Consider the following 496,284-nt stretch of genomic DNA (forward strand, 5'->3'; position numbering starts at 1 on the left):
TTGTCTTAATGACCTGTGAATTCATTCAGAGTTAACATGTTCTACATTAATTGAGTACTACTTCTCAATCACACTCACTAAACACTTAAAACACTCAGCCACAGCATCTTTAGTTTAGCGACACACACACATCTTTAGTTTAGGACACCCATACACACACAAACACACTAGCACGCACGCACGAACGAACACACACACACAACCACCATTCCCAGCTCAGTCTCAGTGTTCCAGAGCTAATGTGGTGGAAGGAGCTCAACTCATCTGTCAATTACCATTGGGCCGTTGTCATTGGGACGTTGTCTAAACTGCTTTTCTCTCTGGCTGGTGAATCCAGTGATTTATTGTTAACTGGCCATGGCTTCAATATACAATCAGCAAATACTAAGCTGTGATGTCTGAACACAAACTATGGTGGGAGTATCAGCATAGCTCACATTAACTGCTGTGTGGATTATTCATTGCATCAGGGGCGATGTGAAATCCTCGTTGGGACCCGTTGCCTTGGAAAGAGAGGTGGTCCATCATCTCCTGGATGGATGCAAGGGGAGCTAAAAATGCTAAATATCTTAGCCTGTATTTGTGCTTGGCTCTCCTACTTAACAAATCAGAGGTGTGTCTTATTTGAATAGCCAATCACAATGTCAATGTCTATAGAGGTTGTGTGGTCAAATGAAGTGCTTGAGGTATTATTAATGTCTTGGATTAGAATATGTAGCTTGAGTTAAAGGAGGAATTAGCAGGTCTTTCATAATAACCAATGTCAACATACCTGCTTCACCAGAACGAAGAGAGAGCAAAGTCAGTCCAATGGTACAGCATCCAAAACAACCTTTTAATCTGTCACAACGACTCGCTGACTAAATGGCTTTAAACAAAAGGAACAGGTTTCCCCGTCACTTTAATACGAGCAGACAAGTTATTTTACTGTCATAATTTGATTGGTAGATCGTTTCTGACATGTCATGTGGCTGCGAGATGATTGGGTTGACGTCTGAGTCATTTAGGTCAGATGGTTGAATTTATTTCAGATTGATTTTTAACGAGTGCTTTTCACCTCTGCTAAGGATGCATTTCCTTTTCAAAAACCAAGCCTTCTGATTGACCTCAATGATGTATGAGCCAGTAGACAATACATGATACCTGCATTTAAAGGGACACTTTGTCACTTTTTAACCACCATATTCATGTGTCCACATGTGAAAACAGCTGCATTTGGTGGCTTGGAAATCACAGTGCGGTGAGTCAAGCTACCAGCAATCTTAACCAGTAACTGCTAAAACAAAAAGTGATATATACTGTAACTGAAAGTCAGGAAAATAATAATGACTTTAGGGGTATTATAGGGACTTAAGTATGGAATGATATGAGCACTTCTGAAGGCCTGGATACAATTCACAGGGGGTAGCCTCCTGAGAAAGATCAAAAACCCTCTTTCCACTTGACACCATTAATCCAGTGCTAACTGGCAACCCTCAGGAGCCTGGTTCAGTTGTCTCTCCTCTAGCTACGTCCGAGGACTCCAGGGTGAACCCTGATTCAGGGGTAATCGGATGGCGGTGGAAAAGTGAAAATGGCATGAAATTAGATTAATTGGAGTGAACACGCATGCATGTCTCACTGGGTGGTGGTCTTTTGTTTCCGCACTCTGACCCTGAGATGTGGATGGCTTCAGGATATGACTCTGGGCTGGGCTGGCCTGGCATGTGTATTTAATGCCTTTTGACACTTGTATCGACAGAAAGAAAAATGAACACCACATATTTTTTCATACATAGACTTCCACCAGGTATAAGTTAAATACTATTATCTTGAGCTTTTCAGAGTACTATCAGAAGACATTCACAATATAAAATGATCTATTATGTGTTTTCAGAAAGCGCGATGCGCTGCGTTGGTACTGGAGCGGGCAGGCAGTAGATCTTAATGGAGGCTCTGAGAGGAGGATATGAAGATAACCTTGAGGAGAGAGAACAGAACCTCAAGGCCTTCCCTTACTGCCTGTCACTATCACTAACCCACTGTGACATCTTGGTCCAGAATCTTGGCCCAGGAACTGCTCAAGTCACTGATACACAAACAGCTGATATCCACTGAACTTTAAACAGTACTTTGAGGCAGCGCCCTAGCATTTGTTTCTATCCAGTTTTTGTTTTTTTCTTTCTCAGATAGAGCAGGTCATCCATTGTGTTGTGCTACAGTTATTTTGTTGTTGCTATTAGCTGTTTTGGCTAAGCTGTCTCCAAGCGCCTACAGGATACAAATGAAGCGATCTAAGGTATCAGCGTTGTGATGTGCGCTCGATAATAATTTACTTAATTCATTCCAATGCCCTGAGCTGATATCCATCCCCTACATACCACATACCACATCTGGGGCTTGCTGGTCCAGCCAAGCACACAATATCCTGTGTGCTCTGAAACATGTACCATTACAATTAGCGCTGTCAGGTCCTAGCCCTACAACCCTCATGTAGATAATATGAAAAGATGTCTTCAGAACCACCTTACATGCTCAATATTTCTCCCCTTATGAAGATTACACGTCAATAAAGTCATTGAGTCCCAGGGTGTGTGGCAAGTAAAGATTGTGGTTATTGGACTTATTGGACAGGTGGGCAGTGATGAACCAGGGTTATAATTCTAGCTGTCAGGGGATGTGCAGGGGGCTGGGGACAGTAAGGTAATGTGCAGGGGGCTGAGGACAGTAAGGTAATGTGCAGGGGGCTGAGGACAGTAAGGTAATGTGCAGGGGGCTGAGGACAGTAAGGTAATGTGCAGGGGGCTGGGGACAGTAAGGTAATGTGCAGGGGGCTGAGGACAGTAAGGGGATGTGCAGGGGGCTGGGGACAGTAAGGGGATGTCAGGGGCCGAGGACAGTAAGGGGATGTGCAGGGGGCTGAGGACAGTAAGGTAATGTGCAGGGGGCTGGGGACAGTAAGGTAATGTGCAGTGGGCTGAGGACAGTAAGGTAATGTGCAGGGGGCTGGGGACAGTAAGGTAATGTGCAGGGGGCTGAGGACAGTAAGGGGATGTGCAGGGGCTGGGGACAGTAAGGGGATGTGCAGGGGGCTGGGGACAGTAAGGTAATGTGCAGGGGGCTGAGGACAGTAAGTGGATGTGCAGGGGCTGGGGACAGTAAGGTAATGTGCAGGGGGCTGAGGACAGTAAGGGGATGTGCAGGGGGCTGAGGACTGTAAGGTGATGTCAGGGGCTGAAGACAGTAAGATGATGTCAGGGGCTGAGGACAGTAATGGGATGTGCAGGGGGCTGAGGACAGTAAGGTAATGTGCAGGGGGCTGAGGACAGTAAGGTAATGTGCAGGGGGCTGAGGACAGTAAGGTAATGGGGTAGGGAGAGAGCGAGGATGTCTGGGGTAGGGAGAGAGGGAGGATTTCAGTGGTAGGGAGAAAGGGAGGATTAACGGAGAGAGGGAGAATGTCAAGGGTAGGGAGAGGGAGAATGTCAGGGGTAGGGAGAGAGGGAGGATTTCAGGGGTAGGGAGAGAAGCAGGATGTCAGGCAGGGGTAGGGAGAGAGGGAGGATGTCTGGGGTAGGGAGAGAGGGAGGATGTAAGGAGAGAGGGAGAATGTCAGGGGTAGGGAGAGAGGGAGGATTTCAGGGGTAGGGGGAGAAGGAGGATGTCAGGAGAGAGAGAGAATAAGAGGGGGCGAGACGGAGGGAGGGCAGAATTTTATAGAAAGAGAGAGGGGGAGTAAGGAGAAGAGGAGAGTCACAGTGAGGGACAGATAGACAGTTAATCATACCTCAATCCCTCCATCCTTCTCTTCCCTGCATACGGAGGGGGGATATGTCATGTAAATCAAGAGGAGTAGGGTAACAGTAAAGCTATGTGTGGGTACGGCAAGGCCAGGGGGAGGGAGATACACACCACAACCCTACTAGCACCTGTCCTTCCCATTGGCTGTTTTCCTTCTTTACAATCCCTGTCATAGTGTGGCGTGTGGTTCCCCTTTGATTCCAGACAACATGCAACATCACTTCGTTTCTGCTTACAGTATATAACTAGCTTTTTTCAAAGATGCAGCATCACCAATTAGTTTTGTAAAAGATTTTCAGCAAAGGATTTCTTGTTCAATTACAATTGGAATTTTTGCCATATAAACAAATCAGATGTTTATGATTGTAATATTTTGTTATAAGTCATAATGTGATGTGCTCATATGAAATGCTATGTAGAATACAATTGTCAGTAAATCACCCATCCCTAACACCGTGCTTTGACCATGAATACAAGGGACAGAGGAAATGAGAGGTGAAAATGAGAGAGTGGTCAACAGAGTGGTCTGACAAACAGAGTTACATACCGGTTAACTGACACCAGAGAAAGAGCGACAAAGAGGAGGGCCCATGTTAAAGGATATTTTACCATGTCCTTTTGTATTAGGCCTGGAGATTGATCTCTTCCAGTCAGATGAAGGCCTGATGTGAGTGATCCAAGCCCTCCATCGTTGTGACACACTGCTCTCAGCTAACACTCATCCGTGTTGATGGGCACACCCTGCGCCACAAGGGCCCTGGCTGGCCAACTCCAACCAACCTTCTCCCTCTCTCTCTCTCTTTCTCTTTCTCCATCATCCCTTGTTCTTTTATTTCCCTCTCTCTCCACTGTTGTCTATGCCAACATTCCCTCTCTCTACCTCTCTCCATCTCTCCCTCTCTTTCTTCCTCATCCCTTCTTCTTTTATTTCTAGCCCCCTCTCTCCCCTGTTATCCCCATCTCCCATGGTTTCTGTCACCGTGTCATGTCGGATCAGTGTTTGGCGAGCCAGCCAGGAAGTATTGGGAGCCCCAGGTAGAGAGCTGCCTACCAGGCGTCAGGATCACAGCTGAAATGAGGATAATAATGATAGGGTCCTAGGGTAGTAGCCGTGGCAACAGTGGCACAGACAGGCCAGTAACTTAGCAGCACCAGGAAGTGGATTAATAAGTGTTGTGTTGGGTGTCTGGAGGGCCAGAGGAGAGGATGAAGGAGCTAACTGATGCATGGCCCCTTATGTCCCCATCGGTGAGGCAGGTGCTGCCAGTCGGCGGTCCAGGGCTCGATGTGTCCTTGGGGGACTGTTTCCAGCACCAGCCACACGTCAGATTACTATTGATATATGTCACCGTGGAGGTGGCCAGGCGGTTTCAGGGCAGCAGCTGGTAATTGATGTCTGACCAGCAGAGAGAGAGAGATGTGGTTGTAGGATGAAGTGAGCTGGCTGACAGGCAGGGATCTGAGAGGGAGAAGTCAGACAGAAGCCTTTGAAAGGTGGTTCACTGATCACGTATGATGTTCATACAAAGTGTTTGTTGATTTCGACAACTAGTATTTTTTTTTTTTTTTTTGAATGACCCAAGTAGTATTTTTTGTTTTTGGTCTCAGTATAAAGTAGTAATGGTAACAATTTTTTAATTTTTAACACAATATTTTGTCAATTTTAGTAGTCATTATCACGTTTTCACATTGCATATTTTCTCCATGTGACAATTGGTCACCCTTTTTGTGAACAGCTTCTGTGGTGTTTGCTCTTCCATGTTTGATGGCCATCTTTGATTTGAGGGAAATGCTGAATGACAGCTAGTGTGGTACGTGCCGTTTTGCCCGTTGATGCGTGAAGTCCATAATACAGTTGTCCTCATTGTTTACTTTAAAATAAACATGACATGTAGTAACTGCACTTGTTTCACAATTAAAATAAAATCACATTAGTTGGTAATAGGTCTTACAGTACTTTTGTTAACTTCAGTAATAGCGTTTTTACTTCCTGCTGGAAGCCTCTTAGTTGTCTTTATTTGGTCATGCTAGAAAGGACAGAAACACAGTGGGTTCTCATCACAAATGCTATTAACCAACTACTACAACTCACCTTAAACATCACATAACCGTACCCCTAACTTTAACACTAAGTGAAGAAGAAATAACCCATATACAGCGGTTTTGACGATATTGCCCATGTTGTTCTTTCCAACATGGCTGTGTAGCATGTACTACCCTCTCCTGTTGGAAGAGTATGTTTGACCTGACAATGAGGTTCATTACACACTCTCTTTCATGCTGTTTTGCAGGGTAATTATTATTTCATGTATTCAGATACATTGATTTAATCATCCCTTCCTCCAATGTCAAAGTGATTACTCTCTGGTGATTAATATACACATCTTTTGTTATGGAATCCTGTTCTAAACTTAAAGTGAGTGACTCGCCGACCAACTGACCGTTCTTATTAACGGGTCGATTAGCGAAAGCAGACAAATCACTAATTGCAGTTGTTAGAGAGACTTGATCCACCATATCTAGTTATTTTTTCTTTTAATTAGAAATGTATTGAGGAAAACTATCAATCACTGTCAAACACAGCACCGCCCTAGCCGTGTTGCGTCTGGTGATTAGTAGTCGGCATGTTACCGTGAGAACATTAGTGGACATTAGGACTCTCATTACTGTTTTCATGTGCTTTCAAGGATAGACATTACATTGAAATTGTTGTCATTTATCAGAAACTCTTATCCAGAGCGACTTACAGGAGCAATTAGGGGTTAAGTGCCTTGCTCAAAGGCACATTGACAGTGTTATGTTTGGGGTCAATCCATTATAACCATATTTTCAAGCATAGTGGTGGCTGTATCATGTTATGGGTCTGCTTGTAATCGTTAAGGACTGGAGGATTTCTCAGGATAAAAAGAAAAGGAATGGAGCTAAGCACAGGCAAAATCCTAGAGGAAAACCTGGTTCAGTCTACTTTCCACCAGACACTGGAAGATGTATACTGGAGTTGCTTACCAAGAAGACAGAGAATGTTCCTGAGTGGCCGAGTTACAGTTTTGACTTAAATCTGCTTGACAATTTACGGCAAGACCTGAAAATGGTTGTCTAGCAATAATCAAATACTAATTTATCAGAGATTGAAGAATTTTGGTGTGGAAAGTTCTCAGAGACTTACCCAGAAAGATTCACAGCTGTAATCACTGCCAAAGGTGATTCTAGCACATATTCACTCTAATCAAGATATATTAGTGTTTTATTTTTCATTCATGTTTTTACAAATGTTAGAATTTTTCTTCCACTTTGATGTTTGAATATTTTGTGTACATCATTGATAAAAAAAATACAAATGAATCAATTGTAATACTTCTGAAGGCATTGTATCTACATAGTCTTACATGTTCACTTATTCACTGTGTACCTTAGGCTCATGGTGTACTGTAGGTTCATGGTGTACTGTAGGTGCGCAGTGTTCTGTAGGTTGATGGTGTACTGTACTGTAGGTTCATGGTGTTCTGTAGGTTCATGGTGTACTATAGGTTCATGGTGTACTGTAGGTTCATGGTGTACTGTAGGTTCATGGTGTACTGTACTGTAGGTTCATGGTGTTCTGTAGGTTCATGGTGGTCTGTAGGTTCATGGTGTACTGTACTGTAGGTTCATGGTGTACTGTAGGTTCATGGTGTACTGTAGGTTCATGGTGTACTGTAGGTTCATGGTGTACTATAGGTTCATGGTGTACTGTAGGTTCATGGTGTTCTGTAGGTTAATGGTGTACTGTACTGTAGGTTCATGGTGTACTGAAGGTTTATGGTGTACTGTACTGTAGGTTCATGGTGTACTGTAGGTTCATGGTGTTCTGTAGGTTCATGGTGTACTATAGGTTCATGGTGTACTGTACTGTAGGTTCATGGTGTACTGTTCTGTAGGTTCATGGTGTACTGTAGGTTCATGGTGGTCTGTAGGTTCATGGTGTACTGTAGGTTCATGGTGTTCTGTAGGTTCATGGTGGTCTGTAGGTTCATGGTGTACTGTACTGTAGGTTCATGGTGTACTGTAGGTTCATGGTGTACTGTACTATAGGTTCATGTTGTACTGTTCTGTAGGTTCATGGTGTACTATAGGTTCATGGTGTACTGTAGGTTCATGGTGTACTGTAGGTTCATGGTGGTCTGTAGACTCATGGTGTACTGTACTGTAGGTTCATGGTGTTCTGTAGGTTCATGGTGTACTGCAGGTGCATGGTGTACTGTAGGTTCATTGTGGGTTCATGTACTGTAGAGTCATGGTGTACTGTAGGTTCATGGTGTTCTGTAGGTTCATGGTGTACTGTAGGGTCATGGTGTACTGTAGGATCATGGCGTACTGTACTGTAGGTTCATGGTGTACTGTACTGTAGGTTCATGGTGGGTTCATGTACTGTAGACTCATGGTGTACTGTAGGGGCATGGTGTACTGTAGGTGCATGGTGTACTGTACTGTAGGTTCATGGTGTACTGTAGGTTGATGGTGTACTGTACTGTAGGTTCATGGTGTACTGTAGGTTCATGGTGTTCTGTAGGTTCATGGTGTACTGTACTGTAGGTTCATGGTGTTCTGTAGGTTCATGGTGTACTGTAAACTCAGGGTGTACTGTAGGTTAATGGTGTACTGTAGGTGCATGGTGTACTGTAGGTTCATGGTATTCTGTAGGTTCATGGTATACTGTAGGTTCATGGTGTTCTGTAGGTTCATGGTGTGGTGTACTGTAGGTTCATGGTGTTCTGTAGGTTCATGGTGTAATGCAGGTTCATGGTGTAGTGTAGGTTCATGGTGTATTGTAGGTTCATGGTGTACTGTATTGTAGGTTCATGGTGTACTGTAGGTTCATGGTGTAATGTAGGTTCATGGTGTACTGTAGGTTCATGGTGTATTGTATTGTAGGTTCATGGTGTATTGTAGGTTCATGGTGTACTGTACTGTAGGTTCATGGTGTACTGTAGGTTCATGGTGTAATGTAGGTTAATGGTGTACTGTCCTGTATGTTCATTGTGTTCTGTAGGTTGATGGTGTACTGTACTGTAGGTTCATGGTGTACTGTAGGTTCATAGTGTTCTGTAGGTTCATGGTGGGTTCATGTACAGTAGACTCATGGTGTACTGTAGGTTCATGGTGTACTGTACTGTAGGTTCATGGTGTTCTGTAGGTTCATGGTGTACTGTACTGTAGGTTCATGGTGTTCTATAGGTTCATGGTGTACTGTAGACTCAGGGTGTACTGTAGGTTCATGGTGTACTGTAGGTTCATGGTGTTCTGTAGGTTCATGGTGTACTATAGGTTCATGGTGTACTGTAGGTTCATGGTGGACTGTACTGTAGGTTCATGGTGTACTGTTCTGTAGGTTCATGGTGTACTGTAGGTTCATGGTGGTCTGTAGGTTCATGGTGTACTGTAGGTTCATGGTGTTCTGTAGGTTCATGGTGGTCTGTAGGTTCATGGTGTACTGTACTGTAGGTTCATGGTGTACTGTAGGTTCATGGTGTACTGTACTGTAGGTTCATGGTGTACTTTTCTGTAGGTTCATGGTGTTCTGTAGGTTCATGGTGTACTATAGGTTCATGGTGTACTGTACTGTAGGTTCATGGTGTACTGTTCTGTAGGTTCATGGTGTACTATAGGTTCATGGTGTACTGTAGGTTCATGGTGTACTGTAGGTTCATGGTGGTCTGTAGACTCATGGTGTACTGTACTGTAGGTTCATGGTGTTCTGTAGGTTCATCGTGTACTGTAGGTGCATGGTGTACTGTAGGTTCATGGTGGGTTCATGTACTGTAGAGTCATGGTGTACTGTAGGTTCATGGTGTTCTGTAGGTTCATGGTGTACTGTAGGGTCATGGTGTACTGTAGGATCATGGCGTACTGTACTGTAGGTTCATGGTGTACTGTACTGTAGGTTCATGGTGGGTTCATGTACTGTAGACTCATGGTGTACTGTAGGGGCATGGTGTACTGTAGGTGCATGGTGTACTGTACTGTAGGTTCATGGTGTACTGTAGGTTGATGGTGTACTGTACTGTAGGTTCATGGTGTACTGTAGGTTCATAGTGTACTGTAGGTTCATGGTGTTCTGTAGGTTCATGGTGTATTGTACTGTAAGTTCATGGTGTTCTGTAGGTTCATGGTGTACTGTAAACTCAGGGTGTACTGTAGGTTAATGGTGTACTGTAGGTGCATGGTGTACTGTAGGTGCATGGTGTACTGTACTGTAGGTTCATGGTATTCTGTAGGTTCATGGTATACTGTAGGTTCATGGTGTTCTGTAGGTTCATGGTGTGGTGTACTGTAGGTTCATGGTGTTCTGTAGGTTCATGGTGTACTGTAGGTCCATGGTGTTCTGTAGGTTCATGGTGTATTGTACTGTAGGTTCATGGTGTAATGTAGGTTCATGGTGTACTGTAGGTTCATGGTGTATTGTAGGTTCATGGTGTACTGTACTGTAGGTTCATGGTGTACTGTAGGTTCATGGTGTAATTTAGGTTCATGGTATACTGTAGGTTCATGGTGTTCTGTAGGTTCATGGTGTATTGTATTGTAGGTTCATGGTGTATTGTAGGTTCATGGTGGGTTCGTGTACTGTAGACTCATGGTGTACTGTAGGGGCATGGTGTACTGTAGGTGCATGGTGTACTGTACTGTAGGTTCATGGTGTACTGTAGGTTGATGGTGTACTGTACTGTAGGTTCATGGTGTACTGTAGGTTCATAGTGTACTGTAGGTTCATGGTGTTCTGTAGGTTCATGGTGTATTGTACTGTAGGTTCATGGTGTTCTGTAGGTTCATGGTGTACTGTAAACTCAGGGTGTACTGTAGGTTCATGGTGTACTGTAGGTTCATAGTGTACTGTAGGTTCATGGTGTTCTGTAGGTGCATGGTGTACTGTAGGTGCATGGTGTACTGTACTGTAGGTTCATGGTATTCTGTAGGTTCATGGTATACTGTAGGTTCATGGTGTTCTGTAGGTTCATGGTGTGGTGTACTGTAGGTTCATGGTGTTCTGTAGGTTCATGGTGTTCTGTAGGTTCATGGTGTACTGTAGGTCCATGGTGTTCTGTAGGTTCATGGTGTACTATACTGTAGGTTCATGGTGTAATGTAGGTTCATGGTGTACTGTAGGTTCATGGTGTATTGTAGGTTCATGGTGTACTGTACTGTAGGTTCATGGTGTACTGTAGGTTCATGGTGTAATTTAGGTTCATGGTATACTGTAGGTTCATGGTGTTCTGTAGGTTCATGGTGTATTGTATTGTAGGTTCATGGTGTATTGTAGGTTCATGGTGGGTTCATGTACTGTAGACTCATGGTGTACTGTAGGGGCATGGTGTACTGTAGGTGCATGGTGTACTGTACTGTAGGTTCATGGTGTACTGTAGGTTGATGGTGTACTGTACTGTAGGTTCATGGTGTACTGTAGGTTCATAGTGTAATGTAGGTTCATGGTGTTCTGTAGGTTCATGGTGTATTGTACTGTAGGTTCATGGTGTTCTGTAGGTTCATGGTGTACTGTAAACTCAGGGTGTACTGTAGGTTAATGGTGTACTGTAGGTGCATGGTGTACTGTAGGTGCATGGTGTACTGTACTGTAGGTTCATGGTATTCTGTAGGTTCATGGTATACTGTAGGTTCATGGTGTTCTGTAGGTTCATGGTGTGGTGTACTGTAGGTTCATGGTGTTCTGTAGGTTCATGGTGTACTGTAGGTCCATGGTGTTCTGTAGGTTCATGGTGTACTGTACTGTAGGTTCATGGTGTACTGTAGGTCCATGGTGTTCTGTAGGTTCATGGTGTACTGTAGGTTCATGGTGTACTGTAGGTTCATGGTGTACTGTAGGTTCATGGTGTAATTTAGGTTCATGGTATACTGTAGGTTCATGGTGTACTGTAGGTTCATGGTGTATTGTATTGTAGGTTCATGGTGTATTGTAGGTTCATGGTGTACTGTACTGTAGGTTCATGGTGTACTGTACTGTAGGTTCATGGTGTACTGTAGGTTCATGGTGTACTGTCCTGTAGGTTAATTGTGTTCTGTAGGTTCATGGTGTACTGTACTGTAGGTTCATGGTGTACTGTAGGTTCATGGTGTACTGTCCTGTAGGTTCATGGTGTTCTGTAGGTTGATGGTGTACTGTACTGTAGGTTCTTGGTGTTCTGTAGGTTCACGGTGTACTGTAGACTCAGGGTGTACTGTAGGTTAATGGTGTACTGTAGGTGCATGGTTTACTGTACTGTAGGTTCATGGTGTTCTCTAGGTTCATGGTGTACTGTAGGTTCATGGTGTACTGTAGGTTCAAGGTGTCCTGTGCTGTAGGTTCATGGTGTTCTGTAGGTTCATGTTATACTGTAGGTTCATGGTGTTCTGTAGGATCATGGTGTACTGTAGGTTCATGGTGTTCTGTAGGTTCATGGTGTACTGTAGGTTCATGGTGTTTTGTAGGTTAATGGTGTACTGTACTGTAGGTTCATGGTGTAATGTAGGTTCATGGTGTACTGTAGGTTCATGGTGTATTGTAGGTTCATGGTGTACTGTATGTTCATGGTGTATTGGACTGTAGGTTCATGGTGTAATGTAGGTTCATGGTGTATTGGACTGTAGGTTCATGGTGTAATGTAGGTTCATGGTGTACTGTAGGTTCATGGTGTTCTGTAGGTTCATGGTGTATTGTACTGTAGGTTCATGGTGTTCTGTAGGTTCATGGTGTATTGTACTGTAGGTTCATGGTGTTCTGTAGGTTCATGGTGTACTGTAGGTTAATGGTGTTCTGTAGGTTCATGGTGTACTGTACTGTAGGTTCATGGTGTACTGTAGGTGCATTGTGTACTGTACTGTAGGTTCATGGTGTACTGTAGGTTCATGGTGTACTGTACCGTAGGTTCATGGTGTACTGTAGGTTCATGGTGTACTGTACCGTAGGTTCATGGTGTACTGTAGGTTAATGGTGTACTGTAGTTTAATGGTGTTCTGTAGGTTAATGGTGTTCTGTAGGTTCATGGTGTACTGTACTGTAGGTTCATGGTGTACTGTAGGTTCATGGTGTACTGTAGGTTCATGGTGTACTGTAGGTTCATGGTGTACTGTAGGTTCATGGTGTACTGTACTGTAGGTTCATGGTGTTCTATAGGTTCATGGTGTACTGTACTGTAGGTTCATGGTGTACTGTAGGTTCATGGTGTACTGTACTGTAGGTTCATGTTGTACTGTAGGTTCATGGTGTACTGTACTGTAGGTTCATGGTGTACTGTAGGTGCATTGTGTACTGTACTGTAGGTTCATGGTGTACTGTAGGTTCATGGTGTACTGTACCGTAGGTTCATGGTGTACTGTAGGTTCATGGTGTACTGTAGGTTAATGGTGTACTGTAGTTTAATGGTGTTCTGTAGGTTAATGGTGTTCTGTAGGTTCATGGTGTACTGTACTGTAGGTTCATGGTGTACTGTAGGTTCATGGTGTACTGTAGGTTCATGGTGTACTGTACTGTAGGTTCATGGTGTACTGTACTGTAGGTTCATGGTGTTCTATAGGTTCATGGTGTACTGTACTGTAGGTTCATGGTGTACTGTAGGTTCATGGTGTACTGTACTGTAGGTTCATGTTGTACTGTAGGTTCATGGTGTACTGTACTGTAGGTTCATGGTGTACTGTAGGTTCATGGTGTTCTGTAGGTTCATGGTGTATTGTACTGTAGGTTCATGGTGTTCTGTAGGTTCATGGTGTATTGTACTGTAGGTTCATGGTGTTCTGTAGGTTCATGGTGTTCTGTAGGTTCATGGTGTATTGTAGGTTGATGGTGTACTGTACTGTAGGTTCATTGTGTACTGTACTGTAGGTTCATGGTGTACTGTTCTGTAGGTTCATGGTGTACTGTAGGGTCATGGTGTACTGTAGATTCATGGTGTACTGTATGTCCATGGTGTACTGTACTGTAGGTTCATGGTGTACTGTAGGTTCATGGTGTACTGTAGGTTCATGGTGTACTGTACTGTAGGTTCATAGTGTACTGTAGATTCATGGTGTACTGTACTGTAGGTTCATGGTGTACTGGAGGGTCATGGTGTACTGTAGGTTCATGGTGTTCTGTAGGTTCATGGTGTATTGTACTGTAGGTTTATGGTGTTCTGTAGGTTCATGGTGTTCTGTAGGTTCATGGTGTATTGTAGGTTCATGGTGTACTGTACTGTCGGTTCATTGTGTACTGTACTGTAGGTTCATGGTGTACTGTTCTGTAAGTTCATGGTGTACTGTAGGGTCATGGTGTACTGTAGATTCATGGTGTACTGTATGTCCATGGTGTACTGTACTGTAGGTTCATAGTGTACTGTAGTTTCATGGTGTACTGTAGGTTCATGGTGTACTGTACTGTAGGTTCATAGTGTACTGTAGGTTCATAGTGTACTGTACTGTAGGTTCATGGTGTACTGGAGGGTCATGGTATACTGTACTGTAGGTTCATGGTGTACTGTAGGTTCATGGTGTACTGTACTGTAGGTTCATGTTGTACTGTAGGTTCATGGTGTACTGTACTGTAGGTTCATGGTGTACTGTAGGTTAATGGTGTACTGTAGGTTCATGGTGTACTGTACTGTAGGTTCATGGTGTTCTATAGGTTCATGGTGTACTGTACTGTAGGTTCATGGTGTACTGTAGGTTCATGGTGTACTGTACTGTAGGTTCATGTTGTACTGTAGGTTCATGGTGTACTGTACTGTAGGTTCATGGTGTATTGTACTGTAGGTTCATAGTGTACTGTAGATTCATAGTGTACTGTACTGTAGGTTCATGGTGTACTGTACTGTAGGTTCATAGTGTACTGTAGATTCATAGTGTACTGTACTGTAGGTTCATAGTGTACTGTACTGTAGGTTCATAGTGTACTGTAGGTTCATAGTGTACTGTACTGTAGATTCATAGTGTACTGTACTGTAGGTTCATAGTGTACTGTAGATTCATAGTGTACTGTACTGTAGGTTCATGGTGTACTGTACTGTAGGTTCATAGTGTACTGTAGATTCATAGTGTACTGTACTGTAGGTTCATGGTGTACTGGAGGGTCATGGTATACTGTACTGTAGGTTCATGGTGTACTGTAGGTTCATCGTATACTTTAGGCCTTGTAGAACTCAAGCATTTCCTCTAGGTCTGTTTTGTATGCAGTTTGCCCTGCCTTTCCCCCTCACTCAATCCCTCTCTCACTCCTTCTCCCTCTCTCACTCCCCCCTCTCTCTTCCCTCCCTTCCTCCCTCCCTGCTCCCTAGCCTCTGCCTTGATAAAAACTAGGGTACTTTTCTCTGACATGCCGTGTGAATGTGAAGAGTATTAATGGCTATTGAAAAGCAAACAGATGAACGTTGACGCAAATTCATCTTCCTGATGTCCTTCCCTGGGTTAGATGGCAGCCTTTTAAAAGTTGAATCAATACACTGAAGTTGAGAACACGCAGCTGCTGCAATAAACAAGGATAAAGAGGAGGAGGAGGAGGAGGGAAAGGAATGGGGAAGCATCATGATGACAGGTGTTTATGTTTAATGGACTAAATATTTGTTATTGGAAGAGGACAAATGTCAGTTTAACTGTGTAAGTTAAGGTATATGCTGGGCTTTCCCTCTGAGGCCTGCTGAGAGATGGATCCCACCGTCACTGTTAACGGACCAGTGCAGTCAAAATCATGTTGTACCTTTGTTTTGTATACATTTCCCCTATATGAGGTTGGAATAATACTGTGAAGTTGTGAAAATGATGATAATGGCCTTTTAGTGTTGAGCTGTTTGAAAAGACCACCTGAAATGTCAGCCTGTTTTGGTGGGATGGAGTTTTGGCCTGCCTGGTGACATCACCATGTGGTAAATTAGTTATGAAAGACAGTTCCAAACCTCTCAGCCAATAACAGCTAGTTTTCAGTTTTCCCCTCCCTAGACAGTCCCAGACAGTCCCAAAATTCTTTGCTAATAAGCTTTCTTTTTTTTTACCATTTTGATGTAAAACAATCCCAGTAAGGTACTTAATTGTTGCTCAGAAATGATTTAATATTGAGATAAAAACATCTGCACTGGACTAATAGGCAGGGTTGAGTACAAAATGAAATGTATACTAGTAATATATGCACCTAATATATGCACCTCTATGGGTTAGTTATATTCTTTATTACTTTTCTATGTCTTGTATATTGGTAGGTAAAATCTATATTTATGAGAATGGTTTTAAGGTTTATTCCATTTCAACCAGTGACCCTTCAGCGCATATAATATTCTCTATTAATACGAGAGGTCTGATCATGGAGAGGTCTGATCATGGAGAGGTCTGATCATGGAGAAGTCTGATCGCGGAGAGGTCTGATCGTGGAGAGGTCTGATCGTGGAGAGGTCTGATCATGGAGAGATCTGATCATGGAGTGGTCTGATCATGGAGAGGTCTGATCGCGGAGAGGTCTGATCATGGAGAGGTCTGATTATGGAGAGGTCTGATTATGGAGAGGTCTGATCACGGAGAGGTCTGATCGCGGAGAGGTCTGATCGCGGAGACTATGCCTGGGATCCAACATGTGTTTGTATCAGGAGCTGTAATCAGTTTGTGGTTTGCTTCGGGCTCAATCCAAACAACACTAGACAACACTAGACTAGCACATGGGATCTGGCCAGTTGATCTGTGACCCACTACACTTACGCACACAGCCATGCATACATGCACAGACATACTTCTCTCGTTTGACGGACATAATCCATGGTCGAGGTTTAATAAATTCTCTCTCTCTAGCTGTTTTGTGGATATTTAGCCTTACTTGTTGGCTAAGCTTTTCATTTTAAAATACCTCTATCCGCAGAGTTCCAGACATGCAGAGTATTGCTTTACAGGTAGTAAAGTACACATACTAATCACCTAGTAAATATGGCCTTTACTCTTCTCTTCCTTTCTACCCTTTTTCCTAGTATGCCTATTTTCTAGATGCTACTGTTTAATGTTCTTCCTTTTAAAATGGTTTATGAATTTATATCTAGCAGCTGTTGTCACTATATATATATATATGGACATACACATGATTGGAGATCTACCACCAACGTACACTGATTATATTTGATCATATGTTTTGTACACTGCTGCTACTCACGGTTTATTATCTTTGCATAGTCACACCTACCTACATGTACAAATTACCTCGACCTCGGCGCATGTGACAAATAAAGTTTGATTTGTTTTGATTTTGATGTTACATTCCATTTCCTCATCCATAAAGTAGATGTACTGTATGTGTTAACCAGTCACCACCATGTGGCTAGCTGTCCATTTGGGGGCGGCAGGTAGCCTAGTGAAAAGGTACAAATCAAATCTGTTGTTCTGCCCCTTAACAAGGCAGTTAACCCACTGTTCCTAGGCCATTGTTGTAAATAAGAATTATGTTCTTAACTGACTTGTCTAGTTAAATAAAGGTTCATTAAAACAAATGTAAATACATTTGGTGATGAGTGTATGCAAGTGGCTCAGAGAAAGACTATTGGTCTAGGGTCAGGTTACCCTTGTCCATATAATCTTATTTTTTAAAATTGTTTTATTTATTTATTTTTAACCTTTATTTAACTAGGCAAGTCAGTTAAGAACAAATTATTAATTTCAATGACGGCCTAGGAACAGTGGGTTAACTGCCTGTTCAGGGGCAGAACGACATGACTCTGAGATGCTTGATTCATACAACCCGTAATTAGTGTTTGTGAGACACAGGGGCAAATATTCTCATGAACCTCCATACAGTCTGTCATAGTAGTGACTCCATCACATGATGTTGTGCTGGCCTGGTAAACAGACAGCGGGAGATGGATAGTGTCCACTATAATAGGTGGACGAGGCCGTGCCCAAACCCCATAACTCACTCTCTTACACAGCGTTATGAATGCCTGCCTCCAGACCCTTTGTCTTCTCCCTTCCATATTATTTCAGCCCTTTGAGATAATATGGAGAGTTGAATTGCGTTGTTAATTTATTTTTTCTCAACAGTATTATTATGTCTGATGGATTGTGGCGCTGATGAAAATGTTGGATGGTTGGCTGGAGGGATGGCATGAGAGAGAAAGGGGAGAGAAAGAGAGGAGAAGGAGGAGAGAAAGATAGAAGGGCAGGAGATGAGAAGAGGAGAGGTAGAGAGGAAAATAGAGGGGAGAGGAGAGAGGTGCCTCTTGGACAATAGATAACCTTGATGTTAAGAGCTACAGATACGTCTTTCCTTGACGTATTGATGGCCCTTGAAAAGAGTGGAGCTGATTGTATGCAGGGAGTAATCATTAGACCCACTCCAGCTCTCTCTCTGTCTCTCTCTCTCTGTTGATTAATTTGTTGTTTTTCCTAGAGGTCTTTGTTAAGCAGTAGGTCTCACTAGCTTTGGCTGCAGGGATTCTTGTCCTGTCGTGTCCCTTTATATATCTTTTTACATATTTTTCTTTGCATATCTCTTTAAAATATTTTCCTGGCGCAGTGGTTAAGGGCGCTGTACTGCAGCGCCAGATGTGCCATCAGAGACTCTGGGTTCGCGCCCAGGCTCTGTCGTAACCGGCCGCGACCGGGAGGTCCGTGGGGTGACGCACAATTGGCATAGCGTCGTCCGGGTTAGGGAGGGTTTGGCCGGTAGGGATATCCTTGTCCCATCGAGCACCAACGACTCCTGTGGTGGGCCGGGCGCAGTGCGCGCTAACCATGGTTGCCAGGTGCATGGTGTTTCCTCCGACACATTAGTGTCCAATGTGGCGTGGATCTGCTTTTTTCTGAAGTATTTCTATTGACTTCGCATCTGGAATTCCTCAACTGAAGCTAGCCAGCTAACTACCTACCAGCTATCAGTTAGCAAACCATTGTTTGCGGTCATCAGCTAGCCTTTAGCTCGGAAAGCTCTCGCCAGTTCGAACAACTTGACTCAAACCAGAGCATAACGGACCTATTTCTCTCCATATCCCCAGATTCCTACCGCAAACTCTGAACATTTTCATCTGGATCTTCGCAAGCACCAATTAGCCTGAAGCTAGCCTTGCCAGGGCTCCTGTGCTACCACCGAAGCCCACACCTGGGCTACAATATCCGGACCCCTTCTACTGCCGGTTCTACTGCCAGTACCCCGCGGCTAGAATACCGACATAATCTGTCCGAGGATTCCAACAGGCCCCTCAGGCACAACGCCCGCTGAAGGCCCATTCTGCTAACCTGCTAGGCCTGCTAGCTACCTATAGCTACTTGGAACCCTACTAATTCCACGACTGGTCTATCGAAGTCACCGCACAAAGAGGCAAAAACAGACTTACCCCCATCGCGACATCCCCCGGTCTGCTAAATTGCTAGCCCCGGCCTGCTAACTGCTAGCTTGCCTGCCCCGGTCTGCTAACTGCAAGCCCCTGCTAACTGCTTGCTTGCTACCCCGGTCTGCTAACTGCTAGCTTGTTTAGCCCCGGCCTACTAACTGTTAGCGTGTTAGCATCGGCCTGCTAACTGTCTGAATCGCCGTGTCCCCAGTCAGCCCAACCACTCACTGGACCCATATGTTCACTTGGCTACGCATGCCTCTCTCTAACATCAATATGCCTTGTCCATTACTGTCCTGGTTAGTGATTACTGTCTTATTTCACTGTAGAGCCTCTAGCCCTGCTCAATATGCCTTAACCAACCATGTTGTCCCACCTCCTACATATGCGATGACATCACCTGGTTTAAACGTCTCTAGAGACTATATCTCTCTCATCATTACTCAATGCCTAGGTTTACCTCCAATGTATTCACATCCTACCTGACCTTTGTTTGTACACTATGCCTTGAATCTATGCTATCGTGCCCAGAAACCTGCTCCTTTTACTCTCTGTTCCGAACGTGCTAGACGGCCAGTTCATATAGCATTTATCCGTACCCTTATCCTACTTCTCCTCTGTTCCTTTGGTGATGTAGAGGTTAATCCAGGTCCTGCAGTGCCTAGCTCCACTTCCACTCCCCATGTGCTCTCATTTGTTGACTTCTGTAACCGTAAAAGCCTTGGTTTCATGCCTGTTAACATTAGAAGCCTACACCCTAAGTTTGTTTTACTCACTGCTTTACCACACTCTGCCAACCCGGATGTCTTAGCCATGTCTGAATCCTGGCTTAGGAAAACCACAAAAAACCCTGAAATCTCCAATGCTAACTATAATATTTTCCGACAAGATAGAACTGCCAAAGGGGGCGGTGTTTTAATCTACTGCAAAGATAGCCTGCAGAGTTCTGTATTACTATCCAAGTCTGTCCCCAAACAATTCGAGCTTCTACTTCTAAAAATGAACCTTTCCAGAAACAAGTCTCTCACTGTTGCCGCTTGCTATAGACCTCCCTCTGCCCCCAGCTGTGCCCTCAATATCATATGTGAATTAATTGCCCCCCATCTATCTTCTGAGCTCGTGCTACTAGGTGACCTAAACTGGGACATGCTTAACACCCCGGCCATCCTACAATCCAAGCTCGATGCCCTCAATCTCACACAAATTATCAATGAATCTACCAGGTACAACTCCAAATCCGTAAACACGGGCACCCTCATAGATGTCATCCTAACTAACTCGCCCTCCAAATACACCTCTGCTGTTTTCAATCAAGATCTCAGCGATCACTGCCTCATTGCCTGCATCCGTAATGGGTCTGCGACCAAACGACCACCCCTCATCACTGTCAAACGCTCCCTAAAACACTTCTGCGAGCAGGCCTTTCTTATCGATCTGGCTGGGGTATCCTGGAATGACATTGACCTCATCCCGTCAGTAGATGATGCCTGGCTATTCTTTAAAAGTGCCTTCCTCACCATCTTAAATAAGCATGCCCCGTTCAAAAATTGTAGAACTAGGAATAGATATAGTCCTTGGTTCACTCCAGACCTGTCTGCCCTTGACCAGCACAAAAACATTCTGTGGCGTTCTGCATTAGCATCAAATAGCCCCTGTGATATGCAACTTTTCAGGGAAGTTAGGAACAAATATACACAAGCAGTTAAGGCTAGCTTTTTCAAACATAAATGTGCATCCTGTAGAACTAACTCAAAAACGTTCTGGGACACTGTTAAGTCCATGGAGAACAAGAGCACCTCCTCCCAGCTGCCCACTGCTCTGAGGCTAGGAAACACTGTCACCACCGATAAATCCACTATAATTGAGAATTTCAAGAAACATTTCTCTACGGCTGGCCATGCTTTCCACCTGGCTACCCCTACCCCGGTCAACTGCCCGGCACCCTGCACAGCAACCCGCCAAAGTCCCCACCATTTCTCCTTTACCCAAATCCAGATAGCTGATGTTGTGAAAGTGCTGCAAAATCTGGACCCCTTCAAATCAGCAGGGCTAGAGAATCTGGACCCTCTCTTTCTAAAATTATCTGCCGAAATTGTTGCAACCCCTATTACTAGCCTGTTCAACCTCTCTCTCTCTTTCTGAGATTCTCAAAGATTGGAAAGCTGCCGCGGTCATCCCCCTCTTCAAAGGGGGTGACACTCTAGACCCAAACTGCTGCAGACCTATATCTATCCGACCCTGTTTTTCTAAGGTCTTCGAAAGCCAACTTAACAAATAGATTACCGACCATTTCGAAATCCCACCACACCTTCTCCGCTATGCAATCTGGTTTCAGAGCTGGTCATGGGTGTACCTCAGCCACGCTCAAGGTCCTTAACAACATCATAACCACCATCGATAAGAGACGTTACTGTGCAGCCGTATTCATCGTCCTGGCCAAGGCTTTCGACTCTGTCAATCACCACATTCTTATTGGCAGACTTGACAGCCTTGGTTTCGCAAATGATTGCCTCGCCTGGTTTACCAACTACTTCTCTGATAGAGTTCAGTGTGGCAAATCGGAGGGCCTGTTGTCCGGACCTCTGGCAGTCTCTATGGGGGTGCCACAGGGTTCAGTCCTCGGGCCGACTCTCTTCTCTGTATACATCAATGATGTTGCTCTTGCTGCTGGTGATTCTCTGATCCACCTCTACGCAGACGACACAATTCTGTATACTTCTGGCCCCTCTTTGCACACTGTGTTAACTAATCTCCAGACGAGCTTCAATGCCATACAACTCTCCTTCCGTGGCCTCCAACTGCCCTTAAACGCATATAAAACTAAATGCATGCTATTCAACCGATCACTGCCCGCACCTGCTCGCCCGTCCATCATCACTACTCTGGACAGCTCTGACTTAGAATACGTGGACAACTACAAATACCTAGGTGTCTGGTTAGACTGTAAACTCTCCTTCCAGACACACTTTAAGCATCTCCAATCCAAAATTATATCTAGAATTGACTTCCTATATCGCAACAAAACATCCTTCACTCATGCTGCCATACATACCCTCGTAAAACTGACCATCCTACCGATCCTCGACTTCGGTGATGTCATCTATAAAATAGCCTCAACAAACTAGATGCAGTCTATCACAGTGCCATCCGTTTTGTCACCAAAGCCCCATTCACTACCCACCATTGCGACCTGTACGCTCCCGTTGGTTGGCCCTCGCTTCATACTCGTCGCCAAACCCACTGGCTACAGGTTATCTACAAGTCTCTGCTAAGTAAAGCCCCGCCTTATCTCAGCTCACTGGTCACCATAGCAGCACCCACTCGTAGCACGCGCTCCAGCGGGTATATCTCACTGGTCACCCCCAAAGCCAATTCCTTTCCTTCCAGTTCTCTGCTGCCAATGACTGGAATGAACTGCAAAAATCTCTGAAGCTGGAGAATCATATCTCCATTACTAGCTTTAAGCACCAGCTGTCAGAGCAGCTCACAGATCACTGCACCTGTACATAGCCCATCTGTAAACAGCCCATCTATCTACCTACCTCATCCCCATACTGTATTTATTTATTTATCTTGCTTTTTTGCACCCCAATATCTCTACTTGCACATTCATCCACTGCACATCTACCAATCCAGTGTTTAATTGCTATATTGTAATTACTTCGCCACCATGGCCTATCTATTGCCTTAACTCCCTTATCTTACCTCATTTGCACTCACTGTATATATACTTTTTGTTTTCTTTTGTTCTACTGTATTATTGACTATGTTTTGTTTATTCCATGTGCAACTCTGTGTTGTTGTTTGTGTCGCACTGCTTTGCTTCATCTTGACCAGGTCGCAGTTGTAAATGAGAACTTGTTCTCAATTAGCCTACCTGGTTATATAAAGGTGAAATAAAATGAAAAAAAAGGAGGTTTCATAAGGAGGAAGGCTTTACTTTAAGGTTAAGATCACTTTGTTAGTCAATTATACACAACTTCCAACATCAATTTTACTTCAGCCTTTAACCCCTCTGAAAGACAAACATATACAGGACATACACATTTAGGGTTTTCTGGAGAGGTGTGAGGGCTGCCACACTGGGCGTCAGGAGCTGTTGTTATGGGGGTGAGTGCCTTGGTCAAGGGCACAATGGCAGGCAATGTCATCTAGGATTTGATACCAGCAACCCTCTGGTTGCCAGCTTACTGCCCGCTAGATTATTCCTGTTGAACCTGGGATTCGAACTGGCAATCCTCCAGTTGTTGGCTTGTCTCTCTAACTGCTAGGCTTCCACCTATCGCTGTCTCTCATTCTCTGTCACATTCTCATTTTGTCTCGCTCTCTCTCTGTCTCTCAAGTTATACTGAACACAAACACACACATGTACACACACACACACCCTGCTGCCTCCATTGTCCAGGAAAGCAGACTCTCAGACATCTCTTTGTTTTCTCATCACTCTGTCTATCATCTGTATCCTCTGGCCTGCCCACATGTCTCTGTGTAAAGCACTGGGAGAATCAGACACGTACCTGTGATTGGTGCCAGGGAAACTGGAAACGGGTTATCGTCCAATCATATTGAGCCCCCTAGAGTTTTTCGTTCTGTCATCAGTTTGCGTACTGTTGCACTAATTCAACTCCTAATTTGGGAGTAGCTAATTTGTTTGATCCTGACCTGGTCTAAACTAATATATATATATTTTTCTTAGTGAGCTGTCAGTTCTCTGTAGGTAACCTGTGAAGGGTTACCTGCATCCTATATATCTGAAGGGCCCTAACTCCAACCCTTTGTTTATGTAGGTAACATCTAAAGGTCTGTATCTCTCAGAAGGTAATCTGTGAAGGACTCAGCACTCCTCTGATCACAGTGCTGAGACAGTGTGAATTGTGTGCTGTGGTGCTCAAGTCTCCCGCCATGGCACCTGTATCCCCAGGCAAAGAGTCTGCAGCTGGAATTAATTTCCCCTTGCTGCCAGAGTTATCCCCCCCGGGGAGCAGGCAGGCATGGAGCTCTGGTCTGGGATTTTATCGGAGGTGACAGTTCCTCACACTAAAGTGTTTGGATCACCTCAAGTAGGGGAATGAGAGCGGCTCCGCTACAAAGTCCAGATTTAGATTGACTGAGCTTGTCCCCAGACCGGTGTGCTGCATGGCTCTCTAGCCTGACACAACCCACACTCACTACTGCTGGAAGGGAGACTGCTGCACTGACATCAGGGGAAGGGTGTGTGTGTGTGTGTCTAACTATGTGTGTGCGAGTGTGTGTGTTAGTGGGGCTACTTTGAAGACAGACTTAGACAGTGGTGGTATGTCAGTTTTGGTTAGAATGGAGGCTGATGTTGGAATATGCTTGGCACTAATATGGCACCAGTATCTCTGTCCCCATCTCTGCCATTCTGGTCCCTGTCTCTATCTGGCCCTGACAATGTCTCCTCCTATTAGGTGATTGGCTATATCGCTCGGAGCACCCCTCAACCATTTTCCACATCCTTCCCCGTCACCTCCCCTCTCCTCTCGTCCTCTTCCTTTCCTGCCCTCTCTGGTCAATAATGCTCTTGATGTCTATTTAAGAACTGTGTTGAGATCAGAACGTATCTGTCCAGCTCTCCGAGGGTCGGTGACAGCGCTAATGCCTATTTTCCTCGGCTCATTTGCCGAGCGGTGACACCTAGCCAGCTGAAGCTGCAGCTCTGCAGAATTCTTCAAGTGACAGGCAGAGAAAGAACAGAGTAGACTAGGCTAGAGTATGGTGGTTATAGGTGGCCATGTTGTTTTACAGTTTAACCCTTTGGGGAGTTATTTGTTGTTGTAGTTTTTTAAGCATTCCAACTTAATTTAATTAGTGCCCTAACAAAGCTGCAGATTTAAACCTTGTTTAATTTGATCAATAAAACATAAAATAATGTGATTCATACTACAGTCTTCACCTTGTTTTTAGATTAAGGGAAATGTTCTAAGTGTGATTATAAACATGTGAATCTTTATCGTACTGTAGCTTGTTTGTTGATTGGATCAATTAGCCTTAGATCAGAGATTTACCATTCGCTCAGGGCAACATCAACTAAAAGCATCTGGAATTATGTCTCTAGACATCATTTGTATAATGTGAAGTACTTCAAAGGTATTGTCAAGGTCAAGGGTCATTTTGATATTGATAGAATGCTGAAGTGAATGCTGTGATCAGTTGCCAAATAAAAAAAAGCTAGGATGTTCAGAGCAAGGTTCACATAGTATTGATACATGGTTTGCACGCATTCACACGCACACACACACACACACACACACACACACACACACACATTCACACACACAGAGAGAGAGTCCCTCTGCCCATTGATTGTGGTAATAATTACTCTCTGTCTCTCTCATGGCCCACTCTTCCTGTGTGTGTGGGTGAAGTGGAGGCAGGTGCTGTGAGCTCGTTACTGTCTAGACATCACCCTGAGGCCAATGCTGTTTCCTCGCTGTTCCTCCACTTGAAAAGGATACTCATCCTCTATATTCACACACACACACCTCCGAGACACACACACCTCCGAGACAAACACACACAAAAACACACCTCTGAGACACACACACACACACACACACACACACACACACACACACATAAACTTCACAGCTGGTATAAGGCCGATAATGACAAATAATGAACCATTAGAATACACAGATTTATATTAGCGTTTGTGTATACTGTTGTCAATAGCTGAATACCATATTTGATATTATATCAAAGAAACAGCAATGGGAAATAGACAGAAATCAGTTTGACACTCAATTGAACTTTTCCATGGTTAATACAGAATAGTGAGGACAATACAGTGTAATAACAAATCAAGTCCAAGGGGATTGCTTATACACACCACAGGTAAATCTGAATTTTACCACAGTGTTTTAATATTATTCATCTTCTTCCATATTCAGGTGTGCTCGCCAAGTGCCGTTACATCTACTATGGAAAGCATTCAGAAGGCAACCGGTTCATCCGCAATGACCAACTCTAATGGACCGACGGAGACACACACACACACACACACACACACACACATACACACACACACACACACACGCACACACGCGTACATGCACACATATACACACATATACACACACACACACACACACACACACACGCGCACACACGCGTACATGCACACATATACACACATATACACACATATACACACACACACACACACACACACGCACACACGCGTACATGCACACATATACACACACACACACACACACACACACACACACACACACACACACACACACACACACACACATACACACACACATTGACCTAACCAACCCCAAACCCCTAAATCAAACTCCTAACCCGTAAACCTAATCTCTAATTCTAACCCTAATTCTAACCCTAACCCATAACCCTAAAATAGCTTTTTACTTGTGGTGACCAGCGAAATGTCCCTACTTGTCTGAATTTTCTTTGTTTTACTATCCTTATGAGGATATCTGGTCCCCACAAGGATAGTAAAACCAGGGTGTAGGGAGCTGTCTCTCAGATGGGATGTTAAATGGGTGTCCTGCCTCTCTGTGGTCACTAAAGATCCCATGGCACTTATCGTAAGAGTAGGGTGTCCTGGCTAAATTCCCAATCGGACCCTCATATCATCACGGTCACCTAATCATCCCCAGCTTCCATTTGGCTCATTCATCCTCCCTCCTCTCCCCTGTAACTCCCCTGTAACTATAACTCCCCTGTAACTATTCCCCAGGTCGTTGCTGTAAATGAGAAGGTAAAATAAGGGTTAAATAAAATTTACATAAATAAAATGTATCAAGCTGATCAAGTAGGATTGCTGATCTAGGATCAGTTTAGTTATTTATTTAGATGGTAATATGGACAGAGGGGACCTGATCCTAGATCAGCATGATGAGAGTCTTTATCAATACGGGTCCTGTCGCGAAGTGGCCTGGTCTCCTCCTCCACTGAGTTTAGGCTGCCTCTCCTGTCAGCTCCACTCTCCTGCCCCAGAGTGAACACTGACATGATTGCATCTAAGCACACACAACCATACACTCATGTGCATGCATGCACATACACACACGCAGAGAACCGCACACGCAAATGCACACACACACACACCACCCGTGGCCATGGTGATGGACAGCTCCAGCCAAGCTGCTGCGCTGACAGCCAAGGCAGACATGATGGATCACCAGTCCCCTACCACCACTCACCAGGAGTCAGAGGTCACACCTGACGCCTCACTGGGCCTGTGTGAGAGAAGGCCAGACAGGAGAGAGGGAGGAGGGAAGGCCAGACAAAAGAGGAGGGAAGGCCAGACAGGAGAGAGGGAGGAGAAAAGGCTACACAAGAGAGAGGGAGGAGGGAAGGCCAGACAGGAGAGAGGGAGGAGGGAAGGCAACACAGGAGAGAGGGAGGAGGGAAGGCCAGACAGGAGAGAGGGAGGAGGGAAGGCCAGACAGGAGAGAGGGAGGAGGGAAGGCCAGACAGGAGAGAGGGAGGAGGGAAGGCCAGACAGGAGAGAGGGAGTAGGGAAGGCCAGACAGGAGAGGGGGAGGAGAGAAGGACAGACAAGAGAGGGGGAGGAGGGAAAGCCAGACAGGAGAGAGGAGGAGGGAAAGCCAGACAGGAGAGAGGGAGGAGGGAAGGCCAGACAGGAGAGGGGGAGGAGGGAAGGCCAGACAAGAGAGAGGGAGGAGGGAAAGCCAGACAGGAGAGGGGGAGGAGGGAAAGCCAGACAGGAGAGGGGGAGGAGGGAAAGCCAGACAGGAGAGGGGGAGGAGGGAAGGCCAGACAGGAGAGAGGGAGGAGGGAAGGCCAGACAAGAGAGAGGGAGGAGAAAGGAGAAATATATGAAAAAATAAGAACGCTATGCTAACTTTTCCTCAAGGACACCACCCTTGTGCTTCTGAAGCTGTATTTGTTTAGATTATCTCACAGCATTATTTTTGTGATAAGGTCGTAGTTTTCAGTCTCTCTTCTAAAGGAATGTACTCTGATACAGGGCTTACCTGCAAGCGTAACAACACTTTTAAACTTTCACTTACCAAAAGTGTTTAGAGTTATGCTGTTGTCAGATATGCATCACTATGAATATGTTAATGCAAAATAATCAGTTATTTAGTATTGAATTATTGCAAGATATTGTATCATTTGAAGGGGTATCATATTTTCAATAAACTGGGTGAATCAAACCCTGAATGCTGATTGGCTGATAGCTGTGGTATATCAGACCGTATACCACTTGTATGACAAAACATTTATTTTCACTGCCTAATTACATTGGTAAGCAGTTTATAATAGCAATAAGGCACCTCAGGGTTTGTGGTATATGGCCAATATAACACAGCTATATAGATAGATAGATCGATAGCTAGCTAGCTGCAGGCTAATGTGTAAAAGATGCATCTCACTCAGCACTGGCTTCTTGATCAATGAGACCTGACTGCATTGTGGACATGGCAGCGATGTCGTAGTGAGGATAACTACTGCTCTATAGGGATGTATGGTGGGCTGTTTTTGCACCATAGCAGCAGCAGAGGCATCGCCCAAGTGGGTGATACACGTTAGTGGTGGAGGAGTACTAAGTCCCAGCTACAGAGAGGCTGATCTGAGAACGACATCAGGGCCAGCAAGCCAACTCCATCACCATCACCTGGCATCACAGGAAGGCTACAGAGAGGCTGATCTGGGAACAACATCAGGGCCAGCAAGCCAACTCCATCACCATCACCTGGCATCACAGGAAGGCTACAGAGAGGCTGATCTGAGAACGACATCAGGGCCAGCAAGCCAACTCCATCACCATCACCTGGCATCACAGGAAGGCTACAGAGAGGCTGAGGACAACATCAGGGCCAATTGCATCATCTGGCATCGATCATCTGGCATCACCGTCATCAAGTCAATGAGCCTAACTCCAGTGGGTTATCAGAAGAACCAGACTCATGAGCCGGCACACTCCATTGTGAAGGAACTTTGCGAAGCTAGCTTCATCAACAATTTCTTTGTTTTGTTAATCTACATAATTGTTATGTCAACTTACATTTTTTATAGGCCTACTTACAAATGATCTTTATCAGTAGGTCTATACTTCTGTTCTGCTTATTCTCTGGTGATTCCTGAAATCTTCCAACCAGGATTTGGGGGGAAATTACCAGAATTTAAGCAGATGAATCATGAAATGTTAATATCATATGGAACGAGATTGTAAATTCATTGTGATTTAGGTTACTGAATATGACCTAAATTAGGTTGTGAAGGATTCAGAAGGCATGCTTTTAACATACTGTGTTATAGAAGTTAGGAAATATTTCCACATACTGAATGTACTCAATGTAATCTTATTATCTGCCATTTGGAAATAAACCAATGCTGTTATAGGTGATTGGCAGAAATGGAATGTCCTCAAACACATGGAAACCATGTGTTTGATGTATTTGATACCAGTCCACTTACTCCGCTCCAGTCATTACCACAAGCCTGTCCTCCCCAACCTGTGCCCTGATGAACGCCTTAATTGGAATGTATTGGCTGTACAGTAACATGCTACACTTGACGTCACAGATTCACAATGCTGTGTGGGTTGTTGCCCCCATCTCTCCTGCTAATTGGGCAACTTCTGCAATAGGTTTGTTGTCTGAGTGAGGGAAATGCTGTCAATTTAGAGAACTATATGTATTTTGAAAGATGAGCCGTTGAGGTTTATAATAAATACCGCTATGTCATACAAGCAAGCCAAACATCCATGTGTCCAAATGTGTACTTCACATTTCATATCATAAAACTCATGTGATATACAGTGTCAACGTTTATGATCACTATGTTTGATGTACAGTTACAAGATGACATAGCTTCATACCCTGGGTTTTTCAACAGAATGAGCCTCATTTTCCTTCTTCTCTATTCCAGTCATTACATCTCCTTTTCCTGCTTCTCTTTTCCAGTCATTACCGTCTCCTTCTCCTGCTTCTTTATTCCAGTCATTACAGTCTCCTTCTTTATTCCAGTCATTACCGTCTCCTTCTCCTGCTTCTCTATTTCAGTCATTACCGTCTCCTTCTCCTGCTTCTCTATTCCAATCATTACCATCTCCTTCTCTATTCCAGTCATTACATCTCCTTCTCCCGCTTCTCTATTCCAGTCATTACGTCTCCTTCTCCTGCTTCTCTATTCCAGTCATTACCATCTCCTTCTCCTGCTTCTCTATTCCAGTCATTACCGTCTCCTTCCCCTGCTTCTCTATTCCAGTCATTACCATCTCCTTCTCCTGCTTCTCTATTCCAGTCATAACCATCTCCTTCTCTAATCCAGTCATTACCGTCTCCTTCTCCCGCTTCTCTATTCCAGTCATTACCGTCTCCTTCTCCTGCTTCTCTATTCCAATCATTACCATCTCCTTCTCTATTCCAGTCATTACCTCTCCTTCTCCTGCTTCTCTATTCCAGTCATTACGTCTCCTTCTCCTGCTTCTCTATTCCAATCATTACCATCTCCTTCTCTATTCCAGTCATTACATCTCCTTCTCCCGCTTCTCTATTCCAGTCATTACCATCTCCTTCTCTAATCCAGTCATTACCATCTCCTTCTCTAATCCAGTCATTACCATCTCCTTCTCACGCTTCTCTATTCCAGTCATTACCGTCTCCTTCTCCTGCTTCTCTATTCCAGTCATTATCATCTCCTTCTCTATTCCAATCATTACATCTCCTTCTCCCGCTTCTCTATTCCAGTCATTACCATCTCCTTCTCCTGCTTCTCTATTCCAGTCATTACGTCTCCTTCTCCTGCTTCTCTATTTCAGTCATTACCATCTCCTTCTCTAATCCAGTCATTACGTTTCCTTTTCCTGCTTCTCTATTCCAGTCATTACCGTCTCCTTCTCCTGCTTCTCTATTCCAGTCATTACCGTCTCCTTCTCCTCTATTCCAGTCATTACCGTCTCCTTCTCCTGCTTCTCTATTCCAGTCATTACCGTCTCCTTCTCCTCTATTCCAGTCATTACCGTCTCCTTCTCCTGCTTCTCTATTCCAGTCATTACCGTCTCCTTCTCCTCTATTCCAGTCATTACCGTCTCCTTCTCCTGCTTCTCTATTCCAGTCATTACCGTCTCCTTCTCCTCTATTCCAGTCATTACCGTCTCCTTCTCCTGCTTCTCTATTCCAGTCATTACAGTCTCCTTCTCTATTCCAGTCATTACCGTCTCCTTCTCCTGCTTCTCTATTCCAGTCATTACCGTCTCCTTCTCCTCTATTCCAGTCATTACCGTCTCCTTCTCCTGCTTCTCTATTCCAGTCATTACAGTCTCCTTCTCTATTCCAGTCATTACATCTCCTTTTCCTGCTTCTCTACTCCAGTCATTACTGTCTCCTCCTGCTTCTCTATTCTAGTCATTACGGTAAAAGGTACCGTCTTCTACATTAGCCCAAACAGATCAGGGAGATGTGAGCGGGACCATGTGGAGCTTCAGTCCTGCTCATCAATCTAACAGACAGACAGATGACAGAAAGGTCAGCGATAGCCTCACACTATCTTTGATCTCTCTGTGTGTGTGTGTGTGTGTGTGTGTGTGTGTGTGTGTGTGTGTGTGTGTGTGTGTGTGTGTGTGTGTGTGTGTGTGTGTGTGTGTGTGTGTGTGTGTGTGTTCTCGTTCCTGCACCCGGAACGTTGGGGAGGCTGGTCACGAGTGGCAACGTTTCAGCATGACCAGGTTTATTTGTGTTGTGTTCAGAGGGAACCGGCCCTGACAGCTGGCGCAGGCAGGAAGAGTGGAGCCACAACAAGTCCCCCACCCGACAACAAAATGTCATCCTTCCCCTGGCTGCCTCCCTCCTCACCCTCGCCAATCCAGCCGTCCTGCTGAAAAGAGCAGACATTTAAAACTTCGTGACATGTGTCAAAGGCACTGCCATTGAGCCAGTGCTGCTGACGGAGCTGGGATTGACAGGCCGGGAGCCACCGGAGCTGGCTGGAGGACACACCGAGTTTGGTTTGTGTCACTTCCCATCCTCGTCAGCGCACAGCCGCATCCCCAGCACACAAACTACTGCATTATGGGATGGGCAGGGCGGCAGGGCGTAGACATCTGTCTTACTGACACGTGCTAGTGAGAGAGAGTGTGTGTGTACGTGTGTGTGTGCACTCTGGCAACCAGGGGAATGAATTCCAGCTGCAGACTCTTTGACTGAGCTCCACACCACACAACTCACACTGTCTCAGTACTGTGATCAGAGGAGTGCTGAGTCCTTCACAGATTACCTTGTGAGAGATACAGACCTTTAGATGTTACCTACATAGACACATGGTTGAAGCTATGGCCCTTCAGAGATATAGGATGGAGTCTAGTGCCCTTAACAGCTTACCTTCTGAGGGATAGGGCCCTTTACATACAGGTGTGTGTTAGAGAATAGTTAGGGGATAATTATTTGAATGGCTCTATCACATGATTTCTAGTTACACGCTTGTTATACAACTTCACCCTTGAACCTATAATGCACAGCTGTATTGGGCAATGTAAGCAACATACGGTCCAATAACTTGCCTTTGCTACTGTCTGTGTTGAGCGTTAGTCATGTACAGTGGGGAGAACAAGTATTTGATACACTGCCGATTTGGCAGGTTTTCCTACTTACAAAGCATGTAGAGGTCTGTAATTTTTATCATAGGTACACTTCAACTGTGAGAGACGGAATATAAAACAAAAATCCAGAAAATCACATTGCATGATTTTTAAGTAATTAATGTGCATTTTATTGCATGACATAAGTATTTGATACATCAGAAAAGCAGAACTTAATATTTGATACAGAAACCTTTGTTTGCAATTACAGAGATCATACGTTTCCTGTAGTTCTTGACCAAGTTTGCACACACTGCAGCAGGGATTTTGGCCCACTCCTCCATACAGACCTTCTCCAGATCTTTCAGGTTTCGGGGCTGTCGCTGGGCAATACGGACTTTCAGCTCCCTCCAAAGATGTTCTATTGGGTTCAGGTCTGGAGACTGGCTAGGCCATCCAGGACCTTGAGATGCTTCTTACGGAGCCACTCCTTAGTTGCCATGGCTGTGTGTTTCGGGTCGTTATCATGCTGGAAGACCCAGCCACGACCCATCTTCAATGCTCTTACTGAGGGAAGGAGGTTGTTGGCCAAGCTCTTGCGATACATGGCCCCATCCATCCTCCCCTCAATACGGTGCAGTCGTACTGTCCCCTTTGCAGAAAAGCACCCCCAAAGAATGTTTCCACCTCCATGCTTCATGGTTGTGATGGTGTTCTTGGGGTTGTACCTTCTTCCTCCAAACACGACGAGTGGAGTTTAGACCAAAAAGCTTTATTTTTGTCTCATCAGCCCACATGACCTCCTCCCATTCCTCCTCTGGATCATCCTGATGGTCATTGGCAAACTTCAGATGGGCCTGGACATGCGCTGGCTTGAGCAGGGGGACCTTGCGTGCGCTGCAGGATTTTAATCCATGACGGTGTAGTGTGTTACTAATGGTTTTCTTTGAGACTGTGGTCCCAGCTCTCTTCAGGTCATTGACCAGGTCCTGCCGTGTAGTTCTGGGCTGATCCCTAACCTTCCCCATGATCATTGATGCCCCACGAGATGAGATCTTGCATGGAGCCCCAGACTGAGGGTGATTGACCGTCATCTTGAACTTCTTCCATTTTTTTTGTTTTTTGTTTTTACCCCAGTTTTCTCCCCAAATTCGTGGTATCCAATTGTTTAGTAGCTACTATCTTGTCTCATCGCTACAACTCCCGTACGGGCTCGGGAGAGACGAAGGTTGAACGTCATGCGTCCTCCGATACACAACCCAACCAAGCCGCACTGCTTCTTAACACAGCGCCATCCATCCCGGAAGCCAGCCGCACCTATGTGTCGGAGGAAACACCGTGCACCTGGCAACCTTGGTTAGCGCACACTGTGCCCGGCCCGCCACAGGAGTCGCTGGTGCGCGATGAGACAAGGATTTCCCTACCGGCCAAACCCTCCCTAACCCGGATGACGCTAGGTCAATTGTGCATCGCCCCACAGACCTCCTGGTCGCGTCCGGTTACAACAGAGCCTGGGCGCGAACCCAGGGTCTCTGGTGGCACAGCTGGCGCTGCAGTACAGCACCCTTAACCACTGCACCACCCGGGAGGCCGAACTTCTTCCATTTTTAATAATTGCGCCAACAGTTGTTGCCTTCTCACCAAGCTGCTTGCCTATTGTCCTGTAGCCCATCCCAGCCTTGTGCAGGTCTACAATTTTATCCCTGAAGTCCTTACACCCTCTCTGGTCTTGGCTATTGTGGAGAGGTTGGAGTCTGCTTGATTGAGTGTGTGGACAGGTGTCTTTTATACAGGTAACGAGTTCAAACAGGTGCAGTTAATACAGGTAATGAGTGGAGAACAGGAGGGCTTCTTAAAGACAAACTAACAGGTCTGTGAGAGCCGGAATTCTTACTGGTTGGTAGGTGATCAAATACTTATGTCATGCAATAAAATGCAAATGAATTACTTAAAAATCATACAATGTGATTTTCTGGATTTTTGTTTTAGATTCTGTCTCTCACAGTTGAAGTGTACCTATGATAAAAATTACATGCTTTGTAAGTAGGAAAACCTGCAAATTGGCAGTGTATCAAATACTTCTTCTCCCCACTGTAACTCAGGAGCATAAAGTGCTGTGAAACGTATCACAGAGATACAGCGTTCTTCACCCCTAGTATCCCCAAAAGGCACAGCGCAGACTGACTGGCTGTCACAGAAAGTAAGTCCACATCATCTCAGATAGTCATCATACATCAGTCCTCAGCTAGTCATCAGTCCTCAGCTAGTCATCAGACATCAGTCCTCAGCTAGTCATCATACATCAGTCCTCAGCTAGTCATCAGACATCAGTCCTCAGCTAGTCATCAGACATCAGTCCTCAGCTAGTTATCAAACATCAGTCCTCAGCTAGTCATCATACATCAGTCCTCAGCTAGTCATCAGACATGAGTCCTCAGCTAGTCATCAGACATCAGTCCTCTGCTAGTCATCATACATCAGTCCTCAGCTAGTCATCAGTCCTCAGCTAGTCATCATACATCAGTCCTCAGCTAGTCATCAGACATCAGTCCTCAGCTAGTCATCAGACATCAGTCCTCAGCTAGTCATCAGACATCAGTCCTCAGCTAGTTATCAAACATCAGTCCTCAGCTAGTCATCAGACATCAGTCCTCTGCTAGTCATAATACATCAGTCCTCAGCTAGTCGTCAGACATCAGTCCTCAGTTAGTCATCAGACATCAGTCCTCAGCTAGTCATCAGACATCAGTCCTCAGCTAGTCATCATACATCAGTCCTCAGCTAGTCATCAGACATCAGTCCTCAGCTAGTCATAATACATCAGTCCTCAGCTAGTCATCATACATCAGTCCTCAGCTAGTCATCATACATCAGTCATCAGCTAGTCATCATACATCAGTCCTCAGCTAGTCATCAGTCCTCAGCTAGTCATCAGACATCAGTCATCAGCTAGTCATCATACATCAGTCATCAGCTAGTCATCAGACATCAGTCCTCAGCTAGTCATCAGACATCAGTCCTCAGCTAGTCATCAAATATCAGTCCTCAGCTAGTCATCAGACATCAGTCCTCAGCTAGTCATCAGACATCAGTCCTCAGCTTGTCACCATACATCAGTCCTCAGCTAGTCATCAAACATCAGTCCTCAGCTAGTCATCAGACATCAGTCCTCAGCTAGTCATCATACATCAGTCCTCAGCTAGTCATCATACATCAGTCCTCAGCTAGTCATCAGACATCAGTCCTCAGCTAGTCATCAGACCTCAGATAGTCATCAGACATCAGTCCTCAGCTAGTCATCAGACATCAGTCCTCAGCTAGTCATCAGTCCTCAGCTAGTCATCATACATCAGTCCTCAGCTAGTCATCAGACATGAGTCCTCAGCTAGTCATCATATATCAGTCCTCAGCTAGTCATCATACATCAGTCCTCAGCTAGTCATCAGTCCCCAGCTAGTCATCAGACATCAGTCCTCAGCTAGTCATCAGACATCAGTCCTCAGCTAGTCATCAGACGTCAGTCCTCAGCTAGTCATCAGACATCAGTCCTCAGCTAGTCATCATACATCAGTCCTCAGCTAGTCATCAGACATGAGTCCTCAGCTAGTCATCAGACATCAGTCCTCAGCTAGTCATCATACCTCAGTCCTCAGCTAGTCATCAGTCCCCAGCTAGTCATCAGACATCAGTCCTCAGCTAGTTATCAGACATCAGTCCTCAGCTAGTCATCAGACGTCAGTCCTCAGCTAGTCATCAGACATCAGTCCTCAGCTAGTCATCAGACCTCAGCTAGTCATCAGACATCAGTCCTCAGGCTGCTGAGTGATTGACACGAGCAAATGCAAATTCACAGAGAGGAAGGAAAAAATAACAACAGCGGTGTGGGGAGTGACAGTTGCCTCTGATAGCACACAAGCTACTGTAACAGGGTTGTGGATGGATGGGGCAAGATTTGGAGCTAGGTGTCTAGCTAGCTATTAAAACATCAGCCCTTGCTCTCTTTCTCCCCTCTCTCTTTCCCCCTCTCTGTCTCTCTCCATCTCTTTCTCCCCCGTCTTCTTCGGTACCCTCTCTAACGCTGTGCACCTGAAGACTTCTGTCCATCTGCCAAATCTTCCTTCATCCAGTGCCGTCCAGAGGTGAGAAAATGCCTTGTTTCTGGGCAGGGTTTCGGATAAGGAGTGTTTTTCATTGAGGGGAAGGAAGACTATGTAATTAGCTTGTCAGTCTGCTTAAGGCTCAGCTTGCTCCCCCCCCTCGCTCTTATCTCTGCTCAGGGAGATGGACAGAGTGACAACAGAGCTGCCATCCTGTCAATAATGTGGCAATTACTGTCATAAATAATTCCAGTAGTCCATAATCATTTCCTGTAACAACCACCATCTTTATGAGCCGTTTATACGTGCCGATATGACCTCGCAATATGGTAGACATACTTTTAGGGCACAGGATTAGAACGGATATAACACCAAGACACAATGACAATGCATGATAATGGGTGTGCATTTTGTCGTTTTTAAACTGGTGCACATCATGAGCACATTGGGCTAGAATAGGGACCATTTCTGTACAATACTTGTCAATGGAGAAATATATCTGCATAAGAAAAGTAATCTAATTTGGAAATACAGACAATTATGTGAGAGAACTCGATGTGGAGTGATATTTGAAAGGTTGCTAAAGCTTAACCAAGACGGGGAATATTGATCAAGCACACATGTCTGTGTGGGAAAATCCTTTCTCAGCCTGAATCTTCAGGAAACAGGTCAATCGATCCAGTCAGGTGAGTATAGGGTGGCAGGTAGCCTAGCGGTTAGAGCATTGGGTCAGTAACTGAAAGGTTGCTGGTTTGAATCCCAGAGCCAATAAGGTGAGAAAATCTGTCTGTGTGCCTTTGAGCAAGGCACTTAGCCCTAATTGCGCCTGTAAGTTGCTTTGGATAAGAGTGTTTGCTAAATGACTTAAATGTTATAGGCAGATCTAAAGTAGGCACTGTCGTCATAGTGAGGAGACCAAGGCGCAGCGTGATTTGAATACATTCTTCTTTTATTAACGAACTAACCAAAGTGAAGCTATATAACACAAGTGCTGAAACAGGCAACTACACATAGACAATAACCCACAGATAAACCAAGGAATATGGTACCTAAATATGGTTCCCAATCAGAGACAACAATAAACAGCTGCCTCTGATTGAGAACCAATCTAGGCAACCATAGGCATATAAACCCCTAGACCAGGCAACCCTAGACATACAAAAACCCATAGACAATACAAAAACCCCTAGACAATACAAAAACCCCTAGACAATACAAAAACCCCTAGACAATACAAAAACCTCTAGACAATACAAAAACCCCTAGACAATACAAAAACCCCTAGACAATACAAAAACCTCTAGACAATACAAAAACCTCTAGACAATTCAAAAACCCCTAGACAATACAAAAACCTCTAGACAATACAAAAACCCCTAGACAATACAAAAACCTCTAGACAATACAAAAACCTCTAGACAATACAAAAACCCCTAGACAATACAAAAACCTCTAGACAATACAAAAAACCAAGCACACCACCCTTGTCACACCCTGACCAAACCAAATAATAAAGATACAGTGCCTTGCGAAAGTATTCGGCCCCCTTGAACTTTGCGACCTTTTGCCACATTTCAGGCTTCAAACATAAAGATATAAAACTTTATTTTTTTGTGAAGAATCAACAACAAGTGGGACACAATCATGAAGTGGAACGACATTTACTGGATATTTCAAACTTTTTTAACAAATCAAAAACTGAAAAATTGGGCGTGCAAAATTATTCAGCCCCTTTACTTTCAGTGCAGCAAACTCTCTCCAGAAGTTCAGTGAGGATCTCTGAATGATCCAATGTTGACCTAAATGACTAATGATGATAAATACAATCCACCTGTGTGTAATCAAGTCTCCGTATAAATGCACCTGCACTGTGATAGTCTCAGAGGTCCGTTAAAAGCGCAGAGAGCATCATGAAGAACAAGGAACACACCAGGCAGGTCCGAGATACTGTTGTGAAGAAGTTTAAAGCCGGATTTGGATACACAAAGATTTCCCAAGCTTTAAACATCCCAAGGAGCACTGTGCAAGCGATAATATTGAAATGGAAGGAGTATCAGACCACTGCAAATCTACCAAGACCTGGCCGTCCCTCTAAACTTTCAGCTCATACAAGGAGAAGACTGATCAGAGATGCAGCCAAGAGGCCCATGATCACTCTGGATGAACTGCAGAGATCTACAGCTGAGGTGGGAGACTCTGTCCATAGGACAACAATCAGTCATATATTGCACAAATCTGGCCTTTATGGAAGAATGGCAAGAAGAAAGCCATTTCTTAAAGATATCCATAAAAAGTGTTGTTTAAAGTTTGCCACAAGCCACCTGGGAGACACACCAAACATGTGGAAGAAGGTGCTCTGGTCAGATGAAACCAAAATTGAACTTTTTGGCAACAATGCAAAACGTTATGTTTGGCGTAAAAGCAACACAGCTCATCACCCTGAACACACCATCCCCACTGTCAAACATGGTGGTGGCAGCATCATGGTTTGGGCCTGCTTTTCTTCAGCAGGGACAGGGAAGATGGTTAAAATTGATGGGAAGATGGATGGAGCCAAATACAGGACCATTCTGGAAGAAAACCTGATGGAGTCTGCAAAAGACCTGAGACTGGGACGGAGATTTGTCTTCCAACAAGACAATGATCCAAAACATAAAGCAAAATCTACAATGCAATGGTTCAAAAATAAACATATCCAGGTGTTAGAATGGCCAAGTCAAAGTCCAGACCTGAAACTAATCGAGAATCTGTGGAAAGAACTGAAAACTGCTGTTCACAAATGATCTCCATCCAACCTCACTGAGCTCGAGCTGTTTTGCAAGGAGGAATGGGAAAAAATGTCAGTCTCTCGATGTGCAAAACTGATAGAGACATACCCCAAGCGACTTACAGCTGTAATCGCAGCAAAAGGTGGCGCTACAAAGTATTAACTTAAGGGGGCTGAATAATTTCGCACGCCCAATTTTTCAGTTTTTGATTTGTTAAAAAAGTTTGAAATATCCAATAAATGTCGTTCCACTTCATGATTGTGTCCCACTTGTTGTTGATTCTTCACAAAAAAATACAGTTTTATATCTTTATGTTTGAAGCCTGAAATGTGGCAAAAGGTCGCAAAGTTCAAGGGGGCCGAATACTTTCGCAAGGCACTGTAACTAAGGTCAGGGCGCGACATGCACGCGTCTGTATCGGCCAAGTTTGGTGAATAATATTCACTGAATATACAGAGTAACCCTTTACCAAAAGTAAATGTCCAGGAAAAATCTCACTTTTTAAAATGTCATATTCTGTTCACTCATACCCAAATAACTCATCCTGTACTTGTATTTGTGGCAAAAGCATATAAGTAGAGAAAAAAAAACACTTCAAAATTCCAACAAACTTGTATCTCCAACAGACCTTTTCAATAATGCTTGCTATTTCCTCATAGAGGGTAAAGTCATCCTACTGAGGAGGATGAGCTGATCAATCAGCGGTCTACGTGCGTTAATATTTTTAATGACCGGTATACGCCCACACCAGTCTGTTGTTTGGGGTACGCCCACAGCATTCCAACACAGTAAAACTGCTTTTAAACATAATAAATGACCCTGTTTTTGGAAGGAAATCTATTTCACTCATAATGTTATTAATTAAGGTCATATTTCATGGAAATCTGGAAACACTGGACAGTTACTTTAAGTTATCTTCATACCAATGTAACTACTCATACAGGTAATCCAGTTCAGGTAAATATATTCAGGTGAAATGTGTGGCTATAAGGCCATGAGTTTTTACTGACCCCCTGACCTTACTAGGTAAAAACTCTGGGCCCGTATTTATTGTACAAAGGATACAACTAAGGTTTTTCCTTGGTTAGATCACACAGCCCAGTAAAAGCTCAGCGCTATGCTACAGTATGCAACCGCTCTTTATCAGCACCATCTGTGACTGCGTAACCTCATTTGTCTCCCTAAGTCAAGCTATTCTAAATGGCCCACATCTGAGTGGCACTAAATTCCTTCCTCGGAAATGTATGGGCAAAATAAAGGAGCTTAGCACATATAAAGGCCCTGGTAAGGCATTGTAAAACACTGCTAAACACTTCAGATGTATCTTCGGGAGCCGGGAAGGTCGCCGCGGAGGTAATGTTAGTCCGCGTCGTAATGTCTCAAGGTCGTGTCAGTTTTACCTACATAATGCATGAATTTCTGTAACTCACACAGACTCCACAAAGCCTTAGGATGAACCTTTGACTAAGTCAATCAGTCAACATGCTGCCATTTCTATGACCCTCCTATGTGCTACTGACAGAGGGAGATGGATAAACAACAACACATCATAATTACTACTGCTCAGAGTGAGCCAGGTGCTCAGAACACTGCAGTCTGTTAGCTGCTATAGTATGTGTCATCCTGTAAAGTCAATATACAGTTTGTGTGTGTGTGTATGTGTTTGTGTATATGTGTGTGTATATGTATGTGTGTGTGTGTTATAGAAATGTGAGCTTGACGTTGATGCTTAGCTTCGGTGCTCCCTCCCCATTTTGTCTCCATTCTTGTTAGGTTGCGTGTAATTATTGTGCCATTTGTTCCATGAGGATCATTTCCTTTGAATAAAGTATTTAAATGACTGTTAGCATAATGAATGTAGCCATCCCTAGAGGACGCATATAAAACATGCTCATAAATATATTATATTATATTATATTAATGCATGTCAATGGTGAACCTTGTATGGCAACAGTACTGAATGTGTTTTCTTCATTTTAAATGAATTGTGTTGGATTACATTTGAATTATTTGGTGTTATTTTTTATTATGTTTAGTCCCTAAAAAGTTTTATTCTCCTAAATATATCAAATAAAAGGTGTTGTAAAGTTATGGTATGGCTCCTATGTCAAGGGCTGATAACATCAACTGCATGATATCAACATCAACAGCATGATGTCAACATCAACAGCATGATATCAACATCAACTGCATGATATCAACAACAACAGCATGATGACAACATCAACAGCATGATGACAACATCAACAGCATGATATCAACAACAACAGCATGATGACAACATCAACAGCATGATATCAACATCAACAGCATGATATCAACATCAACTGCATGATATCAACAACAACAGCATGATGACAACATCAACAGCATGATATCAACATCAACTGCATGATATCAACAACAACAGCATGATGACAACATCAACAGCATGATATCAACATCAACTGCATGATATCAACAACAACAGCATGATGACAACATCAACAGCATGATATCAACATCAACTGCATGATATCAACAACAACAGCATGATGACAACAGCATGATGTCAACACCAACAGCATGATGACAACATCAACAGCATGAAGACAACATCAATAACATGATGACAACATCAACAGCATGATGACAACATCAACAGCATGATGACAACATCAACAGCATGATGACAACATCAATAACATGATGACAACATCAACAGCATGATGACAACATCAACAGCATGATGACAACATCAACAGCATGATGACAACATCAATAACATGATGACAACATCAACAGCATGATGACAACATCAGCAGCATGATGACAACATCAACAGCATGATGACAACATCAACAGCATGATGACAACATCAACAGCATGATATCAACATCAACTGCATGATATCAACAACAACAGCATGATGACAACATCAACAGCATGATATCAACATCAACAGCATGATATCAACAACAACAGCATGATGACAACATCAACAGCATGATATCAACATCAACTGCATGATGACAACATCAACAGCATGATGACAACATCAACAGCATGATGACAATATCAACTGCATGATGACAACATCAACAGCATGATATCAACATCAACTGCATGATGACAACATCAACAGCATGATGACAACATCAACAGCATGATGACAACTTCAACTGCATGATGACAACATCAACTGCATGATGACAACATCAACAGCATGATTACAACATCAACAGCATGATGATGACATCAATGACAACATGATGACAACATCAACAGCATGATGACAACATCAATGGAAACATGATGACAATATCAACAGCATGATGACAACAACAACAGCATGATGACAACATCAACAGCATGATGACAACATCAATGACAACATGATGACAACATCAACAGCATGATGACAACAACAACAGCATGATGACAACATCAACAGCATGATGACAACATCAACAGCATGATGACAACATCAACAGCATGATGACAACATCAACAGCATGATGATGACATCAATGACAACATGATGACAACATCAACAACATGATGACAACATCAATGACAACATGATGACAACATCAACAGCATGATTACAACATCAATGACAACATGATGACAACATCAACAGCATGATTACAACATCAACAGCATGATCACAACAACAACAGCATGATGACAACATCAGCAGCATGATGACAACATCAATGATAACATAATGACAACATCAACAGCATGATGACAACATCAATGACAACATGATGACAACATCAACAACATGATTACAACATCAATGACAACATGATGACAACATCAACAGCATGATTACAATATCAACAGCATGATGGCAACATCAACAGCATGAAATAAACAACAAACAACAGCACAACATAGTGAGGTATTACTCCAAATGAACAAAAACTGAAATCTTCAACATTTATGCTTCATCCGTGTCATTAAAATAATACATGTTTCTTCTGGCACAGAGAATAAATGTGTAATGTTCAATTTGGCATGGAGAAGAAATGTAAACGTTCATCTGTTTCACCCTCATCTGAACGTTCTTTTCCTCATCTGAACGTTCTCCCCCTCATCCGAACGTTCTTCTCCTCATCTGAACGTTCTCCGCATCATCTGAATGTCCTCACCCTCATCTGAACGTTCTTCTCCTCATCTGAACGTTCTCCCCCTCATCCGAACGTTCTTCTCCTCATCTGAACGTTCTCCGCCTCATCTGAATGTCCTCACCCTCATCTGAACGTTATTCTCCTCATCTGAACGTTCTCACCCTCATCTGAACGTTCTTCTCCTCATCTGAACGTTCTCCCCCTCATCTGAACGTTCTTCTCCTCATCTGAACGTTCTCCGCCTCATCTGAACATTCTCACCCTCATCTGAACGTTCTTCTCCTCATCTGAATGTTCTCTCCTCATCTGAATGTCCTCACCCTCATCTGAACGTTCTTTTCCTCATCTGAAATTTCTCCCCCTCATCCGAACGTTCTTCTCCTCATCTGAACGTTCTCCGCATCATCTGAATGTCCTCACCCTCATCTGAACGTTTTTCTCCTCATCTGAACGTTCTCCCCCTCATCCGAACGTTCTTCTCCTCATCTGAACGTTCTCCGCCTCATCTGAATGTCCTCACCCTCATCTGAACGTTATTCTCCTCATCTGAACGTTCTCACCCTCATCTGAACGTTCTTCTCCTCATCTGAACGTTCTCCCCCTCATCTGAACGTTCTTCTCCTCATCTGAACGTTCTCCGCCTCATCTGAACATTCTCACCCTCATCTGAACGTTCTTCTCCTCATCTGAATGTTCTCTCCTCATCTGAATGTTCTCCCCTCATCTGAATGTTATTCTCCTCATCTGAACGATCTCACCTTCATCTGAACGATCTCACCTTCATCTGAACGTTCTCCTCCTCATCTGAACGTTCTTCTCCTCATCTGAACGTTCTCCGCCTCATCTGAACATTCTCACCCTCATCTGAACGTTCTCACCCTCATCTGAATGTTCTCCCCTCATCGGAATGTTCTCCCCTCATCTGAATGTTCTTCCCCTATGGCCTTGGTTCTTCTCCACGTTGAGAGCAACAAGCCAGAGGCGTTGATTTCACATGCTTGACTTGAACAATCAAACATTTCACAGGAAAATGCAGGAAATATTGGCATTTACTCACATTCTCCAACAGGTCCTGAGGGTAGACTTGTACCTGATGAATGAACATGAGCTAGAACAAGAAATGCTCTCTGGAGAGAGGGTCTATGGGGGTTTTGCTAGTAGGGCAATTCTGTATGAAAGCTTAATGTATAAGAAAAAACCCAGACTGCCAGTTGAACAAATAAATACAAATATAACACTGGAAATAATGAAGCAACCTGTAGAATGTAAAGCACTTTGAATACTGTGCTGTGTTGAAACCGGTGCCTACAGATAGCTATGGATTTGTGGTTCCGAATGATCATATCAGTCATTGTGCGAGGTCTACTGTATGCACATTGACAGTAAAGAGCATATTTCACGTTTCTAAATGTCTGTGGACTGTAAACATTCCGCATATGAATACACACAGCATTGACACTATGGTACTATGGCCTGATGTGGTGTTTGTCTGATTGTCCGTCTGTCTGTCTGTCTGACTGGAGTGGTGTGGAGTTTTGTTGCTTTGGGTTGTGTTGTACTAGGTTGGTTTGGGTTGTGTTGTACTAGGTTGGTTTGGGTTGTGTTGTACTAGGTTGGTTTGGGTTGTGTTGTACTAGGTTGGTTTAGGTTGTGTTGTGTTGTACTAGGTTAGTTTAGGTTGTGTTGTGTTGTACTAGGTTGGTTTGGGTTGTGTTGTACTAGGTTGGTTTAGGTTGTGTTGTACTATGTTGGTTTGGGTTGTGTTGTACTAGGTTGGTTTAGGTTGTGTTGTGTTGTACTAGGTTGGTTTGGGTTGTGTTGTGTTGTACTAGGTTGGTTTGGGTTGTGTTGTACTAGGTTGGTTTGGGTTGTGTTGTACTAGGTTGGTTTAGGTTGTGTTGTACTAGGTTGGTTTGGGTTGTGTTGTACTAGGTTGGTTTGTGTTGTGTTGTACTAGGTTGGTTTAGGTTGTGTTGTGTTGTACTAGGTTGGTTTGGGTTGTTGCTGAAACATGTCCATTGTGACTACTGATAATACATTGAAGTAATACTTTATTTGCTAGTGCTGGCCGTCTTTCTCATGCAAGCCATGTTAAAAGACATGGAGATCTCTGGAAGAGCTGGGAATGATCCCTTGGGGAATTGTTCACCACAAATGAAATCCTTGAATCATGAATACTCTGAAGGTAAACTGCTATTTAAGGTTTCCTATGGCTTCTTAATGTATGTTTTGTCCTACCTCTGTGGATAATGATTGGATGTACCATATTGCCTTTTTATTTATCTTCGACCTGAATGTTTTTCAGGTGGCAATTTAGCTTTTTGTAAATATACTAAATGAATGTGAAGCCAGAGCATTGTGAGAAGACATTACAGATCCGCTCCAGGCTGTATTATATGGGAGGGAAATTGCATTTTCACAGCTCGATATAATGAATGACTTTGTGCAGTTAGGCAGAGAGTCAGAGACACATTTACGTCTCACACATTTTGTCCACAAATTGCATGTTCTGTTTCAATCAAGCTTGCTACATAAGAGAAAAATACCATCACTGGCCAGTATATTAGGTACACCACCCCGTTCACAAAAAAGGATTGCTCCATTCAGACAGTGATTCATGTGTCCGTGGCTTGCTATTCAAAGGCAGACGGGCATCGAGGCATTCAGATACTGTTCGGTTGAACATTAGAATGGGCAAAACAAGTGGCTTTGAGCGTGGTATGATCGTCGGTGCGAGGCGCGCCGGATCCAGTATCTCAGAAATGGCCACCATCCAGGACCTTTCACTCACAACAGGTTTAGGGTTTGCAGGGAATGGTGAGACACAAAAAACACCCAGTCACCGGCAGTCCTGTGGGTGAAAACAACTTGTTGATGAGAGGTCAAAGGAGAATGGCAAGAATTGTTCAAGCTAACGGGTTAATGGTGCAGTTCAACAGTGGTGTGCAGAACGGCATCTCGGAACACACAACTCAACGATTATTGTCACGGACGGGCTATTGCAGCAGACGACCACACCGGGTTCCACACCTGGAACATGTCAGCTAGTTCAGTTGACTTGAGTGGCCTGGTCAGTCCCCAGCCGTCAACCCTATAGAGCATCTTTGGGATGAGACAGAACGGGCTGATCACAGCATGAACATACAACTGTCCAATCTGCAGCAACTGTGCGATGCTATCGCGTCAGCATGGACCAACATCCCTGTGGAACGACACCTTGAAGAATGCCCTGAAGGATTCAAGCTGTTCTGGAGGCAAAAGGGGGTCTGACCAGGTACCCAATGTACCTAATAAACTGGTTTGTGAGTTTATTATTAAATCAAGACACAGGTGCAAATACAGTTTAGAAATAGTGATTGGTTGACCATAATGAGGTTTGTGTGAGCTGGAAATGATTTGCATTCTTTGAAAGAATCACAGGCACTTTAACACTTTCAAGGTCCCTTAACTCTATTTTCTAAACTCAGTTTTTGGGGTATCAAAATTAGTTTTGGGATTTATAAACAAACTTCTTGGCATCTTAAAATCATTTTGGGGATTTAAAAACACAAATTTGGAAAACCACACATACTGTACGTCCCTGCACTAAATACCGCTATTCATTCTCATTTTGTTTTCTACCTTATGCACATTGAGCGTGAGAAATGTGCTCCACAAATTAAATATTATTATTGTTAATATTAATAGCACAAATGATTGATCTGCATTTACAGCAGCTGGTGTGAATGTCATTAAGCTAAATCTTTATTGGTTGTTTAACCGTGAACCATAACATTTGGGTATTACATATTCTGTTTCACAGGCGGGCTGATAAGCCTAACCTCGACCATCTTTTGAAACATATTGATTAGGCAGTGAACACAGATCATGCAGGCAGAGAGAGTGCAGAGGGTAAGTTTGAGACAATTCAGTTCCCACTAATGCACCATTATATGATTAAGAGAAAGTTGTATTCAGGAAGTGAAAGAGTTGTAAAGGTTAGGTATGGTGAATTATGCTGTATAGTCAATAAAACAAGTTTAGGGTTCATGGTGAGGTAAGGGGTGAGGGTTGACACTAGGGTTAGGGTTGACACTAGGGTTAGGGTTGACACTAGGGTGAGGGTTGACACTAGGGTTAGGGTTGACACTAGGGTTCAGGCTGAGGTAAGGGGTGAGGGTTGACACTAGGGTGAGGGTTGACACTAGGGTTAGGGTTGACACTAGGGTGAGGGTTGACACTAGGGTTAGGGTTGACACTAGGGTGAGGGTTGACACTAGGGTGAGGGTTGACACTAGGGTTAGGGTTGACACTAGGGTTAGGGTTGACACTAGGGTTCAGGCTGAGGTAAGGGGTGAGGGTTGACACTAGGGTGAGGGTTGACACTAGGGTTAGGGTTGACACTAGGGTGAGGGTTGACACTAGGGTTAGGGTTGACACTAGGGTGAGGGTTGACACTAGGGTTAAGGTTGACACTAGGGTTCAGGCTGAGGTAAGGGGTGAGGGTTGACACTAGGGTTAGGGTTGACACTAGGGTGAGGGTTGACACTAGGGTTAGGGTTGACACTAGGGTGAGGGTTGACACTAGGGTTAGGGTTGACACTAGGGTTCAGGCTGAGGTAAGGGGTGAGGGTTGACACTAGGGTTAGGGTTGACACTAGGGTTCAGGCTGAGGTAAGGGGTGAGGGTTGACACTAGGGTTAGGGTTGACACTAGGGTGAGGGTTGACACTAGGGTTAGGGTTGACACTAGGGTGAGGGTTGACACTAGGGTTAGGGTTGACACTAGGGTTCAGGCTGAGGTAAGGGGTGAGGGTTGACACTAGGGTTAGGGTTGACACTAGGGTTCAGGCTGAGGTAAGGGGTGAGGGTTGACACTAGGGTTAGGGTTGAGCCAGGATGTCCATTGAACCAGGATTATTTTGAATTGGATACAATTGTTATTTTGAGTCAGATAACGTTCTTATGATTTAGGTAAACTGATTAATTTCAGATGGGTAAACTTGTTATTTTGTTCATTGAGCCAGGATGTGCTATTTTGATTAGGATAAGGTTCTTATTTTAAGTACGGTAAACATATTGATTAAATTAATTTGGGTAAACTTTTCGAGTTAGTAAATGTATTATTTTAAGCATTATTTCGAGTTGTATCAAATTATTTTCAGTTAGGAAAACAGATTGATTAAGTTGTGTAAACATATGCTTTTGAGTTAGATACATGTATTTGAGTTATATCAAATCATTAACACAACCCTAACACTAACCAGAGGGATTTTCCCCAACACTGACGGGCAGAAACAAGAGGGATAAATAGAAAAGTTAGCCAGAGTAACAGCATTATGAAGAAATGAGAGATCCGTTAACTGTCTTCGGGGAACAGGAGGAAAATAACTCAAATTATAAATGGCATTGGAAGAAAGAGAGAACTCCCTGTTCCTTTATTGTTCTCCTTAAATAATTGTAATCAACCCAGGTAAAGATTAGCTGCTCTCACCAATTTAATACAGCCTCAAATGAACCTGAAACAAGGTCCCTTTTTCTTTTCTATCTCTCTCCCTCACGTCTCTGTGTTTCCGTGAGCAGGATTGAGTTGTTATGTATTTGTAATAGACAGCACGGGGAATCATTTGTCCAACCAACCTCCCTGACTGATGGCTATTGCACTCCAATCATCTGAGCTGGTGGGGGGGGGGGGGGGGGGGGGGGGGCGGCACACACCCCCCCCCCCCTCTCTCTCCCTCTCTCCCTCTCTCTCTCTTCTCTCTCTCAACCCCCAACCCCCCCCCTCTCTCTCTGCCTGCCTGGCTGGATGCTATTGACACAGTGTCAGAGTTAAGAGGGGATGGCTTAATCAGTACGGACACTCTCAGCATTGATTTGACAAGGCTCTGTAATGACCTTGTTATTTTGGTAAAGAATCACTGTATAATTATCTGCCATTGCGCTGATGATGCACAGAGTACACCACATCGTCATGGAAACCGCTAACACACGGCTGAGCTTGATCTTCTTTGTATGTCTGTTTCTCTGTCTTCCTCTCTTTATTTACCTTTTCCTCTGATTTACTCTTTCTCTCTCACTCACTCTGGCTCTCTTTCTCTGGGGCCGACACTATGTTACCAGAGGTGTGTGTGTCTCATGTGTACAACACTCCAGCTTGATATCCAGCGAGGTCAAAGAGAATGGCAGTAATTTGTCACAACATGCCTCACATCACTGTCATGGAAATCCTATCATTACAGCCATCCCAATCATTACAGCCATCACAACATGGATAGACTGAACCCAGCTCAATACTCCTAGCTTGCTAGCAGTTCATCTGGAAAATGATTTTAGATTTTACACTGTATTGATTTACCAATGGCCCATAATGACTTCTCAAAAGCTGTTTATTCACGACAGCAGCCAAGAAAAACAGTAAAAAAAAAAAACTAGGGCCTACCTACGCATTGCTTTTTAAGTCTCAGAAGACGGCTGTTTTGAGGGCATTCTCCTTTTGATATCGCTCTCATGCTTGATGTGAGTTCAAAGCGCAACTTACAGGCTCCCCGTGACAGCTTTCTTGGGCGATGCGTGATCTGGCAGCAGATGTGTTGTGTTTAGATCAACAGAACCTTGCTTTGCTTGTATTAGGGCCTACAGACATCCAGCGCTAGCTAGCTAGCTTCATCTCCTGGTTCCTATCTACAGGCCTCAGGCATCCTCCAGAAGACACTCGTCGTTCCTGTGAGGTTGATTTGCCAGGAGCTCGAGGTTCATGGTGCTGTCGAGTCCAGTCAGACCAATCCCAGACGCCCCCTGGTGTCTCCTGGATAGACCATGCCATCCATCAACAAAATGATAGCGCCACGGTGAGCCTATGAATCCCCTCTCCCATCATATGTTAACTAGAGGACTGAGTGACCAAATATACATTATGTTTGTTGCCATATTAAGGTATACTCAAAATACTATAAATGCATCTATAGGGCATTATGGGGGGAATTCCAACCATAGTTAAGCGTAAATGGAATGGAATTCCCTTTTATGCACCTTTCTCTCTACGTGTATTCTGACCTTGAAGTTAAGCATGAGAATAGCCTGCTATTCACCAGCTATTTGTTTGGGGTGGAGATGGAATAAATTAAGGTGTGGAGCAGGTGTGTCTACAGATTCGCCGTATTCTGACCTTGACTTAATTCCCTCATAATTCCATCATCACCTTTACTCGCGAGGAAACCATGAACGCGGAACAGAATGTGGCTGGAGAGGAAGGCTGAACCAACTGATATTTTGTTAGTTTTTTCAAATTGTTTGCAACTTATTTTTGAAACTTATTTTGAACATGCAGTATGTTGCCGCTACCATGTCTTATGGCTGAAAAGGTAGAGTACCTTATGATAAGCTGTAGACCACACTATCTACCAAGAGAGTTTTCACTAAGACCGCACTCAACCAGCTGAATAAGGTCATAAGCAAACAAGAAAATTCTCATCCAGAGGCGGCACTCCTATTGGCCGGGGACTTTAATGCAGGGAAACTTAAATCCGTTTTTACCTCATTTCTACCAACATGTCACATGTGCAACCAGAGGTAAAAACAACTCTAGACCACCTTTACTCCACACATAGAGATGTATACTAAGCTCTCCCCCGCCCTCCATTTGGCAAATCTGACCATAATGCTATCCTCCTGGTTCGTGCTTTCAAGCAAAAACTAAAGCAGGAAGTTCCAGCAACTTGCTCAATTCGGAAGTGGTCAGATGACGTGGATGCTACTCCACAGGACTGTTTTGCTATTACAGACTGGAATGTTCTGGGATTCATCAAATTGCATTGAGGAGTATACCACCTCAGTCATCGGCTTCATCAATAAGTGTATCGACGACGTCGTCCCCACAGTGACCGTACGTACATATCCCAATCAGAAGCCATGGATTACAGGCAAAATCTGCATTGAGCTAAAGGCTAGAGCTGCCGCTTTTAAGGAGTGGGACACTAATCCGGGCACTTATAAGAAATCCCGCTATGCCCTCAGACGAACCATCTAACAGGCAAAGCGTCAATACAGGATTAAGATTGAATCCTACTACACTGGCTCTGACGCTTGTCGGATGTGGCAGGGCTTGAAAACTATTACGGACTACAAATGGAAACCCAGCAGCGAGCTGCCCAGTGACGCAAGCCTATCAGATGAGCTAAATGCCTTTCATGCTCGCTTCGCGGCAAGCAACAATGAAGCATGCATGATAGCAACAGCTGTTCCAGACGACTGTGTGATAAAACTCTCAGTAGCCAATGTGAGCAAGACCTTTAAACAGGTCAACATTCACAAAGCTGCAGGGCCAGATGGATTACCAGGACATGTACTCAAAGCATGCACGGACCAACTGTCAAGTGTCTTTACTGACATTTTCAACATCTCCCTGACCGAGTCTGTAATACCTACATGTTTCAAGCAGACCACCGCAGTCCATGTGACCAAGGAAGCGAATGTAATCTGCCTAAATCATTACTGCCCCGTAGTACTCACGTCGGTAGCCATGAAGTGCTTTGAAAGGCATGGCTCACATCAACAGCATCATCCCCGATGCCCTAGACCCACTCCAATTCACGTACTGTCCCAACAGATCCACAGATGACGAAATCTCAATCTCACTCCACACTGCCCTTTCCCACCAAGACAAATGGAACACCTATGTGAGAATGCTGTTCATTGGCTACAGCTCAGCATTCAACACCATAGTGCCCATAAAGTATTTAGTCAGCCACCAATTGTGTAAGTTCTCCCACTTAAAAAGATGAGAGAGGCCTGTAATTTTCATCATAGGTACACTTCAAGTATGACAGACAAATTGAGAAAAAAAATCCAGAAAATCACATTGTAGGATTTTTAATGAATTTATTTGCAAAATATGGTGGAAAATAAGTATTTGGTCACCTACAAACAAGCAAGATTTCTGGCTCTCACAGACCTGTAACTTCGTCTTTAAGAGGCTCCTCTGTCCTCCACTCGTTACCTGTATTAATGGCACCTGTTTGAACTTGTTATCAGTATAAAAGACACCTGTCCACAACCTCAAACAGTCACACTCCAAACTCCACTATGGCTAAGACCAAAGAGCTGTCAAAGGACACCAGAAACACAATTGTAGACCTGCACCAGGCTGGGAAGACTGAATCTGCAATAGGTAAGCAGCTTGGTTTGAATAAATCAACTGTGGGAGCAATTATTAGGAAATGGAAGACATACAAGACCACTGATAATCTCCCTCGATCTGGGGCTCCACGCAAGATCTAATCCCTGTGGGGTCAAAATGATCACAAGAACGGTGAGCAAAAATCCCAGAACCACACGGGGGGACCTAGTGAATGACCTGCAGAGAGCTGGGACCAAAGTGACAAAGCCTACCATCAGTAACACACTACGCCGCCAGGGACTCAAATCCTGTAGTGCCAGACTTGTCCCCCTGCTTAAAACCTCTTCAGTCTACCCCCTACTTTTTCGAACATTCTGTTAAAAATCGCGCAACATTTCAGCGTCCTGCTACTCATGCCAGGAATATAGTATATGCATATGATTAGTACGTGTGGATGGAAAACACTCTGAAGTTTCTAAAACTGGTTAAATAATGTCTGTGACTATAACAGAACGTGAACAGCAAGCGAAATCCCAAGAAAAACCTGGTCACAAAAACCACAGAAAAGTATTAATCCGCCAGTCTCTGAATTGTTTATTGCAAGCAAAAATATATAGCAGGGAGCTTGCAGTTCCTACAAACGTCATTTTCATTGACAAAAATCCTTTGTGTAATGACAAATAGATCCTTCATTTCGTCCAGCATACAGCAATCGATTTTGGAAGAGAGACAAAGGACATCGTTTTCTTGAGTAGCTGCTATTGAATACAGATCGCCCAGTGATCAATTTGATTGCTTATTAACGTTTACAAATACCTAAAGTTGGGTTACAAAAGTAGGTTGAAGTGTTTTGTCAAAGAATATAGGCAACTTATATAATTTTTAAAAATGACGTTGCGTGTTGGAAGGGAGCTTTTTTCCTGAACCAGACAGGCTATACAAATGGATATTTTGGGCATACATGGACTGATTTAATCGGGAAAAAGTCCCAATTGTGATGTTTATGGAACATATAGGAGTGCCAACAAAGAATATCATCAAAGGTAATGAATGTTTTATATTTTATTTCTGCGTTTTGTGTAGCGCCGGCTACGCTAATTCTTTTGTTTACGTCCCCTTCAGGTATATTGGGGTGTTGCATGCTATCAGATAATAGCTTCTCATGCTTTCGCCGAAAAGCATTTTCAAAATCTGACTTGTTGGCTAGATTCACAACGAGTGTAGCTTTAATTCAATATCCTGCATGTGTGTTTTAATGAACGTTTGAGTTTTAACGAGTACATTTAGCATTTAACGTAGCGCATTTGCATTTCCAGGTGTCTAGATGAGACATCTGCGTCTCAGGTAGGAGCAAGAAGTTATTAAGCCAGTACATGTCCAGGCCCGTCTGAAGTTTGCTAGAGAGCATTTGGATGATCCAGAAGAAGATTGGGAGAATGTCATATGGTCAGATGAAACCAAAATATAACTTTTTGGTAAAAACTCAACTCGTCGTGTTTGGAGGACAAAGAATGCTGAGTTGCATCCAAAGAACACCATACCTACTGTGAAGCATGGTGGTGGAAACATCATGCTTTGGGGCTGTTTTTCTGCAAAGGGACCAGGACGACTGATCCGTGTAAAGGAAAGAATGAATGGGGCCATGTATCGTGAGATTTTGAGTAAAAACCTCCTTCCATCAGCAAAGGCATTGAAGATGAAACTTGGCTGGGTCTTTCAGCATGACAATGATCCCAAATACACCGCCCGGGCAACGAGGGAGTGGCTTCGTAAGAAGCATTTCAAGGCCCTGTAGTGGCCTAGCCAGTCTCCAGATCTCAACCCCATAGAACATCTTTGGAGGGAGTTGAAAGTCTGTGTTGCCCAGCAACAGCCCCAAAATATCACTGCTCTAGAGGAGATCTGCATGGAGGAATGGGCCAAAATACCAGCAATAGTGTGTGAAAACCTTGTGAAGACTTACAGAAAACGTTTGACCTCTGTCATTGCCAACGAAGGGTATATAACAAAGTATTGAGATAAACTTTTGTTATTGACCAAATACGTATTTTCCACCATAATTTGCAAATAAATTCATTGAAAATCCTGCAATGTGATTTTCTGGATTTTTTTTTCTCATTTTGTCTGTCATAGTTGAAGTGTACCTATGATGAAAATGATGACAGGCCTCTCTCATCTTTTTAAGTGGGAGAACTTGCACAATTGGTGGCTGACTAAATACTTTTTTTGCCCCACTGTACCTACTCATTCAAGGGTTTTTCTTTATTTGTACTATTTTCTACATTGTAGAATAACAATGAAGACAACAAAACTATGAAAACCACATATGGAATCATGTAGTAACCAAAAAAGTGTTAATCAAAATATATTTTATATGGGAGATTCTTTAAAGTAGCCACCCTTTGCCTTGATGACAGCCTTGCACACTCTTGGCATTCTCTCAACCAGCTTCACCTGGAATGCTTTTCCAACAGTCTTGAAGGAGTTCCCACATATGCTGAGCACTTGTTGGCTGCTTTTCCTTCACTCTGCGGTCCAACTCATCCCAAACCATCTCAATTGGGGCTCCCAAGTGGCGCAGCGGTCTAAGTCCCTGCATCTCAGTGCAAGAGGCAAATCCAGGCTGAATCACATCCGGCTGTGATTGGGAGTCCCAAAGGGCAGTGCACAGCGTCGTTCGGGTTTGGCCGGGGTAGGCCATCATTGCAAATAAGAATTTGTTCTTAACTGACAAGCCTAGTTAAATAAAATAAAAAATAAATCAAATTGGGTTGAGGTCGGGTGATTCTCCTTCTTGGTCAAATAGCCTTTACACAGCATGGAGATGTGTTGGGTCATTGTCAAGTTGAAAACAAATGATCCCATTAAGTGCAAACCAGATGAGAAGTGATGGTTAAGTGTGCCTTGAAATCTAAATAAATCATCAACAAAGCACCATCCCACCTTCTACTCCATGCTTCATGGTGGGAACCACCATGGGAATCTTAAATTTGAACTCATCAGACCAAAGGACAGATTTCCTCTAGTCTAATGTCCATTGTTCATGTTCCTTGGCCCAAGCAAGTCTCTTCTTCTCATTTGTGTCCTTCAGAAGTGGTTTCTTTGCAGCAATTCGACCAGGAAGACCTGATTCTCACAGTCTCCGTGGTTTAGAAGCCTCTTGGACCTAGACTTACCGCTTCCGGTACCGCTTGCTGTGCGGTAGCAGAGAGAACAGTCTATGACTAGGGTGGCTGGAGTTTTTGACAATGTTTAAATTCTTCCTCTGACACCACCTGGTATAGAGGTTCTGGATGGCAGGACCTGGACCTGGATGGCTATTTCGCAACAAAGCATCCTTCACTCACGCTGCCAAACATACCCTCGTAAAACTGACTATCCTACCAATCCTTGACTTTGGCGATGTCATTTACAAAATAGCCTCCAACACTCTGGATGCAGTCTATCACAGTGCCATCCGTTTTGTCACCAAAGCCCCATATACTACCCACCATTGCGACCTGTATGCTCTTGTTGGCTGGCCCTCGCTTCGTCGCCAAACCCACTGGCTCTAGTTCATCTATAAGTCTTTGCTATGTAAAGCCCACCTTATCTCAGCTCACTGGTCACCATAGCAGCACCCACCCGTAGCACACGCTCCAGCAGGTATATTTCACTGGTCACCCCCAAAGCCAATTCCTCCTTCGGCCGCCTTTCCTTCAAGTTCTCTGCTGCCAATGACTGGAACGAACTGCAAAAATCACTGAAGCTGGAGACTCATATCTCCCTCACTAGCTTTAAGCACCAGCTGTCAGAGCAGCTCATAGATCACTGCACCTGTACATAGTTCATCTGTAATTAGTCCCTCCAACTACCTCATCCCCATACTGTTATCTATTTGATTTATTTAGCTCCTTTGCACCACAGTATCTCTACTTGTACACTCATGTTCTGCACATCTACCATTCCAGTGTTTAATTGCTATATTGTAATTATTTCGCCACTATGGCCTTACCTCCATTATCCTACCTCATTTGCACACACTGTATATAGACTTTTTATATTGTATTATTGACTGTATGTTTGTTTATTCAATGTATAACTCTTTGTTGTTGTTTGTGTTGCACTGCTTTGTTTTATCTTGGCCAGGTCGCAGTCATAAATGAGAACTTGTTCTCAACTAGCCTACCTGGTTAAAGAAAGGTGAAATAAAATGTGTTTTTTTTAAATGGTGTTGATGTGAGTCATGACCAACCTTTCAAAGCACTTCATGGCCACAGACGTGAGTGCTATGGGTCAGTAATTATTTAGGCAGGTTACCTAAGTGTTCTTGGGTACAGGGATTATGGAGGTCTGCTTGAAACATGTTGGTATTACACTCAGACAGGGAGAGGTTGAAAATGTCAGTGAAGACACTTGCCAGTTGGTCAGCGCATGCTCGGAGTACACGTCCTGGTAATCCATCTGGCCCTGCAGCCTTGTGAATATTGACCTGTTTAAAGGTCATACTCACATCGGCAACGAAGAGTGTGATCACACAGTCGTCCAGAATAGCTGATGCTCTCATGCATGTTTCAGTGTTAATTGCCTTGAAGCGAGCATAGAAGTAATTAATCTCATCTAGTAGGCTCGTGTCACTGGGTAGCTCTTGGCTGTGCTTCCCTTTGTAGTCTGTAATAGTTTACAAGCCCTGCCACATCCGACGAGTGTCGGAGCCGGTGTAATACGATTCGATCTTAGTCCTGTATTGACGCTTTGCCTGTTATATAGTTTGTCAGAGGGCATAGCGGGATTTCTTATAAACTTCCGGGTTAGAGTCCCGCTTCTTGAAAGCGGCAGCTTTAGCTTTTAGCTCAGTGTGGATGTTACCTGTAATCCATGGCTTCTGGTTGGGGTATGTATGTACGGTCACTGTGGGGACGACATCATCGATGCACTTATTGATGAAGCCAGTGACTGATGTGGTGTACTCCTCAATGCGATCGGAGGAAACCCGGAACATATTCCAGTCTGTGCTGGCAAAACAGTCCTGTAGCTTAGCATCTGCTTCATCTGACCATCTTTTCTTTACTGACCAAGTCATTATTATTCTACGATGTAGAAAATAGTACAAATAAAGAAAAACCCTGGAATGAGTAGGCGTACATTTCCTAAGTCTAAATTGGCCCCTATCAGAATAAAAGGTTACCAAGAATTCACATAAAAGTCAACCATCACATATGTGAAGATGCCCTTTACTTTGCCCAACATCAATTGCTGTGTTTTTTTCGCAGTATAAACTGACTTACATCAGGACTTGTTATTTACCTCACAAAGAAAGACTCCACTGCAAGACAACGACAGTCAGCATTATTTATATTTTCCTTTCGAGGCGAAGGTACAGTTAGACAGTGTCTTTACCAGCACTGTATCGCTAAGTCACAGAGGGACACGTTGATAACAGAATACAGTACACAGTGAGATAACCTATGGGTTGGACGGTACTTTTCACGTCAATCATATTGAAAAAGCCTATTCTTAAATACTGGAAATCAACCAATCCTCCATCATTAAGACAATGGAAAGGTCAAATGCTTTATTATCGAAATATTGAAAGTATGCGGACGACAGAGAGAAAAAAACGGTGCAGTTTGAGGCCATGTGGCGGAGAGCGATGCAGCCCTGGAGATGGGGGTGATGTTGTGGATGTTTGCATGTGTATGTTTTGTGTTGTAAAAAGTACATGGTCATAAACGTTACACACCAGCTCCTCTTAGTGTATGGTGCTTATTCAGATATTGCCTGGTTCATGTTGTGTTGCTAGCAGACAGGTCCAGAGGTATCTAGTGTTTCTCCCTTTCTCTGTTTTATTAAGAGGTGCTGGAGGGGAAGGGGGAAGGGGGGTTCATTCGGTACACACTGGCAAGCTAAATGGCTGATCAATCAATTTCAGCTTGATCGATCTGCATCAGTTCTGCCTGCGTGCACACCCCAGGAGCCACTTTATTGTAAATCAATCATTTTGAAAACATCTCACAGAGGGGGCCGTCCTCACTAACAAGCCATCAATTCCAGCCGCCTGGGTGCCACCCTTATCAGGCTACAAATCAACACAGCTACTAACATCATCTCCAAGCCATCTCTCTCCTTCTTCCTCTCTTTCCTTGTCAGTCTCTCATTCTCACCCTCACTCTCTTTCTCCCCCTCTCTCTTTCTCTATGCATTTATCTTCCTCTTTCTTTCCCTCTCCCCACTCTCTCGTTCTATATCTCGCTTTCTGTCTCTTGTTTTTCTTTTGCAGCTTGTTGTGTTGTGCTGGTGGGGCTGAGGGAGTGCAGAGGCGGCAGGAAGCCATTGAATCATCGCCACACCACTTTAGATAACCCAAGGGTAATAGTGTTTGCACATTTTAGAGAGAAATGAGGACAAATGCCAAGGAGGGTCATATATTCTGCTGCTTGATGTTGGAGTGTGAAATTGCACACATCTACTGAGAGACGTGAAGGGGGAGAAGGAGCACCAGCCCTACTCACACGCACTTCTTTAGCATCTCTAAATCACAATATTTCTCTATATATATTTCGCTATACCGTAGTATATTGTCACTACGGTGTATTTTCGTCTAACGCTCACATGCATCACTGTAAAGAATATACACATTTTCTAATGCTGGAAGGAAATGAGAGGAGACTTTCCAGTTTTAGAACACAAATACATCCATTTTAATTTGAGAAAATACAAAAAGAAACCATGTACAATTTATGTACAAACTTTTTGTACAAGACAGTATATTTATCAGCGGATTATGTTTGACAGAGTCAGGTAGATCTACCCAGCACCATCAAATCCTCCATGTATCCATCCAAACTAAGTAGACCATGTGCCAAAGAATCAGATATGTGACGTGTGAGAGCAATGTCCTGAATTCCACCCGAACTGATAGGCAGCCCACCCCACAAAATACTGCAAGTTTATTTTTTTCCTAAAAAAATCAACAAAGATTGCCACCTGCAATTTCAATGTGTTGTTAAGACTTAAATCCCCCCATAGTTGTATACATTTTATTACATCTAGTACATTTTCCAGCAAATAAGTTATTTTATCCGTCCTTTACAGTAACAAAATAGATAAACAAAAATATGTCACATACTGTAACAGTGATGTGTGACGTTTCATAGTCCTGACTATCTTAAGCGGACTAAAACACTCCAGAGCCACATGAAACTGGCCTGTGCTCTCTGTGCATCCTTCAGTCATTCAGACCTTCTACCACACAACAAACATGTTTTAACATCTCTCCCTGCAGTCTCCTAACAACAAGATAGGTACCTTCAGCTACAGACAGTACGACCAACACAGATGTATGATACTTTGATGAGCTCCATGTTCCTTCCTTTTCAATGCCACTTTTCGCTATAGTGGGTCTTGAAATGGGCCCTCCTCTTGACCTACAGCACTGCCTGGCACTATACTGGCATGGGGGCATTGATGGCTTGGATGTTCTCCACGCCAGTATAAATCACATACACATACACATTTACTTCCCTTTCTAAGAAGAACTAACTCAATCCCTACTCATTCTGAGTTAGTGAGTCAGTGAATGACTGAATGATGCTTGTTCAACAACACTTTCCATGGCACAAAACACTAACTTTAGAGGCGTACATTGCAAAGACGTGTACAAACATATTATATGGTATACAGCAGTACCATAGATTTGTGGAGTATTTGTGCCAAAAAGAGATCAAGCTTAATGTAAGAACAGGTTTCAATCCAGTGTCTTTTCCAGTTTGAGTCAAAACAGTCACACAAATTGTGGGTACAAGTATTGAAAATAAAAAAACATTCAGATATAATGAAATGCACTGGTAGACTATTCTGTAAGTATGCATCTGTTTGGGTTGTGATTTGTACCATTTGATTTCTGAGTACAGTGATAATTATTTAAGTGCCTCTGAATAAAAAATAAATCTGTAAACAAATAATACAAATTAGTTTCAAACAATCCATGGATATTACTATGGTGACATAAATGACGAGAGCTGACAAAATGGAATGTAAACCCTGATAAAGAAACTATTTCAACAAGAAAACAAATGAAGTATGTTCTCTCTGTACTGTGATAAGCTTTGCTGAACTGGTACCAGCTTATGTCTGCACCTCTGTGATGGTTCATATAACCAGGTCCTGTTAAACCTGCTCAAGTCAAGTTTACATTTTTTTCCATTTATGACAAAACAATAAGTTTGTCCTTCGTCAATAGTATGTGTCAAGTCAAGTCATTGTCAAATATTAATTCCTTGTTTTTCAGTCTAGCGAGTATATTATTAACAACCCAATTATATACACATTTGTACTCACATACTTTCTGAAAATAATTATACTTGCTACAAAGTGTGACAACAATGTAAGCACAAAAGCTTCAGAAGTTCACGTCAGGACAAAATGTTTATGAGCAGTCGCACCACACCCAATAGACAGACAGAAAGCTCAGGACATTTTGCTTCAGAAAAATCTATATAATGGCTGAATATACACAACATATTGAGACACAAATATATGTCCTTTTTTTGTCAAGAATGACAGGTCTTTAGAAAGACATTATCTTAGTCTATAATATCATGGCTATCTGTTCAATGCAAACAACCTGATGATGTTCTAACAATCTGTCACATAGTTAGAAACGCACATTCATGAAGAATGACATTATACACCCACAAAACAATACTTCAATGTATCTCTCCTTACTAAGAGACCTAATTTAGGTCAATCATTGATAGTAGAGGTCACCCAGTTTTACTCTCAGAACAGAACGAATGCCTAAATGCCCCAGATCGGGGCTTCATGCACCTTTCCGATTGGCTCACTGTCTGGGTATTATTTACACCCAGTGATTGTTTACGTCACATTTATGTTTGTCTCAGACAACAACATTTGTATTTGCTTACAGATGAAAATGAGCAGTACAATAAAGTTTATCAATACAGCTACAGAGATCCTTCAACTAAGCCCATTTACGTTTTGAGGAGCACTCAACAGTTGATACAGAAGCTCAGAGTTAGATTTATGTTATCTCCTATACAATATTAACTTAGGGCTCTCATTAAATTTATGTTATCTCCTATACAATATTGACTTAGGGCTCTCATTAGATTTATGTTATCTCCTATACAATATTGACTTAGGGCTCTCATTAGATTTATGTTATCTCCTATACAATATTGACTTAGGGCTCTCAAGATTTATGATATATTTTCTACAATATTGACTTAGGGCTCTCATTGGATTTATGTTATCTCTTCTACAATATTGACTTAAGACTCTCATTAGATTTATGTTATCTGTTATACAATATTGACTTAGGACTCTAGTCAATCTGTATCACTGAAGCGTTACAGATTGTGCGATAGAAATGTAAATGTAATTTCCGATTGAGCCGACATATGCAGTGGTGTAAAGTACTTAAGGACAAATACTTTGAAGTACTACTTAAGTAGTTTTTTGGGATATCTGTATTTTACTATTAATATTTTTGACAATTCACACTCTTATCAAGATAACATCCCTGGTCTTGCCTCTGATTTGGCGGACTCACTAAACACAAACACCTACATACTTAGTTTGTAAATGATGCCTGAGCGTTGGAGTGTGTCACTGGCTTTCCATAAATAAATAAAAAACAAGAAAATGGTGCCTGGTTTGCTTAATATAAGGAATTTGAAATGATTTATACTTTCAAATATATATATTTAAAACCAAATACTTTTAGACTTTTACTAAAGTAGTATTTCACTGGGTGACTCACTTTTACTTGAGTAATTTTCTATTAAGGTATCTATAATTTCACTCAAGTATGACAATAAGTACTTGTTCCACCACTGGACATATGCAGCGTTTATCGTGAATGCAGTCTCTGCTAAACATTGCCTTTAAATTTCAATCAAACTGTAATGTTGAACTTCTGCGATATGGATTGAATAGCGCCCTTAATCACTATACTTTATCAGAGATAAGAGAGGGGACTTCTACTCTTCCTCAATGATGCATTTCTAATTATAAGCATTTCAGAATTGATATGAATAATTTTGGTAGGATTATGTTAAATACAGTGATTAATTTAGAAATAAAATAATCTGATGTAATTATAGGCCTAATAATAATAATGGATTGCTTTCACAAAGTGTTTCTCACTACGTCATGTGTAAAAATAAGTACAACATGATTATGCTCAGATGAATATAAAATAATCATATTTGTATGTATAAAGTATCTAGGTTAAGAATTGAGTTGGTTCATCTGTGGCACCATACCCTCTCCTCCCCAAGGCTGCAGCTCTGTCTGGGTTGCTCTGGATCAAAAACAAAATAGAAACGGTCCATTTTTAACACGGACTGTCTTGTGCCTTGACCAGAATAACATGAAGAACACAAGCAAGTTTTCTCCAGCGTTCTTCATCGTCATCAGTGGCAAAACTATGATTGAGCTTTTCCCTTAATGTTTACCAACAGTGTTTAGAGGTGTCATGATGACATCAGGATTGGCAGCGGAGAACATCCAAGCTCTTTGCTGCCTCTGTTACCAACCCTGTGCCAGGCAGTGGTGGCGCTGGTCAAAGGAGGACCCACTGATGCCCATTTTACGCAATATGTGGCATTGTTTCTCCAAATTTCTCAACAGACAAAAAAATATTGAAATGATATGCTTATTCTTTTGTTATTAAATAGGTTTCGGCTTAAATGCTTCCCTTACATTTTTAGGGCACACAGCTAATGTTTGTTCACATTTATTCAGCTCAATCATAGATGGTGTATTATTGGTGATGTGACTGGGCATGATGGTGAGCATAGAAAAGTGTTTGCTTAGTTCATTAGTTGATTGGCAACCCCCAGACAGAGCTAGTTCATATTCGTTATTCATGTTTGAAGCCTTGATCCCACATGCTGCTCCCTCAGAGGCTGAACCACCATCACATACACACTGATGGAGAGATGACAACACTAACACTAACTCAGATGTTCCACCAATGTTTTTGTTGAGGGGACACATTGCTGCCACGTACAGTATACACATGCCATATGCAAGATGTGTACAAGGCTGTCCTTTCACTCAATTAACGTGTTCACAAGGGACGAGACAAAGTTGTCCATTCACCTCTTTCATGTTTACACATAAGGGATAGGACAAAGTTGTCCTTCGTCCCCTTTCATGTTTACACATAAGGGATAGGACAAGGTTGTCCTTCGTCCCCTTTCATGTTTACACATAAGGGATAGAACAAGGTTGTCCTTCGTCCACTTTCATGTTTACACATAAGGGATAGGACAAGGTTGTCTTTTGTCCCGTTTCATGTTTACACATAAGGGATAGGACAAGGTTGTCCTTCGTCCCCTTTCATGTTTTCATGTTTTCAGGTTAAGTTGATCATCTGCGCTGTATTGTTATAAAAGGGCTCAGGCACCATGCGATGATAGGAGCTTGAAACACGGTCAAAGACATCATTATGATCCATAGCCATTGTGATATCCCCAGAACAGATGTAGGTACAGTGTAGCTATATACGGTCAACCAGCTTATCCCATAACTATCTCTTACAGTACTCTGAGTCTCAAGACAACTGATTTACAATATGATCTACAGGACTCGAATGCATTCATTCAGATGATTACTCAACAGCATGTTGACATACAGTAGCATACCCTAAGCAGTGATGTAATGGATCTGTACACCTCTTCAAATGACAAAGTGAATCGACAACCAAAAAGTTCACATTTCTGTGATGGGTGTTGTTTTGGGGAGATGTCAATGTTTCCCGTCGTCGTGTTGCAAAATAGCGTGATCAGTTTTAGTGCAAATAGAACAGAAACAGACACGGTGTATGAGTGGTCAGCCCCAATGGCGTTTTTGGGAGATGTGGTGAACGATGAGCGAACTGCCGTGACCCTCATCCTCCAACAACAAGTAGTAACCTCAAAATACAGTAGCCATGGAGTCTGGTCACACGAAGAGGTGATGAACGATTGCAAATAATTACAGGAAGTACTTAATCTTCTCTCTTCAACTCTTCAAATCATTTCAAAAAGTGCTAAGGGGGAGGGGGTGTACAATCCTCATTAGATTGTCATTATGTACATCTCTATGGAAGATTGATAAATGAAACATGAAGAGCATGGAAGTAACATTGCAGGTATACACATAGGAGGCCCCTTCCAGTTGTGGTGTTTATGTCAAACTCTTGATCTGTAGAATGAGTGGGGACCAATTAATCATCATTATCCCTGTTCGCCATCTCTTATCTCCTTTCATAAGAGCGTCCAGAATTCTCACGAGTCATCAAGCGGGCCTGGTTTTCAGCATTCATCTTCAACTTCTCTGATTGGTGGTATCAGACTGCTAGTGGATTTGTATTGGTTGACTTGGTTGGCCATGTGAGTGCTCATGGGCTTGATCTGAATGTTCCGTGGGTAGGCATTTTCTGGTTCATCTGTAAACCATTTCCTTTCTGCGGAGGGATGGGGCAGAAACAAAGTGTTAGTGTTGAATAATCCATACGGTGTCATGTTATATATTCCTGTCTCAGTTTAAGTAGCCGCCTTATATAGCATGAGGGATCATAGGTTTCAAGTCAGGTACTTCATTTCCTTCCAGGTAAAGTTATTTCAACGTTGGAGTGTGTGCATGTGGGTCTGTGTGAATGTAAGTGTGTGTGTGTTTCAGTCAACTTAGTGCTCAGGCAAGTGTGTTACAGCACAAGTGTTTGATGTTTTGAAACTATGCCTGAGGTGAAGCAAGATGTCTATCGCCTGAAACCACCGCAGAGTTATGAGTTCGAAACATGTCAATTTGAGGAGGTTTCAAGCGTACTCTACGAGAGGTATGATCTTTAGGTCATCAAATGTCTACAGTTCATGTTTGTATTATATGGTGTGTGATAGGCAACACTCTGTGGCTCCAGTTGATAGCGTTATACAGAATCCGGATTACAACATATTTCTATCACTTGAACAACATCTAATCACATTCAATAGGAAAGAATATGTGCAAACACACAAACCTCTGACAATGCAATTTGTCTCAAGTTGAAATAAAGCAAACAAAAAAAACATGATAAATGATACAAAATAGAGGCTCTGTCAGAAGAAAACAAAGAAAAAGCATAATCAGGTGAATTAGGGTGTGAAGGAGATAAAACAGAAAGGCAGGAGGAGCCAATGCAGAGATGGTCCTGGGCATGACAGGGAGAGGGCAGAGGCAGCGGCAGCCATTTTGCTATCCATTTGTCCAAAAGCAAAACTTAAACTGAGGCATGATGACTTATCCTTACAGGAAAATAACAGAAAGACTATAAAACCTCCCCTTGTCATAACAATTGCCACAGGGACAAAGTTATGATTAGAACCCCACATAAAGGTTGCTATTGTAATAGTAGGACATGCAGAATTGTTAACTTGCATACCTTGGCTCATTCTATTCATCCTTGTTGCACTTCAGAAAGAGAAGTAGGTAATCTAAGTAAGTGAGGTATTACAGTCTATACAAGGCAAATAACACGTCTCAAACACAATCACTGACCTGACTGGATTTCTTGCTGTTCTCTACAGTATGTAAACACTGAAAACTATGGCTATTTTCTAACGTAATCAAGGCCTCATTGACAAAATGTAAAATGCTATTTCAGTTTACGTCCTAAATTGACCCCAACCCTACTTGTCAGATGTTGCCTTAGCCCTGTTTATGTTTCTAGATACTGAACACCTACACTTCGCCTCCCGATGACACCATGTTTGAAAAGCATTGAAGGCAAATGCTAAGGGACATTTAAAATTACACTAAGACATTTCAGTTGGTCTGTTGTCTTTAAGCTTAAGAATGGACATTGATAAATGATCTATCACTGTTTAGGGAGTACTTAGTAGCATGATGTATTTTCTTACCATCAAAATCATATTCTCTGGGTAATTTTACAATTATTACTTCCTTATCATTTAATATAACTTAAATTATATATTATATTATGCAAAACACATCCAAATTTAAAACAGAACTAAAAAGAATCATTTGAGATGTAGAACTAGGACCATGGACATGCCATGTCTCAGAACAGACACAATAACCAGATAGATGTCAACACAGATGGTTTAATGACGTTTATCATGGACAATCATCTGGAACATCAGCTTCTCTGGTCAAAATGTGGTCATGTTGGGTAAAATGTTTAATCTACGTAAATCATGTTACATTCAATCCATAACCATGGCATGCTGTTGGTACGTACACTAACAAATAAGCAGGCTATACCAATATGAGTCAAAGTAAAAACATACTGTACAGTGCATTCAGAAAATATTCAGACCTCTTCACTTTTCCACATTCTGTTATGTTAAAGCCTTACTCTAAAATGGATCAAATCAAATCCTCAATCTACACATAGTACCCCATAATGACAAAGCCAAAACAGGCTTTTTATCATTTTTTGCAAATGTATTAAATATTAATAACAGAAATACCTTATTTACATAAGTATTCAGACCCTTTGCTATGAGACTCGAAGTTGAGCTCAGCTCAGCTGTTTCCATGGCTCATCCGTGAGATGTTTCTAGAACTTGAATGGAGTCCACCTGTGATAAATATAATTGATTGGACATGATTTGGAAAAGAACACACACTGTCCCACAGTTGACAGTGCCTGTCAGAGCAAAAACCAAGGTCGAAGGAATTGTCCGTAGAGCTCAGAGACAGGACTGTGTCGAGGCACAGATCTGGGGAAGGATTCCAAAAAATTTCTACAGCATTGAAGGTCCAAGAACACAGTGCCTCCATCATTCTTAAAAGGAAGAAGTTTGGAACAACCAAGACTCTTCCTGGACAGACGTAAGCCACTCCTCAGTAAACGGCACATGACAGCCCACTTGGAGTTTGCCAAAAGGGCACCTAAAGGACACTCAGACCATCAAAAACAAGATTCTCTGGTCTGATGAAACCAAGATTGAACTCTTTGCCTGAATGCCAAGCATTGTGTCTGGAGGAAACCTGGCACCATCCCTATGGTGAAGCATGGTGGTGACAGCATCATGCTGTTGGGATGTTTTTCAGCAGCACGAACTGGGAGACTAGTCAGGATCGAGGAAAAGATGAACGGAGCAAAGTACAGAGATCCTTGATGAAAACCACCTCCAGAGCACTCAGGACCTCAGACTGGAGCGAAGGTTCACCTTCCAACAGAACAATGACCCTAAGCACACAGCCAAGACAACGCAGGGGTGGCTTCGGGACAAGTCTCTGAATGTCCTTGAGTGGCCCAGCCAGAGCCCGGACTTGAACCCAATCGAACATCTCTAGAGAGACCTGAAAATAGCTGTGCAGCAGCACTCCCCATCCAACCTAACAGAGCTTGATAGGATCTACTGAGAAGAATGGGAGAAACTCCCCAAATACAGGTGTGCCAAGCTTGTAGCGTCATACCCAAGAAGACTCGAAGCTGTAAACACTGCCAAAGGTGCTTCAACAAAGTACTGAGTAAAAGGTCTGAATATGTATGTAAATGTAATATTTCAGGTTTGTGTTTTTTTTAAATGAGCAAAATGTCTAAACAACCCGTTTTTGGTTTGTCATTATGGGGTAGTGTGTGTAGATTGATGAGGGGGAAAAAAACAATTAAATTAATTTTAGAATAAGGCTGTAACGTAACAAAATGTGGAAAAAGTTTAAGGAGTCTGAATACTTTCCCGAGTGCACTGTACCGTGTCTTCTCGAGACAAAATGCCTGCCACGCCCGTCACCCGGCCTGGTACAAAGACAACATATGATTGTTTTAGAAAGACCTTTGTTCCTTGTCATCTTTCGGTGATATTTTGCGTTCTTAAAATAATGCTTAAATAAAGGTTCAATGAGGTCGAAGGAAATTTTTAAGACCGTTTGTCGGTGAAAACAATGCACATCAAAGTTTCCCCTTAGTTCCATTGATTGGATCATGGTACAGTAGCTATGGAGGCAGGCAGAGATGTCAGAGCAAGGACCACATGCTGATGGTTATGGAGCAAACATTGCACAAACATGACGTTGACATTGAGCACAAAATCTCAGAAACAAAACCCAAACCCCAATAAACATACAGACAGAGATAACTGACCAAACAGTGACACACACCTTTTGGCCACAACTCTACATAGACACAACACCCACAGGAAACTTTTGGGAACACAGACACACACACAGACACACAGACACACAGACACACAGACACACACACACAGACACACACAGACACACACACACACACACACACACACACACACACACACACACACACACACACACACACCTCCTCCACCTACTTCTGTTTGTGGCCAGCCTCCCGAGCCTTGCTGCTGCGGTTCTGGCGGTTGGTGGTGGGGATGGAGTGGACAGACGAGCTCTTTTTGCTGGAGGAATGGGAGGAGTGGGAGCTGTGGGAAAGGCTGGTCCGAGACTGGCCCGCATTGTGGTCAAACTGCATCAGACAGAAGATCAGGTCTGTGGGGACCAACTCAAACTCATACGGAGGGTTGGTGATCACATACCTGTATAAAGGAAAGGATAGGAGTTGGTAGAAAACAGAACAATACTGATTAGTCAATGTATAATTAAGCAATAAGGCCAGGGGAGGGGGGGGGGGGTGTATATGGCCAATATACCATGGCTAAGGGCAGTTCTTAGGCTCAACGTAATGTAGAGTGCCTGAATACAGCCCTTGGCCATGGTACAGTGCATTCAGATACCTTCACATGTTGTTACGTTACAGCCTTTTTCTAAAATGTATTAAATCAATCTTTTTCCTCATCAATCTACACACAAATGCCAAAGAAAAAACATCCTGTTCATTTTTTTTGCATATTTAGCGATTACAGCCTTGAGTCTTCTTGGGTATGACACTACAAGCTCGGCACACCTGTATTTGGGGAGTTTCTCCCATTCTTCTCTGGAGATCCTCTCAAACTCCCGTTGGACGGGGAGCGTCGTTGCACAGCTATTTTTAGGTCTCTCCAGAGATGTTTGATCGGGTTCAAGTCCAGGCTCTGGCTAGGCCACTCAAGGACATTCAAAGACTCCTGCCACTCCTACGTTGTCCTTGCTGTGTGCTTAGAGTTGTTTTCCTGTTGGAAGGTGAAAGGTGAACCTTCGCCCCAGTCTGAGGTCCTGAGAACTCTGGAGTAGGTTTTCATCAAGGATCTCTCTGTACTTTGCTCCGTTCATCTTTCCCTCGATCCTGACTAGTCTTCCAGTACCTGTTGATGAAAACATCCCCACAGCAAGAAGCTGCCACCACCATGCTTCACGGTACGGATGGTGCCAGGTTTCCTCCAGACGTGACGCTTGGCATTCAGGCCAAAGAGTTCAATTTTGATTTCATCAGACCAGAGAATCTTGTTTCTCATGGTCTTGAGAGTCCTTTACGTGCCTTTTGGCAAATTCCAAGCAGGCTGTTATGTGCCTTTTACTGAGGAGTGGGTTCTGTCTGGCCACTCTACCATAAAGGCCTGATTGGTGGAATGCTGCAGAGATGGGTGTCCTTCTGGAAGGTTCTCCCATCTCCACAAAGGTACTCTAGAGCTCTGTCAGAGTGACCAATGGGTTCTTATCACCTCCCTGACCAAGGCCCTTCTCCCCCGATTGCTCAGTTTGGCCGGGTGGCCAGCTCTAGGAAGAGTCTTGGTGGTTCCAAACTAACAAAATGTGGAAGAGGTGAAGGGGTCTGAAGACTTTCTGAATGTACTGTACATTGGCCATATACCACAAACCCCGAGGTGCCTTATTGCTATTATAAACTGGTTACCAACGTAATTAGAGCAGTAAAGAAAACCTTTTGTCATACAGCCCAACAAAAAAAAATACATCACAGAAAGCTAATGTGGCGTGGTTGAAAACTAATCAGTTACAAGATTTCAAAGCAGATTTATTTCAAATTAAAAATGTTCTGTGTTAGAGGCATGAAGTCGAAATGCATCTAGTTTGTAGAGTTATCTAATCACATAAGTGTCTACGATAAACAGTATAATATAATCACATAACTGCTAATATTATAATGGGAAACAGCTGATGTTGTTACACCTTGACAAGTGAGATGGGTGGATGTAACACTGACTGTCTCACCGTTTGGTACACTGGCTAGGTGTGGCAAGGTGAGCGTCTCTCAATCTGTAGATTCCGAAGCACAACATGTTGTATGTCTTCAATGCTTTACAGAACAAATCTCCATAGCAACCACCATCCTGGAAAACAACAAACGGCAAATCAAAAACAACATCAGGGTGTGTTGGCTTATAAAGTGCAATCATTTGTCTAAATTACAAAATAATGCAAGTTTTTTTAAATGTCAAACTGCAGTGCCCTGGATACATCCTGCTGTATGTTTTGGGGAAAGAGACCTTCTTCATTCCAGAACACACACACAGCAATGCTGGGACGAAAAACCGAAGCATTTTGCTTACGTTGGTAATTTTAGGTGATTTGGCTACACAACATTCCTGTAGATTGTGAGGTTATTTTCCTGACACCACACTCCGAGGGCCCTCACCTCCTCCCTGTAGGCCGTTTCGTCGTTGTTGGTAATCAAGCCTACCACTTTGCGGACGACACAACAGTGGTAGGCTTGATTACCAACAACGACGAGACGGCCTACAGGGAGGAGGTGAGGGCCCTCGGAGTGTGGTGTCAGGAAAATAACCTCACACTCAACGTCAACAAAACTAAGGAGATGATTGTGGACTTCAGGAAACAGCAGAGGGAACACCCCCCTATCCACATCGATGGAACAGTAGGGGAGAGGGTAGCAAGTTTTAAGTTCCTCGGCATACACATCACAGACAAACTGAATTGGTCCACTCACACAGACAGCATTGTGAAGAAGGCGCAGCAGCGCCTCTTCAACCTCAGGAGGCTGAAGAAATTCGGCTTGTCACCAAAAGCACTCACAAACTTCTACAGATGCACAATCGAGAGCATCCTGGCGGGCTGTATCACCGCCTGGTATGGCAACTGCTCCGCCCTCAACCGTAAGGCTCTCCAGAGGGTAGTGAGGTCTGCACAACGCATCACCGGGGGCAAACTACCTGCCCTCCAGGACACCTACACCACCCGATGTCACAGGAAGGCCATAAAGATCATCAAGGACATCAACCACTCGAGCCACTGCCTGTTCACCCCGCTATCATCCAGAAGGCGAGGTCAGTACAGGTGCATCAAAGCTGAGACCGAGAGACTGAAAAACAGCTTCTATCTCAAGGCCATCAGACTGTTAAACAGCCACCACTAACACTGAGTGGCTGCTGCCAACACACTGACACTGACTCAACTCCAGCCACTTTAATAATGGGAATTGATGGGAAATGATGTAAATATATCACTAGCCACTTTAAACAATGCTACCTTATGTAATGTTACTTACCCTACATTATTCATCTCATATGCATACGTATATACTGTACTCTATATCATCGACTGTATCCTTATGTAATACATGTATCACTAGCCACTTTAACTATGCCACTTTGTTTACATACTCATCTCATATGTATATACTGTACTCGATACCATCTACTGTATCTTGCCTATGCCGCTCTGTACCATCATTCATTCATATATCCTTATGTACATATTCTTTATCCTCTTACACTGTGTATAAGACCGTAGTTTTGGAATTGTTAGTTAGATTACTTGTTGGTTATTACTGCATTGTCGGAACTAGAAGCACAAGCATTTCGCTACACTCGCATTAACATCTGCTAACCATGTGTATGTGACAAATAAAATTAGATTTGATTTGATTTGTTCTAGAACCATTATTTGGTCAACAGTAATAGCCTATGCATTATGGTGATTCCTGCTCTGCAAGTATATGCCTGTCACCGTTTCGCTGTTGACAGCTGACTCTCCCTCCCTCTCCCCACTGTGTGCATGGAGGAGGGAGAGACGCATTCTGACAAGCACAAGCATATGGCCGTTGCTCAAAATCCTATTATAGGAAAAATACAGTTTTCAAAGTAACTACTGTTGTTCTAGTTACTCTTATATTGAGTTCATGGCACCACTTTACACCGGGAGTAGGCTTTAGTGTAGTAAGGTTTTGTTGCATCGCGGGCCGGAGAGCGTCATTTGCAGTGAATAGGCCTGTATCCTAGGGCTGGAAAGTCTTTAAAGGACATGAGCTACATTTAATGACAGATGAATCAATTAGCCTAATAATTCTAGCTAAGGGTTTTGAGTTCCCACTTCCTCGGGTGGTGTATAATACAGCCTATAGGTCAATAAGCATAAAGACGTCGGGAAATTCTCTGAAGAGACTAAATGAAATCTGATCATTCTGGAGGTTGCACATCAAAATATCAATCATGCATTTCCTGGATATGTTAGATGAAATAGCTGACTTTTTGAATCATAGGCTACCATCTCAGCTGTCTTATTTGGACTGGAAAAAAACTATTCTAGAGCCCTGCTGCTTGTAAAGTAACTGTCCATAGAATAAAATAAATGATTGCTGTATTTGTTGTTATCGAGCAAAACAGTTACATTTATCGCGATATTACTTTTTGTCCATATCGCCCAGCTCTAGCACCTCCCTCCAAAATAATTTTTTATTATTTATCGTTATAGCACAAAATGTGTCAATTTACCGCAATATGGATTTTTTTCCATATCACCCAGCTCTAACATACACACACTCCAGAACCCTCCTTCCTCCTCCTTAGCAGAGCACCCTTTGCGTGTTCTCTGTTCTTCACTTTGTATTAAGTGCCGCAAGGAGCCAAGCATGCGGGATGGGTGCTGCTGTCGAGTGCCAAAACCTGTCAGCTCCATTTAAACATTCGCTTACCCCCAAGTCGGCAAAGGGCCCATCGTACAGGGCCAGTTGGGCAACACGACACCTGTCTCGGTTGGCCAGTGTCTGTGGCGTGCTGTAGCCCCCTTGCAGGGCGTTCTCCTCAGCCAGTAGAGCCTCTAGCTCTGGGGTGGCTCCCCCAGTCACCAGCGTCCGGATCAGGGTGAGGATATTATCGTTGAAGTATGTCTGCAGAGATAAAAGGATGTGAGATCCGTAAGTAAGGAGACACCATTAGAGCCACAACGGTAGAGGATATGTGGCGGAGAGGGTTTGAGATGGAGAAGGGGGAGATAAGGGGGAAGGGATGGAGAAGGGGGGATAAGGGGGAAGAGGGGAGAGATGGTGGCGATAAGGGGAGAGATAGAAAAGGGGGAGAGGGGTGAAGAGGGGAGAGATGTGGAGATAAGATGGGGAAGAAGGAAGAGAAGGGGGAGAGGGGAGAAATGGGGTGGGGAAGAGGGGAGAGATTGGATGGGTGAAGGGGGGAGAGATGGAGAAGGGGGAGAGGGGAGAGATGGAGAAGGGGGAGAGGGGAAAGATGGGCTGGGGAGAGGGGAGAGATGGGGTGGGGAAGAGGGGAGAGATGGAGAAGGGAAGAGGGGAGAGATGGGATGGGGAAGAGGGGAGAGATGGGATGGGTGAAGAAGGGAGAGATGGGATGGGTGAAGAGGGGAGAGATGGGATGGGAAAGCGGGGAGAGATGGAGAAGGGGAGAGGGGAGAGATGGGATGGGGAAGAGGGGAGAGATTGGATGGGTGAAGAGGGGAGAGATGGGATGGGTGAAGAGGGGAGAGATGGGATGGGAGAGAGGGGAGAGATGGAGAAGGGGGAGAGGGGAGAGATTGGGTGGGTGAAGAGGGGAGAGATGGGATGGGTGAAGAGGGGAGAGATGGGATGGGTGAAGAGGGGGTAGATGGATAAGGGGGAGAGGAGAGAGATAGAGAAGGGGGAGAGATGGGATGGGGAAGAGGGGAGCGATGGAGAAGGGAAGAGGGGAGAGATGGGATGGGGGAAGAGGGGAGAGATGGGATGGTGAAGAGGGGAGAGATGGGATGGTGAAGAGGGGAGAGATGGGAAGGGGAGAGAGAGGGAAGAGGAAAAGGGGAGAGATGGAGAAGGGGAAAAGGGGAGGGATGGGATGGGTGAAGAGGGGAGAGATGGGGAAGAGGGGAGAGAGAGGGAAAGAGAGAGAGAGAGAGGGTGGAAAGGGAAAGGGGGATACCAAGTCAGCTGTACAACTGAGTGCCTTCAACTGAAATGTGTCTTCCGCATTTAACCCAACCCCTCTGAATCAGAGAGGTGCGGGGGGCTGCCTTAATCGGCAGTGGGTGGGAGAGAGAGAGCGAGAGCGAGAGACATCACAGAACATGTGGTAGTGAGCTCCTCTCTCTCTCATTGTTGAAAGATGAAAGTGTTTTTTTGGACCTTGATGGCCCACCTTTGCATGTCAAATGTGCCATTAGAGGGAACCTCAGCACTTACCTTGTTAAAAGATCTAATAAGCTCCTTGAAAGTTTGTTTCGTGACACTTTATATGAGGAGTGGTGGCAACAACTTCCCTTTTGATGTCATTGGAGCTGGCAGCGCTGTCTGATCAATGTGGCATTTCATTTACTAACTTCTGCCTACTCCGTAATGCTGCTGCGCTGAGCAGAGCATCTTATCTGACACATCCATATCCGTTAAGTCTAACCCTTTCCTTAACTTTGAGAGGCTGTGTCTGTCTGTCTGTGTGTCTGTCTGCATGTCTGTCTGTCTGTCTGTCTGTCTGTCTGTGTGTCTGTCTGTCTGCGTGCGCGTCTGTCTGTCTGTTTGTCTGTGTGTCTGTCTGTGTGTCTGTCTGTCTGCGTGCGCGTCTGCATGTGTGTCTGTCTGTGTGTCTGTCTGTGTGTCTGTCCGTGTGTCTGTGTGTCTGTCTGTGTGTCTGTGTGTCTGTCTGTGTGTCTGTCTGTCTGTCTGTCTGTCTGTCTGCGTGTCTGTCTGTCTGTCTGTCTGTGTGTCTGTCTGTGTGTCTGTCTGTCTGCGTGCGCGTCTGCATGTGTGTCTGTATGTCTGTCTGTCTGTCTGTCTGTCTGTCTGTCTGTCTGTGTGTCTGTCTGTGTGTCTGTCTGTCTGTCTGTCTGTCTGTCTGCGTGTCTGTCTGTCTGTCTGCGTGTCTGTCTGTCTGTCTGTCTGTGTGTCTGTCTGTGTGTCTGTCTGTCTGCGTGCGCGTCTGCATGTGTGTCTGTATGTCTGTCTGTGTGTCTGTGTGTCTGTCTGTCTGTCTGTGTGTCTGTGTGTCTGTCTGTCTGTCTGTCTGTCTGTCTGTCTGTCTGCGTGTCTGTCTGTCTGTCTGTCTGTCTGCGTGTCTGTCTGCGTGTCTGTCTGTCTGTCTGTGTGTCTGTCTGTGTGTCTGTCTGCATGTCTGTCTGTCTGTCTGTCTGTGTGTCTGTCTGTCTGTCTGCGTGCGCGTCTGTCTGTTTGTCTGTGTGTCTGTCTGTCTGCGTGCGCGTCTGCATGTGTGTCTGTCTGTGTGTCTGTCTGTGTGTCTGTCCGTGTGTCTGTGTGTCTGTCTGTGTGTCTGTGTGTCTGTCTGTGTGTCTGTCTGTCTGTCTGTCTGTCTGTCTGCGTGTCTGTCTGTCTGTCTGTCTGTGTGTCTGTCTGTGTGTATGTCTGTCTGCGTGCGCGTCTGCATGTGTGTCTGTATGTCTGTCTGTCTGTCTGTCTGTCTGTGTGTCTGTCTGTCTGTCTGTCTGTCTGTCTGTCTGTCTGCGTGTCTGTCTGTCTGTCTGTCTGTGTGTCTGTCTGTGTGTCTGTCTGTCTGCGTGCGCGTCTGCATGTGTGTCTGTATGTCTGTCTGTGTGTCTGTCTGTCTGTGTGTCTGTGTGTCTGTCTGTCTGTCTGTCTGTCTGTCTGTCTGCGTGTCTGTCTGTCTGTCTGCGTGTCTGTCTGTCTGTCTGTCTGTGTGTCTGTGTGTCTGTCTGTGTGTCTGTCTGTCTGCGTGCGCGTCTGCATGTGTGTCTGTATGTCTGTCTGTCTGTCTGTCTGTCTGTCTGTCTGTCTGTCTGTTTCTGTGTGTGTGTGTGTGTGTGACTTCAAATTTGCTTCCAAAAAGTGCATTAGATCTGCAGTGTTTTGAAATGCATCTTTGCTACGTTTCACACTTATTTAAACCAAAAGCATCTTCAATTCAACAGCCAGCTTTAGAGACAGCAGACATGGGTGCAGGTGAGTAGACACTACCAAGTATACACTACCAATTATACAGTACATAGTATACAGTACTTAGTTACGACCTTTAAACTACTTTGTTTAAAGACCGTATGCACGTCTTACAGTAAACCCACTATCTGTGCCTTGTCTTGTGGTTGCTGACATCTTGTACGCAACACTGGACTGACTCCTAACTGACTGTGTTCAAACCAATCAATTTTAGCCCTTGACTGCTGCATGTTGCAACTGCAACAAGATGCAACTTTTAATCTCTAAAAATGCTGCTTCACCCTACGGTCTTAACAGCCACTAGCCTATGTAAATAAAATAGGGATTAAAATATGGATAGAAAATATTTATAAATATGGATGAAATATAGACTGTTCACAAAAAAGATAATTTTGGTACTGGATTATGCGATAAACTTCTACCTAGTACATGTCAAACTAAAGTAACATGTCAGACTACCTAGTAACATGTCAGACTACCTAGTAACATGTCAGACTACCTAGTAACATGTCGGACTACCTAGTAACATGTCAGACTACCTAGTAACATGTCAGACTACCTAGTAACATGTCAGACTACCTAGTAACATGTCAGACTACCTAGTAACATGTCAGACTACCTAGTAACATGTCGGACTACCTAGTAACATGTCAGACTACCTAGTAACATGTCAGACTACCTAGTAACATGTCGGACTACCTAGTAACATGTCAGACTACCTAGTAACATGTCAGACTACCTAGTAACATGTCGGACTACCTAGTAACATGTCGGACTACCTAGTAACATGTCGGACTACCTAGTAACATGTCAGACTACCTAGTAACATGTCGGACTACCTAGTAACATGTCAGACCACCTAGTAACATGTCAGACTACCTAGTAACATGTCAGACTACCTAGTAACATGTCGGACTACCTAGTAACATGTCGGACTACCTAGTAACATGTCAGACTACCTAGTAACATGTCAGACTACCTAGTAACATGTCGGACTAAATAAAATGAAAAAAAGTGCCAAAAAGGTCAAGTGCATACTAAGAACTGTGTAAATTGAGTAGCGTATACTTAGTAATGTCTACTCACTGCACTCATGAGAGAGTCCAGCACGCTGACAGCGAAGGCGGTTCCACAGGCGAAGGGCTGCGTCAGGTACAGCTCTGTGTCCGGGTCGTCGTCATCATCTTGGTCCAAGAACTGAACGTTGGAGTCGTTCACTGAGAGAAGGGAGACCCAAAACAGAGTCAGAGCGAGACAGAGGCCAAGGAGGGCACAGCACGCCAAACACACACCTGAGGACTTGAGAAGTAGAGAATCGCTGGGTGACATAGCTAGGGCAGGGGTTCCCAAACTTTTTTTGTTGGTGGTTTTGAGTCAACATGAGCCAGTATTCCTTTTTACTTGACTTACGACCCCAAGTCTTAGGCCCTGACCCAAACAGAATCATTCACTTTATTGGCTCCTTCAAAGACTCAATAGCATATATTCTCAACTGTCTCATGTCTTTAGGTATAGAAAAGGTAGTGATGTCTGAACCAAAGCGTTATGGATTTGGCATTCATTGTAGATGCACAGTACAATCCGTCATCAACAAACCATTTCTGCAGTTTTGAATCACATTCAAGACATGGGTTTTACCTAGGTGTGTGAAGCACACCTCATTCCACCATATTGTGGATGTTGAGGTGAGAAGATCATGCATGTAATGTAACATGCATTCTGGAGCTTCGTTGATATCTCAGCTAAGAACTGAAAGTGAAATTATTATTTAAAACAACAATAAAAATATATATAAAGCTGTGTGGTAAATTCACATAGGCACAGTCTGCTTTTAGAGATCAAAGTTATACTACACTCTGAACTGTTAAGGATGAAACAAGTTCAAATCATAAAGGGCCAGGGTTGAAAAGTCTCTATGTTCTGTCTAGAATACTGCTAACCAGAGGACAAGATCAAGAAGAAAAAATGTAAAAACAAACTTCTTTAAAAGCATTTGTAAAGATGCCTTTCCCTAATAGAACAGACTTTAGCCTCAGATGTGAGGATCTGCTTGCTAGTGCCAGTGGACAAGAGCCTGAGATACAACTGTATTTGAAAAGCGCTTGACAACACAAGCCTTTCTTTGACCCCTTCAACATGAAGGCTTGAGGTCTGGTAGAAAGAAAAAAAGACACAAAAACATCAACAACTAAACAGCTTAAAGGGAACATTTGAGCTGTAGTTGTACGTTTTTTTCCAATCTGATTTCTTCCCAGGCTTCCTCTGTGCTGCGGAGGAACAGACATGTCAGTCAACCAGACAAGCGGGCTGATGATGCAAACAGGCCCAGGCTAAGGAGACTGAACCGGGGGGTAGTGGGGTGTAGAGGGGTGGGTGTAGAGTCTGGTGGTCGGGGGTGGTGGGTGTGATATGAAAACAGCCATAAGGACAGACCGAGCAACTATCCAAGTGCAAGAGCGATGCTTTGAGAAAAGAATGCATGGAAAAAAATAAAAACACCACAGAAAAAAAACTTTCTATAAAAAAAGGCCAAAACGAGACAGTAAATGTTCCACCAGAAACAGAGAACAAAAAATGTAATTGTGTTCAAAGTGAAGCCGTGGGAGCAGTCAGCGAGGGCCTCGGCTGTAGCCTGATAGATCAAGACAAGTGGATGAAGAAAGGAGAGACAGTGAGAGGGAGAGAGAATTGCTTTGGCAATGTAAACATATGTTTCCCATGCCAATAAAGCCCCTTAAATTGAAATTGAATTGAGAATGTGAGAGAGTTAGAGAGAAAAAAAGAAAGAGAGTAAGCGAGAGGTGAGAGAGAGTGTGAGCGAGAGAGGTGACAGGCAGACAGGCAGACAGACAGAACTAAAGATCGGACGGCAGCGAGCAGAGGACAAAGGCCTGGCTTACCCAGCTCAGTTATCATTTGTATGTTGATTCCAAGTTTTTTTTCCTGACTGAATGAAACCAAAGGCAGTATTTTGCCAGGTTTAGCTAACGACAGTAAGACAGTGTGGAGCAGAGGGGGGAGAGATAGGGTCATTATTGGAACAGCTTCAAAGAGCAGAGAAAAAGACACGCAGCCTGAGACCAGTCATCAGGATTAGACAGACTGAAGCTGGTGTAGGTAAAGGTAGCCATGACATGCAACTACAGCACAAGAGAGGGACAGATGTGGCTGAACCACTAAAACATTAAAACACAAAGGGGTTACAGATATTGTATACATAAAGTGACTTTAGGTGACGTTGTCCATTTGACTCGACTATGGTAAAGTAAAGTGACAACATTGACACGACAACTACAGTGTATAGTTCCACAGAGACGGATGTTTACTGCTTGACCTCCTCTCTACGCCCAGGGAGGAGGACGACAATGTTAGTGATTGTAATATTATCTACTTAATAGCCAGGGCCTGACTAAATCTGGAGGAGAAATGAATCTAAATCAAACATAGAAGAAATTATATTAAATCAAGCATACTGTAGCTGGGGAATTTATTGAAATCAAATACAGCAAGACAAAAACAAACAGCTACACTTGATTTGTTGATTACATATGTAGTACTCAAGAACATAGAGAGAGAGAGGCAAAACAATGTTGATACAGCTTCCTGTCCCTGTGTCTCTCCCCGTCTCGGTCTGTGTCTCTCCCCGTCTCAGTCTGTCTCTCCCCGTCTCTGTCTCTGTCTCTCCCCGTCTCTGTCTCTGTCTGTGTCTCTCCCCGTCTCTGTCTGTGTCTCTCCCCGTCTCTGTCTGTGTCTCTCCCCGTCTCTGTCTGTGTCTCTCCCCGTCTCAGTCTGTGTCCCTCCCCGTCTATGTCTGTGTCTCTCCCCGTCTCTGTCTGTCTCTCTCTCCGTCTCCCCGTCTCTGTCTGTGTCTCTCCCCGTCTCTCTCCCCGTCTCCACTACTCTGTCTGTGTCTCTCCCCGTCTCTGTCTGTGTCTCTCCCCATCTCTGTCTGTGTCTCTCCCCGTCTCTGTCTGTGTCTCTCCCCGTCTCTGTCTGTGTCTCTCCCCGTCTCTGTCTGTGTCTCTCCCCGTCTCTGTGTCTCTCCCAGTCTCTGTCTGTGTCTCTCACAGTCTATGTCTGTGTCTCTCCCCGTCTCTGTCTGTGTCTCTCCCCGTCTCTGTCTGTGTCTCTCCCCGTCTCTGTCTGTGTCTCTCCCCGTCTCTGTCTGTGTCTCTCCCCGTCTCTGTCTGTGTCCCTCCCCGTCTCTGTCTGTGTCCCTCCCCGTCTCTTTCTGTGTCTCTCCCCGTCTCTGTCTGTGTCTCTCCCCATCTCTGTCTGTGTCAGAGGGGATAGAGTGGTGGGTCTCTAGTGCTTTAGTCAGAGGGGATAGAGTGGTGGGTCTCTAGTGCTTTAGTCAGAGGGGATAGAGTGGTGGGTCTCTAGTGCTTTAGTCAGAGGGGATAGAGTGGTGGGTCTCTAGTGCTTTAGTCAGAGGGGATAGAGTGGTGGGTCTCTAGTGCTTTAGTCAGAGGGGATAGAGTGGTGGGTCTCTAGTGCTTTAGTCAGAGGGGATAGAGTGGTGGGTCTCTAGTGCTTTAGTCAGAGGGGATAGAGTGGTGGGTCTCTGGCGCTGTAGTCAGAAGGGATAGAGTGGTGGGTCTCTAGTGCTTTAGTCAGAGGGGATGGAGTGGTGGGTCTCTAGTGCTTTAGTCAGAGGGGATAGAGTGGTGGGTCTCTAGTGCTTTAGTCAGAGGGGATAGAGTGGTGGGTCTCTAGTGCTTTAGTCAGAGGGGATAGTGGTTCTAGCGAACCTTGTCTCTAGTCATTTAGAATCCCTCAGAGACGTAAAACTTGCATGAGTCCCCTGGACCACAGAGAATATTAGAGAATATAGCCAGCACCATTGTTATTATTAAATGGACCCATTATGCTACTGTGGCACTTTTTTTTAGCTTCCTCTCACTCTCATTTGACTCTCTCCCTCCCTCTCAATCAGGCAGTTAATGGACTAATGGTACATAGACAAAGTGAGTGTTCTGACTTTGTAATGAGACATCTCAGCTAGAGCTTCCACAAAGAGAGGGACATTTGAAATGACCACAATTGCTCAGCTTTGCATTTAGCTCCACACAAATCTCAGGCCAAAGTCGCTAATCATTAGCATCAATATATCGCTAGAATTAGTCATCACAGCCATAGAAAATTAAGAGTTTCGCCAACTACCCTCCACATTGGTCACCAAACGTTCCACAACAACATTCAAACTTGCATTCTAACCAGAATGCAAAAGAATGTCCACCGAACTGTTGAAGGCAACATGGCGATCCTGAAGATGCTAAATCTCTAAATCAGTTGGCCAAACTCTGTGTACAATTTCACAGTATTTCCCCAACAGGCAAAACTGGTATAAATAACATCACAACAACCAGAAAGTGGTTGAAATGACATAATATTGACATCCTATAGAGCTGTTTTGCCCGCTATCGTTAGTGAATGGTCAGCTGGTGTGTGTTTCTCACCTAGTTCAGTGATGATGGGGATGTTGGCGCCAGTGGTGACGGAGGCCTGGCGTGCTAAACCATGTACTGGACTGCTGTCTGGAGAGGACCGGTCCATTCCAGGAGGCGTGAAACCTACACAGAGCACAAAAAGAAAGACACACCAAACCATTGAAATGTACAGACACAGAGATACACACAAAACCATTGCAAACCTATAGACACAGAGATACACACAAAACCATTGAAAACCTATAGACACAGAGATACACACAAAACCATTGAAAACCTATAGACACAGAGATACACACAAAACCATTGAAACGTATAGATACAGAGATACACACAAAACCATTAATACGTACAGAGAGATACACACAAAACCATTAATACGTACAGAGAGATACACACAAAACCATTGAAACGTATAGATACATAGATACACACAAAACCATTGAAACCTACAGACGCAGAGATACACACAAAACCATTGAAAACCTATAGACACAGAGAGATACACACAAAACCATTAATACGTACAGAGAGATACACACAAAACCATTGAAACGTATAGATACAGAGATACACATTAATACCACACTGATCACACATTAATACCACACTAATCTCACATTAATACAACACTGATCTCACATTAATATCGCACATTAATACCACACTGATCACACATTAATACCACACTGATCTCACATTAATACCACACTGATCACACATTAATACAACACTGATCACACATTAATACCACACTGATCACACATCAATACCACACTGATCACGCATTAATACCACACTGATCACACATTAATACAACACTGATCACACATTAATACCACCCTGATCACACATTAATACCACACTGATCACACAATAATACCACACTAATACAACACTGATCACACATTAATACAACACTGATCACACATTAATACCACGCTGATCACACATTAATACAACACTGATCACACAATAATACCACACTGATCACACATTAATACAACACTGATCACACATTAATACCACACTGATCACACATTAATACCACACTGATCACACATTAATACCACACTGATCACACATTAATATCGCACATTAATACCACACTGATCACACATTAATACCACACTGATCACACATTAATACCACACTGATCACACATTAATACCACACTGATCTCACATTAATATCGCACATTAATACCACACTGATCACACATTAATACCACACTGATCTCACATTAATATCGCACATTAATACCACACTGATCACACATTAATACCACACTGATCTCACATTAATACCACACTGATCACACATTAATACCACACTGATCACACATTAATACCACACTGATCACACAATAATACCACACTAATACAACACTGATCACACATTAATACAACACTGATCACACATTAATACCACACTGATCACACATTAATACCACACTGATCACACAATAATACCACACTAATCTCACATTAATACAACACTGATCTCACATTAATATCGCACATTAATACCACACTGATCTCACATTAATACCACCCTGATCTCACATTAATACCACACTGATCACACATTAATACAACACTGATCTCACATTAATACCACACTGATCACACATTAATACAACACTGATCTCACATTAATACCACACTGATCACACATTAACACCACACTAATCTCACATTAATACCACACTGATCACACATTAATACCACACTGATCACACATTAATACCACACTGATCTCACAATAATACCACACTAATCTCACATTAATACAACACTGATCTCACATTAATATCGCACATTAATACCACACTGATCTCACATTAATACCACCCTGATCTCACATTAATACCACACTGATCACACATTAATACAACACTGATCTCACATTAATACCACACTGATCACACATTAACACCACACTAATCTCACATTAATACCACACTGATCACACATTAATACCACACTGATCACACATTAATACCACACTGATCTCACATTAATACCACACTGATCACACATTAATACCACACTGATCACACATTAATACCACACTGATATCACAATAATATAATTTCACAAATCATTTACCACATGTTTGGTGATTGAAAAGGTTATACATAATTTTGAGAAGAGAAAAACTAAACTATAATCGAGAACAACAATAAAACATTAAAATAAGAACACTAAGTTGATCGGACTATGTAATGCACAGTTAGTGTCTGTCACATGCCACTATTAGTTGGTTACACTACACTATTCAGCAAAAGCTGCTGGGCTTACTGAGAATGAAAAGATGTGAAGAGGGGGAGGGAGGGTGATGGTAAAATGATGCAGGCGCTTCCTAAAAATGTCAATATAGATATTGTGCTTTTAGGGGTCATCTGAGAGACATATTTAGCATTCACATCCTTCCATCAACCTGCCTGCCATCCATAAATGTTATATGTGCTTCATGTTGTTACCATAAAATTGGCGAAGTGGATCCTGAAAACCTTTTATCAGGAAAATAGAGGTGCGATTCCCGACCATGAAATACAAAAGGGGCGAGTGACAAGGGCATGAATTCCCATGACTTCACATTTTTGCATTTCCTTAAAGTGACAAGTAAACACCTGAAATCAGTAATGCTAGATGCATAATGCATTACCTGTATTGTGACATCCATCATTTAGTGCCGACTAAAGCAAAACCCACCTTATAGTTTTACAGTACAGCAGTGACAAAACATAATGCATGATGGGAATATATTCAGGTCACAAAGTTTCAGGGGGGGTGGGGGGGGGTCATTTTCTGGCATGGATCTTTTCATCCTCCTCACCATAGAGGACACACCAGTTCTGCATTCATCACAAACTTAAGGCTGAACTGAAAAATCCACACCCTTGTTACGCCAGTTACTGACACTGGGAAGAGGCAAGGTTTGACAATCTGTAGCAGTCAGACTGGAAGCTCACTCAGAGTACGCTTCATATCTATAAAATAGGACATTTATATCTCTAGAGAGTGACAACTGGGTTTTGGATATTGCCTGTAAAAAACATTATTTTTCCACTATCAGTGTAAACAAGCAGTCCAGTATCTAATTGTGAAAGTACTCTGACAATAGATACAGGGAAGTTTTTCAAACGTGTAAAAATCAGTTGGGCTGCAAGCGACAAAGTTAAATGAAGAAAATGGGAGAGTTGTACACAGATCATTGATTATCAGTCAGATAGTATATACTGTATGAGTGGATTCATTATAATGGTTTGAATGCATTTGGTAAAAAATCTTCTAGAACTTACAAACAAGAGGGGAATAGATTTTCTCACAAAATAAAATGTTTTACGGCTCCCTGTCACAGAGAAGCAAATGCAAGGGTGTGTGAATGTGTGTGTGTATATATTTGTGTATGTGTGTGTGTGTGTGTGTATATTTGTGTATGTGTGTGTGTGCGCATCTGATATGGACCCCCACCTCCACCGCTCTCAGGCCCCAGGCACAACTTAGCTCTGCGGTCTACAGACTACATCCTACCGTAGACCTCGGCCATGTGAACGTCTCCCCAGCAATACATCTCCTTACTTATTAATGTGCACCTTGTTTACATTTCACACCCCACATCTGAATAGATTTTCTGAGAGGAAGGAATCCACAGAGCAAAACACTATTAAATAGTACCCCTGTGTGTGTGTGTTTCAAGTTTTATTAGTTGTATCACTTCATATTTGTTGCCAAACCCACTGGCTCCAGGTCATCTATAAGTCTCACTGGTCACCATAGCAGCACCCACCCGTAGCAGGCGCTCCAGCAGGAATATTTCATTTCTTTTATTTCTGCTGCCAATGACTGGAACGAATTGCAAAAATCACTGAAGCTGGAGACTTATATCTCCCTCACTAACTTTAAGCATCAGCTGTCAGAGCAGCTTACCGATCATTGCACCTGTACATAGCCCATCTGTAAATAGCCCCCCCAACTATCTCATCCCCATGTTATTCTTTTCTCCTTTGCACCCCAGTATCTCTACTTGCACATTCATCTTCTGCGAATCTATCACTCTAGTGTTTAATTGCTAAATTTCAACACTATGGACCATTTATTGCCTTCCCTCCCTAATCTTACCTCATCGACACACACTGTATATAGACTTTTCTATTGTGTTATTGACTGTACGTTTGTTTATCCCGTGTGTAACTCTGTGTTGGTTGTCTCGCACTGCTTTGCTCTATCTTGGCCAGGCCACAGTTGGAAATGAGAACTTGTTCTCAACTGGCCTACCTGGTTAAATAAAGGTGTTCTCAACTGGCCTTCCTGGTTAAATAAAGGTGAAATAAAATAAAAATGTAAAAAGTATGTGTGTGTGTGTGTGTGTGTGTGCGTGCGTGCATGTGTGTGTAGATGGGATCTTGAACCTAAATATTTATCAGTGGAATGGGTACAGATGATGTAAGACGCAATCATTGATAACAATAGACTTCAACCAGTATGACAGAGGATATAATGTCTGTGAATACATGGGTAAAGGGGACCTCAGATTCAGTCTATTCATTGTGGAGCTGAGCCAGCCCATCACTCACTCAGACCAGGAGAAATAACTGCATTGACCTTCTCCTAAACCATGGTGCTTGGCATGGTTTCTTAGATGTCGGTTGGTCTATCATAAGATTCAGTTTTTATGGGCACATTTTTTTTTTACAAAATCACTTTTACCTAAAACGGCCCAGTCAAGCCACGCGTCAACAAACCTTTTCCCCCGTCAGCGCATTTGCGTGACAAACTGGACAACATCATTGCAAATGGCCATACAAAATGTCAGAATTGCCACAGCAAAATCAGGCATTTCTGCCCAAAAATATGACAACAAAAAGCACGGGGGTCCTGGAGGGACTGATTAGTAGATGAATGCAGGAGATCCAGAATGGAATGTCATGAACAACAGCTGAAGAAGGATGTCTGGTGATTGGCTGGTTAAATATGACAACAAAAAGCACGGGGGATCCTGGAGGGACTGATTAGTAGATGAATGCAGGAGATCCAGGATGGAATGTCATGAACAACAGCTGAAGAAGGATGTCTGGTGATTGGCTGGTTAAATATGACAAGACTGGATGGGACATGAGGCTTATCTGTTTTTCTGAATGCATCAGCAATCTGTTCCAATCAGACTGCCAGAAACCAGAGGGGTTTAGTATAAACAGGCACCACATCAGGGACAGACACAATCGCAACAGGGGTGGGGAGTCACATCCTTAAAATATATTATTTGGGAGGTTGAACACCACTTTCCATGTTTATTTACCATGATGAAAAAAATCACTGATTTAAGTGGTAGAACACTACATCCTCTCCCCCCCCCCGCAGCCAGAACAGTACAGAACAGTCTATCATCTTGTAGGCCATTCAGTCCTTACCTTGGGAGTTAGCCTGCAAGAGCCCGATGCTGTCGTCAAACTGCATAGACTTTATGTTGAGCGACGCCAGAATGCATTCCTTATCCTGCAGCGAGGCGTCGTCGATATTGTTCTGATTGGCCGACAGTATCACGCACATGTCGCAGAGGTTGATGTTGACAGCCCTTAAATCTGCACGGCTTAATGGCGTACCCTTCAGGCGCGGTGAAGAAAAGAGACGGACAGAGAGAGAGAGAGGAGAGGGAGAAGAGGGGAGAGGAAACAAATGACAGACTAAGTGAGGGGAGCTTTGGGAGATTAGATAACAAGTATTGCAGTTTTGCAGCGGTGACATTCAGCTGATCTAACTGGGCACTGGGGAATCAGAGACGTGGACTAATCTAAAGGGTAGTAGACGCTGAAGGCTAACAGGCCTGGTTTCTTAGGGCTCTCTGCTACTTAGTCAAGCCAGCGTTAACGAGCTCTAAAGTAGGCAGCCATGCCAGAGTTTCACATTTGAGATGACCAGGGAGGGCAACTGCAGTGCATTGTAACTTCATATGAATAGGCAGACTTTGTCACTGGTGTGAATGGATGGAAGATTGAATTCAGGAACCAGTTGTGGAATTGACAGGAACAGCCACAACACCACCAACAACAACCACAACTAATCACAAATAAATCCACTATATCACTAACTAAAGCTATACTTCTATTACTGCTAGGCCATCACTGTAAATAACAAGTTGTTCTTAACTGACTTGTCTAGTTAAGGAGAGCCAAGTCTAGGACAAAAAGGCTTCTCAACAAGCCATAAGCCATAAGACTCCTGAACAGGTAACCAAATGGTTACCCGGACTATTTGCATTAAGAACATACAAGTCACCTGAGATAAGAACATAGAAGTCACCTGAGATAAGAACATAGAAGTCACCTGAGATAAGAACATAGAAGTCACCTGAGATAAGAACATAGAAGTCACCTGAGATAAGAACATAGAAGTCACCTGAGATAAGAACATAGAAGTCAACAGTGTCAAAATTACAACAATGTGTCTTTTTGCCGGATCAAAGGTATTGTACAGCCGGGTTTGGTATTAAAATCTGGAGCGTTGTTACACTGGTCTACTCACAGACAGTATGGATGGTATGATATGATTTTGCATTGTAAGTGCGTGATGTTGTCGGTTGTATAACTTTCACTCGTAACAGTAGGTATTACAGTGGTACTCACAGGTAGTATGGAGACCTTGGGGAAGTTGTGTAGGGTTTCCCACTCTCTCCTCAGGTACTCCAGCGAGCCCACAAAAACTATGGGTTTCAGCTCGTGATAATGGAAGTTGCTGGCTCTCAAAGGCATCACCAAGTTTCGCAGCCCCACTAGAGCGGACGTGACATCTCCAAATATACAGACCACTACATGGCCGCTCAACACCGTCATGGATGCCTCACTCCGGGTCTGAGCAGGGAGAGAGAGAGGGGCGAGAGTGGTGAGAAACATGGAGACAGAAATAGAGAGAACGAATAATGGGGTGAGAGAAAGAAAGAAAGAGAAAGAAAGAAAGAAAGAAAGAAAGAAAGAAAGAAAGAAAGAAAGAAAGAAAGAAAGAAAGAAAGAAAGAAAGAAAGAAAGAAAGAAAGAGGGAACAAACACATAGCACTGTCAGAAAACAGAGAAAGGCAGAGTGCTGATGAGAAACCCTGCAGTCCCACCCTTTGAGGTGTTAGGCTCAAGGTGAACCCGGCACAGGTCAATGCAGTTGAAACTCTAAATGGTTAAGGAGTAAGGTGTATAAAATTGCTTTCAAAGCCATGCTTGTGGTGGTTCTATACTATGACCCAGTACATAGAAAACAGTCGACTCACCTTGGAACAACAGAGGCATTGAGAGAAATGTGGGTATACATTATTAGTATGTGGTTGTTACTGCTATGTGAAGGAAACCGTTTCTTTAGAGCCTACCAAACCTCCACAATAATTTATTCTCGGCCCAATCGGTGCAAATGCTAAATGGCCAACTCCATAATAATATTCCTCAGCCTACACAGCTAAAAACAGTGTGCACATGTACATGATTTAGAAAAGTCTAGTGTCTTTGTTTTATTATGGATCCCCATTAGCTGCTACCATGGCAACAGCTACTCTTCCTGGGTTCCAACAACATTTAGGCAGCTATATTCAATTTAAAATATTACATGACATTACATTTCATAACACTTTTCACAGCACATTAAGTGTGTTCCCTCAGGCCACTACTCTACTACCACATATCTACAATACAAAATCCATGTGTGTGTGTATCATCAAACTGAAAATCCCCTTCGGAGTCACACGTACTGTAGAACAACACCTACCATATCTGTTGATGGATAGGTACTGTATCCCTACACTGGATGTTAATAACCATGGTTCAACTCAGTTAACTCTGTGGGACAACATGTGGCTATTTTCCTCAAGAAATCAAATATGCTTCATGCTTTGTCTGCTTGACATGCTACTTCTGGGTGTGGCAATACTGGTGTCATGACAACCCTACAATACTGGCGTCATGACAACCCTACAATACTGATGTCATGACAACCCTACAATACTGACGTCATGACAACCCTACAATACGGGTGTCATGACAACCCTACAATAGTGATGTCATGACAACCCTACAATACTGATGTCATGACAACCCTACAATACTGATGTCATGACAACCCTACAATACTGATGTCATGACAACCCTACAATACTGATGTCATGACAACCCTACAATACTGGCGTCATGACAACCCTACAATACTGATGTCATGACAACCCTACAATACTGACGTCATGACAACCCTACAATACGGGTGTCATGACAACCCTACAATAGTGACGTCATGACAACCCTACAATACTGATGTCATGACAACCCTACAATACTGGTGTCATGACAACCCTACAGGGAGACGTAGATGACCACTCACCAGGATGACCTTCTCGATCTCTTTAGACGGACACCAGTGGAACATTCCTGTGGAGTCATACTGCTTCAAGTTCATGTCCATGTTCTCCATCTGCTCGTTCCCAGGGATTAGTAGAGGGTCATGCCTGCTGAGGGGACACGACACAACAACCAACAGTATGAGCTGGGGACCACCATGGTCAAGTTGATGCTATTTGGTTTTTATGTCTTTTATTATTACCTAGGTTTGGTTGAAACCGAAAACGAATCACTCAATATCATTTCCTTCTCTAACCCTAGATGCCACAGCTACCCAGTCATCAGAAAGTTGTTGAAGGATATTGGTAGCAGCATTGGGGACAGAGCAAGGCCTGAGTGTCCACTATGTCACCGCTGACAAAGAGAATGTAGCGCCAGTTTACGTGTTTTAGCCCCGCCCCCTCGTTCACGACACTGCCAACAGTAAAAGCTCCAACAGGACTTTAAATATTTCAGGAATTTGAACCAATCCCATTTTGCTTTCCCAACTGATGCCCATGAATGATTTATCATCAGCATGCCACCTGCAAACTGGCTGCAGCACAGCGACGGACCGCTGAGTGTTCTCAGCTGTAATGTTAACACTAACCATGGAAGAGCGGAGTGAAGCTTCTTCTCCTTATCAGACAGGGTGGTCCCATTCTGATTACATGTAAAAAGTAGGATTTGAAATTCTACCACGCAAATGTTTTATACTATCCCATAATTAATACACCTGTTTAGACTAATGTTAGTGCTGGGCCAGAACAAATGTGCACCCCATAGGGCTCCCCCAAGATTGAGAAGCACGGAATCAGAGTGTTTGAGCTGAGAGCCAGGGGCCGGACTACAAAGGTTTCCCTCTGATGTCTACCATGGGTCTACAGGGAATTCGCTCCCTCTGTCGGTATCACCTCAGAAACCCTTAATCTGGGGTCACACGATGCAACTGTCACACAATTTCAGTTGCCAAGTGACATCATTTCATAACTTTTCTGAAATACAAAACAACTCAACACGCAACAGCCAATCAAATTGAAGCTGCTTTAGTCATATCATTCCATATGGGTTGAGAATTCTAAACTCACCTAATGCCTTCTGCTGCATTAAATCGTGATTTCACAAATTATTTATTCATCCAAACATTTGGTTATTGATTGAGGATCGATTTAGACAAAATGTTGGCTGTACAATTTAGCTAGCTAGCCAAAATGAAATTGCCAGCACTGTTCTAATCAAACTAACAAAGAGCTAACCAAGCTAGCAATGAACTAAGCTAACAACGAACTAGCTAGCTAACATCAATGGAGTTCATGTTGAACAATTTCAGTTGAAACTGGTAAGAGAGAGGTCTGGGTTCACTTAAAAAATACATTTATTGACTGCCAAAGCATGTACATTAACCTTTACTAGCCCTGATGCCAATATCTAATTATACAGCACTGACAGCTGTGTTGACATGACAACTGGGCCGGAGTTCAGAACCTTCGAATGGATCATGTGCTAAAAGCATTCATTTTGATTGGCTGTTACTTGCAACTACTTGCACAAAGTTGAAATAAAGTAGCAACTCAGTTGGAAGTTGCATGAATGCTTGCTGTAACACCAGCCTTACATGTTCACAAAGCTATTGTCTGCATCATTGCCCTATGTTATTGAAAGTAAGTAAGAACCCTTAGGATATCCTGAAAACTTGTTTTGTTTTTTACTGTATTTTGTGTTCAAAACATGCACATTTATCGAAGACTTATGACACTAACAAATTAAAGAGCAGGGTAAGAAATGGCTTCATACAGCATCTTTGTGTTTCTTTTTGAGGGTGACATTGGCGTAACGTGTGAGAAAACATCATGGGTGTTTGACATATAGCACATCTCCTTCCATCACGCTCTCTCTGTTCCATCACAAGTGGCACTCTGTGTGACAAGTCTCTCTGATGCTCCTACATTTGGCATTCATTTCATTGCAAGAAATATCACATAAAAAATGTGTAAATTAGTTCCATTCCTCTCTCTCTTTGTGTCTCTCTCTCTGTCTCTCCATCTCTGTCTGTATCTCCCTCTCTCTCTCCCTCCCTCCCTCTCTCCATCCCTCTCTGTCTGTATGGAGATAGATTAAATCAGTTGGTGCAGGTGTTAATAACTCTGACAGCGTTTAGTGCTTTTACACCCTGGCTGAATATCTCATTCTGAGCCGCGTGTTGTGCCACTCTCCCCAAGTTCCTGTCACTTCAATCAGAGCATGCGGGGGCTGACTGGTGCAGGAAGGCAGGCAGGCACCTCCTCCTCCACTGTCAAAGATGGCTATCTTTCACACAACTGTCAGCGGTAACTGTTGTCTTCCTGTTTTCTCTCCTCCCTTCTCCTCTCCTCTCCCCCTCTCTTCTCTCCCTTCTCTCCTCTCCCCCTCTCCTCCTCCCCTATTTCCTCTCCACCTCTCCCCTATTTCCTCTCATCTCCTCCTCTCCCATATTTCCTCTCCACCCCTCCCCTATTTCCTCTCATCTCCTCCTCCCCTATTTCCTCTCCACCCCTCCCCTTTTTCCTCTCATCTCCTCTCTCTCCTCCTCCCCTATTTCCTATCCACCCCTCCCCTATTTCCTCTCATCTCCTCCTCTCCCCTATTTCCTCTCATCTCCTCCTCTCCCCTATTTCCTCTCATCTCCTCCTCTCCCCTATTTCCTCTCATCTCCTCTCTCCTATTTCCTCTCATCTCCTCTCTCTCCTCCTCCCCCCTATTTCCTCTCATCTCCTCTCTCTCCTCCTCTCCCCTATTTCCTCTCATCTCCTCTCTCCCCTATTTCGTCTCCTCTCCTCCTCTCCCCTATTTCCTCTCATCTCCTCCTCTCCCCTATTTCCTCTCATCTCTCCTCCTCTCCCCTATTTCCTCTCTCTCCTCTCTCTCCCCTATTTTGTCTCCTCTCCCTCCCCCTCTCCCCTATTTCCTATCTCTCCTCTCTCTCCCCTATTTCCTCATCTCCTCTCTCTCCCCCTCTCCCCTATTTCCTCTCTCTCCTCTCTCTCCTCTATTTCCTCTCCTCTCTCTCCTCTTCTAATCTCCTCCTCTCCTTTCCATTCCTCACCTCTATTTTTCTCTCCTTTGCTCCTCCCCTCTCCCCTTCTCTCTCTCTTTCCTCTACCCTAGAACCAATCAGGGGAACTGGAGGTTAACAGACGTGACACTTGTGTCCGCCAAATCACGCCCATGGGACATACGTGTGACGTCCTGAGTATAGCACAATTAGTCTCCTTACCCATCAAAAGGGTTAGAATGGTGTTAATTCCCGGACAGGAGCATGCCGTTCACGCGTGGAACAGAACGCTACGATGGTTATGGCGAACACAGCTCGTTCGCTCAATGACATGTCAGATTGGCGGATTGGGAAATTACTTTGTATTTACACAGGCTGAGCCGGCTCCCAGACTAACCGTTTCAGATATCAGATATCTAGCCAGTACAAAAACATATTTTGTAGAATATTAAACAAAACATTTAAATCAGCTAGAAAATCAACATGGTATCAAAAGAGAATTTACTGTGCATTGCAATATATTTGCATTTAATTGCCTTGCCTAAAGAAAAGGCCTATAGTTTCTGCCAAGTGAATTGTGGGTGAACCCAAACTGTACAATAAAGTAACCTAGGCAATAAAAGACAGCCCATAACAAAGGAGAATTTGCCCTCTTTCTCTCCCTCCCCCGTCTCTCCATCTCTATACCCCCACTCCCTCTCTCCCTCCCTCTCCAACCGTCCCTCTCCAACCGTCCCTCTCCAACCGTCCCTCAGTGTATATTTCAAACATAGTTATTCCAGTGCATCGCTCAGCAGTCACTAGCTTGGGATGGGTATGCTCCCCCAATCCCTCTCCAGCAGGCTATGAAGGCAGCCTCTCGCTTTGAAAGTCCTCCCCATCATGCAAACTGACAAAAACATGCTTTTCAAAAACCCACAGCCAATCTGTTGATCATTATTTATTTACAGAGGCCTTCAGGCAGCAAGTCCTGTAAAATCCAGACTTGATATGGTATACACACTCTCTCGCTCTCTGCTGTGTTTTTCCCCCTCCTTCCTTGTAGAGTAAAGTATCCCTACGGCTACCTCAAACAATCACTTTTCATTGTGCATAAAATACACCTTGTAAAGCGTAAGTATTTAATATATATGGTATCATATATTGACAGGGGCTGTGGGGAAAGGAAGGGGCTGTGGTCGGCGCTGGGTAATTTGATGTTTTGCTGAGGGCTATGACTTGAAAAAGCCTACACCTAGAACAGAAGACCTGTCATCCGCAGCCCCAAGAGCCAGCCGAATACACAAGCACCCCTAAAGCAGAGAAACTTTGACACCGCTTTGAAGCATTTTCAAAACCAAGTAAATAACTCCTAAGAATTATTATCACTGTGAGATCAAAGCGGAGATGCAAATATTACACGGCAAATGGGGACCATCTCCTCAGCAGAGGAGAGAATGAGAGAGAGAGAGAAAAAATAAGGTTTTGTTAAGAAACAAAAACTAGCAGCCGTCTAAACTAGCAGCCATCTTAACTAGCAGCCGTCTAAACTAGCAGCCGTCTTAACTAGCAGCCGTCTAAACTAGCAGCCGTCTAAACTAGCAGCCGTCTTAACTAGCAGCCGTCTAAACTAGCAGCCGTCTTAACTAGCAGCCGTCTAAACTAGCAGCCATCTTAACTAGCAGCCATCTAAACTAGCAGCCGCGTAAACTAGCAGCCGTCTAAACTAGCAGCCGTCTAAACTAGCAGCCGTCTTAACTAGGAGCCGTCTAAACTAGCAGCCATCTAAATTAGCAGCCGTCTTAACTAGCAGCCGTCTAAACTAGCAGCCGTCTAAACTAGCAGCCGTCTTAACTAGCAGCCGTCTAAACTAGCAGCCATCTTAACTACCATCCATCTTAACTAGCAGCCGTCTAAACTAGCAGCCATCTAAACTAGCAGCCATCTAAACTAGCAGCCACATCTTAACTAGCATCCATCTTAACTAGCAGCCATCTAAACTAGCAGCCATCTTAACTAGCAGCCATCTAAACTAGCAGCCATCTTAACCAGCAGCCATCTAAACTAGCAGCCATCTTAACTAGCAGCCATCTAAACTAGCAGCCATCTAAACTAGCAGCCGTCTAAACTAGCAGCCATCTTAACTAGCAGCCGTCTTAACTAGCAGTTATCTGGAAGTGTGCCAGTTTTTCTTTCTTTTGTCGAGGTTTGCTCTTTTTAAACAAGGGCATCTCCAACGCTGCTCTCTTTGCAGACGAGACTGAAGGATAAGACTATGTGTTGGGCTAATGGTTGGGCGTGTGTTGGAGGGCTCGTTTAATTGCTTGTTTTGTTGAGAACTGAGGGTTAGCCTAACATGTACAACAGACAAGCAGTACATACAATCATACAGAGCACTTCTGTTGGCTGCTGTTCAAAGATGCCCTAATGGGACCCGAGTAACAACCAGCTCTACCATACAAAGCCCACCAAAGGATTCCATTGAGTTTTGCAGAGAACATACAGTACACAGAAAATTATCCTATAAACCAAAATACAATGTTTAAATGAACAGTACCATCTTTCTAGTCCTTTGTGTATCTGACTCATTGATATTGATTACTGCATCGTTGGGTTTAGAGCTAGCAAGAAAGGCATTTCACTGAACTTGTGCACATGACATTTAAACTTGAAACTATGAGAAAATTAGGTAACCTTGGTTGTGAGAAGAAATTTGCAAACATAATTATAGAATCTTTAATTAATGTGTTGTTTTCGGTTAAGGATTGAATTGAACAACAACCAAATGGATACATTGTCATGCTTGTTTTCTTTTTCATGATAGTTTAAAAATCTCGTTCTGATTTTTTTACAATTTGAAGACAATAGCTTTTTTCTAAATCTAATATTAGTTCATGTGGAAATATATGCTCTTCAGCTCCAAATACTTTGTGACTCACATGACAAAAAGTACACAGCACTATTAGGAGATTGTATATTTATACAGTAAGATACAGGTCTCTAACAATCACTCTCATTTAAAAGGAAGTGGATCTATGCTGTGAGTGACCATGTTTTCACCCATCTTCACCACTGTGCTTCCACCCTGCCACCCAGATCGGACAGCCCCCACCCATCTTCACCACTGTGCTTCCACCCTGCCACCCAGATCGGACAGCCCCCACCCATCTTCACCACTGTGCTTCCACCCTGCCACCCAGATCGGACAGCCCCCACCCATCTTCACCACTGTGCTTCCACCCTGCCACCCAGATCGGACAGCCCCCACCCATCTTCACCACTGTGCTTCCACCCTGCCACCCAGATCGGACAGCCCCCACCCATCTTCACCACTGTGCTTCCACCCTGCCACCCAGATCGGACAGCCCCCCCCCCATCTCTATCTCTGCATTTTTCATGCCGTCATGTTCCTACCAACGTCTCTCTACTTTCGCACAAAAACCTAAACCCTTTCATCTTTCAAAGTCAATTAACGGCAATTTAATTCCAGAGGACAGGAGAAAAGGAAGGTAATATTGCAAATTCATTTTTGATTGTGATAATACATCTCACATATGGCCTTAAGTAGCAGACACAGTAGTCGCAGGGGTCCCACAATAGATCCCACTGCCCCGGGGCAGAGGAACCACAGGGAGGACTCTGATTGGTTGCTGGTGTCGTTAGTGCCAGCGTTGTTTAAGGACTACATGTGGGCGGGAGGGGTCGGAGGGCGGATGAAGGGGGATGAAGGCAGGGTGGTGGGGTGACAGATGATACTTTAAAGCCAGTTTTTCCCCCAAACAGCTACTCCCCCTCACACAGACTGTCTTTCATGACAGGAATATTTCAGCTCTGTCATTACCCAGTGTCTGACAGCATGCCAGCCTAGCCTAAACAGCCCAGCTGTCCTCTCCTCTTCTGACTCTCACTTTGTTCTCCCTCTCCTCTGCTCGGCTCCCTTGCTTCTTCGCTCCCTCCTCCAACAGTCCCACCACCCTTGTCCTTCTCCACCCCTCACTTGAACTTTCTTACACTTATTCGATCGCCCCTTCCCCACTCCCACCAACCATTCATCTCTCTTTCTCTCTCCTACTCCTCCTTCTCACCCTCTCACTTCCTTTCTATCTTTCTGTTTGAAGCATCAAATCAATATCTTACCTCATCATGTTGGGGGAGTTGTTGGGTGAGTTTCGCATGCCTCCGTTCCGCTGCTTTTTTTTGGGCGACAGAGTTGACGGGTGCTCGTCTTCAACTGCAAACACATGCAAAGAGTGTCAGGCTATGGACAGACGGGGAGGTTAATGTGAGCTGGAACTGACACGTCAAAGAACACCAAAGCCAACACTCAATAAATCAGCTGTCGCAAAAAAAACTAAACACAGACAACAACAAAAAACTCATAAAACAACATGTCATAATCAGACAGAAGACTGACAGAAAGAGAACACCTTAGTTATTACGGGGACAAAGGTCCATTTGAGAAAAGAAAAACGACCTAGTAAGACTTGACATCTGCTTACTCCGCCAAAACCCAAACATTTTGGTTCGGTTCCTCTGGACTGGGTTCTATATAGTGGTACTGGATCACTTTAGCTCTGGTATCTCTCTTTAGATCCAGTCAAGACTGCATGTGGTTGGACCTCTAGCAGTCCGCATCAGTGTGCCCATGCTTCCCTAGGTCAGCAAATACGGGCCATGTGACTAGGACGGACTGTCATTGTCAACAGCGTATCGTGGACAGAATCAATGACAGAGATAAGGAGAAAGAGAGAGAGAGAGAGAGAAAGACAGAAAAACAGAGAGAGAGAGAGAGAGAGAGAGAGAGAGAGAGAAAGACAGAGAGAGAGAGAGAGACAGAGAGAGAGAGAGAGAGAGAGAGAGAGAGACAGAGAGAGAGAGAGAGAGAGAGAGAGAGACAGAGAGAGAGTCAGAGAGAGATACAGAGAGAGAGAGAGAGAGGGAGAGAGACAGAGAGAGAGAGAGAGAGAGAGAGAGAGAGAGAGAGAGAGACAGAGAGAGAGGATGGTTCTGTGCAGTTTGGTTGTTTTGAATGGATGACTAATGAGGCAGACACTCACCCCATCATTCCTGCTCTAGCTATGGATAGGGTTTCAAAATTCCAGTAACTTTACCAAAATTCCAAGATTTTCTGGAGGGAATAAGTCAGGAGGGAATAAGAAGGAAATCCGGAATACTCCTACCAATTTTAGGAAAGTTACCGGAATTTTGCAACCCTAGCTACAGAGCACAATGGCTCTTCTACAGGTCTAACTTAAGCTCCATGCCACAAGCACTCAGCCAATCAGGACTGCACGAGCATCCCAGAGTAGCCAATCACATGCACAACCAGTGCTCCAAACAGGAAATTATTGAGTAGCCTAGCATTAGCATTATGGCTAGTTTTCTGCACACACTACCTACCAGTAGCTAGATGAAGCTCAAAATAACCCTTTAAAATAGCTGAAATATACTATATGAAAAAATAATTGGGGTTGATGCATTAATAATCCATATAAGAAGTATTAAATACATTCAAACAATAAACTTGCTGAGCACAGCTTTAAAAGGAACATTACAAAAAAATATACTCCATATTCATGATCTCCAGCACCATCCCAACATCAACATAGGTGAAAATGGAGCGTTTCTATGTTTTGTAGTAAAACAGATAGAGGATGATAAGTGTTTACGATGACATCGGTGTGCATTGTGTGATTTTAACCAATCATGAAAAAGGAAAGGGGATACCTAGTCAGTTGTACAACTGATTGCATTTAACTGAAATGTGTTTTCCGCATTTAATCCAAACTCTCCGAACCAGAGAGGTGTGGGGGGCTGCCTTATTTGATATTAACGTCATCGGTGCCCAGGGAACAGTGGGTTAACTGTCAGGGGCAGAACGACAGATTTGTACCGTGTCAGCTCTGGGATTCGATCCAGCAACCTTTTGGTTACTGGCTCAACGCTCCTATCCGCCATTGCCTACTAATTGGTTGATGATGTCATTGGAAACACTTTTTTACTACAAAACATAGAAACACTTAATTTTCACATTTGCTGATGTTGGGGTGGTGCTGGAGATGATGAATATGAAGTTGAACAATTGTGACATTTCCCATTAAATGAATCTTGCACTACAGTCAGGCAGCACTCTGAAGTTTTAGATTAGCTTGATCTGATAGACGTTCATTTTCCTGTCAGCTACTCCTCACTCTGCAGGAGATTAAAACTTTTCTCTGAACCAGACACAGACAGAAGACTAAGAGAAAAACCCAGCTAGAGATTAGTCCAGGCCCAGTAACCTACTGAAGACTTTCAGTTTAGCTAAGACCAGACTATTCTACTGTCTGTAGAAGGCTTTCAGAGTCAGACAGGGCACCCAGGCACTTTTCTTATTCACTCCACATTCTCCACAGCACACAAATGCCAAAGCCACTTCAAACCCTGTATTAGTGCATTGATTAGAAATCAATACTACAGCATGATATTCATGCAAATCAATGTAGCGTAGCTGCAAGCGCTGACTGCTCCGAGCACCAAGGACATTTCATTACCGTCTGAGCATCCCTTCTAGACTGTCACCTAATTGCACTAATAAAATATAAAAATGCGGCTTTGCCCTCTAATAAAATGCCATTCTCTGACATTTCCGCTCTGCAAATGTGGATGTCCTGAATAGCTAATATCACAAGAAAGCGCTTTCCACTTTACAACCGCATCGCTCTCTAGTCTAATCCACTTTGTGAAAATATCACAGAATAAAATATTATTTCCTGTTGGCTTATTGTTCTATGTTAGTAGAAACATCCAGTCTCATATCTCTGGGCCTAGCCAGTCTCATATCTCTGGGCCTAGCCAGTCTCATATCTCTGGGCCTAGCCAGTCTCATATCTCTGGGCCTAGCCAGTCTCATATCTCTGGGCCTAGCCAGTCTCATATCTCTGGGCCTGGCCAGTCTCATATCTCTGGGCCTAGCCAGTCTCATATCTCTGGGCCTAGCCAGTCTCATATCTCTGGGCCTAGCCAGTCTCATATCTCTGGGCCTAGCCAGTCTCATATCTCTGGGCCTAGCCAGTCTCATATCTCTGGGCCTAGCCAGTCTCATATCTCTGGGCCTAGCCAGTCTCATATCTCTGGGCCTAGCCAGTATCATATCTCTGGGCCTAGCCAGTCTCATATCTCTGGGCCTAGCCAGTCTCATATCTCTGGGCCTAGCCAGTATCATATCTCTGGGCCTAGCCAGTCTCATATCTCTGGGCCTAGCCAGTCTCATATCTCTGGGCCTAGCCAGTCTCATATCTCTGGGCCTAGCCAGTCTCATATCCTTGGCCGTGTGATCAATCAGTTCTGTTAAAAGCTGGTGGGATTTACGCACAACAACGACACTAATTTAGATCACCAACAATGAAAGAACATGTTCTGCACTGCAGCCATGGAGATCACAGCTTGTGTGTGACTGTTACTGTACCAATGACATTACAATACTTTGAAAACTAAACTGATTTCTACACAACAGTCTCTCTGAGATTGATATAGCAGACTGTTGTTGTCAATGATCAGGGCAGCAATATTGTCACATCATCACTCAAATGTAATTTAAATCAAATAAAAACTACTCAAACTTCTCAAGGCATCTATTCAAATGCAATAAAACAGTAAGGACTTCATGGGCTAAGGACTATATGTGATCTATCACTAAGCCAGGTAGTAGAAAGTCACCTACTGGTCCTATTCCATAGCTTGGCAGCCACACACACAGCACTGGGTGTTGCATTGCTGAGCGCATGAGAGCTGCTTCCATGCAAAGCAGTAGCAGTGGTGAATGTGGTATTTACAACTAGCAGCAGTTAGGAGCAGCTCAGTGAAGGCAGGCGACGGACGCAGTGTGACAGGACAGTACAGGGTGTTAGGAACTGACAGGGACTGATGCATCTTGCCAAAGGGGGCAACCTACAGGCCCTGCTGCTGTGGTCGTGCAGTGCTGCGTTACTGGGGTGGTAGCGGTATTTCACCGGCAGGCTGCGGGCCCGGTTCAGCCTGCTCTGTTCGGTCAGGACCCGGCCCGTCCCGTCCCCCCTGCTGGGGCCGGAGATACTGAAGCGGAGCCCCCCGTGGGGCCCAAGACCCAGCCCCACCCTCGGAGGAAGCAGGCTTCCTTTACGGTTATTAACGAGAAGTACGGCGGGGTCCGCGTCCCGGGGGGCCAGGGGGTCCTTGTGGCGGGAGGGGCGAGGCGGTGCTTGGGGGTGAATGGCGTTAGACGTGATGCAGGAGGAGGGCGTGGTGCAGTTGGAGATTTTAATTGATGGGTTTTGTAAAGACGATCTAACTTCATCCTTTACTGTCAAACAATGGAGAATAAACAGAGTGAGGCAGAAAGGCTGGAGAGACGGAGGTTGCTAGATAGATAGAAAGACAATGGTATTTACTTTATAATTTATCTTGTGCTGGGAAATATTAAATTGTGTGTTAAAAAAGCTATTTGTTATTATATTCAGCAGGCCAAACATTTTAGGATAAATGTTACATTTCTGCTTTAAAAAAAAACATGTACAGTAAACATGCTCATCCGTAGTTATAAACACTGAGACAAAATAAATCCTTATTAAAACAATGTTACATAAATTATTAATAATTTCTCCTGCATCACTAAATATTTAAATGAGAAAAATGTATGTGACTTTCATTGTTGGACCATTTCTTTCTTGAAACCAGTCATTTTCTCGGTAATTGACGATGACACCTAATTATGACATTTATTTTTTCATTCCTAATAAACAATAAACATGTGCTTTTCTCTCCCTTGCTCCGTTGTGCTACAGTGGCGTTTTAGAACACAGCAGTAACACAGTCTGTGTGTAAATACCCAGGCAAATCATGTTCAAAACCTCTCCACAATGGAACCTCATCTCTACCACAATGTATGGTATTACAGATTACGGTAAAGTAGGTTGTTTGGTTGCTGTGTGTGTTGTGGTTTGTGTGTGTGTCATGGTTTTGGCCGGTCCCCCCCCCCCCCCGGAGCACTAAACAGAGGTTTATCCCAGCTGTCAGCTGCCTCCTTGATTTACAGAGCATCACCGATAGCTCCTGGATTCATCTGTCCCTTGTCAAACACGCGCAGTGTTCGAGCGCACTCACACACCCTGGCAGGTCCACTGTGCACTCAGAACAGCCCAGACGGCAACTGTCCCTACCAGAAATGCTTATGATTAGATGGGGCCATCACGCATGCAAGCCCCCATCAGGGTCCTATGCAAATCACAGAGAGGACGGGACAGCGGAGAGGATACTGTTGTTTGTTTATTGTATCGGAGTTTGATTTGTGTATTAATATTAGGCCTACCTGTGCTGGGTACTACGTTGGTATCATAGTATGTTTGGGTATTTTTTGCTGTGTAACATTATGTATTATTTTGTAGAACTTGTATTACTAGTATTGGATTATTTTATTAGAATTATTGTGGTTATTTTTATCATTACAGTTATTTTTGTTATGTATCAGACTATGTAGTTATGACAAACACAGAAAGCTGTGTATTATACAGTAAGCATCTGAAATGGTTATTAAACTGTAGGATAATAAAAACTGAAAACAACATTATAACAAACAAAAAGCATTTAACAATTAACATTCACATTATCTATATGACACAAGATAGAAATTAGTACATTTGTTCAACGCTATACTTTATACTGAGAGATTTACCTAAATTGCAATCTGCTTTGAAACGAACGCCGGTCTCTTTTTGACTTCCAGTTTTTCCTGGTGTTGTAGCGCCCTCTGCTGCTCGACGCAGCACAACACAAACACAACCTTACTGAGCTGAACACAACGTCATCAAGAACAGAGCATAGATCTTCAATCATTTGCTACAAATATATGTTAAGTATATGAAAGGATATGTATGTTATACAGTTAGGTACTGAATTAGCTAGGTCACCTAGAAGGTAATGACGTTATCTACAGGGCCTTCGGAATGTATTCAGATCTCTCAACGTTTTACACATTTTGTTGGGTTACAGCCTTATTCTAAAATTTGAGAAATTGTTTTTTTCCCTCATTAATCTACACACAATTCCCCATAACAACAAAGCAAAACCAGGTTTTTCAAAATGTTTGCTAATTTATTAAAAATAAAAAACTGAAACATCACATTTACACAAAGTATTCAGACCCTTTACTCAGTACCTTTGACAGCGTCTTCTTGGGTATGATGCTACAAGCTTGGCACACCTGTATTTGGGGAGTTTCTCCCATTATTCTCTGCAGATCCTCTCAAGCTCAAGTTGGATGGGGAGCGTCGCTGCACAGCTATTTTCAGGTCGCTTCAGAGATGTTCGATCGGGTTCAAGTCTGGGCTCTGGCTGGGCCACTCAAGGACATTCAGAGACTTGTCCCGAAGCCACTCCTGCTTTGTCTTGGCTGTGTGCTTTGGGTCGTTGTCCTGTTGGAAGGTGAACCTTCGCCCCAGTCTGAGTTCCTGAGCGCTCTGGAGTAGGTTTTCATCAAGGATCTCTCTGTACTTTGCTCCGTTCATCTTTCCCTCGATCCTGAGTAGTCTCCAAGTCCCTGCCGCTGAAAAACATCCCCAGAGCATGATGCTGCCACCACCATTCTTCACCGTAGGGATGGTGCCAGGTTTCCTCCAGATGTGACACTTAGCATTCAGGCCAAATAGTTCAATCTTAGATTCATCAGACCAGAGAATCTTGTTTGTCATGGTCTGAGAGTCCTTTAGGTGCCCTTTTGGCAAACTCCAAGTGGGCTGTCATTTGCCTTTTACTGAGGAGTGGCTTCCCACTCTACCATAAAGGCCTGATTGGTGGAGTGCTGCAGAGATGGTTGTCCTTCTGGTTGGTTCTCCCATCTCCACAGAGGACATCTAGAGCTCTGTCAGAGTGACCATCGGTTTCTTGGTCACCTCCCTGACCAAGGCTCTTCTCCCCCGACTGCTCAGTTTGGCCGGGCGGCCAGCTCTAGGAAGAGTTTTGGTGGTTCCAAACTTCTTCCATTTAAGAATGATGGAGGCCACTGTGTTCTTGGGGACCTTCAATGCTGCAGAAATGTTTTGCTATCCTTCCCCAGATCTGTGTCTCGGAGCTGTACGGGCAATTTCTTCGACCTCATGGCTTGGTTTTAGATCTGACATGTACTGTCAACTGTGGGACCTTATATAGACAGGTGTGTGCCTTTTCAAGTCATGTCCAATCAATTGAATTTACCACAGGTAAATGTCCCCATTTACCACAATCAAGTTGTAGAAAGATCTCAAGGATGATCAATGGAAACAGGATGCACCTGAGCTCAGTGTTGAGTCTCATAGCAAAGGGTCTGAATACTTATGTAAATAAGGTATTTCTGTTTTTATTTTTAATACATTCGCATACACTTCAAAAAAACAGTTTTTGCTTTGTCATTATGTGGTATTGTGTGTAGATTGCTGATATAAAAAAAATATTTGTGCATTTTAGAATAAGGATGTAACGTAACAAAATGTGGAAAAAGTCAAAGGGTCTGAATACTTTCCGAATGTACTGTATGTATTTTTTGATGTGAGAATGGAGGGGGGCTTATAACACGCCAGGCAATGAGATTAATTTACACATCATCGTTGTGGACAATCTGTGGATAAACTCTGTTATTATTGTCAAGGGCCTCTGTATCAATTCACATCATGTACAGAAGAGACTTTAAGATGGTAGCTTTGCATTCTACAACTAAAGGGGGACACCAAACCAGAGCATTGTATTAACACTTGGGGGGGGGGGGGGGGAGACTAGTACAGGTTTAAACACAAGGAGGGGGTTGTGTGGGGGGGTTGATCGCAGAAGCAAGGATGGGGAGGGACAGAGAAACACACTTACGTGATCTGACATATCCATTATACTTATATTTGGCTGAGGAAAAGTGCAAGAGACAAATGACAGGTTACATGGAGGAAGAGAGTGGTGATGATCATGATGAGGGAGATGGACAGAGACAGACATCCCAGACAGTTGTAAAAAGAAAATGGTTAGACAGTGAATTAGCACTATTTTAAAGCACATCGGTGGTGGTGCAAAATGTGAGCTGAATGGAGAGAACAGTGCAAAACGGCGATGGATGGGGTGAATGAGAGTGACAGATTGTATGGGCACAGAGAGAGCTAGGTAAAACAAAGGAGGGGATAACGCTGTGCTTCTGGAAAATGGAACAAAACTGTGGGACAATATCAAAAGCCTCTTTCACGGTTAGGAATCCTTTTCAGATGAGCTGAACTGAACTCACTGCTAAGCACCACTTCACAAGTAGCTCAGCAATGTGTTGAAGTTGTTCCCCTTACATTGAAACTAGCCCAAGCATTGATTGATTGATCGATCAGGGTTAGGGTGGGTCTATCAAGAGGGTTTTGTGGAGCTTCATCAAAAGGGTCGGGGCTAAGCTTCCAGGGTAGAGGAGTATTCAATACAGAACGGATGAGCCGAGACTACAGACTGAACAGAACACACACCAAACCCAACCAGAGAGACAGTCACACAAACGTCTACCCATAACTCTCGATAACACATGAGGGAGGGACAAACACACACACCACCGTCTGGACCGGAGCACCCCTAACACACCATAGTTAGTGGCTGTGTCTGAATACCTATACAGTACCTGTGTCCTAAATAGCAGACTGTTTGAGTATGCGAAAAAATTAAGTATGCAACATTTTGAAAAGGGAAATGAACCAATAACGTGAAACAAAGCAATCACGCATGATGCCTTCTCGGGAGTATCTGAATTTTCAAAAAGCAAGTACGGTTTGAATGCCAGGATGTTATACAAATTTCAGCTTCTATATTAGTAGAATTTGATGCGCACTATTCCACAATGCATTGGAAGAGGTGTGAGTGACAGGCCCTAGTTCTCTTCAAGTAACCAAACAACTAATCTAGGTTACTTAATTGAAGATGCCAAGTAGTGAATCATCTGCTGTGGTGTTCAAATGTAGGCTAAGTAGTTTTTGTTCTCCTTAAAACGATCACCAGGCTACATCTTACGCATCGTAGGCTACATCTTTCAAAACATGTAGCCCCCAAAGTGGATTTCTGTTTCCTCATTGAAAAGTGTTTCGTGTTCTCTTGGCCTTTGTCAGAGCTTTTAAACGAAATACGAAACCATCTTTTGATTTGTGAATGTGTCGGCACCGGGACTCGGGATGTGTCGGCACCGGGATTCAGGATGTGGCTGTGTTATTGATGTCATGTTAATCAGGCCTTTTGATTTGTGAATGTGTCGGCACCGGGGACTCGGGATGTGGCTGTGTTATTGATGTCATGTTAATCAGGCCTTTTGATTTGTGAATGTTTCAGCACCGGGATTCGGGATGTGGCTGTGTTATTGATGTCATGTTAATCACGCCTTTTGATTTGTGAATGTGTCGGCACCGGGATTCAGGATGTGGCTGTGTTATTGATGTCATGTTAATCACGCCTTTTGATTTCTGAATGTTTCAGCACCGGGGATTCAGGATGTGGCTGTGTTATTGATGTCATGTTAATCACGCCTTTTGATTTGTGAATGTGTCGGCACCGGGGACTCGGGATGTGGCTGTGTTATTGATGTCATGTTAATCAGGCCTTTTGATTTGTGAATGTGTCGGCACCGGGATTTGGGATGTGGCTGTGTTATTGATGTCATGTTAATCACGCCTTTTGATTTCTGAATGTTTCAGCACCGGGGATTCGGGATGTGGCTGTGTTATTGATGTCATGTTAATCACGCCTTTTGATTTGTGAATGTGTCGGCACCGGGATTCAGGATGTGGCTGTGTTATTGATGTCATGTTAATCACGCCTTTTGATTTCTGAATGTTTCAGCACCGGGGATTCAGGATGTGGCTGTGTTATTGATGTCATGTTAATCACGCCTTTTGATTTGTGAATGTGTCGGCACCGGGGACTCGGGATGTGGCTGTGTTATTGATGTCATGTTAATCAGGCCTTTTGATTTGTGAATGTGTCGGCACCGGGATTTGGGATGTGGCTGTGTTATTGATGTCATGTTAATCACGCCTTTTGATTTCTGAATGTTTCAGCACCGGGGATTCAGGATGTGGCTGTGTTATTGATGTCATGTTAATCACGCCTTTTGATTTGTGAATGTGTCGGCACCGGGGACTCGGGATGTGGCTGTGTTATTGATGTCATGTTAATCAGGCCTTTTGATTTGTGAATGTGTCGGCACCGGGATTCAGGATGTGGCTGTGTTATTGATGTCATGTTAATCACGCCTTTTGATTTGTGAATGTGTCGGCACCGGGATTCAGGATGTGGCTGTGTTATTGATGTCATGTTAATCACGCCTTTTGATTTGTGAATGTGTCGGCACCGGGATTTGGGATGTGGCTGTGTTATTGATGTCATGTTAATCACGCCTTTTGATTTGTGAATGTGTCGGCACCGGGATTCGGGATGTGGCTGTGTTATTGATGTCATGTTAATCAGGCCTTTTGATTTGTGAATGTGTCGGCACCGGGATTCAGGATGTGGCTGTGTTATTGATGTCATGTTAATCACGCCTATTGATTTGTGAATGTGTCGGCACCGGGATTCAGGATGTGGCTGTGTTATTGATGTCATGTTAATCAGGCCTTTTGATTTGTGAATGTGTCGGCACCGGGATTCGGGATGTGGCTGTGTTATTGATGTCATGTTAATCACGCCTATTGATTTGTGAATGTGTCGGCACCGGGATTCGGGATGTGGCTGTGTTATTGATGTCATGTTAATCACGCCTTTTGATTTGAACACATGGATTGTTTTAGTTTTGTAGGCGTGGCTACCTATTTATTATTTAATTGATGGATCAAGCCTGAGCAGTCATTCTGATCTCGTTCCCAATGATCAGTGCTTTAGTTTATTATGTTGCTGACCAGCGGTTCAGAATTTGCAATAACTCCATTAGGTAGAATGTGATAGTCTGACTATAACCAACCTGAGTAGGCCTGTAACTCCATTAGGTAGAATGTGATAGTCTGACTATAACCAACCTGAGTAGATCTATAACTCCATTAGTTAGAATGTGATAGTCTGACTATAACCAACCTGAGTAGGCCTATAACTCCTTTAGGTAGAATGTGATAGTCTGACTATAACCAGCCTGAGTAGACTATAACCAACCTGAGTAGGCCTATAACTCCATTAGGTAGAATGTGATAGTCTGACTATAACCAACCTGAGTAGGCCTGTAACTCCATTAGGTAGAATGTGATAGTCTGACTATAACCAACCTGAGTAGATCTATATCTCCATTAGTTAGAATGTGATAGTCTGACTATAACCAGCCTGAGTAGGCCTGTAACTCCATTAGGTAGAATGTGATAGTCTGACTATAACCAGCCTGAGTAGGCCTAAAACTCCATTAGGTAGAATGTGATAGTCTGACTATAACCAACCTGAGTAGGCCTATAACTCCTTTAGGTAGAATGTGATAGTCTGACTATAACCAGCCTGAGTAGACTATAACCAACCTGAGTAGGCCTATAACTCCATTAGGTAGAATGTGATAGTCTGACTATAACCAACCTGAGTAGGCCTGTAACTCCATTAGGTAGAATGTGATAGTCTGACTATAACCAACCTGAGTAGGCCAGTAACTCCATTAGGTAGAATGTGATAGTCTGACTATAACCAGCCTGAGTACACCTGTAACTCCATTAGGTAGAATGTGATAGTCTGACTATAACCAACCTGAGTAGGCCTATAACTCCTTTAGGTAGAATGTGATAGTCTGACTATAACCAGCCTGAGTAGACCTGTAACTCCATTAGCTAGAATGTGATAGTCTGACTATAACCAACCTGAGTAGGCCTATAACTCCATTAGGTAGAATGTGATAGTCTGACTATAACCAACCTGAGTAGGCCTATAACTCCATTAGGTAGAATGTGATAGTCTGACTATAACCAACCTGAGTAGGCCTGTAACTCCATTAGGTAGAATGTGATAGTCTGACTATAACCAACCTGAGTAGGCCAGTAACTCCATTAGGTAGAATGTGATAGTCTGACTATAACCAGCCTGAGTAGGCCTAAAACTCCATTAGGTAGAATGTGATAGTCTGACTATAACCAACCTGAGTAGGCCTATAACTCCTTTAGGTAGAATGTGATAGTCTGACTATAACCAGCCTGAGTAGACTATAACCAACCTGAGTAGGCCTATAACTCCATTAGGTAGAATGTGATAGTCTGACTATAACCAACCTGAGTAGGCCTGTAACTCCATTAGGTAGAATGTGATAGTCTGACTATAACCAACCTGAGTAGGCCAGTAACTCCATTAGGTAGAATGTGATAGTCTGACTATAACCAGCCTGAGTACACCTGTAACTCCATTAGGTAGAATGTGATAGTCTGACTATAACCAACCTGAGTAGGCCTATAACTCCATTAGGTAGAATGTGATAGTCTGACTATAACCAACCTGAATAGGCCTGTAACTCCATTAGGTAGAATGTGATAGTCTGACTATAACCAACCTGAGTAGGCCTATAACTCCTTTAGGTAGAATGTGATAGTCTGACTATAACCAGCCTGAGTAGACCTGTAACTCCATTAGGTAGAATGTGATAGTCTGACTATAACCAACCTGAGTAGGCCTATAACTCCATTAGGTAGAATGTGATAGTCTGACTATAACCAACCTGAGTAGGCCTATAACTCCATTAGGTAGAATGTGATAGTCTGACTATAACCAACCTGAGTAGGCCTGTAACTCCATTAGGTAGAATGTGATAGTCTGACTATAACCAACCTGAGTAGGCCAGTAACTCCATTAGGTAGAATGTGATAGTCTGACTATAACCAACCTGAATAGGCCTGTAACTCCATTAGGTAGAATGTGATAGTCTGACTATAACCAACCTGAGTAGGCCTATAACTCCTTTAGGTAGAATGTGATAGCCTGACTATAACCAACCTGAGTAGGCCTGTAACTCCATTAGGTAGAATGTGATAGTCTGACTATAACCAACCTGAGTAGATCTATATCTCCATTAGTTAGTATGTGATAGTCTGACTATAACCAGCCTGAGTAGGCCTGTAACTCCATTAGGTAGAATGTGATAGTCTGACTATAACCAGCCTGAGTAGGCCTAAAACTCCATTAGGTAGAATGTGATAGTCTGACTATAACCAACCTGAGTAGGCCTGTAACTCCATTAGGTAGAATGTGATAGTCTGACTATAACCAACCTGAGTAGGCCTATAACTCCATTAGTTAGAATGTGATAGTCTGACTATAACCAGCCTGAGTAGACTATAACCAACCTGAGTAGGCCTAAAACTCCATTAGGTAGAATGTGATAGTCTGACTATAACCAACCTGAGTAGGCCTATTAACTCCATTAGGTAGAATGTGATAGTTTGACTATAACCAACCTGAATAGGCCTGTAACTCCATTAGGTAGAATGTGATAGTCTGACTATAACCAACCTGAGTAGGCCAGTAACTCCATTAGGTAGAATGTGATAGTCTGACTATAACCAACCTGAGTAGGCCTATAACTCCATTAGGTAGAATGTGATAGTCTGACTATAACCTGAGTAGGCCTGTAACTCCAATAGGTAGAATGTGATAGTCTGACTATAACCAACCTGAGTAGACCTGTAACTCCATTAGGTAGAATGTGATAGTCTGACTATAACCTGAGTAGGCCTGTAACTCCATTAGATAGAATGGGCCAATTGTGTGCCACCCTATGTGACTCTGGAATCGAACCAGGGACTGTAGTGACGCCTCTTACACTGAGATGCAGTGCCTTGGACCAGTGCGCCACTCAGGAGCTTAAGGAATAGAGCACTATATAAGGAATAGGGCAGTTTTATATAAGGTATAGGATGCTATTATATAGGGAATAGAGTGCTATTATACAGGGAATAGGGTGCTATTATACAGGGAATAGGGTGCTATTATATAGGGAATAGAGTGCTATTATATAGGGAATAGAGTGCTATTATATAGGGAATATAGTGCTATTATATAGAGAGTAGAGTGCTATTATATAAGGAATAGGGTCCTATTATATAGGGAATAGGGTGCTATTATATAGGGAATAGGGTCCAACTATATAGGGAATAGGGTCCTATTATATAGGGAATAGAGTGCTATTATATAGGGAATAGAGTGCAATTATATAGGGAATAGAGTGCTATTATATAGGGAATAGAGTGCTATTATATAGGGAATAGAGTGCTATTATATAGGGAATAGAGTGCTATTATACAGGGAATAGGGTGCTATTATATAGGGAATAGAGTGTGATTATGTAGGGAATAGAGTGCTATTATATAGGGAATATAGTGCTATTATATAGGGAATATAGTGCTATTATATAGGGAATAGAGTGCTATTATATAGGGAATAGAGTGCTATTATATAGGGAATAGGGTCCAACTATATAGGGAATAGAGTCCTATTATATAGGGAATAGAGTGCTATTATATAGGGAATAGAGTGCTATTATATAGGGAATAGAGTGCTATTATATAGGGAATAGAGTGCTATTATATAGAGAGTAGAGTGCTATTATTTAAGGAATATGGTCCTATTATATAGGGAATAGGGTCCTATTATATAGGGAATAGGATCCAACTATATAGGGAACAGGGTCCTATTATATAGGGAATAGAGTGCTATTATATAGGGAATAGAGTGCTATTATTTAGGGAATAGAGTGCTATTATATAGGAAATACAGTGCTATTATATAGGGAATAGAGTGCTATTATATAGAGAATAGAGTGCTATTATATAGGGAATAGAGTGCAATTATATAGAGAATAGAGTGCTATTATATAGGGAATAGAGTGCTATTATATAGGGAATAGAGTGCTATTATATAGGGAATAGAGTGCTATTATATGGGGAATAGAGTGCTATTATATAAGGAAAATTGTGCTATTATATAGGGAATAGAGTGCTATTATATAGGGAATAGAGTGCTATTATATAGGGAATATAGTGCTATTATTTAAGGAATAGGGTCCTATTATATAGGGAATAGGGTCCTATTATATAGGGAATAGGGTGCTATTATATAGGGAATAGGGTCCAACTATATAGGGAATAGAGTGCTATTATATAGGGAATAGAGTGCTATTATATAGGGAATAGAGTGCTATTATATAGGGAATAGAGTGCTATTATATAGAGAATAGAGTGATATTATATAGGGAATAGAGTGCTATTATATAGAGAATAGAGAGCTATTATATAGAGAATATGGTCCTATTAAATAGGGAATAGAGTGCAATTATATAGAGAATAGAGTGCTATTATATAGGGAATAGAGTGCTATTATATAGAGAATAGAGTGCTATTATATAGGGAATAGAGTGCTATTATATAGGGAATAGAGTGCTATTATGTAGGGAATAGAGTGCTATTATATAGGGAATAGAGTGCTATTATATATGGAATAGAGTGCTATTATATAAGGAAAATGGTGCTATTATATAGGGAATAGAGTGCTATTATATAGGGAATAGAGTGCTATTATATAGGGAATAGAGTGCTATTATATAGGGAATAGGGTGCTACTATATAGAGAATAGGGTGCTATTATATAGAGAATAGGGTCCAACTATATAGGGAATAGAGTGCTATTATATAGGGAATAGAGTGCTATTATATAGAGAATAGAGAGCTATTATATAGAGAATATGGTCCTATTAAATAGGGAATAGAGTGCAATTATATAGAGAATAGAGTGCTATTATATAGGGAATAGAGTGCTATTATATAGGGAATAGAGTGCTATTATATAGGGAATAGAGTGCTATTATATAGGGAATAGAGTGCTATTATATAGAGAATAGAGTGCTATTATATAGGGAATAGAGTGCTATTATATAGGGAATAGAGTGCTATTATATAGGGAATAGAGTGCTATTATATATGGAATAGAGTGCTATTATATAATGAAAATGGTGCTATTATATAGGGAATAGAGTGCTATTATATAGGGAATAGAGTGTTATTATATAGGGAATAGAGTGCTATTATATAGGGAATAGGGTGCTACTATATAGAGAATAGGGTGCTATTATTTAGAGAATAGAGTGCTATTAGATATGGAAAATGGTGCTATTATATACGAAATAGAGTGCTATTATATGGGAAATAGGGTGCTTCTATATAGAGAATAGGGTGCTTCTATATAGAGAATAGGGTGCTTCTATATAAGGAATAGGGTGCTACTATATAGGGAATAGGGTGCTATTATATAGAGAATAGGGTGCTTCTATATAGAGAATAGGGTACTTCTATATAAGGAATAGGGTGCTACTATATAAGGAATAGGGTGCTACTATATAGGGAATAGGGTGCTTCTATATAGAGAATAGGGTGCTTCTATATAAGGAATAGGGTGCTACTATATAAGGAATAGGGTGCTACTATATAGGGAATAGGGTGCTACTATATAGAGAATAGGGTGCTATTATTTAGAGAATAGAGTGCTATTAGATATGGAAAATGGTGCTATTATATACGTAATAGAGTGCTATTATATGGGAAATAGGGTGCTTCTATATAGAGAATAGGGTGCTTCTATATTGAGAATAGGGTGCTTCTATATAAGGAATAGGGTGCTACTATATAAGGAATAGGGTGCTACTATATAGGGAATAGGGTGCTTCTATATAGAGAATAGGGTGCTTCTATATAGAGAATAGGGTGCTTTTATTTAAGGAATAGGGTGCTACTATGTAGGGAATAGGGTGCTATTATATAGAGAATAGGATGTTTCTATATAGAGAATAGGGTGCTTCTATGTAAGGAATAGGGTGCTACTATATAAGGAATAGGGTGCTACTATATAGGGAATAGGGTGCTACTATATAGGGAATAGGGTGCTTCTATATAGAGAATAGGGTGCTTCTATATAGAGAATAGGGTGCTTTTATTTAAGGAATAGGGTGCTACTATGTAGGGAATAGGGTGCTATTATATAGAGAATAGGATGTTTCTATATAGAGAATAGGGTGCTTCTATATAAGGAATAGGGTGCTACTGTATAGGGAATAGGGTTCTATTATATAGGGAATAGGGTGCTATTATATAGGGAATATGGTGCTATTATATAGGGAATAGAGTCCTATTATATTTGGAATAGGGTCCTATTTGGGATGAGTCAGACAGTGAGCTAGCTAGCTATATTATTCTTCCCTGCTCTGTTCTGTCGTCAACAGTAAAGGTCACAGTGAAGGCCCAGGGCTGCCCTGTGACACACACCCTCAAACAGGGACCCTCGCTGGCTCTGGCATCTGTCGCTATCGATCTGCCCGCGTCCGCAGAGGCGGCAGGCTAACCGGCTAGCGTCTGAGGGGTAGTGCGACAGAGGAACACGGTTGGGAGAAGGGGGAACCAAGCTTGCCTGGTGGACAGGAGCTGTCAGAGCAGGTTTCGGTGATGGACCAGCAGGGCCAGAGAAATTAAAATGCAAACATAATTTCCACGTCAGGCTGGATAAGGAACGCCTGCTGCTGACACACACACACATATATACATACATACACACACACACCTCCCTTCCTCCGTAAGTAAGACCCAGACTTGCTCACAGCACACAGACCCAGCTTCAGGTCCAAACCCCTTCTCCCCTAACCCCTGACCCTAACCCCTGCCGGTCCAATCCCAGCAGGTCCAGTCCCAGTAGGTCCAGCCCCAGCAGGCCCCAGCAGGTCCAGCCCCAGCAGGTCCAGTCCCAGCAGGCCCAGCCCCAGCAGGCCCAGCCCCAGCAGGCCCCAGCAGGCCCAGCCCCAGCAGGTCCAGCCCCAGCAGGCCCCAGCAGGTCCAGCCCCAGCAGGACCCAGCCCCAGCAGCCCCAGCCCCCAGGATCGAACCCCAGATGGTCCCCAGAAGAAGTATAAGCTGGGACAAACAATACCCTGAGAGATCAAAAACAGTGTGTCTGTCCCAAAGATGACCTCCACAAGGTTCACTTCCTAGCTGAATCACTGCTCTTACGAAGAAAGAAGCACAACCACTTTAGATTTAGACAGAGCTATGCGTTTCACATGTCTACTATTTCAATTGGCAAACAACTCTGTGATCATGTGATCAAAATGTAACATGTTAATAACATATGACGTGAAGTGCCTCACAGATACATTAAATAAATAAGAAAACACTATCCAAAAATAAACCAGTTATCCAGAGAGGAAAATCCATTTCAGATGTGAATGAAGTTGTGATCTGAGACATCCTATCAGAGACATCCTATCCACCCCGAAAGACAGAAAAAAGACAGAGAGAAAATCCAATGACTGCGATCCCTAACAGACATTGCGACCCTATTCTCTCTCTCCAGAGTAAAATGGGGAAATCCGCAGTTGAAACAATAACAGAGCATTTTCACCCCTTTCGGTAAAAAGCTGAGGGATGGGGCTGGAGAAATGTAACCATTTGCAAATTCATAGATGGAGCTGATGGTGGCCGACAGTTGAACTAAGCTCATGAGGTAAGTTATATTCTTCATGAATCAATGGGTACATATCATTCATTTATAAGTCCAAAACAGGAAGAAATCCAAGGAAGATTCCCTGAAATCCTGGGAGGGGCTGACGGAGGAAAGAGATCAGTAACTTCCAGAATGGCCAGCTATAGGTGCAGACGGAGAGTAGTGGCCCACCAACCTACAAGAGGAAAAACTCAACATCAGCCGGTTGACACTAATCTAGTCTGAGCTCACTCCCAGATGGTGGGAGAATGCTGAGGAGGAAATCAGATGGGGATAGAAGAGCAACAGAGAGCTAAGTTCCCACGCTTTTCAATGCACCGCTCACTGGTTTCATCTGTTTTCACTAGCAATCTGGATGTGGCTAAATAACCAACTAACAAATGTAAAAATGTGGATGAAACAACAACACCCTCTGTAAATGTAAAATAAGCTACAACTTAAAAAAGTGACCTATCCCTTCAAGGAAACAGAGCATGTTTTCCTGGGTTCCTGATTACTGAGGAATCGTGGGGAGTAGCTAGCTCCCTCAATCCCTATCTGTTGGCTGGTTGGGGCTGGATGAGTAACATGGCTGAGGGACACGATCGCAAGGAAACTGGAAAAGTATTTCCAAAGAACTAAACACTCATCATATTCATTGTTTTCTCATAGGGAGATTAACCCATGTCCTATAATAATGAAGAGAGATACACAATCAACAACTACATACCACAATACTCTGACAGACAAGAGTCTTATAATCACGTATAATCATGTAATAAGCCACGGTGAAAACCTTGAAGAGGAACGTGGTGGAAGTCTGGCAATGAGGATGTAAACAGTGAGAACCTTGAAGAGAAACGTGGTGGAAGTCTGGCAATGAGGATGTAAACAGTGAGAACCTTGAAGAGAAACGTGGTGGAAGTCTGGCAATGAGGATGTAAACAGTGAGAACCTTGAAGAGAAACGTGGTGGAAGTCTGGCAATGAGGACGTAAACAGTGAGAAACTTTAAAAGTACAGTCGGCAAAATTACATCATACGCAACAGGGCGTGGACACAAAAGAGGGTGGGATATTGTGAAGAGCCAATAAATCGCTAAGCCCCACCCCCCTGGTTTTCCTGGGAAGTCCAATTTCCCATGGACACCAATGGAGAAAACCCACAAGGATCTCAAACACAAGGATCTTAAACTGTGTTTTTTTAAACACAGACTACCTACCCCTTGCTAATCAGAAATGATGTTGTGGTGGACTGTCATTAGAATTGCTTCACGGGAACATGGTAAAAGTAAGTTTGTACTGTGGCTAGCAACAGGCTCTGAACGAACTGTCAACATGCAGTCAAAGCTACTAAACAATTTTGGAGATAACCAGTACTCAAATCGTATTTGATGTCAAAAGCAGATGTGAGTTATACTCCTAAGCTAGTTAACATGCACTACCAGTCAAAAGTTGTAGAACTCCTACTCATTCAAGGGCTTTTCTTTATTTGTACTATTTTCTACATTGTAGAATAATAGTGAAGACATCAACACTATGAAATAACACATATGGAATCATGTAGTAACCCAAAAAAAGTGTTATATTTGAGATTATTCAAATAGCCCGTTACCTTGACAGCTTTGCACACTCCTGGCATTCTCTCAACCAGCTCCACAAGGTAGTCACCTGGAATACATTTCAATTAACAGGTGTGCCTTGTTAATTGGTCCATTATTTTACCAGGTAAGTTGACTGAGAACATGTTCTCATTTGCAGCAACGACCTGGGGAATAGTTACAGGGGAGAGGAGGGAGGATGAATGAGCCAATTGTAAACTGGGGATTATTAGGTGACCGTGATGGTTTGAGGGCCAGATTGGGAATTTAGCCAGGACACCGGGGTTAACACCCCTACTCTTACGATAAGTGCCATGGGATCTTTAATGACTTCAGAGAGTCAAGACACCCGTTTAACATCCCATCCGATTGACAGCACCCTACACAGGGCACTGCCCTGGGGCATTATCCAGAGAGGAAAATCCATTTCAGATGTGAATGAAGTCGTGATCTGAGACATCCTATCAGAGACATCTGGATATTTTTTTAGACCAGAGGAAAGAGTGCCTCCTACTGGCCCTCCAACACCACTTCCAGCAGCATCTGGTCTCCCATCCAGAAACTGACCAGGACCAACCCTGCTTAGCTTCAGAAGCAAGCCAGCAGTGGTATGCAGGGTGGTATGCTGCTGGCAAATTGTTAAAAATGTATTTGGGGAATTTCTTTCCTTCTTAATGCGTTTGAGCCAATCAGTTGTGTTGTGACAAGGTTGGAAGAAGATGGTCTTTTACCAAATAGTACCAAGTCCATATTATGTCAAGAACAGTTCAATAAGCAAATAGAAATGACAGTCCATCATTACTATAAGACATGAAGGTCAGTCAATCCTGAACATTTCAATAACTTTTTTCAAGTGCAGTCGCAAAAACCAACAAGCGCTATTATGAAACTGTCTCTCATGAGGACCACCTCAGGAATGTAATACCCAGAGTTACCTCTGCTGCAGAGGATAAGTTCATTAGAGTTACCAGCCTCTAATGAACTTATCCTCTGAGTTCAAGTAACAGACACATCTCAACATCAACTGTCCAGAGGAGACCTTCATGGTCGAATTGCTGCATGAAACCACTACTAAAGGACACCAATAAGAAGAAGAGACGTGCTTGGGCCAAGAAACACGAGCAATGGACATTAGACCAGTGGAAATTTGTCCTTTGATCTGGAGCACAAGTTGGTTTTTGGTTGCAACCGCCGTGTCTTCGTGAGATGCGGTATGGATGAACGGATGATCTCCACATGTGTATTTCCCACCGTAAAGCACGGAGGAGGAGATGTGATGGTATGGGAGTGCTTTGCTGGTGACACTGTCTGTGATTTATTTAGAATTCAAGGCACACTTAACCAGAATGGCTACCACAGCATTCTGCAGTGATACGCCATCTCATCTGGTTTGGGCTTACTATAATTTGTTTTTCAACAGGACAATGACCCAACACACCTCCAGGCTGTGTAAGGGTTGTTTTACCAAGAAGGAGAGTGATGGAGTGCTGCATCAGATGACCTGGCCTCCACAATCCCCTAACCTCAACCAAATTGAGATGGTTTGGGATGTGCTCAGCATATGTGGGAACTCCTTCAAGACTGTTGGAAAATAATTCCAGGTGAAGCTGGTTGAGAGAATGCCAAGAGTGTGCAAAGCTGTCGTCAATGCAAAGGGTGGCTACTTTGAAATATCTCAAATATAAATATATTTTTGATTTGTTTAACACTTTTTTGGTTACTACATAATTCCATGTGTTATTCCATAGTTTTGATGTCTTCACTATTATTCTACAATGTGGAAAATAATAAAAAATAAAGAAAAACCCTGGAATGAGTAGGTGTTCTAAGACTTTTTACCGGTAGTGTACATTTGGAGAATACAAGTTATATTAACTGTCTAGCTAGTTAACTGGCTAGCTAGTTATTTGCAATGTTTTCTTTCAATGGTGGTCAATGAGCGTGCGCTAGCTAACCTGCTAGCAAACAATGGAATAAAAATATACTTTCGGATTCTTAAAAATTCAACAGTGACTGTGCTGTTTTTATATTTTTCTGAAAACTCTCCGCTTTTGCCATTGCCCTCAGTGGCTTCCCGTTGTGTATGATGATGTCATCTTGTTTAGTAGTAAGATAAAGCCCACTTGATATGCTACATATCTACATTATATATGAATATCAGTGGATGAACATGGCTCTCGTTCCTGCACAAGTCAGTCCTGTGTGCGTGAAATAAAATTATCAGGAACAGCACAGAAACACAATTAGCAAGGAGGTTCCTCTATAGGCTTGCGATGCCTTCATAAACAAAGTAAGACAAAACAACAACAACAACACAAATAAACAGAAATAAATCATCCCTTCAACGAAGTCATGTTTTTCTTCATCATAATTATAGATAATATACAGTATTTGAAAGAATATAACACACGAAACACCAACTGTCTAATAGCAGTCCCCATCCGAGTGGCTGACGAATGTAGCAGGCGCTAGCCACAGAGCTAACAGCTACAGTGGAGCAGCACCATAAAGCAACACCATCACTGCCACCCAATACAACCTACAGAAAATATAATAATAAATACTACTCAAATTCAAAAACAATATTATCACAAATACATTTAAATAAGCAACAACAGCAACTATGGAAGCACGCCACATGGACAACGTTACGGATAAAGCACAAAGGTACATGGTCCACACACAGAACAGACATGTAACAGCATGTGTTGGGCGGTGTAACTTACAGGCACGTAAAGTGGTTGCGCAATCATGAACAGAGACAGAGGAGAGTGGGTAGGCCCTCTGTAGGGTGTCCATGTTACTATGTACACTGCCTGACATGCAAGAGCAGTCTCGCTCTGAACGGCCGCAATCAAAACAACATGCCAGTTTCATTTGTTTGTAGGCGGACATCTTGGCTACAGTCATGTTTTGGGATGAGAGGAAGAGGAAAAGCAGCAGGTTAATGGCAAAAGGTGAAATAGTCATCCAGGGAAGCCAGAAGGTAACTCCATAAAGATAATAAATGCAAAGCCTTTAGATACCAGCTCACGCAGGCTTGAGCCCCAAAAAAGACCAGTAAAGGGCACCTATAATCAGGGGTTGGAACCGGTTCAGGAAACACAAAAGGAAACCATAAAAGAACAACAATTTTCAAGGAACAGAAACAGAACCGAAAGTCATCTCTAGTATTCCGGAACCGAACCATTATTATTAAATCTTGAGAACAGTTTTTTTGTCCCGAAAATTGTTTTCATGTCTAGTATATAATTATTTTATAAGTGAAGTTCTGATGCTAGTAATAAACTAAACACATTCCAATTCACGTCATGATGTTTAGCGCTTCAAGCCAAGCCCTCTTTATGTCCACCCATCTTTCTCGCTCTCTCCCCACCATTGAAATTTCAGTCGCATCTCGCGCCTGCACTTATACGACCAATGAAACATGTGAACATCTACCCATTCTGTAGCTTCTCTATCCTTGATAATTGGTGGAGTAAATTAATGAGCTATAAATGTAAAAACTATGTTGATTTGACAGGTTAAAAAAAAGTACAAAAAGGGTTCTGTTTCAAACAAAACGATTGGAAAATAATTTTGGATCCAACCCCTGCCTAAAATATTAGGGTGCTTCATATACGGCAAGAGTGCCAAACTGCAGTGACAATTGTGTGCAATATATTGCCATGGTCAAATTAAGCTCTTTCAATTTCATCCCAAAGTCTTGTTTTGATCAATAAAGTTTTTAACAACTTGAAAGTTGTAGTCCAATTTGGCTAGTCAAAAAGGTCTCAGGGTCAAGGGTCAAGCTGTGTCCTAAGGCTGAAAATGCCATAACAGGTATAAAGGCAAATATGACAGTGGGGTAAAGGGGGGAGAGGATAGAGGGGAATGGGAGGGGGGGTCATTCAGGGCCAGAGAGTAGCATGGACAATGTCTTCAGCAGCAAACCTCATACAGACATATAATATAAATATAAACATAACAGATCATAACATCCTCTATCCGTCCGGCTAAAGGTGTGGATCACGTACCTGTATCCCCTCATGCAGCTGCGGCAGCCGTGGTCAAGGATCCATCACACTAATCTACTGGCTAGACTGGCCAGGCCATTCCATGCTAGCAGGACAAGAGTTTCACTACAGCAGCACTCCTCCAGAAAGGCTTGAGAGTGGTGTGTGTGTACAGTGCATTGGGAAAGTATTCAGACGCCTTGACTTTTTACACATTTTGTTACCTTACAGCCTTATTCTAAAATGTCTCAAATTGTTTTACTCCCTCATCAATCTAAACACAATACCCCATAATGACAAAGCAACAAAGGAATGGTCCGTAGAGGGGCGGCAGGTAGCCTAGTGGTTAGAGCGTCGGGCTAGTAACTGAAAGGTTGCTAGATCAAATCCCCGAGGTAAAAATCTGCCCCTGAACAAGGCAGTCAACCCACTAGGCCGTCATTGTAAATAAAAAATTGTTCTTAACTGACTTGCTAACTAACTGACTTGCCTCGTTAAATAAAGGTTAAAACCTCTTAAGGCTAGGCAGAATACTGCCCCCTTTGGAGGAATTGCGTGCCCATAGTAAACTGAAAAACAATCTGTCCAAAATTGCTAATATATGCACATAATAATTATTATTGGATAGAAAACACTCTAAAGCTTCTAAAACCGTTGGAATTATGTCTGTAAGTTAAGCAGAACTCACAGGGCAGGCATTCCTCCAAACTAGTTTTGGGATCATGAAAGTTGGGGGGAAATTTGACGTGATCGCCCCCACCCTTCCCAACCAGCTATGGATCTGGGGACACTTTCTATGTCTTCCACTAGATGTCCTCATTCAGTAGAGCGTTTAATCGTTCAAATCCCGCGAGTTTTGGCCCTATGGGAGTGAATTGAGTGAGTGTCGCGAGAAAATACCTGTGCGTTAGGGCGCGAATTGGTCCCATCCATTCCTTTGTTCCAGTACTCCGGAGGAGAACAAACAATGACCGGTTGAATTGAAAATTGTTTTGCACGTTTAGAACATCCTAAAGCTTGATTCTGCACTTAGTTTGACCTGTTTAGTCGACATATAATATGTAATTTTGAAGTTTTGATGCGCAACTTTTCGGGACCAGAGGACATTTTGGGTGCATTTCAGCTGATATTGTTAGCAGATGCTAATACAAAGACACAAGACTTGAAACCAAACGATGTTTTGGGTAAGTATGAACCCTTCCAGTACATTCTGAACGAAGACCATCAAAGGTAAGGGAATATTTATGCTGAAATTGTGTGTTTCTGTTGACTCCAACATAGCGGAGAAATATTGCTTATGTCTGAGCGCCGTCTCAGAATATTGAATAGTGAGCGATTTCTGTAACGTTAAAAAGAAATGTAACAAAGCGATTGCATTAAGAAGCAGTGTATCTTTCTAACTATATGTAGAACATGTATATTTAGTCAAAGTTTATGATGTCTATTTACGTTATCTTGCGGCGCTACCTATATTTTCTGCGGACATTTTTCAGTATTTTCTGAACATGAATTCAATGTAAATGGACATTTATGGATATAAATGGCATATTATTGAAAAAAAAATTATGTACTGTGTAACATGTTCTATTACTGTCATCTGATGAAGATTTTCAAAAGGTTAGTGAATGATTTATTTTTTAATCCTGCTTTTATAATTTTATATTTTCTGGGACAAAATGGCTGCCTCTTGTCTTCGTTTCGGTGGTGGTCTAATATAAATATGTGGTGTTTTCGCCGTAAAACATTTTAAAAATCTGACATGCTGGGTAGATGAACAAGGTGTTTATCTTTCATTTGAGGTATTGGACTTGTTAATGTGTGGAGGTTAAATATTTCTAAGAATATTTTTGCGTTCCATGCGCCACGTTCCAGCTGAACGTGGGAGGGGTCGTTCCCAAAAGGGAACCCTAACCCGTCATCAGGTTAAATAAACACAAAGTAAAAAATAAGAATGTTTGCTAATTTATAAAAAATTATAATAATAATATTACATAAGTATTCAGGACCTTCAGTACTTTGTTTAAGTACCTTTGGCAGCAATTACAGCCTCGAGTCTTCCTGGGTATGACGCTACAAACTTGGCACACTTGTATTTGGGGATTTTCCCCCATTCATTTCAAGCTCTGTCCGGTTGGATGGGGAGTGTCGCTGCACAGCTATTTTCAGGTCTCTTCAGAGATGTTCGATCGGGTTCAAGTCTGGGCTCTGGCTGGGACATTCAGAGACTTGTCCCAAAGCCACTCCAGAGTTGACTTTGCTGTGTGGTTAGGGTCGTTGTCCTGTTGGAAGGTGAACCTTCGCCCCAGTCTGAGGTCTGAGCGCTCTTGAGCAGGTTTTCATCAATTATCTCTCAGTACTTTGCTCTGTTCATCTTCCCCTTGATCCTGACTGGTCTCCCAGTCCCTGCCGCTGAAAAACATCCCCAAAGCATGATGCTGCCACCACCATGCATCACCGTAGGGATGGTGCAAGGTTTCCTCCAGACATGACGCTTGGTATTCAGGCCAAACAGTTCAATCTTGGTTTCATCAGACCAGAGAATCCAAGTGGGCTGTCATGTGCCTTTTACTGAGTGGCTTCCGTCTGGCCACTCTACTATAAAGGCCTGATTGGTGGAGTGCTGCAGAGATGGTTGTCCTTCTGGAAGGTTCTCCCATCTCCACAGAGTAATTCTGGAGCTCTGTCAGAGTGACTATTTGGTTCTTGGTCACCTCCCTGACCAAGGCCCTTCTCCCACGATTGCGCAGTTTGGCCGGGCGGCCAGCTCTAGGAAGAGTCTTAGTGGTTCCAAACTTCCTCATTTAAGAATGATTGATGTCACTGTGTTCTTGGAGACCTTCAATGCTGCAAAAAAAATTGGTACCCTTCCCCAATCTGTTTCTTTAACACAATTATGTCTCGAAGCGCTACAGACTATTCCTTCTACCTCATGGCTTGGTTTTTGCTTTGACAGGTGTGTGCTTTTCCAAATCATGTCCAATCAATTGAATTTACCACAGGTGGACTCCAATGGAGTTATAGAAACATCAAGGATGATCAATGGAAACTGGATGCCCCTGAGCTCAATTTAGAGTCTCATAGCAAAGGGTCTGAATACTTAAGTAAATAAGGCATGTTATTTATTTATTTTTGCTTTGTCATTATAGGGTATATTGTGTGTAGATTGACAAGGATAAAACAAATTTAAAAAATTACAATACGTCTGTAACGTAACAAAATGTGGAAAAACTCAAGGGGTCTGAATACTTTGCGAATGCACTGTATTTGCAAGTTACTGCGCATGTACATGATGTATATCACACATTTGAAGCGTGTGTGTGTGTATATATGTGTCAAGATCTTAACCCCAGGAGGAGCGGTAGGTAGTGAAAACCCCTCAGAGCAGCGGTTCTAGATTGCTGTGGCTCTGGTTCAGTGACAGACAACAGTCCCTGGGTTCCATTATCTCTGTGCCAGGATGCCAACTCACCAACTCACACTAACACGATCACAGAAACGCACTCTCTCCCTCTCTCTGGGGAGAACTATACGTCTACCTTTACTGTTTTAACAATATGTGGCTAGGAGGGTTTGTAGCCAGAGAGAGAATGGAGAGCGAGGCCTGGCCCCATCAGGGTCTGTGTGTCCTACAAACAGCATGCACAAGTGCTTTATAAACATTCATAAGCATGCATAGAGAGATCATAGCGATTAAAGGGTGTGGAGTGGGGTACCTGTTTACAGAGCAGAAAGAGTTTGGAGGTGTGCCAGATGCGAGCAGTGAGTGTCATTTCATGCTGAACTATATTATTTGTTCGTTTTTTCTAGGTGGGTATTCAGTTGAACACAGTACGTGTCGTGGTAATTTTGGCTAGCAAGAGATGGGAGGAGGAGATGGAGAACACAACACAACATGACAATGTTTTTGAACAAATTACTTCACACATACCCTTTACCCTGATCTAGCCTACTACAGTATGGACTATGGTGTCCCTTTTAGGACATTCTTCACCACAAGAGTGAACATGAACAAGACTGTCTGTGTACATTTTGTCAAAGAAAGGTGATTGTTAACACACACACACACACACACACCACTACGCTGTCAGTTTGTTTTTGTGGTTCTGGAAATAAACGTTTTTGTTTTCATATGTCACATTCAACATTCCACCAGACAAAACATACAAAGATAGAAGTCAAGTTGAATATCAATAGTGAGAAGGATGTCCTAATGGAACTCATACTTATGGTCACTGGTCCTCTAAAGGGAAAGACAACCCTATTTAGCAAGAACGTGATGAGCCGTGTTGACTTTGAATAGTAAATCAAACTTAATAACATATGGATACTTATATAAAATGTTTTTTTAAATAAACTAAAGCCACTATTACTTTTATCCAGTTATTGTATCATGTTGCAAAGCACAAATGTAAATAGAGGAATGTGTAACACAAAGAAAAGTTTTTCCTAGAAAGACTCACTTTGTGTTCAGACACATCTCAACCAAACCAAAACACCAAACACCATAAAACACAGCCAAGAGTTAATGAAATTATCCCTTTCACTGTTTACTGTAACCATAGAAAAGGTATTACCAGAACAGTCATTCCATTAAAATCAATGGGTCTGTGATGAGTGTTCCAGTTCAATTACAGTGGTCTAAGGGCCTTTTTTTTTTTACCATTCTAGTAATTCTGTGTCTATGACTGAAACACACCCTGTTGCTCATAATATTCTTGCTGAATAGGTTTCTGAGGACCTCAGTGTCAGTTTCCTTCGATAAGGCTACATTCAGGACTATGGCAAGACATCGCCACCTAGTGGCCAACTAGCAGTACAGCAATGAAGCGCGCAGTACAGTTAAAGCACTGTCTCGTAAAGCAGTTTTCTTTCACTCAGGGCACTGATGACAGCTAGTAAATAGGCCCTGGCGACCATCTAGAATTGAAATGAATTACAGTGGGGCTGTGGGCGACAATATTTCAATTCTTAATGCACTGGTAAACTCTGGGTAGTGGTACGATTGGAGCTGGGCAGAGTACCAGAGAACTGGGGAGCAGCGAGGGGGGCTAGAAGTACTGGGGGTGGGGAGGGGAACTAAAAGCAGTGAGGGGAGTGGAGGGTGAGGGGGTACAACCAGATTGTTTTGATTGTGTTTTGGAGACATTGCTTGCTGAGCTGAATCATTTCCAGAACTTCCCACAAGAACACTTTACGCTTTTCTGAAAATACAACAGTGTAAAAAATAGCCTCAGAGTGAGAAGATTAATTTGAATCTAAATGGTTTTATTTTTTTCTCTCCCCCCTCCTGTTGTCTCTCTTAAATCCATTAAATCCATGACTAGCATTACCAATATCAATCTGCGTTTGACATTTCAGATTGTCACCACATTCCATTTTCAACTTACTCAGTGCGTGTCATTAGAGAGAGGGTAAGGAGGACTCATGGAAAGCTGAAAACACAAGGCTTGGGTTTCTAATATAATATTGAGGCAAAAATGTCGAAGAGAGTTCATGCACTTCTCCTATAATAAAATCACACTCTGTCATACTAAGGGAGTCAGAGGCCGGGCTAGACTATGAGCCTATGAGGAGACAGACTAGATAATCAGATGTAGGTGTGAGTTTGGGTTCTGCTGAATTCAGGTCTGGTCTGAGGCAGGACAGTGTAAAGATGAGAGGCGGGGAGAAGGATGCAAACGCTACACCGGTAACATGCAACATAGAATACTGCTGGCAGAGAAAGAGAAGAGACACTCGCACTGCACTCTGGGTAGGAGGGAACCCGTGTTTTTTTACTCACAGTAAATCACTACCAGAGGGTGGTTAAAGAAAGTAGTGGTGTTTCCCACCGGCAGCAGGGGAAGGAAATAACATCAACAACATGTCAATGGTCATAAAAACTTGGACAAAACAAACAACAACAGAAACAAAACAGAACTAACAGAAGACAAACATTCATTCTAGTAATGGAACTGTCATCTCTCTAAATGTGGCCCTCCTGTTGGTAATACAACAGAGACACAGAAACTAAAATAATCTAGAATAGAACTGTCTCGTTTCAGGTACAGTAAATCTATTGGACTAATGCCTGATTCACACTATAGGGCCAACCCAAACCGTACAGTGCTGGCTCAGATATATATTTTCACATTGTCCATTCCAGCACGGTGGCAGAAACTGTGGCGGATGTGTAACCAGGCCAGCCCAGTACAGCTCAGCTTGCCTCCGTTTGGCCTTATAGTGATAATCAGACAATACAGGTCTCTGGTTCTCCCTACCTGACAAACTACCAGGCCTTTAGTCTGAATAAGTGAGATGACACAGACAAAGGGAAAGGACAGTGGAGATTGTGTGTTTGTTTGGGCGTAGGCTGCTTACTGTAATTGTTGCTGACCTTTCTAGATGTATGGAGACTGCAGGAGGTGGAACTATTTAACATGTTGGGACAAGGGCCCATGTAGGTAAGGCCCTTAACGCTTTTCATTCAGCCTATTCAGGAAGTAGACTGAAAATACGACTTACTGTATATTATTTTCCTCAATGAGTTTACTTCCTGAATTGAAAAGAAATTGAGCCCAACCCTGGTAAACATTCTCTAATTCCCAGTCTGATCAAAAGTACAAGTTGAGAAAAAGGGTCATGTTCCACGTCATCCCCCGCTGGCAGAAGTTTATGGTAGTATGCCTGGACCATTACGGTGTTCTGATTCTGTATGGTTTGACCAATAGGGTATGTGGTTGTCTGACCCCATGAACCCTGAGCAGAGGAACGCCATTATTTAATTTATTATTCCACCTGACTGAGGTCAATACCTCTGCCCATATTACAGAGTCGCTATGGTGACCTGACAGCCTCCCTCGTCTGCTCATCTACTTCTGTCACTCAAACTCACTCCATCATTAGCACACTGACAACTCTCTCTCTCTCTCGGTCCCTTTCTGCCTCCAGACTTCAGTCCACTCTTCTAACTAGTTTTGTCATTATGATACATAACATGATCAGGTTACATATTTTAGTCATGAAATTAATAAATCAAACTAAATGTGTAGAATGTTGCCTGTACTTCTTTTGGATTTAATAAATAATATTATCATGCATTGATTTTGGATTATACCACAATGAAGGATGAGGAATTGTGATCACAGTTATTACACTTTCAAATGGGACTCAAGGTCATCACTGGGATAATTTCCATTTCAAAGTGTATAATAGCAAAATAATATAGTTATAGCTGTAAAATGATATTCCTATGAGAAACAGTGAGGGATATGACATCATTCATATAGCACATCCTAATCCTAATTCAGCGACAGTGGGAGGTGGGGGAGGGGTTGGGAGGAGAGGAGGGTCATAAGAGGGGTGAGTGATTGTGTTGTGGGCAGGGCGTGGGTGTACTCACGTCGTTTGCAGCCACACTTTTTGATCCGTTTGGGGTCTGTGATGTCATCGTGACAAGCTTTGCAGTAGAAAAATGCTCTGGGGAGGAAACAGCAGCATATATATTTATCATCTCAGTTTGCAACTCACCTTGTGAGTTTGACCCATTTCACCAGGTTGACCTGTGAGTTGGCTTTTACCAGCTGGCTTTTACTTTTACCAATGACACCTTTATTTTTAACAATATATTTAGAGAAGTTGAATGCCTAATCTCATTTTAGCCACCAAGAGAATGAAAACCCAGGCAAGGCTTTTCCTGTGGCGTTTTTCTGTATTTTTCCGTGATGGTGGGATGATAGCCATTACCTCTTTACTTCTTTGGCATCACTGGCGATGAAGAACCCCAGAGTTCCTTCCTGCATCTTTACGTGGTTCCCCGGGTTGATGAGGATGCTGGGTAATGGGAGATAAATGACATCACACTCTTTAGAAGCTGTTATGGTCGTTAGAGTCACACTCACGCGCTAATCAAGAGGAATGGTACACACACATCATCAACCGTTTGGCTAGAGCTACAGTACAATGAACAGCGAGCTAGAGCAGCCTGATCGAAATGGTCAATGAAATCACAGCTTCTGCAGTCTCCAGTTGTTTAGTTTGGAGAGTAGTTATAATGGAAGTTTTGTAAATGCTCTACAGTCTAGGCTAGCAGGCTGGAGGCTGTATAGTGTGCTGGAAAAACACCTTGTTTCCATGTTTTGCCACCTTCTCTGAGGTTAATCACACAGATCGACAGAATGCACAACAGCATGAGTTGGTTGGTCAATTTTAATTATTTTTCTTTTTCACCATGGTTCTGGAGTGGATGTATGGGCAGAGGTAGGAGTAGTGAAGGGGTGGTCAGAAATAATTAAAATTGTTGTTGTTATGGAGTGGTTTCAGCCTCAGCAGTCAGTTAGATACTGTTACCTGGGTTATTACTGGACAGTGGAGTGTTACACGGCAGTTAGATACTGTTGCCTGGGTTATTACTGGACAGTGAATGTTACACTGCAGTTAGATACTGTTGCCTGGGTTATTACTGGACAGTGGAGTATTACACTTCAGTTAGATAGTGTTACCTGGGTTATTACTGGACAGTGAATGTTACACTGCAGTTAGATACTGTTACCTGGGTTATTACTGGACAGTGAGTGTTACACTACAGTTAGATACTGTTACCTGGGTTATTACTGGACAGTGAGTGTTACATTACAGTTAGATACTGTTACCTGGGTTATTACTGGACAGTGGAGTGTTACACTACAGTTAGATACTGTTACCTGGGTTATTACTGGACAGTGGAGTGTTACACTACAGTTAGATACTGTTACCTGAGTTATTACTGGACAGTGAGTGTTACACTGCAGTTAGATACTGTTACCTGGGTTATTACTGGACAGTGAGTGTTACACTACAGTTAGATACTGTTACCTGCGTTATTACTGGACAGTGAGTGTTACACTGCAGTTAGATACTGTTACCTGGGATATTACTGGACAGTGGAGTGTTACACTACAGTTAGATAATGTTACCTGGGTTAGTAATGGACAGTGGAATGCTAGGGAATGAACAGCCTCTCGGACGAACACTACAGAGGAATAAGAAATATCTGCTAAAGGCTTAAGTGTTGTTATATAGCGTATTATCATATTGCTATAGTAACCTAGTATTGATATAGTAACCTAGTATTGCTATAGTAAACTAGTATTGATATAGTAAACTAGTATTGCTATAGTAAACTAGTATTGATATAGTAACCTAGTATTCCTATAGTAAACTAGTATTGATATAGTAAACTAGTATTGCTATAGTAAACTAGCATTGCTATAGTAACCTAGTATTGCTATAGTAAACTAGTATTGATATAGTAAACTAGTATTGCTATAGTAAACTAGTATTGATATAGTAACCTAGTATTCCTATAGTAAACTAGTATTGATATAGTAAACTAGTATTGCTATAGTAAACTAGCATTGCTATAGTAACCTAGTATTGCTATAGTAAACTAGTATTGATATAGTAAACTAGTATTGCTATAGTAAACTAGTATTGATATAGTAACCTAGTATTCCTATAGTAAACTAGTATTGATATAGTAAACTAGTATTGCTATAGTAAACTAGCATTGCTATAGTAACCTAGTATTGCTATAGTAAACTAGTATTGATATAGTAAACTAGTACTGCTATAGTAACCTAGTATTGATATAGTAACCTAGTACTGCTATAGTAACCTAGTATTGATATAGTAACCTAGTACTGCTATAGTAAACTAGTACTGCTATAGTAACCTAGTATTGATATAGTAACCTAGTATTGCTATAGTAACCTAGTATTGATATAGTAACCTAGTATTGATATAGTAACCTAGTACTGCTATAGTAACCTAGTACTGATATAGTAACCTAGTATTGCTATAGTAACCTAGTATTGATATAGTAACCTAGTATTGATATAGTAACCTAGTACTGCTATAGTAAACTAGTATTGCTATAGTAACCTAGTATTGATATAGTAACCTAGTACTGCTATAGTAAACTAGTACTGCTATAGTAACCTAGTACTGCTATAGTAACCTAGTATTGATATAGTAACCTAGTATTGATATAGTAACCTAGTATTGATATAGTAAACTAGTAATGCTATAGTAACCTAGTATTGCTATAGTAACCTAGTATTGATATAGTAACCTAGTACTGCTATAGTAAACTAGTAATGCTATAGTAAACTAGAAGTGTTATAGTAACCTAGTATTGATATAGTAACCTAGTACTGCTATAGTAAACTAGTATTGCTATAGTAACCTAGTATTGATATAGTAACCTAGTACTGCTATAGTAAACTAGTACTGCTATAGTAACCTAGTATTGCTATAATAAACTAGTACAGCTATAGTAACCTAGTATTGATATAGTAACCTAGTACTGCTATAGTAACCTAGTACTGCTATAGTAACCTAGTACTGATATAGTAAACTAGTATTGATATAGTAACCTAGTATTGATATAGTAACCTAGTACTGCTATAGTAAACTAGTAATGCTATAGTAACCTAGTATTGCTATAGTAACCTAGTATTGATATAGTAACCTAGTACTGCTATAGTAAACTAGTATTGCTATAGTAACCTAGTATTGATATAGTAACCTAGTACTGCTATAGTAACCTAGTACTGCTATAGTAACCTAGTACTGATATAGTAACCTAGTATTGATATAGTAACCTAGTATTGATATAGTAACCTAGTACTGCTATAGTAAACTAGTAATGCTATAGTAACCTAGAATTGATATAGTAACCTAGTATTGATATAGTAACCTAGTACTGCTATAGTAAACTAGTAATGCTATAGTAACCTAGAATTGATATAGTAACCTAGTATTGATATAGTAACCTAGTACTGCTATAGTAAACTAGTAGTGTTATAGTAACCTAGTATTGATATAGTAACCTAGTATTGATATAGTAACCTAGTATTGCTATAGTAACCTAGTACTGCTATAGTAAACTAGTAGTGTTATAGTAACCTAGTATTGATATAGTAACCTAGTACTGCTATAGTAAACTAGTAGTGTTATAGTGACCTAGTATTGATATAGTAACCTAGTATTGCTATAGTAACCTAGTACTGCTATAGTAAACTAGTAATGCTATAGTAAACTAGTATTGATATAGTAAACTAGTACTGCTATAGTAAACTAGTAATGCTATAGTAAACTAGTAGTGTTATAGTAACCTAGTATTGATATAGTAAACTAGTATTGCTATAGTAAACTAGTAGTGCTATAGTGAACTAGTATTGCTATAGTAAACTAGTATTGCTATAGTAAACTAGTATTGATATAGTAACCTAGTACTGCTATAGTAAACTAGTATTGCTATGGTAAACTAGTATTGCTATAGTAAACTAGTATTGATATAGTAAACTAGTACTGCTATAGTAAACTAGTAATGCTATAGTAAACTAGTAGTGTTATAGTAACCTAGTATTGCTATAGTAAACTAGTATTGCTATAGTAAACTAGTAGTGCTATAGTGAACTAGTATTGCTATAGTAAACTAGTATTGCTATAGTAAACTAGTATTGATATAGTAACCTAGTACTGCTATAGTAAACTAGTATTGCTATGGTAAACTAGTATTGCTATAGTAAACTAGTATTGCTATAGTAAACTAGTAGTGTTATAGTAAACTAGTATTGCTATAGTAAACTAGTATTGCTATAGTAACGTAGTACTGCTATAGTAAACTAGTAGTGTTATACATAGTAAACGGGTACTGCTATAGTAAACTAGTATTGCTATAGTAACATAGTATAGTCTTGCTATATTAACCTAGTACTGCTATATTAAATGTGTATTTCTATAGTAAACTAGTATTGCTATAGTAAACTAGTAGTGTTATAGTAAACTAGTGCTGCTATAGTAAACGAGTACTGTTACATTAACCTAGTATCGCTATAGTAACCTAGTATTGCTATAGTAACCTAGTACTGCTATATTAACCAAGTATTGGTATAGTAAACTAGTATTACTATAGTAACCTAGTATTGCTATAGTAAACTAGCATTGTTATTGTGACGTAGTATTGCTATAGTAACCTAGTATTGCTTTAGTAAACTAGTATATATTGTTATAGTAAAATAATATTGCTACAGTGCTGCTTTAGTGTATTTCAACTAAGAAATGTGATATCAATTTATTTTAACATTATCCATGTCCATTTTGATTAATTAGGGAGAAGTATTTAATAACCAAGTAGCTGAGGGAAAATTCCCATCTAATGTTATCTAATGGATAAGTGATATTCATATTCAAAATTCTCTCTAACCCTCTAACCCCATAGATCCTTACTGTATCCTCAAACATACGTCTACAGTAAATATTGAAATATTGAAGATTTGAATGGTGCTTAGGTGTGTAGGGTGCCTGTACGGACTGGCTGTATCATTCCCCCTGAATTAGACTGAGGCGAGAGTGGACGACACACACACACACGCCCAGCTCATTAATGGTTGCCTGTGGGTAGGAATCATCAATGATGGGAATACAGACTGAAAGACTGACAAACGGAACACACAGACCGACAGTCAGGGGACAACCCCCCTGGTCTCCGAGCCCAGACGAAAGGGAAAATACTAACACTTTACTAACTTAACTAATACTTTACTTTTACGAATACTTTACTTTACCAATACTTTACTTTACCAATACTTTACTTTACCAATACTTTACTTTCTGTTTACTTTGGCTTTACTTTCAATCCCTTTACTGTACAAAGGCTTTATTATACTTTCCTAAGGCATTAGTATACTTTACCAAGGATTTAATTTCCCAATCCTGTGTTTACTAATACTTTATTGTACTTTACTGAACGTTTATGCTCAACTATGACTTACTAATACCTGGTTGTATTTTATTTACCCGTTAATATACTACTACTTTCTTTTACTTGACCAACTCTTTAGTTAACTGATCATTTACTGCATTTGGGACGGCAGGTAGCCTAGTGATGAGAGCGTTGGGCCAGTAACCGAAAGGTTGCTAGATCGAATCTGACAAGGTACAAATCTGTCATTCTGCCCCTGAACAGGCAGTTAACCCACTGTTCCTAGGCTGTCATTGTAAATAATAATTTGTTCTTAACTGACTTGGCTAATTAAATACAAAAATAAAACGTACGTTTTTAGTTTGTTGTACTAAACTGACACATTTGAGAAGACTTGTCTACACAAACAAGATGTGTAAAAAGTGCATGCAGGCTCAGAAAATAGCTGAGACCAGCTGAAAACTATAGACTAATTTGCAAATGATACAAATCTTTCCTCTGGGCTCTACGAACAACATATTTAAACAATAAGGGGATGATTGGAACAATTATAAAGCTGTAATCAATAGCGACAGCAAAACAACATGATATTTTGCTAAACTTAAGTTTAGAGTTGCACTATTGAGCTTTACATCAGATTGAACGGCCCCCAGAGTAGAAAACAGGCTTCACGTTTCACATGCTGTTTAGAGAAAATAAAAAATAAACTAAGCCACTACAAAAAACACATTGCTGCCCAAATCAGAGATTTCACATAATTTACCAATTTCAGATCTAATAACAAAGAAACATAACAAAATGTAATTTTCTCCCAATTATGCATAGAGGCCCAAATTGTATCAAAACCTCATATTGTGAGCAACAAGGTAAGCATCACACATCCCATGTGATGGAGTGTTATAGCATGCCGTTAGCAAACAGCGTGAGTAGGACACTTGTAAAACACACAAGGCACCGCAGTACAGATAAAGAGACAGGTACGTAGATACAGACTGTTGCAGTAACTTCTGTGCAGTTGGATTGTTTCGTAAACACCAAACTGACAGGAAGTGACCTCACTTGATAACATCTACTTGGAGACGCACAGGTATGGGGGAACAAGGTGAATGAGACACACACTACACAAGCGTACGCACACGCACACACACACACACCAACGTATACATACACACATATACTCTCACACACACAGGACAGATTATTCACACACGGACACACACACCAACGTATACATACACACATATACTCTCACACACACAGGACACATTATTCACACACGGACACACACACACAACAGTAAGAAAGGGATGAAATACAAGTATGAAGCAGCACCCATGGAAAACGTGGACTAAAATTGAGATAAAAGTTATCCAAAGTTACCGGACCCATGCCTTGACTAAGATAAGACATGACATAACAAAATGCTGTTGGTATCATCAATAAAACATGAGTTTGTGTCAAACTCTGCTTGCTGCAATGACATATAATCAATCCATCGATTCCATAATATTACCAAAATGTGCAACAAATCAAAAATAATCTTATCCATCAATAAACCCTTCTGGGGTTCAGATATCAGCAATGTGTCTCTTGACTGATATGTGAGAGGAAACTATCAAAGACGATACAAATGTGAAGTAGTGTTTTGATGATGAACATAACACTAAAACCAAGAAACACTGTGAAAAAATAATAAATCAGTCACGTTCACACAATTACGACTAACTGAAAACACTGAAAAAGAACTGAAGTGAGCGAGAAATTAAGCAGAACGACTGACAACGGGAGAGACGGAAAGAAACTGAAAACAGGAGGTAGAAATGGAGGAAAGGGTGTTAGCCTGGGCACATCGACAACATCACAGACAAATCAACAAGTAAACAAACGAGTCAAATTCAACTATCCTCTCTCTGCCTGCAAAGAAGTTAGTGCATTAGGCACAAGGAAGACAATCAAAAATAGAGTGAGAAATTGGCCCATTTTCAGATAGGGTTTGGGAAAGTATCCTTAGGAACCTAAACCCATAGTCAGCAGCTCTAAAGTGGTGGAGTGGGGTGGAAGTTTGGAGGGAAAGATAAGGAAGAGGGCATACCGCTTTCTGCTTCTGCAAACAACAAGAAAACAACCCCAAATCAAACAGTTGTTATTAACATAAAAGGAGAGATGAAAAATGATATTATGAGTCTGAGTGGACAAAACATTAGGAACACCTTCATTATATTGCCCTCAGGACAGCCTCAATTCAGTGTGGGACTCTGTTGGAACATTTGGGGTGGGTTTGATTTGGTAGGGGATCTGTGTATGTTTTGCCCTCTACCTGTTCTGTCTGTGTTATTTGTATAATATTTTTTTTTAAATTTGAAAAAGCAAATAGTCTCAATTCGATAACAAGTGACATCAATAAGGGATCATAGCTTTTATCTGGACTCACCTGGGCAGTCTGTCATGGAAAGAACAGGTGTTCCTAATGTTTTGTACACTCAGTGTGTGTCTCAATTTGCTGTCTGTCTGTCTACCTTATGATGGGAAAAGGAAAGTACTTGCTGTAGCACTCCGAGAAAAAGATGAAGACCTTCAGATCACTTTAGTAAACTTGGAGGTACTTAGATTTAATCTCAAGAGCTGATTTTATTACACAGACTGCATCTATGAATTCATTTAGTTTTTACTATCAGAGAGATAAGCAGTTTAGATGGCACTGAGAATGGTTTTACTATCAGAGAGATATGCAGTTTAGATGGCACTGAGAATGGTTTTACTATCAGAGAGATATGCAGTTTAGATGGCACTGAGAATGGTTTTACTATCAGAGAGATATGCAGTTTAGATGGCACTGAGAATGGTGGCACTATGACTACGTAGTGGAGAAAATCCTGGCATGAGCAAAAGAAAAGCATACCATGTCTAGGTGCAAGCACACAACAAAAACACTGAGCAAAAGTTTCAAAATACAAGTTTAAAATATGACATAATTACAAGGTGGTTAGACATTACTTTGTCTGGACTATTTATCGTGATTTTATTATGTACTAAAAACTCCACAACTCAACTCTACTATAAATGCATTATTTTCAGTTGAATGTTGTCAGTGTAAAATAAAAGGTCCACAGTGCTGATGGTGTTGGGGTGGGTGGGATTTGGTAATGTATGGTTAGTGACTACTTCATGTTTATAGTTCATAGTAATATAAATGGCATTAATGGTTAGCATGGCTCAACACAGAGACAACTATTTACAGATAAATCTTGAACAACATCCTAGATTTTGAAAATGTTCAGGGATATTATAGACAGAGGTCCAGTAGTCCTGTACAACACAGAGAGAAACACAGAGACACTAACCTGCTCTCACCCAGCTCCGACTTGTTCTCGATGGCGATAAGCAACAGCTTCAGCTTCACGTAGCACAGCCTGACACACACACAGAGGATTGTAAGGGAATGCTATGTCTCCTTTAGGCTATATATAACTACCATTTTAACATGACCAATACTATCAATTTAAAATTTATATTTTATTATTTATTTAATATATTCATGTACTATTAATGTTGGTACCATCTAATGAGTAGTAGTTGTAGCAGTACAAGTAGTTGTAGCAGTACAAGGGACAGAGCAGCAGTAGTAAAGGAGAACAGCAACATGTAGCAGAGAGAGTTACCCGTACTGTACCGGGCAGAGGACCGTGCTGTCTCATACTTACTCGCAGACTGCAGGGAAGGAGAGCCCCACAAAGGCACTGGACAGATACTCTGTGTACATCTCATTAGCTACCCCTTCTAAATAGTACTTCTGCCATGTGTCCTCTTCAATCTGAGAAGCAACAAGTTGAAAATACATATGTATAAATACATATATAAATACATATACAGATGAAAAATGTGCATAGTACCTTAAGCCCTTTATAAACCCTTCTTAAGGCCTTTATAAATCCTTCTTAAGGCCTTTATAAATCCTTCTTAACCTCTCTAGGGTAGGGGGCAGCATTCAGAATTTTGGATGAAAAGCGTGCCCAAATTAAACCACCTACTGCTCGGGCCCAGAATATAGGATATGCAGATTTGGATAGAAAACACTTTAAAGTTTCCAAAACTGTTTAAATAGTGTCTGTGAGTATAACAGAACTGATTTGGCAGGCGAACACCTGAGAAAAATCCATTCAGGATGTATTTTGTTTTTGTAGTTTTCTATTCAATGCCATTACAGTATCCATTGACTTAGGACTCAATTTGCAGTTCCTATGCCTTCCACTAGATGTCAACAGTCTTTAGAAATTGTTTCAGGCTTATATTCTTATAAATGAGGGAGTAAGACCAGTCTAAATGAGTGGACCTTTACGTGTCACAGAGCTTTTTCCTGCGCAATCCCGAGAGAGTGCATTTCTTGTTTACCTTTTATATTGACAACGTAATTGTCCGGTTGAAATATTATAGATAATTTAGGCTAAAAACAACCTGAGGATTGAATATAAACATCGTTTGACATGTTTCTATGAACTTTACGGATACAATTTTGATTTTTTTGTCTGCCTGTTCTGACTGCGTTTGAGCCTGTGGATTGCTGAAGGAAACGCGCAAACAAAACTGAGGTTTTTGGATATAAAGAGACTTTATCGAACAAAATGAACATTTATTGAGTTGTCTTCTGAGTGCCACCATATGAAGATCATCAAAGGTAAGGGATTCATTCTATCTCTATTTTTGAGTTTTGTAACGCTTCTGCTTGGCTGGTTACTGTTTGTAATAATTTGTCAACTGGGCTATGTTCTGGGATAGGTATGTTCTGGGCTAGGTATGCTTTCGCCGAAAAGCATTTTATAAATCTGACATCGTGGTTGGATTAACAAGAAGTTAATCTTTAAACCTATGTTTTGTTTTCTGAATTTTTATAATGAGCATTTCTGTATTTGAATTTGGCACTCTGCAATCTCACTGGATGTTGGCCAGATGGGCACATACCCTAGAGAGGTTAAGGCCTTTATAAACACTTCTTAAAACTTCTTAAGGCTAGGGGGCAGTATCCTGAATTTCCGCCTGACTGACGTACCCAAAGTAAACTGCCTGTTACTCAGGCCAAGAAGCCAGGATATGCATAAATTGGTAGCATTGGATAGAAAAAACTGTTTCTAAAACTGTTAAAATAATGTCTGAAACTATAACAGAATTGATATGGCAGGCTCTTATTATGGAAACCTATTGCATTAAAGTATGTTCGTCACCCAAATTGCAATTCCTATGGCTTCCACTAGATGTCAACAGTCTTTATTCAAGGTTTCAGGCTTCTTTTTTGAAAAACGAACAAGTATTTGGAGTTTTTGTTAGGTGAGCACCTGGACCAAATCAGTCTTTCGGCGCGTTTAAGAATTTTCCTTTTCTATTGAACATAGTACTTTCTGTGTCAAATATTATAGTTTATTTACATTTTAGACTACCTGACGATTAAATAGAAACGTTGTTTGACTTGATTGGACTAAATTTACAGGTAGCTTTTTGGACTCCTTTGTCTGAATGTTGAACGAGTGGATTACTGAAATCAATCGCGCAAACTAAACAGACCTTTTGGGATATAAAGAAGTATTTTATCGAACAAAATGAAAATTCATGTTGTAGCTAGGACCCTTGGGATTGCAAACAGGGGAAGATCTTCAAAGGTAAGTGATTTATTTAATCACTATTTGTGATTTTGTGAAGCCTGTGCTGGTTGAAAAATATGTTGATGTGGGGGCGCTGTCCTCAGATAATCGCATGGTATGCTTTTGCCGTAAAGCCTTTTTGAAATCTGACAACACAGTTGGATTAACAACAAGTGAAGCTTTTAAATGATATAAGACACTTGTATGTTTATGAATGTTTAATATTACGAATATTTATTTGAAATCGCACCCTCCAATTTCACCAGATGTTTTCAGTTTCTATCCCGCTAGCGGGACACCTAGCCCAAAGATTAATTTTAAGGCCTTTATAAACCCTTCTTAAGGCCTTTATAAACCCTTCTTAAGCTCTTTATAAACCCTTCTTAAGGCCTTTATAAGCTCCTATGGGTTTCCTCCCAGTCCCATCCTCATTAGAAGTCTCACAGCGATGGAGGAGACCCTTCGATGAACCGCAGACACACTCAGATCCGGACCCATTATAAAACATTACCCATCTCTCTATCATAACTCCACCGCTCCTGACAGCTATAGAGTCTTTAATATGGGACTCAGAACACACTTCGTCCATAACTAACACACTTCCTCCATAACTAACACACTGGGGTAAAAGAAATTGGTCAGGCATCTTTAGGGGAACACTAACCGAGGGGGACCTTGTCATTTGATCCTGCGGAGATGGCATCTATTATTGTGTGTGTATGTGGCACCCTATTCCCTATATAGAGCTATGGGCCATGGTCAAAAGTAATGCACTAAGTAGGCAATAGGGTGCCAAATAAGCACCCTCTGTAATGACCTAGTAAGAGCTGTGCTGAAAAATGTCTGTCAGACATCTCTTCACCTCGTTAACAGGCCTCACAATAATATGTCCTCAAGTGCAACCCAACATGCACTATAAGAATTCTGTTTATAGCAGCCTTTCTTAAACTATGGGTAGTGACCCATAGTGGAGTACATTTATAATGATTTCATTAACTACTGGAATTGATTTTGTCCAAGTGCAACTGCACTCTCTGTTCAGTGCGCACTCTGCTTAGCAGCTGCGTAGAGACTCAGTTTGGCAGCAGCGCGAGTGGGTGGAAGATGCCAGTGTGCTTCAAGGTTAACCAGATCTTTTTTCGGCAGTTTTCTCGTAGATCACTACGCGACCCACACGCTGCACTGCTGAACAACCAGATGATGCTCTGTCAGCCACTGGCTTGTAATTCCCACTCACCATCACTCACTGCTGTCATCGAATGGATTCAAGCTAGCCTCAAGTTCTGACTGAGTTCCTTTGTCATGAAACGCAAATACAGCGATGAGTTTCTCTCGCTTGGTTTAATACAAACTTTGAGAAACAACGAGGAGATCCCACAATGTGTTTTGTGCAGGGAAGTGCTTAGTAATGAGTTTCAAAACAAACAAATGAAAACGGCAGGCCCTGACCAAACATTCACAACATGACGGTAAAACCAAGGAGTTCTTTCAGAACAGGGCAGAATGCTTCAGAAAACAGTGCTTCAGGAAACAGTGCTTCAGGAAACAGTGCTTCAGGAAACAGTGCTTCAGGAAACAGTCATTCAGGAAACAGTAATTTAGGAAACAGTACTTCAGGAAACAGTGCTTCAGGAAACAGTGCTTCAGGAAACAGTGCTTCAGGAAACAGTGCTTCAGGAAACAGTGCTTCAGGAAACAGTGCTTCAGGAAACAGTGCTTCGACAGTGGAAAGTAAGTTAACTAGCAAGGCATTTTTGTCATTTTATAACAGCAATAAGCAGCAATAAGGGAGTAACTTGTACCATCTCTCATAGCAGTCGATGTGAATTTCTCTTTCAAACAATCCCCTTGTATACAGCCAATAGCTAACGTTAGCCAATGCAAGCTATCTAGCTACTGATAGTGCAACCCTAAGTAACAGTACAGATGAACATGGAAAAAAACTATTTGCTGTTAAAATACAAGCAATCATTTTAATTCTGAACTGGAATACACTGATTGACGCAATATGCTTTTTGAAGCTGAGAAACTCAGTGAGAAAGCAGAAGATATTCTGATCCAGTTTGGTACCACATACCTGTGCGAGTCAGGGTTCTCAACTGTCAAAAACTGAGCCCAGAATTGACATGCTTGTTTAAAACTTCAACCAGTCACACACCTCTCATTAGGACTGTGTGTGTGTGTGTTTTCTGGTCTACATCTGTGTGATGTGATCAATCAGTTTATTCCAATTCAGAATAAAATCTATTTATTGGATTTTAACAGCAACAGTTCCAACCAGGACAGATATATGAGTGTTTTTAATGGGGAAAAATAAACATGAATAGATATTTATATGGGTATTTCATTTAATTGTTATTTGTCTATATTGCATTTGTTAATGGGCATAATGGCAATGAAATGTACCGATATTTAAGTATAAACATGTTTTCATAAGCTTGGGTCCCAGGAAAACACAGAATTTCTCATTTGGGTCCCAGGCTGAAAAAGTTTAAGAACCCCTGGTTTATAGCATTCCATTTATAGCCTTCCGTTTATAGCCTTCTGTTTATAGCATTCCATTTATAGCCTTCTGTTTATAGCCTTCTGTTTATAGCATTCCATTTATAGCCTTCTGTTTATAGCCTTCTGTTTATAGCCTTCTGTTTATAGCATTCTGTTTATAGCCTTCTGTTTATAGCATTCTGTTTATAGCCTTCTGTTTATAGCCTTCTGTTTATAGCCTTCTGTTTATAGCCTTCTGTTTATAGCATTCTGTTTATAGCCTTCTGTTTATAGCATTCCATTTATAGCCTTCTGTTTATAGCCTTCTGTTTATAGCCTTCTGTTTATAGCCTTCTGTTTATAGCCTTCTGTTTATAGCCTTCTGTTTATAGCATTCCATTTATAGCCTTCTGTTTATAGCCTTCTGTTTATAGCATTCCATTTATAGCCTTCTGTTTATAGCCTTCTGTTTATAGCATTCCATTTATAGCCTTCTGTTTATAGCCTTCTGTTTATAGCCTTCTGTTTATAGCATTCTGTTTATAGCCTTCTGTTTATAGCATTCCATTTATAGCCTTCTGTTTATAGCCTTCTGTTTATAACATTCTGTTTATAGCCTTCTGTTTATAGCCTTCTGTTTATAGCCTTCTGTTTATAACATTCTGTTTATAGCCTTCTGTTTATAGCATTCTGTTTATAGCCTTCTGTTTATAGCCTTCTGTTTATAACATTCTGTTCATAGCCTTCTGTTTATAGCCTTCTGTTTATAGCATTCTGTTTATAGCCTTCTGTTTATAGCCTTCTGTTTATAGCCTTCTGTTTATAGCCTTCTGTTTATAGCCTTCTGTTTATAGCATTCTGTTTATAGCCTTCTGTTTATAGCCTTCTGTTTATAGCCTTCTGTTTATAGCCTTCTGTTTATAGCCTTCTGTTTATAGCCTTCTGTTTATAGCATTCTGTTTATAGCCTTCTGTTTATAGCCTTCTGTTTATAGCATTCTGTTTATAGCCTTCTGTTTATAGCCTTCTGTTTATAACATTCTGTTCATAGCCTTCTGTTTATAGCCTTCTGTTTATAGCCTTCTGTTTATAGCCTTCTGTTTATAGCCTTCTGTTTATAGCATTCTGTTTATAGCATTCTGTTTATAGCCTTCTGTTTATAGCATTCTGTTTATAGCATTCTGTTTATAGCATTCTGTTTATAGCCTTCTCTTTATAGCCTTCTGTTTATAGCATTCTGTTTATAGCATTCTGTTTATAGCATTCTGTTTATAGCCTTCTGTTTATAGCCTTCTGTTTATAGCCTTTTGTTTATAGCATTCTGTTTATAGCATTCTGTTTATAGCCTTCTGTTTATAGCATTCTGTTTATAGCCTTCTGTTTATAGCCTTCTGTTTATAGCCTTCTGTTTATAGCATTCTGTTTATAGCCTTCTGTTTATAGCCTTCTGTTTATAGCCTTCTGTTTATAGCCTTCTGTTTATAGCCTTCTGTTTATAGCCTTCTGTTTATAGCATTCTGTTTATAGCATTCTGTTTATAGCATTCTGTTTATAGCATTCTGTTTATAGCCTTCTGTTTATAGCATTCTGTTTATAGCATTCTGTTTATAGCATTCTGTTTATAGCCTTCTGTTTATAGCCTTCTGTTTATAGCCTTCTGTTTATAGCATTCTGTTTATAGCCTTCTGTTTATAGCATTCTGTTTATAGCCTTCTGTTTATAGCCTTCTGTTTATAGCCTTCTGTTTATAGCCTTCTGTTTATAGCATTCTGTTTATAGCCTTCTGTTTATAGCATTCTGTTTATAGCATTCTGTTTATAGCATTCTGTTTATAGCCTTCTGTTTATAGCCTTCTGTTTATAGCCTTCTGTTTATGGCCTTCTGTTTATAGCATTCTGTTTATAGCGTTATGTTTATAGCCTTCTGTTTATAGCATTCTGTTTATAGCATTCTGTTTATAGCATTATGTCTCAATATTCATATGTTTATGGAGGTCTCTCTAAGACATGCTGACAGAATCAGAACAACGATTTTAATTAGGCCACTCAAAATGGATCCTAATATAATTTACTACAGTTTCATGTTCTTCGGTCATTCATTTTGACATGGACTTTCAGTTGCCAAAGATCTGTATAAACTTTTCCATGTGTATTCATTCTGCTATAAAACAACGTATGGTTTGAATTGAACATTTTTGTGGAAAAACGACAGTGAAAGGAAGGGGCCTACTGACTTGGTCCCAGTATATCAGGTACAAGGTGCCTCACCAGACTTGGCCTAGCATTAGTTCTGACTGACTAGGGCTCAATAGCTTAACAACTCACCAAATAATGGTAGGAGTAATAATACTGTCTTAGTTTCGTCTTCTCATGAGCAGTGATTCCTCCCTTCTTTGTCAGATGTTCTAGACTTGTGTAGACATGCTACATTATATCCACTGAGCTGCCATGGACGATGACGGATGAGTTTCCTGAAAGCTTTGCAGATGTCACAGATGATGAGAGCCTGGCTCAACGTTTTAAATCCCTCTATAGCGTGGTCAATGCCTTTTCATTCACAGCTTAGATAACCGACTATAGTTTGGCGTCAATGTTCCATCTATTTATATGTCTTACTCTATGTTTTCAGGATGGGAATATGGCCAGCAGATGTCTCTTCTCCATCCAGACCTCGTCAGCCCACCCATTATAAACTCCTCCATCAGCTTTATGACATGAAGACCAGCTCTTTCAAAGCAGGGTGCCAAGAATCCTACAGATACATAGGATAAACCAGACTGACTGAAAGACCATTCTGGCTGAAAAGACTCCCTCATAGATGTTTCACTCAGCAGACCGGAGCTCAGTACTCCTGTGGAATCACATATCTATCCCATAATGAGTAATGGGAAAGTAACCAGTTACATAGTCCCGCTGAAGGAATGTTTCCATGATACATGTATCGAGAAGAGATTGTTTCAACGTTTCAGCAATTAAAGAACACATTGTGAAAAGGTTGTGGTAATGTTAGTTACCCTACTGACATTGTGTCAACGTTAACTCAATGAAAGAGAACAGTGTTATTAATAGGATGTGTTAAGGCTATCTCTGTGAAAGAGATCATTGTGTAAAGGTTGTGTCAATGTTACCTCGATGAAGGACCTCATGGAGAAGAGGTTGGCCAGCATGGTGGAGAGGCCCTGGGCCAGACAGCTCTGAGCTATGAAGCCAGCCTTCAGCTCTGCTAGACAGATAGCATCATCCCCCTCCTTCCAGTTCCAGCTAGGAATGTTGAGCAGGTGAGCCTACACACACACACACACACACACACGTGTTTGACCCATGGTTATTATTATGTGCATCGTTGCAGATAGAGTAGGAATGATGTGCTGACCCACCTTGTTATGGTATTGTAACATCTGAGTGATAATTCGTATCTTGGGGGAATAGTTCTTGATAGAGATGACCCTACAAATTCAAAACATTTTTAACATATACAGTATACACAGTCCTTTCTCCAGATTGTCATCATCATCATCATCATCATCATTATTACCTCATGATGTTGGAGGCGTCTTCAGCATCAGGATCTGGACAGTACTTATTAGCCAGAATCAGACAGGCGTCTGCTGACTCAATCTATACAGGGAACGATGACGGGTTACAGATAGAGAATACACACCAGAAACCCTCTCACCTTCAAATATTACAACATTTCAACCCTGGATTCATCTTCCTCAGGTCAAATATTACTACGTTTCAACCCCGGATTCATCTTCCTCAGGTCAAATATTACAACGTTTCAACCCTGGATTCATCTTCCTCAGGTCAAATATTAACCCTGGATTCATCTTCCTCAGGTCAAATATTACACCGTTTCAACCCTGGATTCATCTTCCTCAGGTCAAATATTACAACGTTTCAACCCTGGATTCATCTACCTCAGGTCAAATATTACAACGTTTCAACCCTGGATTCATCTTCCTCAGGTCAAATATTACAACGTTTCAACCCTGGATTCATCTTCCTCAGGTCAAATATTAACCCTGGATTCATCTTCCTCAGGTCAAATATTACAACGTTTCAACCCTGGATTCATCTTCCTCAGGTCAAATATTACAACGTTTCAACCCTGGATTCATCTTCCTCAGGTCAAATATTAACCCTGGATTCATCTTCCTCAGGTCAAATATTACACCGTTTCAACCCTGGATTCATCTTCCTCAGGTCAAATATTACAACGTTTCAACCCTGGATTCATCTTCCTCAGGTCAAATATTACACCGTTTCAACCCTGGATTCATCTTCCTCAGGTCAAATATTACACCGTTTCAACCCTGGATTCATCTTCCTCAGGTCAAATATTACAACGTTTCAACCCTGGATTCATCTTCCTCAGGTCAAATATTACACCGTTTCAACCCTGGATTCATCTTCCTCAGGTCAAATATTAACCCTGGATTCATCTTCCTCAGGTCAAATATTACACCGTTTCAACCCTGGATTCATCTTCCTCAGGTCAAATATTACACCGTTTCAACCCTGGATTCATCTTCCTCAGGTCAAATATTACACCGTTTCAACCCTGGATTCATCTTCCTCAGGTCAAATATTACAACGTTTCAACCCTGGATTCATCTTCCTCAGGTCAAATATTACAACGTTTCAACCCTGGATTCATCTTCCTCAGGTCAAATATTACACCGTTTCAACCCTGGATTCATCTTCCTCAGGTCAAATATTACAACGTTTCAACCCTGGATTCATCTTCCTCAGGTCAAATATTACAACGTTTCAACCCTGGATTCATCTTCCTCAGGTTAAATATTACACCGTTTCAACCCTGGATTCATCTTCCTCAGGTCAAATATAAAAAAACAATTATGCAATGTAGCTGACACAACAGATCAGAACATTCAGCTTAAAATGTTAATCAACTATTAGGCTATTTCTTCACATTGTAAGCGCAGCAATGCGTACATGGTAGTAGTCTATAATCGCGGATGTTCCATTAGCGGAAAACATCATTATTAAAAGTGACCTCAAATGAAATGATGCATGTAATGCTTTTATTATAAAGCTACATTTTTATGGTGAAAATGATCTTCCCCAAACTTGAATCTCATGTACTGTTTATGTCTGCCAGTTAGGCCCCTACAGCCCTTGTAGTGTGGATTCATGTGCTTAATTTTAAGAAGTTATTTGGCCACTTTAGTTGTGATACAAACCTTATTAAAACATTTAGGGCTATGGGCTAGGCTACATGAGGTGTGTGACTATGATTCAAACAAGTAGCAAAAAAAAAGGCAGTGTTTCTTTTGCTGGGCATCATTCACAAGTGATAATATAGAATTCCCAAGTGACGGGCTAATATTGTCACCCATCAGACTATTCTTGATTTAATTTTGTCTGTACATATACTAAATAATATATGTGTGAGATGTGTTTTGATTTAGAATGGACCATTATCATGCACCTGTATCAAAATGGGGGCAGCGGGAAACAATACACTTCATCTTTGCACTTAAGTAGTGAATGGAGGACGTGGTTCCCTGTGTGGTTTATTGTCATGCCAGCCAGGTAGGCTATACTCCTGCTGTAAAGGTAAACAATGTGCTTAATATTAGGAAAATTGAGAAATAAATATAGTAGGCATAGCCTATAGAAAGCTGTTGGATCCTCTTTTTAATGGAGGAAATCACTGTTTTCTCACGCAATTGCAGAGCCTATTGAAATGTTGCGCAACATGAGCTCATGGTTCTCATGAACTGTTTGATTTAGATTTTCAATTATATTTGCATTGATTAGAGGGACAATAGAGTGCCAAGTACCAGGCAGTTACCACGTTTAGTAGGCTACTCATGACCAGCAGCAGCATCAGAGCTTGGAGAAGCCTAGGTACCGTGACTAAACGGTCATGTGGAATTTGACTGCCTTCATGACTCGTGACCGCCGGTGTGGCGGTAATACGGTAACCATAACAGCCATAGATTCAACCTCAGATTGACCTTCCTCAGGTCAAACATCACAACGTTTCAACCCCAGATTGACCTTCCTCAGGTCAAATATCACAACGTTTCAACCTCAGATTGACCTTCCTCAGGTCAAATATCACAACGTTTCAACCCCAGAGTGACCTTCCTCAGGTCAAATATCACAACGTTTCAACCCCAGAGTGACCTTCCTCAGGTCAAATATCACAACATTTCAACCCCAGAGTGACCTTCCTCAGGTCAAATATCACAACGTTTCAACCCCAGAGTGACCTTCCTCAGGTCAAAGCAAAGATCCAATTTGGATGGAAACGTTGTCACTCTTACACAGTGGTATGAGGAGTATTGGCCTTTTTCCCTGTTGTGTTTTTCATGCACAGCCTTTCAACCTGTAACTACATAATAATGGAATATGATGCACAACAGCAGTACATGCTAGTACAGTACCTTCACTCTGGCCAGATCGTGAGGGTTGAGAACAGAACCCTGGTAGAACTCTACCTGGGTAAAGTGGCGTTTGAACAAGGCTTCCAGCTCAAGATTAGGGGAAATACTACAGGAACACACAGGGGGGGGGGGACAAACAGAGAGAGAGGGGGGAGAGAGAGAGAGAGAGAGAGGAGAGAGAGGGGAGAGAGAGAGCGGGGGGAGGCAGAGTTAGGACACAAATACAAGTTGCAATTTGAAGTTTACTCATGAGAGAAAGAACAATTTCCTATGCTTTAAGTTGACATTATTTTGTGTTTAATTACGCTGTGTAATGGTTCAAAGTGAGGTAGTGAAAACATTCACTTACTTATGGAGAAAAACAATTTCTACATTGACATCATCCCTGTCCTTGTGTAGGAAGTCTTTGAGGAAGTTGGAGACACTTTCGAGTGTAATATGACCACAAACCACAATGTGCCTGGAGAAGGGGGGGAGAAATCAATTTGAGCGAGGCAACATAAATCATAACCAACACTGGCACGCCTCGAAAAGATCAAACATCATTCAAAGCACTCACAACTCTAATTCCCAATAAAAACTATTTTGTGTCAGACAAATGTCTTTTGAAAACTGGCCATGACTTTTAGTGTTTTTTTTTTCTTCAGTAAAAGCAATCCCCACAAAAGTGAACACTGTATTTTCTCTTTATTTTTTTAGGGGGGGGGGGTACATCTGACATGGCATGTGAAATGAAAACCCTGAGCTTTGAACCACTTTAAAGTGACCTCAAATATAATCACACAGTACACTTTCTGGTTTTAATTGTCATCAGTTCTCAATAAGGAAACCGTCCCCTTGTGCCAAACCGACCCTCTGAGAGCCGAATACATGTTGACAAAGACATGTACATCAATATGCGCACGTGTTCATACACAGCATTACTAAAAGCCTTCTAAAGTGATTTCTTGGTCTGGGGCAGACAGGACCTCTAAACAGGACTTGTTGACGTGTGGATTGCAGGATACTGTGTTTCAGTGGACTTGAGTTCTATGCTAGACAGAGAGCACTGCTGAATTCAGGAGGAGGATAGATTCGGACAGATAGGGGATTGCTGGGGTCGTGACCTTGTTAGTCGCATGGTTCCACTCTGAGCTTCAGTGTCAGACGGTGATGATTCACTCTAGAGAGAAGATCTCAAATAGAGAGGGTTCCACAGTAACACTCAAAGGAGCTGCACTCATACTGGAGTAGATTTGAGTCAGTTGGGACAGAGTTGCTGCTCCTATTCTCTCATATATATTATTTCATTTAACCTTTATTTAACTAGGCAAGTCCGTTAAGAACAAATTCTTATTTACAATGACGGCCTACATCGGCCAAACCCGGATGATGCTGGGCCAATTGTGCGCCGCCCTGTGGGACTCGGTTGTGATACAGCCTGGATTCTAACCAGGGTGTCTGTAGTGACGACTCTAGCACTGAGATACAGTACTTTAGACCGCTGTTCCCCTCGGGAGCCCCTATCAAGCCTGTTCAGGTGACTCAAAATATGATTCTATTTCTGTTGTCCAGCTCAAAGCAGCGATAATTGCAAGCTGCCCAGGGGTGGGTTTTCCTAAAGCCTTCAGAGCGCAGTCGTTCCACCAATCAGGTGCATTTTGAGATGTGTATTAAAGATGGTGAATTAAAACTTTTGATTTCACCAAATTTGTACATTCTGTCATTAAGAGCACATGTTCAACTTAATAAAACATGTGTTATCCCATCTCAATAGGTCATAGAAATAACTATAGTAAGTGCCTGTTAAGTGCCAAATAAAGTAACAGGGTTGACCGTAACAGGGTTGAAAATGTCATCTTAAATCAACCATAAACCCCTGTGTGACAAGGGGAATGGAAGCTTGTCGTGTGAAACAGGGAGGGGCCATTGAACGCAAGTTTCATATTAACACGGCTAGCCTGTCTATGGGTCACAGGGTGGTTTCCACCACAAAACACCAGAAAATGGCCAGAGTAGAACCAGCTCAAGTGCTTTTACACTATGATTTGTTAATTACATGTTCAATATTTCTTAAAAATGTATATATTTAAAAATTAATCGTTTCACTGTATTAAAACAAGAGTTCAGTTCACTTAACAGGGTTGACCTTGAGGGACAGCTATTTTTTCCTTAAAATTAAATCACATTAAATAAATGAGAATTTTCAGAAATGACAGTCATATCAAAAAAATAACTATGGCTTTGCAATGGTGGTGAAAACTTTGATAAATGTTGGGGTGAAGCGGCTAAAATCGTCCTCAAAGTCACAGAGGGTGCACAGAGGGTGCACAGAGGGTGCACAGAGGGTGCACAGAGGGACACAGAGGGTGCACAGAAGGTGCACAGTGGGACACATGCTAAAGAGATGTAGAGCAGTTAGTAGCCAAATACACAGACAGTCTGACTCACTGAAGAGCTGTAGTTTGGTCTGTTCACTTTACAAGACCTAACTCAATCTGTTCTAACCAGAGATTGGAACCATTATTTTTTTTTTGTTCAGTTCCACTGTTCCGAACAGCAAAATAAAGTTCTGAACCGGTTTGAACCCAAAAACAGTAACGGTTAATATTTTTCCTTTCTGTTCCTTTCTAAACCTCTAAAATTGTATTTTTTAAAAAGTACTTCACCAATCAGTGCTGGAGCGGGCAAGCTGAAGCTGTTAACATGCATTGGACGTGAGTTGCGAGAGAGGTTGGAAGAGGACGCTTGGCTTGAAGAGTATTATCTGAATTAGGCCCACAGAACTCTACCTACAGAGGAGTGGCTTCTATGAAGGAACTTTGAACTTCCGGGAGTTGGCTTAATGCGCTAGCTAGATAACAAGCTTGTGTGTGCAGATCGGCACCAGAATTTAAATAAAAACTCATCTTACCTTTTTGTAGTTCATAAATCCAATGTGAAATGTGATTACTATAGTATCCTTAACTAGCATTGAAATAGATAACCCATTCTTCTCTAATTAAAAATCTCTCTCCTTCATTTCTGAATCCTGCTTCTAATGTCAGTAGACTACAGAAGCCAATACTTCGAATCGGGAGGGCCAGGTAGCCTACACATGAACACACACTCACAAAGATTTTCAGCTGGCAGGCAGACACTGGAATACATTTTTGAGTGATATAGTGAGAGCTTTGCATTGGCTTTGCATGCCCCGGAACGTATATTAACGTTATTATCCAGTTTCCATTCATTTTAAAATAATGGTTCTGTTCCGGAACAGTATAGATCACTTTTGTTCTTGGTTCTGATTCTGTTCCTCAATACATTTTGGTTCTGTTCCAACCAGTTCCAACTCCTGGTTCTACCACACTCTGATCCAAGCCCATGTTCTCATACTGGGAGAAGATGAGACCATTAGATCCTACATTAACTCCCGTTGTATATGAGGACTCAACTGTAACAGAGTGTGAGTGAATATGTGTGAATATGAATGGTAAATAAGTCTGTATCAGTTGGTGATGAAGTCCAGTCCAGATGATTGTGACCAAGTGCCATTGAAGCACATTAAGGAGCAGACTGAGGTGGACAAAGGTCAGAGAGTAGACAATCTGGTGGACATAACATGATGAAAACACATATATATATATAATGTAATATAATGATCTTTACAGATCTGCCCATCATCACTTTAAGCATTTAAAAGAGCAGTGATGATTGCATGGTGGGCCCTGGCCTGGCAATCCAGTGATGATTGCATGGTGGGCCCTGGCCTGGCAATCCAGTGATGGAATGAGGCTGCAAAGCTCTGTCTGGTGATATCAGATGATGAGCAGAGGTCTTAGTGAGGAGCCTGCAGCAGTTGGCAGAAGATGATGTGTTTTATTCAGGGAGACAAAAACATTGGTCATGTTTTCCTACTCCCAATGTCCAGATGTCATCTTCAGAGGCTGAATAAATGGGATTTGTGCAGCGTAGTGTCTGGCTTTTTTGTGCCTTTGCATTAAGAGAACACCCACACACACAGGCGTGGGCACACACACAGCTCATCTCAGGCATTTCTTCTCCATTAATATATTAGTTATCAGTGGAGCTTGACAGATTTTTTTTAAGCGGAACAATTGTTGGGAGTATAAACGATTCAGTTGACTTCATTAAAGGACGGACAGACCACTGAAGATTACCCCTATTGGTATGCCAGGGCTAGCATTCAAGACCACACCACAGTATCCAAGTCAAGGAAGGTATTTAGCTACATATTTAAAGGAGTGGTACGGATACATAATTCAACAATTAGATGTTTTTTTTTATTGTCATACACCAGCTAGGCGAAGTGATATGTGTTGTTTTACAGGGTCAGCCATAGAAGTAAGTCCCACGAGCAAATTAGGGTTAAGTGTCTTGCTCAAGGACAGACAGATTTTTCCCCTTGACAGTTCTGTTATTCAAACCAGCAACCTTTCGGTTACTGGCCCAACGCTATAACCGCTAGGTATATACCTGACGGAAAAAATATAACTTCCTTTAAGCGTATTCAACCCTGGACTCCTCAATGAAACATCACACTCAAAAAAAAAAAAAAAGTTGGGTGTACAATCACGGTGGCACAAGAACATACATGAGAAAATATTACACACAAATACCAAGCGGCGGAATAAAAGGTGCACATCATCACACCAAAATGCACAAGGGAAGTCTGAGAACGTCCATTACAGACCATGCAGGATATCAACATAACAAACCACATCATCAGGAACACATGAAATACTTCACCACAGCAAAGACAGCTCAAACACCAGCAGAGGTCACACCATTACTATCACTCTGATCCTTAGGCTGATACTGTAAGACGCAGAAGGAAAGGCAACAAAACACCATCTTTTTGTGTTTTCCACTCAACTGTGGCCTATTTTGTTTCAACTAATGGAACGTGGTGTGGCATAAAAAACACCATTTGCCACCTAAACAAGATATATTTTGATGCTATCTAACCTGAATACTGGAGAGCGTATATACTGTATACTGTAATGTTATTCATGAAGGTAATGACATGTTCAGTGTCACATTAATTGGGCTATTTATATTTGTTAATACATATATACATATACACTACAGGGAGCCTGCTGTACATATTATATAATATGTGTGACAGGGATGAGAGTCTCCAAGTCTCCAAATCACAGGCTGCTGGCCCTCACAGGCCCTCATAGAACACATTCAGAGTACTGCAGGGTTCAGTCAGGGTTTAGGCCAGTTTCCACACCAGCCCCTCTGTTTCAGTGGGGACTAACGGAAACCACAGAGCCGTTATGAAAATCACAGAGCCCTAATGAGAACCACAAGGTGGGTGCAGCTTTAGCTTTTTCCTTCCTCAAAAAGTGGTGTACTCTTGAGAGGAAACCATTATGACAAATGTGTTTGTATATGTGTCATGATCTATAGTATACATATCCAATATGAACACATGTATACAGTATTTAACATAATAACACACAGATCCTGATGCCTCTGTGATTGGCTGGCTGAAGTGAGGGCCTGATTACTACCGTATGCATGTACATTAAAGCCAGAGAGAAGGAGAAGTGGAGGGGGAGAAAGAGAGAGAAAAATAGAGAAGAGAGGAAAAAGAGAGAGACAGGGAGAGAGAGGGCAAGAAATGGTGTAAAGGGGGAAGAGGGAGTGTGTGTGAAAGGGGGAGTGAGGGAGAGGTGGAACGAGGGGGAGGCAGCAGTTTTGACAAACCCTTCTCTCATTACCCCGTCAGTGAATGGAGACGCAGGGCGCCAGACAAACATAACATCTCATCAATCGTGTCTCACTGACGTGGAAACAGCTTCAAACAAAGACTGGTTTCTAATAGCTCTCTCTCTACTGTGGAATGTCAGTATGTATGGGTCACTGACAGCCCTGCGTGACCATGCAGAGAGGGAGGAAGGGGGTGGGAAGAGAGAGAGAGAGATGAAGGGGGAGAATGAAGAGAAAGAGGGAGAAAAAGAAAGACAGAAGGGAAAATGGTAAGATAGAAAATATAATGAAGGTGAAATAGAGAAAGAGATGCAGGAAGTCTCTCTATCCTGCTGAGCTAAACTATGAGGAGCAGTGAGGTTAGTCTGTGTCTAACTGTGAGGAGCAGTGAGGTTAGTCTGTGTCTAACTATGAGGAGCAGTGAGGTTAGTCTGTGTTTAACTGTGAGGAGCAGTGAGGTTAGTCTGTGTCTAACTGTGAGGAGCAGTGAGGTTAGTCTGTGTCTAACTGAGGAGCAGTGAGGTTAGTCTGTGTCTAACTATGAGGAGCAGTGAGGTTAGTCTGTATCTAACTATGAGGTTAGTCTGTGTCTAACTGTGAGGAGCAGTGAGGTTAGTCTGTGTCTAACTATGAGGCTAGTTAGTCCATGTGCTGTGATGAGCTGTTGAGCCAGTGAAGATTGAGCCACAGAACCAGGGATTCAGCCACAATACACACACTGTACACACACACACAACACACTGTGTTCTGAACGTCCACACACACACACACACAAACACCACAACCTCTGGCCAACACAACTACTGCCACACAAACCAAACGACAGGACACCAAAAACCAAGCGGGCAAAGCAAGCCAAGAGCAATCGCGAGCCTCCAATGAGAGCGAGGCATCCAGCATTCAGGGTGTAGGAGCTGACTGAAGATCAGGGCCAGAGTCATGTCGAGCAGAGGTGATGCGGCTGGCGGTGACAAGACAGGAAGTTTAGCTTTTTGTACAGTTTGCCATGGGAACCATGAAACGTGAAAAAGCCAACGGAGGGGAGCTCAGGTCACAGAGATCATGCAGATAAATTATGCAAATAAATACAAATAAAAAGCATGTCTCATGCAGAGTCACTCAAGCAAAATGAAAGCAAGAAAATAATATCCTGTAATGTCATTGAGATTGATGATGCTTCTAAAAGAATATCCTGTAATGTCATTGAGATTGATGATACTTCTAAAAGACCACCAATAATAATGCAGTTGAGGATTATATTTTTTTCTATTTTCTTGTGAAGCAGGAACGTGATTTTTTTTTTTTACAGCAGATAGTAGGGGTTTCATGACTAGTTATTTTACAATGATGTATCATCATGATCCTGATTCGTCCTTATAGTGAGAGCACAATTGGAGGAATGTCATTGGACGGTTTCAGAATTAAGAGGTAGGACAACACATATTAATACCATAGGTCTACAATGTAGTCATGAAAGCTCTAGTTTAAATTAATTAAGATGCAGCACATAGGATGTTTCAAAGTAAAAAATTAAAAACAAAAGCACAAGGATGGACTTCAGGTGAGCACTGAGTGAGCGACAGACAGACAGAGAGAGAGAGAGAGAGAGAGAGAGACAGAGAGAGAGCGAGAGAGAGAGAGAGAGAGAGAGAGAGAGACAGAGAGAGAGAGACAGACAGACAGAGAGAGAGAGAGAGAGAGAGAGAGAGAGAGACAGAGAGATTCGATAAGAGAGACAGGGACAGAAAGAGAGAAAATTGAGAGTAAAGTGACATGGACATGTGTCCTTATGGCCAAGGTCTCCAGTCACGCAGTGTGACTACAGTAATGGAAATTTGGTGAATCAACCCCCCATACCATTCTAAACCTGAGGGGGGTGCACTCGAGTCACACAAACACACCTTGTCTGGATTTGGACTTACTTTCTGCCTCGTGTTGAGTTATAACTCCCTCCGTATTTCTTCCGATTAAGGATGAGAGCAGCAATTTCTGGCACGTAGCGAGCAAACATGGCCTACATGCATGAAACAGAAAAAAGAAAAGGGCATGCAGAAAGGGTTCTACCTCGTACAAGGAAAGACAGCAGAACCTTCCGGAAAATACTTACTTTCTCCCATTAACCGCACTATAGGAACCACCATATTTCTTGCGGTTTCCTATTAACTCTATGATTTCAGGGACGTAGCTGGCAAACATGGCCTAAGGAGAAGATAGGAGACACAAGAAGAGACTAAAGAAGACACTAGGCCATAGAGGGGGTGGAGGGTCTAGCGGGCGCTTAAATCCAAACAGAGTTCTGGGTGGAGACAAAAATAGTTCTTAAGATATCAGATATCAAATAAATGTGCAAATGCTGAAAAACTGGGGGGGGGATGTTAGTGTCCAGAAGTTTCTCTTGTAGTTCTCACTCAGCATTGACACTTTAAAGAAGAGAACAAACTTAGAGATGTGTTGCCCAATCAATGATTAAAAAAAATAATTTTGGGGTAAAATCAAAAGAAAATATTTTTATTAAGAAAACCCCAGTTTTTAAGGGTCATGGGTTTTGGGAAGAAAAAATAAAAAGTGTAAATATCGCCACAGCTGACCAACAACGGTCGATCTGAAATAGCATCCGAAATAGCTGAAAGTGGCAAAGAGAAGAGGGGGGAAAAAAACCTATGTGCCATGTTTTGTCCAACAAACACCAATGATGTGGCAGGTTGATTTGAGCAGGCCGGCCTGATGGACCACAGCTGCAAAACACATTAAGACTCATTTGGAGGGCAGTGGGAATGAGCTGGATGCATTTGGCAAAGTGTTGCAGCCTGCTGTCCTGAAGTACAGTACTTCTCTTTTCCTGCCTATGTCAATGTCAATATCATGCTAGCACTGTTTAGTTCTTTTTGATGACTGTTTAGCGGTTGAGCGCTTTGCTAGCCATTTAGCTACCCAGAATCTAACTGTTTAGCTATTTGCAAAACGTTGAGCGGTTTGCTTACTATTTAGCTATTCACAAACCGTTGATCCATTCGCTAACTGAATAGCTTTTCAAACCTTTGAGCCGTTTGCTAACTATACAGTGCCTTGCAAAAGTATTCGGCCCCCTTGAACTTTGCGACCTTTTGCCACATTTCAGGCTTCAAACATAAAGATGTAAAACTGTATTTTTTTGTGAAGAATCAACAACAAGTGGGACACAATCATGAAGTGGAACGACATTTATTGGATATTTCAAACTTTTTTAACAAATCAAAAACTGAAAAATTGGGCGTGCAAAATTATTCAGCCCCTTTACTTTCAGTGCAGCAAACTCTCTCCAGAAGTTCAGTGAGGATCTCTGAATGAACCAATGTTGACCTAAATGACTAATGATGATAAATACAATCCACCTGTGTGTAATCAAGTCTCCGTATAAGTGCACCTGCACTGTGATAGTCTCAGAGGTCCGTTAAAAGCGCAGAGAGCATCATGAAGAACAAGGAACACACCAGGCAGGTCCGAGATACTGTTGTGAAGAAGTTTAAAGCCGGATTTGGATACAAAAATATTTCCCAAGCTTTAAACATCCCAAGGAGCACTGTGCAAGCGATAATATTGAAATGGAAGGAGTATCAGACCACTGCAAATCTACCAAGACCTGGCCGTCCCTCTAAACTTTCAGCTCATACAAGGAGAAGACTGATCAGAGATGCAGCCAAGAGGCCCATGATCACTCTGGATGAACTGCAGAGATCTACAGCTGAGGTGGGAGACTCTGTCCATAGGACAACAATCAGTCGTATATTGCACAAATCTGGCCTTTATGGAAGAGTGGCAAGAAGAAAGCCATTTCTTAAAGATATCCATAAAAAGTGTTGTTTAAAGTTTGCTACAAGCCACCTGGGAGACACACCAAACATGTGGAAGAAGGTGCTCTGGTCAGATGAAACCAAAATTGAACTTTTTGGCAACAATGCAAAACGTTATGTTTGGCGTAAAAGCAACACAGCTGAACACACCATCCCCACTGTCAAACATGGTGGTGGCAGCATCATGGTTTGGGCCTGCTTTTCTTCAGCAGGGACAGGGAAGATGGTTAAAATTGATGGGAAGATGGATGGAGCCAAATACAGGACCATTCTGGAAGAAAACCTGATGGAGTCTGCAAAAGACCTGAGACTGGGACGGAGATTTGTCTTCCAACAAGACAATGATCCAAAACATAAAGCAAAATCTACAATGGAATGGTTCAAAAATAAACATATCCAGGTGTTAGAATGGCCAAGTCAAAGTCCAGACCTGAATCCAATCGAGAATCTGTGGAAAGAACTGAAAACTGCTGTTCACAAATGCTCTCCATCCAACCTCACTGAGCTCGAGCTGTTTTGCAAGGAGGAATGGGAAAAAATGTCAGTCTCTCGATGTGCAAAACTGATAGAGACATACCCCAAGGGACTTACAGCTGTAATCGCAGCAAAAGGTGGCGCTACAAAGTATTAACTTAAGGGGGCTGAATAATTTTGCACGCCCAATTTTTCAGTTTTTGATTTGTTAAAAAAGTTTGAAATATCCAATAAATGTCGTTCCACTTCATGATTGTGTCCCACTTGTTGTTGATTCTTCACAAAAAAATACAGTTTTATATCTTTATGTTTGAAGCCTGAAATGTGGCAAAGGTCGCAAAGTTCAAAGGGGCCAAATACTTTCGTAAGGCACTGTATCTATTCAAACCTTTGAACCGTTTACTAACTATATCTACTCAAACCTTTGAGCCGTTTGCTAGCTATTCAAACCTTTGAGCCGTTTGCTAACTATATCTATTCAAACCTTTGAGCCGTTTGCTAACTATATCTATTCAAACCTTTGAACCTTTTGCTAGCTATTCAAACCTTTGAGCCGTTTGCTAACTATATCTACTCAAACCTTTGAGCCGTTTACTAACTATATCTATTTAAACCTTTGAACCGTTTGCTAACTATATCTATTCAAACTTTGAGCCATTTGCTAACTGTATAGATACCCACTAACTGTTGAGCTGTTTGCTAACAGTTGAGCTATCCACTAACTGTTGAGCTGTTTGCTAACTGTATAGATAGCCACTAACTGTTGAGCTGTTTGCTAACTGTATAGATACCCACTAACTTTTGAGCTGTTTTCTAACTGTTGAGCTATCCACTAACTGTTGAGCTGTTTGCTAACCATTTAGCTATCCACTAACTGTTGAGCTGTTTGCTAACCATTTAGCTATCCACTAACTGTTGAGCTGTTTGCTAACCATTTAGCTATCCACTAACTGTTGAGCTGTTTGCTAACCATTTAGCTATCCACTAACTGTTGAGATGTTTACTAACCATTTAGCTATCCACTAACTGTTGAGCTATTTGCTAACCGTTTAGCTATCTAATAATTGTTGAGCTGTTTGCTAAACATTTAGCTATCCATTAATTGTTGAGCTGTTTACTAACCGTTTAGCTATCCACTAACTGTTGAGCTGTTTGCTAACCGTAAAGAAGCAGACCTGCTGCTGCTAACCCTGAATGGCCTTTAGACGTAGTAGCACACATCCTTCATTTTATTACATCTCTATGACGACCACATGGCACACTCTCAAACATCATCTACCTGATCATATGGGGGGGGGGGGGGTCATCATCTACCTGATCATATGAGATGGATGGTGTTATAGGCTAATAGTCCAAACTAACGGACATGGGTTTAGCTGCAGTGAGACCCTTTTCCTCTAGGGGGTGCTGGTCTGACTGTGGTTAAATGTCAGGGGCGAAAAAGAGCTGCAATCGCTATGGTAACACTCAGGCTGGCCTAGGCCTGATCTTCCTGCCACTGTGTTTGTTGGAATAGTGGGGAGGGACACGAGAGGAAGGGAGTAGTCCTGAGATCGCAGACTGCTTTAAGAAGAACGGCAACAACAACATTATCAGGCCGCAGGTGTAGAACATTATCTTATAACTACTCTTCAGACCAATACAACCCACACGCTATAGGAAGGGGGGACAAGGGGAGAAACTACAGTACCCAGATACAGACAAATAACATTGATAGTAGTGTAAGCAGGGAGGTACACTGTACATATCTTAACAGTACTATGTAAACAATCCTAAACTATCATTAAGCTACATTTAAAAATACTTTACAGGTAATAATGTTGACAAAGACATTGAAGTCTAAAGTATCGTTTACTGATTTTTCTGTCTGGTTTAACACTTATATGGTGTGAAGATGGAGACAGGCAGGTTGAGGGTGGGGGGGGGGGGGGGGGAGTGGGAGGAGGGGATAGAAAAATGTTGTTTTACCAAACCCCCGAGGATGAAGAAGACCATGAACAGGCGTCCCAGGGTGGTTTTTGCATAGACGTCCCCGTAGCCCACTGTTGACATAGTGACCATGAGCAAGTAGACACATTCCCAATAGGAAAGTGACTGGGAATTTTGGAAGTTTTCCCAAGGATCCCCTGAGTTTTCCACCTAGAAACGGGAGCGGGAAGGAGATTTGAACAGGGTAGAATGTCAGTCAGAAGCAAAAACGGAAGGATTTTTATCACAACCTCTGAAGCAGGTTCTAAAGGTTCATCCTACCACCAACATGGTCTTAAGAGTCAATCAAACCAGCATTGCAGAGTATATATACACAGTAGCCAACAAACATGTCTTCCTGCGGATGAATACATTTCCTGTGTGGTTGAGGAAGCTGTAACACTACCGAGTACCTCCTCCACTGTCGTGCCTCCAGTTCGGAACGACTGAACTGAACACGACATGGTTCTGACACTTAGGGCAGCAGTTTGCAAACAAAGGCCCTGCATACGACCTTCTCAATACAAGTTTGATTGAATCTGGCCCTGGTGAACTGATGTGCTTTCATTCTAATCTGATAAGCAGGATTTCTGGAACCTTAATATTGATCTAATGCTGCCATCTAGTGCCAGGAGGTTAGCGGTATTCACCTGCATGTTCTAATGCTGTATTGGTTGGTGTGTTACTGTACTGTTGGTTGAGCCATTGATATAAGTGTACTGACAACTTGAGCCAGCTGTTTGTAAGAAATAACAGAAAAAGTGAAAACAGGTCAGATTTGATTAAATGATCTATAGTTTTACTAATAAAAAGGACAGACATTGATCTGTAGTTCTAATGATTGATTAAAGCGCCCCTAACTCTTCATCATCACATGGAAACACCCTCTATTGGCCGGTCCGAAGGCAATCCCTAGCCCCCTCCACTCGGGTGGCAGCACATCTGAACCGGGTAGGTGGGGGCTACACGAAGACGGCGCCCACCTAGCCTTTTTAACTAACGTGCTGATTCTCAAATCAAGCCCCGGCCCCTACCCCCTAGGCCCTGCTGTGGATCTGAGAAGATCGTATAGGTTTAAGCAACATGGTAAATTGCTGCTTCGCCTTGCCTTCAGATAGGCTGGGAATTTCCATATAGTTGCGGGCACTGAAAATGTTGTATTTTGGTACTGGCAGAACTATTGCCACAATGGGTGTGCAACAAAGTGCTCTAGGGTATCCCAGCGATAGTTTGTCACAAAAACACCTGTAGAGCAGTGCAGGGTTTAAACAAAATTAAATCTAACTTTTTAGTGCACACAACTGTATTCAATTAGTTCTGTATTGTTTACATACCAATCCGATCGTTTCGAACTTACAGGAGTGCCCAGGGGGTAGGGGGTAGGGGTTGGTCTGGGACCCTTCAGCACTCCAGATCTGCCACACATCCAGGGGGAAGGGAGGAGCTAGAGGTTGTTTTCGGACCAAGCGTTAGGAGTTCTAACCTCCCTTACTCCCCCTGTAGCCCAGCCCCCCCGCCCGGCCACTTACCAAATGTATGAATCCGGCAGCTGTTAGCCATGTGCTTATGAAGATGGAACACAGGTTCACCAGCTTGATGGAATTGCTGGGTAGAATAAGAACCATAAACATCTCTCAAAGAGATCCAGGCCAGGTAAGGGTGACAGAAAGAGAATAATGTAAGGGGAGAGGTTCATCTACTGGGTCTGAGGTGGTGAGGCTAGAAAACACCAGGTTTAGGTTGTAAAGTACAGTACTGTCCTGTACATGTCCTCTCCGCTCCTGTCATTATTTTATTATTACGTCAAGTTCTGTCTTTATGTCTGGCATTGTATGCCTGTAAGATACAAAAGAAAATGTCTTTAAGTATTATAATAAAATATTTTTTTTAAAGACGTGCTATTCTGTTCTCTTTCTCTACGCCAGGAAATTAATGGGACTGTGGGTCTCTAGGGGGTGGGTTAAGGTCAAAAACAAAAATGCACCCAAACAAACATAAAATGAATTAAGCTGAAAGGGATTACTCTATTGAACTGCTAAGGCACATTATGTCATGACAGCTTTTGTGGAATGCTGTTGCCAGCACTCTACCCATCATCTTGTGTTGTTTTTCCTACATATTGTCAACAGCTACCGCGGTGTCTGTTCTTGCCCTGCTGTAATAGGGAACGTGTCATGCTTTAGTTTAGGATCTGTCTACATTCATCACATGCTCTCCTCTTCCACGTTTTATCTCTCTCCCTCTCTCCCTATCTCTCCTTTACCTATGTTAGTGCTGAACCACAGAAAGAGAGGATGACTGTACATTACTCAACGACTCTGTGTTTACAGTGGCAACAGTCCAGCAAGGAGAGAAGAGGCACGCTGGGCCAAACAGTCATCTAGCCTCAGTGACACTTTACTGGACAGTCCTGCTATTTACCCAGCCACATGGGAAGTTAAATTACATAGTTATTACATAACAATTTCAGAAGACATGAGTGAGATCCATTGGAGCTACTATACAATGTGTCCCATGTGGCTCAGTTGGGACAGCATGGTGCTTGCAACACTATGGTTGTGGGTTCGATTCCCATGGTGGACCAGTATGAAAAAGCACAAAATGCACTGCAATCACTACTGCAAGTCGCTCTGGATAAGAATGTCTGCTAAATAGCAAAAATGTACATGTAAAATTTGTTTCAGGTGCTTGAATGAAATCATTTGTAAAAGTGATGAGGAATCTCCCTTTCCCTACATGCTTTGAAGTTGTTACCACTTAAGTTCAAATATCTAAGTCTGGAACAGGCCTGTAAGATAAAGTGTCACCACAGCGTCTAGACAAAGAGCAAACCTGAGCCGAGCTTCTATGTCAGATGGATTCTGGAGATAGTTGGTGTTTTGGCGGTAGTCCAATGAAAGCCCTAATACTTACCTTGTTTTTAAGATATTCAAAAACTGTAAAATTTCAGAGAACTGTATCAATCTCAAGGCTCTCAGGAATCTTAAACCTGAGAGAGAGAGAGAGAGAGAGAGACAGAGACAGAGAGAGACAGAGAGAGAGAGAGAGAGACAGAGAGAGAGACAGAGAGAGACAGAGAGGGAGAGAGAGAGACAGACAGAGAGAGAGAGAGAGAGAGAGAGAGAGAGACAGAGAGAGACAGAGAGCGAGAGAGATTAATTTACGACATCACACATCCAACATCACACAAGAGCTGACCATAGAAATGACATGACAATACTGGACAGAACAAGAACACCTGAGAAAGTCCATGTTAGTCAAAAGATTGTCAATATATCACCAAAATATTTAGTATGAAATCTCGTGTGGGCATTGCCCAGAATTTACCTGCACAGCAGGAAATGCAAACTTTGAGTCTATTCAAGATTTTAAAAGTTAAGTTTGTAATTTCCAATTTAAAATGTCAGACTTCATTTGCCCTAACGAAAAATGTATCAACCCCTACAAAAAATGTCCATAAATTTCAATCTTGCTGTAGCAAACTGGCTCAAATTAAGATCCTACATCTGTACGTTAATCATACATACAGTACTGTATTCTTCATATATACATACACTACCGTTCAAAAGTGTGTGGTCACTTAGAAATGTCCTTGTTTTTGAAAGAAAAGCAACATTCTTTGTCAATTAAAATAACATCAAATTGATCAGAAATACAGTGTAGACATTGTTAATGTTGTAAATGACTATTGTAGCTGGAAACGTCAGATTTTTTATGGAATATCTACATAGGCATACAGAGGCCCATTATCAGCAACCATCACTCCTGTGTTCCAATGGCACGTAATGTTAGCAAATCCAAGTTTATCATTGTAAAAGGCTAATTGATCATTAGAAAACCCTTTCGCAATTACGTTAGCACAGTTGAAAACTTTTGTTCTGATTAAAGAAGCAATAAAACTGGCCTTCTTTAGACTAGTTGTGTCACGAATCCCGCTTCCTGCCGGAAGCCATTGAAGCAACCACTCTGAACGGCAGTAGTCTGGCACGGATCACTATGAGGACTGAACCGGTTAAGATGTTGTTGTCGGGTAATCATTCAGAGTTTATCTCCTTCTTCATTCTGTCCTCGCCCCATGTTCCTCTGGTTCTTGGTTACCCCTGGCTGAAGGAACACAATCCCTCGTTTGATTGGGTGACGTGTAAGGTAACTAGTTGGAGCATTGATTGTCATGCTAACTGTCTTAGGACTGCCTGTTCTCCTGCCATTTCCAGTCAGGTCAGTGACTCTGCTCCTCCTGATTTGTCCCTGGTTCCAGAAACATATCACGAGTTGGGTGACGTATTCAGTAAACAGAAGGCTCAGTCTCTTCCTCCCCACCGACCTTATGACTGTGCGATTAATCTGTTTCCTGGAGCCGCCTTTCCCAAGGGACGGTTATACAGTATCTCTCGACCTGAACGTGAGGCCTTGGAGACCTACATCAAGGAGTCTCTAGCTGCAAGTCTCATTCGGCCCTCGTCATCACCTCTGGGAGCAGGATTTTTTTTTGTGAGCAAGAAGGATGGAACTCTTCGACCGTGTATTGATTATCTGGGTTTGAATGATATTACGTTCAAGAACAAGTATCCCCTGCCCTTGATGAGCTCGGCTTTCGATTCTTTACAGGGTGCTACGGTTTTTACGAAGCTTGATTTACGTAATGCTTATCATTTGGTTCGGATCAAAGAGGGGGACGAGTGGTTGACTGGGTTCAATACTCCGATGGGACATTTCGAGTACCAGGTGATGCCGTTTGGACTGACCAACGCTCCTGCTGTGTTCCAAAGTATGGTGAATGACGTTCTGAGAGATGATTGGTATTTTTGTGTTCGTTTACCTGGATGATATCCTCATCTTCTCGAAGGAGCTTTCTAGCCACGTTCAACATGTCAAGCAGGTCCTGCAGCGGTTATTGGAGAACCGTCTGTTCGTGAAGGCTGAGAAGTGTGATTTTCACGCCCACACGACGTCCTTCCTCGGTTACATCATCTCCAGGGGAGAGATCAAGATGGACCAAGAGAAGGTTCGGGCGGTTCGGGATTGGGTCCAGCCCGGTTCGAGATTGCAGCTCCAGAGATTCCTGGGGTTTGCAAATTTTTATCGGAGGTTTATCCGTGATTACAGCCGGGTGGCCGCCCCTTTAACTGTACTGACGTCTTGCACCAGAAAGTTATGTTGGTCTCCTGAGGCAGACCGAGCATTTCTAGATTTGAAGAGCCGATTCACCAACGCCCCGATTCTCTCTCAACCTGACACTTCCCGTCAGTTCGTTGTGGAGGTGGATGCGTCTGATGTGGGGGTGGGCGCCATCCTGTCCCAGCGTAGCTCCACTGACGGTAAACTCCATCCCCGCGCCTTCTACTCTTGTCGTCTTTCTCCAGCTGAAAGAAACTACGATGTGGGTAACCGGGAGCTTCTCGCTGTGAAGCTTGCCTTGAAGGAGTGGCGTCACTGGTTGGAGGGAGCGGAGCAACCGTTTGTGGTCTGGACTGACCACAATAATCTGGCTTACGTGCAATCGGCTAAACGTCTCAACTCTCGTCAGGCCCGGTGGGCTTTGTTTTTTGGACGCTTCAATTTTTCCCTGACGTTCCGACCTGGGTCGAAGAACGGGAAGGCGGACGCCCTGTCCCGGATGTTCTCCAAGACGGAGGAGAGTGAGGCCAAGACTGAGACGATTCTTCCCCAGAACGTTGTCGTGGGAGCCGTTACATAGAGGATTGAGGAGGAGGTGATGGCGGCTCTTCGGACACAGCCCGGGCCCGGTAACGGTCCACCCGGTCGGTTGTTCGTGCCTGAGTCGGTTCGTTCTGCTGTCCTTCAGTGGTCCCACGCCAGCAAGATAGCTTGTCACCCTGGTGTTGCTCGGACTATGGCGCTACTGCGCAGACGATTTTGGTGGCCTGCCATGGGAGAAGATACCCGGAGGTTTGTTGCCGCTTGTCCTGTTTGTGCGCAGAATAAGAGTACCAATCGGGCCAGCTCTGGGCTTCTTCACCCCCTACCTATTCCCCGACGACCTTGGTCGCATCTGGCCCTGGATTTTGTCACGGGGTTGCCCTCTTCTGTTGGTAACACGGTTATTCTGACCATTGTGGATAGATTCAGCAAGTTTGCCCACTTTGTTCCCCTCTCCAAGCTGCCTTCTGCCACTGAGACGTCCGAGATCCTGGTTAGGGAGGTGTTCAGGGTCCACGGGTTGCCCTGTGACATTGTTTCTGACCGTGGTCCTCAGTTTACCTCTGCTGTCTGGAAATCCTTCTGTTTGGCCATTGGAGCTACAGTCAGTCTCACATCTGGATTTCACCCCCAATCTAATGGTCAGGCGGAGAGAGCCAACCAGAAGATGGAGTCCACGCTGCGTTGTCTTGTCTCCTCTGATCCCACCTCTTGGTCATCTCAATTACCCTGGGTCGAGTATGCCCATAATACCCTTCCTTCATCTGCCACTGGGATGTCCCCCTTCCAATGCCTGTACGGATACCAACCTCCCTTGTTTCCTTCTCAGGAGAGGGATCTTTCGGTCCCTTCTGTCCAGGCCCACATTCGTCGTTGCCACCGGACCTGGCATCGGGCCAGGAAGGTTCTCCTTAGAGTTTCTGACCGGTATCAGATCCAGGCGAATCGTTGCCGTATTCCTGCTCCCGCTTATACCATCGGAGATAAGGTGTGGTTGGCTACACGGGATCTTCCTCTACGGACTGAGTCGAGGAAACTGTCACCAAAGTTCATTGGTCCGTTCGTGGTGGAGAGAATCATTAACCCTGCTGTGGTCCGACTCAAATTGCCGGCAACGCTTCGAGTACACCCCACCTTTCATGTCTCCTGCCTCAAGCCGGGTTCACCTCAGTCCTCTGTTGCCCCCTCCTCCTCGTCCTCCTCCTCCTCAGATGATCGGAGGTGGTCCTGTCTACACGGTGCGCCGCATCATGGACTCCAGACGGTGGGGTCGAGGGTTCCAATATCTCGTGGATTGGGAAGGATATGGTCCAGAGGAGAGGAGTTGGATTCCTCGGCGTCAGATCCTTGATGACGACCTGCTTCGTGACTTCTACCGCCTGCACCCTGGCACTCCAGGTAGTCCGCCCGGTGGCGTTCGTCGGAGGGGGTACTATCACGAATCCCGCTTCCTGAGTCTGTGTTTGCCTGTGTTTCTGTCCTGGAGTGTGTTTCCGTTGTCCTGGAACGCACCCTGTCTGGTTGCCGGGCGAATTAGCTTGTTGGGAGATCGATGTTCACCCGCACCTGTATCCCATCAGTAATCTGCACACCTGTCCTGATCATCACCTCTCCCCTTCAAAAGCTCTGACCTGACATCCATTCCCTGCCGGATCGTTAGCCATGAACAGTATGTTGTGCCAGAGTATCAGCCTCAAGTTGGATAGAATTTGTTTTGTTGTTTGTTACGTATTGCTTGCCTTGAACTTACCTCTGTTTGTTCTGTCTTCAGTTACTCACCCGGATCATTTACCCCATTCCCACCTGATCGTCAGAGGATTCCGCTTCCCCATTGGATCCACCTATTTACTCCCATCAACTCACCACCGCTACCCGCTACACCACCTGGATATATCTACCAATTCACATTCACTTGTAAATAAATACTCACCTTCTTCCTACTCTCCTTGTCCTGGTCTGCTTCTGGGTTCGATTTTGAAGAATCGTGACAAGTTGAGTATCTGGAGAATCAGCATTTGTGGTTTTGATTACATGCTCAAAATGACCAGAAACAAAGAACGTCAACAGTGAAGAGGCGACTCTGGGATGCTGGCCTTCTAGGCAGAGTTCCTCTGTCCAGTGTTTGTGTTCTTTTGCCCATCTTAATATTTTATTTTCATTGGCCAGTCTGAGATATGGCTTTTTCTTAGAAGGCCAATATCCCGGAGTCACCTCTTCACTGTTGATGTTGAGACTGGTGTTTTGCAGGTACTATTTAATGAAGCTGCCATTTGAGGACTTGTGAGGCATCTATTTCTCAAACGAGACACTCTAATGTACTTGTCCTCTTGCTAAGTTGTGCACCAGGGCTTCCCACTCTTTCTATTCTGGTTAGAGCCAGTTTGCGCTGTTCTGTGAAGGGAGTATTACACAGCGTTGTACAAGATCTTCAGTTTCTTGGCAATTTCTCGCATGGAACAGTCTTTATTTCTCAGAACAAAAATAGACTGACGAGTTTCAGAAGAAAGGTCTTTGTTTCTGGCCATTTTGAGCCTGTAATCGAACCCACAAAAGCTGATGCTCCAGATACTCAACTAGTCTAAAGAAGGCCAGTTTTATTGCTTCTTTAATCAGGACAACAGTTTTCAGCTGTGCAAACATAATTGCAAAAGGGTTTTCTAATGATCAATTAGCCTTTTAAAATGATAAACTTGTATTAGCAAACACAACGTGCCATTGGAACCTACGCCTATGTATATATTCCATTGAAAAATCTGCCGTTTCCAGCTACAATAGTAATTTACAACATTAACAATATCTACACTGTATTCCGGATAAATTTGATGTTATTTTAATGGTCAAAAAAATAGCTTTTCTTTCAAAAACAAGGACATTTCTAAGCGACCCCAAACTTTTGAACGGCAGTGTACAGTAGATATACTTTGTGATTTGTAGCCTCTAAGGTGGCTATATTAGGAACATCTGCTCTTTCCATGACAGACTGACCAGGTGAATCCAGGTGAAAGCTATGATCCCTTATTGATGTCACTTGTTAAGTCCACTTCAATCAGTGTAGATGAATGGAAGGAGACAGGTTAAAGAAGGATGTTTAAGCCTTGAGACAATTGAGACATGGATTGTGTACATGTGCCATTCAGAGGGTGAATGGGCAATACAAAACATTCAAGTGCCTTTGAAAGGGTATGGTAATAGGTGCCAGGCACACCGGTTTGAATCAAGAACTGCAATGCAGCTGAGTTGTTTACACTCAACAGTTTCCCGTGTTTATCAAGAATGGTCTACCACTTAAAGGCCATCCAGCCAAGTTGGCAACTGTGGGAAGCATTGGAGTCAAAATGGGCCAGCATCCCTGTGGAAAGCTTTCAACACCTTGTAGAGTCCATTCCCCGGTGAATTGAGGCTGTTCTGAGGGTGAAAGGAAGGGGGGGGGGGGGGGGGAGTTTGTGCCCTACATGTGTATCTGTCGGATTCCAAAATGAGCTCACCCAGAGATTAGAGACACAATGCAACACCTGCCTCAATATCAGTTTACACCAATATATTCCCTGCTCTGATTCACTGTGTGTGAATGGATGGATGGAATCATTCACACCAGTAGTGACTTAGGTTAACAGAGAAGGCCGATGTTGACCAGATTAACTTTGAAACATTTCCTTGAAGTCTAATCTCTCATGGACACACTGTACATACGTAACATGATGTCGTAGCATCTGACCATTTGGACAAATTTTTACAAATTTTACAAAGGTTCGCATCCTCCGAATATTAGAAGGGGAGATTTGACCCACACACTGGACTGAAACATCTGTTTAGGGGGTGGAGACTGCTCAAGTCTGGTTAGTATATTTTTTTCATACATCTACCCCCAAAACGTAATCGATCGTCTGACGCAATTAACGCAAGATTTTAGTTTTTGGTATCCAAGATGACATGAAATCTAATCTCTTTGTGTTTTTAGATCTGTTTAAAGTTTCATTCATGGTGTAAACAGATACATTCTGTAAACACAAGTCTTAGTGAGGCAACTTACAGCTACCACAAATATTTAGTATACCTGGCCCATGCAGGAATCAAACATGATTTTCCAACAAACTAAGCCATTCCATTGAATTCCTCCGCTGCTGTTCGTCTGACTGACATCATCAGAGTCGTTTGTGGTGACGTCAAAATTAGGGGTGTTGTACAAAATAAAGTAATCAGCTATTGGATCAGCTTTAACCAATGGTGAATTTTCAAAACTTTGCTTTACCCATGTGTGTTCTGGCTCTGGCACAACCCATTGGTTTCTGGGACCAATTAGACAGTCTATAAAGTATTTCCATTCTAGAAATCGTAGGGGAGGTACTCAGATCCAGACTCATTGCGGAGAAGAAACTAACGCATGTGGCGTAGCGTTTGGCCGCAGCAAGGAGTATGGGTAGCCAGGCAACCACACAGCAGGAGCAGAGTAAAGAATAAGAATCATAACCACGAGGGATTCCATTCCCTTCCCAGACCTCGGTCCTTACCGCATTTGGAGATTAACCAGATAGATGTTTGAACAGGGCCCAGACCCCATTTTAAGCAGAACATAGTTTATACAACTAGGAATCACAGACAAGACCAGACAGTTTGACTTTGGTCCTAGATCTCTATTCTTACCCCATTTGGAGAGAAAGTTCAGAGAGGTCCAGAGTGCAAGATAGGGTCCCTTCTGCCTCTCCTTCTTCATAGCCACTCCACGAGGCCCCAGCCTCACCCTGTACCCTTTCTGAAACAACTCTCCACACGACTTCTTTCTCCTGAATGTGTCTCCACGGGTCTCGGGGCGAGGGGAGGCGGCACCGCGTGGACCCCGGTACATCAGGAGCTTAGTAGGGATCATCGCTATCGATCTCAGATATTTAGTTATCTATTGCAGAGTCTCCGGTAGTTTCTCTTAAGGGTCCTTGTCTTTCTGAAGAGTGGAACTAAGCTTTCATTCTTCAGAAGTCCTATTCTCTAGTTCTAAGGTCCAACGCTGTGTGTTCAACAGTGTCTCAAAGGAAGAGATGAAGAACTGTTTCTTGAAGGAGGAAATGGATGAAAAAAGATGATTTGGAAGACAGACAAGTAGAGTTTTTCCAGGTAGAATTGCGTGCATAGAACACTCGATAAAAGGTGCAGAATCAAGTGCTGCGCGTGCCGAAGAGAACACCAGACTAAGTGACAGTCAGATAGACAGACAACGCCTCCATGTACCTGTCTGGTACAAACTGTATCCTGGTCTGGTCTGATATAAGCTGTGACACAGTAGAGGATCTGTTAATAATCTGAGCGGCCCAAACAGATTCCCCTGCGCCCTCTCTGGTGTACCTACAGAGAGTCATGTGGATGTTTCTCCCACCAATAAGGGGCCGTGTTCAGAGGTGAGGCGTTTTTAAAGTGCCTGAACCCATCCAGGGATTTAGAGAGAGAGAGAGAGAGATACACAGAGAGAGAGAGAGAGAGAGAGAGATACAGAGAGAGAGAGAGGGATGAAGCAATAATCTGTATTTAATCACAAATGCCGTGCTGTCACTGGCAGATATCAGATATATGGGCAGTAGTTACATGGGGATTAAGCGGAATGGCAGTTTGTATTGACATCAGCTCACAGCAATAGAACTATCTGTACTACTGAACAGGTAGCGCAGGAAAGAGGAAGCTACAGTGCTAACCATTTCCCTACCAAGAACATTGGTCCTTGTTGGGCGAGTGCAACACTGTAGGTTTCAGGGCATGTGGCGTCACTCCATGATTGCTACTAGTATGCTAACTAGCTCGCATCTGCTACACATGCAACAACACTGCAAGGATCATCATAATAATCTGTGGGTATGTGCCAAGCCCCTTCCCCTCTGTCACGTGTCACTGACAGTAGACACACACACTGGAGTCTTTTATCAATCATCAGCCTGGGGATGACCATGTTACAACAGGGATAATACCCTGTGTCCAGGCAGTCGGGATTATAACACACACACTGATAGCATGCCAGATACTGTACTAGAGTCTGTAAGCCTATTCAGAGATCAACACCGACAGTACACTACCATCACCAGCAGAGGGCAGTAGTGATGTGGATATGGAGAGACATGGATACAAAACATTAATTGACAGTACACAGGCTCCAGAAGTAATATGGGGATATTATGTAATATGGCTTTGAATTATAATGTAGAGCTATGACTACACTGCTTATACCTTCTTCTATAATGGCATTTTGCATGTCTCCATAACGCAGAAAACAATGGATTATTTAACACTGACATCTTATTATACAGTCTAAATAGTTCCTCCTATATTTATACCGTCTATAGTTCCCCATATATTTACACAGTCTATATAGTTACTCATATACTTATAGTCTCGTTGCTCCTATATATATATATACACCGTACTCTTATCCTACTCCTCCTCTTTTCCTCTGGTGATGTAGAGGTGAATCCAGGCCCTGCAGTGCCTAGCTCCACTCCTATTCCCCAGGTGCTCTCTTTTGATGACTTCTGTAACCATAATAGCCTTGGTTTCATGCATGTTAACATTAGAAGCCTCCTCCCTAAGTTTGTTTTATTCACTGATTTTGCACACTCTGCCAACCCGGATATTCTAGCTGTGTCTGAATCCTGGCTTAGGAAGACCATCAAAATTCTGAAATTGTCATCCCAAACTACAACATTTTCAGACAAGATAGAACTGCCAAAGGGGGCGGTGTTGCGATCTACTGCAAAGATAGCCTGCAGAGTTCTGTCCTACTATCCAGGTCTGTACCCAAACAATTTGAACTTCTACTTTTAAAAATCCACCTCTTTTAAAACAAGTCTCTCACCGTTGCCGCCTGCTATAGACCACCCTCTGCCCCCAGCTGTGCTCTGATTCTTGTGAAGAATCAACAACAAGTGGGGCACAATCATGAAGTGGAACGACATTTATTGGATATTTCAAACTTTTTTAACAAATCAAAAACTGAAAAATTGGGCGTGCAAAATTATTCAGCCCCCTTAAGTAAATACTTTGTAGCGCCACCTTTTGCTGCGATTACAGCTGTAAGTCGCTTGTGGTATGTCTCTATCAGTTTTGCACATCGAGAGACTGAAATTTTTTGTGTGATGTCATCTATCTCCCATTACCCAGCATCCTCATCAACCCGGGGAACCACGTAAAGATGCAGGAAGGAACTCTGGGGTTCTTCATCGCCAGTGATGCCAAAGAAGTAAAGAGGTAATGGCTATCATCCCACCATCACGGAAAAATACAGAAAAACGCCACAGGAAAAGCCTTGCCTGGGTTTTCATTCTCTTGGTGGCTAAAAGGAGATTAGGCATTCAACTTCTCTAAATATCTTGTTAAAAATAAAGGTGTCATTGGTAAAAGTAAAAGCCAGCTGGTAAAAGCCAACTCACAGGTGAACCTGGTGAAATGGGTCAAATTCACAAGGTGAGTTGCAAACTGAGATGATAAATATCTATGCTGCTGTTTCCTCCCCAGAGCATTTTTCTACTGCAAAGCTTGTCACGATGACATCACAGACCCCAAACGGATCAAAAAGTGTGGCTGCAAACGACGTGAGTACACCCACGCCCTGCCCACAACACAATCACTCACCCCTCTTATGACCCTCCTCTCCTCCCAACCCCTCCCCCACCTCCCACTGTCGCTGAATTAGGATTAGGATGTGCTATATGAATGATGTCATATCCCTCACTGTTTCTCATAGGAATATCATTTTACAGCTATAACTATATTGTTTTGCTATTATACAATTTGAAATGGAAATTATCCCATTTGAAAGTGTAATAACTGTGATCACAATTCCTCAACCTTCATTGTGGTATAATCCAAAATCAATGCATGATAATATTATTTATTAAATCCAAAAGAAGTACAGGCAACATTCTACACATTTAGTTTGATTTATTAATTTCATGACTAAAATATGTAACCTGATCATGTTATGTATCATAATGACAAAACTAGTTAGAAGAGTGGACTGAAGTCTGGAGGCAGAAAGGGACCGAGAGAGAGAGAGAGTTGTCAGTGTGCTAATGATGGAGTGAGTTTGAGTGACAGAAGTAGCTGAGCAGACGAGGGAGGCTGTCAGGTCACCATAGCGACTCTGTAATACAGTGCCTTGCAAAAGTATTTGGCCCCCTTGAACTTTGCGATCTTTTGCCACATTTCAGGATTCAAACATAAAGATATAAAACTGTATTTTTTTGTGAAGAATCAACAACAAGTGGGACACAATCATGAAGTGGAACGACATTTATTGGATATTTCAAACTTTTTTAACAAATCAAAAACTGAAAAATTGGGCGTGCAAAATTATTCAGCCCCCTTAAGTTAATACTTTGTAGCGCCACCTTTTGCTGCGATTACAGCTGTAAGTCCCTTGGGGTATGTCTCTATCAGTTTTGCACATCGAGAGACTGACATTTTTTCCCATTCCTCCTTGCAAAACAGCTCGAGCTCAGTGAGGTTGGATGGAGAGCATTTGTGAACAGCAGTTTTCAGTTCTTTCCACAGATTCTCGATTGGATTCAGGTCTGGACTTTGACTTGGCCATTCTAACACCTGGATATGTTTATTTTTGAACCATTCCATTGTAGATTTTGCTTTATGTTTTGGATCATTGTCTTGTTGGAAGACAAATCTCCGTCCCAGTCTCAGGTCTTTTGCAGACTCCATCAGGTTTTCTTCCAGAATGGTCCTGTATTTGGCTCCATCCATCTTCCCATCAATTTTAACCATCTTCCCTGTCCCTGCTGAAGAAAAGCAGGCCCAAACCATGATGCTGCCACCACCATGTTTGACGGTGGGGATGGTGTGTTCAGCTGTGTTGCTTTTACGCCAAACATAAAAAAACTGAAAAATCAAAAATCAAAAACTGAAAAATTGGGCGTGCAATATCCGGTGGTTTTGTTTATTAAACTGTGCCGTTGTAAATCAGTTTTTGCTCTCCTGCGCCTGACTTCTCTGCCACCAGTACGCACAACCTACACCCAGTGGGTCAGAAGTTTACATACACTCAATTAGTATTTGGTAGCAGGCTTTTTCAGTTCTGCCCAAAAATGTTCTATAGGATTGAGGTCAGGGCTTTGTGATGGCCCCTCCAATACTTTGACTTTGTTGCCACAACTTTGGAAGTATGCTTGGGGTCATTGTCCATTTGGAAGACCCATTTGCGACCAAGCTTTAATTTCCTGACTGATGTCTTGAGATATTGCTTCAATATATCCACATAATTTTCCGTCCTCATCATGATGCCATCTATTTTGTGAAGTGCACCAATCCCTCCTGCAGCAAAGCACCCCCACAACATGATGCTGCCACCCCCGTACTTCACGGTTGGGATGGTGTTCTTCGGCTTCCAAGCCTCCCCCTTTTTCCGCCAAACATAACAATGGTCATTATGGCCAAACAGTTCTATTTTTGTTTCATCAGACCAGAGGACATTTCTCCAAAAATTACGATCTTTGTCCCCATGTGCAGTTGCAAACTATAGTCTGGCTTTTTTATGGCGGTTTTGGAGCAATGCTTCTTCCGAGCTGGCGCTAGCGAAACCCCTAACCATAAGAAGTTAACAAGAAATTTGCGGAGTGGTTGGAGTTTTAATGACTCTAATGTATGTTAACTTACGACTTCAACTGTACACAGTCTCTAGTTACTATATACAGTCTATATAAACATTTATTTTCAACAAACTTAACATGTGTAAATATTTGTATGAACATAACAAGATTTAACAACTGAGACATAAACTGAACAAGTTCCACAGACATGTGACTAACAGAAATTGAATAATGTGTCCCTGAACAAAGAGGGGGTCAAAATCAAAAGTAACAGTCAGTATTTGGTGTGTGCACCAGCTGCATTAAGTACTGCAATGCATCTCATGGATACTCTCAATGCAATCCTCATGGACTGCACCAGACTTGCAAACTCTTGCTGTGAGATGTTACCCCACTCTTCACCAAGGCACCTGCAAGTTCCCGGACATTTCTGGGGGGAATGGCCCTAGCCCTCACCCTCCAATCCAACAGGTCCCAGACGTGCTCAATGGGATTGAGATCCAGGCTCTTCGCTGGCCATGGCAGAACACTGACATTCCTGTCTTGCAGGAAATCACGCACAGAACGAGCAGTATGGCTGGTGGCATTGTCATGCTGGAGGGTCATGTCAGGAAGAGCCTGCAGGAAGGGTACCACATGAGGGAGGAGTCTTCCCTGTAACGCACAGCATTGAGATTGCCTGCAATGACAACAAGCTCGGCCCGATGATGCTGTGACACACATTTATAGACTGTATAACTCTTTATGATTGACAGTCTCTAGTTACTCCTGTATTTACGGTCTCTAGTTACTCCTGTATTTATACAGTCTCTAGTTACTCCTATATTTATACAGTCTATATAGTTACTCCTATATTTATACAGTCTCGTTATTCCTATATTTATACAGTCTCTAGTAACTCCTATATTTATACAGTTCTACTGTGTCATTTAAAAGCTGCCTTAACATCCTACACAAGTTCTGCTCTTTCTACGAGAGAAAGAAAGGCAGTGAAGCCCTAGCAGGACTGGAATTAATTGGGGAGAGGATGAGGGGCTTGAGGATTGGGGTCTCTGGGGCTAGCAGCTAGCTTGGCATCTTTCAAAGAGCCGTTTGTATGCTAATCCAACACAGCTAGCCTGGCTATGGCCTTCTCGCTCTCGGGGGAGAGATACCCACTTCACGTAGTTTAAGAAGATTAATTTCTTATTTCCATGTAGGAACGCTGCGTGTCTTTTTAGATTAGCCGCACGTTTCTCTACCCTCTTAATTTAAAGCCAATTTGGCAGAAGGTGAAAGAACATTACTGAGAAATGCATAGAGAGGATGGTCCTCTGGTGGAGAATAAAGTAGGCTACTCAAATGTGATGTGCTGTAACAATTATGATCTGCTATCACCTAGTAGTGTGTGTGTGTGTGTGTGTGTGTGTGTGTGTGTGTGTGTGTGTGTGTGTGTGTGTGTGTGTGTGTGTGTGTGTGTGTGTGTGTGTGTGTGTGTGTGTGTGTGTGTGTGTGTGTGTGTGTTGCATAGCATTTAGTCACACAGAGCGAGAAAACTGAATGAGTCCACAGGAGTTGATGTAAAACTGTGTTAACATCATCATTGTTTCCCTCTGAAACAGACGACTGGAGACAAAACACAATTAGTGAGATGGAAATAGAATTGATTTCCACTCAAACCAATTGATTATCAGTGAAGGCTTTGCAAATTTGTCAACTACCCACTGGAGCATAACTCAATAGAGATGGATGTGGGGACATTAGACATGTCACTCAGTCACCAACCACTGGACAGATTATTCATGTTAGACCTGGAGTCTGGTGTAACACGTACCTGATACCTCTACAGTACCGTTGGAACAGTGGTATTCAAACTTCTTCAGCGGAGAAACATTTTTCCAGCAGAATTTCTGGGGACCACTTTTATCTCCGCAAGAATTTCCCACCACGAAGACCCACCACACCCCAAATCTAATGACACAACCCACCCCACCCCAAATCTAACGACACAACCCACCACACCCCAAATCTAATGACACAACCCACCACACCCCAAATCTAATGACACAACCCACCCCACCCCAAATCTAACGACACAACCCACCACACCCCAAATCTAATGACACAACCCACCCCACCCCAAATCTAATGACACAACCCACCACACCCCAAATCTAATGACACAACCCACCACACCCCAAATCTAATGACACAACCCACCCCACCCCAAATCTAACGACACAACCCACCACACCCCAAATCTAATGACACAACCCACCCCACCCCAAATCTAATGACACAACCCACCACACCCCAAATCTAATGACACAACCCACCACACCCCAAATCTAACGACACAACCCACCACACCCCAAATCTAACGACACAACCCACCACACCCCAAATCTAATGACACAACCCACCCCATCCCAAATCTAATGACACAACCCACCACACCCCAAATCTAATGACACAACCCACCACACCCCAAATCTAATGACACAACCCACCACACCCCAAATCTAACGACACAACCCACCACACCCCAAATCTAATGACACAACCCACCCCACCCCAAATCTAATGACACAACCCACCACACCCCAAATCTAACGACACAACCCACCCCACCCCAAATCTAATGACACAACCCACCACACCCCAAATCTAATGACACAACCCACCACACCCCAAATCTAATGACACAACCCACCACACCCCAAATCTAATGACACAACCCACCACACCCCAAATCTAATGACACAACCCACCCCATCCCAAATCTAATGACACAACCCACCCCACCCCAAATCTAATGACACAACCCACCACACCCCAAATCTAATGACACAACCCACCACACCCCAAATCTAACGACACAACCCACCACACCCCAAATCTAATGACACAACCCACCCCACCCCAAATCTAACGACACAACCCACCACACCCCAAATCTAACGACACAACCCACCCCACCCCAAATCTAACGACACAACCCACCCCACCCCAAATCTAATGACACAACCCACCACACCCCAAATCTAATGACACAACCCACCACACCCCAAATCTAACGACACAACCCACCACACCCCAAATCTAACGACACAACCCACCCCACCCCAAATCTAATGACACAACCCACCACACCCCAAATCTAATGACACAACCCACCACACCCCAAATCTAATGACACAACCTTACAACCATTACATTTTCATATCTTAGCAAAATGATAACAAACCAATAAATACATGAACTAAATGTTTTTTTTTTACATTTGTATGTTGTCCCATACAATAATCTGTACTCTTAATTGAGATGTAATATCTACAGCTAACTCTAACCCTAGAGTCTGATGTAATATCTACAGTTAACTCTAACCCTAGAGTCTGATGTAACATCTACAGCTAACTCTAACCCTAGAGTCTGATGTAACATCTACAGCTAACTCTAACCCTAGAGTCTGATGTAACATCTACAGCTAACTCTAACCCTAGAGTCTGATGTAACATCTACAGCTAACTCTAACCCTAGAGTCTGATGTAACATCTACAGCTAACTCTAACCCTAGAGTCTGATGTAATATCTACAGCTAACTCTAACCCTAGAGTCTGATGTAATATCTACAGCTAACTCTAACCCTAGAGTCTGATGTAATATCTACAGCTAACTCTAACCCTAGAGTCTGATGTAATATCTACAGCTAACTCTAACCCTAGAGTCTGATGTAATATCTACAGCTAACTCTAACCCTAGAGTCTGATGTAACATCTACCTGATAACACATCTACAGTACCAGATCAAGCATTGGACTATGTAGCTATAATTGGAATCCCTCCTGTTGTCAATCACTGTCATGTTGCTATTATTCCATACCTTCTAATTTCCTGCAGACCTGATATCCAGTACCAGCTCATCCTAATAATACCCTGGCCTAATACCCTGCCCCTAGTTAGAGGCCCCTCTGATATCAACCAGTTGATAACGGAGAGTTTGACATGCATGGCACTATAGCACCGTATAGATCAATCACACACACACACACACACACACACACACACACACACACACACACACACACACACACACACACACACACACACACACACACACACACACACACACACACACACACACACACACACACACAGTTATGGCACAGTGTTTTCTGGTGTGGATTGCGTGATGCATTGTTGTCTCTACCTCCTTGCCCTGTGTGCTGTTGTCTGTGCCCAATAATGTTTGTACCATGTTTTGTGCTGCTACCATGTTGTTGTCATGTTGTACTGCTGCCATGTTGTTGTCATGTTGTACTGCTGCCACGTTGTTGTCATGTGTTACTGTCATACTATGTTGTTGTCTTAGGTCTCTCTTTATTTAGTGTTGTTTTGTCTCTCTTGTCGTGACGTGTGTTTTGTCCTATATTTGTATTTTATTTTTAATCCCAGCCCCCGTCCCCACAGGAGGCCTTTTGCCTTTTGGTAGGCCGTCATTGTAAATAAAAATGTGTTCTTAACTGACTTGCCTAGTTAAATAAATGTTCAATAAAATAAAGAAATAAATGGATTGCTGGGACAGTCATAGCTGTTGCTACGTAACAAACACTTAAAACACATCAACACACAATCACACAGCAATAACCAAACATGTAATGTACGCTAGTGCAAACACACATTCTATTTCACACACGTGGTGTGTGTGTGGGACCGTTTATGACCAGATGACCCTAAAATACACTGTCTGACGTACAGAACGTGTCCATCCGCCTCTACACAAACAACATGTGACGTGAGTGGGCTGTTCGGGGGTGTATTCTTCTGTGTTATCTGACATATTCTCCTTCAAAGTGATTTTTTAATCTCACTGGCTTCCCCAGTATGAATAGATAAACACATACATAATTCATGAATGCATATTCATGGTGCGGAGAGGGGAATCTAGGCCATCTCAAAACAATGGCTTCCCTCCCAGTTTCCTTTTTCAACTACCTCCAGAAATAAAGAGGATGATTCAAGACTCCCCGCAGAGGAGAGCTACCTCCCAGTAAACCATTGCTGGTTACCTCTGCATTCCAAGAACGTTAGTAGGGACGTTCTGAGAATGTAAAAATGGCAACTTCTCTTTTTTTCCCCCCTAAACACTTTATCATGATTTTTTTTTTGCAATTCAAATGTAAACCAAATTGGGACTCCATTGCAACTTTCCCTAATGTTATAGTAACATTCGTTGTTGGCTGGGCTCGGTCTTCTTTTCCATCAAACTACAGTATAATGTAGTGGGAGCGCAGAGAACGGCTAATTATAACAGAAACCAATTTCCTTTTTCATCATCCTGTATAGCGAGTCAATGCTAACGATGGCGTCACCACGCTACTGCTGCATAGCCTACTGAGAAAAGTCAGCCATGATACAATCCAGGCCATTGTATGTTTCCCAGGCTGAACCTGTGCAAAGAATGTCCAATAGATGGCAACTAAGAGCTGTCATGACATTAAGTTTTCCAGGTACAATATTTGGCCATATAAATAACTCTCTCACTGCTCCGAGTCATTGTAGAGAAATGGAGAGAAATGTAGAAGGAGAAAAAGGTTTGTCCTTACCCAGCCAGCTCCTGTTCAGGTAGACAGATACGAAGACAGGAGGAACAGTGAAGAAGTCCACAACTGAGTTGACCTCCAGCCAGAACCACAGCTTATCATTGGCTGCTATGAACTGAAGGAGAAATAGAAGGGTAACACTTCACTTAAAGCCTGCACGTATACTGAATTATGTTGATGCAGTTATTGTGTATTACAGGGGTAGGCAACTAGAATCAGCCGCAGGATGTCGGAGCAGATCGTCGGGGGAAGGGAACATAATTATAATAATTTGTACTATGCAAATTGACCACAACTAAGCCCAAAAAGAGATTGCATTTCAAAAGAACAATTTCATACCTGGATTACTGAACATTGAGACACGATCACATACATCTTTTTTTAAATGTATTTGTGAGAATACTTGGAAACGGATTACCTCAGTAAATAAATACATTCCGGTTGATTTCTGTCTTTTTTGACCAAAAACAAAACTCAACAAACAAACGTTGTCGTTTATTTGTACTAAAAACGGATGTATTGGAAGACTTCTCATTGGCTGCTATGAACTGAAGGGAGACATAGAAGTAACAATTCATGGGGGTAACACATTCCTTAAAATCCATGTTGCAGGTTAATAAATGTGTTGCTTCTATTTCTCATTCAGGTCATAGCAGGCTGTAGGTACAATGACTTACGACGCCATCATAATGCATTTTAACAGTTATCAGGAGCATTTATGGCCACTTTACAATGAGCTATTATCTCATAAAGATCATCGCTGAATGGAAAACAGAGGTGTTAAACTTAAATCTAATGATTTTATTTTATAGAGTTCAAGTATAGTTCTTATTGTTTTATTTGAACCTTGAGCATATAGCAACATAATACATGCATTTCATATACTGTATCTAAGTATAAGATGTACAGTGCATTCAGGAAGTATTCAGACTCCTTGACTTTTTCCACACTTTGTTACATTTGAGCCTTATTCAAAAATGGATCATTTTATCAATCCACACACAATACCTCATTATGACAAAACAAAAATCTTTTTTTTATTTACATAACTTTTCAGACCCTATTTACTCAGTACTTTGTTGAAGCACCTTTGGCAGTGTTTACAGCTTTGAGTCTTCTTGGGTATGACGCTACAAGCTTGGCACACCTGTATTTGGGGAGTTTCTCCCATTCTTCTCTGTGGATCCTCTCAAACTCTGTCAGGTTGGATGGGGAGCGTAGCTGCACAGCTATTTTCAAATCTATCTATAGATGTTCAATCAGGTTCAAGTCCTGGTTTTGGCTGGGCCACTCAAGGACTATCAGAGACTCCTGCATTGTCTTGGCTGTGTGCTTAGGGTTGTTGTCCTGTTGGAAGTTGAACTTTTGCCCCAGTCAGAGGTCCTGAGCGCTCTGGAGCAGGTTTTCATCAAGGATCTCTCTGTAATTTGCTCTGTTCATTTTTCTGACTAGTCTCCTAGTCCCTGCTGCTGAAAAACATCCCGACAGCATAATGCTACCACCACCATGCTTCACAGTAGGGATGGTGTCAGGTTTACTCCAGACGTGATGCTTGGCATTCAGACCAGAGTTCAAACTTGGTTTCATCAGACCAGAGAATCTTGTTTCGCATAGTATGAGAGTCCTTTAGGTGCTTTATGTCAAACTCCAAGTGGGCTGTCATGTGCCGTTTACTGAGGAGTAGCTTCCGACTGGCCATTCTACCTACCATAGAGGCCTGATTGGTAGAATACTGCAGAGATGGTTGTCCTTCTGGAAGGTTCTCCCAGCTCTGTCAGAGCGAGTGGCATTTTAACATCATACATCTAATCCTGAATGCTGATTGGTTAAAACCGTGTTCCAGACAGCGTAAATAGGCATTTTAACATTGTAGCCGGTGGTAGAATAGACACTTCTACCACCGGCTACAATGTTAAAATGCCTATTTACGCTGTTCCATCTGACTGCATAATCCACTGTCTCATCAGCCCAGCCAGGTATTTATAAAGTTGATCTCCACTATAAAAAGCATCTAGACATTATCTCACATTTCTTTTAGACTAACATTTAGTTTTCAACAGGGGAGATTTGTATAAACCTTGCAAATGTCGGAGAGAGAGACAGCAACATTGTTTCAATATTCAAATTGGATCTCCAGCCGTCACATAGTAATGCACATGTCGGGTGTCGTGACGAAACAGGCAGGCAGGGAGCGTTTCTCAGCCAGTCAAAATTATGAAACCAGCTGGCAGCTGGTATCCAAATAAATGTCACTAGAAAACAGCTTAAACAACAGCAGCTACTTTGCTGTTATTATGGCTGCACTTTTTGACGTGACTAAGTTAGCCGTAGTTGGCTAGCGAGCAAGCAAGGGGTAAAAACATTGTCAGCCAGTATGGCAATGTAACATTTAGAACGAACGATACAGAACAAAAAGACTGAACGACAGGGTCACGTCTCTAGCAACCGAAACAATAGAACAAACAACCAGCCGGCTTGGGTAGCAACCCTAGATTTGTGTCAGGACTATATCTTGTGGAAGGGTGAAATGGTATAAATTAATTCCTCAAAATATTTTTTACAATTAAAATATGTCAATCAATACTTGAATATGTTGGTAACCCGTTGTATAAAAGTGATACTCCCCTTGAAGCCGGTGTTTGGAGGATATATTGGTACGGTTTGCCGGCACTTGACTTCGTCTCGGGCCTAACAACACATGTGCCAATATATCCTCCAAACACCGGCTTCTAGGGCATTATCACTTAAGTAACTTGTGGAATAGAAACCGTCTGAAATGTGGTTTTAACCAATCAGCATTCAGGACCCACATGTTGTATAAAACATGTTAACTCTCAGGCGAGGGCTGAATCTAGATCACTTTCCTGACATCCTTCCCTGACATACAGCATGTTGTTTGTGAATAGTCAGTGTTGTGATTCATGTGGAGATGTGGCTGCATAAGCAGCTTAGCACTTTATTCATTCATTGAGGGTTTCAGGCAGGCTTTTTCTCCAATGGCTTTGGGAGTGCACCAAGTCAGTACTATGTCAATACAGCTCCCACCATTAGAGAGATGGGTGTGTGTGCACGTGGCGTTAATAGGGCTTTAGTACTTACCCGCAAGCCAAAGTAGAGGAGGAAGAAGACATTGAAGAACATGTCGATCTGTAATGTGAAATCTTTGTAGAAATTCTGACAGGATTCTATGGGACTGTAAAAAAGACAAAAAGAAGAAAAGGTCACATAAATATTCATACTCTATTACAATATTATAAACTGGGTGGGTCGAGCCCTGAATGTTGATTGGCTGACAGCCGTGGTATATCAGACCGATTCCACGGCTATGACAAAACATTTATTTTTAATGTTCTAATTACCTTGGTAACCAGTTTATAATAGCAATAAGGCACCTCGGGGGTTTGTGGTATATGGCTAATATACCACGGCTAAGGGATGTATATCCAGGCACTGCGCGATTCGTCGTGCATTAGAACAGCCCTTAGTCGTGGTATATTGGCCATATACCACACCCCCTCTTGTCTTATTGTTAAATATATGTCACAGTCTGGGGTACCACACGTAGCCAGGGGATTTCAGAAGATGCAAACAGAACAAACCTACACACTACTGTGTAGTCCTAAGTATAGCCTAGTTAACCAGTCTTTATGTTTACCTTATGATTAACCAGTAAGTAAGTAAGCAATACTAACCAACATGCCACTCCATAAATGGTACAATTGAGTTTTTGCATGGAAAATAAGACATCCAAATTCACCACAGTGGTTGTGAGCAACAGACATGAATATTCAATATGGGAGTTGGTTGCCTAATGGCATTTATAGGCTCATTCAGACAGTCAACAGTGAAGGACAGCATCTCCTCACAGCAAAACGAATGGCTAGTGTATTGAGAAGCCCAGTGGGAGCAAGAGAATGTGGGTTTGAATGGTTCCCAGGGGTAGAAGGCTAAGAGAGAGAGAGGGGTTTGATCATCATCGTCTACTTAACATAAAACATCTTTATTGGGGGGAGGGGAAGGAGTTGTGTGAGGAATTATTATGACATGGGAACAAAGACTGCTGTTTTGATGACTAGATGATTTATGAGTAAGTTAAGTATGTCTTAGCAGAGCAGTCTTTAACATGGCATGAATCTTGGCCTGTGGCCAAACAGATTTAAATCCATGTGTTAATATGGATAAAGAGTTAAAACAGCTCCTGAATGATTTAATTGAGTTAAAAGCTGTTTTTTTCTCTGAGATGGCCACCCAGTCAGTGGACAGAGGTTAATAGGGTTGGACCCCTCAGTAGAATTGCCATTGATCCGGTCTGAATACACAATTATTTACACACTACTAACCCTCCGATCTTCTATTAAACTAACAGTGATGTGAAAACAAACTCAACTATGAATCACACAGCGAATCCATACATATACAGTGGGGCAAAAAAGTATTTAGTCAGCCACCAATTGTGCAAGTTCTCCCACTAACAAAGATGAGAGAGGCCTGTTATTTTCATCATAGGTAGACTTCAACTATGACAGACAAAATGAGGGGAAAGAATCCAGAAAATCACATTGTAGGACTTTTTATGAATTTATTTGCAAATTATGGTGGAAAATAAGTATTTGGTCACCTACAAACAAGCAAGATTTCTGGCTCTCACAGACCTGTAACTTCTTCTTTAAGTGGCTCCTCTGTCCTCCACTCGTATTAATGGCACCTGTTTGAACTTGTTATCAGTATAAAAGACACCTCTCCACAACCTCAAACAGTCACACTCCAAACTCCACTATGACCAAGACCAAAGAGCTGTCAAAGGACACCAGAAACAAAATTGTAGACCTGCACCAGGCTGGGAAGACTGAATCTGCAATAGGTAAGCAGCTTGGTTTGAAGAAATCAACTGTGGGAGCAATTATTAGGAAATGGAAGACATACAAGACCACTGATAATCTCCCTCGATCTGGGGCTCCACGCAAGATCTAATCCCTGTGGGGTCAAAATGATCACAAGAACGGAGAGCAAAAATCCCAGAACCACACGGGGGGGACCTAGTGAATGACCTGCAGAGAGCTGGGACCAAAGTAACAAAGCCTACCATCAGTAACACACTACGCCGCCAGGGACTCAAATCCTGCAGTGCCAGACGTGTCCCCCTGCTTAAGCCAGTACATGTCCAGGCCCGTCTGAAGTTTGCTAGAAAGCATTTGGATGATCCAGAAGAAGATTGGGAGAATGTCATATGGTCAGATGAAACCAAAATATAACTTTTTGGTAAAAACTCAACTCGCTGTGTTTGGAGGACAAAGAATGCTGAGTTGCATCCAAAGAACACCATACATACTGTGAAGCATGGGGGCTGGACAGATCATGCTTTGGGGCTGTTTTTCTGCAAAGGGATCAGGACGACTGATCCGTGTAAAGGAAAGAATGAATGGGGCCATGTATTGTGAGATTTTGAGTGAAAATCTCCTTCCATCAGCAAGGGCATTGAAGATGAAACATGGCTGGGTCTTTCAGCATGACAATGATCCCAAACACACCGCCCGGGCAACGAAGGAGTGGCTTCGTAAGAAGCATTTCAAGGTCCTGGAGTGGCCTAGCCAGTCTCCAGATCTCAACCGCATAGAAAATCTTTGGAGGGAGTTGAAAGTCCGTGTTGCCCAGCAACAGCCCCAAAACATCACTGCTCTAGAGGAGATCTGTCATGTATTGTCATGTTGTGTCTCTGTCCTTTCCTTTCACCCTGTCTCCCTCTGCTGGTCATATTAGGTTACCTTTTCTCCCCCGCTTTCCCCCAGCTGTTCCTTGTCTCCTCCTGACTACCTCGTCACCCCGTTTCCCACCTGTTCCCTTTTTCCCTCTGATTAGTCCCCTATATCTCTCTCTGTTTTTGTTCCTGTCCTTGTCGGATTCTCGTTTGTTGTGTTTCATGCCTGAGCCAGACTATCGTCATGTTTGCTGTAACCTTGTCCTGTCCTGTCGGAATCTGCCGGTCTATCTGAGCCTACCTATGTTTGGTTATTAAAGAAGCTCTGTTTAAGTTAGTTCGCTTTTGGGTCCTCATTCACTCACCGTAACAGAAGAATCCGACCAAGAATGGACCCAGCGACTTCGGATCCTCTCCACTCAGCCGTCGAGATCCAGGGAGCGATGCTAGGCAGACACGAGCAGGAATTGTCTGCTGCTCGACATGCCGTTGAGACCCTGGCCACCCAAGTCTCCAACCTCACAGAACAGGTTCACCATCTCCGCCTCGATCCACCGGCCACTTCCAGGGCTTTCGAATCTCCGGAGCCCAGAATCAATAACCCGCCGTGTTACTCTGGGGAGCCCACTGAATGCCGCTCGTTCCTCACCCAGTGTGATATTGTGTTTTCTCTCCAGCCCAACACTTACGCCAGGAGCACTGCTCGTGTCGCCTACGTCATATCTCTCCTTACTGGACGGGCTCGTGAGTGGGGCACGGCAATCTGGGAGGCAAGGGCTGAGTGTACTAACCAGTATCAGGACTTTAAGGAGGAGATGATACGGGTTTTTGATCGATCTGTTTTTGGGGAGGAGGCTTCCAGGGCCCTGTCTTCCCTATGTCAAGGCAATCGATCCATAACAGACTACTCTATTGAGTTTCGCACTCTTGCTGCCTCCAGTGGCTGGAACGAGCCGGCTTTGCTCGCTCGTCTTCTGGAGGGTCTCCGCGCAGAGGTAAAGGATGAGATTCTCTCCCGGGAGGTCCCTTCCAGCGTGGATTCCTTGATTGAACTCGCTATTCGCATTGAGCGACGGGTTGATCTTCGTCACCGAGCTCGTGAAAAGGAGCTCGCGTTCTCCGTTGCCCCCCTCTCCGCATCACTACCATCTTCCTCTGCCGGCTCGGGAGCTGAGCCTATGCAGCTGGGAGGTATCCGCATCTCGACTAAGGAGAGGGAACGGAGAATCACCAACCGCCTCTGTCTCTATTGCGGTTCTGCTGGTCATTTTGTCACTTCATGTCCAGTAAAAGCCAGAGCTCATCAGTAAGCGGAGGGCTACTGGTGAGCGCTACTACTCCTGTCTCTCCTTCAAGATCCTGCACTACCTTGTCGGTCCATCTACGCTGGACCGGTTCGTCAGCTTCCTGCAGTGCCTTAATAGACTCTGGGGCGGAGGGCTGTTTTATGGACGAGACCTGGGCTCGGGAACATGACATTCCTCTCAGACAGTTAAGGGAGTCCACGGCCTTGTTCGCCCTGGATGGTAGTCCTCTCCCCAGGATTCAGCGTGAGACACTACCTTTAACCCTCACTGTTTCTGGTAATCATAGCGAAACCATTTCTTTTTTGATTTTTCGTTCACCTTTTACACCTGTTGTTTTGGGCCATCCCTGGCTAGTTTGTCATAATCCTTCCATTAATTGGTCTAGTAATTCTATCCTCTCCTGGAACGTCTCTTGTCATGTGAAATGTTTAATGTCTGCTATCCCTCCTGTTTCCTCTGTCTCTTCTTCACAGGAGGAGCCTGGTGATTTGACAGGGGTGCCGGAGGAATATCACGATCTGCGCACGGTGTTCAGTCGGTCCAGGGCCACCTCTCTTCCTCCACACCGGTCGTATGATTGTAGTATTGATCTCCTTCCGGGAACCACTCCCCCCCGGGGTAGACTATACTCTCTGTCGGCTCCCGAACGTAAGGCTCTCGAGGATTATTTGTCTGTAGCTCTTGACGCCGGTACCATAGTCCCCTCCTCCTCTCCCGCCGGAGCGGGGTTTTTTTTTGTCAAGAAGAAGGACGGGTCTCTGCGCCCCTGCATAGATTATCGAGGGCTGAATGACATAACAGTTAAGAATCGTTATCCGCTTCCTCTTATGTCTTCAGCCTTCGAGATCCTGCAGGGAGCCAGGTTTTTCACTAAGTTGGACCTTCGTAACGCTTACCATCTCGTGCGCATCAGGGAGGGGGACGAGTGGAAGACGGCGTTTAACACTCCGTTAGGGCACTTTGAATACCGGGTTCTTCCTTTCGGCCTCGCTAACGCTCCAGCTGTCTTTCAGGCATTAGTCAATGATGTCCTGAGAGACATGCTGAACATCTTTGTTTTCGTTTACCTTGACGATATCCTGATTTTTTCACCGTCACTCCAGATTCATCTTCAGCACGTTCGACGTGTCCTCCAGCGCCTTTTAGAGAATTGTCTTTTTGTGAAGGCTGAGAAGTGCACTTTTCATGCCTCCTCCGTCACATTTCTCGGTTCTGTTATTTCCGCTGAAGGCATTAAGATGGACCCCGCTAAGGTCCAAGCTGTCATTGATTGGCCCGCCCCTAAGTCACGCGTCGAGCTGCAGCGCTTTCTCGGCTTCGCAAACTTCTATCGTCGTTTCATCCGTAATTTCGGTCAGGTGGCAGCTCCTCTCACAGCCCTTACTTCTGTCAAGACGTGCTTTAAGTGGTCCGTTTCCGCCCAGGGAGCTTTTGATCTCCTCAAGAATCGTTTTACATCCGCTCCTATCCTTGTTACACCTGACGTCTCTAGACAGTTCGTTGTCGAGGTTGACGCGTCAGAGGTGGGCGTGGGAGCCATTCTTTCTCAGCGCTCCCTCTCTGACGACAAGGTCCACCCATGCGCGTATTTTTCTCATCGCCTGTCCCCGTCGGAACGTAACTATGATGTGGGAAACCGCGAACTGCTCGCCATCCGGTTAGCCCTAGGCGAATGGCGACAGTGGTTGGAGGGGGCGACCGTTCCTTTTGTCGTTTGGACTGACCATAGGAACCTTGAGTACATCCGTTCTGCCAAACGACTTAATGCGCGTCAGGCGCGTTGGGCGCTGTTTTTCGCTCGTTTCGAGTTCGTGATTTCTTATCGTCCGGGCTCTAAGAACACCAAGCCTGATGCTTTATCTCGTCTCTTCAGTTCTTCAGTAGCCTCCACTGACCCCGAGGGGAGTCTCCCTGAGGGGCGTGTTGTCGGGTTGACTGTCTGGGGAATTGAGAGGCAGGTAAAGCAAGCGCTCACTCACACTCCGTCGCCGCGCGCTTGTCCTAGGAACCTTCTTTTCGTTCCCGTTCCTACTCGTCTGGCCGTTCTTCAGTGGGCTCACTCTGCCAAGTTAGCCGGCCACCCTGGCGTTCGGGGTACGCTTGCTTCCATTCGCCAGCGTTTTTGGTGGCCCACCCGGGAGCATGACACGCGTCGTTTCGTGGCTGCTTGTTCGGTCTGCGCGCAGACTAAGTCCGGTAACTCCCCTCCTGCCGGCCGTCTCAGGCCGCTGCCCATTCCCTCTCGACCGTGGTCTCACATCGCCTTAGATTTTGTCACCGGACTGCCTTCGTCAGCGGGGAAGACTGTTATTCTTACGGTTGTCGATAGGTTCTCTAAGGCGGCTCATTTCATTCCCCTTGCTAAGCTTCCTTCTGCTAAAGAGACGGCACAAATCATCATCGAGAATGTTTTCAGAATTCATGGCCTTCCGTCAGACGTCGTTTCGGACAGAGGTCCGCAATTCACGTCTCAATTTTGGAGGGAGTTTTGCCGTTTGATTGGGGCTTCCGTCAGTCTCTCTTCCGGCTTTCACCCCCAGTCTAACGGTCAAGCAGAACGGGCCAATCAGACTATTGGTCGCATCTTACGCAGTCTTTCTTTTCGCAACCCTGCGTCTTGGTCAGAACAGCTCCCCTGGGCAGAATACGCCCACAACTCGCTTCCTTCGTCTGCGACCGGGCTATCTCCTTTTCAGAGTAGCCTCGGGTACCAGCCTCCGCTGTTCTCATCTCAGTTCGCCGAGTCCAGCGTCCCCTCCGCTCAGGCTTTTGTCCAACGTTGCGAGCGCACCTGGAAGAGGGTCAGGTCTGCACTTTGCCGTTATAGGACGCAGACTGTGAGGGCTGCTAATAAGCGTAGAACTAAGAGTCCTAGATATTGTCGTGGTCAGAGAGTTTGGCTCTCCACTCAGAACCTTCCCCTTAAGACGGCTTCTCGCAAGTTGACCCCGCGGTTCATTGGTCCGTTCCGTATTTCTCGGGTCATTAATCCTGTCGCAGTTCGACTTCTTCTTCCGCGATACCTTCGTCGCGTCCACCCGGTCTTCCATGTCTCCTGTATTAAGCCCGTTCTTCGCGCCCCCGCTCGTCTTCCCCCCCCCCCCCCATCCTTGTCGAGGGCGCACCCATCTACAGGGTCCGCAGGATTTTGGACATGCGTCCTCGGGGCCGTGGTCACCAGTACCTCGTTGATTGGGAGGGGTACGGTCCTGAGGAGAGGAGTTGGGTTCCCTCTCGGGACGTGCTGGACCGTGCGCTGATCGAGGATTTCCTCCGTTGCCGCCAGGTTTCCTCCTCGAGTGCGCCAGGAGGCGCTCGGTGAGTGGGGGGGTACTGTCATGTATTGTCATGTTGTGTCTCTGTCCTTTCCTTTCACCCTGTCTCCCTCTGCTGGTCGTATTAGGTTACCTTTTCTCCCCCGCTTTCCCCCAGCTGTTCCTTGTCTCCTCCTGACTACCTCGTCACCCCGTTTCCCACCTGTTCCCTTTTTCCCTCTGATTAGTCCCCTATATCTCTCTCTGTTTTTGTTCCTGTCCTTGTCGGATTCTCGTTTGTTGTGTTTCATGCCTGAGCCAGACTATCGTCATGTTTGCTGTAACCTTGTCCTGTCCTGTCGGAATCTGCCGGTCTATCTGAGCCTACCTATGTTTGGTTATTAAAGAAGTTCTGTTTAAGTTAGTTCGCTTTTGGGTCCTCATTCACTCACCGTAACAAGATCTGCATGGAGGAATGGGCCAAAATACCAGAAACAGTGTGTGAAAACCTTGTGGAGACTTCCAGAAAACGTTTGATCTCTGTCATTGCCAACAAAGGGTATATAACAAAGTATTGAGATAAACTTTTGTTATTGACCAAATACTTATTTTCCACCATAATTTGCAAATAAATTCATTAAAAATCCTACAATGTGATTTTCTGGATTTTTTTTCTCATTTTGTCTGTCATAGTTGAAGTGTACCTATGATGAAAATTACAGGCCTCTTTCGTCTTTTTAAGTGGGAGAACTTGCACAATTGGTGGCTGACTAAATACTTTTTTGCCCCACTGTATTGTGCTGAGTTGATCAACTTAAATTTCCATTTGGTCCATATGGGTTTGGTGGTGTATGGTCTGTAAGCCCCCTGAATGGACTGGACTCAGGAAATAGATTACATTTAATCAGAGATCAAACCAAAACAAAACCGAAGTAGAGTGTGTGTGTGTACATGCGTGCGTTTGTCTGCTTACATTGCTCTGCAACACACACACACACACACACACACACACACACACACACACACACACTCAAAAGCACAGAACAGCCTTCTAATTGCCCCTAATGCTCCAAGTGAAATATTTTGGCTGCCTACGCTACTCCCCTCGTCTTCATCATCATCACTAGCAACCCAGGCAGATGCTTCGTTCTACAGTGCACACACAGTGAAAACAACATTTGGCCATGTGGCGGGCACATTCCAGAAAGTGTGCCCTCATTCCGGCTAAACACTGACCCGTCTGTCAAGGCTTTTCAATAACACAGGAAGTGCTTAAGAACAGACCCCTTGATTGGCTATTTGAAAATAGCTAATCAGCGTTGAGCTAAACTGAGTGAGCTCAGCTGTGAATGCTCCTGGCGCACCCAAAAAAAGTGGGAAGCCAGTTTGGATTTGGCTTCACACCAATCACATCACACTGGAAGCCAACCATAAATGTATACATTGTGCCCCTGGCCTGAGAGGATTGAAGTTCAACATGTGTAGTTGGCTGGCTAATATTAACTAGCTGGCCTGGCACATCGTTGTCCATGAAAGGAAGTTAGGCTAGTGAGCAAGAATTTTAGCCAGGTAGCCTAGGACAACAAAAACTAAAAAGCGTGTACTGTATGACAAGAGTCATAGACTGTTTAGGCAACATGAAAGAGGACGGCATTGGTATTTCTCTATAAGTAGGGTGAGACAACATGTCTTTTCTACTTGCACACACACAGAAATCAGTACCAGAGCCAGCCATATCATATTTAGCTTATGATGATTGGACTAAATCGTTTTTCGTATCTTTTAGTTGTCACTGTATTAGACTAAGCATAGGTAGTTGAAATGGTGCTGGAATAGTGGAGGCAGCAACTGTTTTTTTTTGCAACTTGAGGTAACTCTAAATCAATAGTTGTTTAGTTAAAATGTTGGAAACATTAACTTGCTTGACCATGCTGTAACTGTTTGTTACATGCAATATGTTTTGTGGACTTCACCGGACAGATGTTGCTCTCTGATTTTGTGATGAAACAAAAGTGTGATTGAATTTATTCTGCCACTGTGTCTTCTTATTGTCTTGGCATTAGGCCTATATATCACGGTGGCAAGGCATATGAACTAACAGGTTATAGTGCAAACAAAGCAATTCAAATTAAATTGTACTAGTCATATACATCAAATACAACAGTGAAATGTTTGCTTACGAGCCCCTAACCGAAGGTTAAAAAAATATGGATTAGAATAAGAAATAAAAGTAACAACCTTGGCCAAGATGTTCAAACGTTCATAGATGACCAGCAGGGTCAAATAATAATAATCACAGTGGTTGTAGAGGGTGCAACAGGTCAGCACCTCAGGAGTAAATTGTCAGTTGGCTTTTCATAGCCGATCATTCAGAGTTAAAGACAGCAGGTGCGGTAGAGAGAGAGAGTTGAAAACAGCAGGACTGGGACAAGGTAGCACGTCCGGTGAAAAGGTCAGGGTTCCATAGCCGCAGGCAGAGCAGTTGAGGTGGGAAAGGCCAGTGTGGAGTGCAATAGAGACTGCATCATCTGTGGATCTGTTGGGGTGGTATGCAAATTGGAGATGGTCTAGGGTTTCTGGGACAATGGTGTTGATGTGAGCCATGACCAGCCTTTCAAAGCACTTCTACTACAGACGTGAGTGCTACGGGTCGGTAATCATTTAAGCAGGTTACCTTAGTGTTCTTGGGCACAGGCACTATGGTGGTCTGCTTAAAAGATGTTGGTATTACTCGGACAGGGAGAGGTTGAAAATGTCAGTGAAGACAGTTGGTCAGCGCATGCTCGCAACACGCATCCTGGTATACCATCTGGCCCTGCAGCCTTGTGAATGTTGACCTGTTTAAAGGTCTTACTCACATTGGCTGCGGAGAGCGTGATCACACAGTCTTTCGTAACAGCTGGGGGTATCACGCATGGTTCAGTGTTATTTGCCTCGAAGTGAGTATAGAAGGTATTTAGCTCGTCTGGTAGGCTTGTGTCATTGGGCAGCACTCGGCTGTGCTTCCCTTTGTAGGCTGTAATGGTTTGCAAACCATGCCACATCTGACGGACGAGCGTCAAAGCCAGTGTAGTACGATTCGATCATAATCCTGTATTGACACTTTGCCTGTTTGATGGTTCATCGGAGGGCATAGCGACATTTCTTATAAGCTTCCGGGTTAGAGTCCCACTCCTTGAAAGCGGCAGCTCTACCCTTAAGCTCAGTGCGGATGTTGCCTGTAATTCATGGTTTCTGGTTGGGGTATGTATGTACGGTCACTGTGGAGACAATGTCATCGATGCACTTATTGATAAAGCCAATGACAGATGTGGTGTACTCCTCAGTGCCATCGGAGGGATCCCGGAACATATTCTAGCCTGTGCTAGCAAAACAGTCCTGTAGCTTAGCATCTGCTTCCTCTGACCACTTTTTTCTTGATCTAGTCACTGGTGCTTCCTGCTTTAATTTGTGCTTGTATGCAGGAATCAGGAAGATAGAATTATGGTCAGATTTGCCAAATGGAGGGCGAGGGACAGCTTTGTATGCGTCTCTGTGTGTGGAGTAAACATTGTTTTTCCTCTGGTTGCACAATTAACATGCTGACAAAAATTTGTTAAAAAAGGATTTAAGTTTCCCTGCATTAAAGTCCCCGGCTACGAGGAGCATTGCCTCTGGGTGAGCGTTTTCTTGTTTGCTTATGGCCGAATACAATGCTGTCTTAGTGCCAGCCTCTGACTGTGATGGTATGTAAAACAGCTACAAAAAATACAGATGAGAACTCTCTAGGTAGGTTGTGTGGTCTACAGCTTACCATGAGATACTCTACCTCAGGCAAGCAATAGTTCGAGACTTCCTTAGATATCATAGTCCGCCACCCCTTGTCTTACCAGACGCCGCTGTTCTATCCTGGCGATACAGCGTATAACCAGCCAGCTGTATGTTGATAATGTCGTCGTTCAGCCACGACTCCGTGAAGCAATAGATATTACAGTTTTGAATTGGTAATTTAATCTTACAAGTAGGTCAACAATTTTATTCTCCAAAGATTGCACGTTTGCTAGCAGAATGGAAGGAAGTGGGGGTTTATTCGATCGCCTATGAATTCTCAAAAGGTACAATCAGTTGGGGGACACTTGAAATGTCTGCTTATTCTCTGGCGCCATTTTTACAATGATCACAACACATAGGTTTAAAAATGGCTTTTTCTGTTCTAGCTTGACTCCCCCTGTGATTTGACCTACACACCACTACTGGAAGAAACATTTTTTAAATGGTCGGGGTTAAGCCATAATTACGACTTTGTGGCTGTGTTAACTAGTGAGGAGCCTGTTTTATAGAGGATCTAGAAATAGATGTAAATACAGGCCTGGCTGACACACCAAGTTACTGTACAAAGACAGAGTCAGCAATAACACCACCACCACCCCTCCCTCCCCATCCCTGTATAAACTGGCTATGCATAGTAGCTCTAGATTTACAGCTTAACCAACCAAACAATGAGATGGCAATTTCAGCATCTGAAATTGAAAGATACGATTGTGAGACAGAATTACTGGGAGAGAGAGAGAGAGAGAGAGAGAGAGAGAGAGAGAGAGAGAGAGAGAGAGAGACAGAGACAGAGAGAGCGAGACAGAGAGAGAGTGACAGAGAGAGAGAGAGAGAGAGAGAGAGACGGACGGACGGACAGACAGACAGCTCCCATGGGCGTGGGGGACAATTTGTCTTATATAGCACACAGCACTGGGCTGCTTCTAGGCCAGGTGGAAATTGCCTGAAGACGTGGGTGCCTTCGAAAATGAACTCTGGTCAGCTTGTGTTTCAGTTGGAGGGTAGTTAGTTGGAGAGAGAGAGTATGGACTTTACAGTAGGTGGCTCTAGTTTTTGGTACAAAAGCTGCAAGTCCAGAGGACATTCTGCAATGTCGACACACACATACAGACACAAACACACACAGGCACGCAAACACACACTTGCTTGTACATACACACCCACACTCATACCCGCACATGCAAATAAACACACTCACACACAAACTCTCTCACTCCCTCTCGCACGCTCGCTTCCACTCACTCACTCACTCACTTACTCACTCACTTACTCACTCACTCACTCACTCACGGTCTCATACACACACACACATTCTCTCTCATACACACACACAATCACTCTCTCACACGCTCACTCACTCTCACACGCTGTCACTCACTATCTCACTCTCACTCCCTCACACACACAAGCACATTCACAAACTCTCTCACACACACATGTACTCTCACACACACACAGACGCTCACACACGCTCTCACACACACATGCTCACTCACTCACTCTCACTCACACACACACTCACTCTCTCTCACACACACACACACACACACACACACACACACACACACACACATGCTCACTCACACACGCTCACCCACTCTCACTCACTCACTCACTCACTCACTCTCACACACGCTCGCTCACTCTCACACATGCTCGCTCACTCTCACACACACTCACTCACGCTCACACACACTCACTCACGCTCACACATGCTCACACACTCTCACACACTCTCACACACGCTCACTCACTCTCACAAACGCTCACTCACTTACGCTCACTCACACACTCACTCTCATACACGCTCACTCACTCACTCTCACACACGCTCACTCACGCTCACACTCCCTCACACACACACACTCGCTCACTCACACACTCGCTCTCACACACACTCACTCACTCACACACACATATGCTCGCTCACACACTCTCGCACACGCTCACTCACTCTCACACACGCTAACTCACTCTCACACACGCTCACTCACACATTCACTCGCTCTCACACACACTCGCTCTCACACACACTCACTCACACACACACTCACTCACACACACACACACACGCTCACTCACTCACACACACACACTCACTCACTCACTCACACACACACACGCTCTCACACTCACATACACTCACACACGCTCTCACACTCACATGCTCACTCACTCACTCTCACACACGCTCACTCACACACACACACATGCTCACTCACACACGCTCACTCACTCACACACACACACTCACTCACTCACACTCACACACGCTCTCAAACACACACTCCCTCAGACACATACACACTCACTCACTCACACGCTCACTCACTCACTCACTCACACACACACTCACTCACCTACTCTCACACACGCTCACACTCACTCACACGTTCACTCGCTCTCACACACACACGCTCACATACACTCACACACGCTCTCACTCTCACACATGCTCACTCAGTCATTCTCTCACACACACACACACACACACACTCACTCTCACACGTACACACTCACTCACTCACGCTCACTCACACACACACTCTCACACATGCATATTCACGCTCACACTCACTCACGCTCACAGGATCACTCACGCTCACAGGATCACTCAAGCTCACACGCTCTCTCACTCACTCACGCTCACATGCTAACTCACACTCACTCACATGCTAACTCACACTCACTCAATCTCTCACACTCACTCGCACACACACGAACGCTCTCTCACACGTACACACGCTTTCTCTCTCACGTGCACACTCACTCACTCTCACACACAGATGCACACTCACTCACTCAGGCTCACACGCTCACTCACTCTCACATGCTCGCTCGCACTCACTCGCACACAGACTCTCTCACTCTCGCTCGCTTACTCTCACAAGCTCACTCTCTCACACACTCTCACTGACTCTCACATGCTCACTGACTCACTCACTCTCACACTCGCTCTCTCACCCACTCACGCTCTCTCATGCTCTCTCACTCACGCTTACACATGCGCCCTCTCTCACACACTCACTCGCTCTCTCACACACTCTCGCTCGCTCACTCACTCTCACATGCTAGCTCATTCACATGCTAGCTCACTCTCACATGCTCACTCACTCACACGCTCTCTCACGCTTTCTCACTCACGCTCACACACGCTCCCACTCACATGCTCACTCACTCTCTCACACACTCTCACTCGCTCGCTCACTCACTCTCACATGCTAGCTCACTCACTCTCACATGCTAGCTCACTCTCACACGTTCACTCACTCTCACACACTCACTCACACACACACGCTCACACACACTCTCACACACTCACTCTCACACGTGCACAGGCTCACTCACACTCACACGCTCGCTCACTCACACACTCACTCTCACACATGCACATTCACGCTCACACTCACACTCACTCACAGGATCACTCACACTCACAGGATCACTCAAGCTCACATGCTCGCTCACTCACTCACGCTCACATGCTCACTCACACTCACTCAATCTCTCACACTCACTCGCACACACACGAACGCTCTCTCACACGTACACACGCTTTCTCTCTCACACTCACACACGCTCACTCTCTCACGCTCACACACGTGCTCACTCACTCACTGTCACACAGGCACACTCACTCACTCTCTCACATGCACATGCACTCTCACTCACTCAGGCTCACACGCTCACTCACTCTCACACGCTCGCTCGCTCACTCTCACACGCTCGCCCACTCTCACACACTCTCACTGACTCTCACACGCTCACTCACTCACACTCGCTCTCACCCACTCACGCTCTCTCATGCTCGCTCACTCACTCTCACACATGCGCCCTCTCTCACACACTCACTCGCTTGCTCACTCACTCTCACATGCTAGCTCACTCTCACACGCTCACTCACACTCTAGCTCTCTCACGCTTGCTCACTCATGCTCCCGCTCTCACACGCTCACTCGCTCTCTCACACACTCACTCGCTCGCTCACTCTCACACACTCACTCACTCTCACACACTCACGCTCTCTCACTCACTCAAGCTCTCTCACACACTCCCGTTTACACACGCGCACACTCACTCTCACAAGCGCACACTCACTCTCACAAGCGCACACTCACTCTCACACGTGCACACTCACTCTCACACACGCACACTCACTCTCACACGCGCACATTCACTCTCACACACTCTCTCTCTCTCACACTCTCTCGTTCACACGCACGCTCTCTCTCACTCACTCACACGCACGCTCGCTCTCACAAGCACGCTCACTCGCTCTCACACGCGCTCTCACACACGCACACTGTGGTGGCAATAGAACAGAGTGTGGTGTCCCTGCGGCTGCAGAGCGGAGGTCTATTTCAGGACAGAAATGTTTCCTCACGTTAACCTCCTCTGACTAGACATTAGGCCTGAAGAAGTCCACAGAGGTAGAAACCAGCCTACAGGGGAGGAACAGGGGACAGATGAACACTAAAAATACCCCAGTAACACCTTCCTTCAGTCAGCACAGCAGATCCCAGTCCCGTGTGTGTGTGTGTTAGCCTTCTGCCGACCTTGGCTGTCTCCTCCAGGCACAGCAAGGTTGCTCTCTCACAGAGAGAAAACAATCACAACAACAGACTCCATGGTTTACTACTGGTTTAATGGTTTACTACTGCTTTACTACTGGTTCAATGGTTTACTACTGCTTTACTACTGGTTTAATGGTTTACTACCGCTTTACTACTGGTTTAATGGTTTACTACTGCTTTACTACTGGTTTAATGGTTTACTACTGCTTTACTACTGGTTTAATGGTTTACTACTGCTTTACTACTGGTTCAATGGTTTACTACTGCTTTACTACTGGTTTAATGGTTTACTACTGCTTTACTACTGGTTTAATGGTTTACTACTGCTTTACTACTGGTTCAATGGTTTACTACGGGTTTACTACTGCTTTACCACTGGTTTAATAGTTTACTACCACTTTACTACTGGTTTAATAGTTTACTACCACTTTACTACTGGTTTAATAGTTTACTACTGCTTTACTACTGGTTTAATAGTTTACTACCACTTTACTACTGGTTTAATGGTTTACTACTGCTTTACTACTGGTTCAATGGTTTACTACGGGTTTACTACTGCTTTACTACTGGTTTAATAGTTTACTACCACTTTACTACTGGTTCAATGGTTTACTACTGCTTTACTACTGGTTTAATGGTTTACTACCACTTTACTACTGGTTCAATGGTTTACTACTGCTTTACTACTGGTTTAATGGTTTACTACTGCTTTACTACTGGTTTAATGGTTTACTACTGCTTTACTACTGGTTTAATGGTTTACTACCACTTTGCTACTGGTTTAATGGTTTACTACTGCTTTGCTACTGGTTTAATGGTTTACTACTGCTTTACTACTGGTTTAATGGTTTACTACTGCTTTCCTACTGGTTTAATGGTTTACTACTGCTTTCCTACTGGTTTAATGGTTTACTACTGCTTTACTACTGGTTTAATGGTTTATTACTGCTTTAATACTGGTTTAATGGTTTATTACTGCTTTACTACTGGTTTAATGGTTTACTACCACTTTACTACTGGTTTAATGGTTTACTACTGCTTTACTACTGGTTTAATGGTTTACTACTGCTTTACTACTGGTTTAATGGTTTACTACTGCTTTACTACTGCTTTACTACTGGTTTAATGGTTTATTACTGCTTTACTACTGGTTCAATGGTTTACTACCACTTTACTACTGGTTCAATGGTTTACTACTGCTTTACTACTGGTTTAATGGTTTACTACTGCTTTACTACTGGTTTAATGGTTTACTACTGCTTTACTACTGGTTTAATGGTTTACTACTGCTTTACTACTGGTTTAATGGTTTACTACCACTTTACTACTGGTTCAATGGTTTACTACTGCTTTACTACTGGTTTAATGGTTTACTACTGCTTTACTACTGCTTTACTACTGGTTTAATGGTTTATTACTGCTTTACTACTGGTTTAATGGTTTACTACCACTTTACTACTGGTTCAATGGTTTACTACTGCTTTACTACTGGTTTAATGGTTTACTACTGCTTTACTACTGGTTTAATGGTTTACTACTGCTTTACTACTGGTTTAATGGTTTACTACTGCTTTACTACTGGTTTAATGGTTTACTACCACTTTACTACTGGTTCAATGGTTTACTACTGCTTTACTACTGGTTTAATGGTTTACTACTGCTTTACTACTGGTTTAATGGTTTACTACCACTTTACTACTGGTTTAATGGTTTACTACTGCTTTACTACTGGTTTAGTATTGGTTTACTACTGGTTTAATGGTTTACTACCGCTTTACTACTGGTTTAATGGTTTACTACTGCTTTACTACTGGTTTAGTATTGATTTACTACTGGTTTAATGGTTTACTACTGCTTTACTACTGGTTTAATGGTTTACTACTGCTTTACTACTGGTTTAATGGTTTACTACTGGTTTAATGGTTTACTACTGGTTTAATGATTTACTACCGCTTTACTACTGGTTTAGTATTGTTTACTACTGGTTTAATGGTTTACTACCACTTTACTACTGGTTTAGTATTGTTTACTACTGGTGTAATGGTTTACTACTGGTTTAATGATTTACTATTGGTTTACTAGTGATTTACTACTGGTTTAATGGTTTAGTATTGTTTACTACTGGTTTAATGGTTTACTACTAGTTTAAAGGTGTGGTATTGTTAACTACTGGTTTAATGATTTAGTACTGATTTACTACTGATTTAATGGTTTACTACTGGTTTAAAGGTGTAGTATTGTTAACTACTGGTTTAATGATTTAGTATTGATTTACTACTGGTTTAATGGTTTACTACTGGTTTAATAGTTTACTTCTGGTTTAATGGTTTACTACTGGTTTAGTACTGATTTACTACTCGTTTAGTATAGATTTACTACTCGTTTAGTATAGATTTACTACTGGCTTAGTATTGATTTACTACTGGTTTAATGGTTTACTTCTGGTTTAAGGTTCACTACTGGGTCAGTATTGATTTACTACTGGTTTAATGGTTTACTACTGGTTTAGTACTGATTTACTACTGGTTTAATGGTTTACTACTGGTTTAGTACTGATTTACTACTGGTTTAGTATAGATTTACTACTGGTTTAATGGTTTACTGCTGGTTTAGGATTGATTTACTACTGGTTTAATGGTTTACTACTGGTTTAGTACTGATTTACTACTGGTTTAATGGTTTACTACTGGTTTAATGGTTTACTACTGGTTTAGTATTGATTTACTACTGGTTTAGTATTGATTTACTACTGGTTTAATGGTTTACTGTTGGTTTAGTATTGATTTACTACTGGTTTAATGGTTTACTACTGGTTTAGTATTGATTTACTACTGGTTTAATGGTTTACTACTGGTTTAATGGTTTACTACTGGTTTAGTATTGATTTACTACTGGTTAAATTGTTTACTGCTGGTTTAGGATTGATTTACTACTGGTTTAATGGTTTACTACTGGTTTAGTACTTATTTACTACTGGTTTAATGGTTTACTACTGGTTTAATGGTTTACTACTGGTTTAGTATTGATTTACTACTGGTTTAGTATTGATTTACTACTGGTTTAATGGTTTACTACTGGTTTAGTATTGATTTACTACTGGTTTAATGGTTTACTACTGGTTTAGTATTGATTTACTACTGGTTTAATGGTTTACTACTGGTTTAGTATTGATTTACTACTGGTTTAATGGTTTACTGCTGGTTTAGGATTTATTTACTACTGGTTTAATGGTTTACTACTTGTTTAGTATTGATTTACTACTGGTTTAATGGTTTACTACTGGTTTAATGGTTTACTACTGGTTTAGTATTGATTTACTACTGGTTTAGTATTGATTTACTACTGGTTTAATGGTTTACTACTGGTTTAGTATTGATTTACTACTGGTTTAATGGTTTACTACTGGTTTAATGGTTTACTACTGGTTTAGTATTGATTTACTACTGGTTTAATGGTTTACTACTGGTTTAGTATTGATTTACTACTGGATTCGTGGAGGAAGGCCCTAAATATTGTCAAAGACTCCAGCCATCCTAGTCACAGACTGTTCTCTCTGCTTCCGCATGGCAAGCGGTACCGGAGCGCCAAGTCTAGGTCCAAGAGGCTTCTTGGACTTTCTTTTGTGTTTCTTTTGTTCTTTTGTGTTTCTTCCATTTGCGAATAATCGCACCAACTGTTGTCACCTTCTCACCAAGTTGCTTGGCGATGGTCTTGTAGCCCATTCCAGCCTTGTGTAGGTCTACAATCTTGTCCCTGACATCCTTGGAGAGCTCTTTGGTCTTGGCCATGGTGGAGAGTTTGGATCTGATTGATTGGATCTGATTGATTGCTTCTGTGGACAGGTGTCTTCTATACAGGTAACAAGCTGAGATAAGGAGCACTCCCTTTAAGAGTGTACTCCTAATCTCAGCTCGTTACCTGTATAAAAGACACCTGGGAGACAGAAATCTTTCTGATTGAGAGGGGGTCAAATACTTATTTCCCTCATTAAAATGCAAATCAATTTCTAACATTTTTGACATGCGTTTTTTTTCTGGATTTGTTTGTTGTTATTCTGTCTCTCACTGTTCAAATAAACCTACCATTAAAATTATAGACGGATCATTTCTTTGTCAGTGGGCAAACGTACAAAATCAGCAGGGTATCAAATACTTTTTTCCCTCACTGTATCTATGCATAGTCACGTTAATTACTCTACCTACATGCACATACAGTCGAAGTTGGAAGTTTACATACACCTTAGCCAAATACATTTAAACTCTGTTTTTCAGAATTCCTGACATTTAATCCTAGTAAAAATTATCTGTATTAGGTCAGTTAGGATCACCACTTTATTTTAAGAATGTGAAATGTCAGAATAATAGTAGAGAGAATAATTTATTTCAGCTTTTATTTCTTTCTTCACATTCCCAGTGGGTCAGAAGTTTACATACACTCAATTAGTATTTGGTAGCATTGCCTTTAAATTGTTTAACTTGGGTCAAACATTTCGGGTAGCCTTCCACAAGCTTCCCACAATAAGTTGGGTGAATTTTGGCCCATTCCTCCTGCCAGAGCTGGTGTAACTGAGTCGGGTATGTAGGTTCCTTGCTCACACACGCTTTTTCAGTTTTGCCCACACATTGTCTATAGGATTGAGGTCAGGGCTTTGTGATGGCCACTCCAATACCTTGACTTTGTTGTCCTTAAGCCATTTTGCCACAACTTTGGAAGTGTGATTCGGGTTCATTGTCCATTTGGAAGACCGATTCGCAACCAAGCTTTAACTTCCAGACTGAAGTCTTGAGATGTTGCTTCAATATATCCACCTAATTTTCCAGTCCTCATATTTCTGCAAAAAGTACGATCTTTGTCCCCATGTACAGTTGCAAACCGTAGTCTGGCTTTTTAATGGCGGTTTTGGAGCAGTGGCTTCTTCCTTGCTGAGCGGCCTTTCAGGTTATGTCGATATAGGACTTGTTTTACTGTGGATGTAGATACTTTTGTACCTGTTTCCTCCAGCATCTTCACAAGGTCCTTTGCTGTTGTTCTGCGATTGATTTGCACCTTTTGCACCAAATACTCGCATACAATTGTTTGTACAGATGAACGTGGTACCTTCAGGCGTTTGGAAATTGCTCCCAAGGATGAACCAGACTTGTGGAGGTCTACAATTCTTGGCTGATTTCTTTTGATTTTCCCATGATGTCAAGCAAAGACGCACTGAGTTTGAAAGTAGGCCTTGAAATACATCCACAGGTACACCTCCAATTGACTCAAATGATGTCAATTAGCCTATCAGAAGCTTCTATGCCATGACATAATTTTCTGGAATTTTCCAAGCTGTTTCAAGGCACAGTCAACTTAGTGTATACAAACTACTGACCCACTGGAATTGTGATACAGGGAATTATAAGTGAAATAATCTGTCTGTAAACAATTGTTGAAAAATTACTTGTGTCATGCACAAAGTAGATGTCCTAACCGACTTGCCAAAACTATAGTTTGTTAACAAGAAATTAGTGGAGTGGTTGAAAAACGAGTTAATGACTCCAACCTAAGTGTATGTAAACTTCAGACTTCAACTGTATTACCTCAATGTCCTCGACTAACCGGTGCCACCGCACAGTCCCAGTACCCCCTGTACATAGCCTCCACATTGACTCTGTCCCAGTACTCTCTGTACATAGCCTCCACATTGACTCTGTCCCAGTACCCCCTGTACATAGCCTCCACATTGACTCTGTACCAGTACCCCCTGTACATAGCCTCCACATTGACTCTGTACCAGTACTCCCTGTACATAGCCTCCACATTGACTCTGTCCCAGTACACCCTGTACATAGCCTCCACATTGACTCTGTCCCAGTACATCCTGTACATAGCCTCCACATTGACTCTGTCCCAGTACACCCTGTACATAGCCTCCACATTGACTCTGTACCAGTACCCCCTGTACATAGCCTCCACATTGACTCTGTCCCAGTACACCCTGTACATAGCCTCCACATTGACTCTGCACCGGTACCCCCTGTATATAGTCTCGCTATTGTTATTTTACTGCTGCTCTTTAATTACTTGTTACTTTTATTTCTTATTTTTATTTAATTATTTTGGGGGGCATTTTTTTAAAACTGCATTGTTGGTTAAGGGCTTGTAAGTAAGCATATCACTGTAAGGTCTACACCTGTTTATTTGGCGTATGTGACAAATAAAATGTGATTTGATAAGATTTGACCTACAGAGATGGACCAGAACACCATGGAAGCCGTGTTACTTATTAAAACTGCACAGTGACAGCGTTATCTGGCTACTGTGTTGTAAAAACATGCACCACCCGGTCTGTGTGTCCTCTTAGCGTGTGTGTTCTTCGCGTGTGTATGTGTGAACCCATCTGCTGTGCAATGCCAAGAGTGTGAGTGTGTATATGGAGGGGGAGAGGGGGAGGGATGGGGAAGGCAGGTTAGTACTTCAATGATTGATTTAGGCTAAGGCACCACAACTAAAATAAAAGTGATTCATCACCTGATAGGGCATTGGACAATTAAAAGCTTCTCTGGGAGTCCAAAAATAACATGTCCTTTTTTATTTATCCTAAATCCCCTCTGCAGAGACGTCCCTCACAGTCACACAACAACACACATGCACATCGCGTACGAACACACACACAATCACAGCACTAATCTCGTCCTCTTTTGTTAAACAGACCGGGCCATGCTCAGACAGGCAGCCTTTAAACTGACTGGGGAACAGCTTGTGGATAACAAGATATAGCACTTAACAAAAGTGTGCACCTGAACCACAGCCTGAGCCTGCTGATCTGGGGTCAGATCAGTGAAAGGGAAATCAACATCAACACAATGCAGAAGAGTGTCTCTGATTGGCAATACTTAACAGAACCATCCTGGTATAGCGAGTATGCACCGTCAAAAATGTTCTCGGGAAAAACACACAGCCTTAAACCTACAACAGACACACACACACACACACGTTACAAAACCAAACCACATCCCCATCACATCCCTTTGAACATAAAACCAATTATGTGATAAAAGCCTCCATGCTTATATAAATGCAAATAAAACGACAGGACTTTCCTTATCTATCTGCCCATTCACTGATTAAACTAACATCGTTCTCAACTTCCATTAACTCCAAGCTGTTCTGTCTGGGTTGTGTTGTTGATGTGGTTATTCTACCTAACTTAGATGAATGCACTAACTGCAAGTTGCTCTGGATAAGAGTGTCTGCTAAATGACCAAAATATACATGTAAAAGTAATGAGACCATGCAGGTGTTTGATTCAGACTACGTCTCTGGAGGAATATACAATATACATGTAAAAGTAATGAGACCATGCAGGTGTTACATTCAGACTACGTCTCTGGAGGAATATACAATATACATGTAAAAGTAATGAGACCATGCAGGTGTTACATTCAGACTACGTCTCTGGAGGAATATACAATATACATGTAAAAGTAATGAGACCATGCAGGTGTTACATTCAGACTACGTCTCTGGAGGAATATACAATATACATGTAAAAGTAATGAGACCATGCAGGTGTTACATTCAGACTACGTCTCTGGAGGAATATACAATATACATGTAAAAGTAATGAGACCATGCAGGTGTTACATTCAGACTACGTCTCTGGAGGAATATACAATATACATGTAAAAGTAATGAGACCATGCAGGTGTTACATTCAGACTACGTCTCTGGAGGAATATACAATAGCTGGGAATAATTTATCATGTTATTTTTTCTGCTAAAGAGCCTGCAGTATGTCTGGGCTTTGTGACAGGGAAGAAAATTAACACGGCATGACCATTTCCTCCATGTGTATAATGTAGAAGATGGCTGGAGACTCTAGATGTTATATAGGAGGTGGATGGAGACTCTAGATGTTATATAGGAGGTGGATGGAGACTCTAGATGTTATATAGGAGGTGGATGGAGACTAGATGTTATATAGGAGGTGGATGGAGACTCTAGATGTTACATAGGAGGTGGATGGAGACTCTTGATGTTACATAGGAGGTGGATGGAGACTCTAGATGTTACATAGGAGGTGGATGGAGACTCTAGATGTTATATAGGAGGTGGATGGAGACTCAAGATGTTATATAGGAGGTGGATGGAGAGTCTAGATGTTACATAGGAGGTGGATGGAGACTCTAGATGTTACATAGGAGGTGGATGGAGACTCTAGATGTTACATAGGAGGTGGATGGAGACTCTAGATGTTATTTAGGAGATGGATGGAGACTCAATATTAAAAAGGACATGGATGGAGACTAGATGTTATATACAGTGGGGCAAAAAAGTATTTAGTCAGCCACCAATTGTGCAAGTTCTCCCAATTAAAAAGATGAGAGAGGCCTGTAATTTTCATCATAGGTACACTATAACTAAGACAGACAAAATGAGAAAAAAAAAATCAGTTCAAACAGGTGCCATTAATACAGGTAACGAGTGGAGAGCCAGAAATCTTGCTTGTTTGTAGGTGTAGGTGACCAAATACTTATTTTCCACCATAATTTGCAAATAAATTCATTAAAAATCCTACAATGTGATTTTCTGGATTTTTTTCTTCTCATTTTGTCTGTCATAGTTGACGTGTACCTATGATGAAAATTACAGGCCTCTCTCATCTTTTTAAGTGGGAGAACTTGCACAATTGGTGGCTGACTAAATACTTTTTTGCCTCACTGTAGGAGGTGGATGGTGGACAGTGGATGGACCATGCAGAGATATTGAGGGCGGGGGGGGGGGGGGGGGGGGGGGTACGTGTGCGTGTGGCCAGGTGGGAACAGTCATTCTCTAGCACTATATCCCAGCTAGAAGCTTCATGGCTTTTCCTTCCTCTTCCGAGAAAACAGGTTTCAATCACAATCCAACAGAGAGCAGATTCCCGTATACAGGTGTTGGACTGAACCTGTCCCCAAGTCAGTCCACAACAGATCCCATTCAGTTACACAGAAATACAATGTTTACAATAAATTCAATGAATTGAGGTAATTACATGTAACTACACACTAACTACACTACAAACTAATTTTAAAAGAGAATTTCAATTAGTCATTCAATTGTCCATGATAATTCAATCATGGTTTTCTATGCCTTATCAGCAATTACCAGGTAGAGCTGAGTAGGCTGATCTGAATATCCCTGGTGTACAGTCATAAGAGAAAGTTACTCTTTCCCAAATGGCACCCTAGTCCCTATGGGTTTTGGTCAAATGTAGTGCACTAGAAAGGGAATAGGGTGTCATTTGGGATGTGCCAAGAACACGACGTTGACAACTAACATTTGTCTTGCTATCTGTCTGCGGAGCATTGATCCAGTTTAAATAAGAGGTATCGTTAAACATTAAAACGCCTCCAAAAAACAAAATAATGTGAATTAACTGTCATTTGTGTGGACAGGGGGACTTGAGACCACAAAATACTAAACCTGCTCTGCAAATTAAATCAAACCTTTTCATTTCTCTGTGTTCAGCGCGGCTGCGGCTCTAAACCATAAACTGAGTGTACAAAACATTAGGAACACCTTCCTAATATTAAGTTGCACTTCCTTTTTCCCTCAGAATAGCCTCAATTCGACGGGGCATGGACTCCACAAAGCTGTCGAAGGCGTTCCACAGAGATGCTGGCCAATGTTGACTTCCCACAGTTGTGTCAGCTTGGATGGATGTCCTTTGGGTGGTGGACCTTCTTGATACACCCGGGAAACAGTTGAGTGTGAAAAACCCAGCAGCGTTGCAGTTCTTGACACACTCAAACCGGTACTCCTGGCACCTACTACCATACCCCGTTAAAAGGCACTTAAATCTTGTGTCTTGCCCATTCACCCTCTGAATGGCACACATCCACAACCCATGTCTCAAGGCTTAAGAATCCTTCTTTAACCTGCCTCCTCCCCTTCATCTACACTGATTAAAGTGGATTTAACAAGTGACATCAATAAGAGATCATAGCTTTCACCTGGATTCACCTGGTCAGTCTGTCATGGAAATGTATACTAATCAGTTGGATAAAACTTAGCAGACCGTTTGTAGATCCAATACCCTTCAGGTCTGCCCAGTCCGCTTCCAAACATATTTCTCACCTTATCCCATTAATAAGTAATTAAGAACTGTTTCTCTCTTCACTGCTGTCATTGATCGCACGCGCGCACACAGACACACAGCTATCTGATAACCCAGAAACAGTATGTGTGTGTATCGGTGTGTGTGTGCCGTGTATGTGTGTGTGCTGTGTGTGTGTGTGTGTGTGTGTGTGTGTGTGTGTGTGTGTGTGTGTGTGTGTGTGTGTGTGACAATTGCCAGGAATAAGGAGATCCTTCTAGAAGGGCCTTCCTGCAGAGTCTATTGAATACATACCTCATTCATTCACTCCCTCGTTCAACAGGAGCAGAGAAGAGAAGGATGAGATTAAGCATTTAAAACAGACTAGGACGTGGGAGGAGGGAGGGAGGGAGGGAGGGAGGGAGGGAGGGAGGGAGGGAGGGAGGGAGGGAGGGAGGGAGGGAGGGAGGGAAGAAGTATGCTCCCAATGAAAATATTACCAAAATAGCATCAGCTTTGCAACAAATGTTGTATTGCCGAATAATAGAAAAGAGAGATAAACAGGGATTATGACTCTCTCTCTCCACAGATGCACAATGAATGTATCCAGTGAAATGACAGTAACCCTCTTTGACTGACTGGCAGACCTCCATAATCCAACCTATTATTCTCACTGGTCTCTGTCGTTAGGACCAGGAGTTTTTACCTTGGCCACATGACCTGACCAGGAAAAACTCAGAGCTCCACGTATCACCTCATATTCCAATACAATTGATCTGTTATTTCTTCATAGGGTTAAACAACTCTGGTAACTTTCCAAAAGGATTCACAGATTTCCAGTTTATTCCCTCCTGATTACAAGAATAAGAGGTACAGTACTTTATTCCAGTCAATAGAACCTCCCTCTAATATTCCTTCCACCTGTTTTCACTGTGTTTACAAAGCATTCCACTGCAGGGTTAAGGTTAGTAACACTCTACAGCTCCTCTAAAAACAACAGCCACCTGGAAAAACATAACCCTGGGGAGGATACTGGTGTTTCGTACCCACTGATCAGTGCTGTGTGTGGACCTCCTCCCTCTTGGGAGAGCAGAACACAGCTCCACTGAGGTAGACTTAAAAGCCCATGTTATAAAAAGATCTCCCTCTCTCTCCCTCCCTCTCTCCCCATCTCCCTCTCTCTCCATCTCCCTCTCTCCCCATCTCCCTCTCTCCCCATCTCCCTCTCTCTCTTCAAAAGAGCCGCTCTAAAGAGCAAGAGATGAGGCTATAATGTATTATGAATATGCAGTATGTTATCAAGGCTGTGTTATTTGCTACAGTAATGACTTCCATTAACAGCTGACCTGGAGCTCTCTGACCATCGATCGGATCAATCGTTAATATTTCAGAACACCAGAAGGAAAGGTCATGCAAAGAGTGTTTGAGCTGCGTTGATGCGCACATGTGTACGTGCGTGTGTACGGGTTGAGAACGTGTTTAGGATCAGGGGGAGAGGAAGAGTCTACAAGTCAACACACACTCACACAGAGACACACACACACACACACACACACACACACACACACACACACACACACACACAGAGACACACACACACACACACACACACACAGAGACACACACACACACACACACACACACACACACACACACACACACACACACACACACACACACACACCCACCCACCCACCCACCCACCCCCAGGGGTAAGTCGGTCACATTAAAGAAAGAAAGAGACAGAGAGAGACAGAGACAGAGAGAGACAGAGACACACACAAAACTGTAAAATCATTATTATCTAATGAGTCAGAGAAACAGTCCTTAACTACAGCTAACATCCTTCCCTAAAATATTGTGTTTCCCTAGGATCATTCCCTAATACCTAGTATCCATCCCTAGGATCCTTCCCTAATACCTAGGATCCATCCCTAATACCTAGGATCCTTCTCTAAAACCTAATATCCTTCTTTAGGATCCTTCTGTAATACCTAGTGTTCTTCCCTAGAGCTGTCAGGTATGTCTCTCTGTCTCTCATGCGTTAGATCAACCTCTCTGTGTATCCAGAGGCTTACTGTCTTGTCAATCACCTCGTCTAGGCTCTCTATAGAGTTTAATGTCAGGTGCTGTCTGTCTGCCCGCTCTGGTGACAGACACAGACAGGCTGGTGACAGACACAGACTGATGGCTGCCTGGTGACAGACACAGACAGGCTGGTGACAGACACAGACAGGCTGGTGACAGACACAGACAGGCTGGTGACAGACACAGACAGGCTGGTGACAGACACAGACAGGCTGGTGACAGACACAGACTGGTGACAGACACAGACTGGTGGCTGCCTGGTGACCACCTGATGACAGACTGGTGACAGAGCCTCTGCAGGCAGAAACACTGCATTTACTGTTTTGTCCATTTATATCATTCTAAATGGCTTGATAACATTCTAGGCTGCTAACAAACAGAGACAAATCACACAGACACTGTCTGAGCCTTACACACCGGGCTCACAGTGAGAGAGATAGGTGGAGGGAGGGAGTGAGAGGAGAGAGACAGAGGGAGATAGAGAATTAGAGGAGGGAGAGAGAGAGGTGGATAAAAGGATAGAGAGAAACTCAGAGATGGTTTCTTCCCATCAAGCCTTGACCTTGGCATTATAAAGGAGATTTGTATCCCTCTTTTTGTCTCAAATATACAGTCGAGTCAGATCAGAATGAAAAGAGTTGAGTGGGGAAAGGAAAAGAGAAAGGGAGGGGGAGAATGAGATAGAGGGAAGAGAGAGCGATAGGGAGGGATAGAGAGGGAACGAAAGAGGGAGAGGTAAAGAGGGGAAGGACTATATCCCTTTCTATAAACAAGGGATAAGACACATGCCAGGAATAATTTCCACACTACCGTGACCTGCACTACTGCTCAGATAACACCGCAGATGACAGACTTGGCATGCCAGGAATCATTTCCACACTACCGTGACCTGCACTACTGCTCAGATAACACCGCAGATGACAGACTTGGCATGCCAGGAATCATTTCCACACTACCGTGACCTGCACTACTGCTCAGATAACACCGCAGATGACAGACTTGGTATGCCAGGAATCATTTCCACACTACCGTGACCTGCACTACTGCTCAGATAACACCGCAGATGACAGACTTGGCATGCCAGGAATCATTTCCACACTACCGTGACCTGCACTACTGCTCAGATAACACCGCAGATGACAGACTTGGCATGCCAGGAATCATTTCCACACTACCGTGACCTGCACTACTGCTCAGATAACACCGCAGATGACAGACTTGGCATGCCAGGAATCATTTCCACACTACCGTGACCTGCACTACTGCTCAGATAACACCGCAGATGACAGACTTGGTATGCCAGGAATCATTTCCACACTACCGTGACCTGCACTACTGCTCAGATAACACCGCAGATGACAGACTTGGCATGCCAGGAATCATTTCCACACTACCGTGACCTGCACTACTGCTCAGATAACACCGCAGATGACAGACTTGGTATGCCAGGAATCATTTCCACACTACCGTGACCTGCACTACTGCTCAGATAACACCGCAGATGACAGACTTGGTATGCCAGGAATCATTTCCATACTACCGTGACCTGCACTACTGCTCAGATAACACCGCAGATGACAGACTTGGCATGCCAGGAATCATTTCCACACTACCGTGACCTGCACTACTGCTCAGATAACACCGCAGATGACAGACTTGGCATGCCAGGAATCATTTCCACACTACCGTGACCTGCACTACTGCTCAGATAACACCGCAGATGACAGACTTGGCATGCCAGGAATCATTTCCACACTACCGTGACCTGCACTACTGCTCAGATAACACTGCAGATGACAGACTTGGCATGCCAGGAATCATTTCCACACTACCGTGACCTGCACTACTGCTCAGATAACACCGCAGATGACAGACTTGGCATGCCAGGAATCATTTCCACACTACCGTGACCTGCACTACTGCTCAGATAACACTGCAGATGACAGACTTGGCATGATTTTATTCATTTCATTACTTTCATTTTTTTCTTGTCACGGCAACACTCAGACCTACTATCTGTATGGCAGAGGAAACAAGCCGAGGGAGGATAGCGGAGGAAACAAGCCGAGGGAGGATAGCGGAGGAAACAAGCCGAGGGAGGATAGCAGAGGAAACAAGCCGAGGGAGGATAGCGGAGGAAACAAGCCGAGGGAGGATAGCGGAGGAAACAAGCCGAGGGAGGATAGCGGAGGAAACAAGACGAGGGAGGATAGCGGAGGAAACAAGCCGAGGGAGGATAGCAGAGGAAACATGCCGAGGGAGGATAGCGGAGGAAACAAGCCGAGGGAGGATAGCGGAGGAAACAAGCCGAGGGAGGATTGCAGAGGAAACAAGCCGAGGGAGGATAGCGGAGGAAACAAGCCAAGGGAGGATAGCAGAGGAAACAATGGCAGAGGAAACAAGCCGAGGGAGGATAGCGGAGGAAACAAGCCGAGGGAGGATAGAGGAGGAAACAAGCCGAGGGAGGATAGCGGAGGAAACAAGCCGAGGGAGGATAGCGGAGGAAACAAGCCGAGGGAGGATAGCGGAGGAAACAAGCCGAGGGAGGATAGAGGAGGAAACAAGCCGAGGGACGATAGTGGAGGAAACAAGCCGAGGGACGATAGCGGAGGAAACAAGCCAAGGGAGGTTAGCAGAGGAAACAAGCCGAGGGAGGATTGCAGAGGAAACAAGCCGAGGGAGGATTGCAGAGGAAACAAGCCAAGGGAGGATGGCAGAGGAAACAAGCCAAGGGAGGATAGCAGAGGAAACAAGCCGAGGGAGGATTGCAGAGGAAACATGCCGAGGGAGGATAGCAGAGGAAACAAGCCGAGGGAGGATAGCAGAGGAAACAAGCCGAGGGAGGATAGCAGAGGAAACATGCCGAGGGCGATTAGCAGAGGAAACAAGCCAAGAGAGGATAGTAGAGGAAACCAGCCAAGGGAGGATAGCAGAGGAAACAAGCCGAGGGAGGATAGCAGAGGAAACAAGCCGAGGGAGGATAGCAGAGGAAACAAGCCGGGGGAGGATAGCAGAGGAAACAAGCCGAGGGAGGATAGCAGAGGAAACAAGCCGGGGGAGGATAGCAGAGGAAACATGCCGAGGGAGGATAGCAGAGGAAACATGCCGAGGGAGGATAGAAGAGGAAACAAGCCGAGGGAGGATAGCAGAGGAAACAAGCCGAGGGAGGATAGCAGAGGAAACATGCAGAGGGAGGATAGCAGTGAGTCTAGGAACAGAATCATAAAAAACCACACATGTCCATAAACAGATGCACGTAGTCTACAATAAAGAAAAGACATGTATCACTGTCAGCATTTCCCTAGATATTTCCCTAGATATTTTCCTAGATATTTCCCTAGATATCTCCCTAGATATTTTCCTAGATATTTCCCTAGTAATTTAGCAGATGCTCTTATCCAGAGCAACTTATAGGATCAAATAGGATTAAATGCCTTGCTCAAGGGCACAAGGACAGATTTTTCATTGTCATAGTATTATTAACTCTGCTGGTCAGAACTCGGATGGGTGAGAGCCTGAGAATGGCGTGGGTGGGTGATTTTAAGTATGGGATGCTTAGTTTACTGTGTGTGTGTGTGTGTATGCGTGTGTATGCCCGCGTGTGTGTCTACAGTTGGGGGGTGTAGGTATGTGTGTGTGTGGGTTTACAGATGGCGTGTGTGTGTCTACAGATGGTGTGTGTGTGTTTACAAGTGGGGGTGTCTCTGAGGACCAGGCAGATCCACTGATATCCTGTTCTATCTAGGTTACCATGGAAACAAAGTTTGGCGCAAGGCTGACCGGCTTCTATTGACAAAACCATAAAGGAGGAGAGGAGCTTTATAGTCTTTCAGATAACACACAGAAATCATCAAACCTACCATCGAACCCAGCACATTATACTGGACGACGAGGACCACACCGTGTGTCTGAAGTATCTATTAATATCATATCATGTTCAATAGCAACTCATAGATGAAGAACTCATTCCATACAGCTACGTAACTCAGTAAGAATTATATTTCACCAATGTGAGTGACTGTAGCCTTCCATGTATGAGTTCACTTGGTGAAGAAATATCCGATGTGATATGAAATTACAACGTAGTGTTCAATGGCAGCTCAACACAAAAGCACATATTAGCACATAAAAAGGGGATACTTACTCAGAAGAATCTATAAAGTATATTCCAAGTGCTCCAATGCTGAGAGCGAAAACTAGTACAACCTATAGAGGGAGAGGAGAGAGAAAGAGAGATACATCAGATTTAGAACGCAAACATGTACAGTGCCTTCGCAAAGTATTCAGACATCTTCAGCCTCAGTCTAAAATTGAATAAATAAATGAAAAAATCCTCAGCAATCTACACAGAATACCCCATAATGACAAAGTAGAAACAGGTTTTTAGAAATGTTTGCAAATGTATAAAATATAAAAAACAAACACCTTATTTACATGAGTATTCAGACCCTTTGCTATGAGACTTGAAATGGAGCTCAGGTGCATCCTGTTTTCATTGATGTTTCTACAACTTGATTGGAGTCCACCTGTGGTAAATTCAATTGATTGGACATGATTTGGAAAGGCACACACCTGTCTATATAAGGTCTCACAGTTGACAGTGCATGTCAGAGCTAAAAACCAAACCACGAGGTCGAAGGAATTGTCTGTAGAGCTCACAGAGACAGGATTGTGTCGAGGCACAGATCTGGGGAAGGGTACCAAAACATTTCTGCAGCATTGAAGGTCCCCAAGAACACAGTGACCTCAATCATTCTTAAATGGAAGAAGTTTGGAACCACCAAGACTCTTCCTAGAGCTGGCCGCCCGGCCAAACTGAGCAATCGGGGGAGAAGGGCTTTGGTCAGGGAGGTGACCAAAAACTCGATGGTCACTCTGACAGAGCTCCAGAGTTCCTCTGTAGAGATGTGAAAACCTTCCAGAAGGACAACCATCTCTGTAGCACTCCAACAATCAGGCCTTTATGGTAGAGTGGCCAGAAGAAAACCACTCATCAGTAAAAGGCACATGACAGCCTGCTTGGAGTTTGGCAAAAAGCACCTAAAGACTCTCAGACCATGAGAAACAAGATTCTCTGGTCTGATGAAACCAAGATTGAACTCTTTGGCCTGAATGCCAAGCGTCACATCTGGAGGAAACGTGGCACCATCCCTACAGTGATGCATGGTGGTGGCAGCATCATGCTGTGGGGATGTTTTTCAGTGACAGGGACTGGAAGACGAGTCAGGATCGCGGCAAAGATGAACGAAGCAAAGTACAGAAAGATCCTTGATGAAAACCTGCCCCAGAGCACTCAGAACCTCTTGGGCAAAGGTTCACCTTCCAACAGGACAACGACCCGAAGCACACAGCCAAGACAATGCAGGAGTGGCTTCGGGACGAGTCTCCGAATGTCCTTGAGTGGCCCAACCAGAGCCCAGACTTGAACCTGATTGAACATCTCTGGAGAGACCTGAAAACAGCTGTGCAGCAACTCTCCCCATCCAGGAACTTCCCAAATGTGTGCCAAGCTTGTAGCGTCATACCCAAGAAGACTCAAGGATGTATTCACTGCCAAAGGTGCTTCAAAAATGTCTATGTGTAGTTTGATGAGGGGGGGAAACAATTTAACACATTTTAGAATAATGCTGTAACGCCTCTATGGCCTCTTTATTGCCTTACCTCACTATTCTTACTACATTTGCACACACTCTACATAGATTTTTCTATTGTGTTACTGTACTTTTGTTCATCCCATATGTAACTCTGTGTTGTTGTTTTTGTCGCACTGCTTTGCTTTGTAAATGAGAAATTGTTCTCAACTGGCCTACCTGGTTAAAAAAAGGTGGAATAAATATAAAATAAATAAATGTCAGTGCTATGCTCTAACCCTGCAGCCCAACCTAAGCATCACGTTCTGCCGGGTCTCTTGACCCTCCCACACCTACAGGAGGGCTACATCCTGAATAATGAACGTAGTCCCTCATGTCAGTACGAGGGCTAACGTTACATCCTGAATAATGAACGTAGTCCCTCACGTCAGTACGAGGCCTAACGTTACATCCTGAATAATGAATGTAGTCCCTCATGTTAGTACGAGGCCTAACGTTACATCCTGAATAATGAACGTAGTCCCTCACGTCAGTACGAGGCCTAACGTTACATCCTGAATAATGAACGTAGTCCCTCATGTCAGTACGAGGCCTAACGTTACATCCTGAATAATGAACGTAGTCCCTCATGTCAGTACGAGGCCTAACGCTACATCCTGAATAATGAACGTAGTCCCTCACGTCAGTACGAGGCCTAACGTTACATCCTGAATAATGAACGTAGTCCCTCACGTCAGTACGAGGCCTAACGTTACATCCTGAATAATGAACGTAGTCCCTCATGTCAGAGCGAGGCCAAATGTTACATCCTGAATAATGAACAGTGGATAGTGAATAGCAACTGTAAGTACAGTTGTATACATAAGAGATTGAAAAGGGAATGGGAACACACTAAACATCTGTAAACCTGTAAGTCTTGAAGGGTGACTGCATGTAGTACTGAGGGGAAGGCTACAGTGACAGACAGCCTTACATAATACAAAGTCATTGGTTGTATTGTACTGGATGCTATTACACGCAGGCACACACGCACACCGCATCCCCAGCAACATCCCATCACAATGTGCTGAGTTGTATTGTGAAGACAGAAGGGGTAATATAAGGAGAACGTAACTCTAGAAGTAATCATTCATATCTAACATGCAGTCAATTCCACGACAATGAATTTACACTTAAAAGTAAAACAAACCATACAACTCTATTCACAAGGACTAATTTTAACAAATTACATAGAACAATTTACTATAACAGATTTACATGAAGAACTGTGCAGATACAAGAGGTCACTGTGCATATAGTTGGTTGGTTAAACTCTGAAATCAATGGTTTTTGTTTGGCAGTCTCAGTGTAAATACGTTACAGTGGAATTGCCCGTGCTGTTCACACAGAGACCAGCTCTCAGATAGATAAACCTCGTGTTCACACAGAGACCAGCTCTCAGATGGATAAACATCGTGTTCACACAGAGACCAGCTCTCAGATGGATAAACCTCGTGTTCACACAGAGACCAGCTCTCAGATGGATAAACCTCGTGTTCACACAGAGACCAGCTCTCAGATGGATAAACCTCGTGTTCACACAGAGACCAGCTCTCAGATGGATAAACCTCGTGTTCACACAGAGACCAGCTCTCAGATGGATAAACCTCGTGTTCACACAGAGACCAGCTCTCAGATGGATAAACCTCGTGTTCACACAGAGACCAGCTCTCAGATGGATAAACCTCGTGTTCACACAGAGACCAGCTCTCAGATGGATAAACCTCGTGTTCACACAGAGACCAGCTCTCAGATGGATAAACCTCGTGTTCACACAGAGACCAGCTCTCAGATGGATAAACCTCGTGTTCACACAGAGACCAGCTCTCAGATGGATAAACCTCGTGTTCACACAGAGACCAGCTCTCAGATGGATAAACCTCGTGTTCACACAGAGACCAGCTCTCAGATGGATAAACCTCGTGTTCACACAGAGACCAGCTCTCAGATGGATAAACCTCGTGTTCACACAGAGACCAGCTCTCAGATGGATAAACCTCGTGTTCACACAGAGACCAGCTCTCAGATGGATAAACCTCGTGTTCACACAGAGACCAGCTCTCAGATGGATAAACCTCGTGTTCACACAGAGACCAGCTCTCAGATGGATAAACCTCGTGTTCACACAGAGACCAGCTCTCAGATGGATAAACCTCGTGTTCACACACGTAATATTAAAACACACGACTGAACACATTAAAACACACGACTGAACACGTTAAAACACATGACTGAACACGTTAAAACACACAACTGAACACAACTGAACACATTAAAACACACGACTGAACACGTTAAAACACATGACTGAACACATTAAAACACACGACTGAACACGTTAAAACACACGACTGAACACATTAAAACACACGACTGAACACGTTAAAACACACGACTGAACACATTAAAACACACGACTGAACACGTTAAAACACATGACTGAACACGTTAAAACACATGACTGAACACGTTAAAACACACGACTGAACACATTAAAACACACGACTGAACACATTAAAACACACAACTGAACACGTTAAAACACATGACTGAACACGTTAAAACACATGACTGAACACGTTAAAACACATGACTGAACACGTTAAAACACACGACTGAACACGTGATATTAAAACACACGACTGAACACATTAAAACACACGACTGAACACATCAAAACACACGATTGAACATATTAAAACACACGACTGAACACGTTAAAACACACGACTGAGCACATTAAAACACACGACTGAACACGTTAAAACACACGACTGAACACGTAATATTAAAACATACGACTGAACACGTTAAAACACACGACTGAACACATTAAAACACACGACTGAACACATTAAAACACACGACTGAACACGTTAAAACACACGACTGAACACGTTAAAACACACGACTGAGCACATTAAAACACACGACTGAACACGTAATATTAAAACACACGACTGAACACGTTAAAACACACGACTGAACACATTAAAACACACGACTGAACACGTAATATTAAAACACACGACTGAACATGTTAAAACACACGACTGAGCACATTAAAATACAATACTGAACACGTTAAAACACACGACTGAACACGTAATATTAAAACACACGACTGAACACGTTAAAACACACGACTGAACACGTTAAAACACACGACTGAACACATTAAAACACACGACTGAACACGTAATATTAAAACACACGACTGAACACGTTAAAACACACGACTGAACACATTAAAACACACGACTGAACATGTAATATTAAAACACACGACTGAACATGTTAAAACACACGACTGAGCACATTAAAACACAATACTGAACACGTTAAAACACACGACTGAACACGTAATATTAAAACACACGACTGAACACATTAAAACACACGACTGAACACGTTAAAACACATGACTGAACACGTTAAAACACATGACTGAACACGTTAAAACACACGACTGAACACGTGATATTAAAACACACGACTGAACACATTAAAACACACGACTGAACACATTAAAACACACGACTGAACACATTAAAACACACGACTGAACACATTAAAACACACGACTGAACACGTAATATTAAAACACACGACTGAACACGTTAAAACACACGACTGAGCACATTAAAACACACGACTGAACACGTTAAAACACACTACTGAACACGTAATATTAAAACACACGACTGAACACGTTAAAACACACGACTGAACACATTAAAACACACGACTGAACACATTAAAACACACGACTGAACACGTAATATTAAAACACACGACTGAGCACATTAAAACACACGACTGAACACGTTAAAACACACGACTGAACACGTAATATTAAAACACACGACTGAACACGTAATATTAAAACACACGACTGAACACGTAATATTAAAACACACGACTGAACACGTTAAAACACACGACTGAACACATTAAAACACACGACTGAGCACGTTAAAACACACGACTGAACACATTAAAACACACGATTGAACACGTTAAAACACACGACTGAGCACATTAAAACACACGACTGAACACGTTAAACTACACGACTGAACACGTGATATTAAAACACACGACTGAACACATTAAAACACACGACTGAACACATTAAAACACACGGCTGAACACGTTAAAACACACAACTGAGCACATTAAAACACACGACTGAACACGTTAAAACACACGACTGAGCACATTAAAACACACGACTGAACACGTTAAAACACACGACTGAACACGTTAAAACACACGACTGAACACGTTAAAACACACGACTGAGCACATTAAAACACACGACTGAACACGTTAAACTACACGACTGAACACGTGATATTAAAACACACGACTGAACACGTTAAAACACACGACTGAACACATTAAAACACACGGCTGAGCACGTTAAAACACACGACTGAGCACATTAAAACACACGACTGAACACGTTAAAACACACGACTGAGCACATTAAAACACACGACTGAACACGTTAAAACACACGACTGAACACGTGATATTAAAACACACGACTGAGAAAGATATATTATTGTTTACTCTTTCTTCCTATTCAGCCAGAACACAATAGACATCCTCTGTCCACCACGATTGTAGCATTCATTATAATTGATGGGCGCCTGATCGTTGCCATGCTAATAAAAAAACACCCCCATGTATTTTTAATGGTGTCTCTGTGTGGGAGATGGTGGGTTCCAGAGTGTGGGTCTGGTTGAGGCTAGCGATAACGATAGCAAAGCATAGCGCCAACCTCTACTGCAATGTTGAAGCACAAGCATTACGCTACACCCACAATAACATCTACTAAATATGTGCTTACGACCAATGTCATTTAATTTGTAGCCCTGCAGTATGACCTGAGTGATGCAGGTTATGGTAGCATAGCGCTAGCTAGTGTAGCCCTGCAGTATGACCTGAGTTACACAGGTTATTGTAGCATAGCGCTAGCTAGTGTAGCCCTGCAGTATGACCTGAGTGATGCAGGTTATTGTAGCATAGCGCTAGCTAGTGTAGCCCTGCAGTATGACCTGAGTGATACAGGTTATTGCAGCATAGCACTAGCTAGTGTAGCCCTGCAGTGGGGTGGCAGGTAGCCTAGTGGTTAGAGCGTTGGACGAGTAACCGAAAGGTTGCAGGATCGAATCCCCGTGGTGACAAGGTAAAAATCTGTCGTTCTGCCACTGAACAAGGCTGTTAACCCACTGTTCTTAGGCCATCATTGAAAATAAGAAAGTGTTCTTAACTGACTTGCCAAGTTAAATAAAGATTTTTAAAAGTATGACCTGAGTGATGCAGGTTAATGTAGCATAGCGCTAGCTAGTGTAGCCCTGCAGTATGACCTGAGTGATGCAGGTTATTGTAGCATAGCGCTAGCTAGTGTAGCCCTGCAGTATGACCTGAGTGATACAGGTTATTGTAGCATTGCGCTAGCTAGTGTAGCCCTGAAGTGCCTGACCTGAGTGACACACAAAGGAGAAAGGAAGCTAGGTTCAATGCCAGCCACACTGACAACATCAAGATCTCTTTACTGTGATAAGACTGTCATCTAGAAGGCTGATATCGATGCCGTTGGGAAGATCATTGGTGGAGTGGAATGCATCAGCTGATCTGATTCCCACAACTAAATAGTCCAGCAGCTGTTTCTGTTTATGTCCTGGCTATGATTGACTGGATTCTCCATCATACTCTCAACATCACACATCCACTGTCAATATCTCAAATGAAGAGAAATCATTCAAAACAGAAAAAATATGTTAACCTTGGATGTCAGGATACTGTATAGGACTATGCCCACAAGAGGGCATAGTTAGTTTGTAATGAGTGGGTTTTCTATGGGTACAGTGGACATCCAGGGCGTGCAGGTTGGAGCCACACACACACACACACTCTCTCTCTTCACACGGGGAACAAACCAGGTCTTCACATCAGTAGGACAGCTGAAAATGACCAACAGACCAACAGGACTTGAGAGGGATGGAAGCGTAGCCTAGATGTGGAGATTCTATCCTTATCTGAGTCTCTTATGACAGAGGCAGTCCTACTGTATGAACACAGAATGCAAGTACATACAGTAAGTGGAACACACACGCGCAGGCAGCACACACGCAGACATGAACAAATCCACATTTCCTTGATGCTAATCTTTGTCCTTCTCGTCCGTGAGGAAAGAGAGAGAGAACCAGGGTAGCCTGAGCAGGATGGGTGCTCAACAGCTTTCCAGTGAGCGGTGAGCAACCACAGATGAGGTCTGAGATAAGAGTCCTCATCTTCAACTGACCCAGTTACTCAGCTGTGAATGCTACGTGGCTGTCGCTAACACTAACCAGTGCTAGCCGTCGTATGTGTGTGTGCGCACGCATGTGTATGTCTGTGGGGGCACTGCTTCAGATAACGAGGGTTAGCCGTTGACCTCAAACCCACACATTTCAAAGACAGGAGCGCCACTGTAAGTCATGACTGTGATTCCAACAGACAGGGGAAACCTACAGCAAACGGCAACAATGTGGGGGCATCCCCAGCGCCGACAGACTACAGACAGAAACACAGCTGTAGGCCTGACAAGCTGGGGCCAGCACAGCAAGTGACTGTGGGAAATGTAGTTTTGACAGTAGTCATACAATATTACATTATAATAGTAGTCTATAAGGTAAATTAATACTTGTTTTGAGACAAGTTGTTTTGAGACACCCCTTCACATCCGTTGCGGACAGGTGTATAAATCAAGCACACAGCAATGCAATCTCCATAGACAAACATTGTCAGTAGAATGGTCTTACAGAAGTACTCAGTGACTTTCAACGTGGCACCGTCATAGGATGCCACCTTTCCAACAAGTCAGTTGGTCAAATTTCTTCCCTGCTAGAGCTGCCCACAGTCAACTGTAAGTGCTGTTATTGTGAAGTGGAAACGTCTAGCCGCGAAGTGGTCGGCCACACAAGCTCACAGAACAGGACTGACGAGTGCTGAAGCACGTAGCGCAAAGAAATTGTCTGTCCTTGGTTGCAACACACACTACCGAGTTCCAAACTGCCTCTGGAAGCAACGTCAGCACAATAACTGTTCGTCAGAAGCTTCATGAAATGGGTTTCCATGGCCAAGCAGCCACACACAAGTCTAAGATCACCATACGTAATGCCAAGCGTCGGCTAGAGTGGTGTAAAGCCCGCCACCATTGGACTGGAGCAGTGGAAATGCGTTCTCTGGAGGGATGAATCACGCTTCACCATCTGGCAGTCCGATGGACAAATCTGGGTTTGGCAGATGCCAGGAGAAAGCTACCTGCCCCAGTGCATAGTGCCAATTGTAAAGTTTGGTGGAGGAGGAATAATTATCTGGGGATGTTTTTCATGGTTTGGGCTAGGCCCCTTAGTTCCAGTGAAGGGAAATCTTAACACTACAGCATATAATGACATTCTACACAATTTTGTGGCAACAGTTTGGGGGAGGCCCTTTCCTGTTTCAGCATGACAATGCCCCTGTGCTCAAAGCGAGGTCCATACAGAAATGGTTTGTCGAGATTGGTGTGGAAGAACTTGACCGGCCTGCACAGAGCTCTGACCTCAACCCCATCGAACACCTTTGGGATGAATTGGAACACCGACTGTGAGCCAGGCCTAATCGCCCTGCATCAGTGCCCGACCTCACTAATGCTCATGGCTGAATGGAAGCAAGTCCCCGCAGCAATGTTCCAACATCTAGTGGAAAGCCATCCCAGAAGATTGGAGGCTGTTGTAGCAGCAAAGGGGGGGACCAACTCCATATTACCATTGAACCCTACGGACAGGCTTACCATTGAACCCTACGGACAGGCTTACCATTCAACCCTATGGACAGGCCTACCATTGAACCATACGGACAGGTTTACCATTGAACCCTATGGACAGGCTTACCACTGAACCCTATGGACAGGCTTACCATTGAACCCTTTGGACAGGCTCACCATTGAACCCTATGGACAGGCTTACCATTGAACCCTATGGACAGGCTTACCATTGAACTTGTCATTTTTCGTCTCAAATTCGGTGGACATAAAACAATATAGAGGTGAGATAGATATCAACTTTGAGACATGACATGTAGTATTTTCATATTTAATTATATTATGTTTATATTAATGCTTAGTACCTGTTATTTTTCGAAGACGTCTCACAAAAACAATCAAATCTCTGTGAAATGTCAACGGACCGACGACGATCAAAGACGACGACCACGAAATGTAAAATCCTTAACAGTTTCGGTGATAAAGCTGCACCACTCTGTCAACAGACCTCAGTGCTTTTTATCAGATGTATTAGGTTATGAAATATGACTTCTAGGATATAATATTAATGATGTCAGAGAACGACCTCACTGAACGATTCAGAACATTAAGAATCATATTTGTCTTGGTCAAATGTATTTGATAACATAAGAAAGTGAAACGTCATCACCACTCTAGTTAGAGGGGGTGGACACACTACTCAATGAATCAGCTCTCACGACACACTCATAAACACACACAAAAACTTTAAAAAACAGACACAAACACTAAAACAGACACTCGAAAACACATATACACAAATACATACACACAACCCTCCACTGGTTTGCTGACTGCTTGACCCACATTCATTCACTCACGTACGGTATGAACACCCACAGCCGCAGAGCAGCAAACCAGGCTCACTAAAGCACAGTAGCTTACTCTTCAAATAGACCACAAATAACAGGCTAAGGATTTCAACTGTTAATACAACAATCCAATATGGCGGCCCTACCCAATAAACTAAAACGCAGGATATTTGATTTGAAGCACAACAGAGCTAACCTGGAATCCACACAAAATATTCCTCTATTTCACAGATAAATATTCAGTTTGGATTCCAGATTCCAGCCTACAACCAAGTTGCTGTGAGTTTTACCCAGACTCTCACAGACTAACAGGGAATTAGTTTAGACTTGGGATGCTCATGACTCACTTCCTCTCTCCCCTAAGTGCACTTCCTGACAAAGAGCATGCAGAACCCAGCTGACTGGTGATTCGGGTTGACGTATAAAATAATGGCTTTGTGTTCAGGGTGAGTATGCAGGTTGACAGGCTGGCTGGGGAATGAAAAAGGTGACGAGTAGACTAATCAGTTCCGTTCAAAGCTCCAAACAGACTGACCTACTACATACCAGCACAGGAAGGCTGAAGACTCAAAAACACAAACTGGAATCTGAAATAACTTTGTTATACACAGTCAAGTTGTAAGGTGTATGGACTCCTACAATTCCAAATGTATTCATCCCTAAAACTCTCCCTCCTCCGTCGGTATGTCTGTGAATATTTTCACAGCATTCAGTCTAACTATGCTCGCCTCGGCTCTTCTCCATTTCAAACAAAACCCAATGACACAGTGGCGCTAGACTAGCTTCTGGAGGGAAGCCCAGTGACAACACACAACACAGCCACATTCCTCCTAGCGCGGCACTCCCATCCCGCTACATAACAGTAATACTGTCTCCATGGAGGAAAGCGGACAGGAAGCTTTGATTTAGCCTCATCATTAAATAAAAAGCCTACTGGTGCGAAAAGTTAAATAGCTCCATCTAAAATTGGGGTGTTCATGTTCTTGAATAACCTGAAGCTAAAAAGGCATAGCTAGACGTTTTGTGGCTAAATCACAGAATTAACATTTTATTGGTAGAAGAGATAGAGAGGTCGACATCAAAGACTAGAACTACAAACATCCTGCAGGCTGGAAAAGGGATGAGAGAAAACTGTATTCAAAGAGAAAACATGATGTTAGTTAGTGTCTCCTGAACCTAAAAAAGTGCTTACCTAAGAAATACACAACATGACCAAAAATGTGGACACGTGCTGAACATCTCATTCCAAAATCATGGGCAGTAATATGGAGTTGGTCCCACCTTTGCTGCTATAACAGACGTCACTCTTCTGGGAAGGCTTTCCTCTAGATGTTGGAACATTGCTGCGGGGACTTGCTTCCATTCAGGCACAAGAGCATTAGTGAGGTCGGGCACTGATGTTGGGCGATTAGGCCTGGCTCACAGTCTGCGTTCCAATTCATCCCAAAGGTGTTCGATTGGGTTTAGGTCAGGGCTCTGTGCAGGCCAGTCAAGTCTACACCAATCTCGACAAACAATTTCTGTATGGACCTCGCTTTCTGCACAGGGGCATTGTCATGCAGAAACAGGAAAGGGCCTCCCCCAAACTGTTGCCACAACGTTGGAAGCACAGAATCATCTAGAATGTCATTGTATGCTGTAGCGTTAAGATTTCCTTTCACTGGAACTAAGGAGCCCGAACCATGAAAAACAGCCCCAGACCATTATTCCTCCTCCACCAAACTTTACAGTTGGCACTAAGCATTGGGGAAGGTAGTGTTCTCCTGGCATCCGCCAAACCCAGATTCGTTGGACTGCCAGATGGTGAAGCATGATTCATCACTCCAGAGAACGCGTTTCCACTGCTCCAATGTCAGTGAGTCCAATGGCAGTGAGCTTTACACCACTCCAGCCGACACTTGGCATTGCGCATGGTGATCTTAGGCTTGTTTGTGGCTGCTCGGCCATGGAAACCCATTTCAGCTCCCGACGAACAGTTCTTGTGCTGACGATGCTTCCAGAGGCAGTTTGGAACTCGGTAGTGAGTGTTGCAATCGAGGACAGACAATTTCTACGCGCTGTGCGCTTCAGCACTCGGCGGTCACATTCTGTGAGCTTGTGTGGCCTACCACTTCCCAGCTGAGTGTTTTTGCTCCTAGATGTTTCCACTTCACAATAACAGTAATTACAGATGACCGGGACAGCTCTAGCAGGGCAGACATTTTACGAACTGACTTGTTGGAAAGGTGGTATCCTATGAAGGTGCCACGTTGAAAGTTACTGAGCTCTTCAGTAAGGCCATTCTCCTGCCAATGTTTGTCTGTGGAGATTGCATGGCTGTGTGCTTGAATTCATACACCTGTCAGCAACGGCTGTTTCTGAAATAGCCGAATCCACTAATTTGAAGCGGTGTCCACATACTTTTGTATATATAGTGTACTTTCAATAGTGGACTAATTTATAGTAAAAGGCATTGAAGCACTCAAAGTAACACAGGCTCTCTTGGACCTTTTCATGTACCGTGGATTGTCCTTGGTACATTCGACCATTTTGTTCTAGCCTGACTGGGTTTAACAGGGTGAAGTGAAGCCCTCCAGGAAGAAGGAGGCTGATTGGAGCCTCAGCCAAAGGATTTCAAAGGAGAACACTCTCTCCCTCTCTCACATCTATAGGGATGCCATTTGTAAAGCAGCCATGACATCAGTATAGTAGGAGGCATCTTCAGCATGCATGAACAACCTTTGTATTCTCCGCACATTAACCCTGCTCAGAAAGACCTTCTAACTCACACTAGGCGTCTCAACTGTCGGTGTCGGCTACCACACGATTCAGATTCACAACACCTCCGACAGCACCATATGCTGCTCTGACACTCATGATGATACATGATAAACACCAGTGGTGGTCAGTGCCATTTAAGATGAGAGAGGACAATATATATGTTTTATGAGCCTGGCTTTCTATTACAGCATATTGAATGACTGTCATTCATATTCCATTCACCCAGCTCAACGTAACATCGATAGGTTTAAGCTCTACATGATACTCATATCTTTCCTATACTCATCAAGAGGTTGCTACAACCTAGCCTATGAATGAAATTTTACAACGTACAGTAGGTGCACAGGTCGAGAGTAAAAATCAGCGTAATCAAGGTGACAGACAGTGACAGTTGCAAACAAGAGTTTGTATTGGACAAATTCAAGTATGTTGATCCCTGTTTCGTTCCGTTTGCTTCCGTTTAAGAAACGTTTTTCAACAGAACTGGTGGAATGAATACACCCCTGATCACACGCAAACACAGAACTACATGATCTCTTTACCTGTTGTATACGGTGTATTCGGAAAGTATTCAGACCACTTTACTTTTTCAACATTTTGTCAAGTTACAGCCTTAATCTAAAATTGATTAAATTGTTTTTTTCCCTCATTAATCTACACACAATACCCCATAATGACAAAACAAAAACAGGTTTACAAATATTAAACTGAAATATCACATTTACGTAAGTATTCAGACCCTTTACTCAATACTTTGTTGAAGTACATTTGGCCGTGATTACAGTTGGGCCACTCAAGGACATTCAGAGACCTGTCCCGAAGCCACTCCTGCGTTGTCTCTTGACTGTGTGTTTAGGGTCGTTGTCCTGTTTGAAAGTGAACCTTTTTCCCCAGTCTAAGGTCCTGAGTGCTCTTGAGCAGGTTTTCGTCAAGGATATCTCTGTACTTTGCTCTGTTCATCTTTCCCTCTATCCTGACTAGTCTCCTAGTCCCTGCCGCTGAAAAACATCCCCGCAGCATGATGCTGCCACCACCATGCTTCACCATTGGGATGGTGCCACGTTTCCTCCAGACATGACTCTTGGCATTCAGGCCAAAGAGTTAACGGTTTTATTTCTTAAAAAACAGAGAAACAGACTGATGTCAGAGTGAGGGAAAAACAAGTCTGTCTGTCTGTCTGTCTCCCACTCTCTGCCTGGATCTCTCTCTCTCTCTCTCTGTCTGCCTGCATCTCTCTCTCTGTCCGTCTGCCTGCATCTCTCTCTCTGTCCGTCTGCCTGCATCTGCCTGAAACTCTCTCTCTCTCTGTCCGTCTGCCTGCGTCTCTCTCTCTCTCTCTGTCCGTCTGCCTGCGTCTCTCTCTCTCTCTCTCTGTCCGTCTGCCTGCGTCTCTCTCTCTCTGTCCGTCTGCCTGCGTCTCTCTCTCTCTCTCTCTCTGTCTGTCTGCCTGCGTCTCTCTCTCTCTCTCCCTCTGTCCGTCTGCCTGCGTCTCTCTCTCTCGCTCTGTCCGTCTGCCTGCGTCTCTCTCTCTCGCTCTGTCCGTCTGCCTGCGTCTCTCTCTCTGTCCGTCAACCTGTGTCTCTCTCTCTCCTGCCTGTGTGTCCGTCCGTGTCTGTCCCACCATACATCCTGTGTCTGTTTCCCCTGTCTGTATCTCTCGCTTGTCTCATACGCAACACCACCATAAACTGAAGGAAATACCAAGTTCAACATACACCTTGACTGTTAGTTCATGACTAACACAAATTTTATGTGAACTTATTTCACGTTGAGGACTGTCCCTGTCATCAAACGTAATTTAAGAGTGGAGTTAAAAAGAAACGGAAATTGTTCCACTTTTCTGCGCTGACTTAATGCATTGTTAGTTAACATCAGTCTTGAACACTGCATCTGATGGACTGACTGACAGACGACAAAGACAGGTTGACTTCATTGTCACAGCTGTCACTGATATGAGTCATGATGCCATGGGCGATTTGGAACCAGTTTCCAATGACTTCCTGTCTCTCTTCCTGCCAGTCAGCCAGTCAGAGCGTGGCAGGTGGAAGGATGTGTCTGATGGACAGACACTGATGTCTCCTAGAGTCTAGACAACTCATTTTCCCACATTTTTTAGCAAAAACGTTTAGAAATATTTGGAAATGTATTACAAATAAAAAACTGAAATATCACATTTATGTAAGTATTCAGACTCTTTACTCAGTACTTTGTTGAAGCAGCGATTATAGCCTCAAGGTCTGTTGAATTTACCACAAGAGAACTCCACTCAAATTGTAGAAACATCTCAAGGATGATCAATGGAAACAGGATGCACCTGAGCTCAATTTCGAGATTCATAGCAAAGGGTGTGAATACTTACGTAAATAAGATATTTCTATGTTTAATTTCTGCAGTAGTTTATATATCGGGGGGCTAGGGTCAGTCTGTTATATCTGGAGTACTTCTGTCTTATCCGGTGTCCTGTGTGAATTTAAGTATGCTCTCTCTAATTCTCTCTTTCTCAGAGGACCTGAGCCCTAGGACCATGCCTAAGGACTACCTGGCATGATGACTCCTTGCTGTCCCCAGTCCACCTGGCCGTGCTGCTGCTCCAGTTTCAACTGTTCTGCCTGCGGCTATGGAACCCTAACCTGTTCACCGGACGTGCTACCTGTCCCAGACCTGCTGTTTCAACTCTCTAGAGACAGCAGAAGCGGTAGAGATACTCTGAATGATCGGCTATGAAAAGCCAACTGACATTTACTCCTGAGGTGCTGACTTGCTGCACCCTCGACAACTACTGGGATTATTATTATTTGACCATGCTGGTCATTTATGAACATTTGAACATCTTGGCCATGTTCTGTTATAATCTCCACCCAGCACAGCCAGAAGAGGACTGGCCACACCACATAGCCTGGTTCCTCTCTAGGTTTCTTCCTAGGTTTTGGCCTTTCTAGGGAGTTTTTCCTAGCCACCGTGCTTCTACACTATTGTTTGCTGTTTGGGGTTTTAGGCTGGGTTTCTGTACAGCACTTTGAGATATCAGCTGATGTAAGAAGGGCTATATAAATATATTTGATTTGATTTTTAAAAACTGAATTGTAAAAATGTCTTAAACCCTGTTTTCGCTTTGTCATTATGGGGTATTGTGTAGATTGATGAGGGGGGGGGGGGATTTAATACATTTTAGTATAAGGCTGTAACGTAACAACATGTGGAAAAGGGGAAGGGGTCTGAATACTTTCCAAATGCGCTGTATGAGAGGAGAAGTCAGGAGGAAAACAGACAAGAGTGTGTGTGTGTATGTGCACGCGTGCGTGTGTGTAAACATCTGGGAGGTTCTGTAATAATGGCAAAATTCCACAGATTGAGTCTCCCCCAGCATTCCGGAGAATATATCTGTATCACTTGCTTAGTAAACAGGGTCAAGTCTCAAATCAGGATGGGTGCTACAACTGCCAACCCTAGGGATTAAACAACACACACACCCATCCCCAACTACACATCACCCTGATCACCCAAACACACACCCAAACCCCCACCAGAGCCCTCTTGGCTTGATTTGGTGTTCAACCGTTTTAATCACGTTCCAATTATAGTCTGCAATGTTAGTATACTATATATAATAATCTGTGTGGATATGAATCCAATTACTAATTGTTGCGTAGTGTTGGAGATTGTTCTCTAACAATTCTGATCGGCAATAACCAGCATTAGGACCTCCAATACAATTTACAATGCATTCAGAAAGTATTCATACCCTGTGACTTATTCCATATTTTGTTGTGTTACAGCCTGAATTCAAAAGGGATTACTATTTTTTTCTTCACCCATCTACACACACCCCACAAAGACAAATATTATATATTTTTTTGCACATTTATTGAAAATCAAATACAGAAATATCTAATTTACATAAGTACTCACACCCTTGCGTCAATACATGTTAGAAAAACATTTGTCAGTGATTATGTAACAGTATAACTTTAGACCGTCCCCTCGCCCATACCCGGGCGCAAACCAGGGACCCTCTGCACACATCAACAACAGTCACCCACGAAGCATCGTTACCCATCGCTCCACAAAAGCCGCAGCCCTTGCAGAGCAAGGGGAACCACTACTTCAAGGTCTCAGAGCAAGTGACGTCACTGATTGAAACGCTATTTAGCGCGCACCACCGCTAATTAAGCTAGCCGTTTCACATCCGTTACAATTACAGCTGTGAGTCTTTCTGGGTAAGTCTCTACTCCTGAACTTATAGGCTTGCCATAACAAACGGGTTGAACACGTATTGACTAAAGATATATCAGCTTTTCATTTTTAATGAGTAAAAATGCTGGGTTATTGTGTGTAGGCCAGTGACAAAACATATACATCCTATCTAACATATACATCCTAATCCTATTTAAATTCAGGCTACAACAACGAAATGTGGAAAAAGTCAAGGGGTGTGAATACTTTCTGAAGGCACTGCATCTCAAATGCAAAAAAAACTATTAATCATCATATTGCAAAACAGGATTATTTATCATCTCAACTATTATCAGCTGGTCTATATATTAAAAACAAAAACTGAATTCTCAAAAATCTCAATAGGAGACTGTTTCATCCAAAGTGACTAACAGCAGTGGGTGGAGACATTTTCACATGGGGGGCCCTAGCGAAAATCGAACCCACAACCCTGACATTGCAAGCACTGTGCTCCACCAACTGAGCCATTCATTAAAAATGTCTACAATATACATTTATGATCTGAATGACCAGGGTGTTTCTACTGTTCATTGTCACGTGCTCGAGTGCTGTGAATTTATTGCTCTTTTTCCCAACAACTCAGTAGAACTACAGAAAATACATTTAAAAAGTAAAGCAGAACAAAAACATCAGAAGTAAGAAGAAAACGAGAAAGTAAGTAAGCTGTGTGTGAGTGAGCGTGAGTTTGTAATACAGATGAACCTTTAGGCATTATGTGTGAAAGCTGTTTTGCTGTGACAAGTTGACGAAGCACGAGAACGCTCTGTGAAATGAGCTGCTGTCAATCTGAGATGATAAGGCGGGCTGGGGGAACCAGTTAGAGAAGGACAGACGTAGGCCATGTACGAATACCCCTACTTGCTTTCTAAATAGTAGGATTTTATAGTATGTGAAATAGTATGCTTTAAATGTCAGGATGTCATACTTATTTAGACTTTTAATGTAGTAGAATTCTCTTGTGTTTGACAACAGCTGATAATCAGCTGACGGGAGGTGCTGTACCAAAATGAACCAATGGCAGGAATCACCACAATTGCACATTCTTAGTAGGAGGAGCCTAGTATGCTGATATTTGTTGCTTACTGCATTTGTTTTGACTAAACAGTACAATAGTATGCAGTATGATTAGTACACAGTATGCAGTTTTAGTAAGCGGTAGGCATGGCAGATTTGGGACATGGCCACAGTCTCTATCTGATACAATAATATTGTACATAAAGGCATACTGCATAGCTTCTCTTTCACCTGTGGTTGCAAGATAAATTATATAAAATGATATGCACAACTGTGAGAGAAGCAAACACACAAAGAAAACCTGTTCAGTTCGTGCCAATCTCTTCATTTTCTTGTTTGATTTTGCCCGCCAGCTCACCCTTCTCTCTCCCTCTCTCGCTTTCTTACCCTCTCTCCCTCTCAGCTCATTGGCTTTGCCCTTGAGATATGACAGCCAGCCAACATGGCTAATAAAGGGACAGAGGTAAAGAGGGGAGAGATGGAAGGGAAGGAGAGATGAGAGAATATTACATAGGACGTCCTCTGTGACATAACAAGGTTGCGGAGTTGGAGAGAGAATTGACAGAAGATGGGAGAAAGGGGGATAATATTAGAGCGTGTCCTCTAAGGCCCAGCGAGAGCTAAAAGGTCATTGTGTGTGTGTGTGTGTGTGTGTGTGTGTGTGTGTGTGTGTGTGTGTGTGTGTGTGTGTGTGTGTGTGTGTGTGTGTGTGTGTGTGTGTGTGTGTGTGTGTAAAGACTGTAAAGTGCTACCATTACAGAAGACAATCCTCACCTCCACCATTACAGAAGAACGCCTTCACCTCCACCATTACAGAAGAACGCCTTCACCTCCACCATTACAGAAGAACATCCTCACCTGCACCATTACAGAAGAACGCCTTCACCTCCACCATTACAGAAGAACGCCTTCACCTCCACCATTACAGAAGAACATCCTCACCTGCACCATTACAGAAGAACGCCTTCACCTCCACCATTACAGAAGAACGCCTTCACCTCCACCATTACAGAAGAACGCCTTCACCTGCATCATTACAGATGGTTGGATCTCATCTGTGCAGGTCTATGGGAACATAGACAATGCTGCTTCAAACAGCTGCTGTAGTAGTCACAATAACTAATATTGGACGGCTATCACAACAGCATATTTACATAGAGAAATCTATGTGTCCCTACGGTAAAGGTTTAGCTAAGGTATTACCACTACTGTATACGTAGCTCGCTATAGTATATATTAAAATGTATTTTTGTTGTGGGCAATACGTCAAATCTTACTGCAGGCTTCCTCCTTACTGATTTCACCTGGAGACAAGGAGGGAGGAGGCTAGGAGAGGAAGCCGTGTTATACTATTAAAATGCAGCCATGGGTGTTCTTATGTGACATCACACCTCTCTCTCTCTGCCTGATGAACTCTGGGTGATGTGTGACATGACCTCTGTCCACCCAGTGCCCCCCAGTCCCTCACTCTGTGACACAGCCAGGAGAGGGGATACAGGGTAAGTCCTAACACAGAAACTGTGACTGTGCTGTGACTCCTCAAGGAGGTAGTGACAGGGAAAGACCAGCGGAGGACAGGTGTCCACGACTTAAAGGGATAGTTCACCCAAATGTCAAAATGACGTGTGTGTGTGTAAGCAACTCAGGCTTTGGTTAAGTTTCCCTGTTTCCAATGCTAACGTTTTCGACAATTGTGGCACGTATCCCATCCAAGTCCCGGTACCAAAATTAGCATGTTAAATTGATTGTGAAACAAAGTCACTTATAGATGATTTGAACATGATGACCTATCAGTGCTAATATCGGTATCATGACTTGCTATGTGACACGTCCTATGTATGTTTTCTAATACCTACAAATGGCATAATGAACTTGACCTTGACCTCGTGTAAAAGGCTTGGAGAATTAGGTTCTTCTTATGTTCTCCTCATGTCCAATTACACAATGAAAGTATGTCATCATTTCATAAGTTTTAATAACCATGGATTAAATGTAATGAAATCTCAGAGGCTTCGCTCCATGGCTCTCCAAGTGTTTGGGAAATTAAGGGAAAATTAAACTAAACATATTTGCAAATGCGCCCCTGGGTTGTGATATTCAGGGCTATAATTGCCTTGTGGAAGCATCCATTACATGTCGGTTTAATTGGAGTAAATCAGGCCTAGAGAAAGTAGCACATTGAACTGCCCAGAAAGCTTTGAAAATGGGTCATTTAAATAATTTACTTAAGCTACATCGTAATGTTACAACGAAAATGAAGAGCAAACTAGATTTTGTCAACAAAATAACAATACATATATTTTTATCATCTTTGATAAGTTTCCTCAATGTGTAAAACAAATGTGTTTTATATAACCAAAAACAGTCTTCCTCTACTTTGTAGTATGAACCAGAAACGTCCCATTGAGCATCATCTTGTCTATTGAGGTCACCACTCCCCTTATCATAACCCAGCAGAATGAGGCATAACTGACAAATCAACCACTTTCCCATGGAGACAAATGATAATTAACCAGTTTAACAAATATTTGGAGTGTGTAAATTAGTGCCTGTCTGCTAGGGGCATCAACGGAGAGAAACAGTGACTTCCACTTCAGTTCATTTGTCTTGGGGTAGGATAGAGGGTCTAGTTTATGCACCATGCTATACAAACACTGACAGTCAAAACACCATACAGATCAAATCAAAAGCCTTCCCAATGCACATGCCAATACGAAATGCCTCATGTGATCATCATTCAAAGAGCCTGATTCACTTGAGAATCAGTGAATCAGTGAATCAGTGAATCAGTGTGCAATGCAGACATTGCATAAATCATTTGTTTTTGTCAATGGAAGACTTGAGCATTGACACTTGAAATGTATGGAATTATAGCCTTATGGCATCATGGCATTTGCATTAATTATCGTGAATAACTAACGGATATCAAGCCATCAGCATCCAAACGTACCATTTTATAAGAAGAGGTTTGGAATGTCACCTATGAGGTCATCCACAGTAGACTCCAATAGGAAGCCACTAAGGAGTTGAGCCGAGACAGTTAGTTATACTGGAAAGGCCATTCCACTCAGGTATTTGCTTCAACAGACTCTAGGGCTGGACCCAAATAGCACCGTATTCCCTATTTAGTGCACTGCTTTTGACCAGGGTCAATAGGGACATAACCGTAGTGAATGATGTTTAAATTTGACAAGATTAAACTGATATCTGGTTCAACACGCTGCGTACTGTCACTAGTGATCACTTTACACACTGATTCCTATGTATATGTGTACTGTCACTAATGATCACTTTATACACTGATTCATATGTATATGTGTACTGTCACTAGTGATCACTTTACACACTGATTCCTATGTATATGTGTACTGTCACTAATGATCACTTTATACACTGATTCCTATGTATATGTGTACTGTCACTAGTGATCACTTTACACACTGATTCCTATGTATATGTGTACTGTCACTAATGATCACTTTATACACTGATTCCTATGTATATGTGTACTGTCACTAATGATCACTTTACACACTGATTCCTACGTACTGTATATGTGTACTGTCTCTAGTGATCACTTTACACACTGATTCCTATGTATATGTGTACTGTCACTAATGATCACTTTACACACTGATTCCTACGTACTGTATATGTGTACTGTCTCTAGTGATCACTTTACACACTGATTCATATGTATATGTGTACTGTCACTAATGATCACTTTATACACTGATTCCTATGTATATGTGTACTGTCACTAGTGATCACTTTACACACTGATTCCTATGTACTGTCACTAGTGATCACTTTACAAACTGATTCCTACGTACTGTATATGTGTACTGTCACTAGTGATCACTTTACACACTGATTCCTATGTATATGTGTACTGTCACTAGTGATCACTTTACACACTGATTCCTACGTATATGTGTACTGTATCTGTGAAGTGTGGGGTGGTAGGAGAGACTGATTTATAATATGATGCATGTGGAACCTGTAGAGGTAAAAATGTCTCAATTCCTTCTGTTCATTTTCTTTCATCTAAGCCCTTTTAAACCCCCACCACATCTCAGAACATTTAAAACCTCACTCCATCTAAAGCCGTCTAAAACCTCACTACATTTAGAAGACACACAGTAAAGTACCAAAGACAACTGCAGAGGAGTGGGAGATCAGCCAAATGTGTCAGAACATTTTCCAAGAATCCCCAAAACAGACTAGTAAGTAAGTAAGTAAGCCAGCGTCGCTAGTTTCAGCATCAAAGACGGTAGAAAAAAATTAAATACATTAGTAAAATAAAAAAGAAGCTAGATTTCTGTATTGTTGAACATATTCAATGTAACCTAATGACAGGTGAAATAAGAACTGAACCCGGTGTGCCAAGCCGACTATCTGACTAATGACCGGTGAAATAAGAACTGAACCCGGTGTACCAAGCCGACTATCTGACTAATGACAGGTGAAATAAGAACTGAACCCGGTGTACCAAGCCGACTATCTGACTAATGACCATGATAGGAAGTGTAATGACTGAGCGCTAAGCGGTTGTATTGTTGTAACTCTCTGGCCAGTGTGAGAGCAATATAATAATATAAGGTATACAGGTCAGTGCATCTCTTCCTGGACCGAGTTACTGCCCCCACCATTCCATTATGTACATTTAATCATAGAATGAATCCTACCTGTCATCCTTCATCATGTCCAAACTTGATCACGGCAATACCATTTCTATTAGAACCCGGGTGGGACAATTACTTTGTCTCCAGACGCCAATTCCGTAAAGCGGCGGTGAAACCTTTCACCCTGTTTGGGCTTAAAAAATGTAATTCAGTATTGGTCTGGAAGAGAATGGGCAAGGGCCCTGCTGCCAAATATGGAATTAAAAAGGTATTTTTGGCTCCCAATAAGGCTAATGGAGAGTTAGATAAAAAAACATGTCTGTTTTTGTCTGCACCGTCCACATCCTTTTGTGTTGTTCTCCATCCACTATGGACTTTTATTTCATTTATATAGTTCTGACAGGGACACATGAATCAACATTTCAGGTTCAACAACATGAATGGAAAAGTGCAGGAGGCCTCAACGCTAATCTGTCAGAAGTGTCATTCCCGTAGGGGGCACAAGGGCACATGCCCCCTCAGATGTCCTTCTTTTTATAAATTCATTACTAAACTTAACTGAAGCCCACGTTTTCTCATAATTATTTATAAAAAGATGTCAGCAGTATTTTGCGGAGGGGGGGGAATTACTCTCCCTAGTAAGTGGTTCCTTCCAAGGTGCATCACGAAGCAAAGATATGCTCGCAGAGAGTATCATGAGGCAGTGTCGAGTGACACACAGCGTTTGATTTGATTTTAGCTGCCGGTGATGGGCAGGACTCGCAGGAGGTAAGTATGTAAAGTAATACATTTTTCTGCAATACAAGCCACCTAGCAATTTGATTAACCATTTCAGGCTCGTCTAACTATCTTAGATGGCATGCCTGCTGGCAAGGGTGCTAGACTTTAGGAACTACAAAAATTGCTTTCATTCTTGGGTTATGATATTATATACCGTGGCAGTTGTACTAAAAGGCAGAACAGTTCTTAAAGAATCAATGTGCATCATTAATTAAAATTACATTTGAACAGGTAATGACGTATGCTTACATAACCTATGCAGAAAAATAACAACAAGAAATATGTATTTTTCTACATAGAGTTAGGCATAATGATTATGCTATATATTGCAGGAAAAAAGCTGTTTCAGGGGTTTGAAAAATTCCAAATTCTCCATCAAGGTTTCTTAATTCTCAAGGTTAATGAGAAGTTTATGACCCATGTGATAGTTGCCCTGCTCTCACTACACGCCTTTCAATTAACTCACACTCAATATGCCATGCCCAGAGTTAAGGAGATGAGGAGGAGTTAGAACTGTATTGTAAACATAGTATCATGACCTATATTTCATCTCAATGTTAAAATGGAAAGAATACCTCATGAGACTATTGTGTACTGCAGAGAAGGACATTATCTGGGTTATTGGGCCTCTGCCACATCTCATCAAGACATGTACAGCCAGCCGGGGAGGGATGTCTGACTGGGTCCCATGAAGGCCCTTTCAACCAGGGAAAACACATCTTAATCACAAACTGTCTGCCGTACCACCACGCCTCACGCTCCAATGTAGGATGGCTTGGACATGGGGTGCATCTTAATAGTCTAACATGACTTCTCCTTTTCTCCTCTGCTTCATCAGATTCTGCACTGATCTGAAAACATGAAGGACAGGTGAAAGCTCTGTGGTGACCGACTGACCGCCTACAATGACTGACTGCCTACAAGCCTAACCCACCGGCCCTCACCAGCTGTCCAAAGAGACGTAAAAACAACTATGCCCTGCATCCTCTAAGGAAAAGTTACACAGCACAATAACCGTTCAGTTCCTTCAGCCTTCATATTGTTGATTCAATTTAAGAAATAAAACATTCCTACAGCTATTCATTCATTCAAAGACAGATACTTGGTATTCTTTGTTCTCAACTCAACTCCCTAAGAAATATAATGGCAGCAGCACCGGCACGGTAAGAAAAAATACCTTTTCTGTTCTACAGATACAGTCCTATTTAATTATTTAGGGCTCCGGAGTGGTGCAGCGGTCTAACGCACTGCATCTCAGTGCAAGAGGTGTCACTACAGTCCCTGGTTCAAATCCAGGCTGTATCACATCCGGACGTGATTGGGAGTCCCATAGGGCGGCGCACAATTGGCCCTGCGTCATCCAGGGCTGGGGTAGGCCGTCATCATAAATAAACATGTGTTCTTAACTGATATGCCGAGTTAAATAAAGGTTAAATAAAATAAATAAACTATGATCATTGTGCCAGAAAAACAAATGATGAAAATAGCAGGAAGACTTTCCTCATAAGGTCATGGTTTTGTATAGTTTTCCCTAGAAAACTAGAATAGAATAGTAGAATCAATACAAGGTTACTGAACAACAGGTTATGCAGACACAGTACATGAAGGTTAGTTTATAGTTTAAATACAAGGTTACTGAATGGTTTACTGAACAACAGGTTATACAGACACAGTACATGAAGGTTAGTTTATAGTTTAAATACAAGGTTACTGAATGGTTTACTGAACAACAGGTTATGCAGACACAGTACATGAAGGTTAGTTTATAGTTTAAATACAAGGTTACTGAACAACAGGTTATGCAGACACAGTACATGAAGGTTAGTTTATAGTTTAAATACAAGGTTACTGAACAACAGGTTATGCAGACACAGTACATGAAGGTTAGTTTATAGTTTAAATACAATGTTACTGAATGGTTTACTGAACAACAGGTTATACAGACACAGTACATGAAGGTTAGTTTATAGTTTAAATACAAGGTTACTGAACAACAGGTTATGCAGACACAGTACATGAAGGTTAGTTTATAGTTTAAATACAAGGTTACTGAACAACAGGTTATGCAGACACAGTACATGAAGGTTAGTTTATAGTTTAAATACAATGTTACTGAATGGTTTACTGAACAACAGGTTATACAGACACAGTACATGAAGGTTAGTTTATAGTTTAAATACAAGGTTACTGAACAACAGGTTATGCAGACACAGTACATGAAGGTTAGTTTATAGTTTAAATACAAGGTTACTGAATGGTTTACTGAACAACAAGTTATACAGACACAGTACATGAAGGTTAGTTTATAGTTTAAATACAAGGTTACTGAACAACAGGTTATGCAGACACAGTACATGAAGGTTAGTTTATAGTTTAAATACAAGGTTACTGAACAACAGGTTATGCAGACACAGTACATGAAGGTTAGTTTATAGTTTAAATACAAGGTTACTGAACAACAGGTTATGCAGACACAGTACATGAAGGTTAGTTTATAGTTTAAATACAAGGTTACTGAACAACAGGTTATGCAGACACAGTACATGAAGGTTAGTTTATAGTTTAAATACAAGATTACTGAACAACAGGTTATGCAGACACAGTACATGAAGGTTAGTTTATAGTTTAAATACAATGTTACTGAACAACAGGTTATACAGACACAGTACATGAAGGACCCCAAGTGCCTCCTTGGTAAAACAAGAATTGGCCAATCAATGAGTTCCAGGTATGTTGTCCTCTCCAAGCCCTGACCCCCATTAAGCAGGAATTAACCCACAACCCATTGGTTGGGTGAACACACTGACGAAAAGCCAATGAGCGGCCTCCACCTCCGACCTTTCAGCAGCTGATGGCCTGTACGTTTGATTGATGGTTGACCAACGTTGATTCTCGTATCAGTATTCAATATCAAATCAAATTGTATTTGTCACATACAACAGGTCTAGACATTACAGTGAAATGCTTAAAAGCCCTTAACCAACAATGCAGTTCAAGAAATAGAGTTAAGAAAATATTTACTAAATAAACTAAAGTGGGAAAAAAAGACATCAAAAAGTAACAAGAAGATGACATAACAATAACGAGGCTATATACAGGGAGCATGTGCGGGGGTACAGGTTAGCTGAGGTCATTTGTAAAGTGACTATAATAAATAGTGAGTAGTAGCAGTGTAAAAGAGGGGGGGGGGGTCAATGTATTGTGATTTGGTTGATGAGAAATGTGATGTTGCCACTGTGATGTTATGTTTGCACATGAATAGGTTGCTTTGGATAAAAGCATCTGCTAAATGGTATATATATATATATATATATATATATATATATAAAATATTATATTCGACTGGGAATAAGTATGCATGCAATCTGCCAGTGTAAACACTACTGCTAGAGACTGGAGCTATAGTGTCTGTACCATAAAACTAAATCACACACCTCTGTGAGGGCCAGGGGAACAGGCCCTTTTAGCATGTCGGTCAGGCTGAGATCTACACCTTCATTATTTGGTTTAAGTGTCTGATTGATGGAGTTGCCAGTACCAACGTCCCTGGGTTTACTGTTTAACCAGGGACATTGGTGCTGGATTGTTTTAAAGGGACAACATATACAGATGTTGTCCTTTTAATTAAGAAGTTTATAAAGCCCATCTATTAACTTTCTATGCTGACAACCAGCTGGTAAAGGGAGGTATGTCAGGAGGACCTGGCTTCAAATTGTATTTGAAATTGTTCATATACTTTGAGCATTTGGTTTTTCCTGCCAGGAGTGTCTGATTGGCTTTACAGGTATGGGACCATTGGCTCAATCAGCACAGGTGAACTATTTGAACCCAGGTCTAGAAGGCAGTTCAGTGACCTTGTGGTTAGAGTGTCCAACCTGAGATTGGAAGGTTGGGAGTTCGATCCCTGGCTGAGTCATACCAAAGACAGTAAAAATGGGACCTGATGCGTCTCTGCTTGACACTCAGCATTGAGGAGATAGATTGGGGGTAGGGCCCAGCGGTAGACCAGCATCCTTGTCCCGGATGCTACAGAAACAGGAGATCCTGCTCCTATGTTCCGGCTCTCACAAGCCAAGGCTCCTTCCTTACTTCCTGGAAGACAGTTGGTAAGGTGGGGTGTTGCAGAAGACAACATGTTTTATACTATTATCTATCTATATATACGTATGTCATGTTTTATTTAGATCTATTTTTTATCGTCAATTCACCGATGTTCTACAGCGACGTAGTTAATGTGAAGGCCTCTGCGTCTTGTGATTCTACAAGACGAGGATCACGCTTGCAGTTGCTGCAGGCTCAATGTGACTCCCCATAATTTGTATTGGCTTCCTTCACTGTGGTGAAACAGTCAGGAAAACACGTTTTTCTAAATGTCTATAAGTGTCATAACTAAATGAGGCCTGTGCGCACAACTCAACTAGCTCTTGGACTACAGGGAATGTTTTTATGATAAGGATGAAGTTGGTATTACTATTCATTAGGATTGATTTCACCTTTCACAGCCTTTAGAGCAGCTGCACTCATCTGAAACACACACCAATGTGTCCTTGACTGGTAGGATGATGCCTTAAAGGAAAATTAACACAGTTAGCCCCTGTAGGCGTTTCTTGCTGACTTGTTTTAAGTTGGTGTTTAATAGTGCTGTGACGTTCAGCCCTGATATGTCAGCAGAGAGGAGCGAGGACAGGATGAGAGGAGCTTCATCGTTTTTCCGATAACGCATTAGGAGTAGTTTACTATTTTACAGCTTGATATTAGATGGTTCTTCACCCTGAAAGTAGTCTATTGGCCAGGAGCAACTGTAATCCATCATTCAGTTCTCTTTAAACAGTCATTACAATCTCCAGCTAACTTTAGACACCACTAGCTACAAATCAATGGATGTGATGGGGGAATGTGTCACGTCCTGACCATAGAAAGTCTTTATTTTCTATGGTGGAGTAGGTCAGGGCATGACTGGGGGGTGTTCTAGTTTATTATGTATATCTGTAGTCTAGTTTTTGTATTTCTATGTTGGCCTGGTATGGTTCCCAATCAGAGGCAGCTGTCTATCGTTGTCTCTGACTGGGGATCATATTTAGGTAGCCTTTTCCCACCTGTTATTTGTGGGATCTTGTTTTTGTATTGTTGCTTTCGAGCCCCACAAGGCTGTACGTTCGTTTGTTTCTCTTTATTGTTTTGTTGCTGGTTCACATTTTAATAAAATATGATGAACCCAAATCACACTGCGCCTTGGGTCTACCCATTTCGACGAGCGTTACAGAATGTGAGCATATAAAATATTATTTTCTTCAAAATCAACTCCATATTTGTTTTGCTGTTACTTCAATCGGATTTGACCATTTAAAAAACATATGCTCACATGCCCCCAATACTTCAATAGATTTTTAGTAATGGCTGCTTAAAGAATACTGAACCATAGATTACAGTTTCTCTTGGCCAGTGGACTACTTTCAGGGTGAGGAACCATCTAACAAGAAGTTGTATAAGAGTGAACTACTTCTTCAAGGCTTTGAAGTCAATACTTATGCAGTTTGTGGCCAGAGGCAGACCTACCAACCGTTAAATGATCAGCCCTCATGGCTCCTAACACGAGAAGACGTCAATAAACAGGCTTAAACATCTCCACCTTTCCCAGCCACCACGCAGGATAAAAACATCAAATCACATTTTATTTCTTACATGCTTCGTAAACAACAGGTGTAGTAGATTAACAGCAAAATGCTGACTTCCCAACAATGAAAAAAGAAGAAGATAAATAATACCATGTCTAACAAACGTCTGTGTGAGTAACTAATCATTTAAATTAAAAAGTATGAAAACAACAGGAGGGGAACAGGGGAACAGTTGAGGAAATTCAAAGGTTGTCAAAGAAAAAATAACACATTTCAATCTCTTTTCCTCCCTACATCTCACGCCATCTCTCCCTCCCTCTCTCTCTCATACTCTGCCACTGATTCCCCTCATATCATGCTTGATATTTGGGCTGTTACAGTAGACGTAGAAACTACTAGGCACTTTGGGGGGTAAAGGGATCTGAAGTCTGGCTTGGCAGATGGTTCCACTCTGCTGACTCCAGTGATAGCCAATTAGAGCAGGTGTAAATATAACACGAGTGACAACAGCATCGTCAGTAGGAACCTGAGAACAGCCAGAGCTACCTTAAAGTACTGGCAGCCAGGCCTTTCACAGCCAGAGTTACAGCCAGGTCCTTCACAGCCAGACCTACCTTAAAGTACTGGCAGCCAGGCCTTTCACAGCCAGAGTTACAGCCAGGTCCTTCACAGCCAGAGCTACCTTAAAGTACTGGCAGCCAGGCCTTTCACAGCCAGAGTTACAGCCAGGTCCTTCACAGCCAGACCTACCTTAAAGTACTGGCAGCCAGGCCTTTCACAGCCAGAGTTACAGCCAGGTCCTTCACAGCCAGAGCTACCTTAAAGTACTGGCAGCCAGGCCTTTCACAGCCAGAGTTACAGCCAGGTCCTTCACAGCCAGAGCTACCTTAAAGTACTGGCAGCCAGGCCTTTCACAGCCAGAGTTACAGCCAGGACCTTCACAGCCAGACCTACCTTAAAGTACTGGCAGCCAGGCCTTTCACAGCCAGAGTTACAGCCAGGTCAATAAAGCCAGGTGAAATATCATCAACCAATGGCATCAAAACAGTCCCAAATGGCACCCAATTACCACTATAGTGCATTTCTTTTACCAGAGTAGGGTATATGGCCCTGGTCAAAAGTAGTGCACTATAAAGAATAGGTGTCATTTCTATACAACATGGCTGCAGAGGGTTCATGTGGATAGTAAATGTTATCTGTTGGGGTTTGGTTGTCTTTTAGTTTGAGATTGAGGGGTTAGGAGAGGATAGTGGTCATCCATCTTACAACAGGGTTAGTGGTACTGCAATAACAAGCTGTCCAAACAGCTTGTTATTCCTCTCCTCTCTACCTCTCAATCCTCTCTACTTCCTCTCATTCCTCTCTACCTCCTCTCATTCCTATCTACTTCCTCTCATTCCTCTCTTCCTCCTCTCATTCCTCTCTACCTCCTCTCATTCCTCTCTACCTCCTCTCATTCCTCTCTACCTCCTCTCATTCCTCTCTACCTCCTCTCATACCTCTCAATCCCCTCTACTTCCTCTCATTCCTCTCTACCTCCTCTCATTCCTCTCTACATCCTCTCATTCCTCTCTACCTCCTCTCATTCCTCTCTACCTCCTCTCATTCCTCTCAATCCTCTCTACTTCCTCTCATTCCTCTCTACCTCCTCTCATTCCTCTCTTCCTCCTCTCATTCCTCTCTTCCTCCTCTCATTCCTCTCTTCCTCCTCCCATTCCTCTCTTCCTCCTCTCATTCCTCTCTTCCTCCTCTCATTCCTCTCTTCCTCCTCTCATTCCTCTCTACCTCCTCTCATTCCTCTCTACCTCCTCTCATTCCTCATCTCATTCCTCTCTTCCTCCTCTCATTCCTCTCTACCTCCTCTCATTCTTCTCTTCCTCATCTCATTCCTCTCTTCCTCCTCTCATTCCTCTCTACCTCCTCTCCTCTCTACCTCTCATTCCTCTATTCCTCCTCTCATTCCTCCTCTCATTCCTCTCTTCCTCCTCTCGTTCGTCTCTTCCTCCTCTCATTCCTCTCTTCCTCCTCTCCTCTCTACCTATCATTCCTCTCTACCTCCTCTCTACCTCTCATTCCTCTCTACTTCCTCTCCTCTCCACCTCCCATTCCTCTCTACCTCTCATTCCTCTCCTCTCCTCCACCCATTCCTCTCTTCCTCCTCTCATTCCTCTCTTCCTCCTCTCATTCCTCTCTTCCTCCTCTCATTCCTCTCTACCTCCTCTCATTCCTCTCTACCTCCTCTCATTCCTCATCTCATTCCTCTCTTCCTCCTCTCATTCCTCTCTACCTCCTCTCATTCTTCTCTTCCTCATCTCATTCCTCTCTTCCTCCTCTCATTCCTCTCTACCTCCTCTCCTCTCTACCTCTCATTCCTCTATTCCTCCTCTCATTCCTCCTCTCATTCCTCTCTTCCTCCTCTCGTTCGTCTCTTCCTCCTCTCATTCCTCTCTTCCTCCTCTCCTCTCTACCTATCATTCCTCTCTACCTCCTCTCTACCTCTCATTCCTCTCTACTTCCTCTCCTCTCCACCTCCCATTCCTCTCTACCTCTCATTCCTCTCCTCTCCTCTCTACATCTCATGCCTCTCTTCTTCCTCTCCTCTCCTCTCATCCCTCTCTTCCTCCTCCACTCTCATTCCTCTATTCCTCCTCCCCCTCTCTTCCTCCTCTCCTCTCCTCCTCCCACTCTCTCTGACTCAGGCCTGGCTGCTGATGGATGTAGAGAGCGACATACTCCTATAGGTACATACAGTATGTTGGCATACAGCAAACTCAGTATGTTGAAAATAACATTGTTTTTGCACAGCAAACATGTTTAAAGCCAGAATATGTCATTTTATGGGGGACCCAACCAATACCCCGTTCACATAGAAATGCCAGTTATAGATCTGCCACTCATTGAAAGCAAGTCTAAGAAGCGGTAGATCTGTTCTATGTGCTCTATCGTTTTTTTGTCTTTTACTTTCAGTTTTGTACACCAGCTTCAAACAGCAGAAAATACAATATTTTTGGTTATAGAAAATATGTTTCACAGTGGTTTAGATGGTACAATGACTCTCTCCACAATGACTGCTTGTTTTGTCACAAACTGAAAACGTTGGTAAACGTTTGGAATTTTTGCAACCAGGAAATGGCGGAGAGATTTCTGCATATTGCAAATTTAAGTATCTGTTTTGTTTCACCAATAAGACCAGGGATGGGCAACGTTGATGGGGTAATATACTCTTCATGAGAGGTCTGCGTAGCCACATGTATACATGCAGTCAGAGCCGGGCCTTGTTGCCATCACTGAACTAAACTAAATAATGAAATGGTCACATTTTGAATACAACTTCAGGATTCTTGATGTTTCTGCCCTTTCCTCCTTGAGAAGGATCCTCATTCATCAAAACTGCTGGTCATTTATCTATTGAGAAATTAAACAGTGCTGATTTGTGACATTTCTCAAAAGCAAAGTCATTGTTCTCAGTGTGAACTGTATGTGACTCGTTTCAGGAAAGTAGGCGTCACATGAGAAGCATTTGAACATAAACATTTTTTTCATCAAATTGCGTATTTTGGCAGAAAGGCCTTCTGGAACGTTCATGTGCCTTAATAACAAGCTTGTATGCCATCTGTAACTATGGAAACAGACAGGAACCTTCCCACTAGCCATGATTGGCTGAGATAATGGATGGCCTGGACATGCCAAGAGATGAGTTCAGACTGGTCTGCCATGTAACATGAGACGCTCAGTATGTGTAGGTAATCCTTTCTAATGCAGAATATATTTTTTTTTAAATGCCACGAAGAAATGCAAAAGTGTTGCTCTCCACCTTCTGGAGGGCCGAGTTTTGAAATCAGTGGAATGCCCGGTGGAAGCAGAGTATGATAGCTAAGGAGAACGAGGAAATTTGGCTGTTTGATTGCAAATATGCGACGGAGTCAAAAAGAGAACACACAAAAGGCTGTTTTATAAAACACCTGTCTCTGGATTACATCTTCAAACTAAGGGCAACCTTGGCATCCATGACACAGAGGGAGAAGCGTGGACAGTGTTCAAGTTCAAAAAAAATATCCGGTAGAACGCCATGCTTTTATTTCGTCTCACTGACCATAACCGCAAGCTATTTTCTGTAATTAGCTTACCATTTGTAAATAATTATCTTGTTGTGGGTTTATTTTTCTGTAATAATGTATACAAATTAGCTAGAGTTAAGATGTTGTCAGCTATATGATCTGGTCATTATTTTAACTGGTTAGCCAGCTAACTTAACGTTAGCTAGCTAGCTAACAAGCTCCAAACGAACCAAAATATTGTTCAGAAAGTTGCTTTTTGTTGCCTGGTTTGCTAGATTGACATATACTAAATTCATTTTTAAACGTATGGGTTTATTGGTGTTTTCATAATGACAATGACAAGTTTGACGTCAGCCAACAATAGAATGTTCATGATTTCACTGCGACAACTGTCTACAGACATGTAGATAGACGTGGGATTAACCAGCCTTTAGTCTTGAAATCTTTGGTTGTTTAGTACACTAGCGTACTCACTCTGTTTAGCACATGGCCTCACATGTGAATCCTTAAAGAGATGGGTGGGGCTAAGGCTTAAGAGGGTGTGAACAATGCTGAATGGGTGTAGACAAAGAAGAGCTCTCCAGTAGATGAACAAAAATATTCAAGGGCCATTTTATCAAAAGTGGGGTTACAAGTTGATCAACTTTCAAAGCAGAATGACTTCCCATTGTTCCTTAGCTGTAGTGTATGATATACAGAGTCCCTACTTTTATCCAATGTTAAAAACACTATTTCAGATGTTGCTACCTAAGACCGAATCGAGCAGGTCGGTAAGTATAAATCCTGTGATTGGGATCTGAATGAAACACGGTGAATAATGAACCGACAACGACACCAGAATGTCTCGGGCCGGTGACATCACCATAAATCATGTGTGACTCTGATCTAATAAGAAGCCTTGCAGACAGGTAGGTAGCCAAAGAAACATCACGCCATCTGTCTGTCTGGTGGTCTGACCTTAAAGAACCATTGGATGAGGGGAGGAGGATAAAGAGGGGGGAAATTAAGTCTGGGTTCTAATAATGCTCCAGGTGACAAACAGGGTGTTTAATAGATGGACGAGAGATGGTGGAGAGGAAAAACGAGGGAACGAGAGTGAGTCACCTCTTCAGGAGGAGAAATAATCACAACAAGCTGGTAAAATGGATTGCAGTGGGCATCAGTCATTGGGACAAACAGAGCCCAAATTGAGGACTCCCATTTTCAGGTTGTAAAACACGCCAAGGTATGCTACAAAACAAGGCTGTGGTTGCCTCTGTTAACCATGGTAGCAGGTAATGGAAGAGACACACACATGATCTAGACCTCTAATTTATATTACCAGCCCCAGATATAGAAGCTACACAGTACATGTTGGTATAGATTATGTTCCTTAGTTGTGTCAATGGCATATTTTGGTATCATACCATAATAATAATGCTGACAGGCTAGATCTGAACAACAGGCTAGATCCTTAAGTCTCAACCCAAGCCACCTTGTTGGAAAGAGATTACTATATGGATAACACATCTATGTCTTCTGCTTACAGTAGATATCCAGAACCATATTACTGCTGGTTTAGTGAGAGAGCTGTGGGGATCTGACTGTGTGGATTTATACCAAATGAAGGCATGCAGCATCAAGTTGTTCCTCCATAACTGGCTATGTGACTCTTGCAGCTCTGTGGGTAATATGTATTAACAATTTTGATACCTTCTAGAAACAAAGCTTGTTTTATAAAATAAATATACATCATCCCATGGGCGTTGGTAGACAATGTAAGTAGCCTGATTTATGTCCCTCTAACTTCACAGGATGCCTATACTGCTGATCCCACAACTATTGTATGCAGTAATCATGTGCCTATGAACCAGAGTTATACTGTTAGCACTGAGGCGGTGTGCCCAAGTAGAACGTCCACTGTGTGCAGCTCATCTAACATAAATAACATGAGCATGTCTACTTCTGCACAAAAGTGCTGATGGAATGAATGCTTACGAGCCTGCTGCTGCTCAGTCAGACTTTTCTATCAAATATCAAATATAATTATAACATAATAACACACAGAAATTCGAGCCTTAGGTCATTAATATGGTCAAACTTTAATTTCGAAAATAAAACGTTTATTCTTTCAGTGAAATACGGAACCATTCCGTATTTTATCTAACGGATGGCATCCCTAAGTGTAAATATTGCTGTTACATTGTACAACCTTGAATGTTATGTCATAATTATGTACAATTCTGGCAAATTAATTGCGGCCTTTGTTAGGAATAAATGGACTTCACACAGTTCGCAACGAGCCAGGCGGCCCAAACTGTTGCATATACCCTGACTGCTTGCACGGAACGCAAGAGAAGTGACAATTTCCCTAGTTATAAGAAATTCATGTTAGCAGGCGATATTAACTAAATATGCAGGTTTAAAAATATATACTTGTGTATTGATTTTAAAGAAATGCATTAATGTTTATGGTTAGGTACATTGGTGCAACGACAGTGCTTTTTTCGCAAATGTGCTTGTTAAATCACCCGTTTGTCGAAGTAGGCTGTGATTCAATGAGAAACTAACCAGCACTGCATTGATTATATGCAACGCAGGACACACTTGATAAACTAGTAATATCATCAACCATGTGTAGTTAACTAGTGATTATGTGAAGATTGATTGTTTTTTTTATAAGATAAGTTTAATGCTAGCTAGCAACTTACCTTGGCTTCTTGCTGCCCTCACATAACAGGTAGTCTCCTCGTGGAGTGCAATGTAAGGCAGGTGGTTAGAGCGTTGGACTAGTAACCGTAAGGTTGCAAAAACGAATCCCCGAGCTGACAAGGTAAAAATCTGTTGTTCTGCCCTGAACAAGGCAGTTAGCCCACTGTTCCTAGGCTGTCATTAAATATAAGAATGTGTTCGTAACTGACTTGCCTAGTTAAATAAAGGTGTACAAAAAAAAATTATAATAATTGGCAAATTGGTGTCCAAAAATACAGATTCCCGATTGTTATGAAAACTTGAAATCGGCCCTAATTAATCAGCCATTCCGATTAAACGGCCGACCTCTAATATGGATACGTTTGCACACGACACTACAGTGGTAGGCTTGATTACCAACAACGACGAGACAGCCTAGAGGGAAGAGGTGAAGGCCCTCGGCGTGTGGTGTCAGGAAAATAACCTCTCACTCAATGTCAGAAAAACAAAAGAGATGATTGTGGACTTCAGGAAACACCAAAGGGAGCACACCCATATCCACAATAACAGGACAGCAGTGGAGAAGGTGGAAAGTTTTAAGTTCCTCTGTGTACACGTCACGGACAAACTGAAATGGTCCACCCACACAGACAGTGTGGTGAAGAAGGCACAGCAGCACCTCTTCAACCTCAGGAGGCTGAAGAAATTTGGCTTGTCACCAAAAACACTCACTAACTTTTACAGATGCACAATCGAGAGCATCCTGTCGGGCTGTATCACCACTTGGTACGGCAACTGCTCCGCCCACAAAGGCTACCAGATTGTTAAACAGCCACCACCAGCACAGAGAGGCTGCTGCCTACCTACAGACTTGATATCATTGACCACTTTAATAAATGGAACACTAGTCACTTTAATAAGGCTGCTTTAATAATGTTTACATGTCATATGTATAGTGGGCTCCAAATTTACTGGCAATGCACATCAATTCTTTAAAAAGAATAAACAATATAGAGATAAACTCAAAATACCAACATGTGAGAAATACTGTACTTTATTAATGTTTCAATGGAACCCACCAAAATCATTTATTGATTTAATTAAAAATCAATGTTCTCCAAATCAAGGTTTCACAATTAATGGCACCCTTCAAGATTATTGTAAATAACATCTACCAAAATTAAACCAGAAATTAAATTCCACTTAAGTTTATCTAAGTCTTAAGGAACTATATTGAGCCATTACATCACTTCCTGTTTCACTAGGGTATAAAAACGAGGTAACACACATACAATATCCCTTTGTCATCCAACACCATGAAGAAAACAAAAGAACTGGCAGTTCAAAAGAGACAGATGGTCTTAGACCTTCATAAATCTGGTAATGCTACAAGAAGATCCACAAACGATTGAATATACCGCTGAGCACTGTCAGGGCAATTATTAGAACATTCAAAAGGCTCTTTGGAAGGGTTGCCAGAAGAAAGCCCTTTCTGACCCCAAGACACAGATGCAAGTACTTGGAATTCGCCAAACGACATTTAAATTATGACAAAAAAGAAACTCAGCACCATCATTCATTGAATCAGATGGCTTATTCATCACAAAACCCACTGATATTGCCAACTAGTTTCATTTGTTTTTCTAACTTAGGCATGACATGCCAGCAGCTAACACTACACATCCAAGTAGAACTGATCAAATTATGAAAGACAAGCATTGTCATTTTCAATACCGTAAAGTGAGTGTGGAAGAGGTGACAAATAGTATTGTTGTCTGTCAACAATGACAAGGGTCTGACAACTTGGATGGAAAATTACTGAGGATAATAGCAGATGATATTGCCACTCCTATTTGCCATATCTTCAATCTAAGCTTAAGTTTGACATGACACAATACTATTTTACTGTAAACAAATTGATATCATTCATAGTGAAGAACGTTCAACAAGCACGGCACTTACACAAATGACTGATGATTGGCTGAGAGAAACTGATGATGAAAAGATTGTGGGGGCTGTTTGGTTAGACTTCAGTGCAGCTTTTGACATTATCGATCAGTCTGCTGATCGGAAAAACATGTGTGTTATGGCTTTACACCCCCTGCTATATTGTGGATAAAGAGTGACCTGTCTAACAGAACACAGAGGGTGTTCTTTAATGGAAGTCTCTACAACATAATCCAGGTAGAATCAGGAATTTCCCAGGGCAGCTGTCTTGGCCTGTTACTCTTTTCAATCTTTACTAATGACATACCACTGGCTTTGAGTAAAGCCAATGTTTCTATGTGTGCAGATGACTCACCACTACACGCCAGCTACTACAGCGGTGAAATCACTGCAACACTTAAAGAGCTGCAGTTAGTTTCAGAATGGGTGTAAAGAAATAAGTTAGTCCTGAATATTTCAAAAACTAAAAATGTACACTGAAATGTGCGCTGTTCAGTCGTGTGGTCAGGTGCCACAAAGAGGGAGCTCTGAAAATTACAAGTGGCTCAGAATAGAGAAAGCACGGCTGGCCCTGAAATGTACACGAAGAGCTGCCATTAACAATATGCATGTACATCTCTTATGGCTCAAAGTGGAGGAGAGTTTGACTTCATCACTACTTGTTTTTGTAAGAAGTGTTGACAAGCTGAATGCACCGAGGTGTCTGTTTAAACTACTAGCACACAGCTTGGACACCCAGCAGTAGGACGGCGTCAGAGATGTTTTATATCCTCCGAACCAATTGTGTTAATTTGTTTGCTTTTTTGCAACTTATTTTCTTACTTATCTTGTACATAATGTTGCTGCTACCATCTCTTATGACCGAAAATAACTTCAGAACAGCGATTACTCACCACGATCTGGTAGAAGCTTTTTCCTTTAACGAGTCTGACGTGAAGGATATACTGCTTTCCCGGGAACAGGCCCAAATCCCTGTCATTTGCATGATGAGAAGACACAGAAAAAGGGGGCGGAGGTCGGGCTCCCTTCTGAGAATTCGTAGCAGAGTGAGTAAAACCCCACTGCCATCCGTTCTATTGGCAAACATGCAATCATTGGAAAATAAAATCGATGACCTACAAGATTAAAGATTAAACTACCAACGGGACATTAAAAACTGTCATTTCTTATGTTTTACCGAGTCGTGTTTAAACAACGACATGAACAACACACAGCTGGTGGGTTTAACACTATCGGTAGGATAGAACAGCAGCCTCTGGTAAGAGAAGGTGTGTGGGTCGATGTATATTTATAAACAGCTGGTGCACAATATCTAAGGAAGTCTAAAGGTTATGCTCACCTGAGGTAGAGTATCTCATGGTAAGATGTAGACCACACTATCTACCTTGAGTTTTCATCTGTATCGTAGCTGTCTACATACCACCACAGACCGATGCTGCCACTAAGACTCACTCAATGAGCTGTATTCCACCATAAGCAAACAGGAAAATTCTCATCCAGAGGCAGCACTCCTAATGGCCGGGGACTTTAATGCAGGGAAACTTAAATCCGTTTTACTTCATTTACAACAGTATGTTAAATGTGCAACCAGAGGGAAAATAACTCTGGACCACCTTTACGCCACACACAGAGACGCGTACAAAGCTCTCCCTCGCCCTCCATTTAGCAATTCTGACCATAATTCTACCCTCCTGATTCCTGCTTACAAGTAAATTAAAAACACTCCCTGTGTGTGTGTGTGTATATATATATATGTGTGTGTATGTGTGTGTCAGCAGCAGATTAGCTCCACATTACAAACCCAGTCAATGGGAGAGGATAAATTAGCCAGCTGAAATACTGCTGTCAGCCTCTACCAGACCAGTACACAACTAACTACCCAACACTGGAAACTGCCTACAGTAGTTAGCCAAGCCTCAAGTCCAAGTAGAGCTAGTTTCCAGACAGGGGGAAAAGGGGGTCAGTACTATGTATGGAGGGAGGGGGCTAGAGAGGGGTGCGTAGCTGTTAGAGGACATAGAGGGATATAGATAGAGAGGGGGGTAAGGAGAGGATAGAGAGGAGAGGGAGACATGGATAGAATGATGGAGAGAGGGATAGAGGGATATGGATAGAGTGATGGAGAGGGGGGGTTGAGGGAAGGATAGAGAGTAGAGAAGGATAGAGAGAGTCATGGAGAGAGGGGTTAAGGGGAGGATAGAGAGGAGAGGGAGATATGGATAGAGTCATGGAGAGAAGGGTTAAGGGGAGGATAGAGAGGAGAGGGAGATATGGATAGAGTCATGGAGAGAGGGGTTAAGGGGAGGATAGAGAGGAGAGGGAGATATGGATAGAGTGATGGAGAGAGAGAGGTAAGGGGAGGATAGAGAGGAGAGAGAGATATGGAGAGTGATGGATAGAATGATGGAGAGAGGGATAGAGGGATATGGATAGAGTGATGGAGAGGGGGGGTTGAGGGGAGGATAGAGAGGAGAGAAGGATAGAGAGATATGGATAGAGTCATGGAGAGAGGGGTTAAGGGGAGGATAGAGAGGAGAGGGAGATATGGATAGAGTCATGGAGAGAGGGGTTAAGGTGAGGATAGAGAGGAGAGGGAGATATGGATAGAGTCATGGAGAGAGGGGTTAAGGGGAGGATAGAGGGGAGAGGGAGATATGGATAGAGTCATGGAGAGAGGGGTTAAGGGGAGGATAGAGAGGAGAGGGAGATATGGATAGAGTCATGGAGAGAGGGGTTAAGGGGAGGATAGAGAGGAGAGGGAGATATGGATAGAGTCATGGAGAGAAGGGTTAAGGGGAGGATAGAGAGGTGAGGGAGATATGGATAGAGTCATGGAGAGAGGGGTTAAGGGGAGGATAGAGAGGATAGAGAGATATGGATAGAGTGATGGAGAGAGAGAGGTAAGGGGAGGATAGAGAGGAGAGGGAGATATGGATAGAGTGATGGAGAGAGGGGGTAAGGGGAGGATAGAGAGGATAGAGAGATATGGATATGGATCCCCATCCTCTCCTCTCCTTCCCTCCCAGTCCTCTTCTCTCCTTCCCTCCTCTCCCCCCCCCCCCCCCCCCGCTCCCAGTCCTCTCCTCTCCTTCCCTCCCCTCCGCTCCCTGTCCTCTCCTCTCCTTCCCTCCCAGTTCTCTCCTTCCCTTCCCTTCCCTCCCCTCCCAGTCCTCTCCTTCCCTCCGCTCGCAGTTCCCTCCTTCCCTCCCCTCCCAGTCCTCTCCTTCCCTCCCTTCCCCATCCTCTCCTCTCCTTCCCTCTCCTTCCCTCCCTCTCCTCTCCTTCCCTCCCAGTCCTCTCCTCTCCTTCCCTTCCCTCCCCTCCCAGTCCTCTCCTTCCCTCCCCTCCCAGTCCTCTCCTTCCCTCCCCTCCCAGTCCTCTTCTTCCCTCCCCTCTTAGTCCTCTCCCTCTGCTCGCAGTTCCCTCCTTCTCTCCCCTCCCAGTCCTCCCCTCCCCTCCCAGTCCTCTCCTTCCCTCCCTGTCTTCTCCTTCCCTCCCCTTCTAGTTCCCTCCTTCCCCTCCTTCTCCTCTCCTTCCCTCCCCTCCCAGTCCTCTCCTTCCCTTCCCTCCCAGTCCTCTCCTTCCCTCCCTCCCCTTCCAGTCCTCTCCTTCCCTTCCCTCCTAGTCCTCTCCTTCCCTTCCCTCCTAGTCCTCTCCTTCCCTCCACTCGCAGTTCCCTCCTCTCCCCTCTCAGTCTTCTCCTTCCCTCCTGGGTGACTAGACTGGTTAATATTTGATTCGGCTGTAATATGAAGGTGATGGCTCACACACAAAGCACAGCTACAGGGGTCACAAAGGAGGGCCATATTATAACATGGAATCTATTATTTATCCTGGTTGTTGTGACAGACAGACACACATAAATATAACTGCCATTCCCTTAATGTTCCACACAAGGTGAGAATGATCTGATGGAAAATGAGGATGGCTATGTGTGTGTGTGTTGCAAGAAAGGGGTGCTCTCTGCCAATAATACAATTTCCTGAGCCTAATCATTGCTTCCATGTCTTCTGTCTCGTGATCTCACTCACTCACTCACACACTCACACACTCACACACTCACACACTCACACACTCACACACAGGTGTGTCTGCACCTAGTTTCTGTTGCTTCCATGACATTCATGTGATGAGCTGTTATGGGTTTCAGTGACTCGGGTATTGGCTCCCATTAAGACAAATACACTCACACACTGCCATCTGAAAACACACTGCCATCTGAAAACACACTGCCATCTGAAAACACACTGCCAACTGAAAACACACTGCCAACTGAAAACACACTGCCATCTGAAAACACACTGCCATCTGAAAACACACTGCCATCTGAAAACACACTGCCATCTAAAAACACACTGCCATCTAAAAACACACTGCCATCTGAAAACACTTTGCCATCTGAAAACACTGCCATCTGAAAACACTCTGCCATCTGAAAACACTCTGCCATCTGAAAACACTCTGCCATCTGAAAACACTCTGCCATCTAAAAACACTCTGCCAACTGAAAACACACTGCCAACTGAAAACACACTGCCAACTGAAAACACACTGCCAACTGAAAACACACTGCCATCTGAAAACACACTGCCATCCTTAACTACTGAAACACCATCACACAAGACCTTAACTACTGAAACACCATCACATGACAAACAACAACTCTAATTCTCAGTTCTCTGACACAGTCTGTGTGTGTGTTATTCCTCTCCTTCACAGATCAGATGATTGAGTGAGGCTATACTGCAGTTGCTATGGTATCACAGCAACAGGTTCCGTGTACACAGATGCTCTTTGCCGCTTGGAGCCGCAGCATAGGCCTAATGCAGGGTAAGAGTCCCACAACACCGCCCACACACACACACACACACACACACACACACACACACACACACACACACACACACGTAGGCATACTCACACTGTCAATATGTGTACAGACAATTGAATCGTGCACACATACAATCGTTCACATACACACACACACTCATTCACCTACAGAAACAATGAACTGTTTAGAGTGCAGTCCCGTGCACATCATGTCAGTATCAGTCAGCAGACAGTCACAGTAGATGTTGTACGGAGATAGTTCTATGCAGACTAACTGCTCGCTACAGTCCTCTGTTTCATTTCTCCTCAACACATCATTTGGGTAGGCTGTGTGTGTTTCTTGTGGGGCCGGGCGATATATTCAAGAAATTCCATGAATTCAAGGTTGTTTTAGCACGATGTTCCAAATGCCTGTATTGCAACAACGGAGGTTTTTTTTGTTTGTTTTTATGAGCGTTTTGTCTCTTTTTGGTTTCTTCTCCTTCATTCCTTCTGTGCTGTGTGCACTGTGCCCCCTCCCCCTGCCACTCACAACGATAACAACGGGAGATAACTTCTTCCTCTCTGACAACAAGCACTTTAAATTCGCTATTTGCATTTGAGGTTTGGTCCAACAGAATGGGTCAAATACTTTGAAGTGATCTGACTGTAATAGACGAGAACTTAACCTTTACAATGATACCCTTTATAAACTCAGCAAGAAAAGAACCGTCTCATTTTCAGGACCCTGTCTTTCAAAGATAATTCGTAAAAATCCACAGATCTTCATTGTAAAGGGTTTAAACACTGTTTCCCATGCTTGTTCAATGAACCATAAACAATTAATGAACATGCACCTGTGGAACGGTCGATAAGAAAATAACAGCTTACAGACGGTAGGTAATTAAGGTCACAGTTATGAAAACTTAGGACACTAAAGAGGCCTTTCTACTGACTCCACACCAGATACTGACTGTTACTTTTGATTTTCACCCCCACTTTGTTCAGGGACACATTATTCCATTTCTGTTAGTCACATGTCTGTGGAACTTGTTCAGTTTATGTCTCAGTTGTTGAATCTTGTTATGTTCATACAAATATTTACACATGTTAAGTTTGCTGAAAATAAACGCAGTTGACAGTGAGAGGACGCTTCTTTTTTTGCTGAGTTTATGTCTCAACTCCCAAAATGTAGAACAGAGCAGACCCTACTAATACGAGAGTATTAATGGGCATGATTGTGGAAAATGTATGCTCAGATTCTGTCGGGCGCGGCATTGCGAATCAACATACCGCTAGCAGACTGTTATACTAGCTGTTTAGTCTGTGTTTTATAATACCACGTACCTCTAGCAGACTGTTATACTAGCTGTCTAGTCTGTGTTTTATAATACCACGTACCTCTAGCAGACTTATACTAGCTGTCTAGTCTGTGTTTTATAATACCACGTACCACTAGCAGACTGTTATACTAGCTGTTTAGTCTGTGTTTTATAATACCATGTACCTCTAGCAGACTGTTATACTAGCTGTCTAGTCTGTGTTTTATAATACCACGTACCTCTAGCAGACTGTTATACTAGCTGTTTAGTCTGTGTTTTATAATACCACGTACCTCTAGCAGACTGTTATACTAGCTGTCTAGTCTGTGTTTTATAATACCACGTACCTCTAGCAGACTGTTATACTAGCTGTTTAGTCTGTGTTTTATAATACCACGTACCACTAGCAGACTGTTATACTAGCTGTCTAGTCTGTGTTTTATAATACCACGTACCTCTAGCAGACTGTTATACTAGCTGTTTAGTCTGTGTTTTATAATACCATGTACCTCTAGCAGACTGTTATACTAGCTGTCTAGTCTGTGTTTTATAATACCACGTACCTCTAGCAGACTGTTATACTAGCTGTCTAGTCTGTGTTTTATAATACCACGTACCACTAGCAGACTGTTATACTAGCTGTCTAGTCTGTGTTTTATAATACCACGTACCTCTAGCAGACTGTTATACTAGCTGTTTAGTCTGTGTTTTATAATACCATGTACCTCTAGCAGACTGTTATACTAGCTGTCTAGTCTGTGTTTTATAATACCACGTACCTCTAGCAGACTGTTATACTAGCTGTCTAGTCTGTGTTTTATAATACCACGTACCACTAGCAGACTGTTATACTAGCTGTTTAGTCTGTGTTTTATAATACCACGTACCACTAGCAGACTGTTATACTAGCTGTTTAGTCTGTGTTTTATAATACCACGTACCTCTAGCAGACTGTTATACTAGCTGTCTAGTCTGTGTTTTATAATACCACGTACCTCTAGCAGACTGTTATACTAGCTGTCTAGTCTGTGTTTTATAATACCACGTACCACTAGCAGACTGTTATACTAGCTGTCTAGTCTGTGTTTTATAATACCACGTACCACTAGCAGACTGTTATACTAGCTGTCTAGTCTGTGTTTTATAATACCATGTACCTCTAGCAGACTGTTATACTAGCTGTTTAGTCTGTGTTTTATAATACCATGTACCTCTAGCAGACTGTTATACTAGCTGTTTAGTCTGTGTTTTATAATACCATGTACCACTAGCAGACTGTTATACTAGCTGTCTAGTCTGTGTTTTATAATACCACGTACCGCTAGCAGACTGTTATACTAGCTGTCTAGTCTGTGTTTTATAATACCATGTACCGCTAGCAGACTGTTATACTAGCTGTCTAGTCTGTGTTTTATAATACCATGTACCGCTAGCAGACTGTTATACTAGCTATCTAGTCTGTGTTTTATAATACCACGTACCTCTAGCAGACTGTTATACTAGCTGTCTAGTCTGTGTTTTATAATACCACGTACCGCTAGCAGACTGTTATACTAGCTGTTTAGTCTGTGTTTTATAATACCATGTACCTCTAGCAGACTGTTATACTAGCTGTCTAGTCTGTGTTTTATAATACCACGTACCTCTAGCAGACTGTTATACTAGCTGTCTAGTCTGTGTTTTATAATACCACGTACCTCTAGCAGACTGTTATACTAGCTGTCTAGTCTGTGTTTTATAATACCACGTACCTCTAGCAGACTGTTGTACTAGCTGTCTAGTCTGTGTTTTATAATACCACGTACCGCTAGCAGACTGTTATACTAGCTGTCTAGTCTGTGTTTTATAATACCACGTACCGCTAGCAGACTGTTATACTAGCTGTCTAGTCTGTGTTTTATAATACCATGTACCGCTAGCAGACTGTTATACTAGCTGTCTAGTCTGTGTTTTATAATACCACGTACCTCTAGCAGACTGTTATACTAGCTGTCTAGTCTGTGTTTTATAATACCATGTACCACTAGCAGACTGTTATACTAGCTGTCTAGTCTGTGTTTTATAATACCACGTACCTCTAGCAGACTGTTATACTAGCTGTCTAGTCTGTGTTTTATAATACCATGTACCGCTAGCAGACTGTTATACTAGCTATCTAGTCTGTGTTTTATAATACCACGTACCTCTAGCAGACTGTTATACTAGCTGTCTAGTCTGTGTTTTATAATACCACGTACCGCTAGCAGACTGTTATACTAGCTGTTTAGTCTGTGTTTTATAATACCATGTACCTCTAGCAGACTGTTATACTAGCTGTCTAGTCTGTGTTTTATAATACCACGTACCTCTAGCAGACTGTTATACTAGCTGTCTAGTCTGTGTTTTATAATACCACGTACCTCTAGCAGACTGTTATACTAGCTGTCTAGTCTGTGTTTTATAATACCACGTACCTCTAGCAGACTGTTGTACTAGCTGTTTAGTCTGTGTTTTATAATACCACGTACCTCTAGCAGACTGTTATACTAGCTGTCTAGTCTGTGTTTTATAATACCACGTACCTCTAGCAGACTGTTATACTAGCTGTCTAGTCTGTGTTTTATAATACCACGTACCACTAGCAGACTGTTATACTAGCTGTCTAGTCTGTGTTTTATAATACCACGTACCTCAAGCAGACTGTTATACTAGCTGTCTAGTCTGTGTTTTATAATACCATGTACCTCTAGCAGACTGTTATACTAGCTGTTTAGTCTGTGTTTTATAATACCATGTACCTCTAGCAGACTGTTATACTAGCTGTCTAGTCTGTGTTTTATAATACCATGTACCTCTAGCAGACTGTTATACTAGCTGTCTAGTCTGTGTTTTATAATACCATGTACCTCTAGCAGACTGTTATACTAGCTGTTTAGTCTGTGTTTTATAATACCATGTATCTCTAGCAGACTGTTATACTAGCTGTCTAGTCTGTGTTTTATAATACCACGTACCTCTAGCAGACTGTTATACTAGCTGTCTAGTCTGTGTTTTATAATACCACGTACCGCTAGCAGACTGTTATACTAGCTGTCTAGTCTGTGTTTTATAATACCACGTACCGCTAGCAGACTGTTATACTAGCTGTCTAGTCTGTGTTTTATAATACCATGTACCGCTAGCAGACTGTTATACTAGCTGTCTAGTCTGTGTTTTATAATACCACGTACCTCTAGCAGACTGTTATACTAGCTGTCTAGTCTGTGTTTTATAATACCATGTACCACTAGCAGACTGTTATACTAGCTGTCTAGTCTGTGTTTTATAATACCACGTACCTCTAGCAGACTGTTATACTAGCTGTCTAGTCTGTGTTTTATAATACCACGTACCACTAGCAGCATTTTAGCCACAGACTGTTATGTGACTAGTCAGTATTCTATAAATGTGCAACGAGAATAAAACTATGCATTTATATCGGGAATTATCAACTCATTCTCATAAGTAAGCATCTTCTTATCAACACCTAAACAAAGTGAACAGGCTGTTGTTCAAACAGGTGGAGACAGGCAGGAGGGTCTATTCATAACTGTTCTACCTTGTTAGCAAGCAAATAGATCCAAGTCGGCTAGACTTTAAATATCAAGATTAGTTGGCTACTCACTAGCACGTGGGCTTGTGGTTGAGAGATTGTTTATGAGACCATAGACAAACATCGGCCTTAAGAGCTCAGTGACTTTCAATGTGGCACCATCATAGGATGCCACCTTTCCAACAAGTCAGCACGTCAAATTTCTGAGAGCTGCCCCAGTGAACTGTAAGTGCTGTTATTGTGAAGTGGAAACGTCGAAGAGCAACAACGGCTCAGCTGGGACCGCCGAGTGCTGAAGCGCATAGCACGTAAAAATCGCCTGTCCTCGGTCGCAACACACATTACAGAGTTCTAAACTACCTCTGGAAGCAACGTCAGTACAAGAACTGTTCATCAAGAGCATCATGAAATGGGTTTCCATGGCCGAGCAGTCGCCCACATGCCTAAAATCACAATGCGCAATGCCAAGTATCGGTTGGAGTCGTGTAAAGCTCGCCGCCATTGGTCTGTGGAGCAGTGGAAACTCGTTCTCTGGAGTGATGAATTTCGCTTGACTATCTGGCAGTGCGACAGATGAATGTGGATTTGGGGGATGCCAGGAATGCATAGTGCCACCAAACTGTGAAGTTTGGTGGTGGAGGAGGAATAATGGTCTGGGGCTGTTTTTCATGGTTTGGGCCCCTTAGTTCCAGTGAAGCGAAATCTTAACGCTACAGCATACAATGACATTCTAGACGATACTCTGCTTCCAACTTTGTGGCAACAGTTTGGGGAAGGACCTTTCCTGTTTCAGCATGACAATGCCCCCATGCACAAATCGAGGTCCATACAGAAATGGTTTGTCAAGATAGATGTGGAAGACCTTGACTGGTCTGCACAGAGCCCTGACCTAAACCCAATGAGCAGGTGTCCACATACTTTTGGTCATGTTGTGCATACCATGAATCACCCATAAGTTTGAAAAAAAATAGCGAGATGATTTTTAGGCTCCCCCCTACATAGAGAAAAAGGATAATGAGGGGGAGATGTGTCCACACCAGCGGAGAACAGCTAACAGAACGTGATGAAATGTCATGCGTAGGTGTAATAGGTGGCAGGGAAGTCAGGCGCAGGAGAGTCAAATGGAGTGAAAAATTGAGTCTTTTATTAAAGTCCACAGAGTATGCTCCATAACACTAAATGTACATAAACACACAAACATGGGTACGAGGACCCGATGCGCACCTATACAACAATCACACTACACTGACAATAAAACAATCTCTGACAAAGACATGAGGGGAAACAGAGGGTTAAATACACAACAGGTAATGAATGGGATTGAAAACAGGTGTGTGGGAAGACAAGACAAAACCAATGGAAAATGAAAAAAGGATCAATGATGGCTAGAAGACCGGTGACGTCGAACGCCGAGCACCGCCCGAACAAGGAGAGGCAACGACTTTGGCAGAAGTCGTGACATGAAAGTTGAACTTGTTTAGTAAATTGACAGCTCCCGTTCAGGAGTTTGTTTCCAAGGTGATGAAAGCCTTGTATCTGAGACTCTCATATTCTAAGTAGGCGTGAAGAACTCTCATATCACCAAATATTAACTACGACACTTTAGGGTTGGCAGCTTATAGCGTTGTTTGTTTGTTTTGGTCAACACTCAAGAGTTTCCTATTTATTCAGTTCCCAAACACCAGCTGTCTATGAAACACCTAAATCATCTCTAACATAAGAAAACCAAGACATTTTGGTAACACTTTACTTCAACTTTTTCAATACATATATGAGGCTTTATAATGCATTTTAATCAGGATTGTATTAATGTTATGTCTCTATGTGGATCAATATTTCTAAAAAGAAAACAGTCTGCTTCTACAAATGAAAATATACGTTTCCTCCCTTTGTAAAATGTAGGGTTTCCTCCGTCTGCTCATGGTGTGAGTCCAGATGCTTTACTCCAGCCCTGCCCAGACACATTTATCATCAGCTGATAACCACAATACACTGCAGCAGACAGACCAGGGGACTCTCCTCTTCTCCTCTCTGTCCGTCTTCGCCCTCCTCTCATCTCCCTTCCCCTTTCTCTCTCTCCTCCTCTCTCTTTTTCCTACCCTTCTCCTCTACTTCTCCTACCCCTCTCCTCTCTCTTTTCCCCTCTCCTCCTCTCTCTTTTCCCTCTCCTCCTCTCTTTCCCTCCTCTCCTCTCTCTTTCTTCTCCTCTCTCTAATTCCTACCCCTCTCCTCCTCTCTTTGTCCCTCTCCTCCTCGCTTTCTCCTTCCTCTCCTCGCTTTCTCCCTCTCCTCCTCTCTCCTCCTCTCTCTTTCTCCTTCTCCTCCTCTCTCTTCTCCCTCTCTTCTCCTTCTCCTCTCTCTTTTCCCTTCTTCTCCTCTCTCTTTCCCCTACCCCCTCCCCTCCTCTCTTTCTACCACCTCACTCCTCCCTTCTCTTTCTACTACCTCACTCCTCATCACTCATTCTCCTCCTCTCATTCTCCTCCTCCTCTCATTCTCCTCCTCACTCATTCTCCCTCTCCTCCCCACTCATTCTCCCTCTCCTCCTCACTCATTCTCCCTCTCCTCCTCACTCATTCTCCCTCTCCTCCTCACTCATTCTCCCTCTCCTCCTCCATCATTCTCCCTCCTCACTCATTCTCTTCCTTACTCATTCTCCTCCTCACTCATTCTCCCTCTCCTCCTCTCTTATTCTCCTCCTCACTCAACCTCCCTCTCCTCCTCACTCATCCTCCCTCTCCTCCTCACTCATCCTCCCTCTCCTCCTCACTCATTCTCCTCCTCCCTCATTATCCTCCTCCCTCATTCGCCTTCTCACTCATTCTCCCTCTCCTCCTCCCTCATTATCCTCCTCACTCATTCGCCTCCTCCCTCATTATCCTCCTCCCTCATTCTCCTCCTCACTCATTCTCCCTCTCCTCCTCACTCATCCTCTCTCTACTCCTCACTCATCCTCCCTCTCCTCCTCACTCATCCTCCCTCTCCTCACTCATCATCCCTCTCCTCCTCACTCATTCTCCTCCTTCCTCATTCTCCTCCTCACTCATCCTCCCTCTCCTCCTCACTCATCCTCCCTCTCCTCACTCATCCTCCCTCTCCTCCTCACTCATTCTCCTTCTCCTCCTCACTCATTCTCCTCCTCCCTCATTCTCCCTCTCCTCCTCACTCATTCTCCTTCTCCTCCTCCCTCATTCTCCATCTCCTCCTCACTCATTCTCCTCCTCCTTCCTCTCCTCCTCACTCATTCTTCTCCTCACTCATTCTCCTTCTCCTCCTCACTCATTCTCCTCCTCACTCACTCCTTCTCCTCCTCACTCATTCTCCCTCTCCTCCTCTCTTATTCTCCTCCTCACTCATTCTCCCTCTCCTCTCTTATTCTCCTCATCACTCATTCTCCTCCTCACTCATTCTCCTTCTCCTCCTCACTCCTTCTCCTCCTCACTCCTTCTCCTCCTCACTCATTCTCGTTCTCCTCCTCCCTCATTCTCCATCTCCTCCTCACTCATTCTCCTCCTCACTCATTCTCCTTCTCCTCCTCACTCATTCTCCTCCTCACTCATTCTCCTCCTCACTCCTTCTCCTTCTCACTCATTCTCCTCCTCACTCATTCTCCTTCTCCTCCTCACTCATTCTCCCTCTCCTCCTCACTCATTCTCCCTCTCCTCTCTTATTCTCCTCCTCACTCATTCTCCCTCTCCTCTCTTATTCTCCTCCTCACTCATTCCCCCCTCACTTATTCTCCTTCTCCTCCTCACCCATTCTCCTCCTCACTCATTCTCCTCCTCACTCATTCTCCTTCTCCTCCTCACTCATTCTCCCTCTCCTCCTCTCTTATTCTCCTCCTCACTCATTCTCCCTCTCCTCCTCACTCATTCTCCCTCTCCTCTCTTATTCTCCTCCTCACTCATTCTCCTCCTCACTCATTCTCCTTCTCCTCCTCACTCCTTCTCCTCCTCACTCATTCTCCTCCTCACTCATTCTCGTTCTCCTCCTCCTTCATTCTCCATCTCCTCCTCACTCATTCTCCTCCTCACTCATTCTCCTTCTCCTCCTCACTCATTCTCCTCCTCACTCCTTCTCCTTCTCCTCCTCACTCATTCTCCTCCTCACTCATTATCCTTCTCCTCCTCACTCATTCTCCCTCTCCTCCTCACTCATTCTCCCTCTCCTCTCTTATTCTCCTCCTCAAACATTCTCCCTCTCCTCCTCTCTTATTCTCCTCCTCACTCATTCCCCCTCACTTATTCTCCTTCTCCTCCTCACTCATTCTCCTCCTCACTCATTCTCCTCCTCACTCATTCTCCTTCTCCTCCTCACTCATTCTCCTCCTCACTCATTCTCCTCCTCACTCATTCTCGTTCTCCTCCTCCTTCATTCTCCATCTCCTCCTCACTCATTCTCCTTCTCCTCCTCACTCATTCTCCTCCTCACTCATTCTCCTCCTCACTCCTTCTCCTTCTCCTCCTCACTCATTCTCCTCCTCACTCATTATCCTTCTCCTCCTCACTCATTCTCCCTCTCCTCCTCACTCATTCTCCCTCTCCTCTCTTATTCTCCTCCTCAAACATTCTCCCTCTCCTCCTCTCTTATTCTCCTCCTCACTCATTCCCCCTCACTTATTCTCCTTCTCCTCCTCACTCATTCTCCTCCTCACTCATTCTCCTCCTCACTCATTCTCCTTCTCCTCCTCACTCATTCTCCTCCTCACTCATTCTCCTCCTCACTCACTCATTCTCCTTCTCACTCATTCTCCCTCTCCTCCTCTCTTATTCTCCTCCTCACTCATTCTCCCTCTCCTCTCTTATTCTCCTCCTCACTCATTCTCCCTCTCCTCTCTTATTCTCCTCCTCACTCATTCTCCCTCTCCTCTCTTATTCTCCTCACTCATTCTCCCTCACTTATTCTCCTTCTCACTCATTCTCCCTCTCCTCCTCTCTTATTCTCCTCCTCACTCATTCTCCCTCTCCTCCTCACTCATTCTCCCTCTCCTCTCTTATTCTCCTCCTCACTCATTCTCCCTCACTTATTCTCCTTCTCACTCATTCTCCCTCTCCTCCTCTCTTATTCTCCTCCTCACTCATTCTCCCTCTCTTATTCTCCTTCTTACTCATTCTCCCTCTCCTCCTCTTATTCTCCTCCTCACTCATCCTCCCTCTCATTCTACCTCTCCTCCTCACTCATTCTCCCTCTCCTCCTCTCTCATTCTCCCTCTCCTCCTCTCTTATTCTCCTCCTCACTCATTCTCCCTCTCCTCCTCACTCATTCTCCCTCTCCTCCTCACTCATTCGCCCTCTCAAATCAAATGTATTTATATAGCCCTTCTTACATCAGCTGATATCTCAAAGTGCTGTACAGAAACCCAGCCTAAAACCCCAAACAGCAAGCAATGCAGATGTAGAAGCACTCTCCTCCTCTCTCATTCTCCCTCTCCTCTCCTCCTCTCTCTCCTCTCCTCATCTCTCATTCTCCCTCTCCTCCTCTCTCATTCTCCCTCTCCTCCTCGCTCATTCTCCCTCTCCTCTCTCATTCTCCCTCTCCTCCTCTCATTCTCCCTCTCCTCCTCTCTCATTCTCCCTCTCCTCCTCACTCATTCTCCCTCTCCTCTCCTCCTCGCTCATTCTCCCTCTCCTCTTCTCCTCTCTCATTCTCCCTCTCCTCTCCTCCTCGCTCATTCTCCCTCTCCTCTTCTCCTCTCTCATTCTCCCTCTCCTCTCCTCCACGCTCATTCTCCCTCTACTCTCCTCCACGCTCATTCTCCCTCTCCTCTTCTCCTCTCTCATTCTCCCTCTCCTCTTCTCCTCTCTCATTCTCCCTCTTCTCTCCTCCACGCTCATTCTCCCTCTCCTCCCCTCTCATTCTCCCTCTCCTCCCCTCTCTTTCTCCCTCTCATTCTTCCTCTCCTCGCTCTGCAACCCCTGTGTAACATGTAGAACCAGCAGGACTAGACCAAAACCAGCGAGAACCAACAGGACTGGACGAGACCAAAACCAGCTAGAACCAACAGGACTGGACAAAACCAAAACCAGCTAGAACCAACAGGACTGAACAAGACCAAAACCAGTGAGAACCAACAGGACTGGACAAAACCAAAACCAGCTAGAACCAACAGGACTGGACAAAACCAAAACCAGCTAGAACCACAGGACTGGACAAAACCAAAACCAGCTAGAACCAACAGGACTGGACAAAACCAAAACCAGCTAGAACCAACAGGACTGGACAAAACCAAAACCAGCTAGAACCACAGGACTGGACAAAACCAAAACCAGCTAGAACCAACAGGACTGGACAAAACCAAAACCAGCTAGAACCACAGGACTGGACAAAACCAAAACCAGCTAGAACCAACAGGACTGGACAAAACCAAAACCAGCTAGAACCACAGGACTGGATAAAACCAGCTAGAACCACAGGACTGGACAAAACCTAAACCAGCTAGAACCACAGGACTGGACAAAACCAGCTAGAACCACAGGACTGGACTAGAACAAAACCAGCTAGAACCACAGGATTGGACTAGACCAAAACCAGCTAGAACCAACAGGACTGGACAAAACCAAAACCAGCTAGAACCACAGGACTGGACAAAACCAAAACCAGCTAGAACCACAGGACTGGACAAAACCAAAACCAGCTAGAACCAACAGGACTGGACAAAACCAAAACCAGCTAGAACCAACAGGACTGGACAAAACCAAAACCAGCTAGAACCACGGGACTGGACAAAACCAAAACCAGCTAGAACCACAGGACTGGACAAAACCAAAACCAGCTAGAACCACAGGACTGGACAAAACCAAAACCAGCTAGAACCACAGGACTGGACAAAACCAAAACCAGCTAGAACCAACAGGACTGGACAAAACCAAAACCAGCTAGAACCACAGGACTGGACAAAACCAAAACCAGTTAGAACTACAGGACTGGACAAAACCAGCTAGAACCACAGGACTGGACTAGAACAAAACCAGCTAGAACCACAGGACTGGACTAGACCAAAACCAGCTAGAACCAACAGGACTGGACAAAACCAAAACCAGCTAGAACCACAGGACTGGACAAAACCAAAACCAGCTAGAACCACAGGACTGGACAAAACCAAAACCAGCTAGAACCAACAGGACTGGACAAAACCAAAACCAGCTAGAACCAACAGGACTGGACAAAACCAAAACCAGCTAGAACCACAGGACTGGACGAGACCAAAACCAGCTAGAACCAACAGGACTGAACGAGACCAAAACCAGCTAGAACCAACAGGACTGGACAAAGCCAAAACCAGCTAGAACCAACAGGACTGAACGAGACCAAAACCAGCGAGAACCAACAGGACTGGACAAAACCAAAACCAGCTAGAACCAACAGGACTGGACTAGACCAAAACCAGCTAGAACCAACAGGACTGGACTAGACCAAAACCAGCTAGAACCACAGGACTGGACGAGACCAAAACCAGCTAGAACCAACAGGACTGAACTAGACCAAAACCAGCTAGAACCACAGGACTGGACTAGAACAAAACCAGCTAGAACCACAGGACTGGACTAGAACAAAACCAGCTAGAACCAACAGGACTGGACAAAACCAGCTAGAACCAACAGGGCTGGACAAAACCAAAACCAGCTAGAACCAACAGGACTGGACGAGACCAAAACCAGCTAGAACCAACAGGACTATACCAAAACCAGCTAGAACCAACAGGACTGGACTAAACCAAAACCAGCTAGAACCACAGGACTGGACTAGAACAAAACCAGCTAGACCCACAGGACTGGACTAGACCAAAACCAGCTAGAACCAACAGGACTGGACGAGACCAAAACCAGCTAGAACCAACAGGACTGGACAAAACCAAAACCAGCTAGAACCAACAGGACTGGACTAGACCAAAATCAGCTAGAACCAACAGGACTGGACAAAACCAAAACCAGCGAGAACCAACAGGACTGGACTAGACCAAAACCAGCTAGAACCAACAGGACTGAGTACAACAACCCAAATGCTAGGTCTGTTGTGATACCAGAATCTCAATATTTCCATGGCAAAAATGAAAACACGAAGCAGCCCAAACTCTTTGGTTCTTTAAAATCCTGCTGTATGTAATACATTGTGTTATAGCTTGGAAAATAAATGCATTTGACTCTGGATGACAACATAATGAGTTATAGAAATACACCAGAACCGAGAATAACTTTTTTAGAATCATAGGACTCTTCCGGTGTGTATCCACCGACCCCACACACACACACACACACACACACACACACGTACGTACCAGGACCCTGCCGGTGAGTGTCTGTGCTGATATCATGACCCCGGCCCAGTCCTTAACGGATGTCATCCAGCCCACCTCGCTGGCAGGGACCACTTCGTCCTTCTCATCAGGACCCTTAGCTGTACCGTCTGCTGCCTGACTGTTAGCAGGGTTATTTACCTTCTGGGCCTCCTGGAACAAAAGGGGGAGAGAGGTGGGGGGTGGTGAGAGACCGTGGGGGTAGAGAGCGAGAGGGAGAGGTGGGGTGGAGAACGAGAGAGGGGGGGTGGAGAGAGAGAGGGGGGGTGGAGAGAGAGAGAGAGAGAGAGGGGGGGTGGAGAGAGAGAGAGAGAGAGGGGGGGGGTGGAGAGAGAGAGAGGGGGTGGAGAGAGAGAGAGAGAGGTGGGGTGGAGAACGAGAGAGAGGGGGGTGGAGAGAGAGAGGGGGGGTGGAGATTGAGAGGGAGAGGTGGGGTGGAGAACGAGAGAAATAGAGGGGGGGTGGAGAGAGAGAGAGGGGGGGTGGAGAGTGAGAAGTGGGGTGGAGAACAAGAGAGAGAGGGGGTGGAGAGCGAGAGAGACAGGTGGGGTGGAGAACGAGAGAGGTGGGGTGGAGAACGAGAGAGAGGTGGGGTGGAGAACGAGAGAGAGGTGGGTGGAGAGAGAGAGAGAGGTGGGTGGAGAGAGAGAGAGAGGGGTTGGAGAGAGAGAGATGGGTTGGAGAGAGAGAGGGGGTGTGGAGAGAGAGAGAAGTGGGGTGGAGAACAAGAGAGAGAGGGGGTGGAGAGCGAGAGAGAGAGGTGGGGTGGAGAACGAGGGAGGTGGGGTGGAGAACGAGAGAGGTGGGGTGGAGAACGAGAGAGAGGTGGGTGGAGAGAGAGTGAGAGGGGTTGGAGAGAGAGAGAGAGGGGGAGTGGAGAGAGAGAGGGGGGTGTGGAGAGAGAGAGGGGGGTGGAGAGAGAGAGAGAGAGAGGGGGTGGAGAGAGAGAGAGAGGGGGGGGGTGGAGAGAGAGAGAGAGAGGGGGGGTGGAGAGAGAGAGAGGGGGGTGGAGAGAGAGGGGGGGTGGAGAGAGAGAGGGGGGGTGGAGAGAGAGAGGGGGGTGGAGAGAGAGAGAGAGGGGGGTGGAGAGAGAGAGAGAGAGAGGGGGGGGGTGGAGAGAGAGAGAGAGAGGGGTAGGTGGAGAGAGAGAGAGAGAGAGAGAGGGGTGGGTGGAGAGAGAGAGATGAGGGGATGGAGAGAGAGAGAGAGAAATAAAGACTGCATTAACATTTTGTTGATCAAACAGATATTATTTCACATAGAAATATCATGTCAGTTGTTCTGTATGTTATATTTATATCTGCAATATTCTACCAGATCATCTAGCACCATGTCCCTGAGAGGAGAGTGGGCTTGGAGGTACATGTACTGTCCAGCTCCATTAGGGTACTGTCCAGCTCCATTAGGTTTACTGTACTGTCCAGCTCCATTAGATGTACTGTCCAGCTCCATTAGGGTACTGTCCAGCTCCATTAGATGTACTGTCCAGCTCCATTATGTGTACATGTACTGTCCAGCTCCATTAGATGTACTGTCCAGCTCCATTATGTGTACATGTACTGTCCAGCTCGATTAGATGTACTGTCCAACTCCATTAGGTGTGCTGTACTGTCCAGCTCCATTAGATGTACTGTCCAGCTCCATTATGTGTACATGTACTGTCCAGCTCCATTATATGTACATGTACTGTCCAGCTCCATTAGATGTACTGTCCAGCTCAATTAGGTGTACTGTCCAGCTCAATTAGGTGTACTGTTCAGCTCCATTATGTGTACATGTACTGTCCAGCTCCATTAGATGTACTGTCCAGCTCAATTAGGTGTATTGTCCAGCTCAATTAGGTGTACTGTTCAGCTCGATTAGGTGTACTGTAGTGTCCAGCTCGATTAGATGTACTGTCCAACTCCATTAGGTGTACTGTACTGTCCAACTCCATTAGGTGTACTGTCCAACTCCATTAGGTGTACTGTCCAGCTCCATTAGGTGTACTGTCCAGCTCCATTAGGTGTACTGTACTGTCCAACTCCATTAGGTGTACTGTACTGTCCAGCTCCATTAGGTGTACTGTCCAACTCCATTAGGTGTACTGTCCAACTCCATTAGGTGTACTGTCCAGCTCCATTAGGTGTACTGTCCAGCTCCATTAGGTGTACTGTACTGTCCAACTCCATTAGGTGTACTGTACTGTCCAGCTCCATTAGGTGTACTGTCCAACTCCATTAGGTGTACTGTCCAACTCCATTAGGTGTACTGTCCAGCTCCATTTGGTGTACTGTCCAGCTCAATTAGGTGTACTGTCCAGCTCCATTAGGTGTACTGTCCAGCTCCATTAGGTGGACTGTACTGTCCAGCTCCATTAGGTGTACTGTACTGTCCAGCTCCATTAAGTGGACTGTACTGTCCAGCTCCATTAGGTGGACTGTACTGTCCAGCTCCATTAGGTGGACTATACTGTCCAGCTCCATTAGGTGGACTGTACTGTTCAGCTCCATTAGGTGTACTGTACTGTCCAGCTCCACTAGGTGTACTGTGCGTGCGTGCGTGCGTGAGAGAGAGAGAGAGTGAGAGAGAGAGAGTGTGTGTGTGTGTGTGTGTGTGTGTGTGTGTGTGTGTGTGTGTGTGTGTGTGTGTGTGTGTGTATGTGTGTGTGTGTGTGTGGTCGCTTTTTGCCAATATGGGCCTGTAAGTTCATTCATCCCCGGGGTATACAGTGGCATAAGACTAATATTGTCATGCAGGCCCCTCAACCTTGTGTCTGAATGAGTGAGGATCCACTCGCCAATGTTACTGTACGTACGCAGCTGTTCAGCCATCCACTAACTCAAATAACACTCCACTTCATATGTTTCCCCCTCAACCATTAAGCTGCATGGTTTAATTGCACACACACACACCGCCTGGCGAGGTAGAGTAGAGGTCAGCGTGTCACCGCTAGGCCTATAAAGCATTGGGTGTAGCCCAGCGAATGGCGTCACAGAGAATCCCTGGCACTCCAATAACTTTCAGAGCTCTCGACGGCGGCCCGCTCTCTCTTCCAAGGAAGCTCGCTCGTATTTCATCAGGAAACACATATAGTAGTTCATATTTTATTACGACCCACCGACACGGCTCGTTCTCTCTGGACCCAACCTGGGTTCAAACACTATGCAAAATCTTTCAAATTATGCCTAGTGTCTGCCTCAAGTGTCAAATGGGCGGAGTTTGCCGTTTTCAGACTTTTCTGTTGGTTCATTAAGCAAAGCAAGCTCAATCAAGCACATACTGTATATGTATATGGAATGATTTCGATTGTTGTTTCAACCTGGGTATGCTCTAGACGTCTGACAGACGGGTCAGCACCATACAAGTGGAGTCTCTGGTTCATGCTCTAGACGTCTGACAGACGGGTATGACATCCTAAGGTAATCTGAATACTGAACAGGTATAAAATACCCAGAATACACCTGAACTACATGTTTTTGTCTTGTTTTACGTTGGTTTGTCCGTCTTTCTCCTTGCTGACTGACCCAGGAATGTCTCAGGGCTCTAGACACTAGTACATCTCATTCTCAGAACTGTGAAGCTGAGAAGAGACATACCAGCAGACCAACCCAGACACCAGTGCACCAATATAGTTCGTAGGCTTTCAGGGACATCCTCAGTAGTATTCCTTTCTGGCTGGCTGACGGACGCACACACACACAGACAGCCTCCCATTAAAACCCAGCAACGGAGAAAGAGAAAGAGGGGGGAGAAAGGGGAGAGTGGAGGAGAGAGAGAGAAGAAGGGGGAGAGAGGAAGAGGGGGAGAGAGAAAGAGAGCGAGAGTCAGTACTCGGTCAGTCGGTTTGGAGAGGATTGTCCAGTTACAATTGGATTATATTCCTTAATGATCCAACATGGCCACAGCTGCCATTTTCCTAATTACATTCTCTCCTATAACAATAACCTCCTTCTGAAAGGTTACCATAGTCACTAGATCATTATCTATCTGCTGCTGCTGCTTATAGACCACAGATAGCATGACAGTGTCCCAAATGGCACCCTATTCCCAATGGGCCCTGGTCAACAGAAGTGCACTACATAGGAAATAGGGTGCCATTTGGGACAGGCCAGAAGTGCAGTGGAAAATGGGGTTAGGAGAGCTTCATTGGCAATCATTCATGTATCTATAGAGGTGTTCTGAGCTGTTACACCCCTATAACCTAACCCTTCCCTATAGCCTCACCCCTTCCTATAACCTGTGTGGTGTACTGTGGTGTACCGCAGGGCAGCTCTCTATGCCCTCTACTCTTTACTATTTTTACCAGTGACCTGCCACTGGCATTAAACAAAGCATGTGTGTCCATGTATGCTGATAATTCAACGATACACGCATCAGCAACCACAGCTAATGAAGTCACTGAAACCCTTAAAGAGTTGCAGTCTGTTTTGGAATGGGTGGCCAGTAATAAACTGCTCCTGAACATCAAGAGCATTGTATTTGGTACAAATCCTTCTCTCAGTTCTAGACCTCTATGGAATCTTTTCAACATTGCGCCGACAGAGATGGTTGCTTTGCGTTCTTAGGAAACTATGCTGTATTTTGTTTTTTAATGTATTTTTACTTACACTGTTACCCCGGGAGACTTAAGATTTTCTGGGGTAACAGTGTAAGAAATAATACATAAAAAAACAAAATACTGCATAGTTTCCTATTACATGCAACCGGGAAGAACTATTGGATACAAGAGCAACGTCAACTTACCAACATTACGAATTTCCCGAAGCGGATCCTCTGTTTGGTCCACCAACCAAGACAATGGATCGGATCCCAGTAGGCAACCCAAAACAATGGCGCCGCAGAAGGGGCAGACGGAGCAGTCTTCTGGTCTGGCTCCGTAGACGGGCACATCGCTCACCGCTCCCGAGTATACTACTCACCAATGTCCAGTCTCTTGGCAACAAGGTAGACGAAATTTGAGCAAAGGTTGCCTTCCAGAGAGACATCAGAGATTGTAACATTCTCTGTTTCACGGAAACATGGCTCACTCGGAATAAGTCATCAGAGTCGGTACAGCCACCCGGTTTCTTCACGCATTGCGCTGACAGAAACAAACATCTCTCTGGTAAGAAGAAGGGCGGGGGTGTATGCCTTATGATTAACGAGACGTGGTGTGATCATAACAACATACAGGAACTCAAGTCCTTTTGTTCACCTGACCTAGAATTCCTTACAATCAAATGCCAACCGTATTATCTACCAAGAGAATTCTCTTCGATTACAATCACAGCCGTGTATATCCCGACACAAGCAGACACCTCGACGGCCCTGACATTTTTTTATTGGACTCTATGTAAACTGGAAACCACATATCCTGAGGCTGCATTTACTGTAGCTGGGGATTTTAACTAAGCTAATCTGAAAACAAGGCTAAATTTTATCAGCATATCGAATACGCAATCCGGGCTGGCAGCATTCTGGATCATTGCTACTCTAACTTCCACAACGCATACAAAGCCCTCCCTCGCCCTCCTTTCGACAAATCTGACCATGACTCAATTTTATTGCTCCCAGCCTATAGACAAAAACTAAAACAGGAAACGCCCGTGCTCAGGTCTGTTCAACGCTGGTCAGACCAATCAGACAACACACTTCAAGATTGCTTCGATCATGTGGACTGGGAAATGTTCCGGATAGCCTCAGACAACAACATTGATGTATACGCTGATTCGGTGAGAGAGTTTATTAGCGAGTGCATATTAAAACCTTGCCCAACCAGAAACCGTGGATTGATGGCATCATTCGTGCAAAACTGAAAGCGCAAACCCCTGCTTTTAATCATGGCAAGGCGACCGGAAACAAACAGTGTAGCTATTCCCTCCGCAAGGCAATCAAATAAGCTAAGCGTCAGTATAGAGACAAAGTAGAGTCACAATTCAACGGCTCAGACACGAGATGTATGTGGCAGGGTCTACAGTCAATCATGGATTACAAAAAGAAAACCAGCCCTGTCGCGGACACAGACGTCTTGCTCCCAGACAAACAATACAATTATTTGCTCGCTTTGAGGACAATACAGTGCCACTGACACGGCCCGCTTCCAAAACCTGTGTGCTCTACTTTACCACGGCCAATGTGTGTAAAACATTTAAATGTGTTAACCCTCGCAAGGCTGTTGGCCCAGACGGCATCCCTAGCCGCATCCTCAGAGCATGCGCAAACCAGCTGTCTGGTGTGTTTACTGACATATTCAATCAATACCTTTCCCAGACTGCTGTTCCCACATGCTTCAAGAGGGCCACCATTGTTCCTGTTCCCAAGAAAGTGAAGGTAACTGAGCTAAACAACTATCGCCCCGTTGCACTCACTTCCGTCATCATGACGTGCTTTGAGAGACCTGTCAAGGATCATATCACCTCCACCCTACCTGACACCCTAGACCCACTCCAATTTGCTTACCGCCCCAATAGGTCCACAGACAATGCAATCACAATCATACTGCACACTGCGCTAACCCATCTGGACAAGAGGAATACCTATGTAAGAATGCTGTTCACCGATTACAGCTCAGCATTTAACCCCATAGTACCCTCCAAACTCGTCATTAAGCCCGAGACCCTGGGTCTCGACCCTGCCCTGTGCAACGGGGTCCTGGACTTTGACGGGCTGCCCCCAGGTGGTGAGGGTAGGAAACAACATCTCCACCCCGCTGATCCTCAACACTGCGGCCCCACAAGGGTGCGTTCTCAGCCCTTTCCTGTACTCCCTGTTCACCCATGACTGCGTGACCATGCACGCCTCCAACTCAATCATCAAGTTTGCTGACGACACAACAGTGGTAGGCTAGATTACCAACAATGACGAGATGGCCTACAGGGAGGAGGTGAGGGCCCTCGGCGTGTGGTGTCAGGAAAATAACCTCACACTCAATGTCAACAAAACAAAGGAGATGATCGTGGACTTCAGGAAACAGCAGAGGGAGCAGCCCCCTATCCACATCGACGGGACAGTAGTGGAGAAGGTGGAAAGTTGTAAGTTCCTCTGCGTACACATCACGGACAAACTGAAATGGTCCGCCCACACAGACAGCGTGGTGAAGAAGGCGCAACAGTGCCTCATAAACCTCAGGAGACTGAAGAAATTTGGCTTGTCACCCAAAACACTGTTGTGAAATTGTTAGATTACTTGTTAGATATTACTGCACAGTCGGAACTAGAAGCACAAGCATGTCGCTACACTCGCATTAACATCTGCTAACCATGTGTATGTGACCATTACAATTTGATTTGATTTAATGAATGGTGTGGCTGTTGAACAAGTTGAGGAGACTAAATTACTTGGCGTTACCTTAGATTGTAAACTGTCAAAACATATAGATTTAATGGTTGTAAGTCTGTGGAGAGGTCTGGCCATAATAAAGAGATGCTCTGCTTTTTTGACACCACAAATATCGGCCACTTCCTCAGTTTCATTCCCATTATAATGTTTCTCCACAAAGCAGGTCATGCAGGCTCTAGTTTGGTCTAATCTTGATTATTGTCCAGTTGTGTGACCGAGTGCTGCAAGGAAAGACCTAGTGAAGCTGAAGCTGGCCCAGAACAGAATGGCACGTTCTGCTCTTCATTGTAATCACAGGGCTGATATAAATACTATGCATGCCAGTCTCTCTTGGCTAAGAGTTGAGGAGAGACTGACTGCATCACTTCTTCTTCTTATAAGAAACATGAATGTGTTGAAAATCCCACATAGTTAGCATAGTCAACTTACACACACACTTACCCCACCAGACATGCTACCAAGGGTATTTTCACAGTCCCCAAATCCAGAACAAATTCAAGAAAGTGTACAGTATTATATAAAGCTCTTATTGCATGGAACTTCCTTTCATCTCATATTGCTCAAATAAACAGCAAACCTGGTTACAGAAAACAGATAAAGCAACACCTCGTGGCACAACGCCTCTCCCCTATTTGACCTAGATAGTTTGTGTGTATGTATTGATATGTAGACTACGTGTGGCTTCTTAACAAATGTATGTAGTTCTGTGCTGTCTGTCTGAGCTGTTCTTGTTTTGTGTGGACCACAGGAAGAGTAGCTGCAGCTTCTGCAACAGCTAATGGGGATCCTAAAAAAATACAAAAAATACCTCATTCTTCCCTATATTCTTCCCACCCCTCCCTATAGCCACACCCCTCCGTATAGCCCCACCCCTCCGTATAGCCCCACCCCTCCGTATAGCCCCACCCCTCCCTATAGCCCCACCCCTCCCTATAGCCCCACCCCTCCGTATAGCCACACCCCTCCATATAGCCCCACCCCTCCGTATAGCCCCACCCCTCCATATAGCCACACCCCTCCCTATAGCCCCACCCCTCCGTATAGCCCCACCCCTCCCTATAGCCACACCCCTCCCTATAACCTCACCCCTGACCTTCTCTTGCCTCTTCAGTCCTCCCGTGCCAAATACCCAGGATACTTCACTAGTCACATGGTGCAAATACTGATGGTTATGTGTTTGTGGCGCTCACTATATCAGTGTATGTATGTGTGTTTACTATACACAGGGGCGGTTAATGTTTCCCTCTGATTGGACGTCCGCCTGCTTCAAAGATATTTAGGCATGTAGTCGTGGTAATATGCTTGGCCTGGGACTAAATCTAACTGAGAAGTCTGGAGGAGGACAGGCACAGTAAAAACCACACACACAACCCAGTACACGGAACAACTGTGTCACATATGTCACGTATGTGTGGTGAAACAGGGTTACCCAATATCAGCATAATCTGATTTGTTTTTCCAGCTCGAGTTCCTCAAGTACTGCAACAACATCTGCAAAAAAGGGACACAAAAACCCTTCCTGTGTGTGTGTGTGTGCATGTGCGCGTGCGTGCGTGTGTGTGTTGTAGAGGGTAATGAATAATGAGTAAACTGATGGCTGGACAGATCAGAGAGGACAATGTAAACAATAAAGTGTTTTTCGTTCTAGCTCCCTATAGAGACAGACAGCACTGGAACTAGCTCCCTATAGAGACAGACAGCACTGGGCCTAGCTCACTATAGAGACAGACAACACTGGACCTAGCTCACTATAGAGACAGACAGCCAGCACTGGGCCTAGCCCCCTATAGAGAGAGACAGCACTGGGCCTAGCTCACTATAGAGACAGACAGCACTGGGCCTAGCTCCCTATAGAGACAGACAGCACTGGGCCTAGCTCCCTATAGAGACAGACAGCCAGCACTGGGCCTAGCTCCCTATAGAGACAGACAGCACTGGGCCTAGCTCCCTATAGAGACAGACAGCACTGGGCCTAGCTCCCTATAGAGACAGACAGCACTGGGCCTAGCTCCCTATAGAGACAGACAGACAGCACTGGGCCTAGCTCCCTATAGAGACAGACAGCACTGGGCCTAGCTCCCTATAGAGACAGACAGCACTGGGCCTAGCTCCCTATAGAGACAGACAGCACTGGGCCTAGCTCCCTATAGAGACAGACAGCACTGGGCCTAGCTCCCTATAGAGACAGACAGCACTGGGCCTAGCTCACTATATAGACAGACAGCACTGGGCCTAGCTCCCTATAGAGACAGACAGCACTGGGCCTAGCTCACTATAGAGACAGACAGCACTGGGCCTAGCTCCCTATAGAGACAGACAGCACTGGGCCTAGCTCACTATAGAGACAGACAGCCAGCACTGGGCCTAGCTCCCTATAGAGACAGACAGACAGCACTGGGCCTAGCTCCCTATAGAGACAGACAGCACTGGGCCTAGCTCACTATAGAGACAGACAGCACTGGGCCTAGCTCACTATAGAGACAGACAGCACTGGGCCTAGCTCACTATAGAGACAGACAGCCAGCACTGGGCCTAGCTCACTATAGAGACAGACAGCACTGGGCCTAGCTCCCTATAGAGACAGCCAGCACTGGGCCTAGCTCCCTATAGAGACAGACAGCACTGGGCCTAGCTCCCTATAGAGACAGACAGCACTGGGCCTAGCTCCCTATAGAGACAGACAGCACTGGGCCTAGCTCCCTATAGAGACAGACAGACAGCACTGGGCCTAGCTCCCTATAGAGACAGACAGCACTGGGCCTAGCTCCCTATAGAGACAGACAGCACTGGGCCTAGCTCCCTATAGAGACAGACAGCACTGGGCCTAGCTCCCTATAGAGACAGACAGCACTGGGCCTAGCTCCCTATAGAGACAGACAGCACTGGGCCTAGCTCACTATATAGACAGACAGCACTGGGCCTAGCTCCCTATAGAGACAGACAGCACTGGGCCTAGCTCACTATAGAGACAGACAGCACTGGGCCTAGCTCCCTATAGAGACAGACAGCACTGGGCCTAGCTCACTATAGAGACAGACAGCCAGCACTGGGCCTAGCTCCCTATAGAGACAGACAGACAGCACTGGGCCTAGCTCCCTATAGAGACAGACAGCACTGGGCCTAGCTCACTATAGAGACAGACAGCACTGGGCCTAGCTCACTATAGAGACAGACAGCACTGGGCCTAGCTCACTATAGAGACAGACAGCCAGCACTGGGCCTAGCTCCCTATAGAGACAGACAGACAGCACTGGGCCTAGCTCCCTATAGAGACAGACAGCACTGGGCCTAGCTCCCTATAGAGACAGACAGCACTGGGCCTAGCTCCCTATAGAGACAGACAGCACTGGGCCTAGCTCACTATAGAGACAGACAGCACTGGGCCTAGCTCACTATAGAGACAGACAGCACTGGGCCTAGCTCACTACAGAGACAGACAACAGGCACTGGGCCTAGCTTACTACAGAGACAGACAGCTGGCACTGGGCCTAGCTCACTACAGAGACAGACAGCCGGCACTGGGCCTAGCTCACTACAGAGACAGACAGCCGGCACTGGGTCTAGCTCATTACAGAGACAGACAGCCGGCACTGGGCCTAGCTCACTACAGAGACAGACAGCCGGCACTGGGCCTAGCTCACTACAGAGACAGACAGCCGGCACTGGGCCTAGCTCACTACAGAGACAGACATCAGGGGGTCTAGCTCACTACAGAGACAGACATCAGGGGGTCTAGCTCACTACAGAGACAGACATCAGGGGGTCTAGATCACTACAGAGACATGAGACAATCCATCCTGGGTATTTGGCAAGGGACAGGGAAGGGAAACACAGGGGTGAGGTTACATCTGTGATGTCAAACAGAGACAGAGAGCGATGAGGGAGGGAAGGAGAGATGTGAATAGGAAGTGGAATAGGAAGAGAGAAGGGGGTGAATGGAGAGAGAGAATAGAGAGGAAGAAAAGGAGGGTTGAGCGAGAGGGTAAAGCAGAGAGAGAGAGAGAGACACGAGAAAGATCGTGCCGTGTAAATATGTTCCTTTTCACAGCTAAGAGGTTTGCCTCTGGGGACGACAGTCATCTGTGTAAGCAATAAGGTTCATTATATACTGTCCTCAACCCTTCTGTCACACATTATACACATACAGTATAGACTCATAACTTAACATATATAACTGATATGATGTCCTGCTTCATCTCTCTCAGTTAATGACAGAGAAACATAAAGGTAGAGACAGACAGACGGCAAGGTAGAAGAGCAAAATACCAAAATTGACAGTTACGAAGAGGTAGAAAGAAATAGACAGACAGTGAAAGACAGCAATAGACAGAAAGACAGGCAGTGAAGGACAGGCAGAGTGAAGAAGAGAGGGAGGTAGACAGACAGACAGGCAGTGAAAGACAGGCAGAGTGAAGAAGAGAGGGAGGTAGACAGACAGACAGGCAGTGAAAGACAGGCAGAGTGAAGAAGAGAGGGAGGTAGACAGACAGACAGGCAGTGAAAGACAGGCAGAGTGAAGAAGAGAGGGAGGTAGACAGACAGACAGGCAGTGAAAGACAGGCAGCGTGAAGAAGAGAGGTAGACAGACAGACAGGCAGTGAAAGACAGGCAGCGTGAAGAAGAGAGGAAGACAGACAGACAGGCAGTGAAAAACAGGCAGAGTGAAGAAGAGAGGGAGGTAGACAGACATACAGGCAGTGAAAGACAGGCAGAGTGAAGAAGAGAGGGAGGTAGACAGACAGACAGGCAGTGAAAGACAGGCAGAGTGAAGAAGAGAGGGAGGTAGACAGACAGACAGACAGACAGACAGACAGACAGACAGACAGACAGACAGACAGACAGACAGACAGACAGTGAAAGACAGGCAGAGTGAAGAAGAGAGGTAGACAGACAGACAGGCAGTGAAAGACAGGCAGAGTGAAGAAGAGAGGTAGACAGACAGACAGGCAGTGAAAGACAGGCAGAGTGAAGAAGAGAGGGAGGTAGACAGACAGACAGGCAGTGAAAGACAGGCAGAGTGAAGAAGAGAGGTAGACAGACAGACAGACAGTGAAAGACAGGCAGAGTGAAGAAGAGAGGGAGGTAGACAGACAGACAGGCAGTGAAAGACAGGCAGAGTGAAGAAGAGAGGTAGAAAGAAATACAGATGTAGAGCGGTAGAAAGAGCTTCCCCCACATACACCCATGTGACGAAGCTGATCTAACAGGACTTTAGCACAGCTGCTCCTGTGGATTTGGTCTGCATGGTTGGGGAAAACTGTATTCCAGTGTTAGGTGCTATTTATAGCCTCACCAAGGGAGGGAGGGAGCGAAACAAGTGAATCTCATAACTCTGTTCCCCCGTTTGCTATTTTAAACCCAGTACAGCTAGCTACCCAATGTCCCTGGGTTACAGGGCCTACAATGGGGTTAGGGTGATGAGGAGAGGAACCCTCTCTTCAGGGACTAGTTAAAACACAGGAACTTAAGAGTCTTCCTACACAGATACGCAGTCCACACACACAGTCTGCAGACACAAAGAGTAACACACACACTCCCAGAGAGTGGTATGTGTCTCAGAACAGCAGCTATTCCCATCTTTAGGTCAGGCCTGTGGTACCATGGCAACACAGGGGGTTAAAAGCTACACATCAATTTAACAGGCTCTTGGAGCTAAATGCTGCCATTCCTGGGTTTGCCATTCCTTATCTAAATATAGATAGGTTGCTAATTACACTCTTGGGAATTGGCCGATATAGATATGGCTAAATAATAAATATTTCCAATAAAATAAAATGTTTTTTGTTTCATGTGCCGAATACAACAGGTGTAGGTAGACCTTACAGTGAAATGCTTACTTACAAGCCCCTAACCAACAATGCAGTTAAGAAAAAAAAGTGTGAAGAAAGTATTTACTAAAATAAACAAGTATACTATAAAAAAATACAAATCAAATATAATTAAGGAGCAACAATAAAATAACAGTACCGAGGCTATATACAAGGGGTACCGGTAAAGAGTCAATGTGCAGGGGCACCGGTTAGTCAAGGTCATTGAGGTAATATGTACATGTAGAGGTAAAGTGACTATGCATGGATAATAAACAGTGAGAAGCAGCAGCGTAAAAATGGGGGTGGGGGGAACAATGTGAATAGTCCGGGTGGCCATTTGATTAGTTGTTCACGAGTCTTATGGCTTGGGGGTAGAGGCTGTTAAGAAGCCTTTTGGACCTACCACTTGCAGTGCGGTAGCAGTGAGAACAGTCTATGACTGGGTGGCTGGAGTCCTTGGCAATTTTTTGGGCCTTCCTCTGACACCGCCTGGTATTGAGGGAGTGGATGACAGGAAGCTTGGCCCCAGTGATGTACTGGGCCGTACAGTACTGGGCCTTGCGGTCGAAGGCCGTGTAGTTGCCAGACCAGGCAGTGCTGCAACCAGTCTGGATGCTCTTGATGGTGCAGCTGTCAAACTTTTTGAGGATCTGAGGACCCATGCCAAATCTTTTCAGACTCCTTCGGAGGAACAGGCACTGTCGTGCACTTTTCACGACTGTCTTGGTGTGTTTGGACCATGATAGTTTATTGGTGATGTTTAATGCATATGCATGGTAGAAATTGAAAGGGAACAGTTTGGAGATTATGACCAAAGTAGTGTCATGACTGTCCTGTGAAGATCTGAAGGATCGGGTTACAATGAGTCCGCTCTACAGCATCCTCTCTCTCCCGCAGAGGGGGGGGGGGGGGTGAAGTTGGCCATTTTATGACGGTCGTAAATATCTGCAGGCACTCTCTCTCTCCCGCTCTGCAGAAATGGAAGTTAAAAATCCTTTTGTTACAACAGAGAGAGATTTTCCGTGACATCCAAGATTGGATAATGAAACATTATTTCTGTAATCCAAACAGTTGGAATGATCCGTGGGTAGTTAAAGAATAATCATGTCAGATCAGTTGTTGTTTTGGGATCTCATTAAGGAAGGTAGAACAACATAACTGTATTTATGAAAGTGTACATTTCCCAGTTGTCAGGTTTACATCTAGATGTGGTGGAACTTATATGATTAAATATGAAACTATTTGTGAGACGATTAAATGTGATGTTAGCCTTCTAAATGAGAACTGTTTTCCATATAAAAGTTTTATCCAGTCAGTAACCACGCCCACGTGAGCATAGACATTATGCAAAACATAATAATAGAACCGCCCTTTTGCCAGAGTGCATAAAACGCATCGTGAAGAATGAACAGACCAAGCAGGCGGACGGTGTTGAAACGGACGTCAAGAATGGTTAGAATTCACATCAGACCAGAACATTCCGTCTGCAGCTGTTTAAGTACTTCAGTCTAGTAAATGCAACCGAGAACCACCTTGTGGTACTTTGAAAGATCCATTCTAACGAAAATTGGTATGTCTGGAAGAGCCGTTCTAACAGCCCCCCGGAGACAAAACTACTACAACTACAAAGGACATGGTAATTAATCTCTGTTGGACAACCAAAGACTTACACAACCAGAGACTTTCTGTTGAATTACTCCCCGTAGATGGATTGAGTGTTTGAATCTGCCATTTTGTGTAACAAGCCGTCAAATCGGTTTAGTCCACAAGGGACTTTTCATTGCATCTTGTTAGTAACCAATGTATAATCTATCCAGTGTGTGTGTTTATGTAATTCTGTGTGATTACTTAGTAAATAAATAAATGTAGACAATTTGTATATCGCTGATTCATCATGGAGACTAGGGTTTGTGCATATTTATAGGATATTACAATATTCAGAATGAGACTGATAAGGTAAATAAGAATTAATTTAATTGACTGTGACTGATGTAAAATATTTCTCTTTAGAGTTTAGTCGTGAGATAGTAACTCGTTAAATAACTTTTCCCGTGGTGCCCCAGATTACTACTTAATAAATTGTTATATGATTAATTTAATTGCATACTAATTGAACGTGGTATGTAATTATTTTTTTAAATAACCGTCAAACACAATGATAGTCAAGACACGACAGTAGAGGACACAACAGTTCACCTGACACAAACATTACACTGTTGATTTTATGTGCATTTTACATTTACTGTACTTTTGACCGTATTTGTTGATAACGGAATGCTCTGGATACATTCAGTAAGATGATAAGAATATTCCTGGACAATGTGGGGTAGGTACAACATAAGACAAAACAATTACAACGATTTGAGTAAGAGGACTAACTGGTGTTTCCAAGTGCCCACACACCTCTAAAAAATGTGCACAGTTCATAAGTAATTTCAATGCACTTAATTAAAAGGTGCTTTTTGGAGCTCTCTTAGCTGTGCCTTTGCGGAACTAGAGCAACACTTGTAGTTGTTTTATATGGAACACAGCCCTGCATCTTCTCCTTTAACATTTACTGTTGTTTTACAGCTCATTTTAAAATCGCAATGTGGGTCAGGTAGGCAAGATTTGAAAGCTTGTTATATTGCCAACATGACCAGAAAAGTTATAAATAAGATCTTACAGTGTTAAGCTTTAACAAGGAAATTCTGAGAAACAGATCATAATTTTGGAGCGCATAGGAAGGAGTCATGAGAGCATTTGAGTGCCTGTTCTGTGACAAATTTTCTTTGAAATTGACAAACATCGGCTCATTCTGTTGAACAACCCAGGGTATGAAACTATGTCATCTTGTAACTGTACATCAAACATAGTGATCATAAACGTTGACACTGTATATCACATGAGTTTTATGATATGAAATGTGAAGTACACATTTGGACTCACGGGTGTTTGGCTTGTTTGTATGACATCATAGCTTTATTTATGTTATCCATTTTTCAATGAGTAACTTCTCCAGTTGTGCCCAACAGATCCCAGAGCCCAATATGAATACATAATGAGATTTGAATACATAATGAGATTAGGATGGCTGCCATCATGCTGTGTGTTTAATTTAGGGATTACACAGGTACAGTACTGTAGGGTCTGGATCTTAATCTAACCTAATCTGGCCCTGCTGTTTGACACACACATCTGGGATGCTGGAATATTTATACTATTATTCTGTGACACACACACACAAATACACACATGCATGTACGGATGTACACACACGCACGCACGCACGTACACACGCACGCACGCCACGCACGCAAACGGGTAGTTAAAAAAAGAGAGAAAGAAATGGAGACAATAGGGAGGGAGGGAGGGAGGGAGGGAGGGAGGGAGGAGAAATAGGACTCAACCTCTTGCCACCAGTGTGACGTAGGGTCTTCGACATGAAAGTCCTACTCCAGCAATCAGTTTTACTTTTCCACTTTGAAAAACAAAGTTCCACTGATAATGACAGTAAAGTACACACACTTAACACTAGAACCGCCTGGCCTTTCAGCATATACAGTAAGTACCCGCTACAGAACGTTGTTGGGTGTCCCCTTTAGCATATGCATCAGATGCATATCAACCTGCAAGGTACGCAAACATGGTTGATGAATACATGGTTGATGAATACATGTTTGATGAATACATGGTTGATGAATACATGGTTGATGAATACATGGTTGATGAATACATGGTTGATGAATACATGGTTGATGAATACATAGTTGATGAATACATGGTTGATGAATACATGGTTGATGAATACATGGTTGATGAATACATGGTTGATGAATACATGGTTGATGAATACATGGTTGATGAATACATGGTTGATGAATACATGGTTGATGAATACATAGTTGATGAATACATGGTTGATGAATACATGGTTGATGAATACATGGTTGATGAATACATGGTTGATGAATACATGGTTGATGAATACATGGTTGATGAATACATGGTTGATGAATACATAGTTGATGAATACATGGTTGATGAATACATAGTTGATGAATACATGGTTGATGAATACATGGTTGATGAATACATAGTTGATGAATACATGGTTGATGAATACATGGTTGATGAATACATAGTTGATGAATACATGGTTGATGAATACATAGTTGATGAATACATGGTTGATGAATACATGGTTGATGAATACATGGTTGATGAATACATGGTTGATGAATACATGGTTGATGAATACATGCTTGATGAATACATGGTTGATGAATACATGGTTGATGAATACATGGTTGATGAATACATGGTTGATGAATACATGGTTGATGAATACATGGTTGATGAATACATGGTTGATGAATACATGCTTGATAAATACATGGTTGATGAATACATGGTTGATAAACAGTACATCAACTATTGTGAAGGAATAATTGCATGAAGAAATATTCATGGAAATATATCCAGACGTGCTAACCCTGTTCAACTTTTTAGAATACCAGACGCGCGCGGCAAATTGGAGATTCAACTCGCGCTTGTAGCACCTCTCAGAATTGGTGTTTACTTCCTCCCCATGCTCGTGCGCGCGCAGTTTGTGAGTCTATAGAAGCATTGCCTCTATAGCTAATATCAGACACTCATTCATTCTTCATCGCGCAGTCTTCTAAACTCCCCACTCCATTTCATGCCAAGATGTTTATATTACTTTTTTATTATACTTATGTAATGCTTTTTGCGACGTGGATCACAGTTAGTAATTACAGTTAGTCTATCAGGTTGCGTGATCCTTGTAATGTTACGTGGAAAATACACCTAATAGATGCAGAATTAAATGTCCGTGACACTCGCGCACATGTGACCAGTTCTTTTTCGTATTTGCTTTTACATTTATTTCACTAGCAAATGCGAGTGAACTGCTGGCACTTTAAAACCCACTGAATGTCCATCTTATGTTCGCAAACGTTAACTTGAAACAATGAGTGTTTACCTTTCCACAACACATGTAGTCGATACGGGATTTGTCCATGTGTTTACCTACAGCGGACAGTCGGCAAACTCAACATCACAACAAACAGGAGGGGCAGACACGGGGCAGCTACGTTGAATAATGATGTATTTAACTCCATGTCCGTTGACACACTTTGTACATGTCTGTGTGTTGCAGCTCGAGAATCAGGATGTTAGATTTACTCAGTGGATATATTTTTTATTCAAATGTAAAAAATAAAATACATCCAATCCTATTAATTTCTGCGTACTTTTAACTTGGATCTCATACCTTCATATGCGCGCATGTTGGCAGGTCTGTATATACATTTTAAAAATAACAGTTATTTGTTTCGATAGAGTCAAGGATATGTTTTGTATAATTCTACAAAGTCCTCGAAAAAACATAGGGCTATTTTCATTCGACATACAATAAAAACATTACAGTGTAATCCATTTGATCAACTTTATTTGTAAATTCATTAGTAAAACATTTCTTGTAATTAAATAAAGTCCAGTTACAGCTTCTTTTGACAAAGTATAAACGAAAATGATAATAATAACATAACCAGCCAGGTCAGAGGTGAAATTATTTGCTGTATTCCTAAACAAAAGCACCAGTGCATGAACAATTGTGAATGATTAGTTTAATAAATATTTGTGAAAATATATTAATGACAATATATAAAAACAGTCATTTGTTGATAGTATCAGACACTGTATTGTGCTCTTATACCTGTGCCTTTACACGTGAATCAATTCTCTTTACGCTTCGGGTCCACAGTCAGCAAACAGCTTCGGAGCTTTATGTGAGCCAGCCCCACAAACAAATCGGTTGCACTGCACACCGTTTTCATAGGCCTTGTTTTGTGTGCAGCTGCCGACTTGACATTGTGTCTTATTTATCCTGAGTGGGAGCTGTGGTGCTTGGGGAAGAGGGAGAGCAGGACCTGCTGTCTTGGAGGCCTGCTTGGCGGCTGTAGCTTCTTTCTTGGTGTTCATGTGGTTCGCAGATGCCAGAACCAGGGGGATGCATGGTACTGAGGATGCAAACACTTATGTATTTAACATCTGCACACCGTGAGTGTTGCTTTACCACTCTCCATCACTGATGTGGAGTACAGCTCCACTGGTATGTTGTTCTGCGCAGAGGAGGGCAGCTCATGCCTTTCTTTGTTTAATGTTCCCAGCAGGCTAGTCTCTCTGCAATCAATTTGTCTGCCAGCCAATTGATGTGAAGAAGTTGTCCATGGTCACATTTCTGCCTTTGCCCATGTAAGGCGCCACAAATCTCAAAACCAAACAGATACCAGTCAAACAGTTACTCACCCGCTGGCCTGGTTTCATCTTTCCCCAGATATGGAAAGCAATTGAGCAAGTACTTGGTTTCGACATCAGCGGCTAACCAAAACTTAACTGAAGTCACATGCACCATTATCAGTTTCCGTTTTTTATCGCCCATTCATCCATTGACGACAGAATAGCATATTTAAATTGTATTTATTATGTTACTCGTTTTTGCTTGGCAGCCAGAGAAATGCGGCCTGCAAGTGGTCATGTGCTGAATTAATGAACAGCATGGTTATTCTTGGAAAAATGAAATTTGGAAAGAGCCGCACCTCTTGAATTTTGAGTTATCTGACAAAGGTAAGCATCATATAAACTTCATAATATTATTTTTCAGATACTATATAGAAATCACAATGTTTACCTGTATGTGACTCTGGAGGAGGATATGATCAAGGGATGCTCCTTTCCCTGCATCTGTCAATTACAAGATGTGCACATCTCTTCATATACAATTTGACAACTTTTAGGCCTAATAATGTCACGCGTCAGATTGTCAATTTAATCTCATCTATAGGCTAACTCTTATTATTAGTGAAATTAGTTTAGGAATAGTTTAGATTTAGTTTCAATGGGCCAGCTGTGCAGGCTGACTGGCATTATTTGTTTCCCACTCATAAACTTGGATAGAGTCAAGGATATGTTTTGCAACTTATTCTAAAGGCCTACTGCAACACATAGCATGCTTTCGTTTCCCTTACTATAACTCTATTACTAATTTAAAGAAACATGTAAATAAGAGTCCCATAACAGCTTCTTTTCTTCTTTTTTTTACACAGAAAAACGTAAAAGAGAATGTTATCAACTTGAAAGCCATGCAGTAAAACTATTAACATGAGCGGCAACGCTGATAAATAGGCAGAGGGGCACAACTTTCACTGGGCACATTCTGAAATTGCATTTCTGTCCCCCCCCACAGTTTTATCACTGGAATGTGATACAAAACGAGGCGCGTTGTGCTTTAGGACCATGCGGACGCCTCCGACCGGTCGGGTAGATAGAAAAATATGTCCCCCCCACTTCTAAAACCAAAGTTGCGCACCTGAATAGGCAGAACATAAACGTATCATTACACTACTGTATTTCTAAATTAAAATCAACCTCTTCACCCTCCTTATCATTCAGTTGGGCCTAATTTAAATTAGATTGTGAATTAAGGTGCACAATTAAAAAATCATCCATTTGTCATTCAGTGAGGAGAGAGATGCATTAGCGCCTGGCTGGGTACCAAGTCGTCCTACAGCAAATTGTCTTGGCGGGTTAAGTTAGGAAGAGTGGTAAAAAAAAAATACACTGCTCAAAAAAATAAAGGGAACACTTAAACAACACAATGTAACTCCAAGTCAATCACACTTCTGTGAAATCAGACTGTCCACTTAGGAAGCAACACTGATTGACAATACATTTCACATGCTGTTGTGCAAATGGAATTGACAACAGGTGGAAATTATAGGCAATTAGCAAGACACCCCCAATAAAGGAGTGGTTCTGCAGGTGATAACCACAGACCACTTCTCAGTTCCTATGCTTCCTGGCTGATGTTTTGGTCACTTTTGAATGCTGGCGGTGCTTTCACTCTAGTGGTAGCATGAGACGGAGTCTACAACCCACACAAGTGGCTCAGGTAGTGCAGCTCATCCAGGATGGTACATCAATGCGAGCTGTGGCAAGAAGGTTTGCTGTGTCTGTCAGCGTAGTATCCAGAGCATGGAGGAGCTACCAGGAGACAGGCCAGAACATCAGGAGACGTGGAGGAGGCCGTAGGAGGGCAACAACCCAGCAGCAGGACCGCTACCTCTGCCTTTGTGCAAGGAGGAGCAGGAGGAGCACTGCCAGAGCCCTGCAAAATGACCTCCAGCAGGCCACAAATGTGCATGTGTCTGCTCAAACGGTCAGAAACAGACTCCATGAGGGTGGTATGAGGGCCCAACGTCCACAGGTGGGCCCAACACCGTGCAGGACGTTTGGCATTTGCCAGAGAACACCAAGAGTGGCAAATTCGCCACTGGCGCCCTGTGCTCTTCACAGTTCACACTGAGCACATGTGACAGACGTGACAGTCTGGAGACGCCGTGGTAAACGTTCTGCTGCCTGCAACATCCTCCAGCATGACCGGTTTGGCGGTGGGTCAGTCATGGTGTGGGGTGGCATTTCTTTGGGGGGCCGCACAGCCCTCCATGTGCTCGCCAGAGGTAGCCTGACTGCCATTAGGTACCGAGATGAGATCCTCAGACCCCTTGTGAGATCATATGCTGGTGCGGTTGGCCCTGGGTTCCTCCTAATGCAAGACAATGCTAGACCTCATGTGGCTGGAGTGTGTCAGCAGTTCCTGCAAGAGGAAGGCATTGATGCTATGGACTGGCCCGCTCGCTCCATCCACCAACGCCACGTTGCACCACAGACTGTCCAGGAGTTGGCGGATGCTTTAGTCCAGGTCTGGGAGGAGATCCCTCAGGAGACCATCCGCCACCTCATCAGGAGCATGCCCAGGCGTTGTAGGGAGGTCATACAGGCACGTGGAGGCCACACAAACTACTGAGCCTAATTTTGACTTGCTTTAAGGACATTACATCAAAGTTGGATCAGCCTGTAGTGTAGTTTTCCACTTTAATTTTGAGTGTGACTCCAAATCCAGACCTCTATGGGTTGATAAATTTGATTTCCATTGATAATTTTTGTGTGATTTTGTTGTCAGCACATTCAACTATGTAAAGAAAAAAGTATTTAATAAGAATATTTAATTCATTCAGATCTAGGATGTGTTATTTTAGTGTTCCCTTTATTTTTTTGAGCAGTGTATATATATGTAACTGTTAAAAGGGCTCTGATTTCAAAATTCTGACAAATTAACACTGTAAAATATACACATTTAGGAAAAGTTAGGGAAGGAGCAGGACATCTTTTTCTAGTGGTTCTAGTGTTAAAGGTGAAACATTTTGTTTTGAGCTAAATATAGTTTATTTTTTTACACAATTGTGAAATTCAAGAGTTTGGCCATTGAAAGAGTTGGTCAAAATGCTGCACTCTGATGTCATCAGCTTCCCCCCTTGTCTGTGGGAAAAATGGAGGAGCTATTGAGGACAAAAGAAGAAAAGCCCCCCCCCCCCCCACCACCGCCAAGTCAGAGGACACCTGGACCACATTGAGATGTGCCTTTTGTTAAGTAAATCAGATGATAAATGAGGTTCCAGGGACTTTAATGTTCTCATTAAGGTGTGATGAAGCTATCAATGGAACCCAGAGGTTGTCCAGCGCCACATTAACTCTCCCCTGCCCTTATAACTCAGGCCTATTTTGAGTGCTGCCGGTCTAAAGAGGATAGGTCTTAGATTTTAGCACACCAAACTAAATAGGTGCCATCCATCCCCAATGTCAGCAAGCAGGATGAGCCGACAGACATGCCAACGTCTTAGAACCTATGCCAATAAGTGACACATAGGATACTGTTACTGTTGGGCGGTACTCTATCCATTAGACCTGAGGACACGGATCACTGATGTAACACGTGGAAATCCAAATGCACTGAGTATACCGAACACCTTCCTATTGAGTTGCACCTCACCACCCATTTTCCCCTTAGAACAGCCTCAATTCATTGGGGGCATAGACTCTGCATGAAATATTAGGAAGGTGTTAATGTTTTGTAAACTCAGTATATATCTACCCATCTATATACACTGGGCAAAAATATAAACACAACATACTAAAATGTCAAACATTTTACTGAGCTACAGTTCATATAAGGATCAGTCAATTGAAATACATTCTATGGATTTCACGTGACTGGGCAGGGGTGCAGCCATGGGTGGGCCCGGGAAGGCATAGGCCCACCCACTGGGGAGACAGGTCCAGCTAATTATAATATGTTTTTCCGCACAAAAGGGCTTTATTACAGACAGAAATACTCCTCAGTTTCATCAGCTGTCCGGGTGGCTGGTCTCAAGACGATCTGCATGTGAAGAAGCCAGATGTGGAGGTCCTGGGCTGCTGTGGTTACACATGGTCTGTGGATGTGAGGCCGGTTGGAAGTACTGCCAAAATCTCTAAAATGATGTTGTAGGAGGCTTGGTGGTCATTCCTACAGTCAGCATGCCAATTGCACAAACCCTCAAAGCTTGGGACATCTGTGACATTGTGTTATTATTGTCCCCAGCACAAGGTCTACAAGTGTAATGATCATGCTGTTAATCAGCTTCTTGATATGCCACACCTGACAAGTGGATAGATTATCGTGGCAAAGAACAAATCCTTACTAACTGGGAATGTGAACAAATTTGTGAACAAAATTTGAGAGAAATAAGCTTTTTGTGCGTATGGAACATTTCTGGGATGTTTGATTTCAGCTCATGAAACATGGGACCAAAACTGTGCATGTTGCTTTTATATTTTTGTTCAGTGTATATACACACACACACACACACACACACACAGTGTACAACACATCAGGAACCCCTGCTCTTTCCATGACATAGACAACAGACATATCAACTGGTTAGACAATCATTATTTAGGCTGCCTGTTGCTTCAATGTCTCGCTCTCTCCCAAACAACGGCCCCCTCGCATTTGCACACATACAGGGGATGCACAGCACACACCATAACTTTTCATGACCTTACCAGCCCAGTTTTCTTCCAAACAATTTGCTATACAGTGCCTTGGGAAAGTATTCGGCCCCCTTGAGCTCTCCATCCAACCTCACTGAGCTCGAGCTGTTTTGCAAGGAGGAATGGGAAAAAATTTCAGTCTCTCGATGTGCAAAACTGATAGAGACATACCCCAAGCGACTTACAGCTGTAATCGCAGCAAAAGGTGGCGCTACAAAGTATTAACTTAAGGGGGCTGAATAATTTTGCACGCCCAATTTTTCAGTTTTTGATTTGTTAAAAAAGTTTGAAATATCCAATAAATGTCGTTCCACTTCATGATTGTGTCCCACTTGTTGTTGATTCTTCCCCCAAAAAATACAGTTTTATATCTTTATGTTTGAAGCCTGAAATGTGGCAAAAGGTCGCAAAGTTCAAGGGGGCCGAATACTTTCGCAAGGCACTGTAACTGGGCAAATAACTCACTATCACAGAATATCAAGAAATGTGCACACGTGGCTACACGCAGCTCTGTGCTTTGATCTCAAATATGCATTTTGCAACCGCAGGTGATTGAAAGACCGTCCGTGCCTGTAAATGCAATAATTCTACTCCGATGCGCTCTGCAGAGACAAGAGAGAAACAACATCTGGAGAATCTTCATCTTTGATCCAATTCTGAATGGAGTAATTGTTTAATATTGTGATTGTTGGGTGATTTTGTTGTTGCTTATTCATTCGGACAACTTAAATCTATATTATGCTTGTCCGAATAAAAAAAAATCCTGTCCTGGACAAACTTTAATCAATCAAATGTATTTATAAAGCACTTAATGTTGAGCCCTGCCTCATAGAACCCTTGGTAAATGGTGGTAACTAACCTTTTCTGAGTCAAGATCACTTTCGCAGTCAAAAAGCAAGCCGAGATCTACTGTTAAAATGTAAAACAACTTAACAAAAAAAACTGGTTTGTGTAGTAGGTTAAATACATTATCACAGCATAAAAGGAAAGGGGAATACCTAGTCTGCTGTTCAACTGAAATGTGTCTTCTGCCTTTAACCCAACCCCTCTGAATCAGAGAGATGCAGGGGGGCCATAATCGACATCCACGTCTTCGGCGCCTGGGGAACAGTGGGTTAACTGCATTGCTCAGGGGCAGAACACGGCTTAATGAGATCACAATGAGATTCCAACCTATTTTCACCTACACAAAAAGACAGCCAAAAGTTTGTTGAATTCCCAATGTGTTATCAAATCAAACTTTAAATGCACTTTAAATATAGTTGGATTTGATACTATTCTCTAACTTTTATTTTTGGTTGAGATGGAGATGTGAATGTATTATTAACTTGTAGTTTCCATTTGAAACCCTAGGCACAAAAAGGTGTGGTATATGGCTAATATATCACGACTAAAGGCTGTTCTCTGCACAACACAACGGGAAGTGCCTGGATACAGCCCTTAGCTGTGGTTTATTGGCCATATACCATAAAACCCAGGAGGTTCCTTATTGCTATTATAAACTGATTCCAACATAGTATACTGTCTGAAATACTGTACCGCGACTTTCATCCAATCAGCATTCAGGGCTCGAACCACCAGGTTTATAATTCTAGTTGAATCCTGGGCAGAATTTAAACAATAGCTGTTGAAACAATAGCTGTTGATGACTTCCCAAATGCTATATAGGCCTAAATAGCATCATTAATGATAAACTGTATGTGGACGCCCCTTCAAATTAGTGGATTTGGCTATTTCAGCCACACCGTTGCTGACATGTGTATAAAATTTAACACACGGCCATGCAATCTCCATAGACAAACATTGGCAGTAGAATGGCCGTACTGAAGAGCTCAGTGATGTGGCACCGTCATAGGATGCCACTTTCCAACAAGTCAGTTCGTCACATTTCTGTCCTGCTAGAGCTGCCCGGTCAACTGTAAGTGCTGTTATTGAAGCCCATAGCGCGTAAAAATTGTCTGTACTCAATTGAAACACCGACTGCCAAGTTCCAAACTGCCTCTGGAAGCAACGTCGGGAGCTTCATGAAATGGGTTTCCATGGCCACGCAGCCGCACACAAGCCTAAGATCACCATGCGCAATGCCAAGTGTCGGCCAGAGTGGTGTAAAGCTTGCCGCCATTGAACTCTGGAGCAGTGGAAACGCGTTCTCTGGAGTGATGAATCACGCTGCGCAATCTGACAGTCCAAAGGACGAGTCTAGGTTTGGTCAGATGCCAGGAGAACGCTACCTGCCCCAATGCATAGTGCCAACTAAAGTTTGGTTGGTAAGGAATAATGATCTGGGGCAGTTTTTCATGGTTCGGTCTAGGCCCCTTAGTTCCAGTGAAGGTAAATCTTAACACTACAGCATACAATGACATTCTAGACGATTCTGTGCTTCCAACTTTGTGGCAACAGTTTGGGGAAGGCCCTTTCCTGTTTCAGCATGAAAATGCCCCCGAGCACAAAGCAAGGTCCATACAGAAATGGTTTGTCAAGATCGATCTGGAATAACTTGACTGGCCTGCACAGAGCCCTGACCTCAACCCAATCAAACACCTTTAGGATGAATTGGAACGCAGACTGCGAGCCAGGCCTCATCGCCCAACATCAGTACCCAACCTCACTAATGTTCTTGTGGCTGAATGGAAGCAAGTCCCCGCAGGAAAGTTCCAACGTCAAGAGGAAAGCCTTCCCAGAAGAGTGGGGGCTGTTAAAGGAGTCAAGGGGGATCAACTCTATATCACTGCCCATGATTTTGGAAGGAGGTGTAGTGTATATGATTGACGAAGTATGGTTACATTTCCTTTGCTCTGTTGAACCTACCCTTTGGAATGACTTCGATAGCAATAGCAAGTGTATGAAGTGGAGATTTATCTACAATCATTCTCAAAAATCTAATTTCAGGACGGCACATTGGTGAGAGTGACAATTATCAAAGCTAAGCAGGGCTGGGCTTGGTTTAAAACCCTGCATAGGAGAATGAAGGGATAGCTGTAGACAGATCAACTCTCCAGTAGGTGCTGCCCAGCCTAGTTTTTTTCTTGATAGTGGATAATACGTTGGAATCTGACGTTGTTACAAATGTTACAAATTCAACATACAAGGTTTGTCTATGTTGAAAATTGGTTACCATGGTGACGCAACCCGGTGGCCGAAATTTTACCCTCAAAACAGCAGTACTTTTTTCAAATCCAATGCATTTTCCACGTCACAATACGTTGACAAATTACATCGAAACAACGTTGATTTAACCAGTTTGAGTCCAGTGGGGACTGTCTGTTGAAGAAAACAGTGACGGAATAATCTTGCCACTGTGCACAAGAACAGGGGGGATTTAGTGGTAGAATGGTGGTTCCTTGACCAGCCCTTTTCTCCTTGGCTATCCTGAGGTAACGCCGTGACTGTTTCCTTAGTCAACTATCACCTGCTACCCGCAGTCTGTCCCCTTTTCCTGCACCGACCTGAACATAGAGGGTGTGTGAAGTGTTCAGATATTCGTGTGTGCCCCAGACAATACCAGCATTTCATCCAGGCACTAGTGCTGAGTGATTAACAGAAATGTCATATTTTTTCTGTTATTAAACATCTAATAGACTGAAATCGGTTCAATTACTTGAATTCCATTTAGTTTCTTGAGCCCGGCGCTCCGTTTCTCTAGAGCGAAATCAAATCAATCATGGGAGAAATCAAGTCAAGAACTATGTGGGACGCTGGGCAGAAGGGAGTTGTATATTTCATTGAGCAAATATTCAACCTAGTTCAGCGCAGAAACGTGGTATGATAGAGGAATGTACACAAGGACAAGAGGGATAGAGACAGTCGTAAAAGTATTCCATATCTACTTTGAAGAACTAGTGAAATGATTCTCAGACAGCTCTGCAGCATACTTAGGCAGGATAGGATGAGTACTTAACTAAATAGGATAAGTAAAGACTGCACAGTATGGGGAGCACAACCAGTGCACTCGGAAAGTATTCAGACCCCTTGACTTTTTCCAAATGTTGTTCCGTGACAGCCTTATTCTAAAACGGATTAAAACATTTCTCATCAATCTCCACACAATACCTCATTACGACAAAGTGAAAACAGGTTTTTAGAAATGTTTGAACATTTATTTTAAAAAATTGTAAATGTTTTTCCAGAAGTATTCAGACCCTTTGCTATGAGACTCGAAATTGAGTTCAAGTGCATCCTGTTTCCATTGATCATCTTTGAGATGCTTCTACAACTTGATTGGGGTTCACCTATGCTAAATTCAATAAATTGGACATGATTTGGAAAGGCACACATTTAGAAGACGCACTTATTCAGAGCAAATTACATGAACCAGCAAGCTTTCAGTTACTGGCCCAATGCTCTTAACCACTAGGCTACCTGCCCCCACACACCCACTTACCCCCAACTCTCAGATCTTTGCATTACCTTCCCACTTCTTATCCTGACCTCACCCCTCTGAAAGAAACATGAGTCCCCCTCTCCCTCACCCCTTTCACATACTCAAGGTGCATTTGAGCATTAGAATGTGGCAGGACTAGCAAAGAAATAAGGCACTCCCTGTCTGGCTCCCTGGCTATATGTACTGGCTGGCTGGCTGGATGGCTGTATGTACTGGCTGGATGGCTGTACTGTCTGGCCGTATGTACTGGTTGGCTGGCTGGATGGCTGTATGTACTGGCTGTCTGGATGGCTGTATGTACTGGCTGGATGGCTGTATGTACCTAAGACTGGGGCAAAGTCCAACAAGACAAAGCAGGAGTGGCTTCGGGACAAGTCTCTGAATGTCCTTGAGTGGCTCAGCCAGAGTCCGCACTGAACCCGATCGAACATCTCTGGAGAGACCTGAAAATAGCTGTGCAGCAGCACTCCCCATCCAACCTAACAGAGCATGACAGGATCTGCAGAGAATAATGGGAGAAACTCCCCAAATACAGGAGTGCCAAACTCGTAGTGTCATACCCAAGAAGGCTTGATTACCAACAACGACGAGACGGCCTACAGGGAGGAGGTGAGGGCCCTCGGAGTGTGGTGTCAGGAAAATAACCTCACACTCAATGTCCACATAACAAAGGAGATGATTGTGGACTTCAGGAAACAGCAGAGGGAGCACCCCCCCTATCCACATCGACGGGACAGTAGTGGAGAAGGTGGAAAGTTTTAAATTCCTTGGCGTACACATCACGGACAAACTGAAATGGTCCACCCACACAGACAGCGTTGTGAAGAAGGCGCAACAGCGCCTCTTCAACCTCACGAGGCTGAAGAAATTTGGCTTGTCACCGAAAGCACTCACAAACTTTTACAGATGCACAATCGAGAGCATCCTGTCCGGCTGTATCACCGCCTGGTACGGCAACTGCTCCGCCCACAACCGTAAGGCTCTCCAGAGGGTAGTGAGGTCTGCACAATGCACAACGGGGGCAAACTACCTGCCCTCCAGGATACCTACACCACCCGATGTCACAGGAAGGCCATAAAGATCATCAAGGACAACAACCACCCGAGCCACTGCCTGTTCATCCCTCTATCATCCAGAAGGCGAGGTCAGTACAGGTGCATCAAAGCAGGGACCGAGAGACTGAAAAACAGTTTCTATCTCAAGGCCATCAGACTGTTAAACAGCTTCTATTTCATAGGCCACCAGACTGTTAAACAGTCATCACTAACATTGAGTGGCTACTGCCAACATACTGACTCATCTCTAGCCACTTTAATAATGAATAAATGTGTCACTAGTCACTTTAAACAATGCCATTTTATATAATGTTTACATACCCTACATTACTCATCTCATATGTATATACTGTACTCTATACCATCTACTGCATATTGCCTATGCCATTCGGCCATCACTCATTCATATATTTTTATGTACATATTCTCATTGATTCCTTTACACTTGTGTGTGTATAAGGTAGTTGTTGTGAAAATGTTAGGTTAGATTTCTTGTTAGATATTACTGCACGGTCGGAACTAGAAGCACAAGCATTTCGCTACACTCGCATTATCATCTGCTAACCATGTGTATGTGACAAATAAAATGTGATTTAATTTGACTCGAGGCTGTAATCGCTGCCAAAGGTGCTTCAACAAAGTACTGAGTTAAGTGTCTAAATACTTACGTAAATGTGATTTCAGTTGTTTTAATTCTTTATTTTTTTTTACTGTTTTTGCTTTGGCATTACGGGGTAGTGTGATTAGATTGATAAGGGGGAAAAACTATTTAATCGATTTTAGAATTAGGCTGTAACATAACAAAATTGAGAAAAAGTGAAGGGGTCTGAATACTTTCTGAATGCACTGTAGATAGCGTGAGATGGTCTGGCTGGCTGACTGCTACTGCCTTAGCAGAGATTATCATTTGTATTCCTTAAAGTCATCATTTAAAGTAACGAAGTAATATAAAACGTTCACATTTTAAAGTGAGAGAAAATCTTCAAAAGACCATCAGTTCATCCTCAAGGTCAAGGGTGACATTTGGCCTACAAGTCTCAGGCAGGGCTACCTCATCACCTGAGTGTGAGTTCAAATCACCTCCACTACATCACAAAATAGACGCATTCTAGAATCTGTTAACTTCGCGATTACTCGGAAGAAAGCGAGTGACTGTTCATCTCTAAGGCATTCATAAATAAATAACAAAAACATATGACAAAGATATGAAAGAGGATTCTGCAACACTGGGTTTGATGCTGTCTAAGACAAAGGGAGGGTTGAATGAAGACATCTGCATTAGCGCTCCTCCACTAGAACTGAGTGATAGAAAACTGAATTAACTGTATTGTCTGCTGAGTAGGCTACACTGCTGTCTGTATCTGATTTACAACACGGTACATCTACCATTGATGCAGGATCTCAAGCCCCAGTGGTCCCGGGTTGAAAATAGACCAAGCAATACATTGTGGGAGTCACAAAGGTCAGCGTAACTATCTGGTAACCACAGATGGTTTTCTGGTCTTAATGTAGCCACATAATGGACTGCAGCCTAAATGAAGAGCCTTCATATCCAGAGCCTAAGGGGTTACTATAGCAGAGGAATCAGACAAGCTGACATTCACTGCTGTGTCTGCTGCTGAACATACCCACTAGCTCTGTACAAGGAACCATTGCAGGCAGATCAGGGTTGTGTTAGGTCGGGCATAACATAGTGATTTGAAAATGTTTTCTCCAGTTTGGTGTCTACTGAACACAACCCAGTTAGTAGCTCCCAGTTTGGTGTCTATTGAACACAACCCAGTTAGTAGCTCCCAGTTTGGTGTCTACTGAACACAACCCAGTTAGTAGCTCCCAGTTTGGTGTCTACTGAACACAACCCAGTTAGTAGCTCCCAGTTTGGTGTCTACTGAACACAACCCAGGTAGTAGCTCCCAGTCTGGTGTCTACTGAACACAACCCAGTTAGTAGCTCCCAGTCTGCCTCCGTTATGTGAGGCCATCTAGGGACAACCAACCAATCAAGCCTGTGTCCCTGTGACAGACGAAGCCAGGAATATCACCCTTATACCCCTGCAGCCTGACATACACACACACACACAACAAGGTGAAGTCACCCAGCTGTCAATCACTCCCCAACTTGGAACCTCTCCTTAGCTGCTTCCAGCCACTTCCTATTTCAGCATCAAGCGGTGCTAATTGGCCCCCTTAATAACAGGACACCAGGGAGATCGTTAGAAAACACAAACCACAGGACCAGCTAAAAACACAAAGTCATCATTACCTGGCTATCGATGAAACCTGGAACATTCAAGGGATAACTCTGCCACTGAAAAAGACAGTAAGGCTGTTTCAAATTCATTAGACCCATACACACACACACAAACCAATGTGCGCGAGAACACACATGACCCCGCACACACATGTACACACGACACGATAATCAGGCCATTTCATTTTCAACTTGACGTCTGTACATGGCTTGTTTCTATGGTGATACACAAGGACTAACTTTCCAGGGGTTATCATTGGCTCCCCTGTGTTCCATCTATGCAAATGAAGTAAGGCTTGAAAAGGGCCACTTGCAAATGGTCCATTTATTTGAAAAACCTTACCCAGGTCCTCAATCCAAATTCTACTGGTACAATATGCAAAGATACAAATAACACATTCAAACAATCTACATTTATTTGCAATATTGTGTGTTAATTTTTTGCCTACTTTATATTTATTGTGTCAAACGTATAAAGTATTCTCCTTGGGAAAGTAGCTCCAGTAAAGTCTTAGCCAACCAGAAAGTAGGTGGAATGAGAGAAAGAGCATGCTTGAGTGCCATCAACCTTGTTTGTCTCAGGGAAGATCTGTTAGACTCCTTGTATCCTCTCCTCATGGCCAGAGTCACCATTGTCCAGCACCCCTGGAGCCTTGCTCAACCGACACAGCGACAGATTTATCACCTTGTCGGCTCTATGATTCAAACCAGCAACCTACAGCCCTCATAACAATAACATGTTACAATAACATGTCCTGGTCTGGCTGGTTGAGCCTCAATCCATTCAGTCACCGAGGCAATCTCTTATTTCTATAACACACAGGGTTCTCTTCCAAGGGCCTGGTTAAACTAACCTGAGTGTGTAATAACAATGGTTTATTTATATTTCATCGGGGGCTAGGTTTTTGTCGGCACTGGTTACTTCACCTATGAACCAGATAGTAAGTGTGTGTGTTCCATCTCACAGGCTGTCTAGATGTGCTAACCACTGAGGCGCCACACACTCCCTCTCTGTCTCAGCAACCTTTAAGCACATATTCATATGCACAGCTTAACATGACTGGACCATTATAAATATAGCCTCCGCTCCGCAGCATAGCGTGTGAGGATTTGACATTGCTTTTAAACAGAAAATGTGTAGCTAACTAGGCCACTATGAGATGGAAGTGCCGTACGTACGCATATATTCTAGTGTGAACTACATTGTAACGTATGTAATCATCATGATTACATTTAACTACCATTGTGTGCTACTATTAGTTCTACTACAAATGTAATACTTGCTACTAATAATGTTAGTATAGTACTACTACTAATATTAGTGTACTACTACTAATAATAATAATCATAATCATACAACTACTAGCAGTGTTTGTGTCTGCTAATGCCAGTGGCCACACCTTCAATTAATCTGTGATAAGGGAGTATTACAGTATATGGGATTAACATCACAGCCTGATGTCCAGTCTTTGACGCAGATGGAAAGCCTTGAAAGAGAGAAAGATATCCCCCTTCTCTGTTTTTCACAACAGGGCGCTTTCTCACACACTTCGGGCAAAGAGTATGTGAAACCCTCTAATAGATAAGCTTGGTGCCCGCTTTCACACACACAGACTTTGGCCCTGTGTGAATGATGTATTAGATATTGCAACCCAAATGAGGCCCACCGTCCAAGTATGAGAGCCAGCTGTAGAGCCGCTTGTACGGAACAGGCTTTTGGAGGGCTAGCCAAAAACCATTATCATTAACCTGTCTACATTTCACATTTACATTTGTCATTTAGAAGACGCTCTTATTCAGAGCAAATTACATGGGCAATTAATGTTAAGTACCTTGCTCAAGGGCACATTGACACATTTTTCACCTAGTCAGCTCAGGGATATGAACCAGCAAGCTTTCAGTTACTGGCCCAATGCTCTTAACCACTAGGCTACCTGCCCCCACACACCCACTTACCCCCAACTCTCAGATCTTTGCCTTACCTTCCCACTTCTTATCCTGACCTCACCCCTCTGAAAGAAACATGAGTCCCCCTCTCCCTCACCCCTTTCACATACTCAAGGTGCATTTGAGCATTAGAATGTGGCAGGTCTAGCAAAGAAATAAGGCACTCCCTGTCTGGCTCCCTGGCTATATGTACTGGCTGGCTGGCTAGATGTCTGTATGTACTGGCTGGATGGCTGTACTGTCTGGCTGTATGTACTGGCTGGCTGGCTGGATGGCTGTATGTACTGGCTGGTTGGCTGTACTGTCTGGCTGTATGTACTGGTTGGCTGGCTGGATGGCTGTATGTACTGGCTGGCTGGATGTACTGGCTGGCTGGCTGTATGTACTGGCTGGTTGGCTGGCTGGATGGCTGTATGTACTGGCTGGCTGGATGTACTGGCTGGCTGGCTGTATGTACTGGCTGGCTGGATGGCTGTATGTACTGGCTGGCTGGATGGCTGTATGTACTGGCTGGCTGTATGTACTGGCTGGCTGTATGTACTGGCTGGCTGTATGTACTGGCTGGCTGTATGTACTGGCTGGCTGGCTGGGTGGCTGTATGTACTGGCTGGCTGGCTGGATGGCTGTATGCACTGGCTAGGTGGCTGTATGTACTGGCTGGATGGCTGTATGTACTGGCTAGATGGCTGGATGGCTGTATGTACTGGCTGGCTGGCTGGCTGGATGGCTGTATGTACTGGCTGCCTGGATGGCTGTATGTACTGTCTGGATGGCTGTATGTACTGGCTGGATGGCTGTATGTACTGGCTGGATGGCTGTATGTACTGGCTGGCTGGCTGGATGGCTGTATATTCTGGCTGGCTGGATGTACTGGCTGGATGTACTGGCTGGATGGCTGGATGTACTGGCTGGATGGCTGTATGTACTGGCTGGATGGCTAGCTGGATGTACTGGCTGGATGTACTGGCTGGATGGCTGTACTGGCAGGGTTATACAATTGACAGGATTCAGATGAGAACAGTAACAGATCAGTACTTTTGTAAAAGTGTCCAAACATGAGGAAATCATAGTTGGCTTTAAAACAGATAAACATGTTGTTATATTGAGGGACAGGACTGACAGTGAAGACAGGCATGCAGCAAGACAGGTGTGTATAGACCGACCCACCCACCCACCCACACACACACACACACACACGGTTGGACCAGCAGGTGTTTTCCTCAGGCTGGTGGGTTGATGGTGGTGGGGTGGTACAACCCACAGATTTACTCTCATTAGCACAAGCTAATGACAATAAGCTAATGGGAGCCATTTGAGTACCTATAGTGCTAATGCTAGCTAGTGTGCTAACATCCCATGATTTATGGATTTTAGTTAGGCTAAACTACAGCTGACCATGATAAGGAACTAAAACTGTCATGTCCCCAAGGGGGATCTTGTACACACATTTAGCCGTTAGCTTAGCTAGAGCATAGTTTCCACGACCGATTCGTTTAAAAAATAAAAATAAAAAAAATAAATATGAAAGTTTATGAACCGGAAATAATGGCTTGAGTCTAAAATTGAATTCAATTTTACAAACAACAAAAGCCAAGATACTTATTTGGGGAACAAAATAAAAAGCAACTCATTTCAACAAACATGTCTTCTCCAGGTCATGACCTCCTCTTTGACTAAACAAGACTTCTGTAATTAACTGGAAAGGTTTCAGGGCTTCTGTTAGTGACACTGTCTGATCTTTGGCCTCACTAACCAACAACAACAACAGCTTCATCCTGCAACCAGTCAGACAGCTTGGTCCAAATCAGCCTAAGCAGCCCTTAATGAGGTTCTCTCTTAATGACAGGCGGCTAGCTTACATCTAGCTCCCTTTCTCTCTCTTCCTCCATCTCTCCCTCTCTGTGAAAACAGGCTCTATTACCGTCCTCAGAGGCCGAGACCTGGCCGTTAAACGGAAACACAACAGAATTATTATTATTATTATATATATTTTGTAAATGTCTTGAAAGGAGAAGACTCATAAATTGGCTGCCTGCTGTCAGACCTGTTCCAATCAATGACCTGCACCTCTAGAGGCCAGCGCATGGAAACAGCACGGAACCCACAACCATCGCAGATCCATTTTTAAACACACCGGCAGCAACGTGCTGGGACTGAGATGATGAAAGACTTGCAGTGATCTTCTCTTCTTTCTATCTCCCCATCCATCCTTTGTCCAATTAAATGTCAAAAGTAGAAGAGACCTGGTTAGTACGATCAGATCAATGTGGAGTTTCATCTTCAATGGACAGAGAGAGAAAATGGAGAATTTTGTGATCGACACAGAGCATTGTGTTTGTCTTGATGTGTTGTCCTGTTTGGTGTAACTGAGGAGCCAGTTAGATCTGAGCTCCCTCTATATTTTTAATATCTGAAAAAAAACAGCCAGTCGGTGCTGAACTTGCTTTGTTTCAAACAGCCATCTGCTCACCAGTAGTTCATTCATTAGCTAAATGAATGTGAATTACTTCAGGTTCAACCAACCAAACATTCATTCAGTAATTCAATGAGTCACAGCTACTCCAGGTGACAGTCTTACCAGGCAAAAGCAGCTGTGTGAGTGAAGACACAAGGAGAGCACCTAAGTCCTGTTTACTTACTCACCCAGCAGACTCTATTACCCAGGTTACAACAACTATGTCAGAAAGCATCCTGTGGAGGAAGTAGAGGGATGTGGTGCTGGTTGGAATTGCCTGAATTGCCTGTATTTGTCCAGCTTTTTTTTGTTCTTAACTTTCATTGAAAACATAGTTTGGAGGATTTAGTGAAATATCATAATTAATACTTGAGCCCAGTGTTGGATGTGAGTAGGATTTGCTGCTTTACAAGATCCTCATTCCTCATTCCAATGGTACTTCCATGAGGCTGCATCGTCTAAAGTGGCTTCCTTTCCTCGTCACCTCTCCTTCATCTGCACTGATCTGAAACTACCTGACAGGTGTAAGCAATATGGAGGAAGGAGGCACATAATTGGACGGTCTCTTTGCATTGTCAGCTATTTCAGATCACTACAGATGGTTAAATTAGTCTGCCTGGACTATTCCTCTTCTGTGATACAATTACAGCCAACTACGCAGACACTGAACTCCCTTCCTGTTAGTATTGCCCCATGCTACACAGAGCCCCCAGTGAAAACACACTAACAGACTCACCAGTCAAATATGATCATCTTCCCCTCCCCTCCCCACACATCACCCCGTTGCCACAGAGCCTCTTACCCCCCTTTACCGTTGTCCCACCACAATTAGTGGTAGGCCTCAGTAAGCCATCCTACTCTCCATCTCCTCTATTCTCTTCTTCCCCTGTCCTTCTCTATCCCTCCCCTTGTTGCTGATCCCTTCCTATACTCCTCCCCATCTCCCCTCTGTGCTCTTCCCTCCACAAAGTCCTAGGAAAATGCTGGGCTGGGCAGAGAAGACCTCCACATCTCTCCCTCTCCTCCTCTCCTCTTCTTATCCCTCTCTCCTCCCTCATCCTCTTCCTCCCGCTGTCCTCTCCTCTGAAACCTACAGTAGGATAAGGCTGAGGAGATTACTCTCTGTCTGTGAGACAGGTCTCATTACCTTTATCCACTCCTGATGCAAGAATTCTCTCTCTACCTCTACATCTCTATCCTCCTCCTCCCCCCACACCTCTCTCCATCTCACTCACTCTATCCCTCTCCATCTCTCTCCTCCTCCTCCCCCCACACCTCTCTCCATCTCACTCACTCTATCTCCCCTCCATCTCTCTCCTCCTCCTCCCCCCACACCTCTCTCCATCACACTCACTCTATCCCCCCTCCATCTCTCTCCTCCTCCTCCCCCCACACCTCTCTCCATCACACTCACTCTATCCCCCCTCCGTCTCTCTCCTCCTCCTCCTCCTCCCCCCACACCTCTCTCCATCACACTCACTCTATCCCCCCTCCATCTCTCTCCTCCTCCTCCCCCCACACCTCTCTCCATCACACTCACTCTATCCCCCCTCCATCTCTCTCCTCCTCCTCCCCCCACACCTCTCTCCATCACACTCACTCTATCCCCCCTCTGTCTCTCTCCTCCTCCTCCTCCTCACCACACACCTCTCTCCATCTCACTCACAAATCATTGTTTACAATGACGGCCTACACTGTACTAACCCAGACGACGCTGGGCCAATTGTGTGCCACCCTATGTGACTCCAAATCACAGCCGGTTGTGATACAGCCTGGAATCGAACCAGGGTGTCTGTAGTGACGCCTCAAGCACTGAGATGCAGTGCCTTAGACCGCTGCACCACTCATGAGCCCCAAGAGCAGATGTCCCTACACTTTGTCTTATTTATGACTGATAGGATTGAGAAGAGTGTTCTGACAAATATACAAATATACATATATTGTAAAATATACAATAAATATGTGCTCAGATGAAGGAAAAAAATCCAAGGTACAAATAGTATAAGAGAATGTTGTGAACTTCCTCTTTAAAGGGATAAGACTATTTTGTGTCTTAGTGTCTAACCAAGTGTTGATAATGTACTGTACAGCTAAGCCAGTCATCAGAACAAAATTGAATCAGAGTCTTGCCCTTGGTCTGAGAAGAGCACTCGGGCTTACAAAATATTTTTAATTCAAGGCTCATTTGTTCATTTGAAATCTCCCACCAGGGAAAATAAATCTGTTTTCTTCAGACAGAATCTGCATGTTTTCCCCGACAGTGAGACAAAAAAGCACAAGAAAAGAAAAAGAATAGAGAGAACAGATTGGGTATTTCCTGGGGCAGAGTACATCCCAAATGGTACCCTATTCCTTTAGTACAAAAGTAGTGCAATATAAAGGGAATAGGGTGCCATTTGGGATGCACACTGCCCCAGGAAATACCCTGCTCCTCTCCATTCTGCCCCAGGAGAGGAGCGAGGCAGAGAACAGAGAAGACTGATGCTTCAGCTAACAATTCATTAAGAGTCGGATGGCAGATGAAGCCTCTAAGCCAGACGTCGGAGAAAAAGAACTAGGCTACCGTTGGGGCCATTTCATTTTACATCTCGTCTTGTCCATCCAAAACACACAGAGAATCCCTGCAATTATGCCAGACGGAGGTCATTGCCTTCAGTGGCGAGATGATGGACCGTATTCCACAGCTTTAAGGCGCCATGTTATGGCCAGTGTAAACCTGGCCACTGGAAAGCCTGCAGGGAGACTCCTGAGAGAGAGAGAGAGAGAGAGAGAGAGGGCTGGCCGGGAGGGATTGCACCATATATGAGGAGTTTCCATCTAGAGACACATGCAGGAGCAACCACATGCGCGAATGGGGGCACACACACACTGAGGAAGATCCCCTCTTCCTCCTACAGAGCCCCGGCAGCCATATTTGTTTATGTCACAAACAGAGAACAGGGCTCTGGTGGGGTTTCTGCTGTGGGAGCTAGCTTTTTGTTGTTGTGGGAGCTAGTTTGGACTGGGCTGAACCGACAATGCATTCTGGGATTGCCTGGATGTCTGCGGGGGGTGGACGAGACATGACATGGTGTCCGGGGCGAGGGGGTGTGAGGGGGGATTCACCGCCCCCGGAGTCAGCACTACAACACACAAGGCTCAGCTCAGTCTACCTTGTTACAGTGGGGCTCAACATCTGAATCAGCTCTCCTCTCCTCCACTGAATCAGCTCTCCTCTCCTCCACTGAATCAGCTCTCCTCTCCGCTCTGACACTGAATCAGCTCTCCTCCATTGAATCAGCTCTCCTCTCCTCCACTGAATCAGCTCTCCTCTCCTCCACTGAATCAGCTCTCCTCTCCTCTCCTCCACTGAATCAGCTCTCCTCTCCTCTCCTCCACTGAATCAGCTCTCCTCTCCTCCACCGAATCAGCTCTCCTCTCCTCCACCGAATCAGCTCTCCTCTCCTCCACTGAATCAGCTCTCCTCTCCTCCACTGAATCAGCTCTCCTCTCCTCCACTGAATCAGCTCTCCTCTCCTCCACTGAATCAGCTCTCCTCTCCTCCACTGAATCAGCTCTCCTCTCCTCCACTGAATCAGCTCTCCTCTCCTCTACTGAATCAGCTCTCCTCTCCTCTCTGACACTGAATCAGCTCTCCTCCACTGAATCAGCTCTCCTCCACTGAATCAGCTCACCTCCAATGAATCAGCTCTCCTCCAATGAGTCAGCTCTCCTCCAATGAATCAGTTCTCCTCCAATGAATCAGCTCTCCTCTCCTACAATGAATCAGATCTCATCCACTGAATCAGCTCTACTCTCCTCCACTCTGCTGCTACTCCTCTGCTCCCACTGTGAATGTATGCTTCAGCCTAGTGCCTTAGTGAGGGAGGTAGGGATGAGGGGAGGGAGGAGACTGCTCCTCCCACTGTGGATGTACACTTCATCAGCCTAGTGCCTTAGGGAGGGAGGTAGGGATGAGGGGAGGGAGGTGGGGGAGACTGCTCCTCCCACTGTGGATGTACACTTCATCAGCCTAGTGCCTTAGGGAGGGAGGTAGGGATGAAGGGAGGGAGGTGGGGGAGACTGCTCTTCCCACTGTGGATGTACACTTCATCAGCCTAGTGCCTTAGGGAGGGAGGTAGGGATGAAGGGAGGGAGGTGGGGGAGACTGCTCCTCCCACTGTGGATGTACACTTCATCAGCCTAGTGCTTTAGGGAGGGAGGTAGGGATGAAGGGAGGGAGGTGGGGGAGACTGCTCCTCCCACTGTGGATGTACACTTCATCAGCCTAGTGCCTTAGGGAGGGAGGTAGGGATGAAGGGAGGGAGGTGGGGGAGACTGCTCCTCCCACTGTGGATGTACACTTCATCAGCCTAGTGCCGGAGGGACGGATGGGTCCCAAGGGCAAGTTTTCGGGAAAAGGGTGGTGTGATGGTTGCATCCCAAATGGTACCCTTTGCCTATATAGTGCACTACTTTTGACCAGGACCCATAAGGCTCCGGTCAAAAGTAGTGCACTATATAAGGAATAGGGTGCCATTTGGAAAGCATGCACTGCTGTGAAACATATGGACAAAGAGGCAAAATCACGTTGCTGAAAGGCTTAAGCTAAATCTTCATCTTTAATCTTTAAATCTTTAAACAATTCTGTTTACAGGGCACAACATCAAAGCTTTATAATGCCTCTATATAATGCTTTAATAATATAGTCACAACAGCTTTATAATGCTTTAATAATATAGTCACAGCAGCTTTATAATGCCTCTTCATAATGCTTTAATAATGCAGTCACAGCAGCTTTATAATGCCTCTTCATAATGCTTTAAAAATATAGTCACAGCAGCTTTATAATGCCTCTTCATAATGCTTTAATAATATAGTCACAGCAGCTTTATAATGCCTCTTCATAATGCTTTAATAATATAGTCACAGCAGCTTTATAATGCCTTAATAATATAGTCACAGCAGCTTTATAATGCTTTAATAATATAGTCACAGCAGCTTTATAATGCCTCTTCATAATGCTTTACTAATATAGTCACAGCAGCTTTATAATGCCTCTTCATAATGCTTTAAAAATATAGTCACAGCAGCTTTATAATGCCTCTTCATAATGCTTTAATAATATAGTCACAGCAGCTTTATAATGCTTTAATAATATAGTCATAGCAGCTTTATAATGCCTCTTCATAATGCTTTTAATAATATAGTCACAGCAGCTTTATAATGCTTTAATAATGTAGTTACAGCAGCTTTATAATGCCTCTTCATAATGCTTTAATAATATAGTCACAGCAGCTTCATAATGCTTTAATAATGTAGTTACAGCAGCTTTATAATGCCTCTTCATAATGCTTTAATAATATAGTCACAGCAGCTTTATAATGCCTCTACATAATGCTTTAATAATGTAGTCACAGCAGCTTTATAATGTTTTAATAATATAGTCATAGCAGCTTTATAATGCCTCTTCATAATGCTTTAATAATGTAGTCACAGCAGCTTTATAATGCCTCTACATAATGCTTTAATAATGTAGTCACAGCAGCTTTATAATGCCTCTACATAATGCTTTAATAATGTAGTCACAGCAGCTTTATAATGTTTTAATAATATAGTCATAGCAGCTTTATAATGCCTCTTCATAATGCTTTAATAATGTAGTCACAGCAGCTTTATAATGCCTCTACATAATGCTTTAATAATGTAGTCACAGCAGCTTTATAATTTTTTAATAATATAGTCATAGCAGCTTTATAATACCTCTATATAATGCTTTAATAATGTAGTCATAGCAGCTTTATAATGCCTCTACATAATGCTTTAATAATGTAGTCACAGCAGCTTTATAATTTTTTAATAATATAGTCACAGCAGCTTTATAATGCCTTAATAATAGTCACAGCAGCTTTATAATGCCTCTTCATAATGCTTTAATAATATAGTCATAGCAGCTTTATAATGTTTTAATAATATAGTCACAGCAGCTTTATAATGCCTCTTCATAATGCTTTAATAATATAGTCATAGCAGCTTTATAATGTTTTAATAATATAGTCATAGCAGCTTTATAATGCCTCTTCATAATGCTTTAATAATAAAGTCACAGCAGCTTTATAATGCCTCTTCATAATGCTTTAATAATATAGTCACAGCAGCTTTATAATTCTTTAATAATAGTCACAGCAGCTTTATAATGCCTCTACATAATGCTTTAATAATATAGTCATAGCAGCTTTATAATGTTTTAATAATATAGTCATAGCAGCTTTATAATGCCTCTTCATAATGCTTTAATAATATAGTCATAGCAGCTTTATAATGCTTTAATAATATAGTCATAGCAGCTTTATAATGCCTCTTCATAATGCTTTAATAATATAGTCACAGCAGCTTTATAATGCCTCTTCATAATGCTTTAATAATAGTCACAGCAGCTTTATAATTCTTTAATAATAGTCACAGCAGCTTTATAATGCCTCTACATAATGCTTTAATAATATAGTCATAGCAGCTTTATAATGTTTTAATAATATAGTCATAGCAGCTTTATAATGCCTCTTCATAATTCTTTAATAATAGTCACAGCAGCTTTATAATGCCTCTACATAATGCTTTAATAATATAGTCACAGCAGCTTTATAATGCCTCTTCATAATGCTTTAATAATATAGTCACAGCAGCTTTATAATGCCTCTTCATAATGCTTTAATAATATAGTCACAGCAGCTTTATAATGCTTTAATAATATAGTCATAGCAGCTTTATAATGCCTCTTCATAATGCTTTAATAATATAATCATAGCAGCTTTATAAAGCTTCAATAATAGTCACAGCAGCTTTATAATGCCTCTTCATAATGCTTTAATAATATAATCACAGCAGCTTTATAATGCTTTAATAATATAGTCACAGCAGCTTTATAATGCCTCTTCATAATGCTTTAATAATATAGTCACAGCAGCTTTATAATGCCTCTTCATAATGCTTTAATAATATAGTCATAGCAGCTTTATAATACCTCTTCATAATGCTTTAATAATAGTCACAGCAGCTTTATAATGTTTTAATAATATAATCACAGCAGCTTTAATAATATAGTCACAGCAGCTTTAATAATATAGTCACAGCAGCTTTATAATGCTTTAAAAATATAGTCACAGCAGCTTTAATAATATAGTCACAGCAGCTTTATAATGCTTTAAAAATATAGTCACAGCAGCTTTAATAATATAGTCACAGCAGCTTTATAATGCTTTAAAAATATAGTCACAGCAGCTTTATAATGTTTTAATAATATAGTCACAGCAGCTTTAATAATATAGTCACAGCAGCTTTAATAATGTAGTCACAGCAGCTTTATAATGCCTCTTCATAATGCCTTAATAATATAGTCACAGCAGCTTTATAATGCTTTAATAATATAGTCACAGCAGCTTTATAATGCCTCTTCATAATGCTTTAATAATATAATCACAGCAGCTTTATAATGCTTTAATAATATAGTCACAGCAGCTTTATAATGCCTCTTCATAATGCTTTAATAATATAGTCACAGCAGCTTTATAATGCATCTACATAATGCTTTAATAATATAGTCATAGCAGCTTTATAATGCTTTAATAATATAGTCACAGCAGCTTCATAATGCCTCTTCATAATGCTTTAATAATATAGTCATAGCAGCTTTATAATGCTTTAATAATATAATCACAGCAGCTTTATAATGCTTTAATAATATAGTCACAGCAGCTTCATAATGCTTTAATAATATAGTCACAGCAGCTTTATAATGCTTTAATAATATAGTCATAGCAGCTTTATAATGCTTTAATAATATAATCACAGCAGCTTTATAATGTTTTAATAATATAGTCATAGCAGCTTCATAATGCTTTAATAATATAGTCACAGCAGCTTTATAATGTTTTAATAATATAATCACAGCAGCTTTATAATGTTTTAATAATATAATCACAGCAGCTTTAATAATATAGTCACAGCAGCTTTAATAATATAGTCACAGCAGCTTTATAATGCTTTAAAAATATAGTCACAGCAGCTTTATAATGCTTTAAAAATATAGTCACAGCAGCTTTAATAATATAGTCACAGCAGCTTTATAATGCTTTAAAAATATAGTCACAGCAGCTTTATAATGTTTTAATAATATAGTCACAGCAGCTTTAATAATATAGTCACAGCAGCTTTAATAATGTAGTCACAGCAGCTTTATAATGCCTCTTCATAATGCCTTAATAATATAGTCACAGCAGCTTTATAATGCTTTAATAATATAGTCACAGCAGCTTTATAATGCCTCTTCATAATGCTTTAATAATATAGTCATAGCAGCTTTATAATGCCTCTTCATAATGCTTTAATAATAGTCACAGCAGCTTTAATAATATAGTCATAGCAGCTTTATAATACCTCTTCATAATGCTTTAATAATAGTCACAGCAGCTTTAATAATATAGTCACAGCAGCTTTAATATAGTCATAGCAGCTTTATAATACCTCTTCATAATGCTTTAATAATAGTCACAGCAGCTTTAATATAGTCATAGCAGCTTTATAATACCTCTTCATAATGCTTTAATAATATAATCATAGCAGCTTTATAAAGCTTCAATAATAGTCACAGCAGCTTTATAATGCCTCTTCATAATTCTTTAATAATATAGTCACAGCAGCCTTATAATGCCTCTTCATAATGCTTTAATAATATAGTCACAGCAGCTTTATAATGCCTCTTCATAATGCTTTAATAATATAGTCACAGCAGCTTTATAATGTTTTAATAATATAGTCACAGCAGCTTCATAATGCTTTAATAATATAGTCACAGCAGCTTCATAATGCTTTAATAATATAGTCACAGCAGCTTTATAATGCCTCTTCATAATGCTTTAATAATATAGTCACAGCAGCTTTATAATGTTTTAATAATATAGTCACAGCAGCTTCATAATGCTTTAATAATATAGTCACAGCAGCTTCATAATGCTTTAATAATATAGTCACAGCAGCTTCATAATTCTTTAATAATATAGTCACAGCAGCTTTATAATGCCTCTTCATAATGCTTTAATAATATAGTCATAGCAGCTTTATAATGTTTTAATAATATAGTCATAGCAGCTTTATAATGCCTCTTCATAATGCTTTAATAATAAAGTCACAGCAGCTTTATAATGCCTCTTCATAATGCTTTAATAATATAGTCACAGCAGCTTTATAATTCTTTAATAATAGTCACAGCAGCTTTATAATGCCTCTACATAATGCTTTAATAATATAGTCATAGCAGCTTTATAATGTTTTAATAATATAGTCATAGCAGCTTTATAATGCCTCTTCATAATGCTTTAATAATATAGTCATAGCAGCTTTATAATGCTTTAATAATATAGTCATAGCAGCTTTATAATGCCTCTTCATAATGCTTTAATAATATAGTCACAGCAGCTTTATAATGCCTCTTCATAATGCTTTAATAATAGTCACAGCAGCTTTATAATTCTTTAATAATAGTCACAGCAGCTTTATAATGCCTCTACATAATGCTTTAATAATATAGTCATAGCAGCTTTATAATGTTTTAATAATATAGTCATAGCAGCTTTATAATGCCTCTTCATAATTCTTTAATAATAGTCACAGCAGCTTTATAATGCCTCTACATAATGCTTTAATAATATAGTCACAGCAGCTTTATAATGCCTCTTCATAATGCTTTAATAATATAGTCACAGCAGCTTTATAATGCCTCTTCATAATGCTTTAATAATATAGTCACAGCAGCTTTATAATGCTTTAATAATATAGTCATAGCAGCTTTATAATGCCTCTTCATAATGCTTTAATAATATAATCATAGCAGCTTTATAAAGCTTCAATAATAGTCACAGCAGCTTTATAATGCCTCTTCATAATGCTTTAATAATATAATCACAGCAGCTTTATAATGCTTTAATAATATAGTCACAGCAGCTTTATAATGCCTCTTCATAATGCTTTAATAATATAGTCACAGCAGCTTTATAATGCCTCTTCATAATGCTTTAATAATATAGTCATAGCAGCTTTATAATACCTCTTCATAATGCTTTAATAATAGTCACAGCAGCTTTATAATGTTTTAATAATATAATCACAGCAGCTTTAATAATATAGTCACAGCAGCTTTAATAATATAGTCACAGCAGCTTTATAATGCTTTAAAAATATAGTCACAGCAGCTTTAATAATATAGTCACAGCAGCTTTATAATGCTTTAAAAATATAGTCACAGCAGCTTTAATAATATAGTCACAGCAGCTTTATAATGCTTTAAAAATATAGTCACAGCAGCTTTATAATGTTTTAATAATATAGTCACAGCAGCTTTAATAATATAGTCACAGCAGCTTTAATAATGTAGTCACAGCAGCTTTATAATGCCTCTTCATAATGCCTTAATAATATAGTCACAGCAGCTTTATAATGCTTTAATAATATAGTAACAGCAGCTTTATAATGCCTCTTCATAATGCTTTAATAATATAATCACAGCAGCTTTATAAAGCTTCAATAATAGTCACAGCAGCTTTATAATGCCTCTTCATAATGCTTTAATAATATAGTCACAGCAGCTTTATAATGCTTTAATAATATAGTCACAGCAGCTTTATAATGCCTCTTCATAATGCTTTAATAATATAGTCACAGCAGCTTTATAATGCCTCTTCATAATGCTTTAATAATATAATCACAGCAGCTTTATAATGCTTTAATAATATAGTCACAGCAGCTTTATAATGCCTCTTCATAATGCTTTAATAATATAATCACAGCAGCTTTATAATGCTTTAATAATATAGTCACAGCAGCTTTATAATGCCTCTTCATAATGCTTTAATAATATAGTCACAGCAGCTTTATAATGCCTCTACATAATGCTTTAATAATATAGTCACAGCAGCTTTATAATGCCTCTTCATAATGCTTTAATAATAGTCACAGCAGCTTTATAATGTTTTAATAATATAATCACAGCAGCTTTAATAATATAGTCACAGCAGCTTTATAATGTTTTAATAATAGTCACAGCAGCTTTATAATGTTTTAATAATATAGTCACAGCAGCTTTATAATGTTTTAATAATATAATCACAGCAGCTTTAATAATATAGTCACAGCAGCTTTATAATGTTTTAATAATAGTCACAGCAGCTTTATAATGTTTTAATAATAGTCACAGCAGCTTTATAATGCTTTAATAATGTAGTCACAGCAGCTTTATAATGTTTTAATAATATAATCACAGCAGCTTTATAATGTTTTAATAATATAATCACAGCAGCTTTAATAATATAGTCACAGCAGCTTTATAATGTTTTAATAATAGTCACAGCAGCTTTATAATGTTTTAATAATAGTCACAGCAGCTTTATAATGTTTTAATAATAGTCACAGCAGCTTTATAATGTTTTAATAATATAATCACAGCAGCTTTAATAATATAGTCACAGCAGCTTTAATAATATAGTCACAGCAGCTTTATAATGTTTTAATAATAGTCACAGCAGCTTTATAATGTTTTAATAATATAATCACAGCAGCTTTAATAATATAGTCACAGCAGCTTTATAATGTTTTAATAATAGTCACAGCAGCTTTATAATGTTTTAATAATAGTCACAGCAGCTTTATAATGTTTTAATAATAGTCACAGCAGCTTTATAATGTTTTAATAATATAATCACAGCAGCTTTAATAATATAGTCACAGCAGCTTTAATAATATAGTCACAGCAGCTTTATAATGCTTTAAAAATATAGTCACAGCAGCTTTATAATGCTTTAAAAATATAGTCACAGCAGCTTTAATAATATAGTCACAGCAGCTTTATAATGCTTTAAAAATATAGTCACAGCAGCTTTATAATGTTTTAATAATATAGTCACAGCAGCTTTAATAATATAGTCACAGCAGCTTTAATAATGTAGTCACAGCAGCTTTATAATGCCTCTTCATAATGCCTTAATAATATAGTCACAGCAGCTTTATAATGCTTTAATAATATAGTCACAGCAGCTTTATAATGCCTCTTCATAATGCTTTAATAATATAGTCATAGCAGCTTTATAATGCCTCTTCATAATGCTTTAATAATAGTCACAGCAGCTTTAATAATATAGTCATAGCAGCTTTATAATACCTCTTCATAATGCTTTAATAATAGTCACAGCAGCTTTAATAATATAGTCACAGCAGCTTTAATATAGTCATAGCAGCTTTATAATACCTCTTCATAATGCTTTAATAATAGTCACAGCAGCTTCATAATGCTTTAATAATATAGTCACAGCAGCTTTATAATGCCTCTTCATAATGCTTTAATAATATAATCATAGCAGCTTTATAAAGCTTCAATAATAGTCACAGCAGCTTTATAATGCCTCTTCATAATTCTTTAATAATATAGTCACAGCAGCCTTATAATGCCTCTTCATAATGCTTTAATAATATAGTCACAGCAGCTTTATAATGCCTCTTCATAATGCTTTAATAATATAGTCACAGCAGCTTTATAATGTTTTAATAATATAGTCACAGCAGCTTCATAATGCTTTAATAATATAGTCACAGCAGCTTCATAATGCTTTAATAATATAGTCATAGCAGCTTCATAATGCTTTAATAATATAGTCACAGCAGCTTTATAATGCCTCTTCATAATGCTTTAATAATATAGTCACAGCAGCTTTATAATGTTTTAATAATATAGTCACAGCAGCTTCATAATGCTTTAATAATATAGTCACAGCAGCTTCATAATGCTTTAATAATATAGTCATAGCAGCTTCATAATGCCTCTTCATAATGCTTTAATAATATAGTCACAGCAGCTTCATAATGCTTTAATAATATAGTCACAGCAGCTTTATAATGTTTTAATAATATAGTCACAGCAGCTTCATAATGCTTTAATAATATAGTCACAGCAGCTTCATAATGCTTTAATAATATAGTCACAGCAGCTTCATAATGCTTTAATAATATAGTCACAGCAGCTTCATAATGCTTTAATAATATAGTCACAGCAGCTTCATAATGCTTTAATAATATAGTCACAGCAGCTTCATAATGCTTTAATAATATAGTCACAGCAGCTTTATAATGCCTCTTCATAATGCTTTAATAATATAGTCACAGCAGCTTTATAATGCCTCTACATAATGCTTTAATAACAGTCACAGCTGCTTTTGCATAGTGCTTGGGTTATATGCACAATCACCGAAATAGAAGTATTATAAACATGCTTATAATGCAGTATGTAGAGGATTACTGTGGTCACTCTGCAGACAGAAAACAGCTGAGTTTTAGGAAGTACCCCTCACTCAATGTGGAGGACAGCAGATTCCTGGTCATGGTTTCTATATGAGATCAAACCGGTGTTTCAGTAAAACACAGATCACCATTTACAGCGTGTCCCTGTTAAATGTGCTGAAAATATTACTATGATCTCCAGCACCTGGTCAAAGCTGTTGGATGTGCCCAGGCACAACCTGGTCTCTCGCCCGGCCCAGGCACAACCTGGTCTCTCGCCCGGCCCAGGCACAACCTGGTCTCTCGCCCGGCCCAGGCACAACCTGGTCTCTCGCCCGGCCCAGGCACAACCTGGTCTCTCGCCCGGCCCAGGCACAACCTGGTCTCTCGCCCGGCCCAGGCACAACCTGGTCTTTATGTCTAGAGCCATTATAATGTGTATTTGTAATGTATAATGTGTACCTGCTCTTGTGTGGGGTTTATTGTACCTTTTCTTGCCCTGCCCAGCCTCGGTTGGTTTCCAGACCTAAATCTAGTAGACCTCCAGTAATCTAGAAGTCTTTAACCCTATGCTGGTGGCAGCTAAGTAACCTCCAGTAATCTATAAGTCTTTAACCCTATGCTGGTGGCAGCTAAGTAACCTCCAGTAATCTAGAAGTCTTTAACCCTATGCTGGTGGCAGCTAAGCAACCTCCAGTAATCTAGAAGCCTTTAGCCCTATGCTGGTGGCAGCTAAGTAACCTCCAGTAATCTAGAAGCCTTTAGCCCTATGCTGGTGACAGCTAAGTAACCTCCAGTAATCTAGAAGCCTTTAGCCCTTTGCTGGTAACAGCTAAGTAACCTCCAGTAATCTAGAAGCCTTTAGCCCTATGCTGGTAACAGCTAAGTAACCTCCAGTAATCTAGAAGCCTTTAGCCCTATGCTGGTGGCAGCTAAGTAACCTCCAGTAATCTAGAAGCCTTTAGCCCTATGCTGGTGGCAGCTAAGTAACCTCCAGTAATCTAGAAGCCTTTAGCCCTATGCTGGTGGCAGCTAAGTAACCTCCAGTAATCTAGAAGCCTTTAGCCCTATGCTGGTGGCAGCTAAGTAACCTCCATCTTTAAGCTTCTCTCACTCTTCAAACGCAGCAGTGAGGAAATCCACATGGCTAATCCCCTGGTTTTATAGGCTCTTCTTCAACAGGCTAGGTAGACAGTGAAGGTTTACTGTAAGCATGTCGTCTTCTCCCTCCACCAGCTAATAGCCACTATTGATCAATGCAGGGGTAAGTGCTCTTTAGTGTTCACCATCACACCCATTTATCGAAATAAAAGCCTTGCACGCTTTCTCTCTCAGTGTGAGAATCAACCGCTGGGGAGGATGAGTTCATGGTGGACAAGCGTCGCTCTCAGGAATGAGCAGTCCATCCCTGCCTGCCTGTCTCCTAGCAACAGTGACCTGGCAAGCAGACAGTAGTTGTAAGGTAGGGGGAGAGGAGGGGACAAACACACTCACAGACAGAGACAGAGAGAGAGAGAGAGAGAGAGAGACAGAGAGAGAGAAAGCTGATGTGTGTTTATATCAGCTGAAGAGAAATGCAGCTAGTCTTAGCTTGCATAGCTGGACCCAGTGCACAGTAAAAGTAACACGAATGTATAACTTCTCCACCTTCGAATGTGAATGATATACATGCTGTGTAACACAGATTCACATTCCAGTACATAACAAAAATCTCAAGTATTTAAATGTGATTTGTTTATATGAAGCACAAAAATGATAATTTAAAAAAATTAAAATACGTATTTCTAAAAGAGACATTTTCAAAGTGCTTCTTTCATAAGTAAATGATGACGTGTGGCATAATCATCTCTCCCGGCCTTGGTGTTTGATTAAGACAAAACAGACTGGCCTTCAGCTCAGACGTGCCTGGCTAGGCTGGCCAAAAGCAACATCTGGCATCCCTAATTACACAAACTTCTCCCCCGAAAACAAAATCAGCTCCAATATACAAAGTCCCCAGACCCCCATATAAAAGAACACTACTGCTCATCAGGGCCGGATTAATACAGGGGTTTACAGGGGCTGAGGCTCCTGGGCCCAAGCCAGTAAAGGGCCCAAGAGGCAGAAAGTTTTTTTTATTGTTATAATAATATTGTTTTGGGGAAAAAAACTAAAAAAAACTACAGGAGCCCACTCTAAATGTTCAAAATACAACAGCGAGCATAATTTAGCCACAAAAGGAAAAATTGTTTCAAAAAAATGACTGTGGATGAAGTTTTATCATAAGCACATACAGGTACAGTGGTTCCTACTTTAAAAGTTGCGTCATACTGCGGCACACCCTGCGTGCTTCTGTGGCACGTCATTTAATTCTCAGACTTTTTCTGTTACTTTTTCTGCTAGTTTGACCACCAGAGGGCATCTTTGAGAAGCATTTGATAGTATTCCGTATCTGCATTACGAGAGAATTTAAAACCTTTCGTAATAACATAGTATTTGAAATTGATTAAGAAATGTGGCTTAATTAATTTGATTAATATTATGGTGTTTCGATTCAGAGAAAAAGGAAATCCTCTGGGTTTCTGTTAGGATGGAATGTAAAATATGGCGATGTACAACAAGACAGTTGGGAGTAGGCTACAGGATTGGAGGATTCGAAATTATTTGCCTTCATTAGACAACTTTGTTCCAATATTTCTGTAAAATCAGTGATATTTTTTCCCATAGTAATTCGTTATGAATCCACAACTAAATCAACATCTGCATTTTGAAAGAGTCCCATGTTAACTACAGTATGTATTCTAGACTGCACAGTAGCCTAATAAACACATTTCGTGAATATTATTATTATTTTTTTTAAACTCTCAAAATGCAGATGTTGATTCGCTTGTATTGTACTGTTCTGTAGTTTCGTCCCAATGATTCGTCTGACAAACAAAGAACGTTGCATCCTGCAGGCCCAGTCATGGATCAAAGCTGGCGAGACAGTCAATAACATCATCTTCACAGACAAATCAACTGTGGCCCTTGAGCAATTTGCTCAAAATTCCTACAGAAAATAAAGAGATTAACGAAAGCATAAAGATGTTGATGAAGAAATGCTGTTTTGAGTTAGAACTGAAACACTTTAGAGTACTTAAGCATCGAATACATTGCAAGTTCATGGATTTTCACAACAGTAGCCAGGCTATAAAAAGTCTATTGTCTTGCTAATAGGAATCATTTGCATGATGGGCTACGTTCTTTATTGTAACCACAATGTCACATATACATTTGTATTTACCTTTACAATTACTTTTAGAGTTTGGGATTTACAAATCCGATTCACATCTGATTTCTTCACCTGCGGGATCATCTGAAAGGGGTGGGGGTGATGCTGACGAGTATTTCTGTCTGTAATAAAGCCCATTTTGTGGGGGGAATTCTGACTGGATGGGCCTGGCTGCCCAGTGGGTGGGCCTGGCTGCCAAGTGGGTAGGACTATGCCCTTCAAGGCCCACCCATGGCGGCAACCCTGAGCCATCGTGTGAAATACATAAATTAGGGCCTAATGAATTTGTCATTTGACTGATATCCTTATATTTCCTTAACTGTAAAATCTGAAATTGTTGATTGTTGCATTTATTTGTGTTCAGTATACATTACTACACTATTACAACATTACTACACTATTACTAAACTACCCGTGTACCATATTATATTACACTATTACGATAATAGTACTACACTACATCACTGTACTACACTATTACTATAATACTATTACTACATCACTTTTCTACACCACTAGATTACTACATCACAATACTACTACACTTACTAGCCTTTTACATTACACTAACACATTACTAAACTATTACATTACTACAGTATTACTACACTTAAATTACTACCTTACTACATTACTATACTATAGTATTACTGCATTACTCTATTACTACATTACTACACTACTACCTTATTAAAACATTACTACACTATTATACAATTACATGAATACTATATTAATATACTACTACAACTACATTACTACCCTGCTACCCTATTACAACATTACTAAATAGCACTACTACACTACTATGACACTACTATAATACTACGACATGACTATAATAGTAAACTATTGTGACATTACTATACTACACCATAATATTGTGAGATTACTATACTACTACACTATTACTACTATACTACTACACTATTACTACATGACTACACAACAGACTTCTCCTTCCCCGGTATCTGGGTAAAAGTTGAAGGTGCACTAGAAGGACATTCTAAAAATGCAGGTGTTACACACTCTACCCTCCAGCCTGGACTTTGCAAGACTGATCCTACTGCAGTGAAGCTGTGATGTCACCCAACCCCGGCATCAACAGCCATGTCCCAGGGAAATGTCAGAGTCAGGGATAGAGCCAGGGAAATGTCAGAGTCAGGGATAGAGCCAGGGAAATTTCAGTGGCAGGGATCGAGCCAGGGAAATTTTAGTGGCAGGGATCGAGCCAGGGAAATTTTAGTGGCAGGGATCGAGCCAGGGAAATTTTAGTGGCAGGGATCGAGCTGGGACAGGGACTCTTAAGATCTCTCTTAAGATTCACATTTAGATTTAATATGATAATTACACGTGGCTGATAATTAAGTGTGGACGACCCTAGCCTTGGCAACTGCAGTAGGAACACTTCCTAAGGTGTTAACTATCTTGGGACTGTGGATAGGGTGTCACCAGAAGGTTGAGACACGATTTAGGTTTGAGTCCTTGTCAGTCTGAGCGTGGCTTACTTACATTCCTGTAGCAGAAGGTTGGTTTCAATCTAGGGCTATATTACCGCCACACCAGAGGTCACAAGTCATGACTGCAGTCAAATTCCACATGACCGTTTTGTCATGGTATCTAGGCTTCTCCAAGCTCAGATGCTGCTGATGGCCCTAAGTAGTCTACAACTTGCTAGCTGCCTGGTACTCAGCACTCTATTGTCTCTCTAAATCACTCTGACAATACAAAAGTTACTGAAAATCAAATCAAAACACTTCATGAGAGCCATGAGCTCATCTTGCACAACATTTGAGAAAAAAAAGAGTTGATGGCCTTCATTAAAAAAATGAATTTCACACATATATTATTTAATATTTCAAAAGACAGGATTAAATTAAGAATAGTCTGATGGGTGACAATATTAGCTTATCACTTGTGAATGATGTATTATTACATGTGAATGACACCCAGCATGCGCAGTAAGGCAAGAAAGAGCACAACTTGTGTGACTTTTTCAAATCGTAGTCGCACACTTCATGTAGCCTAGCCCATAGGCCTATATGTTTTGAAAAGGTTTGTAATCACAACTTAAGTGCCCAAATAACTTCTTAAAATTAAACACACTAATCGCTTTACAACCAGTGTAGAGCCTAACTGGCCTACATAGGCAACGTGTGAGTTAAAGTTCAGAGAAGATCATTTTCACCAAACAAAATGTGCCTTTATGATCAAGCCTTACATGTATAATAGCATTTGCGGTCACATAGAATATTCGTGCTTATATCCTACTGCCGTGAGCACATTGCTGCACTTATAATGTGAATAAATAGCCTAATAGTTCATCAACATTTTAAGCTAACCGTTCTGATCTGTTGCATCAGCCTCATTGCTTTTAAAATGTTTGATGCAAGTGGTTGTATTAATTTTGGATCTATCGCATCTCACAACTGTCCCAAAGTATGTTCGGAATATTTAGTTCTCACACAGAAGGAAAATTTGACCAACAAAGTAGGTAAACTTTTGTACTATGGGGGACAGTAGATTGACATAGGCTAGTACTTTTGAGGTCATTATGCCTCAACTTATTAGCTGACAAAAAGTTAATGTGGACAGTTCTTCTAATATCTTCAATCTGCTCCTTGGAATTCAATAAGGACACGTGCAGTTGAAGCTACTTCGGAGTTGTGATACCTGCGAGGAAGACCTGGTCACATTATGGGCATTGGCTAATAAGAATTGAGATATCTGAGAGAGCCATGTGTATGAAGTGCTTCGGGGGCACAGCGATAGGCAGCGAGCAGAAGGGAATTATAATTATTATATTCAGCCTAAGGGCACAACGGCCACTGGCCGCAAAAGGCAAAGATTTTTTAGGGAGCATTATGGGACACAAGGGGGATGCCGCTGTGAAATTCAAGGCATCCCTCCCCACGTTATCAAGTGCTTGTCAAATTGTGAATGAGAAACTGATGAAGTGTGTACAGCCTGCACAACAAACAAAGCAGAGCCCATGCCTTTCATTCAACTTTTTTCAAATCCTCATTAGAGTTCCATCATGCAGCCTTAGACTGTATCAATAAAATGATTTATTGTGATGGTGTCGGCTATATTAAAATGCATGATGTTCAAAAGGTCTGTATCAGCGGCTTGTAGACTGTGTGTGTAAGCCAGGAGATAGTAAATATGTTTATGTTAATTAACGTTAAATTACCATGAGACCGGCAGTTATTTGCTTGACAATCACCGGCTGACAAAATGTCATGACCCCCACAGCCCTGGTTGAATCTAAGAGAAAACATGGAGTATCTCTTTCCACAGTACATGGTGGCAGTTTGGTTTCCTCAACTACATTTATTACATTGCCACAAGTGAATGGAATAACATACGAAGAGAGTCAGTGAAATGTAAATAGCTTGCACAATTAATTTCTACAGTATTGCCTGTTAATCGATAACAATGGACAAACACACAGATGATGAAGCCACAGAGACAGTCAGAGGGTAACTAGAGACGCTGGCTCGACTCACTAACTCCATGACGGAAAATATCCAGGAGACCTAGAGTGGCCCAAACTGACAGCCACTAATTCAATCATGTACGTTTCACTTGCAACTAAGCTGCCTTCAAATACCTAGCGCCTATTTAAAACCGCGCTCAACAATGACAGGATGGGAAGACTCTGGCGTGCCTGAAAAAACATTACGCAGAAGGAGAGTAACCAGACACTGCAAGGGCCTAGTGCTGTGGGTTATGAGTCCTACTGGTATGAGTGTGTGCTCCATCGGTCAGAGTCCACACATGACTGTGAAAGCTCCCTCGCTCCCCCTCCCACTCTCTCAAAAGGAAAACAGAGGACAAAAAAACAAGAGATCACTGTGGATGGATGAGTGTGGGGAGGGATGCACGGTGAAAAAAATGTTTATTTGTATTTTTTCCCCTTAAACAGAATATGCTGGTCCTCTCAAATCTACAGCTGTTGTTTAGTAAGGGGTGGGATTTACCAGGAGACAACAGAGCCGTCCCAAATCCCACTCTATTCCCAATGCAGTGCATGGGTTCAGGTCAAAAGTAGTGCACTACATAGGGAATAGGGTGCCATTCGGGACATATCCAATAACAGATCAGGTGTTTCTTCTGGGAAGTCCAGTGGGGCATGGGTCTATAGTAGTTACCCAGAATGATCAGGTGTTTCTTCTGGGAAGTCCAGTGGGGCATGGGTCTATAGTAGTTACCCAGAATGATCAGCTGTTTCTTCTGGGAAGTCCAGTGGGGCTTTAGTACAGAACATACCCATGTTGAGAGGCATAGTGGGACGGTAAGCTAAGGTAAAGTCCGCAAAGGGAGACACACACGGATGCATGCAGATACTCACAAATACATAGGAACACACACAAAACACACCAGGCACATTGTGCCAACCCCAGCAGCTTGGAACAGAAGGTCGTATGCTTACAGAGTTAGTGTCCAGCAAAGGCTCAAATTCAACAGTTGTGGTGAACATACTAAAATACTGTACTTTCAGTAACACACAGTGCTGGGAAAATTACAGAAATTGTCATACTTGAGTAAAAGTACAGATACTTTAATAGAAAGTTTCTCAAGTAAAATACTACTTGAGTAAAAGTCTAAAAGTATTTGGATCTAAATATACTTAAGTATCAAAAATAAAAGTATAAATAGTTTCAAATTCCTTATATTAACTTAAAGATCTGACCCTTTTTCCTGAAATTTTCACCTAAAATGACATACCCAAATCTAACTGCCTGTAGCTCAGGACCTGAAGCAAGGATATGCATATTCTTGACACCATTTGAAAGGAAGCACTTTGAAGTTTGTGGAAATGTGAAATTAATGTAGGAGAATATAACACATTAGACCTGGTAAAAGATAAAACAATGAAAAAAACATGGTTATTATTGTTTGCTTTACATCATCTTTGAAATGCAAGAGAAAGGCCATAATGTATTATTTAAGGTTAGGTGACATTTTGATTTTGGCCACTAGATGGCAGCAGTGTATGTGCAACGTTTTAAGCTGATCCAATGAACCATTGTATTATTAAGCAAAGTAGACAGCATCATTTTCTTGTTTTTAAAATCTACGGATAGCCAGGGGCACACTCAGACAATTTTCAAACAATGCATTTGTGTTTAGTGAGTCCGTTAGATCAGAGGAAGTAGGGATGACCAGGGATGTTCTCTTGATAAGTGCGTGAATTGGACCATTTTCCGATCCTGCTAAGCATTCAAAATGTAACGAGTACTTTGGGTGTCAAGTAAAATGTAAGAAGTAAAAAGTACATTATTTTCTTTAGGAATGTAGTGGAGTAAAAGTACAAGTTGTCAAAAATAGAAATAGTAAGGTAGTACCCCTAAAAAACGACTTAAGTAGTACTTTAAAGTATTTCTACTTAAGTACATTACGCCACTGAATGCACACACACCTATCAACAGGCAGAGGAAGACCAAGGGATGTTACTGCTATAAAACACACAGTATGAAGATCAGAGCCACCTCCCTCCCTCCCTGTCTCTTCTGTCTGTCTCCCTGCCTCTCTGTCTCTCTGTCTCTCTGCCTGTCTGTCTGTCTGTCTGTGTCACCCTGTGTCTCCCTGCCTGCGACTCCCTGCCTGCCCGTCTGCGTCTCCCTGCCTGCCCGTCTGCGTCTCCCTGCCTGCCCGTCTGAGTCTCCCTGCCTGCCCGTCTGAGTCTCCCTGCCTGCCCGTCTGAGTCTCCCTGCCTGCCCGTCTGAGTCTCCCTGCCTGCCCGTCTGCGTCTCCCTGCCTGCCCGTCTGCGTCTCCCTGCCTGCCCGTCTGCGTCTCCCTTTATTTATTCATAACCATTTAAATATGCAATATGTGGGGATAAAATGCCTTCAGGTGAATCAGCTCATTTCCAGTCTCAAGTCAAAAGCAGCTATACTACAAATACAGTGCCTTCAGAAAGTATTCAGACCCCTTGACATATTTCACATTTTGTTACATTACAGCTTTATTCTAAAATTGATTAAATCGTTTTCCCCCCTCAATCTACACACAATAACAAAGCAAAAACAGGTTTCTAAACATTTTTGCAAATTCATATATTTAAAAAAAAAAGGAAATATCACATTTACATAAGTATTCAGACTCATTACTCAGTACTTTGTTGAAGCACCTTCGGCAGTGATTACACCCTCTGGTATTCTTGGATATGACGCTACAAGCTTGGCACACCTGTTTTTGGGGAGTTTCTCCCATTCTTCTCTGTAGATCCTCTCAAGCTCTGTCAGGTTGGATGGGGAGCATTGCTGCACAGCTATTTTCAGGTCTCTCCAGAGAAGTTCAATTGGGTTCAAGTCCGGGCTCTGGCTGGGCCACTCAAGGACATTCAGAGACTGGTCCCGAACCACCCCTGAGTTGTATTGGCTGAGTACTTAGGGTCATTGTCCTGCTGGAAGGTGAACCTTTTCCCCAGTCTGAGGTCCTGAGAACTCTGGTGCAGGTTTTCATCAAGGATCTCTCTGTACTTTTCTCCGTTCCTCTTCCCCTCGATCCTGACTAGTCTCCCAGTACCTGCCACTGAAAAACATCACCACAGCATGATGCTGCCACCGCCATGCTTCACTGTAGGGATAGTGCTAGGTTTCCTCCAGACGTGACACTTGGCATTCAGGCCAAAGAGTTCGATCTTGGTTTCATCAGACCAGAGAATCTTGTTTGTCATAGTCTGAAAGTCCTTTAGGTGCCTTTTGGCAAACTCCAAGCGGGCTGTCATGTGCATTTTACTGAGGAGTGGCTTCCATCTGGCCACTCTACCATAAAATGCCTGATTGTTGGAGTGCTGCAGAGATGGTTGCCCTATCTCCACAGAGGAATTTTGGAGCTCTGTCAGAGTGAGCATCGCATTCTTGGTTACCTCCCTGACCAAGGCTCTTCTCCCCCGATTGCTCAGTTTGACACAAAATGAACATAGAAAAGGTCCCAATCATCTCAGGTAGTAGGATTAACGCTACATGCCATACTATCACTTAAGCCTAAGGTCAAAGGGGAGGACTTTTTAGACTCCACAGCAGAGAAAATTGCATAGGTTTATATTCATTGAATAAAAATAGAGAAATCCTACTGCATTAAGAATATCCCTCGGTTAATACACACTGCTTTTAAAACAAGCACATTTTCCACGTGTTGCGTGGTTTAATATTGCCTGAGTTGATGTTGAGAGCAGAGAGAGCAAGCTCAAGCTAGCTGATGTGTGTTTCTAAAGAACAGATAAGAGACAGAAAGTGTCTGACTCAGTGGTAATAGGCATGACAAAATAACAAATGCAATTTATCTCCGAACACAAACATCTCAGAGTGGAGACTGGAAACAGTCACCCATGATCCTATCAACCGCCAAGGATCAGCCATCAACCGCCAAGGATCAGCCATCAACCGCCAAGGATCAGCCATCAACCGCCAAGGATCAGCCATCAACCGCCAAGAATCAGCCATCAACCGCCAAGGATTAGCCATCAACAACAATGAAAACAGCCGTCTGTTTTCTGGAGAGCAAAGCAGAGATGGGTTACACCGTCCTCTCATGGGGTCAGTGAATGATAAGGGTACACTGTCCTCTCATGGGGTCAGTGAATGATAAGGGGTACACCGTCCTCTCATGGGGACAGTGAATGATAAGGGTACACCGTCCTCTCATGGGGTCAGTGAATGATAAGGGTACACTGTCCTCTCATGGGGTCAGTGAATGATAAGGGTACACCGTCCTCTCATGGGGTCAGTGAATGATAAGGGTACACCGTCCTCTCATGGGGTCAGTGAATGATAAGGGTACACCGTCCTCTCATGGGGACAGTGAATGATAAGGGTTACACCATCCTCTCATGGGGACAGTGAATGATAAGGGTTACACCGTCCTCTCATGGGGACAGTGAATGATAAGGGTACACCGTCCTCTCATGGGGATAGTGAATGATAAGGGTACACCGTCCTCTCATGGGGACATCACTACCATCCCCAGCCTCGGGACAAAGGGGAAGTGGGAGAGAGAGTACATTAATAGCATCATGTAATTTAGTATAACATTACAATGACCGGAGGTGGCACACACACACACACACCTTCTCTTCTTGGAACACACAGCAGGCCTTTGTGGACCTGCTCTTGATCAGATTCTCTGAAATGGTGTTTGTCTGCCCCAGGCCTCACGGTGTCTCTAGGTTTGGCATTTGTAGGGTAGGAAAGCCCAAGTAACCTGCCTGCATGGCATACACTGGCCAAATGTCAGGCCCCTGGTACTACTCCTAATGTCTCCTGATACTCCATGTGTGTGTGTGTGTAATATATATAAAGGCTGGCCCTGAGACACAGTAGTAAATCATAATGCCTTGCTATTGTGGTCTACATATCACAGTATTCACACCAGCATCTAGCCCACAACACTGAACGCTACACATAGTTCACTGTTTACGCAACAACTTCAGAAAGACATTAGGGAGTTGCACTCCAACCTTCATATCATGTGTCTAAGACCGGTTATGTAAATCATCTTAAAACACATTATATATGGAAGATCTAGACACGAACATAGAATGACCAAGCACTTTATATGGATAGTATTCTATAGAGTTAGGCTTAAGTTCAGGGTTGGGATAATAGTTAAGGTTAGGATATGGATAATGGTTAAGGTTAAATGTTGTTGAACATCTACAAACTACTGATTTGGGACAATCCAAATAAAAGTGTTAACGCACTTTGTTTCCAGTGTAAGTCGATCATCTTGTGGAAACAGGCGTTATGACGATCAATCCTCTCCCTCAGTCCAGACGGGCTAACAAAACCAATCCTATCCATCTATATATAATGAGGGGATGTATCTGCCGCCTTGTGTATCGCAAGTCCTTATCGCCACACATGCATTTTTTTAAAACGGCATAAAGACGGGATAACACACACTAGCATCTCTCTTAGACACACACCTCTCCAGGAATGTGTTGCTTTGATGGACAGAGAGCAAGGCTGAGACAGTGTGAGGCAGAGTAATGAGTGTGGCTGTGTAATTACAGAGTAGCTTAGCGTAGCATGTTGCTAGCAGTAAACAGGGCCTTGGCTTGGCTAGCCCCAGGGTCTGGTATATAGCTGCACTCTCCGTTAGGGCTGCTGGTGGCTAAAGTTAATAGCAACAACAAATAAAATCCTGTATGTGTTCTGTTGGCAGGCTAATTTCTCCTCTGACCCGTCACATATGACCCCTATGAAGAAGGTGAAAGGTCGCTACTGGGGACACCACCTCAGAGCTCGCAACTTGCCACTTTCCATTTCTGGATCCCTGACGAGGATGGCGTCATATGAGGAATGAAGGATTTCTATGTACTACGGCCAAGGTGAGTAGGGCCCTCGTCTACCATGTATCTCAATGTCATCATCTCTGTCCAAGCCACATAATTAAATAAGACATATTATATCTATATGGTACCATCCTTGTTTATGTCATTGTGTTGGGGACCTCCAGGGCAAGAGGCCAGATGAACACCATGGCATGCCCAGCAGAGAGCAACCTGGCTTGGCTACAGGCTACACAGACCCGAGACTCTCTAGCTGCCTGAACAACCATGAAGGAGAGCTGAAGGAGAGATGGAGTATAATTCTGGGAGAGAGAGAATGAGGAAAAAGGGAGAGGGATGCAGAGATAAATATCGAGAGAGCGAGAGAGGGAGATGGCCTGTGGCTTTTGAGAGCGTGCCAACACACATCTTCTCGTGGTTGTGTTTGATTGAGACAATGTTTAGCAGAGCAGCTGCAGAACACAGCTCAGTGTTTTGTCAATCATGCCCAAGCAGAGCAAAAACAGAGCGGCCCATAGCCTTACACTGCCCACTGTGTCCCTTAGTAGACAGAGAGGGGGGTTACAGTATTGCTGTGTAAAAGGAGCGCAACATCCTAGCCTATTTAATCTCAGAGCCTACAGTGGATTCGGTAAGTATTCAGATCCCTCAATTTTTTCCACATTTTGTCACGTTACAGCCTTATTCTAAAATGGATTAAATCGTTTTTAACCCGCAACAATCTAAACACAATACCTCATGACAAAGCAAAATGTCTATTTTTATATTTTGGCAAATTTATACAAATTAAAAACTGAAACTTACACAAGTATTCAGACACTTTACTCTGTACCTTGTTGAAGCACCTTTGGCAGCAATTACAGCCTCGAGTCTTCTTCGGTGTGACGCTACAATCTCTGTCAGGTTGGATGGGGAGCGTCGCTGTACAGCTATTTTCAGGTCTCTCCAGAGATGTTTGATCGGGTTCAAGTATGGGCTCTGGCTGGGTCACTCAAGGACATTCAGAGACCTGTCCAGAAGCCACTCATGCATGGTCTTGGCTGTGTGCTTAGGGTCATTTTCCTGTTGGAAGGAGAACCTTCGCCCCAGTCTGAGGTCCTGAGCGCCCTGGAGCAGGTTTTCATCAAGGATCTCTGTACTTTTCTACGTTCATCTTTCCCTCGATCCTGACTTGTCTCCCAATCCATGCAGCTGAAAAACATCCCCACAGCATGATGCTGCCACCACCATGCTTCACCGTAGGGATGGTGCCAGGTTTCCCCCAGATATGACGCTTCGCATTCAGGACAAAGAGTTCAATCTTGGTTTCATCAGACCAGAGAATTTTGTTTCTCATGGTCTGAGAGCCCTTTGGGTTCCCTTTTGGTAAACTCCAAGCGGGTTGTCATGTGCCTTTTACTGAGGAGTGGCTTCCATCTGGCCACTCTACCATAAAGGCCAGATTGGTGGAGTGCTGCAGAGATGATTGTCCTTCTGGAAGGATCTCCCATCTCTACAGAGGAACTCTAGAGCTCTGTCAGAGTGACCATCAGGTTCTTGGTCACTGCCTGACTAACGCCCTTCTCCTGATTGCTCAGTTTTGCCGGGCTGTAGGAAGAGTCTTGGTGGTTTCAAACTTCTTCCATTTATGATGGGGTCTCCCGAGTGGCGCAGGTGTCTAAGGCACTGCATCTCAGTGCTTGAGGTAACACTCCATACCCCGGTTCATTCCCAGGCTGTGTCACAGCCGGCCGCGACCGGGAGACCCATGAGGCGGTGCACAATTGGCCCAGTGTCATCCGGATTAGGGGAGGGTTTGGCTGACCAGGATGTCCTTGTCCTATCGCGCTCTAGCGACTCCTTGTGGCGGGTAGGCTGCATGCATGCTAATCTCAGTCGCCAGCTGTACAATGTTTCCTCCATCACATTGGTACGGCTGGCTTCTGGGTTAAGTGTGTTAAAAAGCAGTGAGACTTGGCAGGGTCGTGTTTCGGAGGACGCATGGTTCTCGACCTTCACCTCTCCCAAGTCCGTACAAGAGTTGCACCAATTGGATATCTGTATATGTTTTTTAAAGAATGATGGACATTTTTTGGTACCCTTCCCCAGATCTGTGCCTCGACATAATCCTGTCTTGGAGCTCTACAGACAATTCCTTCGACCTCGTGGCTTTGTTTTTGCTCTGACATGCACTGTTAACTGTTGTGTTTGCCATTCCACAGGTGGACTCCAATCAAGTTGTAGAAACATCTCAAGGATGATCAATGGAAACAGTATGAGCCTGAGCTCAGTGTTGAGTCTCATAGCAAAGGGTCTGAATACTATTGTAAATAAGTTGTTTATTTATTTGTAAGACATTTGCAAAAAAAAGACAAATCCCTTTGTCATTCAAATCTAATTTTATTGGTCACATACACTTGGTCAGCAGATGTTAAATGCTTCTGCTTCTAGTTCTAGTAATATCTAACAAGTATTCTAACAATTTCACAACAACTACATTATACACACAAGTGCAAAGGAACAAATAAGAATATGTACATATAAATATATGGATGAGCGATGGCCGTGCGGCATAGGCAAGATGCAGTAGATGGTATAGAGTACAGTATATACATATGAGATGAGTAGTGTAGGTTGTGTAAACATGATATAAAGTGCTATTGTTTAAAGTGACTAGTGATACATTTATTACATCCAATTTTTAATTATTAAAGTGGCTAGAGAATTGAGTCAGTATGTTGGCAGCAGCCACTCAATGTTAGTGATGGCTGTTTAACAGTCTGATGGCCTTGAGATAGAAGCTGTTTTTCAGTCTCTCGGTCCCCGATTTGATGCACCTGTACTGACCTCGCCTTCTGGATGATAGCGGGATGAACAGGCAGTGGCTCGGGTGGTTGTTGTCCTTGATGATCTTTTTGGTATTCCTGTGACATCGGGTGGTGTAGGTATCCTGGAGGGCAGGTAGTTTGCCCCCGTTGTGCATTGTGCAGACCTCACTACCCTCTGGAGAGCCTTACAGTTGTGGGCGGAGCAGTTGCCGTACCAGGCGGTGATACAGCCGGACAGGATGCTCTAGATTGTGCATCTGTAGAAGTTTGTGAGTGTTTTTGGTGACAAGCCAAATTTCTTCAGCCTCCTGAGGTTGAAGAGCCGCTGTTGCGCCTTCTTCACCACACTGTCTGTGTGGGTGGACCATTTCAGATTGTCCGTGATGTGTACTCCACTACTGTCCCGTCGATGTGGATAGGGGGCTGCTCCCTCTGCTGTTTCCTGAAGTCCACGACCATCTCCTTTGTTTTGTTGATGTTGAGTGTGAGGTTATTTTCCTGACACCACTCCAAGGGCTCTCACCTCCCCCCTGTAGGATGTCTCGTCGTTGTTGGTAATCAAGCCTACCACTGAAGTGTCGTCTGCAAACTTGATGATTGAGTTGGAGGCGTGCATGGTCACACAGTCATGGGTGAACAGGGAGTACAGGAGAGGGCTGAGAACACACCCTTGTGGGGCCCCAGCGCTGATGATCAGCGGGGTGGAGATGTTGTTTCCTAACCTCATCACCTGGGGGCGGCCCGTTAGAAAGTCCAGGACCCAGTTGAACAGGGCGGGGTCGAGACCCAGCTTAATGACGAGTTTGGAGGGTTGAACATCATGGGGTATTGTGTGTAGATTGATGAAGTGAAGGGGTCTGAAGTCTTTCCGAATGCACTGTACACACCAAGGCAGGAGATGGAAGCACAATCATGTATTGATTAACAAAATTTGTACAGTAATTTGTCTTTTCCATTGAAGTGTGAACTGTAGCATTTACTTTCAAATTGTTCAATAGACAATCTTTCAGAAGGCAAGGACAATGATTGGTATTCGCCACAGGCAGCATGCATTTTTTGTTTAAAGAAATAACTGCAAAAGATTAAAACATTCTACCCACACCTCTACAGAAACGTGATCAAATGTCTCAATGCGCTTTAGAAACTGTCATGGCCCAGTTCCTACATCTCCATATCATACAGCAAATGAAGGCGTTTTTGATCCCATAAAAAGGTGAATGGATGCTTTCCATGAATGGATGTTTTCCATGCGGGGTTGCAACGCTCACTTACAAGCTCTGATTTAGCAATGGAAACAGTTTGATAAATACCAATAATCTCTACGTACAACAGAAATTTGTGAGCAATTTATGCACAGTTGATAAATGAGGCCCCAGGTTTCAATGCCATTTAAGCATTGTTTTCAGAGCCATCGTCTCAGACAGGTAGTGAATTCCCCCAGCATTAGTTACAGAGCTACCCTGTCAGTGCTACAGAAGCCTGATCGAACTTCACTACCACATATGCTCATGACAACAGAATAGCTCATACTGCATGACTTAAACTAAAGGACAACATTGGTATGTAACCTATCCCTGCTTGTATAATAAAATATTAAGAGGAAACAGAAAAGTAAATTGTATTGCCAGGGTGTTTCTAAATGACCATATGATGTGTGGTATGAAACATCCCTCCCTCAATTTGAGCAGGATAGCAGAGGCCAGGTGGCAATCATGTTTTATGCGTCCTACCCAAACACTGAGATTCAAACTCTCTCTCTCTAAATGAACATTTCAATTTGAGCAGGACAGCAGAGGCCCGGTGGCCATAATGTTTTATGCATCCTACCCAAACACTGAGATTCAAACAAGTGCTGCTGTTGCTCGAGCGTGGCTAATGGATTGTGCATCGGAGACAGCGGCAGCACTGCGCCTGAATCTTAAACACCCCTGCTAAGTCCATGGCCCGACCCCTAATCAATGAACCACAGGTTTTAACAGGCACCCGGAACAGCACTGTGGAGCGTTCAGTATTCAGGTGTATAATATTCACACAGATGACGACCTGATGTGCAAGTTCACAAGAATTGACCTTAGTCCATAGTGAAAGTTCATAGTGGTCTGAGGTTTGTGTGTTTGGGGAAAAAAAAGCACACAGTACTGTGATTAGTTCAGACATTTCCAAGCCGTTGGGCCACAACAGAGCCACAGATGACGCAATCTCAATTACACTCCACACTGGACAAAAGGAACACCTACGTGAGAATGCTGTTCATTGACTACAGCCTAGCGTTCAACACCATAGTGCCCTCCAACCCTCAACATAGGGGCCCCCTGAGGAGTGCGTGCTTAGTCCCCTTTTTTTATTTTTTTTTATTTTTATTTTTTTTAACCTGGATAATACTCGCCAGTCTAGCTTCCCTGCCCCATCCACCGCTGCCCCCTGGACACTGATCACTTGGCTACATAGCTGATGCATGCTGGACTGTCCATTAATCACGGTACTCCATTCTGCTTGTTTATGTTTTATCTGTCGGCCCCAGCCGCACTCAGGCTCTGTGTGTAGTTAATCCGACCCTCCCTGCCTAGTCAACGCCATTTTGCCTGCTGTTGTTGTGCTAGCTGATTAGCTGTTGTTGTCTCACCTACTGTTTAGCTAGCTCTCCCAATTCAACACCACTGTATGCCTCGCTGTATGTCTCTCTCAAATGTCAATATGCCTTGTATACTGTTGTTCAGGTTAGTTATCATTGTTTTAGTTTACAATGGAGCCCCTAGTTCCACTCTTCATACCCCTGATACCTAATTTGTCCCACCTCCCACACATGCGGTGACCTCACCCATTACAACCAGCATATCCAGAGATACAACCTCTCTCATCATCACCCAGTGCCTGGGCTTACCTCTGCTGTACCCGCACCCCACCATACCCCTGTCTGCGCATTATGCCCTGAATATATTCTACCATGCCCAGAAATCTGCTCTTTTCTTTTTTTTTTTTTTTGAATTTTACCCCTTTTTCTCCCCAATTTCGTGGTATCCAATTGTTGTAGTAGCTACTATCTTGTCTCATCGCTACAACTCCCGTACGGGCTCAGGAGAGACGAAGGTTGAAAGTCATGCGTCCTCCGATACACAACCCAACCAAGCCGCACTGCTTCTTAACACAGCATGCATCCAACCCGGAAGCCTGCCGCACCAATGCGCCGGAGGAAACACCGTGCACCTGGCCACCTTGGTTAGCGCACACTGCGCCCAGCCCGCCACAGGAGTCGCTGGTGCGCGATGAGACAAGGTCACCCCTACCGACCAAGCCCTCCCTAACCCGGGCGACGCTAGGCCAATTGTGCGTCGCCCCACGGACCTCCCGGTCGCGGCCGGTTACGACAGAGCCTGGGCGCGAACCCAGGGACTCTGATGGCACAGCTGACGCTGCTGTACAGTACTCTTAACCACTGCGCCACCCGGGAGGCCCGAAATCTGCTCCTTTTATTCTCTGTCCCCAACGCTCTAGGCGACCAGTTTTGATAGCCTTTAGCCGCACCCTCATACTACTCCTCCTCTGTTCCGCGGGTGATGTGGAGGTAAACCCAGGCCCTGCATGTCCCCAGGCACACTCATTTGTTGACTTCTGTGATCGAAAAAGCCTTGGTTTCATGCATGTCAACATCAGAAGCCTCCTCCCTAAGTTTGTTTTACTCACTGCTTTAGCACACTCTGCTAACCCTGATGTCCTTGCCGTGTCTGAATCCTGGCTCAGGAAGGCCACCAAAAATTCTGAGATTTCCATACCCAACTATAACATTTTCCGTCAAGATAGAACTGCCAAAGGGGGAGGAGTTGCAGTCTACTGCAGAGATAGCCTGCCAAGTAATGTCATACTTTCCAGGTCCATACCCAAACAGTTCGAACTACTAATTTTAAAAATGACTCTCTCCAGAAATAAGTCTCTCACTGTTGCCGCCTGCTACCGACCCCCCTCAGCTCCCAGCTGTGCCCTGGACACCATTTGTGAATTGATCGCCCCCCATCTAGCTTCAGAGTTTGTTCTGTTAGGTGACCTAAACTGGGATATGCTTAACACCCCGGCAGTCCTACAATCTAAGCTAGATGCCCCCAATCTCACACAAATCATCAAGGAACCCACCAGGTACAACCCTAAATCTGTAAACAAGGGCACCCTCATAGACGTCATCCTGACAAACTGGCCCTCCAAATACACCTCCGCTGTCTTCAACCAGGATCTCAGCGATCACTGCCTCATTGCCTGTATCCGCTACGGAGCCGCAGTCAAACGACCACCCCTCATCACTGTCAAACGCTCCCTAAAACACTTCTGTGAGCAGGCCTTTCTAATCGACCTGGCCCGGGTATCCTGGAAGGACATTGACCTCATCCCGTCAGTTGAGGATGCCTGGTCATTCTTTAAAAGTAACTTCCTCACCATTTTAGATAAGCATGCTCAGTTCAAAAAATGCAGAACTAAGAACAGATGTAGCCCTTGGTTCACTCCAGACCTGACTGCCCTCGACCAGCACAAAAACATCCTGTGGCGGACTGCAATAGCATCGAATAGTCCCCGCGATATGCAACTGTTCAGGGAAGTCAGGAACTAATACACGTAGTCAGTCAGGAAAGCTAAGGCCAGCTTCTTTGCATCCTGTAGCTCCAACTCTGGGACACTGTGAAGTCCATGGAGAACAAGAGCACCTCCTCCCAGCTGTTCACTGCACTGAGGTTAGGTAACACGGTCACCACCGATAAATCCATGATTATCGAAAACTTCAACAAGCATTTCTCAACGGCTGGCCATGCCTTCCGCCTGGCTACTCCAACCTCAGCCAACAGCTCCGCCCCCCCCGCAGCTACTCGCCCAAGCCTCTCCAGGTTCTCCTTTACCCAAATCCAGATAGCAGATGTTCTGAAAGAGCTGCAAAACTTGGACCTGTACAAATCAGCTGGGCTTGACAATCTGGACCCTCTATTTCTGAAACTATCCGCCGCCATTGTCGCAACCCCTATTACCAGCCTGTTCAACCTCTCTTTGATCTGAGATCCCCAAGGATTGGAAAGCTGCTGCAGTCATCCCACTCTTCAAAGGGGGAGACACCCTGGACCCAAACTGTTGCAGACCTATATCCATCCTGCCCTGCCTATCTAAGGTCTTCGAAAGCCAAGTCAACAAACAGATCACTGACCATCTCGAATCCCACCGTACCTTCTCCGCTGTGCAATCTGGTTTCCGAGCCGGTCACGGGTGCACCTCAGCCACGCTCAAGGTACTAAACGATATCATAACCATCGATAAAAGACAGTACTGTGCAGCCGTCTTCATCGACCTTGCCAAGGCTTTCGACTCTGTCAATCACTCAATCACTCTGTAATATCACCATATTCTTATCGGCAGACTCAGTAGCCTCGGTTTTTCTGATGACTGCCTTGCCTGGTTCACCAACTACTTTGCAGACAGAGTTCAGTGTGTCAAATCGGAGGGCATGCTGTCCGGTCCTCTGGCAGTCTCTATGGGGGTGCCACAGGGTTCAATTCCTCGGGCCGACTCTTTTCTCTGTATATATCAATGATGTTGCTCTTGCTGCGGGCGATTCCACGATCCACCTCTACGCAGACGACATCATTCTATATACTTCCGGCCCGTCCTTGGACACTGTGCTTTCTAACCTCCAAACGAGCTTCAATGCCATACAACACTCCTTCCGTGGCCTCCAACTGCTCTTAAACGCTAGTAAAACCAAATGCATGCTTTTCAACCGTTCGATGCCTGCACCCGCACGCCTGACTAGCATCACCACCCTGGATGGTCCCGACCTTGAATATGTGGACATCTATAAGTACCTAGGTGTCTGGCTAGACTGTAAACTCTCCTTCCAGACTCATATCAAACATCTCCAATCGAAAATCAAATCTAGAGTCGGCTTTCTATTCCGCAACAAAGCCTCCTTCACTCACGCCGCCAAACTTACCCTAGTAAAACTGACTATCCTACCGATCCTCGACTTCGGCGATGTCATCTACAAAATTGCTACAGGGAGGTCGTCAAAAACCTGGCAGTGTGGTGCCAGGGCAACAACCTCTCCAACACCAGCAAGACAAAAGAGGTGATTGTGGATTACAGGAAACCGAGGGCCGAGCACGCCTCCATTCACATCGACAGGGCTTAGTGAAGCAGGATGAGAGCTTCAAGTCCCTCGGTGTCCACATCACTAAGGACCTATCATGGGCCAAACACCAACACAGTTGTGGAGAGGGCACGACAACGCCTCTTCAGGAGGCTGAAAAGATTTGTCAGGGCACTCAGACCCTAAAAGAGTGATACAGCTACACCATTGAGAGCATCTTGACTGGCTGCATCACCGCTTGGCATCCAATCGCAAAGCACTACAGATGGTAGTGCGTACGGCTCAGTACATCAAATGGAGCCGAGCTCCCTGCAACCAAATCAAATCAAATTTGATTTGTAACATGTCCAGGACCTATGTACTAGGCGGTGTCAGAGGAAGGCCCTAAACATTGTCAAAGACTCCAGGTCCCCCATGTCATAGACTTCACTATGCTACCGCACGGCAAGCAGTACCGTAGCACCAAGTCTAGGACCAAAAAGCTCCTGAACAGCTTCTACCCCCAAGCCATAAGACTGCTGAACAGTTAATCAAATCGCCACCCTGACCAATTGCATTGCCCTCATTTTTTTGCACTGATATTCTCATACTGGCTCTATGCACACTCACTGGACTCTACCCACACTGACACTCCAACACACACACACACACTTACACTCTTCACATACTCTGCTGCTACTCTATCCTGTTGCCTAGCCACGTTTACCCCTATTTGCATATTACCTCAACTACCTCGTACATTGACTCAGTACCCGTTGTATGTAGCTTCGTTATTGTTTTTTAATTCTGCTGCTATTGCCTTATTTTTTTCCTTTTTAACACTGCTTTGTTGGGAAAATACTTGTAAGTAAGCATTTCCCTTCTGTATTCAGTGCATGGGACAAATCAATTTTGATTTAATTTGAACAGCAGCAGATGTAGTACCGGGGAAATGCTAATGTACATGCAAATGACAATTAGACTTGCTAGTTGCTATTCAGTGACACAAGGTGCCTTCCCTTGTATTGTTACGGGGATATTCTGTGTTCTAAAACAGGGATTTTCAAACTGGGGTCAGTGGACGTACTGCAGGGGGTTTGCAAATGTAAAAAGTATTATTATATTTATTATTTTAAATGAATATCGTTAGCTGCAACCGAATACCATCGCAGATACCCCTTTTATGTCTCTGCGTCCCATATGAAGGAAGATAAAGGTCAATTCACGAGCAAATGCTAACTAGCATCAGCACAATTTTATGCATTTTATTTCACCTTTATTTAACCAGGTAGGCCAGTTGAGAACACCTTTATTTAACCAGGTAGGCCAGTTGAGAACACCTTTATTTAACCAGGTAGGCCAGTTGAGAACAAGTTCTCATTTACAACTGTGACCTGGCAATGACTGGATCTACAGGAACAGTTAGCATGGCAGATGTTCCTGTTCATCAGACTGGGGAAGTAGATAAATGGCTTTATTGGCAAAATCTCAAACTATCCCTTTAATATGGAGGAAATTACAGTCATTGGAGCTAATTACAGTTTTTTTTCTGTATAGAACATTGTTAAGCGTGCCATCTGTGGCAATTTATTAGATGGAAAAACTGTGTGTCAACTTAAAATGACCAAAACCAGATAGAACCCATTCTATTTTACTGGGTTACAGTTCATAGAATGACTGAGTCTATCAAAATATATTCATTAGGCCCTAATCTATGGATTTCACATGACTGGGCAGGGGCGTAGTCATGTGTGGGCATGAAAGGGCATAGGCCCACCCACTTGGGAGCCAGGCCCTCCCACTGGGTAGGCAGGCCCAGCCATCCAGAATGAGTTGTTTCCCACAAAAGGGCTTTATTATTACAGACAGAAGTACTCTTCGAAACACCCCGCTCTTCAGACAATCCAGCAGGTCAAGAAGCCGGACGTGAAAGTCCTGGGCTGGCGTGGTTACACGTGGTCTGTGGTTGAGGCCGGTTGGACGTACTGCCAAATTTTCTAAAATGACGGAGGCAGCATATGGTAGGGAAATTAACACTAAATTCTCTGGCAACAGCTTTGTTGAAGATTCCTTAAGTCAGCATGACAATTGCACACTCCCTCAAAACTTGGCATCGTGTTGTGTGATAAAACAGCACATTTTGGAGTGGCCTTTTATTGTCCCCAGCAGAAAGTGCCCCTGTGTAATGATCATGCTGTTGAATCATCTTCTTGAGATGCCACACCTGTCAGATAGATGGATTATCTTGGCAAAAGAGAAATCCTCACCAACAGGGATGTAAATAAATGTATGCACACAATTAGATAAATAAGCTATTTGTACATATGGAACTCTTCTGGGATCTTTTATTTCAGCTCATGAAACATGGGACCAACACTTTACATGTTGCATTTATATTTTTGTTCAGTATACAGTACCAGTCAAAAGTTTGGACACACCTACTCATTCCAGGGTGGTATACAGAATATAGTCATCTTTGGTAAAAGACCAATTACATACTATGGCAAGAACAGCTCAAATAAGCAAAGAGAAACAACAGTCCATCATTACTTTAAGACATGATGGTCAGTCAATCTGAAAAATGTCAAGAACTTTGAAAGTTTCTTCAAGTGCAGGCACAAAAATTATCAAGCGCAATGATGAAACTGGCTCTCATGAGGACCGCCACAGGAAAGGAAGACCCAGAGTTACCTATGCTGCAGAGGATAAGTTCATTAGAGTTACCAGCCTCAAACTGCAGCCCAAATAAATGTTCAAGTAACAGACATCTCAACATCAACTGTTCAAATCACTAAATAAACTTCAGTTAGTGCTAAATACGGCTGCTAGAATCCTGACTAGAACCAAAATTATTACTCCAGTGCTAGCCTCCCTACACTGGCTTCCTGTCAAAGCAAGGGCTGATTTCAAGGTTTTACTGCTAACCTACAAAGCATTACATGGGCTTGCTCCTACCTATCTCTCTGATTTGGTCCTGCCGTACATACCTACACGTACGCTACAGTCACAAGACGCAGGCCTCCTAATTGTCCCTAGAATTTCTAAGCAAACAGCTGGAGGCAGGGCTTTCTCCTATAGAGCTCCATTTTTATGGAACGGTCTGCCTACCCATGTCAGAGACGCAAACTCGGTCTCAACCTTTAAGTCCTTACTGAAGACTCATCTCTTCAGTGGGTCATATGATTGAGTGTAGTCTGGCCCAGGAGTGGGAAGGTGAACGGAAAGGCTCTGGAGCAACGAACCGCCCTTGCTGCCTCTGCCTGGCCGGTTCCCCTCTTTCCACTGGGATTCTCTGCCTCTAACCTTATTACAGGGGCTGAGTCACTGGCTTACTGGGGCTCTCTCATACCGTCCCTGGAGGGGGTGCGTCACCTGAGTGGGTTGATTCACTGATGTGGTCATCCTGTCTGGGGTGGCGCCCCCCCCTTGGGTTGTGCCATGGCAGAGATCTTTGTGGGCTATACTCAGCCTTGTCTCAGGATGGTAAGTTGGTGGTTGAAGATATACCTCTAGTGGTGTGGGGGCTGTGCTTTGGCAAAGTGGGTGGGGTTATATCCTTCCTGTTTGGCCCTGTCCGGGGGTGTCCTCAGATGGGGCCACAGTGTCTCCTGACCCCTCCTGTCTCAGCCTCCAGTATTTATGCTGCAGTAGTTTGTGTCGGGGGGCTAGGGTCAGTTTGTTATATCTGGAGTACTTCTCCTGTCCTATTCGGTGTCCTGTGTGAATTTAAGTGTGCTCTCTCTAATTCTCTTTCTCTCTCTTTCGGAGGACCTGAGCCCTAGGACCATGCCTCAGGACTACCTGACATGATGACTCCTTGCTGTCCCCAGTCCACCTGGCCGCGCTGCTGCTCCAGTTAAAACTGTTCTGCCTTATTATTATTTGACCATGCTGGTCATTTATGAACATTTGAACATCTTGGCCATGTTCTGTTATAATCTCCACCCGGCGCAGCCAGACGAGGACTGGCCACCCCACATAGCCTGGTTCCTCTCTAGGTTTCTTCCTAGGTTTTGGCCTTTCTAGGGAGTTTTTCCTAGCCACCGTGCTTCTACACCTGCATTGCTTGCTGTTTGGGGTTTTAGGCTGGGTTTCTGTACAGCACTTTGAGATATCAGCTGATGTACGAAGGGCTATATAAAGAAATTTGATTTGATTTTAAATCAAATATCATTAGTCACATGCGACTACAACAGGTGTAGACCGTACAGTGAAATGCTTACATACGAGCCCCTAACCAACAGTGCAGTTTAAAAAAATATACAGATAAAGAATTAGAGATAAAAGTAACAAGTAATTAAAGAGCAGCAGTAAAAAGACAACAATATATACAGGGGGGTGCCGGTACAGAGTCAATGTGCGGGGGCACCGGTTAGTTGAGGTAGTATGTACATGTAGGTAGAGTTATTAAAGTGACTAAGCCTAGATGACAACAGGAGAGTGGCAGTGGTGTGGAGAGGGGAGAGGGTAATGCAAATAGTCTGGGTAGCCATTTGACAAGATGTTCAGGAGTCTTATGGACTTTGGGGGGGGGGGGGGGGTAGAAGCTGTTTAGAAGCCTCTTGGACCTAGACTTGGTGCTCCGGTACCGGGTGCCGTGCAGTAGCAGAGAGAACAGTCTATGATTAGGGTGGCTGGAGTCTGACAATTTTTTGGGACTTCCTCTGACAACGCCTGGTATAGAGGTGCTGGATGGCAGGAAGCTTGGCCCCAGTGATGTGCTCTGCCATTCAAACTACCCTCTGTAGTGCTTTGCGGTCTGAGGACGAGCAGTTGCCATACCAGGCAGTGATGCAACCAGTCAGAATGCTCTCGATTGTGCAGTTGTAGAACGTTTTGAGGATCTGAGGACCCATGCCAAATCTTTTCAGTCTCCTGAGGGGGAATAGGTTTTGCACGCTTCACAACTGTCTTGGTGTGCTTGGACCATGTTAGTTTGTTGGTGATTTGGACACCAAGAAACTTGAAGCTCTCAACCTGCGCAACTGCAGCCCCGTCAATGAGAATGGGGGCGTTCTCTGTCCTCTTTTTTCCCTGTAGTCCACAATCATCTCCTTCTTGATCATGTTAAGGGAGAGGTTTTTGTCCTGGCACCACACGGCCAGGTCTCTGACCTCCTCCTATAGGCTGTCTCGTTGTTGTCGGTGATCAGACCTACCACTGTTGTATCATCGGCAAATTGAATGATGTGTTGGAGTCGTGCCTGGCCGTGCAGTCATGAGTGAACAGGGAGTACAGGAGGGGGCTGAGCACGCACCCCTGAGGGGCCCCTGTGTTGAGGATCATCGTGGAGGATGTGCCCGTCTGGAAGTCCATGATCCAGTTGCAGAAAGAGGTGCTTAGTCCCAGGGTCCTTAACTTATTGATGAGCTTTGAGGGCACTATGGTGTTGAACGCTGAGCTGTAGTCAATGAATAGCATTCGCATATAGGTGTTCTGTTTGTCCAGGTGTGAAAGGGCAATGTGGAGTGCAATAGAGATTGCATCATTTGTGTATCTATTGTGGCGGTACGCAAATTGGAGTGGATCTAGCGTTTCTGGGATGATGGTGTTGATGTGAGCCATGACCAGCCTTTCAAAGCACTTCATGGCAACAGAAGTGAGCGCTACAGGTCGGTAGTCATTTAGACAGGTTACCTTAGTGTTGTTGGGCACAGGCACTATGATGGTCTGCTTAAAACGTGTGGGTATTACAGACTCGGACAGGTTGAAAATGTCAGTGGAGACACTTGCTAGTTGGTCAGCGCATGCTCGGAGTAAATAATTGTTAAATTAAATCCTGATGAACACTTTTTTTCAATGTACACATACTGCGCTGGCTCAGTGCATCTGGGAAGGTCCCAAACCTGGCAAGGTCCATGGAGTTCATGAATGCTGTTGCTGAAACGTTACTTGACGGTAACCAAAAAGACGAGCTGTGTGAAAAGATCAAGCAAAACCCAATGTCACGTACAACAAGAGCAAGAAAGAGTGAAATACTAACAGAGGATGTTTTAACACAGCGTGATGAAGCTATTCGGAGTGCACCATGCAGAGCGTTAGCTGTCGATTAATCTACTGATGTGAGTGATAATGCCCAACTTCTGGTGTGTTAGATTTTACCACACAGAGAAGAAGGAATTATGTGAAGACCTGTTAGGTGTAACACATACAAGAGGAAAGGACATATACATGGTCATAAAGGAGATGAGAAAGAGGGGGATAGATCTAAAACAAGTGGTCTCTATCACCTCAGACGGGGCCCCTGCCATGACAGGAAGAGAGAGAGGAGCTGTGACACAGGTGACAACCCTGATCTTACAGCTAACCACTGCATCATTCATCAGTCGTATGCGGAAGTGATGAATACAATGATGAAACTCAACTTTCTCAGGGCATCTTCATCTCATCAACATCGCCTGCTGAGAGAATTCCTGAAAGAAGGAGGCAAATGGAGGCAAATGCAAATGACCTACTGCTGCACAACAACGTAAGATGGCTCAGTAAAGGCAGGGTGTTGGAACGCTTTTGATCCATTCAAAAGGAAATAACAGCTTTCCTTGTACAGCTCAGGAGTCAGAAGGCAACACAGTTTTCTCTTTTTTTGCAAGACGTGAGCAAAATGGATATTGTTGCTTTTTTGGTAGACATCACACCTTAATGAGCTCATCGTAATAACCTTAATGAGCTCATCGTAATGTTTGGAGGAAAAAGGGGGAGGCTTGCAAGCCAAAGAACACCATGCCAACCGTGATGCACGGGGTGGAAGCATCATGCTGTGGGGGTGCTTTACTGCAGGAGGTGCACTTCACTAAATAGATGGCATCATGAGGGAGGAAAATTATGTGGATATATTGAAGCAACATCTCAAGTCATCAGTCAGGAAGTTAAAGCTTGGTCGCAAATGGAACTTCCAAGTGGACAATGACCCCAAGCATACTTCCAAAGTTGTGGTAAAATGGCTTAAGGACAACAAAGTCAAGTGGCCGTCACAAAGCCCTGACCTCAATCCTGTGGAACATTTGTGGGCAGAACTGAAAAAGCGGGTGCGAGCAAGGAGGCCTACAAACTTGACTCAATTACACCAGCTCTGGCAGGAGGAATGGGACAAAATTCACCCAACTTATTGTGGGAAGCTTTTGGAAGTTAAAGGTCCCCATAGCACACACATTCCTGGGTAGCTCGTCTTTCAGTTCGCTGCAGCTAGCGACTGGAACGAGCTGCAACAAACACTCAAACTAGACAGTTTTATCTCAATCTCTTCATTCGAAAACTCAATCATGGACACTCTTACTGACAGTTGTGGCTGCTTTGTGTGATGTATTGTTGTTTCTACCTTCTTGCTGTTGTCTGTGGCCAATAATGTTTGTACCATGTTTTGTGCTGCTACCATGTTGTTGTTATGTTGTGGTGCTACCATGCTGAGTTGTCATGTGTTGCTGCATTCCTATGTTGTTGTCTTACATGGAACCCAAACCGGCTGCGCGCGTGCGCCATCGTGTATAAATGTATTTTGTCCCCCCACACCAAATGCGATCACGACACGCAGGTTAAAATATCAAAACAAACAATGAACCAATTCTATTATTTTGTGGACAGGTCAAAAAGCATTCAACATTAATGGCAATTTAGCTAGCTAGCTTGCACTTGCTAGCTAATTTGTCCTATTTAGCTAGCTTGCTGTTGCTAGCTAATTTGTCCTGGGATATAAATAGAGTTATTTTACCAGAAATGCACAAGGTCCTCTACTCTACCAATTAATCCACACCAAAAAACGGTCAACCGAATCATTTCTAGTCATCTCTCCTCCTTCGAGGCCTTTTCTTCTCTGGACTTTATATTGCGATTGCAACTTTCATAAATTAGGTGCATTACCGCCACTGACCTTGTTCGTTTTTCTGTCACCCTCGTGGGTATAACCAATGAGGAGATGGCACGTGGGTACCTGCTTCTATAAACCAATGAGGAGATGGGAGAGGCAGGACTTGCAGCGCGATCTGCGGCAGAAATAGAACTGACTTCTATTTTAGCCCTTGGCAACGCAGACGCTCATTGGCGCGTGCGAGCAGTGTGGGTGCAATGATTAAATAATATAGATTTCTAAATTTATTTTGCAACACTCACGCACACGACGTGAGCAGTGTAGTCAGCCTGTTAGGTCTCTCTTTATGAAGTGTTGTCTCTCTTGTTGTGATGTGTGTTAAGTTCTGTATTTATAATGTATTTATTATTTATTTTTAATCCCAGGCCCCGTCCCCGCAGGAGGCTTTTTGGTAGGCCGTCATTGTAAATAAGAATTTGTTCTTAACTGACTTGCCTAGTTAAATAAAGGTCAAATAAAACATTTAAATAAACAGACAGGTGGAAATCTGTCCTTTTGTCTGATGAGTTCCAACCGCTTTGTTTTTGTGAGAACCAGAGTAGGGTCCCTGGGCATCTCTGTAGGTTCTCAGTGTTCCATCTAGAACATCCCTGTAGGTTCTGTGTTAAATAACATCCCAGGATGAAGGTTCCACATAAAGGGTACTAAAGGGCTACAATCTATAGAATCTATATAGTTCTGAGTGTGAGAGAATGAGCATACTCCCAGGCACTCCACTCTCTCAGCCATGCCTTATGCCATCCCATCTATAGAGCAGTGAACAACTAAGCAGGCCTGGCCTGCAGAAGAAGACATTCTATTAAGTGGTATTGGGAGAATTCAAGACAGCTTTCTAATAGGCCGCTATTAGAGAGATGATTTAGCTTTCATGATTACAGCCTTAATGGATAGACTCATTATGAGCAATGATAGAAACAAGCAACATTGGTTGCATCGTTAATGAGTTATCTTTGGAAAACACACTTGAACTTAATGCTGTACATGGTGTGCTCCCTAAAGGAATGCTGTACATGGTGTGCTCCCTAAAGGAATGCTGTACATGGTGTGCTGCCTAAAGGAATGCTGTACATGGTGTGCTCCCTAAAGGAATACTGTACATGGTGTGCTCCCTAAAGGAATGCTGTACATGGTGTGCTCCCTAAAGGAATGCTGTACATGGTGTGCTCCCTAAAAGAATGCTGTACGTGGTGTGCTACCTAAAGGAATGCTGTACATGGTGTGCTACCTAAAAGAATGCTGTACGCGGTGTGCTACCTAAAGGAATGCTGAACATGGTGTGCTACCTAAAGGAATGCTGTACATGGTGTGCTACCTAAAGGAATGCTGTACATGGTGTGCTCCCTAAAGGAATGCTGAACATGGTGTGCTCCCTAAAGGAATGCTGAACATGGTGTGCTCCCTAAAGGAATGCTGAACATGGTGTGCTACCTAAAGGAATGCTGTACATGGTGTGCTACCTAAAGGAATGCTGTACATGGTGTGCTACCTAAAGGAATGCTATGTAAAGGAATGATTCAGCATGTGAAAGCTCACACCAACCACCTTGTGAGAGATCAAGTACTGTGGAGAAAAATCCTGCATTGAAGATATGCTTTTCAAATCTAGAATGTACTTCAAAATGGCTGCCAATCCCCAGTTGGCCTCAGAACAGTTCATTATCCATCAGATTAAGATGAAGCTTTATACACCCAAAGGGTTCCCATAGGGGGCAGGCAGGAAACTTAATAGCGTTGAAGCCATCGATCCGATTAATGCTTTGTCTTCTCTCAGTAGGCCGGAGCTGTTACTAAATAACACGGCTCTGATTTATCATTCATCTTTAATGAGTTCTGAGCAGTGAACCTGGTGCTAAGTGATCAGGATCATACACGCAGTCTACACATGGCCCTCAATACAATACAGTTCATGTTACAAAGCCCCTCGACTCTCATATTGCTCTTCCTCGTTTCGCTCAGGTCTAGAAACATCGTTTCAGCAAAGTGTCTGCAAGCTGGGCGGGCCGCACCTAAGCAGGCAGGTGAAGGAGCAACTGTCGGACCTCCTGGAATATCACTTCTCTCCGGCACCTAACAAGGCTTCAATTGACAGCTGGTGTGTGGGCTCTGTGTAGCCACTTTGGAGAAGGTCAGAAGAAGTCAAGGAGGTAAAAAACTATCTGTGCGGTGCGACTGTGCAGCGGTTAGCATCTACGCCACCCTAGCAGGCTGTCTGTCACCTGAGCACCCGTATAAACACTCCATCTCATCAGGCTAACAACACTTAGCTAACAGCAATCACCTGGCTGGCTGCCAAACAAGGTATAAGCGTATTAGCATGCTGGTCGCACTAGCAGCTAGCATTTCTGCATTGCCATGGGGCTAACAACTAGCGAGTTAGCTGTTAGCATGTCGATGGGAGGCTAACGGCCCATATGATAACATTACATGGACAAACTGTCAATTCTCATTCCTCTCAAAAAATGTAATTATAAATGTTGTCCAACATCATTATTTGGAAACAGCACATTGATGATATTTTTTCAATGGAAGAGTGATGTTGAACAGCGCCAGCAGTTCCATGCTTTTCTTAACTCTTGTTCTGAGCACCCCAGATTCACTATGCAATCTGACATTGATGAATAAATGATTGCATTGGAGCAACTAGAGAGTGAAGCTTTTCCTTTTCTTTTTACATGACAGCCCAGCCTGCATGTTTGCCCTCTGGGTCTAGCTAGATGCCCAACAGAGCCCTGTTGTCGTCACATAGCTAGTCTGATATCTGAGCAAACAGAGCCGAGGTGGCACCACTGAGATTCCTGAAGGTCACAGTCATGTCCTCTACACTGCCTGCCTCCCTCACTCCTTCCCTCCCACCACCAATCCCTCCCTCTTTCTCTCTTTCTTCCTTCCTTCCTTCCTTCCTTTCTCTCTCTCCCGCCCTCTTTCACTCTCTTTCTCCGCATCACTGCACACAGCTCAAAGTACCAATTATGACGTTAAGCGCATTTTGATTTCTGCAGATCACTGGTTTGCTACCTTCCCTTTCTGGCTGCTAGGGGGTTGAGAATGGGGGAGGGAATGGGGAGACTGGGGGGCGCAGTGTGAGAGGATGATGGCTGGCTATGGCTTAGTAATAATAAGCAGCAGCACCAGAAGAGAGCAGCAGGCTATTGCTTTGCGTGTCCCAGCAGTGTCCGGTCACTGTGTTCCCGTGTGATAGCGGAGAGAACAGACAGGACATTTCCATAGGCACATTGTTCCAACGAGACCAAACTGGCACTCCGGATGGCATTGTGCATAATATGTCTGTCTCAGCTAGTCAACTTGCATTCAGGGTTGATCTGTGCTGGCAGAATATAGGAGCTTTTATTTAACAGTACACAAATATGCACACACACACACAAACTAAGACTCACTCAAACAAACAGAACAATTAGAAGGAGATGCTTCTGAGAGGGTGAAAATGGGTCTCATATCCTATATTCTGACAGACCATGCAGAGTCCATCTTTCCCCCTGTGATATTTAGAATGAGGCACTCTAGACAGTATCAGTAACTGACAATGGCGCAGCTATTGTGGCGAACACTGATAATACCAAACCTATATAAGTACATTCCACTGAAATTACCTCAAATCTCCATTCACAGACATGCTTTCAGCTGTCTCCCCCAACAGTGGAGTGTCTACTTATAGGACAAACCCCTTCCTCACGTTGATGGTCTTGGCAAAGGAGAAATGCTCACTAACAGGGATTTAAACAAATTGTCACTTTTTTGAGAAATACGCTTTTGTATAGAACATTTCGGTGAGCTTTTATTTCAGCTCATGAAACATGGGACCAATACTTCATATTGTGTTAATATTTTAATTCAGTGGAAAATTTGCACGAATTGCGGTTGACAGGGGAAAAGGTGGCTCCGGTAATATGGGGCATAATTTTGTTTTGGGCTAGAGGCGCAAGCATGACTGTCACTGTGCTCTATTCTTCCTCTATGGCAGTGACAGCGAAGCCTAGTCAAACTGGCCTGTGCTCTTGGTTCTAACAGGCAAAATGAATAATGTATCCACTTCACTCATGCTGTGAACTGCTCCAATAATTAGTTGACAGGGGATATGACGGGGGATATGACGGGGGATATGAATGGGGAATGTAATGGGGAATGTGACGGGGGATGTGACGGGGGATGTGACGGGGGATGTGACGGGGGATGTGACGGGGGATGTGACGGGGGATGTGACGGGGGATATGATGGGGGAATGTGACTGGGGAATGTGATGGGGGATATGACAGGGGAATGTGATGGGGGATATGACAGGGGAATGTGATGGGGGATATGACAGGGGAATGTGATGGGGGATATGACGTGGGAATGTGGTGGGGGATATGATGGGGGATATTATGGGGGATATGACGGGGGATGAGGCTGGCTGATCACAGCTGTCACACGTGATACTGGGTGAAGCACTCATTCTGACATGACATATCTGACATGACGCTCTGTACTCTGATACTCTCTTTGAAGGCGTGCATTCTGTGCACTGTCATTGAAACTTATTTGTCAGATCAAAACGATGAATATCATGAAAAACAGCTGCATATCCCCTACCAGCTGTCATCGGCTTCTCTCTGTCCGCTCTTTCTGCACATCTCCATCAGTTTTTATCAATTTAGCTCTGATAGCGAGCAGGGGTGGCTTATTGGAGCGGCCCGCAGCGTGAGTGAAGTGGATACACATCTTTTCATTTCGCCTGCATGCTGACTGGCTGCGTCACCGCTTGGTATGGCAACTGCACCGCCCCGATCGTAAGGCGCTACTGAGGATGGTGTGGATGGTCCAATACATCACTGGGGCCGAGCTCCCTTCCCTGTCAGAGGAAGGCCCTAAAAATGATCAAAGACTCCAGCCACCCTAATCATAAACTGTTTTCTCTGATACCGCACAGCAAGCGGTTTGGGACCACAGGGTACCTGAACAGCTTCTTTACCTGTTGTGGAAAAATCATTGTTTATTTTCAGCATGCTGGATGGGTTCCAACCAACTCAATGCACCATAGTACACATGTCAATCAGGAGCTCTCCCTGGGCAGACCATGCAGTTGTCTTATATACGGCTACACAGACAAGTTATATTTGCATGATTTAGCATAATTAATAAATCATTACCGTTTTGTTTCCTACATGCGAGCGACCAATACTGTTTCATAACATGTGACAGTCCAACACCTCACAAGGCTTCTCCTTTCTAAGCTGAGACCTTAAACTGAGATCTTTAGTTTGTTCTCAAAACAAGGTCTGGGCATATTGCCAAATTGCAGCTACTGATAAGAGGATTTGTTGAGTGAACCACTTGCATAAACGCAGAAATTGGTTTCCAGAACAGCACATGAATAGAACATAGAAATGAGTTATAAGAAAAGCACAAACATAAAAATTCCCATTACAACCCCAAGCCATAATACTGCTGAACAGTTCATCAAATGGCAACCCGGACTATTTTGACTTTATGCACAATCACTGGACTCTACCCAGACACACGTGCGCACACAAAAAACACGCACACACGCATATTGACACCACACGCATATACAAAATATCACACTTGTCACATACGCTGCTGCTACTCTGTTCATTATCTATCCTGATTGCCATGTCACTTTCACCCCTATCTACAGTGCATTCAGAAAGTATTCAGACCCCTTGACTTTTACCACATTTTGTTACGTTACAGCAAGGAACAGGCACAGATCTGGGGAAGGGTAACAAAAAAATGTCTGCAGCACTGAAGGTTCCCAAGAACACAGTGGCCTCCATCATTCTAGAATGGAAGAAGTTTGGAACCACCAAGACTCTTCCTAGAGCTGGCCACCCGGCCAAACTGAGCAATCGGGGGAGAAGGGCCTTGGTCAGGGAGGTGAACAAGAACCCGATGGTCACTCTGACAAAGCTACAGAGTTCCTCTGTAGAGATGGGAGAACCTTCCAGAAGGACACCCATCTCTGCAGCACTCCACCAATCAGGCCCTTATGGTAGAGTGGCAAGACGGAAACCACTCCTCAGTAAAAGGCACATGACAGCCTGCTTGGAGTTTGCTAAAAGGCATCTAAAGGAGAAACAAGGTTATCTGGTCTGATGAAACCAATATTGAACGCTTTGGCCTGAATGCCAAGCATCACATTTAGAGGAAACCTGTCTCCATCCCTACGGTGAAGCATGGTGAGGACATGCTGTGGGGATGTTTTTCGCCGGCAGGGACTGGGAGACCAGTCAGGATCGAGGGAAAGATGAACGGAGCAAAGTACAGAGAGATCCTTGATGAAAACCTGCTCCAGAGCACTCAGGACCTCAGATTGGTGAAAAAGGTTCACCTTCCAACAGGACAACGACCCTAATCACACAGCTAAGACAATGCAGGGGTGGCTTCGGGATTAATTCTCAATGTCCTTAAGTTGCCCAGCCAGAGCCCGGGCTTGAACCCGATCGAACATCTCTGGAGAGACCTGAAAATAGCTGTGCAGCGGCGCTACTCATCCAACCTGAGAGCTTGAGAGGATCTGCAGAGAAGAATGGGGGAAACTCCCCAAATGTAGGTGTACCAAGCTAGTAGTGTCATCCCTAGGGCTGTAGCGGTCACGAAATTTCGTCAGTCGGTGATTCTCAAGCAAATAACTGGTCACTCTCATGGTAATTGATTAATTAACATACACACATTTAGCATGTCCTGGCTTCCATACACAGCCTAGAAACCACTGATGCAGACCTTTGGAACATCTACATTTGAAAAAGTCTAATAAATCCATGTAATATAGCCGACACCTTCACAATAAATCCATTATTTATTTCTGACAGGTCTAAAGAAGCATGATATGACGAAAATGTAGTCTATTTCAGAAGAACAGAATAGAACAGAATGTTAGGTCCTGATCTGGCTATGCCAAATGGCTGTGGGCTACACTAGTTAATTTAGTGGACAAGATTGGCTTCGAATTCAGTGGCATTATTTTTATCATATTTTATAGCATGAACAATACAATTGAACAAAGCTGAATAAAATAGAAAGGATATTTTCTCCAAACGATTAGAGGGAGTGTGCACATGGGCTATTCTGTGTTGAGCAGTTAACAAAGAAATAGGTATTCCTATGTGCTTAATTTATAGTTATTAAAGTAACTTCAGATGTTATACAAATGTTGGACTATAGGTTTAGATTTTGAATACATTGTAATGCGACTCTAATGATGATTTTTAAAAAGTTAATTGAAAGGCATGAGCTCTGCTTAGTTTTTTTGCGCAGGCTGTACACACGTCATCAGTCTTTCATACACAATTTGACAAGCACTTGATAATGCCTCAAATTTCCTGCCGGCATCCCCTTTGTGTGGCCATAGTGCACCCTAAAACAATCCATGTCATCTTTGCACTTAAATAGTGAATGGAGGACGCTTTTCCCCGTGTGGTTTATTGTCATGCCAGCCAGGTAGGCTATACTCCTGCTGTAAAGGTAAACAATGTGCTTAATATTAGGAAAGTTGAGAAATAAATATAGTAGGCATAGCCTATAGAAAGAAAAAATCCTCTTTTTAATGGAGGAAATCACTGTTTTCTCCCGCAAATGCAGAGCCTATTGAAATGTTGCGCAACATGAGCTCATGAAGTGTTCAATATGATTTTCGATTACATTTGCAATGATGTCAGAGTGATTTAGAGGGACAATAGAGTGCTGATTGACAGGCAGTTCAGCAAGTTTGGTAGTAAAGGGTTGGAAAACGTATTTAGAGGTGATATTTCCGTTTTTAAAATGTTTAAAACATTTGCAAACGTATCTTAAAAACCTTTTTTTGCTTCGTCATTACGGGCTATTGTTTGTAGATTGATGAGGGGGGGAAAAAAATATATTTTATAATAAGGCTGTAACGCAAGAAAATGTGGAAAAAGTGAAGGGGTCTGAATAGTTACCTGAATGCATATTACCGCCATTAACACATTTTCTTACTTCTACCCCCTGAACCATCCATAATTCAAATTTAAGTCCGATGCGCTAGTTTGACAACCACTGTTCTAGCTAGCTACTTGTATGACTGAATGATGAAGAATGCTAGTAAAGGGGCTTTTAAAATGGCAAATTCAATTTCAAATCAATCCAAGATGGCTCTCTGGATAAAAGCAAAGTAATTTGCATCTACTGCAAGGGTGCATTGGTTTATCAGCAAAGTACATCAAGTCTTCGTTATCATTTGTTAAATGAAGATGGCGCCGACGAAGATGTCAGCATCCCGACTAGCTCTTTGGAAACTGCAGTATTGTGTTTTTTATGTACTATTTTTACATTATTAGCTCAGGAAATATGGTGTCGTTACATAAAGTAGGGAAGAACTATTGGATATTAGAGTGGCGGTAATTCACCAGAACTACGAGCATTACGACCAGGAATACGACTTCCCTGGAGCAGATCCTTTGTTCACTCTCACCAAAGCAATTGAACTTATTACAGATGGCAACCCAAAACATCACCAGCGGAGGAGAGGCACTCGAGGCATCCTGCTGGTTCGACTTAGGAGGAGCGCACACCACCCACCTCTTCCGAGTATATTACTTGCTCATGTTCAGTCTTTAGATAACAACGTTGATGAGCTTAGAGAAAGGATTTCTTTCCAGAGAGATATTGGAGCCTGTAACATAGTTTGTTTCACGGACACATGGCTCTCTCGGGATACTCTGTCGGAGTCGGTAAAGCCAGCAAGATTCTCAGTACATAGCGCAGACAGGAATACATATCTCTCTGGGAAGCAGAAGGGCGGTGGTGTGTGTTTCATGATTAACGACTCATGGTGTAATTCTAGGAACATACAGGAACTCAAGTCCTTTTGTTCACCCGACCTAGAATACCTCACAAGAGAATTCTCCTCCGTCATTGCCACGGCCGTTTACATCCCACATCAAGACAAAACCTCGACGGACCTCAAAGAATGTCACTGGACTTTATGCAAACATATCCTGAGGCAGCATTTATTATAGCTTGGGATTTTAACAAAGCAAATCTGAGGACTAGGCTGCCTTAGTTCTATCAACATATCGACTGTCCTACTCACGCTACTAAGACTCTCGACCATTGCTATTCAAACTTCCGGAATGCTTTCAAGGCCCTCCCCCACCCTCCTTTTGGCAAATCTGACCACGACTCCATCTTGCTCCTTCCGTCCTAAAGGCAGGAAGTGCTTCGTACTATTCAACGCTGGTCTGACCAATCGGAATCCACGTTTCACGATTGTTTTGATCACGTGGACTGGGATATGTTCCGGGTAGCTTGCGGATACGGTGAATGAGTTTATAAGGAAGTGTATAGGAGATGTAGTACCCACTGTGACTATTAAAACCAACCCTAACCAGAAACTGTGGACAGATGATAGCATTCACACGAAACTGAACATCTGCTAATCATATGCATGTGACCAATAAAATTTGATTTACAAGTGAAACATGCCGTTGACTACAGCAATACAAGTAACAACGGAGGACATCTTAGAAGAGTGTGCGCATGGGAGGCCTATGGACAAGTTGACAAGCAGCAAGCTAACAAGCAATAGCCAAGTGGATAGCTACACTCCACATTGTGGGCTTGAGGGATATCATTTAGATAGCGCCGAAAGACTCAATGTATGAATTACCCTCGAGAGCCACCGTCGTTACAAGAACACATGAGCTGTATGAAAGCGAGAGGACTACGAAGCAGAGGAGTTGAAACATGCAACGGCTGTTGCTCTCACAGATGACCACTGGACTTCGGTCAGTAACCACAACTACTTTGGGGTTACTGCGCACCACATCAATGAAAACTGGAAACTGCATTCACACGCTGTGGACGTAATGAAGACGGAAGAGATGCACTATGAAACATGAGCTGAGCATTTCATGTATGTAGCAAAGCAGTGGAACATTGAAAACAAAGTTACCACAGTTTGCACAGACAGTGCGCGGAACATGATTGCAGCTGTGAGCCATCTGCCTTTTGAACACGTGCCCTGCACCGCACAGTCTGCTAAGGTCCATCACAGTTTCCCTACAAATCAGCGGGTTTGACAAGGCCCTGATCAAAATCTCAAAAATTGTTGGGTATTTCAAACACAGCCCACCAAACGCTGCAGAGCTAGGACAACAGCAAATTGCAAATGGGCAAAAGAAGGAGTCACTCACACAAGAAGTCACAACAAGATGGAATTCCACTCTGGAAATGGTAAAGCTTGTCCACAGAAATCAACAACCACAGGGATGCTCTGGCCCAACAGAAAACTAACATCACCATGCCAACCACAGCTGAACTGGAGAAACTACTGGAGCGCTGCAGGTGATATTCTTTATCACACTACTAGTGTTATAATGTGTGTGTGTGTGTGTGTAACAAGTCTCTCACAATTGACTGACGTGGTTTTGAATTATCTTTCACTGTGGGTACTTGACTGATTTCTGGGAGAAGTACATTTCCTGCTCAGTGGTGTTGTCTGCTTTGTGCCATCTCCTTCAGGTCATGGAGAGCTCTGATGATGACCCTGCCTACATGATAAGATTCAAGCTAACATTCGGACCTGGAAAAAACGCAAGGAAACCACCAAGCTCACATGGCTGAAGATAGCCACAAATCAAAACATGCGCCGAATACAACAGTGCAGAGCCCCTAACCAACAGTGCAGTTTAAAAAATACAGATAAGAATAAGACATAAAGGTAACAAGTAATTAATGGGGAGCAGTAAAAAATAACAATATATACAGGGGGGTGCCGGTACAGAGTCAATGTGCAGGGACACCGGTTAGTTGAGGTAGTATGTACATGTAGATAGAGTTATTAAAGTGACTATGCATAGATGACAACAGATAGTGGCAGTGGTGAGGAGAGGGAAGGGGTGGGTATTGTGAATAGTCTGGGTAGCCATTTGACTAGATGCTCAGGAGTCTTATGGCTTGGGGGTAAAAACTGTTTAGAAGCCTCTTGGACCTAGACTTGGCGCTACGGTACTGCTTGCCATGCAGTAGCAGAGAGAACAGTCTATGACTAGGGTGGCTGGAGTCTGACATTTTTTTGGGACTTCCTTTGACACCGCCTGGTATAGAGGTCCTGGATGGCAGGAAGCTTGGCCCCAGTGATGTACTGGGCCAGACGCACTGCCCTCTGTAGTGCCTTGCGGTTGGAGGCCGAGCAATTGCCATAGCAGGCAGTGATGCAACCATGCTCTCGATGGTGCAGCTGTAGAACTTTTTGAGGATCTGAGGACCCACGCCAAATCTTTTCAGTCTCCTGAGGGGGAACAGGTTTTGTTGAGCCCACTTCACAACTGTCTTGGTGTGCTTGGACCATGTTAGTTTGATGGTGATGTGGACACCAAGGAACTTGAAGCTCTCAACCTGCTCCACTGCAGCCCCGTTGATGAGAATGGGGGCGTGCTCAGTCCTCTTTTTCCTGCAGTCCACAATCATCTCCTTCGTCTTGATTACGTTAAGGGAGAGGTTGTTGTCCTGGCACCACATGGCCAGGTCTCTGACCTCTTCCCTATAGGTTGTCTCATTGTCATAGGTGATCAGGCCTACCACTGTTGTATCATCGGAAAATGTAATGATGTTGTTGGAGTCATGCCTGGCCGTGCAGTCATGAGTGAACTGGAAGTACAGAAGGAGACTGAGCACGCACCCGAGGGGCCCCTGTGTTGAGGATCAGCGTGGCGGATGTGTTGTTACCTACCCTTACCACCTGGGGGCAGCCTGTCATCAAGTCCAGGATGCAGTTGCAGAGGGAGGTGTTTAGTCCCAGGATCCTTAGCTTAGTGATGAGTTGAGGGCACTATGGTGTTGAACGCTGAGCTGTAGTCAATGAATAGCATTCTCACATAGGTGTTCCTTCTGTCCAGGTGGGAAAGGGCAGTGTGGCGTGCAAATTGGAGTGGGTCTAGGGTTTCTGGGATGATGGTGTTGATGTCAGCCATGACAAGTTACCTTAGTGTTCTTGGGCACAGGCACTATGGTGTCTGCCTAAAACATGTTGGAATTACAGACTCGGAAAGGGAGAGGTTGAAAATGTCAGTGAAGACACTTGTAAGTTGGTCAGCGCATGCTCGCAGTACACGTCCTGGTAATCCGTCTGGCCCTGCGGCCTTGTGAATGTTAACTTTTCTAAAGGTCTTACTCACATCGGCTGCGTAGAGCGTGATCACAGAGTCTTCCGGTACAGCTGGTGCTCTCATGCATGTTTCAGTGTTATTTGCCTCGAAGCGAGCATATAGACGAGTTTAGCTTGTCTGATAGCTGCCTAGTGACACGAGCCTCTCGGCTGTGCTTCCATTTGTAGTCTGTAATGGTTTGCAGGCCCTGCCACATCCTCCGAGTGTCAGAGCCGGTATAGTACGACTCGATCTTAGTCCTGTATTGATGCTTTCCTGTTAATGGTTCATCGGAGGGCATAGTGGGATTTCTTTTAAGCTTCCGGGTTAGAGTCACGCTCCTTGAAAGCAGCAGCTCTAGCCTTTAGCTCAGTGCGGATGCTGCCTGTAATCCATGGTTTCTGGTTGGGCTATGTACGTACGGTCACTGTGGGGACGACGTCATCGATGCACTTATTGATGATGCCAATGACAGATGTGGTGTACAATGCGATTGGAGGATTCCGGGAACATATTCCAGTCTGTGTTAGCAAAACAGTCCTGTAGTTTAGCATCTGCTTCATCTGACCACTTTTTTTATTGATCTAGTCACTGGTGTTTCTTGCATTAATTTGAGCTTTTACGAAATCAGGAGGATAGAATTATGGTCAGATATGCTAAATGGAGGGCGAGGGAGAGCTTTGTATGCATCTCTGTGTGTGGAGTAAACGTGGTACAGAGTTATTTTCCCTCTGGTTGCACATTTAACATGTTGATTGAAATTAGGAACAACTGATTTAAGTTTCCCTGCATTAAAGGCCCCGGCTACTAGGAGCACCGCCTCTGGGTGAGCATTTTCTTGTTTGCTTAGGGCGGAATACAGCTCATTCAACGCTATCTTGGTGCCAGCCTGTGGTGGTATGTAAACAGCCACAAAGAATATAGATGAAAACTCTCTTGGTAGGTAATGTGGTCTGCAGCTTATCATGAGAAACTCTACCTCAGGCGAGCAATGGCTCGAGACTTGCTTAGATATAGTGCACCAACTGTTATTTCCAAAAATACAAAGACCGCCGGCCATTGTTTTACCAGACGCCACTGTTCTATCCTGCCGGTACATCATATACAGTGGGGCAAAAAAGTATTTAGTCAGCCACCAATTGTGCAAGTTCTCCCAATTAAAAAGATGAGAGAGGCCTGTAATGTTCATCATAGGTACACTTCAACTATGACAGACAAAATGAGGGGGAAAAAAATCCAGAAAATCACATTGTACGATTTTTAATGAATTTATTTGCAAATTATGGTGGAAAATAAGTATTTGGTCAATAACAAAAGTTTATCTCAATACTTTGTTATATACCCTTTGTTGGCAATGACAGAGGTCAAACGTTTTCTGTAAGTCTTCACAAGGTTTTCACACACTGTTGCTGGTATTTTGGCCCATTCCTCAATGCAGATCTCCTCTAGAGCAGTGATGTTTTGGGGCTGTTGCTGGGCAACACGGACTTTCAACTCCCTCCAAAAGATTTTCTATGGGGTTGAGATCTGGAGACTGGCTAGGCCACTCCAGGACCTTGAAATGCTTCTTACAAAGCCACTCCTTCGTTGCCCGGGCGGTGTGTTTGGGATCATTGTCATGCTGAAAGACCCAGCCACGTTTCATCTTCAATGCCCTTGCTGATGGAAGGAGGTTTTCACTCAAAATCTCACGATACATGGCCCCGTTCATTCTTTCCTTTACACGGATCAGTCGTCCTAGTCCCTTTGCAGAAAAACAGCCCCAAAGCATGATGTTTCCACCCCCATGCTTCACAGTAGGTACGGTGTTCTTTGGACGCAACTCAGCATTCTTTGTCCTCCAAACACGACGAGTTTAGTTTTTACCAAAAAGTTATATTTTGGTTTCATCTGACCATATGACATTCTCCCAATCTTCTTCTGGATCATCCAAATGCTCTCTAGCAAACTTCAGGCGGACCTGGACATGTACTGGCTTAAGCAGGGGGACACGTCTGGCACTGCAGGATTTGAGTCCCTGGCGGCGTAGTGTGTTACTGATGGTAGGCTTTGTTACTTTGGTCCCAGCTCTCTGCAGGTCATTCACTAGGTCCCCCCGTGTGGTTCTGGGATTTTTGACACCTCGGGGTGAGATCTTGCGTGGAGCCCCAGATCGAGGGAGATTATCAGTGGTCTTGTATGTCTTCCATTTCCTACTATTTTTCTCCCACAGTTGATTTCTTCAAACCAAGCTGCTTACCTATTGCAGATTCAGTCTTCCCAGCCTGGTGCAGGTCTACAATTTTGTTTCTGGTGTCCTTTGACAGCTCTTTGGTCTTGGCCATAGTGGAGTTTGGAGTGTGACTGTTTGAGGTTGTGGACAGGTGTCTTTTATACTGATAACAAGTTCAAACAGGTGCCATTAATACAGGTAACGAGTGGAGGACAGAGGAGCCTCTTAAAGAAGAAGTTACAGGTCTGTGAGAGCCAGAAATCTTGCTTGTTTGTAGGTGACCAAATACTTATTTTCCACCATAATTTGCAAATAAATTCATTAAAAATCCTACAATGTGATTTTCTGGATTTTTTTTCTCATTTTGTCTGTCATAGTTGAAGAGTACCTATGATGAAAATTACAGGCCTCTCATCTTTTTAAGTGAGAGAACTTGCACAATTGGTGGCCGACTAAATACTTTTTTGCCCCACTGTAACTAGCCAGCTGTATGTCAATATTGTCGTCGTTCAGTCACGACTCTGTGAAGCATAAGATGTTACAGTTTTAGATTTCCCGTTGGTAGTTTAATCTTCCCAATAACTCGTCCATTTTATTGTCCAAAGATTGCATGTTTGTGAGAGAGAGACAGAGAGAGACAGACAGACAGAGAGAGACAGAGAGAGACAGAGAGACAGACAGAGAGAGACAGAGAGAGACAGAGAGAGACAGACAGAGACAGACAGAGACAGACAGAGAGAGACAGAGAGAGAGAGACAGAGAGAGACAGAGAGAGACAGAGAGAGACAGAGAGAGACAGAGAGAGACAGAGAGAGACAGAGAGAGACAGAGAGAGACAGAGAGACAGAGAGACAGAGAGACAGAGAGACAGAGAGACAGAGAGACAGAGAGACAGAGAGTGTGTACTTCAAGAAAACGTATGAGGGTGTGGGTCTACTGGGAGCATTAGTAAGTTACAGGACTTTCATATTATCTTAACTTGTTTATGGTGAATATGTCACTGAAAACATTCTGATAGAGAATATGTTGTGTGTTTCAGTCCCTACATGCCTTTAACTCAATACACTGCTCAATACACTGTGATTTAGTGTCATCTTGATGACTATAAACATCTGTATTAATGTCATCAATCTGAGGTTAAAAAAATGAAATTTTTTAAAATTTGAGTTTGTATAAGGTAGTAACGCAAACTGTCCACATTAGCAAAATTAGTGCTATATAAAATCATTTTAAATGGCAAAATAATTCAACATTGGATGATGGTAGACGGTGCCCACTCAAACTATTGCAACAATTACATCTAGTTCTCACTAATTTAAACATTTTGATATAATTTCTCTCAAAAACACAAGCTCCTTACTCCTACACTCCTTTGTCAGCAGCACATTTTGGTCATGGTTACTTTCAAGTACTTATTTTAAAAGCACCAGGTACCACATTGGGACTGTACTGAATGAGGTTCTCTTTTCAATCAAATCCAAAAGAATTACAGGACGAAGTAATATATTTTATGCAATTAGGCTAATTGTTTTCTTAAAAACACAGTGGAGTATGAAATAAAGTGAAACCAGAAGACATACATACTTTCTGCTTGCTTATATTTGTCTGAACCATACAGGCTCTATAACCAGCCACACAGGATAGATAGAGGGGCATGTTATTCCCAGGACATCAGAGCAGGAGAGAGGGGCATGTTATTCCCATGACATCAGAGCAGGAGAGAGGGGCATGTTATTCCCATGACATCAGAGCAGGAGAGAGGGGCATGTTATTCCCATGACATCAGAGCAGGAGAGAGGGGCATGTTATTCCCATGACATCAGAGCAGGAGAGAGGGGCATGTTATTCCCATGACATCAGAGCAGGAGAGAGGGGCATGTTATTCCCATGACATGAGAGCAGGAGAGAGGGTCATGTTATTCCCATGACATCAGAACAGGAGAGAGGGGCATGTTGTACCCATGACATCAGAGCAAGAGAGAGGGGCATGTTGTTCCCATGACATCAGAGCAGGAGAGAGGGGCATGTTATTCCCATGACATCAGAGCAGGAGAGAGGGGCATGTTATTCCCAGTACATCAGAGCAGGAGAGAGGGGCATGTTGTTCCCAGTACATCAGAGCAGGAGAGCGAGGCATGTTATTCCCATGACATCAGAGGAGGAGAGAGGGGCATGTTATTCCCATGACATCAGATCAGGAGAGAGGGGCATGTTGTTCCCAGTACATCAGAGCAGGAGAGAGGGGCATGTTATTCCCATGACATCAGAGCAGGAGATAGGGGCATGTTATTCCCAGGACATCAGAGCAGGAGAGAGGGGCATGTTATTCCCAGGATATCAGAGCAGGAGAGAGGGGCATGTTATTCCCAGTACATCAGAGCAGGAGAGAGGGGCATGTGTGTCAGTGAGTAGAAACTTATTACGCCCTGGTTGGACGGCTGGGAGGCACGCTGCCGACTCCATTCCAGTATCAACAACACATGACACAACACATTGAAGTCAACCACTGACAGCCTACTGTAGTAGCCAGGCCGTAGGGAGGAACAACACATACAGTAGGCTACAGTGGACAGCAAAAGGTCAGGAAATTGTCCAGTGCTCATACACAGTTCAGATGAATGGACCACTACACATTTTGAAAAGGCATGTGATATTTATTATTACCTTTTTAAAGTTATTTCTCAATTTTATTTCTCTCTGCATTTGTTGGTAAGGGTCGGGTGCTTTTTCTATGCTTCCCTTTCTGAAGATTTGTTTTTCTTCAAAAACTGCTGAATACACAATATTTTTGGATAAGGAAAATACGTTTTAAATAGTACAATGATTCTCTACACAATTACTGCTTGTTTTGTCACAAAATCTGAAATTAGGCGAACTATTAGAAGTTTAGCAAACAGGAAATGGCGGAGTGATCACTGCATAGTGCCCCTTTAAAGACAAACAAACTGCAGCACCACCTCTCAGGCTGTCTCCCAATGTACTACTGGCACTCTGCTCCCATTCCAGTGTGTGTCCTGGTCTAAACCTTGCATGGAGTCCCCAGACACCCAGTCTGGTTGTAGGAAGTACAAAGTAGGAAGAAAGCAACACTTCCCACTAAGAGAAAATAATAGGATAGGCCCATACTAATAAGACAAACAGTGTTCCCCACTCTGCATCACTGTGTAGCCTACTGTACGCTCGTAACCTCTGTATTAGATATGCACATACATGAGCATGGTTTGGGTTGGAGAATGATGTTCATCGACGACAGCTCAGTTTTCAACATCATAGTGCCCTCCAAGCTCGTTACCAAGCTCGAGACCCAGGGACTGAACACCTCCCTCTACAACTGGATCCTGGACTTCCTGACAGGCAGGGTAAACAACAACACCTCTGCCACACTGACTCTCAACATGGGGACCCCCAGGGGTGTGTGCTTAGCCCCCTCCTGTACTCCCTGTTCACCCATGACTGCGTAGCCAAGCACGACTCCAACACCATCATGAAGTTTGCTGACAACACAAAAGAGGAAGCCTGTGTCAGAGGAAGGCCCAAAAAATTGTCACAGACTCCAGTCACCCAAGTCATAGACAGTTCTCTCTGCTAACACACGGCAAGCGGTACCAGAGAGCCAAGTCTAGGTCCAAAAGGCTCCTTAACAGCTTCTACCCCCAAGCCATAAGACTGCTGAACAATTAATCAAATGGCCACCCGGACCATTTACATTCACCCCCCTTGTTTTTACACTGCTAATACTTGCTGTTTATCTATGCATAGTCACTTTACCCCTACCTACATGAACATGTGACCTCGACTAACCTGTACCCCCGCACATTGACTCGGTACCGGTACCCCCTGTATATAGCTTTAGAACTGCATTATCCTGTTTCTTCTCTCACATTTCACGTGTTTTATTTCATATCAATATTACAACCTTCTTTCTCCATTGTTGGGAAAGAGCTCGCAAGTTAAGCATTTCACTGTACTTTATTGCACATGTGGATGTGACCAAAAAGCTTTCAAATGTTCCCCTGCAGAAAACACCTGCCTGAGTGAATGTGATAGGTGAGAGCCCTGAGTTGAGTGCCCCTCCAGTGATCAGGAAGGGAGGGAGATGAGGTTAAAATAGATGAAGAGAGGAAGCCATTTAACAGTATTGGGACATGTCCCAGGGATGGTACAGAGAGGGGGTAAGGGCATGAAATGCAACACCACCTCACACACGCATCATCCCCCCCCAGCCATTAGTTTCCCCCTGATGCCCAGTATCCCCAGTGCCAGAGGCCCCCGCTGCCCTGAATCCCGTTACTAACACCATGCCAACGGAGCCGGCCTCGCCAGTCAGCTGAACACAGATCCGGTTTCCCTCCTTAATGCTCCCAACAAGCCTGTTCCCTCTGTGGCCAAGTGTCAAACAAACCCCTCCCCCCAAAGTCACCCCCGAGGACTAGCACCACTCTACCCTGCCTTCACCCTGAATATCTTTATACATAAAATTGAGAAAGGCAGGTGATCCATCCAGAGACCCAGGTCAGGCATGGTTGCGTTAGAACCGCTCCCCAGGTACAAAGCCCCGGGTGTGTGTTTCAGCTGGGCTGCCTGGTTGGCTGGCTGGCCTGGGTGATGTGTTGACACTGATAATTAAAAGGGAATACGGGAAAGAGAAGCTGTTAGAGCTATAGCTCTCCCTGGCATAATCCTAACTTGAGATGCAGGAAACTGCAACTCAAATCTTAGAGCGAATTTCCCATTGAGACCAATGCACGATTCAATGGTGAAGTAGTTTCACGCATGTTTCTCAAATTAGGTTTCTATCCTTTAATTACTCCTAACCAGAAGGGACACACCATTGTCACGTTAACAAACATCATAATGCCCAGTTTCACATCCCCCAAAATCGGCTTAAGGGGTACAACGCAATCTGTTATCCTCTAAATAGGAAGCCTGTGTCAGAGGAAGGCCCAAAAAATTGTCAAAGACTCCAGTCACCCAAGTCATAGACAGTTCTCTCTGCTAACACACGGCAAGCGGTACCAGAGAGCCAAGTCTAGGTCCACATACATACTACTATAGGACAAAGTGGATATACACACACACACAAAAGTATGTGAACACACATTCAAATTAGTGGATTCAGCTATTTCGGCCACACACGTTGCTGACAAATGTATAAAATCAAGCACACAGCCATGCAATCTCCATAAACAAACACTGGCAGTAGAATGGCCAGTACTGAAGATCTCAGTGACTTTCAACGTGGCTCCATCATAGGATGCCATCTTTCCAACAAGTCAGTTCCTCAAAATGTCTGCCCTGCTAGAGCTGCCCTGGTCAACTGTGTCGTGTCTGGACTATCATTAAATGTAAAGACCGCTATTTTATCAAATCTATTCTGTGTAATTATTATTACGTGATTAAACAAATCATGTAAACTTTGACTAGGAAGTTGGGGCACCACGGGAAAATGTTTATAGAGTCTCTAATTCCCGAATCGACTCTTCAGATATTTTCATATCTTATTGATTAGTCTTCTATGAATGCATCCTTATTACCTCATGAGTTCTCATTACTGAACGTCGCAAACCCTTGGATATCTGCACGAACCCTAGCCTAAATGATGAATCATCGATATACAAATTGGCTTAATTATTTATTTACTGATTAACTAAATAACCACAGAAATACATAAAACAAACAATAGATAGTGGTTACTAACGCAATGCATTGATATGTCCCTAGTCGGCTAAACCCATATGACGGCTTGGTAGACAATGAAAGGGGTGGGGACAGATAAAAGAGTGGGAAAGACTAAATGGATTCACTACACACAGTTGATAATTAAATTAATTGAACTGCTAATCCTTTGCACATGAACGGCCGCTCATTCGAGAATAATTGCAATGTACATATTTACATCCGTATGTCGTTGTCGTCTTCTCTGTTGGAATTGCTGGTCCGTATTGCCAGTCAGTTTATCAGAGAGTCTCTGGTTAACTTCCCCAGAAGTCAATGTCTTTCGTAGTTGTCGCTTTCTCCGCGGCTCTGGATAGTGTCTGTTGTAATGGATACGCCAGGCGTAGCATCGAGTAGATTATTCAGCGGATGTCGGTATTCTCGTACTAGACTTATGTCATTTCCAGCTGCAGACTAGTAATTCTACGTCTAGGATTTGCTCTTATTCTGTAGTGATCGATATTCTCAGAGTTGAAACATTTCCAGCTGTGTAGCCAACACTACACTCTGTATGGTCTCCATGGACTACAGAGTTGTTGTTCTTAACCATTTCACATGTTGCGTCAGCTGCATGTTTTCTAGTCTAATAGTCTATAGAATTGTAGCCATTCCAACGTGGGGACTCCGTCCCGGCATTCTCTGACTTCATGTCAATTTTTTAGGAAGTAGGTTTTATACTCTGTGGAAAAAGGGACGATTCCATGACACATGATGTCATGTCTGGCCTCACGGGGGCGTGGTCACTGACTAGTTGTCTCCTGACCCCTCCTGTCTCAGCCTCCAGTATTTATGCTGCAGTAGTTTATGTGTCGGGGGGCTAGGGTCAGTTTGTTATATCTGGAGTACTTCTCCTGTCCTATTCGGTGTCCTGTGTGAATCTAAGTGTGCGTTCTCTAATTCTCTCCTTCTCTCTCTCGGAGGACCTGAGCCCTAGGACCATGCCCCAGGACTACCTGACATGATGACTCCTTGCTGTCCCCAGTCCACCTGGCTGTGCTGCTGCTCCAGTTAACTGTTCTGCCTTATTATTATTCGACCATGCTGGTCATTTATGAACATTTGAACATCTTGGCCATGTTCTGTTATAATCTCCACCCGGCACAGCCAGAAGAGGACTGGCCATCCCACATATGCTCTCTCTAATTCTCTCTTTCTTTCTCTCTCTCGGAGGACCTGAGCCCTAGGACCATGCCCCAGGAATACCTGACATGATGACTCCTTGCTGTCCCCAGTCCACCTGACTGTGCTGCTGCTCCAGTTTCAACTATTCTGCCTTATTATTATTTGACCATGCTGGTCATTTATGAACATTTGAACATCTTGACCATGTTTTGTTATAATCTCCACCCGGCACAGCCAGAAGAGGACTGGCCACCCCACATAGCCTGGTTCCTCTCTAGGTTTCTTCCTAGGTTTTGGCCTTTCTAGGGAGTTTTTCCTAGCCACCGTGCTTCTACACCTGCATTGCTTGCTGTTTGGGGTTTTAGGCTGGGTTTCTGTACAGCACTTTGAGATATCAGCTGATGTACGAAGGGCTATATAAATAAATTTGATTTGATTTGATTTGATGACTAGTTAAACTTTATATGAAAACCCATACTCTCATTTAGAAGGCTAAAATCACATTACATCTTTTCACAAATAGTTCATATTTACTCATTCATTTTATCCAACATCTATATGTAAATCTGATCATTGAAAAGTGTAGACAAACAGAAATACAGTAATGTGGGTTTCCTGTCCTTCATGAGATCACCAAATGAAACACACTCGTCATGACTGTCCCTTAAGTGTCCACGGACCACTCCCACATTATCAAAAATAAATATTATTTCATTATTCAAACTTTTGATGTCCAAGGGTTTCTCTGTGTTCCACAGTTTACATTCCAATCTCCAACACTACAGAGCATAGGGGCAGAGTGTTTTATGACAGACCATAAAACAGCCGACTTCCCACTCGTAGAGTGTAACCTGAACCTTCAGATCGTCACAGGAGAGTTATGACAGCTCTAAGTGTTGTTATTGTGAAGTGGAAACGTCTAGGAGCAACAACAGCTCAGCCTGGGAAATGGTAGACCACAAACTCACAGAGTGGAACAGTGAAGTGCTGAAGCTTGCAAAATGTGTCTGTCCTAGGTTGCAACACTCACTACCGAGTTCCAAAGTTCCTCTGGAAGCAACGTCAGCACAATAACTGTTCGTCGGGAGCTTCTTGAAATTGTTTTCCATGGCCGAGCAGCCGCACACAAGCCTAAGATCACCATGTGCAATGCCAAGCGTCGCTGGAGTGGGGAAAAGCTAGCCGCCATTGGACTCTGGAGCAGTGGAAACTAGTTATCTGGAGTGATGAATCACGCTTCATCATCTAGCAGTCCGAAGGACAAATCTGGGTTTGGCGGATGCCAGGAGAACGCTATCTGCCCCAATGCAGTGTCAACTGTCAAGTTTGGTGGAGGTGGAATAATGGTCTGGGGCTGTTTTCATGGTTCGGGCTAGGAAAATCTTAACGCTATAGCATATGATGACATTCTAGACAATTCTGTGCTTCCAACTTTGTGGCAACAGTTTGCAGACGGCCCTTTTCTGTTTCAGCATGACAATACCCCTGTGCACGAAGCTAGGTCCATACAGAAAAGGTTTGTCGAGATCGGTGTGGAAGAACTTGACTGGCCTGCACAGAGCCCTGACCTCAACCCCATTGAACACCTTCGGTATGAATTGGAATGCCGACTGCAAGCCAGGCCTAATCGCCCAACATCAGTGCCTGATCTCACTAATGGTCTTGTGGCTGAATGGAAGCAAGTCCCTGCAGCAATATCCCGACATCTAGTGGAGAGCCTTCCCAGAAGAGTGAAGGCTGTTATAGCAACAAAGGGGGGGGGGGGGGGGGGGGGTCAACTCCATATTACACTGTACTTGTGCATGTGGAAAATAAAACTTGAAGTTGAAATTAAGGGATGGTGGAGGCTGGAGGATAGGAGGAGGGTGGATGGAAAGAGTGCCCTCTGCCTGTCCTGCTGTCATCCCTCTGATGCCCCTGGCTGTCACAATACAACACCCAACAGAGATGGGCGGAAAGGGGCCGTCCCCCCACCCTATGCCAGGAGGACTTTGCAGAGGGGCAAAAAGGGCCCTCTTTCTCCCTCTCGCAACCTTTTTTGGGGGGTGCAATTTTTTTTAAACTAATTTCTGGTAATTATACACATTTTGCAATGACTTGAGCCATGTTCGTATGATATCTGAGTGAGAGTGACTAACAAAATCAATGGGGGTCCCTGGAGGTCAGTGTCCCTGGACACTTATAACTGGCAAGACCAACTTACTGTAAATTGAAAATGTTAGTGACGGTCAGTGACTGACATAAGAGGAAAACGGCTGATGCACTACCAAATGTATAAATTGCATGTTATTTTTTATGCTACCAGTAAGTTGAGACCGACTGACTTCCTAAAACAGTTTTTTTTAACCGACAGCATCATCTGTGCAGAGACTGGAGAAAACAATGAAATGCTCTTGGAGTTGCAGCGGTGTATTACGTGCGCAATTTGATTTGAACTGTGAAGTGCCCACCTCGGAGGTCTAGAACTATCCAGCTAAACCAACAAGAGGACCACTTGTGCCCTATACAACACTGAGTGATAGCAAACTGAAGCAGCCGTTTACCCACAGGTGATTCATACATGATTCATTCTTTATGTGGGCCACCCCTAGCCTACTGTTGCACTGGAACAAACCATCTAGGCAGGCAGCACAGCAGGGGCATCCATACAGTCTATTTTCAGATCAGCCATCCAGGTTACATTCATCAAGCAACAACACCAGGCATTTCACAGACACAGAATACTGAAATATACCAATAATTGATTCTACTGAAATATACTAAGTATTAACTCTACTGAAAAACATGTAATAACTGGTTTCCCAGAGGCCTGGAATATTACCATAAAATAAGATAAAATAGAGAATTTTGCAGCCTATATTAGGTGTACTCCCCTACCACATAGACTGGCCTGTTGTTGTATGTTGGTGACAGTTTTCTAGCTATAGGGTAGTTGACAGCTCCTCAGCCTACCCACTGGGAAAAACTGGTTGCATCAACGTTGTTTCCACATTATTTCAACAATGTGGGGGAAAAAAAATTCACCCTACCTTTAACCTAAATCCAATAACATGTTTTGTTGATTTTACGTTGAATAAACGTTAGTTGACAACTCAACCAAATGTAAATCAACACTATAAGTTGATGGTGAGTCACTATCCCAGTGAAGGCTAATGCAACAACACGAATTGGACTCCAAGTCAATATGCCATGGTAAATCAACCAACCCAGCCCAGGCCGGAGAGCTTTTATAAACAATGGATGACAACGTCGGGTCATAAGGTGAACAGTAAAATGTGTCAAGACAGACAGTGGCGTAATATCTATCACCGTAAATGTGACATTATGCACAACTTGCCTTTATAATATGAGCGCCACATCAATAACTAACCGTTGACGGTTGAGGTGTTTGTCATTACCTTCTTTTTGATGTTACAGTGGCAGCAGACGGTCCACAGGTATTTGAGGGTCCTCCACAGGAGAATGATGAAGAGACCCCCGAAAAACGTGACCATGGAGGAGGCGAGGAATGCCCACCACATGCGCTGGCCATTGTTGTCGCAGGGCACGTCTGGCGAGAAGGGGATGATCACGTCCATCTTGGACATAGAGATCGAGGAGTCCGGATTTTTGTTAAAATAGTTATTTCTACTCATCATAGAGTTGCCGCTTCCATGGGTAACGGTGGCGTCCGCCTCATCTAGCATCTAGAAGCCTTGGAGAGCCTATGCCAGCGTCCCCAGCCCCACTCACCAGCCATATTGCTTTAAAAAAAACTATGCGTTGTGTATTCTCACCCGCACTTAATTAATTGTATGTTTATTTCAATCTATTTCAGATTTCCGCGACAGTCGAAAACGCCGCACGCACTAACTGGACCGAAATAGCCGGTCGGTGTCCATTCGCGAGAGGCATTTAAATCCGCAGTAATGACAAACGTTGAGCGCTTTTCATTTTGAGAGCTTTTCCGAGTTTTTCAGGACCAATGCCATGGCAAAGATGGTCTGTCTCATCTAGCAGCCGTCGAGGCTTCCAATGATGTTTCAGATTATGATAGGCGCAGCGACATTGAAAAGGGCTGTTTTCTTCAAACAGTTTCTGCCCGACCTCTCAAGTCGTCTTCCATCCAGGGATTCGGTCGATTAACAGCGGAAAATTGATTTCACTTTTCTAAACACCAATTTAATCGATAGCCTCGATGTTTTTTGGATGGCAGAAGCTATTTCAAGTCCCCAAACTGTTGCCACGATGCGAAAACACAAACGACATCATCTAGCGGAGTGTTCGCTTTCTGACATATAAGCGCTCGGGTGATGTCGCCTTCGCAACTGACTGTCCCCATTCCTTCCGCTTGATCCAGCCCAGGGTCGCGCAGATCGGCCAGTTGATAGTGCCTGTCAGAGCCGCTCGCTCCACTGAATGCTAGAGAGATTTACAGGTCGGAGGGGCGGTGCGTAGCTCAAAGATGGTCAGAAAGCAGTAATACCGCAAAGCGCTGATGTTTATACCAAGTGCCAGGCACTTGTCTCAGTCAGTTCCTATTGTGCTTTCAAGACCACTGAGAACTCGGGAAAAAACTAGATCAAGTCATGACGTCAGGTCGGAAAGTCGGAGATCTAGAAAAAGCCACAGAGTTTCGGATTTGGAATTCGGAGTTGGATGACCGTTCAAAAAAAAAAAAAAAAAAATCCCAGTCGCAGCTTGTTTTTACCGAGTTCTCAGGGGTTTTGAACGCGGCATTTGGCAATACATTGCGCTCTTTCGGTGTAATGTATTCACGTTGAAAGTGACACATGTCTCTGAGCTACATATGTGACTGTCATGTTCATTTGAACAGCAGCCGACAATATATCGTACTGTGATGCAGCAGCAACTTCGGTTTGAAATGCCAAGGCTTCCATTTTAGGACAGTTATTAGATTAGCCACAGATGATTCCATCGAGTTCATACAACACAGCAGTTGTCCCCATTTTAATTCTCAGAACTGAACCTGATGATATGAGTTTCCCTTGCTACACAGGCCTCTGTCACTATAATGATATTTTCTAATTTGGCTTATTTTCATCTTCATTTGAAGGAGGCTCCTTCAATCATTCACCATAATGTGTTTCCAGTGCCAAAGCCCTTATTCTGCCCCCAGTCAATTATCCTTTACATTCTGAAGACAATTAGACAGAGGATAAGACAGGAACAGGTGCCACCCACAGACAGATGCATCAGTGGCCAATAGAAAGACTGTGTCTCAGGACAGGATGGTCACAGAGGGCGCATGAGGACCCACAGCTGGGAGTGGGACTTGGACTGGAACCAGTGACCTCACCTTTCCAGGGAAAGTACACTAGGCCTACCATGTGCCATTGTCTTGACAGAGGTCATAGTGTGCTACCCTGTCTCAACACCTCCCCTATTACCTATGAGGTCAAAGCCTTGAATTATTTTTCACCATATTCTATACTAACTACACTGTTGAACTGATCTGTGTTGATGATAGAGGCAGACTGGGACAAAAATTGGCCCAGGCATTTTTAACACACCGACCCATTTTTTTCCTTGAGGCCCCCATTTTTAGCCAGATAAGGATCCTTTTTGCACAAAAATCCAAGTTTGACAGTCCCACAGGGTTAAAACTGGACCAGCCCGCCCATCTGGTGTATGCCAGAATGCCAGATGCCTAGTCCTCCCCTGGTTGAAGAGACCAAGGACACACAGATCAAAAATATTTAAATCAATCAACAGTTTCAGGGAGATGTGTAGCCGCAGGTCGTGGGCAACCCTATGCTGCCCCACTTCTTGTGTAGTGTTTTCACTTTGAATGAAAACAAGGGGGTTGACCCCTGAGCCTTCTTGGGCTGGCTTTCTGGGCAGCTGCAACCTGGCCTCAGAGCATTTCAAATTATTCTGTACGTAAATCCGTGACACTCCATTTAGTATGATCTGTTGCGTTTCGTATGGTATGTATTAATTTGTGGATGTCCATCATCCATTTTATATGATATGTTACGAATTACAATTCGTATATGTTACTAATTGCAATTCGTACAATATATTAAGAATTTGCAAAACGTACGATATGTTACAAATTTCAATTTGTTGTTGCTAACATTATCTAGGTGGCTAGCGCTAATGTTACCTAGCTGGCTAACATTAGCTATGGGTTAAGGTTAAGGTTATGAGTTAGATTAAAGGGTTTTCGAATGGCTGAAGATATTTCAAGTCCACAAACTGTTGCCACAATGCGAAAACACAAATGGCACAATCTGGCAGTGTAGGGTTGAGGTTAGGAGTTAGGTTAAAGGGTTAAGGTTAGGATTAGGGTTAGCTAAAAGTGGTAGTGGAAGGATTATCTAACATGCTAAGTAGTTGCAAAATAGCTAAAAGTAGTAAGTAGTTGCAAAGATGCTAATCAGCTGAAATGCTAAAGTTGTTCGTGAAGCGATTCAACTGTGCAACCTTTGGGTTCCTAGACGTTCGCATTATACATCCACCCCGACCAACCACCCTCCTTTTGTTTATGCCTTAGGTAACCTTCTGTCTTATGTAACCATCCTAACATATCATACTAATTTGAGTGTGTCCCGGATTTACACTTACTTTGTTACATCTAGTTTAAGAGACCAGACTGCTGGGCAAGGTGCGTCTTTGTGTTAAATCCTGCCTACTTGAATGCCCCTGCTGCCATGGCCTGGTCGTCACTAGTTGCCACAGTCATAAACCCTGCTTATTTCTAGCATTTCTCTTCTTAAAATCAGATTTTATGCTGTGTTCATGTGCTAGTTGGAACTAGGAAACTCAGAAATGTCCAACTTCCCAACTGACTTTTTCCACATTTTGTTACATTGCAGCCTTATTCTAAATGGAATAAATATTTTTTTGACAGAAATCGACACACAAAACCCCATAATGACAAAGAAAACAATGTTTTTTAGAAATGTTTGCAAATGTATAAAAAATAGTAATATCTTATTTACATAATTATTCAGACGCTTTGCTATGAGACTCGAAATTGAGCTCAGGTGGATCCTGTTTCCATTGATCATCCTTGAGATGTTTCTACAACTTCATTGGAGTCCACCTGTGGTAAATTCAATTGATTGGAGATGATTTGAAAAGGCACACACCTGTCTATATAAGGTCCCACAGTTGACAGAGCATGTCAGAGCAAAAACCAAGCCATGAGGTTGAAGGAATTGTCCGTAAAGCTCAGAGACAGGAGTTTGTCGAGGCACAGATCTGGGGAAGAATACTAAAACATTTCTGCAGCATTGAAGATCCACAAAAATACAGTGGCCTCCATCATTCTTAAATGGAAGAAGTTTGGAACTACCAAGACTCTTCCTAGAGCTGGGCGCCCGGCCGAACTGAGAAATCCAGGGAGAAAGGCCTTGGTCAGGGAGGTGACCAAGAACCAAATGGTCACTTTGACAGAGCTCTAGAGTTCCTCTGAAGATGGGAGAATCTTCCAGAAGGACAACTATCTCTGCAGCACTCTACCAATCAGGCCTTTATGGTAGAGTGGCCAGATGGAAGCCACTCCTCAGTAAAAGGCACATGACAGCCCGCTTGGAGTTTGACAAAAGGCACCTAAATACGTTTCTCTGGTCTGATGAAACCAAGATTGGTGGTTCCAAACATCTCAAGCATGATCAATGGAAACAGGACGCACCTGAGCTCAATTTCGAGTCTCCTACTAGCAAAGGGTCTGAATACTTATGTAAATAAGGTATTTCTGTTTTTATTTTTAATACATTTCTTAAACTTTCAAAATCTGTTTTCACTTTGTTTTTATGGGGTACTGTGTGATTTGTTTTTATTTATCCATTTCAGAATAAGACTGTTAACAAAATGTGGAAAAAGTCAAGGGGACTGAATACTTTCTGAATGCACTGTATGTAGAGGACACAGTTGTGACTTACTTATTTAGTGGTAATTGTCTTTTTACGTGGATTTTTACGTAGGTGAGGCTTGACTAATGCAGGGTTGAGACATGGTTCCATAAGCTTGTCTGCTCGATGCATTTGTTTATTTTTCCAATAAATATGCAGGAATACTTCATGCAGGATTTCACACAGAATAGTGTGCCATCCCATAGAGGAAGGAAGATGAGGCTTTACTAATACAGGGTTGAGAGTTGAGGAGGAGGTGTGACGCTTGGCTAGGGGAGGGTTGAGCTCTGAGGAAGAATGACACAGTTCATAATATGTATTCCGTACACGTATTTGACAAACTGGTCTCCATTTGGGTGCCAAGCTTTCCATGACAACAAAAACAGTGTTCCTATTCTATGGAATATGGTGGGAACCTTCCTCCAGCTAATACATCAGCCTATCTGATTGCGTACATAATTGTGAAGAATATATTTTTTCAAATCTTTGATAGGGAGTGAAAGAGTGCACACTTTGAAGAGAAAGGGGAGCAAGATAACGGTGCTTGACGGTTGGTCCAAGCCTGGCAAACGGGATAGGGTATGGTGGGTCATGGGGCGATCTCTCATCCCAATGAGTAGGCCAGGGAGCTGGAGGCCAGTTATCTCCTTGAACATCATGGGAAGACCATGTAACCTTAGTTACAGCTTTGAGAAAGTGACCTTGAGCATTGGAAGCCCAATCCACCAATCAGATCTGGTGTAGCTAGAGGCTGCCTAACTTGATGGAATGGGGAATCACACAGCACAAAGTGCATTTCTGGTACTGGACTGTATAGAAATGTTGTGTCTAAGTTTCTTGGATTCATTGACAGTGAAGATACTGTAGTTTATCAGTAATGAGAATATAGTAATTGAATAATTTCCCCAAATGGAATATAATCATGCAAATACAATTTTGGGGGGGCCATTTAGCCATTTTCATTGTTAAATCCATTATAATGATCAGTGTAGGACCATTTGATGGCACCGTTGGCCAGAACAAAGTCATTCAGTAAAAGAACATGACCCTTTCTCTAACATTCAGTCTTTCTTCCCATCCTGTACACTGATGGGAGAGGAGTCAGAGGACTGAACAGGTGAAAGTCCTGTCTCTGTGATGTCAGCCAAGAGTGGAAAACCTGGTTTATTGTTGCTCTACTATTACATCTTGGTTAGGGATGTCGGTTTGAATGCAGAGGAATGTGTGGCAAGCTTTGTCATGTCTGAGAAGCCGTATCTCTCTACAGTGATCCAGAGAGATACAGCTGCCTTCTCATTCTCTGCACAGAAAAATTGATGGATGTTGGTTTTATCTGCCATGTCATTTACTCTGCTGCGTTCAGCTAAATTATATATATTTTTTATTATAGTGCATCTCTGAAGGGTGGCAGATTTTAGGGGCATCATAATTCGGAATGCGAAACACTACATTTTCCTGCTTTATATCAAAATCAAAATAAACCTCTGTGCAGTGTGTCTTACATGTATTTGCTGGGGATCTGTCCTCTATGGATCCACTGTGCATTCTCATCAAGCTGCCAGACCATCAGAGGCCAAAGCTGCCCTTTAGGTAACTGTTTGTGGTGTCTGGTTGGGTGCCTTTTCAATGCAAAATGAACAATAACTACTGTATTCTATTTCCAAAGGGATGATTGAACAATATTAAGTGGTCTACGTTTAATATTTCCTAGTACTGAATGAAACAAGGTTGCCAACTAACTCATTCAAGAACAGGGAGAGATAGCAAGACACAAATAACTGATGACTCCCACTTGCAGAGATAATCAGCGATCAAGTCGTGGAGATCTCCACAGGTGGGTGTATCCTTAACAGCATGCAGCAAAATGGCAGTTTGGTTGTTAGCCAATGTCAAAGCGTTCTTGCAAGAGCTGCACTCTACCGATTGGCTGTTGTGCAGTCACGTCGCTGAAATTTGCATAAACTTTTGGAACCTTGAACACTGGTAGCTAGCTCGCTGGTCGCCAACCGTTAAGTCGCTGTGTCTCCTCGCATCTTCTTCCATTGAAAATGACTGCAGCTAGGTCGCTGATATTCCTGCCAAGTGTAAGTCCCCAGTAATGAGTCTGACGCAGAAGCCATGTCATTGCGATAGAGAAAATGACTTTTATTCTAATGTTCATGTCTTAACATATCACATTTTTCAAAGAAAATTAAAATAAAACCGCAGAACAGTACCTGGCAGCTTGTCATTCTTCTTAGAAATACAACCATTTCACATGGAATCCCTCATTTTAAACCATCTCTACCTACTACAAAAAAGGTACATTCCAATTGTACTTAATATGCCTATCATACAGCCCAATAGTCAAACTTCAGATCTGATTTTCCTTTGAAAAACTGTGCATTAAGTCCCTTTTTCAGCAAGAATGCAAATATGGAGGAGCATTCTGGTGTGTCTGTTTTCTAACCAAGATGATTAAAGAATAAAAAGGCCATCAATGAAATGTATGGAACTAATGTGATACATTTAAAATGTGAATTAGTTAATAAAAAATGATATAGTACCTATTTATTTATGTCTACTGGGAAACCTAGGAACCATTTTGTTAAGGTCCACAGAATAACAAGTGCAAAACAGAAATAAAAAAATAAACTGACGTACTGGATTTTGGCACATTAGGATGCAGGACAATGCGTTTCTGCCACTTAGATCAAAATACATTAAATAACAATGAAAAAATATATCACTAACATTTAAATGGTTTTATTAAGGAATAAGAAAATATAGAATTTGCTCCATGGTGTCATTCTGGTTTGTGAGTACATTTAAAAAAGGTGACAACCAAAGACAAAAACAGAAAAACATGCAAATACCTGCTAAGACATGACTACTGAACTTCCACAGGCCTGAGAACTAGTTGAAATACATGTACTATAGAATAATTCATCTGCATACTGTTACAGTCCATAGGCCCCTGTGAGGCATGTACACTCACACAAACATATATATATATATATTCTCTATATTGTCTTTAAATATGTGACAGATAGATATGTGATGGAGACACAGTGGTCTGTCTAGCCCTGGAGTGTATTCTGGAGGTGGTCACCATCTGGCCTACCCTCACAACCTTGCCATTGTCATACGCTCTGTACGGTCTCATTCCAAAACAAGCTCTGGGGGGACCCCAGGACCGAGTTTGGGAAGCCCTGCTCTATAGTGTTTGTTTGCAGACCTATAGTGTTAACTTGGGTTGAAAAATTCTGTGAACTTTCAATAAAATCCTTGGTTTACGGATTTCCTGCTTATTCACCTCCCGATTCCAGGAATCCTCCAACTGGGATTTCTGAAACTACAGGGAATTTTGCAACCCATGTGTTAACTTCATGGTGTTTGCAGATCTGAAGGTAACAGATGGGTGTGAACAGCATGGTGATGGCTCCAGCTAGCCTTCCAATGGGGAGGTCCTATCGCCATATTGCTTCAACTTATTCTTTTCCATCAGATCGGAAAGGGTAAGGAATGGGGGCCTGTCTCCGACGGAAGGCACTTCCGATAAGCCCGTAAACTGTCCACTCACGTGCAGTAACCATAGAAACGCAACGAGTAGACCAGACACCATTCGCTACTGCCATGTGTGATTTTCATGGCTTTTGCTTTGCTATAGACACACAATTTAACTTGACACAGTTACACACGTGATTGAAAGCTGTAAAATATTGTTTGATTTGACCCTTTCAAAATGGCCTTTTGGATAAAACATTTGACAGAAGACCAATAAGACATATTGTTTGGAGAGGTTTGTCTGTTCTACAGGTAACGTTTCTATGGCGTCAACTTCATACCAATATCAAAGACCATGGTTCAATCCAACCAACAAAGTCATTACAATTCATCAATAATATTACTCTCTCTCTCGTACACACGATTCATACGCACACACAGTTATTATTATTCCACATTATTAGTTGTCAGTCATTGAACGGGGTGTGTAAAACAGGGTGATGTCATTTGATACACAGGTTTGATTTAAGGGCTGATTCTGGGTCAGGGGGGTCTAACACATTCCAGCAGAACATTTAACAACAATACACACTCATGTCTTAACTGTAAAAGTCTGCTTACAATGCAGCTTTACAGAAACACCACCTTAAAACCCTTAGGGAAGACCAAATGAAGTGTAACACCTTGTCAGTTCTACCAACCTGCTACAGATTACACAGAGAAGAAAAGGCTCTGGTTAAAAAGTACAAATCAACACCCTAAAAACAATAACATCTAGCTTACATGTGTAGTAGCTTACTGAAGTGTACTGTAGTGTACCTATTGGTATAGAGTGGAAGGTTTTGTAGTGTTTGTTGTGAGTGGAGAGGGAGAGGCGCAGTGCAACAGGGTGCAGTGGTGGCCTCCACCCTCTAGGGGAGAAGGGTGCAGTGGTGGCCTCCACCCTCTAGGGACAGCCAAGGGGAGTCCACAGGACCTTACTCTGTTCCTGGTCAACTATAGTTATGATCTGAGTGCAAATGTAGGGCAGAGAGCCGCCCTGGACAATGCCTGGAAAGATACAGGAAGAGCAGGGTTAACTAAGTTAGAAAATGACACACGAAGCCACATACACGTATGCACACACTCATCCACCCACCCCCACACACAGCCAAAGGGAAACGGAGACAGTGCAACATGAGTCGAATACCAACCTGTAAAGAATGTGCTATACTCCTGCTCTATCTTCTGTGCAACCTCAAACTGCTCCTTGGAATGTTTTTGAGAGACCTTGTCTCGCAGATACACTGGATCCTTCTGTTCCCTGAGGAGAGAAAACCAGCGCAGAGTATTAACACAGCCTCACTAACAACACAGACAAACCAATATAGAGTATTAACACAGCCTCATTACTAACACAGACAAACCAATATAGAGAATTAACACAGCCTCATTACTAACACAGACAAACCAATATAGAGTATTAACACAGCCTCATTACTAACACAGACAAACCAATATAGAGTATTAACACAGCCTCATTACTAACACAGACAAACCAATATAGAGTATTAACACAGCCTCATTACTAACACAGACAAACCAAGAAAGAGTATTAACACTCATCCTTATTACTAACACATACAGGTAAACTGCCAAAATAAAGGAACAGCCAACATTGTGTCTTAATAGGGTTTTGGGCCACGATGAGCCACCAGATCAGCTTCAACACGCCTTGGCAGAAATTCTAGCGATTGCTGTCCGCGGTGCTGAAACATCAGTGCTCTGTTGAATTGGCGCCTTTTACATTTTAGTCATTTAGCAGACGCTCTTATCCTTTTCCTAGACCATGTTGCTGTGTGCATAATAGCAAAGTTAACCAGCATATTGGTGTTGAGAACAATGCGGCGGAGGCAGCAGCAGAATGAGGAGATGAGAAAACAGCCCTTGCCTTAAATTGTCTAAGAAAAGTGGGGAAACCAACTTAAATTGGGTACATATTCAATAGCCGAATTGTTAAAAAAAATAATTTAATCCTTTATTTAACCAGGTAGGCCAGTTGAGAACAAGTTCTCATTTACAACTGTGACCTGGCCAAGATAAAGCATAGCAGTGTGACACAAACAACAACAAAGAGTTACACATGGAATAAACAAACGTCCAGTCAATAACGGAATAGAAAAGTCTATATACAGTGTGTGCAAATGAGGTAAGATTAGAGATGTAAGGCAATAAATAGGCTATAGTGGCGAAATAATTACAATTTAGCAATTAAAACACTGGAGTGATAGATGTGCAGAAGACGAATGTGCAAGTAGAGATACTGGGGTGCAAAGGAGCAAAAAAAAAACAAAATCAATATGGGGATGAGGTAGTTGGATGGGCTATTTACAGATGGGCTATGTACAGGTGCAATGATTTGTATAAGCTGCTCTGACAGCTGATGCTAGCGAGGGAGATAGGAGTCTCCAGCTTCAGTGATTTTTGCAATTCATTCCAGTCATTGGCAGCAGAGAACAGGAAGGAAAGGCAGCCAAAGGAGGAATTGGCTTTGGGGGTGACCAGTGAAATATTCCTGCTGGAGCGCATGCTACGGGTGTTGCTGTGGTGACTAGTGAGCTGAGATAAGGCAGGATTTTACCTAGCAAAGACTTATAGATGACCTGGAGCCAGTGGGTTTGGCGACGAGTATGAAGCGAGTGCCAGGCAACGAGAGCGTACAGGTCGCAGTGGTGAATAGTATATGGGGCTTTGGAGACAAAACGGATGGCACTGTGATAGACTGCATCCAATTTGCTGAGTAGAGTGTTGGAGGCTATTTTGTAAATGACATCGCCGAAGTTGAGGATCGGTAGGATAGTCAGTTTTACGAGGGTATGTTTGGCAGCATGAGTGAAGGATGCTTTGTTGCGAAATAGGATGCAGATTCTTGATTTAATTTTGGATTGGAGATGCTTAATATGAGTCTGGAAGGAGAGTTTACAGTCTAGCCAGACACCTAGGTATTTGTAGTTGTCCACATATTCTTAGTCAGAACCGTCCAGAGTAGTGATGCTAGACGGGCGAGGGGGTGCGGGCAGAGATCGGTTGAAGAGCATGCATTTAGTTTTACTTGCATTTAAGAGCAGTTGGAGGCCACGTAAGGAGAGTTGTATGGCATTGAAGCTCGTCTGGTGGTTTGTTAACACAGTGTCCAAAGAAGGGCCAGAAGTATACAGAATGGTGTGGTCTGCGTAAAGGTGGATCAGAAAATCACTAGCAACAAGAGCAACATCACTGATGTATACAGAGAAAAGAGTCTAACCAAGAATTGAACCCTGTGGCACCCCATAGAGATTGCCAGAGGTCCGGACAACAGGCCCTCCGATTTGACACACTGAACTCTGTCTGAGAAGTAGTTGGTGAACCAGGCGAGGCAGTCATTTGTGCCCGGCTTTATCAATCATCCACAGATATCTATAAAAATAAGACAGATCCTGCTTCTGTTGCCTGTGATTGTTTAACAGCCAGCTGATTTCGTGATCACCAAGCTTCATGCAACCACAACGTGTTGGAAAAACAAATCACAAATTCACCTTTTTTTAATCTTTGCTGTAATAAAGACTATATACTTTTTGTTAGAACTGCATTTATTGTGTTGTTAACACTATCAAAATTGTCAGAAAAATTCATCATAATATTGCCTATAACTCTTTTTTTGATCTCCCTATTGTTATTATTACTATTATGACCATCATTATAATAAGTAATTATCAATATCATTAGTAGGCTTAGTATAGCAGCCTTGTATAACCACCATTGAGCTATAGGCCTAAGAGCACATCCTGTTTAGTCTTAATACCATAACGTGAGTGGACCTAAATCATTCACTTGTTTGTGTCATCACACAGTAGAAATCTAATTGTATTTGTCACATGTGCCGAACACAACAGGTGTAGCCCTTTACAGTGAAATGCTTACTTACAAGCCCTTAACCAACAATGCCATTTTAAGAAGAATAAGTTAAAGTATTTACTAAAATAATATGTACATGTAGGTAGAGGTAAAGTGACTATGCAAATAGTCCGTGTAGCCATTTGATTAGCTGCTCAGGAGTCTTATGGCTTGGTGTTGGAAGCTATTTAGAAGCCTCTTGGACCTAGACTTGGTGCTCTGGTACCGCTTACCATGTGGTAGCATAGAGAACAGTCTTTGACTAGGGTGGCTGGAGTCAGACAATTTTTAGGGCCTAAGACTGCCAACTTCTGGGAAAAGAGGTTTGTCTGAGTAAAATAAATGAAATACTTTTGTTGACATTGTAGAATTCTAAATAATAGATACATCTAAATCCCCATGTCACTACAACTCTACTCAACAGTCCTGGGACAAACCAATTTGGTGCCCTAAGATCTTTAAACAATGCATAAAAATATGTAGTAGAGGAAACTACGGCATTTTAAAGTGTTTTAAAATGGTGGCAAAAATGGATGCAAATGCCACCGCAATTCAAGAATGAATCCTCTAACACAGAATCATCTTCTCTCATAAATTTTAAGAAAAAAATAAGTCAAATTATAGCAGGGCTCTAACCCTGTTCCTGGAGTGCTACCCTCTTCTGTAGGTTTACACTCCAACCCTGTTCCTGGAAAGCTACCCTCTACCGTATGTTTACACTTCAACCCTGTTCCTGAAGAGCTACCCTCTCATGTAGCTTTTCACTACCACTCCAGTTGTAACTAACCTGATTCAGCATATTAACCAGCTAATTATTAGAATCAGGTGTGATAGATTAGGGTTGGAGTGAAAACCTACAGGACAGTAGCTCTCCAGGAACAGGGTTGGAGATCCTTGGTTTAGAGTATAGACAACACATTCTGTCTAACACAGGCCAGCTGCTTGCTAACAGTAGGACTCAGTGATATAACCACACAGAAAATGTGGCTACACCAAATGACATTACATAAATAGTTTGGAGGGGGAAAAAAGTGGAAGAGCATCTCCAGCTGTTTGGGATTACAAATGTGTGTGTGTGTGTGGGGGGGGGGGGGGGCAACACTCAGAGTTAACACTCCTGCAAAACACACACACCAGGGTTTCCGTTAGCCGGAAATTTATGAAAAGCAGACAAAATTGTACCGGGCCAAATTGTCCAGGAGAGTCTATCATAGCCTAAACTCTGATTAGGCTACTGTTGATTGTGAGGATGAGGCCTTTTTCATTGAAGTAAAACACAAGTTAGAGGATAAAGAGTATTGTGAAGGTTTAAACCAGTTCGCAAGTGTTCTGTTTAATTCTGTTCAGCCATATTAAGTTCAAACTGTAATGCTGTGTTTGCCGCAACATAATAGCCTGCTCTTATGGCTTGACTTACTTTTGAATTACCCTAATTAAGTTGAGAAACTTTTGTAAAAGTTGTGGCTATTAGCCTATTATACTGCAGGTCTATGATATAAAGGCATGATATGAAGGCAGTACAGTTGTGTGGTGTGGCTATTAGCCTATTATACTGCAGGTCTATGATATAAAGGCATGATATGAAGGCAGTACAGTTGTGTGGTGTGGCTATTAGCCTATTATACTGCAGGTCTATGATATAAAGGCATGATATGAAGGCAGTACAGGACGGTGCTCCTACTAACTCCAACAGTTGAACTTGAGGTGAGGAAGTGTTTCAGGCCTACCAGAGTTACTCCTATAATCTAACAATATAATGCTTATCTTTATACAAAATATTTGGAGAGAAAATGTTTGAATTAACCCCCTTCTGTACGTCAATATCTATATAGCAGACGCAGTAACAATCTGACAAGAAATGCATGTCGTTGTTATTGCATGCGGCCGGCATATCGCTATCTCTCTGGGGCCAGGACTAACCTTCTCTTCTTTCCTTTTTAAACACTTTATTTGTAAACACATACATACACTTAATAATATAAACCCAACATGTAAAACCAATGTAAATTGATAATTCAACCACCTGACAGGTGTGGTGTATCAAGAAGCTGATTAAACAGCATTATCATTACACAGGTGCACCTTGTGCTGACGACATTAAAAACCCACTAAAATGTGCAGTTGTCACAACGCCACAGATGTCTCAAGTTTTGAAGGAGCGTGCAATTGGCATGCATGAATGTCCACCAGAGCTGTTGCCAGATAATTTAATGTTAAATTCTCTACAATAAGCCGCATCCAACATCATTTAGAGAATTTGGCACTACGTCCAATCGGCCTCACAACCATGTGTATGGCAGTGTCTGGGTGAGAGGTTTGCTAATGTCAACGTTGTAAACAGAGAGCCCCATGGTGGCGGTGGGGTTATAGTATGGGCAGGCATAAGCTATGGACAATGAACACAATTGCATTTTATCCAAGGCAATTTGGCCCACTGTGAGGCCCATTTTTAAAAAAGGTATCTGTGACCAAGAGATGCATATCTATATTTCCAGTCATGTGAAATCTATAGATTAGGGCCTGATGAATTTATTTAAATTGACTGATTTTCTCATATCATCTGTAACTCAGTAAAATCAATATACGCACGCACGCAGACACATGTACAGTTGAAGTCAGAAGTTTACATAAACCTTAGCCAAATACATTTAAACTCAGTTTCAGAATTCCAGACATTTAATCCTAGTAAAAATTCCCTGTTTTTAGTTCAGTTAGGATTACCACTTTATTTTAAGAATGTGAAATGTCAGAATAATAGTAGAGAGAATGATTTATTTAATCTTTTACTTCTTTTATCACATTCCCAGTGGGTCAGAAGTTTACATATACTAATTGAGTGTTCGGTAGATTTGCCTTTAAATTGTTTCGCTTAGGTCAAACGTTTCAGGTAGCCTTTCACAATAAATTGGGTGAATTTTGGCCCATTCTTCATTTTCTATGGGATTGAGGTCAGGGCTTTGTGATGGCCACTCCAATACCTTGACTTTGTTGTCCTTAAGCCATTTTGCCACAACTTCGGAAGTATGCTTGGGGTCAGTGTCCATTTGGAAGACCCATTTGCGACCAAGCTTTAACTTCCTCACTGATGTCTTGAGATGTTGCTTCAATATATCCACATAATTTGCCTCCCTCATGATGCCATCTATTTTGTGAAGTGCACCAGTCCCTCCTGCAGCAAAGCACCACCACAACATGATGCTGCCACCCCCATGCTTCACCGTTGGGATGGTGTTCTACGGCTTGCAAGCCTCCCCCTTTTTCCTCCAATCATAGCGGCGGTCATTATGGTCAAACAGTTCTATTTTTGTTTCATCAGACCAGAGGACATTTCTCCAAAAATTACAATCTTTGTCCCCATATGCAGTTGCAAACCGTGGTCTGGCTTTTTTTTAATGGTGGTTTTGGAGCGGTGGCTTCTTCCTTGCTGAGAAGCCTTTCAGGTAATGTCAATATAGGACTCATTTTACTGTGGATATAGATATTTTTGTACCTGTTTCCTCCAGCATCTTCATGAGGTCCTTTGCTGTGGTTCTGGGATTGATTTGCACCATTCGCACCAAAGTACGTTCATCTCTAGGAGACAGAATGCGTCTCCTTCCTGAGCGGTATGACGGCTGCGTGGTCCCATGGTGTTTATACTTGCGTACCATTGTTTGTACAGATGAACGTGGTACCTTCAGGTGTTTGGAAATTGCTCCCAAGGATGAGCCAAACTTGTGGAGGTCTACAATTTTTTTTCCTGAGGTCTTGGCTGATTTTTGGGGGTTTTCCCATGATGTCAAGCAAAGAGGCACTGAGTTTGAAGGTAGACCTTGAAATAAATCCACAGTTACACCTCCAATTGACTCAAATGATGTCAATTAGCCTATCAGAAGCTACTAAAGCCATGACATAATTTTTGTGGAATTTTCCACGCTGTTTAAAAGCACAGTCAACTTAGTGTATGTAAACTTCTGACCCACTGGAATTGTGATACAGTGAATTATAAGTTAAATAATCTGTCTATAAACAATTGCTGGAAAAATGAATTGTTATGCATGAAGTAGATATCCTAACAGACTTGCCAAAACTATTGTTTGTTAACAAGAAATTTGTGGAGTGGTTGAAAAACGAGTTTTAAATTACTCCAACTTAAGTGTATGTAAACTTCCAACTTCAACTGTATATGCACACAATACAGTGGATGCCTAAGCCTATTGATCTATGCATGAAATGCCCTGATGCAATTAGTGCTCAAATCGCTGACAGTTGAACCATGAGGTGGACAATTACTGTTTTAGGAAAGTAAATACCAATAAAATATTAGGCTATAAAATGTTGCATGTGCTACAAATCGAAACACAAGGAATAGTGTTTTTGCCATCGGTTGTTTTTAAGGCTGCGCCAGGTTGGATCTGAATGCATAGGGATGTCCGGTAAATTAACATCTTCCCAGGCACGTTGTCTGGCGTCAAATCTTCATGTAAACTGACACATACCCCTCATTCAAACACTCATGTCCACACACAGGTCAGACAGCGCTATTCAGCACGGCAATGTGTCTGCCGGGGGAATCTCATGGTAGAGAGGAAATCTATCCAACCTTTTCATTACTGACTGTTCAAGGAGGAGAAGAAGTTATCAAATAACATTCGGATACAGCCAGGGGACTTGTCAGTGTGCGTGTGGTAGTAGTCAAGAAGGAGCCTGGGGATTTGACTATGCTAGTGTTATACCGCTCTTATTATACGGTTCCTGCTGAATCCCTTGACATCACATTCATTTCTTCAATTAGTTAGTTACTCACCCGGGGCACCATCGCGGACACACACACACACACACACACACACCAAGTACAAATGGACAAAACACACTAAAGACGCGTCTCCATGGAATTATTTCATCTCAGACCTGGGAACTGGTCAAATGGAACATAACATTTTAAAAGATGTAGAATTATTAGAACACTGAAAATCTGTGAAGAGGATGGGTGTGGCTGGCTACTTACTTGATCTGCTTGGCGTTTTTGTAGCGGATGAAGATGACGATAGGGTAGATGTGAACGCTGTGCAGCCTCTCAATGGCGTGGGGGGCGATGTCTAGCAGACAGTGGCAGTCCTAAGAGGGGGAGAAGAGGAAATCTCAGTTCAGTCGTGTTCTAGGTACAACAACTGGGATGACAAGCAACATGATGCTGCTGCTGCTTTCAGAAAGGACCACCATGATGCTGCTGCTTTCAGAAGAGACCACCATGATGCTGCTGCTGCTTTCAGAAAGGACCAACATGATGCTGCTGCTGCTTTCAGAAAGGAACAACATGATGCTGCTGCTGCTTTCAGAAAGGAACAACATGCTGCTGCTGCTTTCAGAAAGGACCACCATGATGCTGCTGCTGCTTTCAGAAAGGACCACCATGATGCTGCTGCTGCTTTCAGAAAGGACCAACATGATGCTGCTGCTGCTTTCAGAAAGGAACAACATGATGCTGCTGCTTTCAGAAAGGACCACCATGATGCTGCTGCTGCTTTCAGAAAGGACCACCATGATGCTGCTGCTGCTTTCAGAAAGGAACAACATGATGCTGCTGCTGCTGCTGCTTTCAGAAAGGAACAACATGATGCTGCTGCTGCTTTCAGAAAGGACCAACATGATGCTGCTGCTGCTGCTTTCAGAAAGGAACAACATGATGCTGCTGCTGCTTTCAGAAAGGAACAACATGATGCTGCTGCTGCTTTCAGAAAGGAACAACATGATGCTGCTGCTGCTGCTGCTTTCAGAAAGGAACAACATGATGCTGCTGCTGCTTTCAAAAATGGACCAACATGATGCCGCTGCTGCTGCTGCTTTCAGAAAGGAACAACATGATGCTGCTGCTGCTTTCAGAAAGGAACAACATGATGCTGCTGCTGCTGCTGCTTTCAGAAAGGACCAACATGATGCTGCTGCTGCTGCTGCTTTCAAAAATGGACCAACATGATGCCGCTGCTGCTTTCAGAAAGGACCAACATGATGCTGCTGCTGCTTTCAGAAAGGACCAACATGATGCTGCTGCTGCTGCTGCTTTCAGAAAGGACCACCATGATGCTGCTGCTGCTTTCAGAAAGGACCACCATGATGCTGCTGCTTTCAGAAAGGACCACCATGATGCTGCTGCTGCTTTCAGAAAGGACCAACATGATGCTGCTGCTGCTGCTGCTTTCAGAAAGGAACAACATGATGCTGCTGCTGCTTTCAGAAAGGACCAACATGATGCTGCTGCTGCTTTCAGAAAGGACCAACATGATGCTGCTGCTGCTTTCAGAAAGGACCAACATGATGCTGCTGCTGCTTTCAGAAAGGAACAACATGATGCTGCTGCTGCTGCTGCTTTCAGAAAGGACCAACATGATGCTGCTGCTGCTGCTGCTTTCAAAAATGGACCAACATGATGCCGCTGCTGCTTTCAGAAAGGACCAACATGATGCTGCTGCTGCTTTCAGAAAGGACCAACATGATGCTGCTGCTGCTGCTGCTTTCAGAAAGGAACAACATGATGCTGCTGCTGCTGCTGCTTTCAGAAAGGAACAACATGATGCTGCTGCTGCTGCTGCTTTCAGAAAGGACCAACATGATGCTGCTGCTGCTTTCAGAAAGGACCAACATGATGCTGCTGCTGCTTTCAGAAAGGACCAACATGATGCTGCTGCTGCTTTCAGAAAGGAACAACATGATGCTGCTGCTGCTTTCAGAAAGGACCAACATGATGCTGCTGCTGCTTTCAGAAAGGAACAACATGATGCTGCTGCTGCTGCTGCTTTCAGAAAGGACCAACATGATGCTGCTGCTGCTGCTGCTTTCAAAAATGGACCAACATGATGCCGCTGCTGCTTTCAGAAAGGACCAACATGATGCTGCTGCTGCTTTCAGAAAGGACCAACATGATGCTGCTGCTGCTGCTGCTTTCAGAAAGGAACAACATGATGCTGCTGCTGCTGCTGCTTTCAGAAAGGAACAACATGATGCTGCTGCTGCTGCTGCTTTCAGAAAGGACCAACATGATGCTGCTGCTGCTTTCAGAAAGGACCAACATGATGCTGCTGCTGCTTTCAGAAAGGACCAACATGATGCCGCTGCTGCTTTCAGAAAGGACCAACATGATGCTGCTGCTGCTTTCAAAAATGGACCAACATGATGCTGCTGCTGCTTTCAGAAAGGACCACCATGATGCTGCTGCTGCTTTCAAAAATGGACCAACATGATGCTGCTGCTGCTTTCAGAAAGGACCAACATGATGCTGCTGCTGCTTTCAAAAATGGACCAACATGATGCTGCTGCTGCTGCTTTCAAAAATGGACCAACATGATGCCGCTGCTGCTTTCAGAAAGGACCAACATGATGCTGCTGCTGCTTTCAAAAATGGACCAACATGATGCCGCTGCTGCTTTCAGAAAGGACCAACATGATGCCGCTGCTGCTTTCAGAAAGGACCAACATGATGCTGCTGCTGCTTTCAAAAATGGACCACCATGATGCTGCTGCTGCTTTCAAAAATGGACCAACATGATGCTGCTGCTGCTTTCAAAAATGGACCAACATGATGCTGCTGCTGCTGCTTTCAAAAATGGACCAACATGATGCTGCTGCTGCTGCCAGAAAGGACCAACATGATGCTGCTGCTGCTGCTGCTTTCAGAAAGGAACAACATGATGCTGCTGCTGCTGCCAGAAAGGACCAACATGATGCTGCTGCTGCTGCTGCTTTCAGAAAGGACCAACATGATGCTGCTGCTGCTTTCAGAAAGGAACAACATGATGCTGCTGCTGCTGCTGCTTTCAGAAAGGAACAACATGCTGCTGCTGCTTTCAGAAAGGACCAACATGATGCTGCTGCTGCTTTCAGAAAGGACCACCATGATGCTGCTGCTGCTGCTTTCAGAAAGGACCAACATGATGCTGCTGCTTTCAGAAAGGAACAACATGATGCTGCTGCTGCTGCTTTCAGAAAGGAACAACATGCTGCTGCTGCTTTTAGAAAGGAACAACATGATGCTGCTGCTGCTTTCAGAAGAGACCAACATGATGCTGCTGCTGCTGCTTTCAGAAAGGACCAACATGATGCTGCTGCTGCTTTCAGAAAGGAACAACATGATGCTGCTGCTGCTTTCAGAAAGGATCAAATGCAAGAGACTCAATGTCTATTAAGACAGAATGTTGTAAATTGTGAGAAATGAAAAACCTGAAGACTGCTTTTGATGTGACATTAAAAAAAGCATTTAATTGACCACATCTAACTTTATTCTGAAATAACTAAGGGGAACACTTTAATTTGATAAAAGAGACGAGAATCTGACAATATAGAAGTATTTATCTCGGATCAGGTCCCCCCCCGTTCATACAATCTTTTTCACTATTATCTAAAAGGTGATACTGATGCTAGATCAGCCCTGATGTTGTACCTTCTCTGTGATCTCCTTGATGGAGGCCACGGTGGTCACATCAAAATGGCCACTCCTGCGTTTGTAGTCAATGAAGAGGCAGTCTTTGACGCCGCGCTCTATAGCCTGCTGGGATGCCTTCATCACCTCTGAGGAAAACACACAGACAGAAGTCAGAGACTGTTCATCCTAATGAATACAACCCAGTAGTATAACCAAAGAAATAGAAAATGACAAGAAGGGCTACACTCAATGATTGTATATCTATAAGTCTAAACCCCATTCTGTTCGATAAAATGAGAAGCAATCATCAATAGGCAATAATTTAACAATATATTATTATGTATGCTTTTCTTTTGGAGTGCATGTAGGACAATGTGTCCCAAATGACACCCAATCCACAGGGCACATAAGGCAGCGGTCAAAAGTAGTGCACTACAGTGAATTCGGAAAGTATTCAGACCTTGACTTTTTCCACATTTTGTTACGTTACAGCCTCAATAATCTACACACAACACCCCATAATGACAAAGCAAAAACTGGTTTAGGAATGTTTGCAAATGTATTACAAATTTAAAAAAACTGAAAAAGCTTATTCACACACAGTGGGGCAAAAAAGTATTTAGTCAGCCACCAATTGTGCAAGTTCTCCCACTTAAAAAGACGAGAGGCCTGTAATTTTCATCATAGGTACACTTCAACTATGACAGACAAAATGAGAAATAAAAATCCAGAAAATCACATTGTAAGATTTTTTATGAATTTATTTGCAAATGATGGTGGAAAATAAGTATTTGGTCAATAACAAAAGTTTCTCAAAACTTTGTTATATACCCTTTGTTGGCAATGACAGAGGTCAAACGTTTTCTGTAAGTCTTCACAAGGTTTTCACACACTGTTGCTGGTATTTTGGCCCATTCCTCCATGCAGATCTCCTCCAGAGCAGTGATGTTTTGGGGCTGTTGCTGGGCAACACGGACTTTCAACTCCCTCCAAAGATTTTCTATGGGGTTGAGATCTGGAGACTGGCTAGGCCATTCCAGGACCTTGAAATGCTTCTTACGAAGCCACTCCTTCGTTGCCCGGGCGGTGTGTTTGGGATCATTGTCATGCTGAAAGACCAAGCCACGTTTCATCTTCAATGCCCTTGCTGATGGAAGGAGGTTTTCACTCAAAATCTCACGATACATGGCCCCGTTCAATCTTTCCTTTACACGGATCAGTCGTCCTGGTCCCTTTGCAGGAAAACAGCCCCAAAGCATGATGTTTCCACCCCCATGTTTCACAGTAGGTATGGTGTTCTTTGGATGTGTCCTCCAAACACGACGAGTTGAGTTTTTACCAAAAAGTTATATTTTGGTTTCATCTGACCATATGACATTCTCCCAATCTTCTTCTGGATCATCCAAATGCTCTCTAGCAAACTTCAGACGGGCCTGGACATGTACTGGCTTAAGCAGGGGGACACGTCTGGCACTGCAGTATTTGAGTCCCTGGCGGCGTAGTGTGTTACTGATGGTAGTTTGTTACTTTGGTCCCAGCTCTCTGCAGGTCATTCACTAGGTCCCCCCGTGTGGTTCTGGGATTTTTGCTCACCGTTCTTGTGATAATTTTGACCCCACGGGGTGAGATCTTGCGTGGAGCCCCAGATCGAGGGAGATTATCAGTGGTCTTGTATGTCTTCCATTTCCTAATAATTGTTCCCACAGTTGATTTCTTCAAACCAAGCTTCTTACCTATTGCAGATTCAGTCTTCCCAGCCTGGTGCAGGTCTACAATTGTGTTTCTGGTGTCCTTTGACAGCTCTTTGGTGTTGGCCATAGTGGAGTTTGGAGTGTGACTGTTTGAGGTTGTTGACAGGTGTCTTTTATACTGATAACAAGTTCAAACAGGTGCCATTAATACAGGTAACGAGTGGAGGACAGAGGAGCCTCTTAAAGAAGAAGTTACAGGTCTGCTTGCTTGTTTGTAGGTGACCAAATACTTATTTTCCACCATAATTTGCAAATAAATTCATTAAAAATCCTACAATGAGATTTTCAGGATTTTTTTTCTCATTTTGTCTGTCATAGTTGAAGTGTACCTATGATGAAAATTACAGGCCTCATCTTTTTAAGTGGGAGAACTTGCACAATTGGTGGCTGACTAAATACTTTTTTGCCCCACTGTAAGTATTCATACCCTTTGAATTGAGACTCGAAATTGAGTTCAGGTGCATCCTGTTTCCACTGATCATCCTTGAGATGTTTCTACAACTTGATTGTATTTCACTTGTGGTAAATTCAATTGATTAGATATGATTTGGAAAGGCACACACCTGTCTATACAAAGTCCCACACTTCATGTCAGAGAAAACACCAAGCCATGAGGTTGAAGGAATTGTTTGTAGAGCTCAGAGACAAGATTGTATCAAGCCACAGATCTGGGGAAGGGTACCAAAACATTTCTGTAGCATTGAATGTCTCCAAGAACAGAGTCTTTCTTAAATGGAAGAAGTTAGGAACCACCAAGACTAGAGCTGGCCTCCCATCCAAACTGAGCAACCGAGGGAGAGGAGCCTTGGTCAGGGAGGTGACCAAGAACCAGATGGTCACTCTGGCAGAGCTCCATAGTTCCTCTGTGGAGATAGGAGAACCTTCCAGAAGGACAACCATCTCTGCAGCACTCTACCAATTACACCTTTATGGTAGAGTGGCCAGACAGAAGCCACACCTCAGTAAAAAGGCACATGACAGCCCACTTGGAGTTTGCCAAAAGGGCACCTAAAGGACTCTCAGACCATGACAAACAAGATTCTCTGGTCTGATGAAACCAAGATTGAACTATTTGGCCTGAATGCCAAACGTTACGTCTGGAGCAAACCTGGCACCATCCCTACGGTGAAGCATGGTGGTGGCAGAATCATGCTGTGGGGATGTTTTTCAGCGGCAGGGAATGGGAGACTAGTCAGGATCGAGGGAAAGATGAACGGAGAAAAGTACAGAGACATCCTTGATGAAAACCTGCTCCAGAGCGCTCAAGACCTCAGATTGGGACAAAGGTTCACCTTCCAACAGGACAACAACCAGAAGCACAAAGCCAAGACAAAGCAGGAGTGGCTTCGGGACAAGTCGCTGAATATCGTTGAGTGGCCCAGACAGAGCCCGGACTTGAACCCGATTGAACATCTCTGGCGAGACCTGAAAATAGCTGTGCAGTAACGCTCCCCATCCAACCTGACAGAGCTTGATAGGATCTACAAAGAAGAATGGGGGAAACTTCCCAAATACAGGTGTGCCAAGCTTATAGCGTCATACCCAATAATACTTTTTAGAATAAGGTTGTAATGTAACAAAATGTGGAAACAGTTAAGGGGTCTGATTACAGTGCTGATCTCAACTCAACCAGTATTATTAGTATTATATTGTGGTAATATATATATGTTGTACTCTACTCAACCAGTATTATATTGTGGTACTGTTGTACTTTACTCACCCAGGACACATCTGCAGAACTTCCCGGGGGACTCTTTAACCAGCATGTCCTTGACGGGGTCTGAGAGAGGGCCGAGGATCACGACCGGCCTAGAGGAAACACACACTACCTTCTGGACCCGCTGGTACGCCAGGCTCACACAGTCTGAGGGGGAGAGACACACACACCAGTCAGTGGGGTAGCATTACACACGAAGCCTCATACTCTGTCCATGTAAAGGTGTGCGTGTCCTCACCCTCTAGAAATGGTATGGAGTCTGTGCTAATGGCGTCCTGGGCCACCAGTTCCTTGCCGTCTTTAGAGCCGCTGCGTTTGTGTTTGTGCTTCCTCCTGAAGAAGGATCTCCTGGCGGCAGCAGACAGACTCTTACTGTCCTTGTCTTCCTTCAGCTCTGTCATACTGTGTCGGTACAACTCCTGGTCCATCCTGCACACACACAAGACTCATCATGACACACGGAAGTTACCCAAATGATAAGGAGAGACTAACTGGTATCAGCTAATAACTTAGTAGTGTGTGTGTGTGAGTCTTACATGTATTTGCTGGGGATCTGTCCTCTCTGGATCCGCTGTGCGTTCTCATCCAGCTGCCAGACCATCCAGCTGCCGAAGCTGCCCATTGGTAGAGTATCATCCACATACAGGATGTCATCCTTCTGAAAACTCAGGTCCAGCTCTGCCTCCGCAGTCCGCTCATAAAGTGCTCTAGAGAGATGGAGGGGGGAAGTACGGCGAGGGGAGAGCGAGAGGAGGGGTGGAATGGAGAGAGGGTTAGTGTGTGTGTGTTAACTGTGACTGTGTGTGTGTGTGCGTTCCTATGTGAGCGAGCATTCGTACCTATTCCCCTTTAAAGTCTAGCCCACTGAGGTTGGAGCCCCATAGCTCTTTTTCTCAGCATATCTGTGTGTGTCAATCTGTGTGTGAAGGCCCTGTCAGGGATGGGGTTGTGTGTGTGCATGTATCTGTGCGTGAAGGCCGTGTCAGGGTTGGGGCGGACATCCTGACCCGGTCTGTGTGACTTCGGCAGGCAGCTGCTGCCATGCAGAGACTCAAGTTGCATCCCGAATGGCACTCTATTCCCTATAAAGTGCACTACTTGGCAATGGGGCCTAGTTCAAAATGGTGCACTATATAGGGAATAGAGTACCATTTGGGACACAGAGTCAGCTTCTTACAGACTTCTAACAATGAACACCTGCACTGACCGACACACACCTTCTCCTCCACAGCCTGTAGTCTATGAGCTGTCCCGGTCTGCCTCGTGCACACACGAGAACACACGCAAACTCTCTACAGGGGAATTTAACCAGGGGCTAATGGAGAGGGCAAGTCTCCTCTGTTTTTCTGTCTGAAGGTAAACCATTCGTAGACAGACAGGACCTCTATAGTGAGATACTAATTGTAACAATATTCAGAACAGAGTAATCCGCTGCTTTCTTGGTCTTCACAAACTGACTACAAACCTGGCCATCTGTGGAGATATGGGTTGGGAACCATGTGTGGTTTGGCAAAAAGGTGACATGGAACAGTGATACATTTGCCAGAACACAGAATCGCAAAAAAAAGTTTTACTGGGACCTTAACCATTTTGTAGACCACGGAGAGTTGTGAGTATCTATGTTTTGTGAAACTGATTTGCAGTATATACAGGAACAAATTACCAGGTGGTGTTAACCAAATCAAGGACAAGCCTTTGTGGAAAAATGGGCAGTTGATTTTGAGTTTCAACTTAAACTTAGAACGTACACTCAACGAGAACTACACCCCTGAACCATATGTCCATCTGAACCTAACAAAAAGCCAAAGGTCAGTTTGTGCTCAGATCCATGGGTAGAGTTAAAGCCCCTGAAGAGGAGACATTTTGCCTACTGTGTGATCTTGGGGAAATCAAAAACCAAACCCATTTAGTGTTTTATTGCCCTCTGTATGATCTGACATGCTGATGATAACCTTAAAGGATTCTGGGTACGAGACGAGTAAAGGCTTGAATTTGGTTTCAGACAGGGTGTGTTTGAGATTGCTCAGTTTGTTCAAAATGCTTGCATTTTATTTACCTAGGCAAGTCACAATGCCTGGAAAAGGAGAAATGTACTTTTTGTGTAGTGGGGCTAGATGGTAGCCGGTTGTGTAGTGGGGCTAGATGGTAGCCGGTTGGAGCTAGATGGTAGCCGGTTGTGTAGTGGGGCTAGATGGTAGCCGGTTGTGTAGTGGGGCTAGATGGTAGCCGGTTGGAGCTAGATGGTAGCCGGTTGTGTAGTGGGGCTAGATGGTAGCCAGTTGTGTAGTGGGGCTAGATGGTAGCCGGTTGTGTAGTGGGGCTAGATGGTAGCCGATTGGAGCTAGATGGTAGCCGGTTGTGTAGTGGAGCTAGATGGTAGCCGGTTGTGTAGTGGAGCTAGATGGTAGCTGGTTGTGTAGTGGGGCTAGACAGACAGACAGACAGGTTATAGACATATACAGACAGACATATAGACACAGATAGACAGACAGAGACAGAAACAGACAGATACAGTCATAGACAGAGACATAGACAGGCAGATACAGACAGACACAGACATATCCAGACAGACACAGACATATCCAGACAGACGTAGACGTAGACAGAGACAGACACAGACGTAGACAGAGACATAGACAGACACAGACGTAGACAGAGACATAGACAGATACAGACGTAGACAGAGACATAGACAGATACAGACGTAGACAGAGACATATACAGACGTAGACAGAGACAGACAGATACAGACGTAGACAGAGACATAGACAGATACAGACGTAGACAGAGACATAGACAGATACAGACGTAGACAGAGACATAGACAGATACAGACGTAGACAGAGACATAGACAGATACAGACAGAGACATAGACAGATACAGACAGAGACATAGACAGATACAGACGTAGACAGAGACATAGACAGAGACATAGACAGATACAGACGTAGACAGATACAGACATAGACAGAGACATAGACATAGACAGATACAGACAGACAGAGACATAGACAGAGACATAGACAGATACAGACGTAGACAGAGACATAGACAGATACAGACGTAGACAGAGGCATAGACAGATACAGACGTAGACAGAGACATAGACAGATACAGACGTAGACAGATACAGACATAGACAGAGACATAGACATAGACAGATACAGACGTAGACAGATACAGACATAGACAGAGACATAGACATAGACAGATACAGACAGACAGAGACATAGACAGAGACATAGACAGATACAGACGTAGACAGAGACATAGACAGATACAGACGTAGACAGAGACATAGACAGATACAGACGTAGACAGAGACATAGACAGATACAGACGTAGACAGAGACAGACAGATACAGACAGAGACATAGACAGAGACATTCTTTGCAACTCTGCGTAGAAGGCCAGCATCCCGGAGTCATCTCTTCACTGTTGACGTCGAGACTGGTGTTTTGCAGATACTATTTAATGAAGCTGCCAGTTGAGGAATGTGCTTTTCTTTCTTTCAAAAACAAGGATATTTCTAAGTGACCCAAACTTTTGAACGGTAGTGTGTGTGTGTGTGTGTGTGTTTATGTATGTATGTATGTATGTATATTTATACACACATACAGACATATAAACAGACAGACAGTATCTCTATAGTGTAACAGAGGATGATTCTCCTGGAAGTGGGACATAATTGCTTTAGATGAAGAGAGTTCCTCTCCATGGGCTTCACTGGTGCATCATGAAACAGGCATTTTGGAGACAGGTGTGTGTGTGTGTACCTGATATAGAAGCCATCCCCCGGTGTGTCTTTAACCATGTTGAAGTCATCAGGTCGTTGTTGGACTCTGAGAGTGACTGTCTCGGCCGGCTTCAGCATCTCTACATACATCTCCTCCACCGTTTTGTTCTTCATATTCACAGACCCATACTGAGATAGAGAATTGGAATTTACAAACCCCTTTATTGGGTAAACATCATCATTACACAAATACATTTTTAAAAATTATGACAGAGGGAGACGGGGGGAGAAAGGAGAGAGAAAAAGGAGAGAGAAGAGGGAGAGGGGGGTGAGAAGGAGCAAGAGTGTGAGATACAGAGAGAGAGAAAGGGAAATAGAGAGTGAGAGAGATGAGTGATAGATTTTGGCAGTGTCTAGACCAATCAATACATTCATTTCAAAGCCCTGGGCTGGTCCAGAGTAAAACACAGACTCCTTCAGCCTCTGTGGTTTTTTGGTTGCATGTCTGTCTATTGATTAGGAGGAGGATGAGAGAGGAGGAAAATGGACAGAGTTCTGTTCTGATGACAAGGCTCTAGGCCTGCTTGAAGAACAGAGATTAAAGTGACAGACTGGGAGCATGACAGGAATGGGACAGTGCGAGTTACTCTACTTATAGAGATTGGCCGTGTAGGTACACCACAGTGTACAATGAGAGAAAGAGAGGAGAGGGGCAATCGATAAAGGAACAAAGACAGGCAAGGAAAACAGCGATGGGCTTTGGTAGAGATGCTGCACAGTGAAAAATGTTCGCTCATAAAAAAAGTTGTGATAGACCTTGTGTGTGTGTCCACCTACATGCTGGTGTATGAAACCTACCTCCAGTATGAGGTCCCCAGGCTGCAGGCCCTCTGGTCCCCTAGCAGGGCTGTCCTCCTCCAGACTCTTTACATAGACCCCCCGGAGGTTCCCTCCACACAGCCCCAGCCCCAGCTCTGCACCCTGGGCCCTGAGCACCGTCACCACCCGCGGCTCACACACCTTACAACTGCCCTCTGACGACACCCTGGAGTGGAGAAGGGAAGAACGCAAATACCTTACCAAACAGAAATGTGTCTTCTGCGGTACCCAACCCCTGCAATATACACAAATCCACATGAAGTTGGAGAGGCTGGAGCAGTCAGAAGTGGGCCCGGCAGAGGTGTGTGTTACCTGATGAAGCTGTGAGGACTAGTTGTAGGGGTGGTCTGTTTGGAGGAGGGGGTGAGTGTTCCTTCGTCCTGTTCACTCAGAGTGTCTATAGTAGAGTGGTTGTCTGGGGTGGTGGCTCCACTGCCCTGGGGCGTGAACTGGCTGCTCACCGGCTCCAGACCAGAACTACACACGCAGAGAGAGAAAAACCGTAGACCGCTGCATAACTCGGGAGCCCATACTAAGGCACTGCATCTCAGTGCTAGAGGTGTCACTACAGACACCCTGGTTCGAATCCAGGCTGTATCACAACCAGCCGTGATTGGGAGTCCCACAGGATGGGTTTGGCCGGTGTAGGCCATCATTGGAAATAAGATTTATTTTCTTAACTGACTTGCCTAGTTAAATAAAGGTTAAATATTGGTATAATCTATTTAAAAGGTGGTAAATGAGGCCTGTATATTTTATACGACTACGAGATTTGTCATGGCATGTCCTAGGTCAATTTGACACGCCTTTTGAAGTATGAAAGACTGACATTATCTTTGATTACTCATATATTTATGTAAATTGACCACTGGGAAGAAATGTCATTGTTTACCTGGAACGTGAGGGGTTTCCCAGCTGGTACATGTGGGGGTTGTATTGAGCCATAATGGTGATGGTGTCACACTGCTGACCAATGATCAGCCTGGCCTGCTGCTCTGTGGCATTACGCAGGTTAATACCGTTATACTGGAGGGAAGAGAAAGTTTAGATGTTATTGAAAAATCCTCACTGAAAATAAACAGCACTTCTCAATTCTACAGGACATATTCAGGCATTAATAATTATTATTTTATTTTTTATTATTGAATATTCGAAACTTGCAGTGAAGCCGCTCAACAACTGCATCATACCAGTCATCCAACAGATCTCATTCAGAGCGACACACAGAAACATCCAGGGTCAATGCCCTGATCAAGGGCTCGTTGACAGTTCTCCCACCAGGCCAAAAAACGTGAACCCCAACCCTCCAAGATCACCCCACAGTTCCCCAATAGCTGTCCCTCAACCATTCGAGACCACTCCCACAGTCCACCCCAGGAAGAAAAATAAAAAAATACAATTAATTCCGTTCCCCACCCCCAGAACCCCCCAATGCACCAACAACCAAGAGAATGAACTAAAGAGAAAAAAGGAAAAAAGAGAGAAGAAAACAGTAAACAACAATGCAAAAATATACAAATAAAACAAAATAATAAATATAAAACAAAGGACATCAAGGACAACTAAAATCATAACAGCAATGCCAACTGTATATGTCTGTGTGCATGTCTGGCACTATTACATGTATGTGTGTGTTCTTGTATGTGTTTATTTGAATGAGAGCATGTGTACAAACACCTGCACGGCATCAGCCTCGGGCAGACATTAGTTGTAAAAACACTGCCACTCAGTGTCATTTAAACATACGTTTTATTATGTTTCATTTAGATTTTTTATATTTTTTAAATGTTTTTTTTTAGGTTTATCTTTGACCATCATTCCATCTCCCACATAGCAACTCCACTCTAACTTGTCTCCAATTCCACATACCAACCCTCAGCCCATCCCATCTATCTCTGCTGGCCACACACTTTGGGTTCCTACGCAACACATATCTTTCAACTATGCTGTGACGTTTAACGTACAATTTCAATAGAATCCACAGATTGCGAGTTGAAGACAAATACTTTTACTAAGAGTATCAGTATATTAGTAATTGACTGACCTGGTCTCTCCATCTCCTAACAGTACTATTTCTAGGGTCAATTTTAAATCAATTCTATGCATTTTCAGCCATTCCTGAACCTGAGACCAGAAACAGGCTACCTTATGGCAATACAGAATCATTAACCCATTTATTTTGGGAACAAAATCTGCAGTGCTTTGATGATTTTACGCCCCAAATATTAAACATCTTGTTGGTGGCAAGAATTCTATATAATAATTTTAGCTGAAAAGCACAAAGTCTTGAATTTTGGGTTGTTTTATATTTCAACTCATACACCACCCTGTACCATCAAATCTCTTCCCAACTACTTTGCAATCTGTATGGCATAATTGTCAACATTCTGGTCCTCAAATGAAACTGGTATACTTTCCTATGTATGCTATTTTTATTCCTCCACAAGTTATGATCCTTTATATTGGGCAGACAGACCAGTTCCGTACCTCCTCCCGCTGCCACCTGCCTCCTCCATTTTTGGGGTAATGCTGTAATCAATTGGTTGTACTCTTGGATTGAGCAGACCTTCCCATTCAATTTTGATAACTCCATGAAGGACACAACTCTCCCATTCCAATTTACAATATACCCTTTTCAAACATCTTTCCCATAAATACAGATATTTTATCAGCCAGCATATTTGAGTTCAGCGATAATATTTGTTCTATCTTTTCAGGGGGATGAAATTGAAATTGTAGCCAGCTCTGCAATGCTTGTTTGAAAAAATAAATAAATAATAAATTAAGAGAAAATGAGACATAGCAATCTGCACAAAGGCAAGAAGGCCATTTTTAAACAATGGATGAGCTTTTCTTAGTAATCTACTTGAGAACCATTTAGGGTTTTTGTGCTGGTCGAGGGCAGTCAGGTCTGGAGGGAACCAGGGGCTATATCTGTTCTTAGTTCTGCTTTTTTTTGAACGGAGCATGCTTATCTAAGATGGTGAGGAATTTACTTTTAAAGAATGACCAGGCATCCTCAACTGACAGGATGAGGTCAATATCCTTCCAGGATACCCAGGCCAGGTCGATTAGAAAGGCCTGCTCGCAGAAGTGTTTTAGGGAGCGTTTGACAGTGATGAGGGGTGGTCGTTTGACTGCGGACCCGCAGCGGATACAGGCAATGAGGCAATGATCGCTGAGATCCTGATTGAAGACAGCGGAGGTGTATTTGGAGGGCCAGTTGGTCAGGATAACATCTATGAGGGTGCCCTTGTTTACAGATTTAGGGTTGTACCTGGTGGGTTCCTTGATGATTTGTGTGAGATTGAGGGCATCTAGCTTAGATTGTAGGACTGCCGGGGTGTTAAGCATATCCCAGTTTAGGTCACCTAACAGAACAAACTCTGAAGCTAGATGGGGGGCGATCAATTCACAAATGGTGTCCAGGGCACAGCTGGGAGCTGAGGGGGGTCGGTAGCAGGCGGCAACAGTGAGAGACTTATTTCTGGAGAGAGTCATTTTTAAAATTAGTAGTTTGAACTGTTTAGGTATGGACCTGGAAAGTATGACATTACTTGGCAGGCTATCTCTGCAGCAGACTGCAACTCCTCCCCCTTTGGCAGTTCTATCTTGACGGAAAATAATGCGCAGACAGGGATCTGGTGGGGTGCGGGTACAGTGGAGGTAAGCCCGGGCACTGGGTGATGATAAGAGAGGTTGTATCTCTGGACATGCTGGTTGTAATGAGTGAGGTCACCGCATGTATAGGAGGTGGGACAAAGGAGGTATCAGAGGTATGAAGAGTGGAACTAGGGGCTCCATTGTAAAATAAAACAATGATACCTAACCTGAACAACAGTATACAAGGCATAATGACATTTGAGAGAGACATACAGCGAGGCATAAAGTAATCGCAGGTGTTGATTGGGAGAGCTAGCTAAAACAACAGGTGACACAACAACAGCTAATCAGCTAACACAACAACAGCAGGTAAAATGGCGATGACTAGGCAGAGCAGGTCGGATAAACTACACACAGAGCCTGAGTTCGCGGCTGGGGCCGACAGATAAAAAATAAATAAACAGAATGGAGTACCGTAATTAATGGACAGTCCAGCAGGCATCAGCTATGTAGCCAAGTGATCATAGTGTCCAGGGGGCAGCAATATATGGAACAGGGAAGCCGCCACTATGCTAGCAGGCGACAGGGCGTTTAAAGTTAGTAGCCCTCCGACGCAGGCCGGTTGAAGGCACAGCGGATGGAGTATTTGTCGGCAGACCAGTCGTGGTGGTGCGGCGGGGCGTCGTGTCGCCAGAGAATCCAAGCCAGATGGCGAAAGAGGTATTGTAGAATTTAGTTTGCTGGCCGGGAGATGCGTTAGCCACTATTGGCGTTAGCCACTATAGCCAATCGGTAGCAGCGGTGATCCGGTGCCAAGGTCCAGAGTTTACAGCAAGGATCCGGTGGAGTATTGGGCTCTAGGGCCTCAGGGATAGCTTCGGTACTGGGTGCCACGGTGAGCTAGCTAGCTGCAAGCTAGCTGTGAAGATCAGAAGTAGTGGTTTAGAGATTATGTCAGGAATCCGGCGTTGTTGTGGAGAGACAGTCCGATACTGGTAAACTAGCGAGTATTATCCAGGCTAAGAACAGGGCTGGTATCTGTGCAGAAGGTAAAAGCTGCTAGCAGTGGCTAACAATGACTAAATAGCTAATTAGCTGGTTAGCTTCTGGAGGTTCTTGAATGTGTTCTAAAATTTTAAAATAATAGCGATACCATATCAAATTGGGCGAGGCAGGTTACCGGAAGGTATAATCGAATTAAAAATCGGAAAGAGATTGAAAATAAAATTGAAATATATATATGAAAAATACAAAAGTACACGAGACACGAACAAAACACGTCATCACTGCTACGCCATCAGGAGTACCCAGCGCCATAAGTAAGTGAGTAAACTGATATGGCAAAGGAGTTAATCAGGGCAATTTTTCCATAAATCGACAGGGTGCAGGATCTTGTCTATTTTTACAAGTTTTATATTAAAATTCATTGTGGAGAGCTTATTTATATAATTTGTAATATGAATACCGAGTTTGTCTACTTCACCATCAGCCCATTTTATAGGTAAACTGCAGGTTAATGTAAAATGTGTATTTTTTGAGGATCCAATATGTAATATTGTACAATTATCATAATGAACTTTTCTGTACACTCTGGACTAAAACCTATCAAAATATTCAATGAGACATTGCAGGGATCTAGCTTGTGGACTTAACATAAAACTTGAGTCGTCGGCATACATGGACACCTTTATTTTTAAGCCTTGGATTTCTAAACCTTTAATGTTGTTAATAGATCTGATTTTAATAGCTAGCATTTTTGATGGCCTTAACGAATAGATATGGTCACAGAGGACACCCTTGTTTAACTCCTCTTGACAATTCAAAACTCTGAGAAGTAGCCGTTATTTACTATTTTACACCTGGGGTTGATATACATTATTTCCCCCCATTTTATTAGAATCACCGAAATTGAAAAAAGCCAGGCATTTATAAATAAAAGCCAGTCTTACTTTATTAAATGCTTTTTCAAAATCTGCTATAAATACTATTCCTTGCTTCTTATATATTTCATGATGTTCTATTATTTCTAGTAGTTGTCGTATATTATCTCCAATGTATCGTCCATGTATAAAACCTGTCTGATCAGGATGAACAATACCTGGTAAAAACCCTTTTAATTCTGAGTGCTATGCGTTTTGCTGATATTTTTGCATCACAACATTGAAGTGTAAAGGGCCTTCAGTTTTTTAGCTAGACTGGGTCTTTATATTTGCCATCTGGTTCTTGTTTTAATAATAGAGAAATCAGACCTTCCTGCGGAGTACCTGAGACTAGCATTTTATAGGAGTAGTTAAAACAATCAAAAAATACTTGATATACCTCTACCGGTATGCCATCAAGCCCTGGGGTTTTTCCAGACTGAAAGGATCAAATAGCCTCAAAAAGTTTCAGGCATTAATGTGTGACTAAATCATTCTGGATAAGAGCGTCTGCTTCAGTACCAGTCATAAGTTTGGACCACTACTCATTCAAGGGTTTTGCTTTATTTTTACTATTTTCTACATTGCAGAATAATAGTGAAGACATCAAAACTATGAAATAACACAAATGGAATCATGTAGTAACCAAAAAAAAGTGATAAATCTAAATATATTTGATATTCTTCGAAGTAGCCACCCTTCGCTTTGATGACAGCATTACACACTCTTGGCATTCTCTCAACCAGCTTCATGACGTAGTCACCTGGAATGCATTTCAAATAAGGAGGTGTGCCATGTTTAAAGTTAATTTGTGAAATGTCTTTCCTTCTTAATGCGTTTCAGCCAATCATTTGTGTTGTGACAAGGTAGGGGTGGTATACAGAAGATAGGGCTATTTGGTAAAAGACCAAGTCCATATTACGGCAAGAACAGTTCAAATAAGCAAAGAGAAACGACAGTCCATCATTACTTGAAGACATGGTCAGTCAATCCGGAAAATGTCAATTACTTTGAAGTGCAGTCACAAAAACGATCAAGCTCTATGATGAAACTGGCTCTCATGAGAACCGCCACAGGCAAGGAAGACCCAGAGTTACCTCTGCTACAGAGGAAAAGTTAATTAGCATTACCAGTCTCAGGAATTACAACCAAATAAATGCTTCAGAGTTCAAGTAACAGACATCTCAACATCAACTGTTCAGAGGAGACTGCGTGTATCAGGCCTTCATGGTCGAATTGCTGCAAAGAAACTACTACGAAGAAGAGACTTGCTTGGGCCAAGAAACACGAGCAATGGACATTAGACCGGTGGAAATCTGTCCTTTGGTCTGATGAGTCCAAATTTGAGATTTTTGGTTCGAACTGCCATGTCTTTGTGAGAAGCAGAGTAGGTGAACGGATGATCTCCGCATGTGTGGTTCCCACCGTGAAGGATAAAGGAGGTGTGATGGTGCTTTTCTGGTGACACTGTTTGTGATTTATTTAGAATTCAAGGCACACTTAAACAGCATGGCTACCACAGCATTTTGCAGCAATACGCCATCCCATTTGTTTTTCAACAGGACAATGACCCAACACACATCCAGGATGTATAAGGGCTATTTGACCAAGAACGAGAGTGATGGAGTGCTGAATCACCCGACCTCAACCTAATTGAGATGGTTTGGGATGAGTTGGACTGCAGAGTGAAGGAAAAACAGCCAACAAGTGCTCAGCACATGTGGGAACTCCTTCATGACTGTAGGAAAAGCATTCCTGGTGAAGCTGGTTGAGAAAATGCCAAGAGTGTGCAAAGCTGTCATCAAGGCAAAGGGTGGCTACTTTGAAAAATCAAAAATATATTTTGATTTGTGTAACACTTTTTGGGTTACTTCATAGTTTTGTTGTCTTCACAATTATTCGACAATGTAGAAAATAGTAAAAATAAAGAAAAACCCTAGAATTAGTAGGTGTGTACAAACTTTAACTGGTGCTGTAAATGACTATAATGTTTTATTCCATTAATAGGAATAAACTTCATCACAGAATCACATTGACAATTTCCTCCTGATCTGAAATGTATTTGATCCTTAACCCTGCCAGGAAGAAATGAAACAGGAAGTTACCTCGAGGAGTTGGTCACCGTACTCCAGGCCGGCCTGGTGGGCGATGCTGCCTCCCGTCACCTTGGAGACGAAGATGCCGCCGTTCTCGCCACCGACGATAGAGATGCCCAGAGGCTCCGCCCCTTTGTGAACGATCACGTTCCGAGGTTCCTCCAGGTACGGCCTGATGGGAGGGAGGGATGAGATAAAACATCAGGGCTACATGTCAACTCCCCAATAAGGGTCTGGACAAAAGTAGTGCACTACATAGGGACTAGGGTGCTATGAAACACACATGTTGATTTTCACAATACATAGGCATAGCTCATACACAGAGCCATATTATATTTCACAGGAAGGACCAACAGTCAGAAATAAAAGGGACAAACAGTGTGCTAAAAGACGAAGAAAAGCAAAAGGTGGTGAAGTGGACTCAGAGGTAGCTTCACACTCAGCATCACGACTAGGATTGGACCCAAACACACAGAGAATGCCATGCCATCTGCAAAAGGTCACAAACCTTCAGTATCATGCAGCTTCAGTGAGAATGACTTTACACATGAAACAAGGGGCCACGTAATTTCAAACAAGTCCAATCAAACAAACACAATTGAGAGACAGCACACATCAATCTATCAAATCTGGATCAAGAGGAATAGTTGGGCAGGTTTTCTGGATCTTTGTAAACCTAGCATGCACAGACCTGTTTGACTGGAAGGTGGGATTGAGGCCTAACTGCTGTTCGGGTTGAGAAATACCACACAACACATGCTTTATACATCCCAGGTGTCTAGACCAGATCTCGATGGGCTCTCTCCTTGTTACTAGGCCTCAGCGTAGGGGTTGTTTCTGGACAAGCCTGGGTCTCTCTCTTTATCTCAAGCATGTTAACAGTAAGATCATCTGTGTCTGAGGTGGATCCAACGAACCTGAGGCTCCTGAGAGAGGAGAACCTCGGCCTAGCAGCCAGAGGGATCCTCAGAAAAGACCTGTTACGGTACAGAGACCTGGAGACATTTACACACATGGCAGATAGAAGAGAAGAAACGAGGGAGGAGATGGAGGAGAGAAAAGCAGACAGGGCAGAGGAAGAAAGACAGCAAGGTGGTGAAAAATAGAAAATATGCAGAGGCCAAACAGTTCTGCTGTGATAAGAAAAACAGAAAAATAAACAAGAATACTAGCCTGGTTCCTTCTGTGTGTGCTTTAGCAAATCCTTCTAACATCATCATTCCACTGGCATAGTCAGGGGAGTTGGCTAAAGCACAAACAGATCTGGGATCAGGCTACAAAGAGAAATGACAGCAGCATACTGCATTTACCAACAGCATTATAACTGATCTATAATCAATGCATCACACACTTCCTATTTGTATTATTGCCAAACCTCTCCTCGAGTACCCTCAGCCTATTCCAGTACATGCACATCTGATTCAACTAATAAAGGACTTGGTGATTATTTGACCAATTGAATCATGTGTTCTAGTACTGGAACAGAGTCACCACATAGAACTGCTGGTGGCAGGAGATACTACAGACATGGTTTTACACCTTCCTTCCCTTTTCAAAAATCATTCTTATTTTTTCCCCCACTTGTCTCGTCTTTTCCTTCCTACCGGTCTTTCCTCCGCTCTCCTATTGGCACAGGGCTGACGGAGAATCTGGGCAGGGTGGAGATAGAGCTCTGTGATTGGCTGCTAGCGAAGGAGGAAGTCTCCAGGTTGAGAGGTGAGTGGGGTGGAGTGATGAGGCTGGGGCTGCTGCACTCTGAATGGGACAGGGAGCCTGGAGGCGAGGGGCCGGGGAGAGACGAAGGGAGAGGGGGGAGAAGAGGAGGGGAAGAAACTTAAAATGAGATGAGAATGTACTTAATCAATCCCAAAAGGAAAATGTGTTTGTCATTCTTACAACCGTAGTAAAAACAATTAAAATGCTCAAAACAGTTCAAACATGGTAGTAGGACGAGAGGGAGAGAATTGGTCCATAGTTCCAGTATCATTTCTCAGAGAGGTAATCAGGTTGGAAATAACAGACACAAACATGTTCACCCCCAGCTTTAACTTCGAGGGACTGAAAATCTATACGATTAACCAAGAGTTTAGTGTTATGACTCTTTTCGTCCCCCCTCTTTCAGCCGTAAATCACAGCACCTTTAAATGAGCTGCTAACAGGGCTGTCACATTCTCCTCCGAGAATACATGAGCGTAGTCAGCTGTTTGACTTGGAATAAGTTCTTTAGTTGAGTGGAAAATCAGTGCTCTAAAGGCTCATTGGGTCCAGCGTCAGAAAATATTGGTAGAGATGCCCAATATTCAGGGAACAGGAATCTTAAAAGTTAATACATTCATTCATCCATCCAGCCATTTGTTAATTCATTCATTTTCCCAACCCCCCACCCATGTGTTTGTTCAATCATCCATCCATGCATAAATTAATCCGTTCATTGCTCTATCCATGCATGTACCTCTGTCAGAGCCCAGCATGGACCGTGGGTAGCGGGGAGTGGAGGGGATCTTTATCCTCTCTGTCCGGTACTGGACGTTACTGGACCAACCTGATGGAATAGAGGAAAAGTCCATCAGTGTGTGTGTGTGTGTGTGTGTGTATGTGTGTGTGTGTGTGTGTGTGTGGGTGTGTGTAAGCATGTACTGTATAATATGAGTGTTGTGTGTGTGGCATGCGTGCATGCGTGGGTGACTGACTGACTGACCAAGGCCCAGGCGAGCGCTGGAGGGTAGCGAGTTGGTACCATGGGAGGTGCTGCTGCTGCGTGACGAGGACGATGAGTAGTCTGCTGCTGGACGCTTCTGGCTCAGGTCCAGGCTCAGACGACCCTGGTGCTGCGGACTGACACACACACACTCTAACTACATAATTCATGGGTTGCACTTAGCGTCATTTACGCACGCCATTGTTATAAAATGCATCTTGAGGACTGGTGCACGACTGAACTCAATACATTCTCAAACAGGAAGACATTTCAAAAGAAGGTAACTAATTAGTAGAAAAACCTTTGGTCATCACTGTAATGTCGTCACAGACTTCACGTTGTTCAACGTTAGCTAGCTAGCTAAGATTGAGGGGAGAGCATTTAACCTAGCTAACATTAGCATTGCTAGGTATTTTTAACAAACCTTCCTTACTAATAGCAACCTTGCCATCTGTCTAAAGTAAATTTGACTACATTATAATGCTGACCAACTTGTTTCCTACTAATTATTTGCCTACTTCAGCAATGGCATCATATTTTTAAGCCACGATACTGTAATTTAGACATTTGCCCCCGTTAAGAATGACTGGGCATCTTGGTTTTCGGGGCAGTTATTCTGTCTGTGGTGGTTACCTGTGGTGTTGGTTGTTGTGCTGGTGTTGGCAGATCTGGGAGGAGACAGAGGGACAGTTGTTGGTGTGGACTCTGTGGCTGCGGACTGTGTATACTGGGTTCCTCATCACAGCAGTCACTGCTGGACACGGGGCAAGGCCACGATGGGCCGAATCTGACAACACAACACACACTGGTTTGAGAACATTACCACACTGGTTAGATGGGAGGAACACACTGGTTAGATGGGAGGAACGGTTAAGAGCATTGGGCCAGTAATTCGCTGGTTCCAATTCCCAAGCGGACAATGTGGAAAAATCTTCCATTCTGCTCTTGAGCAAGGCAGTTGACCCCCAAGAACAACTGCTCCCCGGGCTCTGAGGACATGGATGTTGATTAAGGCAGCCCCCCGCACCTCTCTGATTCAGAGGGGTTGGGTTAAATGCAGAAGACGCATTTCAGTTGAATGCATTCAATTGTACAACTGACTAGGTATCCCCTTTTCTTTTTGATGCGTGCGTGTGTGAGAGACTCACTTGCAGACAAGGTACCGTTGTAGACTGTGGAGCCGAAGCCCACACTCTGTCTGTGGAAGCGGTTGGGGGAGGAGCGAAGCATCTCTCTGGGCTCTGGAGAGTGATCATCATTGGAGTAGCTCTTGTGATTGACATATACAGAAATCAATTAGTTTAATGATGATAAACAGAAACAGCAGGTGAATAAGAAGAAGAACCCATTTCAGAGTGTTGGGATGACAATCACAGTTCAATAACCAGGAGCAGAAACAGGAAGAGGAGACTAAAGGAGTCTTTTGAGAGTGTTGGGATGGGACCACAGCCCCTGGCTCAGCACTGTGAGACATGGTCTGCTTATTGCCTGGAACTCTGTGCAGAAGTATCAAGCAGTTTCTCTCTTTGTGTTTTGAGACATAAGACGCATCTCTATAGTCTTAAGTGGCATCCTCTCCTCTACTCGATCACAGTTGATGTTAAACACAGTCTTGGAAGGTGCACGCAACATAAGAGGGTGCCTTCACCAGTTCAGTTCTTTAACGTCACTGTAGATGGAGGAGAGGAAGCCTTTAGGGTATACTATTGTGACCGGCCCTTGTGAAAAGCACTATAGATAGCATCACATTAATAACAAACTGACCTGGAAGGCGGGCAGGGGGATGGACTGGGGGGTCATCCTACGTCTGAGCGCTGGGGCAGATTTAGGGCGGGGCCTCTTTACCTCAGGCTCCTCACCCCGGGTTCGACCAATGTCCTCGTCACATGACTTCCTCTGCGTCAGGACCTTCCCATCCAGGAAGTAGTGGTTCCCGTTCCTGTCCCTCTCTCGTTCCCCACTGCTCTCCCCCATAACCATGGCAACAGCCTCCCCTTTGCCCCCGTCGGAGGTAAGCGTGCAGTCGGAAGCAGAGCTGCTCTGCTGTTTGTGTTTGAATTTGAACGAATCGTTGCGGGTGGGCGGAGTCGGAGGTGTGGGTGTGGCCGTAGAGGAGGAGGAGAGAGACTCCCTCTTGGAGGGCTGCGGGGAGTGGGCCACCAGCTGACTGGACGACAGGAACTCCATCTTGGAAGACTGTGGCGCCGTCTCAGACCGTGGTTTGAAGGCATCCGGGTTGAAGATAGACTTCCTCTGTTTGGGCGACTTGAAGATGGACAGTTGGGTCGGAGTCATCGCTGTGGTCGTATCCACGGCGACGGACATCCCACCTACGATCACCTTGGGCCAGGTGCCACCACTTTGCTTCCTCTCCAGGGTGGTCTCCATGGTGATGCAGTCGGCAGGTTTAGAGGGGTCATAGGTGATGGGGGGTGGGGGTGCATTGGCGTAGGGGGACCCAGAGCAGCACTCCTGGAAGGCGCTGGGGCCGTAGCGGCCCGGGGAACCCAGACCGAGGTCAGAGGACGGCCGAAGGCTGGTTGAGTGGAGAGACACCATGGAAAAGGGCTTCCTGATGTCCCCGTACACCCCCATCCCCTCCTCAGGTTCACCTGCCCCACCCTTCCTCCTCTCTCCAGGGATGTTGACGTTACTACCCCCCCCTCCTGTGTCGGGGCAGAAGATGTCTGTCTGCGTGGAGCTGTTGTGTTTGAGGCTGTTCCTGGAGAGTACCTCGGAGAGACGGCCGTTGGACGATGACTCCCGCAGGCTCTCGAAGATGCTCTGGCCCGACGAACTGTGAGGAAAGAACTGGGGACATAAGAGGATAGAGGACAGAGAAAGAGGTGTGTTAGGAGTAGTGAACACATTTACTTTTCCCCTGAAAAAAAGTATTACACTATCCTGATATCTAGCCACTGCAGCGTAGCAGTGGAGGCTGCTGAGGGGCAGCTCATTACGGCTGGAACGGAGCAAATGGAATGGCAATAAACAATGTGTTTGTCCTCCCCAATGAAGGTGCCACTAACCTCCTGTGCAGTGAATTAGTATCTAAAGTGTTTGTTATTGAGAAATTCAAATGAGTACTAAAATTAGTACCCTCTGTAGCATTTCTCTGCATATATCAATGATGTTGCTCTTGCCGCGGGCGATTCCCTGATCCACCTCTACGCAGACGACACCATTCTGTATACTTCTGGCCCTTCCTTGGACACTGTGCTATCTAACCTCCAAACAAGCTTCAATGCCATACAACACTCCTTCCGTGGCCTCCAACTGCTCTTAAACGCTAGTAAAACCAAATGCATGCTTTTCAACCGTTCGCTGCCTGCACCTGCACGCCTGACTAGCATCACCACCCTGGATGGTTCCGACCTTCCGAATATGTGGACATCTATAAGTACCTAGGTGTCTGGCTAGACTGTAAACTCTCCTTCCAGACTCATATCAAACATCTCCAATCCAAAATCAAATCTAGAATCGGCTTTCTATTTTGCAACAAAGCCTCCTTCACTCACGCCGCCAAACTTACCCTAGTAAAACTGACTATCCTACCGATCCTCGACTTCGGCGATGTCATCTACAAAATGGCTTCCAATACTCTACTCAGCAAACTGGATGCAGTTTATCAGTGCCATCCGCTTTGTTACTAAAGCACCTTATACCACCCACCACTGCGACATGTATGCTCTAGTCGGCTGGCCCTTGCTACATATTCGTCGCCAGACCCACTGGCTCCAGGTCATCTACAAGTCCATGCTAGGTAAAGCTCCGCCTTTTCTCAGTTCACTGGTCACGATGGCAACACCCACCCGTAGCACACGCTCCAGCAGGTGTATCTCACTGATCATCCCTAAAGCCAACACCTCATTTGGCCGCCTTTCCTTCCAGTTCTCTGCTGCCTGTGACTGGAACGAATTGCAAAAATCGCTGAAGTTGGAGACTTTTATCTCCCTCACCAACTTCAAACATCTGCTATCTGGGCAGCTAACCGATCGCTGCAGCTGTACTTAGTCTATCGGTAAATAGCCCACCCAATTTACCTACCTCATCCCCATACGGTTTTCATTTATTTACTTTTCGGCTCTTTTGCACACCAGTATCTCTACCTGCACATGACCATCTGATCATTTATCACTCCAGTGTTAATCTGCTAAATTGTAATTATTCGCCTACCTCCTCATGCCTTTTGCACACAATGTATATAGACTCTTTTGTTTAAATGTTTTTTTTTTAAATTCTGTGTTATTGACTTGTTTATTGTTTACTCCATGTGTAACTCTGTGTTGCTGTCTGTTCACACTGCTATGCTTTATCTTGGCCAGGTCGCAGTTGTAAATGAGAACTTGTTCTCAACTAGCCTACCTGGTTAAATAAAGGTGAAATAAATCAAATAAAATAAGGTTGTTGCAGACTCAAGGATAACTAAAATGCAAGGCCAGTTTGCAGTAAAGTTTAGATTAACCTTCAAGTCAAAGCCCTATCCTAAATGAGAACGTTATGTGGCACCACACTGGCTGGAGGAGAACTTTAAGCCACTGCGTATTGAAGGAGCTTAGTACAAGGGGCTAGTTTATATTCACCTTCATGAGAGAGAGGCTTAGAGAGTCCCTACAGTTCCTAAGCAGAGTCTCGCACTCCGTCACCGACTTGTTGTCCAGAGCGATGCCGTTGATCTGGGGAAAACAGAGGACACGCTCAGAAAAACACTACTCAAACTACACCTTTCTCAAACACACGTTCTCCTAGGTTGAGAATAAACCTAACCCTAAGAGATTCTCTGCCCCCGAAGAATAGTGCTAGAGACTGCATTCTGCCTTCCTTCCTGCTGCAGCGGCTCTTCTGTCAGAAACGCAGGCCAGCGGCTCTTCTGTCAGAAACGCAGGCCAGCGGCTCTTCTGTCAGAAACGCAGGCCAGCGGCTCTTCTGTCAGAAACGCAGGCCAGCGGCTCTTCTGTCAGAAACGCAGGCCAGCGGCTCTTCTATCAGAAACGCAGGCCAGCGGCTCTTCTATCAGAAACGCAATTTCCACATTTCAATGAGAATAGGACTGAGGCGAATTATAAAAAAAATACTGTGGAGGGGAGAGGGGCGCAGGGAGGGAAAAGAGGACATTTGGTAATAAATGCAAGCCTGAGTCTTATCTAAAAAGAGGTCAGACTAGTGAATATTTAACACTACTGTTTGAAGCAGTTTATTCCATCTGTGGGACTGACAGCTTAGTCTGAGACATTGGAGTAATGAGCATTAGTATATGCGGATTGTGCACTGACTGCATGTCGCTCTAGGGTCAGCGCGTTCAAGTCCTTTCCCTACTAACATCATTAAACATCTACCGTATATGCAAAATATAACCTGCTACATTCATTAACAACTACAAGGACATCGTATAAGATGATACACAACCATGATTGACATCTGCAGGCATCTGATCCAACGGTCGCTAATCACTAACACTGAGCAGTCATCTCCCATATCAGCTAGCCTGACTTTACTATTTAAGGTGAGAGTATCAACTGGGTGTATCCCAAATGGCACCCTAAGCCCGATATAGTGCATTACTTTTGACCTTGGCCTAATGTGCTCTGGTTAAAAACAGTGCTGCATGTAGGGAGTAATAGGGTGCACTACTGGGACACAGCCCTGGTCTGCCATTAGAGGTGAGTGGAGAGACATTAAGCCCAGTAGCTTTATTAAGCAGTAGAGCTTCACCGTCAGGATCTGGAGGATTATGCTTTCTGCTGCAGTTGGTGGATCATGATTAGAGAGCAGGTCATTCTGCTAGGTAGAGTGATGACTGGCTATGATTCTGTCTGCCACTAAGTCACTAGAGACATACATGGAACAGGGGTGAAATCAGGTGAAGGAAAAGGAGGGAGAGGTTGGAAGATAATGGATTAGAAGAACAGGAGGAGAAGAACAGGAGAAGAACAGGAAGAGAAGAAGAGGAGTAGAGGAGTAGAACAGGAGGAGTAGATGTAGATGTGGGGGGAGTAGATGTGGGAGGAGTAGACGTGGGAGGAGTAGACGTGGGAGGAGGTGGAGGATGAAAAGAGGTGTAGGAGAAGGACTCACAGCGATAAGTCTGTCTCCGACTGTCAGAGATCCCTCCCTGGCAGCAGGACTCCCCTGGACCAGGGCCGTCACAAACACGCCACTCTCCAGACCTATACCGCTGTCTGGATTAGAGAGAAGGATAGAGGACAAAGATATAAAAGCCATATCCACTAGATGGAATATTTTTAAAAGGGATGCATCATAAGGCAGAGTTCAATATGGAAGGTGCCAGAACACTCATTACCAACGTTAACTCTAAATAGAGTTTGTCAAAAAAGCTGGTACCTTTGTGTCCGATTAGGTTGATGTGTATGGGGGTGACCAGCCTCCCTCCCAGAGACTTCCTCCTGCGCACCACCATGTTGATCAGTCCGCCTCCATTAAGCACCGCGTTCACCACCTGCTTCCTGTCCTTATTGGTCAAATTCACATCATTTAACTTCAACAGCCAATCGTTCACTCTGAAAAGCAGGAAGTGAAAACGTGTTATTGGAGATGAGGAAAGAACAGGTTGTGTTGAGTGATGTTAAAAGTAACAGATGGAAAAGTTTTTTTAAAATCTGAGAATTACCTTAACCTTCCATCTGCAATACTTCCTCTGTCAACTCTTGTTACAAATATTCCACAATCTCCTGGTAAATACGGATCATTTACCCCTTCTGCTATGTCAAACCCAAGTGCCTTCAAATCCATGTCATCCTGCAGGAAAACATCTAAGTTTAATACACTGGTTTTCTATACATCAGTTCAGAGACAATGTATTTACCAGGATTTGGAAATCAATTTATCAAATTATGAAATCAGTCAATCGAGACATCAATACATCCACGCATGGGCAAATAATAATTCAATTAAATCGATAAGAGTAGTTGATGTCTCTAAACTGACCCTGTCCTTCTCAAACTCCACCACCTCAGTCTCCCACTCCAGAGAGTCTGTGTCGATAGCCGAGTCATGGGAGCTGTGTGCCATCAGCTGACAGAACCTTGCCTCCTTGTCCAGCTGGCTCTCCATCTTCTCTCTGAACACAGTGACAAGACACAGGTCAGGAAGTGATATCACAAAGTATGTGAGGATGGCTGGGGGTTGTTTCGAAGCATCTGGAAGTTGGAGAATTTAGCATTTTTCAAACACCTGAAAAAGCTTTTTCCTCCAATCTAGATCTATAATCATTATGCTACCTTCTATGTAAAAAATATGTCACATTTTCCAAATATCTAAGCCTACCTCTTGATCGGTCTGTGTTCCAAATATCTAAGCCTACCTCTTGATCGGTCTGTGTTCCAAATATCTAAGCCTACCTCTTGATTGGTCTGTGTTCCAAATATCTAAGCCTACCTCTTGATCGGTCTGTGTTCCAAATATCTAAGCCTACCTCTTGATCGGTCTGTGTTCCAAATATCTAAGCCTACCTCTTGATCGGTCTGTGTTCCAAATATCTAAGCCTACCTCTTGATCGGTCTGTGTTCCAAATATCTAAGCCTACCTCTTGATCGGTATGTGTTCCAAATATCTAAGCCTACCTCTTGATCGGTCTGTGTTCCAAATATCTAAGCCTACCTCTTGATCGGTCTGTGTTCCAAATATCTAAGCCTACCTTTTGATCGGTCTGTGTTCCAAATATCTAAGCCTACCTCTTGATCGGTCTGTGTTCCAAATATCTAAGCCTACCTCTTGATCGGTCTGTGTTCCAAATATCTAAGCCTACCTCTTGATCGGTCTGTGTTCCAAATATCTAAGCCTACCTTTTGATCGGTCTGTGTTCCAAATATCTAAGCCTACCTCTTGATCGGTCTGTGTTCCAAATATCTAAGCCTACCTCTTGATTGGTCTGTGTTCCAAATATCTAAGCCTACCTCTTGATCGGTCTGTGTTCCAAATATCTAAGCCTACCTCTTGATCGGTCTGTGTTCCAAATATCTAAGCCTACCTCTTGATCGGTCTGTGTCCTCCTGACTGGTGGTTCTTTATTAAACAAACTACATTTGCTTCTCTGGTAAAATCTAGGTAACACATTCAAAAGAAAGTGAGACTTACTCAGCAAATTTAGTTATTGCTCATTTTTCTAAAGTCTACCAACCTTGCCAGCAGGCATGCCAGCTAAGATTGAGTAGCTATCTTGTCTAAACTAACTTGATTGATAGCCTGAAATTGGTTCTTGGTAGCTAGTTATGAAGTTGGGAAAATATGTGGGCTAGATAAAGCCAACTTTAGAAAATTGCTAGGTGGCTAGTAGCACTACAAAAAAAAAACAGGACAAGTCTGAGGGGGCAAGTGCCCCTGTGCCTCCTATGGGCATGACGCCTCTGCACACAAGTCATGAAGTGACATCCCACCCAGAGCTGGCTAACATTAGCCACTAGCCATGCAAAACGAGTGTTGGCAGTGGTGAGCTGCAATCACGAGGAGGTGTGATATGAACAACCAATCAGATTACCCACATGATCTCTGTGTAGTAGGCTACCAGAGTTTTTCAACCTTTGCTTAGTATTAGCGCGCTAAAGTAGCTAGCTGACTGTGCTGTTGTGATAATTTCCATCTACTTGGAGCCTTCCTCCCAATCCCTCTGAAGGGTATCGCTCCTTGGCCCTTCTTTGGTAGCCAACTCAGCTGTCAATCGGTAAGTCTCTGCTCTCTCTTTTTGTGTGTGTTCTGTAGGTCCCTGCCTGTGCTAGACTAGTTGGTGTTGTACTCTGGCCTACTACTTAGCCATGTTGACCATGGTTGGTTGGCTAGCTAGCTAGCTAGCTAGCGTCTGCAGGCTGACGGGGCTAGCGTCTGCAGGCTGACGGGGCTAGCGTCTGCAGGCTGACGGGGCTAGCGTCTGCAGGCTGACGGGGCTAGCGTCTGCAGGCTGACGGGGCTAGCGTCTGCAGGCTGACGGGGCTAGCGTCTGCAGGCTGACGGGGCTAGCGTCTGCAGGCTGACGGGGCTAGCGTCTGCAGGCTGACGGGGCTAGCGTCTGCAGGCTGACGGGGCTAGCGTCTGCAGGCTGACGGGGCTAGCGTCTGCAGGCTGACGGGGCTAGCGTCTGCAGGCTGACGGGGCTAGCGTCTGCAGGCTAACGGGGCTAGCGTCTGCAGGCTAACGGGGCTAGCGTCTGCAGGCTAGCGTCTGCAGGCTAGCGTCTGCAGGAATTCTGATCGGAAAATAGAAAAGTGAGGTGTAACTTTGCGTAGGGGATTTTGATGCGTATAATAACGCAAATCCATACATTCATTGTAGTTGCGTTTATGCTACCTACCATTTAAAGATGCTGCAAGTCCAGCAAGTCAAAAAAGCGGTAGCAAGATCATATTCTGCAGTGTGTAAAAGAAAGTTAGAAGGAGAAACTGGCCTACGGTGGCTGACTGTCACTAAGATACATTATGTCCTTATGAGGCAGGCCTAGAGGGGGTCGTTGACTTGAAAGTCTAAATTTTACTATTTTCTTCTTCGTCACAAGGAAGGAGGTCGACCTCTCAAAGTCACAAGAAACTGAAAGAATTTAAAATGACAGTCACACACTGACCAGTAGAGGGACATGTTCACATCAATACAGAGGGGATGAGAAAGTTGAAAGTGCTTGTGTGTGTGTGTGTGTGTGTGTGTGTGTGTGTGTGTGTGTGTGTGTGTGTATAAAGACTCAGGGACTCACTTGAATTCTTTCAGTTCCCGTGACGAGTCGTTCTTCTGCTTCCTCATGTCGTCAAGGTTACGCAGGGCGTCGGCCAGATCGCTGACTGCCCGGTCCCTCTCCCTACGCAGGTTATCACACAGCGTCCTGGTGGGGCAGGATATGACATCGTCAAGCATCAGCACAGTTTAGTCTGTTAATATTCCTTACTGCCTTCTCAAAGCGCATTGGGGAAGATCCGAGGCTCCCCCTCTCTGATCATTTACTCCAATGCGTTTTCAGAAGGGGGCAAGGAGAGAAGATACAAGGAAATGAATAAAGACTAATTAAGAGCGAGTCTACCCCACCTTTTCTTTTCCCTCTCTCCATCCTCCCTTCTCTCTCTCCCCTGTACTCACCGTATGCTCTCTCTCTCTGCCACTATTTTCCCTCTCTCCATCCTCCCTTCTCTCTCTCCCCTGTACTCACCGTATGCTCTCTCTCTCTGCCACTATTTTGTCTCTCTCCATCCTCCCTTCTCTCTCTCCCCTGTACTCACCGTATGCTCTCTCTCTCTGCCACTATTTTCCCTCTCTCCATCCTCCCTTCTCTCTCTCCCCTGTACTCACCGTATGCTCTCTCTCTCTGCCACTATTTTCCCTCTCTCCATCCTCCCTTCTCTCTCTCCCCTGTACTCACCGTATGCTCTCTCTCTCTGCCACTATTTTGTCTCTCTCCATCCTCCCTTCTCTCTCTCCCCTGTACTCACCGTATGCTCTCTCTCTCTGCCACTATTTTGTCTCTCTCCATCCTCCCTTCTCTCTCTCCCCTGTACTCACCGTATGCTCTCTCTCTCTGCCACTATTTTCCCTCTCTCCATCCTCCCTTCTCTCTCTCCCCTGTACTCACCGTATGCTCTCTCTCTCTGCCACTATTTTCCCTCTCTCCATCCTCCCTTCTCTCTCTCCCCTGTACTCACCGTATGCTCTCTCTCTCTGCCACTATTTTCCCTCTCTCCATCCTCCCTTCTCTCTCTCCCCTGTACTCACCGTATGCTCTCGCTCTCTGCCACTATTTTCCCTCTCTCCATCCTCCCTTCTCTCTCTCCCCTGTACTCACCGTATGCTCTCTCTCTCTGCCACTATTTTGTCTCTCTCCATCCTCCCTTCTCTCTCTCCCCTGTACTCACCGTATGCTCTCTCTCTCTGCCACTATTTTCCCTCTCTCCATCCTCCCTTCTCTCTCTCCCCTGTACTCACCGTATGCTCTCTCTCTCTGCCACTATTTTCCCTCTCTCCATCCTCCCTTCTCTCTCTCCCCTGTACTCACCGTATGCTCTCTCTCTCTGCCACTATTTTGTCTCTCTCCATCCTCCCTTCTCTCTCTCCCCTGTACTCACCGTATGCTCTCTCTCTCTGCCACTATTTTGTCTCTCTCCATCCTCCCTTCTCTCTCTCCCCTGTACTCACCGTATGCTCTCTCTCTCTGCCACTATTTTCCCTCTCTCCATCCTCCCTTCTCTCTCTCCCCTGTACTCACCGTATGCTCTCTCTCTCTGCCACTATTTTGTCTCTCTCCATCCTCCCTTCTCTCTCTCCCCTGTACTCACCGTATGCTCTCTCTCTCTGCCACTATTTTGTCTCTCTCCATCCTCCCTTCTCTCTCTCCCCTGTACTCACCGTATGCTCTCTCTCTCTGCCACTATTTTGTCTCTCTCCATCCTCCCTTCTCTCTCTCCCCTGTACTCACCGTATGCTCTCTCTCTCTGCCACTATTTTGTCTCTCTCCATCCTCCCTTCTCTCTCTCCCCTGTACTCACCGTATGCTCTCTCTCTCTGCCACTATTTTCCCTCTCTCCATCCTCCCTTCTCTCTCTCCCCTGTACTCACCGTATGCTCTCTCTCTCTGCCACCATTTTGTCTCTCTCCATCCTCCCTTCTCTCTCTCCCCTGTACTCACCGTATGCTCTCTCTCTCTGCCACTATTTTCCCTCTCTCCATCCTCCCTTCTCTCTCTCCCCTGTACTCACCGTATGCTCTCGCTCTCTGCCACTATTTTCCCTCTCTCCATCCTCCCTTCTCTCTCTCCCCTGTACTCACCGTATGCTCTCTCTCTCTGCCACTATTTTGTCTCTCTCCATCCTCCCTTCTCTCTCTCCCCTGTACTCACCGTATGCTCTCTCTCTCTGCCACTATTTTCCCTCTCTCCATCCTCCCTTCTCTCTCTCCCCTGTACTCACCGTATGCTCTCTCTCTCTGCCACTATTTTCCCTCTCTCCATCCTCCCTTCTCTCTCTCCCCTGTACTCACCGTATGCTCTCTCTCTCTGCCACTATTTTCCCTCTCTCCATCCTCCCTTCTCTCTCTCCCCTGTACTCACCGTATGCTCTCTCTCTCTGCCACTATTTTGTCTCTCTCCATCCTCCCTTCTCTCTCTCCCCTGTACTCACCGTATGCTCTCTCTCTCTGCCACTATTTTGTCTCTCTCCATCCTCCCTTCTCTCTCTCCCCTGTACTCACCGTATGCTCTCTCTCTCTGCCACTATTTTCCCTCTCTCCATCCTCCCTTCTCTCTCTCCCCTGTACTCACCGTATGCTCTCTCTCTCTGCCACTATTTTGTCTCTCTCCATCCTCCCTTCTCTCTCTCCCCTGTACTCACCGTATGCTCTCTCTCTCTGCCACTATTTTCCCTCTCTCCATCCTCCCTTCTCTCTCTCCCCTGTACTCACCGTATGCTCTCTCTCTGCCACTATTTTCCCTCTCTCCATCCTCCCTTCTCTCTCTCCCCTGTACTCACCGTATGCTCTCTCTCTCTGCCACTATTTTCCCTCTCTCCATCCTCCCTTCTCTCTCTCCCCTGTACTCACCGTATGCTCTCTCTCTCTGCCACTATTTTCCCTCTCTCCATCCTCCCTTCTCTCTCTCCCCTGTACTCACCGTATGCTCTCGCTCTCTGCCACTATTTTCCCTCTCTCCATCCTCCCTTCTCTCTCTCCCCTGTACTCACCGTATGCTCTCTCTCTCTGCCACTATTTTCCCTCTCTCCATCCTCCCTTCTCTCTCTCCCCTGTACTCACCGTATGCTCTCTCTCTCTGCCACTATTTTGTCTCTCTCCATCCTCCCTTCTCTCTCTCCCCTGTACTCACCGTATGCTCTCGCTCTCTGCCACTATTTTCCCTCTCTCCATCCTCCCTTCTCTCTCTCCCCTGTACTCACCGTATGCTCTCTCTCTCTGCCACTATTTTGTCTCTCTCCATCCTCCCTTCTCTCTCTCCCCTGTACTCACCGTATGCTCTCTCTCTCTGCCACTATTTTGTCTCTCTCCATCCTCCCTTCTCTCTCTCCCCTGTACTCACCGTATGCTCTCGCTCTCTGCCACTATTTTCCCTCTCTCCATCCTCCCTTCTCTCTCTCCCCTGTACTCACCGTATGCTCTCTCTCTCTGCCACTATTTTGTCTCTCTCCATCCTCCCTTCTCTCTCTCCCCTGTACTCACCGTATGCTCTCTCTCTCTGCCACTATTTTCCCTCTCTCCATCCTCCCTTCTCTCTCTCCCCTGTACTCACCGTATGCTCTCTCTCTCTCTGCCACTATTTTGTCTCTCTCCATCCTCCCTTCTCTCTCTCCCCTGTGCTCACCGTATGCTCTCTCTCTCTGCCACTATTTTGTCTCTCTCCATCCTCCCTTCTCTCTCTCCCCTGTACTCACCGTATGCTCTCTCTCTCTCTGCCACTATTTTGTCTCTCTCCATCCTCCCTTCTCTCTCTCCCCTGTACTCACCGTATGCTCTCTCTCTCTGCCACTATTTTCCCTCTCTCCATCCTCCCTTCTCTCTCTCCCCTGTACTCACCGTATGCTCTCTCTCTCTGCCACTATTTTCCCTCTCTCCATCCTCCCTTCTCTCTCTCCCCTGTACTCACCGTATGCTCTCTCTCTCTGCCACTATTTTCCCTCTCTCCATCCTCCCTTCTCTCTCGCCCCTGTACTCACCGTATGCTCTCTCTCTCTGCCACTATTTTCCCTCTCTCCATCCTCCCTTCTCTCTCTCCCCTGTACTCACTGTATGCTCTCTCTCTCTGCCACTATTTTGTCTCTCTCCATCCTCCCTTCTCTCTCTCCCCTGTACTCACCGTATGCTCTCTCTCTCTGCCACTATTTTCCCTCTCTCCATCCTCCCTTCTCTCTCTCCCCTGTACTCACCGTATGCTCTCTCTCTCTGCCACTATTTTGTCTCTCTCCATCCTCCCTTCTCTCTCTCCCCTGTACTCACCGTATGCTCTCTCTCTCTGCCACTATTTTGTCTCTCTCCTGGAAGGCCCAGTCACGTCGACACTTGGCCACCTCAGCCTCCTGCGTGGCCTCTTTTAGCTCCTGGGACATGGCCTCATACTGCTTCCTCAACACCTCCATCTCCTTGTTGACACGCTCTATGTCCAGGGTGGCAGAATCTTGTTTCTGTCACACACACAGGAGACACGCACACACACACAGGAGACGCGGACACACACACAGGAGACACGGACACACACACAGGAGACACGGACACACACACAGGAGACACGGACACACATGAGACGCGGACACAAGAGAAAAGCGGACACAAGAGAAAAGCGGACACACAGGAGACACAGTTAGTCAGTCACTTTCAGTACATGCAACAAATTTCCAGAAACTTTCCAAAGGTTCCCAGGTTTCTCAGTAATCCCAGTTGGAGAATTCCCACAATCAGAAGGAAATAACCAGAGAGGAAATCCTCCAGCTGGTATTTCTAACACAATATTTTAAAGGTGAACTCAGCGAATCGACGTAGATATAGAAATTAAATAGCATAGTGGGTCAATTTAGAGGGTTGAAGCGAGGCTCAACTTCTCCGTCGTTTTTCCTGGCGTCCACGCTGCGACAGCATGACGCGAACATGTGCAGATACTGTGTGAGAGCGAAGTCTTGCATCTCGCTCATCTTAATATCTCCAGTGCTGCTCGTGGCAATGTCATTTTGCTGAGTCGGCATCCTGACTTTTTAAAAATGTATTTTACCTTTATTTAACTAGGCAAGTCAGTTATGAACAAATTCTTATTTTCAATGAAGGCCTAGGAACAGTGCCTTGTTCAGGGGCAGAACGACAGATTTGTGCTTATTACTGCAATGTCGGAACTAGAAGCATTTCGCTACACTCGCATTAACATCTGCTAACCATGTGTATGTGACAAATAAAATTTGATTTGATTTGATGAAGTGACAGCTTCCATCCACAGGTCAGACACATGATGAAGTGACAGATCCCAGCCACAGGTCAGACACATGATGAAGTGACAGCTCCCATCCACAGGTCAGACACATGATGAAGTGACAGCTCCCATCCACAGGTCAGACACATGATGAAGTGACAGCTACCATCCACAGGTCAGACACATGATGAAGTGACAGCTGCCAGCTCGGGGATTTGATCTTGCAACCTTTCGGTTACTAGTCCAACGCTCTAACCACTAGGCTACGCTGCCGCAGTGTAAACCGTAGTAGGAGGGCCATCTAGTGGTCTGAACAGGGAAGTTTCAGCAGCAGCATTAATCTAGGGGACTAAATCTGTTTTAGGGTCATTCCACTGACATAATCCAATGGTTGACAGTTTATGGGATACTCCAAGCTCCATCATGTGTCTGACCTGTGGATGGGAGCTGTCACTTTATCATGTGTCTGACCTGTGGATGGGAGCTGTCACTTCATCATGTGTCTGACCTGTGGATGGGAGCTGTCACTTCATCATGTGTCTGACCTGTGGATGGGAGCTGTCACTTCATGTGTCTGACCTGTGGATGGGAGCTGTCACTTCATCATGTGTCTGACCTGTGGGTGGGAGCTGTCACTTCATTTGTCTGACCTGTGGATGGGAGCTGTCACTTCATCATGTGTCTGACCTGTGGATGGGAGCTGTCACTTCATCATGTGTCTGACCTGTGGATGGGAGCTGTCACTTCATCATGTGTCTGACCTGTGGATGGGAGCTGTCACTTCATCATGTGTCTGACCTGTGGATGGGAGCTGTCACTTCATCATGTGTCTGACCTGTGGATGGGAGCTGTCACTTCATCATGTGTCTGACCTGTGGATGGGAGCTGTCACTTCATCATGTGTCTGACCTGTGGATGGGAGCTGTCACTTCATCATGTGTCTGACCTGTGGATGGGAGCTGTCACTTCATCATGTGTCTGACCTGTGGATGGGAGCTGTCACTTCATCATGTGTCTGACCTGTGGATGGGAGCTGTCACTTCATCATGTGTCTGACCTGTGGGTGGGAGCTGTCACTTCATCATGTGTCTGACCTGTGGATGGGAGCTGTCACTTCATCATGTGTCTGACCTGTGGATGGGAGCTGTCACTTCATCATGTGTCTGACCTGTGGATGGGAGCTGTCACTTCATCATGTGTCTGACCTGTGGATGGGAGCTGTCACTTCATCATGTGTCTGACCTGTGGATGGGAGCTGTCACTTCATCATGTGTCTGACCTGTGGATGGGAGCTGTCACTTCATCATGTGTCTGACCTGTGGATGGGAGCTGTCACTTCATCATGTGTCTGACCTGTGGATGGGAGCTGTCACTTCATCATGTGTCTGACCTGTGGATGGGAGCTGTCACTTCATCATGTGTCTGACCTGTGGATGGGAGCTGTCACTTCATCATGTGTCTGACCTGTGGATGGGAGCTGTCACTTCATCATGTGTCTGACCTGTGGATGGGGGCTGTCACTTCATCATGTGTCTGACCTGTGGATGGGAGCTGTCACTTCATCATGTGTCTGACCTGTGGGTGGGAGCTGTCACTCCATCATGTGTCTGACCTGTGGATGGGAGCTGTCACTTCATCATGTGTCTAACCTGTGGATGGGATCTGTCACTTCATCATGTGTCTGACCTGTGGATGGGAGCTGTCACTTCATCATGTGTCTGACCTGTGGATGGGAGCTGTCACTTCATCATGTGTCTGACCTGTGGGTGGGAGCTGTCACTTCATCATGTGTCTGACCTGTGGATGGGAGCTGTCACTTCATCATGTGTCTGACCTGTGGATGGGAGCTGTCACTTCATCATGTGTCTGACCTGTGGATGGGAGCTGTCACTTCATCATGTGTCTAACCTGTGGATGGGAGCTGTCACTTCATCATGTGTCTGACCTGTGGATGGGAGCTGTCACTTCATCATGTGTCTGACCTGTGGATGGGAGCTGTCACTTCATCATGTGTCTAACCTGTGGATGGGAGCTGTCACTTCATCATGTGTCTGACCTGTGGATGGGAGCTGTCACTTCATCATGTGTCTGACCTGTGGATGGGAGCTGTCACTTCATCATGTGTCTGACCTGTGGATGGGAGCTGTCACTTCATCATGTGTCTGACCTGTGGATGGGAGCTGTCACTTCATCATGTGTCTGACCTGTGGATGGGAGCTGTCACTTCATCATGTGTCTGACCTGTGGATGGGAGCTGTCACTTCATCATGTGTCTGACCTGTGGATGGGAGCTGTCACTTCATCATGTGTCTGACCTGTGGATGGGAGCTGTCGCTTCATCATGTGTCTGACCTGTGGATGGGAGCTGTCACTTCATCATGTGTCTAACCTGTGGATGGGAGCTGTCACTTTATCATGTGTCTGACCTGTGGATGGGAGCTGTCACTTCATCATGTGTCTGACCTGTGGATGGGAGCTGTCACTTCATCATGTGTCTAACCTGTGGATGGGAGCTGTCACTTTATCATGTGTCTGACCTGTGGATGGGAGCTGTCACTTCATCATGTGTCTGACCTGTGGATGGGAGCGGTCACTTCATCATGTGTCTGACCTGTGGATGGGAGCGGTCACTTCATCATGTGTCTGACCTGTGGATGGGAGCTGTCACTTTATCATGTGTCTAACCTGTGGATGGGAGCTGTCACTTCATGATGTGCCTAACCTGTGGATGGGAACTGTCACTTCATCATGTGTCTGACCTGTGGATGGGAGCTGTCACTTCATCATGTGTCTGACCTGTGGATGGGAGCTGTCACTTCATCATGTGTCTGACCTGTGGATGGGAGCTGTCACTTCATGTGTCTGACCTGTGGATGGGAGCTGTCACTTCATCATGTGTCTGACCTGTGGATGGGAGCTGTCACTTCATCATGTGTCTGACCTGTGGATGGGAGCTGTCACTTCATCATGTGTCTGACCTGTGGCTGGGAGCTGTCACTTCATCATGTGTCTGACCTGTGGATGGGAGCTGTCACTTCATCATGTGTCTGACCTGTGGATGGGAGCTGTCATTTCATCATGTGTCTGACCTGTGGATGGGAGCTGTCACTTCATCATGTGTCTGACCTGTGGATGGGAGCTGTCACTTCATCATGTGTCTGACCTGTGGATGGGAGCTGTCACTTCATCATGTGTCTGACCTGTGGATGGGAGCTGTCACTTCATCATGTGTCTGACCTGTGGATGGGAGCTGTCACTTCATCATGTGTCTGACCTGTGGATGGGAGCTGTCACTTCATCATGTGTCTGACCTGTGGATGGGAGCTGTCACTTCATCATGTGTCTGACCTGTGGATGGGAGCTGTCATTTCATCATGTGTCTGACCTGTGTCTGGGAGCTGTTACTTTTTGACAGACAACAGGGATGGTGTTGATAACTGGGTAGATTGTATTTTTTTTCTTTATTAAAATTGACGGTGTTTAGGAAAACATGTGTGTGTGTGTGTGTGTGTGTGTGTGTGTGTGTGTGTGTGTGTGTGTGTGTACACAAGAAAAATTATAAGAACCTTTTGGAAATACCTGGATTTCTGCATAAATTGATCATAAAAGTTGATCTGATCTTCATCTAGGTCACAACAATAGACTAAACAGTCCACTTAAACCAATAAACAATGTCCATGTCTTTATTGAACACACTATGTAAACATAGGGTGGGAAAGTACTGTATGTCAACCCTTGGATTTAATAACTGGTTGACCCTCCTTTGGCAGCAATAACCGCAAACAAACGTTTTCTGTAGTTGCGGATCAGACCTGCACAATGGTCAGGATGAATTTTGGACCATTCCTCTTTACAAAACTGTTTCAGTTCAGCAATATTCTTGGGATGTCTTGTGTGAACTTCTCTGTTGAGAAGTGCCACAGCATCTCAATTGGGTTAAGGTCAGGGCTCTGACTGGGCCACTCCAGAAGGCATATTTTCTTCTGTTGAAGCCATTCTGTTGTTCATTTACTTCAGTGTTTTGGGTCGTTTTCCTGTTGCATCACCCAACTTCTGTTGAGCTTCAATTGGCAGACAGCTAGCCTAACATTCTCCTGCAAAACAATCCCGGGATACGGGCTTTCTAGGCAGAGTTACAAAGAAAAAGCCATCTCTCAGACTGGCCAATAAAAAGAAAAGATTAAGAGTGGCAAAAGAAGACACTGGACAGAGGAACTCTGCCTAGAAGGCCAGCATCCCGGAGTTGCCTCTTCACTGTTGACGTTGAGACTGGTGTTTTGCGGGTACTATTTAATGAAGCTGCCAGTTGAGGACTTGAGAGGCGTCTTTCTCAAACTAGACATTCTAATGTAATTGTTCTCTTGCTCAGTTGTGCACCAGGGCCTCCCACTCTTTCTATTCTGGTTAGAGCCCGTTTGCACTGTTCTGTGAAGGGAGTAGTACACATCGTAGTACGAGATCTTCAGTTTCTTGGCAATTTCTCGCATGGAATAGCCTTCATTTCTCAGAACAAGAAGACTGAGTTTCAGAGGGAAGTTATTTGTTTCTAGCCATTTTGAGCCTGTAATCGAACCCACAAATGCTGATGCTCCAGATACTCAACTAGTCTAAAGGACAGTTTTATTGCTTCTTTAATCAGGACAACAGTTTTCAGCTGTGCTAACATAATTGCAAAAGCATTTTCTAATGATCAATTAGCCTTTTAAAATGATAAACTTGGATTTGCTAACACAACGTGCCATTGGAACACAGGAGTGATGGTTGCTGATAAATGGGCCTCTGTACGCCTATGTAGATATTCCATAAAAAAATCTGCCGTTTCCAGCTACAATAGTCATTTACAACATTAACAATGTCTACACTGTATTTCGGATCAATTTGATGTTATTTTAATGGACACCTTTTTTGCAAAAACAAGGACATTTCTAAGTTACCCCAAACTTTTGAACGGTAGTGTATATTTATTTTGAAATACAGGTGTATTCTATCTGTAAGGTGTATGTGTTGTTCCCAGGTGCGAGTGTGTTGTTCCCAGGTGCGAGTGTGATTCCTGTCTAGCAAGGTAATACTCTCGCAGTAGCTGATCTCCATGTATGACAACCTTTGTCCTCTCTCTAATACAGGTGTGTGTGTTACCTGTCTAGCCTGGTAGTATTCTCTCAGTAGCTGTTCTTTCTGTATGATAGCCTCTGTCCTCTCCTTGCGGGCCACGTCTCTCTCCTCCCGGACCGTCTCAATGTCTTTACAGGCCTGGCTCAACTCCTTCTGGGCCTCAGCCTTGTCCTTCACCTCGTGGCAGTACTTCTCCAACAGCTCATTCCTCTCACAGATTACTCTGTCCCGGTCCACCAACGATGAGTTCAGCTCCTAAAAACAAACATTTCAATCAGATTTAACGCCATAACACAATCACAACATCTCTTGGTTGATCCGGCAGCGACAAATTAAGCTAATTGGCAGTGGTCTGAGAGCCTTGTAACCAACAAAGTGTTAAACAAATCAAAATCCTTAAAATAGCCACTGTAAGAATATGTTTAATGTAAAGGCACAACGCAGAGGACTAGAATTAATGATCAATGGAAAGTGTTTTTTGGTAATAGTGCATCAATGGAAATAGTTGGTTTTCAGTTCAACATCTGTTCGTAATGTCAGTCCTTAACGCATAGCTACTTGTGGCACGTTCTCATTGGTCCAACCTGAAATAAGATACTTGTTATTTGGCCATTGGCCCAGTTTTATTGCAAGGAATTCTAATTGGTCAACCACAGGCTAGGGCTGGGTTATAAACTACATCCTGTGCCTTTGTTCTGTGGAGAAACACTGAGGCCAGGGAAGCATGTACACCCACATCCCTGCATGATTTGTCCCACTTTGAATAAGAATAAACATATTTCCCTCTCCCTGATTTGTTTTGGGGTCTGTGTTATTGAAGAATAACATCAACTGCTAACATTTGGTGCCGTGACCCGAAATGAATTGGTCTAAACAACAACAAGAAAAACTAAACTGTGTGTTGATCCAGAAGAAAGGGGAGTCAACTCTTAATCTCCTGATTGATGGCATAGGTGCTGGGTAAGTCAAGACCAATATAATTTAAAAAATATATAATTTTAAATCTGGTTAAAATTAGTGCATACAATGAGTGATACGTATCTGTGATGTATAAGGTTCAAGTCCTTTGTTCTCTATTAAAAAAGTTAGAGTCCTTTATTTTTGTGAAACCTTCTTGTTAGAAGAAGTGAGCTGTGAGCTGCTAGTTGAGTAGCAATTTTTACATGGGTGGTTAATGTAATCCTTCAACAAGCTTTTTGAAGTGAACATAAGTTATGGGTAGCCAGGCCCTACAGAAACGTGTTCCAGAAGAAGTTTTGTGTTCTAGAAGAGGTTTGAGTCCTTGAAAGGGGTTACACACACACTTTGGGGTTAAATAAATAATTTCATTTTTATTTCACCTTTATTTAACCAGGTAGGCCAGTTGAGAACAAGTTCTCATTTACAACTGCGACCTGGCCAATATAAAGCAAAGCAGTGCGACACAAACAACAACAGAGTTACACATGGGATAAACAAACATATAGTCAATAACATAATAGAAAATCTGTATATGGTGTGTGCAGATGAAGTAAGGAGGTAAGGCAATAAATAGGCCATTGGGTCAAAGTAATTACAATTTAGCAATTAACACGGGAGTGATAGATGTGCAGATGAGGATGTGCAAGTAGAAATACCTGTGTGCAAAAGAGTAGAAAAAAACTTTAAAAAAAAATATGGGGATGAGGTAGGTAGTTGGTTGGATGGGCTATTTACAGATTGGTGGGCGGAGATGGGAGGGTAATCAGTGCTGATGGGGTACACCTGTGACAGCTCAGCTGTGGCATAAAACCACTGGTTCGCCATTCAGCAAGAGATTCCTCTCCATGCATTTGGTTGTTTCGTTGTGGCTTTGGCAGTTGACACCCAATTTACTGACCATCATGCCTCACCTGATTACTGTGTTTACTTTATTTATGGGATAAATTCCTTTTGTTATGTGGTTTTCCATGACTTGTTACAATCTTGTGCCAGGCAACAAGTGGGGGCTCATCTGGGATCTCTGGAGTTACTCCCTGGAATTGCATTTGTTTAGTAGCATTTTCTAACTGGTTAATGTGTTATTTCAAAGTAAAGTGCTTTTTGATTATTGTTTGGCTAACCCTTTATCTATGGGGTTGTGTTGTGGGCACTACTTTGATTGGAAGTTATATACTAAGGTACAAAGTATGTGACAATTGGATACTGCCAGTTGCTACTTTCTTTGGTTACACACCTGTGGTTGGTGTGGAAGTAGTGTTGGTTTGTGCTGCAGTTGAGAGAGGATCACAGTTTACATCCCCTGTTCCGGTTGGAGATCCTGCTTTGCTCATCGTTGGGACATCAGGTTAGTGTTTGTGCTGTGTTAGCAGTGCACGTACCACCTGGACTGGTCTTCTCCCCTGGTACATTTAGTGACATTATGATATGTTGGACAGTGTTAGCTCTTTGTTACTTTTGTTTGGCGATCGTGGCTGGAGCAGTTGTCTCGGGAGCACATTCGTGGCTCAGAGGGGTAACCAGCTTGCTGGGAGCTTTTTCTGTGACAGCAGGCTAAAGTACATAAATACCCACCGCCAGTAACTGCATGAAGACTAGGGTTAAGATAGTAATAGGTCTTGAGGAAGCTCCATTTGTTTTTTTTCTCTTGTGTGGTTGACACTGTGCTTCTATTTTCATGTGCCCAATTGGGGCGAGAGCAGGTTGTTGTTTGTCCATAGTTTGTTGACTGTTAGACTATGGCTAACATTGATGAATTATTCAAGTCCCGAGGGAGGAGCTTCTGGATTGCTATACTAAAGACCAATTGTTATGAATTGAGATTGACGATAAATGTCTGAAAGAGATGTTCAAATCCATTCTAGAGGCCAACTTGATCGAATCCGGCATTCTAATGGAGTAATTTTCTCCTGGTTTGGCTACATTTCGGTCCACTACAAATGCCCCTAATCCGGTCTTATCTTCAGAAAAGCAAAAGGAACGGTTGTTGCTACAACTAGATCATGATAGGCTGAAACAGCAACAAGCCTTGGAAAAGGTGTTGGAGGTAGAAAGGCTTAAACAAGAACCTGAGTGTGCGAAACTGACACTGCAACAAGTCTGTTTTGATTTGGTCAGAGATGGTAAGCTCTCTGGCATGTCTCTTAATGACAGTTACGGTGATATCTCCGGAGGTCGTGCTCAACTTTCCTTCAATTTGGCTAGAAACTTGAGGCTCCTGCCAAAATTCAGTGAAAAGGAACCCAATATTTTTTTTTCACTGTTTGAAAGGGTAGCAGATTTCAGGAATTGGCCTGACTCCGACCGTACGTTGATGTTGCAATGTGTGCTAACTGGGGGAGCACAAGAGGCCTACTCGGCTCTTTATTTTGCTGACAGCCAAAACTATGGCAAAGTTAAAGATGCTATGTTGCACACCTATGAGTTAGTTCCTGAAGCGTATCACCAGCGGTTTAGAACCTGGAAAAAAGGTGACAGACCTATGTTGAGTTCGCACGGAATTTGCACACCCAGTTTAACCAATGGTGCACTTCATTGGATGTTACAATCTACGAGCAGTTGTGCAGTTTAGTTGTGCTGGAGCAGTTAAAAGATTGCCTTGCCACACACATAAATGAGCATACGGTGCAGACCGCCACGGAGGCTGCCGTTTTGGCTGATGAATATGTGCTGACGCATAAAGGTCACTTCGGGGAACCCCTTCTTTGCAGTGATGGTCCCAGGGAGAGTTTTGGGACAATTCTTTACTACTGGGCCTAATCTTGTCTTAAGGGTTGAATGTGGTTCCCATGTGAAATCCGACCATGGCAAAATCTGCCATTTCTGCCGTGGTAAAGGTCATTGACAAAATGAATGCCCTGTCCTTAGAGTTAAAGCTAGGCCTTCTGGGGTTAATGCGCCCGTTCGGCCTACCACATTGCGGCACCTGCTTTTAAGTTAAGGGATTCAATTGTTTCACCTCGAGACCAGTTAAAAAAAACATTGGGTATGGTTGACAGTGCATCCATCTATTCACTCTTCATTACGGAGGGTTACGTATCCTTGATGCGTAACCAAGGATGGTCCCAGTTAACGTCCTGCAAGACACTGGTGCTTCAGTCTAATTCTTCAGTCAGTGCTCCCTTTCTCTCCAGAGACAGATACAGGGCAGTGTCTTGATCCGAGGGATAGGTTTGCATATCGTCTGTCCCTTTACACAAACCTGTGCTCTCCACAGATCTGGTACAAGGTGAGGTCATCATAGGAGTGTGTCCCTCATTGCCTGTCGAAGGAGTGGCAGTGACTCTAGGAAATTACCTTGTGGGTGGGTCTGGTGAGAAAAATAACCACCTCCCGTGGTTTTCATGCCTTCTGCCCATCTCAGAGAGGTGCTGGATGAAAGTTCTGAGTTTCCCCAAAGTGTTTACTGCTTGTGCCATGACTCGTGCAATGAACCACGCTGATTCCGTGTCGGAGTCTGGTGTAGGGACCAGCGAGGTGGCGGACTATTCTGTAACTTGTGGACCAGACCTTCCTTTCTGTTTCCCGTAGTGACCTGGTAGCAGAACAGCGGGCTGACCCTACTCTGAAATTATTGTTTGAGCAGGTCCTCCCGGCTGATGATGTTCCAAGTGTAGTACAGCGATACTACTTACAGGATCAAATGGTGGTGAGGAAATGGCTGCCTCATGGTTACCATTTTTTGGGTGACCCTGTCATTCAAAATTGTGGTACCATATACCTTCCGTGATTTGGTTTTGCAGACCTCATGGGGATATTGCTGGTCATTTGGGTGTTCGGAAGACCTATGACCGTATTGTGTGTGATTTCTTTTGGCCTTGGCTGAAAAGAGATGTCTCAGTATTTATCAAACTTTGCCAGTTGACTGGGAAGCCTAACCAGACGTTAAAGCCAGAACCTTTGTACCCAATACCAGTAGTAAGCCAACCCTTTGAGCATTTAACTATTGATTGTGTTGGCCCATTGCCTTGTTCCAAAGCCGGTTATATTTATCTGCTTACGGTGATGTGCCCAGTGACCCATTATCCCGCTGCTTATCCTCTCCATACCATAACAACCAAGTCTATTGTTAGGGCATTGACTCGGTTTATTTCTGTTTTCAGAATATCTCAAATTATTAAAAGTGATCAAGGTTCCAATTACACGTTTGCACAGGTGTTAAGCCAACTTCGCATCAGACAATCTTGCGACCGCATATCATGCACAGAGTCAGGGAGCCCTGGAGCGGTTCCATCAGACCTTGAAGTTGTTGTTGCGTGCTTACTGCACTGAGTTGTACCGAGACTGGGAGGAGGGGTTGCCTTGGTTGATGCTTGCAGCTAGAGGTTTTACAGGAAAGCACAGGGTTTAGCCTTGACGACCTAGTCGCTTAGCCCAGATGGTGTCCTAGAAGGATGGTTAACTTCTCTTGGGTAGGGGCAGCATTCGGAATTTTGGATGAAAAAGCATGCCCAAATTAAACGGCCTGCTACTCGGGTCCAGAAGATATGATAGGCATATAACTGGTAGATTTGGATAGAAAACACTCAAAAGTTTCCAAAACTGTTAAAATAGTGGCTGTGAGTATAACAGTACTGATTTGGCAGGCAAAAACCTGAGAAAAATCCATTCAGGAAGTCATTTTTTTTGTGTGTTGGTTTTGTATTCAATGCCATTACAGTATCCATTGATTTAGGACTCAGATTGCAGTTCCTGTGCCTTCCACTAGATGTCAGTCTTTAGAAATTGTTTCAGGCTTGTATTCTGATAAATGAGGGAGTGGACCTGACGTGTCAGAGCTTTTTCATGCGCAATCCGGAGAGAGTGCCTTTGTTTACCTTTTATATTGACAACGTTATTGTCCGGTTGAAATATTATAGATTTAGGCTAAAAACAAACAACCTCAGGATTAAATATAAACAACCTGAGGATTGAATATAAACATCGTTTGACATGTTTCCATGAACTTCACGGATAAAATCAGGATTTTTTTTGTCTGCGTTTGAGCCTGTGGATTACTGAAGAAAACTCGAACAAAACGGAGGTTTTTGGATATAAAGAGACTTTATCGAACAAAACAAACATTTGAGTAAATTAATGTCTTCTGAGTGCCACCATATGAAGATCATCAAAGGTAAGGGATTAATTTTTATCTCTATTTCTGACTTGTGTTACTGTTTGTAATGGTTTGTCTGCTGGGCTATGTTCTCAAATAATTGTAAGGTTTGCTTTCGCCGTAAGGCATTTTTAAAATCTGACACAGTGGTTGGATTCACAAGAAGTTCATCTTTAAACCTGTGTAAAATATGTTTTGTTTCCTGAATTTTTATAATGACTATTTCTGTATTTGAATTTGGCGCTCTGCAATCTCACTGGATGTTGGCCAGGTGGGACGTCCCACATACCCTAGAGAGGTTAAAGAATTCAGAGTCTCTGGGTAGATTGGATACTCTGCTGGGACACTTGCCTGTTCCTTGTCGTGCCGAGCTCTGAATTTGGTCATGAGTTTCACTACTTTAATTACAGATATGCCTTCTCGTACCCATTTGGTAAATCATGATATTGACTTTGGTGATGCCACACTTATCCGGCAATGGTTTTACCGTGTGTCGTTAGAGAAACAAACATTTAAACTCAGATTCAGTATATGCTTATATATGCTTAATGAAATATTAAGGGGCGGACAATGTTTTTGGCGGATGCGTTGTCCCGTGTGCCTTCTCCTTAGCCGTCCTGTTTAATACGGTGTTCTCCGACAATTCGGTCTCCCTCCTCCTTTTCTTAATTTGCATCCAGGCGCCATGGTTGCTGAAGCTGAAGCTGGAGGTGTGAGTTGAGTTAAGTGGTGGACCTAGTTGGTTGGCTGTCCAGGGAATATAGTATATTTTTGTTTGCTTGTGTTTGTTAAAACATTTTTGAATTTGTTTCAGGGACCTAGGAGGTCCCCGTTTTTATGGGTGGGGTGTAATCGCCCCTCTCTGCTCCGTCCAATGGGTTTTGCTACGCTTACTTCCTGCAGAAGATTGGTGGGCAGAGCTGGGAGGGTTGTCAGTGCTGATGGAGCACACCTGTGAAAGCTCAGCTGTTGCATAATGCCACTGTTTCCCCATTCAGCAAGAGATTCCTCTCTCCATGCATACCTTTGTAGTTGACACCTAATTTACTGACCGTCATGTATCATTGTTGCGAGTGTTTACCTTATTTATGGTATAAATTCATTTTATTAGTCCTTTACTCAGTGTGTGGTTTCTTATAATCTTGAGCCAGGTTTTAACAAGTCAAATGAAGAACCATTTCAAAGTAGAAGTGTAGGCGAGAGAAAAATATTCTGTCATTGTTGACAAAGATGGAATCTGTCTGATATACAAAAAGCTTGGGGAAAAATAAAGAATGTCTCATTCGTTGACAAAGACTATGGTTAAAATGCTTTAGCAAAAGAAAGAAAATGGGTTGAGAAATAGAGACATCAGCGATTGTAACGTTCTTTGTTTCACGGAAACATGGCTCACTTGTGACACGTCAGAGTCGGTACAGCCACCTGGCTTCTTCACGCATCGCGCCGACAGAAACAAACATCTCTCTGGTAAGAAGAAGGCGGTGTATGCCTTATGATTAATGAGACGTGGTGTGATCATTACATACAGGAACTCAAGTCCTTTTCTTCACCTGACCTAGAATTCCTTACAATCAAATGTCGACCGCATTATCTACCAAGAGAATTCTCTTCAATCATAATCACAGTTGTGTATATCCCGCCCCAATCAGACATTGACAGTCAAATTAATTTATTTCAGGGCCGTGTAAACTGGAAACAACAAATCCTGAGGCTGCATTTATTGTAGCTGGGGATTTTAACCTGTTGAGTGTAGGGGGCAGTATTTTGATTTTTGGATGAAAAACGTACCCAAATTTAACTGCCTATTTCTCAAGCCCAGAACAACTTCATTGCTCGCTTTGAAGACAACACAGTGCGCCACTGACACGGCCTGCTACCAAAACATGCGGGCTCTCCTTCACTGCAGCCAACGTGAGTAAAACATTTAAAACGTGTTAACCCTCGCAAGGCCTCAGAGCATGCGCAGACCAGCTGGCTGGCGTTTTACGGACATATTCAATCAATCCTTATCCCAGTCTGCTATTCCCACATGCTTCAAGAGAGCCACCATTGTTCCTGTTCCCAAGAAAGTGAAGGTAACTGAGCTTAATGACTATCCCCCCCGTAGCACTCACTTCCATCATCATGAAGTGCTTTGAGAGACGTGTCAGGAACCATATAACCTCCACCCTACCTGACACCCTAGACCCACTCCAATTTGCTTACCGCCCCAATAGGTCCACAGACGACGCAATCACACTGCCCTAACCCATCTGGACAAGAGGAATACCTAATGTAAGAATGCTATTCATCGACTACAGCTCAGCATTTAACACCATCGTACCCTCCAAACCCGTCATTAAGCTCGAGCCCATGGGTCTCGACTCCGCCCTGTGCAACTGGGTCCTGGACTTTCTGACGGGCCGTCCCCAGGTGGGGAGGGTAGGTAACATCTCCACCCCGCTGATCCTCAACACTGGGACCCCACAAGGGTGCGTTCTCAGCCCTCTCCTGTACTCCATGTTCCCCCATGACTGCGTGGCCATGCACGCCTCCAACTCAATCATCAAGTTTGCAGACGACACTACAGTGGTAGGTTTGATTACCAACAATGACGAGACGGCCTACAGGGAGGAGGTGAGAGCCCTCAGAGTGGTGTCAGGAAAATAACCTCTCACTCAATGTCAACAAAACAAAGGAGATGATCGTGGACTTCAGGAAACAGCAGAGGGAGCAGCCCCCTATCCACATCGACGGGACAGTAGTGGAGAAGGTGGAAAGTTGTAAGTTCCTCTGCGTACACATCACGGACAAACTGAAATGGTCCACCCCCACAGACAGCGTGGTGAAGGCACAGCAGCACCTCTTCAACCTCAGGAGGCTGAAGAAATTTGGCTCGTCACTAAAAGCACTCAAACTTTTACAGATGCACAATCGAGAACATCCTGTCAGGCTGTATCACCGCCTGGTACGGAAACTGCTCCGCCCACAACCGTAAGGCTCTCCAGAGGGTGGTGCACAACGCATCACCGGAGGCAAACTACCTGCCCTCCAGGACACCTACACCACCCGATGTCACAAGAAGGCCAAATAGATAATCAAGGACAACAACCACCCGAGCCACTGCCTGTTCACCCCGCTATCATCCAGAAGGCAAGTGAAACAGAAGAGAAACCTAGTGATGTCGGAATAATGTCGGAAAAGAACAGTTTCTTTTGAGGAATGGCCAGGAGAAGCAGGGTCTGTAAGGGAAAATGGAATCAATACAACAGCATCAAACGACACAATGCTGATGCATAAATGTAAGAAGCTCTCTGTGGCTCAGCAGAAGAATTTGCTGGATGCTGTGGAGGGAAACTAATAGACCCCCTCTTTCGTACCATCTCAGGTGGTGTACATATGAAAATCGGATGAAATATATGTGAACGCAGTCACTGTATTGCCCATATCTTATGCAAAATATATGTCCTCAATACACAGGCAAGAAGATGAGAGCAACAGGAGTGGAGGGGGGCATATAAAACAGACCAAACCATTATCAATTTCTACTGATCCAATATATTGATGCAGGGGTGTGGATAGGCTCATTTGAACAACCTATTTTAGGCCTTGATATTATTATGAAACTTGACTACATTCAACATTTCTGAAGGAAAGGTGACATGGCAAATTAGACAACTGCAGGGATCTACAGTTCAGAACCATCTCATTTGGACTATGAAAAATAAAAATAAGTGTGGAAGGTTGGATATGGAACCAGTGCTTGACAGGTGTTGCCCCACCTTGCACAAAACAAAGGAAGCTATGGCCGCTACTAACGTAGTGGAGGCTCCTAACATCATACAATGTGGCACACCATGTTATCCAGCTACTCTGATGCTTCCTCCAGATACCACATTACTTGAACACGACTGTTGTGAGTTGGTTTTGGATCAGCTCCTTGATGGCTTTATTAAGAGTCAGCCGTTGGAAAACGCTAAGTTTCTTATACACAGATGTTTTAAACATTATGGGGGGGGGTGTGAGGAAGGCAGGCTGGGCAGTTACTACAACGGACAATGTGATAGTGACAGGCATGTTACCTGCAGGAACATCAGCACAGGTGGCGGATTGGTGGCTTTGACAGAAGCACGTAAACAGGCTGAAAAACAGCTAATATCTACAGACTCAAGGTATGCTTTTGGTGTTACCCATGATTTTGGAAAAATATGGAAAAAGGAATCATGATATCACTGGGAGCTACTGTGAAGAATGGACATTCTCACCTATACTGAATGCTCTCCAGTTACCTGGACAAGTTGCAATTTTGAAAATTAAAGCACATGGGAAAAATCTTTACAGACGAGTAATGGTAAATTTGGCTGACAGAGCTGCCAAGGCAGCTGCCAAAAGAACACCTCTGTCACCTAAACTGATTAGGAGATACATTGCAACACAGAGATATGCAAAGCAGTGCACCAAAAGATGAAGGTTGGGAATGGATGGCTGCAGGATGCAAACTCAACCAAGGTGTGTGGAAACACAACCTGATCCTACTTGGTGACACAGATCCACTCTTTGGGACACATTGGTGTGGACAAGATGGTTTATCGTTTAGTGGGCAAATGGTGGAATCCTGGTGTGCGGAAAGATGCTGAGGCTGTTGTGGCGAATTGCAACATTTGTATGGAAAACACCACCAAAGGACGAGTGAAAGTACAGACATGACGAGCGCCTGCCCCACCAAGACCCTTTAGACTTCTACAGCTTGATTACATCACGCTGCCCAACTGTATAGGACACAAAGATGTGCTGGTCATTGTTGATCGTTTTTCACGATGGGTTGAAGCATTCCCTACTAAGAAAGGAACTGCACAACACAACAAATTTTGATTTGAGAAATCATAGAAAGACAAGTAAAAGAGGAGTGGGGAATAACTCCCGAGGGGGGACATGATGTCATGCCAGGACAGTGGGTGATGGTAAAAAGATAAGACATCAGGGCCAAAATGGGAAGGTCTTTATCAAGTTTTGCTCATAATGAGGTCAACAGTTAAAGTCCAGGGAAAATGGATACATGTTGTCCATTTTGATGACAAAGCGGAGCTTGGAGAATAAAGAACTGATTGATTAGCAATCGGGGGCCAATCTCTGAAGAAGCCTAGTAAGATGATCAGAACCTGATAAGCTTCTATGCTGTATACCACAGTCATCATATTAGGGATATCTAGGTGAAATGTCCAACTTCTTCCTGAAAATCACGACATGCTTACTTAGGGAAATCTATTTGAAACCAGGACATGTTACTTTCACATTTTTTTCCTTTGTTACAGGTTATGAGAATCTACAGTCTGAAGCAATATCCCTTGATCCAGGACTGTACTTGAAATGATACAAGATCACCAGTGAAGTGCTCATTAGAGAAGTCCTTATCAACCAGTGGAACAGAAGAAGAATTCATCACTACGGGCAGACTTCCAGAACATAAGTTCTAATCATTATCTATGGGGGACTGATATCAGTGTGGAAGAGCAGGTCACTTTTAAAGGACTTGGTGAATAATTACCTTGCCAATAGAACAATTTAATATTATTGTCTTGTAGACAATTCTTTATTTTGTGTTTCCTCCTAGTACAGGATGTGGTAGGAATCGAATCATTACACCTGTTAATACTTATTTTCTATAACTTTGTTTGAAATCGTATTGTAACAGCAAGTACAATATGCCCTTTGTGTTTTATAGAAATGCAAGGTGTAATGTGAATTATTTTGTTACTGCGTTTTGTTTTCTAAAGACATTTTTTTTTATGGTCTAGGGTGAGTAAAAATATGTCGAAGATAAATACACAACGCAGAGGACGAGAGGACGAGAATCAACAATCAATGGAAAGTGTTTTTTCTGTAGTTACGTGGGGCACGTTCTTATTGGTACAACCTGAAAAAGGATACTCGTTATTTGACCATTGGCCCAGTTTATTGCAAGGAATTAAAATAGGTCAAACACAGGGTAGGGCTGAGTTACAAAGTAGATCCTGTCCCTTTGTTTTGTGGAGAATCACTGAGGCCAGGGGAGCATGTACACATCTACCTCCCCGCATGATTCCTCCTGTTTGAATAAGAATAAACCTCTTTTCCTCCACCTGATTTGCTTTGGGGTCTGTTATTGAAGAATAACATCAACTTCTTCTAGCACCACCTTTTGCCTTGACAGCTTTGCACACTCTTCCCATTCTCTCAACCAGCTTCATGAGGTAGTCACCTGGAATGCATTTCAATTAACAGGTGTGCCTGTTAAAAGTGAATTTGTGGAATTTCTTTCCTTAATGCGTTTGAGCCAATCAGTTGTGTTGTGACAAGGTAGGGTTGGTATACAGAAGATGGTCTTTTACCAAACAGGGCTAAGTCCATATTATGACAAGAACAGCACAAATAAGCTAAGATAAACTAGTATATCATTACTTTAAGACATGATGGTCAGTCAATCCAGAAAATTTCAAGAACTTTGAAAGTGTAGTCGCAAAAACCATCAAGCGCTATGAGGCGCGCCACAGGAATGGAAGACCCAGAGTTACCTCTGCTGCAGAGGATAAGTTCATTCGCGTTACCAGCCTCAGGAATTACAGCCCAAATAAATGCTTCAGAGTTCAAGTAACAGACACATCTCAACATCAACTGTTCAGAGGAGATTGTGTGAATCAGGCCTTCATGGTCGAATTGCTGCAAAGAAACAACTACGAAGAAGAGACTTGCTTGGGCCAAGAAACACGAGCAATGGACATTAGACCGGTGGAAATCTGTCCTTTGGTCTGATGCGTCCAAATTTGAGATTTTTGGTTCGAACTGCCATGTCTTTGTGAGAAGCAGAGTAGGTGAACGGATGATCTCCGCATGTGTGGTTCCCACCGTGAAGGATGAAGGAGGTGGTGTGGGGGTGCTTTGCTGCTGACACGGTCTGTGATTTATTTAGAATTCAAGGCACACTTAACCAGTATGACTACCACAGCATTCTTGCAGTGATACGCCATCCCATCTGGTTTGGGCTTAGTGGAACTATCATTTGTTTTTCAACAGGACAATGACCCAACACACCTCCAGGCTGTATAAGGGCTATTTGACCAGGGAGGAGAGTGATGGAGTGCTGCATCAGATGATCTGGCCTCCACAATCACCCAACCTCAACCCAATTAAGATGGTTTGGGATGAGTTGGACCGCAGAGGGAAGGAAAAGCAGCCAACAAGTGCTCAGCATATGTGGGAACTCCTTCACAAATGTAGGAAAAGCATTTCTCATGAAGCTGGTTGAGAGAATGCCAAGAGTGTGCAAAGCTATCATCAAGGCAAAGGGTGGCTAGAATCTAAAGTCTAAAATATATTTTGATTTGTTTAACACTTTTTGGGTTACTATATAATTCTGTGTTATTTCATAGTTTTGTTGTCTTCACTATTATTCGACAATGTAGAAAATAGTGCATATATAAAAAAAAAAAAACATTGAATGAGTAGGTGTGTCCAAACCTTTGACTGGTACTGTATATTCATTGATTAACCTAATGATGATTACCTGTCAGAGACGCAATACCCTCCTCTCGGATTAGTTGTTTTGACTGTCTAGTAATAAACTGATCGATAGATGGATTAAATAATAGATTAACCTCACAGAAGAGGTGTTTGATTTGTTTGGTGTACTGATTGATTCCATTCTAAATTGATCTGAACCTGTCTGAGAGCCTCCGTCTCCTCGCTGGCCACCATCCTTTCAGAAGAGGTGTTTTTGAGGCGGGCCTCTGCAGCCTCCAGCGCCATCTGCAGCTTTTCCAGCTCCTTGATCACCTGTACCACAGAATTGAATAAACCGCTTAATATTTTAGTATTACAATTTTATTATAGTATTATTATAAAATAATAATGGGCTGAATTCCTGGACAAAAAAAGCATACTCAATGGTGATTATACATTGAAAGTCATTTCTTAGTCCAGGACTAGGAATAATCTGTGTCTGAGAAACTGGGCTTTAAAGTAAAATGTATTTCTCTCTGACCTGGTCCCTCTCACTCATGATGAGCCTGTACTCGTTGAACACAGAGTCTCTCTCCTCCTTGAACTTCTCACAGTCCTTTACTGCCTTCAGCTGGAAGTTCTTACAGCGCATCACCTCCGACTGCAGCCGCTCCATCTCCCGCTGCAGCACCTTGTTCTGGGCTGAAGACTTGTCCAGCTCCTGTTGTACAGAGTCAAACCTGGAGAGAGAAGGAGAGGTGTGTAGTGCTGTATAGGTGTTTGTAGTGTATAAACTATTCTCGTGGATTGTGCAGTGTGTGTTTACCTCCTCATGGACGTAGAGCAATGTTGTTGGTAGTGTATGGCCTTGTCTCGTTGTTTCAGCAACGTGTCCATCTGTTTCTGTAGTCGTCGGTTCTCTTCCTCCGCCTGCTCCAACCTGCTCAGGTCCGTGTTGTGATTGGCAACTTTCTCACCGTAGCGTTTGCTCAGCGAATCGTATTCCTTCCTCACCCCCTCCAGCTTGTCCATGGCTGTGTCGTACAGTTTGTTGAGAACCTCTGAGGAACCGTTCTCTCTCATCACCTGGAGGAAAGACACGGTCGCCCAGCTGATGATTTTAGAACTAAACCTACATTTCATGTTCAGTTCCCGTCTCTGTGTGAAACTATGAATTTAACAGGTTTACAATATACAGTTGACACATTAAAACATTTTTAGATGCATGCCTTCAGATTGCCACACACTATCAATGTTATTGTTCTAAAGCACCAAGCCACAAGGAAACATTAACAAGCCAGAATGAGCATGGATTCATTTTTACACCAGTTAATCAGCAGAGGGCGACAGTGAGGAGATGCAGAATGGATTATTCAAGACCATTAGGCTGTGTTTATACAGGCAGCCCAATTCTGATATTTTGCCCGATTATTGGCAAAGGATCTAATAATAATTAGGAAAAATATCAAAATTGGACTGCCTGTGTAAACGCAGCCTTAGATAGTATGTTGTAACTAACTAGGTTTCATTTTGCCGGCCTGTAAAATCACCTCTTCATAATTAAAATGCAATAACCTCCAGGCTTGCTGAACTCTGTGGTAATTAGTGTGGGAGCAGGTGAGACCCCAGGGCAGTATTGATCCAGACTACATCACAGCATGTATAGGTATGTCTGTAGCCTTACAGGAGATGGAGACCTATATGCTGCTTAGTTCAAACACCTCCCCTGACCTTACAGAACTCTGAACGATGACTAGGTACTATGTGTCTACACACCATTTACATGAGCCATTGACATTGTCCTCAAGCACTGCCCTTTACAGAAGCGCTCCGTATGCATCTCCAAGCAGTGTGTCTCCTGTCCACCGCAGTAGTCTACTCCCGGGATGTGTGGATGTGTGAAAGCCCGGCAGCCAAGTATAGGTCACAGCAACCTTGTGTGAATGTGTATGGTACCTCTTGCTGCTGCAGCCTCATGTCAGCCACCTCCTTCTGGTCGTCACTGTGCATCCTGCGGAGCTCCTCACAGCTCTGCTTCAGGTGGTTGTGTTCCCTGACCAGCTGAGCGTGGTCTCTCCTCAACACCTCCAGCTCCTCCTTCAGCTGAGACTGGTCTCCTAACACACGGCTGTGGAGCATACTGGAGACCGAGAGGGAGAGGTCAAAACTGGGGGAGGGGAAGACACTGATGGCACATTCCTTAACACGGTCCGAATAGAATAGAGATTCTCCATGATCACATGGTAGTCAGACTAACACCAAACTGTCCTCCTGACTACAGAGTTTGGCCAGGCTGCTTGGTGTTGTAGGCACGATGGAGTCGATAATAAAAGGCAGCTCTACTGTTTCAAAGTTTGGTTCTCCTCAGTGTCTCACAAAAATCCCTCATGGACAACCACACACAGAGCTCCTGAGCGCCGCCCCCTTCCCATAACACTGTTGGATTTTCAAATCTAAACAACGTGAAGACTCAATCCCCCAGGAAATAAAAAAAACATTGAAGAGAAGCCCATTATTGTGCCAATACTGCTACATAGCTGATGCTGGCTACATAGCTGATACCTGCTGGACTGTTCATTTATCACGGTACTCCACTTTGTTAACCTTTGTTTATCTGTCAGCCCTAGCCCCGAACACAGGCCCTGTGTGTAGTTAACCAACCCTCTCTGCCCATTCATCGCCATTTTACCTGTTGTTGTTGACTTAGCTAGCTCTCCCAATCAACACCTGCGATTGCTTTATGTCTCTCTCAAATGTCAATTGGCCTTGTATACTGTTGTTTAGGATAATTATCATTGTTTTAGTTTACTGCGGAGCCCCTAGTCCCACTGTACATGCCTTAGATACCGCCTTGTCCCACACATGCGGTTTTCTCACCCAGTATAACCAGCATGTCCAGAGATACAACCTCTCTTATCATCACTCAGTGCCTGGGCTTACCTCCACTGTACCCGCACCCCACCATACCCATCTGCACATTATGCCCTGAATCTATTCTACCACACCCAGAAATCTGCTTCTTTTATTCTCTGTCCCCAACGCACCAGACGACCAGTTTTGCAAGCCTTTAGCCGTACCCTCATCCTACTCCTCCTCTGTTCCTCGGGTGATGTGGAGGCTAACCTAGGCCATGTGTGTCCCTAGGCACTCTCATTTGTTGACTTCTGTAATCGAAAAAGCTTTGGTTTCATGCATGTTAACATCAGAAGCCTCCTCCCTAAGATTGTTTTTCTCACTCCTTTAGCACACTACGCCAACCCCGATGCCCTTGCCATGTCTGAATCCTGGCTTAGGAAGGCCACCAAAAATTCTGAGATTTCCATACCCAACTACAACATTTTCCGTCAAGATAGAACTGCCAACGGGGGCGGAGTTGCAATCTACTGCAGAGATAGCTTGCAACGTTCTGTCATACTTTCCAGGTCTATACCAAGACTCAACAGCCATAGTTTCTCAAATGACTGCCTCGGCTGGTTCACCAACTACTTTGCAGATAGAGTGTGTGTAAAATCGGAGGGCCTGTTGTCCGGACCTCTGGCAGTCTCTATGGGGGTACCACAGGGTTCAATTCTCGGGCAGACTGTTTTCTCTGTATATATCAACGATGTTGCTCTTGCTGCGGGTGATTCCCTGATCCACCTCTACGCAGACAACACCATTCTGAATACATCTGGCCCTTCTTCGAACACTGTGTTAACTAAACTCCAAACGAGCTTCAATGCCATACAACACTCCTTCCGTGGCCTCCAACTGCTCTTAAACGCTAGTAAAACCAAATGCATGCTTTTCAACCGTTCTCTGCCCGCACCCACCCGCCGGACTAGCATCACTGGACGGTTCTGACCTAGAATACGTGGACAACTACAAATACATAGGTGTCTGGCTAGACTAAACTCTCCTTCCAGACTCATATCAAACATCTCCAATCCAAAAATCAAATCTAGAATCGGCTTTCTATGTCGCAACAAAGCCTCCTTCACTCACGCTGCCAAACATACCCTAGTAAAACTGACTATCCTACCGATCCTCGACTTCGGCGACGTCATCTACAAAATAGCTTCCAATAGTCTACTCAGCAAATTGGATGCAGTCTATCACAGTGCCATCCATTTTGTTATCAAAGTGCCTTATACCACCCACCACTGCGACCTGTATGCTCTCGTTGGCTGGCCCCCGCTACATATTCGTCACCAGACCGCTCCAGGTCATCTATAATTCTATGCTAGGTAAAGCGCTGCCTTATCTCAGCTCACTGGTCACGATAACAACACCCACCCGTAGCACATGCTCCAGCAGGTATATCTCACTGGTCATCCCCAAAGCCAACACCTACTTTGGCCACCTTTCCTTCCAGTTCTCTGCTGCCAGTGACTGAAACGAATTGCAAAAATCACTGAAGCTAGAGACTTACATTTCCCTCACTAACTTTAAACATCAGCTATCTGAGCAGCTAACCGATCGCTGCAGCTGTACATAGTCCATCTGTAAATAGCCCCACCCAATCTTACTACCCATCCACAAATAGTTTTTATTTACTTTGCTGCTCTTTTGCACACCAGTATCACTACTTACACACCATCATCTGCTCATCTTTCACTTGTGTTAATCTGCTTAATTGTAATTATTCTCTCCTATGGCCTATTTATTGCCATACCTCCTCATGCCATTTGCACACACTGTATATAAACTTACTTTTTTTTCTATTGTGTTGATTGTACGCTTGTTTATTCCATGTAACTCTGTTGTTGTTTCTGTCGCACTGCTTTGCTTCATCTTGGCCAGGTCGCAGTTGTAAATGAGAACTTGTTCTCAACTGGCCTACCTGGTTAAATAAAGGTGAGATAAAAATAAATAAAAACAGACGCCTGTCCTGGGCCCGCTTCCCAAAACCATTTTTATTAACGGTGGACTTGAAATCGCTCGTAAGGTAACGCCTGCCTCAGAGCACTCTTACAACAACTCAGTGTGTCGTTAGATCACTGTCACTTTACACACAGAAGACCTCAGCTAGACAAAGAATGAAGATGTCTCTGTGACCGCCCAAAACTTCATAGTTGAATATTAATAGACTAAAATGTTTACAATGTTATAAACAAGCGAAGCAAGCAATGAAAACTGAGATAACAAAATTATATAATAGTTTGATTATTAGGCTAAAGATTGACATCACTTTCATGTATGTGCAATCGATAGACCTACCTAGTACAAAGCAATTAGGTTACATCTGAGCCGCTTCAATATATCTATCTATAAGCTAATGTATTTCCCTGTAGCCTAACCAATAACCTAAAGGTCAACATATTAGGTCTATGGCAACGTTGCTTCACCATGCTTCATTATTTAAATTGTAGAATATCTATAGGTCTACTTGAAGCTTTTGGCAATGAAGCCCTGTCTCTACTTCCCCAGAGTCAGATGGACTCGTGGATAGCATTTTTATGTCTCTGTGTCCAGTATGAAGGAAGCTAGAGGTAAACTCAACAAAAAAAGAAACGTCCCCTTTTTCAGGACCCCGTCTTTCAAAGAAAATTCGTAAAATTCCAAATAACTTCACAGATCTTCATTGTAAAGGGTTTAAACACTGTTTCCCATGCTTGTGCAATGAACCATAAACAATTAATGAACCTGCATCTGTGGAACGGTCGTTAAGAAAATAACAGCTTATAGATGGTAGGAAATTACCAAAAGAAAGGTTACAGTTATGAAAACTTAAGACACTAAAGAGGCCCATCTACTGACTCTGAAAATTACCAAAAGAAAGATGCCCAGGGTCCCTGCTCATCTGCATGAACGTGCCTTAGGCATGCTGCAAGGTGGCATGAGGACTGCAGATTGGACATTGCAATTTATTGCCCTGGCCATACTGTGAGACGCCTAAGACGGCGCCACAGGGAGACCGGACGGACAGCTGATCATCCTTGCACTGGCAGACCACGTGTAATAAAACCTGCACAGGATCGGTACATCCAAACATCACACCTGCGGGACAGGTAGAGGATGGCAACAACAACTGCCCGAGTTACACCAGGAATGCACAATCCCTCCATCAGTGCTCAGGCTGTACGCAATAGGCTGAGAGAGGCTGGACTGAGGGCTTGTATGCCTGTTGCAAGGCAGGTCCTCACCAGACATCACCGTCACTGTCGCTGGACCAGACAAGACTGGAAAAAAGTGCTCTTCACTGACGAGTCGCGGTTTTGTCTCACCAGGGGTGATGGTCGGATTTGCATTTATTGTCGAAGGAATGAGCGTTACACCGAGGCATGTACTCTGGAGCGGGATCGTGGAGAGAGGTTCCGTCATGGTCTTGGGAGGTGAGTCACAGCATCATCGGACTGAGCTTGTTGACATTGCAGGCAATCTCAATACTGTGCATGGGAAGACATCCTCCCTCATGTGATACCCTTCCTACAGGCTCATCGTGACATGACCCTCCAGCATGACAATGCCACCAGCCATACTGCTCGTTCTGTGTGTGATTTCCTGCAAGACAGGAATGTCAGTGTTCTGCCATGGCCAGCGAAGAGCCCGGATCTCAATTCCATTGAGCACATCTGGAACCTGTTGGATCAGAGGGTGAGGGCTAGGGCCATTCCCTCCAAAAATGTTGGTGCCTTGGTGGAAGAGTGTAGAAGGGCCTTGGTGGAAGAGTGGGGTAACATCTCACGACAAAAACTGGAAAATCTGGTACAGTCCATGAGGAGGAGGCCACCAGCTACTTAATGCAGCTGGTGGCCACACCAGATACTGACTGTTACTTTTTACCCCCCCTTTGTTTAGGGACACAATATTCCATTTCTGTTAGTCATATGTCTGTGGAACTTGTTCAGTTCATGTCTCAGTTGTTGAATCTTATGTTCATACAAATATTTACACATGTTAAGTTGGCTGAAAATAAACACAGTTGACAGTGAGAGGACTTTTTTTTGTTGTTGCTGAGTTTAGTTCCCAGAGACAGTGCTAACAAGCTTAGGTGCAAAGACTGGAAATAGTCAGGCACAGATAGCTAGCTTCCAGTCTTTGCATTAATCTAGTTAGCAGTGGCTCACAAAATTACCCCTTACTTCCTTCATACTGGACAAAGCAACATTCAAATGGTATCCACAAACTATCCCTCTAATTGCATGCACGCACACACCTTCCATGCCTGGATTTAATGCCATGGATTACCACATATAGGCTACCTATGGCAGCAGGCAGCCTAGCGGTTAGAGCGTTGGGCCAGTAACCGAAAGGTTGTTAGATGGAATACCCGAGCTGACAAGGTAAAAATCTGTTGTTCTGCCAATGAACAGGCAGTTGTTCCTAGGCCATCATTGTAAATAAGAATTTGTTCTTAACTGACTTGCCTTGTTAAATAAAGCTTTAAAAATATATTATATTTATATTTTTTTACTCTGGTAAGTGATTAAAAGCATGACAGGTACACATACTGTCAGTTGACTAAAGCATGTGGTAGGCCTATAGAACATAACTTGATAGCAATCCATTATCAATTGACAATAAATGATAGACCAGCCAACATGGACGCATTATGCGTAACAACTACGCAATTCTCTGTCCATGTACGAAGGTATGAGATCCGAGTTAAAAGTACGCAGAAATGAATAGGCCTGGATTTATTTTATTTTTTACATTTGAATAAAAAATATATCCACTGAGTAAATCTAACATCCTGATTCTCGAGCTGCAACACACAGACAGTTTGTGTCAACGGACATGGAGTTAAATACATCATTATTCAACGTAGCTGCCCCGTGTCTGTCCCTCCTGTTTGTTGTGATGTTGAGTTTGCCGACTCTCCGCTGTAGGTAAACACATGGACAAATCCCGTATCGACTACATGTGTTGTGGAATGGTAAACACTCATTGTTTCAAGTTAACGTTTGCGAACATAAGATGGACATTCAATGGGTTTTAAAGTGCCAGCAGTTCACTCGCATTTGCTAGTGAAATAAATGTAAAAGCAAATACGAAAAAGAACTGGTCACATGTGCGCGAGTGTCACGGACATTTAATTCTGCATCTATTAGGTGTATTTTCCACGTAACATTACAAGGATCACGCAACCTGATAGACTAACTGTAATTACTAACTGTGATCCACGTCACAAAAAGCATTACATAAGTATAATAAAAAAGTAATATAAACATCTTGGCATGAAATGGAGTGGGGAGTTTAGAAGACTGCGCGATGAAGAATGAATGAGTGTCTGATATTAGCTATAGAGGCAATGCTTCTATAGACTCACAAACTGCGCGCGCACGAGCGTGGGGAGGAAGTAAACACCAATTCTGAGAGGTGCTACAAGCGCGAGTTGAATCTCCAATTTGCCGCGCGCGTCTGGTATTCTAAAAAGTTGAACAGGGTTGGCAGATCTACAACTCCTTAAATCAGATAATCCCCATTACATTTCAATAAAAACACACCATTAGCACATCAATGTTCTTTCAATTAGTGTAATTGCAGCACCAGGCACTTCCCCAGTATAAGTGAGTAAAACCATGATGCCATACAACCTCTCATTATTCCCATCTAATTACAGTCTATTCAGAAACAGTAGAGGAACAGAGGATTCCTGACATTAGGCTGGGAAGTGTCGTATAGGACCACTAAAGGTCCACCTCTACCCAGACATGACACGTCTTTCTTTCAACAACCCAGTCAGTCAGTCGACCAACCCACCCACCCAATCAGTGATGTGATGGTGGTACTCACTGGTAGAAGTCAGCCTCCTTGACGGCCTCCTCACATCTCTTCAGAGTCTTGGTGTGTTGGTTCTGTAGAGTCTGGAGATCTGCCATGGCCCTCATACACTGGTTTTTCAGACGCTCGTAATCATGGCTGGCTTTGAAATTTGGCCTTTGGGGAGACGAGACAATAAGATGCTACACTACATAAGAACTACCAACTGAGACCTGGTCTACAAGGGCAGCCCAATGTCAATTTAGATATAAGAGTTAGAACCAAGGCATGCAGTTGCTTTGCATCAAAATGCAGAGGACCCAAAGGGAAATGCATCCATGAGTCAACCCAGAGCTGCAGAGCTCAGCAAACTGTATGAAGGGATCCTAATTTGCACTGGAATTTGATTGTCTTGGTACATTTGGTTAAATTCAAAGTACCTCTAATTAAAATGGTCAAATGTCATAACTGAGTCATGTCAAACTATACCTCTCTCCTACACTTCAAATCCACTAGGCGTCCCTCCCTGTTCTGAATTGAGTTTTAAACAACCTGGTACCCGGAACTCACGAGGGCTTTCATAAACTGAACAGGATGGTTGCCTATACATTTCTGTCAACAGTCCTGATCGTAAAGCCAGATGACAGGGAGGGCAAGAGACTTGATAGGAACTTAAATACACTCAGTCAGAGGCAGGGCTACTTTGCAACTTTCAGACTACTCTTCATAGATGTGTCAGCAGTTTGTTGACTAAAATCATTGGATTGTAGCCCTTTTCCATGAGAGCACGTCTGCCTATGAGAGATTAACTCACTATTGTGCATCCCTCTAGATTCTGTACACTGGCTTCTGGAAACAGAATGCTTCATACAAATGTTTGTAAACATGACCAATCATAAACCTACAGGTCAATATCCTCAAAGTAATGACCGACAGAGAGAAATTAACAAAATGTTAGTGTCTATTGTAGCAGACCACGTGTGATGTAGTTCAGGTGCTTAGGGACAGCACAACAATGGCTGATTTCCTTGACTTTTATGATTAGCTAGATGGTATTCTCTATCTAAATCTTGCATTTTGACTACTTGTTGCATAGAGACATTCAGTAAAGATGATCTACTCTACTTATGTATAGATGTTGTTTTTGACCAATGGTTGGATTAATACATAGATTTACAGAATAAAGACTATCCACTCTGCTTTTCCGTCTCCTCAGTCATGTGGTGGGTGGAGGATGTCTGTACCTGCAGTCGTCGAAGGTGGTGCCGGGTGATGCCAGGGCCAGGCGCTTGCGGAGCTCGTCCCTCTCACGGGTCACCTGGCGCAGCTGGAACAGGATGGTGTCCAGGTTGTCACCAGCAGGCCGGTTGTCGTTGAGGGCTGGGGGCGGAGACGAGGCTGAGCCGTTACCGGTACCAGGGGGTGAACCTGCAACAGTGAGTATGTCACCACGGGCAAGAGCAGCTCACCGCCACCGGAATTCATGGGACAGGAAGGGGAGGGGTTGGGAGAAGATGAAATGGACGCTTGCATCATAATATCAACCAAACACAGAAATACAGAAGGTTATAAAGAAACATTTTATAAGCGCAGTCCTTCATATTGGAAGAACACTAGAGTTCAGCGAGAATTGATTGGATAACCTCTAACTTGAAGTGATTCTTGATCTGATTCTTCTCCTGTCTCTCATTCTGGGTAAAATAGGGTTCTACCACAGGCCATAGGTCTACCACATCTGACTTGAGTTAAACAGGATATTTACATAAACAAGAATTACACTTGCAAGTTGACATTAATGTATTATTCAGGTGAAGGCTGAGATAAGGCACATAAATCCCAAGTTAGGATTTCAGCTAACAAACAGGAAAGAGTAACCTCACTTGAACCTCATGCAACTTTGTCAACTTCTACTAGACTGGCCTAATACTGAATTAATGTTGGATATGAATGCAATGTTCCTCAAAAACTCCACCAGCAGACTGGGACAGACTGGGACAGAAAATGATGATTAAATGCACCACAGCAAGTCTGGACTATGACAAAACAAACAAACAAACCTAAAGTGGTTGAGGCCTTGTCCTTGACATTCTCAACCAATTCACTAACAAAGAACTGCTTTAGCACAGCATATTCTGATATGAAATTCCTCTAATATTTTCCAAGAATAGCCTCAGATCCACAAGGCAACAATGCTGGTAATCTCAGACAGCAACAGACTAGAGATAATATTTATATCTGATAGAACATATTTCCGGTACTTTTTGTCTGGCTGGCTTATGCAGAGTATCTGGGGCACTTTTATCGCGTTGCATTAAGCAACAGATTCGTGTAGTCGTACAAAAATACCATTTAAAAGGTAAATTGAGGAAGTAGAAAATAAAAGATTAATAGTATACATTGAAATTAATAATTTCCCCTGTTCCCTTAGCTACGATTATGACATTTGTTCTAGAGGTCGACCGATTAGGATTTTTTCAATGCCGATACCGATTATTGGAGGACCCAAAAAAGCCAATACCGATTAATCGGCCGATTTTTAAAATGTAATTTGTAATAATGACAATTACAACAATACTGAATGAACACTTATTTAACTTAATATAACACATCAATAAAACCAATTTAGCCTCAAATAAATAATGAAATGTGTTCAATTTGGTTTAAATACTGCAAAAACAAAGTGTTGGAGAAGGAAGTAAAAGGGCAATATGTGCCATGTAAAAAAGCTAACGTTTAAGTTCCTTGCTCAAAACATGAGAACATGTGAAAGCTGGTGGTTCCTTTTAACATGAGTCTTCAATATTCCCAGGTAAGAAGTTTTAGGTTGTAGTTATTATAGGAATTATAGGACTATTTCTCTCTATACCATTTGTATTTCATATACCTTTGACTATTGGATGTTCTTATAGGCACTTTAGTATTGCCAGTGTAACAGTATAGCTTCCGTCCCCCTCCTCGCCCCTATCTGGGCTCGAACCAGGAACACATCGACAACAGCCACCCTCGAAGCATCGTTACCCATCGCTCCACAAAAGCTGCGGCCCTTGCAGAGCAAGGGGAACAACTACTCCAAGTCTCAGAGTGAGTGATGTCACCAATTGAAAACGCTATTAGCGCGCACCCCGCTAACTAGCTAGCCATTTCACATCGGTTACACCAGCCTAATCTCGGGAGTTGATAGGCTTGAAGTCGTAAAAGGCTCAATGCTTAAAAGCATTTTGAAGAGCTGCTGGCAAAATGCACGAAAGTGCTGTTTGAATGAATGCGTACAAGCCTGCTGCTGCCTACCATCGCTCAGTCAGACTGCTCTATCAAATATCAAATCATAGACTTAATTACAACACAATAACACACAGAAATACGAGCCTTAGGTCATTAATATGGTCGAATCCGGAAACTATCATTTCGAAAACAAGACGTTCATTCTTTCAGTGAAATACGGAACCTTTCCGTATTTTATCTAACAGGTGGCATCCATACGTTTAAATATTGCTGTTACATTGCACAACCTTCAATGTCATGTCATAATTACGTACAATTCTGGAAAATAAGTTCGCAACGAGCCAGGCGGCCCAAACTGTTGCATATACCCTGACTCTGCGTGCAATGAACGCAAGAGAAGTGACAATTTCACCTGGTTAATATTGCCTGCTAAACTGGATTTCTTTTAGCTAAATATGCAGGTTTAAAAATATATACTTCTGTGTATTGATTTTAAGAAAGGCATCGGTGTTTATGGTTAGGTACAGCAACGATTGTGCTTTTTTCGCAAATGCGCTTTTGTTAAATCATCCCCCGGTTGGCGAAGTTGGCTGCCTTTGTTAGGAAGAAATAGTCTTCACACAGTTCACAACGAGCCAGGCGGCCCAAACTGCTGCATATACCCTGACTCTGTTGTAAGAGAAGTGACACAATTTATTTTTTCACGAATGCGCACCGCATCGATTATATGCAACGCAGGACACGCTAGAAAAACTAGTAATATCATCAACCATGTGTAGTTAACTAGTGATTATGATTGATTGAATGATTGTTTTTCATAAGATAAGTTTAATGCTAGCTAGCAACTTACCTTGGCTTCTTACTGCATTTGCGTAACAGGCAGGCTCCTCGTGGAGTGCAATGTAATACGGCCAAATCGGTGTCCAAAAATACCGATTTCAGATTGTTATGTAAACTCGAAATCGGCCCTAATTAACCGGCCATTCTGATTAATCGGTCAACCTCTAATTTGTTCCATCCTTTTATTGACCTACAGATAAAAAAAGCTTGTTTTTTTCTACTAAGCTGCTGTAGGCCAATAGTCTATCCTAATACTTTAAAATATCCCTTTACCTTTTATTTGCATCTCTTCCTTGTGAACACCTATAGGTGAAACACCTGGATCATCTAAACACGACTACGGTGTGATACAGGACGTGTTTAGTTAGCCTACCAAGGGCTGTTACGATGACTGTATTACCGCCAAACCGGCGGTCACAAGTTATGACTGCGGTCAAATTCCACATGACCGTTTAGTCACGGTACCTAGGCTTCTCCAAGCTCTGATGCTGCTGCTGGTCATGAGTAGCCTACTAAACGTGGTAACTGCCAGGTACTTGGCACTCTATTGTCCCTCTAATCAATGCAAATATAATTGAAAATCTAAATCAAACAGAACCATGAGCTCATGTTGCGCAACATTTTAATAGGTTATGCAATTGCGTGAGAAAACAGTGATTTCATCCATTAAAAAGAGGATCCAACAGCTTTCTATAGGCTATGCCTACTATATTTATTTCTCAATTTTCCTAATATTAAGCACATTGTTTACCTTTACAGCAGGAGTATAGCCTACCTGGCTGGCATGACAATAAACCACACGGGGAAAAGCGTCCTCCATTCACTATTTAAGTGCAAAGATGAAGTGTATTGTTTCCCGCTGCCCCCATTTTGATACAGGTGCATGATAATGGTCCATAAATCAAAACAAATCTCACATATATTATTTAGTATATGTACAGACAAGATGAAATCAAGAATAGTCTGACGGGTGACAATATTAGACTATCACTTGTGAGCGCTGCATTGTCGCTTGTGAATGATGCCCAGCATGTGCAGTAAGGCAAGACAGTCGGTGTAGAGCCTAACTGGCATACATAGTCGGCGCGTGAGTTTCAACTTTGGGGAAGATAATTTTTACCATAAAAATGCATCTTTATAATAAAGGATTACATTAATAAATCACATTTGCGGTCACTTGAGAAAACTTCATTTTGGAACATTCGCGCTTACAGCCTACTGCCGTGAGCACATTGCTGCACTTATAATGTGAATAAATAGCCTAATAGTTCATCAACATTTTAAGCTAAACGTTCTGATCTGTTGCATCAGCCTCATTGCTTTTAAAATGTTTGATGCAAGTGGTTGTATTCATTTTGGATCTATCGCATCTCACAACTGTCCCAAAGCATGTTTGGAATATTTATTTATTGCACAGAAGGACAAGTTAACCAATAGAATGTCAACTTTTGCACTATGGGGCATAGTAGAATGACATAGGCTAGTACTTTTGCTGTTTGTTAGGCTTACTCACCTTGTTGGTTGATGAAAATTAGGCTAAATGTGGACAGTTCTGCTAAACATCTTCAATATGCGCCTCAGAATTTGATAAGAGGGAAGTGCAGTTGCGTCCCCAATGTGTCGGTCTTCACTTGTAGTCTACTTCTAGCTGAGATGCCTGTGAGAAGGAACCAATCACGTGACAGGCATTGGCTAATAAGAATTGAGATATCTGAGAGAGCCATGTGAGTGAGGTGCTTCGGAGCACGGCAGCTCAGAGAAGGGAATTATAATATTCAGCCCAAAAGCAAAACGGCCACTGGCCGCAAAAGGCATGTTTTTTTTAAATAGGCATTACGGCCACACAAGGGGAATGCCGCCGTGAAATTTGAGGCATGGTGAGAATATTATCAAGTGCTTGTCAAATTGTGAATGAGAGACCGATGAAGTGTGTACAGCCTGCACTGCCTTCCATGCTACATTTTTCAAATCATCATTAGAGTCGCATCATGCAGCCTTAGAATGCATTAAAAATCCAAACATATAGCCCAACGTTGCATAAATAACCTTAAATTGCGCATATAGGAGGACATGTTTCTTTGTTAACCGCTCAACACAGAATAGCAGCATGTCCGCACTCTCTCGGAAACCATTTGTAGAAAATATCCTTTCTATTTTATTCGGCTATGTTCAATTGTATTCTATAAAATAATGCCACGGAATACTAAGCAAACCTTGTCTGCTAAATGAACTGGTGTAGCCCACAGTCATATGGTGTAGCCAGAACAGGACAACTCAGAGTATGATATATTGTTCTTCTGAAATAGACCACAATTTCTTTATATATGTTTCTTTATATATGTTTCTTTAGACCGGTCTAAAATAAATGAAAATAATTTATTGTGATGGTGTAGGCTATATTAAATTGATTTATTGTAGATGTTTCAAAAAGGTCTGTATCAGTGGCTTCTAGACTATGTGTGGAAGCAAGGATATTCAAAACATGTTTATGTCAATTACCATGAGATTGGCAGTTATTTGCTTGACAATCACCGGCTGACAAAATGTCATAACCGCCACAGCACTAACACGGAACCCAAACCGGCTGCGTGCGTGTGCGCTATCGTGCATACATTTATTTTGTCCCCCTACACCAAACGTGATCACGACACAGGTTAAAATATCAAATCAAACTCTGAACCACTGAAATTAATTTGGGGACAGGTCAAAAAGCTTTTAACATGTATGGCAATTTAGCTTGCTAGCTTGCATTTGTTAGCTAATTTGTCCTATTTAGCTATCTTGCAGTTGCTAGCTAATTTGTCCTGGGATATAAACATTGAGTTGTTATTTTACCTGAAATGCACAAGGTCCTCTACTCTGACAATTAATCCACACATAAAACGGCCAACCGAATCGTTTCTAGTCATCTCTCCTCCTTCCAGGCGATCGCATCTAAACCTTCATAGTATTACCATGACGACCAGCAAAACAATTCATCTTTCAATCACCCACGTGGGTATAACCAATGAGGAGATGGCACGTGGGTACCTGCTTCTATAAAGCAATGACAAGACGGGAGAGGCAGGACTTTCAGCGCAATCTGCGTCAGAAATAGAAATTAGTTATATTTTAGCCCTTGGCATCGCAAACGCTTGTTGGCGCACGCAAGCAGTGTGGGTGCAATATTTGAATAACATGGATTTCTAAATTTATTTTGCAACGCTCACGCACGCGACGTGTCTGGTCAGCATGTACGCCTACACCACGCCTTTCACAGACGACCTCTCTACGTCCCTTCACCCTCTCTCTCTCTTTTAGTTTACACCTCCTTCCCACTCATCCCAGAACAGAAGCAGGCCTGTCAGGGAGGCCGACAGACAGAGACAGGCCCATCTCTCTCTACCTCTACCTCACTTCCCAGAACAGAAACAGAATGAGGAGCGGGCCAGACCAAGAGACAGACGGACAGGCAAGCAGAGCCACGCAGGCAGGAACTCAGAGGATTATGTGCCATCCTTGGCATCAGGTTGGGCCTTTAAGGGTTTACGTAACACCCAGTGATGCTGAGTCATTTGGACCCCTGTCAAGCTCTGGCACTAAGTGAGTGTTAAGAAGGAAGCATGGTGAACACACACAGAAAATGTTGTAGGCCCAATACTTACCGACACTGCTTAGGGAGCTGCTACTCTCAGAGTCTGAGGGCATGGTGGAGAGAACACTGTATGTAGAGCCTGCAGAGACAGTGATGAGGTGGAGAAGAGAGTAATCAGTAACCAGTCAAAAAGAAGACCCCGAAATCAGGTGTTTTACATTGAAGTCGTTCTTGAAACAAATGGTTTGGTTCGTCAATCGATGAATTAGTATTGTAAAGTTAGCTTCATAACCCAATACAGATATGCATGAAAAAGAATTGACAAATATATATTCTCCTGTACTTATGATTTTAACTCATCTTTATTCATGTCCCCCCTTGCTCTCCATGCAACTAGTACAATGCTTTGATGTATATTTCCTGTATGGCCCTGCTAGTCAAGCAGTGTCACAGTTAGAAAGGAGAAAATCGCATTCTAAGTCAAGCAGCACATGGAGACAGCACTCAGGACTATGATGCCATATTTGCATAGTGCTACACACTTCTAAAGGCTTCTTTCTGCATGCTTCCCAGCAAAAACAGTTCCAAAAAAGGTAATGCATATATTATGACATTGTGACGTTGTTGTTTGTTTTGGACTTAAGGTAAGGGTTTTTTCGGCTGTTCGGGCACAACATTTTCTCAAGGCAAGCCAAAGTCGGTAACTGAAGTCTACTCCCCTTTGTTGGTGATTTGTCAACAGTAGGGATTCTTCAATAAAGACTGTCGTCACTCAACGAGAGACGACTCGTTTTCAAGCACATTTTTTCCATTGAGAAATACTGGACCAAACATCTTAGATATAAAATTGCATGATTAAGAGCTCCTTGACAAAAAGCTGAAACTAATGACTGATTTGAGTTCTTAGATTCATTTTGACTATTTTTTTTGTAGTTCATACTGGCAACGGCATCTCAAAATGGACAAACAGTACTATTGCCGCTTTATTCTTGTTTTTCAAGCGATGGTCTTAAGGGAGTATGCGAGCACACTAGTTTGGTTCGCCTAGCCGACCTGAAGCATGCTGACTCCTTTACGCCCAAGGGAGATTTAATTTGATCTTTATACGTTTTAGTCGTTTAGCAGACTCTTATCTAGAACGACTTACAGGAGCAATTAGGGTTAAGTGCCTTGCTCAAGGGCACAGACAGATTTGACCTAGTCGGCTTGGAGATTTGAACCAGTGAACTTTCGGTTACTGGCCCAATGCTTTTAACCACTAGGCTACCTTTTCATGTAGAGGAATCCATAGAGGGAGCTGTACAAGGTCATGCTGCTGGACATCACAACTCTAGCTGCAGCAACAGATCAGCAACATAGGAGTTTAACCCTTTGCGGAGTGAGTTCTTGGAATGTCATCATTCTCAGTGTTCCACTTTGGAATTTTTACTTCAGTACAGACTGAATGAGCAGCCCTTGCTGTTGTCATCTTTAAGAATCAGTTAGGTTTGCCATAGTACATAATATAGACATACCCTTTAGTGCTCCTTTGAGTATTAAGAAGACAAACAGATATACATATAGCTGGTTATATATAGTTTAATGGGTATATTGTGATCAACTGAGATGCGCCTCTGTCACACTTCAAGCAGGCATAAGACTGCAATTAAAGGATAATTTTTATTTTTAATTTTTATTTAACAACCAAATCTATTTATGTAAATGGCATGTTATAGAATGGTCCAGACACCTTTGTGATTTCACATGTTTTCGATAAAGTTACCCCAAAACAGCAAATCACTTCCTCATCCTCATTGTGTAGTATATGGGGGCCCCCAAAATAACTTTTACAAAATAGCCAAAAAAAAACACCTCCAAACATCATTTTAGAAATGGCAAAGCTCTCAGTAAAGTGATGCAGGTCTTTAGATGTTGTACACATGAAAAAATTGTGTCACTCAGAACTTTATCTGCAATGTTATATTCTCTTTTGCGCTACTCAAGCCATTTCATTTTCCATGTAGCCTGCTGCTACAGGTAACTGCCAAAATGAAAAAGGTAAACCACCTCACGCTTTCAATATAAATTGTATCACTCATTATACAAGTGTTCCCTTTATTCAATGTATTTTCTATGAACCTTTATTTAACTAGGCAAGTCAGTTAAGAAACAATTCTTATTTTCAATGACGGCCTGGAACAGTGGGTTAACTGCCTTGTTCAGGGGCAGAACCACAGATTTGTACCTTGTCAGCTCGGGGATTCGATCTAGCATCCTTTCGGATACTAGTCCAACACTCTAACCACTAGGCTACGCTGGCAGTTACCTGTAAAATGGATGGAGAGGTATCGCTTGAGTCACAACAAAATGAATTATAACGTTGCAGATGAAGTTCGGAATAACCATTTCATGTGAAAAGTACATCTAATGACCTGCATCACTATACTGAGAGTTTTGCCCTAACTTATGTGGTTGTTTTTGGATCCTTTGTTTTTTTAGGGGCCCCATACTAAACAAGGAGGATGAGGAAGTGATTTGCTATTTGAGGATAAGTTTCGCTAAAACATGTGAAAATCCCAAAAGGGTGTCGGGACCCTTCTAAAGTAATTTACATTAAAAAAATGTTGGGTGTAAAAAAATGTTTGAAGCTTTATCCTTTAAAACTTCTTAGGGATCAAATCCCTTTAGCGGGATCGATTCAACAACATCCGCTGAAAAGGCAGAGCGCAAAATTAATTTAAAAAATAAATAAATATTGAACTTTCATACATTCACAAGTGCAAAACACCAAATTGAAGCTTAACTTCTTGTTAATCTACCCATCGTAACCAATTTCAAAAAGGCTTTACAGCGAAAGAACAGCATATGATTATGTTAGGTCAGAGCCAAGTCACAAAAAAAACAAGCCATTTTCCAGCCAAAGAGAGGAGTCACAAAAAGCAGAAAGAGATCAAATTAAATCACTAACCTTTGATGATCTTCATTAGATGGCACTCATAGGACTTTGTTACACAATACACGCATGTTTTGTTCGATAAAGTCCATATTTATATCCATAAATCTCAGTTTACATTGGCGCGTTACGTTCAGTAATGTTTTGCTTCCAAAACATCCGGTGATTTTGCAGAGAGCCAATTCAATTTACAGAAATACTCATCATAAACTTTGATAAAAGATACAAGTGTTATGCACAGAATTAAAGATATACTTCTCCTTAATGCAACCGCTGTGTCAGATTTCAAAAAAGCTTTACAAAAAAAGCACACCATGCAATAATCTGAGTACAGCGCTCAGACACAAAAACAAGCCATACAGATACCTGCCATTTTGTGGAGTCAGTAAAAGCATTATAAATATTAACTTACCTTTGATGATCTTCATCAGAATGCACTCCCATGAATCCCAGTTCCACAATAAATGTTTGTTACATTCGATAAAGTCCATCATTTATGTCCAAATACCTCCTTTTTGTTAGTGCGTTTAGTTCACAAATCCAAACTTACGAGGCGCGGGCAAGTCCCGGCGAAAGTTATGACAAAGTCCAAAAAGTTATATTACAGTTCATAGAAACATGTCAAACGATGTATAGAATCAATCTTTAGGATGTTTTTAACATAAATCTTCAATAATGTTTCAACTGGAGAATTCCTTTGTCTTTGTCTTTAGAAAGGAAAAGGAACGCAGCTACCTCTCACGGGCGCGCGCGAGACTGAGCTCATGGCACTCTGCCAGACCTCTTACTTAATCAGCTCTTATTCTCTCCTCCTTCACAGTAGAAGCCTGAAACAAGGTCCTACAGACTGTTGACATCTAGTGGAAGCCTTAGGACATGCAATATACAGTGTATATTAGAAAGGCAATGAGTTGAAAAACTACAAACCTCAGATTTCCCACTTCCTGGTTAGATTTTCTTAGGTTTTCGCCTGCCATATGAGTTCTGTTATACTCACAGACATCATTCAAACAGTTTTAAAAACTTCAGAGTGTTTTCTATCCAATACTACTAATAATATGCATATATTAGCTTCTGGGCCTGATTAACAGGAAGTTTCCTCTGGGCATGCTTTTCATCCAAAAGTGAAAATGCTGCCTCCTATCCCAAACAGGTTAAAGTGTGTCCTCTAAAACCCAGTCATGACACACACCAGAGACAGGGTTTTTTTCTGAATCAAAGAAGGGACTTGGGTGGTGGCATTGGGCGGAGACATTTGAGTTTTAAAGCAAACTTCCTGCAATTCTATGCATTTTGGCTAATGCATAGAATTGGCTAATCCTGTGTTATTTTGCTCTGGCTAATCCTGTGTTATTTTGCTCTGGCTAATCCGGTGTTATTTTGCTCTGACTAATCCGGTGTTTATTTGCTCTGACTAATCCGGTGTTATTTTGCTCTGGCTAATCCGGTGTTATTTTGCTCTGGCTAATCCGGTGTTATTTTGCTCTGGCTAATCCGGTGTTATTTTGCTCTGGCTAATCCGGTGTTATTTTGCTCTGGCTAATCCGGTGTTATTTTGAGCGAGATTATAAATTAAATGAAGGTAGAAGAAAGGTGACTGGCTTTTAATCTGTTCTGACGCTCCCTGAAGCTCGGCCTCTGCTGCTGCGCTCCACTGGGGAACACAGAGGATTTCACATTGTTCTAGCTGACATGAGAACTGCACATAGCCTAGCACACTACTACTAGTCTGCTGCACACTGAAGGCACACTTTCGACTAATTGGCCCAGATGCATTTAAAAGGAGTAGGCTCCACTTTTTATTTTTATTATTGTGTCAGATTTGGAAGCAGCAGGCAGCCTAGTGGTTAGAGCGGTGGGCCAGTAACCAAAAGGTTGCTGGATCGAATCCCTGAGCTGACAAAGTACAAATCTGTCGTTCTGCCCCATAGCAAGGCAGTTAACCCACTGTTCCCTTGCCCCAAAGACGTGGATGTCGATTAAGGCAGCCCCCCGCACCTCTCTGATTGAGGGGTTGGGTTAAATGCAGAAGACGCATTTCAGTTGAATGCATTCAGTAGTACAACTGACTAGGTATCCCCCTTAACCATTTGTATTTATACTGGAACTCTTGCGGCTCAGCTAGGGGATAAATCATCTTACATGGAAGTCAGGCTTTTCTGCTCGATAAACGTTTTTTACTGATACAAGAACAGGTCTGGGAGATGTGTGATTTGAAAAGGCCAGCCCCAGAACACAAAATTAATTTGATTCTAAGTAATCTGTCCCCTCTCCGACCAGCATGTCCTGCCACATTGAGTAGCCCAAATCATAATCATTGTCAATGCTCACTACAGATTTCATATACCAGCGGCTTGCCAGTTATATCCTGTCTTTAATTTAAACAAAGATACAGTAAGTTAGAAGACAGTATGGAAATTGAGAAAAACTAGGCCTAGCCTATAGGCTAGAAATGTATCAAATTGAGACCTGTGGCGACAGTATACACAAAGTCTCTTATCAGGCCAGTGAATGCAGTAGCATATTGAATGGTAGCAGGCCATCCGGTGTTAGAAGGGTCGGCAGAGGTAGACCTCTTAAAACAGGACTTTAATCATCAATAGCAATTAGACCTTGGTCTCATTCAGCCGGGCCGATGATTTGTTAACAAGCTGACGGCATAAAAAATAGTATATGTATTAGATCTGCAAAATATCTATTGTTCGGCACTTAGACTGCAGACAGTCCAATTCTCTACCATTCCATCGTGAAGTGTGCACTTGCCGTGTGGGGGTGAGTAAGTGGACACTTTAGGAAGAAGTGTGGGGAAACAGAATGCAACCTGAAAGTGTGGACTCGTTCACTTTCTCTCAACAACATCCAATGTTTTTTCACTGAGGGTGAGTGAGCAATGCACACTTTAGGAAGATGTGTAGGGATCCTGAACACAGCCTTGTTTAAAGATCGAGTAGGGTATAGCCAAGTGAGAGCTGATGGTAGACAGGGATAGTAGAACAAAGGCCCATCTCCTCTCCCTGACTCCCTCCATGTCTACCACTTAGGGTTGCAAAGGGTCGGAAACTTGCCGGTAAATTTCCTGAATTTTTCCAGAAATTTTCCATTGGAAGTTAAGCCCGGGAATTTTCATTAAATTTATCAAATTCATTTTAAAAATGTTAGCTTATAACAGTGAACCTTTTTTTGGTGGGGCAATTCTAGGTCTTGTGGCATATTTTGGTTAAACTATCCCCAATTCAATGGAAATGCAACCCTCTGCATGCACAGTGCATGCACAGTGCATCACAAGTGCAGCTGATTCTCAAGATCTTGCACACTAATGAGATGCTATTGAGCCCACACTACTACACTGTCTGAGCCAAGGACTACATGCTTTCTGGTAAGTTTTGATTACAATACTGGGTGGGGTGAATATATTCTATATGACAAACATGATTTTTAGTTAACAAGACAATTGTAGCCTACAGCGACGTGTATTTAAATAATTTATAACTTGTTAACAATTTCTGCTAGTTAGTTTGCTTAAGCCTGCTGACTGAGGAGTGTTAATTCACCTGTTTCCATACATGTTTCATTTTAAAACATGTATCTTACTAAAGGAGTTGTTTAATCTAACTGCTTAACTATTTATCTGTACATGGAATCGTATATGTTTTTTTCAACCATTTTTTTCCCCTAATCTTTACAGGAAAATGCCAAGGGCACTATCTGATTTGTGGAGACATTTCACTGCAGCTAATGTAGAAGGAGAAGCTGTGGACATTTGCAAATACTGTGCCAAATCGCATGTGAAGAAGGCAACAAAAAGCAGAATTCCCTCAGCGCTCACATCAAGAAACCTCTGACAGAAGTCCCTCTACTTCTATTCGAGGTGAAAATGATGAATCGGACACCTTATCGATAACAGCTCATAGTCCTCCTGGAATCTTTTTTTTTTTTACTCAATGGAGGAACGTGTTCAGAGAAAAGATGATGAATGTCTTGATCAAGGTGTGTATGCAACTGGTTCACCTCTGATGCTCACAGGCAATAAGTATTGGAAGAGATTTCTGAATGTTATTTGCCCAGCATACACCCCTCCAACCAGACATGCGTTATCTACTCATTTGCTGGATGCAGAGTTTTACAGAGTTCAAGTGAAGGTCAATCAAATCATAGAGTTGGCAGACTGTATTGCAATCATCTCTGATGGGTGGCCTAATGCTCGTGGGCAAGGAATAATTAACTACATCATCTCCACCCCTCAACCAGTATTCTATAAGAGCACAGACACAAGGGACAACAGACACACCGGTCTCTACATTGACTGACTTCAGCTTATCTGCAATGACCTTGGACCACAGAAGGTATGTGCACTTGTGACAGACAATGCTACGAACATGAAGACTTCTTGGTCTAAAGTGGAGGAGTCTCTCTAGATCTCTCAAGTGCTATACAGCCAACTCATATGGTCGCTAGCATTTAGCATAAAAATGACCAAGTATAGATCGGGTACAAGGCTGTGGTAAAGAGTCTGAATATTGAGACGCAATGAGAGGAGCTGCTCACTGTCCCTCTAGCAGAAATGCTGAACAGCAGCAGTCTAGCTGGTCCAGTAATGCTCCTACTTGCATTAAAGCGAACACACAGCCTAACATCTGCCAAGCTAGTGGTGCTTTAACCCAGAAGAATACTAGAAGTCAGCATAAGTGAGACAAAGTTTTTAAAAAACAACTATGATAGCAGCTCATAAATCTCGATAGCGGAGGTGCATTGCTCGGGTCCTCTGGGGCCGCAGTCCTGCTGATTACATCACCGTTGGCTTTTGACAAGGGACTAATTTCTCCAGGTGTGTGAATTCTCCAGCCAATCAGTAGCCTCGACTTCAAGGGAGACAGGGAAACCAGCAGAATGCTGTGACCACTTGGCAAGCGTACAGTAATCATTAGGCTAGAGCTTGTCTTGGGCAGTTGTGTAATATACTGTGATCAGATGATATCTGTACATCCTGAATAATCTTGAGTTATCTCCGAGAGCAGAACCCCTTTATGAACAAGGTAGGTAAATGTTAATACACACCCTGTCTAGACTACATCTTATCATGACATAACAACGTAGCGGAAAACACAGGCCTTTGGTCGTGCATCAGAGACTGCATTGGAATAGTGACAGAGAAGGGGACAGACGGTAGACGACAGAGAGATATGGGGGGGTGTAGAAGACAGAGAGAGGGGGGTAGGAGACAGAGAGGGGGGTGTAGAAGACAGAGATGGGGGTGTAGAAGACAGAGATGGGGGTGTAGAAGACAGAGCGAGGGGGGGGGGGGTAGAAGACAGAGGGGGGGGTGTAGAAGACAGAGATGGGGGTGTAGAAGACAGAGCGAGAGAGAGGGGGGGGTAGATAATAGAGAGGAACATTTTACATCTCGCTAGAAATTCATAATGAAACGATGTTAACAGAGAAAAACATCCTTGTATGCTACCTATATTCCCCCAATAGAATCCCCATGCTTTAACAATGACAGCTTCTCCATCCTAGAGGGGGAGATCAACAATTTCCAGTCTCAGGGACATGTACTGTACTCGTTTGTAGTGACCTAAATGCCAGAACTAAACAAGAGAACGACAACCTCAGCACACAGGGGGGACAACCACCTACCTGGAGGGGCCAGCTTCCCTCACCTAAGACAACATAACCAACATAAATGGGTCATAACTCCTGCAGCTCTGTCGGACGCTGGGTATGTACAGTTGAAGTCAGAAGTTTACATACACCTTAGCCAAAATACATTTAAACTCAGTTGTTCACAATTCCTGACATTTAATCCAAGTAGAAATGCCCTGTCTTAGGTCAGTTAGGATCACCACTTTATTGTAAGAATGTGAAATGTCAGAATAATAGTAGAGAGAATAATTTATTTCAGCTTTTATTTCTTTCATCACATTCCCAGTGGGTCAGAAGTTCACATACACTCAATTAGTAGTTGGTAGCATTGCTTTTAAATTGTTTCACTTGGGTCAAACATTTCAGGTAGCCTTCCACAAGCTTCCAACAATAAGTGGGGTGAATTTTTGGCCCATTCCTCCTGCCAGAGCTGGTGTAACTGAGTCAGGTTTGTAGGCCTCCTTGCTCGCACACGCTTTTTCAGTTCTGCCCACAAATATTCTATGGGATTGAGGTTAGGGCTTTTTGATGGCCACTCCAATACCTTGACTTTGTTGTCCTTAAGCCGTTTTGCCACAACTTTGGAAGTATGCTTGGGGTCATTGTCCATTTGGAAGACCCATTTGCAACCAAGCTTTAAGATCCTGACTGATGTCTTAAGATGTTGCTTCAATATATCCACATAATTTTTCTCCCTCATGATGCCATCTATTTTGTGAAGTGCACCAGTCCTTCCTGCAGCAAAGCACCCCCACAACATGATGCCGTGATTCACGGTTGGGATGGTGTTCTTCTACTTACAAGCCTCCCCCTTTTCCCTCCAAACTTAACAACGGTCATTATGGCCAAACAGTTCCATCTTTGTTCCATCAGACCAGAGGACATTTCTCCAAAAAATACGATCTTCGTCCCCATGTGCAGTTGCAAACCATAGTCTGGCTTTTTTATGGCGGTTTTGGAGCAGTGGATTCTTCCTTGCTTAGCGGCCTGTCAGGTTATGTCGATATAGGACTCGTTTTACTGTGGAAATAGATACTTTTGTACCCGTTTCCTCCAGCATCTTCACATGGTCATTTGCTGTTGTTCTGGGATTGATTTGCACTTTTCGCACCAAAGTACGTTCATCTCTAGGAGACAGAACGGGTCTCCTTCCTGAGCAGTATGACGGCTGCGTGGTTCCATGGTGTTTATACTTGCGTACTATTGTTTGTACAGATGAACGCGGTACCTTCATATGTTTGTAAATTCCTCCCAAGGATGAACCAGACTTCTGGAGGTCTACAATCTTTTTTCTGAGGTCTTGGCTGATTTCTTTTGATTTTCCCATGATGTCAAGCAAAGAGGCACTGAGTTTGAAGGTAGGCCTTGAAATACATCCACAGGTACACCTCCAATTGACTCAAATATCCTATCAGAAGCTTCAAAAGCCATGACATTTTCTGGAATTTTCCAAGCTGTTTCAAGGCAGTCAACTTAGTGTATGTAAACTTCTGACCCACTGGAAGTGAAATAATCTGTCTGTAAACAATGGTTGGAAAAATTACTTGTGTCATGCACAAAGTAGATGTCCTAACCGACTTACCAAAACTATAGTTTGTGTACAAGAAATTTGTGGAGAGGTTGAAAAATGAGTTTTAATGACTCCAACCTAAGTGTATGTAAACTTCCGACTTCAACAGTATATCTACCCTTTACAGAAATAGAACCCAGTGAAGAAACGTGGATAATTGATAGCTTTAGACAATTTCAAAAAGTGCGGTATCAGAATCATCTGTACCTTTTCAGACAGTAGGGCTGCAGTCCAAACATGTTATTTTTACCCCCTCAGTCCTCGCACCAGCCGATTTCCTATGGGGGAACCCCAGTCGAAAACAGATGCAATTTGATTGCAATCTTAAGACGGTCCAATTCACTAACACTGCCCCCTCAGCCCTCGATTTAGCGAGTGAAGAGGTATAGGTATATTAATAGCTTTAGGTCGGTTGTTTTTAAGCTCCATTTCAAGATTACCACCAAGTGGTAATCACCACTCTTCCCCCGCTAGGACAAGGGACATCTAAGGTACACTCGGACGTGACGAGGTAAAACGTAATTCAAAAGGCTGAGGGTTTAGGGCTGTCTACTTTGAATTTGGACCCCAGCCTAGAACTGTGTTCCGGCATATAATATTATATTGTTTCCCTGACAACAAACACTGCTGATTGATGTCCAGCTGTGTTGTTTATGCAGTTTTTTAATGGTAGGGTAGCTAGATGTGCTTTCTTTCCACTAAATGTTTTGGTAAGTTGTGATATTTAACTAACTTTTTTAGGGAATAGTGGTCTGCACGCAGACAGGCTAGGACTGACTGATCTGGTTACCTAGTGATGGAAGTTAATCCCGCTTCAGAATTGGCATTACTTTACAGACAAGTAAAATGCTGTTCATGTCTCCAGAGAAGGTTTAGTGTCGGCGTATAAAAAGTGTAGTGATCCAAACAGAAAAACAAACATGCCGTGGCCAAAGACGCTTTCAAGGGGACACATACCATTATATGTGAAGAGGAGAATCGATATAGGCTATAAAATCGGTAGCCTACTGTCATTTCATATTATGAGACAAAAACACCCCCACCCACTCCGCAACGAAGAGTAGCCTACCCTGTGTGCTCAAAAGACTGGCCCCGTCATTAGCAAAAAGAAAGAGCAGGCAGGCCAGTGCGAGGGAGAGAGAGGGGCAGGACAAAGCGATAGCGAGAGAGGAGGGGCAGAAAGGAGGGGCAGGCAGAACCGTGCACATACGTCTTGGTAATCTGCATTTCACAATTTTTAATTGTCTAGCATGCCTCACAAATTTACCAAAGTAGCTTAAAGTTTGCCTGTTCCTCTCTGGCTTTATTTAAATTACAGAGCTTTCCCCAGGACTTTATAGCCATATAGTCTAGTTAGGCTATAACACAGAAAATAATGTATTGTGATTAGGGATGCGCGATATCGGAATTGGCCGATATTCGCTAAAAATGCCAAGATCAGTATCGGCCCGATGTCTAGTTGAACGCCGATGTGCATAACTGATGTCAAAGCTGACGTGCATACCTATATAACACGTAATGACGCCATGTAAAATGTTGCGCTATACGTGCAACACAGCATTCCTAACCTAGCCCACAATGTCTGCTGTGTGGATCGAGCAGTCAACAAGTCCAGCAGTCATTTAAAGAATAAGAACATTTCAGCGAGACAACTCAAAGATGAAATCCATTAAATTTGCACGTGCAAGCCGAGCACCACCACTACTATCAGTAGCACTGTCAAAGCTGTACAAAAAGTCTGCAAACAAGCAAACACCGACCACGAATGATGTGTTTACAATACTGCGTTGGTAATAAAGCATTATTTGCTCGACCGCAACATCGACCGGTAGCTAGCTTGCTGGACCAGTAGCTAGCACCAATACAACCAGTCTGGAAACAATGACCAGTAGAACCTGCAGTCATTTTCATTATTCTAAGCAATGATTTAGGAATCCTTGTGAGTAAATATTAGCTGAGTAGCCACTTGTTGTTTGTCTATTAAAGTTGATAATTTCATGAAAATAAATAGCTAGCCAGCTACTTAACCCTGTTGCCAAAAGCTAAAGTTATAAGCAGCCAGCTAACTTATTCTGTCTACGGTAGTGAGGCTCGACCGGACAGGGTTATAGTTGTGAAGCTAGCCACAATAAGGATTTGGCACAGTAGTGGAATTTTCAGTTTGCCTTCAAAATAAAAACAAGTACCTCTTTGAAAGTGATGCAGATGGTTACAAATTGGTGTTATCATGCCATATTTAGACTAGATGATGTTAAACAAGGTTGGACTGTGAAGCAATAAAATGGGGTATCAGTCTACTCGGTGACACCGACAGAACACAACTGTGAAGAGTTTATGCAAATATTTGCATTTTAGCTCTTATCGCGGGACCGTGACTGTGTGAAATCAACTCCCCAGTCAGCCTATTGTGTGCATTGACATTCATATTGCCCTGTACAGCTTTACCTAAGGATTTGGGATCAATGAAATGGGGTATCAGTCTACTCAATTCATTTTTTTCCCAAAGTCCTCCTCAGAGTTATCAGACTCCAAAGCATCCACACGGTATTGTTTTTCCTCTGGAACAGTGTTCAATACACATAGGTTGACAATAAATGTGTCTCAATTCACAGTTGTTTCAGAGTCCCGCAATAAGAGCTACGACAATTTTCTCTGGGTGTCACCGAGTAGACTGATACCCGATGTCATTGATCCACAATCCATAGGGAAGGCTGTTCAGTGAAATAACTATGCCCCCAACGCAAAAGTTTTTGTCAAATTAACTAATTGTCTATTGTTGATTTTATATAACATTCCAACCTCATTTAGCATGATCTATTCAATTAAGGCATAATTCTACTATTTCTATGGCGTTCCATAGTATGAGAAACCCTGGTTGAGAATGAATCGACTGAAAATGAACAACAAAACAGAACAGGAAGTAAGTGAAAGAAATTGGTTTTGATTATGTTTTACTGGTAATGGGGACATACGTAAATTCCAACAAAATAAGTTTTTAGTCACTGTGGTGTGTGTGTAACCTTTATTTAACTTGGCAAGTCAGTTAAGAACAAATTCTTATTTACAATGACGGCCTACACCGGCCAAACCTGGACAATTCTGGGCCAATTGTGCGTCGCCCTATTCACAGCCGGATGTGATACAGCCTGGATTCGAACCAGGGACTGTAGTGACGCCTCTTGCACTGAGATGCAGTGACTTAGAACGCTGTGTCCGTGAGTGGAGTGGATACACCACGGCAGTACAATAGACAATAATAAAATGCCCAGTGACATGTAGTATAACATAAGGCCTATGAAATTACATCATATCCAGCAGACAGGCTGGGTGTACGATGGATGGATTGATGGCTTAATCTAGAGACATGCTGGGAGAGAAAGAGGGAGAAAGAGAGCGATTGTAGCTTGGCGCTACAGTAGTCAGATCCCAGGAGAGAGATAAGAGCACTGGGTTGGGAGTAGTGAGTAGCAGTGACAAAGTGTCAGGACATAACTCATTGTGTCCCGATGGTTTATGTGCTTCTGGGAATGGGACACTGGTCGACAGGCAGACAGACCCACTGGTCCTGTCCTAGTCCATACACACACACACACACACACAGAACAGCAAGCTGCTGATTGGGAACTTTGGGCCTGCTACGCTTCAAAACAGATGCAAAGTCTGAGGAAGAGACTAAAAAAGAGAGATAAAAGGCATAGAAAGAGAGAAACGGGGAGGGTGGGTGAGATAGCTAGAGGACTTAGAGAAAGAAGACAGAAAGAGAGGCCTTTCTTAACGACTGCCTCTCAGCTCACCACAAATCAGTAGAGCGTAAAAAGAGGTGTTTTCAGAGTACACTGCACACACCTGAGCCGAGTTGAGGTGTAGCCCAGTCGCCCAGAGGCAATGGTCCATCTTCAATACACAGAGAGAGCTCCTGTCAGGGAGCAGTGCATAACTCATTCCTCTTTGTGTCTGTTTAAATCAATGTCTCAGTCAGTCAGTCAGGAGAGAAAGGCCTATACAGGTAGAACTACTCTATAGGTGAAACACCAAAGTCTCTCCACAAAGCACTGCAGGGGACTGGGAGAAGTCTCTCCACAAAGCACTGCAAGGGACTGGGAGATGTCTCTCCACAAAACACTGCAAGGGACTGGGAGATGTCTCTCCACAAAGCACTGCAAGGGACTGGGAGATGTCTCTCCACAAAGCACTGCAAGGGACTGGGAGATGTCTCTCCACAAAGCACTGCAAGGGACTGGGAGATGTCTCTCCACAAAGCACTGCAGGGGACTGGGAGATGTCTCTCCACAAAGCACTGCAGGGGACTGGGAGATGTCTCTCCACAAAGCACTGCAGGGGACTGGGAGAAGTCTCTCCACAAAGCACTGCAGGGGACTGGGAGATGTCTCTCCACAAAGCACTGCAGGGGACTGGGAGAAGTCTCTCCACAAAGCACTGCAAGGGACTGGGAAATGTCTCTCCACAAAGCACTGCAGGGGACTAGAAGGCATTAAATTGGTTTTGATTAGCCCTATTGCACCAAATGTGTGCGAATGAAATCAGCTTGAAATACTATAGCATAGTTTATTATACAAGGCAAAGATACCGGTGGTCTACTTAGGCTATATATTCTCGAATTGACAAAATACAATTGTCATATTGGCAGTTTTGACAGATTGATTTATTTAAAACCCCCATTGAAAGAATTCCCATAATAAACTAAATGTGGCATTAGGGCCCTGCATTTTGCACAATGTGACATGCCAGGATTTGAACCTTTATTAAAGCTTTTCATAATCTGAGAACCCATTAGTGTAATGGTGCATTAAATGAAGGTACATATCTCTCGGTTTCCCACAGCAGCCATATTGGGAGGGTTGGAGAAGGGAGAACCAAAGCGCTGCTCTTCCTCCACTGCCTTCACGGTCTACGTGCTTGCAAGTGTGTGTGTGCCTTGAAGTCAAAGGGGTGTGTCTTGTGTGTGTTTGTACAGTGTATGATGCATGCACTGTGTGTGTGTGTGTCTCAGTGAAAGGAGGAGAGAGTCTGCCAGTGAGGAAATGAGAATACGAGAGGATGGCTTGAGAGCAGGTTGCCATCACACACGAGCTAAGTCTCCTCTCTACGCTCCCTTTCTTTCTCTGCCTGAAGCAACTAGGAGACTCATCTCCATTCTCTCACCAGCAAGCCTGGTTAAACGCAGGAATCGTGTCAGCCTGAATCGCTGCACTTAATGAAAATAATTCCAAAAAAACTCTCAACTACAGCTCTCCCTGTGTGTGTGCTGAGGCAGCAGCAGCCGGGAGGGAGCAGGGGTTAATACAGAGGGTAGTGGAGGCATGATAATACACGTCTCACAGAGACACCTTACAACAGGCAGGCAGAGTAGAGTAGAGCTAGTCCTCTGGTCAATAACCACCGTGGACCCACTCGGACTGCGTACAACATGCAACCATATCCTCTATGTAGTGCACCACTTCTGACTAGGGCCCATATTAGTGCACTACTTCTGACTAGGGCCCATAGGGATTTGGCCAAAAGTAGTGCACTACATAAGGGAATAGGGTGCCTTGTGTGACGCAGTCGAAGTTCCATACGTACAGTCCAGCTACTGCTCATCTACAGCATTAAACAAAGGTGGCAATGTGCAAATTGCCAATGTCGCAAGTTTAACAGAGATGGTTCAGTGAGTGAAACACACCTGTGTGATGAGTTATAGTTACTCATTCCTTGTGTTATAATTATCGTTATTGTGTTATAAAAATGTTATTTGTCACATACACATGGTTAGCAGATGTCAATGCGAGTGTAGCGAAATGCTTGTGCTTCTAGTTCCGACAATGCAGTAATAACCAACGAGTAATATAACTAACAATTCCAAAACTACTGTCTTATACACACAAGTGTAAAGAGAAACAGAATATGTACATAAAGATATATGAATGAGTGATGGTACAGAACAGCATAGGCAAGATACAGTAGATGGTATAGAGTACAGTATATACATATGAGCTGACTAATGTCGGTTATATAAACATAAAGTGGCATAGTTTAAAGTGGCTAGTGATACATGTATTACATAAAGATGGCAAGATGCAGTAGATGATATAGAGTACAGTATATACATATACATATGAGATGAGTAATGTAGGGTATGTAACAGTCTAACAGTTAACAGTCTGATGGCCTTGAGATAGAAGCTGTTTTTCAGTCTCTCGGTCCCTGCTTTGATGCACCTGTACTGACCTCGCCTTCTGGATGATAGCGGGGTGAACAGGCAGTGGCTCGGGTGGTTGTTGTCCTTGATGATCTTTGTGGCCTTCCTGTGACATCGGGTGGTGTAGGTGTCCTGGAGGGCAGGTAGTTTGCCCCCGGTGATGCGTTGTGCAGACCTCACTACCCTCTGGAGAGCCTTGCGGTTGTGGGCGGAGCAGTTGCCGTACCAGGCGGTGATACAGCCCGAGAGGATGCTCTCGATTGTGCATCTGTAGAAGTTTGTGAGTGATTTTGGTGACAAGCCAAAAAGGCGCTGCTGTGCCTTCTTCACGATGCTGTCTGTGTGGATGGACCAATTCAGTTTGTCTGTGATGTGTACGCCGAGGAACTTAAAACTTACTACCCTCTCCACTACTGTCCCGTCGATGTGGATAGGGGGGTGCTCCCTCTGCTGTTTCCTGAAGTCCACAATCATCTCCTTTGTTTTGTTGATGTTGAGTGTGAGGTTATTTTCCTGACAACACAGAGGACCCTCGGAGTGTCGTGTGCAGATATACGATGTGCATTTATCAAGAGTCAACTGTAGTCCACCTTCAAACTGTCTGGGAACGGTTGGTTTCAGCCTCCATTAGAGAAAGTGCATACAGGCTGAATGAATGACTGTCATTCAGATTCAACATTTTAAAAATGGTCTAGTACAGGGTTCACCAATATATTTTTAAAAAACAGACCACGGCTGAATGTAACTGGGGACCACTGGTCTAGTAGGACAATAACTGGGTGTATAGTACTGGCTATATGCAATCTACTGTACAATGGAAAATAGAGAATAGACTGACACCATGTTATGGATTTATAAGCATAGTTATAGGCATGCACATCATGCTAGGGTCCATATGAAAGGGCACGTTAGCCGCGAGAGCATATCCATGGAAACAAGTCAGGCTGTGAGCGTATAAAAGCCAGGAAGCACTTGTATTTAAACGTAAATGACATGATATTAATATATTGATGACAACTTGGGAAATTACGTGCACGTTTAGCCCTACACAGAATAGGCTACTGCATTTCATTTCCCCTAATAAACCTAAAGTAAAAGGACACTTGAATTACACTGAACAAAAAATATAAATGCAACATGTAAACTGTTGGTCCTGTTTCATGAGCTGAAAAGACCCCAGAAATGTTCCATACTCACAGAAAGCTTATTTCTCTATTTTGTGCACAAATGTGTTTACGTCCCTGTTAGTGAGCATTCTCCTTTGCCAAGATAATCCTGACAAGTGTGGCACATCAAGAAGCTGATTAAACAGCATGGTCATACACAGGTTAACCTTGTGCTGTGGACAATAAAAGGCCACTAAATTTAGCAGTTTTGTCACAACAGAATGACACAGATTTCTCAAATTGAGGGAGCGTGCAATTGGCATGCTGACTGCAGGAATTTCCACCAGAGCTGTTGCAAGAACATTGTATGTTCATTGCTTTACCATAAGCCACGACCCAACATACATTTTGAGAATTTGGCAGGATGTCCCACAGACCTCATCTATGGCGTTGTGTGGGCGAGCGGTTAGCTGATGTCAACGTTGTGAACAGAGTTCCCCATGTTGGCGATGGGGTTATGGTATGGGCAGGCATAAGCTACAGACAAAGAACACAAACACATTTTACCCAGGGCAATTTGAATGCACAGAGATACCGTGACGAGGAACTCAGGCCCATTGTTGTGCATTCATCTACTTCCATCACCTCATGTTTCAGCATGATAATGCACTGCCCCAAAATGTCCCAGTTCTTCCATGGCCTGCATTGTCACCAGACATGTCACCCATTGAGCATGTTTGGGATGCTCTGGATTGAAGTGTATGACATGTTCCAGTTCCGGCCAAAATCCATGAAGAAGTAAATTCATTAGGCCCTAATCCTCATAACAGAGCAGTGGGACAACATTCCACAGGTCACAATCAACAGCCTGATCAACTCTATGTGAAGAAGATGTGTCACACTGCATGAGGAAAAACAATGGTCAAACCAGATAATGATACTGGTTCTGATCCATGCCTCTACTTTTTTTTTAAAGGTATATGTGACCTACAGATGCATATCTGTATTCCCAGTCATGTGAAATCCATAGATTCGGGCAAAATGAATTTACTTCCTCATGAGCTGTAACTCAGTAAAATCAATTAATTTGTTGCATGTTGCCCTCTTTGTTCAGTATAGTTTGATGGGGGGAAAAAAAGCATACCTACATACAGTGAAACTGCCCCATCTGTATCCTATACATTGTAGAATATGCCCACTTTGAAGGCGGCTATGATATGTGCATTGCAACTGTAATGAAGATATGTTGTTACCTATATATGGGTGGTCCCTGAAGTGTTATTCTGGAATACATATTTCATGCTCCTCATTCAAAAGGAGGAATGGCAAGTGTGTTCATTTAGCATCCACTGCTTAGCCAAACAGTAGCAGAGTCCACATGGACTATAATAAATAGCGCTAAGAGTTTGGTTATAGAGCCTGTGGCCTCTATGTCTCTGCTGGTGATCATTTGCTTATTTGAAGGTAAAATGTTGCTGTGGAATGAACAATGTGATGATGAAACAGAACCAAACTTTGGTAACAACCTAAAATGTTAACAAAGTTCCATTCTTTTCAGCATCACATTTTACATTCCACAGCAATATTTCACCTTCAAAAAAGTTCCATCCTGAAAGAAACCACAAGGGCCACACAAGGACCTGGAGTTCTGGTATTATGGCTTTGAATATGGCTTTGAATGCTGCACATCAACACCCCTAATGTCAACATGAGAATGACATAGCTAGTCAATGATCCATAGGATCGTGTGGCTAGGGTTGGAAGGAAACAGTTTTATCTTATGTAGAATAGCTTTTAGAAGTATTGCACAGCAGACCACCCGGAAAGTGCACATTGAGACTTAGGTATAGGTAGCACTTCAATATCTCTAATGTTGTGTGGAGGAATGTAGCAATTATGCTTCATACGTTTTGATGTGCAAAAGTGTTGCATGCGTGCATGGTATCTTACCAGACGAATGGTCAACGGGTCCACCGCCGTTAGTAAAGAGTGCAGAATACAGCTCAGGGTACGTCTTCTCCAAGGCCACACACAGTTCGAGGAAATGGTCGCTTTCCTTGTTCACAAGCATCTTCAAAAGCTGGTCCACTTTCTCCGCGCTGGAAGAGCAGTTTTGGTCCAGTTCGAAGCGGTCGAGCTGGCTTATAGTACCGGAGAGTATGAGCAACTCTATCAGCCGGTCAGCGTCAGTTATTGAGTCCAGCAAGTTTTGGTGGCATTGGTCTAACAACTCTTTGTGCTTTGGCTCCATTGCCGTTCGCTTTAGTTCGGTAGCTAACTAGCTAACGTTAGCAGACTGGTTAGCTAACGTATCCTTGGCTTTATTTCTCCAAAATGACCCCCCCTGCCCGATAAGCGAACAAGGAACTAACTTCCTAATTGTCACTTGTATGAATTCAGCAGAAGAGCCATGACATCGAATGGCATGGGACAGTAATTTTTTATAACAAATAGGAAAAGGCACCCGAAGCCATATTTGTTGCCTACTGTTGACTGCACTAAACAGCCATACATTTTCCCAGGTTACTTACGTTTGGCAACTTCATCCATTTTTGCGTTATTCCGACAAAAACCCTGCCCTAACACATGAGCTTTTTCCAAAGAGTCATTTATTTCATGCACTAAACCAACTCAAGTGCTAGGAAAACTACCGTAACTCTCTCGCCGTTCCCCAGCTATACTGTATCCTGCGCAATGTCTGGGCTGTTCAGCAGCTGCTGCGTGCTGTCAATCAAATTCCCATACAATGCCATGTAAAGTAAAACGGGGCGGGCCTTACCCCAAGACACACCTGATTTTTCAATGGGCGTACGTTCTGAAAACCTAGGCGGAAAAGATGAGAATGGATAAAAAAAAAATGCATACAAATGTTGCTGTGATACATACATTGTTGCATAAATACATTGTAGAAGAGGCAGTAATGACAACCAACTCAGCAAACATTGTTGTAGCCAATTAAAACATTTTTGGTATCCAACATATATCAATTTTGGTGAGATGAAGAGGAGATTTTCACTGTACTTGACATTAAAACTTAAAATTGAATCTGAAGAGATGTTTTATTATGTTTATATGAATATAAATTAATATGTTTAGATTAATTAAAATCGTTGAATATATTAATTCATATGGTTTTGTTGTGAAAAAAATATGTTTAATTACATGGCAATATACACAGCGCACAAAACATTAGGAACACCTGCTCTTTCTATGACATAGACGAACCAGGGGAATCCAGGTGAAAGCTATGATCCCTTATTGATGTCACCTGTTACATACACTTCAATCAGTGTAGATGTAGGGGAGGAGACAGGTTAAAAATATATTTTTAAGTCTTGAGACATATGGATTGTGGATGTGTGCCATTCAGAGGGTGAATGGGCAAGACAAAATATTTAAGTGCCTTTGAACTGGGTATGGTAGTAGGTGCCAGGCGCACCGGTTTGAGTGTGTCAAGAATTGCAACGCTGCTGGGTTTTTCGTGCTCAACAGTTTCACGTGCGTATCAAGAATGGTCCACCACCCAAAGGACATCCAGCCAACTTGACACAACTGTGGGAAGCATTGGAGTCAACATGGGCCAGTATCCGTGTGGAATGTTTTTGACACCTTGTAGAGTCCATGCACCAACAAATTGAGGCTGTTCTGAGGGCAAAAGGGGTGCAATCAATATTAGGAAGGTGTTTCTAATGTTTTGTCAACATATGATGTTGATACATGTGATACTGAATGAACCATTCTTACCAGTGTGCCAACTGTACTGAGACATTTCTCAGTCTCTGACACATTGCTGTGCAGCCAAAATTAATTGAAGGGAGGCAGCAACCAAGAAGATGAATAATGCCATCACTAACACAGAGAGTCTGCTGCCTTCATACAGACTTGAAATCATTGGCCACTAATGGATCACTCGTCACTTTATTAATATTGCCACTTTAATAATGATGTTTACATGTCTTGCATTACTCATCCCATATGTATATATTATATTTTAAACCATCTATAGCACCTTGCCTATGCCGCTTAGTCATTGCTCATCCATATATTTATATTACACAATGTTGTTCCATCCCTTTACTTAGATTTGTGTGTATAAGGTAATTGTTGTGGAATTGTTAGATGACTTGTTGATATTGCTGCACTGTCAGAACTAGAAGCACAAGCATTTCGCTACACTCGCAATAACATCTGCTAACCATGTGTATGTGACCAATCAAATTTGATTTGATTTTTTATTTTATTTGATTTTTATTTCACCTTTATTTAACCTGGTAAGCTAGTTGAGAACAAGTTCTCATTTGCAACTGCGACCTGGCCAAGATAAAGCATAGCAGTTCGACACATACAACAACACAGAGTTACACATGGAATGAACAAAACATACAGTCAATAATACAATAGGAAAAAAAAGAAAACAAAGTAAAAATACAGTGAGTGCAAATAAGGGAGTTAAGGCAATAAATAGGCCATGGTGGCGAAGTAATTACAATATGGCAATTAAACACTGGAATGGTAGATGTGCAAAAGATGGTGGTGCAAGTAGAGATACTGTGGTGCAAAAGGAGCAAAATAAATAAATACAGTATGGGAATGAGGTAGATAGATGGGCTGTATACAGATGGGCTATGAACAGGTGCAGTGATCTGTGAGCTGCTCTGACAGCTGGTTCTTAAAGCTAGTGAGGGAGATGGCAATCTCTAGCTTCAGTGATTTTTGCAGTTTGTTCCAGTCAGTGGCAGCAGAGAACTGGAAGGAAAGGCGACCAAATGAGGAATTGGCTTTGGGGGTGACCAGTGAGATATACCTGCTGGAGCGTGTGCTACGAGTGGGTGCTGCTATGGTGACCAGCGAGCTGAGATAGGGCGGGGCTTTACCTAGCAGAGACTTGTAGATAACCTGTAGCCAGTGGGTTTGGCGACGAGTATGAAGCGAGGGCCAGCCAACGAGAGCGTACAGGTCGCAGTGGTGGGTAGTATATGGGGCTTTGATGACAAAACGGATGACACTGTGATAGACTACATCCAGTTTGCTGAGTAGTGTTGGAGGCTATTTTATAGATGACATCGCCGAAGTCAAGGATCAGTAGGATGGTCAGTTTTACGAGGGTATGTTTGGCAGCATGAGTGAAGGAAGCTTTGTTGCAAAATAGGAAGCTGATTCTAGATTTTATTTTTGATTGGAGATGCTTAATGTGAGTCTGGAAGGAGAGTTTACAGTCTAGCCAGACAGCCAGGTATTTGTAGTTATCCACGTATTCTAAGTCAGAGCCGTCCAGAGTAGTGATGCTGGATTGGCGGGCTGGTGCGGGCAATGATTGGTTGAATAGCATGCATTTAGTTTTATTTGCGTTTAAGAGCAGTTGGAGGCCACGGAAGGAGAGTTGTATGGCATTGAAGCTCGTCTGGAGGTTAGTTAACACAGTGTCCAAAGAAGGGTCAGAAGTATATAGAATGGTGTCGTCTGCGTAGAAGTGGATTAGAGAATCACCAGCAGCAAGAGCGACATCATTGATGTATACAGAGAAGAGAGTTGGCCCGAGAATTGAACCCTGTGGCACCCCCATAGAGGCTGCCAGAGGTCCGGACAACAGGCCCTCCGATTTGACACACTGAGCTCTATCAGAGAAGTAGTTGGTGAACCAAGCGAGGCAATCATTTGAGAAACCAAGGCTGTTGAGTCTGCCAATAAGAATGTGGTGATCGACAGAGTCGAAAGCCTTGGTCTGGTTGATGAATACGGCTGCACAGTAATGTCTCTTATCGACGGCGGTTATGATATCGTAAAGGACCTTGAGCGTGGCTGAGGTGCACCCATGACCAGCTCGGAAACCAGATTGTATAGCGGAGAAGGTACGATGTGATTCAAAATGGTCAGTAATGTTTTTGTTAACTTGGCTTTCGAAGACCTTAGAGATGCAGGGTAGGATAGATATAGGTCTGTAGCAGTTTGGGTCTAGAGTGTCACCCCTTTTGAAGAGGGGGATGACCGCGGCAGCTTTCCAATCTTTGGGAATCTCAGACGATATGAAAGAGAGGTTGGACAGGCTAGTAATAGGGGTTGCAACAATTTCGGCAGATAATTTTAGAAAGAGAGGGTCCAGATTGTCTAGCCCGGCTGATTTGTAGGGGTCCAGATTTTGCAGCTCTTTCACAACATAAGCTATCTGGATATGGGTGAAGGAGAAATGGTGGGGACTTGGGCGGGTTGCTGTGGAGGGTGCAGGGCAGTTGACCAGGGTAGGGGTAGCCAAGTGGAAAGCATGGCCAGCCGTAGAGAAATGCTTATTGAAATTCTCAATTATAGTGCATTTATCGGTGGTGACAGTGTTTCCTAGCCTCAGAGCAGTGGGCAGCTGGGAGGAGGTGCTCTTATTCTCCATGGACTTTACAGTGTCCCAGATCTTTTTTGAGTTAGTACTACAGGATGCAAATTTCTGTTTGAAAAAGCTTGCCTTAGCTTTTCTAACTGCCTGTGTATATTTGTTCCTAACTTCCCTGAAAAGTTACATATCACGGGGGCTATTCGATGCTAATGCAGAATGCCACAGGATGTTTTTGTGCTGGTCAAGGGCAGACAGGTCTGGCGTGAACCAAGGACTATATCTATTCCTAGTTCTACATTTTTTGAGAGGGGCATGCTTATTTAAGATGGTGAGGAAGGCACTTTTAAAGAATAGCCAGGCATCATCTACTGACGGGATGAGGTCAATGTCATTCCAGCATAACCCGGCCAGGTCGATTAGAAAGGCCTGCTTGCAGAAGTGTTTCAGGGAGCGTTTGACAGTGATGAGGGGTGGTCGTTTGACTGCGGACCCGCAGAGGATACAGGCAATGAAGCAGTGATCGCTGAGATCTTCATTGAAAACAGCAGAGGTGTATTTGGAGGGCGAATTAGTTAGGATGACATCTATGAGGGTGCCCGTGTTTACTGATTTGGGGTTGTACCTATCAAGCTTAGTATGTAGGATGGCCGGGGTGTTAAGCATGTCCCAGTTTAGGTCACCTAGTAGCACGAGCTCAGAAGATAGATGGGGGGGCAATCAGTTCACATATGGTATCGAGGGCACAGCTGGGGGCAGAGGGAGGTCTATAGCAAGCGGCAACAGTGAGAGACTTGTTTCTGGAAAGGTGCATTTTTAGAAGTAGAAGCTCAAATTGTTTGGGTACAGACTTAGAAAGTAATACAGAACTCTGCAGGCTATCTTTGCAGTAGATTGCAACACCGCCCCCTTTGGCAGTTCTATCGCAGCGGAAAACGTTATGGTTAGCAATGGAGATTTCAGGGTTTTTGGTGGTTTTCTTAAGCCAGGATTCAGACACGGCTAAGACATCTGGGTTGGCAGAGTGTGCTAAAGCAGTGAGTAAAACAAACGTAGGGAGTAGGCTTCTAATGTTAACATGCATGAAACCAAGGCGTTTACGTTTACAGAAGTCAACAAATGAGAGCACCTGGGGGGTGGGAGTGGAGCTAGGCACTGCAGGACCTGGATTAACCTCCACATCACCAGAGGAACAGAGGAGAAGTAGGATAAGGGTACGGCTAAAGACTATACGAACTGTCCGTCTACCACGTTCAGAACAGAGAGTAAAAGGAGCAGGTTTCTGGGCCCGATAGCATAGATTCAAGGCATAGTGTACAGACAAAGGTAAGGTAGGATGTGAGTACATTGGAGGTAAACCTAGGCATTGAGTAATGAAGAGAGAGATATAGTCTCTAGAGATGTTTAAACCAGGTGATGTCATCGCATATGTAGGAGGTGGAACAACATGGTTGGTTAAGGCATATTGAGCAGGGCTAGAGGCTCTACAGTGAAATAAGACAGTAATCACTAACCAGAACAGTAATGTACAAGGCATATTGATATTAGAGAGAGGCATTGCGTAGCCAAGTGAACATATGGGTCCAGTGAGTGGTTGGGCTGGCTGGGGACACGGCGATTCAGACAGTTAGCAGGCTAACAAGCTAACAGTTAGTAGGCCGGAGCTAAACAAGCTAGCAGCTAGTAGACCAGGGCAAGCTAGCAGTTAGCAGACCGGGTTAGCAAGCAAGCAGTTAGCATTGGCTAGCAGTTAGTAGACCAGGGCAAGCTCGCAGTTAGCAGACCGGGTTAGCAAGCAAGCAGTTAGCAAGGGCTAGCAGTTAGCAGACCGGGCAGGCAAGCTAGCAGTTAGCAGACCAGGGCCCGGCAGTTTAGCAGTTAGCAGACCGCGTTAGCAAGCAAGCAGATAGCAGGGGCTAGAAAGTTAGCCTTTGGGGGGACGTCGCAATGGGGGTAAGTCTGTTTTTGCCTCTTCGTGCGGTGACGTCGCTAGACCAGTCGTGGAATTAGTAGGGTTCCAATTAGCTCTAGGTAGCTAGCAGGCCGATATTGTCTCCCAGGAGTTTGCTTCGGTGGTAGCACACGAGCCCTGGCCGGACTAGCTTCAAGCTAATTGGTGCATTGGGTGAGGCGGGTTGCAGGAGAGTATTTAGATGATGAGGTTTAGCAAAATATTTTAAAGGATATGCGACGAAAAAGATGTAAAACGATATATACAAGGGACACGACAGGACAAAGACGTCTGACTGCTACGCCATCTTGGATTCAACAATGGAAATCAGCTCAATGTAATTGAAGAATCCATAGAATCTAACCACTTCCAGGAATATTGGAACGCACGAAACAAACAACAACACACTATTTCCAAATTATGTTACATTACAGCCTTATTCTAAAATTGAATACATTATTTTGTTTTCTTATCAATCTACACACAGTACCCCATAATGACAAAGCAAAAAACAGGTTTTTAGAAATGTTTGCATATTTATAAAACCAAAATACAGAAATACCTTATTTAAATAAGTCTTCAGACGCTTTGCTATGAGACTCGAAATTGAGCTCAGGTGAATCCTGTTTCCATTGATCATCCTTGAGATGATTCTACAACATGATTGGAGTCCACCTGTGGTAAATTCAAATGATTAGACATAATTTGGAAAGGAAAACACCTGTCGATATAAGGTTGCACAATTGACAGTGCATGTCAGAGCAAAAACCAAGCCATGAGGTCGAAGGAATTGTCCGTAGAGCTCAGAGACAGGATTGTGTCGAGGCACGGATCTGGGGAACGGTGCCAAAAAATTGCTGCAGCATTGAAGGTCCACAAGAACACTGTGGCCTCCATTGATTAAATGGAAGAAGTATGGAACCACCAAGACTCTTCCTAGAGCTGGCCGCCGTCCAAACTGAGCAATCGGGGGAGAAGGGCCTTGGTCAGGGAGGTGACCAAGAACCCGATGGTCACTCTGAAAGAGCTCCAGAGTTCCTCTGTGGAGATTGGAGAACCTTCCAGAAGAACAACCATCTCTGCAGCACTCCACCAATCAAGCCTTTATGGTAGTGGCTAGACAGAAGCCACTTGTCAGTAAAAGGCACATGACAGCCCGCTTGGAGTTTGCCAAAAGGCACCTAAAGACTCTCAGACCATGAGAAACAAGATTCTCTGGTCTTTTAAAATATTTTTTTCCCCTTTTTCTCCCCAATTTCATGGTATCCAATTGGTAGTTACAGTCTTGTATCATCGCTGCAACTCCCGTACGGACTCGGGAGAGGTGAAGGTTGAGAGCCGTGCATCCTCTGAAACACAACCCAAACAAGCCGCACTGCTTCTTGACACAATGCCCACTTAACCCGGAAGCCAGCTGCACCAATGTGTTAGAGGAAACACCGTACACCTGGCGACCGTGTTAGCGTGCACTGCGCCACTCGGGAGGCCCTTAAGATTCTCTGGTCTGATGAAACCAACATTGAACTAATTGTCCTGAATACCAAGCATCACATCTGGAGGAAACCTGGCAAGCATGGTGGTGGCAGAATCATTCTGTGGGGATGTTTTTCAGCAGCAGGGACTAGGAGACTAGTCAGGATCGAGGGAAAGATGAGCGAAGCAAAGTACAGAGTGATCCTTAGTGAAAACCTGCTCCAGAGCACTCAAGACCTCAGACTGGGGCGAAGGTTCACCTTCCAACAGGACACCGACCCGAAGCACACAGCCAAGACAAGGCAGGAGTGGCTTCGGGACAAGTCTCTGAATGTCCTTGAGTGGCCCAGCCAGAGCCTGGACTTGAACCCAATCGAACATCTCTGGAGAGACCTGAAAATAGCTGTGCAGCGACGCTCCCCATCCAACCTGACAGAGCTTGAGAGGATCTACAGAGATGAATGGGGGAAACTCCCGAAATACAGGTGTGCCAAACTTGTAGTGTCATACCCAAGAATATCCAAGGGTGAAATCGCTGCCAAAGGTCCTTTAACAAAGTACTGAGTAAAGAGTCTGAATACTTATGTAAATGTAATATTTACATTTTATAAATGAGCAAAAATGTCTAAAAACCTGTTTTTGCTTGGTCATTATGGTATTGTGTGTAGATTGATGAGGGGATCCATTTTAGAATAAGGCTGTAACGAAACAAAATGTGGAAAAAGTCCAGAGGTCTAAAAACATTCCGAATGCACTGTATCTATCCAAAATGGAGATTTAGGGATAAACCACTTCTCCAATTTCATTGAATGAACTACAGGACAAAATAGAAACCCTCCAACCTAAAAAGGCCTCGTACATTTCTTCAGTGAAAACAATGTACTGAGCTAAAGTCATTTTGGCTTTTTACCAAATTACCGTATGACAGACCATGTATTCACCCTGCACACCCAAAATGACAAATAAACCTAAACAAAGGCAAAGTCTTCTTATGCTTTGTTGATTTCAAAAAATAGTTTTACTCAATTTGGCATGAGGGTCTGCTACACAAATAAATGGAAAGCAGTGTCAGGGAAAAACATTAGACATTAAAATGGGCAAAAAACACACATTTCTTTCCACATGGCCATGGTGTGAGACAGGGATGCAGCTTAAGCCCCACTCTCCTCGAAATATACATATCAACGAATTGGCGGGGGCACTAGAATAGTCTGCAGCACCCGGTCTCACCCTACTAGAATCTGAAGTCAAATGTTTACTGTTTGCTGATGATCTGGTGCTTCTGTCACCAACCAAGGAGGGCCTACAGCAGCACCTAGATCTTCTGCTCAGATTCTGTCAGACCTGGGCCCTGACAATACATCTCAGAAAGACAAAAAATAATGGTGTTCCAAAAAAGGACTACAAATTTAATCGAGACACCGTTGCCCTAGAGCACACAAAAAACTATATAACACCACCAGTCAAAAGGTTGGACACACCTCCTCATTCAAGGGTTTTTCTTTATTTGTACTATTTTCTACATTGTAGAATAATAGGGAAGACATCAAAACTATGTAATAACACATATGGAATCATGTAGTAACCAAAAAAGTGTTAAACAAATCAAACTATATTTTATACTTGAGATTCTTCAAAGTAGCCACCCTTTGCCTTGATGACAGCTTTGCAAACTCTCAGGCTCTCAGGCTCAACCAGCTTCCCGAAGTAGTCACCTGGAATGCATTTCAGGTGACTATTTATATATTTGTGTATTGTTTATAGTAATGTATACTTTATTTAATAAAAAATACTTTTGCCATCTCTTGACCGGTGTGTTGACTGGTGACTTGACTCAATTTGTTCTCTTTTAGCTCGGTATTGCCTCTACTTGACAACAGCTCAGAGTGGAGATGTTTCATTTATTTACAGGGAGGGAGAGGTTCCCCCTACTGGTCCTCATGCTTCAATACAATTTCAATGTACGAATCACTACGGCTGCGTTTAGATGGGCAGCCCAATTCTGATATTCTTTCCACTAATTGGTCTTTTGACCAATCATATCAGATCTTTCACATCAGAGCTTTTTCAGAGCTGATCTGATTGGTCAAAAGACCAATTAGTGAAAAGAATATCAGAATTGAGCTTCCTGTCTAAAGGAACTATGGAGGCAATTAAGCCTGTCCAGAAACAACTCCTAGTCCCTAGACTTGTGGAAATCTGAGAGGATTTGATAGCATTATGATAATAACTCCACCTTGTCCTCCGATTGGTTATGTGGGAATTATTACAATATTGCTTACACCTCCAATCCCTTCAGAACTACACAACTCACTCAATGCATTGCTTTAGCCTATCACAAGGCAATCAGAAAACACTTCACTTAGTGTGGCTTTCCGGCAAACTAGACGGTATGTTGCATATTGCTGCCTTTCACAGTTTGGAAAGTGCACAGCACATTTGTTCACAAAAAAAAGGGAAATGGGAAATAGGGAAAAAAGGAAATTGCACTGCCGTCTATACACACTGAGTGTACAAAACATTAAGAACACCTTTCTAATATGGCGCTGCACCACCCCCTTTGCCCTCAGAACAGCCTCAACACATCAGGGCATGGACTCCATAAGTTACGTTCCGCAGGGATGCTGGCCCATGTTGACTCCAATGTTTCCCAACGTTTTTTCTAGTTGGCTGGATGTCCTTTGGGTTGTGGACCATTCTTGATACTCACGTGAAACTGTTGAGTGTGAAAAACCCAGCAGTGGTGCAGTCCTTGACACACTCAAACTGGTGCGCCTGGCACCTACTACCATACCCCCTTCAAAGGCACATAAATATTCACCCTCTGAATGGCACAAATACACAATCCATGTTTCAATTGTCTCAAGGTGTAAAAATCCTTCTTTAGCCTGTCTCCTTCCATTCATCTACACTGATTGAAGTGCATTTAACCCACCTATGACCAGTTTTATCATGAATTGATAGGGCTTCTCAGTTGTGTGTACTCTGTGGCAGTGGGGAGCAGTGCGCATTGTTCTTTATAGCTTCACACAGTCGCGCATGAAGAAGAGGCAGCAGAGTTCCTCAACGTAGGTAGCGGGCGTATAAAGCCCGACCGGCAAAAACAGCTTTAACCCGGTTTGTTCTCCGGCAAATAAACCGTGTAAAACGGATACTATGCGCGTAGAGCTTCTGGCACCCGGGTCTGCTCACATCTCAGATATAGCCTTGCGGAAGCTCGGCATCTGCATGTGATGCCTGTTAATTAATGTATATATATATTTAGATTCTATACAAATAGTTATTATAGGGAGACCATCCTTCATGGCAACTCCCTGTAGGCGAACGCGCACTTATCCTGCAGTTGCCTGTTGTTGTGCATGTGGCTGTTGTTGATGTTAAGGTCAATCGCATGTATTTCCTCTTGTTAATAAAATAAGTGACATCAATAAAGATTCATAGATTTTACCTGGATTCATCTGGTCAGTCTGTCATGGAAAAGTTGTGTAAACTCAGTGTATATGCAGACGGTGTAATTACAATGTAGTTACACATTTTGCCTTTTTATCAACAATTAATCCTGCCGGGGTCAAATTTTTGTTAGGGCGGTCTAAGGCACTGCATCTAAGCGCAAGAAGCGTTACTGTAGTCCCTGATTTGAATCCAGGCTGCATCACATCCGGCCGTGATTGGGAGTTCCATAGGGCGGCGCACAATTGGCCCAGCATCGTCCAGGTAAATAGGATTTTTTTCTTAACTTACTAGCCTAGTTAAATAAAGTTTAATAAAAATGTTCTAAATAAAAATACAACCACAATCTGAGAAATGTTCTGAACTTCAAGACATTACTGCCCTCTGGAGGCCAGAATGAAGAACTGTCCTGAGCTACATTACTGCCCTCTAGGGGCTAGAATGAAAATAACATATATGACAGGTTGAGATATTGTTGGATATTGTATCTCGTAAACATTATTCTAATCAAAAATACACCAAATTAACATTGATTACATGACTATTGGCCTCATGACTATCTGAACTCCAGTCCCAGTGTCTTCTGTATTGGAACAGGGTTTATAGACCAGTGTGAAGAAAAGGGTCAAAGAGAAATTTAAATTAGTTTTACTTCAAATGTATCATGTCCAGCATCACCCCAACATATGTGAAAACAGCACGTGTTTCCGATGACAACATCCGGTGTGTATCATGTGATTTCACTTAACTATGACCTTTAGTTACCTTTGCCTACTCACAGTTGGATAATAAAATCAGCTGATGCACACCAGATGATGTCATCATAAACACTTATCTTCCTCTATCTTTTTGACTGCCAAACATGGAAACACACATTTCTTCGCATATGTTGATGTTGGGGTGTTGCTGGAGATGATGAATATGAAGTTGAGACATTTCCCTTCAAAGCCTGGATCCATTGTTGCTTTTCACATCAGTAGCCACCCCCCTGCTTATGTTGTGAGAGAGAATAGATAAGAGTTTGAACTACAAACATGGGGGAGTGGCCCAGCCACAGGAAAGGTGCGTCTTTCTGATAAATCCGGGCCAGTGGAGTGAGAGGAAACGGAAGGTCTCTAACTGCTCCTACTGCCACCTGACTCAAACAAAGCAAACAACCAAAACCACTGACAAGTCACAAATAAATGGCAGACGTTCTCCTATTCAGGTCAGTGTTGATATTGTTGCCTTCACAATGAATGTACAAAACATTAAGAACATCTTTCTAATACGGACTTTAACGCCCTCCCAGTTTAGCCCTCACAACAGCCTCAATTCTTCAGGGCATGGACTCTACAAGATGTCGAAAGCACAGGAATGCTGGCCCATGATGACTCCAATGCTTCCCACAGTTGTCAAGTCGGCTGGATGTCCTTTGGGGGGTGGACCATTCTTGATACACACAGGAAACTGTTGAGCGTGAAAAACCCTGCAGTGTTGCAGTTCTTTAC

The 496,284-nt window shown here is 43.4% G+C and overlaps 3 protein-coding genes across 29 annotated transcripts in view; 1 reads left to right on the forward strand and 2 right to left on the reverse strand.

The window, feature by feature from the left end:
• Positions 1-26,144, forward strand: part of LOC110530624 (leucine-rich melanocyte differentiation-associated protein) — a 460,113-nt gene extending 433,969 nt beyond the window's left edge. Inside the window, exon 7 of the mRNA XM_036986902.1 lies at positions 25,982-26,144. Within this exon, the coding sequence (XP_036842797.1) occupies positions 25,982-26,061 (80 nt within the window). The 3' untranslated portion in view covers positions 26,062-26,144. The remainder of the gene's footprint in view (positions 1-25,981) is intronic.
• A 33,197-nt stretch (positions 26,145-59,341) lies between these two features.
• On the reverse strand, positions 59,342-376,896 carry LOC100301648 (calcium-activated potassium channel subunit alpha-1). 24 transcript variants are annotated; one of them, XM_036986905.1, is made up of 33 exons: positions 375,677-376,895; positions 272,349-272,519; positions 216,535-216,596; positions 184,708-184,801; positions 181,612-181,723; positions 163,708-163,783; positions 162,324-162,399; positions 160,795-160,965; positions 156,630-156,721; positions 149,169-149,279; positions 148,820-148,925; positions 145,936-146,018; positions 145,778-145,847; positions 145,529-145,684; positions 137,990-138,099; positions 137,630-137,698; positions 136,381-136,392; positions 129,287-129,373; positions 128,943-129,019; positions 127,344-127,352; positions 120,293-120,466; positions 97,653-97,746; positions 90,510-90,633; positions 88,784-89,008; positions 87,572-87,764; positions 82,165-82,278; positions 79,606-79,689; positions 77,792-77,922; positions 73,496-73,690; positions 70,777-70,895; positions 68,982-69,206; positions 66,104-66,132; positions 59,342-65,149 (listed from the first exon to the last, which is right to left on the reverse strand). In XM_036986905.1, the coding sequence occupies exons 1-33, from the start codon at positions 375,962-375,964 to the stop codon at positions 64,998-65,000; spliced, it is 3,891 nt and encodes a 1,296-aa protein (XP_036842800.1). In that variant the 5' UTR covers positions 375,965-376,895; the 3' UTR covers positions 59,342-64,997. The 24 variants fall into 24 exon arrangements, with proteins under 24 accessions (XP_036842800.1, XP_036842799.1, XP_036842801.1 ...); XM_036986904.1 differs by having other exon boundaries at positions 90,510-90,636; positions 375,677-376,894; XM_036986906.1 differs by lacking the exon at positions 136,381-136,392 and having other exon boundaries at positions 90,510-90,636; positions 375,677-376,894.
• A 5,365-nt stretch (positions 376,897-382,261) lies between these two features.
• Positions 382,262-484,356, reverse strand: LOC110530648 (disks large homolog 5). 4 transcript variants are annotated; one of them, XM_036986957.1, is made up of 35 exons: positions 483,552-484,356; positions 464,225-464,293; positions 457,763-457,916; positions 456,552-456,695; positions 449,790-449,973; positions 448,660-448,919; positions 448,375-448,573; positions 448,053-448,166; positions 434,351-434,581; positions 428,257-428,441; positions 424,028-424,153; positions 421,279-421,411; positions 420,962-421,089; positions 420,676-420,851; positions 420,409-420,512; positions 418,917-419,009; positions 416,098-417,144; positions 415,482-415,602; positions 414,967-415,120; positions 414,334-414,470; positions 414,088-414,177; positions 413,240-413,408; positions 412,553-412,630; positions 411,645-411,807; positions 404,910-405,043; positions 404,330-404,494; positions 403,997-404,183; positions 403,179-403,327; positions 399,938-400,108; positions 399,640-399,830; positions 399,405-399,548; positions 395,952-396,079; positions 392,526-392,635; positions 384,820-384,929; positions 382,262-384,676 (listed from the first exon to the last, which is right to left on the reverse strand). In XM_036986957.1, exons 1-35 carry the CDS (start codon positions 483,850-483,852, stop codon positions 384,573-384,575), a joined length of 6,153 nt encoding a protein of 2,050 aa, XP_036842852.1. In that variant the 5' UTR covers positions 483,853-484,356; the 3' UTR covers positions 382,262-384,572. The 4 variants fall into 4 exon arrangements, with proteins under 4 accessions (XP_036842852.1, XP_036842847.1, XP_036842859.1 ...); XM_036986952.1 differs by having other exon boundaries at positions 457,763-457,946; XM_036986964.1 differs by lacking the exon at positions 418,917-419,009 and having other exon boundaries at positions 457,763-457,946.
• Between the last annotated feature and the right edge of the window lie 11,928 nt (positions 484,357-496,284).

The sequence above is a fragment of the Oncorhynchus mykiss genome, chromosome 1 (genome assembly GCF_013265735.2).
Source record: "Oncorhynchus mykiss isolate Arlee chromosome 1, USDA_OmykA_1.1, whole genome shotgun sequence".
NCBI classification, from domain to species: domain Eukaryota; kingdom Metazoa; phylum Chordata; class Actinopteri; order Salmoniformes; family Salmonidae; genus Oncorhynchus; species Oncorhynchus mykiss.

What these genes read in the sequence shown, in the direction of transcription:
- LOC110530648 (XM_036986952.1), bottom strand. Translation starts at nt 483,852, where the DNA reads ATGGAGCCAAAGCACAAAGAGTTGTTAGACCAATGCCACCAAAACTTG. An exon ending in CAGCTCCCTAAGCAGTGTCG is followed by an intron (nt 457,947 to 464,224) that starts GTAAGTATTGGG and finishes TCACTGTTGCAG; the next exon opens with GTTCACCCCCTGGTACCGGT. An exon ending in CACAACAACCAACACCACAG is followed by an intron (nt 414,471 to 414,966) that starts GTAACCACCACA and finishes TGTGTGTGTCAG; the next exon opens with TCCGCAGCACCAGGGTCGTC.
- LOC100301648 (XM_036986904.1), bottom strand. Translation starts at nt 375,964, where the DNA reads ATGCTAGATGAGGCGGACGCCACCGTTACCCATGGAAGCGGCAACTCT. An exon ending in ACGATCTGGCCAGAGTGAAG is followed by an intron (nt 146,019 to 148,819) that starts GTACTGTACTAG and finishes TTCCCTGTATAG; the next exon opens with ATTGAGTCAGCAGACGCCTG. An exon ending in ACAAATGATAACTGAGCTGG is followed by an intron (nt 77,923 to 79,605) that starts GTAAGCCAGGCC and finishes CCCTTCTCTCAG; the next exon opens with TGAACGACTCCAACGTTCAG.